At 47.2% G+C, this 572514-nt stretch overlaps 15 protein-coding genes, 2 long non-coding RNA genes, 3 other non-coding genes and 2 pseudogenes across 42 annotated transcripts in view; 14 read left to right on the plus strand and 8 right to left on the minus strand.

Annotated features, from left to right (window-relative positions):
* The window catches only part of VSX1 (visual system homeobox 1), a 7754-nt gene extending 3930 nt beyond the window's left edge, over positions 1-3824 (minus strand). The window contains exons 1-3 of the mRNA XM_070382075.1: positions 3401-3824; positions 988-1066; positions 290-413 (exon numbers count right to left, since the gene is read on the minus strand). Of these exons, the coding sequence (XP_070238176.1) occupies positions 290-413; positions 988-1066; positions 3401-3824 (627 nt within the window). The remainder of the gene's footprint in view (positions 1-289; positions 414-987; positions 1067-3400) is intronic.
* A 39092-nt stretch (positions 3825-42916) lies between these two features.
* ENTPD6 (ectonucleoside triphosphate diphosphohydrolase 6) lies at positions 42917-60527 on the plus strand. The gene is made up of 16 exons (XM_070381190.1): positions 42917-43087; positions 44402-44492; positions 47087-47410; positions 48918-48994; positions 50608-50751; positions 51631-51706; positions 52384-52419; positions 53096-53184; positions 53983-54062; positions 54699-54763; positions 56119-56220; positions 57412-57418; positions 58194-58327; positions 59127-59183; positions 60077-60189; positions 60282-60527. The coding sequence occupies exons 3-16, from the start codon at positions 47119-47121 to the stop codon at positions 60378-60380; spliced, it is 1371 nt and encodes a 456-aa protein (XP_070237291.1). The 5' UTR covers positions 42917-43087; positions 44402-44492; positions 47087-47118; the 3' UTR covers positions 60381-60527.
* Positions 60528-79761: 19234 nt separating this feature from the next.
* On the plus strand, positions 79762-114357 carry PYGB (glycogen phosphorylase B). 2 transcript variants are annotated; one of them, XM_070381191.1, is made up of 21 exons: positions 79762-80136; positions 90365-90466; positions 92748-92826; positions 94095-94198; positions 96336-96467; positions 97981-98092; positions 98368-98450; positions 99296-99439; positions 99858-99950; positions 101331-101477; positions 102173-102336; positions 102990-103104; positions 103467-103568; positions 104091-104238; positions 107790-107848; positions 109416-109557; positions 111023-111230; positions 111683-111817; positions 112852-112918; positions 113752-113884; positions 114006-114357. In XM_070381191.1, exons 1-21 carry the CDS (start codon positions 79894-79896, stop codon positions 114068-114070), a joined length of 2577 nt encoding a protein of 858 aa, XP_070237292.1. In that variant the 5' UTR covers positions 79762-79893; the 3' UTR covers positions 114071-114357. The 2 variants fall into 2 exon arrangements, with proteins under 2 accessions (XP_070237292.1, XP_070237293.1); XM_070381192.1 differs by lacking the exon at positions 113752-113884 and having other exon boundaries at positions 79763-80136.
* A 3052-nt stretch (positions 114358-117409) lies between these two features.
* On the minus strand, positions 117410-169817 carry ABHD12 (abhydrolase domain containing 12, lysophospholipase). Its single transcript, XM_070381193.1, has 13 exons — positions 169520-169817; positions 140828-140952; positions 133166-133271; positions 129961-130080; positions 127572-127602; positions 126176-126221; positions 124019-124148; positions 123167-123204; positions 122641-122720; positions 121422-121504; positions 119750-119828; positions 118995-119122; positions 117410-118055 (listed from the first exon to the last, which is right to left on the minus strand). The coding sequence occupies exons 1-13, from the start codon at positions 169708-169710 to the stop codon at positions 118016-118018; spliced, it is 1197 nt and encodes a 398-aa protein (XP_070237294.1). The 5' UTR covers positions 169711-169817; the 3' UTR covers positions 117410-118015.
* Positions 147440-147511, plus strand: TRNAC-ACA (transfer RNA cysteine (anticodon ACA)). Its single transcript has one exon. It is a non-coding gene; the product is annotated as a tRNA-Cys (tRNA).
* A 325-nt stretch (positions 169818-170142) lies between the features above and the next one.
* Positions 170143-182221, minus strand: LOC138990404 (uncharacterized). 7 transcript variants are annotated; one of them, XR_011466491.1, is made up of 5 exons: positions 181821-182221; positions 176860-178432; positions 175993-176088; positions 175364-175526; positions 170144-175260 (listed from the first exon to the last, which is right to left on the minus strand). It is a non-coding gene; the product is annotated as an uncharacterized lncRNA (long non-coding RNA). The 7 variants fall into 7 exon arrangements; XR_011466494.1 differs by having other exon boundaries at positions 170144-171171; positions 174200-175260; positions 175364-176088; XR_011466493.1 differs by having other exon boundaries at positions 170144-173178; positions 174200-175260; positions 175364-176088.
* Positions 182222-182490: 269 nt separating this feature from the next.
* Positions 182491-217619, plus strand: ANKRD16 (ankyrin repeat domain 16). 9 transcript variants are annotated; one of them, XR_011466496.1, is made up of 8 exons: positions 182492-183072; positions 186645-186865; positions 188755-188797; positions 190764-190872; positions 191341-191502; positions 193897-193975; positions 197319-198009; positions 198136-199721. XR_011466496.1 is itself a non-coding variant. In XM_070381200.1 (8 exons), exons 1-7 carry the CDS (start codon positions 182753-182755, stop codon positions 198204-198206), a joined length of 1005 nt encoding a protein of 334 aa, XP_070237301.1. In that variant the 5' UTR covers positions 182493-182752; the 3' UTR covers positions 198207-198209; positions 217604-217619. The 9 variants fall into 9 exon arrangements, 8 of the variants coding, with proteins under 8 accessions (XP_070237302.1, XP_070237301.1, XP_070237299.1 ...); XM_070381200.1 differs by lacking the exon at positions 197319-198009 and adding an exon at positions 217604-217619 and having other exon boundaries at positions 182493-183072; positions 198136-198209; XM_070381198.1 differs by lacking the exon at positions 197319-198009 and adding an exon at positions 207909-208045 and having other exon boundaries at positions 182493-183072; positions 198136-198209.
* On the plus strand, positions 208069-210353 carry LOC138990405 (V-type proton ATPase subunit H-like). Its single transcript, XM_070381195.1, is given in 3 exon segments — positions 208069-208344; positions 208346-209052; positions 209054-210353. Coding segments are annotated over 3 exon segments (1440 nt in total). The 5' UTR covers positions 208069-208077; the 3' UTR covers positions 209520-210353.
* LOC102269100 (voltage-dependent calcium channel gamma-like subunit) lies at positions 210438-211461 on the plus strand (annotated as a pseudogene).
* Positions 217620-226803: 9184 nt separating the features above from the next.
* LOC102265252 (histone H2B type 2-E) lies at positions 226804-227185 on the plus strand. The gene is given in 2 exon segments (XM_014479859.2): positions 226804-226848; positions 226850-227185. Coding segments are annotated over 2 exon segments (381 nt in total).
* A 2608-nt stretch (positions 227186-229793) lies between these two features.
* Positions 229794-258464, plus strand: GDI2 (GDP dissociation inhibitor 2). Its single transcript, XM_005900958.3, has 11 exons — positions 229794-230083; positions 239885-239992; positions 242924-243023; positions 245534-245668; positions 251410-251608; positions 251864-251995; positions 254130-254229; positions 255484-255655; positions 257051-257195; positions 257384-257438; positions 257528-258464. Exons 1-11 carry the CDS (start codon positions 230039-230041, stop codon positions 257672-257674), a joined length of 1338 nt encoding a protein of 445 aa, XP_005901020.2. The 5' UTR covers positions 229794-230038; the 3' UTR covers positions 257675-258464.
* Positions 245675-251397, plus strand: LOC138990408 (NADH dehydrogenase [ubiquinone] 1 beta subcomplex subunit 1 pseudogene; annotated as a pseudogene).
* A 1543-nt stretch (positions 258465-260007) lies between the features above and the next one.
* TASOR2 (transcription activation suppressor family member 2) lies at positions 260008-322841 on the minus strand. Of its 6 annotated transcripts, XM_070381203.1 has the most exons (27): positions 322320-322841; positions 320214-320339; positions 316872-317045; positions 308840-308973; positions 301691-301836; positions 301302-301397; positions 300169-300241; positions 296628-296719; positions 293948-294085; positions 293675-293805; positions 293574-293593; positions 293372-293471; positions 285272-285372; positions 284290-284393; positions 283248-283320; positions 283090-283155; positions 280821-281540; positions 276756-276998; positions 275680-275868; positions 272545-273403; positions 270369-270798; positions 266051-269800; positions 263912-264037; positions 263069-263222; positions 262142-262247; positions 261527-261708; positions 260008-261164 (listed from the first exon to the last, which is right to left on the minus strand). In XM_070381203.1, the coding sequence occupies exons 3-27, from the start codon at positions 316892-316894 to the stop codon at positions 261046-261048; spliced, it is 8175 nt and encodes a 2724-aa protein (XP_070237304.1). In that variant the 5' UTR covers positions 316895-317045; positions 320214-320339; positions 322320-322841; the 3' UTR covers positions 260008-261045. The 6 variants fall into 6 exon arrangements, with proteins under 6 accessions (XP_070237304.1, XP_070237305.1, XP_070237307.1 ...); XM_070381204.1 differs by lacking the exon at positions 320214-320339; XM_070381206.1 differs by lacking the exon at positions 275680-275868 and having other exon boundaries at positions 322320-322840.
* Positions 322842-331430: 8589 nt separating this feature from the next.
* ASB13 (ankyrin repeat and SOCS box containing 13) lies at positions 331431-348329 on the plus strand. The gene is made up of 6 exons (XM_005900960.2): positions 331431-331539; positions 341602-341789; positions 343106-343256; positions 344761-344895; positions 345072-345263; positions 346457-348329. The coding sequence occupies exons 1-6, from the start codon at positions 331497-331499 to the stop codon at positions 346582-346584; spliced, it is 837 nt and encodes a 278-aa protein (XP_005901022.1). The 5' UTR covers positions 331431-331496; the 3' UTR covers positions 346585-348329.
* Positions 348330-429585: 81256 nt separating this feature from the next.
* On the minus strand, positions 429586-430407 carry LOC102269657 (calmodulin-like protein 3). Its single transcript, XM_005911717.2, is given in 1 exon segment — positions 429586-430407. A coding segment is annotated over 1 exon segment (822 nt).
* Positions 430408-443494: 13087 nt separating this feature from the next.
* Positions 443495-443941, plus strand: LOC102266295 (calmodulin). The gene has a single exon (XM_005900961.3). The coding sequence runs from the start codon at positions 443495-443497 to the stop codon at positions 443939-443941; it is 447 nt and encodes a 148-aa protein (XP_005901023.1).
* An 11309-nt stretch (positions 443942-455250) lies between these two features.
* On the plus strand, positions 455251-455324 carry TRNAW-CCA (transfer RNA tryptophan (anticodon CCA)). Its single transcript has one exon. It is a non-coding gene; the product is annotated as a tRNA-Trp (tRNA).
* Positions 455325-462643: 7319 nt separating this feature from the next.
* Positions 462644-497031, minus strand: NET1 (neuroepithelial cell transforming 1). 3 transcript variants are annotated; one of them, XM_070381209.1, is made up of 12 exons: positions 496766-497031; positions 485419-485485; positions 482796-482855; positions 468953-469060; positions 468367-468534; positions 467929-467991; positions 467513-467609; positions 467097-467173; positions 466263-466520; positions 465681-465851; positions 464516-464702; positions 462644-464171 (listed from the first exon to the last, which is right to left on the minus strand). In XM_070381209.1, exons 1-12 carry the CDS (start codon positions 496891-496893, stop codon positions 463783-463785), a joined length of 1773 nt encoding a protein of 590 aa, XP_070237310.1. In that variant the 5' UTR covers positions 496894-497031; the 3' UTR covers positions 462644-463782. The 3 variants fall into 3 exon arrangements, with proteins under 3 accessions (XP_070237310.1, XP_070237311.1, XP_005901024.1); XM_070381210.1 differs by lacking the exons at positions 482796-482855; positions 485419-485485; positions 496766-497031 and adding an exon at positions 477659-477679; XM_005900962.3 differs by lacking the exons at positions 482796-482855; positions 485419-485485; positions 496766-497031 and adding an exon at positions 473943-474150.
* Positions 497032-510197: 13166 nt separating this feature from the next.
* Positions 510198-515339, plus strand: TUBAL3 (tubulin alpha like 3). The gene is made up of 3 exons (XM_005900971.3): positions 510198-510480; positions 511187-511335; positions 513239-515339. Exons 1-3 carry the CDS (start codon positions 510198-510200, stop codon positions 514181-514183), a joined length of 1377 nt encoding a protein of 458 aa, XP_005901033.3. The 3' UTR covers positions 514184-515339.
* A 3366-nt stretch (positions 515340-518705) lies between these two features.
* Positions 518706-572514, plus strand: part of LOC138990519 (uncharacterized) — a 54288-nt gene continuing 479 nt past the window's right edge. The window contains exons 1-2 of the long non-coding RNA XR_011466660.1: positions 518706-518837; positions 535650-535747. This is a non-coding gene — a long non-coding RNA (uncharacterized lncRNA). The remainder of the gene's footprint in view (positions 518838-535649; positions 535748-572514) is intronic.
* UCN3 (urocortin 3) lies at positions 520816-521316 on the minus strand. Its single transcript, XM_005900963.2, has one exon. It carries the CDS (start codon positions 521314-521316, stop codon positions 520816-520818), a length of 501 nt encoding a protein of 166 aa, XP_005901025.2.
* TRNAC-ACA (transfer RNA cysteine (anticodon ACA)) lies at positions 540499-540570 on the minus strand. Its single transcript has one exon. It is a non-coding gene; the product is annotated as a tRNA-Cys (tRNA).

Raw genomic sequence — 572514 nt, forward strand, 5'->3', positions numbered from 1 at the left:
TTTGAGGCTTGCCGTGGATGGATAGTCATTTTTTTCATTGATATCTTTACATAATTTCTACATGTGGCACAAACTGTATAATTTTTAAGAATGATTTAATAAAAGGTAAAAAGGCTGGGCAGCTACAGGGGTCATCCTCTCTAAATGAACACAAAGGAAGACTCTGGCATCTAAGTGACCCTCAGTTTGTGGATGGGGGGGCTGTTTAGAGGTGGCTGTGGGCTGATTCACTGCGTGTGAGAACAGCGTGGTCTCTGGGTATCTTTGGGAGGAGAGGGGGCCCCTGCACCTGTATTCGGTCTTCGGGGAGTTCAGTCTTCATGGCCAGCATTTCCCGGGCATACACATCAGGGTAGTGGGCCTCACTGAAGGCCTTCTCCAGCTCTTCCAGTTGGTGGGCAGTGAAAACGGTCCTGCAGGGAGGCACATGGGCACATGACCACAGGAGGCAGCCAGGCTTCCCAGCCTCAGAGGACCCCGTGCCTGCTCCCCACCTCTGCCCACCTCATGAGAGCTGGGCGCCCCGTCTCCAAATGAGTAGCCTCTGGGAAGTTCATAGTTTGGTTCAAGCAAAACAGAGCTCTTTAGGACCTTTTTTCTCTCCTCAATAAATTCTAGCAACTCATTTTAAGAAGACCTATTTTAAGGCCCACAAAATTGTGTCTTCAAAATGCTCCAGGGTCTAATAGTGCTGTGCTCAAAGTGCTCTGGCAGTCTTGTGGTTAAGACTCTGCTTCCAATGCAGGGGGTTCCATTCCTGGTTGAGGAACCAAGATCCCACACGGTGTGGCAAAAAACTTTTTAAAATAATCATCATCATTAGTAAAATGCTACAAAGACTGACCTGCAGCCCCCAGGAATGGCAGAATTACATTCCCAGATGGCTACTGTGTCCTTTCCCATGCCATCCCAAGGCAGGACCAGACCTTCTCAGGCACAGGGTCTCAAGGAAGGTGGGGTAGGGAATGCCATGTGGGATCTTAGTACCTGTGCCTCCTCTTCTTCCTTTTGCTGGGGGCTGGGGACGCCTTCCGGTCACTCCTGTCTTCAGAAGGGCTGTCTTCATCTGTTAGCACAGGGAGAGGAAGAGGACTTTAGAGGTGAGCACATTTTTCATTTTGCCCTCTGGATTTTAATTTGAGGATTGAAGCTATGAACTTGTCAGGGATGTGAATATTTAACAAGACAAGATCATAGTTTTCACATCTGATGATGTATTCCAAGTGCTGCACTTAGCCGACTGCCCATGCATATCAACATTATTCTTCATAAATTAAAAAAACTCCATGACAGCTGCTATTATTATCCTCTTTTTACAGAGGAGGAAACCAAGGTACAGAGAGATTAACTTGTCCAAGATCACAAAGGTTGTCAACAGTGAAGTTGGAATTCAAACCCCAGATGTGTGTGAAGCTTAAGCTACTTGAACACTAATTGCATTTCCTGTTCCTTTCAGCTTCCAAATTCATACCCTTCCTTCTGCTTCCATCTCACATTCCTCATCTTAGCCATTACGCCAACACTTCTCAAGGGGAAGACTGAGGTTTGTGACATCAAAACCCTCCTCAGAGCTGGCCCCCTGCCCTGCTGTACCAATTTCAAATCTCTGAAAGTGGGACCTGGGAAACTCATTCTTGGCAAGGGTGCCCAGATGATTCACAGATGCACATCAAAAATTTTAACCCACTCCACTATGCTTTATCTTTTGAAATCCATTATATCAAAAGATTTAGGCTGAAAGAAAGTTTAGAAGACCAAACTACGGTCAGGTTTGTTGTTAAAAAGCATATATGTTTCAAAATACTAAATGTAAATTAATAAAAGCAAAAGTAGTAAAATAATATCAGTTTTACTCCTACATCAATGAGTTCACCAGAAAATTGGATTATGATATTATACTATCTGTGCACTCCAATCTGATGTAATTAAATACATAAGGTTATGGAGCCAGTCTAAATTGAGACCAGCTGTGAGCGTGAAATATCCAATGGACTGAAGACAATAGACCCCCCCCCCAGAGTAAAATATTAATAACTCTTATATCGGTAACACATAAAATGAAAATATTTTGTAGGTATTGGATTAAATGAGACATAGTATTTAAATCTGTTTCACCTATTTATTTTCCTTTTTATTGTGGCTCTAAGAAACTTTCATTACACTCGCAGTCACATTACGTTTCCTCAAGACAGTAGTGGTCTTGGTCTTGAGAAATACTCTCATTGGCTAGGATATGGTTGTATTTTGCCTTAGCTTTATGGGTCCTCACAGGGAAAAAAAATCCACAGTATGAAATCGGTGCCTGCATTTTTAGTGAGACAACTAATAGAGGGGGCGGTTATTTGCTAGATACTGGTGGTAATGAACCCCCCTGCCAATGCTGGAGACACAAGAGATGCAGGTTCCATCCCTGGGTTGGGAAGATCCCCTGGAGGAGGGCATGGCAACTCACTCCAGTATTCCTGCCTGGAGAATCCCATGGACAGAGGAGCCTGGCGGGCTACCATCCATCAGGTCTCAAAGAGCCGGACAGGACCAAAGCAACTTGGCACCTAGTAGACACTCATGAAATAAAGTCCTCTCAGAGTGGGTGTCTGCTGACCGCGCCTGCTTCCTTGAATCAGCAGTGGAGACCAGCGCAGTTTCTGCATTCAGCCTCCTGGATGCTCAGCTCTGCGGTTTACTATCACATAGCTGTTCTCCCTCGAACTCTGCTGAAATTCTCCGTTCTCTTCCCCCATGCCCCAAACCTCTCGACTTCTCCGTCCTGTCTTTGTCGATTTCCACTGCTCCCCACTTTCCCCCACAGTCCGTACCGACTTCTCTGAGGATCTGGGCACAGCTGCTGTAAGATGGGCGAGCTCGCTTCTTCGGTGCAGGGAGTAAGGGAGAAGCGGGGTGCCCAAACTCGCTCTTCAGCACCCGGAGGAGGACAGATCCAGGCCTCCGCCCCGCGCTTGTCAAGGGCCTGTCAATCCGTCAATCAATTCGTCTAATCCCTCCTGGAGCCGGCGGGTACCGGGTTCCGTGCCGCTGATGAACGAGGCAGGCCCACCCAGGTTTCCCGACCCCTGCGGCACCCAGAGGCCGAACCCCGCGTGGCGGCAAGTGTCCCCCGCAGGCTGGGTCGCCGAGACCCCAGGGCGGGTCCGGATCGGGTGGTGGTGTCCGCGGGGTGGCGGCGACCAAGCCCAGAGGAGAGGCCAGGGCGGGGGGCGGGGAGGGAGGGGTGGCAGAGGGTGCGGGTGCGAGAATGCGCCTCCCGGCGCGGCTGCGCTCTGGGGTCCCCACTTCTGTAGATCTGGGGGACTGGGGTGGGGCCCGACAGGGCGGCCAGAATGTCACTCTGCCCACCCGAGCTGAGGGAAGAGACAGTAGGGGCGCGGACTGGCCTCCTTACCGGACGTCGACACGCTCTCGCTACGTTTCTGGCGGGCGGCCGAGGGCGGTGGGCCGCCGGGGAAGCGCGGGGCGAGGGGCTCAGGCCCCTCGGGCGGCAGGAAGGGCACGTCGGCGAGGAGCAGGCAGGGTGCCCGGGCAGCCGCAGGGGGCTGCGCGCCGAAACCGCAGAGGAGGCCGAGGCCCAACGGAAGGGCTCCGCGTGCCGGGCAGGAGCCTCCGAGTCCTGGGCCCGCGCGGGGCGCGGCTTCCGGGCCTTCGCACCCAGATCCCGGCCCGGGGCCCTCAGGTGCGGGCAGCTCGGCCTCCAGGCCCAGCAGGTCGGTGATGGCGAAGCCCCGGGGTCGCGAGCCGGTGGACGGGCCTCCGGGCACCAGCGCCCTGCTTCTGGCACGCCCGTCGGAAAGCGCGTCTCTGCCGGTCATGGCTTCTCTGGCAGCGAGGCTGGGCCCTCTGGTCCGTCACTTTCGCGGAGGGGGCGCAGCTCTGAGAGCGCTTTATACAATTGGGCGCCCGGAGGGCTCCAATCAGCGCGGCGCGGACGCGTCATGCCCGGGACCCCGCGACATGGGGACGCCACCTGCCCCCCTCCCTTCGGTCGCCGCCCTCCCAGCTGCGGTCCCCTCCATCAGCACCCTCTCTCCTCTCCAGTCATCCCCGCTACCAACCCCACGCCGGTTCTCGGCGGGAGTCGTCCCCTCCCTAAACCTCTAAACGCCGAAAGTTCCAGATTCCTTCGGAGTCTTGTCTCCCCTTCCGGGTGGATTCCCCGGTGGAGGCCCAGCGCGGAGCCGCCCTCCCCGCATCCAGTCGCCCATTAAGACCAAGACTCCGTTCCCAGCCACACTCTCCCCACTACCACCAATATGAACCCCGCCAGCCCTCCAAAGCCACCGCCTGAGCCAAGGCCTTCCCTGAAAATCCCCAAGGGGAAAGGAGTGGAAAACATTTATTTAATCCGTGCCTACTCCACCTCTAGCCAAACCCACCCCAGCGGTCTAGCGGCCGGACTATCCGGGGTCGCAAAATTCACGGGAGCTGGAGAAGTAGAGACAGGCCTGAGCGGACTGGCCCGGCCCAGGGCAAGGAAGCCACGTTTAGCAAATTGCATTACAGGAGGTCCAGTGAAATCGAAATTTCAGATGAACAGTGAATTTTTAAATTATAAGTATATACCAGTATATTATCTGGCGAGCCCTAAATGGGGAAGGTAAGTTGGAAAATAGGGCGTGTCTACTGGGACCCACCCTACACAGAAGCTAGCAAATTATTGTCAGATTTTATAATTTTTCGAAGAAAGCCTGATTTTCACGTGAAGCGCCCTTATTTGTAAAAGTTGTCTCGAAACGCAGCACGTGGGTAAACCTCTCCTGGTTCCCACTCGGAAAATCCCAGCCCACCTAACCCGAATCGCTCGGAGTCCATCCTTCTCAAACCCGGGATCTGGGAAGCCGAACCTCTCTGTGCAGCCCTTGAGAGGGCGAGCGGCGGGTGCGGCAGCTCTCCCAACGCAGCGTGGGCGCCCGGTGGGTCTCTGCGCGCACCCCCCAGCGTAGCCCGAGCCGAGCCCGAGCTCGAGCCGAGCCGAGCCGGAGCCGGGAAGGATCCCGAGCTGGAGCTGAACCCGGCAAATTCTGCGTCCCCGGGTGGGTCTTCTGCAAACCCCAGGATTAAGCGAGGGGCTTCCGATAAAGATAATTACAAAAGGCTGCGCATTAACTTTTCATTATTAAAAGAAGACCCAAATCTCCCCCTCGCAAGCTGTTCCTGAGATTAGCAAAACCATAACTTTCCTTTAGGATAATTGTCTTTTGAGTCGCTCGGGGCTGGGGGTGTCTTTAGGGACCAGCGTCGTTTTGGGCTCTGCCAGGAATTTCTCCCCAAGTTTATCTCTGGGTTTAGGGGAAAGTGTTGGGGGTACAAGATCCAACCACGATGCTCTGGCTCTCGGCCGGGCAGAGCAGGAGTTCGTAAATCAGGATTTGGGGCCGCAGTTAAGGAAGACTGCTAAAGATGCACACAACTGCAGACATCCCGGGCAGGAAGGCGGGACAACCGGCCTTGAGGTCGCCGGTCCTGGGGCCTTCGCAGGGGCTGGTCTCAGAGACGGACGTGTGTGCACCCTGTCTGCAGCTTGGAGGGCCGACGGCGCCCGCTGGCCTGGGCCGGGGTCTCGAAGTTTCTGTCCCCCAGTCCCTACCAGAGCAGGCCTCGAATAGATGGCCAGGGATCCCCGGGGTACCAAAAGCCCGGCCGAAAGGAGCCCAATTTCGACCGCCACTGAGTGCCAACAGCACACTAGTTTCCAACCCCTTAGGAAGGATATTACAAAACCCATTTTGCAGATGAGAGAAATTGAGGTGTATTAACCCGCTCACACCGGACACGCAGAGAGAAATCGAGAAAGCAAAGCGAAGCAAAGGAAAGACTCGGGGTGGGAGTTATAAGGAGATCTTGGAATTCCTGGACGGAAGAGTCACTGCCGCCGGCTCTGGCCCCACCTACAAGAAGGGGCTCGCGGGAGGGACCAGGATGCAGGGAGAGCTGAGCCCTGGGCGCTTCCCTTTCCGCCGCACGGTGGCTGCGGGGGCGCTGCGGGGGCGGGCAATCCCGCCACGCTAATCTGCGCCCCTATTCCACCCGCAGACATTGCGTGGGATCGTGGGTCTGCTAGGGCCGCAGCCCCTGGGGATCGCGTCTAGCGCTCCGCCCAAAGTTGGCGCAGTGAGGGAAGCGCGCCCAGAGTTTCAGGAGACGTGGAGGGAGCGAGCTGGCCCTGAGCCCACCCACATTGCACTGTCCCCCGGCGTCCTGGCGGGTGCCTTGAATCCAGATAATGTTCGGCGGCGACAGCATTGGGAAACGGTGGAAGGGAAGCGCCTCCCAGCCCCCTCCCAACATAGACGAATCTGCGGAGAGAGCCAGAGCCCGCTCCATCGTCCTCGCCTGGGTCACCCCCCCACCAAGTCGGTTTTTGAAACCCTAAATCCGTTAAGGGGTCCGGGTCTGCCTTCATCAACCAGGATTATCTAGGATTTAACTAATCAGTAAAGGTTTCTCCGCTCATTATTTTCCAGGGAAGGTTTCCAGACGCTGTCTGTGGCCAGCCACCAACGTGCGCTCTACTTCCCTCTCTCCGCCTGCCTGGAGGCGTCCGGGCTCTTGCCCACACCAGGCCGAGAGGCTGGCCCGGATGTATGTGGCTCAGGGAAACCAGTCTCAGGCTTTGGGGAGCCGCCCCCTCACCAGGCTGCAAGTATAAAGCCCAGCTGCGCTAGGAGGAGGGATTCCCACGGCGGGAATAAAGAGCATCTCTGTATCTACACCAAGATGTCCTAGGGCTCTGCTCCTCTGAATTTTCCTCCTGCCCCTGTCTCCTCCTTCTTCTTTGCGGGTTTTTTTTGGTCGCCTTTAATGGCTGTTGTAGTCGACGCTGTTTGGCCCTCTTCACATCTGTGCCCTGACCATTCTGCCTGCAGCCTGCAGTTCCTCTAGTGCCCAGGCCCCACATCTTTGCCTGCGGGCTTTCTCTGGTCTCTACAGTCTGCTGGCCAAAAATACCAAGGGGTGACATGCCCTGAGAAGTCCAGGACCAAAGACAGCAGGAGTTGGAGTATAAACACCACCCCAGGTGTTCGGTGGGATAACTCAGGCCTCCCAGAAGCCCCCAGCTGAGTCTGCACCAGTTATCACTAATTGTGCATGGTCAGTCGCTTCAGTTGTGTCCGACTCTTTGCGACCACGTGGACTGTAGCCCGCTTGGCTTTGTCCCTGGAATTCTCCAGGCAAGACTGCTGGAATGGGTCGTCATGTCCTCCTCCAGGGGATCTTTCCCATCCAAACATGGAACTGGAGTCTGCCTGCATTTCCTGCATTCCAGGCAGATTCTTTACCCATTGAGCTACCTGGGACCCCCTTATCACTAATTATCACATCCCAAATTGCTTTCTTCCTAAGTGCTGTGGTTGCCCCTTTCCAGAGCTCTTGAGCCTCCCCTACCCCACACCACTCAGTCCCCCGCCCCACACCCCACTCCAGTGCAGGCTCTTGCCCCTAGTCAGGAGAACCATCCTCTGCTGACAAAATCCTCTAATCCGAGCCACACCACCCACAGGCACACCCACGTACACAGCGGTTGATCGGCTGAAATGACAGTGGTACAAGGCTGCCCCCTTGCTCTCAGAGGAACGATTCTGCAGAGCTATCTCTGCTTCAAACCCTTCTCCACTCACAGGTCAGGCCAAGGCTTAACTGGACCCAAGTGTTCATCCATGTCTACCCTTTCCCTCCTCTCTGGCCCCCTCACTACTGCCTTCTGCCTCCCTCCATAAAGCTCATGCATCCAGGCCAGGTTTGTAGCTCTGCTTCTAGACACCGGCTCCATCTCACTGTCACACTCCCCTACGGGTGTTGCCTGAAGTCTCCTCCCAGATAAACGCTTGTCCAGGGGCTCAGAGCCCAGTCTGGGTTTTGTACAGCAGCAGCGGTGAGTGCCCAGTGGCTACTCTGGGCTCCCTGGCGCCCCCTCACTGTTTCCTGCATAATTTGGCCTGGCCTGCCATGGCCCTACTCTTTCTCTCCAACCTTCCATTATTCTGGAAAAAAAGAAAACAGTGATGCCATCCTGTAAACGTCTCTGGAGCATGAGTTGGCTGGATGTGGTTTGCATCCAAGAGCCCTGTCTTGGGCACTTGGCTTCCATCTCTGGCATCTCCCCCACCTTCTCTGTGCCCTGCCATGCCCCACAAATCCATCTTTATTCCACAGCTATCGTGACCCCTGCCATGGAAGCCCTGTCCAAAGGGTTCCTCTGGCTGAGTCCTTCCCAGATTCCCTTCCTCCGGCTAGAAAAATCTCTTCTGGGCCAGGTGCTGTGCTAAGTGCTTGACACATGTCAATTAATGTAATACTTGTGATAACTCTAATGAGCAAGGCTATTACTATCCCCATTTTGTGGTTGAGGAAACTAGGGCAGAGCTGTAATGAGGCTGGCAGGGAGTAGAGAGGTCCAGACCCAAACCTGACTGTCACACTGGAAGCAGCTAAGTCACGATGGGGGACACGACAATGTCCGGAGTTCCCTACATTTGTCTGAGCTTTAGCATTGGACTTGTCTTTAATGTCCTGTGAAGCCCTCAATCTTGCATTGCTCCAGGTGCTGTCAGTGCCTGGTGCCATGGGCTCGAGGCAGGTTTTTTTTTTTTTCTCATCTGTTAATTCACTTATAATGTGCCTTATTACTTAACATAGATCCCAACTTTGTGTATCATCAAATATGCATTTAGGACATCATTTTCAAAGGCTTTTGTCCCTTCCAGACACACACTTTCAATCCATACTTCATGGCTGCCTTTGGTTTATTTTCGAAGAGAGGTGTGAAGTAAACATCCTCTTTCTCCTGGTTTCTGAAACTCCCTCACCTGCCAATCATTATGTGAATCCATGTGACCTCAGAGAGGGCTGGGGTTGTGTGGACTGAAGGACTAGGGGGAACCCTGGGAAGAGTTCTGAGAGCAAAGCATCACACAGCCCCAAGGCCACCATGAGATTTCGTCAACCACTAACCTCCCACCACCCCTTCCTGGAGGGCCCAGGTCTAGGCAATGGAGGGCCATGCCCCTTCCCAGGGGACTCGCTCCTCCAGGGATCAAGCTGACAGAGTCAGGCAGTTTTCTGCAGGAGGCTCTGGTGCCCATGCTCCAGCTCTTCTCTTTAGGTCCTAAGATTAACAGGGAAATCCCAGGTAGGGAACCAGGTAACTCTTTGGCCCCCTAGAAGTGTATTTTCCTTCTCTCTGCCCTTACTCCTCCCATGTCTGTCCTCTTTCCTCTTCATCCCCGCCTCCTCAGCTCCTCCCTCACTTCAGCCCCTCAAAACAGGTCATGGCCACACTCCTCAAGTCCCATTTGCTCCACCAGGAATCCCAGGTCGGTAGAACTCAGGAGACAATACAGCCCCGAACACGGATTGAGAAATCCCTGAGCAGAGAATCCAGAAACGTCTGTGTAGCCCCCACAGGGGCATAGGGACCAGCAGATGGAAACAGGTGTGTTTCTTGGACATGGGGCGGGGGAGGCATGACATCAGCCATGTCAGCCAAAAGATTATGGGGAGAGGTCACTAAGGGCAGGTGGGAGCTGTGGGTGACTTTCCGGTGTCAAGCATTCGGTCATCTACTGGCAATTGAGAAACCTGTCTAATAGTAAACAGCGTGTTGTTAGCCCGTTGTCAGTGACTGAACACACAATCACCATCCTGACTCACATGTAGTCACTCTTGGCCAGGGTGAGAAGGATTCTCCCAGGGAGGTGGGGCTGCAAGTTCCCCGTTGGACACAGCGTCTCCCACTAGAAGGAGGTCCTCCTTCCTCCACTGCACTCGCTCCCACCTGCTCCCCCAAAGGCACCCCCTACAACTGTAATCACTCCTTTGCCTGCTGGTTTACTGTGCTTTACCTGGCCCCCTTATGAGATGCCCATGCTGGCACTGTCTGCTGGTTTCCCATCAACCCACCCCTGTGCTTGACGATGTTCATAGGCCCCAGAGTGCAGCAGCCAGGCCTGGGGGCCTGGGGAGGTAAGCCCCCAGCAGCCACTCTCCATGGGTGTTTGGGAGTTGGTGGGCCAATACCTCAGCATCCTTGTCCCCTGGGGCTGAAGTGGGCTCCGCACAGTTGCCCTAAGGGCCTGATCAGGAGAGGACCCACAAATCCCACTCAGTTATCAGAGCTTTCTCATCAGGGGTGCCTCCTTTTACCTTCCAGACGAACTAGTTCACCCGATCCTTGTCTCGGGGTCTGCTTTGGAGGGGAGGGGACCCACTCCTGGACAGTCCGTTCACTTCAGTTCAGTTGCTAAGTCGTGTCCTGACTCTTTGCGACCCCATGGACTGCAGCATGCCAGGCTTCCCTGTCCACCACCAACTCCCGGAATTTACTCAGACTCCTGGCCATTGAATCAGTGATGCCATCCAACCATCTCATCCTCTGTCGTCCCCTTCTCCTCCTGCCTTCAGTCTTTCCCAGCATCAGGATCTTTGCCAGTGAGTCAGTTCTTCACATCAGGTGGCCAAAGTATTGGAGTTTCAGCCGGTGAACTCCACAAAACCAAGGCCTTCCTGGCGCCTGTGGGCCGGATACTCAGCGCACCGCCCAGATTTGCGGAGGAAAGGATTCCGCCAAGGGGCTCCCCTCCCGCCCCGCTCCCCCCTCCTCCGCTGCCCCCCCCCGCCCCGCCCCCGCCTCCGCCAGGTATCCTAAGTACTCCTCCCCTCCGGTCCTCTCCCCTTCCCGTCCCCCCTCCCCTCCCCCACTGCCAGGGCCGAGTCTGAGGAAGGTGGACTGAGAGCTCCTCCTGAGTACCCCTAAGGCTGGAGGGGCCGGAAGGACCACCCAACACACACTTCAAAACCGCAGTCCAGCCGGGCTACCCGCCCTCCGCTCACAGAGCTGGGCTGTGCGCTTGATGCCTGCCTTCTGTCTCTGTACAAGGCTGTGTGGCTCATGGCTTCCAGCGGAAGATGGAAGATGTGGAGATGTGTGCGCGGGGCCGCCTCCCTGGGACTGTGTTTGGTTCGCGCCGGGTCTCCACCAGCGGAGGCCGAGGCAGGCGGGGGCGCACGCGGTGACCTCCGGGGCCTGGCCGCGCACTGGGCGAGCGGTCCGAGTGCAGAACCGCACTCACTGCCCCAGACGGGCGATCTTTACTAACAGTGGAGGAGGGACTGGGAAGGGAGAAGGCACGACTCAAAGTCCGGACAGTCCTCGGTCCTCGTCGGGGCACCGGCGTTAGCTGAACCGCTTCCTCAGCACAACAGAGATGCGTCTGTTCAGAGGAAAGGGCGACCTCTGGGACACAGCGTTCCTCAAGCGCGGTTACAGGCCAGGCTTTCAACTGCCCAACCGACAGAGCCCTCCCAGCTCTCTCTGCTCCTGGTCCTCTGGCCCTCGATCAGAGGGACACTCCTTGCCTCCTGGCTGCCCACTGTGAGTTCTCGGCCCCAGGTCCCCTGCATTTCCTTTGTTGGGAAAAATTAACAGATTTTATCCTTTTTAGTATTACTACTCCTCCCATCACTTCATGGCAAATAGATCGGGAAACAGTGGAAACAGTGACAGACTATTTTGGGAGGCTCCAAAATCACTGCATAGTGACTGCAGCCATGAAATTAAAAGACGCTTATTCCTTGGAAGAAAAGCTATGACAAACCTAGACAGCATATTAAAAAGCAGAGACATTACTTTGCCAGTAAAGGTCCGTCTAGTCAAAGCTATGGTTTTCCCAGTAGTCATGTATGGATGTGCTGCTGCTGCTGCTGCTGCTAAGTCGCTTCAGTCATGTCTGACTCTGTGCGACCCCATAGACGGCAGCCCACCAGGCTCCACCGTCCCTGGGATTCTCCAGGCAAGAACACCGGAGTGAGTTGCCATTTCCTTCTCCAATGCATGAAAGTGAAAAGTGAAAGGGAAGTCCCTCAGTCGTGTCTGACTCTTAGCGACCCCATGGACTGCAGCCCACCAGGCTGCTCCATCCATGGGATTTTCCAGGCAAGAGTACTGGAGTGGGGTGCCATTGCCTTCTCCGGTATGGATGTGAGAGCTGGACTATAAAGAAAGCTGAACACTGAAGAATTGATACTTTTGAACTTCGGTGTTGGAGAAGACCATTGAGAGTCTCTTGGACTGCAAGGAGATCCAACCAGTCCATCCTAAAGGAAATCAGTCCTGAATATTCATTGGAAGGACTGATGCTGAAGCTAAAACTCCAATACTTTGGCCACCTGATGTGAAGAACTGACTCATTTGAAAAGACCCTGATGCTGGGAAAGATTGAAGGCAGGAGGAAAAGGGGATGACAGAGGATGAGATGGTTGGATGGTGTCACCGACTCAGTGGACTTGAGTTTGAGTAAACTCTGGGAGTTTGTGATAGACAGGGAGGCCTGGCATGCTGCAGTCCATGGGGTCGCAGAGTTGGACACAACTGAGCAACTGCACTATGACTATGACTCCACCATTAAGTTAGTAGGGTGATGCTGGAAATGAGTTAGGAAGAGTATTCCCCCTGCTTCTATTTTCTGAAAGAGATGGAAGAGAATTAGTGTCCATTCCTCTTTAAATGTTCACAGTGAACCCATTTGGGCCTGTTCCTTTTTGTTTGGGAAGGATATGGATTGCCCACTTAATTATTTGACAGGTACAGGCCAATTCAGGTTGTTTATTTCTTCTCACAGAAATTTTGGCAAGTTGTGCCTTTCAAAAAATTGATCCATTTCATCTGTGTTATCAAGCTTGTGGGCATAGAGTTGCCATAGTATTTTTATTCAAGGGTATCTGCTTCTAAGGGAGAAACTGATTCTAGTTGTCTCATGTTAGGGAAGTAAAAATCCAACCAACACAGAGAAAGAGAAAGAAAGATAACTGATTCACTGGGGGACAAGCTAACAGAACACAAGTGTGTAAGTAGCTTGAAAGAGACTACAAAGTCAGAATAAAATCCCACACAATTTATACAGCATAGAGACTCAAAGTCCATGGGGGAATCAAGACAGCTATTTGTTTACTTAACTGACCTCCTCTGAAAAGAATAATAAAGCTTCCTTATCTCCAGAAAAACAAATGGTTACACCTTAAGATATGCTGCTACATCAACTCTGAATTTCAAGTGGGACCCAACAGAAGTGTCTGCATTTTACAGTTGAGTTTTTCTAGTCCCTGGGGAGACTTATCTACTTTCCAAAGGTTTGAGAAATGATGCAAAGCCACTGTGTCTCCCAAATAGACACTTTAAGAAGGGGAGAGTGAGAAAACTGCCTCTTCCCCCTTTATCCACTTTTATTTACCCTTACACTGCCTCATACAGACCCAAATCCTTTCCTTCTATTAAACAAAATCCCCTCAATGTTGTATTCTGGCTTGAGTTCCAGAATAGAAAAAGAGCACTACTGGGAAAAGTCTGAATAGAGGGTGAGGTTAATTAATAGTAATGTGCCAGTGTTAATTTCTTTATCTTGATAAACATACCATGGTTGTGTAAGATGTTAACACTTGGTCCTGAAGTGTATATGATTTTGTGTGTACCCTTTAACACCAAGCTTTGTTTCCTACAGCCCTCCATTTCTCCTGTTTACAAGCCCCACTGGTCTGCAAAGCTGGAGGTTCTGGGGGACAATCTTCCCAGTACAGGACCCCCCAGGGCTGGGAATCCTGATGTGGGGTTTAGACCGCTCCCTCCTGGGGGAGAACCTCGGCAACTGTGATTATTCTCCCGTTTGTGAGTCGCCTGCTTGGAAAATGAGTCTTTACTGTGTCTGCCTCTTCTACCCATCTCGTGATTCCTTCGTTTCGTCTTTAGTTGTAGATCTTTCCTGCTAGTGTGCAAGTTGTTCTCTTTGATTCTTGCTCTGTAGATACTTGTCATCTGGGAGATGGTGAGTTCTGGGGTTTTCCACTCCCTCCTGTAAAACATATAGTCTTTTCAACAAATGATACTGGAATAATAATTGGACATTTGTAGGCAAAAAAAAAATAAGTCGAGACACAGACCTTACACCTGACCCCAAAATTACCTCAAAATGGACCATAGACTTAAAATGTAAAGCACAAAACCATAAAACTTCCTGGAAATGATCTAGGAGAAAACCTGGGTGACTTTGTGTCTGGCAACAAATTCTTAGAAACAACACCAACAAAAACACTATCAATGAGAGATAAAAATAAGTTGAAATTTATGAAAATTAAGAATGTCTGTTCTACGAAAGACATTGTTAAGAGAATGAGAAGACAAGATGCAGACTAAGAGAAAATATTTGCCAAAGATGAATCTTTTTTTTTTTTTTTTTTTTGGAGGGGGCACTCAGATTGAAAGGCGTATCTTTGAAGGACTTGTACCCAAACTATAGAAAGAACATTTTATACTCAACAAAAAGGAAACAAGTGACCCAATTTAGAAATGGGCAAAAGATCTGCACAGACCCCTCACCAAAGAAGAGAGACAGGTGGCAAATGATCCTATGAAAGTGATAGTTAACATCATAGGTTGTTAGGGAACTGCAGGTTAATATAATGATGAGATGCCCCTACACACTTAGATGGAATCCCAGATGCTGACAACAGCAGTTGCTGCACAGTTGTGGGTAAACAGCAGGAATCCTTGTTCACTCGTTAGGGATACAACCTGGTGCAGTCACTTTGGAGGACAGCTTGGTGGTTTCTGATACAGCTAAACATAGTCTTAAAGCACAATCCAGCAACCATGCTCTTTGGTATTTCCCCAATTGAGTTGATAATTTACACCCTCACAGAAACCTATGTATGAATATGATAGCCACTTTTTTTCATAATAGCCCCAAACTGGAAGCAACCAAGATGGCTCTTCAGTTGGTGAATATATAAACAAAGAATCACATGTCCAAACGACAGAACACTATCCAGTGTTTAAAAGAAATGAGCTGTCAGCCCACAAGAAGACACGGAGGAAACTCAGATGCTTGTTTGTCAGTGAAAGAAGCCAGTCTGAAAAGGCGACATGCTGTCCAAGAGTGACATGATCCCCACTCTATGACCTTCTGGGAAAGGCAAAACTCTGGAGACATAAGAATATCAGTGGTTGCCAGAGAGTGGGGGAAAGGATGGTGAGGTAGAGCACAGAGGATTCTCCAGGTGGTAAAGCAATTCTGCTGTAATGGTGTACGGGTGACATTATGCATTTGCCAAATCTATAAAATGTGCAACACAGAGAGCACACTCTAATGTAAACTATGTACATGCGTGCTAAGATGCTCCAGTCATGTCTGACTCTTTGTGACCCCGTGGACTATAGCCAGCCAGGCCCCTCTGTCCATGGGATTTCCCAGGCAAGAAGACTGGAGTGGGTTGCCATTTCCTCCCCAGGGGATCTTCCCGACCCAGGGATCAAACTGTATCTCTTAAAAAAAGTCTCCTGCACTGGCTGACAGGTTCTTTACTGCTAGTGCCACCTGGGAAGCCCAATGGAAACTACGGACTTTACTTAATAATGTACCACCATTGGCTCATCAAGTGTAATAAATGCAAATTGTTAGTAATAGGTGGTACCTAGGGGCAGGGAAGAGGGGTGTACATGGGAATTCTCTGTACTTTCTCCTTAATTTTTAAAAATAAAGAGGGAAGGAAAGTCTAATTACTGAAGCTGGCAAGGCCCACAGAGCTGGCTTCTAGCTCTCCTCACACCCCTGGTTCTCACCCTTACTTTTGGTCCTTGGAAATTCCCCCAGATGTTGACAGAGAAGTTATGACTCTAAGAAGATGTGTGCTATATTTTCTTTCTAGGAGAGGTTTTCCATTTAATCAGTTCACAAGTTGTGGCTGGAAATGGAACTCAAATGTTCTCCTTCAGGTAAAATTTTCAGGACTCTCTGGTTACAAGTGTCAGAACCAAGCTGAATCAGTTTATGCACAAAGCAAGTTTACTGATTTGTGGAATGTGATACCAAGTCTGATACCTGGGGTGGGGTAAAGGAAGGGGTGCAGCTGGACACACAGGAACCCCTATAGGCTCTCTTCCTCTAGTCCCCATCCCTGGGCACAGCTGGCCCTTCCTTGCCCAGACCATGCCAGGCCACCGCCAGCCCTGTGGACCTTCTGAAGCTTTGGGGGGATCGGTGTGAAACCTACCTGCATAAGGAACCCATCAAGCTAAAGACAAAAAGCTTTTCCTCTTTTCTATTATAGGAAAAAGGTCTGTTACAGGCACAAAACTGTAAAACCAAGGTAAAGTTGGAAAATGTACGTTTTAGAAATGTTCCTGGCAGTTCTGGATAAAAACTAACACAGTCCATCGATTTCCATTTTATATGTGACCTTAAAGTGCTTAAAAATAAAAGACATGACAGATGGATGGGGAGGCAGATACACACATACATAAACACACATAGGAATTGACTCTATAGTTACTTTTATGACGGATTTAGCACAGCCCCTCCGGTCTGAGTGGGAGGAATTAATCCCACTCACATGAAGCCGGTTTTCTCGAATTCAGGGAACTGGTTCTTCAGTGATGCTTTCAGAAGCTGTTTCTGCTGGGAGCGAGCACTGTAATCCTAGCTTAGGCACCACTGGCCGCAGTCGCCTCTAAGTGCCTCCACGGCGGCCCCACCAGCGACAGAGCGGTGGGCCTGATATTTGTACCCAAGTTTAAACATGTTTTGATTTACACTGAGTTGGCCGAATTGGTTCATTTGGGTTTTTCCATAACATCTTACGAAAAACCTGAACAGACTTTTGGGCCAAGCCTATATTTTATATTTCATGGATCTCAGTACCCAACAACCTTTTGGTAAAAGTCAATGAAACTATTTCCCCTACAAGCCTAGATGAACGTCTTGTTTTTGTTTTTATTGATTTATTTATTTTTGGCTGTGCTGGGTTCTCTGCTGCTGCCGTGGGCTTTCTCTACTCTCTGGTTGTGGGGCACAAGCTTCTCATTGCGGCGGCTTCTCTTTGGTGGCGCATGGACTCCAGGGCGCGTGGGCTTCAGTAGTTGGGGCTCGTGGGCCCAGCTGCCCTGCCGCATATGGAGTCTTCCCAGACCAGGCATCAAAACCGTGTCCCCTGCACTGGCAGGCGGATTCTTTACCACTGGACTGCCAGGGAAGTCCTAGATGAGTGTTTTTAAAATATATAAACTAGAAACTTATTCCTAACATATGTCTTCTTTTTCCATGTGGATAGAATGTTGATCAGTGAGAAGCAAAAGTAATTATGCCCCCCCACCTTTGCCCGGACATCAAAATGTGCAGAAGACACACATGCTCCCTCTGCAAGCTTCCTCACGACCAGAAGGTCGGAGGTGCAGGGCGGGACCCCTGCCTCCTGCACGGTGTTTCCAAGATGGCTTGTGTGCGTGTTGAATGTTCTGGTTCTCAGCTGGATGCAGGGTGCCTGCCCAGGTGACTTCTGGGCTGGTGTGGCCATTCCCCAGCTGCCATGAATGTCCACGGCCATGAGCTCACAGGGGCTCCCTCCCTGGAGAACCACCCGGGGGGCAGAGCCACCTGCCCTGAAGTGGCTGGGTCCCAGCCTCCCCTAGGACTGGCCATGGGCTGACCAAAGGGTCCTCTGGGGTGGCCCTTCTCTCAGAAGAGCTCTGCTTCCTGGAAACCCTCCTGAGCCACAGGACTCCTGACAATGAACCTCCAAGGCTTCTGAGGATTGGTGACCAGTCTCATGGATTATATGCTAAAAAGGATGGCTCTTTTTTAAAAATTTTTATTGAAGTGTAGTTGGTTACTTTTCAATGTTGTATTAGTTTCTACTGTATAGCAAAGTGAATCAGCCATACCCCTCTTTTTTAAAATTTCCTTCCCATCTAGGTTGCCAGAGAGCATCAGGTAAAAGGATAGATCTTACTGCTCTTCAATTTTACCTCCATAAAGTTACCTTTAAAAAAAGACGAACCATGGGAAAGAGTTGCTGTGGCAAGGAGAAAATATATCTGTTTACAACACGTTCACCAAGAAAAAACTTCAAAAAAGTTAAGAGAAGCATGACCTGCTTCCTGTATTTGAAACTTTTTCCTGCCTCCGGGTGGAGAGCATCTCATGGGAGGGGAGGGAGACTGAGCTTGGGGGTAGGTTGTTCCCACAGGGTCCCCAGTGCTGACCAAGGGCAAGCATGGGACAAAAATCTCCCTTTGGGGAGGAAAAGAGGAAGCAGGAGACAGGGAAGGGAAGACAGAGGCAGGAAGGGAAAGTGTGGACCCAGGGCCATCCAGAGGCCTCTGGGACTCAGCATAACGTCAAGACTGCGGTCTCTGTCTTGTCTTCCCTTCAGAAGAGCGCCACTCAAAGCTCTAAAGGCCAGCGTGTGATTATCTAGAGTCTGGCTTGGTTTCTCTCTTGTTTGTTCTAATTTTCACTTAACAGCTGTGTATTAATAGAAAGTCCCCCCTTGCTGAAGGATTTGCCGGGATTTCTGTAATAAAATAGAGGGATTTTCAACAAACGCTAGAAGAACCTTCTGCAAACGTGAAATTTTTCAAGTGATTATGAGGCTCAGAGCATATTGTCACAGGGGCTGCAGGCGGTCCTCCCCAGTGAGCACAGCGACAGATGTCCCCATTAATGTCCAACGACCAAACGTCGTGCAGAGGCCCCTCCCCTGGTCCACAACCTGTCCCCCTATTCCCGAGGCCAGTGTCACCGCTTGTCAAGAAACCCACCTTTCCCTGCAGGATTCCGGCCTTCCTCAGAGGTGAGCCCACATTCCCTTCCTTGCCCCATCCTTGGCCCAGTCCCAGGACACCATGCTGAGCACAGAGGACACTTGGGGACAAAACAGCACTGTTGCAGCCAATTGAAAATAAAAGTTGATGTAGACACATCCTCAGACAAGCATGGCTACAGGCCAGAAGAGGAATAGTGGACAAAGCTCATGAAGATGGTGGCTAGTTCTCTCCTGGGAAGTTATCCTAAGAAAGTAATTTAACAAAAGAAAAGATGCTCAGCATCACTGACATGTGAGGGAAGTGCAAGTCAAAACCATCACCTCCTACCTGTTAGGGTGGCTCTTATCACAAAAGACAACAAATGTTGGTTGTGGATGTGGACCAAGAAGCTTCCAGGATTGGAGACAAGTCCCAGGGTGAGCGGGATAAAGCCTGCCACTGAAAGTGGAGAAGTCTGCAGGAGGGACCAAGTAACTTTCGGAATGCTTTTGAACTGTGGTGTTGGAGAAGACACAACAAAGCGCCCACCATTCTTGCCGTCGTGTCTGCTGAGAAGCTCGGAATACCTGGCATCTTGTCCCTGAGAACCCTGCACTATACACTTACTGGGTGAACTTTATGTGCATGAATTATACCACAGCAAAGTCATCATGTTTTTAAAAGGCCACCCTAGTGGCTCAGCTGGTAAAGAATCTGCCTGCAACGTGGCAGACCAGGGTTCAATCCCTAGGTTGGGAAGATCCCCTAGAGAAGGGAACGGTTACCCACTTCAGTGTTCTGGCCTGGAGAATTCCATGGACCATATAGTCCATGAGGTCGCAGAGTTGGACACGACTGAGCGACTTTCACTCACTCACTCACTCAACCCAAAACCTGAGGAGCCTGGGCGCCATCCACTGACGCAGGTCAGGCGTGGCCTGTGGCCTCATCCACAGGGAGGTCATCTCGAGTTGCCATTAATTCACTGTGAGTTCATATTGAGTGCCCATTAATTACTGATTTTTTCCAGATAATACTTGTTAAAGAAGAATTAATACTATTGTTTTAGAACAAATACTGCCCAAATACTGTCTTTAGTGGGATTGTAATCAGCTTTACCCACTTTTCATCTAATCTGATCGAAGCAGATTTTACACAAAGTCTGTTTCTTTTTTCATTTTGTTGCTATTAAAAGGTCACCTAGTTGGATCTGCCTCAAACTCTTAGTTCCTGAGATGAATTTATAATAATAATTTCATAGATGACCTAAACAGGGGTTCAATTACTATACTTTTAATTAAAATAGAAAAGAAGGGAGAAAGAAAAGATAGATTTTCAGAGATTGGAATTTGTGGGGAAACGTTAGTACTACGTTACTAGTATATTTTAGGCTATTTTTCCCAGCTCTGTGTTTTCAGTCTGTTCAGCATAATGTCCTTTGACTCTCTGCACTTACCCCATCATAATTATCCCTTAATACTCTTATAAATGAACTTTTAGCTTATCCTCCATTAATTCTCCAGAACAAGCACAGCCATCGAAATAAAGTGTTTAACCCTTTTGTGGTTGGTCTTCCTTTCCCTAAGGCAAGAAGGAAATTCCTAGAGGGGAATTTCATCACACATCTGTATGGACGTGGCCAGGGTGACAGTCACCCACCCCTGCTCCCAACCCCACTTGAGGCTCACGGTTCATGTGTGAAGCCAGTGAGTCAGGAGGGCTTCCTGGCACCTGATGAGGGGAAGGCAAGTGTGTAGGGATGCTCAGCCCGGAATCAAAGCCCCAGGAGTTGCTGCATGGGCCCCAGGATGGGATGACACCCACGGGAGATGGGGACCTGCCCCCATCGTTGTAACATATGTTGTTCAGTCGCTCAGTCATGCCTGACTCTTTGCAACCCCATGGACTGTAGCACGCCAGGCTTCCCTATCGATCACCATGTCCCAGAGGTTGCTCAAACTCATGTCTATTGAGTCAGTGATGCCATCCAACCATCTCATCCTCTGTTGTCCCCTTCTTCTCCTGCCTTCAATCTTTCCCAGCATCAGGGTCTTTTCTAATGAGTCAGTTCTTCGCATCAGGTTGCCAAAGTATTGGAGTTTCAGCTTCAGCTTCAGTCCTTCCATTGAATATTCGGACTGATTTCCTTTAGGATGGACTGGTTGGATCTCCTTGCAGTCCAAGGGATTCTCAAGAGTCTTCTCTAACACCACAGTTTAAAAGCATCAATTCTTCAGCATTCAGGTTTCTTTATAGTCCAAGTCTCACATCCATACATGACTACTGGAAAAACCATAGTTTTGACTAGATGGACCTTTGTCGGCTAAGTAATGTCTCTGCTTTTTAATATGCTGTCTAGGTTGGTCATAACTTTTCTTCCTAGGAGCAAATGTCTTTTAATTTCAAGGCTGCAGTCACCATCTGCAGTGATTTTGGAGCCCAAGAAAATAAATTCTGTCACTGTTTCCACTGTTTTCCCATCTATTTGCCATGAAGTGATGGGACCAGATGCCATGATCTTTATTTTTTGAATGTTGAGTTTTAATCCAGCTTTTTCACTCTCCTCTTTCACTTTCATCAAAAGGCTCTTTTCTTTGCTTTCTGTCATAAGGGTGATGTCATCTGCATATCTGAGGTTATTGATATTTCTCCTGGCAATCTTGATTCCAGCTTGTGCTTCATCCAGTGCAGCATTTCTCATGATGTACTCTGCATATAAGTTAAATAACCAAGGTGACAATATACAGCCTTGATGTACTCCTTTCCCGATTTGGAACCAGTCCATTGTTCCATGTCCAGTTCTAACTGTTGCTTTTTGACCCACATACAGGTTTCTCAGGAGGCACGTAAGGTGTTCTGGTATTCCCATCTCTGTAAGAACTTTTCACAGTTTGTTGTGATCCACGCAGTCAAAGGCTGTGTAACACATGAAGAAGCTCCAATTTAGACTCCAAGCAGCTATGTTGGGCAGACCAGAGCCCGGGGCTGGGCTGGCCTGTGTCTCCCTCTGCCACCTATGACCTTCAGCAATAGGATGGCCGCTTGTCAGCTCCTGTTTGTAAAGTGAGAACACTGTGTGCTCCACGGGTATGGGAAGGACAGATAGAATCTGGAGTTTAAAACTAGACAACAGGGCCATGTGGAGTTGCTTGTGCTGAGTCACCAAACCCAGACTCGACCCAGTCTCCACTCTCCCAGAAGTGGAATCTTAACCATCAGTCAGCCCTAATGAGGTCATCTGCCTGATGGACCCCTGCTGTCCCCTAAAAGGAAGTGATCCTTCTATAAACAACCTGTTTTTTTGTCTCGTGAAACTTCCTTGTTCCCACTCCCTTCTGCCTACGAAAGTCTCACTTGGCACACCTCCTCAGAGCTCTTTGTACCTACTGGACTTAACACACTGTGATTCAAAACATTTTTTGCTCAAACCCCATTTTTTTTGGCCGAGCATCTTTTGGGATCTTAGTTCCCTGGCCAGAGATCGAACCCAGGCCCCATCAGTAAAAGCACGAAGTCCTAGCCACTGGACCATCCAGGAATTCCCTTAATATGCCTTAGTTTATCTTTTACCACAGGGCAGTTGGAGCACCTAGCCCGGTAGGTGAGATTCACCAGCCTGGCAGTCCAGTGGTTCAGACACCATGTTTCCACCACAGAGGGTGCAGGTTCCATCCCTGGTCTGGGAACTAGCATGGCAAAAAAAAAAAAAAAAAAAGAAAATGCTTATCCCACAGTCTTGTTAAATGATCCTTTCACTTTAGACTCAATATTTCCCCTAGGAGGGAAAATATACATCTCCTGAGCTCCTAATGTATTCAGTCATGTCCCCAGGCTAAATCTTTGCACAACCAGCCTTTGACAAGGCAGTGCTGGAGCCATGGCTCACCACAGGATGGGTTCCCCAAGGCTTGGAGCAGAGGACCACATTCAAAGTGTCAAGACTGCACTTGAATATCTCTTGGAAAGCTGCTATGTGGAAGGCTGACCTACCATCTTTCAATAAGCTCAACCATCTGAGAATATCAGGATTCACTCAGTGTGCTTCACCTATGGGAGTGTTAAGCTCCCACTCCACAATGATGTGGGGCTGAGAACAACCAGGGGAAGTGTTGTCTTTCTGGGCCACGCACTCATCAGGGGAGTGCTGTTTGAATGACCGTTGATATCTACATTGTCCTTCCTGATGCTTTGTCTCACTCTCTCTGTTTCTCTCTGCAAAACTGTAGAAATTATATTTATAAAAGTCATAAAATGTGACTGCATTTCATCACCTTCTTTTTAAGAATGATGCATCTAGAGCTCAGAGAGTCTAAGTAACTTGCCCAAGATCACACAGTATTCAACACATGACCTTCTAACCCTACAGGGCATGATTTTTCAGCCATACAACTTTACTTACAAAGCAGCCAGGATCATCTTATACAGAATGGAAAAGACTCTTATGACCAGTAAGTTCCATGTATGTGAGCAAATCCCTAGGACACCAGAAGGATTTAGTGAGATTTGTATAGACATTCTTTGATATTTCAGTACTTACTTAGTTCTCAGCCATGATGTTTTCCCCAGTGACCTGGAAGGAGTAGATTATACTCGAGTGCCCAGAAAATTGTTAAAGAAGCTAATGTCAATGATTTATGGGTCAAAAGAATCATGTATAATAGCAATACTTGTTTATATCTGAGCTGTGGCTTTCTCTTGGGTCAAACCTGCAACTGTGAACCGTCTTGGTATGTGGTTCTGAACACAGAACCGTGAGTAGATTCTTCCTCCTTGGAGGGGGGTCTGCACTCAGATCCAGGTAAGTGGTGTCCCCCATCCTCCAAGCCCCCTGGAAACACAGCAGAGGAGCATAGAAGACCCCTAGCTAAGCTCTGAACTGGACCGGGGCTCCTGCTTGCCTCCTGGTCAGGACAGGAAGTGGCCATTTTTTCTGGGAAGCAGGTCCTCTCCTCTGGGCAGTGGCCTGGGGATAGAGAATCTGTTGTCAGCTTCCAGTGGCCTAAATGCCATGGCACAAGTCAAGGGGAATATCCCAAGATTCTGGGCAACCCCAAGGAAAAAGTGGGATAAGCAGCTGTGGCCTACCATCTTCTCATTGGAAGCCTCAGGTCTCCAGGGGCTGGATTGGCTGATGGGTACCAGCCAATCCCACCTGCACGACCAGACCACCAACACACTCTTATATTTTTAAACACAGAACCTGCACTCAAATCAAACTGCTGAAATACAACTAAGTTGCATGAATCTGATTTTACTTTAAGGCTTTGGTTTCTCCATTGGTTTAGGAGACACTCTGGTGGCCATGGTGGGAGTCTTATCACCAAGTAACACTTGCTTGGGAAACTGAAGTCCCCTAAGGTGACTGGGCCCGAAAGCCTTGCCGGTTTGCCATCAGTAATGTTGACTGCCCTTGTTCTCAACCCTTTCCTCTTCCCAATTATTTTCCCTGCGAGGATCCTATGACATCCTTTCTTGTGCCTTCAAGGTAAAGGGACCTGCCCGTCAAGCCCTCTGCGTGGCAGGTCCCACCATGTGCACTGCTACTTTAAGAAAAATTTTAATAGGAAAGAACCTCCCTAAAAGCATTTTGTGATCATTGTTAAAGAATTCAATCCCCTCTTTTAGCTTAGAGATAAATAAAGTCCTGATTACAGAAGCAAAGTACCTTGAGAATTTCGCGTTTATTCCCCTGACGGCATAATCCTCTGCCAATGAATTAACCACGTGGCACACACGCTCCTATAACGCCCACGTGTTAGTATCAGGGAATAAAATCACAATCTGATTTGATTTTTTGAGGGAGGAAAACCTGAAACCACATAATCATCAGACATAAAATAAGCTGTTTATCCGATTTTACATACATTCACAATCACATCTCACTTTTGAAATGACTACAAATTATTCTCTAAAATCACTTGTTTTTCTGATTATAAAAGCCCGCATGCCTTTTGTAGTAGGAAGTATGGGACATAAGAAAGTAACAATCACCCTAAACCCATAACTCACAAATAAGTTCCATTAATGTGTTTTGTATATTTCATGCGTACTTAACTTTACAACTCAGTGTCACTGTAGATACAGCTTGTCGCACTGATTTTTTTTTTTTTTACTTTACAAGCTGTCATCAAAATGTTTCAACATCTAGAAGGATATATCCCAAGGTAAAAACAGTGAAAACCTTGGGGTAGTAGGAATATGATGTTTTCGTTTTCTTATTTTATGTATTTTTATCTGATTTTTCTAATTTCCTACAATGTACATTATCATGAGGAGAGTACTTTTGAATTTGAAAATACTTTTTTCCCTTGGCTGTGTAACATTCCTTCTTAAGGATACACTCTGGTTTACTTAATCTTCACCCAAATGGTGGACAAATGCCCTTTCAAAAGCCAATAAGGAGCTCATGTGGTCTTGTGTTTTTGTAAAATCCACAGCAGTCAATTCCTGTGACTACGGGCGTTTAAGACGCTCCCACTGGCCCTCCTTGCATTCCCACGTGTCAGCTTGTTCTTGGAGGTCGGAGGCATCTGGGGGAAGCTGAGTTTAGATGCAATCACTTCTGGTTGCAACTAGGTTACTACAGTCGATCTAGCTTGGGGGTGGCTTTCAGGAATGCTCCTATGTCATCAAATCGAGGATTTAGGGTCCCTCAAACCTCTTTGAATCCTACACAAAATGGCAATTAGATACCAAAACCACATGGACATGGACGGACCTGGAGGGTATTATGCTAGTATAATAAGTCAGAGAAAGACAAATACTGTGTGATCTCACTGCAGAGACAGGTCCTGAGGGGCTGAGTGTAGAGCCTTTGTTTCGCAAGGAGCTTGACCCTGGAGGTGCAGCTGGGCTGCATCTACAACCGGGGCACCAGAGGGCCCTGGGTGGGAAAGAGGGTCAAGAAACCTTCACACCCAGTCCAGACTGGCCTGGAGCCACCACTGGCAGCGTCTGACATCTGCCCAGGGGGGCTCCCTGAGGGGCCAGGCCAGGCAGGTGCCGGCGGAGTGAGCCATGTCTCCAGGCTGGAACAGGGGGCCTGCGGGACCAGCCTGTCGCTGCAGGTGCACAAGCTCAGAACCACATACACACACTGGCTGCTGCGGCCCGTTTCTACGCCAACACCCTTCCAACAGCAGCAATAAGAGTGCACCCGAGTGCACACATGCAGGATTCCACAGTTTGAAAGGGCTTGGGGATCCACCTCAGGGAAGACTGCAGGGTGCTTGGCTGTTGAAAAGCCAGGTCTCTGGGACCAGAATGGCCAAAACCATCGCTGTGTCTGCAGCCCCCCTGGTTGTCAGCCAGCTTCGTTTTTTAAAAAAGTAGTCAACATACTGCTCAAGGGTTCGAAGTCATGCAAAACAAGGAAAGACAAGAAACTGTCCCAAATGAAGACTAAAGCGCCGTGGTGACTAAATGCCGTGTGAAATCCTGGATTGGTTTCTGAGAAAGAAAAATGCCGTTAGCGGAAAAACTGGTGAAATCCCAATAAAGTTTGCCATATGGTAAATGATGTGCCCATTTTGATAATGTACTATCGTTGTGTAAGTCCCCCCACTGACACATGGGCGTCCCCAGAACACGGCTGCCAGGGATGGCCAACGACTCTAGGGTTCGGTCGCTCTGTGGCCCTGAACTGCAGGACGATGAGGAGAAATAAAGGAGTGACACTTGCCTGAACCTTCTGAGCCCCTTGGAACACAACACCCTCCAGCAGCAGGCCAACAGGGCCCTGCTCTCTGTCCCCTTCTGAACACGGAGACGTGGCTGACTTGTTTCAAGGATTTGACCATCTCACCACTGTCTGCTTGCCCTGCAGGCCAGGGTTCATGTGTTTCAGGGCCATCTGTCCTGTGGAGCTTTCTGGCAGACCACACAGCCAAGTCCCCAGCCCCAGAGCCCCCACCCACAAGCGTGTATAGGGTCCCTCAACCTAGCCTTGATGGACAGCTTGTCCCAAGAGGGCAGACCTGGTGAGGGATGAGGAGTGATCCCACAGAGCAGGCATGAGGGCTGGGGAAGGAGGGAACCGATGCTGGGATGTAAGGTCACCCTGTCTGTGCAGGGCCTTGGAAGGGGCTTTGGGAAGTGTGTCAACTCTCTATGGACATCCACACGTACATCTGGGGAACCCCAGGCCAGAAGGCAGATGCAGGCCAGGGCCAGGGTGGACCCACCAGATTACTCCTGGGCAACAGGTTATCTGGTCATCTGGGGCTAACTGAGGAAGGCGATCAGAGATGTGAGGTCCAGGGTGCAAGGGGGAGAATGAAGGGCACAGAAAATGGTAATAAATAAACAAATAATAAGGACAGAGGAATTCCCTGGCAGCTCAGCAGTTAGGACTCCATGCTTTCATTTCTTGTGGGCCTGGATCCAGTCCCTGGTTGAAGAACTAAGATCCCGCAAGCCCCACAGTATGGCCAAAAAAAGGACAAATCTTGATTAAACACCAGTTGCATAAGACCATTATGTATTAAGAGGTTAAAAAATTTTTAAATATAGCATATAAATCTGGAGGTCAGAGGTGCTAGTGGCGAATGAAATAGCATTCCTTCCAAGTTCCCCAATCAGTAGAGAAGAGGGAAAGCCTAAGCTAACTGAGCTTTGATGAGTTAAATATGCATGCTGTAACTTCAGTGACAACATTTAAAAGAATGGAAACAGTGTGTAATCTTCAAATTAGCAAAGGGGAAGGAAGTAAAAAATTATGAAAACATACCCAGTGAGGGAATTCCCCAGTGCTCTGGTGGTTAAGACTCTACACTTCAACTGCAGAGGGCCCAGGGTTTGATCCCTGGTCAGCAAACTGTGGAAAATTCTGAAAGAGATGGGAATACCAGACCACCTGACCTGCCTCTTGAGAAACCTATATGTGGGTCAGGAAGCAACAGTTAGAACTGGACATGGAACAACAGACTGGGTCCAAATAGGAAAAGGAGTATGTCAAGGCTGTATATTGTCACCCTACTTATTTAACTTATATGCAGAGTACATCATGAGAAATGCTGGACTGGAAGAAGCACAAGATAGAATCAAGATTGCCGGGAGAAATATCAGTAACCTCAGATATGCAGATGATACCACCCTTATGGCAGAAAGTGAAGAGGAACTAAAAAGCCTCTTGATGAAAGTGAAAGAGAGTGAAAAAGTTGGCTTAAAGCTCAACATTCAGAAAACGAAGATCATGGCATCTGGTCCCATCACTTCATGGGAAATAGATGGGGAAACAGTGGAAACAAGTGTCAGACTTTATTTTTTTGGGCTCCAAAATCAGATGGTGATTGCAGCCATGAAATTAAAAGAGCTTACTCCTTGGAAGGAAAGTTATGATCAACCTAGACAGCATATTAAAAAGCAGAGACATTACTTTGCCAACAAAGGTCAGTCTAGTCAAGGCTATGGTTTTTCCTGCGGTCATGTATGGATGTGAGAGTTGGACTGTGAAGAAAGCTGAGTACTGAAGAATTGATGTTTTTGAACTATGGTGTTGGAGAAGACTCTTGAGAGTCCCTTGGACTGCAAGGAGATCCAACCAGTCCATTCTAAAGGAGATCAGTCCTGGGTGTTCTTTGGAAGGAATGATGCTAAAGCTGAAACTCCAGTACTTTGGCCACCTCATGCGAAGAGTTAACTCATTGGAAAAGACTCTGATGCTGGGAGGGATTGGGGGCAGGAGGAGAAGGAGACGACAGAGGATGAGATGGTTGGATGGCATCACTGACTCGATGGACGAGAGTCTGAGTGAACTCCGGGAGTTGGTGATGGACAGGGAGGCCTGGCGTACTGTGATTCATGGGGTTGCAAAGAGTCAGACACGACTGAGGGACTGAGCTGAACCGAACAGGGAACTAAAGATCCCAAAAGCTGCGTGGCAAGGTCAAAAAAAAAAAAAACAAAAAACCCAGTGAATCAAAAGAAGATAAAGAAAAAACAAATGTAAGAAGAAGGATAACATACAGAACTAAGAAAGAGTCTAGCAAGGATGCCAGACACAAGATTATCAATAAAATATCTAGTCAAAAATAGGCAAAAATATTTAAAGTTATTTTTTATGTTATCAAAAATAAATACCTAAGAATAAACCTAATAAAACATATATGAGAGCTTTTATAGAGAAAAAAAATACAGTCCCATTGAAAGATAAGTATCTAAATCGATGGAAAAATATGCCTTGTTCATAGAAGTTGCAATATCATAAGGTATCCATTCTTCCCATATCTATTATAGATTATATGCAATCACAGTCAAAAATCCTACAGATTTTGCTGTTACTGTTGTACATATTAAACTAATTATAAAATTCATTCATAAATTAAAAAAAAAAAAGGAGAGCAGATTTTAAATCTGCACAATTCAAAGAATTTTCTTCCAGCAACAGTTATGAAAGGAAGGAGACCCGGGTGTTTCTTTTAAAAGAGGATTCCATGCTGCCAGGCTTGGGTGGTTCCTGAGAGAGAAGAGAAAAGTTCTAGACTGTTCCCCCTGAAGCCCCAGCATCCTGATTCTGTGATTCCTTACATTCCCTAATTAAATTGTCTGACTAATCCTCCTTGAACCTTGCCCTGGCCTCAGCCTTCCTGGCTGTTCCCCGTACACCCTCCGTGCAGGGGACCACTCGGACTGCCTGTTTGCAGCCTCGCCACCCCTCAACAATACGCTGCACAGACAGACTGCCCTGTCCAGCGGCCACCCCCTTTTGTGCACAGGCAAACTGGTAACGGGCAGTTGGAATGTCTTCTGAGCACACAAAAGATCCACTCAAGTGTGCAACTATTTGGGGGCAGCCGCCACTCCCTCCACGGGTGGTTAGGGTCTGCACTGCCTGGGGCCAGCTGCCGAGTCCTGGGAGAAGAATGGATTGGGCATGTGGGCTGGACAAAAGCCGCCGGCCCCGTGCCCCGGCCAGCCTGCCTTGCGGGGTATCCTCAGCATATGGGTCCCCAGGGTCTTTGCTCATTTAACTATCATGACTTCAATCTTGGGGAGACAACAATATTTGGAGAACTTAAATGGGCCATGAGACTAAATTAAATTCCCAAGGCAGCCGGAACCAAGATGCTAATTGGCTTGGCTCATGGTCCTTCCCTCCAAGAAACAGATTGGCTCATTCTTCAGGGGACTAATTATGAATTGAAGCCATGAATAGAAAGAGATGGCAAGGACCTGTCACCTCCCGCTTAGTAAATGTTAAAGCTTTGTTATTCACAGGCACAGTAGAGAACCAGGGGCCTGTGGGGGGCAAGTCAGGGATCTCGTGGGTACCAACTGGGCTGTGTTGGGGGCGGGGAAACAACGAACACGGCATCTCGGGCCCCAGCAAATTCAGACTTTGACAGAGCTTGTGTAGATGCCTCAGTTTTTTACAAAACAAAGTATTATTCTGACTTACACCATCGGACTTTAAAAGTTAAAAAGTCCTTCATACTTCTGTTAATATGTGTCCCATTATGAGACCACATCTTCACACTATAAATTCCAATTTTCCAAGAATTCAACAGTCACCTTCTAAAGGGCACAATTCCACTGCACTTTATTTTGGTATGTTAAAGGCATCTACAATATTTGTTAAATGCAAACAACTAAAACATTATCACTTTTTGGTAACCCATTTTTCCCTAACATTTTATTATGAAAAATTTCAAATACATGTAAAGTTCAAAGTGAACTGCCATTTAGCCACCACATACATTCCCCAGTTGTCAAAATGGCTACTTCTGCCTCACCACAAATTTATTCCCCGTCCAGCGATCAATCCATCTGAATTGGCATCTAAGCTGCTGACATCCTCATCCTTCCACTGAGCACTTCAGCGTGTTTGTCATTAACCTGCAGTCCACATGTATTTGTGGGCATTTTTTTTTATTTTAAACTAAAACCATAAATTTTATATCAGAATGTACAAACTTGATATTTTTTGTGTGTGCTCTATATTTTTATTACATTTATATTATTTTAAAAATAACAACTGGAATGTATAGATTCTAGTACACCATTGTGTGTGTTTGTATGTGGGTTTTTATTTATTTTTCATCGAAGGATAATTGCTTTACAAAATTCTGTTGTTTTCTGTCAAACCTCAACATGAATCAGCCATAGATATACATATATCCCCTCCCTTTTGAACCTCCTTCCTATCTCCCTTCCCATCCCACCCCTCTAGGTTGATACAGAGCCCCTGTTGAGTTCTCTGAGCCATACAGCAAATTCCTGTTGGCTGTCTATTTTACATACGGTAATGTAAGTCGGTAATGTAAGTTTCCATGTTACTCTCTCCATACATCTCACCCTTTCCTCCCCTTCCCCATGTCCATAAGTCTGTTCTCTATGTCTATTTCTCCATTGTTGCCCTGTAAATAAATTCTTCAGTACCATTTTTTCTAGATTCCATATATATGCATTAGAATATGATATTTATCTTTTTCTTTCTGACTTACTTCACTCTGTATAATAGGTTCTAGGTTCATCCACCTCATTAGAACTGACTCAAATGCATTCCTGTTTATGGCTGAGTAATATTTCATTGTGTAATGTACCACAACTTCCTTATTCATTCATCTGTCGATGGATATCTAGGTTGCTTCCATGTTCTAGCTATCATAAATGGTGCTGCAATGAACGATGGGATGTGGCATTTTTAGGTAAAACATATGTAATGTCACTCTCGACTCCAAGGTGCCCCATTCTGAATTGCTCCATGAAGACGCACTACCTGCTATCACCTTAAAAAGTTCATTGAAACCGGTAACTCAAAAAGCTACATGCCCCCCAGTGTCTATGCTAAGTCACTTCAGTCGTGTCTGACTCTGTGTGACCCCATAGATGGCAGCCCACCAGGATCCCCTGTCCCTGGGATTCTCCAGGCAAGAACACTGGAGTGGGTTGCCATTTCCTTCTCCAATGCATGAAAGTGAAAAGTGAAAGTGAAGTCGCCAGTGTCTATAGCAGCACTATTTTCAATAGCCAGGACATGGAAGCAGCCTGAATGTTCATCAATAGAGGAATGGATAAAGATGGTGTGGTACATATATATACAATAGAATATTAGCCATACAAAGGAATGAAATTAGATTATTTGTAGTGATGTGGACTTCACACAAAGTCAGAAAGAGAAAAACAAATATCATATATTAATGCGTACGTGTGGAATCTAGATAAACGGTATAATCTTATTTGAAAGCAGAAATAGAGACACAGACGTACAGAACAAATGTATGGATATCAAGGGGGAAAGGACAGGAGCAGTTGGGAGACTGGAATTGACACATACGCACGTATAAAATAGTTACCTAATGAGAACATACATTATAGCACAGGGAACTCTACTTAATGCACTGTGGTGACCTGAATGGAAAGGAAATCCGAAAGGGAGGGTATACATGTATGACTGATTGAGTTTGCTATACAGCAGAAACTAACACAACATTGTAAAGCAATGATACTCCAATAAAAATTAATTTTTAAAAAGTTCTCCATCAACCCAGCCCCACCTCCAGCTCACCCCCATCCCCATCCCATGCTGCTGCTGCTAAGTTGCTTCAGTCGTGTCCAACTCTGTGCGACCCCAGAGACGGCAGCCCACCAGGCCCCACCGTCCCTGGGATTCTCCAGGCAAGAACACTGGAGTGGGTTGCCATTTCCTCCTCCAATGCATGAAAGTGAAAAGTGAAAGTGAAGTCGCCCAGTCGTGTCCGACTCTTAGCAACCCCGTGGACTGCAGCCTACCAGGCTCTTCTGTCCATGGGATTTTCCAGGCAAGAGTACTGGAGTGGGTTGCCATTGCCTTCTCCATAGGCAACAGCTATTGATTTTTCCCTCTGTGTGTGCGAAGTCACTTCAATCATGTCCGACTCTTTGCTACCCTATGGACTGTAGCCCACCAGGCTCCTCTGTCCATGGGGATTCTCCAGGCAAGAATATTAGAGTGGGTTGCCATGCCCTCCTCCAGGGGATCTTCCTGACCCAAGAATCGAACCTGCATTAGCAGGCAGGTTCTTTACCACTAGCACCACCAAGGAAGCCCCTTTTCCCATTCAGTTCAGTTCAGTTGCTCAGTCGTGTCTGACTCTTTACGACCCCATGAACTGCAGCACGCCAGGCCTCCCTGTCCATCACCAACTCCTGGAGTTCACCCAAACCCATGTCCGTTGAGTCGGTAACGGGATCCAACCATCTCATCCTCTGTCATCCCCTTCTCCTCCTGCCCTCAATCTTTCCCAGCATCAGGGTCTTTTCAAATGAGTCAGCTCTTCACATCAGGTGGTCAAAGTACTGGAGTTTCAGCTTCAACATCAGTCCTTCCAAAGAAATCCCAGGGCTGATCTCCTTTAGGATGGACTGGTTGGATCTCCTTGCAGTCCAAGGGACTCTCAAGAGTCTTCTCCAACACCACAGTTCAAAAGCATCAATTCTTCGGCACTCAGCTTTCTTTATAGTCCAACTCTCACATTCATACATGACTACTGGAAAAACCATAGCCTTGACTAGATGGACCTTTGTTGACAAAGTAATGTCTCTGCTTTTTAATATGCTGTCTAGGTTGGTCATAACTTTCCTTCCAAGGAGTAAGCGTCTTTTAATTTCATGGCTGCAATCACCATCTGCAGTGATTTTGGAGCCCCCCAAAATAAAGTCAGCCACTGTTTCCACTGCTTCCCCATCTATTTGCCATGAAGTGATGGGACCGAATGCCATGATCTTAGTTTTCTGAATGTTGAGCTTTAAGCCAACTTTTGCACTCTCCTCTTTCACTTTCATCAAGAGGCTTTTTAGTTCCTCTTCACTTTCTGCCATAAGGGTGATGTCATCTGCATATCTGAGGTTATTGATATTTCTCCCAGGAATCTTGATTCCAGCTTGTGCTTCTTCCAGCCCAGCGTTTCTCATGATGTACTCTGCATAGAAGTTAAATAAGCAGGGTGACAATATACAGCCTTGACATATTCCTTTTCCTATTTGGAACCAGTCTGTTGTTCCATGTCCAGTTCTAAGTGTTGCTTCCTGACCTGCATACAGATTTCTCAAGAGGCAGGTCAGGTGGTCTGGTATTCCCATCTCAGAATTTTCCAGTTTATTGTGATCCACGCAGTCAAAGGCTTTGGTATAGTCAATAAAGCAGAAATAGATGTTTTTCTGGAATTCTCTTGCTTCTTCGATGGTCCAGCTGATGTTGGCAATTTGATCTCTGGTTCCTCTGCCTTTTCTAAAACCTGCTTGAACATCTGGAAGTTCACGGGTCATGTATTGCTGAAACCTGGCTTGGAGAATTTTGAGCATTACTTTACTCGTGTGTGAGATGAGTGCAGTTGTACTGTAGTTTGAGCATTCTTTGGCATTTTCTTTCTTTTCCCACTGGAGTCAGCCAATTTTTGCTATTTGCATTTTAATACATAATATAGAGGACAACCTTAGTATTCTTTAAAAAAAATTCACCAAATCATAAATGCACCCTCCAGATCTAAAAAGGTAGAGTGCAGATTCCAAAATATGAGCTGGTTTTAAGCCACTGGAGACAAGATGTCATTTTTTGTTAACAGGGTAGATCAAGCCTGGCTGAACTGGATGTTTTTATGTACCACTCCAGAACAGGCCAACACTCGTCTGTATACTTTTTCAGAGAACACAGAGCTTTCTGAATCATCTCATCAACCCTCATACCGTCAAAAGAGAAAATGAGTCCCAATTTTTTCAGGAAAAATTATCAATAGATAATGATATGGGTAGAAGTTGGAGGGGTATAGGGATCTTTACAGTCTTAAAGTATTTCCCCACTAGATATTTATTAATTTCACAAGGAAATACAGTCACTGGATGGTGGAAAAACCAGGCAGACAGCACCCTGACCAAGTGATGGGCCTGAACAACACCAGCAACCGCAGAGACCAATATCTCGTGCCTTCCGACCAGATGCATCGAAAAGGGATATCACCACATCCGATGCCCTAATCTGAATCTAGTCATAAGGAAACAGCAGAAGAAACAAACTGAGAGCATGTTTAGAAATAATTTACTCGGGACTTCCCTGATGGTCCAGTGGTTAAGAATCAACCTGCCCAATGCAAGGGATGCGTGTTCGATCCCTGGTCCAGGAAGATTCTACTCACTGCCGGACAACAAAGCCAGTGCATCACAACCACTGAGCCCACAAACACAAGAGAAGCCCCTGCAACGGGACAGCCTTGTACCACAACTAGAGAGTAGCCCCCACTCACTGCAACTAGAGAAAGCCAGGGCTCAGCAGCAAGAAGACCCCATGCATCACTACGAAGACCCAGGGCAGCCAAAAGTAATGATAATAATAATAACCCTTTCCAGGGTTTTCACATATAGCAGGCCAGACATCCAAGGGAATTAACACTTGACCAACGGCTGATGGGAGATGATGGATAAACACCCCAGCTCCCTTCTGCCTCAAGCTCTTCTTCTAGGGGAGCCAAACGAAGATGGAGTGAATCTGGGAGTATGCTGTGAAGCAAAGGACTCCTGGCTGAGTGAAGGCTGGAGCTGAAGCAGACATAGCCAGTGGATGCCCTGCACACAGGGTGGGCAGTGACAAGGAGCAAGGGCACAAGGGCTCTTTTCTAAGAGCCTTTCAAGGGTCAGCCTGGGCTGAGGGGGGAGACCAGGGTCAAAGAATCAGAGGGAAGGGCAAAGAAGTGTGAGGGTTCTGGCCAGACAAAGCCTTGGGGCCTGGGGGTCTCCAGCCAGAGGTGAGCGTGGCCACTAACACACAGTACAGTTGTTAAACCTTGGTGTGTGGGTTCTAAGTCGCATCAGTGTTCGGTTTCTGATTGTGATGGCTGTGGCTACCCAGGAGAGCATCTTAGCAGAAGCCTGGGGGAGAGACTAATTATAACTATTAAACTAAGCCATCAGAGTCTGCTCCATCGCCTATTACGGATAGTTTTGTGGCCTGACTGTTTAGCAGATGGAGGTTTCATCCTTGCAGGCTCTGGTATTTGTAACCCTCATAAGGTCTAAGATACTGGCACACAAATTTGTTTATCCAACAGATGCTGAACTAGAGCTGGATTTTCCAGCCTCTGTGCCAAGCTGGGAATGCAGAGACGAGTACAGGTTCAGGCTCTTAGGGTGTCTGTTCTGGAGGGAGACGCTGAAGGGTAGGCTCAAGGGATGAGCAAAGGGAGGGTGCTGATTGGTAGAATGAGAGGAACAAAATAAATTCGAAGGAAGGAGAGGAACCTGTTTAGAAGAAAGACAGAAATAGCAGGAGGAAGTAGCAAGATCGAAAAGCTCTGTTCAAATTACTTTTATGTGTTTTTTGTGAGATGAGCTTGGGCTTGTAAAAGTGCAAAGACAAGAGGTAATGTGTCCAAGGTCTGTGAGGGGACCATCTTGTCTAACCGCAAAGACCAGAGGCATGTGGCTAAGCATATCACAACCATGTGTCAGGACACCATGCAGCCACCAAAGGGACTGATCTGGTCTCTGCAAGTCACCATTGTGGTTACTGGGAAGGGGAGCAAGGGGCCTCCTGGGAACTGGGCCTGCTCTCATCATGAGGGACTGGTGGTGTTACTGGTGTGAACATTTGCAAAAAATCAAGCCCACACTTAAGATTTGGGTTGTCCAGCAGCTGTGACACACTGTAGCTCAATTTTTTTTAAAGCTTGAAAAATATTCTTTTGGGGGACTTCCCTGGAGGTCCTCTGGTTAAGACTTTGCCTTCCAATGCAGGGGGTGTGGATTCAATCCCTGGTCAGTGAGCTAAGATCCCACATGCCTCAGGGGCCAAAAAACCAAAACATAAGAAACAGAAGCAATAGCGTAATGAATTTAATAAAGAGGTTAAAAACGGTCCACATTAAAACAAAATCTTTTAAAACCGTAAAAAAAAAATTTTCTCTTTGTATTTATTGATCAGTAATTATCTCCAGGGTGTATTATTCAATGGAAAATGTATACAGAACAAGGAATACTGAATGCACTCTTTTGCTGGGGGAGAGGTTTCAATTTAGGAAATATATACTCATGCCCAGAAGATCAGGAGAAGGAAGGAGAAACCGGTAAGGTGTGGTATCCAGGAGAGGAGAGAATCGGGTGGCTGTGGGCCTGCAGTGGGGGCTCACCTGAGGAAGGAGTTAATCCATCTTCTAAAGTGAAGGGAAGCATGGAGAAGGAAGAGGGTTTCTGTTGTCACTTCAACCCCACAGATAACATTTGTTTGTGGGTTTAAGTTGCTGGAAGCTCACAGTCTGAGGGAAGAGGCAAATATAGATATGTGAAGGCGGATCAGGGAGTCTGAACTGGGAGCAGCTTTAAAACTGTGTTTCAGGGAGCCCAGCCTGGTGCTCTGTGATGACCTAGAGGGGTGCGATGCGGGGAGGGGAGAGAAGCTCAAGAAGGAAAGGATACATAAATATATTTCTGTCTTTCTTCTAAGCAGATTCCTCTCCTTCCTTCGAATTCATTTTGTTCCTCTCATTCTACCAATCAGCACCCTCCCTTTGCTCATCCCTTGAGGCTACCCTTCAGCGTCTCCCTCCAGAACAGACACTCTGAGAGCCTGAACTTAGACTTGTCTCTGCATTCTCAGCTTGGCATGGGGCTGGAAAATCCAGCTCTAGTTCAGCATCTGTTGGATATATATAAAATTATGATTGATTTGCATTGTTGTGCGGTAGAACCAACACAAAATTGTAAAGCAATTTTCCCCCAATTAAAAAATAAATTAAAAACACTTTTTCTCAATAAACTAAACATAACTGAGTCCCATGTCAGATCCTATAGCTCCACTTTGCCACAGTTTTTAAACTCAACTAAGTCCCCTTTAATTTGTCAAACCTGGGCGAGCATTTACCTGCACACTTACACAGCACTCACTGCTAGAGGGCTGAAGAGGCCCATTTTGCAAAAGAAAACCACGTGAAATCACTATTTAATTTTTGGCACGACAAGCCCCTTCCCCTTGGTCCTTGGCCTCCATCTCTCAGTAGAATACTGCCACCTGGCGTCCCCTTAACAAACAGACACCAAGCACGTTCCCAGAAGTGTGAATTCAGAAGTAATGGAACAAATAAGGTTGAGGATGAGCCACTTTATTACAATTGAAAAATATATTAGAAACCAGCCCATGCAGATGCAGAAATGCATATGTATGTACTAAACTCCTCTAGAGATACAAGCGAGTGTCAGCTGTGATCACCTCCAGGAAGGGAAACAGCATGTCTCGAAACACTACCACTGTATGTTTTATTTTGTATGTTTTCAATTTTGCGACATCACGATGTATTGCTAATTGAAAACATTAAGTAAAAAGTTCAAAAAGAAAAAATATGTTTATTAAACTTCGGTATGTTGGGACTTGCATGGTGGTCCAGTGGCTAAGACTGTGGGACCCCAAAACAGGGGCCTGGCTTCCTTCCCTGGCCGGGGAACATGCCACAACTAAGAATGTGCATGCCCGAACTAAAGATCCCATGGCCGCAACTAGAGCTTGCGCAGGCAAACAAATCAGTTTTTTTAAAAAGGCTGAAAATTGAGATAATTAATCGAAAGACAAAAAACAGAATACACCACAAAAAGTAGACAGAAACAAATAAGCTGAGAGAAATTTAAAAATATAAAACAAGAGTCATGGTCTGATGAGGGCTGGTGAGGGCTGGCTTCTCACTGAAATCACGTGGCAGAAGGGGTGACGGATTGCCTGCAGAGTCTCTTTTAGGAGGGCACTAGTACCATCCACCTTCCAGACACCTCCCCTCCTGACACCATCATTTCGAGGCTAGGATTTGAATGTATGAACTTGGGGAGATGCACACATTCAGACCATTCAGTTCAGTTCAGTTCAGATACTCAGTCGTGTCCCTGTCCATCACCAATTCCCAGAGTTTACTCAGACTCATTTCCACCGAGTCAGTGATGCGATCCAACCATCTCATCCTCTGTCGTCCCCTTCTCCTCTTGCCTTCGATCCTTCCCAGCAGCAGGCTCTTTTCAAATGAGTCAGTTCTTCACATCAGGTGGCCAGAGTATTGGAGTTTCAGTTTCAGCATCAGTCCTTCCAATGAATATTCAGGACTGATTTCCTTTAGGATGGACTGGTTGGATCTCCTTGCTGTCCAAGGGACTCTCTAGAGCCTTCTCCAACACCACAGTTCAAAAGCATCAATTCTTTGGTGCTCAGCATTCAGATCATAGCCTTTTACTAAAGAAAGACCTGGGAAAAGAGCTTTCCAAGCAGTAAACAGCATATGCAAAGCCCATGTCAGTAAAACAGATTAATGCTAGAAATCCTATGAAACATGGTGAAAATTTTGTGAGCTCGACAGAAGCAGGGCTATCACAGTTCCACGATCAACAATTTCAAAATATTAAAATAAATGTAAATTAAAACTTACGTTGAGATCTTTAATCCATTTTGAGTTTATTTTTGTATATGGTGTTAGAAAGTGTTCTAGTTTCATTCTTTTACAAGTGGTTGACCAGATTTCCCAGCACCACTTGTTAAAGAGATTGTCTTTAATCCATTGTATATTCTTGCCTCCTTTGTCAAAGATAAGGTGTCCATATGTGTGTGGATTTATCTCTGGGCTTTCTATTTTGTTCCATTGATCTATATTTCTGTCTTTGTGCCAGTACCATACTGTCTTGATAACTGTGGCTTTGTAGTAGAGCCTGAAGTCAGGTAGGTTGATTCCTCCAGTTCCATTTTTCTTTCTCAAGATCGCTTTGGCTATTCGAGGTTTTTTGTATTTCCATACAAATTGTGAAATTATTTGTTCTAGCTCTGTGAAGAATACTGTTGGTAGCTTGATAGGGATTGGACCAGAAACTAAGACCAGAAACTATAAAACTCCTAGAGGAGAACATAGGCAAAACACTCTCTGACATACATCACAGCAGGAACTTCTATGACCCACCTCCCAGAATATTGGAAATAAAAGCAAAAATAAACAAATGGGACCTAATTAAACTTAAAAGCTTCTGCACATCAAAGGAAACTATTAGCAAGGTGAAAAGACAGCCTTCAGAATGGGAGAAAATAATAGCAAATGAAGCAACCGACAAACAACTAATCTCAAAAATATACAAGCAACTCCTCCAGCTCAACTCCAGAAAAATAAATGACCCAATCAAAAAATGGGCCAAAGATCTAAATAGACATTTCTCCAAAGAAGACATACAGATGGCTAACAAACACATGAAAAGATGCTCAACATCACTCATTATCAGAGAAATGCAAATCAAAACCACTATGAGGTACCATTTCACACCAGTCAGAATGGCTGCGATCCAAAAGTCTACAAATAATAAATGCTGGAGAGGGTGTGGAGAAAAGGGAACCCTCTTACACTGTTGGTGGGAATGCAAACTGGTACAGCCACTATGGAGAACAGTGTGGAGATTCCTTAAAAACTGGAAATAGAACTGCCTTATGATCCAGCAATCCCACTGCTGGCATACACACTGAGGAAACCAGAAGGGAAAGAGACACGTGTACCCCAATGTTCATAGCAGCACTGTTTATAATAGCCAGGACATGGAAGCAACCTAGATGTCCATCAGCAGATGAATGGATAAGAAAGCTGTGGTACATATACACAATGGAGTATTACTCAGCCATTAAAAAGAATACATTTGAATCAGTTCTAATGAGGTGGATGAAACTGGAACCTATTATACACAGTGAAGTAAGCCAGAAGGACAAACACCAATACAGTATACTAACGCATATATATGGAATTTAGAAAGATGGTAACGATAACCCTGTGTACGAGACAGCAAAAGAGACACTGATGTATAGAACAGGCTTATGGACTCTGTGGGAGAGGGAGAGGGTGGCAAGATTTGGGAGAATGGCATTGAAACATGTGAAATGTCATGTATGAAACGAGATGCCAGTCCAGGTTCAATGCACGATGCTGGATGCTTGGGACTGGTGCACTGGGACGACCCAGAGGGATGGTATGGGGAGGGAGGAGGGAGGAGGGTTCAGGATGGATTTTCTTTTAAAAATAAATAAATAAATAAAATAAAATAAATGTAAATTAAAACTGTATGGCTGGACTGCCCTGGTGGCACAATGGATAAGAATCTGCTCTCCAATGCAGGGGACACCAGTTGGATCCCTGGTCTGAGAAGATTTCACACACCCTGGGGCAACTAGGCCTGAGAGCCGCAACTACTGAAGCCGGAGCACCTAGAGCCTGTGCTCTGGAACAAGAGAAATCATTGCTATGAAAAACCCAAGAACCACAGCAAAGAGCAGCCCCCGCTGACCGCAACTAGAGAAAGCCCACACACAGCAATGAAGACCCAGCACAGCCAAAAATAAATAAATAATATATATACTTTTAATGCTTTTTGAAAAACTGCATGGTTGTGAAAGTGAAGGTCGCTCAGTCGTGCCCGACTCTGCAACCTGGAATTCTCCAGGCCAGAATACTGGAATGGGTAGCCTTTCCCTTCTCTAGGGGATCTTCCCAACCCCAGGATCGAACCCAGGTCTCCCTCATTGCAGGCAGATTTGTATGGTTGTATGTGAGAAAGAATGGTGTACAACTGGACTGCAAAGATCCAAAAGTTTGAAACTCCAGTAGTGAAAAGACGGGGGAAACCGTGCTCCCATATGCTACCGTGGGCAGGCCAATTAGTACAATGTGTAATGAGTAATTCAGACATGCAGCAGTGCTAACTCCCTTCAGTCATGTCCAACTCTTTAAGACGCTATGGACCAGAGACGGCCAGGCTCCTCTGTCTATGAGATTCTCCAGGCAAGAATACTAGAGTGGGTTGCCGTGCCCTCCTCCAGAGGATCTTTCCCACCCAGGGAGTGAACCTATATCTCTTAGTCTCCTGCACTGGCAAGCAGGTTGTTTACCACTAGCACCACCTGGGAAGCCCAATTTAGCCACATGGATCCAATATTTAAAAGGATAAAAAAGGCAAAAGACACATCCTCTACCATTGCAATTTCTCTTCTGGGCATTTTCCCCACAGATATACCCACACATGTACACAGAGATAGTCCTGGGGATCCTGTAGCATTAATCACGACAGCAAACTGGTGGAACAAGGGACAGTGCTGATTAAGTGTTGCCTGAACAACTAGATTTCCTGGCTTGGCCTGTGTTGGGTGGCTGAGACAGTGAATAGTATTTTCTGACCTGAGAAGGAACCACGAGACTGAAAGAGAAAGCAGCAATTTTATAGAGCAATGATGAAGTTTATTGTGGGTGACATACACAGGCATTCAAAACTGCACTCTTTGCTGCCGAATGGGTACAGGGGAACTGAAAGGGACCAAAGCTAAAAATAGAATCTGACTGTGGGGAGAGGTGGGTCTCAGTGACCTTTAACCATCTACACAAAAGGCGGTCTTCCAGTGTTCACAGCAGTTGAAGGCCTGGCAAAACAATGGGAACGTATCTGGCTGGCGTTCATTCCTTGTGAGCGGGCTAAAGTTCAGTCACCCAGAACAGGGAAGTGGTAGCACTGTGAACCCAAGGTGGAGCTGATCAAACAGAGTTGGTGTTCAGCCACACAACCTGGTAAATGAGGCCAGTGTCCCACCAGATGCTGGCAGTGAGCAAACGCGGCCCCCTGCCCAGGCCTGGCCTTAGTACTTTTGTCCCTACATCCCCACCTGTCAGCACCCACTCACTCTCAACTGCCCATGTCTCACAGCAAACTCAGGAAGACCCCGGGATTCAGGAACCACCAAGGTTCTCCCAGGGCCACGGCTGCAAGGGGCGCATTGACACCCCATTGGCCCGGTGCCGTCTGTCACATGTGCACATCCACAGTAAGAGATGCTGGAAGGCCGGCCGCACTGTGGCCAGGAGAGAAGACTGGCCGAGGGGACACGTGGGCAGCCCTGCCAGCAGGACCCTGAGGAAACAGGGCTGCATGAACAACTGCCCTGCCTAGGAGCAGGGAACCCGGGCCGCTTCCAGGAAGAGGCAAGAACATGGGGGTCAGGATAGGAGAGCCTTGGTGGCACTGCCTGGCTGTTGTGGTGACATTTTCTACTATAAATTACCTTAAGGGAAAAGAGGGACTTTAGACGTCGTGGGGGGGAACCCGAGAAAAATCAAAACTTCCACAGCTGGTCAAGGTTGTGAGACTGCAGGGCTGACTCCGGCCAAGCACCACGCAAGCCTGCTCCGCCGTGCAGCGGAGAAGAGCCAGGAGCTGGAGCCACGAAACCGAAACCCCACCACCCAGGACTACACCAGCCCGGACCACAGCGCCTGCGCAGTGGGCCGCCCCGCCTCCCGCACCACTGCCCCCGCCTCTACGCTGCGCCTGCGCATTGGGCCGCCCCGCCCCCCGCCACCACGCTGCGCCTGCGCACTAGGCTGACGCGGGGCACACGTGGGCGGGGCCGAGGTTCCCGGGTCCACCGCCTGCGGACCCGGGGGGTGGAGGCCACGCTGACACCGGTGGGGCAGGACCGCGGGCAAGCGGCCTTGGAGGCCTGCGAGCTCCCCTGGGACCGGCACTCCGCTCCGCGGGTGGGGCTCAGGGCGCTGAAGGGTAAGCGGCGGGTCCAGCTCGCCCCGGGGTGCGGATGCACGTGCCCCCCACCTCCCCGGGCACTGTGCGCTTCGGCCCGGGGGACGGGGCCGATCGGGGGCCTCCGGGGCGCAGACCCGGCGCCCGGCAACTCCCGTTTCCGGGCGGCAGCGCCTGGAGGTGGCCTCAGGGTCACTGGCACCCTGAGCTCTGCTGATGTCTGGGGGGCGCAATCTGTGTTCTGGCACGGGGGTGGACAAGACCGCCCGGGTGTCCACCCCGGGGAGCCCGGAGCCTGCCGCTTCATTAATTAAGCCGGCGTCGCCGACCCGCTCCCAGCCCGGGCGCAGAAGACCCGACAGGGGCCTGATCAGCAGGGGAGGAAAGCCCATTGACACCTACAAGGAGGATTCGTGTTTGGTTATGCGCTTTAATTTTTGGATAGGTTTTCAGTATCTGCGGCAGTCATTTGCACGCACGGTCCTTTGGGGGGACTTTACCCTTGGAGAAACTGGCCTACAGATCTAAATCGGATAAAGCTCGTTTTCCGACCTGCCTGTCCCCAGCTCCTAGAAAGCTTGCCCGGGGGATGGGGCGGGACATCACTGCCTCTGCTTCACACCAAAACTCTCCTCTCTGACCCAGGACAGGGGGATGCAGCCCCACCCCAGTCCCGTAGCCAACTGGGAGCCAGGTTAGCTCAGCCAAACCTCTGTTTGCCTTTGTGCAGTTAGATCCTGCCACACCACCAGCAAGTCCTCATTCCCCACCGCCTTGCCTTAACAGCTGTTATTCTAGACTCTCCTTTAAAGAGCAAAACTGAACGAAAATTGTTTTCTTTGGTGATCCTCTGAGGTGTTGGTAGTGTCACCGAAATGTGACCCGCCCCTCCTGCGGCTGTCTTAGCTCTGGACAAGCCCCTTACCCCAAGGAATGAAACTGGCTTTTAGGCTCAGGCCTCGGGGACATGGCTGTTCCTGGCTCAGGCCCCCCTCAGAGTTATGTTCTGTTTGACTGCTGTTTATGCCACCCTGAACTTGGTGTGTAACTTCAATGATTGTGCTCAGTCATGTCTGACCCTTTGCGACCCCATGGCCTGCAACCCACCAGGCTCCTCTGTCCCTGGGATTTTTCCAGGCAAGAACATTGGAGTAGGTTACCATTTCCTCCTCCAGAGGATCTTCCCCACCCAGAGATCATCGAATCCCGTCTCAGGGCATTGGCAGGTGGATTCTTTACCAATGGGCCACCTGGGAGGCCCCCTGTAACTTTAATGATTATGTGTATGTAATTTCACGTGTTTTCTGGTTGTCTGAAGTAGTCTTGTATTCACAGGGACAGGGAAGTGATGAATGAAGCACGTTTGATTTGGATTCAGAAGCCTGAAACTCCTCGGCTTTGCCGTGTGCCAACCGTGTGATCCCAGGCAAGTCCGTTTACAGACATCCCTGGGCATTGGTCCTGTTGTGTGGAAGTCAGTCATCATGTGGTATATAGGTGCCTGCACTGTGGGCTCTGGTAACAAGATATATTCATAGCGTGTTTAAAGTGGTGTTTTTTAAATGGGTAGACAAATTAAGAGCAGCCTTTGCCTCAAAATGTAATATTCTACCTGTTAATCTGATTATGTGTATTATGGCTCTCATACTAACATAGGACATGATGAAATTTGCTCATAAACAATAAAACAGTAAAATTTGCTCATAAACAATAAAACAGTGAGCTCAGTGAGTTAATTATCCCTAGGACATGCTCTCTGCACACAGAGAAAAACAATAATTTCTGGACCTAGCCTGACCATGTAGGGACAGGACAGCTCCCCTGCCCAACCTGAAGGAGGAACTGATGATGGAAGCACATCTACTCAAGACAGACCAGGAAGTTCTCCGCCTTCCCACTTTTCCTCTGATTAGAAACTGTAGCCCAGTAAGTTCTCAGGGTATGGCATTTCTCACCCTCCAGCTTATAAGCTTCACAAATTGCATTCTAATAAGTCCCTTCTTATCTTTTAAAAAGAAAAAAAAACTGATTATGTAAAAGGATTCTATAAAACACTTTCAGAGTTGTAAGATGTTAGTTTTGCTTTTGTGTCCTTGCTAACCATCCTTGGAAATAGCTGCTTTAGAGCTTTCTCTATAAGTACTTTTTTTCAGAGATCACTTAGCCATAGGAAACTTTGGGGTACTGTAACCTAAAAACAGGAAGCCTCTGAAAGGGCCTGTTCCTGAGTGGAGCTGGCTGCCCGGGGATGGCTGTTCAAGCACCAACTGCAAACCTGGCATCTCTCACAAGGCTCAGTTCTGTGTCCAACTGAAGTCCTGCCATCATTTCAAACTCCACATGTGGGAAACCTGGTCACTGCCATGTCCTGCCCAAACATTCCCAATCTCAGATGGCCATCACCTGGGTCCTGAAGCATCTTCCATGCCTCCTGGTGAATTGCTGCGTCAGCTAGCCTTCTTCACCTGCAGGTGTTGGCTGAGCAGCTGCTGGTTTCTGGCCTTGTGTTGTGGTCGGAAAATCAGGATGAGTGGGCTGGTGCCTGTTTGCAGGGAGGCCTCTTCTCACCAGAGGGCAGGGAAGCACAAAGGAACCGCAGCTTGCTCGAGAGTGGGAGGGGAGAGCACCGAGGAGCCTGGAACCCAGCTGCAGAAGCTCAGGGAGGGGGTATGCTGTCTCCCGTCCATCCCCAGGCCTCCGGGCAGCCGCCCCCCGACAGGGGCACTGGGGCCCCTAAGGTTTGGGCCATGCTCCAGGGGCCGCAGCCATCCAGGTGTGCCTGAAGGACTGGATCCCCTACTGTTCTGTCTGTCCTCCCCCAGACAGCCTGGGGGTATCATGAGTCCACCCAAGACTGCCCCCTGCTGTCCAGGCCTGGCCTCCCCCGCCCTCCCCGGCCAGCGCAGTCATGCTGTTCTCCGGTCCTCCTCCCCAACTGTCTTTTGTGTCCTGAGCACCGAGCCCCACCACTTACAGGTAAGACCAGCACCCTGACCAGGGGCTTGCCCACGGGCACACATCCTGCTTCCCACCCAGCCAGCACTGCTGTCTTCCCTCTCCTGGGGTGTCCACTCTACCTCCCACAGCTGGCAGTGAAGGTAGAGAGATGGTGGACATCCTTGAGGACAGGGGCAGCCTAGACAACCAGGCGCCTCCCTTTTGATCCTCTGAGCCTCTGGTTCCCGCCTGGTGCCTCCATTGAGCAAAGGCCTCCATTTTGAGGTGTGCTGAACCAAAAATAATGGGGCCAAATCAATTTATTTTGTCAGGGGCTTTGAAAGCACATGGGCGTGATTTCCTTCCAAGCAGGAATGTGCGTGTGAATGAAAGCGGGTATCTGCTATGAAACTCCCAGAACGAGCTGTTTCTCTGATCTTTTATGGTTCTGTAGTCCCCAAGGGACCAGAGTTTAAACCTTTGGAAAGTAAATTACCAACGTGGGAGGAAAAGTGAGACTGGGGAGAATGAACTGGATATATGTCTGTTCCCTACATGAAAGGTCCAGGGACACTGTGTACACTTGGCTTTTAAAACAGAACCAAGTCCACAGCCATCTGCCTGGACCAGCCCCTGGAGGGCACCATGGGGCTAGGGCCTGTGGCCCTGGTCAGCACCAGCAGGACCAACGGTCTTGGACAGGTTATCTAGTGTCTACATATATCAGTTCCTCTTCTCTTCCATGGGGATTCCACCTTCCAGAATCATTCTGAGAAGCAAATGAAGCTTCTGATTCCACAGGAAAAATGCAAATCTGCAGGACGGTTATTAATATTTATTGATTATTATTTATTTGGCTGCACCAGGTCTTAGTTGCAGCATGTGGGATCTAGTTCCCTGACCAGGGATCAAACCTGGGCCCCCCACATTGGAAGCACAGAGTCTTAGCCACTGGACCACGAGGGAAGTCCCTGTGGAAAGAAATGTGGTTGAACAGATTTTGTCCCTGAACACAGGAATGTCCCACTGGCCCTGGAACCACAGGGCCTAGCGTGTTTTTCCTGCCCCTCTCCCTCCCACCAGCTGCTCTAGTACCATCTTCCACACACGAGGAAATGAGAAAAATACCAAACAATGGGAACCTGAGGATGACGAAGGTGGCGTACCTGCTGGGGCTGTTCGTGTGCCTGTTCATCTACGTCGCCTACATCAAGTGGCACTGGGCCTCCGCCACCCAGGCCTTTCTCGGCATCCCCGAGGCGGCCACGGGGGCCCGGAGGGGCCAGCAGGCCCTCAGTCCCCCGGGGCCGGCCGCCCACGGACCTGAGGTCGCCTACGGCATCATGTTTGACGCGGGCAGCACTGGTACCCGTGTGCACGTCTTCCAGTTCAGCCGGCAGCCTGGAGGTACTGAGCAGAAAGCCCCTACCACACCCCTGCCCTCCATCTCACTGCAGAGCACGGCCCTCGGGGTGGACAGGACCTCCTGCCTGGGACTCCCCAGGGAGCTTGTCGACAGGGCTGGTTCTCAGGAGTCCCCGATGTCCTCACTCACACTGGCGTCTGGTGACCAGCTAAGGGCAGCTGAGATCTCAGAGGGTATGGGGGTGTCCTGTCCCCTCCCGGCGTCTCTGGCGGGTTGGGTGCCTGGGACCATGACTTAGGCCAGAAGTCACATGGGATGAGTTCAAGGCAGCTGGTAGCCCCAGGTTCAGGCCAGTGGGAGCCGCAAGTTCAGGAGAGTCAGGTACATGAGCAATGACACGGAGCTGCCCACTGGGGCCAGGCAGCGACAGGGTGCCCGATGGCCATGGCTTCAGTGAAAGGGGAACTGGCTATTGCCCATGGGCCTGCTTCCCAGGTGGGGGCTGGGGAGGGATGAGGGTGGAACTGGGCATCTTCATCCCTTGGCTTCTCCCACGGAGAGACCCCCATTGCTGCCCAGTCCCCCCCCCCCCTTGGGGAGTCAGTTCCCACATCTGGGGGTCCCTCTTCTCTGCTTCTGTGCTGACCCTTCTGTGTGTTTAGCTGAGCTGGAGGCACCGGGTGCCTTCAGGAGGCCCCTCCAAGGCTCTTGTGGCACATTTTTCCACTTTTCATCTGCTTTATTTTTAAACTTGTTAACAATAGTTAAATGTTTATATGCTGGACTTTGCCTACCTCCAGAATTGATTTGAAGCTAAGTTTAAGGCAACACCTGTCAGCGGATAACCCTTTAGTAGCCATGTTCCGGTGTAGCTTCTTTGGAGAGATGTCCTTAGAAAAATTTTGTCCCTGACCTTTCCTCGTGTCTGTATTTTGATAACATTGCTCTGCCTCAGCGTGCCTGGGAATACTCTCCCCTGGTGTAAGCACGTGAGCTAAGGCCCCGAATAATTTAAGACACTGAATTTTTTAAAAAGAAGAATGAAATATTCTTTAGAACCTGTAATGTGTCCATGCTAGAATCAAGAAAATTATTTTACATTTCTAGTTTAAAATCATTTGCCCTGCTCCTCTGCTTGTTGAATCAGCAAGAATTACCTGTGTTAAACTTTAACCACTTTAAATGGATAGGCTTTTTGTATGTAAATTATACGTCAGAAAAGTTGATTTGGGGGATTCCCTGGCTGTCTGGTGGTTAAGCATGCATTGGATTCCATGCTTCCAATGCAGGGGACAAGGGTTCAATCCCTGTTTGGGAAACTAAGATCCCACATGCCTCATAGTGTGGCCTAAGTAAATAAATAAGGTTCATTTTTTTTAAGAGGAAAAGTTCTAGCCAAAACCCTAAGTATGATATTCCTCATTTAGCCAGACTGGGTCTGTTTTCAGATGTCTGCCTTAAAAGTGTGGCTCGTCATAGTTGTAGAGATTCCTGTATTTGTGTTTATATTCATACTTGTGCCTTGTATAAAATATGATTTTCCCTTAGAAACTCCCACCTTGACCCATGAAACCTTCAAAGCACTGAAGCCAGGTCTTTCTGCTTATGCTGATGACGTTGAAAAGGTAACAGTTTTCTCTCATGTCTGTTGGCTCATCAAGTTTGTCTTCTGTAGCCTTATTAAAGTGACTCCCTTCCTCTCGGATGCAGTGTGGTCCTCCCAGGGCAGCATCTCTGCTGTGCTGGCCTGGGTTGCTGCACAGTGTAGGGAGTCTATGGAGGACACTGGTACCCATGGGAGGCCCCCCCATATATACACCACACCATGTACACTGCACATGTGTACACAACCACATACATATCACATACACACACCCCATATACAGACACCACACATGTATACATACACGCACACAATGACACCACACATATATCACACCATATATGCAGCCACACACACCATACATATATACACATACACATAACCACAGTCTACCCCATATGTGTATACACACACCACATACACACACCACACATGTATACATACACGCACACGACACCACACATATATCACACCATGTATACAGCCACACACACCATACATATATACACATACACATAACCACAATCTACCCCACACATGTATACACACACCACATACACACACCACACATGTATACATACATGCACACAACGACACCACATTACATCACACCATATATACAGCCACACACACCATACATATATACACATACACATAACCACGCACCACCCCACACGTGTATTTACACAGACATGTACACACATACACACACACATACACAACCACACACTACTCCACACGTGTATACACACACCACATACACACACCACACATGTATACATACATGCACACAACGACACCACATTACATCACACCATATATACAGCCACACACACCATACATATATACACATACACATAACCACGCACCACCCCACACATGTATTTACAGACATGTACACACACACACACACAACCACACACTACCCCACACGTGTATACACACACCACATACACACACCACACACGTATACATACACACACATGACACCACATATCACACCATATATACAGCCACACACACCATACATATATACATATGCATACAACCACACACCACCCCACACGTGTATACACACACCACATACACATGCCACACACGTATACATACACACACATAACACCATACATACACCACATCATATATACAGCCACACACACCATACATAAACACATATATACACAACCACACACCACCCCACATGTGTATATACACAGACACACACCACACACACATGCACAATGGTCCCTGGTCCAGTCACACACACACACACACACACACACACACCCTGGTCCAGTGTGTGGCGCTCAGCATACCAGCAGGTGCAGGTGAATCTCTGGTGTTGCTCTTCATGGGTTTTAGGGCCATAACGGACCCTAGAATTCTCTCATGGTGTGCCGAGGCCTTGCAGCTCACCTGACACTGCCCGAGGTGGCCGGGCGTGTAGAACCCCGGTCCACTCCACTGCCACAGGTCCGCCCCATGCCCCCGGCAGCACCACTTGAGTCACTGTTTCTGCCAATTTGTAAGATCAGGAAAAAAATACATTTACAGATGTATAAAGCCTAAAGGGTGGGGAGCAACAGTGACCACGCTGCGAGTGGACCAACCCTGCTTTACCCACCATGTCCACAGAGCGCCCCGGGGATCCAGGAGCTACTGGACGTGGCCAAACAGGACATCCCCTTTGACTTCTGGAAGGCCACCCCCTTGGTCCTCAAGGCCACAGCTGGTCTGCGCCTGTTGCCAGGAGAAAAGGCTCAGAAGTTGCTGAGGAAGGTGAGTGCCTCCATTTCCCCCAAGGGTTGGCTGATGATAACTGAGACTGTGGAGCATCCATCCACGTCTGAGCAGGCCCCTGGAGAAGGTCTCACAGGAAGAAACATGTCAACATGTTCGCAGTGTCACCTTAGGTGGAGGGCTTGTGGATGAACGATGCTTTCTTCCTCAAGATGTTTAAAGCCATTCATGTTTTCTAGAATGAACCTGTTTTATAAAAAGACCAAATTTGTGTGAAAAATAATACATTTGAAGGGCTTCCTTCCATCCAAGGACTTGCTGTGTGTCTGAGGCAGTAGGACCTGAATTCTTGAAATTTCGGCTCAAGCTGGTCACCCTCGCAGGAAGCACAGGTCCCTCTCTCGGTCTGATGCTCAGATGGGACAGCTCAGGCCATTGGCCTGTGCCCAGGCGCTACACCTCCTGAAGGTGGCCCTGGAGCCTGTCTTTGGCAGGTGCTTGTAGGAGTCTTAACCATCAGGAATCAGGGAAAGTGTTCTCAGCAAAATAGTCCTGCTCCGAGCTGTTTCTGCACCTGCCAGCTGCTAAATGATGTTGTTGCAGGCCTGTCAAGGTCCCTTTATAGAAACTACCTTCATGCACTCAAGTCAGATTGTGGGACACAAGTGCAGACGTACTGAGATTTCTGTGTATCTGTCATGGCTAAAACATGGAGAAGGAGCCAGCTGCTCCCAGCCTCCGCCTCCCTGTGCCAGGCCATCCCCTGGGCATGTGCCCACCAGTCTGCGTGGGGGCCCAGAGCTGGGATCTGCCCCATGGGGCTTCCCGCTCTTCCTGTCCTGTCCTAACGCAGGGCAGTGACTGGGGACTAGGAGTTTAGATTCTTAAGGTTAAAGACGCATCTCTCTTTACATTTAGGTGAAAGAAGTGTTTGAGGCATCGCCATTCCTCGTAGGGGATGACTGTGTTTCCATCATGAACGGGACTGACGAGGGTAATTATCGAAAGTGCCGCGAGGCCATCCCTCAAGGCAGGCTGCATGCAGCACTGCTGTCAGCATCTCACTGGAGCTTTCCCTGCCTGGAGGCACAGACACCGAAGTGACAGCCCTGCCCCACCCACCGCCCACAGTCTGACTGTCTCAGAGCCTCCTTCTTGGGGCCAGTGTTAGATTCTCCTCGTGACTGGCTGCCAGCCTGGCACAGATCACAGTCCTGAAAACAAATGCTCTCTTCTAAGAACATTTAGAGAGAATCCCCAGTTGCTGTGTGAGTACATTGCTGTTGCCTTAATTCCAAGAGCATCGCTTAATAAGGTTCCTTACCAGCCTCGACTCTAAATGTGACCTTAAGAGTTTGTGTGGGTGGAAGGAAAGAACATTTGGTTCTCATCCCGCCCCTTCTGAAAAGAGGCAGTCGATAAAGAGTGGGAGCGTAGGATGGGACATTTGGCCAAGCATTCCGGCTTTTAGTGTGGTATCTTCTAGAGCAGTCTGCCAGAAGCCGCTGTTGGCTCTGAGTGACGCCCGTTCCTGTAGCCGATCCAGAGGCTGAGAGTAGTGGGGAAGTGGTCTCCTCGTGCCCCTGAAATCCGAAAGTCGCCATGAGCCCCCGGTGCTGTAATTACAGCTTCTCAGGTGATTCAGATGCCCTTTGTGACCCTGTCCTGCAGGTGTTTCTGCGTGGATCACCGTGAACTTCTTAACAGGTGGGTTCCCTTTATCACAGAGCCCACTGTTCACAGACCTTGGTCTTGAGAGCAGGAGCCTCATTTCTGCTCTTTAAAATAACCCCCCAGGGTTTTGCAGTGTTACTGACCCCAGCATGTGGCGGGCCCCGAGATTGTGGATGCAGGTACTAGGGGTGGTTGTGGCCTGCAGCAGCACCATCCTCATTCCTGAGAGAAGCCCTGAGTCACCCCAGTCAATGTTGAACATGAGGCAAGTGCTGATTGCCTTATAATTGAAGTCCCGCTGGAGGAAGACCAGGGACCAGGAACATAGGTCCTTGGAATCAGGAGTCATTTTTCTCAGATGACTCTCCGGATGTGGGTTTTTGTCCCTCTGTTGTAATTATGGACAAGCCCAGAATCTCTGACACTGGACGAGACGGAAGTTGCCTACAGGCTCTGCCACCCGGGAGTGGAGAGCCGTGCAACGGGGGAGGTCTGGAGCCCAGGTGAAAGCTCAGATGAAGGCCCCGCCAGGCAGCTGCTCTTCGTGCACTCCCCCAAACATGTGGAGATTTTTAAGTGGCTGCAGCCTCTGTTGTTTTGTTCTTCTTTCCGTGGAAGGGCCTAGCTTCTGACCTCCACCCCCCCCTTTTTTTTGCTATTCTGTTTATTAACTGTCATTGCCATGTGGATTTTACTTCCGGTGCTGCAGGCAGCCTGAAGACCCCCGGGAGGGGCAGCGTGGGCATGCTGGACCTAGGCGGGGGGTCGACCCAGATCACCTTCCTCCCAAGACTCGAGGTAACCAGCCCCCACCCCCAAGGCCACCTGCCCTGTTGGGGAGCCGCAGCCCCCTGGAGGCCCGTGAGCTCAACCTCCCTCCTGAGGGTCATCACACACAGTGAATCCTGCTTAGTTTGATTTTAACTCTGCCTAGAAAACCTAGGAATTTGCTCTTTTCTGGGGTGATAAACTATTAGCAGATACTACCTGGAGCCCTTTGGGCAGGGAGCATGGGATGGGTTCCTCCCTGCCCCCCAAGGGCTTCCAGGGAGGGGCCATCAGTCTGACTCACATGGGACAGGGTCACAGTCCTTTTTAGGATGGACACATCTCCAGTTAAGATCGCATCGCATGGTGTTTTTAAAAAGTACTTTCCTCATCCACCACGTTTTAATTTTTTTTTTTTTTTTAGTTTTAATGGAAGAGCCTTAAGTATATTCAGAACTGTTCTGGTTGGGCCATACTTCTCAGAATGGATAAATATTACTCAAAAAGAGGGGAGACATGGGACTTCCCTAGCAGTCCAGTGGTTAAGACTCCATGCTTCCACTGCAGGGGATGAGGGTTCCATCCCTGGTCAGGGAGCTGAGATCCCACGTACCATGTGGTGCACCCCTGCCCCCAACCCCCCCAAAAAAGGAAAAATCCAAGTGCTTCATTGCTTGGTCTAAGCTGTTTCATGGCTTGTGAGTTGATGAAAAGCTAATTGACTACATCTGTGCATATCCCTGTTCTTTCAAATGAATTGAGGGAGGTGGGGGCCGGTTTTCTAGAAAGGCCAGCAGGAAAGGAGTGCTAATCCTGTGTTCTTCCCAGGGCACCCTTCAAACCTCACCGCCCAGCTTCCTCACATCCCTCCAGGTGTTTAACAGGACCTACAGGCTCTACTCCTACAGGTGCGTCCTCAGGACTAAGAGTGGACAGGGGCTCAGCTTACCACTGCAGGCCTCCCCCGGGGAGTGACCAGAGCGCTGTCCACAGACTCAGTCCCCGGACCCTGCCGTGGACCCCCCTGTGGGCTCCTCCTCCCCCTGTCCTCCCCTTCACCTGTGGCCTCCCCTTCCCCCTGCCTTCCCCCTCCCCCTGTGGCCACCCCTCCCCCCTCCTTCCCTTTTCCTCCTTTTAAAATTCTGCTGCAGTATTTCTTCTTTTGTATGTATTCTGTTCTGCTTCGGAAGACGCTTTTGGGGAAGTGGGGAAGAGCCTGTGGATTGTGCAGGGGTTTTCTGGGTCATCTTCTTGCCACTGACACCTTGAGTAGCTTCTTTCCACAAGGCCTGTCCGCACTGTGAAGGTGGAGGCCTGCCTGTCACTCTCCTCAGTGTCCACAGCTCCTGGTTGAGCTCCGCCGAGGAAGGGTCTTGGCTTGTTCAGCTGAGGCGCTCCTGGGAGAAGCAGGAGGCCGCTGCTCCTCCCAGCCCCAGCCCCCCCCCCCCACCCCCTTGGGTCCAGTGGACACACCCACTGGACGTGTGCAAGGCAGCACCTGGGCCTCCGGGCGGCCTCTCCTCACCAGGGCACTCTCTCCACAGCTACCTGGGGCTTGGCTTGATGTCGGCGAGACTGGCGGTCCTGGGAGGCGAGGAGGGGAAGCCTGGTGAGTGGGGTGCAGTGTCCAGAGCCCTTCTGGCAACAGGATTTGGGAGCCTCTGAGAGTGTGCCCGTAGACCTTGTTGGGGGCCCCTGAGGACCTCCCCAGTTACTTTTTAAGGAAAGATGGCTAGTGAAGTGGTGTCTGAATCACTAAGAGAGAGTGTCTTAGGAACCTAAGAAACACACACCATCAGCATCGGCTTGTTTATAAGGATTTACCATGGGGCGGCTCCTGAGAACATGCCCTGCATTCTCCTGCATGGAGGGAACTTGGAACGGGCTTGACCTTCCTCCAGGTGTGGCGTTTGGGGACAAAGCCTGTGTCTGCTCCCAGGCCCTCTCCATGTCATCCCATCCTGACGCACTTGGCTCAGACAAGCCAGACATTGCCAGCAGGCACTTGAGCTCCTGGGATATTTAGGGAACCGTGTACCCAAGGCGGGCCAGGGCCCTGCTCTGAGGCCACCTCAGCCTGTCCCCCCAGAGGCCTTGGTCAGATGTGCACAAGCCCACACGTGTTCCCCTGGAATCCTCTTCCACACACGTCCCGCTTCAGCTCCTTTATTTCAGATCCTGCCGTTTAAACTTCTAACAGTGTCCCCTTTGTTGCAAACCCAAACCCTGTCCGTGTCTCACAAACACCTGCAGCCTTGTTCTGGTCTAGAAAACATCCGTTAGTCAGCGGAGGACGGCAGGCACCCGCTTGCCCGTCTGCACCAGCCTCAGGGTCCTGTCCCTCCTGCACCACCCCCCTTCAGAGCAGCAGGGGACCATGTTTCTCCCCAAAGCGTGATGGCAGCTCCTGCCTTGTGAGCTGTCGTCACTCAGCAGACCACACACCGGACTGAGCAGGTGCAGACAGCAGTCTTTTTTATCACCTGCCTTCACAGGCAGTGGCACCCCTGCTGGGGTCCCTGGGGTCCCGTGGGGGCCGTTCCGCTGGTGCAGGAGGGCTCAGACCAGAATCAGCCAAGGATGGGGGCGTGCTCAGTGGGAGGCCAGCAGGTGTGTCCCTGAGGGCTGGGGCCCTGGAGGCCAGCCACCACCCTTCCTCTGCCGGTCATGGGCCCAGTGGCACAGGCTCCTGGTGAGCAGGCACCCGCCATGGCTCCTGGCCCCACCCCCCGCTCCATCACCTAGAACCTCGAAGCCCCTTCTTGGCGGTGAGCTGGGAGTGGCTTTGCTGGGGTTTCTGCCCTCCTGCCGCTGACCTGGAGTGCTCCCAGAGGTTCATCCTCACGGTAGGAAGGAAGCGTGTTCCCTTGACCCTCTGAGGCCCTCAGTGCCATGGGCCGCCCTCCATGGGACTCGTCTTGGCTCCGCTGCAGCCAGTGCTCTTCACCTCCTCTCTTCTTTCAGCTGAGGATGGACAGGAGCTGGTCAGCCCCTGTCTGTCTGCTGGTTTCAGAGGAGAGTGGGAGCATGCTGAAGTGACGTACAGGATTGCAGGACAGGAGGCAGGTATGGCATGGAGGCGGGTGGCTTGGGAGGGTCGATGGCAGCCCCTTACCCCTCAGCACCTGAGAGAAGCAGGGAGCCTGTCCAGCCTCCTTCACAGACTGGCCTGTACTAGCCTGTGAGATAAGACTCAGCTCTGGAGCTCCTGCCTCCCGCGGGCTCCCTGCACGGGCCTCCCTGTCTGCTGCCAGATGCTCCTCCAGAGGCCAGGTTTCCCAGCAGGCCCCAGTGAGGAAGGGCCTGGACATCCCCCGGCCTCAAGCTGACAGCCAGGCCCGGCTGTGGACCATGCCACCCTGGCCCGTGCTCCAGCAAGGACGGGAGAGGCCAAGGAGCCCCCGGCCTGTCTCACCACAGCGCCCATTGCTCTGTGCTCTGAGTTTCTTCTGAAAGGGTTACTGAGATACCGTGTCCAACCTGGACATGCCACTGATGGGACTGTTTCCACAGACAGCACTTCTGACCTCAAATGTGGGGTATTCCCCTTACCACCCAGCTTTCTGCCACCAGTGGGTATCCTGTGATTCAGCTCAGTTCTAACACTGACTTACAGAGTCAGGGCAGAGACCCTGAGCCCCCCTCCTTGACACCCCTTGCAAGTGCTGGGCCCCCGTTCCTCTGACCAACCTGTTAAAAGTCAGGGGTTCCCACAACCCCGTCCTCAAATCCAGTAATTTACTGGGAGGGATCACAGAACTCTGGGAAACACGTTCCTGTCTCTGGTTCCTTCTAAAGGACAGCTGGGAAACAGATGGGAGAGAGGCACAAGGCAGGCGTGTGGGGGGTGGTGCACCTGGAGCCCCCCAGGGTACTCCCCCACACACACACACGTCTCCAACCCAGAAGTTCTCTGAGCCCCTTTCTGAAGGTGTTTTACAAGGCTTCTTGCAGAGGGACTAATCAACTCAGTGGCCGGTGGTGACTGACTCAGTCCCCAGCCCTCTGCCCATGCCCTCCAGGGGGCACTGAACATCCCAATCCTCTAACCACCAGCCCCCATCCTGAAGCCCTTGAGGGTCCCACTGGGAGTCACCTCATTAGCACAAAATTAGGGCTTATTGAGAATAACAGGACACCCCTCTCACCCTCACCACTCAGAGCCTTACAAGTCTTTACAAGCTGTGTCAAGGACCAAGGACGGAGAGGAAATTCTATTTTTTATTATCCGGCAATAAACAGGAGGGGACTGGGAAGGGGGTTCGTGGTTTAAGGACAAGCAGGGAAGAGACGAGACATGACGAACTGGGCAATGAGCTCCAAGCTGAGGGGACAGCTCACCAAAGGCCCTGAGCTGGCTGCTGCATTTAAGGAGCAAGGAGGAGGCAGTGTGAGGGTCAGAGCAGGGAGAGGGCAGGGGGACAGGAGGAGGAGGAGGTCTGAGGGTCAGAGCAGGGAGAAGGCAGGGAAATGAGACCCAAAGGGCGACGGGGAGGCTTCGGGGGCCACTGGGAAGCTGGACAGCGCTGCCGTCAGATGTGGAGCAGGGCTGGGACAAGATCAGAAATGGGTCTGGGCATGGGCTGTGGGCCATCCACATCCACTAACTCAGTCTGTGTTTGTCGCACTTCTGAGCAAGTGTCATGACCAGTCTCATGAGCTTGGCAAGCTGCCTCTGAGGCCCAGCTCCCTCCTCTCTGACAGGAGGGGGTGCAGGCCCCACCCAGATGGCTGGTGAGATGGGTGAGATGCTGCACACTCAAGCTGAGCCCAGGGCAGGCAGGGCGAGCGTGGGGTGGACCCACTGGGCTGTGTCAGGGCAGTACCAGGAGCCCAGCCTGAGGCTGCTGGCCTTCAGGATCAGGGCCACCCTCCGGCCACCTTTGTGCTCGCAGTTTCTCCCCTTGACCTGCCCACAGTGCGTGGCCCCTGAAAGGTTGCTGGTGAGCACCCCCAGGTCCTGGCCACCTTGGGCCATGTGGTCAGGCGCCCAGAGCCCCCTGACTGCTGAGTCTGCTTTCCCTTCACCCCAGCGGGAGCCTCTACCAGCTGTGTGCCCGCCGAGTGTCTGAGATCCTCCGAAACAAAGTGCACAGGACAGAGGAAGTGAAGGATGTGGAATTCTATGCCTTTTCCTACTATTACGACCTTGCCGCAAATGTGGGCCTCATAGGTAAGGGTGGGGCCGGGTTTGCTATGTGGGGGCCTGGAGTGTGGGACCTCTGGCAGAGGGCCCGCCAGTCACATCAGGGTGGTGGGAGGGCAGGGACCTGTCGTGAGTAGAGAGTACTAGGCCCCTTTTATAAATAATTCAGTTCTCTGAGCTGCTTAGTGCAGGAAGGCTTCCTGGCTGTTGGTTCATTCTCCTCTCACCTGTTGTGATTCTCAAACCCTCAGCTGCTGGCACCCAGGCTGGCACCCAGTCCTCAGACCACCCTCAGGAGCTTATATGTGTCACCCTGACCCCTTCCTGACCTGCGAGTGCCATCAGGGCAGAAGACGGCATTGGGAGTCTGGGACCGGTGCTCGTCAGACCCGCTAGAAAATCTCGAGAGGGTCATGAGGTCACTTCACTGGGTCAGGACTGGAAATGTCTTTTGATAAGATAGATTAAGGGTGTCAGAATGTTATTGATGGCGAGGATGAAACATTAGTGTGCATAGAAAATCGCCCTGGAGAAACAGAGGCCAGCAGGTTGGCTATGCTGCTGGGTCTTCCGTGGATGACGGCCAGCAGGACAAGGCTGGAATGGGGGAAGGTGACCCCTCACCTGGGCCCAGGTCCCTCTCTCTGGGGCATCCTAGCAGCTGCCCTTCCAGCGGAGCCAGGGCACCTCATCCTTACTCTCTGATGCCCAGACATGCAGCCGTCCACCTCTGGACCTCTCCCCTCGGGTGCGTGGGCCCCAGGGCCTCAGTGCTGTCTCTGCTCTGCAGCCCTGGTGCCAACGGGGCACTTGGTCTCATCCACAGATGCGGAGAAGGGAGGCAGCCTTGTCGTTGAAGACTTTGAGATAGCGGCCAAGTATGGTGAGTGGCCTGGAGGCAGGACACCATCCTGGGCTCGAGGCAGGCCCTGGCCCCGGAATTTCTCTTCAGCTCCTGCCTGTCGCCCAGACAAGCCTTCAGGGGTGTGAGCGTGTGAGGGGCCACCGAGCCAGCTGGACCCCAGCCCACCACGCCTTGTGTGGCCTGAGCGGTAGGGGCAAGGGTTTTAGTCCTGGGGTGTGAGGCGTGGACTCCCCTGATTTCACTTTTTCTGACTCTCTTTGGCTAGGGTAACCTCAAGCCCCCAAAGTGTCCCAGCAGATTCACAGTTGCCAGGGACCCCTGCACAGCAGAGCCCAGAGAGGGGGACCAAGATCCGTCCCCCTAGGGTGTGGCCGGGTGTGGGTTGCCCACCCTTCCCTCCTCACTCCCCACTGGCAGGTGTGCAGGCCGCTTGTAGCAGTTCCACCCTGAGTCCCTTTCCCAGTTGCAGGTCCAAGGAGTTAACTCTGTATTTCTCCATCGAACGACCTCCTTCCCCTCTCCCTGCCCCCAGAAAGGCTTCTTTTCCATCGTTCTCCTCACTTCTGGGTTTGTCTCCTGGACACCAGCGGGAGAAGGCTCTGAGCAGAGGCTATGGGTGGTTTGTCTGTCCTCGCTAAGAGGGGTGGGTTGCTCTCTCTCATCAGCTTTGAGGGTGTTTCCAGTCCTCAGGAGGCTGGGGTCCACACCCAGGAGAGGTGGCTGGGGTCACCGGGTGGAGACAGAGCCAGGGTGGGTAGTAGACCCTGGGTTGACCTCAAGTCCCTGCTGGTCCTGGGCTCTGACCAGCAGGGAGGCCCTGGGCGGCATAGGGCCTAGGGGGTGGTGCCCTGCATGGGTGGAACTAGGCAGCCTGGGCCCGTGCCCACACCCAGGAGCCGTGTCCCCCTCAGTGTGCCGGACGGCAGAGACCCGGCCGCCACCCAGCCCCTTCCTGTGCCTGGACCTCACCTACGTCAGCTTGCTGCTCCAGGAGCTCGGCTTCCCGGGGGACAAAGTGCTGAAGGTAGGGACCCTGGGGTGCCCCCTCCCTGCCCCTCAAGAGCACGTGCCCGTCTTCCCCACACACGTGCTCCTCTCCCTGCTTGTCTCTTCAAGCTGACCCGGAAGATCGACAACGTGGAGACCAGCTGGGCTCTGGGCGCCACTTTTCATTACATCGATTCCCTGAGCCGACACAAGAGCCCCGCCTCGTAGCCACTGAGTTGCCGGCCATTCCCACAGAAGCACAGGCTCTGCGAGAGCAGGCCCCTTTGGGACCCCTGACTTGCGGTATGGGGGCCACGGCGCCAGCCGGGACCCTCCTCCCCATGGCCGCACACACCAGCCCCTGGGTGCACTGGAACGCAGCCCAGGCTTTGGCTCCAGGTGGACGGTGTCCAGACGGGGCAGGGGGCGCAGGCTGAGGCCAGGGCGGCCCCGCTGCCATCCACACTGTCCCATCTCAGGCCTGGGGTGGCTGTGACATGCAGCCTTTGACAGGAGTCTTGTTCTGTGCTGCTCTCCAGCGGGCGTCCCCCCCGGCCAGTGGGCCTGGCATCCCCCGGGGTGTGGACTGTGACGTCATCCAGAAGCCGCGTCCTCAGGGGGCTCAGGCTCAGCTGTTGGGTTGGCACTGAGCATGGGGCAGGGGGGCTGAAGGGGATGCCTCTCCATGGCCCACCTGCCCGGGCTCCTCGAGGGTCCTGAATGTGAGTGTGCGCTGCTGTGAAGAGTGTGTGTGTGTCTGTGTGGTGCCAAGCACTCACGCAGAAGCTGTGTCCTGAGCCGTGTGTGTGTGTGTCTGTGTGGTGCCAAGTGCTCATGCAGAAGCTGTGTCCTGAGCCGTATGTGTATGTGTGTCTGAATGTGAGTGTGCACTGCTGTGAAGAGTGTGTGTCTTTGTGTGACATCTGTGTGGTGCCAAGCGCTCACACAGAATCTGTGTCCTGAGCCGCACGCGTGTGTGTGAGTGATGTCTGTGTGGTGCCGAGTGCTCACACAGAAGCTCTGTGCTGAGCCCACTGGATGTATCGCTGCCTGAGCCGTTGGCCTCCAAGCAATGTCCACCCGGCCACAGCCCTGGATCCACCCTCTAGCGGCCCAGCCCCCATGGGCTCACGGGGTGCTGGCTGAGCCGGGCACAGGGCTCTGTGGGCCCCAGGCCCACAGCTGCTCCTGTGGTGAATGTACAGTTCTCGAAATAAGCTGAACCTCATGTGTTCCACTTGAAATAAAGGGTTTTCCAGGGTTTCAGCTCCTCTGATTCTTCTTGGTGAGCATCAGCTCTGTCCCTCCACCCCCAGCGCCCACATTGGGCACCTGATGTTCCCGTTCACCAAAGTTGAAACAAAAACCTGCCCCCGTGGTTGGTGCGTAATGGCAGGATTAAAGTCCTGTCAGTGCCTCTTGGGGAGACAGCAGCAGCAGGACACACACAGGCCCCGCTGGGCACTCCTGGTGTCCCCTGTCCGGGGTAGGCCTGTGGAGGTCCAGGCTTTTCTGGGGTCCAGCAGAGCAGAGCACCCTCTGGACTGTGACATCTGTGGGCTCATCACTTCCAGGGCTGAGTGGTCTGGAGCGGGTACTGACCTCCAGCTGCAGTGTGTCTAGTGAGGATCTGGTTTTAATCAAGGACCAGGAGAAGGGGGTCACAGCCCGGACAAAGACCAGACCAACCCCTCCTAGGGCTGCAAGGGTCCAGAGTGGCGTGACTGCTGCATAAGCCCACTTGTCAGGCATACAGGGACGGAGCCCTGACCTCTGAGTGGGAAGGACCAGGAGAGAGAGACAGGTGTGAAACCTGAGAAGACTTGAGCCTGCAGGACAGATACGGGGAGTCTGCATCCTTCCCCGGGGGGCCTGACTAGATGGGGGGTCACCACATCCCCAACTCCAGAGGGCTGGGGGCAGGCCATCGGAACACAGACGCTGAAAACCGGAGCCAACTGCCCTCTGCCCAGTGGGTTCACCGAAGTGTCAACCTTGAGGTGGGGGACAGAGGTCTGTGTCTGGGCACGGCAGGAAAAGACAGTGGGGAGATGCTTTCCCCAGACAAAAAGCCACCTCAGGACTGAAGCCTGAGGATCTGCTTGACAAGGAAATGAAAACCTGCTCCCCCCATCCTGCACCCCCACCTTGGCAGGCCTCCCAGCCCCTTCCTTCCATGATAGCAGCTTAGCTACTGTGCGGACTCCGGAGGCCAGGGATCAAAAATGCACGAAGGCCAAAGTGAAAATTGATTTGGTCCATTTATAGGTCGGTGATCTCAGGTCTGAAAAAGTAAACAACTGGCCGTCTCCCAAGAGAGTCCCAAATAAGTCATGGAACGTTTTTGAGCTGAGCAGACTATGCAAGTCATTCACTGTCTTTGTGATAATAAAGCAGGCTCTTGCTTTTTCAAAAATAGCCACACAATGCACATCCCAGCACGTCGTGGGTGATGCACACAGGTAAGAGGTTCCCACCCACGTGTCCTGCCCCACTGGTCCCACGCCCACCTTCCCGCGCTCATTCAGAATAGCCACCCCATCTGCATGACAAGACCCCACGGCATCCAGCTTGCACTCCTGCACACATGCGTGAACAAGCCTGACACTGCAGACCCAACGGCAGCAACATGCGAATGTGCTTTGTTTTAGGGTGCTTCTCAGAAGCGTATTTTAATAAGGAGTTTAAGAGATAAATTGCTGCTTAAATTGAATGGTGGTGGAGAGGCTTGGATTGACAGAAATTAGAAAAAAAAAATGAATCTTTCTCCCTAACATGAAATGTACCCTCTGAATACTCAGAATCATTCCACTTACTTCTCCTTCATCCTCACAGGGTTAAACATCGAGAAAATAGGAAATATGCCTTGAGCTCTGTGGTCTTAGGTGGCTCACTGAGGGGTTGCCCTCTAGGGTCGGGTTCTGAGAGGCTGTTGCGTGGAGTTGGGAATCTATCTTCTCCACCCTCCTGAAGAGCCGGGACAAGTCTTGAGAGAGAGAAATGGACTGTTTGAAGGGGCAGCCTTGCCAATCCAGAGAACTGCTTGAGTGACAAGCACCCGTGAAGATCAGGGCCCTGTTGGGAGCCAAGTCCTTAAGAAGCTACACTCTCCAGAAGATAGTTCTGAGAACCCCTAGAAGAGCTCTGGGAAGGACTTCACTCAAAATGCTTCCTAGGGCTTGCCTACTGCTCTTTCCCCACCTCACGTAGGAATGGGTTCCCCAGCCAAGACAGTCTTGAGCTGTTCTTTTCCTAATTGAGGTTCAGTTGATGTATAACTGGATTAGCTTCCCTCTACAACATAATGTATATGTTGTGGGATGATCACAGTAAGTCTAGTTAACATACATAGCATACATAAGTCTAGTTAACATAGCAGTCACCATACACAGTTACAGAATACTTTTTCTTGTGATACCTACCCTCTTCAGTTCAGTTCAGTCGCTCAGTCGTGTCCGACTCTGTGACCCCATGAATCGCAGCACGCCAGGCCTCCCTGTCCATCACCAACTCCCGGAGTTCACCCAGACTCAGGTCCATCGAGTCAGTGATGCCATCCAGCCATCTCATCCTCTGTCGTCCCCTTCTCCTCCTGCCCCCAATCCCTCCCAGCATCAGGGTCTTTTCCAATGAGTCAACTCTTTGCATGAGGTGCCCAAAGTACTGGGGTTTCAGCCTCAGCATCAGTCCTTCCAATGAACACCCAGGACTGGTCTCCTTTAGGATGTACTGGTTGGATCAGGAGACACAACTGCAAAGATGCAGTCCAAGGAGCTCTCAAGAGTCTTCTCCAACACCAAGTTTCAAAAGCATCAATTCTTCAGCGCTCAGCTTTCTTCTTAGCTTTCAAACAAGCAATGCGGTATTGTTAACTATGGTCACCGTTCTGTATACTACATCCCCAGGGCTTTTATAACTGGAAATCTACCTTCTGATCTATTTCATGCTCCCCACTACTCCTGACCTCTGGAAACCAGCAGTCTGATGTCTGTTTTGATGACTTCTGTTTTTTAGATTCCACGTGTGTGATACCTCAGTTGGTAAAGAATCTGCCTGTAATGCAGGAGACCCTGGTTCGATTCCTGGGTCAGGAAGATCCCCTGGAGAAGGGATAGGCTACCCACTCCAGTATTCTTGGGCTTCCTTTGGGGCTCAGCTGGTAAAGAATTGGCCTGTAATGTGGGAGACCTGGATTCGATCCCTGCATTGGGAAGATCTCCTGGAGAAGGGAAAGGCTACCCACTCCAGTATTCTGGCCTGAAGAATTCCAGGGACTGTGTAGTCCATGGGGTCACAAAGAGTCAGACATAGCTGAGCGACCTTCATTTTGTGTGATTTTACAGTACTTGTCTTTCTCTATCTGACTTATTTCACTTAGCATGATGTTCTTTAGGTTCATCCATGTTGAAAATGGCAAGATTTAATTCTTTCTTATGGCTGAGTCATATTCCATTACATACATAAACCACATCTTTATCCTTTCATCTGTTGATGGACATCTAGGTTGCTTTCATATCTTGACTATTGTAAATAATGCTGCTATGAATGTCAGGGTGCATGTATCTTTTCTAATTAATGATTTCATTTCCTTTGGATATAGTCCCCAAAGTGGAATTTCTGCATCATGTGGTAGTTCTATTTTCCTTAAAAGGAAACTTCATATTATTTTCCATGGTGAATGCACCAATTTATATTCCCACCAACAGGGCCCAAAAGTTCCCCTTCTCCACATCCTCGCCAGTACTTAACTCTTGGCTTTTGATGATAGCCTTTCTGACAAGTGTGAGATGATATCTCATTGTAGTTTTGATTTGCATTTTCCTGATGGTGAGTGATATTGAGCATCTTTTTCTGTGTCGGTTGGGTATCTGTATCTCTTCTTTGGCAAAATGTCTATTCAGATCCTCTGCCCATTTTTAATCAGATTGCTTGTTTTTTTGCTATTGAGCTGTATGAATTCTTTATATAATTTGGATATTAGCCCCTTATCAGATATATGATTTGTAAATACTTCCTTCCCTTCAGTAGGCTGCCGTTTTGTTTTGTGGATGGTTTGCTTTCCTCTGCAGGCCAAGAACGTTTTAAATTGTGACTATTCTGCCAAATTTCCCTACAACTCCACTGGCAGTCAGGTGCCAGCTTCCTGAGCTCTCACCAACACAGCGCTGGCTAGGCTGTTTGCTCTGCCATTCTAACAGGTAAAAATGATAACTGATGATTTCACTAGGCACCAATCTCATTCATCTTGTATGTGTATGTCTAGGAGTATTTCCTTTTCTGTGAAACATCTGTTCATGTCCCTTGACAATTTGTCTATCAGATTATGGTCATTTTCTTGCTGATTTTTAGGAAACTTTTATATATCAAGGAAATTAGCTATTGTGACAGAATATGCTGCAAATTTCCCCCATTTTATCAATATTACTACATTTTTACTTTACAGTACTTTTTCAATACACAATTTTACTATTTTAATGTATTCAGATGAATCCAATTTCTCTCTCTCTCTTTTTGTGGCTATACTGCATGGCTTATGGGGTCTTAGTTCCTTGACCAGGGATTGAACCCAGGCCCTGGCAGTGAAAGCACCAAGTCTTAACCACTGGACCACCAGGGAATTCCCTAAATTTGTCTAATTTATGACAGTTTTTGTACAATTTATCTTGCTTGTTGAATTCTGGGTTTTGTGTCATCATTAGAAAGGGTCCCCCACTGAGAGAGTTTTAAAAGTTAACAAAACAGTTTTTTTTTAAGATACAGTTTTCATTTTTATATTACTTTCAGTATCCCTGCCCATGCTTTGGAATACTCTCAAGGAAAACAAATCATTGTTTCGGGGTGGATTTGATTTTTAGAACAATTTCATAATCATTGGAAAGCAAATGGATAATACCATTTTGGGGATAAAATCAAGGGTGGCAATAAAGTCATGAGGTGATTCCCTAAAGGAATTTTCAGAAAGTGTCCAGAGTCATCACAGGTCAGTAGTATAAATACCACATCTCCCAAGGTAAGCACTGTGAGAAGCCACACTTGGGTGTGCAATTTCTGGTAAAGCTGTTTTTAAATGCCTTGTTTGGAGACCATGAACTGTGAAGAGGGTTCATCCTCATAGAGAAAACTCTGTTTTCTACCCCTCCACTCTCCCCTCAATCTGCTGTCAGTGCCTCACGCTGAAACCAGATGGGTGGGCCTTTTCCCACCAGACAGTTCTCTGAGCCCAGCTGGGTGTCCTGCAATTCAACTCCATCTGATACCATCCACCCAGAGATGGAGACAGCGCCAGACCTCGCAGCTAAGGGTTCAGTCCTACACGATCGCCCGCCCTCCAGAGGCCCTTCTCAAGTCCAGGTACTTGGGATCGGACCTGTGCTTCCGATCGACCAGCTCTAAGTCAGACGTCCCCACAACGCCCACCCTCAGATTCTGTAGTTCGCTAGAGAGGCTCACAGAATTCAGGAGAACAGTTTACTCCTTATTGCCAGTTCATCACACAGGATACAAACCAACAGGCAGATGGAAGGGACAGGAGGGGAGAGCATAGGGGAGGGTGTGGAGCACCCACACTCCCCGGGCATACCACCCTCCTGGCACCTTATCACCCTGGGAGCTCTCTGAACCCCGTACTCTGCAGATTTTTATGGAGGCCTAATTATATAGGTTTGGTTGACTAAGTCACTGATTTCCAGCCCCCATCGCCACCGCAGAGGTTGGGCCTAAAAGAGGCAGACTCCCTGAGCACTCTAATCACTTGGTTGGTTGCCCCAGCAACCAGCCACCACCCCAGTGGTTACCTGGAGGCTTGCCAAAAATCACCTCATTAACCCAAGTTCAAGTATGATTGAAGGGGCTAACAGGACTGAGGATAAGAGACCAAATACAACAAAAGATGCTCCCGCTGCTCTTATGTTTACAAACTCCCCAGAGTTTGGGCACCTATGAGCCAGGAACAGGACAAAGACCAGACATATATTTTGTTCTATAAATCATGACATCACAGTCCTGGAAAGAAGCTTTAGATGGGCAGGGGTCCAACAGCCCTGTCTTCAATACTGTAAGGGTTGGGACTCCATGCTTTCATTGCCCAGGGTGCAAGTTCAATCCCTGGGTAGGGAACTAGGAGCCGGCAAGCCAAATGGCATAGTCTAAAAAAAGTAAATAAAACAACTTGAAAGGTTTATCAGAGCCTGGCCCTGCCTGCGTGGCTCCAGAGGCCAGAATTCAGACTCATAGAGAAGCTGGTAATGGGGAAAGATGTCCTGAAAGAAGATGGCTCTTGATTCAAGGGCCAGCATTCAAGTACCCGAAAAGGCCTCCCTGCTGGGGGGTGAGAGGTCAGCATCGGTTGCCTCCCTGGCTGCTTCATACTTCCCACTTCCTTGGATTCACCTTGAAAATTATGTTGAGTGTGTGGCCAGATAAGCAAACCACATGCTGCGTCCCTCAGTTCTGAGCTATAATAACAACCATGGCCTGTGTTGATGGAGGGCTTACTGGGTGTCAGGCATGAAGTCAGCAGTCCATCATGTAGCTCAGAGGCCGGGATGTCTGAGCTGAAGGTCAGTGACAGGAGATGAAGGGGGTCCCTTGCACCCAGGTCCACAGGCTTCCAAACCCCAAACTGGTGTGCCTCCCAAGTTAAGAGTGTCTCCAGATGAATTTTTCATCACATCAGGCCTTGAATGTAGCTATTTATCAAAAGTGGGTTTCCTTGCTGGAGAATCAGTCATTACAATACTCATGAGCATGGACTATTTAGAAAAATAATCAAAAGAAATTTTTAAAAATTAGCTCCAGGACTTCCTTCGTGGTCCAATGGTTAAGAATCCACTTGCCAATGCAGGGGACTCGGGTTCAATCCCTGGTCTGGGAAGATTCCACATGCAGTGGAGCAAATAAGCATGTGAGCCACAACTGCTGAGCCCTTGCTCTGCAACTACCGAGTCTGCACCACAACGAGAGGGGCCACGACAATAAGAGGCCCGTACACCACAAGTGGAGATGGCCCCCATTCCACAGTTAGAGAAAGCCTGCACACAACAGTGACGACCCAGCTCTGCCAAATAAAAAATATTTGTAAAGAATCACATTTAAAAAAAAAGAAAAAAACCAGCTCCAGGCTTGACTGCCTCTGTCACTTTGATAGTCCAGATGTCTTGCTTTGCCGCATTATTGACTAGTGGATACAAGCTTCTCTTTAAGAGCCTGAGTGCAGCCTGTAAACCTCAGTGTCTGCCCCGGGTGGATGTGGCTAAGAAGCAGACATCTCCAGTTCGGCACCCTCTCCGGAAGCCTCTTTGAAGGTCAGGAGGGCGCCAGAGTGGTGCGTTTGTGGCACAGAACACAGGCAGTGGGATGGCTCCAAACATACCTTCCAGGACGTGAGGTGATCAGCATATGTAGCTGATGGTTCTCCAGACCCACTGGAAAGCAGCTCCAGATTGAATGGGTTTGCACAGGAAAATGCTGGAGTTCAGGGCCTGCAGATACTTGTTCTACAGCAACAAGGGGAGAGGGGAATGTAAACCAGGGTTTTCAGCTTTCTCTTCCCTTTAGAGAAGAGATTTCAAGTAATTATTTTAAGTGACTCTTCATGCATTTGGAATATTATTTGGCAGTAAAAATGGCATAATCTATAACATGGATGAAGCTTGAAAACATGAGGCCAAGTGAAAGAAGCTAGACACAAGAGATCACATATTGCATGATTCTGTTTACACAAAACGTCCAGAATAAGCAAATCCACAGAGACGGCAAGCAGACTGGGGGTTGCCTAGGGCTCTGGGTGGGGGTGGGGAGAACTGGGAGTAGCTCCTAACTGGGGGGTACAGGGTTTTGCGGGGTTGATGAGAAGGTTCTAAATTTAGATTATGGTGATGGTGATGGTTGCATGACTCTAAAATATTAAACGCTGTTAAACACTACTGAATCAGGCTCTTTAAGGGGGTAACTTATGGAATATAATTATAAAATGGTATAATATACCATATATAAAATCTCAATAGTTCAGCGTGCTGAGTGCCCAGTTGTTCAGTCATGTACAACTCTTTGTGACCCCATGGACTATAGCCCACCAGGCTCCTCTGTCCATGGAATTTTCCAGGCAAGAATACTGGAGTGAGTTGCCATTTCCTTCTCCAGGGGACCTTCCCGACCCAGGGATAGAATTTTAGTCTCTCACGTCTCCTGCATTGGCAGGATGGTTCTTTACCACTGCGCCAAAATAAAGCAGTTTGAAAAATGAAGACTGGAACTCTGGGAAGGCAGCTACCTAGAACAGCACATTTCCCCTAGAAAGTTCCCTTTGTGCTTAACCACATCTTATCATTTTGTTCCAGTCTGAAAGCACAAGGGCCTTTCTTCCTTTTTCAGCTCCTGCTGCTGCTGCTGCTAACTCGCTTCCGTCGTGTCCGACTCTGTGCGACCCCATAGACGGCAGCCCACCAGGCTCCCCCATCCCTGGGATTCTTCAAGCAAGAACACTGTAGAGGGTTGCCATTTCCTTCTCCAATGCGTGAAAGTGAAGTCGTGTCTGACTGTTAGCGACCCCATGGATTGCAGCCCACCAGGCTCCTCTATCCATGGAATTTTACTGGCAAGAATACTGGAGTGGGGTGCCATTGCCTTCTCCATATATAGTCACTGCTGCTGCTGCTGCTGCTGCTAAGTCGCTTCAGTCGTATCCGACTCTGTGCCACCCCAGAGACGGCAGCCCACCGGGCTCCCCCATCCCTGGGATTCTCCAGGCAAGAACACTGGAGTGGGTTGCCATTTCCTTCTCCTTTCAGCTCCTAGGCATTAAAAAAAAAAATTGATTTCTCTAAGTTTACTTACTTTTAATTTAATAGACATATAACACTGTATTAGTTCAGTGTGTACAACATGGGCTTCCCCAGTGGCTCAGATAGTAAAGAATTTGCCCACAATGCAGGAGACCTGGGTTTGATCCCTGAGTCAGGAAGACCCCCTGGAGAAGGAAATGGCACTCACTCCAGTATTCTTGCCCGGAGAATCCCATGGACAGAGGAGTCTGACGGACTACAGATCACATAGAGTAGGACACGACTAAGAGACTAAACAGCCGTAGAACGGCAGTACAAGGAATGATTCAATACTTGAATATATTGCAAAATGATCACCACATCTCTAGTTACCATCCACCACCTCACATAGTTACAAGATTTTACCCTGGGGTTTCCCTGGTGGTCCAGTGGTTAAGAATCTGCCTTGCAATTCAGGGGACACGGGTTCAGTCCCTGGTCCAGGAAGATCCCACATGCCCCAGAGCAACTAAGCTGGTGAGCTGCAGCTACTAAAGCCTGCAAGCTTAGCGCCTGTGTTCAGCAACAAGAGAAGCCACCACACGGAGAAGCCCCCACATGATGACAAAAGAGTAGGCGTGCTCTCTGCAGCTAGAGAAAGCCCTCCACAAAGACAAAGACCCACCACAGCCAAAAGATAAATTAATAAATCTTTTTAAAAACTTATCCTTTTTTTCTTGTGATGACAACTTTAAGATCTACTCTCTTGCGTGGGTGCATGCTCAGTTACTCAGTCGTGTCCAACTCTTTGCAACCCTGTGGACAGTAGCCCACCAGGCTTCTCTGTCCGTGGGATTCTCCAGGCAAGAATACTGGAGTGGGTTGCCATGCCCTCCTCCAGGGGCTCTTTCTGACAGGGATGGAACCTGAATCTTTGTGTCTCCTGTACTGGCAGGCAGATTCTTTACCACTGAGCTACTTGGGGGAGAAGGGAATGGCAACCCACTCCAGTATTCTTGCCTGGAGAATCCTAAGGACAGAGGAACCTGGTGGGCCACAGTCCATGGGGTCACAGAGAGTTGGACACAACTATAGTGACTTTGCACACATGCATGAACCTGGGAAGAGCCAAGATCTACTCTCTTAGCCACTTTCAAATACACAATGCAATATTAGTACCTATAGTCCTACTGTGTGTTACATTCTCAGGACTTTTTAAATTTCTTTATTTATGGCTGTATCAGGTCTTCATTGCAGCCTGCAGGCTTCTCTCTAGTTTAGACTCGTGGGTTTGGTTGCCTTGCAGCATGTGGGAGCTTGTGCAGCCCGCAGCATTGGAAGGTGGACTCTTAACCACCGGGGAAGTCCAGAAGTTTGCACCTCTTCACCCATCTCACCCACCCTCAATCCCCTACCTCTGGAAGCCACCAAATCTGTATCTATGAGATTGGGTTTTTTTGTTAGTTTGCTTTGTTGTTTAGATTTCACATGTTAGTGAATTCATGCAGTACTTATCGTTCTCTGTCTGAGTTATTTCACTTAGCATAACATCCTCTAGGTCCATCCGTGTGGTCGCAAGTGGCAAGAAGATATCTTCTTTTTTCTTCCTGAGTAGTATTCCATTGTATACATATAAACATCTTTATCCATTCATCCATCAGTGGACACTTAGGCTGTTTCCATATCTTGGCTATTGTGAATAATGCTGCAATAAACATAGAGGTGCATATATCTTTGAATTAGTGTTTTTGTTTTTCTAGATGAATACTCAGGAGTGGAATTGCTGGCTCAAACAGTAGCTCTATTTTTATTTTTTAAGGAAATTCCATACTGTTTCCTATAGTGGCTGCACATTCCCAGCAACAGTACTCAGGTTTTCCCTTTCTTCACATCCTCACCAACACTTTTCTTTTCATGCACTTGGCCATCTGCATGTCTTCCTTGGGAATCATTTATTCAGATTCTCTGCCCATTTTTTAATCAAGTTGTTTGTTTCATTTTTGTTTCTGTTTTTGCTTTGCTATTGAGTTGTATGAGTTATTTATATATTTTTAATATTACCAGATATGCAAGTGATTTTCAAGTATTTTCTTCCATTCAGTAGGTTGCATTTTGTTGTTGATGGTTTCCTTTGCTGTGTGGAAGCTTTTCAAAATCTTGTACACTGGAAATTGTAAGACATTGATGAAAGAACTTGAAGAAGACACAAGTAAATGGAAAGGTATTTCATGTTTATGGATTGGAAGAATTAATATTGTTAAAATGTTCATACTACCCAAAGCAATCTAAAGATTCACTGCAATCCCTATCAAAATTCCAATGGTATTTTTCACAGAAATAGAAGAGTCCTAAACTTTGTATGGAGACACAAAAGACTCTGAATAGCCAAAGCTATCTTGAGAAAAAAGAACAAAGCTGGAGGTATCCTGAGCTATAATAACAATAACATAATGATCAAAATGTTGTGGGATGGGCATAAAAACAGATACATAGATCAAGGGACCAGAATAACAAGTCCAAAAATAAACACATGCATATGTGGCCAATTAATTTTCAACTAAAGAGTCAAGAATATACAATGGAAAATGGACAGTCCTTTCAATAAATGGTGCTGGAAAAACTGGAGAGCCAAAAAAAAAAAAAGAAACTGAACCACAAACTTACACTACACACAAAAATTAACTCAAACTGGATTAAAGACTTGAACTTGAGACCTGAAACCGTAAAACTCCTAGAAGAAAACAGGTAGAAACTCACTGATGTCAGTCTTGGCAATGATTTTTTTTTAATCTGACTCCAAAAGCAAAGGTCATAAAAGCAAAAATAAACACTAAACAGGAAAAAGCTTCTACGCAGCACAGGGAACTAGCAATTATCTGAAAAGGCAACCCCTAGACTTTTTTCAGTCTCCTCATGGTCTCCCCTCAGGCTGAGAGGATCCCCTCCCACTTGAGGTGAGAGGTCAGGTCAGCTCCTTCCTGGTGAAGCCCTGGGTCATGCAGGGGCTAGACTCATGGGGAAGGGCACTCAGCTGCCCTCCTGAGTCATAAAAGATTGCCTAAAAGAAAGCAAGAGAATTGAAAATCCAGAGAAGAGAGACACTGACTTTACCTCCCCTCCCCCCAGATTTCCTTGTGGAACCAAGGATTCTCTTGTTTCCCAGTAAGAGTGCCTGGTAGGACTCCACCCAAAGCAAACAGCAGGGCTAAAGGGTTAGCAAAGCAAATAAGGTTTCAGCAAGAAACCTTCCTTCGCTTCCCTGTTGGGTGGACTCTTCTCACTCAGAACCTCAGCTGGAATTTCTCTTCACTGAATGGATCTCAGGAGAAACTCAGTATCGCTTCCTAGAGGCCTGGATTTTCAAAAGCTGCCTGTTTGACATAGCCTGTTTTTGGTACTTAAGCTTTCTAGCTTTTACTGCTGACCTAGGGAATTTTTTTTTTTTGAAGAATATCTTTATTGAGGTATTCTCCTGTAGTAAAATGTACCGGTCTTAAGTATAGAGTTCAAACAATTTTGACAAATACAACCTGTAGCCTACCTTAGTCTGTCACCCCAGAAAGTCCCCAGACAATCCCCCTACACTTGGCCCCTGGGGGACTGTTCTGAATTACATCCCAACACATTCCTTTTGCCAATTCTGGAACTTTGTGTAAATGAAATGGTGCAGTTTGTGCTCTTTTATGTCTGGGCTTCTGTTTGGCATCATGTTTGTAAGACTCACTGGTGTCGATTCATTCCTTTTTACGGTTGAGTTAATATTCCACTATTTCAATATCCTACACATTGTCTCTTCACTTTCCTATTGATAGTCACATACGCTATTTCCACTTTGGGGTAGTAGTGATAAGGCTCCTGTGAACCTCCTTGCATTTTTTATAGACATACATTTTTTATTTCTCTTGGATGAATACCTAAAAGTGGAATGGTCGGGCCACATGCTAAGTGTCTATCTGACGATTTTATAAGAACCTGCCGGCACCCCACTCCAGTACTCTTGCCTGGAAAATCCCATGGACGGAGGAGCCTGGTAGGCTGCAGTCCATGGGGTTGCGAAGAGTCAGACACGACTGAGCAACTTCACTTTCACTTTTCACTTTCATGCATTGGAGAAGGAAATGGCAACCCACTCCAGTGTTCTTGCCTGGAGAATCCCAGGGGAGCCTTGTGAGCTGCCATCTATGGGGTTGCACAGAGTGGGACACGACTGAAGTGACTTAGCAGCAGCAGTCACACCGTTTCCAGTGTGGCTCTAAAGGTTACTCTGTGGCTCTAAAGGTTACTCTCCCTTGAGCTGCATGCTTCCGTCTCTCCATGCTATTGGTAATTTTCATGTTGAGCATTGTAACAGGTGAGTCCTGGGGCCTCCTGGGGTTTTTATGTGTATCTCCCTGATGTGACCTAGTGAATTTTAAACAGGCTTCAGGAATCCAGCCCAGGCCAGCCACCTCTCCCACTCAGTGCACCCTTGCCTGCATGCGGCAGATAGAACCACAGGGATTTGCTCTATTTGGAGTATAATCACGGAGCCTAGCATGGGAGGCCATGCTGGGGACATGGGGCGCTCTCGGAGGAGCACATGTTCTAGGCCAGGGGCAGCACCCTCTATAAAGGGCAGATTCAGGGCCCACAGCTGACATCAGTCACGATGCTCAGCTCTGTCGTGGACATGTGAAAGCAGCCTAGACGAAATGCAGAGGAATGAGTGTCACTTTATTTGTAGACAGTGAAGTTTGGATTTCACCTAATTTTCATATGTCATGAAAATTATCTTTCTTTTGATTCGTTTCAATCATTTAAAAATGTAGAAAGTGTTCCTAACTTGAGGGCCAGACCAAAACAGGTGGTGGGCCAGCCCGGGCCGAGGGCAGGCAGAGGCAGCGCCCTGAGATGCAGCTTGAAGCCAGGCCGGCAGCCTTCACAGCAAATCTGCCCCGCCAGGAAGAGGCTCCCCAAGGGTGAGGGCTGTGGAGGGCGAGAACCAGACCAGGAAGCCTGCGGATGTCGGCTGTGTGTCCTTCACCGCCTCTCACAGCCCCACAGGCAGCTCCCAAGCTTCACCATTCTGGCACTGCTTCTCTCTCTCCACCCCCAGCTCTCTCACTGACCCTGGCTCTGACCGCTTCCCCTTCGGCCTGGTCACCTTAGAATGCCTGCCCATTAGCTACAGGGGGGCCTGCCCTCACCTGTCACCTCAACTCCCCCAGGTCAGCCTGGACCTGCTAGGGAGGGATTGAGACTGGTTTAGCAAGCTCACCTGGCCAGGGTCGTGGTTTGCAGAAGCTGTGCTGAGCTCAACCTTCTGTTGAGGGACTGGCCAGTCCGCCTTGTTGGGGGGATAGTTCTGGGGAGTATCTGGGAGGCAGGGGAGTCCATGAGGAAACTACCATGGGAATCCTGGCAAGAGGACCCAAAGGTGTAGCTGAGGATGGATAGATCAGATCAGATCAGATCAGTCGCTCAGTCGTGTCCGACTCTTTGCGACCCCATGAATCGCAGCACGCCAGGCCTCCCTGTCCATCACCAACTCCTGGAGTTCACCCAGACTCACGTCCATTGAGTCAGTGATGCCATCCAGCCATCTGATCCTCTGTCGTCCCCTTCTCCTCCTGCCCCCAATCCCTCCCAGCATCAGACTCTTTTCCAATGAGTCAACTCTTCACATGAGGTGGCCAAGGTACTGGAGTTTCAGCTTTAGCATCATTCCTTCCAAAGAAATCCCAGGGCTGATCTCCTTTAGAATGGACTGGTTGGATCTCCTTGCAGTCCAAGGGACTCTCAAGAGTCTTCTCCAACACCACAGTTCAAAAGCATCAATTCTTCGGCGCTCAGCCTTCTTCACAATCCAACTCTCACATCCATACATGAACACAGGAAAAACCATAGCCTTGACTAGACGAACCTCTGTTGGCAAAGTAACGTCTCTGCTTTTGAATATGCTATCTAGGTTGGTCATAACTTTCCTTCCAAGGAGTAAGCGTCTTTTAATTTCATGGCTGCAGTCACCATCTGTAGTGATTTTGGAGCCCAGAAAAATAAAGTCTGACAATGTTTCCACTGTTTCCCCATCTGTTTCCCATGAAGTGGTGGGACCGGATGCCATGATCTTCATTTTCTGAATGTTGAGCTTTAAGCCAACTTTTTCACTCTCCACTTTCACTTTCATCAAGAGGCTTTTTAGTTCCTCTTCACCTTCTGCCATAAGGGTGGTATCATCTGCATATCTGAGGTTATTGATATTTCTCCCAGCAGTCTTGATTCCAGCTTGTGTTTCTTCCAGTCCAGCGTTTCTCATGATGTACTCTGCATAGAAGTTAAATAAACAGGGTGACAATATACAGCCTTGACGACCTCCTTTTCCTATTTGGAACCAGTCTGTTGTTCCATGTCCAGTTCTAACTGTTGCTTCCTGACCTGCAAACAAATTTCTCAAGAGGCAGATCAGGTGGTCTGGTATTCCCATCTCTTGAAGAATTTTCCACAGTTGATTGTGATCCACACAGTCAAAGGCTTTGGCATAGTCAGTAAAGCAGAAATTGATGTTTTTCTGGAACTCTCTTACTTTTTCCATGATCCAGTGAATGTTGGCAATTTGATCTCTGGTTCCTCTGCCTTTTCTAAAACCAGCTTGAACATCAGGAAGTTCACAGTTCACATATTGCTGAAGCCTGGCTTGGAGAATTTTGAGCATTACTTTACTAGCGTGTGAGATGAGTGCAATTGTGTGGTAGTTTGAGCATTCTTTGGCATTGCCTTTCTTTGGGATTGGAATGAAAACTGACCTTTTCCAGTCCTGTGGCCACTGCTGAGTTTTCCAAATTTGATGGCATATTGAGTGCAGCACTTTCACAGCATCATCTTTCAGGATTTGGAATAGCTCAACTGGAATTCCATCACCTCCACTAGCTTTGTTCATAGTGATGCTTTCTAAGGCCCACTTGGCTTCACATTCCAGGATGTCTGGCTCTAGGTCAGTGATCACACCATCATGATTATCTGGGTCGTGAGGATCTTTTTTGTACAGTTCTTCTGTGTATTCTTGCCATCTCTTCTTAATATCTTCTGCTTCTGTTAGTTCCATACCATTTCTCTCCTTTATCGAGCCCATCTTTGCATGAAATGTTCCTTTGGTATCTCTGATTTTCTTGAAGAGATCCCTAGTCTTTCCCATTCTGTTGTTTTCCTCTATTTCTTTGCATTGATCACTGAAGAAGGCTTTCTTATCTCTTCTTGCTATTCTTTGGAACTCTGAATTCAGATGTTTATATCTTTCCTTTTCTCCTTTGCTTTTCGCTTCTTTTCTTTTCACAGCTATTTGTAAGGCCTCCCCAGACAGCCATTTTGCTTTTTTGCATTTCTTTTCTATGGGGATGGTCTTGATCCCTGTTTCCTGTACAGTGTCACGAACCTCATTCCATAGCTCATCAGGCACTCTATCTATCAGATCTAGGCCCTTAAATCTATTTCTCACTTCCACTGTACAATCATAAGGGATTTGATTTAGGTCATACCTGAATGGTCTAGTGGTTTTCCCTACTTTCTTCAATTTAAGTCTGAATTTGGCAATAAGGGGTTCATGGTCTGAGCCACAGTCAGCTCCTGGTCTTGTTTTTGCTGACTGTATAGAGCTTCTCCATCTTTGTCTGCAAAGAATATATAATCAATCTGATTTCGGTATTGACCATCTGGTGATGTCCATGTATAGAGTCTTCTCTTGTGTTGTTGGAAGAGGGTGTTTGTTATGACCAGTGCATTTTCTTGGCAATACTCTATCAGTCTTTGCCCTGCTTCACTCCGTATTCCAAGGCCAAATTTGCCTGTTACTCCAGGTGTTTCTTGACTTCCTACTTTTGCATTCCAGTCCCCTATAATGAAAAGGACATCTTTTTTGGGTGTTAGTTCTAACAGGTCTTGTAGATCTTCATAGAACCATTCAACTTCAGCTTCTTCAGCGTTACTGGTTGGGGCATAGACTTGGATCACTGTGATATTGAATGGTTTGCCTTGGAAACGACCAGAGATCATTCTGTCATTTTTGAGATTGCATGCAAGTATTGCATTTCGGACTCTTTTGTTGATCATGATGGCCACTCCATTTCTTCTGAGGGATTCCTGCCCACAGTAGTAGATATAATGGTCATCTGAGTTAAATCCACCCATTCCAGTCCATTTCAGTTCACTGATTCCTAGAATGTCAACATTCACTCTTGCCATCTCTTGTTTGACCACTTCCAATTTGCCTTGATTCATGGACCTGACATTCCAGGTTCCTATGCAATATTGCTCTTACAGCATTGGACCTTGCTTCTATCACCAGTCACATCCACAGCCTGGTATTGTTTTTGCTTTGGCTCCATCCCTTCATTCTTTCTGGAATTATTTCTCCACTGATCTCCAGTAGCATATTGGGCACCTACTGACCTGGGGAGTTTCTCTTTCAGTATAAAGAGACTAGAAACACTGGGAATAAATGGCTAGAGGCACCAGACTTCCTTTTGGAGGACCAGCTCTAGAGAGAGAGAGTCCTCGAGAGCTCAGGAGAGAAGGTGCATCCACCAGGCCTGATGTTATCGGCACCTGATTTGGGAATAGGCAGGAAGGAAGGCACTGGCCTAGAGAAGGATCTGGAGCCCTGTTGGGTGTGCAGGGAGGGCGAGGAAACAGGATGAGGTGAAGAGAAAGATGGTGGAAGGCCCTGGGCTGCATACGTGACCCCCGCCCTGGCCCTGCCCCAGGATTACACCACTACACCCACACCGGGTGACTCCTATGTGTGCCATAAGGAGATCGCACACCACGTGCGATTAAGAGCTTTCCAGAGGCCATGGAGACACCCTTCACCCTTCACTTAGCTGTGTCCACCCCTAAGGCTCAGCACCAGCCTTAGATCTGCAGGCCTAGAGACTGGCCAGTCCTACACCCTCATGTGAGTGGAGTCCTGAAGTGCTGCCTTCTCTCACGCAGCATTGTTCCTCTATGCTGTTGGATGTGGGCCATCGTTTTCATGGCTCTGGGCTATGCAACCGTGGGAATATGCCACAATTTATTTAGCAGCCGAGCACTGGTGGGCATTTGCGTAGTTTCCAGTTTGGGACTGTTTCGAATATTTGAATGTTACGGGCATTTCTGTACGTGCCTTTTGGTCGGCTTAAGCATTCATTTCTGTTGGGTATTTTCTTTGGAGTAGTATTGCTGGGTCAGAGGTAGGTGTTTGTTTAGCTTCAGTGAATGCTACCAGTTTTTTCACGTTCCACCTACCTGTCAGGACTCCCGTTGATGCAGAAATCACAGAGGCTAAGATAGGATCGAGGAGGAGCTGCGGGAGCAAGACAAGCCAGGGACGGGAAGATGGCCCTGGGGCACAGCAGCAGAGAGTGAGTGAGGGGGTCCCAGCCCAGGACCTTCAGGTAGGAACTAGCTGAGAGGCTTTGGAGAGGGTAAGGAGCAGGTGGAGACGCCGTCTCGGGGCGTGGACAGGAGAGAGATGCTGGGAGGAATGGGCCGCAAGCCCAGGACCTCACCCTCAGCTTTGCGCGTGGAAAAACTCAACAGTACTCCTCACTCAGGCGTAGGTACTCCGCCCCTTCTGCGACCCCGCCCTCCATCAGGCCCCGCCCCTCCGGCGGCCCGGCCCCGCCCCTCCGGCGGCCCGGCCCCGCCCCTCCGGCGGCCCGGCCCCGCCCCTCCGGCGGCCCGGCCCCGCCCCTCCGGCGGCCCGGCCCCGCCCCTCCGGCGGCCCGGCCCCGCCCCTCCGGCGGCCCGGCCCCCTCCAACAGGCCGCGCCCTGCCCGCGGCCCTGGCGCGGCGCGCAGTCGCGCCCGCGGCCCCTCCTCTCCTTGCCGCCGCGGCGCACTGCGCAGGCGCGGCCTGGCAGCTAGTGAAGCCGCAGCATCCCTAGCGCGGGTGTGTCCCAGCGGCTCGCCTCGTCCTCTTCCTGCTCGTCGTCCTCCTCGTCCTCGTCCTCCCGGGCGGCCGGCGCGATGGCAAAGCCGCTGACGGACGGCGAGAGGCGGAAGCAGATCAGCGTGCGCGGGCTGGCGGGGCTGGGCGACGTGGCAGAGGTGCGGAAGAGCTTCAACCGGCACCTGCACTTCACGCTCGTCAAGGACCGCAATGTCGCCACGCGCCGCGACTACTACCTGGCGCTGGCGCACACCGTGCGGGACCACCTGGTGGGCCGCTGGATCCGCACGCAGCAGCGCTACTACGAGCGGGACCCCAAGGTGAGGCGCGCCGGGGAAGAGGGCGCCCGGGGGAAGACGGCTGCCCGGTGGCTTGGACAGGGAAGCGTCCGCCTGCAATGCGGGAGATGCGGGCTCGGTCCCCGGGTGGGGAAGACCTTCTGGAGAAGGGCACGGCAGCCCAGTCCAGTGTTCCTGCCTGGAGAATCCCATGGACACACGAGCCTGGCGGGCTGGGGTACGCGGGGTCGCAGAGAGTCGGGCATGACTGAGCGAATCTCTGTCTTTATGTCTGTCCCGGGTGGAGAGAGACCTCGGTGAGGAGGGACCTCCGGGGTGAGGAGAGACCCCCAGGTGAGGAGGGAACCCCCCCTGAGATGGGGAGAAAACCCGCACCCCCAGGTGAGGAGAGACCCCTGGGTAAGGAGAGATCCCTGGGATGGTGAGAGACTCACAGGGTGGAGAAGGACCTCTGGTGAGAAGAGACCGCTCCCACCCCGGGTGAGGAGAGACCCCAGTGAGGAGGGATGGACCACCCTTGAGATGGGGGGATACCGCCCCCACCCCTTGCCCTGGGTGAGAGGGGACCCCTGGGTGAGGAGAGATCCCTGGTGAGAAGAGACTCTGGGTAAGGAGTGACCGCTGGGGTGAAGACACACACACACACACGCACAGGTGAGGCGGCCCTGCACACACACGCACACCCGGGGGGTGAGGAGGCCCTGCACACACAGGCACGAGGCGGCCCTGCACACACATGCACACCCGGGTGAGGCGGCCCTGCACACACATGCACACCAGGGTGAGGTGGCCCTGTACACACACGTACACCCGGGTGAGGCGGCCCTGCACATAGCTTCGTCTACACCTGCACACCACACGCTGAACGCCTGAAGCCGAGCGGGGGGCCTGCTGTCCGGTGGTGGAGCTGGAGTCACCGGGAAGCCTCTGAGACTGAGGCCCTCAGGGATGGGCCCTGCCTTCCAGGAGCGCACACCTGCTCTGGAGAACTTCTCTTAGCTGAAGGTTGGCAGACAGTAAGGAACTGTTGATTCTTTTTACATTTTATACAAGCATAGGTTTATGGTAGATGAGTACAAGGTGCACAAGAGAGAACTTGTTCATCACGTCCATTACTAACTGTGTTAAGAATCCAGGTGTATGTCTTTCTGCATCCTCTCCTGTTCTTGAATATATATGCACACCTTTCAAAGCATGTTGAGTGTACAGTTTTGTGGCTCTTCTGTTTCATTCAACATTTGTAACACTTGTAGTTTTTCAACAACTTTCCGAGTAAATATGATTCTTCAGTATCATTGATAGTTTTCAGTCTGATGCATATGTCATAGGCTTGGCCAGGCCCCTGCTGCCAGTTTTGTTTGTTTTTTGGTTTTGTTTCTTGCTTCTCAACCATGGAGCATTGTCCCCTTTGTTTTATACTAATGTAGAGTGAAAACTGATGAGGGAAAGACACAGCTGTAGACCTGACACCAGTTTGCAAAGTTTGATTTGCAGTAGACACCTGGGCACTGGGCAGTTGCTTTGTTGATAGTGTTTTTGTAGGGTGTTAAGAAATGTTTATAATTGCTAAGTCTGAGATCGGTTGCTTTTCCAAGCTTTTTCTGGGGCACTCCTTTTTCTAAAAGAGTAGTGGTAAAAAAGACAGATTTGTTAGAATACTAACCAGCCTCTTGGTGTTTAGTATGCAAGACAGTGAAGTCACACCAAATGGCTAAAACAGGTTATTTCAACAAGGGCTTGGGTCGACTTTGCCAAGGAAGCTGGCCAAGAGGCAGGGCTCCCCCAGAATTCCCTGCTGGTGGCAGAGCTCCACTTTGAAATATCATTGTTATTCATACAGCAGGTGACAAGCTACATTTCTGCCTGCACACTCAAGGGCATTTCCCTGCAGCTGAACCAGAATGTACCACAGCACCCAAGGGACCCCTTAGCGTCTTTATTCTATGTTTAGATCCAAAAAAGACTGGTGATGGGCTCAGGGATTGCAGAAATAACCTTTCCTGAACAGGATTAAATTCCTCTAACAAAACAGGTTTGCTGATCCTCACTGATGGCTAGGGTGGCCATAGGCATAAACATTCCTCTTTTAAGGAAACCACACAGCCTGTAAATGGAAGGTTGTTTGCCTCTCCTGGATAAGAAGGTCCTTTGAAAGTGGAAACTTTGAATTTAACTGCTTCTGTCTGTCTGATCCATGTTGAAAATAGGCTCATCATTTCCTTTTCCTGCAAAAGTTACATGTTTGCTTGTAAAGCAGGGGTCACCAACTTTTTAGGGACCAGGGTCTGGTTTCATGGAAGACAGTTTCTCCAGGGCCCCTGGTGGGGTGGGAGGGGATGGTTTCTGGATGATTCAAGCACATTACATTTGTGCACTTTGTTTCTATTATTATTACATTAGCTCCACCTCAGACCCTCAGGCATTAGATCTCGGAGGTTAGGGAGCCCTGTTGGAGAGGACAAGAAACCATGTTGGAAAGGACAAGAAACCCTGTTTTGTTAGAGGAATTTAATCCTGTTCAGGAAAGGTTATTTCTGCAATCCCTGAGCCCATCACCAGTCTTTTTTGGATCTAAACATAGAATAAAGACTCTTAACGGGTCCCTACGGTGCTGTGGTACATTCTGGTTCAGCTGCAGGGAAATGCCCTTGAGTGTGCAGGCAGAGATGTAGCTTGTCACTGCAACACCTCTGATGCTGGGAGGATCAGAGCATGAGGGAAGATGTGAGGGCTCCCAGAAATAATCCTGCAGAGCCACATCCCCACCCTAAGCACGGCCTCAAGGATCTGTACCATTACTTCAGACTTTGGCAGCCTGACGATCTAAACAATAATCAGACTGCTTTTATTTAATATTTTTATTTACTTAAAAACAGTTATCCAGGTCCTTGTGGTTATTGGAGACAAAAATTTGAAAACACAGATAAGCCAAAAGGATACATTAACTGTAGTCTCGCCACCTAGTGATAACAATGTAAATGCTACAGACGTCTTGTGTTCCGCATCTCTTTTTCTGGGCAGGTAGAGACACTTGTTTTTATTACACAAAATAGTGCAGTGCCATGCTGCACCTATTGTTTCGTAACTCTTTCAAGCATTCTATTTTTGGTAATAGTAGAAACAATTGAAGCTCAGTGCTCAGAGGAAGAGTTTTCAAGTAAGCTGCCTGGGAAGGCAGCAAGTCAAAATATCTGGCTAAAATTAAGAGGTCTGCACTTGGCAGGACTCAGCGCTTAATTCTAAAGCGGCTCCAGGAGACTGAGGAGATGGGGAGGTCAGGACTCCACTCCAGACTCGAGAACGGAGAGGAGCTGGGTGGTAAGGGATGGCTCACACAGATCCAAGCCCCTCAAGACCTGGCTTTACCACTCAGATTGTTCCACCTTGGGCTGGGGTAGATTTCTTTCTTCGTTTTTTTCATCTTTAAAATGAGGAAGGTCAAGCTAGGTAATCCATTTCTGAGTCCCTTTCCTTTCTAAAACATCATAGTTTTGTGTTTGCTGGTAAAATGTTTCCATTTTACATTGACATTCAGTCCAAAAAGAATTTGAGAATGCTTGAGGAAGACATGACATGGGCTTCCCTGGCAGTCCAGTGGTTAAGGATTTGCCTGCCAGTGCAAGGGACACAGATTTGATCCCTGGTCTAGGAAGATTTCACATGCCTCTGAGCAGCTAAGCCCATGTACCACAGCTGCTGAGCTCGTGTGCAGCAACTGCTGAAGCCCAAGGCCCGTAAAGCCTGTGCTCTACAAGAGAAGCAGTGAGAACCTCTGCAATGCGCAGAGCAATGTGCTCTGCAGTGAGAAGCCCGAGCACCACAACAAAAAAGACCCCGCACAGCCAAGAATAACAAGTAAATAATTTTTTTTTTAAAAAGATACAATCAATACAAAAGGCTCAACTTCATAGAAAACCTCAAAGAGAAAGTTGGGGCAAAAGACAGTAAGGGTAGGAAAGTGGATTAAGTTTAGGTGTAAAGTCAGGACACAAAATGCCAACCTAAGTTCTGGCAACAGAGCACATGGCAGGTCATGTGCAGTTATGGGAGTCCTCAGTCTCTACTAGAGATTCTAGAATGGCAGGTGAGAGATTGCTTCTGTGGATCTCTAGAGCAGACGTTGTACAAGGTGGACAGCTGGCCCGATGGCACCCCTGCAGTGGATGGACTGGTCAGTTTACCATGGCTCTTCTCCATGAGCTCTTGGCAGAACCATCATGGTAGACTAAGAAAAGAAGCTCTACCACTGGGCCCAAGCTCCTATCTTAAATATTTCTAGTAAGATAATCATAAATAATACAGTCAGTCTTATGGTTTTACTGGATTTGGTATTGAAGGAAGATAATTTGGAGCAGTGTTTTATACCCTTGGCTGCCCACAACCCCCACTTCTGAACTTCTGTTCTAATAAGGCAAGAGTGGGACCAGCACCGGGATCTTTTTGACCCAGGCAGCGGTTCTGACGTGTTTGCTGTGTTTGCACTCTGTGGTTCTGGTTGTGGCTGTGGTGTTCTGATGGGTTTGCACTCATCTGTGTGAACTTGATCTTGTATCCTGTGGACAAGCCTCCCTGATAGCAGAGAGCTCAGAATTACTTTCTGTGGCCAGAAGCTGGGGAGGGGCAGCTGGTTCGTGTTGCTGATTACCCTGACAGCTTGCCGAGTGGAAGGTTGGGTGAAGCCACTGTCTATGAGATGGGGAAACTCTGCGTGTGTGCCAGTTTCTCATAGAAGACAGCCTAACCTCTGCTCCTTTAGGCTGTGATGGTTCATTTTCTGTGTCAGCTTGGCTGGGCTATGGAGCCCAGATATTTGGTCCGATATTAATGTGGATGTTTGTTTGAAGGTGTTTTCTGACTAAACATGAGAGTAATGTTTAGTCAGTGGATTTTGAGGAAAGTAGTGTCTTCTGTAACGTAGGTGGGCCTCTATTCAGTTGAAGGCCTAAACAGAGCAAAGACGGACACCCCATTTGGAGTCCAGATGCCACTCCTCCATGCCTCACCTCTCCAGATTTTGGTCTTGAACCTCTGTGATTACGTGACCCAGCTCCTTAAATAAATCTGTGTGTATGTCCTGGAGATTCTCTTTCTCTGAGGAGCCCTGACTTATCCAAGCTGCTGTAGATGGCAGGCCCTTTGTATCTTTATGAAATTTTGTAATCCATCTCACTTCTGTATCCCAGCCCTTTGTAGATGATTTTTTAAATTTTATTTTTTGTCTGCATCACATGACATATGGGATGTTAGTCCCCCCCCACCAGGGATCAAACATTTGTGCCCTACATTGGGAAGGCAGAGTCTTCATCACTGGACAGCCAGAGAAATCCTTGATGATTTTTTAAATGTTTATTTTGCATGATTCCAGACTTTCAAAAGTTGCAAGAATGATGTAAGAATTCCCATATGTTCTTTATCCGAATTCCCCATTTTTAACTTGTTTGTTATATCCTTCTCTCTTTATAAATACAATTTTTTTTTCTGTGAACCATTTGAAAGTAAGTTTTAGACTTGATAACCAACACTTTCCCTCTACAAACTCAAATATGTGATTGGAAAAAAATCAGGGAGACTCCCTTATACTAGCAGAGCACTTAGAAAAAACTTGGGGTGTTCACACCATCACAGTGTTGTCACCTGAAGATCTTACTCGGCTTTGTTGGTTGTCCCACTGATAAGAAATACAAGTAAGAAGACTGAGAGGACTTTATACATCTTTTCAGATGTACCTCCTTCCCCACCCTACCCCCACCCCCTCATTAAGCAGAGCAGGCTCTAGCCCATATGGAATCCCATACATTTTAAGACACGAAGCAGGTAAATAGCAGGCAATAGATGGTTAGCTTTTTCTACCTTGTAGAGAAGGGGGTTCTTAGAATATGGCGAAAGGGCAGGAGAAATGAATACAGAAATTTAGAAAGGTGATTGGATGACAGAAAGGTTTCGCTAGATCTTCTGGAATGGGAATTACATATAATTTCAGTTTTAGCTGAGTGTCTTTTCTCAGCCTTGAAACATCACTTCAAGGTGAAAGTAGCTCTGTTTACTGGGCTTCCCAGGTGTCGCTAGTGGTAAAGAACCTGCCTGCTAGTGCAGGAGACATAAGAGACATGGGTTTGATTCCTGGGTCAGGAAGATTCCCTGGAGGAGGGCATTTCAACCCACTCCAGTATTCATGCCTGGAGAATCCTATGGACAGAGGAGCCATAGGGTCGCAAAGAGTCGGACACGACTGAAGCGACTTAGCAGGCACACACAGCTCTGTGCACAGCACTGAGTCATAACACTGAGTCACAGGTGGAGCTTGACATGGTCCAGATCATTTAATATAAATTGATCAGGCTCTGGCTATCAGTCAGTGACAAGGAGGCCTCCATGACTGTCTGGCTCTGGGATGGGTCAAGAGGACACTTCATAGGTAGGGCTTAGCAGCATGTGAGGTAGACGGCCCAGGACTATAAAATTGACGTCATGGAGCGCAAAGTGAATCTGTTCCCTGCAAAACTAAATGATCTCTAAGATCCCTGCAGGTTCTCAAACCCTGTAATTTTATCCTATTTTACATTTCGCAGATTTACTTTGAACAAACATACCTGCGTTCTAATCCTAGGTAATAGTACCTAAAGTAAAAAAAAAAAAAAAAAAAGAAGTTTGTGGTCTTCATTGAGATACAGCCTGCCAATTAGGGGAAACCAAGATTCCTTGGGATTTGACTCCAAAGGAACATGCTGAGTGTGACTTTGTAGGTTAGGCCCTAAGACGTGTGGTAGATACCACCCTTCCTCTTCATGTGAGCAGAGTTGTGGTTTTATATAGAAAGCCATTTTCTCCAAAAAGCCCCTTGGACGCAGTGGCATGGACGTGGAGACGTGCTTAGGACAGGAGTGAGCCTCAGCTCTCTGGCCAGTGGGGGCCATCCCCCCTCCATAGCAGCTCTCGTCTTGCAGTGGGATAACAGACACAAGGGGGCCTCCGTGGCTTTGGAGAGGCTGGGGGGGCCCACCAGAGCTGACCTCTGTATTGGGTCAGTGATCAGTGTCCCTGTGTCATGTCAGGGCCAGTTCTGTCTGGCAGGAGCCTCTCTGTGCTGGGAGGGCAGCTGGTGAGTTAAGATGACAGGAGACTGTGCGGCTGCATGTTCCTGGCACAGATAGAATCCGGTTCTTGGTGGCGGGGAAGTAGATTGCCCCAGTCTGCACTCAGCTTCATTGCCCTGAGTGTTGAGAAAGTTCTTTGTTTCCTCTTCCTGCAGAGCGTTCAGACCTTGCTGTTAAACAAGGGCTCTAAACACACTTTTAGGAGAGGGAGAGTAAATGGAGGTCTCAGAAAGCCCAGTTCTATTATTAGTAATCTCAGTTCTATAGAGAGATTGACAAATGAGGCTGTATCTATTTATATTAAACTCCATGTTCATAGAGTTCATTAACTCCTGAGACTCTTTGTGAAGTCGCTCCGTCGTGTCTGACTCTTTGCAACCCCATGGACTGTAGCCTACCAGGCTACTCCATCCATGGGATTCTCCAGGCGAGAGTACTGGAGTGGATTGCCATTTCCTTCTTCAGGGGCTCTTCCCAACCCAGGGATCGAACCTAGGTTTCCCGCATTGCAGGCAGATACTTTACCATCTGAGCCACCAGGGAAGCCCTCTAAGACTCTTTAGGAGATTAATATGCTGTATAATATTTTCATTGATCATGTTTTCATCTGTTTTTGTCAAAGAGCTTTGTTGATGGTTTTCTGTGATGTTATCTGTTGGGGTGGGCTCTGCATGTAATAAATAAACTCAATTGAGAAAAAAAAATCAAGGCTGCCTCTAGGCCATATAACACTTGTTACAGCCATATTGCAAAGAAGGAACCCAGCCAAAAGGTTCAGTGACCTAGTTCAGCCCTGGAGATGGCCCCCTAGAGGTGTGTGGCAAGGTTAAGGGGGCCCTGCTGTTCTCAGGCTCCAGGAGATGAGTATCTGGTCCTCAGTCAGAACCCCTGAGCTGGGAGGCCCTGTCCAGAGTTACAAAGATGGTGCTGGGACACTGGGCTGGGCCTGGCGGGCTGTGGGCCCACAGCAGCAGAGTTTGGGGCCAGCAAGTATTGGCCCTTTGCAGGTGAGCCCCCAGGCTTTTTCTTGGACCATGCCTGTGCCCTCAGCTGTTTTTGTTTGTATTTTCCAGAATTACCACCCTGTTCTACAGGTTCCACACCCCTCCCCAAAAATCTGGCCTGGTGAGGGGCCCAGCATTGCTGAGTCCAGGGTGGACATGGTGCTCTCAGGGACATAAAGGGACCAGGTCACCCCATCTGCCGGGAAGGAGCCAGGATGGGACCCAGTCTGTATCATTCAAATGTCATCGGCCAGCTTCTCAAGAACTTTCAGTTTTGATGGCTTCACACCAAACTATCTTAAGGAAACTGGGGAAAGCAAAATCAACATGTGTGGTGAAGTTATAAAAGTACTCCCCACACAGGCAAAAACAGCAGCAGAAAACAAGGCACAGACCCTGAGACCAGAGCTCTGGCCAGGCGGGGCCTACAGAGGTGCCTGGCACAGGGCTGACCCTGCTCGGTCCCTTCTGAGTGGGGACAGTGCTTGGGGGTCCCCAGTGCCATGGCTGTCCCTGCTGTCGTCTTGTGCAGGGAGCCATAGGAGACTCTCCCGGGCCTCTGTGCAGAACTGAGTACACTGCTGAACCCTGGACACCCGTGTTCAACTTGGGAGGAAAGTGAAAGAGAGTCAAAGATTTTAAGGCTGATTACAACATTTTATGCCTCAGCACCCATCTCTTAGGAAAAGAGATAATCAAGCTATTTTCCTGGTGCTAGTAAAAAGTTGGAAAGATCAAACTACAACTTTTAAAATACATATTTGTATGAATAGTTTCAGGCAAAAAGAAAACATCTCAACCATATCCCTGACCTGCCAACTTATAAAACCTCTCGGGAGAACCCCAGAAGGAGGCCGGTGGGGGAAAATGCCCCTTGTGTGTGCCTGGGAGAAGGGAATGTTCACAAGATGTTCACTCGCTCAGACAGCTAGGCACTGTCATCTCGGTGTGTTTGCCCGTTGGTTACCAAGCCCCGTGGGAACCCCATAAACTAATAAATCAGCTCAAGTGTAGGGTAAATACCATCCAGGATGATGAAAGGTCAGGAAGAGGCAATGGGCCGTGAGCAGCAGTGACAGCCGTGGTGGGTGGAGAGAAGCTTGTAACACTGTGATGAGTCTGTGACTTAAACGACACTGAAACAGGGATGGGAATTTTGAAGCCAGGCATTCATATGATAAAAAAAATGTGGAAGAAAGGCTATCTGAGACTGAAATCTGTACTTTTTTTTGGTATGCATACATGTTCTTTCGATTTGTAGATTTGATATGTATGGAAAGTTTTCTTAAATTATATTTTTAAAAAATACATTTCTTTATTTGGCTCCACTGGGTCTTAGTGGTGGCATTCAGGATCTTTAGTTGTGGCCTGTCAGGTCTGGTTCCCACCAGGGATCAAACCCAGGCCCCCTGCATTGGGAGCGTGGAGCCTTAACCCCTGGACCACCAGGGAAGTCCCCCCAAGGCCTTACTCTGGATGGCTGGAAGCAGCATGGAGGTCCCGTGTAGGAGCAGGACTCTGTGGGCCGGATCTCGACTCTGCCGCTGCCTTCCATGGCCCATTGGGTGGTTGCAGGGGGCAGACAGCCCCAGGCGTGGGAAGCGTTGGAATTCTGCATGATCCCTAGCGAGTGTTGGTGGTCGTCTCTTCTTTTATACAGAAGTTTATCTCTTAGTCCCCCAAAGCCAGCAAATAGGCAGCAGATGGAAATAGGCAGACGTGTCCATCCGTCTGTCCCATTGTGTTGACCGTGCCGTTGGCACTGAGTGCCCAGTGCAGGTGTCAGGAGCTGTTTACCCTGCAGGGCTGGCTCACCCCTGCCAAGTGCCGACAGGGCTCCTTCTGGCCTGGGGGTCGATTCCCCACCACCGCCCTGCCCCACCTCCCTGCCCTCAGGGGGGGGTTCCTTTTTGTCCCCTTGGGGACTCCAGAAGGGCAGTGCACAGAGTCTGCTTTTGAAGGACCCTCCCTGGGGGGCAGCCCCTGGAAAGGTGAGGTTGGCCAAGGCTGAAGGGAGGGAGCCCATTTTAGGGGTACGGGTAAGCACAGTGTTGGCTGAGTGCAGCCTCTCAGAAGGTCCGCTCTGCACTGGGATCTGAACGTACATGGGGCGGAACCAGCTGTTTCAGATGCCTCCTTTTGCTCCCTCAGCGCATCTACTATCTGTCCCTGGAATTCTACATGGGCCGCACCCTACAGAACACGATGGTGAACCTGGGCCTCCAGAATGCCTGCGATGAAGCCATCTATCAGGTGTGGTCCTTGGGACCGGGCTGCTGGGGTGGTCTCCTGTGGGCACCGAGCCTTAATTCAGCCCTGCGGAGGCGAGTGCTGCCATCTGGGACTGACCGCTCGGGCGTGGGGGGGATGGGTGGTGGGTGACGCGCCTTCTCAAGGAGAGAAAGTGAGGACTGGATGGGAGCTAATGCCCAGATGGCAGGGATGGGGGCAGGTTGTGATGCCGAAACTCGAAGCTTCTCGACCATTGCGTGTCACATGCCCACCCCACGTGGCAGAAATCCTGATATAGTTCCATTTCTCTTTACTTTATTAAGCTGATGGCCCACCTCCAGCTCCCCTCTCCCACCCTAAAGACACTTGTCCTGCACCTGCTTGTAAAATTGCCCTTCTCTCCTACTCGGAATTGTTGTCATTCAGTCGCTGAGTTATTAACGACTCTTTGCGACTCCATGGGCGGCAGCACGCCAGGCTTCCGTGTCCATCACCAACTCCCGGAGCTCACTCAAACTCACGTTCATTGAGTCGGTGATGGCATCCAATCATCTCATCCTCTGTCGTCCCCTTTTCCTCCTGCCCTCAATCTTTCCCAGCATCAGGGTCTTTTCCAATGAGTTGACTCTTTGCAGCAGGTGGCCAAAGTATTAGAGCTTCTGTGGACAGAGGGGCCTGGTGGGCTATAGTCTATGGAGTTGCAAAGAATGGGACGTGACTGAACGACTAATACAAGCAATAGCAAATACAGAGAGACATGTGTCTTTTTAAACATTGTACATTTTTTCCCCCTAAAATGCTATTTCACTTGCTGTTTAGCTTTTAGTTAAGCTTGTGTTGGGAAGGTTTCCATGATGATGGAACTTGAGAATCTCAGGCACATGTTAGCAGTGCCTGCCTTTCAGGCAGGACGTGGGTACCAGAGGCTGTGAGCTGGACTGTCGATGGTGCAGGGCTGGACGGCCTCCTCCCCAGGCTCCACAGTTAAAGTGCAGTGTGAAAATAAAACATGCGAGACTTCCCTGGTGGTCCACAGGTTAACACTTGACCTTCCAAAACAGGAGGTACCGGGAGCTAAGAGCCCACATGCCTCACGGCCAAAAAACCATAAAACAGAAGCAATATTGTAACATGTTCAATAAAGACTTTTAAAAAAATGTTTAAAAAAAGAAAAAAACATCCCACTGCTGCCTCACCCCAGGCTCCAGTTCCAGAGCGGGTTCCGCTAAAAACTAGAAATTCATAAGAAGCCACTCTCTCCTGAGTGTGCCATCAAGGACACACTTAAAATTACAGGGAAGTTAAAACATACATGGAAATTGTCTGCTGTGATGAATGTCTTCACACACCATCATCACCTGGCCTCCTTAGTCTTCAAGCCCAAGTCATGGCTGGTCTTATTTCCTGTATAGCCCCACCACTCCCAAGTTATTTAAGAGCCAATATCAAATGTCTTAATAGTTCACGTGTGAATATTTCACTAGATATCTCTTTTCTTTTTCTTTGGCCAAGCTGCACAGCTTGCCAGACTCCTCTATCCTTCACTGTCTCCCAGAGTTTGCACAAACTCATGTCCATTGAGTTGGTGATGCCATCCAACCATCTCATCCTCTGTTGTCCCCTTTCTCCTCCTGCCTTCAGGCTTTCCCAGCATCAGGGTCTTTTCCAGTGAGTCAGCTCTTTGCATCAAGTGGCCAGAGTTCCTATTTTACAAATAAGTTTATTTGCACTGTTTTTTGGTTTCCACATACAAGTAATATCACATAGTAATTATCTTTGTCTGGCTTATTTTGTTTGCTATGATAATCTCTAGTTGCATCCGTGTTGCTGCAAATGGCACTATTTCGTTCTTTTTTATGGGTGAGTAATATTCCACACCTTCTTTATCATTTATCTTTCCATGGACATTTAGGTTGTTGTTTCTATGTCTTGGCTGTTGTGAAGGTGCTGCAACAAACATCGGGGTGCACATGTCTTTTCCAGTTAGAGTTTTCTTCTGACTGATATATGCCTAGGAGTAGGATTGCAAGATCATATGGTAGTTCTCTTTTTAATTTTTTGAGAAACCTCCATACTACTCTCCCAGTGGCTGTACCAATTTATATTCCCACCAGCAGGATAGGAGCATTCCCTTCTCCCCACATCGTAACACCAAATTTTAATGTTGGGTTCTCAAGTCTAAAAGAAAGCAGCCTCTAACCTCTGATTGCTACAAGCTCACAGGATTTAAATATCTTTCCACCTATTACTTGAGGGAAAATATGAAGTACTATTAAAATGTTACCTCTGTTTCTGTTCACAGTTGGGGCTGGACTTGGAAGAACTGGAGGAAATAGAAGAGGACGCTGGCCTCGGGAACGGAGGCTTGGGGAGGCTGGCAGGTAACCCCGGCCCCCGTCCAGGACAGGCCTTTCCTGACACGGCACTTGGTCAGTGTGCTCACTTGCATATGGAGAGGCCAAGGTCAGCCGTGCTCCCAGCGCTGGCCTGTCAGGGCAGATTTGTATCTCAGAGTGGATGGGACAGTGTATCCTCCAGGTCGAAATCTTTGCCACCAGTAGGAAGAAAAAAATCAACTTATACTATTCTCTTTCATACAAGGGGTGCTTCATAATTATGGAGACCAGATTTGCCAGTCCTGGGACCTGGTGCAGAGAGAGGTTTCCGACATACCTACCACCTTCCTGATTGGGAGGAGAACAGGGATAGAATCACACACATATTTACGAACATAGCCCAACTTAAAGCACCTGCTCCTGCCTTACTGCAGTGAGCTGACTGCCCCGAAGAGGCAGAGCTCTTCCTCTCGGAGCTGTCGCTCCTTTCTCACCCAATTGGAGAGCAGCCTCAGTTTGGTGTTTTTTAGTTTGGGGTATTTTTTCCCCCGCCTGTTTTAATTATTTTTGCCGGCCTTTATGGGGCGAAGGAGCTGGGTTAAGAACTCAGAAGCGGAAGCAGCAGCCCCAGTGAAACTGGATCACGCTGTGTCCTGCTGGGCTCTTGGGCCCGGAGCTTCTGGAGCAGAGAGGATCGATTCTGTGCCTCCCTGGAGTGTGTGGGGCCTCAGAGTTTACAGTACCATGCGATGGCCCCGCCTGCCCCTTCTGAGAGGCGTCCTCCTGTGAAGGGAGCAAATGCCCTAACATTGCTGTGTGCGTGTGTGTGTGTTTATGCTTTCAGAATTCAAGTTAAATTAAATTAAATTAAATTAAATTCAAGTTAAATTCTGCAGACGTTATAAGTGCAGCATGTTTCTGGCAGATGAAACATCCCACAGATCTTCACCCTGGGCTGGGTCTGCCCCGCATCCGGGGAAAGGCCCTGTGCACCCCACTTGAGGGTGGGGACGGTGTGTGGAGATGGGCCGAGTTTGGCCGTGTCCTTTGTGTTCGTCCCCCTTCCCATGCCCCCAAGTAGTCCCCATGTTGATGCTGTCTTGGCCGTAGGCTCTTAGGCGAAAGAGCCTCAGCGGTGGCCCAGCAGCCTCAGCCTTTCCTTTTCACGAGACCTGAGGCCAACAGGTCCCCACGGAGCTACTGCCTGCCACCTGGGGGCTTCCCCCCAACACGGGGTGTCTGCTTGCCTCGGTGTCCAGGCCTGGGCTCAGAGGCCTCGAATCTGCTGACTGTCCCTGTGTTTGGACTTCCAGCCTGCTTCCTTGACTCGATGGCCACCCTGGGCCTGGCGGCGTACGGCTACGGGATCCGCTATGAGTTTGGGATTTTCAACCAGAAGATTGTCAATGGCTGGCAGGTGGGTGTGGTTTTCTTCCTTTGCCCACTTGCGGCCCTCGGGCACACAAGAAAGTCACCAGGCGTTGTCAGGTCTGCTTCTGGACTTTCTGCTCCTCCAGGGAGGCTGCGTTCCAGCCCTTGGCAGAGCGGAGGGGACGGGGGTGGGTGGTGCTGAGGGCCCCGGGTGCTCCGTGATCTGCATGCCATCCCCTCAGCCAGCAGGGCCTGTCGCCCATGTGTTCTCATTGCACATGGCTTCTGTGTGGCGACAGGACGTCTGGCGGGCTCAGGCCAGAGCCCAGCTGGGCCTCTTGTATTTGGGAAGATGCTGCTTCTGCAGACAGCCCGTGGTCCTGCTCCACAGAGGGGACCAGGCTCTGACGTTGGAATCTCACTGACATACAGGGAAGGAACACCTTCCTGCCACCAGGAAGTCAAAGGCAGGACCAGTTCTGATGAGTGTCTGCCTGCCCCAGGCAGAAGGGGCTCGTCTTCTGTAGAGTCCTGAGAGAGGGACTCAGGAAGCAGTAACCTCAGCCACACACTGTCCCCAAACCACAGCCCAAATGCTCCTTCTTGGGACTTGCCTCCTTTCTGTCTCTGTGACTTGGTTGTCCTGGACGTGTGGTGTAGCCAGAGCCGTCTTTCTTTCGTGCCCTGATTGTCCCGGTCACGTCATGTAGATGGAGTGGTGTGTGGACTCCGAGTGACATCTCGAGGTTCATCAGTGCGCCTCAGGACTTCTCCCTTTTACTGCTGAATTCAAAGCATTCTTAATGTCTTTTTATTTTGATCTGTTTTTCTGCATTTTATATGAATTTTTTTAATAGTCCAAAAGTGAAAGTGAACATTGCTTAGTCATGTCCGACTCTTTACAACCCCATGGACTATACAGTCCATAGAATTAATTCTCCAGGCCGGAATAGTGGAGTGGGTAGCCTTTCCCTTCTCCAGGGGATCTTCCCAACCCAGGGATCAAACCCAGGTTCCCGCATTGCGGGCAGATTCTTTACCAGCTAAGCCACAAGGGAAGCCCAAAAATACTGGAGTGGGTAGCCTATCTCTTCTCCAGTGGATCTTCCCGACCCGGGGATTGAACCAGGGTCTCCTGCATTGCAGGCTGATTCTTTACCAGCTGAGCTACCAGGGAAGCCCTAATAGTTCAAAGCGTTCACTTTTAAATCGAGAGCCTTGACCAGAATTGGGAATCTTTACCTTGTAAATCAACTGCAGTTGTGTTTCCATGCTGGGGCTCATCATCTGGTGGCGTGGTGATGTGGGTGGGGGGCGGGGCCCATTGATGCCCAGGACCACCACCCCTCTCACCTGCCGCCCCCCCCACCGCCCCCACCCTCAACCTGCCGCCCCCCCACCCTCACCTGCCACCCCCCTGCCCTCACCTGCTGCCCCCCCACCCTCACCTGCCGCCCCCCCACCCTCACCTGCCATGCCCCCCCTCACCTGCTGTCCCCCTCACCTGCCATCCCCCCTCACCTTCCGCCCTCCCTTCACCTGCTGCCCCCCTCACTACCCCCACCCTCACCTGCCACCCCCCTGCCCTCACCTGCTGCCCCCCCACCCTCACCTGCCCTCACCTGCCATGCCACCCCCTCACCTGCTGCCCCCACCTCTGCCCTCCCTTTACCTGCCGCCCCACCTGCCACCCCCTCACCTGCCCCCACACCTGCCATCCCCTCACCTGCTGCCCCCTCACCTGCTGCCTCCCACCCTCACTTGCCTCCCCCTCACCTGCCGCTCACCTCACCTGCCGCCCCTCACCTGCCGCCCCCTCACCTGCCCCCTCACCTGCCCCCTCAGCTGCCGCCCCCTCAGCTGCCGCCCCCCCCTCACTCCTCCTCACCTGCCGCCCCCCTCATCTGCCGCCCCCTGCCGCCACCTCACCTGCCCCCTCATCTGCCGCCCCACCTGCCCCCTCAGCTGCTGCCCCCCCACCTGCCTCCCTCAGCTGCCGCCCCACACCTGCCGCCCCCCTCACCTGCCCCCTCATCTGCTGCCCCCTCACCTGCCCCCTCACCTGCTGCCCCCTCACCTGCCCCCTCACCTGCTGCCTCCTCACCTGCCCCCCTCATCTGCCGCCCCCCTCACCTGCCGCCCCCCTTCACATGCTGCGCCCCTCTCACCTGCCGCCCCTTCAGGTGGAGGAGGCCGACGACTGGCTGCGCTATGGGAACCCCTGGGAGAAGGCGCGGCCGGAGTACATGCTGCCCGTGCACTTCTATGGGCGCGTGGAGCACAGCCCCGAAGGCGTGCGCTGGCTGGACACGCAGGTACCACAGGCGCTTCCTGGGGAGGGGGGCTGAGCACAGGGACCCTCAACTTGCCTCATGTCAGGGGCTTCCCTTGGGGCTTCCCTGTGGGAGCTGACTCCCCACACACTTGGTCGGGACGGTTCAGACCCCAACCATGAAGCTACATCTGTAGTTAAACAGGAGCTGTGTCTCAGGGTGTTTTGTGGTGAGCAGGTTGGTGCCTGGAGGGACAGGGTACTGGGGGGGTGGGTGGTGAGAACAGCTCTGCATCCCAGGGTCCAGCGCTCACTCACTGTGTAGCCCTGGCTCTCAGTAGGGTCTCCCGGTGTGGCTCACTGATTATTTGGAGCCATCAGTACCCTGGGCAGGGAGCCCTGGGCAGATGTCGCAGAATGGAGCATCCCCACCCAGCTGGGCCCTGGTAGGGGGACCAGAGCAGGAACACCAGGTGCTGGAGGAGCACGGTGCTGGCCCCGACGGGCACACACGCAGAGTCCCCCCAGCTCAGAGATGGCGGGAGGGTCAGAGGAGGGCTTTGTAGGGGACGGCGGTGGGGGGATAGTTTGCAGTGAGTAAGAAAGAGTCCGCTGTCCAGTGATCTGGGCAGATGAGGAAAAATAGGGCAACCCGTGAGCCACAGCTGTTCTTGTGGGCTGTCCAGATTCAAGTCTGAACTGGGACTCAGGCCAGGCAGGCCGGCAGCCCAAGATGCCAGAATAAGTTGTATTTAATTTTAAAAAGTGGGGAAGGGGTCTGGTCTTCTAGGTGTGTGCGAGTGAACAAAGGCCTGGAGACCCCAGTGGGATGTGATGAGGGCCTTCCCATGGGGCCGGGCCGTGGAGAGGGCCGGAGCGGTTTGCAGATGCTTCGCAGGGCTGGTTGAGGCCAGGGTCAGGGACAGGGTTGTGGGGAGATGGAAGGGAAGGATGAGACTGGGGTATAGCCCCCCACCCAGTCCTTTGTGGCTCTGGGAGCTGCCTTCACACCCTGAAGCCACCCTCGGAAGTGGACCTGAGTGTGAGCAGCCCCACAGGAGGGCCCGAGGGCAGCGAGGACCCGAGGTGGGGGCGCCTCTGTTGGCTAGAGCACTCTGATGCTTCCGGGTACACGGGGATGGGGAGCAGGGAGCACACAGGCTGCTTTGGTTTGCTGAAGTTCGAGGTCAAGGCCATAGAAGGAGCCTCCACAGACATGGAGCATGGTCAGAAATAGCGGCTGTGTGCGGGGCGAGGCTAAGCGAGTCTCGAAATCAAAGTTGCCCACGCAGAGTTGAGGGACGAGAGGGCAGGTGTGGAGGGCGGAGGCCAAGGATGCGGGAGGAGGGGCTGCCCAGGGCCAGGTGACCATGGACACTGGTGTGGAAGGTAGGAGCTTAAGGAGGCCTGGAGAGCGGTTGGTGTTGTTCGAGGAGGGAGGAGAGAAGCCAGAGGAGGGTGGGTGGCAGCCACCAGCAGGAGGCTGCTTCTGTGAGGGAGCCACCCCAGCCTCGGGGGGCACGGCCCAGGTTGGGGACCACGCTTTGCCTTGGCAGGTGGTGCTGGCCATGCCGTACGACACCCCGGTGCCAGGCTACAAGAACGACACCGTCAACACCATGAGGCTGTGGTCCGCCAAGGCGCCCAACGACTTCAAGCTCCACGACTGTGCGTCCCCTCCTGTCCCCACCTGGGGCCTGATCCCAGACTGACCCCAGCTGCACTCACAGCCCACAGGGCTCCCCAGCGCGGGAGGGCTGAGGGCAGGTTTCCCGTGAGCCTTAGGCTTCCCTCCAGAAAGAGCCAGGGCCTGGGGCTGGGAGGGGCTGGGCAGCAGAGCAACCGTGGGGCACCTTCTGCTCGGGAGTGCTTGTCCTCAGACCCATCAGGGCGCTTGCGAGCCTGACAGGCTTGAGGGTCCTCACCCCGCTCTCTGCCCTCAGTCAACGTGGGCGGCTACATCGAGGCGGTCCTGGACCGGAACCTGGCCGAGAACATCTCCAGGGTCCTGTATCCCAACGACAACGTGAGCAGCTGCTGCCGTACCAGGGGGAAACGGGACTCTCATCTGTGCTGCCTCTCAGTGCAGGAAGCTGGGCTCCATCAGGGCCCCCCTGCACCTCACACTGGTCTCAGCTGACCTCCTGAGAGTGAGGACAGACACGGCATCCCCGACGGGGCCCAGGAGCCCCCGGCCTCACACCTCCAGTCCTCCCCGTAAAGATGGCCACAGAGCCCTCACCTCACCTGCCGCTGGAGTCTGCTCTTCGGCACCTGGTGTGGCTCCCTGAGAATCGGGGGGTGCACTTGTCGGGTGGGCCCGGCAGTGCCTATCCTGTAGTGACGCCTTGAGACCCACACGATTGTGGTTTGAAAAGCTTTGTAGGCGTTTCCCTACATGTGAGATGGGGGTCTCAGCCACGTGCTCCACAGCCCCCAGATTCTTAGCAGACGAGCCCTCAGGGCCAGCTCGGTGGGTGTGGTTTCTATTTTACCAGCGAAATATGTGCACACCGCAGCACAAGACTCTGGGCTGAAGGGCTCACAGGAAAATGCCCCCCATTCCCCATCCTACCCCACAAGATTGCAAGCAGAGTCTCCCGCTTCAGGCGTGAGGCCTCCGGACGCCTGCACCCCAGAGGTTGTGTTCCTGGCCTTGGCCCGTCGCAGGGCGCTGTGACCCCCTCCTGGCTGCACTCCTTCCCTGTCTGAGGGTCACCTGACCTTGGCCCCAGATCTGGGCTGGACCCCAGCCTGGCCCCTCCCTGGGTTGGGGGCCCCTCCCTGGGTTGGGGGCCCCTCCCTGGGTTGGGGGCCCCAGGGCCCAAGGCCAAGGCTGAGCCCAGACTTGTCCTCTGGGCGTGTCTGCAGTTCTTCGAGGGGAAGGAGCTGCGGCTGAAGCAGGAGTACTTTGTGGTGGCCGCCACCCTGCAGGACATCATACGGCGCTTCAAGTCGTCCAAGTTCGGCTGCCGCGACCCCGTCAGGACCTCCTTCGAGACGTTCCCAGACAAGGTGCGCTTGCAGAGGGGCTGAGCTGGGAGGCGAAGCCGGCCGTTTCCGGGCGGGGCCTCCTCCTTCCGGCCACAGCGGGCTGGGCCGGGCTTGGTGGGCAGCGGCTCTGCAGCCTGGGTCTCCATGTCCTCCGAGGACCGGGCCTGCGATGCTGTGAAGGTCCCTGTCGGGCAGAGCAGCCAGGTTGCAGGCTCAGTGGAGAGGCCAGCCACCCGCGTCTGCCAGGCGGGAGCAGCGTTCCGAGGTGACCTGCTCCCTGCTCCTCGGCCCGTGCTCCACACTGGGACCCAGAGCCCGTGCCGCGCCGTCCACTGCCCGCGGCCGGCCCCGTGACCAGGCTCCGTGGGCAGGCAGCTGAGGACCCCAGTTCTGCACGACCGGTCGAGAGGACTGAAGGGGTCACCCTGTGTCAACGCAGGTGGCCATCCAGCTGAACGACACCCACCCAGCGCTCGCCATCCCCGAGCTCATGCGGATCCTGGTGGACGTGGAGAAGGTGGACTGGGACAAGGTGAGCTCTGTGCCCCGCCCTGCTGCAGGGCCGAGGACTGGGCTGGTCCTGGGACACGGAGCGGGGCCTCCCTGGGGGCCTCGGGAAGAGAGGGATGCTGTCGCTGGGAAGACAGGGCCGGGGGAAGGAGGATGTACAGGAGCAGCTCTGGGGTTTCTCCCGAGGGCAGAGTGCTGAGTACAGTCAGCAGGGCAAAGGCCAGAGAAGAGCGGTTTTCTGGACAAGAAAAGGATTCTGACACTTGTCGGAGCTTCTCATGTATGCTCTGTCATCTTGGAACTGTGGCCAAAGACCCAGAGGTGTTCAGCTTACAGAAATACATCGTTTATTTATAGGCTTGTTCTCCTCACCTCACTTATTTTGGTCCTAGACTCTTTAGAGGGGTTTTCTTGATATCACTAAATTAAATCAACATATAAAGCCATTTTACCCCCTTTTTTAGTGCCAGAGCCCCTTTCTGGTTTGGGGTGCACCTGTGGGTGGGGCTGAGCCGGTGCAGTTCACCTCTGGCCAGCAGAGGGCGGGGCCGCGCTCTTCACCAGCTGTCCGTGGACCACGGGTGTGAAGTCAGTTTGGTGGAAATAAAGCTGCCTGGAGCTCTGTCGGGTTTGCAGAGGAAACGGGCGATTCCCAGGTAGCAAAGAGGTGCTTGGTTCCGTGTATGTCCTGGGTCACGACAGGAGAGTGAATCGGTTTGGTGTATGTGCTGGGTCACATCAGGAGAGTAAGGGGCAAAGCACTCACCACGGGTCTGGGAAGCTCCAGGCCCCAGAGCAGAGACATGCAGCTGGCAGGGCCCTTCCTGGTGGCATCTGAGCACCTGCCTCTGACCCTACACGTGGCCCTCAGCTTGGCGTCTGGCAGCTGGTCTTCTCTATTCACTGTGGGGTGTCCTGGAACGTTGTGAGCTAGTCTTCTCTGAGCTTTGTGGGGTGTTCTGGAGTGTTGTGAGCTGGTTTCTGAACACTGTGGGGTTTCTGGAGTGTTGTGAGCTGGTCTTCTCTGTTCATTGTGGGGTGTTCTGGAGTGTTGGGAGCTGGTCTTCTCTGTTCATTGTGGGGTGTTCTGGAGTGTTGCTAGCTGGTCTTCTCTGTTCATTGTGGGGTGTTCTGGAGTGTTGCGAGCTGGTCTCTGAACGCTGTGGGGTTTCTGGAGTGTTGTGAGCTGGTCTTCTCTGTTCATTGTGGGGTTTCTGGAGTGTTGTGAACTGGTCTTCTCTGTTCATTGTGGGCTGTCTGGAGTGTTGCGAGCTGGTCTTCCTCTGAACACTGTAGGGTTTCTGGAGTGTTGTGAGCTGGTCTTCTCTGTTCATTGTGGGGTGTTCTGGAGTGTTGCGAACTGGTCTTCTCTGAACACTGTGGGGTTTATGGATTTTCACAGGCCTGGGAAATCACAAAGAAGACTTGTGCATATACCAACCACACGGTGCTGCCTGAGGCCTTGGAGCGCTGGCCAGTGTCCATGTTTGAGAAATTGCTGCCGCGGCACCTGGACATCATCTACGCCATCAATCAGAGGCACCTGGACGTGAGCATGGCGGGGCAGCGGGGGTGCACCTGCAGGGCCCGCCCATCCTGTTGTGATGGGGGGAGGAGGGCCGCGCCTGCTCCCCTGAGCCCTCTTCTCCACTCCATATCGGACTGTCAGGCCTGAAACAGGTGCTTCTTGAACAGAATAGCCTCTGCTCACAGAGGACTTGGTGCCTGGGTGCTAGCCCTTGGCAGAGATGGTGGCTGGTCCCCACACTGGGAGCCCTGCTTTCGGGGTTAGGGGGAGCCCTTTTTCCCATATCTGAGGAGGTTCAGATGTAAGTGTCTGTTCCTGGCACGCCAGAGGCCTTTGTCCTGAGACATCACTGCAGCGTTTGGGTGATGGGGAAAAGTCACCTGTGTCTTTTCTCTGTCACGCATAGAGAGGATGCTGGTACAGGAACGGGGGGACTTAGGGTTCAGGTGTGATGATTTTCCTCCTTTTGATCTTTTGGTGAAAGAGTGGCTGTTCTCACTGCTAGACTGTGGTTATATCCTGCCTGGGCCACCGGGTGCAGCATCTTCATCTCTTCCTGTGGGTCACACGGCACCTGCTCAGCTCCGCCAAGTCCACGGGCTGAGCCCACGGCTCCCTGGGCCCAGGCAGCCCTGTGCTCAGGGCTAGCCAGCCTGGGTTCTAGCCTGCCTGAGGGAGCAGCCCCCGCCCTCCTGCTCACTGCTCTGTCCTTGTAGCATGTGGCCGCCCTGTTCCCTGGAGACGTGGACCGCCTGAGGAGGATGTCGGTGATCGAGGAAGGGGACTGCAAGCGGATCAACATGGCGCACCTGTGTGTCATTGGGTCCCACGCCGTGAACGGTGTGGCAAGGATCCACTCGGAGATCGTGAGGCAGTCAGTGTGAGTGGGGGGCGCCCTTCGGCTCCCACCCCATCCCTGCCACCTGCAGCACAGTGGCTGAGGCTGGTAACCACCCAGAGCTCAGTGGTGGGAGGGTGAGCCTCTGGCTCGATGGACGATGCTGGGGGTGAGCCCTCTTGTCACTAGGAGCCCCTCCGGCTGTCAGTGTTCTCCGTCTCTCCAGGCAGAAGATCTGCTCCTGGAGCACCTGCCTGGGGATGAGGGGCCCCGGGCCAGACGGGGGGAGGTCAGGGCTGAGGTCAGGGCTGGGGCTCATCCCCGAGAGGAACGAGGGATTCCGAGGGCAGGTTCCCTGCTCCAGCCCCTCTCCATGGGACGGGATCTCAGAATTCCGTCTTTCAGTCCTCATCCCAGTCCTCGAGTGGGACACCTGCCGTGAGCGCCCAGTGGCCTTCATCCTCAGGGCTGGCCTGAGGCTTTGTGTGATGTACCGTTTTATCCCCACTGTCTGTCCGCGGCCCGCTGTCAGGACCAGTGGGAGGAGGCCAGGCTCCAGCCACCTGCCGGGGTGGTTGGGCTCCTGGGGAGACAGACAGCGAGGCTGGGTCCGGGGCCCTCCAGAGGGCCCTGTGCCCTTTGCCCACCTTGTTCCAACCAGCGTTTGCCGAGTCGCCTGTGGTCTGTGTGTTTAGCTTTAAGGACTTTTACGAGCTGGAGCCCGAGAAGTTCCAGAATAAGACGAACGGCATCACGCCCCGCCGCTGGCTGCTCCTGTGTAACCCGGGGCTGGCAGAAACCATCGTGGAGGTGAGGCCGGTGCCCCTGGGCCCACCTGGGGCTGTGTGGGTGCGACCCACCCCCTTGTGTATGGAGAGTGGGGGCTCCTAGATCAGTGGAGGGTGGGCACTGCCGCCCACAGGTGTGACCAGCCTGGCGGTTGGTCGGCAGCCCTGGCAGTCCGTGCAGGAGTTCAGAGGGGGTCCTGGGCTTCAGGTCCAGCTTGTGAGTCCTGACGAGATGTGTGAGCTGGGAATGGGGTCATTGTTGAGTTGTTCCCTTGTTCTTGAGCGGCCCCGGTGTACAAGATCTCCTGGGAGGGGGTGTGGTGGAGATGAGCGGCCAAAGAGGACACAGAGCGCAGAAGCTGTGTATCCCTCACGGTTCTGCAGAGAATCGGGGAGGGTTTCCTGACAGACCTGAGCCAACTGAAGAAGCTGCTGCCACTGGTCGGGGACGAGGCACTCATCAGGGACGTGGCCCAGGTCAAGCAGGTAGGCCTGGCATGGGGCCAGGAGCCCAGCCCCCACTCGGCCCTGTGGAGGGGCCCTGGGTCCTCTGGGAGAGCTTGTCTGCGGGGGAAGCACGTGGGAATAGACGCAGGCCCCGCATCTCCACTCGAGGTACTGTCTGTGCCCCCAGGCCCCCCACAGCCGCCTCACGGCCAGGCAGGCTGGCTCTCTGGGCGGCCTCTGAAGACCGAGACTGACCCTCTGCTACGCCACTGGCCTGGCCCTGGGGGCCCAGAAATAGTGTTCACTTCAGGGTCTCCGCCCGTCTTCTCGTCTCCTCTTTCTGCTTTTCTCACCCTCGCTTCTCTCCCAGGGTTTGCTTGTTGGTCTGGTTTCTCGCTTAGCTCTGAGCTCTCGTGCGGATCCACTCTCAGGGTCATGCTTCCCCGCTTCTGCCCACGTGGACCGTGTCCTCCCTGGGGCGGCCCCTCCCTACCGTGTCTCTGACGGGCTCACAGGCTCAGCTCTGTGGACACCCCACTGTCCTTACCTCTGTTCTCCCAGGAAAATAAGGTCAAGTTCTCCGCCTTCCTGGAGAAGCAGTATGGGGTCAAGGTCAACCCCTCGTCCATGTTCGACGTGCACGTGAAGAGGATCCATGAGTACAAGCGGCAGCTGCTCAACTGCCTGCACGTGGTCACCTTGTACAACCGTGAGTGTCCTGCCCGCACCCCCTGCCATGGACCAGGCCTTTTTCTCACGCGCTTGATCTGACGTGACACGTTCGCTTTAAGCAGCGACTTCTGGTTTCCTGTATTCACAGCAGAGCAGCTACAAGGAGTGAGATGTGAGCTCAGAGGTTGGGGAGCTTGAGGCCCAGGGGACGCCCTACCTCTGGGGTGGGGCCTTGGGGTCCCTGGAGGCTGTGTCCTAGGTTCTCTGTGTAGCCTTTCTTTCACATTTAGTTATTATTAGACTTGTTTACAGTTACCTGGAGACACTTTACTCAGCAAGGGAGGCATTTAAAGTGCACTCTTGGAAGATGGAATAGTATGTTACATCTGTACGCCTTAAACTAGTAACGTTTAAGTGGCATTTAATTTTGAAGCAAATGTGAATCAAAGAGCTCCCTAACCACAAAGTCACTATGAACATTTTCTAGTTCTATAAATGAGGTAATAAAGCCTCAAGGAAACCCACAAGGTTTTTTAAATTTTGTAACATAGTAACATAGCAGCAGCAGTAGTAACATAGTAATATTAATAGTAAAATAGTAAAGTGAATCTTAATTTTGAAAACAAAGGAACCGCAAATACAGCTCTTCTAGAGAATGTCAGCTCCCCAGTTCCCACGAGGGAGACTTGGTCCCCAGGGCCCCACCCGGTCACTCATGAGACAGTTCAGATGCTGGTTTCGGTTCAGCGGCTCTGACCCAGTGCTCAGAAAAGGCCCAGGGGAGCGCCCTCCCGTGCGTGTGACCCAGGCATCTCCTGGGTCGGAGACGGCAGTTCCCGGAGACTGTGTTTTGAGCCGGGGTTTCCTTTCACAGTTGCGATTTCCTGCATTTCCTTTGTCGTTGCCCCAGCAGTGCCCCCGAGTCCCCTGCTCCTGAGCAGCGGGTCGGGTCTCCCAGAGGCCTGCCCTCCCTCCCCGCCCCCTCTGGTGGCCAGGGCCACCTACTGCCCCCTGAACTGCCCCTGCTCGGGGCCTTGGCAGCGTTCTGACGGGACTGACAGGGCGTGCGCCCCCACCCACTCATCCACCGGTGTGTGTGTGCACCGGGGTGTGCTTGTGGTCTCCCCAGGGCAGCCCCCTCACCGTGCCCTGACTTGGGTCCCAGTCTGCTGTGAGGGCCGTCCAGTCACCCCTCTGCTTGGTTCCTGCGACCCGGGGTTTTCTGTGTCCGCGGCGTCGGTGGCCTTTCCCAGGAAGGGTGACTGGGCTGAGGTGATGTCCTCGGCCTCGCTCTTTCCTGAGGTAGCGCAGTCAGGAGGGTGGTCCTCGGGGCAGCTCTCTTGGCCAGTTCGTCCGGCTCAGCTGTCGCTGGCCATCCAGTCAGTTCTCTCCATGCTCGAGGCCCTCTGAGCGTGTTGGCTGGTGTCTTCTCTCCTGTCTAAGGACTGCCTTGAAATACGTGGAAACCCGGATCCGGCTTTCTCCTCCTGGGGCTCTGGTGCGGTGTGGGGTTGGGGTTTTCTCCCACCGTCGTTCTGCTCGTGGTGGGCTCGCTCCCCTCTTTTCTGCCCCGTGCTGTCTGCTGCTCCTGTCTCCGTGCTGTTCTCTGCCTGTTTCTCCTCCCTGTGCTTTCTGTGATCGGGTCGCACCTCATGGGGCCGTTCTGCCTTGTGGCCTGTGTTTTCCCCCACCTTGGTGTTGTGTTTTGGGCTGTGGTCTCCCGTCTGCGTTGACCATCCTCATAGGCTGGAGACTTACGGGGGTCGGCTTCCACTTCCCTTGTCTGTGGCGAAGCTGTGTGTTGGGGTCGGAGGAGCTGCATCAAGGCCCTGGCCGGAGCCTCGTGAGCTCAGGGCACTGCAGGCCTCCCAGCTCCAGATGCCTCTCTGAGGCCATGTCCCTCTCTGTGGCCATGAACCTCTCTGTGACCGTGTCCCCTCTCTGAGGCCATGTCCCTCTCTGTGACCGTGTCCCCTCTCTGAGGTTGTAAACCTCTCCGAGGCCGTGTTCCCTCTCCGAGGCCGTGTCCTCTCTCTAAGGCCGTGTCCTCTCTCCGAGGCCGTGTCCTCTCTCTGTGGCAGTGTCCCTCTCTGAGGCTGTGTCCCCTCTCTGAGGCCGTGTTCCCTCTCCGAGGCCATGTCCCCTCTCCGTGGCCATGTCCCTCTCTGAGGTCGTGAACCTCTCTGAGGTCGTGTCCCTCTCCGAGGCCGTGTTCCCTCTCTGAGGCCGTGTCCCCTCTCTGTGACCGTGTCCCTCTCCGAGGCCATGTCCTCTGTCTGTGGCAGTGTCCCTCTCCAAGGCTGTGTCCCCTCTCCAAGGCCATGTCCCCTGTCTGAGGCCGTGTCCCCTCTTTGTGACCGTGTCCCTCTCCGAGGCCGTGTCCCCTCTCCGAGGCCATGTCCTCTGTCTGTGGCAGCGTCCCTCTCTGAGGCCGTGTCCCCTCTCCAAGGCCATGTCCCCTCTCTGAGGCCGTGTCCCTCTCTGAGGCCGTGAACCTCTCTGAGGCCGTGTCCCCTCTCTGTGACTGTGTCCCCTCTCTGAGGCCGTGTCCCCTCTCTGAGGCTGTGTCCCCTCTCTGTGGCCGTGTCCCCCCCTCTGTGGCTCTAATTCCAGGCTGGCTCAGGAGGCATCATGGCCTGTGGGCCTCTGCCCACCAGGTTGTCCAGGCCCCTTTCCGAGGTTTCCCTGTGGGAAAGGGGCTGACATAGTCCACCCGCCCAGCCCTCAGGGGCTCTTTGCCTGCCTCGTCCCCTCCCTCCCCATGAGGCCGGGATTCCTGAGACCCTGCGCTCACAGCCCCATCTCCCACCCATCTCGTGACCCGGCAGGACTTGCTCAGTGATCTGGAGTTTGCATATTTTTCTTCTTTACAATGTAGCTTGTGGATTTGGGGCTTTTTTTTTTTTTCTTGTTCTCTAGGTCACTTTGTCCACTATCTGGAAGCAGGAAGGTTCAAAACTCAGGGACTACAGGAACCTGAGGTCAGATGTTAAAGATCAGCCATGCCCCTTAGCAGTTCCTGTAAATCTCCTGGGCGATTCCCGATCCTGGTGAATACTGTTCAGGGCAGCCCCGCACCTCTGTAGACACCACCACCCCGATGAAATCTGAAAACCCAGTGGCCTGGCAAGGACACCTCATTCTGCTGGGGCTGGAGGCGAGCTGTCTGTTCCTGTGCAGGAAAGCTCTGGGGGGCTTCTCACCCTCTGTCCCAGTAGGGAGGGGGCTCGGGGGTCTCACTGACACCCTGTGCAGGTTAATCACCACTGTCCCAAGGTCAACCCATTTTCGAGTGCCCATCACACGCAAGGGCCTTCAGTCCTGGTCACCAGACCCAAAGGAGCTCCTGTCTAGGCTGTTCTGGACACAAAGGCGCAGCTTTTCCAGTGAACCTTCTGGAAGAATCTGCTTCTGGTTAGCCTTTGGCACCAACCTGGACACAGTGCAGAGTTCTGTAAACAGAAGCTCCTGCGGTGCACCGCTTGCATTGGGCTGGTTTCTGAGGATGCTCGTCTCTGTGGCAAGCACAAGGCTCAGGCGTATCTGGCTCCAGTTGTCTCACTTGGCTGTCTTCTGTTTGTCTTGCAGGAATAAAGAAGGACCCGACCCAGGCCTTTGTGCCCAGGACTGTCATGATCGGGGGCAAGGTGAGGTGACGGCCTCTATGCTCTTACTTGGCGTTGGGCGGGAACATACAGACCACCATGCTTTTCTGCAGTGTCCCTGTATCTGGGCTGGATGCTGCAGGTGGCTGGGCGCCGACCTGCACACAAAGCCCGGAGGTCCCGGCCCCAGCTGTGCCTCTGGGCCAGGACGTTCAGGTGTCTCGTCAGCTTGGCCACAGGAAGGGAGCTGGATGGGGCCCCTGCCTGCCCAGGGCAGTAGGGTCCCCAGGGCCAGCCTCCAGTGGGGAAGCACCGTTCCTCGGTGTGACTGCCAGCGTTCCACATGTCCCCTGCATCTTTGTGCTGAGTGGACACCAGTCACTGACTGCTTCATCAGCGAGATGTGCCTGCTCTCAGCCTGGCCTCACGCGCTTTATTTACCGTGGCATGTGCTTTAGGACACGTGATCATGGAGTCCCAGTGTGTTGCCAGGGGGTGTTGGCGGGTCCCACCACAGGTCTGGACTCTAGGCCCCGTGTCCCCACCCTCTGCCACCTTTCCCAGGAGCCTGGGCACGGCTGCTTCATGGGGGCCACAAGCGGGCACAGGCTTATTCTCTCTTCCGACTTGAGCAGCTGCACAGGTGGAGGCACCCTGTGGGCTCCCCCAGCTCAAGCAGCAGCTCACACCCGCCGTGTTCTGTCTCAGCCACGCCCCCACCCCGACTCCTACTGTTCCTGAAACAGATTCTGCACAGCATCTGTTTCATTTGTCAGTATTTCCATATGCATTTCTCAGAGATGGGGACTGTCAAAAAGTTTTAAAATGTGTTTTAGAAACGAAAATCCAGAGGAAAAAAGAATCAAAGAATGTCCACAAACCTGTTGCCTGACTTCTGCTGAAGTTTCTCAAAGTAGATTACAAACAGTAACATTTCACCCCTAAGAGCTTCATTAGTTGTCTTCCCAGTGACGTTTTCCTGCAAAACCACACAACGCCACCATCACATCCACAACACTTGACGAGATTCCTCCACATCATTAAACATCCAGCCAGGGCCACTTGCCTGGCTGTCTTACTAGAAATCTCGTTTGTTTGAATCAGGACCCGGTGAGATTCTCACATGGCGCCAGGCAGCTGCGTCTTGTCCACAGGTTTTCCTCCACATCCCCTTTGTTCCCCTGCAGTTTTTTACAGAAATCAGGTTGTGTGTCTCCCCCAGACCATGTCCCTCTGGTATCTCCCAGAACCTTCGTGGGTTCCCCGTGTTTCCTGGAGGTTGGTAGTCAGTCCTCAGGGATCCTTGTTCCCTCTCTCCATTTCTGAAAAACAAACCAGAATCAGGAACCCCAGTTTGAGGCTGACAGATCTGTGCGTGTGGGTAAGGGGCTGTCATGAGAGGTGCTTGATCGGCACCAAGGGAGCGGCTGGGGTGCCGCGCCTTGTGGGCCCATCTGTCAGGTTGAAGGACACACAGATGCCATGACCTCAGCCCCCATGGGGCCCCCTCCCAGCAGCCGAGCCACTCAGCTGGGCGCATCGAAACCAGGCCGCAGTGACCCTGCCCCGAGCACAGGGTGTGTGCTGTGTGCCCCTTTCCCCGTTGCAGGCAGCGCCCGGCTACCACATGGCTAAGAAGATCATCAAGCTGGTCACGTCCATTGGCGACATCATCAACCATGACCCGATTGTGGGCGACAGGCTCAAAGTGATCTTCCTGGAAAACTACCGGGTGTCCTTGGCTGAGAAAGGTGAGCCTGCCCTGCCGGATGCCACGGGCAGTCCTTGCTGGTCAGGGTCTGTCTTGCCTCCAGGCAGATTAATGGCTCTGACACCACATTCCCCAGCCAGAGGCGCCCCTGACTGGTAGCCAAGGCCCTGGTCTCTGTACTTCCTGCCCTCCCCTCCTCATGCCTCTGCCCCTCAGCTTGGTCTTCCTGCCCCTGGGCTCGCTCTTGGTGGCCCGTGCCCCCCCGCTCTCCCCCTGCCCCAAGGATGCTTCTGCTTGTCCCCACCTGTTCATTCTGGCCTGCATCTGCTCTGGGGGTGTCTAGCTGGGGCCCCTCCACCGTAGGAGTCCTGGGTATGTGTTGCTACCCAGAGAAGGGCCTGTGGCCACACGTGCCTCAGAGCAGGGCTCTCCTGAGCTGGACTGGCCTTTCTAAGGCAGCCGCTTCTGGAGACCTGGCAGGAAGTGCTAGGAAACCTGAGCCTGGAATTGTGGCCCGAGTCGCAGCCCCTCTGGTCCAGGGACTGTACGCTGCCCTCCAGGCGTCCAGTGGAGGGCAGGCTCTCACACTCCCTCCCCCTACAGTGCGGCTAGGTCATCAGCATCATCCCTGGGATCCCGCCACTGCCCTGCACCATCTGTGGCTGCGGGGTTGGGTTGTGGTTCGTGCTTCACTGAGCTTCTCACACGTCTCATGCCCTTTGCCGCCTGGAACTCCCAGGCTAGCTCTTGCACTTCCTAGAACTGACCTTGGGGACAGGCCCCATGCTCCCCAGCTCTTGGACTTGCTGTGGTCATGTGTCCACCATCCCGTCTGCTCATGTCCTTCTGCCCGAGGGGCCAGGGGTGCCTGTGTCTCCATCCTGGCATCTGGGCCTCACCGTGAAGACAAGGCTGGACTCTGGACTTGGTTGACTCTGAGTGCCCGTTGGTTGGGTCGGGGAAGCAGCATCCATCAGCCCTGAGGACCAGCTGAGGATGCAGGAGTAGGGACGCTGAGGCAGGCAGGATGGAAGCCACGCTCCTGCCGCCATGGCAAGACACTCACAGGAACCCGAGTGTGAGAGAAGCCACCCAGCTGCCGGGGGGTTGTGACTCAGCTGCCATGCCCAGTCTGTACAGAGGGGCTCCTGGGTATGAGGCCACGGGAAGACTGTCCCCGGTCCTCTGCTTCTGTGAGAGTCAATTCCTTTCGAAGTCATTTAAGGAGCCTACGGGTTGATGGACTAAGACAGCAGTGATGTCAGGATACAAGGGAAAGAATACCCCACCTGGTTTTGGTACGGCCCTGGTTTGCAGGTTCTAGAACAGAGGGCCTCTGCCACTGCAGGGCTTCTCGGCATCTCCATGTGGACCCGCTGCCTCGGGCTGCGGGTCGGGAAGGAGAGCTGTGTGGGTGGGGGCGCAGCGCACGGTGTCCCCTTGCCGTTGCTGTTGCTCGTGTGCCTCCTGACTGACGGGTCTTGCCCGTGCCCCGCTCCCCGCAGTCATTCCCGCCGCCGACCTGTCGCAGCAGATCTCCACCGCGGGCACCGAGGCCTCGGGCACGGGCAACATGAAGTTCATGCTCAACGGGGCCCTCACCATCGGCACCATGGATGGGGCCAACGTGGAGATGGCCGAGGAGGCCGGGGCCGAGAACCTCTTCATCTTTGGTCTGCGGGTGGAGGATGTGGAGGCCCTAGACCGGAAAGGGTGGGTCCCTCTCGAGGCCTCCATCTCCTCTAAGTGTCCCACACCCATGGATACCTTGAGGGGGTCCCAGCTTGGCCTAGTTGCCTGAAATCCCTCAGGAGACCCAGGGAGGCCACAGGCACCAGGGGCTGAACCCAAATGGTGGGAACCTTGTCAGCCTGCAAGCACTGCCCACTTTGGGCCCTGTCCCGTGTCTGCCGCATGCCTCCCTCTCCCAAGATTCCCTGATGGCTCTCAAGTCCGACTTAACGTGTTATTTTCTTCTGCAAAGTCCTGGCACAGACTGGGGGTGGGGGCTCTGCGGGAACCTTTGAGCAGCCCCTCCTGAAGCACCATTTCAGCCACCACCTGTCTGTACCATGTGGAGGAGTTGGGGGTGATGTGCCCTCGGCGGCCAGCCCAACCTGGCTGGCCCCGGCCCCACCTGCTCACGAGTCCGTGGTCTCCTGCAGGTACAATGCCCACGAGTACTACGACCGCTTGCCCGAGCTGCGGCAGGCTGTGGACCAGATCAACGGCGGCTTCTTCTCCCCCCGAGAGCCCGACTGCTTTAAGGACGTTGTCAACATGCTGCTGAACCATGACAGGTGGGATAGGACCTACGTCCCTCCCCACCACTGGGTCAGACAGAGGGTGCCCAAGACCACACATCATTTGGGGCAAAGCCTGGGCTTCGGTGAGGCTCACCTCCACCTCAGCCCATGGCCAGAGGCTCGGCCACATCCAGGCACTCAGGCTTGTGGGACCTCTGACCATGCTTGGCAAGCCTCGGAGCCTGGTGATGGGATTGCACGACAAGCAGGAGGTGATGTCACCTCTGTGGGTGGATGGAGGTGATGTGCCTGGGGTACAGGGAGCCTGGGTGTTAACTACTGCTGGGAGTCCAGGAGTGGTTCAGGTAGAATGAACTTGTGAGGCTATAAGTCTCCACGTGGTTGGTGTTTTATGACAAGCACTGACACGGGGTGATGCTTCTCTGGGCACAGCCTTGCTCACTTGTCACAGGTCGACAGTTCCATCTACCTTGACCATAGGCCTCTGCTCCACCCTGGTAAAATGCGGGTCTGCTGAAGGCCGAGAATCGACCTTTATTCATTCCAGTTTCAGTTCCCGTGGGTTAGTCTTGTCATATTCCAATGAATGTCGTCTGCTGGCTTCTGTCAGACCCGATCATAACTCCGCGCATGCCTGGGGCTGGGCGCTCAGCCCTGCTGATTCTGGGATCCAGGAGGGACTTTACAGGGTTCTATGAATTGTGATCCCGATTCAGTTGTAAACAAAACACGTTTATGTGTCATAAATCCTGCATCACCAGTTGTCAACTCGTGAGACCTGAGAACAGGTGGTGGTGGAGCCTGCGTCCCCTGGGCCCCCCTGGAGGTGGAGGGGGACCTTAATCTGTGTTCCTGGAATCCACGGGCACAGTTTCTTTCAACAGCATGGGGCTATAATAAGGTTTTTCTAGAGTAGTGTCTGCAGGACAGCAGTGTTGCTCAGAGCGCAGCCACTGTGGCCACCCCTTCCCGTGGAGCACAAAGACGCAGCCAGCCAAACCTGGGGGCCCTTTTCCTGACCTCCCCTTCACCACCCGCCCAGCCCAGCTTCCTGTCTCCCATTTCAGGTTCAAGGTGTTTGCGGATTATGAAGCGTACGTGGCGTGCCAGGCCCGGGTGGACCAGCTGTACCGGGTGAGGTTCTTGGGCCCTGGCAGGGAAGTTGCAGGGTGGGACCATGTCCTGCTGTCTCGGGCCACTCCCGGGAGCTTGCAGCTGACCTAGTGGCCCAGAGCAGGTTGGGCTTCTTCCTCTCTTGCTCAGGGACCGCCTCAGCTGGGTATCTGCCTGGGCTACCTAGGACCCTTGGGCCCAGGCTGCTGTCCACACCAGCACGCATGCCCCTGCAGCCTGGGCGCTGCCACGGAGCCGGTGGATGGGGCAGAGGTGATGCCTCCCAGAGGTGCTGCCACGCCCTGGCCCACGGTCTGATCGCCTACGTGCAGTGAGGAAGGCAGGGATGATGCAGGGCATGAGGCCCAAGGCAGGAGACGGGGCTTGTGGGCAGTGAAGACCTTTGTGCTTAAAGGGAGGTGAATGGTTTCTAGGGCAGTGGACACGTTGCCAGTGAGCAGAGTGAGGGCCTGCAGCTCTAGAGCGGGCATGCTGGAGCTGGCTCTCCACTTCTGGCCCCGGGTCCCGCCTCTGTGTGACCTGCAGAAAGCGGGCACAGCCAGGGGGGCCTCTCGGGAAGACTCAGCTCCTGAGCTCGGGGAGGTGATGGGGTGTCATAGTCCGTGCACCTGGCCAGGGATGGCCGCAGGAGGGGACACTGGCGATGGGGGTGTGGCTGGGTAGTCACTGCCCAGATCTGTTAAAGCAGGTTCTTGGACACGGCCCGAGGGGCTTGTATCTTCCCCCTCAACTCAGGAAACAGCTCCTGAAGTCTCCTCCTGAGACAGGACAGGAGGGGGCCTGGGAGGCCAGGTGACCCCGGGCTTAAGGAGGTACCCTGGCTTCCCTTCCAGGAGCGCCCTCCTGGCGCTGGATGCAGTCTGGGGGTGAATCCCCTCCTGGCAGGGTGTCTGTGCATCGTGTGCACTCTGCCCTGGCAGGAGCCCTCGGGCTCCAGACCCTGTCTGCTCACCTGGGAGCTTCCTGGTGGGTTGGCCCCCTTCCCAGTGAGCTCTGAGCTTTGAGGGCCTGCCTTCTGTCAGGCTGCCCAGGGCTAAGCACATCTGGGAACAGACCAAGGTCACTAAGCGTCTGCCTCCCTCTGCAGAACCCCAAGGAGTGGACCAAGAAGGTCATCAGGAACATCGCCTGCTCGGGCAAGTTCTCCAGTGACCGGACCATCACGGAGTACGCCCACGACATCTGGGGTGCGGAGCCCCCTGCCCTGCAGACCCCACCGCCCAGCCTCCCCAGGGACTAGGCCCCGGTCTCGGGACCAGCTTTCATCCCCTTGCTGACTCTGCCCGTTGTTTCCAAGCATTTTCCTAGTTCCCTGCTTCTTTCAGTGCCGCTTCCAGGAGGGCTGGGGGAATCATGGTGGTGGCTTTGAGGGGCTGGGGTGTGGAGATGCCCCCTCATTGCCTGCCGGAGAGCAGGTCCCAAGCACTGACAGGGCTCGCCGCCCCCCCCCCACCCCCCAAGATGCCCACTCAGCTTCCCCACGGCCTTGTACAAACCTGTGTGAGCTCGTATTCAGTTTTGACCCTCTGCATTCTGGGGTCCAATCAGGTAGCCGTGACAAAGCTTGGGCAAGTGTGTTTCTGCAGCATGCAGGCTGGCCATCCAGTCTCTCCCAGCCCAGCTCTGCCTCCTGGCCATGCTGGCAGGGTCCAGTGTGCCGAGCCGAGTCCTCATAACTGCCATGTGGGCACCCGACCTGGGGTTTCCAGATTGAGAAGATAGCAGGGCCCCAGGGGAACCGAGGGTGATACTGGGAGGACGCCTGTGTCCAGCACCAAGGGCTTCGGTTAGGACAGGCTGGCTGGTGCAGAATTGGTTTGATTTTGCTTTTTTGAAGATTTTTCACAAGGAAATGAAACTAGCTGAGGTCTTTCCTTGTTTTAGCAACGGAAAGTAGTACTTCTGAGGTTTATGCCAGGGGAGGCAATGCTGGGGTTTCACTTGGGGTCCCCACCTAGCTGGGTGAGGCTGCATGCCCAGCCCTCTGCGAGGCCTGCACCCTCCCTGTGCCTGTCAGGCAAGAGGCAGCAGGAAAACCTGGTCTGGAAAAGGACTGGTGGGCCCAGAGGGGAGCCCACCCTCCATTCTACCCAGACGGCAGGCTGGCACCAGGGATGGCGGCTGAGTGGTGGGAAGGACGAAGCCAGGGAGCAGGTGGGAGCTCGGGGTGGAAGCTTCCGGAGGCTCTACAGCCTCACATGCCGGACCTGGGTGGCTCGGGGCTCTGCTCTCACCCCACCAGAGCTGGGGGGTCTGCGGTCGCGCCCCAAGCACCCATTGCTGCCCGCCCTTTAGGCCAAGCGTGACCGTCACCGTGCCCTTCGCTGTCACTGCCTCGTGTAAGAAAGCGATTAAATCTGCTTGTGCTCGGATGCTCTGGCCTCTGCGTGTCTCTGCACCCAGGGCGCTGCATGTCCCAGCCGGGATACACTATGGCCCACCACTCCGGGACTGGGGACAGGACGTTCTCTCACCCAGCTGCTGTGGGACTCAGAGCCCTGGGAGCCTGAGTCATCAAACCCAGCACTGGGAAAACACCAGCTGGGTGTTGGCGTTTGGGTGTGAATTGTACTCTTCTTGTGCACCTGTCTTTTGCCACCCACTCCTGGTCCTGGGAAGTGGAACTCCTGGGCACCAAATCATTTCCCTCCCCAAACTGTATGGCTGCAAGTTAAATAAAAAACCCAGCGAGATGTGAACTCAGGGCTCAGTGTTACCCAGAGAACCCAAGTGTTGGGGGAGGGGCACCTGGTCTCAGGTCTGGGGCACCTCCCAGGACACTCGCTTCCATAGGCTGTGACCACAGATCAACGGTGGGCATCTCGAGCTGTTCCTCACCAGACTGACTCTGTGACTCAACAAAAGGTCTGTCCCACTCCACAGTTTCAGCTGAGCTTCTTGGACTGAGGTAATAAGCGGAGACACCCCCAAGCAGAGACATGTAGACCTAATTACCTGAAAGGTGTCAAGGACGGGAGCTACTTGCTCAGCAACCTTGTTATGCTTTATCTTCAGGCTGTCAGACACCTGTAAAAAATACTAACAGCTTGTATTTTTACTTTATATCCTACTTTATCCTCCCCACCTACCCCCCACCATAAAATCTGAGGCAACTTACACAGACAAAAGATAAAGAAAAACAGGTCTGAAGACTTGAGCCCAGGCAGAGCAGGTGAAGTGTAGATGGTCTCAGACGGCCTCACTGGTCAGGACGAGCAGGGGACGTGGCTCTGGGCTGCGGGGCTGCCAGGAGCCCCAGTGACAAAGCCCAAGAAGCCCCAGGGGGCTGGCCACACGGGCTTTGTGCTTTAGTTACATGAAGGCAGTTGTCAGGTCAGGATGGGCATCCCAGAAAGCCAAGGGGATGTGAAGCTGAGGCCCAGGTGGCTGAGAATTGCAATGGGCAGCTCTAAGGTGTTTCGAAGAGGGTGTAATCTCCTGTTCCTGGGCCTCCAGCCAGTTCACAGCTGCTCACAGACCAAGGGCAGTGAGTAAGAGAAGGCAAATAAGCTCCTCCCCACCCCGGGGAATTTCTGCACTGACTCCAAAGTGTCAGAGCCTAAGGGTCTAGAGGAGGAAGTCCTGCCTTTAGGAGAAGGTGAAAGTTACTCAGTCGTGTCTGACTCTTTGCAACCCCATGGACTATACAGTCCATGGAATTCTCCAGGCCAGAATACTGGAGTGGGTAGCCTTTCCCTTCTCCAGGGGATCTTCCCAACCAGGATCGAACCCAGGTCTCCTGCATTGCAGGCAGATTCTCTACCAGCTGAGCCACAAGGGAAGCCCAAGAATACTGGAGTGGGTAGCCTATCCCTTCTCCAGTGGATCTTCCCAACTCAGGAATTGAACCAGGGTCTCCTGCATTTCAGGCAGATTGTTTACCAACTGAGCTACCAGGGAAGCCCAAGGAGAGAGTTGGGTAAACCAAAGTCCTCCGCCTGAGACCAGCCCTGTACTGTACGGTGTGCAGCCCCCTTAGAAAGCCACACACCATCTCTCTCTGGGGGTGAGAGGGGGGCGGTGAGTGGGCACTGGCGTTGTGCGTGAGAGGTGGGCTTGGCCGAATGCCACGACCAGTGAGTGAACGAGCTGACACTCCCAGGACAGAATGGGAGTCCCTGGACTCCAGCAGCCTGAGTCCTTCCACGAGTGACCAGGGCTCGTCCCAGGTCTCTGAGTGAAACCCCACTGCCCATCTATCGACACAGCAACATTCAATGAGCTTGTTAACCGTAAGGTTGAAAGGCTTACCCACAAAGACCTGGTTTTAGGAAAATGCCATCTGCCCCACCAGAGAAGACAACCTCCCCATGAACACGCCTCCTCCGACACAACACCCCTCCCCGCGGGACCTCGGTGTCTGCAGGAGCAGGAAGAATGCCCACAATCCTTGGCCTTACAGAGCCACCTCCTCCTCACATACGGTTGGGTTCTGAGAGTGGCCTGGGGCTGTAGGCACAGCCTGGACACCACTACAGGCAGCGCTGAGAAAACAGACAGACCACCACCACGATTTTATTCTTAAATAAATGCTCAGTCTAAGGTCTGGTTAGGCAGACAAGTGGGTGGACATCAGAGGAAGGCAGATCGCCGGCCCCTCCCCGGTGGGGAGCAGCGGGGCAGCCCAGGGAGGCAGGGACACCGAGGAAGGCAAGCAGGGCGGGCAGGGCAGGAGGGGCTGGTGGAGCCATGAGCGTCCATCTGGGGGAAACAGAAAGAACCCATGTTCGCCCACATTCTCAAGGGTGGTGCCAGAAAGCTCAGCGTGGTCCCAAGACCCCTCACCTCCTGTCCCAGGCTCCCCGTGCCTGGCTCAGGAGGTATGGGATTGACTAGCCGATGGCCAGAAAGTTCTGTCACTGTCTTCCCAACAAGCCCTCGGGTTGAGGGGCAGCACGAGGTGGAGAGGGCCACATGCCGCCTCCGCGTGGTCCACAGAGACCCCCTGCTCCCCGCCACCCAGGGCGGTGCCTCAGGTCTGCCAGGGCCTCCCCTGGAATCTGTGTTCCCTCTCCAGGCGCATCTCCGGGGGGCCGGGCTGGCAGGAGGAAAGGGGGACGAGGGCAGAGGCCTTCATGCTCCCGGGTGGCGAGCAACTCAGTGCTGGCGTCCCGGTTCCGACTTCCCCAGGAACTCCCTGGAGCAGAGGAGGACACCTGTCAGCCAAACCCCTCCAGGCCAGATCGGAGACCCCACCTCCCACGGTCGTCCCGCAGCCCACCCGGGAGGCTGTAATGGAGCCCCGAGGACCACACTCTGCCTCGAACACCCTGCGAGGCAAATGGGCAGGGCGCCAAGGGCAGTGCCAAGTCCCGACACGGAGTGAGGGCAGGCCACTGCACCCTGGCGCTGGAGGGTTCTCAGATCACATGTTTTGTGATGTGTGCCTTTTACAAGGAAAACCACGGTCCCAGAGCAATGCCATGCTCCTACCATCCCCTCAGCAACACACATTCCATGCGCCAAGAAACGTCAAAAACACAGAGCTCTGCCTCTGGGACTTTGAGGGCCTCACATACCAAGTGGAGTTCCCCAGCACACATTTCTCCGAGGGCTGATTCCAGCAGCCGGGGCTCAGCAGAGGCCCTGCAGTTGGGACGTGGCGGCGGCCTGCACCTCCGAGTGGGAGGCAGGGAGTGTCTGGTCCATCCAAACCCTTCCCTCTGCCACCCGGGCACCCTCGTTCCCAGGCTTGTAACAGGTGGCCGGGCTGCAGCCCATGTGCCGGCCCAGGAGTCTGGCCAGCGCAGTGCAGCCAGGGGCATGGCCTCCCTCCCTGAGGCAGCTGGGGACCAACAGGCTTTGGGGGAGCTGGCCCAGACCTGCATCACCCCTACCATATACACCCCGTGCAGGGGCAGAGACCTGACGGGCCTGTGGGAGGGGACGGGGGCCTGAGGACAGTAGCCGTGGCGTCCTCACTGCTCGACCACACACGGGGCCACAGCCCGGCAGGCCACATGTGCTGACACCGGACCCCCCTGACCAGCCTGACACGGCTATCCCAGCTGCGGCCGCAGGGGCTCGCCCAGCTCCCGCATGCCATCCTGCATGGTGGGTGATGGTAGTGCCTCACCTCAGGATCCGCGGGAGCTCGGGGCTCTTGTAGATGTACTTGTGCCTATAGCCAAGGTCCGAGTGGAAGGGGATGAACTGAACCTTAAAGTCCCGGAAGCTGCGTGACGGTGCGGCGATGTTGTAGAGCTGGGGGAGGAAGAGGAGGGTTGGCGCCCGGGGCCTGGGGTGACCTGCCTCAGCCACAGGACCCTTGGGCCACCCCTCGAGACCCTCTCTGTCTTCACCCTGTCTCGAGACCAGCCTTCCTCAGGGGCCCTCAGCACCCTCAGGCCACCTACCCTGGGATGCCACGTGGCCTGAGTGCCCAGGGCAGCCTGTTGGCTCTGTCCCAGGGCTGGGTGGGCCGTATGCCTAGGTCAAGGTCCATCTACAAGCTGGCTTGGGGTCTGTGGCACGGCAGCCCCCTCCTTCCAGCCCAGGATGGCCAGGTCCTAGGCCCAGACCTGTTCGGAGGTGGCCTGGGCCCCCTGCCCTTTAGCCTGCCCCTGCCCCTCACCACCGCCACAGTCAGAGGGTGCTCCCTCCCACCCTACTCCCACCTACAGATCTGAGAGCAAAGGCAGATGCGGCAAAAGCAGATGCAGAGGCCCCACAGTGAGAGGATGTGCTCAGACGTCAGCCCAGAGGCAAGAGAACGCGTGAGAGCTGTGAACCGCCAACCTCCGCTGCCTTCTCCCTCACAAGGGGCCCGGCCCGCAGCGGGACCCTCTTCCACACCTGCCTGGCCTGAACACGAGTCTGCCCGAAGCCCACCTTTCTGCCGAGCTGGAAGGGCACGACCGGGTCGTCCTCGGCGTGCAGGATGAGCAGGGAGCAGGAGATGTGCTTCACACTGCAGGAGGCGGAGGGAGAAAGGCACTGGATGGCCAGGACAGGCTGGGCCTCCCGGGCTCCCAGGCTGCCAGCAGCAGGGACCAGTGAGGGAGCCCTGCACTGCAGCGTGGAGCGGCTCAAACTGCCAGGCGCTTTTAATACAAAGCCAGCAGCTGATTTCTTAGATGTTTCCATCAGTATCTGTTTTAGGTGACAAGTTTCAATCAAATCTAGAGCTCACTTCATTCACCAAATCGGGTCCCTGAATATTACCTGGAAATTTAAAAACAAAACAAAAAAACTTTGCCAGTACACTATTCTTAAAAAGTTACAAAACGATATTTACAAACTGAGTAATAGGTGGGCCAGGAAACTTACTGCAAATGAACATTACTGGACATCAGCTGGCAAAAGAGCCACCCTCTAATTTCTCTTCTGTGTATATGACATTTAATTCCTGAATGTTTCAAATAAATGAACATTCTCAAGATGGTCACTGAATCCAAACCCCTCAGCAAACCGCCAACCGAAGGACAGGCTGCAGGACTGATGGGCCCTGGACGCTCCTAGCTGCCCCTCACTGAGGCCGCACGGGGAGCTGGTGGACGCAGCACACGCCTGCTTCTGGCGACCTCATGCTGAACTGAGGCTTCGCGTGGGCAGCCCCAGGGCAAGCCTGGCACCTGGCAGGACTAGGCCTGGGTGTGCGCCCAGCCATCTGGCAGGCTGCACTGCTGCTAGTGGCACACAGATCACCCACTCACCACATTCTACTCCCAGGGTGAAGTGCTTGCTGGTGTACAGGACAGTTTGACATTTGACATCTTTTCATAACTTCCACCCACCAAGCTGGTCCTTCACTTCTCCAACTCTCGAGGCCTAGCTCACATGCTGGCACCTTGGCAAGTATTCGGGAACAGACCTTCCCACCATGCAGGGGCTCCTGACTTCCAGGGGGTGAGGGACGGCCAGCCCCCCAACACTCACACTGGCTCAGCTGGGGGGCAGCCACAGGGTGACTTTCTCACTGTCGTCATTTTTAGAGAAAATCCAGTTTATTCAGGTAATTCTTCTTTTAAAAATGTAGATTTTTAAATGCTAACTGAATATTCAGATAAAAAATTTTTTTAGAATAAATTAAAGTCCATGAAATAAAGATATCACAAAGATAATGTTAATTGAACTTGAACGTTGTTCAAAGAAAGAGTCCTTAAATAGAATATGTAACTTCTGGTTCACCTAATAGAAATATTTTTAGTATTAACCTTCAGAACACCTTTCCATAACCAAACACAAATCAAATGGCTAAGGCAAAGTCATTTTTTGAACAACAGTTACTATTGCTGCTTTAACACCTGTTCAAGAGTTCTGGTTTTGACAAATAATTTTCAAGTAAAACAGTTCTATGGACCAAAAGATATGGTGTTTCCCTATTTCGTTAACTCTACAGTCTTTCCACCTTCCTTCTTCCCTTCCTCTACCTTTATAGAGATGTGTTGCTTAGAAAAGACCCTTACATGTCCAGAATCCCACCCTCCTTGGTTAACATGACTCAAGACGCTTATTCTGAGGGTTCTTCGGGTTCTTCTAAATTCTCTCCCACAGTACTCACTTTTCATCATTTGCAAACTGAATTCCACTGCTTGTGATGGGATCAAGGAAGAACCAGTCAAACCCAGGGAAATATCGATAGATCTGGAGGTTAACATGTAGACAACAAGGAGAGAATCAATCACTACACCCCCATGGGGGGGTCACCCCTGCTTCCAATCAGGTGGCCCCAGAGCTAGGGGGGGGATGGGTAGTAATATACCCCCATAGGGGCCGGGGTCACCTCTGCTTCCAATCAGGCTGACTGGTGGCCCCAGAGCTGGGGCAATGGGCAGAACTATACCCCTGTGGGGCCAGGGTCAGGCCTGCTTCCAATCAGGCTGACTGGTGGCCCCAGAGCTGGGGAGGGATGGGCAGTAATATACCCCCATAGGGGCCAGGGTCATCCCTGCTTCCAATCAGGCTGACTGGTGGGCCCAGAGCTGGTGGGCGGGGTGGGGCGGGCGGTGGGCAGCAGTCCTGCTATCCCTCCCACCACCCTCAGACTCCCTTTTCAAGAGGCCCCAGACTGGCTGCGGGGGATTGCCCACAAACAGGACTCCCACACCCAAGACTCAGAGACCAGGCTTCCCACAAAGAACAGGCCACAACCCCCAAGAAAACGGAGGACCATGTGATTCGGGAGAAGAGCAATATCAAAGAACACCCAACAAAGGATTCTTCTGTCTGTAGCAGGCAGCATGAGGTCAGGCAGGCCGACACGGCACCACTGGACACACAGAAGCAGTGGGAGGAGGAGGAGGAAGCAACAGGACACAGAGGGGCCCCCTCTGGGCCCAGCCTGTAAACGGAGGGTCTCAGGCCTTGAGGCCAGCCAGTGAGGACCCAACAGCACGGGGTTCCCACCAAGGGTTCCCTGGGGTGCCCACCAGCTCCACTCCCAGCCCGCACCGGGCCCCAGGGGCAGCAATGCCAGATGGGCAACCTGTGCCATGAGGCAAGGCCTCCTATGGGTCTAGCCGCCCTCAGACAACCTGACTGTAACCATACCCTTCTACCTGGCACGAAGCTCTAAATATCCTGAGTGGCTCTGCAGTCAGGCCAGTGCCCAGAATTAAATGAGAATTAACTTTCATAACATCTGTATTTATTAGAATACTTAAATAATTTTTATGACATTTTAATTTACTTATATGCATATTACTCATAGTCATTTTCATAGTTATAGCTATTATTTCCATTATATACATAAGTCCGTCTTTAATAAGCTCTGTACTTGCCACTGAGAACGGATGGCTCTTGGCTTCTTCACGGATATTAGTGAATGGAGATTCCAAGATGAGGGCATCTGGAGGAGTCTCTAGATAAATAAGACCAACAGGGAGCTGGGAGGTGAGCAAAAAGCCCCAGTGGGACACTCCTCACGCCACCACCCCCTCGACAGGACCATGGACCCCAGGTGCCCACCTGGCTGGCCCTGCCCCTCAGGTCCTCCCCTGGGGTCATGTGAGGGAAGTAGTCTCAAGGGGACCCTGAGAACCATGTCTGCCGAGGCTGCCTGTTTGGAGCCCAGCCCCTGTCAAGGCGCCGCCAGTTGCCAGAGAATCTGGGGAACAGGGTTGGGCCCTCGGGGGTTTGCTCAGGCCCCCATTTCAACGCCCAGCTCTTGTCTCACCACCCCGCTCATCCACCACCACCCACTTCACAAGAAGCTGGCAGGGCCTGGAGCACAGCCGGTGCCTGAAGAGCCCTCCTGCATGGGAGCCGGGCCACACCTGTGGCGTAGGACCCCACGCAAACGCCTACCTCGCTCACAGAGGCGCCGCACCAGGTTTGTGGCCACTCTGGAAAGAGGGAAAAGTTCAGTTGGATCATGACAAAAATTGTTGCAGACGAGACTGTTCCTGGGGAAGCTAGGACTATCGCGGTGACGGGTGGGGTTTTGGGTGGGGTTGCACAGGGGCCCAGCAGCCAGCCCCTCCAACAGGGACTCTGTGATGGGACCTCCACGATCCCAAGGCACATGCTGCGCCTCACCTGGAAGGGCCCTTGTGGGCTGCAGAGCAACGCCCCAGCTCACACCCGGTCCTACAGACACAGATGGGAGGGGCCCCTGAAGGGGGCAGCACCTGGACTCTGCCCGGCCTAGGCCTCCTGCCTTGCTAGGACCAAGCTGGGCAGGTCCAGGCAGACACCCAGGGTGGGAAGGCCTGCTCCCCTCTGGCCAGGGCTCACTCTCACCCAGGAGGGCCAGTCCCAGACACTGCCCAGCCTGCAGGCAATGTGTCCAAAGGAAAAGCAGCAGGAAAATGGAGGTGCTGAAGATCTGGGGCGCCTTTACACCGGCCACATGGAACATCAGAGCGCTTCCTCTTTCAGCAGATGGAACAAGGGAACCCCAACTGCTGCCTCCCCAAGTTTTTAAGTAATGACACCACGTGTGAGGCAAAAGGCCCGTGCTCCTGGATGCGTTGCATAGCACAGCCACGCTCAGCGAGGCCTGGGGAGCCCAAGTGCCCTGCACTGTGGGGCTCCATCCCGGGCCCCCACCAAGGCAGTAATGGAGGCTCTAGGACGCTGGGGGCCCCTCAGGCAGCCTGGGCTGCAGAGTCACCCGTGAAGACCTGCTCCCACAAACGCCATGCTGGGAACTCTCACCCGGTGCCAAGAGAATGGCCCCAAATATACACAGGGTTGTCTCCACTTCGCACTTTGATCCAGTCAAAAACATGGAGTGCATCATACGTCATGCCCCGCTCCGATGGCGTTCCTACTGAGTCACCCCAACCTGGGAAAGCAGCATCAAAGAGGACATCACGGGACTGCAAGGGGCAAGCCCCGCTCCGCCCCCGTCTCAGCAGAAGGCCCAGGCCATCTGGGGCCTCAAGTCTTGGCCAGGCCAGCTTGTTTCTCCCAACTCCTCAGCTGTCGCAATCTCTGAACCCAACCACCACCCTCACCTGAGTCTCAAAGAGCAGAAGCAGACAGGGTGGTCGGACCAGCAGACCCCTGGCACTGGCACCTGGGGCTTGGCCAGGCTCAGCTATTGATAGTCCAGCCTGCCCCAGCCTTGAGCCCAGCCCCGGCTCTGTGGCCCAGCTGTGAAGAGGCTTCAGGATGAGCAGATTCCAGGCTCAAGGCAATGCTGACCCACAAAGGAAGGGGCTCCTAGCATCCTGTTTGCATTACAGAGGAAAGCCAACTAAACTCTGACCTCCCACGGGTCCTTCCCTCCAGATTCTGGAAAAGTCAAATGTGACTGTCCTTTCCAGCAGCTCAGCAGTGAGTCATCACCAAATGATCTGAAAATACCACAAGGCTCATAGAGAGCAAGTCCTGCAACACAAGCAAAACCTAGAGGCAGGGGCACCACAGGCCACCTCCCCAGGGCGTCCCAGACCCAGATTAGCGGAAGAAGCCAGGGCCAGGAACAAGGCCAGAGGGCGGGCTCAGGGCACCAGCGAGGGCAGGGACAGAGACAGGGAGAAATCAAGAGAGACAGAGACGGGGAGACAAATGAGAGAACGAGACGGGGACAAGGAGCCACAGGCAGAACTTTGGTCTCTTGTACAGCTTAGAAAGGAAGAGACTCAACAGGAACTGAAAAGAGGAAGTGTTAGATGGGATCTTATTTCTGTTAGAAGCACAGGAAGGTGAATAAGGGAGAGGGCTGCCCCCTCACTGCCCTGAGGTTCCAGCTGCAGGGGCAGGAGGGAAAGATGAGCCTCCTTTCGGAGTTTATTCAACCCAGCACCTTCCTCCTAACAGAACACTCTTTCACAAAAGAACCAACCTGCACCCTAGGCTGGTGGAATAATGGCACTCAAAGACGTGCACGTCCACACCTGGAAACCCGTACCTCTGGAACCTCACACAGCAAGGGCAGTGAAGGGTGCAGAAGGAAAGAGGCTGCCAAGCAGGGGACCCCGAGACAGGACAGTGTCCTGGTCAGCATGAGCCTCAGGCAATCCCGGGTCTTTATGAGCAGAAGGGACAGAGTCAGGGCCAGAGTAATGCAGACGCGAGGGGCCACAGGCAAGGAACCAGCGTGGCCTGGAGAAGCTGCAAGAGGCTAGGAACCTGACTCTCCTGGAGCCTCCATCGTGTCCACACCTTGACTCATCCCAGTGACTAAAGACTTGGAACCTTGACCACCAGTGCTTCAAGATAGTTCATCCGTGCTGTTCTGAGACATTACATTTGTGGCAGCCATGGCAGCATCAAGAGGAGACTCTCCCAACGTGCACACCCAGGCGATGCCAACAGCTGCTGGTTCTGTGGGTGTGAAGCCCCGCCTCCCCCCAGCCAGGGTGAGCTGGACAAGAGGCCTCAGCCCTACGTCCTGTCCAGGCGAGGGCTGTCTGAGGCACACATCGCCGCCACTCTGCTCCCCGCTGACACAAAGCATCTTCCTCACGCAGCAAACGGCGGGAGGCAAGGAGAAACACAGAGGGACGAGAAGAGGAGTCCCTCTTTCCTGTCTCCGTAACTTCAACAAGACAAGCTCTGCTGAGCACGAAACAGGCCCAATACCCAGCTGTGGGGAAAGTCTGAGTCCCACAAAGAGGAGACAGCACCTTTGACATGTGAAAGGGGCTGGCAGAGGGTGTGTGCCGGGGTTCCAGGCGCCCATGCCTACTATCTAGGGGAGGATGCACGAAGGACTCACAGCCAAGGACCCGGACCCTCCACTACCTCCACACACTGACAATCTCACAAGGACCACAGGTCACGGCAGAGCCACCAGCATTTCAGAGTCACACATGGCCACCCCACACCAACCTCAAACAGGCGGGGTGAGCAAGGAACCCTCACCTCTGTAGTCAAAGGTGACCACGTGGTAGCCGAGGGAACTCAGCACCTGGAAGTGAAAAGCAAAAACTGAACAACGCGGCTCTGACTAACCCACCTGACCTCGCTCGAGGGAACTCAGTGAAGGCCATCACCTCACTGCCCCATCCTGCCACTGTGGGACACTCAGGAAGGCGGAGGCCAGCCTGAGCAGCACCTGTGCCCTCTGAGGTGCTTGCAGGCTGATGGCTGTCCAGGGGTTGCCAGGGGTTCTGACCACCCAGAGACCCAGGAGGAAGGACCCTGCAGTGTGGACTCCACACCTGGTGACCTTTAATGCAACCCAGCACTGTTCAGATTTAAGCTTCCATTGAATTTTTCTCACTTAGAAGAAAAAAGTCTCTCAGGATTAGGTGACTGCTTGCATGAAGTCACTATTCACTGTCCCACCCAAGCCCTGGCTGGGTGTGCTCAGAGCCACGAGGAGGCTGCCACAGACACCAGTGTCACCAACCTGAGGTGCGCTCCCGTCCCCGAGAAGAGAGCTTGGCCAGGGACTCCCAGCCCCCACAGGACCTGCACCCTCTGGAGCCATAGCTGTTCAGTCACCCACCCCACCCCCGCCTGGATCCAAGTCGCTCCAGGGAACCAGCCCTCCAACAGCCCAGAGCTGTCCACAGGGTGCTGGACAGACAGCAGTGCCCACATGTCTGACTTGTTCCTCCGGCCCTGTTCCCAAACACAGATCCACCCGAGAGGAGGGCGACAGGCGTGGTGGCCCCAGACGCTGCATCAGCAGCACGTGTCAGCTCAAAGACCCACACACCCTTTGATGACAGCCACATGGCGGAGAGGGTTTGCATCTCCCCTGGGATCCCGCACCCAGACACCTGCTTCCACCACGTTGGCTGGGAACCTGCATCAATGGTGCCCTGCGCTTGGTGGACACGAGAAACCCCAGTGCTGGCAGAACTCCTGAGCCACAGCCCAGAGGACAGTGTAGCTCTCGGGCCCCTCAATGTTCTCCCGTCATTCCCTATGTGAGTAAGTAACTTTACAAACAATTGCAAATCACTTTACGTTAACTTGTTAATTTCTGGCATAGGAGCCACAAAGTCCATTCATCCTGATCTTGGAAACTATCCCCAGAGGCAGCAAAATGGGAAACACTCCATGAGGAGATGTCCGTAGAAGGCAAGATGAAAAAGACCGACAACGATTAAGTCAGATTATTAGGGGGAACTCCGTTCTGTTCATGACTCCTGGAAAGAACAGCCAGAGGCAGTAGGCGAGCAACGCTCTCTGTCCACACAGTGCGGGTGGGCACTGCCCCGTCCATCTGTCCACTGCATGGCCTCTGCTGTGTGCCATAGCTAAGGGCACTGCTCTCCATCAGACGCCGTGAGCCGACCTCACCTACCTTGTAAAGCTCCACCCGGTGGTCGCCGCCTCTAGATCGTCAGGGAAAGGAAACAAGAACAGCTGTTAGTGCATCTTCTCAGAAAGGAGGCCCGGGATGAACACTACAGCATCCGGGCACTTAGAGCCTGGTCCCCAAATCCATGTGGGAGGGTGACGGACAGGTCACCTCCTCCTCTGGGCACCTATGTGGCTCCCCGCTGGCCTCCACAGTGTGGTGCCAGGCAAGGGACCATCTGAGCACCGTGGGGATGTTTCTTAATTATTACCTCATCTCTGGTTTGACTAAGGTGGCAGAACCTAGGAAACACAAAGGCCCCTCGACTCCCCAGTGTCCAGGACCACAGGTGAACAGAAGGGACGCCCGTGCTCGCTGGCACGTACACCACGGGGACAGGCCACAGGCACCTCCTGCCTCAACCTCCTCAGCCACAGAGCCACCGCCAACCTTCAGGGTGCTCCTCCATGGCTGTTCACACCCCCACCACCTGGTCATCTGGCTCTTCCCCACCTGCTCCGGACAGTCTGCTGCTGTGCCTCCCACCATGCCATCCTTCCACACACATGTGCCCGTGGGCAGACGCTGGGTCAGAGCCGCCATCGTGATCCAACAGCTGCAGAGAACCTCCCAGGCCCTCACCGGCCGCCTCATGCCCACCCCTCTCCGGGCGAGGCCTGTCTGCCTCTGCCTCCCACTTCCTGCCCAGATGCTGTCCGGCTGTTCCCTGCAGACACCCTGAGGGGGACAGGGCTGCCTGATGAGTGGGAAGCGCATCAGTGGGCAGGCTCTCCCTTGACAGACTTCTCCGCTCTCTCCCTTCCTCATAACGAGCATTTGGGCCATTTCGGGTGTGTGTGTCCAGAGAGAAAGTGTCCTCAGGAGAGGAGAGAAAAAGATGGAGGAAGAAAGCCAAAATAACCCAGAAATAAATATCAAAGGGCTGAGTTTCAAGACTGGAGAGAAATAATGCAAGATGCCTTCAGTTATCTTTGCAAGACTTTGTCATGGTTCTTTTATAAGATCTCCAGTACCCTACCCTGAGCAGGAAGAGGGGTTCAGAGCATAACGGGGTCTTGGGACATCCTTGGGGTCCAGGCCTCAGGGAGACACGGCTCCTGCCGTCCTGCCTAGACGGGGTGGCCATCAGGAACTACACACTGTGCTGTCCTTGGGGACATGGGGGCAGGGGGCAGCAAACCTTCAGAGTCACAAGACGCCTTCCATCCTGAATCTACAGGCAGACTTTGTCTTCTTTACCACGTGACTGGCACTGCTCACAAAGAACGCCCAACTTCCCTCATTTATAGAAAGAAGCTACAGGAGCTGTTTGTAGTCATTTGCTCTTTGTAAAGCGGAAGAGAAACCCGCCGCAGCTTGTCCCAGACAACGGGGAAGCGGGCTGCCAAGGGCGTGCTGAGTCAGCAGCTCAGCACTCCACTCTCTGGACTCAGGGTGTCCTGGGGGCCACGTCCCGGACATCCTGCTGACCCTCTGTGCAGCCCATCTGCCCAGACCCCACCTGTGGCCTGCTCTGTCCCCTTGCCAGCTCTGCCTTTGAACGGACAGGCCCCAGCCTGGCCCCACGGAGCCTGATGGCTCTCATGCAGATTCCTCTCCTCTCAACAAGGCCGCCGTGAAGGCTGGAAGGAGCCCTCTTTAAACAATGGGATCCAAACCTGCAAGTCTGAAAGACGTCCACTGAACCTGCCCTTGAAAAGCTCCCGGGATGACTGTGGGTAAGGATGGCTACATGGGGACACGCTTCCTCAATGGCCCAGTGGGATGTGCTGGCACTGCCGGCTCAGGGCTGGAGGTACCTGGCCTGACAGCGTGGCAGGGCAGCCCCCCGGACAAACTCGTTCCTGACTGCTTGGCTGGGGTCTCTTCGTGTGCCCCCAGGAAATGTGCCTCCTGTTCCAGAGGGCATGCCTGACGGTGAAAAAGTGTCCTCACCCCAGGATGGCAGATAAGATGATACACGCGCAGGGGCAACTTCCTGGGCACACCGTGGCCTTGGAGGGTCTCAAAGCCTCCACCAAGGGCCAGGCTTCCTGTCCACTGAGGAGCTTGGGTCCCTAACCCAGGAAGAGCAACACCCCCTGGTTGAGGCTCTTGGTTGCTCAGGCAGACACAGCTACCTCCATTCTCACCCCAGGCACGAGCTTCTGACCAGGGCTTTCTGGACATAGCTGCCAACTTCCACTCAGCCGGCGGTTCCCAAACAAACAGGCCCGGCCCACCTGGCACGCAGCCCTGTCCTGCTCTGGGCCTGTGGGAACAAGGGTTTACAACCACCTCTCCCAAAGCCCAGAGGAGCCCTGGCTTTCCCCGAGCTCTTGGGTCGCCCGTGCCCAAGGGCCCTCTCTCCCTGCAGCGGGCCCCTGCTCACCTGGTGCCCGCGTTCCCATGCAGGTACAGGATGATTGGGTGGCTGGAAGACAGGGCATCCTCGTACCACATCTGGTCCTTCCCCTGGGCATTCTTCCACCAGACAGTGGGGACCGTGTGCCTGGAAGCAGCAGCAGAGGGGAGCATCAGGTGACACGCCCGCAGGCAGGATGCCCGTGGCTCGGGACAACTGAGCAGAGAGCAGGAGGCTGAGGGGGCAGACCCCACGCTGTGAGGGCAGCACCTGGCAGCTGAGAACATTTTCTGACTCGCAGAAGGGCCCCTCTTGGCCCCAGTAGCTTGCCCCGGCAGCAGTGACTCCATCCATAGAAAGGGGAAGCTGTGTGAGGTAAGACCCCTTATAGCTGGGTCAGAGCATGGAATGGGCACTGAGGCTGTCCCACATCCCCTCACACTCGCCCATGTTTATAAGCTACATGAAACTGCACCCATGAGTACACAGGACAGTACTGTCTGTCATACGTGCTAATTCAGTTAACACTGGTCTATACAGGCTGACTGGAAGCCTGGCTGTCCTTAAAGCACCATTTCTAACACAGAGCCTGGCCACAAGCCATCATGGCATTAGACTCACCTCTGCAGGAAGCATCACAGGCCCCTGTAGGCAGCCCGGATTCTTGCACACCTGGCCAGGCATGCAGACACTTGGTCTATGTAGCCAAACCCTCCTTCCGAGAGGTGCTCTGGTCACCCTTAACTCAGGACACATCAAAGTCACTGCTCATGACTTTGAACAGTGACTTAAAAACACTGCACGGCTGATTTCTTCTCTAAGTCTAAGTGCCAGCATCTCATTTCTGATGTGTGTCTCTGACCATTTCACAGGATTGCATTTTGGGTAGTTCTGACCACTGCAATTACCACTCTCTCATAGTTACAAACCTGTGAGACAGAAAGGTGCACTTGGCAGATGCTGGGAGCTGATATGCCTCCAGGAGCCAGCCTACCCGAAACTCGGAGCTCTGAAAAAGGCCCTGGCAGCTCTCCGTCCCTGGGCTCCGCCCCTGCCAGGCAGAGAAGGAGCTGTTTCCCCCGCTCCTTGGCCGTGGGAAGACCTGGCGAGGCACCAGGGAGGGCAGTTGGTGAGCGGAGTGGCTGCCGTCCCAGGGCCCAGGCTGCTGCCGGCATGGCACTGGGTGTAGACGTGGGCGGGCAGAGGCGCTCACCTGCACACAGAGGTGGTTGTTCCCAGAGACCCACATGGTCATCACCAACACGACCTTCACGGGTAACTGCCCAGATACCCATCCCGTCACATGACTGCTCTGCTTGAGAAAGAAGCCTGGCTGAACCCACGTCTTCAAAGCACAGATTCTAGTAACTGTCAGAAGAGCTGCCAAGTCCCCCAGACAGCTCTGCAAAGGACACACAAGCTTGACTGAAGACGGACACACAGAGCAGCCCACATGCACACACTGGCCCTGAATGCTCCACTGAATCACACCAGAAACGACCACAGACAATCCCTGCTTCAGCCACTCAGAATCAGAGCCTCCTTCTCATTTTTGGGTCTTCACCCAGGACGTCCTAGCCTCGCACAGGGGAGCAGTTCAGAGCATTTCCCTCAGAAGCTCCTCCCGGGCACAACAGTTCTCCTGAGTCCAAGGAGCAACTTGAAGCCACTCCTGAGACAAAGAGACGCCGTGATAGGAAAGTCAGAGTCTGTTCTGGTTCCATTGATCGGAAACACCCACTTGTCCATGGGTGTACTAAATTGTACTATGAAGAACTAAATTGTACTATGAAGAAAGGCCAACAAGTCACAGAGCTTAGATCCAAACCCAAATTTATGGCTAAAAAAAGCAAACACAAAGAAAAGAGCGAACGCCACCACCACTGTCAGGGCCTTAAAGAGCTGTGTATGAAAGAGATGCAACCATTTTCAACCCCTGGATGGGCCCTTCTGAAAGGTTGTTGCTGAACCACGAAAAGAAGCCGGGATTCTTGGCCTCCGGAGGAGAAGAATTCAATCCGGGGCCAGAGACGAGGCTTGATTGCTCAGAGCTTTTGTGCAATAGAGTTTTATTAAAGTATAAAAAGGATAGAGAAAGCTTCTGACATAGACATCAGAAGGGGGCAGAAAGAGTACCCCCTTGCTAGTGTTAACAATGGAGTTATATACTCTCCAATTAGTTATTACAAAGAATCAAAAGAATGTCTGGAGGTTGTAAAGACCTCACTAGACCTACTCCTATAATTTACATTTTAAGATAACAGGATTAGCCAGAAGGCTTTTTCCAGAGACTGTCCTCAAGCAGGATACATTATTGTTATATAATCCTAAGGAACGTAGAGGAAAAAAAGTTTGTCCTTTCTTCCTCCTTGAGAATTCCAGACCCCTCTCTCCTTGGGGAACCCTGGACTTCTTATCAACCTGCTTAGGAAATGACTCTCTCACTTCTCTGAAAGACAGGTGTGGCTCAAGCCTGTGCTCATGATTCCATGATACACAGTCTCTTTTCTGGCTTTCTTTCCCCCTGGAAATATGGCTTTCTGCAAAAACTGCTAGGGAAGCACGCTGACTGAAACCGCCCACCCTGGCCAGGCACCACAGTAACCATTTGCATGAGTTATTTTACGACAGGAGGTCCTGGTAACACAGAACTAATAAGCCACCACTAACCAGAAGAGTTTGGGAAAGGTCTAAACCACATGTCCAACCACCGCCCAGAACCCTTCAAGCTGGCATCCATCTTGGCTAAGCAATGAGTGGGCCCCCAGGAAGGACTCTCAGTCAGAATGATTGGTCTGAGACAACCCAGAAACTAACCCCATCACCATAAAACCCAGACTGTGAGCCACGTGGCAAAGCAGTCCTCCCGGGTTCCCTTTCAATCAAGTCTCTTGCTTTGTCAGCTCATGAGTCTCCACAGACAATTCATTTCTGAGTTAGACAAGAGCCCACTCTAGGGCCCTGGAAGGGGTCACCCTTCCTGCAACAGAAGCAATCTGGTTTACAAACCCTTTGCTGTTTGAAAACGGGAGAACAGAGTTGGTGCTAGTGCTCCATTATCATGGAATCTAGAGGAGATTTTTCCTTTGGAAACAGATAAAGATAAAAATGGACAAGCAACAACAGTTTCAGAGCCTACTGTCAGGACAATACTGGCCACGCCTCACAGGCCCTGCTGCCTCGAGGCCACACTGCCAACGCCTGGCCCTGTAGTCCTGGGGCCAACACTCACCAGACTCCAATGGTTACGTCTTCCTCTGGCTGGAGGTAGTAATTACAGGTGTGATTCAAACCTTGATCCTGTGGTCTTTTCAAATCAATGAAATAGGGAACCCGCACTGTAGGGGACAAAGAGATGGAAACAGGATTAGGGGGGCTGTTACTTTGCCAACAAAGGTCTGTATAGTCAAAGCTATGGCTTTTCCAGTAGTCATGTATGAATGTGAGAGTTGGACTATAAAGAAAGTTGAGCGCAGAAGAATTGATGCTTTTGAACTGTGGTGTTGGAGAAGACTCTTGAGAGTCCCTTGGACTGCAAGGAGATCCAACCAGTCCATCCTAAAGGAAATCAGTCCTGAATATTCATTGGAAGGACCGATGCTGAAGTTGAAATTCCAATACTTTGGCCACCTGATGTGAAGAACTGACTCACTGGAAAAGACCCTCATGCGGGAAAAGATTGAAGGCAGGAGGAGAAGGGGATGACAGAGGATGAGATGGTTGGATGGCATCACTGACTCAGTGGACATGAGTTTGCGTAAACTCCGGGAGTTGGTGATGGACAGGGAGGTCTGGTATGCTGCAGTCCATAGGGTCACAAAGAGTCTGACATGACTGAGCAACTGAACTGAACAGACCACCCTGTACACAGCAGAGCTGAAGCTCTCAAATACTTTCTTGAACCCTAATGCCTGGGGCACTGGGCCCTGCAGCCTCAGGAGCAGGTGTGGGCAGGTATATCTACAGATCCTTTGGCAAGGGTGAGGTCCAAGCAGAGACCCACTGAAGGTTGTTCAAGGTGTGAGAGGATACAAAGGATGGAAGGAAAGATCCTTGGGAGCCCTGAGGATTGGCCTGGCCATGAGAGAGGCTGGAGAAAAGAAGGCTGAGAACTGAAGGCTGGGGCCAGAGTGCTGGGGGAGGGACTATGGGAAAGGTGACAGAGGGATGTGTTTTTTGGACCTGCGGCCATGGGCTTGATGACCACCAGAATGTGGGTGGGGACACTGAGGTTTCTAGTGCTGCCACTGACTGAATGAGGCCCAAGATGAAGCGTGGGTGCAGGACATGGAGGAATCCACAGGACCCAGAGCCCAGGGAGAGTGGAGGGAAGTTATGGGGACAAGTCGGCAGCTGCTCATTGAGCCCTGAATTTACAGGGGACCTGCCAATAGGGCAATGGCTGACGGACTGCGGTGTACCCACCGATGGGAAGCCCCGGGCCTTCACACAGGAGCAACCGATACCCACGGTTCTGGAGGAACCTCTGTGAGTTACAAGTAGGTGAGAAGAGCAGGGAAGGAGGGGTAAGATCACTGTGATGCTGCTACGTGATCCCAGGTCATCAGTGAACAAACAGGCCACACCAGCGTCAACACCGAGTGCGGCCTGGAAAACACAGAGACACAAGCCAGGCTGCAAGTGGGAGTTTAAAGGTGTTCGTGGGGTGCATATCCTTCTTGTATGAAAAAGTGAAAGTGAAAGTCACTCAGTCCTGCCCGACTTTGGAATTCTCCGGGTCAGTATATCGGAGTGGGTAGCCTTTCCCTTCTCCAGGCCAGTATATCGGAGTGGGTAGCCTTTCCCTTCTCCAGGGGATGTTCCCAACCCGGGGATTGAACCCAGGTCTCCCGCACTGCGGGCAGAATCTTTACCAGCTGGGCCACCAGGGAAGCCCGAGAATCCCTTGTATACCACTGCACTTGTAGTCCTTGAGGTGGACACCGTCTTTCAAGTTCTATTTAGTTGAAAAACAAAAACAAAACAACTCAAACCTTGAGATGGGATTTACTCACATTATAAAATGGCAATTCTCAGAAGGGGTAGGGACAATGGACAGTGTGGCCATGACTTCCAGCCAGTCTCACCTTCAATAAGGAAGTCACGCAACTCTGGTTTTCTCTGGTGAAGGCAGTAGTGTCCTTGTGTAACCCACATGGCCACGTGGCACGGGAGCCCAGCATGCCCGCCTGCCACACTGTCGCCTCCTGAGCCCAACTCCCGCCCCAGGGCCTCTGCATTGGCTGCCCTGAATGCTCTGTCCCCACATACCTGCATTCCAACTCTCAATTCCTCACATGTCCCCATGGCTCAGAAAACGTTCACTGAAGAAATGAAACAGCCAACTGGTGAGGCCATGGGAACACCTACTCACTCCTTCCCCTGGGGCTGCTTTTGAACCTCCAGCTTCTTTACCCATCTCTTTCCTAAGAAGCAGGCTACATTTTAAAAACTTAAAAAGAAAACTGACACTCAAAGGAGGTGGCATCTTACTTGCTGGCGCATGTTCCCTGTACTCTGAACGCCGTCCCCGAAACAGGAGGGTACAACCATGACCACAGCACTTGCTCAATGACTCACATGGGGTGACTCTGGGATCCGCACCCAGGCGACCAGACTCCACACTCTTGACTACTTGATAGGAAGTGCGGACAGTAAACCAGGTCTGATCCTGGTGGACCCTGAATGCTCTCCAATTGGGTCCCCTCAAAGGACAGTAAAGTCCTAACCCCAGCACATCAGAAGGGGACCTCAGCTGGAAATAGGGTCTTCACAGAGATAAATAAACTTAAGTAAGGTCATTTGGTGGACTCGATCTAACACGACTGGTGTCCTTATCAAAATGGGGAATCTGGACACAGGGACAGAGGGAAGACAACATGAAGTCCCGGGGAGAAAGCAGTCCTGCAATGGAGGCAGGGGCGGCAGTGATGCAGCTACAAGCCAAGGAACACCAGCCACCACCAGAGGCTGGCAAGAGGGAGCCCGGAATTTCGAAGCTTCAGAACTGGGAGAGAATACGTTTCTGTGGTTTTAAGCGCCCCCCATCTGTGGTGTTCGTTATGCTGTGAAGGGACCAGTAGGTCTGGAACGGTCTCCCTGGATGCATCTCTTCCAGACGCAGGCGCCCGCTCCTGCCACACCCTGACTGCTCCGCTCAGCAAGCCAAGGCTGCAGCATCGTGTACGACTCAGGGGAAATGACTGATCAATAAAACTCTGAACATGCCCAATGAGCCCAGATTCAATCAACTCTACCCCCGAGGCTGGAGATTCCATGCCACAGAGGAGACGGTGCTGCCGAGGGCACCGCTGTCGGATCTGGCGAGTTCTGTCCCAGAAAAGGTGGCCACGTGGTTTAGTGCCACCCCAAAGCTCCAAGGGCTCCCCACCAGTGAAGAGTGTCTTCCCGGGATCGGCAGTTAATCCTGAAAGCTTCCACGGCTGAGAAATCTAGAACCAAGATACTCGATTCTGCTCTAGGACAGGCTCATTCCACAAGGCTCATCCTCCAGTTCACTTTCATTTCTATTTTAGAAATAACTATGGAGAGGCTTCCCTGGGAGCTCAGTGATGAAGACTCTGCCTGACAATGGAGGAGAGGCCGGTTCTATCCCTGATCTGGGAAGATCCCACATGCCATGGAGCAACTAAGCCCGTGCACCACAACTATTGAGCCTGTGCTCTTTAGACCGTGCGCCACAACTACTGAAGCCATGTACCTGGAGCCTGTGCTCTGCAACAAGAGAAGCCAGCACAGTGAGAAGCCCGCGCACCACAACCAGAGAGCAGACTCCGCTCGCCACAGCTGGAGAAAAAGCCTGAGTGGCAACAAAGACCCAGCACAGCCAAAAATAAATAAATAAAGTTAAAAAAAAGAAACAGGGAAAAGGGTGCAGATTAGTGCAGAGGTGCCCCTGTATGCCTCCCAGCTGGCTAACAAGAGGTATCTGGTCAGTGCTGGGGTGAGACAGCCCAGACAGTGGTGGCCAGGCCAGAGGAACCACCTGGCCACTACTGGTAAAAGCCAGTACGACTGCTGCAAGGGAAGGAAATGGGGTCAAGGGGTGCAGGGCCCCAGGCTGGCCTGAGGAGGGTCTGGGATCTACCTGGGCTGGAACTTGGCTCGATCCTGCGAGCTTCCACGTGGCCTGAGCCCTCAGCTTGTGACTCTAGGATGCCGGCTGGATCCCACGCTCCCAGCCTCTGTGCCCACAAAGGACAGAGCATTGAGCACGCCAGCAGCCCGAGGTGGCAGGGCAGGAGCTGGCAGGGTGACCCAGCTCCACATCGCTGTCAGTTACAAGTGCTGCTGCACAGGGAGGTCGGTGCACAGCCAGTGACCCGGCACATAGGCCCAGGCAGCTTCCAGAGCGAGGCCCTCTGCGGTCCCCTGCTTTCCCAGCTGTCTTATCCACTGAGCATGCTGTCATTTATCAGCAACCACAAATGTCATGGGGGTGATTAAGGAAGGCCTCTGCATAGCCATGCTCGGTAAACAGTGAGAAAATACATGAACGAACAGAAAACAACTGAGTAGGCCATCCTTTAGATGCTGGTAGGGTGGGAGGCCAGAACTCCTGGGCTGCAGGGGACATATCCAACCACCTGAGAACTATAAACACCGTGGCTACGCCCTGTCCCAGGCACTGAGTAAAGAGCAAGAGAGAAGAGGTGGGGCGCCAACAAGGGAAGGGCCCTCCCAGCTGGGTTTTATCAAACTCCAGCAGCCTCCATGGACTCTGGGCTCCCAAAGAAGGAAGAGATAAGGAAAGGGATCAGGGGTCACCAGAATGGCTAAGAGGAAGGAAAGAGAGGAGGATGAAGGATGGCCACTCCTTGAAAGCTGTAGTGGACAGGCTGTTGCATTAACAACAAAGTAATTCAGATATTAACTCTAATCTCCAAAAAAAGGCCCAGAGCAGTGTGCAGAGAAGAGCATTTCTACACCAGCCTCTGAATTGAAACACTCCTTCCCGCCAGGAGACAGTTCTGGATTCCAGGGCAAAGACTGCGAGAACCGGCGGTATCACCCTGACACTGCTGGGGGCGGGGGAGCTGACTTTTGAGTGTGGGATTGAAAAGCATGTACACTTACGTTTATGTGTACAGACACACACACCAAAGGCCAACAGGAAACAGGCAACAACGTGACAGCAATTTTCTCTCAGCAAGTTTCCTTTTCTTCTTCATGCCATTCAGAGCTTTTCAGTTAATCTTTTGTTTTTAAGAAAGTTATCTATTTTTTTGTTTATGAAAAATACATTTAAAGGAGAATAATGCCTTAAATCATAGATGCTATGCTTTGTCTAATGCTTATTTATCTAATTTATAGATTTAGTTTCAGATAGATTTGTTACGAACTTAATACTTTGATCATGTTTCAGAGCTCAAAAGATGGTTCCACTTCCTTCAACGTCCAAACAGAAACCTACAGCTCACGATTCACACCCTGAGAAGGAAGGTGCTCCAGAACACACAGGCCTTCCAGCAGCGTGAAGTGAAACTACCACGTTACTGCCCATGCGACCCCACCTCCACAGGGGAGGGCAGGGGCCCTGACGGCTACGCCCCCACACAGCAGGCAGAGGGAAACAAGCAGTTGGGGACAGGTGCCTCTCTGCGGGGGTGCAGGGCAGCCCTGCCAACCCCTTCTCTTCTGTGCCCCGAGCCCGAACAGGAGAATCCAGGAACATCCTGCCATTTCATTAGGAAATCAACAGTGCAAAATGCATGAGCTGCATCTAAAGGGACCCCAGTGACGGAGCTGAAGAAAATCAACTCAACTCAGAGAGCTGCTGGGACCCACAGTGGAGCAGCCCAGAGGGTAGCGGGCCACTGGCTGCCAAGACGCCTGCCCAAGGTGCCTGGAGGTGCCCGGAGGCCTGCCCCGTGGGAGAGCTGGGCAGGGCTGATTCTAAGATCTGCTATCAGGAAACCTGCAGCCTATGGCCTCATGTTTGCATGTAACCCAGACTCTCTTCCACGCAAGGCTGACTGGATACCTAAGGGACATTACAGTCAGAAAAACAGAACTTTTTTGATTTTAGTTGTGAGCTCCTTCCAAGTTCGGGCTTCTCACAAGTGATGAAAACTCAGAGATGTTTCTGTTAGAAAAACAAAATCTTTCTTAGTGCACTGACATGTGTTTTACACTTACTTTCAGACACCCAAATAAAAACCTCTTTTATATTCATTGCATTTTATTATCCACCTTACTATCTCTGTTCCACTTCCTCCTCTGGCTCCTCTTGATTTCTTGGCTGCCCCAGGCAGCGCGTGGGATCTTAGTTCCTGGACCAGGGATGGAACCCAGGCCCCTACATTGGAAGTGCAGAGTCCTAACCACCAGGCAACCAGGGAAGTCCCATCCTGCTCCTCTCTAGAGCACAAATTCCTTTTCAGCAGTGACATCCGCTTTTCTGTGATCAACTCTACTGCAGACTTAACACCCTAAACTCATATGTCCCAGTGCCCTGCAGAGCCTGCAACACTGGTGTTACTTAAGGGGAGGGGCTGCCCCCCCCCCCGCCCCAGGCCAGTCATCACACAGGACACCTCAATGCCTCCAGTCTGTCCTCTCCTCTCCCTCCCCTTCACCAGCTCCCGTGCCGCCTCAGAGCACCAGCATGGTTTCCCAAGCCTCTGGTTCCCACACACACAAGTCCAAACCCACTCTTCGCAAACTGGCACAGCTCCAAGAACACAGAGACCGCTTCACCTGCCCCAAATACTCCCTACACCCAAAAGCAAGGCCATCACTCATGGGGCACTACTGTTTGCCAAGCACCAGGTTCTATCCACCGACCCCCAACTCTGCAGGTGCGGTCTCTTCTCTCCTGGACTCATCTTGTGGGTGCAAAAGATGTTCCTTATAATGATTATTCCCGGCAACTATACACTTTCCACTTCATAAACCAGATACTTCCACCCTTTTTCCTCCCACTTGTCCAAAAGTAAACATATAGCATAAAAAACAAAAACAAAAAAAAAACAACTTTGGAACACACCAGGTCCAAGTTAACTGAAGGGGATTGTAATCTAACCTCTAAACCTCACCTTGAAAGCCAGCATACAATTCCATAGAAACCAAAGCAGCATGCTAGGGTCTTTTAAGGGGAGAAAAAAAGGTGTAGGGGTGTGTGTATGTGTTTTAAAGAAAAAAGACCAGATTTGTGTCTGTGTGTTTTAAAGAAAAAAGACCAGATTATTTTTTCAGTCACTACAATTTCAGTGATCACCTTTTCCAAGGACAGCTAACCTCCTAGACTGCACTACAGACAGATTACCCCCAATATGACAGCTTCAGAAGACTCTACATGTCATCAACACTTCTACCCACATTGGTGAAGGAAGACCCCAGCCATGCAGCCGTCATCTATGCACACAAATGCCAGTCCTGAGAGAAATGCCCCCGTTACAAACACCCCTTAACTGGGACGGGGCACAGGGAACCTTCTGGACAGTAGCAAGGCTCTGCTTCCTGAAAGTGAATGTTGCTCAGTCGTGTCCAACTCTTTGTGACCCCATGGACTATACAGTCCATGGAATTCCCCAGGCCAGAATACTGGAGTGGGTAACCTTTCTCTTCTCCAGGGGATCTTCCCAATCCAGGGATCGAACCCAAGTCTCTCACATTGCGGGCAGATTCTTTACCATCTGAGCCACCAAGGAAGCCCAAGAATACTGGAGTGAGTAGCCTATCCCTTCTCCAGTGGATCTTCCTGACTCAGGAATTGAACTGGGGTCTCCTGCATTGCAGGTGGATTCTTTACCAAGTGAGCCACCAGGGAAGCCCTACTTCCTGAGCTGAGTGGTAAAGATATAAATACATAAATCACTATGAACATGAATTCTTACTAAAATTAAAATGAAAATGGACACACAGCACTTACCGAAATTCAAGAAAATCAGTTTGGCCTGTATCCCAGGACATAGTTTGATGAGAAATGGAATGGCCACGTACAATCCCAGGACAAAGAAGAGTATCTTCCTCAGTCGGAAGCACAGGCCCTTTCGCCTGAAAGAGAAAAGCAGTGCACAGGAATGAGTCCACTACAGTTTAGTAACAGTATCGTCAAAAATCACTCACCAAGACCCACACTTGCTGTGCCCAACAAGAATATCACCGAGGATGAGAGCAGCCTCCCACCTGTGTGTGCCTTGTCATTTGCTCAGAACTCTACCAGCAGGGTAAAATTTGTTTCCTGAAAGCCAAAGAAACAGTCCTGCTGATTTCCTATGGGAGCCCTGGGATCCTTCAGATCTTCAGAAAGTGCCCAACCTCATGTCAGACTATGGCTGCAATTTCCCCTCAGGCGAGAGGCTGCCTCTGGAACTCTGATTCCCCTCCTGCAAAAGGGCATGGGCTCCCCAGCAGAGGAAGCACCTACGCACAGAACCTGTCAAACCAGATCCCAGGAGGGGGCAGGGGGCCGAGGACAGGACAGTGGCCACGACTCCATGTTCTCATATTTCTGCCTGCATACCTTCCGGAGGCCCCTGCTCTGGAAGCCTCAGGCCAGGTCTCAAAACCCTCTCTAGCCCAGAGATCCTCAAACTTGGACCATGGGCCTCTCGACAACTGAAAAACTGAGGGCCCAAAAGATCTTCATATGATTTGTGTTTACCACTATTTGTTTTATGAGACATTAAAGAAAAAATTTAAATATCTATTATACTAAGTCATTCAATAATAATAAACAACCCATGACAAGTTAATATAATTAACATCTCTTATTTAAAAAGATTAAATTTTCCAAAAGGAAAAATTTTACTGAGGAGATTTTTACAAATTTCTTCAAGACAAACAGCTTAGCATAAGACAGATGGGTTCCAGTATGTGCTTCTGCGTTCACTCTGCTGCAGTATGACACATCACGTAGCACCTGAAAAGCTCCCGGAACTCCATGAGAGATCAAAAGGGAAAAAGGCAAACAGTGCTACCACGAAATCTCTCTGACATCAAGGTTCAACCTCAGTGGGGCTACTTATATCTGCGCTATTTCAAAAAAGTATTCAAGGTGGTTCTAGGTATGTGAACTCATCACATGCAACAATACAGAAGGCTATAAAAGCATCCGGCTAAATTAAATAAAAGGGACACAAAAGACTACACACTCTATAACCCCATTTGTCAAAAATTCCAGAAAAGGCAAAATTACAGAAGACAGGGAAGCCTGGCATACTGACGCTTAAATGGTCACAGAAAGTTGGACGTGACTAAGTGACTCAACAACAACAACAGGCAAAACAGCAGAATAGTAATCTCCAGGGCTGGGATAGAGGGAAGAAGAGATTACAAGGGGTATGAGGCAACTCTTGCAGTAAATCAACACTCAGCAAAGCAGACTGATATAAGTAATACTTCAGTACAGCTGATGACAAATACACGTATTTGACAATGTAATCCTTTCACTCAATCACCTGGCTCATCCTCCAGTTGTTACTGAGCACCAGGTGCTCCTTGGGCAATGGACAATAAGGGCAGAAAAGGATGCACCTGCCTCTGTGCTGTGCTCTCAGCTCAGCAGGGCAGATGAAAGCCTGTGCCAGCACACCTGCACAGGGTGACCTGACCTAGTCCAGGCTGCCAGGGCAGGGCCACTGGTGGGAACACTAAGTCAGGAATATAGGAGTTAGCCAGATGATGCAGGAGAAGTTTAAAAGGGCATCTTGGGACTTCCCCAGTGGTCCAGTGGTTAAGAATCCGCCTTGCAAGAGGGGCCGTGGGTTCCATCCCTGGTTGGGGAACTAAAATGTTGTGGAGCAACTAAACCCACGCATGCCAAAACTAGAGTGCCCACATGTTGGCTGCAGCAACTGAGCCCGTGAGCTCTGGAGCACCCACACCACAGCTACTGAGCCTGCGCGCCACAAGAAAAGATCCTGCATGATGCAACTAAGACCTGACACAGCCCAAGAAATAAATACATATTAAAAGGACACTTAGAAGTCCATGCACAATCTACACTTTCACTGACAAAAGGCATACGATGTGGTGGTTAAACGGAAGGCTGTGGAGTTAAGGTGATCTGGGCCAATATCCAGTCTGCCACTCACTAGCTGTCATCCCCCTCTTGAACAAGAAATACGTATATAAACAGAAATTTCAAAAAACTATGTATCTGCAGCAGTAAGGCTCTTCTACATTGAAGTCATTTTCTTCTGGATTGAGTTATGATTATTACCATACACATGAATCAAAATGACAAACGTTTCATTTTTGGTAAATCATTATTAAGCATGGAAAGTAAACTTTTACTGAAAACACATCTCTAAATGAAATGGATTCCACTACTTTCCCAAATGCATCATGTCTCTCTATATATTACTTATTGATGTAGAAAAAGGAAGGGTTAACATTAATTAAGGCAAGAGGAAAAGGGGATGACAGAGGATGAGATGGTTGGATAATATCACCGCCTCAATGGGCATGAGTCTGAGTAAACTCTGGGAGTTGGTGATGGACAGGAAGGCCTGGTGTGCTGCAGTCCATGGGGTCTCAAAGAGTTGGACATGACTGAGCAACTGAACTGAACTGAATATTAATTCTAGTTGTTTTTTTGGTTTTTGAAAAATATAAATATTGAGAACTTATTCACATCAGTAAAAGGGAATGGAAGTTTACTAGTATTACCAATTTTTCAGGGTTAAATGCCAAAAATCACACAGTGAAAAATACTCAAGCCCTTTTTTATTTTTGTTGACAGCTAAGAACTCGACACCACCGGACTTGTACCATTTTATGCAGTCATTAGATATTCACTTAGTTTCCCAGCTTTTACCAAGAACTGAGCCCTCTCTTCCTCTGTGCCTTGACTCTGACCTGCTTTAGTAAGAATTCTGTTAAGTCATCCCCCATCTTGGTATCTCATCCACTGACCTGCCTTTGCAAGAGCCCTTCTATCCTTGATATCTCAACTGTTTCCATCTACTGACCCGCTAACTCTACCTTCTGTCTGGAAATCCCAAGCTGTCTCCTCAGAAGGCACTCCAGACAGGACTGCACACGAGACTGACCTTTCTACTGACTTCTCTGCCCATCCTGCCAGGCCTTTCCCCACCTTCCTACAGGCACTAGAGTTTTAGGCCTCTGCCTCCCTTGGGGGGGCTGTTAAGGGACTCAGGGACCTCACACAGCCTCTGTCTGAGGATGAAAAGGAAAAAATGACACATGGGAAACAAGCTGGGTATTTTACCCCCTCAGCTGAGCTATGGAAACACCCAGACTGCTGCTTGGTATTTTAAGAAGTCCCTCAAAGGAAATTTAGTCCATTGCCCCCACAGATTACACATTATGGGAAATGAAAATCTTAAAAGTTAAACATTGTACAAAAGCACTAGCCCTCATCTTGGGCAGGTAATCTTAAATTGTTCCATTTGGCCCAAACTAAATTCAGATAAAAAGACAATTAAAGCAGGGCAAAGACGAGAACCAACTCTTATGTTACCTAAGCTGGTGAGCCTGGTTTGACTACGGTTATGCTGACTGGTGGCTCAGCTGTTAGGACAAGTGCAGTAACGTGTGTGTGTGTGTGCACGCAGTAACGTGTGTGTGTGTGTGTGTGTGTGTGTGTGTGTGTGTGTGTGTGTAACCTACAGTTGACCCTTGAAAAGTGAAGAGCATGGGGTGCCAACCCTCCATGCAATTCAAAATGTGAGTGTAACTCAGAGCTGGTCCTCCATTTTTGCTATTCCACATCTACAGATTCAACTAACTGTGGATCACATGGTACTGTGGCACATCTTTGGTGAAAAAAACCAGTCCATGTATGAGGGGACCCACACTATTCAGACCCATGTTGTTCAAGGGGCCACAGTATTTGTGATGTTTTCCTAGCCCTGGGTGGTATTACCAAATTAATTTACAAAATCCCTTAAAGGAGCTCTGCTCCAAATGACTTAAAGAGAAATAAGTGCTAAATTAAATATTCCTAAAACTCCCAGACATATAAGAACCCAAATATTTTTCAAGTTCATGTACAAATAAAATCAGTTTAGTAGTGTCACTTTAATAAAAGCAGTTGTCCTCTTGAAATGGAGGGAAGGGGGCAGGGCACAACCTTTAAAAGAATGACAAGGCCATAGGACATGACAAAACTGGTTAGAACCAAGTAGATCCAAGATAGCAGGAGATTCAACTTTCAGTAGACCTTGAGCCTCAATTTAGGCCCATTGTTATGCGTTAGCTAAATGACACACCAACCAGCACCATGACACTTCTGTGGCTGACCAAAAAGGCCAAAAGTGGGTGGTGGCCCAATTCACGGAAATCCGCACCCCTTCCCTGAAATAACTGGAATAATCCTCCCCTTCATTGTTGTTGTTCAGTTGCTCTGCGTCAGTCCTGTGACTCTGCAACCCCATGGACTGCAGCACGCCAGGCCTCCCTGTCCTACACCATCTCCCAGAGTTTGCTCAAAATCGTGTCCACTGAGCCAGTAACACCATCCAACCATCTCATCTTCTGTCACTCCCTTCTCCTCCTGCCCTCAATCTTTCCCAATATCAGGGTCTTTTCCAATGAGTCAGCTCTTTGCAACAGGTGGCCAAAGCACTGGAGCTTCAGTTTCGTTAGTTTACCCCCATTAGCCTATGAGTTTACCTGGCCCACAAAAACTGAATTATATTTTGGGGCCTCTTGATGGCCCACACTCTGAGGAGTGTGTTTCTCTCTAAGTTAATTCACTTCTTACCTATCACTATGTCTCTCACTGAATTCTTTCTGCAAAGAGACATAAAGAACCAGGGCTTCATTAAGTCCTGACACCAAGGTGTGATCTCAGAGAAAAGAGAGTGGTTCTTGACTGAGTCTGACTCCCTCACTGGAGTTCAAGTCCCATCTGCAGTGCACATCTTCACCCTGAGTTTTTAGCATTAAGTATAACATGAGCACCCATTATTTGACAAATAAACCCAGGCAGAATGACAACCTAATATAATCTACTATTAACAGATTTTTAAAATTATAAATTCAACCTAAAAGTACAAGTAGATCTGCAGTGAAATTGCTTGAAATCCATTATTTCATGTCTATCAAGCAAAGCAATAAAACAATTAAAAAATGAATTTAACTTTCTAAGGTTTTTTACTTTCTAATTTTTTTGATATCTGCCTAACACAAGTGTTATAAAAACAATAAATAGGGAAATAACCTGACAATGATTCAGTTCAGTTCAGTCGCTCAGTTGTGTCTGACTCTTTGCGACCCCATGAATCGCAGCATGCCAGGCCTCCCTGTCCATCACCAACTCCCGGAATTCACTCAAACTCAACGTCCATCGAGTCAGTGATGCCATCCAGCCATCTCATCCTCTGTCGTCCCCTTCTCCTCCTGCCTGCCCCCAACCCCTCCCAGCGTCAGAGTCTTTTCCAGTGAGTCAACTCTTCACATAAAGTGGCCAAAGTTCTGGAGTTTCAGCTTTAGCATCATTCCTTCCAAAGAAATCCCAGGGCTGATCTCCTTCAGAATGGACTGGTTGGATCTCCTTGCAGTCTAAGGGACTCTCAAGAGTCTTCCCGAACACCACAGTTCAAAAGCATCAATTCTTCAGCGCTCAGCTTTCTTCACAGTCCAACTCTCACATCCATACATGACCACTGGAAAAACCATAGCCTTGACTAGACGGACTTCTGTTGGCAAAGTAGTGTCTCTGCTTTTCAATATGCTATCTAGGTTGGTCATAATTTTTCTTCCAAGGAGTAAGCATCTTTTAATTTCATGGCTGCAGTCACCATTTGCAGTGATTTTGGAGCCCCAAAAAATAAAAGTCTGACACTGTTTCCACTGTTTCCCCATCTATTTGCCATGAAGTGATGGGACCAGATGCCATGATCTTTGTTTTCTGAATGTTGAGTTTTGACAATGGTTAGCTTATGGCAATTTCATGAACAATCCAAGTATAACTGTTACGAACCAATGTGTTAGGTTGATATAAGTGAAATAGAAATTGTAGGAATGGATTTTTCAACAACAGTTGAAACTCACAGGACCTTAGAGGGCCCTCCAGGACACAAAAGCCTTTCTGCATCTTCCGTTCCTAGGAAAAAGGCTTCTCTCAGCCTCTTTGCTGCTGCTAAGTCGCTTCAGTCGTGTCCGACTCTGTGCGACCCCATAGACGGCAACCCACCAGGCTCCCCCGTCCCTGGGATTCTCCAGGCAAGAATACTGGAGTGGGTTGCCATTTCCTTCTCCAATGCATGAAAGTGAAAAGTGAAAGTGAAGTCGCTCAGTCCTGTCCAACTCTTAGCGACCCCATGGACTGCAGCCCACCAGGCTCCTCAGTCCATGGGATTTTCCAGGCAAGAGTACTGAAATGGGTTACCATTGCCTTCTCCGTGGCTTTCTCTGATTTCCAAAGGGCAGATTCAGACAGTTCCTAATCAGGGAATGGAGCCAAAGCAGAAACAAAGGAGGGGCAGTTAAGAATAGTGCAGCCTTGGGGCAGCGTCCTGGTTCCGCCTCAAGGATATCTTTTAGTTCAGAATCTGTATGTACTATGACTTCCCTGGTGGCTCAGATGGTAAAGCATTTGCCCACAATGCAGGAGACCCAGGTTCAATCCCTGGTTAGGGAAGATACTATGGAGAAGGAAATGGCAACCCACTATATATATATATATATATATATATATATATATATATATATAATGGCTTGCCTCAGGGGACTCTGCCTCTCTGCCTTACAATTAAAAAAAAAATGCCTTTGTTTAGCTTACAGAGAGATTATCTGACCCTGCCCACCTGTGAATGGCTGTAAGAATGAAGAGATTAACACATCCCCACCCCCTGCTGCTCCTAGAGGTGGTCCTAGAAGTTAAGAACACAACCTTCCCTTTGACATCCTGGGATTGACCAATCTTTGAAAGTGAAAGTGTTAGCTTCTCAGTCCTGTCTGACTCTTCGCGAACCCACGGACTGTAGACTACCAGCCTTCTCTGTCTATGGAATTCTCCAGGCAAGAATACTGGGGTGGGTAGCCATTCCCTTCTCCAGGGGATCTTCCAGACCCAGGGATCAAAGCCTGGCCTCCTGCATTGGCAGCCAGGTTCTTCGCTGTCTGAGCCACCAGGGAAGCCCAGGGAACACCTGACCAATTTTTCAGTTCAGTTCAGTCACTCAGTCATATCCGACTCTTTGCCACCCCATGGACTGCAGCATGCCAGGCTTCCCGGTCCATCACCAACTCCCGGAGTTTACGCAAACTCATGTCCATCGAGTTGGTGATGCCATCCAACCATCTCATCCTCTTTCATCCCATTCTCCACCTGCCCTCAATCTTTCCCAGCATCAGGGTCTTTTCAAATAAGTCAGCTCTTTGCATCAGGTGGTCAAAGTATTGGAGTTTCAGTTTCAACATCAGTCCTTCCAATGAACACTTAGGACTGATCTCCTTTAGGATGGACTGGTTGGACCTCCTTGCAGTCCAAGGGACTCTCAAGAGTCTTCTCCAACACCACAGTTCAAAAGCATCAATTCTTTGGTGCTCAGCTCTCTTTATAGTCCAACTATATCTTCCCCAGGCAGATGCTCCAACCACCTGCCCGATCCCTCTGGGTGAAGACTCAGAGCAAGGCCCCCTCCAGTAAAACACCCCCTCAGGCCACAGGAGACCCCGGAAGTCTAAGTTGCCACGCTCCCAAACCTGGGCTCTGAGTGGAAGTGAGACAGAGCTGGCCTGTCCCTCCTCACATTTTAGACGCCAGGGCCAATCCACCCTCTGAGTCTCGGTCTCTTCAACTCTAACAGAATCTACCTGAGAGGCCTGCTGTGCAGAGCAGACCCACAAGCTTGGCACGGTTATGGTCTCTGTCTTGAATTTGGGGAACACTGAGCTGAACCAAAAGGGTCTCTGTCACCACATTAGTGCTTAAGAGCAATAGTTTGACACTTCAGAAATGACCCTGAACTCTTGTGTGCAGCGTCAGAAGGGAAGCAAAGCAGAACTCAGGCACCGGGCAGTGGCGGGGCGGCCAGCCTGCCCAGGGTGGACCCCACCCGGGCCTGGCAGCTCAGAGTCGGACCCACCTCACCCTAAGGCGCTCGGGCCCCAGCCCATGCGCACTCTCCTAGCAGAGTCACAGGACCTACCTGTTCAGCTTAAGTGTTCCACTCTGGGCCCCCAAGGACACGTCCCACGTAAGGGAGGCGGGTCACGGTGCTCTGAGCTCAGTGTTACCCAGGCCTGGTGCTCCTCGACTGTCACCTGCTCAGAAAGGCCTGTCAGCTCATGCCCAGAACTATGAGGCAGTCATCAGACGTGAGCACCGTTATCTCCGACTCTGGGCCTTCCTAGGCCACGACTTACCCCTGTAGTTAGGGGCGGCCGAGTGACTTGCTTCGGCTCAGGAAACATGAGTGGAGAGACTACGTCCTTTCTGGGTGGATGCTTCAGGAGCAGCAACAGCCCACAAGGCAGAGCAAGAGTGCGGAGCTGAAGGCCTGGCCAGCCTGGCTCCTCGGCAACCCTGGTGAGCAGAGTCCATGCCGGACCCCCAGTGGGTAAGAACCACCAGTGAGCTGAGGGTTCTGCTCCATGAGCTGGTCTGTCCTGACAGCACTCAGGTCAGATCAACAACATGCAAGTCTGAAAGGACTGAGCTCCCAATCTGTGTGTCTTGTGTGTCTCCAGGTGGAGTTTCCCAGGCAAACCAAACTAACATGTCCAGAGCTAAATGAACACTTGGGCTTCTGCCCTCTCCTCCGGCTCTGCTTCCCCTCCAGTTTTCCATCTTAGCAGATACCTGTGCCCATGGCAAACCCTTAGTAGTCATTCCTGACCCCTCTTCTTGCCCTACCTCCACTTCCAATGCCACCAAGTCTCCAAAACATTTCAAATTTGTCCACCTCCAGTTCCCTTGCCTGCTGCCTCTCTGCTCCAGGCCAGCCACGTATCTTGCCTAGACCAGCAGCCCTAAACTTTTTTGATTACACATTCAATCAGTAACATTTCTGAAGCATGCCCTCAATATATACATATTAAATGATGCACACATGTAACTGGGTGGTTAATATATGAATATGAACATAATAAGTCCCAATATTTCCTTCCCATATCTTAATGACTGTCTCATCCACCTCCTGGGTGAACCTACCCCATTCTGGAGATCAATACCTTGGCCTTTGGAAGAGACTTCTTAAACAGAACCACCCCCAACCTCTACCTGCCTGCTATATAGCCAGAGAGAGCCTTTGAGTCTCCTCAAAAGGAGACTTGGTCATAGCACTGCCCCCCTTAGATAATCAGATCCAAGAGCATCTGAAACTGTCCCAGGAACACTGTGCACCTCTGACCTTCCAGCCCTCAGTCTCCAGCACAGGCCTAGTGTTTCCCCACTTCCTCTGACCTTCCAGCTCTGTCTTGGGCATGGGTTTAGTTGCTTCCCCACTTCTGAGACCTGTCCACATCCCCAGCCCTGTGTTCCCTCCAGCTTTCAGCTTCAAGGCTGTTTGCTCCAAGGTCTCCTTGGCTGTTTATTCTAATTCCTCTTACAATCATTCTATATTAAGGCTATTACCCCTCTGTCTGACATTATATATATTAAAATATTTTCCTCTGCCATTTGTCTTTTTAACTGGGAATATTTATAAGAGAACTTCTAATTTTTTTTTTTTTTGTCCTTATTGAAATACATGCAACTTTAGAAAAGGATGCTGAAAATCTCGGCCTTCTTCTCAGCTCCCTGAGAGGTGGTGAGCTCAAGGGCAGCCTCCCCACTCTGACTACCCTCTGCTTACCACCTAGTCCCTGGTCCCTGGTCCCTGGCTTGCTGTTTGCAACTGTGGATGATCTGTGTCCCTAGGACCTACTCATGACCATGCACTCTGCCTTCCCTAAAGGGAAACTGAGGCAGACTGATCCCAAACAGAACTGCATTAAGTCTATTTGGGGAAAAAACACCATCTTTGGACTTCCCCGGTGGTCCAGTGGTCAAGAATCTGCCTGGCAATGCCGGGGACATGGGTTGGATCCCTGGTCCAGGAAGATTCCACATGCTGCAAAGCAACCAAGCTCGTGCACCACAACTACGGAGCCCGTGCACCTAGAGCCCATGCTCTGCAACAAGAGAAGCCATGGCAGTGAGAAGCTGTGGACTGCAACAGAGTAGCCCTTGCTCGCCACTAGAGAAAGCCAGATCTGGGGTAGAGGTGGCTAACACATCACCAGAAGTTTGTACTTGCCCTTTCTTAGGGCAGAGCTATTTTCCTCTTACAGGTTTTGTATATATCTTTCTTAGAGGTATTTTTTGTTACTGGCATTTTTGGTCTTCTCTTCCACTACATCTCACAACCAACTCTTGTTGCTTTTATCAATGAAAGCTATGGTCCCAGCACCTTGACCTTCCGCCTCCCACACAGGGGACCATGCACCCACACACCAGGGTGGCATGCAATGACGGGGGTAGAGACTGTTCATGTCAGGAGAGACGGGGGTAGAGAATTTACCACTTATGCTTCAGTATTTTAAAAATTTTTTAAATATATTTCTTGTATATAATAAAAGATTTCAAAACTGGAGGGACTGTATTAGCATGAACAGGCTACATCTCATGGCAGTAATGACCACCCCCAAATCCAGCAGCATGAACAACAGCTCACACTTCTTGCTCTGGCTGCATGTGCAGTACAGGTCAGCAGGGGCTTCTGGTAGTCTTCGTTGCTCAGGAAGCACCATCGCTTCATGACGCACCATCGCTTCATGACATCATCAACTCCACAGATGGTGTTAGGAAACATGGCACGGAGAACCAAGAACTGGCTGTGAAACACTTCTACCTAGAATCACATGTCACTTTCTACAGACCACAGGACCACATCTCTGCTTCAAATGGGCAAGGCCTGGAACTGGAAATTCAGAGAGTGGCAGGGACGCGCCCACAGGGTGGAAAAGCTATGACAGCACAGCACTCACACACAGATAAAGTGAGCTACTTCACAATTTCACATTGGAAAAACTCGCTTGTTAAAGGAGCTCTAAGTAAATATTTTAACAAAGGGCTATTTTTAGATGCAAGTGAACCTGTCTTCTCATTTTTGTTTTCCTATCTGAGAAGCCTTGCGCTCTGGGCTCTTTACTCTATTAGAAGAGTGCACACAGGCATCACAAAAACCCCTACTTAACCTCATTACAGCTGCCTGGGACATGTTCCACCTCCAACAGCCAAGGTGCCCAGTACTGATGATGTGGGAGTCCCAGATAACACTGGCTCATCAGAAAGCCACAGGAGCCAATGAGGCTGGCTCCGGGGACATCGCCCTCAGGCTCCTGGCTTCCCCTGGTACCGCCACGGATGTGCAGGCCTCGCTAGCCACTCCAAAGCTTCCACAAGGAGGGGGTGCCAGACCAACCAGGAGGTCCCAGAGGGTGACACCCACCGGAGAGATGGCTCTGCACCAGGCCTGTGAGCTTAGAAGCCCACTCCTTAGCACCTCACTGTGTCAATAATGTGGTCAGAAAAGGAAAGCAACATACTGGCTAACTCATTAGCTTCCCTCAACTGAAATCTGCCCAATATTTTCAACCCATGCCATTTCCTTGTTCTAACAGTCAGGCTGTGTTGCAGCCCTAATAGAGGCAGGAGCACACCGGCTCTGCCTCCAGTGGCTGTGTCACTCTGGACAAGCTATAATGCGTAACTATCTGTGACTTGATTTCCTCATCTGTGAAACGGAGATTACAGTACCTTTTGAGATAGCTGTAAGCACTTAAGTCAATACAAGGGATTCCCTGGCAGTCCAGTGGTTATGGCTGAGTTTAATCCCTAGTTGGGGAACTAAGATTCTGCAAACCACATGGTACAATAAAAAAATAAATAAATAAATTATTATAACCCCCTTTTTATTCAAGAAGCAGTATTTGTCCAACACTAGAACTGTCAATAAGAGACAGTACAAGTCTCTAAACAAGGCAGTACCCACCCTACCAACTATTAATAGAAACTACCTGCTCTCCAGTGCCAGTTTCATAGCATAAAAGTATCTGAGAAAGTTCTGAAACCTGTAGCAACAGAAAGCAAAAAAACAAGGACTTAACAATACAGGTGGGACTTTTCTGATGGTCCTGTGGTTAAGAATCTGCCTTCTAACACCGCGGGACTCAGGTTCGATCACTGGTCAGGGAATTAAGATCCCATATGCCACAGGGCAACTAACCCCTTGCACCACAATGACATGGCCCGCGTGCTGCAATGAAGACCCAGAGCAACCAAAAATAAATAAAAACACAACCAACAATACAGGTAATTCAATTATCTCCCCAAAAAAGCATAAAAACTAGGGAAACAGATTAACATGTAAAGTAGGTGTCTCTTGTGAACTTCTTTTAAACACAAAAAGTAGATGGAGTGAGTGGACAGGAAAAAAGCACTACACCCCTCTCTCTATAATGATATATTATGCTGCTATAACCTTGCTGAAATCTTAGTACAACTCCATGAAGCAGGTAGAATAGGTAACACTCCTCTTTTAGAGATACAGAAACCAGGCTCACAGTATGGATTCATTTACTCAAGATAAGGCCTCATCATGACTTCATGTCCTGGGACTCTCAGTTTGCGCCCCCTCTTTCCATTCCACCAAATTTTCATTCAGAATGAATTAAATTGCATTTTCAGAAATCCAAAAAAAATTGAGAATGAAACTTGATCCTCAGCTTCCCTGGGTTTCTCCCTGACACGTTCCTCTGTCCATGGGATTCTCTAGGCAAGAATACTGGAGTGGGTTGCCATGCCTTCCTGCCAAAGACAGGACAAAGACCAAGACAAATTACAATTAAAATAGCAAAATTAAAGATAAAGAATCTTAAAAGTAGCAAGAAAAAAGGCAATTAGTTATGTGCAAGAAAACTCCCTAAGCTGACTTTCCAGCAGAAATTTCACAGATCAGAATGAAGTGACATGATATACTCAGTGATGAAAAGGAAAAGAAATCTATACCTGTAACCAAAAATATTTTACTTTACATATAAGCAATAGCTAAAAGAATTTCACACCATGACACTGGCATTGCAAGAAATGTTCAAGGGCCTTCTCTAAGTAGGATTTTAAAAAAATGGAAAAAAAAAAAACCTCACAACTAGAAATATGAAAATTATGAAAGGAAAAACCTCATTGGTAAATGCAAACACACAGTAAAAGTAGTGCATCAACCACTTATAAAGCTAGTAGGAACAGTATAAGACAAAAGCAGCAAAATCATCTATATCCACAGTAAGTAGTTAAGGCAGATACAAAACAAGTCATAAAATATGCTATCAAAAACACTAAATAATGTGGGGGAATAACGCACGGTTGTTAAGAGTACATTTCAACTTAAAAGATCATCAACTTAAAATAACATGTTATTACTAATATATATTATATATATTTATGTGTGTGTGTGTAATTGTTATATATGAACACCATGAAAAGTGAAAGTTGCTCAGTCATATCTGATTCTTTGCAACCCCATGGACTATACAGTCTATGGAATTCTCCAGGCCAGAATACTGAAGTGGGTAGCCCTTCCCTTCTCCAGGGGATCTTCCCAACCCAGGGATCGAACCCAGGTCTCCTGCACTGCAGGTGGATTCTTTACCAGCTGAGCCACAAGGGAAGCCCAAGAATAATACTGGAATGGGGAGCCTATCCCTTCTCCGGCAGATCTTCCAGACCCAGGAATCGAACCAGGTCTCCTGCATTGCAGGCAGATTCTTTACTAACTGAGCTATCAGGGAAGCCCATGAATATCATGGTTATGAATATCATGGTAACCACAAATCAGAAGAAAACCCTACAACACACACACACAGACACACACACACACTCACCCAAAGAGAAAGCAATCCAAATATATCATCAAATCAGATGGGGGGAAAGAACAAAAGAAAGAACAAATAAGAACTATAAAAACAATCAGACAAGAATTAACAAAATGGCAATAAGTATATACCTATCAGTAATTACTTTAAAAATAAATTGATTAAATACTGTATTCAAAAGACAGAGAACAGCTGAACAGATAAATAAAAAACACAACCTATCTATGCGCTGACTACAAGAGACTCATTTCAGATCTGAAAACACAGAAACTGAGGTAATGGAAAATGGTATTCCATGCAAATGGAGACAAAAAGAGAGCTAGGGCAGCAATATGTATACCAGACAAAACAGATTTTCAAACAGACTATAACAAGAGACAAAGAAGGATATTATATAATGACCAAGGAATCAATCCAATAAGATACAACAATTGTAAACAAATACACATCCAACATAGGAGCAACTAAATACATAAAGCAAATATTATCACATTTCTGACTGGAGGATTTTTGCAGAAACTATTGCCAGTAGCCGGCGATTTGTTATGTAAGTGAATACTGAAATGTCTCTGGTCAATAATGTTCATGTAACAAAAGATATATTAATACATTTCTGGTCAATAATGTGTTAACAAACATAAAGGGAAAAACTAACAACAACACAATAATAAGAAAGGACTTTAACACCCCACTTGTATCAATGGACACATCATTTAGTGAAAAAAATCAATAAAGAAACATTAGCCTTAAATGACCCACTAGACCAGACGAACTTAACAGATATATCAAGTCTCAACAAAGTTAAGATGGAAAGCATACCAAGGATCTTTTCAAACCAAAAACCAAAAGTAGGGAAAACCACTAGAGCATTCAGGTATGACTTAAATCAAATCCCTTACGATTTTCCCAGGATCACATGCTAATAAGTGAAGGGTCACATGGAGTTGCTAAGAGTTGTACACAACTTAGTGACTGAACAACAACAATCCAGTAGCTCACAATATGATTGTATTTGGAAACGGAGCCTTTAAAGAGGTGAAAATTTCATCTGGTGTCCTTATAAGAAACGTGGACAGAAATGCAGAGGAAGGACCATGTAAGACACAGGGAGAAGACGGCCTAGGAGAGAGGCCCGAGAAGAAACTATCGCTGCCAACACACTGATCTCAGACTTCCAGGGTCCATGTATAAAGTACACAAATAAAATTTACTGTTTTAGTGACTCAGTCTGTAATACTTTGTTATGGCTGCCCAAGCAAACAATTACATATGGTAATCCTTGATTTGGAGTATTACTTTGCTAGCGTGTGAGATGAGTGCAATTTGCGGTAGTTTGAGCATTCTTTGGCATTGCCTTTCTTTGGGATTGGAATGAAAACTGCCCTTTTCCAGTCCTGTGGCCACTGCTGAGTTTTCCAAATTTGATGGCATATTGAGTGCAGCACTTTCACAGCATCACCTTTCAGGATTTGAAATAGCTCACCTGGAATTCCATCACCTCCACTAGCTTTGTTCGTAGTGATGCTTTCTAAGGCCCACTTGACTTCACATTCCAGGATGTCTGGCTCTAGGTCAGTGATCACACCATTGTGATTATCTGGGTCATGAAGATCTTTTTTGTACAGTTCTTCTGTGTATTCTTGCCATCTCTTCTTAATATCTTCTGCTTCTGTTAGGTCCATACCATTTATGTCCTTTATTGAGCCCATCTTTGCATGAAATGTTCCTTTGGTATCTCTAATTTTCTTGAAGAGATCTCTAGTCTTTCCCATTCTGTTGTTTTCCTCTATTTCTTTGCACTGATCGCTGAAGAAGGCTTTCTTATATCTTCTTGCTATTCTTTGGAACTCTGCATTCAGATGCTTATATCTTTCCTTTTCTCCTTTGCTTTTTGCTTCTCTTCTTTTCACAGCTATTTGTAAGGCCTCCCCAGACAGCCATTTTGCTTTTTTGTATTTCTTTTCCATGGGGATGGTCTTGATCCCTGTCTCCTGTACAATGTCACGAAACTCATTCCATAGTTCATCAGGCACTCTATCTATCAGATCTAGGCCCTTAAATCTATTTCTCACTTCCACTGTATAATCATAAAGGATTTGATTTAGGTCATACCTGAATGGTCTAGTGGTTTTCCCCACTTTCTTCAATTTAAGTCTGAATGAATTTGGCAATAAGGACTTCATGATCTGAGCCACAGTCAGCTCCCAGTCTTGTTTTTGCTGATTGTATAGAGCTTCTCCATCTTTGGCTGCAAACAATATAATCAATCTGATTTTAGCGTTTGCCATCTGGTGATGTCCACATGTATTCTCTTGTGTTGTTGGAAGAGGGTGTTTGCTATGACCAGTGCGTTCTCTTGGCAAAACTCTCTTAGCCTTTGCCCTGCTTCGTTCTGAACTCCAACGTCAAATTTGCCTGTTACTCCAGGTGTTTCTTGACTTCTTACTTTTGCATTCCAGTCCCCTACAATGAAAAGGACATCTTTTTTGGGTGTTAGTTCTGAAAGGTCTTGTAGGTCTTCATAGATCCGTTCAATTTCAGCTTCTTCAGAGTTACTGGTCGGGGCATAGACTTGGACTACTGTGATACTGAATGGTTTGCCTTGGAAATGAAGAGAGATCATTCTGTCGTTTTTCAGATTGCATCCAAGTACTGGATTTCGGACTCTTTCGTTGACCATGATGGCTACTCCATTTCTTCTAAGGGATTCCTGCCCACAGTAGCAGATGTAATGGTCATGAGTTAAATTCACCCATTCCAGTCCATTTTAGTTCGCTGATACCTAGAATATCAACATTCACTCTTGCCATCTCCTGTTTGACCACTTTCAATTTGCCTTGATTCATGGACCTAACATTCCAGGTTCCTATGCAATATTGCTCTTTAGAGCATCGGACCTTGCTTCTATCACCAGTCACATCCACAGGTGGGTGTTGATTTTGCTTTGGCTCTGTCCCTTCATTCTTTCTGGAGTTATTTCTCCACTGATCTCCAGTTGCACATTGGGGACCTACCAACCTGGAGATGAGCACCCAATTGCACTCATCTCACATGCTAGTAAAGTAATGCTCATAATTCTCCAAGCCAGGCTTCAGCAATGCGTGAACTATGAACTTCCAGAAGTTCAAGCGTTTTAGAAAAGGCAGAGCAACCAGAGATCAATTTGCCAACATCTGTTGCATCATCGAAAAAGCAAGAAAGTTCCAGAAAAACATCTATTTCTACTTTACTGACTATGCCAAAGCCTTTGACTGTGTGGATCACAATAAACTGTGGAGAATTCTGAAAGAGATGGGAATACCAGACACCTGACCTGCCTCTTGAGAAATCTGTATGCAGGTCAGGAACCAACAGTTAGAACTGGACGTGGAACAACAGACTGGTTCCAAATTGGGGAAGGAGTACATCAAGGCTGTATATTGTCACCCTGCTTATTTAACTTCTATGCAGAACACATCATGAGAAACGCTGGGCTAAATGTAGCACAAGCTGGAATCAAGATTGCTGGAGAAATATCAATAACCTCAGATATGCAGATGACACCACCCTTATGGCCAAAAGTGAAAAACTAAAGAGCCTCTTGATGAAAGTGAAAGAGGAGAGTGAAAAAGTTGGCTTAAAGCTCAACATTCAGAAAACGAAGATCATGGCATCTGGTCCCATCACTTCATGGGAAATAGATGGGGAAACAGTGTCAGACTTTATTTTTGGGGGCGCGAAAATCACTGCAGATGGTGACTGCAGCCATGAAATTAAGACGCTTGCTCCTTGGAAGAAAAGTTATGACCAACCTAGACAGCATATTCAAAAGCAGAGACATTACTTTGCCAACAAAGGTCCTTCTAGTCAACACTATGGTTTTTCCAGTAGTCAGGTATGGATGTGAGTGGACTATAAAGAAAGCTGAGCCCTGAAGAACTGATGCTTTTGAACTATGGTGTTGGAGAAGACTCTTGAGAGTCCCTTGGACTGCAAGGAGGTCAAACCAGTCCATCCTAAAGGAGATCATTCCTGAGTGTTCATTGGAAGGAGTGATATTGAAGCTGAAACTCCAATACTTTGGTCACCTGATGTAAAAAGCTGACTCATTTGAAAAGACCCTAATGCTGGGAAAGATTGAGGGCAGGTGGAGAAGGGGATGACAGAAGATGAGATGGTTGAATGGCATCACCAACTCGACCGACATGATTTTGGGTAAATTTCAGGAGTTGGTGATGGACAGGGAGACCTGGCGTGCTGTGCTTCATGGGGTCACAAAGAGTCGGACAGGACTGAGTGACTGAACTGAACTGAATCCTTGATTAGATATATCAGACATTGTGAATTTCACTTTGTTGTGTACTGGCTATTTTTATATTCCTTATAAATATTACTGAACATTGTTTCAGGATGTAGTGAAGTTACTTGGACACAGTTTGATTCTTCCAGGGTTCATTTTTATGATTCGTGCTGAGTGCACACATGGGCAGAGCAGCACTCTGCTGAACACAGAATACAACTCTGGATGGCTCTCCAGAGTTCTCTCTGTGCCACTGTCTCCCCCTGGTCCTCTGTCCTGTAAACTGTAGGCATGCCGGTGTGCCTAGGCTCTCAGCACCTCACCCACGGCTCAGGGAGTCAACCAGGCTCTCCACATCACTTTCCCCTTCCCTGAGCTGCAGTGGAGAAACTCACATACGCAGTGGGAAGCTGAGCTGTTGCAGGACTCCTTTGTTTGTCACCCCTCACACGCCACTGTCTCTCACTGCCAGTGGCCAGTGTTTTGAAAGCTCATTTCATGCATTTTGTCTGGGCTTATTTGTTGTTGTAGTTATTTCAGGGTAAATTTAGCCCCTGTTACTCTATCTTGGCCAGATATGAAAGAATCAAATTTCTATTAAAAAGTGTCTATACTTAGTTTTCATCAATTCCTCCATGACTGCAACAATCAAAATTATTAAGAAAGAATTTTTGGCCTTATTCCACTATATTAATAGGTATATCCCCAAACACATTTTCTATTATAATAAATATTCCATCATATATGAGTTTATACATATATATTCCATTATATTTTCTCACATTCTCTCAGAAGGAACAAAAAAGTAAATCCAAAATTCACATCTGAAGACTAATAGTTGGACTAAATTCTACCTAGTTTATAGGTGGAAACCTGAAGAACAATCTTCAAACTCTTACTCAAACACAGTATTGGGAGTAATTTCACTGAACACATCTGAAAGCTTCAAGACCTTAATACACAAGAGCAATCCATAAATGTTCCCAGAGAAGAAAACAAAAAGTCATGAGGAAATTGGCAGAGCTTAACAGCTGGTTGTCCCACTGTGAAAAGGCCTTATTCTCCTGACAGTAACAAGCATGTTTTATCACTATAACATAGCTTGTTTTCAAGCGCTTTATACATAATTGTATTACTTACTGTTGAAAAACAAAATTCACCTGAGCAAATCCTAAAAGATCTTATTGGCTTTATTTAACAATTCATCAATTGGGCAGCATCTCACATAGTAAATAACAAAGCAACTCCAAAGAGCTACACAAAATGAAAGACTTTCCTAGGCAGAAGGGAGCAGGAACACGGAAGTTTTACGAGACAAAAAAACTGGGTTGTTTATTCCAAGGTCACTTTCCTTTAGGAGATGACAGGTTCCGATAGGCAGATGACCTCATCAGTGCTGACTAGGTGATTTCCAATTGACTGGTTTAAGAATTTGAGCCGAGACTGTAATAAAATTTCTGTTTGGTGATGTGGGGCTTATTTAGCATAAGCAATTCCATTCTGGGTATGTTGTCTGCTTTTTAAAACTACCTTGCTCTATTTTTCTTCATAGCACTTTACCACCTCCTTGAAATTTACTATATATTTACATCTACCTTTTTTTGCTATCTTTCTCCCTCAAGAGGAGAATGAGTTCCACAAGGACTGGGAACTGTCTGACTGTAACATTCTATTCACAGCCTCCAGCACACAGTAAGTCTTCAACAAATACTCACTGGATGAATAAAAGAAAAATCATACTAGCAGTCTTCTCTACAGCTGCCACACTGCTAACAGTAATTATCCACAGGACAATTTTACTTTCTCGATTATATTCTATTTTAAATCTATATTAGGAAATCCTTTTCATTTCTGCAATCAGAAGAAAAAAAAAATGAGAGAAGAGCAGAGGGAAACAGACAGGATCCCTCTGGGGCTGCCTTTCATCATGACGACTGCCATCTCTCACAGCGGCCTCACACCAGGATCCCTCCTCAGTCCCTGCAGAACCTCCCTGGTGCTTCCTCAGGAAGCCCGGGGCTGTACCAGCAGGTTCCCAGCTGGCCGACACCATCCCTTCCTTCTGGAGCCCAAAGCTGGCATCCAATGTCCTAGGATGGCAGTCTTATTTTCCTTCCTGTAGGTTCTGCCATGACGTGCCTTGTCAAACTGTGCTCTGTCCCTAAACTATGAATATTTATTTTATCTATAGATAGCTTGATATGCCAGGGATGCATTGAAAAATGAGTTACATCCTGTCAGAGAAGTGGAAGCCTAAAAGATGAGATATTCTGAAGATAAATCAGTACAAAACAATGTCAAGAGTAACAAAGGACGAATGTGAGATCAGACTAACCGTCTCCAGCCATCCTTGCATTGTCTCTACCACAGACATCATGAAAATGTCACACATAAAAACTGACAGACAACAAATTCCCTGAGGATACGCACTGCCTTCTTTCATTTTTCCCAGTGCCTAGCATGATTTCAAACAAACAAGTTAAGAAGCAAGTTAACTGTTGGTTGAATAAAATAAACCTATGAGCATGGAACAACAGACTGGTTCCAAATAGGAAAAGGAGTAGGTCAAGGCTGTATTTTGTCACCCTGCTTATTTAACTTATATGCCGAGTACATCATGAGAAACTGATGGGTGTACATCATGAGAAACAGCTGGGCTGGAAGAAACACAAGCTGGAATCAAGATTGCCAGGAGAAATATCAATAACCTCAGATATGCAGATGACACCACCCTTATGACAGAAAGTGAAGAGGAACTCAAAAGCCTCTTGATGAAAGTGAAAGTGGAAAATGAAAAAGTTGGCTTAAAGCTCAACATTCAGAAAACGAAGATCATGGCATCCGGTCCACCACTTCATGGGAAATAGATGGGGAAACAGTGGAAACAGTGTCAGACTTTATTTTGGGAGGCTCCAAAATCACTGCAGATGGTGACTGCAGCCATGAAATTAAAAGACGCTTACTCCTTAGAAGAAAAGTTATGACCAACCTAGATAGCATATTGGAAAGCAGAGACATTACTTTGCCAACTAAGGTCCATCTAGTCAAGGCTATGGTTTTTCCAGTGGTCATGTATGGGTGTGAGAGTTGGACTGTGAAGAAGGCTGAGCGCTGAAGAATTGATGCTTTTGAACTGTGGTGTTGGAGAAGACTCTTGGGAGTCCCTGGGACTGCAAGGAGATCCAACCAGTCCATTCTGAAGGAGATCAGTTCTGGGTGTTCTTTGGAAGGAATGATGCTAAAGCTGAAACTCCAGTACTTTGGCCACCTCATGTGAAGAGTTGACTCATTGGAAAAGACTCTGATGCTGGAAGGGATTGGGGGCAGGAGGAAAGGGGATGACAGAGGATGAGATGGCTGGATGGCATCACTGACTCGATGGACGTGAGTTTGAGTGAACTCCGGGAGTTGGGGATGGACAGGGAGGCCTGGCGTGCTGCGATTCATGGGGTCACAAAGAGTTGGACACGACTGAGTGACTGATTTGAATTGAACTGATGAGCATGCAACACTGACAACGCCACTTTCAGGTAGGAACAAAATGATGTTCCAGGCCCAGGAATGGCACAAGTCAAGCATGAAACAGTAAAGAGTCTATGCTGTACACATTATTAGGAGAAAGAACCAGCTGAAAGTTAAAAGCCATACATGTATTTTAAGACCCTGAACTATAGCATCCAAATGAACTGCTTCCACTCTGAACATTTTCCCCTTCCCATTACAAATAATTCAGTCAATTCATCTAAATCTTGCATGGAGATCCAAGTTTGCTAAGACCTGAAAAGAGTTTCAACTTTCTTTTCTTTACCCTAAACCTCAAACCAGTCAATCCTAAAGGAAATCAACCCTGAATATTCATTGGAAGGATGGATGCTGAAGCTCCAATACTTTGGCCATCTGATGCGAAGAGCTGAGTCACTGGAAAAGACCCTGATGCTGGGAAAGACTGAAGGTGTGAGGAGAAGGGGATGGCAGAGGATGAGATGGTTGGATGGCAAAATCAACTCAATGAACATGAGTCTGAGCAAGCTCCAGGAGATGGTGAAGGACAGGGAAGCCTGGCATGCTGCAGTCCATCAGGTAGCAAAGAGTCAGACACCACTGAGCGACTGAACAACAACAAAGCTCAGGACAACTTTCAAGTTTCAAGAACAAACCCCAAATTCCAGCATTCCTGAGTTGTGCTTGTATTTCTTCATTGACACTCCTTCTCTGTCTTCATTTTTGCAAAATGACACTCCTCACAAAGACATTCATCTACCCCCTCCTCTTTTTACCTTCTCAAGGCATTTCCTGGTAAACCAGGGCATACTTGGAAAACAGAACACACATAATTAAAACAAAGCCTACAAGCACCATCTCAAGACAAATTCTGCTAGAAACCTCTATTTGTGTATTAGCAAAACCTGAGGGGCAAGAATTCTGCTTATGAACCATATGATCACTGACGTTGCCCTCTGTTCATGTTGATCTTTTCTCCACCTCAAACCCAGCCTAACACCCTCCTCACTGGCCTGTGTGTGGAGTCCTCAGGTTGGGGGTGCAAGGGGAGCTGCCCTCAGACCTCCCAGGACCAGGTCGCACTCAGCGGTACAGAACACACACAGCAAGTCACAGCTGCAACGACTGCCCGTGAAAACCATTTCTGTCATCCAGTGTTGCAACACCACATGTTAGAAAAGTGAGTCTCTGCCAAGGAGATTGTCTGTCTTGTTAATGAGACATTAGCAAACATGGTAGGAAACATCCGATTAGGCCAAAGATAGAGAGCTAAGACTGGGTCCAGGTGGAGAGCTGAAAGAGAAACACTTGTGGTAGCTCCTTTCCCCTGGGCAGAGGGCTTTGTTCTTATTTCAGAGAAAACAGAAGCACCCAGAGAACTTCCAATGCTGTCCCACACAGCAACTTCACAGCACCCTTGGGGATCCCTAACCTATTTCTGGATCCCAGAGACATCATGCCACCAGCAGCTCTTTCATACTGGAGCCTCACCCTGCTTCTATAAGGGAGATTTTTATCCCCACATCACGAGGAAGAAATAAGCTCAGAAAGTTAAGCAATTCTCCCCAAGACACGAACCTGAGAACACTCATTTGAGACTACGCAAACTTTCCTCCAAAATATCAAATGATACTAAGATGGGCACCAAGCCTAAATAACAGGTCTTTCTACTCAACGGACATCTCGGGCAGATTTCTGGGCATCACAGTTCCTTGTGTCAGCAGCCTGACACTCCAGACACTGGCCCTCAGTTCAGGAAGAAACAAATCACCTGTCCACTCCCCATGTGGACACTCAAGTTCTCTGGCATCATGTCAAGCATTTGACTTAATCTGTCAGTTTTCAAGATTGTATTACAGTTAAATTTTCCCTATAAACTGCATTTTGGAAGGAAAAGTGCTCTAGTGGGAGGAGCAGGAGGAAGACCTTGAGTCTGGAAAGGTGTCCCATCTCCACTGCTGTCAGCAGAACCCTGAGGCGATGATCCATCTAAGCCTCTCTCCAAGACTACCTCTATGCTAAGTGTCTTCTGGAGCTTTTAATCTACCTAAAAAGTAACTCCTGCGTTTAAGCAGTCCATGCCCAACACTACTGTAGAAGACAGGCACTCCCTTGAGAAGGGAGAGTACATACTGGCTGAAAAGAACTGGGAAGTAAGCAGAGATACAAGACTCAAGTTCCAGGGTCCTGAGTTCCAGGGCTGGAATGTGTCCCTGCTAAGATAAACCACAACTGGGAAGAGAGGGACTCAGTTGGGAGCCCCACTTGAAGCACCATAATGTAGCCTCCCTGGCTGCTTGTCTTGGTCCAGGAACAGACTCTACTCTGGGGAGGGAGAAGAGAAGAGGGTGGAGAAAAGTAGACTTTAAGTACAAAAGCTAGCTCTGAGAGCAATCTCTTATCTCCATATGTAAAGAAAGAGATACCAGGCAGAGAAGCTTGTCTGGTGAGCTCCCTATTCATCCTCAGGAAGATGAACCACCCGGCTTTCTGGGTTTCGGTAAAGCCTTCTGCAACTCTGCATGAAGTTCCTTCTTTTGGGTCAAGGAGGAACCAAGGGTGATGCCTGCATTCTTCTGTATTTACACACAAAGGTCATCAGATATGAAACCTCCTAGGCAGTCCACTGATCTTGATTATCTGGCAGATTTGGCCTCTGAGTTGGCAGTGGGAGGACAGTCTAGTTCACTTAAACACAGACATATACATCTTACCGGGCTTCCCAGATGGCACTAGTGGTAAAGAACCCACCTGCCAATCCAGGAGACATAAAAGCTGCAGGTTTGATCCCTGGGTTGGGAAGATTCCCCCGGAGGAGAAAATGGCAACCCATTCCAGTACTCTTACCTGGAGAATCCCATGGACAAAAGAGCTTGGCGGGCTACAGACCATGGAATCACAAACAGTCAGACACAACTGAGCACTCCCTTTACTGAATACTGCCAAGAACTCCAGGATTACAGAAGAGAAGATCAAAGGCACACAGAATCCCTCATTTGCCTCCTCATACCAGACATGTGCAAAGCCAAAGCAGTATCCAGTACCTCCTTTCATAGAGTGCAGGGCTAACCTGTAAGCCAGATGCCTTCCAAAATGACCCTTTAGTCCAACTTAGTCCAAAACAAACCCAAAGGGAGCTACACTCAGTATTTTGTAATAACCTAGAAGGGAAAAGAGGGAAAAGAATCTGAAAAAGAATATATATATATATAACTAACACATTGCAAACCAACTATACATCAATTAAAAAAAAAAAAAAAAACCGGGTTTTACCTCTGAGGTGGTTGTCTTTATCTAAATTAGTCTAAAAAGTTAAGGGGTCACGGACACACACCTAGCTACTCTTTAGGAAAGACTGGAAGATCTGGATGCCCTGGAGCCACATTCCTGCTGGGCAGTCAAAGGAAAGAAAGCAGCTCTTGCTGCCCTCTTCAGAGAGAGAACGTTCTCTCCACTTCTCCAAAGCCTCAGCACCATCCTGGGCTCCAAGGAAAATACACACAAAATACTTTTTTATTCAGGAGAAAATCCAAAATTTTTCTGTGTGTGCACACATGTGTTAGAGCAAGAAAAAAGAGGGGAGGGCGTGTAAATACCTAAAATAGCAAACAAGACTGGGGAAGAGCCCCAAGTCTAGAGGAAAAGCCAGATGTAACAGATGATTTTCTATAGACATATAAATCACCAAAACTGAGCCCAGAACGAGACTGCAAATCTAAGAAACTATGACAGTTATAAAAATGCTGTATTCTAAAAAAGCACCATGCTCAGGAAGTTTTACAGGTGAATTCTACCAAAATTTAAAGAAAGAGATCATTTCAAAAGTACAATATTTAAACTGGCTAATGAAGAGAAAGAGATAACTTTTAATAAAGCTATAAAAAACACTAAAACCACTTGGTAAAGATGGCATTAAAAAAAGAAAATTACAAACTAGTCATACAAATAACGGTACAAAACTCCCTAGTAAAATATTAATAAATAGAATCTGTCTACACAATAAGAGTTATTATTGATGATTCAATAATATAAAATGATGACTCAATAATATGAAATCTATTACTACAACTCAGTATATTAACGGGTCAAGAGACAAAATTCATATGATCATTTCACAGATGCTAAAACAGCATTTAATATAATTCAACAACCATTTTTGATCTTGAAAAAAAAGACAAAACAGCAGCAACACACCCCGTAGTAAAATAACTAACGTGGCGTAAACACTAAAAGAATTCTCCTTAAAGTCAGGAATAAGATAAGGATACTCAGTATCACCCCTATTATTCAACCTTGTTCTGGAAATACACTGTAATCAAAAAAGAGAAACAAAAGACATAAAAAGTAGAAAACAAAATGATTATTAATATTTGCAGCCGATATGATAGCATACCTGGAAAATTCAGGAACTGCAAAAACTACTTGAAACTAAGATTATGTAAGTTGCTAGATACAGAATTAATAACTACAACTAGTAATGTATAATATAAGAAAATAACAACAAGAGATTAACTAGGAATACACTTAAGAAATGTGCAGGATTTTAAAACTGACTTAAAAAAACATTTCTAAGACAAGGAAATGTATATGTAGACTCATGCTCAGTTGCTCAGTCGTGTCTGACTCTTTGCAACCCCATGGACTGTAGCTTGCCAGGCTCCTTTTGTCCATGGAATTTTCTAGGCAGGAATACTGGAGCCGGTTGCCATTTCCTACTCCAGGGGATCCTCCCCACCCACATCTCTTTGTTTGCTTCATTGGCAGGCAGATTCTTTACCACTGCACCACCTGGGAAGCCCAGATAGGATACTAAATAATATTAAATTAATTACAAATAATAAATTGCTGGTTTTGATACAATTCAATAATAGTATTGGGGTTGTATATATTTCAAAATCCTTATTTGTTCAAGATATGCTGTGAAAATATTTATGGACGAAATCAGTTGTTTTAGAACAGTCTAGTCTCCCCACCATATCAAAAATGGAGGAGAGGAGGAACAGATGATTCAAGACCGGCAAAACATGGAAAACCACTGAAATGAAGGGACGGGCTCATGGAGGTTCATTATGCTGACTCCTCTACTTCTGTCTATTGAAAATGTGCACAACAGAAAGTTAAAAGAAATGTGCAAGGGGACTCAAACAAAGATGGTTCAAGATGGAAATAATTCCAAAGATGTATAATAGGCTCACAAAAACATACAAAAACTGCCATCTAACCACTAAGAAAGGCAAATTAAAGTTACAAATCAGATGTCAATTTTCAGCAACCAAGTAGAAAAAGATCAAAATATCTGGTAATATTCAATATTTGGGTGAGGAGACTGACATTAGTGGAGGGTGTACCAGTCGTACAAGTTCTTGGGAGGGCACTTTCAGTCATCAGCATACACCCCTTGGCTTAGCAGTTCCACTTCTAGGAATCTATTCTGGATATTCATTCAACAAAATATTTTCTCCCACCTAAGATGTGCCTCTGAAGACAGAGGCCCCAAGAACAATGTCCCTGCTCTCACAGGGCTTCCATTCTCCTGTGGGAGACTATGCCCAAAGCCAGTCAAGTGAGCAGGCAATTAAGGGGGATGAAGAAACAAGTAAGCAGAAAGGGGCCAGTGGGGGCCAATGGCTATTTTGGATGTGCTAGTTTGAGAAAGCCTCTCTGAAGAGGTGACAGCTGAGCAGAGACCAGGCTGAAGGAGAAAACTCAGGAGGAGAAGATCCAGGAGAACATTTCAGGCAACAGGGAAGGAACCATGGGGTAACTCACAAATTTGCCCTTCCTGCCCTCTGCTTTTCTTTTTATTCCCGTAACAGCCTTTTGTTTATTCAAAGGAAGTGGCACCACTAGAATGTCTCTCTTTGTCCTCAACTCAAAAATAAAAATAATCAGACTCTTTTAATACAGTAGATCTTTCAAGGGCGATTGCTTCCCCAAACATTACTGTGCATCACAATTTGTCTTCTTCAAAGGAAGAGCTTACAACCTAAGTGTTATGTCAAATCTGTTAATAAAAGTGCATCAAAGCCAACTGTGCGTTTTTAATGCAGATAAACCTTTCCACAAAACAGATTATCTTCACAAGAGATGCTGGTCAGTTGCTAGATAATTTTACACAAAAACAAAAATTCTGTCGATCCTTGGACTTCCAGCAGGAAAGGGAACCACTGACTGAGGTGAGATGTGTATATAGTTTAACTTTTGCGATCTAAGTTAACATTTTTTAGGGGCTCTTTGGATAAATATTTTACTGCAGAGGCCTGTGTCAATTAAGGGCATTCCAGGGGATCCCAAAAGCAGTGACTCTTGCTACAACATCTGAGAACATTACATACTAACTTTTTCAGTCACCAAGAAACATCAAGACTTCAAAACTGTCATGAGTGATAAGTTTCACCAACAGCCAGATAACAGACACCAGCCTAGAGGAGGGTCCAGCCGGCGTGAAAAACACTCCTCTCTCAACTGCGAGATGAATTCAACGTCAACGAGTTCATCTCCCCAAAGGGAAGCCGAAGACATGTTCCAGACCGGACAGCGCTTCCCAAGGGGTCGACTCGGGTGGACGCGTTCCACATATCAGAGGCCAATGGCTCGCGATCGCCGGGTATCCACCTGCCCTCTGGATTCGAGGGCACAGCGCCCCACGACCCCGCACCCCGCCGAGCCCTCAACCTCCCCGAGAAGGCGGCGCACCCCCGCGACTGCACACTGCGGACCCTCCACCGTCCCCAGGGGCCCCGCGGGCGCCGGTGAGCTGCCCACCCCGCGGGAGGGATGCTGGGTACACGCCGCGCGCGCGCTCCCCGGCCCCCCCACCTCCACCACCGGGCATCCAGGGGCTCCCCCATCCTCGTAGGGAGGCGCTCTCCAGCCGGGCGCCGGGGGGTGGCCCGCAGGCCCGCTCGGGGAGGCACCCAGGGATGGGCCGGCTCAAAGAGGCCGGCGGGGCGCGGGGCGGTCAGCTCCAAAGGGGCGCGGGCCCCAGCCGCCCCCACCGCCCCTCACCTGCCCAGCGCCCGCTTCATGCCCGCGTCCCCGGCGCAGCGCGGCTCGGCCGGCCCAGGGCCCGCTAGGCACAGGTTCTGCTTCAGGCGGCAGTCGGCGTCCAGCGCCGCGGCGGCCGGGCCGGCGGAGGGCGAGCCCGAGGCGGTACGGCGTTCATGCTCCAGGGCGACGGGCTCGGTCCGCTTCCTCATTCCGTGGCCAGCACGGCCAGTCTCGCCCGCGCCGCCCGCCGCCGCCGAGGGGAGCCGCCGCCGCAGCCGCCGCCGCCGCGAGCCCGCCGCCCTGACGTCCCTGACGGCCGGCGGGCCCGCCCAGAGCCGGTCAGAGTTGGCCAATGAGCGTCGGGAGGCGGCCAACCCGCCGCGCCCTCCCAGGCCCGCCCCTTCCCGGGGCCCGCAGCCATCTTAGAGACGGGCAGACGACGCCGTGGCGGGCGTCACCGTCCGGGCGTGACGTCGCGGCGGGGCGGCGGAGCTGCGCTGCGTAGGGGTCGAGCTAGGTCCGAGCCGGGGTCCCAGGCTTCCCGCCCAGTTTAGCTGCCCGAAACTGCCCCTCCGCTCCCGTCCCAGGCTCTCTGACTTCCCTCAAGAGTGGAACCCCCGAAAGGGTCTTTTAAGGGTTTACACAACGAAAAGAGAAGGGTGACATCACAAGTCTGTCCTAATAATGATTTACAACTATTAAATTTTCCCACAAGGCCTTTAAAAAATATGCGATCAGGTAGGTTTGTTTTTAATTTGAAATACACATGTAAATACATTTTTCTTTTGGGCCAAATATGAAAACTGACCTGCTAAAAAATCAGTTTTAGATTTTTTATAAAGCAATTAGAACTAGTCGATGAGGGAAGAATCCATTCACAAATTCCCAGTTGTGAAACACAAAGGACAATTCAACGGATCCTAAAAACACAAAAGAAAGTTTTATCTATTAGTTTTATAACTTTGGTTCTCTTTAATATGGCATTATTTTTGTACAAATGAGCTACAACCAAGAGATTTGACTATTTGTTACAGAGTAACTTGTAATTTCAAAATTTGTGCTAGTGAAAACTACTAGCAACTGATGATTTAAAATTAATTAGAAATGTCTTTATAAATTCAATAGCTCCTTATATTGGCTTCCTAATGACACTTAGAAACTGCAAAAGAATTTCACTGACCATAATACTAAATATCACAACCAGCATTCATATTTGTCCAAACATACTTTTGGTGAATTCTTTAAAATAATGTAGAAGCATATACTGATAGATTGGGAATCCAGAAACTAAAGTGTAAAACAATTTTTACTCCATCACTCACTAAATTATTTTCAATCAGATCAGATCAGATCAGATCAGTCGATCAGTCGTGTCCGACTCTTTGTGACCCCATGAATCACAGCACGCCAGGCCTCCCTGTCCATCACCAACTCTCGGAGTTCACTGAGACTCAGGTCCATCGAGTCAGCGATGCCATCCAGCCATCTCTGTCGTCCCCTTCTCCTCTTGCCCCCAATCCCTCCCAGCATCAGAGTCTTTTCCAATGAGTCAACTCTTTGCATGAGGTGGCCAAAGTACTGGAGTTTCAGCTTCAGCATCATTCCTTCCAAAGAAATCCCAGGGCTGATCTCCTTCAGAACAGACTGACAAAAAAGCTAGGAAGGGAGGACTAGAAAAATAATAAAATCAAATAGAAGAATGAAGAAAAAAAGAAAAAAGAAAAATAGAGTAAGGGTAACTGAGTCTTTCTTGATGGTATCAGGCAAAGCCCATCTAGTCCTCAACTTTTGGTTCACACTCCAAGTAATCTTTTCCAGGCTCTGATCTTATCCAGTGTCACCCCACAATAGTGACACCTACACTAGTATTTCTAGTCCACACCTCTTCCTTGAACCCCATGCTCCTTGTCTCACTCATTCACTCTGATATCCTATAGGCACTTAAAATTATGTTCAAAGCTGAGCTCTCAGCTCTTCTCCCACCCCAACTCCGTCCATAACCTTTCTCACCTCCAGGATGCTAAGTCCCTGATGCTTGCAGTTTCTCAGGCCAAAACCTTGGGATTCTACTTGATTCCTCCCTGCTCATGACATAGTAGGTCTATCACCAAGCCTGTTCAGCTCTCCTTTCAAAATCTATCCAGGGTAGACCATTTCTCACTACTTCTACCATGGGCTAAATTGCCATCATACCTCACTTGGATTATTTATTTTTTCATTTTTTGCTGGGCTACATGGCATGCAGCATCCTAGTTCTCTGACCAGGGATCAAACCTATGTCCCCTGCAGTGGAAACATGGAATCTTAACCACTGAACCGCTAGGAAATTCCCTACTTTTGGAGGGGGATGGATTATTTTAATAGCCTAAGTGGGTCTCTTGCCTCACTTCTGTCTACTTAATTCAGTGGCCACAAAGCTCTTTTAAAAACTCTAGATTCAGTTCTGTCAAAATACTTCAATGGCTCCCTACCTCAATGAAAATAAAACTGAAAAGCATGAAATGGGTCAAGGGCCCTACCTGACTTGGCCTCAGCCACCCACTCACCCAGATCCAGCATCACTGCCTCCATGCTGCTACAGGAGCCCCCCAGGATATGGGTGACATGTACATGAGTTGTCAAATCCACATGGAGAACTCCCATTTACTTAAGGTCTGTGCCTTCTCTCAGTGCTAACTTGAAACCTTCAGGCCCTCTCACCATCACTTTTCAACCTTCCTGACTTACACTCTTCTTAGCACTTTTCACAAATGTATTTGTCATCAGTATATCTGTATTTGCTGTTACCCACACTACATCTTAGGCTCTGACAGCAAGGACTCTGCTGCTTTATCTTCAGTGTCTAGAACAGTGCTGAATAGGCACTTCATAAATACTTGCTGAAGGAATAATGAACCATCACAACCCCTCAGAGGTGGGTACTATTACCTCTTCCCCTCCCCAAACACAAAGATAAAGAAGTCAGTCTCAGGCCTGGGGTCTGAAATTGAAAAGGTTTATGGCAAAGCTCCAATACTTCAGCCACCTGATGAGAACAGTCAACTCATTGGAAAAGACCCTGATTCTGGGAAAGACTGAAGGTAAAAGGAAAAGAGGGCAACAGAGGATGAGATGGTTGGACGGCATCACCGACTGAATGGCCATGAAGTTGGGCAAACTCTGGGAAATGGTGAGGGACAGAGACCTGGCATGCTGCAGTCCATGGGATCGCAAAGAGTCGGACACGACTGAGTGAAGGAACAACAATAGGGCAAAGAAAAGATGTAGATACTGGTGTTCTTTAGATTACAGTCCTGGGGCACCCAGAGTCAGTGCCTTCAGGTTTGAAGCGGTGACTGTTCTCAGCTGTTGCTTTGGGTCTGGGCTCCAGGTGCCAGTATGAACCGGACTGCAGAGACAGGTATGGCTTCACGCCCTTCATGGACGCTGTTCAGTGTGGCCACATGGACGTGGCCAGACTGCTCCTCGAAAAGCACAAGATAGAGAAAAAGTTTGGTTCTGTCCCTTCGGTTATTCCTATAAGTTTTAGCCCAGGGGATAAACAGAAAGCATGGTGATTCAGATGGTGGGTTCAGATCTCAACTCTGCCACCTTCCCCGCTATAAGCCTGCTTTACCTCTTTAAGCATCAGTGTTTCCATGTGTAAAACAGACAAGTTTCACTTTTTCACAGGGTTACTGTAAGGATAAAACAATGTAATGTACAGAAAGCAGTTAGCAAAATGTCTTCAGCACCCACAGGCAACCAGCCCCTCACTCCAGGGCTGCAGAGGGAAGCCAATGAGTTCAGGGACACAGACTTTCCCCTCATGGCAAGGGGGTGAGACCCAGGATCTTCTGGCTCCCAGGAAGCATACTGGAAACCCTCAGTGTCAGTTTCCAACCAGAATGGAAGCTGTGTCAGCAGTTTTTCTTTCATTAATCTTTCTGATGCATCATGATATTTTCTACTTACACAGAGAATTCACAAAATTTTGAAAATGTCTTCTGTATCATTTAAAGTCTGTTTCTCATTTACTGACTTCTGTGTTTTAGACAAGTCTCTCAAATCCTGCCCAATTGATTCTATTTTTAAAACCATTTTTGACCAAATCAGGTTAAAGAAAAATGTTCAGACCCAGAATAGACAAAGTCATAGGAATGAATACAAGACTATGAAATCTGTGCAGCTGAAGGAACCAGAGTTTCTATCAGGGGCACCCGGCTCCCCTGTCTGTACTGCTGTGGGTGATGCCCTGAGCTGGGTCGTTCCCCACCCAGCCCTGCACCTGGCCTGCCAATTCAGGTGATGTCCTTCGGCCCTCCTGTTCCTGATGCTTTCAGTTCAATGAGCGATCACTCCCGCCTTCCGGAAGCTGGTTTCCTGTCACCTCCAACAACGTGCTTCCAGGCTTTGCTCTATTTCCTTTCCTGTCTCCATCAGGCCCTGACCTGTACGAGCTTCTGTCCCTGCTCTGTCCTGCACAGCCACGTCTCACCCACTCTCATCCCGCTGCCCCTGAACAATGAGTCCCTCCAGGGTCAGTCCCTCCTGACCCTCTGCTGCTGGCTGTACGTTTTTGCATGGACGTCCTAATCCGGCCCCACATCCAGCTCACTTAAAACCTAGCCTCCCTCTAATATCAAAAATTTAGACTTGGGCCCCAGATCGCGCCTTCATCCTCCCAAGCCCAGACTCCAGGGACACTGAGTGGCTCACCAGCTTTTTGCTCTGTTCCACCATGACTTGCTGCCCCTGGCTATTCTTGCACCAGATGGGCACATGGTTGATCATCAGCTTCTCGTCAGCCGAGGTGAACAAGGCCTCGAGTGTTACACACGAGCGTGGCCCTAATGAAGCCGCCCTTCCCTTCAGCAAGGAGACAGTTGACCATGAAGGGCGTTGACTTGAAGAGATTCAGCTTCTTTCTCAACTGGTATCTGGAAGGCACATCCTGAGGGCACAGGGTGGGCCTTCCTGGCCACGTGGGACTTGTGTCCCCCAGGCCCTGCCCCCGTCTCTCTGATGACACCACCAGGTCCCTGGCAATGGCTCATCCAGGTGAGGAAAAAGGCTTAAAGGGCTGAGTGCTTCCAGGCCACGTGGGACTGGAAAGGGCTCCATTCGGCTTTCCAAAATACACATCTAATAACCCAGGAGACAAAGTGGCTCACAACAGACACCACTCTTCCACAGTGTAGACAGGACTCCAGTAGGCCCCAGGGGGACCTCAAAGCTCCCTGAAACCTTCTTATCCCAGGGGGACCTTGAAGCTCCCTGAAGCCTTCCTATCCCAGGGAACACAACTCAGAGGCCTCAGGAGCCTGGGTCTAGTGCCTCTTAGCCCTGTCCTTTCCCCTCCTGCTTTCAAGGACAGTCTGATCTGAACGCGTCAACCAGGCCATTGGTGCCCGGGACTGCAGACACATCGTCTGACCCGTGCCTAAACTCCAGACACACAAGCCTGCCTCCCTGGGTGACAATGTATCTCTCTGGGGTAAAAGTATAAATCACTAAATCTTTTGTTATATTCCCTGCCTATAAGGGAGATTAGGCACTAAGTTCTCTCCTGTGAAAAGCAGTGACCGGATGTGACGGTGACAGCGGCACCAGGAGCTCGACATGACTGCAGGCCACAGAGTGGAATGTCTTGCAGATGACGTGGCTTGGGGAGATGAGCTCCGGCTACCTGGTGATGTTCTTGTTGAAGGTCACGAGTGGAAATCTGCTCTGAGACCACTTCTCGGCATACGTGACCAGGGTGGAGGTCTTCCTGGTGCCTGGGGATGCCAAGAGGAAGGGGGTCACCTCTGACCAGGAAGACACACTCCCACGGTGCCCTAATCAGGATCTGCCCACGCTCATCTTGCTGCAGCCAGGCACCTGACAGCGGCACGCTCTTAGTACCGATGAGAACTAAATGCCAGGTGGTGAAGGGAGCAGCAGAGTGCAGGCAGAGCCACCTGGGTTGGGGTTGAGGCCCTGGCAGCTCCAACAAGGTGCCCCTTGACCTCCCTGGACTTCAGTCTGCTCCTCAGCTGTGTGCCTGTAACACACAGGGAGGGAAAGCCATGTGAGCAAAGCTCAGACAAAGAATGACCAAGCATTTTAGGAGCCAGGCAACACAACTAGGTGACCCTGGCAGAACACTAGACATTCATCTGGGGATGCATGTGAAGGTGGGAGGCCCTTCTAAGCTTCACCGTACAGAAACCCAGGAGCTCCTGACACTGAACAAGAAAGTCACATGACCGGCCACCCCACAGCCATCCGTGTCTGAGCAGATGTGTTGATAGATAACAGGCCAGATCAACCCCCACCAGATAGGCCATCTGTCCATCCAGGGTGGATGCCCCCTGGAGTAGGAAGAAAAAGCAATTATTCCTTAACAACTGCTTTTTGGATGATTTAATTGCAGCAGTTCAATAATAGATTAAGGTAAAGACACTCCGGCAGGTGGTCGGAAGGGGGACGCAGTGACAAGAAATCTTCCAGGAATGGCAGCCCCTTACCTGCAAACATCATTATTTTCACCACCTGGAGAGGCCCCACTTTGTGTCTTAGGATCAGCTGTTTGTTCATGTGTCAGTTGGATGGTAGTTTTCTTGCTGTAATCATTACAGATTACATTACAGATTACAGATTACATAAAAAGCATTTCACCCAATTTCCCCTTCTGTTGAGCAGTCCCAACAGAGGATGGTCATCTAGCTTTTGAACACTGATCAGTAAGGATAGCTTTACAAGGCAGCCCGCTGTATTGGTAACAACTTGGGTTATTTGGAAGGACCAGAGAAATGAAGGGCTTCATGCTGACACACAGTGAGTTAAGGAGAAGCTGGAAATAGTCCTCTGTGTTCTGCCCCCGTCTTCTCTTACAGAAGAGAAATTAGGGAAAGAGCAAGAAATTGAAAAGATCAGGTGATAAACTACCAAAATGAGGCTGGGGTTGCTCCTGGCTTCCAAGACAACATTTAAGAACCCCTGATGATGGATTCTACACGACGGGGGCAGAAAGCCCTTCATTTCCCTGGTCCTTCCAAATAACCCAAGTTGTTACCAGGACAGCGGGCTGCCTTGTAAAGCTATCCTTACTGATCAGTGTTCAAAAGCTAGATGACCATCCTCTGTTGGGACTGCTCAACAGAAGGGGAAATTGGGTGAAATGCTTTTTAAAATTCCTTCCAAATTAAAGAATCGGTGGCCTTTTATTTCTCTAAGGGACCAATGACAAAGATTAAGGCTTCAAAGCAGAGATTGAAGGAAGATTTTGAAAATAAACCTAAAATAACTTTTAGCCAAACTTGACCACCAAGACACAGTCTTCCAAAGAGAAAAGGTGACACCTCCCCAGCCCTCCCTACAGACTCTTCACGTACAGCAGGGGCAGTGTAGAGGTCAGACAGGTGTTGGCACACGCAGGCCTCTGCCTCGGCGAGGAGGGGGTGCTCCATCAGACTCCACAACGCCCACCCAGGGTCCACACTCAGGGAGCACTTAGTTGTGGCTGTGTAGCTGTAAGACATTCACAGCAGCGTCCGTGGTAAAGATGATCCATTAAATGCTGATATCTCAGAAAGGACTTCAGAAACCAACTTCCTCCTAGGAGACGGTGACTTATCAGATGAGGTTCAGCACATACAGGTCCGACTCCTCTATGCCATAGCTCAGCAGGATGCCGTGCACCCTGCTGATGGCTTGCTCTTCATTCATCAGGTATTGGCGACACAACTTTTTCCAAGGAATGAACGAGATAGTTTAAGAAATCCAAAAGAGCATGGAGGCAATGGCTATTAGAGCACAGATCAAGCTGCAAACATACAGACAGTTGTTTAAAAAACAACTAGTCTAGTTGTTTAAAAAACAACTAGAGCCCACAACTCAAAAGCTGAAGGAAAGGGCAGAAACATTACACAAATTTTAGTTGGAAACTAGGAAAGGGGAGGGTTCATTTTTGGTTTCAACACCAACTTGTTACAGAATCTATGAAGAGCTAGTACTTCAATTTTCCTATCTGAAACAGTGTCCAGTTCCTGTTGGGACACTAATGACTCAGTTTCAAAAAGGATTAAACAACATGAGAGCTATGGCTATAATCAGATCAGTCGCTCAGTCGTGTCCGACTCTTTGTGACCCCATGAATTGCAGCACGCCAGGCCTCCCTGTCCATCCCCAACTCCCGGAGTTCACTGAGACTCACGTCCATTGAGTCAGTGATGCCATCCAGCCATCTCATCCTCTGTCGTCCCCTTCTCCTCCTGCCCCCAATCCCTCCCAGCATCAGAGTCTTTTCCAATGAGTCAGCTCTTCGCATGAGGTGGCCAAAGTACTGGAGTTTCAGCTTTAGCATCATTCCTTCCAAAGAAATCCCAGGGCTGATCTCCTTCAGAATGGACTGGTTGGATCTCCTTGCAGTCCCAGGGACTCTCAAGAGTCTTCTCCAACACCACAGTTCAAAAGCATCAATTCTTCAGCACTCAGCCTTCTTCACAGTCCAACTCTCACATCCATACATGACCACAGGAAAAACCATAGCCTTGACTAGACGAACCTTTGTTGGCAAATTAATGTCTCTGCTTTTGAACATGCTATCTAGGTTGGTCATACCTTTCCTTCCAAGGAGCAAGCGTCTTTTAATTTCATGGCTGCAGTCACCATCTGTAGTGATTTTGGAGCCCAGAAAAATATAGTCTGACACTGTTTCCACTGTTTCCCCATCTATTTCCCATGAAGTGGTGGGACCGGATGCCATGATCTTCGTTTTCTGAATGTTGAGCTTTAAGCCAACTTGTTCACTCTCCACTTTCACTTTCATCAAGAGGCTTTTTAGTTCCTCTTCACTTTCTGCCATAAGGGTGGTGTCATCTGCATATCTGAGGTTATTGATATTTCTCCTGGCAATCTTGATTCCAGCTTGTGTTTCTTCCAGTCCAGCGTTTCTCATGATGTACTCTGCATATAAGTTAAATAAACAGGGTGACAATATACAGCCTTGATGAACTCCTTTTCCTATTTGGAACCAGTCTGTTGTTCCATGTCCAGTTCTAACTGTTGCTTCCTGACCTGCATACAGATTTCTCAAGAGGCAGGTCAGGTGGTCTGGTATTCCCATCTCTTTCAGAAGTTTCCACAGTTTATTGTGATCCACACAGTCAAAGGCTTTGGCATAGTCAATAAAGCAGAAATAGATAGCATTAAACAAAACACACTTTAAGTCAAAAATTTTAGAAGAGACAAAGAAGAAGATTATAAAATGATATAAGGATCAATTCACCAAGAAGATCTACCAATTATAAATATGCACATACCAAATAGCAGAGCTCCTAAATCTAGGAAGCAAACAATGACAGAACTGAAGAGAGAAACAGACAACAGGATAACAGGAGACTTCAATACTCCACTTTCAAGAATGGATAGAACAACACTAGATCAACTGGACCTAACAGACATATAATGAACACTCCACCCAACAATATATAATCTTTGCGAGTACACACAGAACATTCTCCAGGACAGATCACATGCAAGGCCACGAAAGAAATCTTAACACATTTTAAAACACTGAAATTATAGAAAGTAAGTTTTTCAATCACTAACAATGAAACAAGAAATCAGTAGTGGAAAGAAAACTGGAAAACTCACAAATATGTGAAAATTAAAAACAAAAACATTTTTTAAAGCAACCAATGAGTCAAAAGGAAATCACAAAGAAATTAGAAAATACCTTGAGACAAATAACACAGATACCAAAATGTATGGGATGAAATGCAAGCAATGCTAACAGTTAATAGCTATAAACACTTACATTAAAAAATAAGAAAGATCACAGGGACTTCCCTGGTGGTCCAGTGGCTAAGACTCCCAAGCTTTCAATGAAGGGGGCCAAGGTTCAATCCCTGGTCAGGGAACTATATCCTATGTGCTGCAACTAAGACCCTGTGCAGCCAAATCATAAATAAATAAACTTATTTTTAAAAAATAAGAAAGATCACACATCAGCAAGCTAACTTTACACCTAAAAGAACTAGAAAAAGAACAAACTAAACCCAAAGCTAGCAGAAGGGAGGAAATAATAAAGACTATCGAGCAGAAATAAATGAAATAGAGAATTTAAAAATATGGGGGAAAATTAATAAAACTAAGAGTTTTCTTTTTTTAAAACAAAGTTGACAACTCTTAGATATATCATGGAAAAAGGGAAGATCTGAATAACTAAAATCAGAAATGAAAAGGAAACGTTACAACTGATGTCACAGAAATAAGAAGGGTTGTAAGAATACTTCAAATAACTGCAGGTCAATCAAATGGATAACCTAGAAGAAATGAATAAATCCTTAGGAACACACAATCTACCAAGACTGAATCATGGAGATACAGAAAATCTGAACAGACCAATAATGAGTAAGGAGATTGAATCAGTCATTAAAAGCCTACCAAAAAGGAACAGTCCAGAAACATATTGCTTCACTGAAAAAGTCTACTGAACATTTAAAGAATATCAATCCCCCTCAAACTCTTCAAAAAAAAACTGAAGAGGAGGGAACACTTCCAGACTTATTCTGAGGCCAGCATAACCTTATACTGAAGCCAGACAAAGACACCACAAGAAATAAAATCAGAGCTGTGACAAGGTCACTGAAAGTAACTCCATCATGTCATTGCCAGCGATGATAAAGAGTGCTGTTCTAACATTTCAGGAGGTAAAGATAAGCTGAGATATGTTCCCAAAATCTTCTCAAGCAGAGTGGAGGGAACCCTCACACATCCCCCTTCCCATCAGAGATCTCAATTAAGTGGGTAGATTTACTGACCCAAAACAAAGTTCACAACTAAAAACAGAACAATATTTCTCTGAAGGTAGGAGACAAGACCCCCAAGCAAAGAATGGAGCAACCGCGATGTGAAATTTCCTCCAAAATGTGTTGGTTTTGGAAGAGAAATGTACTGAGCCTTGACATACCCATCTTGCCCTCAATCTCTAAGGTTTTAAACTTCAATACATTTGAAGAATGGGTTAAATTCTCCACCTCTGGCTTATTGCCAATGGCTGGTCTAAGGGACATACAAGTTAAGCAGAACATTCTCACAACCTTCAGGTTCCTGGAGACCCGAGCCTGGTAAGTATAATGACAAAGGGAAGAACAAGCTGTGGGCTAATGGTACTGGGAAATCCTTTCTGAGAGCACGGGGCTGCCCCCTGTGTCATCCTCAGAAGGTACCCCTGAGACTACACACAACATTCATTCAGTAATCACCTCCTATTAATATATGTGAAATACTGGGCCTCCCAGGTGGTCTGCCTGCCAGTGCAGGAGACAGAAGAGATGTGGGTTTGATCCCTGGGTGGGCAAGATCCCCTGGTGGAGGGCATGGTAACCCACTCCAGTATTCTTGCCTGGAGAATCCCATGAATAGAGGAGCCTGGCAAGCTATAGTCCTTAGGGTCGCAAAGAGTCAGACAGGACTGAAGCAACTTAACAACAAAATATCGTGAGATCCAATGGAGAATGCACAAACAGGACAACCAGCCCTCCAGCCATGCTCTAATAGCTCAAATGAAGGAGGAAGGCTCTCTCAAAGTCGTTCAGTCGTGTCGACTCTTTGAGATCCCATGGACTACACAGTCCGTGGAATTCTCCAGGCCAGAATACTGGAGTGGGTAGCCATTTCCTTCTCCAGGGGATCTTCCCAACCCAGGGATCGAACCCAGGTCTCCCATATTGCAGGCAGATTCTTTACCAGCTGAGCCACAAGGGAAGCCCAAGAATACTAGAATGGGTAGCCTATCCCTTCTCCAGGGGATCTTCCCAACCCAGGGGTCGAGCCGGGGTCTCCTGCATTGCAGGCAGATTCTTTACCAACTGAGCTATGAGGGAAGCCCACAGAGGTATAAATCGCTATAGCGGCACAAGGAAGAGAGACAAGGTGACGTCCGTGGGATGGGGCAGAGGAGTTACTCTGGGACTGGAGGCTGGAAGAGGTGAGGCGTCCACGGAGACAAGAGGGGGCCCTTTGGGCTGGTTGGACGTGGGGTGCAGATCAGACCAAGCTAAGGAAGGTATCACACGGTCGACAGCCGGGAGGCAGCACATCGTTTGCTGTGGACAGAATACAGGGATGGACGGAAAGAATAAACACGCTGAGACGCGCACAAAAAGGTCTCAGATGCTTCCAGGGGTTGGGATCTGATTCTGGAGGACAACGGGACACGAACATTTCTGAGGAAATATTTTCTGAGGGAAATTTCTGAGGAAAGGCCACCGTTAGGAGCACGCGTTAAGCGAGGCGACGCCAGGCACTTTTAGAGAGAACTTCAGAGAACAAGGAGCGCGCTCCCTACCAGCGGATCACTGACGACCCTCCTCCAGAGGGGCACACACGCTCAGGTTCCGGGAGAGGGCTTCCACCAGCAGGAAGGCAAAGATGTGAGCGAGCTGCGGGTGCGGCTCAGGGCAGGGCCCCAAGGAGCCCTCAGGGAGAGATAGGAACGACGTCTGGACCAATGTCCTCCACCTCCTGGTCGGGAGCTCCAGGATGCGCGCAGCGCCGACGCACGCCGTCCTCCGGCCGCGCTTCCCCGGGCCGTGGGCACAACATGCGTCCCCGAGAAGAGCAAGCCCCCGAGGAGTCCGCCGACCGCCTTCACCAGCTCCGCCTCCGCCGCCACCGCCGCAGCCGCCCGGAGAAGAGCCCGCGGGCGACACTGATGGAACGCATCCCTGGCAAACCATAGCGCGCATTCGGAGGGGGCTCGCTGACGGACTCCAGCGGCCAATCGAAATGCGCATCCTTACTCTCCCCCACCCCGCTAGCGGCCCTCGTCCAATCCGAGCTTCCGCTAGCGCGGAAGAGGCGAGCAGAAACTTTCCCAGCGTTCCTCGAGGCTCTGGGACCCGCGGAGGGGCCGCGGCCCGCGCGGGTGGGCGGGGGTCGAGGTTGTGGGCGGGGTTTCCTTGGGGGCGTGGACGTGGGCGGGGACGCGCGGGTCCCACCCCGTCCAGGCGGGGCAGGAGCCGCGTCTGACTCCGGCCTTAGGCGCCAGTCCAGATGGTTCGCCCCAAAAGAAACCACCGCGGGCGGCGGCGTTAGCGGCGGCTTGCGGGGCGCGTGGTCAGCCAGAGACCTGAGGGTCTGGGGGCTGGGTGCATCCGGAAGAGGGTCCCCAGGGGCCAGACGGTCCCGGGGCAGGATCTCGAAGGCGGGCCCCGGCGGAGGCGGGGCGGGCCCAGAGGAGGGTCCTGGGCGGTCCCCGGCGGGCCCGAGCCCCCGGCCATGGCCGCGCCCGCCGATCCGCGGCGTCTGTGCCGGCTGGTGCAGGACGGCCGGCTGTGCACCCTGCGCGAGGAGTTGCAGGCGGCGGGGCACGCGGGCTGCGCGGGGCCGGCCGGGGACACCCTCCTGCACTGCGCCGCCCGCCACGGCCGCCGGGACGTCTTGGCCTATCTGGTCGAGGCCTGGGATCTGGACATCGAAGCCGCCAACCGGGACTACAAGCGGCCTCTGCACGAGGCTGCCTCCATGGGCCACCGGAACTGCGTGCGGTACCTGCTGGGCCGGGGGGCCGCGGTCGACTGCCTGAAGAAGGCCGACTGGTAAGTGGTGGGCCTTGCAGAGGGCCCCCACCCCTCCCCGCTGATGGCAGATTCCCACTCTTGGTCGGCCTCCACTCCGTACCCGGTCAGCCTTCCCCTACAGAGCAAAGCATCGTTGCTGCCCTTGTGAAGTTAATTGTTGCAGCCTCCTTCTCTAGACTGCCTCCCCTGATAGAGCAGAGAGCAGTAAGGAGCATGCTCAGATAGAATAGACTCAAACTACGACTTGCTTGTGGGTACTGCGTGTTGCATGGGCCCCAGACGGGATGTTCTGCAAACATCTAGCTAAATGATTACTGCACCCATGACACTTTTTAACTTTCCGTTTTGAAATTCCTAGTTATAGCTTCTCAGAAATTTCCAAAGACAAGTGGGAAGTCCCATACACCTTCCCCCAGTCTTGCCCCAAAGTTAACATCTTACAGGGGGAGTACAGTAATAAAAAGAAGAAGCCGACATTGCTACAATCAGGACACTTACTCAGATTTCACAGTTATACAGGTGAGCACAGGTAAGTGTGTGGGTTGCTCTGTGTGGTTTATCACATGACCACCTCCACAGGCACAGTGCTCACCTTTAGTCCATCAGTTCAGTTCAGTCGCTCAGTTGTGTCTGACTCTTTGGGACCCCATGGACTGCCGCACACCAGGCTTCCCTGTACGTCACCAATTCCCAGAGCTTGCTCAAACTCACGTCCATTGAGTCGGTGATGCCATCCAACCATCTCATCCTCTGTCGTCCCCTTCTCTTCCTACCTTCAATCTTTCCCAGCATCAGGGTCTTTTCCAATGAGTCAGTTCTTTGCATCAGGTGGCCTAAGTATTGGAGTTTGAGCTTCAGAATCAGTTCTTCCAATGAATATTCAGAACTGATTTCCTTTGGGATTGACTGGTTTGATCTTGTAGTCCAAGGGATTCTCAAGAGTTCTCCAACACCACACCTGTAACCATCACACGAAGCAATTGCAGTCTGTTAATAGATCCACATGGTTTTCAGTCCTCACTATGTCTGTCTACTCACTTAGAGGTTTGAACACCTGAAGGTTCATAACATAATGAAGTTCCTGAATGAATCCGTAAGGAATCCCTGATCTTATATAAAAAAGAATTGCATCAGACAGCCATATAGCTTAATAATGTGCATCTTGCCCACTGGCATGGGGGAATAGGCCTCCTTATGTTTTGAGGTTTGCGCTGCTCCAAAATCACTGCAGATAGTGACTGCAGCCATGAAATTAAAAGACACTTACTCCTTGGAAGAAAAGCTATGACCAACCTAGATAGCATATTGAAAAGCAGAGACATTACTTTGCCAACAAAAGTCCGTCTAGTCAAGGCTATGGTTTTTCCAGTGGTCATGTATGGATGTGAGAGTTGGACTGTGAAGAAAGCCAAAGAATTGATGCTTTTGAACTGTGGTGTTGGAGAAGACTCTTGAGAGTCCCTTGGACTGCAAGGAGATCCAACCAGTCCATTCTGAAGGAGATCGGCCCTGGGATTTCTTTGGAAGGAATGATGCTAAAGCTGAAACTCCAGTACCTTGGCCACCTCATGTGAAGAGTTGACTCATTGGAAAAGACTCTGATGCTGGGAGGGACTGGGGCAGGAGGAGAAGGGGAAGACAGGATGAGATGGCTGGATAGCATCCCTGACTTGATGGACGTGAGTCTGAGTGAACTCCGGGAGCTGGTGATGGACAGGGAGGCCTGGCGTGCTGCAATTCATGGGGTTGCAAAGAGTCGGACACGACTGAGCGACTGAACTGAACTGAAGCACAAGACATTTTCTTCTGCTGCTAGTAAGTTGGTCTAAAGATAATGGAGGCACATTACCTCTTCTAAAACAGTTCTGTGGATAAAGAATAGCAAGGAGAGATAAGAAAGCCTTCCTCACCAATCAATGCAAAGAAATAGAAGAAAATGATAGAATGGGAAAGACTAGAGATCTCTGAACTGAACTGAACTGTGGATAAAGAAACAGCCTCCCAAAACAACCATCACAAGGGCAAGTTTCATTTGATTGTGGGCTTAGGAAGTGCAGTTACAGAGAGACATTTTTGACTGTTCTCACCTTGCTGGCTTTCGCAAGTCCCTTCTTCCCTGGAGTCATTCCCTCTGCGAAGCCCCTTCTTGAAGATTCCAGCCTTCATTCACCCAGGTTTCTCCCTCTTGATTTTTAATTCACTCTCATTACTACATTACCAGAAATAAAAAACCGAAACATTTTAAATATAGCAGTGTATACATGACCATCTCAAATGCCCTAGCTGTCCCAATAAGGACGTACTGTATAGCACAGGGAACTTTGCTCCATGTTATATGGCAGCCTGGATGGGAGCAGGGGTTTGGGGAAGATTGGGTCCATGTATATGTATGGCTGAGTCTCTTCACTATTCACCTAAAACTATCACAGCGTTGTTAATAAGCTGTACCCAATACAAAATAAAAAATTTTAAAAATGAAAACAAGATTGTCGATGACTAAGTAATACCATGGCAGTCTCAGGACAAATCCTGGCTGAGACCCATCTAGTTGTGTTGAGGTCCGGCTGCGCCAGACCCTGGGGATAGGAGGTAACCAGGGTATACCCTGCTTTCCAGGGGTCGTGGGCATGAGAGGGTTCCCAGGTCACTCAGGGAATACCCTGCCAGTCCAGATGATGCAAGAGACACAGGTTTGATCCCTGGGTCGGGAAGATCCCCCAGAGGAGTTCATGGCAACCCACTCCAGTATTCTTGCCCAGGAGATCCCACGGTCAGAGGAGCCTGGTGGGCTACGAGTTGGACATGACTGACTGAGCATGTGCACACGCAGGAGCAGATGGGAAGCAGAAGCACTGAATCACTTTAGTGGGAGGAGAGTAGTTGACAGTGATGTAGTTCAATCTCCCCAGTTGTGGGCACACATCAGGTCAGGAACTTACCGTAATAAACCGCTGTTCCACCTGCTCTACCAGTGTAGGCTCCTTTCAGCAAGGCACTGTGTCGAGTGCTCCTTTTTCCTTTTATTTATTTATTTTTAAAATATTTATTTGGCCCTGCTTGTGTGTGCATACTCAGTCTCTCAGTCTTGTCCGACTCTGCAATACCATGGACTGTAGCCCCCCAGGCTCCTCTGTCCATGGGATTCTCTAAGCAAGAATCCTGCCATTTCCTTCTCCATCAAATGCTCTTTTTAAAGTTGTTTCACCACAGTTTGATAAAGGGTTACTGATTGAAGTGAATGGGATGATCTAGCAAAGTGCCTCTTTTGCAGATATTCAGCACAAACTTTGGTGGATTCTGTCCCAGTTCAATGCTATACGAAAAACTAGTTTAGAAGCATCTTTGCCTCCTCTGTGTTTCCCACTTATAAGGGCACCCATATCACAGTCATTTTTCCTGGTTATTTCTCCCAGCTTCCTCACGGCAGGCAGGAAAGTTACCAGCCAAAGCTGTTTGCCTGCTTCCCTGACCCCCTGAGTCCTTCAGGTCTTCTGTCTCCTCCATGGGTGTGCGTTTTTCTGAAGCCCTGGTCCCGGGCTTCCAGGATCTCAGCTGCTGTTCCACCTGACAGCTTGTCCCATCGGCCTTAGGACTCCTCTGATGATGGCCTGCACGAGGAGAAACCTCGAGGTGATCCGGGATCTCGTGGAGCACGGTGCCAATCCGCTCCTGAAGAACAAAGATGGCTGGAACAGTTTTCACATCGCCAGCCGTGAGGGCGACCCTCTGATCCTCCAGTACCTGCTTGCGGTTTGCCCCTCTGCCTGGAGGACAGAAAGCAAGATCGGGAGGACCCCACTGCACACAGCAGGTGTGGTCCAGACCTGCGGGATGCCCCCCACGGTGAGGGTGGTACAGGGGAAGTAGGGGGCAGGGAACACAAGCTGCTTTGGAGTGTTTTGGCAAACAGTTTCCAAAGCCAGTGTCACTCGGCGCTCGGCTTGGGCTGCTTTCTTGTTTTAGGTGACTTTTCACTTCTATCTGTCTTCTCCTCCCCAGTTAGTTAGACGGTGGTGGTGGTGGTTCAGTCGCTAAGTTGTGTCCAACTTTTGCGATCCCCAGGGACTGTAGCCCACCACGCTCCTCTGTCCATGGAATTCTCCAGGCAAGAACACTGGAGTGGCTTGCCATTGCCATCCACAAGTTAGATGGTGGGCTTCTTCTGTTCCTTACTATGTCTCTGACCTTGGGCAAGGAAATTAATCTCTCGGGCAGGTTTTCTTAGCCACAGAATAATGGCAGCAACGAAGCCCATATCACAGGGTCATGGGGATTAAAGTATATGCACGTCCCTCAGCACAGCGCTCCACACACACTGAGCTCAGAACGGCTTCTGTTTTCACATCATTATGATTATTATTATTAAAAGCAGAAGGAAAGGGAACTATTCCCTCGTATCTTCAGCAACACCTGCCACTGTGCTGTCCATTTAAATAAACACGAACGAGAGTCTGCTCAGTTGTGTCTGACTCTTTGCAACCCCATCGACTGTAGCCAGGCTCCCCTGTCTATGGGATTCTCCAGGCAAGAGTACTGGAGTGGGTTGCCATTTCCTTCTCCAGAGGATCTTCCCGAGCCAGGGGTCGAACCAGTGTCTCTTGCACCTCCGGCATTGACCGGCAGACTACCACTAGCGCCACCTGGGAAGCACACGGGCGCTTATAATTAAATCCCAGAGCCCAGTGGATTGTGACTCATCCAGTGATAATGTCGAATATCATTCTGGGCCACTCTTTTGATTGTTTGGAGTAATTATCCTTAACTCTGGACTAAATATTTGTAGATTATCTTAAATTAGTTAAAAGTGAAAGTGTAGCAGTGTAAGACGAAAGGGGCATTAAGCAGCCCAGGAATTCAAATAAAGACGTTTAGACCGTAATTGGTAGCCTACTGGGCAGTACCTTGAACTTGAATACAGGGCTTTTAGACTTCTCGGAAATCAAGACCCGTGACATGATATCATTGAGGAGGTAGGCACACAGTTGTTCTGGTCACTGGGGGCAGTTAGGAACCAAGGTATCCTTTTTAAAACTTTGGACATAGGGGCTTCCCTGATGGTCCAGTGGTTTAGACTCCATGCTTCCACTGCAAGGGGCATGGGTTCAATCCCTAGTTGGGCAGCTAAAATTCCACATACCTTGCAACACAGCCCCCCACCCCCCCAAAAAAAGAAAAAACTTTGCATATGAGTGGAATTCCCTGCTCATAAACTGTTTGATGAGCTCCCCTGCTCTTGTGAAGGAGCAGTTAGCACCCAGTCATTCACACAAAACAGTGGAGAACAGAGAGTCAAAAATCTTTGTTATGGAGGATAGTTATTTTTAGCAGCAGAATTAAATTCCTGGCTATTTTGTCATGGATTACTCGTACAATGTTTTACATTTCCCAGGCAAAAACTGCCTGGCCCTAGGGATTTGTAGCATGAGGATGAGGATGGAGGTTTAGGGTTAAAGTTTGCCATGAAAGTCTCATAAAGACGGGATGATAAAGTGGAGGCCTTGTACCCGTTAGGTGAAAATAGGACCCTTCCCCACTCCTCCGGCTGAATCTGTCCTTTTCAGGGGCGGTGGCAGCAAGCCTAACCCAGTACTCCTTCCTGGGAGGCACAGCAACAGGGACGGGGCAGAGAGAGGTGCCAAGAGGGAAGAGGCATTCTAATTTTGCACTAAAAAGCTCTCATTCTCAACTCTCTCCTCCCAGCAATGCATGGCTGTTTAGAGGCAGTAGAGGTGCTTCTTCAGAGGTAAGAACAAAACAGCAAATTGAGGATAATATCTGCTAATTCTGACAGAGTTAGTATCGTAAAGAGTTGCTACATAAAGAGCTCAGACAAATTGTTCAGAAAGAATCTAAGGTACCAAGAGAAAAATGAAGAAAGGACATAAGCAGATAAAGAAGGTGAAACAAAAACAGCTGACAAACCTGGGGAGAATTTATCCCTTTATCTGTTCGCCCAACATTCACTCGCTTTCACATCAGTTTTGGACACATTGAGTTACATGTACCTGTGAGACACCGAGGAAGAGCTGTCCACTGGGCAGTTAGACACAGATGTAGGCCCAGAGGATAGGTGTGGCCAAGATACAGGAGTGGGCCTCATTGGCGTAGAAGTGACGATTGAATCCAGAGGATGAAAGAGGTTACCTAGGAGATGGTGAGTGAAGAAGAGGAAGCCGAATGCAGCGCCCTGAGAGCGTCGCTGTGTAGGGCTCACCTGCTGCACGTTGGGACATATGTGTCGTCTGCAGTCATTAATACTCCTTCATTCAACCATCACTTTCTAAGTGTCTCCTATGTGTTAGGCACTAGGCAATAAGCAGTAAACACAGTCCTTTCCCTGAACGCCTGCAGGCTAGTGTAGAAGCCGAGTATAGACACACCATCACAGAAATGTCCTAAAATTACAAATTGTGATAAAATTGCAAAGGGAAAGCCCTCAGTTCTGTGCAGGAGCACAGGTCGTCCCTATAGATCTGTGAGGAAGAAGGCTCTGTGAGGTCTCCTTGAAGCTGCAATGTGAAGGATGCCTTGGATTTGGCAAGGTGAAGAATGGCGCTGGGATGTTCCAGGCAGGGCGTCCAGCAAGTGCAAAGGCAGCAAAGAGCCAGTAGCTAGAGGAGCAGGAGGAGGTGGGACAGGCAGGATTGTTGAAGGTAGGAACGGAAGAAGATGGGACAGGTAGAAGGTGGGGCTGAGAAAAAGGGGAGATGGGTAGGACCACAAAGAAGATAGGAACACAGTAGAAGGTAGGAACAAAAGAAGGTGGGACAGGTAGGAGGTGGGGCCCAGAAGAAGGGGAAACAGGTAGAACCACGAAGAAGGTGAGAACAGAAGAAGATGGGACAGCTAGGAGGTGGGGCTGAGAAAAAAGGGAGATAGGTAGGACCACGAAGATAGGAACACAGGAGAAGGTAGGAATGGAAGAAGGTGGAACAGGTAGGAGGTGGGGCCAAGAAGAACGAGCACAGAAAAGGTGGGAGCAGAGAAGGAGGAATGGGAGAAGGCAGGACTGGTAGGCATTGGGGCAGAGAAGGAGAGATAAGTAGGACCACGAAGAACGTAGAAACAGAAGGAAAGGTAGGAATGGAAGGAGGACAGATGGGCTGTGCGACCAGGTTGAATGGGGTCTCCTTAAGCACAGAGAGAAGAGACCCAAGGAACCTGGAGAAGTAAGTAGGTTCCACATAGTCCTGACCTACGAGGTCATATTGAGCTTTGTAGACTTTGTCCTTTGTGGTTGGGAAGCAGTTAAAGGTTTTAACCAGGAGTGGCCATAACCTAAATATGTGGTGAAAAGATGACTCTGTTGGTGGTGAGAACAAAATGGCTGGGGCTGAACTAAAGAGAGAAAAACAGGTAGGAGGCTGTTGGCTGTTGCCTCCATCTTAAGGGGTGAAGACGAAGCTGGAAAGGATACCAGTTTGTTTCACATGCTGGATGGAGAATTGAGAGGTTTTGTGAGTGATAAGGGGCGACTATAAAGCTCTGCATGAGAAGTTGGAGAGATGACGATCCCTAAAATGGAATGGGAAGTTGGGGGAGGAGCAGATTTGCTGGGACACCAACGTGCTCCCAGACGCTGAGGCAGGAACACAGGGCAAGCACATCAGGTCCTCACGGGTCCTCTGTAAGGCAGGTGGGCCAGAGTCAGCGCTGTAGGGTTTGAAGCGGTGACTGTTCTCAGCTGTTGCTTTGGGTCTGGGCTCCAGGTGCCAGTACGAACCGGACTGCAGAGACAGGTGTGGCCTCACGCCCTTCATGGACGCCGTTCAGTGTGGCCACACGGACGTGGCCAGGCTGCTCCTCAAAAAACACAAGGTAGAGAAACGGTTTGGTTCTGTCCCTTCAGTTATTCCTACAAGTTTTAGCCCAGGGGATAAACAGGATAAGCATGGTGATTCAGATGGTGGGTTCAGAACTCAGAACTCTGCCACCCTCTTTAAGCATCATATGTAAAACAGACAAGTTTCGCTTTTTCACGGGGTTACTGTAAGGATTAAATAAATGTACAGAAAGCAGTTAGCAAAATGTCTTCAATAAACAGCAGCTGTTTCATAGTAATAATAACAACAGACTCTCCCTAGTGACTATACTTTTTTAGCTAGTGATTTAGCTTTGAATCTTAAGCACTTCTTTGGTTAGAGCATCCTTTGAGAATCCGACAAAAGCTCTGTATGATCTACCCAGAAAAACACATGTAGACGGCAGAGTTTTGCCAAAACATTAAAAGGTCTATGGACCCGAGTGTCTGTGCTCCTTTTGCTCATGTCTGTCCTCACCTCCTAGGCTTGTGTGTCTGCCGAGGACTCGCTGGGGGCCCAGGCCATCCACCGGGCAGCAGTCACTGGGCAGGATGAAGCCATCCGATTCCTGGTCTCGGAGCTTGGCGTCGACGTTGATGCAAGAGCAGGATCCACCCGTCTCACGGCACTTCACTTCGCAGCTAAGGTTTGTTTCTTTCCAGAACGGTGTTCCAGCTCCATAAGGGCTTGCCTAACCCTGTTGATGAGTAACCTGTAGTCCTGGTTCTTCTGCTTCATCTCTTCGGAAGAAAGAAGTTGCCCATAACATACTCTTGAAATGGTCCTGATTCTGAAGCCCTGGGTCCCTTTACATAGAAACCTGCCTCTATTTGTTTCTAGGTAAAAAAAGCCCTTTACTCCGTGTAATGCCTGCGCTAGGTATTCCCTCCTACCCTTTTTGTTTTCAGGAATAATGTTATTTAAAGCCATAAAAATCCATCGTATGAAATTCCTAGCTCTTTATCCTTTTACTGGATTTCAGAAGATTTCTTTAGCTAAGACAAAGGAATTGCATTTACTGGGCTCTCTGACTGATATATGAAGGGCTTCCCTGGCAACTCAGTGGCAAAGAACCCACCTGCCAACAAAGGAGATGCGAGTTCAATCCCTGGGTTGGGAAGATTCCCTGGGAAAGGAAATGGCTACTGTCGACTAAAAAAGATGTACAACTTCAGAGTTGTGAGTTAAGTTTTATTTGGGCCAAAATGAGGACTGCAGCCTGGGAGGCAGCATCTCAGATAGCTCTGAGAGACTGCTCCAGAGTGGCAGTGGGGGAAGGCCAATATATATGTAAGGTTTTGGTGAAGGGGGAGTTCCATACCATAAAATACTCATTTTACAAAAGGTTTTTTCTGTTAGTCATGAGGATCTGATGTCACCGTGGAGGGATTTAGTGCTTCTCTAGATTTGAGGAGATGCAAGGATTGAGATCATAAAATCTGTTCCTAAAAATGTCCATCTATAAAAACCTGTCCCACCAGATTCCCTGGAGCACAGAGCACCTCCTGACAGCTTGAACTCCCTCAGGGGTTGTTGAAGGTCAACAGCTATAGCTGTTGGGATTCAATCTCCATAGAAGCAGGTGGCAAATGTCTTTGTGTTCACTCATTGTCAGTGCTCTTGCCAAGTGCCAATTTGTAGTTGACACTACCCACTCCAGTATTTTTGCCTGGAGAATCCCCATGGACAGAGGAGCCTGGGGGGCTACAGTCCATGGGGTCGAATAGAGTCGGACACAACGACTAAACAACCACAACTGATGCATGACGTATTAAAGGAGTCCAGAACTTTTTGCTAGGAAAGTAATTGGCTTACACCTTCCTCTTTCACAAGATGTGAGTGTTTTGTGTATAATCTTTAACATTATTGGCTGCCTGCCTTTCCTTGTTTTCTAGCAACAGGAATAGATGTTCTTCTGGGGACCTGCACTTCCCTACCTATGTTCCCCTTTGACAACATGGGTATATAGTTGAGGGTGGGCTGAGTGTGTGGTCTGGGGCCACAGGGGCACAAAAGCGAGTGGGAAGATGGAAGCTGCAGCCTCGCTTTCCACCTCGGCAGGTACTGACGGGCTGACTGGCCGGACGTCAGGTGTGTCAGTTGCTTCACAAAGGACGATGCCAGCTGTGATAAGAATCGCGCCCGGGGAGGTTACGTTGTGTTCCTGTCTATTTTCTCCCCTAAGGGGTTAGCAAAGAGCATGTTTGCTTGGAAGATTTAGAGTTGTGTCTTCTAAGAAAATCACAAGATTTTAACTCCTTACACTGGGATGAAACCCAGCCATGCACCATTGTGTGCGTGCTCAATCATGTCAGATTCCTGTGCGACCCCCTGGACTATAGCCCACCAGGATCCTCTGTTCATGGGATTCTCCAGGCAAGAAGCCTGGAGTGGGTTGCTATTTCCTTCCCAGAAACCTAACGACTGGTCAGTAATTTGGCCTCAAAGTTGATCGTCTCTCTTCTAATAACTAAACATCACCTGCATCTTTAGTGATTTATACTGGATTTTGATAGTAATGTGATGAGCCTTCCTTTAGATATGAAAATTCAGTTTTAGCAGTTAAGTACTTTAGTTAGTACTTTTCAAATTGTGGTGCTGGAGAAAACTCTTGAGAGTCCATTGAACAGCAAGGAGATCCAACCAGTCAATCCTGAAGGAAATCAACCCTGAATATTTGTTGAGAGGACTGATGCTGAAGCTGAAGCTCCAGTACTTTGGCCACCTGATGTGAAGAACTGACTCACTGGAAAACAGCCTGGTGCTGGGAAAGATTGAAGGCAGGAGGAGAAGGGGGCGACAGAAGATGAGATGGTTGGATGGCATCACTGACTCAGTGGACATGAATTTGAACAAATTCCAGGAGATGGTGAAGGACAGGGAATCCTGGCATGATGCAGTCCACAGGTCACAAAGAATTGGGCATGACTGAGCAACTGAACAACAACTTTAGAAAAAGCACCTTATATGCAGTAGAGTTTGTGTTTAAGGCTTGCTTTTGTCATCGCCGCAGTGGTAACACGTTTATTTCAACACTCAGGAAGGTCACGTGAGCACAGTCCAGACGCTCTTATCCTTGGGTGCTGACATCAACTCCAAGGACGAAAGAAATCGATCAGGTATGATCTCATTTTACATGGACTTTGAAAATTGTTAGTAAGCTGAATATAAACAAAATTAACAGTGATCTTTTATGTTAGAAAAATTAGTCTTAAGATTCTATTCCTCAGCTCAGTTGGTAAAGAATCTGCCTGCAATGCAGAAGACCCAGGTTCAATTCCTGGGTCAAAGATCCTCTGGAGAAGGAAATGGCAACCCACTCCAGTCTTCTTGCGTGGAGAATCCCATGGATAGAGGAGCCTGGCAGGCTACAGTCCATGGGATCACAAAAGTTGGTCACGACTGAGCAATTAAACCACCACCTAACAAAATTAACAATGAACTTTTATGTTTGAAAAATTAGTCTTAATATTATTCCTCTAATAGCTCAGTACCTTTTAATTCAAATAACATATCCATTTGCAAAGCTATAGAACAATTGCTATTACCATGGCAGCAATAATACTTTACTGCCTCTAGTATTACTGTGTTCGTAGGAGCTTAAACCACTTAACATATGTGATATCCAAGCAATTTTTTTTAACTATTTGTTTTGTCTCGGGGTGTAGCCAATTAACAGTGTTGTGATGGTTTCAGTGAACAGCGAAGGGACTCAGCCATACATACACATGTATCCATTCTCCCCCAACCCCCACTCTCATCCAGGCTGGTGCACAACACTGAGCAGAGTTCCCCGTGTCAGAGCACTTTCTGTGTTAATCCGTGATCACACCAGCCCCCGGGGTGTCACGTGGATTCTTCATAGGCCGTCTCTCTTGGAATGTATTTTAAAACCTTAATCACTGTAATTTTTTAGATTTGAGGCTCAGATATTTTTAGAGCTAACCCCTTAGTCTTGGGTTTTGGAATAAACTTTCTCAGTAGCATTCTGTGCACCAGTGACCATCTTGCCAGGGTTTAGTGGGACCTGTGATGCTTCAAGGCTCACAGGTAACCTGCCCCTCACTCCAGGGCTGCAGATGGAGGCCACTGAGTCCAGGGACACAAGCTTTCTCCTGACGGCAGGGGAGCAGGACCCGGGCTCTTCCGGCCCCCAGGAAGCAGACTCAGTGCCAGTTTCTAACCAGAGTGGAAAGTGTGTCAGCAGTTTTTCTTTCCCTTACATCTTTCTTATTCAAAGTGATATTTTTAACTTACACAGTGAATTCACAAAACTTTGAAAATGCCTTCTGTACCATTTAAAATCTCCTGGTTCTTATTAATTTGCTGTGTGCATGTCAGTCATGTCCGACTCTTTGTGACCCCCTAGACTGTAGCCCAAGCCAGGCTCCTCTGGCCATGGGATTCTCCAGGCAAGAATACTGGAGTGGGGTGCCATGTCCTCCTCCAGGGGATCTTCCTGACCCAGGGATCGAACCCGGGTCTCTCGCGGCTCTTGCACTGTCAGGCAGATTCTTTACCACTAAGCCACCTGGGCTTCCCTGGTGGCTCACATGGTAAAAAAGTCTGCCTGCAGTGTGGGAGGACCAGGTTTGATCCCTGGGTTGGGAAGATCCCCTTGGAGAAGGATATGGCACCCCACTCCAGTATTCTTGCCTGGAGAATCCCATGGACAGAAGAGCCTGACTTGGGCTATAGTTTGTGGGGTTGATAAAGAGTCAGACATGACTCATTAACTTCTGTGCTTTAGACAAGTCTCAAATCCTCCCCAATTGGTTCTGTTACTTTTAAAACCACTTCTGACCAAATCAGGTTAAAAGGAAAAATGTTTAGATCCAGAATAGACAAAGTCATAGTCATGAATATGGAACTATGAAATCTGTGCAGCTGAAGGAACCAGAGTTTCCATCAGGGGCACCCGGCTCCCCTGTCTGTACTGCTGTGAGTGATGCCCTGAGCTGGGTCCTCTGTCCCCACCCAGCCCTGCACCTGGCCTGCGCGGGGCAGCACGCAGCCTGTGTCCAGTTCCTCCTGAGCTCCGGGCTCCAGGACTCTCCGGACGTCACGGGCATCCTGGCTCAGCATCTCACACGGAGCCCCAACGTCCTTCAGTGCTTCAACCACAGCACGATGGCTGAGGGCATTTCCAGAGATAGCCAGTGAATCCATGGGAATGCGTGTGCTGCTGCTTCAGTTGCCAGCAGGTGCAGTGAAATAGGCCAGGAGCCGGTGTTTTCTTCATTCCCCCTCAGGTGGAGGACCGCCCCCTGCCCTCGGGATGAGGAGGCTGGCTTCCTGGCTTGATGACAGCCCATTGCACAGTCAGACTCTTTCCAGGGTCTCTGATTCACTTTTTCTACCTTCGAGTGGAGTCGATGATGGGGATGAAGTCTGCGTCTGGAATCCTTAGGGAAGCATGAAAATACAGGAAGGGGACTTCCCTGGTGGTTCAGTGGTTAAGATTGCACTTCCCCTGCAGGGGCCAAGGTTCAATCCCTGATCGATCCCCACATGCCTTGAGGTATAGCCAAAAAATAAAATAGTTGTTTTAAAAAAGAAAATACAGTGTGCCGGCTGTTATGTGTGAGATGCTTTAAAATAAATCACTTGTGGAAAGGCCATGATAACATTTACAATGTAGCAACTTGCCATTGCCTTGAGCCACAAAACATGACTGGCCTGTTTACTTTCTTCTTTCACAGGCTTTTCATTGGTCATTACAGTGGTTTAGCTTTTGGTTTCAAAGCCAGGAAGGAAATGCAAGGATCTATTTACACAGACGTTTACAAGCAGTTAATGGAAACGCTTCTGTATTCTAAACTCTGCTTCTTAATGTTAAACATTAAAACATTTAATGTGCATTAGAGCATTTAATTAAACATTTAAAGTTTAATTAAAACATTAAACTATAATATTTTAATCCTGAGGTTATTATTTTTTTAATAACAATTCTGTATTTGGCTCACTTTGGATAATAAATGCATCTAAAAACACATCAAAGATATTTTCAAGCCTTTTTCATAACCTCATTTGGAGGATGGTGTCTGTTCTTGAAGCCACAGGTCGAGTGCCCTGTCCCATCTGCCCATGGAAAGTGATTTGTGACTCTCCAATAAATGAGACCCTTGACATCATAACTTTAAGAAATTCTGTAGCAACTTAGATTGAAGAGAGGATGAGTCCTCCAGCATTTGGATTCTTTTCTTTTTTTAATGCAAAGAATAATTATCAATCCCAGCCAATCTGTTAAAGAAAAATGTATGTGTCAATTACAAGCAACTCAGTCCCCTCGTTCAGAGTAATCTGGTGGGAACTTAACAGACGTGGCAAGAGTGTCGATTCTTCACTATTCCCAGACAGCGCTGGCGGGTTTTTATCTCTAGCAACCAGATAAATGCTCTGATAGAAACACGATGGGCTTCCCAGGTGGCTCAGTGGTAAAGAACCTGCCTTCCAATGCAGGAGACATGGCTTTGATTCCTGGATGCAGAAGATCCCATGGAGAAGGAAATGGCAACCCACTCCAGCATTCCTGCCTGGGAAATCCACGGACAGAGGAACCTGACGGGATACAGTCCATGGTGTCACACAGAGTCCGATATGACTGAGCGACTAACACAATAACAGCAGAAACACGACTGTGACCTCTGAGTCACACACTCTCCACCTGTACCTCCTCGAGCTGCTGGCACCTTTCCTGTTGCCCCGGAGGTGTCTCTGTGTCACTTACTCTGGGTCTGAAGGTGGCCTATGAGGAGGACCCCTACTTGCAGGTGGGACAGGAAGACCCACCAGGTGCTGCCCATCTCCCCTCAGCGCACACGTGATGCAGCTTTTCCTCTGCAGTGACTGCTCGCAGCTGCCTTCCTGTCCGAGCTATGGACCTGATGTACACACTCACTGTGATGCTCATCTGTGGGGTTGCACTTGGTTCCCCAGGATGCGGCTCTCCATCTGAGAGGCTCTTGTAGCTGGACCCAGGACGTCAGACGTGCTGCCAAAACCACTGGGGAGCCAGAGAGGACAGTGATGACAATACCATTCACTGGCAAAGATAGTGGTGATACAATTACACCTGTTCTGCAATAGTGACACACTGAGAATGCTGATACAGGGGTGGTGATCATCAGCGTTATCCCCTCACTTCCTAACTGTAGGTACTTTTCTCACTTCCTTTGGGTCTTCACTGAATGGGGCCCTTCCCTGGCCACATGATCTAAAAATCCTTTCCTTCCCTCAACGTTCTATCTTCTTCCCTTTGTTTATGCTTTCTCCATAGGACTGACCGCTAAGGAATACACCACACAACTTGAGTTGTTTCTTTTGTCTACTTTCTGTCTCCCCAGCTAGAAGGTAAGCTCCTCGGCCGGGGTTTCTGTGTCTCTTGCTCACGCACTGTATCTACAGGGCTCAGAACAGCCCTGGCATGTGTGATCTTGATACGGTCAGCGAGTGGGGGATGACTCCCGTGGTCTTGAGCACTGACTGCGTCCTGGATGCTGTACTGAGCACCATTCCTAGCCAGCCTCGTCCTTCCCTGGCTCTTCCGAAGTGCAGCCCTTCTGACCATCCTCAGTTTCAAGCATCCTTTCTCATCCTGACCTGCCCTTGGTCCCCGGCTCACCAGCAATGCCGGTCCCTGCCACCAGCTTCCAGCTGCTGCTCTAGTTCACAGGGACCTAACTGCCAATTCAGGTGATGTCCTTCGGCCCTCCTGTTCCTGATGCTTTCAGTTCAATGAGTGATCACTCCTGCCTTCGGAACCTGGTTTCCTGTCACCTCCAACAACGTGCTTCTGGACTTTGCTCTATTTCCTTTCCTGTCTCCGTCAGGCCCTGACCTGTACGAGCTTCTGTCCCTGCTCCGATCTGCACAGCCACGTCTCACCCACTTTCATCCCGCTGCCCCTGAACAATGAGTCCCTCCAGCCCAGACCCCCTGCTGCTGGCTGTATGTTTTTGCATGGACGTCATAAGTTGGCCCCACATCCAGCTCACTTAAAACCTAGCCTACCCCTAAAATCAGAAATTTTGAAAACCTTTCAATCAACCATACCCCAGTATAACATAAAAAGTAAGCAAAAAAAGACCTGTGCTCCCCCAAGCTCCCTACATTCATTCCAGAGCCGGCACACCACCCCTCCCCTGGCCTCCCTGGGACCTTCCTTGGACAGGAGGCCCAGAGATCCGGTTGGCTCCACCCCACAGTGACTCCCTGGTCCCGGCTGCAACTTTGCATCCTGACTGATGCTGCCGCAGTCCCTCAGTCCCACCCATGGAGCTCTGCCATGACCCAGCGCACTGACCGCAGATGCTGTCTCCCTGTGTCCCCTTCCAGAGAGTGGCCACCACCTGCCCCGGGGTTTTCAGCGCCCCGCCCATGACCAGCACCCAGAGGCTGCAGGCAGTCCTTCTGAGGGCACGGCTGACCCACGTGAAATTTCAGGGCGGAGGCTGGGGAGAAATACAATTTTGTCATTTGAAAATAGCTGGGACTCCACACATTTTACATATATACGTGTAAATATATATATATATGTATGTATATATACAAGATAGTATTTACAAAAAAAAAAAAAAAATTTTAAGGGATTGCAACGGAAAAGAAAGTGCAAAACTCAACACCCAGAAAATGTGAGCACTGTGCCCGTGGCAGTTTATCCAGCTTGCCCTTCCTAGAGCTACCAGCAGGTGGCGGGCCAGGGCAATATTGCCTTTATTCTCCCAGGATTTTTTAAGGCTCACTAGTTAAGAGACTTGGAGAAGGCAATGGCACCCCACTCCAGTACTCCTGCCTGGAAAATCCCATGGACGGAGCAGCCTGGTGGGCTGCAGTCCATGGGGTTGCTAAGAGTTGGGCACGACTGAGCGACTTCACTTTGACTTTTTACTTTCATGCATTGGAGAAGGAAATGGCAACCCACTCCAGTGTTCTTGCCTGGAGAATCCCAGGGACGGGACAGCCTGGTGGGCTGCCATCTATGGGGTCGCACAGAGTCGGACACGACTTAGCAGCAGTAGCAGCAGTTAAGAGACTAACTAAAAGCCTGCCTGAACAGATACAGCCTGAATGCAGTGGAGTATGTCTGTTTGGATTAGTCTCTGATAACTTCAGGCAGCTCTCAGAATTCTAGAGCATTCTCCTGTCCCAGCTTGTAGCATGCATGGGCTTTATTTTTCCCCATTTCATTGAAAAATCCATCATCAACCAAAATTCAGATGAACATGAAACACATAAAACAAAGTCCAGCTTGCTGGTTACCTTGTCCCTGAATCCACAGCTCTGGGTCTCTCACATGCTGCCTGTTCTCCCAGCTGATAAGAGTTTAGCTAGCTCAGTTTAATCATTTAACATTAGACTGAAACAAAAATCACTCAGTGAGAAAAATCTGCAAGCTGACATAACAGACTTGTGGACACAGCAGGTGAAGAAGAGGGTAGGGCAAATGGAAAGAGTAGCATTAAGACATATACATTAGCATGTGTAAAATAGATAGCCAGTAAGAATTTGCCATATAGCGCTGCTGCTACTGCTGCTAAGTCGCTTCAGTCATGTCCGACTCTGTGCGACACCAGAGATGACAGCCCACCAGGCTCCCCCGTCCCTGGGATTCTCCAGGCAAGAACACTGGAGTGGGTTGCCATTTCCTTCTCCAATGCATGAAAGTGAAAAATGAAAGTGAAGTCGCTCAGTCGTGTCCGACCCTTAGCCACCCCATGGACTGCAGCCTACCAGGCTCCCCCATCCATGGTATTTTCCAGGCAAGAGTACTGGAGTGGGGTGCCATTGCCTTCTCCAGCCGTATAGCACAGGGAGCTCAAATCCAGTACTCTGATAACCTAGGGGGTGGGATAGGGAGGGAGGTAGGAGGGAGGTTCAGGAGAGAGGGGACATATGTATTCCTACAGCTGATTCATGTTAATGTGTGGCAGAAACCAACACAGCACTGTAAAGCAATTATCCTCCAATTAAAATATAAATTAAAAAAAAAAAAGTCTGCAGGTCAATAAAAACATGTCCTCCAAAAGCAAAGAAGAAACCATTTGCTCTGTGAGTGTGGATCCCATATACTCTCAAAACCCTCCCCCTTCCTGACATTATACACGTGCCCATGGGGAAGGCAGATCAATAAAATGTTCACACACGTCACTGTTCCTTCTCAGAGCTTCCATCCACTCTATTTACACCTCCCTTGTTGCCTCCATTAGTTAGGATATCAATTCTGCTCCCATAGTTAAGACCCAAAATAACAGTGGCATACACACAAATGTATTTCTGCCCCAAGTAAGCAGCCTGGGTAAAGCCAACCCAGGGTGAGTTAGGACAGCTGGGGACAGGCAGACCCCCAGTGTCAGTGTTCTGGGCCCTAAGCCTGTTCCTCAGCCTGTGAAGGGAGTCATGTCCCCTTTGAGGAAGGTAGGTGTATCAATCCCATTCAAGTCCCGGGGGCCGCAGTTTAGCCAGAATCTAACGGATGCTGTGGGTCAGGGATCGTCTGGCATTGATGCTGCTGGTTGGCGGCTCAGGTTTTGGCAGGGGCCTCCCCCGAGGCCTCTCCCTATGGGCTGGTGTGTCTTCATGGGATGGGGGCTGGGGTCCCAGAGGTGAGCGTCCAAAGGAGGGAGAGTCCACACTGCCTTTCCCCACCTGCCATCAGTCAGGGTCGGCTGGGGAAGTCTTGCCCAGCTTCAGGGGTAAGGCAGATAGCCTCTACCTCGGGGGAAGGGGTTTGGGGAGGGTGGAAAGTTCCAGACCAGGTGGGATAGCAGGTGGGCCTGGAACTACTGTGAGAGCCCCTGTCCACACTGCCTCCCCCACGTCTGTCTGGCCTGAATTACCATAATGGCCTCTGACTGCTCCTGCTTCCTCCACTTTTATGCTTCCCTTCACATAACTCGTGAGCAGCCCCCAAAGCTAGTAACACATCTGATGGTTTCCCCCACTTGCAGACTCATCATCTCCACTTAGGGTGGAGCATGCACGGTCCCACACTGCCTGCGGGCCCCTGCCTCCCACCCACCACATAGAAAACCTCTCTCTGGGTCCCACTTCCCTGCCTTCAGTTCCCCAAACTGACCAGACTTTCTTACACTTCAGTGTCTTCTGGAAATTTCTCTTGACTTGTCCTGTGGGTTCCTCCTGTTCATCCCAGCCCCCAACAGCCTCAGAGCAGCCCTCTGCCACATTCTGTTCCATCCCTTCACACAACTGCTCGTAACTGGCCTGAGAACACCCGGCTTTTCTGCAAAATGAAAACCCACAAGATCAGGGTCCATGCCTGCTTTGCACTTGGCATAGGTGCATGCATGCGTGCTAAGTTGCTTCAGTCGTGTCCGACTCTTTGCAACTCCATGGACTGTAGCGTGCCAGGCTCCTCTGTCCATGGGATTCTCCAAGCAAGAATGCTGGAGTAGGTTGCCATTTCTTCCTCCAGGTGGCACAGGTGGGCCCCACGTAAGTCTTTGTGGAATGAGTGAAGGGTCAGTGAGGGGCGGCGAACAGGGGACCAGCCTGTGCCCTCAGGAAGCTGACATCTGTAACAGGAGCAGGGCTTGTTCTGTGATTACATCAGGGCTCTGTGTGGTGGGGCCGTGCGAGGAGACGGCTTCTCGGAAGACATGGCATTGGGGCTGGGCCTGGAAGGGCGGAAATCACGTTGATTTTTGGAGACAGTGGGCAAGGGTTTCCTGAGCAGAGTCAACAGCAAGTATGTGATACAATGAGGTCAGGGTTGTCAGAGAAGATGCAGTTACATTTGAATTTCAGATAAACCACGAATGCTTTTTTATTATAAGTACATCCCAAATATTTCACAGGATGTAATTCTGCTGAAAAGCATTTGTGGCTTATCTGAAGTTTAGATTTAACTGGGTGTCCCAGATTTTGCCAGGTCTGGCGACCCTAAATGAGACCCCAGTTCACAGAGAATACTTGCCTCTCCCGGTGGGTTTCTGCTGAACAGTGGTGCCTTTGTTTCCCATCTCACAAGCCAGGGCCAGAGACCCATCACATGAAGAGTCACATGGCTCCTCTGGGCATTGCTGCCCTGGCGATGCTGTCTTCAGGTGCCCCCAAGCTCACTGCTGCTGCGTCAGGGCAAGTGCGTAAGATAAAAGGAAGGAAGCGGACTTTGGCAGCAGAGAACTCTGTTTAAAACACAACCCTGCAACTCCCTGTCCAGGAGAATTCAGACCAAGTGACTCAATGTTCTCATCTGTAGAAAGGCCACAACGCCCACCTGCCAGAAGGCACATTGAAGGCACTTAGGGAAGGGCTGGCTCTCTGACATCCTTATTTGCTTTGTAACCTGTCATTAAAAGCATCGCCACTGCTTGTCATGTAGTATCGGTTTCCCCAATTGCAACAGAGAACAGTGTTATCAAAATTTCTTAGATTTTTTAGTCTAAGAGTCCATCCAGTCCAATCAAGGCTGAGCAAAGTTCAATAACTTGTCTGCTCTTCAGCCAAGCATCTGAAAACCCACCTGGCCCCCTGCCCTCTGAAGTCTTGGGCTTGACGCTCCCTGCATGTCCAGTCAGCCAGACGCGAGCTCTTGAAGGCATCAGAGTGCATCACTGCTTCTTTCCAATAATCGAGAGGTTTTCTGTCTTTTAAATATCAGTGACAAGGACTTCCCTGCTGGTCCAGTGGCTGAGACACCGCATCCCAAGGCAAGGGGCCCAGGTTCGACCCCTGGTCAGGGAACTAGATCCTGTATGCCGCAACTAAGACCTGGTGCAGCCAAGAGAAATAAATAAAAAGTTTTAATAAATAAATATCAGTGAGAATGTGCCAAGGCAGGAACTTCAGTTTCCCCTCTAGCTTCCTGAATATAATCCAGGGAAAGAAAAGCCTGAGAAATTATCTGACCTCTTCTCACTGGCCTCAGCAAGGAGCTTGACTTCCTGGTGCGGTGTATTTCCTACACACACACACACACACACACACACACACACACACACAGGTCTTACTCTTTTTTTTTTTTTTTTCCAGCACATAGAACATAATAAGCAAACACTTTTACTATCCAGGCGTCAATCTGGACCGAAAGTGGGTTGCTAACAACAAGACAGTTAAGCAGCCTGACCACACTTCCCCTGCTTTGCCTTTTGGTTTTCACCTCAGTGTCATTTCTCCAAATCAAAGGAGCTCACAGGAGGGGAAGCTGCAGAGCCTGAGGGCGAGTACCTGGCACTCTTCCACCACTCGCATCACTGGGGTTAATTGATCTTCGCCATATTTTTTCCAAAAGTCAAGGTATCGTGGGGGCAGGGGCAGAGAAGCAGCAGCTTGTGACGGCACTTCTCAGACGTCCCAGCTTTGCAACCCACTGCAACAGCCTGGGCTGGTTCACCCACTCGCTAGAGTCCAAAGATGGGACAGGGGTCCCCACAGCTCAGGGATAAACAATAATCTTCCCTCTTCTTTAATCCGAAGATGGGGTGGTGCTCTCTGTAGGCAAGCTGCAGTTGCTCAGTCCTGTCTGACTCTTTGTGACCCTATGGACTGCAGCACGCCAGGCTTCCCTGTCCTTCACCATCTCCTGGATCTGTGGGCAAGTAACAACCTTTAAAAGGATTAGCCCATGAGGAAGTGTGAGGGGCAGGGACAGGGAGGGACAGAAAAAGGAAAAAAAAAAAAGATCAACCCACAAAACACCTGGAATCAGTTAATCAGTTCTTCTTTACAAGTGGTTTTCAAATCAGTAACAAGACTCAGTTCTCTAGGTATTTTCACCAGAGCAAATCTCAAGACAGATGGTCCCCCTGGCTGACTGGAGAGTAAATAGGTCCAAGGCTACGTTGTAAGTGAAATACTCAGTTCTACAGGAAGACTCGAAAAATACCTCTGAGTGAAGTAAGAGGTTATGCTGAGGCTGTGATTTAGAGTGTGTTTAGTGCCAAGATTTGAGAAGGTGCTCCCCTAGAAAGAAGACATCACTGCCTCCAGGAGGGAAGAGGAGGTTCCTGGAGGCAAGGGCTCCTTTGGGTTGACCCACGTGTGAGATGAGAAACAAACCCCCAGGCTCAGAATTGCAGGATTCCTGGACCAGCAAAGACTCACAGTGAAGAGGAAAATTGCGTATATATGGAATCTATAAAGATGGTACGGATGAACTTATTTGCAGGGCGGGAATGGAGATGCAGACACAGAGAACAGACTCATGGATCTGGGCGGAGGAGAGGGGAGAGAGAGGGGGACAAATGGAGAGAGTAGCATGGAAACATACGCACTACCACATGTGAAACAGCCAGTGGGAATTTGCTGGATGACTCAGGGAACTCCAACCAGAGCTCTGTGACAACCTAGAGGGATGGGACGGGGTGGGAAGTGGGAGGGAGGGGACATACGTGTACCTGTGGCTGATTCTTGTTGCTGTATGGCAGAAAACAACACAATATCGTTGGATAATAAAGCTATTATCCTTCAATTAAAAACAATGTTTTAGAAAAAGAGAGAGGGAGAGAGAGCTCACAGATAAATGTTGATAAGACCAGTGATGAGGTCCAGTTTCTCTACTTTATCCCCTCTGAGGTGGTCTCCATCCTTCCTGAGTCCATGCTAGACAAGCACAGCCAGCTTCTGCCCAGATAAACAGGAAGGAGAAAGGAGAGAGAGAGAGAAGACAGCTATGGGAGGAAATTAGTACTTACACAGATGAAAATATATGGTGATTCCATATTTTCACTGCAGGAGGAAGAACAGCTACTCTTCCCACCCGAGAGCCCAGTGACGTGTGAAAAGCTAAATACAGTGCTGGTTCAGAATTGAATCTGTGCTGACCTCAGCGTGAGCCCCAGAGCCAAGAATTAGACTATTTTTTAATGCAGTTACCAAAAAACAAAAAAGGTGTAGCTAAAATGGGTGATTTATTCAACAAGGACCTACTATGTATCACAGGGAACTCTACTCAATATTCTGTAGTAATAACCTATATGGGAAAAGAATCTAAAAAGAGTGGATGTATATGTGTAACTGAATCCCTTACTGTAAACCCTAAAACTAGCGCAATGTTGTAAATCAGCTATGCTCTAATAGAAAATAAAAACTATATTTCAAAAAGACACTAAAAATAAAATAAAATGGGTGATTTGCATTTTTTATTCCTAACTGCAAAATTAAGATATGATCAAGTGCAGGGAAACATAGAAGAAAAGGCTTAAGATTTTAAATGTTTATGAAAATAAAGTGTATGCACGGAAGTAATGCAAATGATACAGAACTACAAACACGGAAAATGAAAGTTCCCTGATAGCCTTCCTGGAACCAACCAGAGCAAATGGTTTAGTGGACAGTTTTCCAGATTTTTCTCTGTATATGTGTAACCAAATATATATATATATATATATGTATGTGGTTTAGTCGCTAAGTCATCTCCAACTCTTGTGACACCATGGCCTGTAGCCCACGAGGTTCCTCTGCCCATGAGACTTCTTTCCTAGGACAAGAATACTGGAGTGGGTTGCCATTTCCTTCTCCAGGGGATCTTCCTGACTCAGGGATTGAACCCAGGTCTCCTGCATTACAGGCAGATTCTTTACCAACTGAGCCACCAGGGAGGGTATACATTTGTGCGGTGGGGGGAGTTTTACAAAAATCCGATCATGATTTAATACTTTCTTTTGGGAGTTCACTTTCTTTTTTCTCATAACTATATCTTGGACATCCTTCCATGCTACTTCTTTATAGACAAACTGTATACTACATAACTGCTACACAAGGCTTCACTGAGTAGGTATGATTGCAGGTGAATACTTTCACCTTAAATTTATCTAATAGCATTTTAGTCACACCAAAAGGCAATTTCAGGGGCTTCAATGTCATCGTACTCTCATTGCACAAATACAGTGTTTGCCCTTTATTCATGTTTCCTGCCTGCCTTTGTCCATCTGCACACACTTCTCATCACTTGTTCATTTAACCCAGAACTTCGCATGGAATCCCTGCTACCGAGGGCTGCTGGGGGCTGCCAGGCCCTATGAAATGGGCATGACTAAACAGCAAATGTGTCAAGACAACCTGTCATTGCAAAACCCTCTGGTTGCTTTGTCATTTACAGTTAAATGTAAGTAGGCCTTTTGTACACATTTTAAATACCTTCCTGAAAAAGCAAAAGCCTTTCATTTCTGTCAGATACTTTTATAAAGAGCAGAATTCCCTTTCCCTGTCCTGGGTCTGTTTTGTCACAGCATCTGGGAGTCCCAGGGGCAGGGTGTGGAGGGCTCTGCTGGGTGTGGTGTCCGTTGGTTTGTGACAGCATTTAGCCAACTGGTAACTTTACTTCAGGGCTTCTTGGTGGCTCACTGGTAAAGATTTTGCCTGCAAACGCAGGAGACATAAATTCAGTCCCTGGATTGGGAAGATCCCCTGGAGAAGGGCATGACAACCCACTCCAGTATTCTTGCCTGGAGAATGGACTCCATGGACAGAGGAGCCTGGTGGGGTACAGTCCATGGGGCTGCAAAGCGTTGGACACGATTGAGAAACTAAACATTACCTCACTGTGCTCTCAATTCCTCTGGGGCCGGACAGGAAGTGGACTGTTTTTTCCTGCAGGTCATCCGGGATACTGCTACCCTACAAGACTTGTCAGGTGTAGATGCTACAAACACATCACTATTTAAAAATACAGATGGGGTGAAGAATTGGAAGACTGGGATCAACACACATATGCTACTGACACTATGTATAAAATACATAACTGCTGAGAACCTACTGAACAGCACAGGAAACTCTGCTCAGTGCTCTGTGGTGACCTAGATGGGAAAGAAATCCCCAAAGGAGGTGATAAATGTACACATAGCTGATTCACTTTGCTGTGCAGTAGAAACGAACACAATATTATAAAGCACCTATGTTGTTGTTTGCTCACTAAGCTGTGCCTGACTCTCTGTGACCCCATGGGCTGCCAGGCTGCCAGCCTGGCAGAGGAGCTGCCAGGCTCCTCTGTCCATGGGATTTCCCAGAACAAGAATACTGGAGTGGTTTGCCATTCCCTTCTCCAGGGAATCTGCCCAACCCAGAGATCAAACCTGTGTCTCCTCCCTCCAGCCTACTCCGCCCTCAACGTCTCCTCTGTGCGGACCCGCCGCCGCCGCCGCAGCCGCCCAGGCCTCCGGACCGGGAGGACCCCCGACTCGGCTGTGACTCGGCGCCCGGACCGCCGCGTCCTCCTGCCTCTTTTGGATCGGTAGAAGAACAGTCAAGATCATAAGTTTAGATGACCAAGATGGATATTCGGGGCGCTGTGGATGCTGCTGTTCCCACCAACATCATTGCGGCCAAGGCTGCGGAAGTCCGTGCGAACAAAGTGAACTGGCAGTCCTACCTGCAGGGGCAGATGATTTCTTCTGAAGACTGCGAGTTCATTCAAAGATTTGAGATGAAAAGAAGTCCTGAGGAGAAGCAGGAGATGCTTCAGACTGAAGGCAGTCAGTGTGCTAAGACATTTATAAATCGGATGACTCCTATTTCCAAAGAGCAGACCAGTTCAGTACATACTCACCCTGGTGGATGATACACTGCAGGAAAATCACCAGCGTGTTAGCATTTTCTTTGACTATGCTAAACGTAGCAAGAACACTGCCTGGTCCTACTTCCTGCCGATGCTGAATCGCCAGGATCTCTTTACTGTTCGTATGGCAGCAAGAATTATTGCCAAGTTACCAGCTTGGGGAAAAGAACTGATGAAAGGCAGCGACTTGAATTACTATTTCAATTGGATAAAGACTCAACTGAGTTCACAGAAACTGTGTGGTAGCGGTATCGCTGCTGAAACAGAAACAGTCTCTTCAAGCGATAGTTCCCAGTATGTGCAGTGCGTGGCGGGGTGTCTGCAGCTGATGCTCCGAGTCAATGAGTACCGCTTCGCCTGGGTGGAGGCAGACGGGGTGAACTGCATCATGGGCGTTCTGAGTAACAAGTGTGGCTTTCAGCTCCAGTATCAGATGATCTTTTCCGTGTGGCTCCTGGCTTTCAGCCCACAGATGTGTAAACACCTGAGGCGCTACAACATCATCCCTGTCCTGTCCGACATCCTGCAGGAGTCGGTCAAAGAGAAGGTGACGAGGATCATCCTCGCAGCATTCCGTAACTTCTTAGAAAAGTCAGTTGAACGAGAAACTCGCCAAGAGTATGCCCTGGCGATGATTCAGTGCAAAGTCCTGAAACAGCTGGAGAACTTGGAGCAGGAGAAGCGACGACGAAGACATCAGTGAGGATATAAAGTTCCTCTTGGAGAAACTCGGTGAAAGTGTCCAGGATCTCAGCTCATTTGATGAATACAGTTCAGAACTAAAGTCTGGAAGGTTGGAGTGGAGTCCTGTGCACAAATCTGAGAAATTTTGGAGAGAGAATGCTGCGAGGTTAAATGAAAAGAATGATGAGCTCTTGAAAATTTTGACCGAACTTCTGGAGGTGTCTGACGATCCCCAAGTCTTAGCTGTTGCCGCCCATGACGTTGGGGAGTATGTGCGCCATTACCTACGAGGCAAGCGGGTCATGGAACAGTTGGGTGGGAAGCAGCGGGTGATGAACCACGAGGACCAGCAGGTGGGCTACAACGCCCTCCTGGCTGTACAGAAGCTCACGGTGCACAACTGGGAATATCTTGGTAAACAACTCCAGTCTGAACAGCCGCAGACTGCAGCTGCCCGGAGCTGAATGGGCTCTCAGGGCTTCCCTTGGATCTCCAGCCGCCCCCTCACCTGGGATAGAAGACCTGGAGTGGGTCTCAGTAACTGCGGTCAAGCTCAAACCATTCCTCATTTATGTGTCATTTTCTTCTGTTGTGTAGCTTTTCCCAATGCTGATTTCCCATTAATTTGTCTTAAAGTAGGTGCTTTCTGTATCTAAGGAAAATATTACTGTTACATATACTGCTCGTAATTTCTTTATTTATTGTTCTCTGGAATGAATATAGGGTTATTAAAACATTCTCACTCCAAATACATTTTTTCTCTTTCCTTGTTCCTGACTTGAACTGTAACAAAAGTACCTTTTGTCCCAACTGAATTGGGAGAATTGTATTTGCAGAGTAGTGAATGGTAAATAAATGTTTTGAATTCAAAACAAACAAACAAACAAAAAAACCTGTGTCTCCTGCATTGGCAGGCAGATTCTTGCCTGCTGAGGCATCAGGGAAGCCCCCAAAGCAACTATACCCCAGTAAAAATTAATTTAAAAAATAAGTAAATAAAAATAAAGATAGAATCAGGAACTTGGAGTATTATGAGAGCAGAGATGTGAAACTCCTAGCAGGTAATAAGTTTCATTCTTTTGTGGGAAAGTATGTGTCCTATGTTAAGGAATTAAATAGTTTATATATTTAGAAAACTCAAGAACAGATTGATAAAAGAAATGTTCATCTGCTGGGGTATGGGGAAGTCATTCTGGCTTATCCCTGAATTAACTCAAATTTTATGCTAACTAAAATAGCCTGCGTATGGCCTATCAAACATACATTGTACATCTGCTTTAGTTATTAAAGAAAAGAACGCACTGATCAGAAGTAAAGACAACCCATGATAAAAATAAAGATTAAATGCCCATCTTCCTGGGACTAATGCTGGCCCTTCTTTGATGCTAAGACTCCCTTCTCCGGTGCCACGGCTATTCCGACTCGCTGAGTACCTGCTGGTCTGTTCTTTTTTTTTTTTCTGAAACCTCCTCCCCATAGAAAATACACACCCAAATACCTCCCATCTCTCTGCAAACACACTGTTGCTACTGCAAAAATCTCATTTTTACTCTGTTGAGATATTATGTCATTTAGGAGGGTCATTTCTCATTATATGACATTACATGTCACTTAATGATGTTATATGTCATTTCTTCAATAACTGGTTTATAGTAGCGGGCAGTTTATTAACATTAAATTTAGACCCAGCAGATCTGAGCGAGGGGGTGTGGAGGCAGCAAGGCAGGAGGGAATGAAGAGCCCTCTGGTCAAGCTCCCTGTGTCCAGACACAGGTTGCTGGCCAAAGGAGGCCCCACTGGTCCTTCTTAGAACCCTTCACCGAGCCTTCATCATCCTTTGTGACTCCCGGGCCATGGTCCTCCACTTCGTCTCCATCTATGACGGCAATGGCTCCTGGCTGATGACCTCTTCAGACTGTGGTACTTCTGCACTGGCTCCAACCAGACTGGGCTGCATTTCCTCTGAGACTCAAGTCAGGCCCATGTGCCCAGGCTGGCCACAGGCATGCTGGTGGCCTGCAGCGTGGCCACCTTGGCAGTGGTGGTCATCATCACTATGAGGAGCCTGGAGCTCCTCATAGTGTCCCAGGTGTGCAGGGACCCCCCCCCCCCAAACTCACAGCACAAGTGGGCCGTGGGCTCCGCCCTCTTGCTCGTCTCATTTGCCCTCTTCTTCGTGGGGCTCCTGAGTTTCCTGACCTTCTCAGGAGCGGGGTCATACTCATGGGCCTCACCCTGATGTTCTGGAGTGACTCCATGGCCTCCTTCCTCCTCTTCCTGAACCCTTGCATGTCAATAGTATCACCCACATCAACAGCATCATGCATCCCTGGGGCCTGCCTGCAAAACTTTAGGGTCCCCTCCAAGGACATCAAGTTCTACCAGAAAGTGTGGTCAAAATGAGACTTTTCCAGACTTTCCTGCTGGTCCAGGGGTTAAAACTCTTTGTGCTTTCAATGCAGGGGGCATGGGTTTCAATCTGTGATTGGGGAACTTAGATCCCACATGCCACATGGTGCAGGAAAAAAGATTAGACTTTGCCAACATGTGACATTCAAATTGCTGCCTCTTGGCCTTGGGGTGGTTGGGCCAGTGGCCCAGGGGCCTTTGTAGTTGGTCTGCAGCCCAGAGGTTAGGTGGTGCCTCCAGCAGCACCAGCTTAGTCATGGCCGTGTTACTAGGGTGTTGATTTTACAAAAATAAACATATATTAAAATCTAAAAAATAAATAAATTTAAAGTATGAAGCCTTTGATTGTATAGATCACAACAAACTGTGGAAAATTATTCAAGAGATAGGAATGCCAGACCACCTGATTTCCCTCCTGAGAAATCTGTATGCAGGTCAAGAAGCAACAGTTAGAACTGGACATGGAACAACAGACTGGTTCCAAATCAGGAAAGGAGTATGTCAAGGCTATATATCATCATCCTGCTTATTTAACTTATATGTAGAGTACATCATTCGAAATGCCAGGCTGGATGAAGCACAAGCTGGAATCAAGATTGCTAGGAGAAATATCAATAACCTCAGATACCCAGATGACATCACCCTTATGGCAGAAAGCAAAGAGGAACTAAAGAGCCTCCTGATGAAAGTTAAAGAGAAGAGTGAAAAAGTTGGCTTGAAACTCAACATTCAAAATACTGAGATCATGGCATCCAGTCCCATCACTTCATGGCAAATACATGGGGAAACAATGGAAACAGTGAGAGACTTTATTTTGGGGGCCTCCAAAATCACTGCGGATGGTGACTGCAGCCATGAAATTAAAAGACACTTACTCCTTGGAAGAAAAGCTATGACCAACCTAGACAGCATATTAAAAATCAGATGTTACTTTACCAACAAAGGTCCATCTAGTCAAAGCTATGGTTTTTCTGGTATAGTTTATATATAGTTTTTCTTGGACTATAAATAAAGCTGAGCAGCAAAGAATTGATGCTTTTGAACTGTGGTGTTGGAGAAGACTCTTTAGAGTCTCCTGGACAGCAAGGAGATCCAACCAGTCCATCCTAAAGTCCATCCCGAATATTCATTGGAGCTGAAACTCCAATACTTTGGCCACCTGATGTGAAGAACTGACTCATTGGAAAAGACCCGATGTTGGGAAAGATTGAAGGCGGGAGGAGAAGGGGATGACAGAGAATGAGGTGGTTGGATGACATCAACAACTCGATGGACATGAGTTTGAGTAAGTTCCTGGAGTTGGTGATGGACAGGGAGGCCTGGCATGCTGCAGTCCATGGGGTTGCAAAGAGTCAGACACAACTGAGTGGCTGTACTGAACTGAACTGATGAATCCTATCCTGCCACTAACCAGGTGTTTATCTTGGCCAAATACCAACCTCCCTGGGTCTATTTCCTTATTGGTACAGCAGACCTAGTAATTCCTCTGTTATGTAGTGATTATGAGGGCTAAATGAATCCGCTTATGGTGAGTACTGGCCAGTGCCCGGCCAAAGCAGAAGCACAAAGCAGTGGCTTGAATCTTTGTCAGACACCTTGAAAGAACAGGCAGGTGGAAGAGGATTCATGGGGAAGAGAAGCAGGGGTCTGCTATTAATTAAAGGAAAGATTAGCTTGGCATGGGAGCTTCTCCAATGGTTCAGCGGGAAAAGAATCTGCATGCAATGCAGGAGACACAGGAGATGTGGGTTCAATTCCTGGGTCGGGAAGATCCCCTGGAGCAGTAAATAGCAACCCAGTCCAGTATTCTTGCCTGGAGAAACCCATGGACAGAGGAGCCTGGCAGGCTGCAGTCCATGGGGTCACAAAGAGTCAGACACGACTGAGCACATGGCACTGCTTGGCCTCAGAAAGGGCCCTCAATGGGTAGGAAAGCCTAACACAAGGGGAAATGGGGGGGTGCCGATGCCTTACCTTTTGTAAGTGGTCTGAACCTTCATGGAGCACACCTGCGTTAACTCCTGGGCCACACCTGCCATCAAGTTCTGCTTGATTCCATCGTCAGGGTCATCCAGGGAGCAGCCCCTCGCCTCCCCCATCCCCACCCTGCACAGTGCTCAGCCCAGACCTGAAGGACAGGACTGCCCAGGGACCCTCAGACACAAAATGAGGTGCTCTGTTCAATGGATAGAAACCTCTTGCCTTATAGGGTGGCAGTTCACCCCCAGAGGAGAATGTACTTTGTACACTCTACTTCACCCATACAAGGGCGGCTTTGTCCTGCCCAGGAATCGCACTGCCTCCCCTGATGCTGTGCAACCTCCCTGATGGGGCAGGGGACGTGGGGTCCTTGGAGCACAGCCCCACCTCCTGCCTCCAGACAAGCAAGCTCTAAACAACTCCAGCAGCATGGCTGGCCCTGCAGTGAAGGCCTGTCTGCCTGGTGAGCAGCACTAGCCTTCTTGTAAACTGGAAGGAAACGGAACCATGGGTCCCTGCACACAGCTGCGCTCGGCTCCATTGCTCAGACAAAGCATCTATCTCCCCAGAGGAAATCTGTGCCCAGACGGCTCTCCAGACCCTACCTGGCACTTAATCACCCCTCCTCCTCCGCTGGCCTGACTTCTCTACGTGTTGTTTAACTTACCTACAATTTCATAGGCATTTTTGTTTTGTTTTTCACAGAGGTGAAATTCACATTATGTGAAATTAAGCATCTTATTTATTTATATATATTTATTTATTTGGCTGTGCCAGGTCTTAGTTGCAGCACATGGGATCTTTAGTTGCAGCAGATGAGACCTAGTTCCCTGACCAGGGATCAAACCCAGGAGCAGAATTGCTGGGTAATTCTGTTTACATTTTGAGGAACTGCCAAGCTGTTTTCCACAGTGGGTGCACCATCTAACATTTCTGCCAGCAACGTATGAGGGCTCCTGTGTCTCCACCGCCTTTGTTTCACTTTTCAATGCGGCAACCATCCTCATGGGTGTGTTCTGGTATCTCATGATTTTGATTTGCATTGCCCTCATGACTAGTGATGCTGAGCATCTTTTCATGGGCTTGTTAGCCCCATGTATATCTTCTTTGGAAGAATGTCTATTCAAGTCCTTTGCTCATTTTTTAAAAACTGAGTCTTCTTTTTATTGTTGAGTGGAGAGAATTCTTTACACACCCTGGAGGCATTTGTATGTCTTTGTTGCTGCTCTTAATACATTTAAATCTCTTACCTGTTTGCCTCCTCTGCCAGGTAGAGAGAACCTGAAGAGGTTCTCTATAGGCAAGGCCTATGCATTATTAAAAAAAAAAAAAATCCTCTAATTCTCAGGCCTTAAATAAGCTACCATGAACATATAACATGAGTTTATGCCTGTATATATAGAGAATGTTTCTGGAAAGATGCATAAGAAAGTTAAGAGAGGGGCGTGGAGGTCTGGAGCAGAAAGAACAGATGCTACTTTCCACTGTATACTCAAGTCTTATATGACTATTTTTTAAACTATGCGTGTTATCTTTAAATCAAAAATTAATAAAAATATATACCACTGGCTTTTTAAGGGTGAACTGCAGTGTAAGTGTTCTGACACCATAGAAACTCTGGCTCTAAGGTCCACACCTGAGGAGTTCTCCTGCCTACCAGCTGAGCTGCAGAGTTGGTCAAAGCCAGGTCCACGTGTCATAGGAAAAGAGGGACAGTCCTTATGCAACACAGGGTCCCCACATGCCTCCTACCTGGGGACTGGTGCCTGTGACCTCAATATGCACATAAAGCTATCTGACCAACATGCTCATCTTCAGAGCAGTTTTCCAGGATGCAGCTGGGTGAGCAACAGGAAGGGGGTCCCTCGCTGTGTCCGTGGCCTCTTTCCACATCCCAGGCCCTGGTACTCTGCATCTTGAAGTGAACGAAGACCCCAAAGAGAAAGAGCCCTGAGAAACCCACCACCTGATAGTGCTAGGAGGACAGAGACAGAGCGAGAAAGAGAGAGACAGAGAGATAGAGAAAGAAATAGAAATATAAACAGGGAGACACAGAGAGACAGTTAACCATACTTCAAAAAAAGAAAAGCTTAAAACACACACATCCCCTGTAGGCCAAGCACTGCCTCTCTAGTTTGCCTTAACCTTCATCATTCCCTACTTTTAATATCCCAACACACTTCACTTATTATTTGCAGCTCTACAAACTTCCACCATGTTACTCCTGAAATCTGAAAAACAATAAACTTGGAGATACACATCAATATCCATAAGCTAAGAAAATAATATTATTTTTGTTTCATGGGAAAAAATTTAACACACACACACACACAATGTTAATGGGATTCCACTGCCAGCGAAATTTAACTTAACTAACTGACAGATGGTGGTTAGAGGTGCAAGCTACCTAGACTTTCTTAGGCGTGGGTTTCTTCATCCATAAAATGGGGAGCTTTCTTGGGCCCTCCCGAGTCTTTTCCCATCTGTTCTAGAAGGCAGAGACTCTATAATGTTTGAAGAAGGTGGGGCCATGAGCATCAGACACCTGAAAGCTTTATGACTGAACAGAAATGAGATAAACATGATGACAAGCTCATCCGAGTGTGAAAGATGGCAAGAATGAAATGACTTCAGCTCAGATCCACAGATAGACACATCAGCACAGACCCCTGTCCTTGTTTGGAAGCTGCTTTTATTTCCACAGAAGAGGAAAGATCCAGTTGTTTTTCGATGTGCACGCATAGCCAGTAAACCCCTGTGGCCATAAAAACCAGAGGAACCAGTGAGACCACTGTAGGCCCCATCGCTGCCAGGACGTGTGACTGGTGGTCACTTAGAACCAGCAGTGTGTGTGGAGAGGGGGAGGGGCCCAGGAAGCATCTACTATCCCCCCAGAGCATTAGCCAAGAGATAGTCCTCCCTGAATCACAGTTTTCTCAGCTGACAAATGCCATTCAGATTCTTTCTATGTTCTAAAGTGAAAATGCTACATTTTATTTTTGTAAAATGATACTCTATCCCAAAGCACTTTAAAAAACTTTTTATTTACTATTATTACTATTGTTTTTAGTATACTTTATGTTTTAGAGCAGTTTCAGGTTCACAGCAAAACTGGGTGGAAGAGGACTTCCCTGATTGTCCGGTGGCTAAGACTCCACACTCCCAGTGCAGGGGGCTCAGGTTTGATTCCTGGTCAGGGGACTAGATCCCACATGCCACAGCTAAGACCCAGAACAGCCAAATAAATAAATAATTAATTTTAAAAAATTGGGTGGAAGATACAGGGATTTCCCATACACCCCTCACCTCCGCCACTCTGGGCACCCTGCCCAGAATCCCTTTTGTTTGATTGTGGCATGTTTGTATGCCTGATATGTCAGAATCAGGGCCTTTCTGACTCAACTGCCTGCCTTTGTGCAACAGAGCGGGGAGACCTCCAGCCAGCTCTGTTTTCACCCCTGCTCACAACCTGGCCTTTGAGGTTCCCCTAACTTCTTGTCTTTTCTGGAGTCTTCTAGCCTGAACGAATTTGCTTCTTAATGCCTTACCTCTGTGCAGTCTCTGACGTTTCAGCTTCCTCTGGTCTGTTAAGTCAGTCAGGTTTGCCCATCTGCTTTCCATTCTTCAAAATTCCATCAGCTTCTTTCAACGGCTGATCTATTTTTGTATTCTCTTTGAACTTATGGGTTTATATCCTTTTTTATTCCTTTAATGCCCTTTTAGCAAACTTTGAGGAAGGAGTCAAATTAAAGGCATGTGTTCAATCTGTGAAATCTCATCTCAGGTTCCTCCTTCTATTTTATTATTCTGTCCCCCACTCTGCTCCCCTGTAACAGAGAACAAACCTGACTCCATATTGGATCTATTCCTTTAGCTCCAGCTCTGTGCTTTGTTGCCTGAACTTAGTCATGTTGGCTCTGCATCTTTGTAAAAGAACATTGCCTGTTGTTGCTCATTTGCTAAGTCGTGTCTGACTCTGCAACTCCATGGACTGCAGCATGCCAGGCTCCTCTGTCCTCCACTGTCTCCCAGGATTTGCTCAAAATTCATGTCCATTGAGTCCGTGATGCTAAGAGGATGTTGCCTGTAGCCAGAAATTTATAGGATAGCTCATTCTCAAGGTCCTAACATTTAAAAGTGTAACACTTTGCTTTCATAGATAAGAAGTTGCAGAACAGACAATAACATTTGTCTTGTTGGAGGTTTATAGCAACATCGTGACCAAGACCTTACATGGACAGCTGCAAGAACAAAAGATTCTGCCACTAAGATGTTAGCAACAACCAGTCACAGCAACTCCCCTGCCCTTTTTAGTATAAAAGGAGCCCTGTGACTGCAGCCATGAAATTAAAAGAAGCTTGCTCCTTGGAAGGAAAGTTTCGACCAACCTAGACAGCATATTAAAAAGCAGAGACATTACTTTGCCAACAAAGTTTCGTCTAGTCAAGGAAACGGCAACCCACTCCAGTGTTCTTGCCTGGAGAATCCCAGGGATGTGGAAGCCTGGTGGGCTGCCGTCTATGGGGTCACACAGAGTCGGACACGACTGAAGCGACTTAGCAGCAGCAGCACTCAAGGCTATGGTTTTTCCAGTAGTGTATGGATGTGAGAGTTGGACTGTAAACTTGACCGCCGAAGAATTGATGTTTTTGAACTGTGGTGGTGGAGAAGACTCATGAGAGTCCCTTGGACTGCAAGAAGATCCAACCAGTCCATCCTGAAGGAGATCAATCCTGGGTGTTTATTGGAGGGACTTATGCTGAAGCTGAAACTCCAATACTTTGGCCACCTGATACAGAGAGCTGACTCATTTGAAAAGACCCTAATGCTGGGAAAGATCTTGAGGGCAGGAGGAGTGGGGACGACAGAGGATGAGATGGTTGGATGGCATCACCGACACAATGGACATAGGCTTGGGTGGACTCCGGGAGTTGGTGATGGACAGGGAGGCCTGGCGTGCTGCGGTTCATGGGGTCGCAAAGAGTCAGACACAACTTAGCGACTGAAAAACAACAAGAAGATGATTCTTTGGGATGCTAGCCTACAATTTTCTCTGTCAGCTGGCTTTCTGAATAAAGTCGCTGTTCCTCGCCCCAAAACGTTGTCTCTCTTGTCTTGGCTTCTTATGTGGTGAGAAGCGGGAGACTGGACTGGGTGACATCTCTGACATGTACCTGCTCTCCAATGAATGCAATTGCAACTCAAGTATTTAAACCCAAGTATATTTGGAACAATGTATAAGATGCATGTGTTCTACAATTTTACAATACAGTCATGGGATGTTCATTCTGTCTTCAGCCTCCCTGGCTTGGCTACATTGTAGTTTAATCCTTCTGATTGCTGCTGGGAGCTTACTTTCAGCTCTTTGTTGCCACATATTAGAATCCAAGGAACATTTTGACACATACACCAGAAGATTTCTTTTTGATATCTACTCAGGAGTAGAGACGGAGAAGGCAATGGCACCCCATTCCAGTACTCTTGCCTGGAAAATCCCATGGACAGAGGAGCCTAGTAGGCTGCAGTCCATGGGGTCGCTGAGGGTCGGAAACGACTGAGCGACTTCACTTTCACTTTTCACTTTCATGCATTGGAGAAGGAAATGGCAACCCACTCCAGTGTTCTTGCCTGGAGAATCCCAGGGTCGGAGGAGCCTGGTGGTCTGCCGTCTATGGGGTCACACAGAGTCGGACACGACTGAAGCGACTTAGCAGCAGCAGCAGCTCACTTTTAATCTTAACAGAGTTACTCTACATAGCTATCACTACATAGTGGATGTTTATTTGCTAGATAACCCAATAATTTCTTTTTCTGTTACCTAAAAAAACGATGTTCTTCCTAACAGTTTTTTTTGTTTATTTTTTCCTTTTGGTAGCAGTCAAGACTGACCTCAGAATTTTTTCCCAGGACCATGGGCATCTGAGGGTCAGTGGTCAAACTGTGACAAACCGTGAGTATTCCAGTAAAACACAGGCATCTGCTCGTGAATGCCTGGTGAGAAGACCCAGTCCATTGTTCCGGTCTGACATACAGATAACCCCTAGTCGTACAAAGAAGAGAAGTGATTTTAAAACATTAAATTAAAATAATTAGATATCAAAGGTTAAATGGCTTTGAAAACAAAGCAATACTAATCCAAAGTAGGACTATACTATTACTATTATAACTATTACATCAGCCTGGAATTAAATATACCTCTGTGTAGACAGGACCAATCTAAGCTTACTGAGGCCTCACACAGCGCCTGCCTCAGAGGAGAAAATTGAAAACAATTAAGGTATTTTTATTTCAAAGGCCTTCTAGTAGAAGATTTGGGGTTAATATGAAAGGTATAGAGATATCATAAACATATTTCTGAGAAAAATTCCCCCTAAACCTCCTACAAATATAGTACAGAGAGTCAGACCAGGACAGCTCGCTGGGGTTAAGGAAGTGGAAGGGCCCTCCTAGAATATCTGTCCATCCCTCTTCTCTGGGAGCAGGATGTGCCCCCTCCTTCTGGCAGCCAGATTCTGCCATGTGACCTGAAGCCCTGGCTATAGTTAATTGTATGGAATTGGACCCAGACCCAAGCTGAGCCAACTAGATTCTCTCCTCTGGAAATCTGATACTAAGTTATGAGAAACTAGATGGTCTGGTTTGGAGGTTCTCACTCACTTAGGTTTTTTGCCCCCCTGGGAACAATGACAATATCTGGAGACATTCTAATGTCACAGCTGGGGTGGGGGGAGAGGGTGGGTCTTGCCAGCATCAAGGGCGTAGAGGCCAGGGATGCAGAAAAACATGCCCAGAACCACTCCCAACACAAAGAATCAGCTGCCTATAGTCCACACAGTGTGGCGGAGAACTCTTGCTGCTGTGACCCCTGAACAGGCAGCAGGTAACTGAGGAGACCGGGGCTGCCAACCAGCATCTCTCTTGCACATCCCAGGGGAGAGGCGACCCACCAGGAGAGGACAGCAGAGAGGCTGGATAGAGAGCAGCTGAGCTCAGAGACAGCCTTCCAGTTATTGATTCCTGCTCCTTCCAGACCCCTAACTACATTTTTGCCCCTTTGTCCTTCTAACATATTCTCCTCAAAAAAAAAAAAAAAATATATATATGTATTTGGCCATGCTGCGTGGCATGTGGGATCGTAATTCCCTGACCAGGGACTGAACCTGCATCCCCTTTCATTGGAAACTCGGTCTTAATCACTGGACCACCATAGAAGTCCCAATATATTCTCCTTTTATATGTAAGGTAGCCTGACATGGTTTTTGATACTTGAAGTCAAAGTAACTTAATACAAGAAACATTCAAGTGAATGGTTTTATTTATTTTTTTTAATGGCCAGAAAAATTGACAGTATATTTTTAATTGATTGAATTCTGTATGTATAAAACATGTCAGTAAAATAAAGAAAGAACAAAACAAAGATTACATACCCACAAGTGTAATGAATTCATCCTGTTTAACTACATTAATTTTAAGGGAAAAAATTACACCAACATGTTGGCCTTTCACAGTAATAAATGATAACACAATGTTACTCAAAACCTAGATTCACTTCTTGGTGGGTGTCAGGCCAAAAGACACAACCAAGCCAAAGATCAGGAGAAAGAAGGAAGGGGCTTCTCCAAGGGTTCAGGCAGTCTACAGAGTCCAAGCTTTAATGAATTGAAATCCAAAGGGTCAGAAAAGATCAAAATCGTCACCCCTTATGTTGCAGTTGATGTGGTGATTCAGCACTTCAAGCTAATCTTTACCATTGAATAGAACTGGGAACCTTTACAACTAACAATATCATTTTTACTGTTGTTACTTCTCTTGCCTTATAACAGAAGCTTGTTTCTTCACTCTTTTATCCCATTAAGATCATTAACTACTGAGACGTGTTCAAGGGCAAGCATTGCAGTTAGACTTAGTCACACAATGATTTAGGCCCAAAATAGCTTCACTTATGTCAAGAAAGCCATGCCTGGTTTTCTTTCCCCAGGAACCTCCTACCTTATCCGCTTACAATTAGAATTTAATTGCATTTAAACAAGAATAATTTCAACTAAAATAAAGGTATTATACAAGGTAACTGAGATATTTCATGTATGAATTAAAACTTGTCAGCTGTCTGCTCAGGGATTCCAACCTGTTCCAAGTCACAGGTTTTAGTGTTTGTCCCAAATCCTGGTAAGTCTTTATGAAATCAGGCCTAGCTCATATCTGAAGTCTGTCCACAAAACTAAAAGTTGTTTTGGCATTAGAAAATGTAAAACTATCAAACAAAAATATTTCACCTTGCATTCAAACTGTTTCACTGTTTTAAATTTTAAACCCAAATAACAAATCCAAGTGGTCACACAGAATAATGGAATTGAACTATTCAAGTTCTCTTTACCTTGACCGTTATTATGCCATCATTGTTTATCTATTGTCTAGATGCAGGAGTATTAGTACCCCTGGGGCCTCAAATATGAACTGTGTCTCTGTAACCTCCCATCCAACCAATGTAGTTCAACAATGCAAAACCTTTAGGAACTTAAGAAATGAATGTTTGTAGTTCAGCCCAGATGCTTATAAGTTCAGGGCCAATTGTGTCACAAGAATTCTCTGCCATTAGAATACAGTGTTTATTTAAATACAAGCAGTAAGAGGTGCTAATTTGAAGTTTATGTATTATTCAATACTATGCTGCCACTGCTAAGTCGCTTCAGTTGTGTCCGACTCTGTGCGACTCCATAGATGGCAGCCCACCAGGCTCCGCCATCCCTGGGATTCTCCAGGCAAGAACACTGGAGTGGTTTGCCATTTCCTTCTCCAATGCATGAAAGTGAAAAGTGAAAATGAAGTTTCTCAGTCATGTCCGACTCTTAGCAACCCCACGGACTGCAGCCCACCAGGCTCCTGCGTCCATGGGATTCTCCAGGCAAGAGTACTGGAGTGGGTTGCCATTGCCTTCTCCAAAGTGAATGGTTTTAAAGTGCTCTAAGCAACACTGAAGCTTGGGCAGCTTAGAGATCTTTTTAGTCTTTTAGAATGAAACAAATATGTAAAATGAAATGGCTAACTGTCATTACTTCATCCCACGAGGTTTCTACAATTAGATGCTAGAGTGAGTCTTTCTGAAGGGCGATGGTGTCTAGAACATGCCTTCCCTGTGCTTGTGAGTCTTTTGAGAACCAGGACACCTGGCTTACCTGCTCTGCCACCACACCTGAGCCCCACCCTGAGCCCTACCCAGTTCCACCAACTCCCAGTCACCATACCCGAAGCAGCTCCATAGAGCTGCTACTGATTATACTTGCTAATGAGCTCTATTTTGCATATTATTTTGTTATTTCCATGCCCATCATCAGTTTTGGGACTTACTTTTATTTCTCTATCTACAGAAATTCAATAACAATTGTGATTTAGGTTAAATCACTGAAATGGTCTTTGAAACTTTCTTCCTGGAAGCTGTATTTTTCTTTATGTTTTAGGAAAGCTGTGAATTCATTCATTTATCCACATATACAGTTTCTTAGGAGTCACTGACCCCTGTGGAAATCTGATGGTGAATCCTCTTTCTGGAGGAGACCTGGGTTCGATCCCTGGGTTGGGAAGATCCCCTGGAGAAGGGAAAGGCTATCCACTCCAGTATTTTGGCCTGGAGAATTCCATGGATTATACAGTCCATGGGGTCGCAAAGAGTCGGACACGACTGAGCGACTTCCACTATGATACCATCCATGAGGTTGCAAAGAGTCGGACACGACTGAGCGACTAACACACACACAGACACACACACACGATTCAGATGTAAGGAATCAAAGGATGAAAAGAGAGAGTTGTACTCTTGAGAGGAACACAACGTGGACCACAGAGCAGTAAACACCCATCTATGACCACGTGACAAGTGCCAAGAGAAAGCGATAACACCATGGTGGCTCAGAATAGAGGAGTTTAACCCAGAGGAGCATTAAGAAAGGATTCCTGGAGCAGGTGACATCAAGTAGGAGGAGAAGGGAGGAACATTCCAGACAGAGGGAATGTCTGGATGTGTGTCCAGAAGGGAAAAAGCCTGACAAGCTCACAAAACGCAGAAGTGTTTAGAGCAGCTCTGACGCCTATCTCTCGGCTCCGGGCTGTATGTCTGTTTTTCTCTGTGTTGCCAAAGGCTGAGTCAGCTGATCACACCAACCAGATCGCTGTGCCAGCTCACTTCTGGTGCTTCTGGGGAGGTGCTTGGGGGAGACTGGAGGCAAGAGGAGGGAGGAGCCATGCTCCCGGCCCTTAGAGCCTCTCTGGCTGCAGGGAGGGCAGCAGCAGCACCAGCGAGTGGAGAGGACTCCTGGGCTCCTGGGGTAGAGGAGGCAAAGTGGCTCTGCAGCGGCTGTAACCAGTAACTGCGGCGGGTCAGCCAGACGGCCTGGCCACCCGTGAGCCAGGCTCAGGTGACACGTTCCCCTCCTGCTCCTGCCTGGAGCTCCAGGCCCTTCCTCACCTCTGGGTAACCTTTTTTTGCCCCTTCAGTCTGTATAAGTTTTGAAACTAGTTCTCTATATTTAACTGCCTCTGTTCAAAATACCTAGAGCAACTCTGTTTTTGTGACTGGAAACTGACCTATACAGCCGTGGGTCAGAAAAGATGGTGGAGGAGGGCTGGGGTGATGACTTGGTTGACCAGGTAATTGAGGGCCAGGTTATTCAGGCTCCTCTTAAGAAATGACCAGGCATTTGAACTTTATGCTAAGAGCCATGGAGAACTGTGAGAGATTTTAAAGTCATGGTTGACTCAGTCACTTTCTATGAGGATCACTTGGGTTATGACGTAGAAACCACTGAACTGAAGGAAGCTTTTGCAGTTATCTAGGAGAGAATTTGATGGTGGCTGGTACTAGGGTAGTGGCCCTGAGGATGAAGAGAAGGGACTGGAAGGCTTTGTTTTTTCTAAAGTTTTATTTGGGGGGCTTCCCTGGTGGCTTGGTGGTAAAGAATCTGCCTGCCAAAATAGGAGACAGGGGTTCGATCCCTGATCTGGGAAGATCTCACAGGCCATGGAGAAACTAAGCCCATGCACCATAACTATTGAGCCTGTGCTCTAGAGCCTACGTGTCACAACTACTGAAGCCTGTGTGCCCAGAGCCTGTGCTCTGCAACAAAAGAAGCCGCTGCAATGAGAAGTCCATGAACTACAACTAGAGAGGAGCCTCTGCTTGCCACAACTAGAGTAAAGCCCATGCAGCAAGGAAGACCCAGCACAGCTAAAATAAATAAATTAAACAATTATTTGGCTGTGCTGGGTCTCAGTTGCCAAGGGCGGGTTCTTGGTTACAGCACGTGGGATCTGGCTCCCTGATCAGGGATTGAACCCAGGTCCTCTGCAATGGGAGCAGGGAATCTTAACCATAAGCCACCACGGAAGTTCCTGGAAGGCTCTTTATGAGGTGGAATGGCCAGAACATAATGGGGCACTGTGCCAACTAAAGGTGGCTGCAGATTCATTGACGCTTACAGCTGGGTTCTAGCTGCTCCTCTTGAATTTGGGTGCGCTCCGTAATGGCTGTAACCAAAGAATTCAGCAGAAGGAACACGGTGGCAGCTTCCAGGTCCAGATCTTATGAGGCCGGCAGCTTCTACTTTTAAATTTCTAGCTTCTTGGAATTTCTACTCTTGGAATGCAACTGCCATACTTTGAGATGTGCAAGCCAAATGGAGAAGTCACACATACGATGCTCCTCTGGTTGACAGCTCCAGCTACGCCCCCAGCCAGCAGCTGGCGTCAACAGTCAGTCACACATGTGCCATCATGGATGTCCAGGACACTTGAGCCTTCAGATGACCCCAGCCCCAGGCCCAAACAACTCCCACACATCTGAGCCCATTCAACCCACAGAACCATAAGAGATAACAGTATCAATACATTGCTGCTTTAAGCCACTAGGTTTGTTTATAGCCACTAAATTTTAGGGTGGTTTGTTACACAGCCAAAGAAAAGAGGAGTAGATGTGGAAGGAGAGAAAGAAGATAGAATGAGGATAAAATCTAGAATTCTGGTTTGGGGCCAAGGTGGAGGCATCACTGCTGAGACAGAGACCAGGGGCAGATGAACAGTTTAGGGGTGGGGGAGTAAAGGATCTCTCATATACTAGAAAATATATATTTTAGGAAATTCTTTTTTTCTAGACCCTGACGTGTTTTATCTTCACCATTAGCCATCCACACTTCAAACAGATTTATATTTTATTGATCCCTGCCTTTAAGACCCTCCAAAACATGAACTTCAGTATCTTCTGCTGCAAGAAAAGCTGTGCTTCTCAAAAGTCTCAAGAGGAACTCGTACCTATTTCATCACACTTAGTCCTTGCAGATGTAGGGATCGACTTCCAGGTCTCTTTATTCATTCACCAAATATTTACCTATCACCTCCCAGGGACTCAGCACTATTCTCTTGCGCACGAGACAGATAACGTCCCCATCCTCATGCAGTTTACATTCTGAGCGACAGGCAGACAAAAAACAAGAAAATGGTCACCAATTTGATTTTTAAAAAGGAATGAAAGAAATAAGCAGGGTGACAATAGAGAATAAAAGTTGAGGGGAACCTGCTTTAAATAAAGTGGCGAGGGAAGATTTTTAAGCTGAAACTTAAGGAAGTGGGAAGAATGAGCCGTGGGAAGAGGTGCAGGAGGGGGAAGCCAGGGTCGGTAGCCGCAGGACCGCCGAGGGTACAAGGCCCTTGGGTGGTTAAAAGCTACCCCAGGTTCTGGGAACTGAAAGACAAGTGTGTTTGGAGTGAAGTGAGCCTGAAGTACAGCAAGATGCAGTGGGGCAGAGGTGAGAGGCAGATTAAAGGATACCTTTTAGTCCGATTCAAGGATGTGCATTTTATTCTAAGTACAAAAGACAGGCAGAAACATGGACATGCTCTGATTCATGTCTTAAGAAGGTAAAGGTCAGAATATGCAGGAGCGGGAAAAGTGAGTGAGAAACTGTTGTGGTTTTGGACAGAACCTGGACTAAGGTTCACTCTATAATTTTCTTTTCCTTGGACTCTTGTCTCTTCCTTTGCGAAGTGCAGGCAGGGGCTTGGAGAAACAGATGATGAAAATGTTTCTGTTTCTTGGAGAAACAGAACCAGAAATCAGCAAACAATGATTCCCAAGCACCAAGTATAAATAAGACTCTCTCTGGACTCCTCTTGTTTTGGGTAAAGATTTGAAAACATTTTCAAGGTTGATGGTGTTTTCCACTCCTCTCCACCAACCTGCTTCTCCCAACCTAAGGTTTCCTGCCATCAGGAACTGCCAACTGTGGTCTCTGAGACACTGAACCAACTAGTGGCTTTTAAGCCACTTCACCATTTCAAGATCTTTCTTTGTTGTTGGGTGTTGTCATTATAGACATGTCTGAACTGGCTAAGTCTGCTCCTGCCCCTAAAAAGGGCTCTAAAAAAAGCTGTGACCAAGGCCCAGAAGAAGGACGGCAAGAAGCGCAAGCGCAGCTGCAAGGAGAGCTACTCCGTGTACGTGTACAAGGTGCTGAATCAAGTCCATCAGGACACCGGCATCTTGTCCAAAGCAATGGGAATCATGAATTCCTTCGTCAACGACATTTTCGAGCGCGTCGCTGGGGAGGCATCGCGCCTGGCGCATTACAACAAGTGCTGGACTATCACATCTAGGGAGATTCAGACCGCCGTGTGCTTGCTGCTACCTGGGGAGCTGGCCAAGCACACCGTGTCCGAGGGCACTAAGGCTGTCACCAAGTATACCTGCTCCAAGTAAATATAATATGCCTAGCCGCTGTTAACGGAGAAGGCAATGGCACCCCACTCCAGTACTCTTGCCTGGAAAATCCCATGGACGGAGGGCCTGGTGGGCTGTAGTCCATGGGGTCGCTAAGAGTCGGACACGATTGAGCGACTTCACTCACTTAAGCCACTTCACCATAGGTATTTGTTGTCTTCCAAATTCCTCGGCAACTGGATTAGGTTGGGTGGAATCTGAATGGACTCAGTCTGTTGAAGGTTAGCATTTTTTTCTTTTTCTTTTTGTCTTTTGTCAGGGCCACAGAACTTATCTGCCAACAAAACTAAAGTGTAAGGGATCAGACTGAGGAACCATATTAGCCTTAAATACTGTTTCCTTCGCCAATACCTTTGAGTCTTTCAGTAACTCCACATGAATATCGATAAACTTTCCTTCACATAAGGCATGGCAACATAAGTCAGCAGATACATGTAAAATCTTCTTCAATATGCAGAGGCTGATGGCAATATGTGAAAAACGTTCTAGGGGGCTTCCCTGGTGGCTCAGAGGATAAAGCATCTGCCTGCAATGCAGGAGACCAGGGGTTTGATCCCTGGGTTAGGAAGATGCCCTGGAGAAGGAAATGGCAACCTACTCCAGTATTCTTGCCGGGTGAATCCCATGGACAGAGGAGCCTGGCGGGCTACAGTCCACGGGGTCGCAGAGTCAGACACGACTGAGCGACTTCACTTTCTTTTTTTAAAATGAATTTTTTAATGAGTCAATATTTTTGGTCAGTTCAAAAACATGGTGGCGGTGGTGGTTTAGTCGCTCAGTTGTGTCCGACTCTTGCGACCGCATGGACTGGAGTCCGCCAGCTTCCTCTGAACATGGGCTTCTCCAGGTGAGAATACTGGTGTGGATTGCCATTTCCTTCTCCAGAGGATCTTCCTAACTCAGGAATCCAACTCAGGTCTCCTGCATTGCAGGCAGATTCTTTACCGACTGATAAAAGTAGCCCCAGAGAGATCCCTGTCTCCTTCTCAGTGTGAGGGCACAGTGAAAAGACACGGTGAACCAGGAAGTTTGTCCTCAACAGACAAATTTAACCTTATGTTTTCTAGATTCCAGAACTGTAAGACATATATTTCTGTTGTTTGTAAACATGTTAGATATATATGGCACTGGATTACTTAGCAACAGCAGGACTTTCTTAAGGCATCACAAAGTCAGTTAACATGGTTATACAATCTGTTCAATAGTCTAGTAACTTTGCACTTGACTTTTGTCTACTTGTAAAAATTCATTTTGGAGATGAGTTTAAGCAAACTCTAGGAGATAGTGGAAGACACAGGAGCCTGGAGTGCTGCAGTCCCTGGGGTCACAAAGAGACCTAGTGAACAACAGAAATTCATTTAGCCACTAACGTATACAAATCCAGTTAAGACTGATGTACATTTAAAGAGTTTTCTTCTCCCCTCCCCGCAAAAGGCCCATTGTCTTATATAATATACCCTCTTAAACTCTATGTAGGGATGAAGAAACATTGTAAAAAACTTGCATTCTGTCATGAATCAGAGTAATTTAAACGTGAAGGAAGGTAGGTCTGTCTCCCAAGATTCACTTTAAACAGCTCTTATTTGAGAATAAATCTTCAAGGAAACACCAACTCTTTTGTCTGCATACTCAGGCTGAAAACACCAGATCTGCTCTCTTCGGTTGAGAACATAAGCCACCAGGGCTGGAGATAGAAACCTGAAAAAGCGTGTGTTTGCAGGGCTGGGCCGGCTCGGATATGGAAGGCAAAAAACAGGGAATCTTTTTCTTTTCCTACACTCTGTGGCCTAAATCCATTCACGTGCTGGTCAGCTATCTTTACAGCTGGTTTAGATTATAGCTCTCAGTAGGCGCAGACCTGCTTCCCATTAAATCTGCCCTTCCCCTTTATGCTAAAGTTTCCTTTTCAAAAGTAGAGTTTTTTGTTTTTTTTTTTTAATTCTTATTTACTAAGGCTGCACATGGGGCAATGCATCAGGCAAGAATGACATTGGGAGGGAAGTTAAAAAAAAAAGTGATTTCTGAACTCCTTAAAATTCATTGGGTCCTTGTTTACTTCAGGAAATGGAGGTAGGATAAAAAGAAAAGCAAGACAAGTTGCAGAGGACCAGCTAGGCACGCAGAGGGCCGAACCGCAGCCGGAATCGGGCCGGATGGCGTCATCTCCTGGTGTGCCGGGCTGCGGGAAGCCGCCCGCGGTCCCGGGGGCGGGGGCGGCCAGCCCCAGCCACGTGGTCGCGGCGGGCCCAAAGTCCAAGGGCAGCTGCGGGCGCGGGGCCGACTGCGCCCCGGCGCCCGATGGGGAGCGAGAGTGAAGAACCGGACAGCGGCCCCCGGCCACAAGCTCAACCCCGCCCCGCCCTCGAAGGCCCGCGCGCGGCCGCCCCTGCCACCCCCAACCAAGGCGGCAGCGCTTTGGGAACGGATCCGAAATCCACCAGGGCCTCGGCCCGCCCTTTTCTCGCGAGAGGTGGGAGAGGAAGCGGGTCGGGTGGGCGACGGAGACGTAGCCAATGAGCGAGCGGGAAGGGCGTGATCGACGGCTTCCTCCCGGCCTCGCCCCGGCTGCGGAGGCCGCGGTCGCAGCCCGCCTCTCTCTCCCTCGCAGCCTTCCCTACCCTCCCCGCCCCGTTCTTCTCTTCCCGTCTGAGGTGACGGCCGGCTCCCCGATCCACAGCTGCGTGTAGTCTCTGCCTCCGCTTCCGTTTTCCCTCGTGCCCCTTCTGGCCTGAGTGCTCGCCCCGCCGTCCGCCTCCTCCTCGGGGCAGCCGTAGCCCCAGACCCCTAGAGCTCTGAGCCTTCTCTGGGTCTCCGTCCGCGCCCGGCCCCGCCATGAATGAGGAGTACGACGTGATCGTGCTGGGCACTGGCCTGACGGTGAGGAGGGGCGGCGGCCTGGGGCCGGGAGGGGGCCGGCCGCAGGCCCTGCTCAGCCCTGTTCTCCCCGCCCCCCGCGCCGCGAGGCCGGGGGTCTCTTCCCGGGGCGGGCGGGATCTCTCCGGGCAGGCCGGGCCTGCAGCCGGGCCTGCGGGGAGGGGACACCGCGGTGTGCAAAAGCCCGGCCCGGGCAGGTGTCTGGACCGGTTGGGGCGGCCGAGCAAGGGTCTCTGGGGAGGGCAAGGCCGAGAAAGCCCCGGTTGCGGCGTCGCTGCGCCTCCCTTGTTGGTCGAGGGCCTCTCGCGCCTGGAGACGGAAAGGAGTGGGGGAGGGTGAAGCCTAGCCCGGTGGCGTTTCCTTCTCAGCTTCCAGGCCCCGCTGCTAGTCAGTTTCGGTGACCAGTCACAGGTAACCGCTGTTGGGTAGGTAATTCAGGTCTGTGAACTTAAATTTTTTTTTTGAGAAAACTGGTTTTCTTAGCCTCCTCCCCCACCCCAGGTGAGAAGCATTGTCCATTCCTGTGTAACCACCCTCCCAATCTCACTTGAACGACCATGGGATTGGAAATGATTTTTCCTCCAAATGGGTCTCACCTGGCTTTCGCCAGCCTTATGTGTGGTCTGTCCTTGACCGCCTCAGCGCTTCTGAACCTTTTCCCCTGAGAAAAGGAATTGATGATGAGTTGGTTGGTTGCTAGAGGCCAGGTGTTCCTGTCACCGTGGTAAATGTATTTTCCTAGCTGTCTGCTCAGAGGACTTCAGGTGATATTCCGCAGATAACGCAGGCAGGAGTTGTACTTCTTTTCTGTGCTTTTAAAAAGAAAATGAAGATAGCTCATCTTGCAAAAGAATTCTGTTTGAAGACAGGACCGTTTCCATTTATCAAAAGTTTTTTGAAAATTTGAAATTCTGACATGGGGCTGGCTGCTTCGTTTTAGAAGATGAACCCTGATTTTGGTCTTGTGTTTTCCATATGAACTGATCTCAAAGTCCTGAGTCATTTGATGTAAATGTGTTGAAATGCATTGTAATCTCTCAAGATTTAAAATTTTTTTTCAGGTAGCATTCCAGAATAACTATTTTAGATTTCTCTGGACAAGAGAAAACTGAAACTTGCATTTGGCTAATATTCTTAGGAAAAAATTGTTGGAAACTTACAGTGATACTTTGCTGGCATGTTATTTTCTGTTTATGGTGATTTATGATGCTTGTTGGGTAATACTCATTTCTGAATACTTCACTATGTTTGACCAGTCCAGAAAAAGACGGGACTGGCTGGGAAATTGTACAAAATAGATGAGAATGATGGAATGTGAGATACTGGGTTGAATTTCTTTGGTGGGCTGGTGGATGATGAGTAGGCCTACCCACTGCAGGATTGGGTTTTTTTTTTTCTTTCCGTTTCCGAAGTGCTTAATTGGGATTCTGAGCTGAGCTTAGTAGTTTAGTTTGCCCGTTGGAATGGGCACTGTTGCTACCAGCCTTTTGTTAGAGCCAGTTAGTTCCACTGTGTTACTGCCGTTATTGCTGGTCTTTCAGATTTGCTCTTGATTAGGTCAGTTAAACATAGGCAAATGAATGCATATCCTTCCTCATGCAGGTTTCTTTCTTTTTTTTTTCCCCCTTTCCTTTTTTTCCTCTCATGCTGGTTTCTACATGCCTAGCTCAGAAGGATCACTTTGTATCAAAGCGGGCAGTCTTAACTCTATAACAACGAAGTTGCACCTTATTTACATTTTCATTTGGATTAATTGTGACCTTTTTGATGAATGGTAGGTGCATACTTAGAAATCAGAGCAATTTCTGCTGTCATTTGTATAGCTGTGATAACTATTTCCTGTGAACCTTCCTAGAGTGTTGTTTCGAGATATTCTGTAGGAATTATATCAATTTGGAGCAATTGTATCGTTACTGTTGTATTACAGTTGTTGGTAGTAGTGATGATGGGATGCTTTTAATAATGGTAAATCTTTTACCCTCATTTTTATTGATAGGAGAACTTCGATTGCTTGAGACCACCAACGTTAAAAACCCTCAATTTATAATTTGAGTATTTGATATCAACATACCATTTACTTAATTTTTAACTTACAAATATTTAGTGCCTGAGATTTAAGAACCTGAAAACAGGCATATGTTGTCAGTTATGGATACCAAATATTACGTGATTCTTGTGTGTTAATTTTAGTGCAATTAACTTGTTATTTTTAAAGTGTAAGGAAGTTTTGGGGTTTCTCTTTTCTAATGTGGCCATTGCTTTTTATGGATTATTATGTCTAAAATACGGTCATATTAGTGCACCAATATTGATAGTAACTTTAAAGAAGGGTTAAAACAGTTTGCTATAAACTAGAGCAAAATATTCATTCTGTCTATGAGAAGTGCAATGTTCTATATAGTTGAATATTTTAAGGAATTGATGGTTTTCCCTTTAAAGACCCCTAACATTTTTTGGAGGTATAGTAAGTGAGGAATGTATTTTTAAATGTACTGAATCATAGAAGCGCCTTTTCAGAACCAGAGTCCATAAAACATAGTTGGGAAACACCACTTTCCCCAATCAGCCGAAGCAGTTTAAAAGACAGCACAGTGGAAAAGTTGAATTGATCTGGGGATTAAAGATTAATCAAAAGAACCATAATTTTTAGAAAAAAGCTTTCAAATGATATCACAGCTTCCTTAACAGACTAAGGAATGTAATGAACACCTGATAACAAGATTTCACAAAGGAAGGGTTAATTACTGAGTACTGCTGTAACACAATGGAGCCATTGAGGCCTCCTGAGCTCTTTGGAAACTTTGGCCTTCTTACTAAGTCCTCTTAGGCGGCTGGGCTTTGGTAGGTAGTTCTACAGTCTACTTTTCCTTTTTTCCCTCTTTGCTTACTTTGATGAGTAGACTGGGGACCATGGACATCCTCTGACCACTAATTTGCTGTATCTGATTGACTTTGGCCTTGGCAATGAATTCATGAATCTTAGAAATTGTGTGCTTAGTCTTAGAAATAGTAATACATAATAAAACAAGGGCGGCTAACTCCACAGCTGCTTGTGCTTCCCAGCGGTATTTTGTGTTTTTTTCTGCATGGTAATTTTCGTAAGGAGCTGTGAATCAAAAAAGACACTTTAGTGATCTCTAACCAGGTTATTCTCAGCATTATTTGTTTAAAACGTTGTTTTACATCCCAGACATACTTTTCCGCTTTTCTCTGTATTAAAATTTGTGACGCCGAAGAGGTTTTGTACCTGATTTTAAAAAAATCTTGAATTGCCTTTTGTATTTGCTCCTTGAAAATCTTTGCCATTGCTATTAGAGTTCTGTGGACAAAGGACATTTTGTCCAGTGCAGTAGTGATCACAGGACCAATATATGCAGTTGTCTTATTTTTGAAAGGTATAAATACTGTGTAGGCAGTCTGTATTTTAAATCAGCCTCAAGTATACTGGTCCAGTAGAGTAGAAGTAAATCAGACATACATCAGCATTTTGAGGTAGTAGTGAGACGTTGGTTGGAAAGACCACTAGGTAAACCTGTGGCTCACATGTCTGGCCATTGTGCTCGTTTATGGTCAGTATAAAGGCAAACACACCTGTCTGTGAGTAGCTTCTTGTCATACGAGGGGTAGCTATAATACGAGTTAATGTGAGAAAGTGTTGTTAAGAGAGTTCAATTCTCAGGGGGAATTCTGATACTGGAATCAAAAACTTTCATAAAGAAGGAGGTATTTAAGTTGGCTTTAAAACATAATAAGCAGGGTAGGGGAGGGGGTTTAGATGAAGGTAATCATAAGGTACAAACTTAAGTTATAAGATAATTAAGTACTAGGGATGTAATGTGTAACATGATAAAGAGACCACTGCTGTACATTATAAGTGAAAGCTGTTAGAGTAAATCTTTAAGTATTCTAATCACAAGGAAACATGTTTTTCTGTTTGATGTATCTACATGAGGTGATGGATGTTCACTAAACTACTGTGATATTCAAGATGTTTGTAATTCAAAGCATTATGCTTTACATCTTTACAGTGCTATAAATCAATGAGATCAATACTGGAAAAGATTAAAAAATACTGGTAAGCTTTGAACACAAGGAATGATTTTTCTAGGCAGAGAGAGCAGTGTAAGTCAGTATTAGAAGAGAACCTATGTTTAGGGGATGAGGGAGTTGGGAAGAAGGCATGTCACCAAGGATGTTGAAGACAGGCTCAGAAGTTTGAATTTCATCTTCTAGCCAGTAAGAGAGGATTTGAGCAGGAATGATATAATTAGAACCAAATTTCAAGATAAATTGACTTTTGACAAACATTTGAAGAAACATTCTGTTGAACACTGGCATTCATTTTTATTATGTTATTGCTGTAAGATACATACCGCTGAGATGAACTGATTTAAGTTTTCTGGTTAGTATATTTTTCTCATATTTCTAGACAAGTAGCTTTCAAAAGGCACTTTTCTTTAACATGAGTTGTTAGGTACCTTGTTTTCCGGATCACATTTTTGTGTGGTTTTACTTTCTATTTTTTTTTTTTTTCTGCTTTAATTATACCAGAAATTTAAAATGCAGGAGAATTTAGAGTGTCTGGCTCTCTTCAAGCCTATGTTGCCCTTAAGTAGGAATCGGCTGGGGTCAGGGGTTGGGTGCAGTATAGCTAATTGGTTCTTCCTGACCATTACCACACCCACACATCTACAGAGACTAGAATTTTGCTGCAGCTGAACTTTAACCATTTTGTTTAATCTGGTTACTTCTTTTCGTAGGACAGCATGAAGATGCCATTATCATAAAGAACTTGGATTCTGGGCCTGAGCCCAGTTCGGTGAATGACCTGCCTGAGATTGCTTGAGATTACCTAGTGCATCTCATTAGTGCATGCATGCATTCATTCATTCACTTATGCATATTGAGTACCTGACATGCTCTCAGCCCTAGAAGTAAAAGATAAGGCATAATAGCAAAAAATAAATAAACCAAGAAAACAAAAACTTGGATTCTGAAGATGGTTCTTAGTTCTGATTATTTTGGTTGAGTCTCTGTATATTCTCCTGGTTCGATCCCTGAGTGGGGAAGATCCCCTGGAGAAGGGAAAGGCTACCCACTCCAGTATTCTGGCCTGGAGAATTTCATGGACTGTGTATAGTTCATGGGGTCGCAAAGAGTTGGACACGACTGAGCAACTTTCACGTTCACTTTTCAGGTCACTTTTGGGTGAGTTTGAAATTAAATGTGGAGCATTTTAGTTTTAAAACTGTGTTGGTTAACATCCATTCATATGTGTTTCCTGGTAAAAGTTATCAGTATTCTTGACATAGATGTTGAATGGTCCTGGTTTTCTAGTGTGAAAAAAGGAAATTCATTTGGAGTAGTTTCTCTGACTTTGTACTTTGCTTGTTATTCTGTATTCACCAGGTGGTAGTAGTGAATTTTAATTTTGAATTGTTAACGTACTGGTGCTGCTAAGTCGCTTCAGTCATGTCCGACTCTGTGCGACCCCATAGACGGCAGCCCACGAGCCTCCCCCCGTCCCTGGGATTCTCCAGGCAAGAACACTGGAGTGGTTTGCCATTTCCTTCTCCAATGCATGAAAGTGAAAAGTGAAAGTGAAGTCGCTCAGTCGTGTCCAACTCTTAGCGACCCCATGGACTGCAGCCTCCCAGGCTCCTCCGTCCATGGGATTCTCCAGGCAAGAGGACTGGAGCGGGGTATTAAAATTTTGAGATCATTAATATATACCCTGTACTCAGATACGATTCGTGTTTTATCAGTGAGTTAATGACTTCATGTTGTAAAGTTTGAAGTATCACAGTCGTGCTACTATGTATTCTCTGGGCAGTGTGAAGCAGTCTTTTATTGATAGTTCAGTAGAATCAGTGAACCTGGGAATTTATTAATCAGCTTTTATCGTGTTTGCTCCAAGGCTCTTTAAAGGTAATTAGTATCAGCTCTTTGGACTGTGGAATCTTTATATTATTGGGTCCTTTATTAGGCCTCAGTCTCCGGAGGTTGTTTTAGAGCCATGTTCCAGGGAGTGGGGCATGCTTACTTGCAGTGGAGTGTGAAAAGTTATATATAGAAGCTCTGCAACACTCAAAGTTGCTGCTGTGATCTTGCTTCTGAAAGTTGAACCATGAAGTCTGCTTTTGTCGACGGGAAACATGAGTATTTGGTTTTCCTCTGTTGATGCTATTATCTGTTTCTGAGATTGTAAATATTACATCTACTTTCATATAATACGTTGAATCACATGTTATTGCTTCTTTTGATTTTTAAGCAAGGGACTTGCTTTGGATAATACTGGAGTTAAATTTTACAGTTAAAATACCTTCAGTTCTGTTTATCAAGTTAAAAGTCAATCTGTGGATGAAGATATCTGCAGTACATGTAGCCACTAAAGCATTTAAAAATATCTAGAGTATATAAGGAATTTTTGTATAACAGTAAAAAAGAGCCCATTTTAAAAATGAGCAAATAATATGAATAGACACTTAACACAAGTGTTGGGCAAGATATGAAACAACAGGAACTTTCATGTGTTGTTTGCACAAGTATAAATTGGTAGAACCATTTTGAAAAACTGTTTGGCAGTATTTTTACTCTCCTTGATAAATATCCAACAAGTGCATGCATGTAAGAAAGACACACTGAGAATGTTGATAGAGCATTATTTGTAACAGCCCCAAACTGGAAACTATCCCAGTGTCCATCAGTAGTAGCATGGATGAGTAAGTGTGGCATATCTGTAAGGAGTAGTCATTCAGTAGATTCCTATGACTTTGTTACTGTAGTGTGGTCCATGCTGCAAACCCTGAGAACTTACTAGAAATGCAGAAGGTTAGGCCTCACCCGAGATACATGGATTCAAAGTCTATAGTTTAACATGATCCCTGGGTGTTTGATAATAAAGTTTGAGCAGCACTGCTTTCCTCGGGATTCTTGAAATTGATCCTGGAGCAGGGGTATTAACGTTACCTGGGAGCTGGTGAGAAATGCAGATTCTCAGGCTCCATGAGGACCTGCTGGCTCAGAAGCTCTGTGGGGGTGGGGAGTCTTGCAGTCTTTTAACAAGTGTCAGGGTGATGTGGGTGCAAAGTAAACTTTTAGAATCTACTTCAGATTTACATTTCTAACATATTCAGGGGTGATGACCAAGCCAGGAGCTCGCTGTGAGATCCTCTGCTGGTGGAGTTAGGCAAACCTGTGTAAGTCCACAAAGTCAGATTGTAGGTTGTCAGGCCCTGTGGTTTTCGACACTACAGTGCTGTTGTGGTACACTGAAAGCAACCGATATGTAAAGGAATGGCCGCGGGTGTAAGGAAGACTTCAGTTATAAATACAGCCTGCAGACTGGATTTGGCTCCTATATTTGGGGACCCCTGCTGTATAGCAAGAGTAAGAAAATTTAGACTGCAAGTAAATCATGGATGTTGACTAAAAGTTGTATACTACAAGATTCCATTTATTCAGAGTTCAGAAACTCTGGAAAAACAAATCTTTGCTCTTAAAAGTCATGAGCGTGGCTGAGGCTGAGAAGTGATTGTGGCTAGAGGTGGCCTACTGGGGTACTCAAAATGTGTTGTTTCTTGATCCAAATATAAAAAGATGCACCCTCCTGGAGTAAAATTTGAACCTGATAGTAACTAATGTAAAATATTTAAAAATATTAAAATGAATAGTACATTATGGAGGAAAATTTGAAATGTGTATGAATTTTTTAAGATAAAGATTTCAGAGTCAGGCTTTTAGGGGGAAGAGATTGTTCCCTGTGTGTGGAGTGTTGGATAAATTTGAGAAGCACTAGGATTTATAAAGTTACAGGGGATTACCTTTGTCCTTTAAAAAAAAAAAAGTTATTATCACCTAAACTCTGGTATAATGGTTTTGAGTGAATGTATATCCCGTCTCTGTTTCTTCTCATTAATTGGATTCTTTCTTAACCTCTCTCCCCATCTTGATTTAATATGTCTCAGTATACTCATTCTTTATTTACCTTTTTTTCTGAGAGTGATCGTTTAATCAATTGGATGGTTCCTGGATGCTTCATTTAGGGCTCTAGTTTTCAAATTCTTGGTCTCAGGATCTACTTCCTCTTAAAAATTGAGGACCCTGATGAGCTTTTGTTTGTTAAGAGTATCTCTCAATATTTATGCTATTAGAAATCAGTGCTGAGAAGTTAAAAATTTTTTATTAATTCACTTAAAGGTAACAAAGATAAACTCTATATGTTAATGTGAAAAACAATATTTTGAAGTATAACTGTTTTCTAAAACAAAAAAATGCCTTACCTGCTTCAGCGTTCAGTCTTTCATGGTTTTTGTCTTAGCTAAAGTATATGAAGAAAATTTGGCCTCCCTGGTGGCTCAGTGGTAAAGAATCTGCCTGCAGTGCAGGGAGACACAGGTTCAGTCCCTGGGTCAGGAAGATCTCCTGGAGGAGGGCATGGCAACCCACTTCAGTATTCTTGCCTGGAGAATCCCATGGACAGAGGAGCCTGGTGGGCTATAGTCCGTGGGGTCACAAAGAGTCTGACACGACAGAAGTGCCTTAAGCATTCACACACATGAACAAAATCAGGCTTTAGACAGATGTGTAGTTGGAAGGAGGAGTATTTTAATAGCCTTTCAGATTGTTGTGGCTGTGCTTTGATTTATACCAAAACACAAGTGGCAAGTTTTTTTAAAGATTAATTTGCAATATGAAATTTGAAACCACATCACTGAACATTGTATACTCTATTAGATTAAAATACATTAATCTAGCTTGAACTTTGAATTAGCCCACTGTATGATTTTGTAACATCATTGGTCACTTGGGAAGTACTAGTTTACTAAGTTGCAGATCTTCTGGATTGTTGACACATTTCATTATGCAATATCAAAAACTCATATTTGTTAATGTCACTGACCCTGAAGAAGGGCATGGCAACCCACTCCAGTATTCTTGCCTGGAGAATCCCATGGACAGAGGAGCTTTGTGGGCTACAGTCCGTGGGGTCGCAAAGAGTCAGACACGGCTGAAGTGACTTAGCATGGATGCATGCAGTGTCACTGATGTTGTCTGAAAGGATCTGACGTGCGTGTGGTATGGATATAAGTTTCCTAAAATTCAAATTTTCAATAAAGATTTTTGGCTTTTGTTATTGGCAGCAAACACTATCAGTTAATTTTCTTTGACATTCATTTTTGTGAAAATGTCTGCCCAGTACTTAAGTCTGAGTAAGCATAGTTTGTCAGTCAGTTACTTGTCCAAGTAAAAATGGTGATCCATGAAAAACATAGCTAGTTCAGCTTATGAGTTAGTCACCCAAAAGGCTTTCCTAGACCCAGCATTGCTTTATATATACTTCCCATTTTGCTACACAGGATATTTAAAAGATGGGTGTTTGAGGGTGTTAAGAGAGGTGACTTTTTATGCTTCATCAAGGATAGTTTTAAGTGAAACAGACCTTGTTTTTTTTAAACTATGAGTGTCTTGTGGTGAAGAATATAATGACTAGTGCAGTTGGAGCCACTGCCTTCATTTTATCCACCGTTGCTCTTGCAAATGTAACACAGTGGGAAAAAATGAATAATGTCTTAGTGTTGTTAAGAACATAGTTTTAACCTTGGGACCCAGAGGAGTCCACTGACCACACTTTGAACTCTGGTGGTTTTAGGGGTTTGTCCTTAAAGTTACATCATACATTGCCTGTACAAAAAGCATTAATTACTAAAAGAATGTTTAATGACAGGCTTATTAAAAAAATTGTGTTTGAAACATGCTATAGCACTTTTCCTTCCTTTGAGGATGTTTATGCTTTCCCTGTAGGAATGTATCCTGTCAGGTATAATGTCAGTGAATGGCAAGAAAGTTCTTCACATGGATAGAAACCCGTATTATGGAGGAGAGAGTGCATCTATAACACCGCTGGAAGATGTAAGTACTAGAGGGGATGAAGGTGCCTTTTGTGCTTCGAGTCTTTTCCTTGTGAATCTCTACTTTTTATGAATGGTTTCAGTTCTGTTTTTTTAAATAGATTATCTGTAGCATCTTAATTTTTGGGAGCTCCTCATTTGGGGCTTTTAGAAGAAATGTTTCATAGTCACCTCTGTTGCCATTCGGAGCAGGTACCAGTTGTCCCTTGGAGGTAATAGAGTGTAGACTGGATGGGGTGCTTGGGGGCCACACCAGTGCTGATCACAGCCACTCAAAGATTTTATCCCTGTTTTTTCGGATGGCAAATAGTTTCTGTGGGCTTTCAATCACAGAGATGGGCTGAGAGAACCCAGGTTATATGACTCCAAAGCTTAGTGCCCTTTTATTTTATTGAAATATAGTTGATTTACAATGTTGTGTTAAGTTATGCTGTACAGCAGAGTGATTCAGTTACACATATGTATATATCCATGTGCACACATTCTTTTTCATATTTATTTTTTGGCTGATCCCATGTTGTTGCAAATTTCATTAAATTTCAGCTGAGCTATTTAAAATCCTAAAAGATGATGCTGTTAAAATGCTGCACTCGGTATGCCAGCAATTTGGAAAACTTAGCAATGGTTGCGGGACTGGAAAAGGTCAGTTTTCAGTCCAGTCCCAATGAAAGGCAATGACAAAGAATATTCAAACTACTGTATAATTGCCCTCATTTCACATGCTAGCAAGGTAATGCTCAAAATCCTTCAAGCTATGCTTCAATAGTATGAGAATCAAGAGCTGGATTTAGAAAAGGCAGAGAAACCAGAGATCAAATCGCAAACATCCATTGGATCATAGAAAAAGCAAGAGAATTCCAGAAAAATATCTATTTCTGCTTCCTTGACTATGCTCAAACCTTTGACTGTGTGCTTTGCAACAAACTGTGGAAAATTCTTAGAGATGGGAATACCAGACCACTTTACCTGCCTCCTGAGAAACCTGTATGCAGGACAAGAAACAACAGTTAGAACTGGACACAGAACAACATTCCAAATTGGGAAAGGAGTACATCAAGGCTGTGTGTTATCACCCGCCTTATTTAACTTATGTGCAGAGTACATCATGCAAAATGTGGGGCTAGATGAAGCACAAGCTGGAATCAAGATTGCTGGGAAAAATATCAATAACCTTAGATACACAGATGACATCACTTTGATGGCAGAGAGCAGAGAGGCCCTAAAGAACCTCTTGATGAAGGTGAAAGAGGAGAATGAAAAAGCTGACTTAATACTCAACATGCAGAAACTGAGGTCATGGCATCTGGTCCTAACTTCATGGCAAATAGATGGGGAAAAAGTGGAAATAATGACAGATTTTATTTTCTTGAGCTCCAAAATCACTGGGGACAGTGACTGCAGCCACAAAATTAAGATACTTGCTCCTTGGAAGAAAAGCTATGATGAACCTAGACAGCGTATTAAAATCAGAGCCATCACTTTGCTGATAAAGGACCTTATAGTCAAAGCTATGGTTTTTCCAGTAGTCATGTATGGATGTGAGAGTTGGACTATAAAGAAGGCTGAGTACCAAAGAATTGATGCTTTTTGAATTGTGATGCTAGAGAGTCCTTTGGACAGCAGGGAGATCAAACCAGTAATCCTAAAGGAAATCAACTCTGAAAGAACGGATGCTGAAGCTGAAGCTCCTGATGAAGCCACTTTGGCCACCTGATGAAGAGCTGGCTCGTTGGAAAAGACCCTGATGCTGGAAAAGATTGAGGGCAAGAGCAGAAGCGGGTGGCAGAATATGAGATGGTTCAGTAGCATCCCTTACTCATTGGACATGAGTTTGAGCAAACTCTGGGAGACAGTGAAGAACAGGGAAGCCTGGCTTACTGCAGTTCATAGGGTTGCAGAGTCAGATATGACTTAAGGACTGAACAATTAACAACAACATTTTTTATGGCTGCATAATACTCCATCATGTATATGTAAAGCATCTTCTTTATCCTTTCCTCTGTCGATGGACATTTGTTTCCATGTCCTGGCTATTGTAAGTCATGGTATAAGGAACTTTGGGGTGAATGTATTCTAACCGCGTTTTTCTATGCTTCAGTAGTATGAGAATCTAGAACTTCAGATGTACAAGCTGTATTTAGAAAGGGCAGGAATGGGATTGCTGAACCTTATGGTAGTTATTTTTAGTTTTTTAAGGAACTTCCATACTGTTCTCCATAGTGGCCTTACCAATTTACATTCCTCCCAGCAGTGTAGGAGGAATCCCTTTTCTCCACACCCTCTCCAGCATTTATTGTTTGTAGACTTACTGATAATGGCCATTCTGACCAGTATGAGATGATACCTCATGCAGTTTTGATTTGCATTTCTCTGGTTGTTGAACATCTTATCATGTGCATTTTGGCCATCTGTATGTTTTTGGAGAAATGTCTGTTCTTATCCTCTGTCCATTTTTTGATTGAGTTGTCCTCTTTTGTAATATATGTGAGAACTTGGGTCCCCCCCGCGGCCCTCACTTGGGGTTTTTATTGAATGAATATATACAAACTTTGTTTATTTTGTTCCACCTTAGCAATAGGATTCATGAGTTTGAGTGAATATTAAATTTTAAGTTGCAAGCTGCTTTTTGTCTAGAGTCTCAAACTTTGCAGAATTAGTACTTCAGTAACAGTTTGTTCTGCATTCTTGCTAGTAAAGAGCAGACACACACCACCTCTGCGATGTTTATTTTACCATTTATTAGTTTAGTAATGTATTTAATTTGTGGATGTGTTAGAATATTGCAAAGTGGCCTGAGTAAAAATGAAATGCCCTTGTTGTCCTTTACCTCATGTTGGTGGTATTTTGCTATATCAGAATCACTTCATCAAAAGTAGTTGCATAATGAAAGTTAAATTTTGTCACATTATGGGTGTTTTTGTTTTGGTTTTAGTTATACAAAAGATTTAAGATACCCGGAGCTCCACCAGCATCCATGGGCAGAGGAAGAGACTGGAATGTTGACTTAATCCCCAAGTTCCTTATGGCAAATGGTAAAGAATTCCAACTTAACTTTGTAACAGGACATTGACTCTGATTTGAAAGTAGAAAGTAGTCGTTGACTCTTAATAGAGTATTATGCCGAGTAGGTGGAAGTGGATTTTGTTGAATGGAACAGTATGGTGAGTAATAGGGTCCGTTAAAGGCTTCAAGGGTCAGTACGTTAAGAATGGAGGGAGGAGGCACTGACTTATCAGTAATTTGTTTTGGAGAAACAAAATTATGCTCTGGCATCATACACATCAAAATTGTGTTTGTAACAGACTTCCTCTTGATACTTGGTGACAATCTTAGATAACTGGGCCTTCAGAAACATCCATTTTAATATTTTTCTAGTTTGTAGGCTTTCACTGTTATTTTTTCATTTTGATTGTTGATATTTTCAATTAGAGCAGCTAAGTATCTATAAATTGCTGTGATTTTAGCATCTTTTTCTAAGAGGTTGAAAAACTAAATTGTAGTCTATGTCCCATGAAAATGTTTGCACCACCCCTTCCCCCTTGGAATTTGTGTTCTATAGTTTGTTTCAGTGGAAAGATCTTATTTGAATTTAATCCTGGATTTAAATAAGTGAATTTTCTTGAGGTTAATTGTAAATACAAAAAGTTTATTACTTAAATAATTAAAATTAGAAAACACAGATGAGCAGAAAGGAAATAAAATTTGCATAACCAAAATCTTATCATCTTGAAACATGGTTAATATTTTGGTGTATAATCTACCAGTCCCCCCCACCTCCCAGTTAACATCTTTTTCAATCATTATACTGTGAATGTTTGAGAGAGAGGGAGGGAGGGAGGGAGGGATGGAAGTGGGGTGGGGTGGGGTGGTGGAAGAGATAAGTCTCATTGTCCACTCCAGGAAGTACAGCATGGGGATTCAGGCAGGGCTCTTTAAGACATTTCCTTTATATTGCCAGATTTTACTTTCGCCGGTAAACTGTGCCGCTTCCCCAATACCTTTACCATGCCCAGATATGATTCATTTTAGGTTTTGTGAATTTTGTCACACTAAAAGATGGAATAATGGAATTTTAATATATATCTGCTTACTGGAGGGTGAAATTTCTAGTTCATTGGCTTTCATGCCCTTTATTGCTTTCTGCTTTTAACATTTTTCTGTAGACATTTTTGTGTTTTTCTTTATTAATGTAAAATAGCTCATTATAAAGGCTGTTAAATGCCCTTTTAAAGTATGTTGAAAGTATCTTCAGAAAAGGCAGTGGCATCCCACTACAGTACTCTTGCCTGGAAAATCCCCTGGATGGAGGAGCCTGGTAGGCTGCAGTCCATGGGGTCACGAAGAGCCGGACATGATTGAGCGACTTCACTTTCACTTTTCACTTTCATGCATTAGAGAAGGAAATGGCAACCCACTCCAGTGTTCTTGCCTGGAGAATCCCAGGGACGGGGGAGCCTGGTAGGCTGCCTTCTATGGGGTTGCACAGAGTCGGACACGACTGAAGCGATTTAGCAGAAGCAGCAGAAAGTACCTTTTCCAGTTTGTCATTGGCCTTACATGTAATTCTTGTGTTTTATTTCTGTACAAAAGCGTTTAGTTTTCATGAAGTCATTGGTTGATCATTCTGTTACTGGTTTTGATTTGAAAGGCTATCTTTAAAATTTCAAATTCTGATAGCTACTTCTAATGGTATTATGGTTTCTTTTTTACACTGTAGAAATAAGTTCATCTATTTTACCGAATGAATAAATTTATTTTATTACCCCGTTATTTGAGAAGTAGGGATAGAAATTTATTTTCAAATTGATCAGTTGTCCCTCAGCATCATAATATCTTTTCTACTCTGATTAGGAAACTGTCATCATATATTAAATTCTTCTATGTGTGTCTCTGTTTTACACTGATTTATGGACTAATTAATTTACAGTATATTGAAATATCTGACTGCATAAAGGTTTCCTCATTACTTTTTTATTCTAAAAAAAGTTTTTTGGATTGTCCTTATATGTTTATCCTTTCAAATAAGTTTTAAAATAATTTTGTTTGGTTTCTCAAAGAAGTTTACTACTTCTAGTATACTAAAATTTCTTTTGGTTTATCCTAGATTTTTCTTGATCCAAAACTAGTGTTCATTTTAATAAATATAAATTGACTTAGAAACTGAAAAACACAAATTCCTGGAATACTTTGCCTGAGTTGCCTCTCTTTAATATGCAGTAGGAACCTTAAAGAAACCCAGACCTATTTGTAATAGTACTGTAATTCTAAACCTCATACTTCTAATAATTATTGTATAATTTTTACAAAAGCAAGTTGATAAAGTTATTCACCTTGAAGTTGTAACATTTGAAAAAAAGGCTAAATTTGCCAAACAATACGTCTGCATTCTGATTGTCCTATTAGAAATGGCTTTGAGGACTTTTGTAGGAGCTAATGGATGATGCGAAGAAAAAATTGGAAAGCCATTAGTATCAGTAAACTACTTCTAACTTTTGAAAGTAGTAAGATGTAAGTAACAGTTTGAATTATGTGACTCCTACAGGTCAGCTGGTTAAGATGCTGCTTTTTACGGAGGTTACTCGCTATCTGGATTTCAAAGTGACTGAAGGGAGCTTTGTTTATAAGGGAGGAAAGATCTACAAGGTTCCTTCCACTGAAGCAGAAGCCCTGGCATCTAGTAAGTAATTTTATATTCACAGAATATTAAAACTTTATAATGGAAAGGGATCTTAGGGATAAAATTCAAAGTCCCCTGCATTGGCCATGCCCCCACTCACCCCCTCAACATAGTCATTGGATGTCTGTTATGTGCCAGACATTATTCTCGGCAGTTGACAATATGTCCGTAAACAAGATGTTCAAAAGTGCCTCCCCCTCTGACGCCTCGGAGAGCTTTTATCTGGGAGCTTGTTGCTGGTGAAGCTGGGCCTTCCTGGGTCTAGTGTCTCTTTTCAGATGAATAATTCAGATGCATTACTGTTTCGTGGAGTGTTTCCCGTGTGCTAGGTTCTGTGGGAGACGCTTCACATTCTTACTGAATTGCGAAGCCTTTGTGAGGTAGGGTTTCCAGTTTATAGGTGAGAAACCTCAGGCCTGAAATGACATAGGAAGTGAGAGGCACGAAGGCACAGGAACCCTGGTAGGCTGCTGCAGAGCCCGTGAGCTGATCGCCGTCTGCGCTGACTGCCAGTGCCTCTGTCCCGCCTGCTGTCCTGGGGCCATGTCCGGTCCCTGGTACTGTGCCCACTCTCCAGCATCTCTGTTCCTAGGAGTTCCCAGTGAGGATGGAGTGATTTTATTCCGAGTTAACGTCTTCTGTTCTGAGTCTTACTAAATAGCAAACACCCCTAGAAAGGACCTTCCTTCCTTTTAAGGTGATTTTGTTGCCATGAGGAATGAGCAGTTTGAGGAAGGATCAGTGTGTATAACTGAAGGCAGATAAATTTTCTAAGTGCTCTAGGAGTTCAGAGGAGGGAAAGGTTTGATTTTGGAGAACAGGAAAAGTGCCAGTTAATTCTCCAGGAATTTTTTTGGCAGTTCCTCTAACTCCATTTATTTACTTCTTACTATTAGGGGAGAAAATATTGGGCCTAAAGTGTTGAAAGACACTGTAGTTAGAAAGTAGAAACTAGCACTAAGGATAGGGGCTGGATTGGTAGTGACAGGTGGTGGGGAAGCAGCAGCTCCTGCTTGAGTGGACGGAGTCCTTGCTGTGAGCCTGGGTTAGAAATCAGTCTTGTCAGTGATGTGCATCTGATGTAAATAAAGTGTCCTCGTAGAAATCAGAGTCCAAGAGTTTGAAAATTCTTTTAAACACCGTTTGTGGTACGATTTTTTTATTTAAAAGTTTTACACTCTCTTGAGCCTCTTAACCTATATTAATAGCTTCAACCACCTCCTTAGTTTAAAAAAAGTTGAAGGATTTAATCTTTTGAGTTTTATTTTTCCCTTTTGACTTAATATTTTCAAATATGTAAAACAATTACATAACTTGAAAGTCAAAGTTATATTAAAAGATATATTTAGAGTCTTGTTCTTACCTTTGCCATTCCATTCTTTCCACTTTGTTAGGTGGTCATTTTTACTTATTTCTGACTTATCCTCATGTTTCTTTTTTTTTTTTTTTTCCCCCTCATGTTTCTTTTTATAAAAATAAGCAAATGGGTCCGGAGGCCACTGCTTCCTCCGGCGCAAGTGGCTGCGCTCGCCGCTGTCCTTGGTCGTGGGGTCGTTGTTGGCTCCGAGGCCGCAGCATTCATGATGGACTTACTTCAGGTTGTGCGTGACCACTGGGTACATGTACTTGTCCCTGTGGGATTTGTCTTGGATATGATCTGGATAGGAAGAATGATGAAAAGCTAACTGCCTTCTGGAACAAGAGTCTGTTATATAAAAGGGAATTGAAACCTAATGAAGAAGTCACCTGGAAGTAATGGCTACAGCTGAATTACAGAATGTTCACGTTTTTTAAATTATAAGAGAAATAACACTCATTATTTAATTTGAAAAAAAATTAAAAAAAAAGCAAATGTATTTAATCTATATATTTTTAAGGTTAGATTTATTGAGGTTTAATTTACATACAAGTAGGATTTACCTGTTTTAACATACGTTATTATGAATGTTTGCTAAATTGCTGCGTTATTGTCAACTGTTTGTACTGATGGGTAGGATTTTGAAGGTGGAATGACAGGCAGGACAGTTCAGGGCAGGATGAATAAACAGGATTGGAAATGTGTAGAGGGTGGGAAGTTCAAGAGAAAGATAAAACCATTGTTTTATACTTAAATAATAGCTAACATTATGTACAGGCACTTGTGCACAATTATTTGTGTGTATTGTCTAAGTTGATTGTACATAGCCTTTCACGACAGCCCTCTGAGATGTGCTATTTTTGGCATGTACATGAGGGAACACTGAGGTATACAGGTGTGAAAGAGCCCATGAATCTCATAGCTCATGACTAGTGAGAATAGTTTGAAGCCACATTTGTCTGACTCAAGAACCCCACACTTAACCACTGACCTATGTAGTATGTAAATATATAGCTTCTCAGATACTTTAACAGCTGCCACTCAGCCTCTAATTCTTTTTTTCCTCTGTGTTGCACCCCATGGACTGTACGACCCCATGGACTGTAGCACGCCAGGCTCCTCTGTCCATGGAATTCTCCAGGCCAGAATACTGGAGTAGGTAGCCATGTCCTTTTCCAGGGGATCTTCTGACCCAGGGATTGAACCTAGGTCTCCCACATTGCAGGCAGATTCTTTACCATCTAAGCCACCAGGGAAGTCCATGTAGTATATAAATATGTAGTTCCTCAGATATTTTAATGACTGGCACACACCCTCGAATTCTTTTTTTCTCTGTGCTGCACATTTCCAGTGCCTGTGGTTGTTTCTCATATAATATGTTATCTAGGTCTCTTGGCCACTTTTCTTTGAAAATTCTGACTTGCCAAGATTACCATAGATAAGATAGAATTGAGCCAGACCAGACCTGATGCTTCAAATGTTGTATGTCGACTCAGTTTCAGTGGAACTTTTACTTTCCTTGGCCAATATATTTTTATTAACATAGCCTAAGTGGAGATAATGGAGGACGAGGAGTCTCACGTGCTGTAGTCCATGGGGTTGCAGAGAGTCAGGCAGGACTGAGCGACTGAACAACGACAAGAAGCCTAAGTTTTTGTTGGGTTTTTAAGGAGCTGTATATAATGTTGGTTCTTGTGGTAGGTCATAATGCCAACTAAAACCTCAAGGTTTCAATAAGTATTTGTTCATTGGTCAAATGTTATTTTAGTCAAGTAAACGAGAAAGATATTTGGCCTCTAGAGTAATATTGAACACAGATACTTAGAAAAGTTTGAGACATTTTCCTGAATAGCTTTGAAATGTGCCCAGCAAAACCTTGTGTCCTCAGTTGAATCTTTAGCTTGCTTGTTCTCACTCTTCTGCTGTGAGGCATCTGTTTGTTGGGGGCACCTGTGACAGCACAGAGCCGAGTGACCGGGGGCTCCTGGTGGTGGTAGGTATGCCCGCTGCGGGGCCAGCTGCAACCTGGGGTGAGGCTGTTGAGGTCCACCATTGGAACGCCGCATCGCATGCCGTGTCTCTGCTTTTCCTGTGACATTCCTTCTGCTTCATTTCTTAATTCTCTTGTCAAATCTTACACCTGTTAATTGGAATGCTTTTTCCTTTTCTTCTCCTGAAACTGCTCTAGATTTTTGTAGCTTTTGTCTTGACACAGGTGTCTGTTTTGGCAAATAAATCTCAATGTGCAAGTGCATGAAAGAAGGTAAAGCTATTTGAAATGAAGTGAAGGCACAACTCAATGGACTAAGTGTGAAAAAGAGTTTTTGTAGTCCCTTTATCATATACTTTGAGTATTTTCTTTGTATATTGTGTGTCCAGTATATGAATGTCAACTTCTTTTATATTCGCTCCCATTGGACATTAATTATTTGGAGTGGATATTTATCGGGCACTTGTTACATGGCGGGGACCCATCTAAGAAGGTCTGGGGTAGGGAGGGGGCAGCAGAGGAGAAAAAAGTAAACAAGTGCTTTTCCTGTTTGTGCTTCCTTAGTGGGAGGCTGGCTGTGCATGATAAGGAGAAGCATTTCAGCTGGTAATATAATCGGATATAAAAGCGTATCAGATGGTGGTGGAGATGAAAGGAGAGGGTGTGGGCGGGGCTGCTGTTTTAAATAGGGTGACCAGTAAAGGTGTCATCATATAGAAGTAGCTGTTATAAAAATTACACTGTAGAAAATAGTACATGAATCTTTTAAATTACGACCTTTTCAGAGCCTCAGGTCTCTCAGATGTTGGTGATCACACAGGGATTTGGTTCTGACATAAGGACTGGAGGAGCAGCTTAGAGAGGCTCCTTTGTGTTGGGAGAGGCTCCTGTCAGTCTCAAGGCTTGGAGGAGGCAGGGAGAGGAATCAAGAGGAAAGAAGAGAAAAGAAAAGAATGGGGAACTGAAGGAAACAGTAGATTTTCATTTTTATTTTAAAAGATGCTATGTGGTAACTCCACAGTGAGCTATTGGTAAGAGCTCTAGGTTCCAACAGACGCGTCCACCAGAGTGACTCCTGAGTTGTAAGTGCGTTGGCGTGGTGACTTGTGTTTTCTTTGGCTCTCACACCTTCCCCTGATGGCTATACTTGTGTCTTAAGTAGCATAATAGAATATTTCTTTTTAGCCTTATGCTTTTTATTGTGTATGCATTCTGTCCACTTTTTTTTAATTTAAAAGCTAAGTTATATAAGTATTGATTAAAAAGGTTAAATGTAGTCAGGTGTCATGAATCGTCTCATGATCATTTTAATTTTCAATTTTGTTGATTTCAACTGTTGTCTTGGGAAAATGTTTAAAGTATCAAAATATTCAACCGTCAGTGGATATAAAAGAAATGGTTAAGAATTTTTATGTAAAGCTCCAGTTGTTTTTTTAAGTAGCTGTATGGTTTAAGAAAGGGGCAGCAGGAGAGGGACCCAGGAAACTTTCTTCTGTTTTGACCTTGTCTTTCTACCAGCTGTTCACAGCAGTGGGAATCCTGACTGGTAGGAGGAGCTGAGAGCTTCTTTCATGGTGGTTCATAGCTTTCTCCTCACCTCTTTTTTAGTGTAAAAAGCAGTGAGCTGCCTATCTATCTAGGACTTCATTAAAGTGACTGGAAGCGTAACCAGCATCTAAATTTCTTTGAGGACACTTTGTTCTTGGTATCTAAGCTGCTTTTCCATTAAATGCCAGAGTGTATCTTAGCATACAGAAAAAGAAAAAAATGAGCATTTTGAATTTTAGGCAGTTGGAATACAGATCAGATTTGTGGAAAGAACATTCAGATAGATGCCTTCATGAGTAATAGTTTTTCACAGTTGTATTTGTACCTAATATAATTAAAGTTGTTATATTTAATTAATTATTGGTTATAATTACTTGTATTGTAGAATTGAAGACTTAATAGCTGATCTGTTGTAATTATGGGAAGCCCAGTTGTCTCAGTGGTAGAGTCCACCCACCAATGTAGGAGACTCTAGTTCTATCCCTGGGTCGGGAAGATTCCCTAGAGGAGGAAATGGCTACCCACTCCAGTATTCTTTCCTGAAGAATCCCATGGACAGAGGAGCCCAGGGGGCTACAGTCAATGGGGTCACAAAAGAGTTGGACAGTTTAGGGACTACATAATTATGACAGTGTATTTCATAGTGTTACGAAACTGTCAGTTTATTTTAAAGAAATGGTTAAGAAAGAAAGAAATTTCATTTATTTTAAAACTCCTGTATTTTAAATTGCACATTGCATTGTAAGAGCCTAAGATAGCAACATGGGATATTTAGACTTTGCTCTCACACTTACTTTTCTTCAGTGTCCTTTTGTGAGTGTGTCTTTTTGAAAATTTCTTTTTTAGGCCTAATGGGGCTGTTTGAAAAACGTCGATTCAGAAAATTCCTGGTATATGTCGCCAACTTTGATGAGAACGATCCTCGAACTTTTGAGGGCATTGATCCTAAGAAGACATCAATGCGAGAGGTGTATAAGAAATTTGACTTGGGCCAAGATGTTATAGATTTTACTGGTCATGCCCTGGCACTTTACAGAACTGATGAGTAAGTCTTCTGGTTTTTAGATTTGTATTTTTCTTGGAATTGTCACTGAATTTCCCAATTCTGCAGAGTGGAAATTCTAACAAATACATAGCTATATTATACTATGAAAAAGAAGTTCTAGCTTCAGTTTAGTGTTAGAGCCTTATAAGTAAAATATGGAAGGATTGAATTGAAATCCTTTCAGAAAACAATTTTAAATTGAGCAGAGGAATGCAAACCAGAGTGCTTTTCTAATGTTCATTTCCTTTTGTTTAGCTATTTAGATCAGCCATGTTGTGAAACCATTAATAGGATTAAACTTTACAGCGAATCTTTGGCAAGATATGGCAAAAGCCCATACCTTTATCCACTCTACGGCCTTGGAGAACTGCCACAGGGATTTGCACGGTGAGAACCCATCTTTAACCTTGTCCTGAAACCCCTCTGATCCTGAGCTGCATCTTAAATGGTAGCTTATGAGATGTGGTTGTGAATAATGAGACAAGGTGTCTGTGGGTAGGGAGGTGCTTTTTATTTTTAGTGCAGTAAAACTTATATATACAATGAAACCATAGATCTATAGTTTTAAAAAAATGAGTTGGACATATATGTAGACCTGTGTGACCGAAACTCCCGTCAAGGTGTGGGACTCCAGGAAGTTTCTTTGTATCTCCGCACAGTCACCCCAACCCCCACTGTAACAGCTGCATTTGTAATTTTTATCACCAAGGATCACTTCTGTCTCCTTTTAGTTTATGTAAAAGGAATATGTGCTCACTTTTGCTTAACAGTATTTTTGAGATTCCTCCATATTAATGCCCGTGCTGGTAGTTTAAAAAACAGTAGTATTCCACTGTGTGAACCATGTGAATGTGCCACATTGTCCTGTCGATGGGCATTTGTGTAGTTTTCAAAAAGTTTTGGGGTGTTACGAATGAAACTACTATGAACTTTTGTGTATGGACCTCAGTTGCCACTTCTTCTGGGCACATACATGTCCAGGTGTGGAATTGCTGGTGATAATGGCATGTATATGTTTCATTTGATGAGACGCTGCTCAACAACTTTCCAGAGGGGTTGCAGCATTTTGCTTACACTTAGCAGTGTGAGAGTCCTGGTTGCTCCACACCCCTGCCAGCATTCATTGTCGTCAGTCTTTTTCAGCAGGTGTGAAATGCTATCTTACTATAATTTTAATTTCCATTTTCTGAGGACTAATGTTGATCACCTTTTCATGAGCTTGTTTTGTGAAATTCTGTGGTGTGTTTATTTGTTGTGCACATTTTGTTATTTCCGATTAGCTGTTAATCACAGTGAGTTTTAAAATTTTTTAAAAAGTTTTTTCAATAGATCTAGAATTTCCATGTTTAAAATATAGTTTTCATTTTTATGGTGAGGTTTTCTGTTTATTAATTTTGACTCTCATGAGTATGTAATATTCTTGAACAAGCATATTTATTTTGAACAAGCATTATTTATCTTTGAACAAGCATATTTATCTTTGAACAAGCATATTTATCCCTGTACATTTTTATAGTAGCTGCATTTAACTCCTCGCATGTTTTAACATCAGTAATTTGGACATCTGTTTTGATCGCTTTTCTTTTTTCCCTGTGTATAGTAATCTTTATATAAAAAAGTTATATTTTATAACATGTATATTGCACATACTGATTGGTATACATTGTAGAGATGCTGCATTCTTTCTGCGATGAGTGTTGATTTTGAGTTGGAGTTAAATTATTGACCATTCATCTTGAACTTTTGGAGGCTTGATTTTATACTTTGGTGGTGGGGGGATCTTTTGTCTGGCTGAATCCTTAGTCCTAGCATAGTTAGGTGTGGTCCTTTCATGATGTCATTGCAAAGTGCAAGAAATGGACCAAGTTCCTCTAATATGGCATTATCAAACTCATCTATCCTTATGGCCTGTAGTCTCCGCTTCGGTCTTTTTGCTTTTCAGTTGTTGCTTTTAATGGATTCCTTGGGAGTCTGTCATGTGAATAAGCATTTCTGGAGTTACTTAAGGATTTGAAGAGATTTTATAATTCGGCTGCTTCCCATTTTGGAAGATTTTTTTCCCCCCAGTTTTTGTCTCCTCATGCAGGCCACATTCTGTCTATGGCAACTTAAATCTTAAGCCTGTGGACTGGGAGGTTGGTTCTTTTAGGGGAAGAGCCATGCAGACCACATGAAGATCTCATTAAGTTGCTTCAAGTCTCTTGTCTAGTTTCTGCCTGTTTTTAGTCAGTATCCAGTGCTTCCTGATTGTTTTTTTGGTTGTTCAGAGTTTTATTTATATGCAAGAAGAATAGACTTATAAAGCTGTTCTCTTGTTACTGGTCAGATATTCATAACTGAATGTGAGACATCATTTACGTGGTTTTGACTGTTTCAGAATTGATGCTTTAATGACTTAAACTAATGCCGTTTGGAAGGAAATTGAACAAATGTTGTCTACTATTCATGAAAGTCTAAGAAAGGAGACGAGTAGTTTAAACAGTTATAAATTACTAATTGTAAATACTTTTTTTTCCCCTAGGCTAAGTGCTATATATGGAGGTACCTACATGCTGAATAAACCAATTGAAGAAATCATTATGCAAAATGGAAAGGTGATTGGTGTAAAATCTGAAGGAGAGGTAAGGACCTTTTACAACTTAAAAAAATCATATTCTTGTAAAGATAACTTTATTGTCTAATAAGTACTTAACTTTATTGTCTAATAAGTACTTAACTTGGTATGGATGTTGATCCCGGATTTCAGATCAGACATGTTTTCTTTATGGTAACTGGGTGTTCATAATGACTGAAATCTAGTTACAGGTGTGCTTTTGTTTAAAAAATTTTTTTTCTATTGTGTTGATTGTTGCTTAATACTAAAACAGAAATTACGAATGCGCTCTAAATGGTAAGTTTTATTTATATAGTCCAAATTTTCATTTAAATTTAGCTTTATTTGTGCCACTTACAATTTATTGGTTGAAATGGGGCTTGGCCAATACCGTTTTATTGTTTTATTAAAGTACATTTTTTTTTCAGTAGTTCTGTGGTGGCTTTTCATTTTCTTCCAAGTTCTCAGGGGGTGCCATTGGTGTTGATCTGCAAACCAGACCATATTTCATGAACCCATCAACTTTTACAAGTAGAACTATTAAAAAAACTCAAAAACTATGTTAAAAAAAATATTTTGGGATTCCTGATTGTATTCCATGGGTTCAGACCGTATAATCTATACTCAATAGTTGACCCTCTTACCCTTTATTGTTGTAGATCTTTTGTAACTATCTTGTGCTTTCAGCATACACATAATAGATGTTTAGGAAAGAGGGGTGAATATTTTAATCTGATATCTCAAGGTTCTTTTTATTCATTCTTTGTTTTAGGCAACTGCTTCCTCTTAGGACATTTCAGTGCTTTGATATAAAGAGGAAAACTATAATAATACATAAGTTATCTTGCAACTTAAATTTTGCTTAGGAAGTACAGACTTAAAATGAGAGTGATTATGGTCTGTTTGTAATATTAGTACCATTTATAAAGCGTTTATTTCTCATTGGGTCCATTCACATATAATGACATTTCTTGAACAGTTTCATTTAATTCTAGCAGTATGTGAGCCTTCTTCTGCCCAGTTCTAAAGCTTATACATCTAAACACCATGCAACACATTTTCTCTATTTGAATAAGATTTAAAATTCATAGATTTGCTCCAGGAGAACTTACAGGGATTATTGGCAAAGCTAGTTTTAATAGTTATCTCTAATTCACTAATTATCTGTGGTTAACTTGATGAAGATAACAGATGATGATCAGGGAACAGTGGCATCATTATACCTTCTAAAAACATTGTGATGAACACTGAGTATTAGAAAGTCTTCAATGTTTTGTTGCAGATTGCTCGCTGTAAGCAGCTCATCTGCGATCCCAGCTATGTGAAAGATCGAGTAGAAAAAGTGGGCCAGGTGATCAGAGTCATCTGTATTCTCAGCCACCCCATCAAAAACACCAACGACGCCAACTCCTGCCAGATCATTATTCCACAGAACCAAGTCAACCGGAAGTCAGGTATGTTACGGAGGTCAGGCAGTGTCTGCATAAATTGCAGCTTTTATCTGTTCTATTAGAGTGAAGAAACTTTAGTTTACACATGGAAAATGTGATGGATCCCTTTTAGCTCATAGAACTCCTAAACCATCACTTTGAAATGGACACGTTAGGCCAGGAGCCCCGCCTTGACTGGACACACCTCTTGGGGCCTCCCTGCCCTCCTCTGTAGAACCGAGAGCTGGACCCTATGAGTCTGCTGTCTCTCTCGTCTGAACGTTGTATGCTTGTGGGAGTTTATGCTTATTAGTTGACCTGATTACACTAACTTTTAGGCTGATGACAGCACTACTTTTATGTCATGATTTGTCAATGTCTATACTTGTGTTTGCCTTTAGCAGTGTGCTAGAAAACAACTTTGATTTCTCTGATTAAGATCACAACTTATCTCTGAAATCATAATTCTGTTTGCTTTAACCATTTGTTTTCATCTAGTAGCGTTTCCCATCTTCCTTTCAGTTAGAGCCCTGAAGGTTTTATTTATAAAAACTTCAACTTAAAAGGAACTATTAACCTTTAAATGGCCAACTATATATTTTTTTCCATATAAGAAATCATTTCACAGAAGGTTATTACTAAAACAAGGGGACTTTGACTAAAGTAATCTTTCAAGGGTTCCCAGTAGATCTCAGGGTCTGGGAGAGAGTCAAGGTGAGGCCTTCCCTGGTGGTGGTTCAGTGGTTAAGAATCCCCCTGCCAATGTAGGGGCATGGGTTTGATCCCTGGTCTGGGAATATTCCACATACTGCAGAGCAACTGAGCCCATGCTCAGAAACAAGAGAAGCCTCTGAGAAGGCTGAGCACAGCATTGAAGATCCAGCACAGCCAAAAGAATAAATAAGAAAATAAAGAGAGTAAGGGGAGCCTAGTAATTGTTTTCTGTATTGGAAATTATGTAGTTACTTTAGTGTTACACAGACAAGTATGGAATTATTATGAGCTTATGTCAACATAAGGGTAGCCTCTGCTGTTTGCAATTTTATATTGCTTAAAAAAATTAGAAATCAGTAGTTAGTTAAACCCCACCTTAGCTAGTCAGAACCTTTCTAAGTGCAGGATTCAGAGAGGAGAGACAGGTTTCCACATTTAGCTGTGGCAGCCGGTCAGACTCATGTCCACGTCCACCACTCACCGCCACGTGACCCCTTCCTTCATCTCCATTAGGCTCAAAGTGGCTGAATATTTGCATCCCTTACGTATGACTGACCGTATTTGCCTCCATATAGAACTTGTCTCAGAAGATAGTCTGTTCCAAGTAATGTTAACTCATAGCTCCCTGAAGTTGGGGTGAAACCAAGTGCGCGCTTAGGCCCCGTGTCTACAGGGCCTGGCAGTAATGGCTTTGCTTGCTTCCAGATATCTACGTCTGCATGATCTCCTCTGCACACAATGTGGCCGCACAAGGCAAGTACATCGCCATTGCCAGCACAACGGTGGAGACCAAGGAGCCCGAGAAGGAAATCAGACCAGCCCTGGAGCTTTTGGAACCAATTGAGCAGAAGTAAGTGCTGGGTTTGTTTATGCCAGCTCATACCCAGGACTGACTGACTCCTTGGTGAACTGAACCCTTGAGAACAGTGAGCACAGCCATCGGCTCTTCCCAGCCTCCTTGCCTGGGATTTGAGTATCAGGCCCAGCAGTGAGGGGCATGTCAGCTCCCTTGCTGACTGAGTTCTCTCTCTCCTCCAGATTCGTTAGCATCAGTGACCTCCTTGTACCAAAAGACTTGGGAACAGAAAGCCAGGTGAGTGGCTATCTGAAAAGGGTAATTACCAGGCTTCATTGGGCGATGTCACCAGATAAGTTTCAAGTCTTTGTGATCTTCATTTCCAGATCTTTATATCCCGTACCTATGATGCAACAACTCACTTTGAGACGACCTGTGATGACATTAAGGACATCTATAAGAGGATGATGGGATCCGAGTTTGACTTTGAGGAAATGAAGCGCAAGAAAAATGACATCTATGGGGAAGAGTAACAGCAGTACATGTTATCATCTAATTAGGACAAACTTAAAATTTGGCAAATGATGCATATTGTATGAAATCAGTATTGTAAGGCCTGCTTTTGTAATGAAAATTGAGAGATTGCAGAGCACTGTACCAGTAAATATTCCTCCCCTTTCTAATATCATGTATTAACTTGTTTTCATGGAGTGGCTCTTCCGAATTGGCAGGTTCCCACGTTCTGTTCAATTTAACCAGTACTGGCTTGTGTTTTCTAGTGAAGGATCAGTTTTAAAACCTTGTGATACTGATACAGAGAACTTGATACAGTATTTGTATCTTTTAATCAGTGTAGCCTTTGCAGTTATGAGCTTCCGCTGTTCAAGAGCTGGGTCAGTGCAGCTTGCGTGCCATCTTGTCCTCTTGACGGTGAGGAGGTTCAGAACTGAATGTCTGTAGCCGGGGACAGCGTCCCTTACTCCTCCCCACCCCTTTCCGTTCACGGTCATGTGTCAGGACAGTGCCCACCCATCCCAGCCACAAGCTTGGTTTACATGGGCCTCCAGTTCTAACCAAACTCCAGACTTGGACAGTCTTTTCGAGGAAGCCTGTGTGCGGTGTTTTAACCTATTAAAACTGATGAGCGCAGAGGGGAAAGAAACCCATCATAAAGCAGGTAAATGTAGGAGCTTCTTCTGTATCCCAGATGTGGCTTCTTCAACGGACCAAGCTGCAGCACAGTATTGATTTGACAGAACCTCTGCTTCAGTGATGTCTCCAAATGATTTCTGTACTGCAAATAAAGCCAAACTCTGGAAACCAGCTCCCTCTTGTCCGTCTTTTGTGTCCTGACAACTCAGAGCTAGTGAGTACTGCACTGGCCTGACAAGCTGCTCATCTCCTTCACTAGAACTGGAATCAGACATGGGGATGAGCGCTGAAGACCCCCATGGATGGTGGAGCACCGCCATCAGGCTGCACTGTGAGTACACCCTGAATTACGTCCTGACACAATGTTTATTAGACCCTCCTAGGAATCCCAAGTAGTGGTTTAGAAACAGACTCTTTGATGAGAGAGTAGAGGACCCTGCCAAGTGGAGTAGGTGCTTTAATATTTCCATTTCAGATTGTAGCTGCACATAGTTTCAATGGTACCCGCTTTCCCCTGGATAGTTTGAGCCTCACTTTATGCTGTTACTACATCAGAGGAATGAGGACATTGTGACTATTCTCTTGGTCTGAGTGTTGATTCTTACAGATGAGTCTGAAGGACATAGACTAAGGTAGGTGCTCCGCTCTGTTAAAGGATTTAGGTAATAATAACTTAGATTAACCAGGTGGTTACTTTAGCTCAGTTTTTCAGGCTCACACTGCCCACTTTTGGGGGGCTTGTCCTGCACATGGTATGCACCTCCCTGGATGACATCCCCGATCACCCCAGTTGAAACCTCTGCCCTTTCTAAAGAGTTATCTCAAATTCCCACAGGCTGCCCCCTCGTCACACAGTAATTCACACTGAACTATTAATGCAGCAGAGGTGCCTGCAGGCCTAGTGATAAGACAGAGAGCACCAGCATGTCTTCATGTTATGCATTCAGCATATTTATTGAACAGTAATATGTTGGTGCCAGGCCAGTGGGTACAGGGTTGCCGAGGGCAGAGTCTGTACCGGAGCTCAGCCTAGCGTGCCCACCCTCTCAGTGTGGCTCAGCCCTCAGTCACAGGACAGATGGCCTGGCAGGCGCCTGCGGGCGGCTCTCCGTCTTCAGCAGAGGAGGTGCAGGGCAGGTGCCATGCTGGGCAGGTGGCAGGTGTGTCGGCCATGTGCTCTCCTTTTCTGTAGTGATTTCTGATTAATGCAGGGTACCTAATTCAGTTATGGTTCTCCTACTAGATTCTTGTCCCTGGGGTGAAAATGAACTGGTTGGTTTTCTAAGAGCTAGGGTAAAGACAGTTAAAATTCAACTGTATTCCTCCTCCTAGGAAGACAACAAGTGAAGTTATTAGCACGTTGGGTTCAGTACGGGCAGGATATGAAGCAGGTAAATGACTTCCTGAGGGACAGGCCTAGCGTGACCCCAAGAAGGCCAGGCCTGGGGGTGGGGGGCGGTCCCAAGCTGTCCCCTGCTGGATCCTGTTGCTCTGGCCGGCTACACCTGGGATAGGGGAGCACCAGGCAGGTCTGTGGGGACAAGGCCAAAGGAGTGAGGCTATAGTGAGGTAAGTGGGACCATTCCTCTGGAAGCAGTTTATTATTTTTTTTTTTGGAAGCAGTTTATTCTAAGTGGCCTGAAAAATTTAAAACTGCTATAAATCTTCCCTAACATTTAATTTTTACTATAAAGTCATTGCAGAAGCAATTGAATGATTTTTAGTTGTCTTTATTAAAAAAAAGAAATTAGTTACAAAAATCTTTGTTCCAAATAGATACTATGTATCGTACAAATGTTTTTTGCTTGGTTTTGAATTTTAAGGATTATTGTAGAAATTATTTCTAACATAAATAAATGATTATTTCTTCCTCAGGACTGATTTTGTAGTGCAGTATTTACATAAACTGAGTAAGTGAAAAATGATGGTTCATAAATTTGTACCGTTTAGGAAAAAACTAACTTCATGTAGTGTAGCATGAATAACAGGAAATATAACACTTAAGAGTCTATGTGGTAAAACCTTTAAAACAGACTGTCACATGCATTACAGATGCATATTTGACCCTAACATGCAAAAACAGAGCTACTGGTTAAAATAGGTGTATTTTTTTGCTACAATTCAGTATACTTGTAAAATTCTTATTTTTAATGTTAAGGTCAATTAATAGCTCTGAAAACATTCTGTTCAAAATGAAAATACTATTGAACACTGCAGTCCAAAGCTAATGAAAAAGTGCAGTGCTGCTGTGAACAAAGTCATTCTAGCAATGTGTAAAACATGAAGGAAAACATTTCCCCAGGTTGCAAAACACTGATTTGAGATTTCAAAGATTTTCAAAGAAAAGGGGAAATACGAATTTATTGTTGGCATCGTCAATGTCTAGGTAAGCTGCAGTTGAGCCACCTGGATAAATACAAAATTGATAATTCTGTCTTTAAAACAAAATAACCAAGAACTGTTGCATAAGTAGGATGATACCTACTGGGGAAAATATCCAGGAGTCTACATTGTCTTCTGTCTGCAAGTGAAAACGTTTATCATTCAGAAAGTAGTTATTCATTAGTGATACTTGAGAACGTCCCCTGTATGCCAAACCAGCAGCAATTCCACCCCTAAATAAACGCTTTAAATTTACAGCATGATGTGTAACATACAAAACAGTTGCTGAGCAACTGGTTTCTCGTAGACACAGATGTCGGTATCTACCCCTGTCAATTCCATCTCATATGGGAGTGTTTGGGAAGTGTTCTTACCAGTAGCTACCCCGAAATGGAGCTGCTACTTTCTGTATATTTTCAATAAAGTCATTTACATCTGTCACAAGGATGCCACTATTTTCAAAGACTTCTCTGGAGACCACAGGCTTTTCTGTAAAAAGAAAAATAACTTTTGGTGAATAATTCATTATTTGTATACAGCTTTGGTGTATACACCTTTTATTACTACATTACATATGAGGGGAAGAAGGAGCCTGTGTCAAATGAAGAACAAGACTGGAAACTTTGGGGTCAGCTGCCTTGAGGATGGGGTGCTGAAACCACTGATGGGCCTTCATTCCTTAAGTCTTGTTTAAAACCGTGGATGGTTTCACTTAACAGACCTTTATCTAAGGAAATAAAATCTGCTCTACTCGCCCCAGCCTTGTGTGTGTGTGCAGGCTGCCAATGATTCCACCTGGAAGGGCATTTCCTGGCTGATGACAATCAGGTAGCACTAAGGGTGTGAATTACCTGTCAGGAAGACAGCAAACCTGGCGTGGATGTGCTGAACCTGCAGGTTCACCAGACATTTCAGATGCTCAGCTTTGGTTGATGGTCGAGAGTCACACTGGTGATAGTGAAGCAGCTCAATGATGTTTGCACTCTGATACGATTTCAATATTAAGTTCTTTTTATGTGCAATTGAATCCACTCTGAAAAATACAATATTAAATTTAGATTAAGTTTGTGAAAGGTATTATTTTCCTGTATCTTAATTTTCAGTTTTATTCCTAGATTTTTTGTCTTCACTACAGTCAGTTATACTCCTTCCCCTTTAATCTGGTCTCCACTTCTGATCTTGAACCTTCCTCACCTCCCCTCTGAAGTGCTCTGGTAATGAAGCCCTGTGAGGGCTCTGCCCCTCCCTGGCAGTGCTGGCTCTCAGGTCTGCTCCCTTGGTTCCTCTCCTAAGTACACACCTTTCCCCAGCCTCCGTGCTCAGCCATTTCCCCTCAAGATCTTATGTAAGTCCATAACCTTGGGGCAGCACTTGACCAATGCTGATCTAGAACTCAGGGAACACTTCAAGGTGAACTTGGGGGTTCCCCACCACCCCCCAGGCCTCACCTTCCATGAAGGTCTTACCTTACATCTTCCTTTAGCTTTTTATTTTCCCTGTAGTGAAGCAACCACTTCCATCTTCCATTTTCATTTAGTTTCTCTAGGATTTTGACAATTTCCTTCAGTTGAACTAGGGATAGAACAAGTTTAACAAGAGAAGATGTGTTTTAGGATTGCTGGCTCGTCAAAGCCCAGTGATCACCTGTGAGAAATAAGGCCCCGTGCTTGTGTGTGCACCATCACTGCCCCCTCTTTTGCAGGGCGGGCTTCTCAACCCAGCCCTGCCCATTCATGCTCCCGCAGGGGAGGAGTGAGTAGAGGCAGCGCTGCAGTCATATAGACCATGGACATGGAGAAGTGGGTCCTGCTGCAGCAGGCTTAACACAGAATCTATAAATACTTGCAACATTCATGATAAAAGTTAAAATTCAGTGCAGAAGTGGTATCCATATTTCTCATGAGGCATTGGAGCTGCAGAGACTTCAACTATATAAAAGTACTGCCCTGTGCTCTGACATCCTTCTGTGTCAGTCACTGCTCCGAGAGAAAGCAGATACAAGTGTTCAAGCAGGTAACTGAGCTGACTGAGTAGTGGTTTTTAGATTTCTCTGGTACTGATGGGAGTGTTGATATGGCAACAGAAATGGAGGAAAGAGGGCTGATTCTAAACAAATATGTAGCTGATGATTTGCCAAAGGGAGAAATTGAATATAACAATCTAATGCGTATGAATAGTTTAGCTGCATTACTGAGCGGTCTGATGGGGGAGGTGACTGGTTAGTGCAAAAGACGTTAAGAGCACAGTGCTTAGCACAGCATATGGCAGAAATTAAGCCCTCAGTATATGGTGACTGATGTGTAAGTTGATAATTTCTATTTGATGAAATATTTGGGTCACTGGGCAAGGAGAAACTGATTTGACTATATAAGAAAGGAAAATAAGAGACCAACCTAATGTTAAAGTCTCTAGTAGTTTGTCATCTGATACCACAAAGCCTCCTGTCCGAAAAAGCTCTTGGTAGGTGTTATTGAGGACGTCTTCAGGGCTGTCGACTCCGGCAAAGACGACCCTGGGAAAGTGCTTCAGCTTCAGCAGAGAAGGGATCTGTAACATAAGAGGTTCCCAGTGAAGACGGGGTCATGGGGTCACTTCTGTCACTTTTATCCAAGGGCGTCTGGACTCAAGAACAGCTGGAAATACCTTTAACCCTGACGACTGACCCGTTAATTACACAGTGTTCTCAACTCCAGAGGTGGGGGATGGAGTTTGGGACTCCTGAGGTTTGGGATGTGTATCAGGTGGCAGGCTCACCACTGTCTCCAGCTCAGTGCAGTCTGCTGTGGGTTCAGTTAGCGTCCTGATGCAAGACTGTGCTTGTCCCCAAAAGGGGCTTGACCTGGCACAATTATTCAGTTAATAGGTAACCATGGTAACAAAGAGTTAAGAAAATTTTCACAAGTCCTTTTAAAGCAAGACTTGTTTCTGTTAGATATCCAGAGGTACAGATTTATATTTCAGGTGGAAAATCGGTGTCTTTTCATTGACGTTCTCCCTTAGTTACTGTGAAGATATTCTTAACTCACAGACATAATTTGCAGATCAATACCTTGGTAAATGACAACATTAGTATCAGCAGCACAGTATCTCAAACCCATTATCTTCCCACTTAGATTCAACGGTATTGGGTTTTAACCTCTCCCCTAAATAAAAAGGCAGTGATGAGGCTAATTTCAGAACAACATAAAAAATGCTCAGAATACGTATCTCTGTAAGAAGGTGATCTCCAAACCTACCTGATGCAGGTGGGATGCTATATCTTCATTTCTGATGATGACTAAGAGTGCACCTTTCTCTCTCTGAAATACTTGACAGAAATGCTGAGGTTCGATTTCTGTGTGGCCTCCTTTCCTCAGGATATTCTGAAAGATTTACAGATAGCTATTATTTAAGAAAGGATACTTGCACAGAACTGTTATAGAACTGCTGACAGAAGATATATAAGAAAGCACATTTACTAAATTATGTCCTAATAAGGCACATAAATGGCAGTTTGTCTTTACTACTAGATGAGCACTTTATAATGAATCTTTTATGTCCATATCAAAGGCTGATTCTTCGGAAACATCAAACACACATACTCCCTCTGAAGGGAGTCAGCTGGGGATGAAGATATTTACTTTAAAACTGCAGCCTCAGTCAGTTTTTCCAGGACTTTGACCAGCCCTGATGCCTGTGCACTGCTCTGAGTATTACTAGTGAAGGCGCATGATGGAGAAGCTGGCAGAAGTTGGACAGTGTAGGCTCTGGGGTGTGGCAGGTGCTGGGGTTATACTGGGCCTGGTTACCAGGGGTGAGGGGCATGGCTGTATCCCATAGAATGGCACCGCAGTAAGCTTTGTTGGGAGGATAAGCTCGTGCAGTTCAAGAAGTTCCTCAACCTTGTCCTCTGATTTTGATGCTGTTCCGGTATGGAGGATTCTGGAGGGTTGCCAGTAACACTGTCCATCATTTGTTATTTCTTTTATAAAAATAAGGTTACTTTGGTCAATCCCCCTTGGATCTCAAGTCAACCTGAATTTTGACTTTCAATTCTTCATTCAAAATGTATGGTGATGCTAATACAACACTGTAAATCAACCACGTGCTAAGTCACTCAGTTGTGTCTGACTCTGTGACCCGATGAACTGTAGCATGCCAGGCTCCTTTGTTCATGGGATTCTCCAGGCAAGGATAACTGGAGTGGGTTGCCATGCCCTCCCTCCAGGTAAATCAACTATACACCAATAAAAATCTAAAATGAAAAAAGTATGGTGATGTATTTTCAAAAATACTCCTACCGACGAAATTCCTTTTAATAAAGAGCTCACTAAAATATCTAAGTATCTAATATCGTTCATCACTTCATGAGTAAACGGGGCTTGACACCCCATCGGCACTCCTGGACAGACGAATTTTCAGGAGAGCTTTCTGAGCTACAAACACTGCTCCTGATTGCACTTTATTCTCCAATGTATTTTACAAGGTGTCCACTTGCTCACTTGAGTAACACACAATTTGTTATTTTCTGTTGTAAATAGAGCTCATCTGACAAAGTATTACCATGAAACAATAGTCACTGTTGAAATGTGTGTGTTATCTACAAATAAATTGTGTTTTAAATCCAGATTACTTTTGGAGGCGAAGCAACTTCCAAAAAAGACTGAAGGCCATTTCATGCTGTATTGTTTTCAACAAAACTGCTTCCCAAAATGGCGTGAAATGGGAGCAATGATGGCGGTGGAGGAGACCACATCTGGCAGCCATCTGTCAAAAACCATGGACAGCAAAAGAAACCTTGGTCGGGAAAAATACCAGTTACACAGAACAGATTTCACAAATTTGGAAAAAATAAATACTTAAAAATCATATTTAAATGATACAAAATTGGAGCCATCAGCATCTCCCAAGAGACCATCTCTGGCTCAGCCACCTGGGGAGCTTCGTGAGGCTGCTCTTCCTCACTTAGCCACCCTCCGGGCGGTGGAGGTCGGAAAATGCTCTCTACAGCACGGCTGCTCTTTCAGAAGCACTTTTCAGCGCCTTCCAGGGGCCTAGGGTGGTCGTCTCAGTGCTGCTGTGTGATCCTTTGACCCGATGGTGACCACTATGCTCTGGGAGGCCCTCTCTACTGTCTACTCTTTGGGGAGCCTCCTCAAGTCCGGAGCTGCTCAGTGACCAGGGCAACACGGGAAGGACCCCCAGGAGGCAGGCACATAGGACCTTGCCCTGCTCTGTAGCGGCCTCAGGGACACGGAAAGACTGAGCTGAGAAGATATACCACATTGTGGCTTCTTTCTGAAGCTGAGAATGCTGTATTATAAAAAAAAAAAAAAAAAAAAACTTGGACCTGCAATCAAAGTAATAAAAACTGTAGGAAAAATCTGGCACCTTACCTTTGTTCTGACAAAGAAGGACTTGTCTTCAGTCTCCATGAGGTAGAAGAGGAAGTTGCTGGAACACGCCTCCCTCACCACTCGCTCCAGCTTGACGCGCAGGCTGGAGCACAGGTCGGCCACCAGGTCCTCGTAGGAGGTGGGCTGTGGGCTGCAGACACAGAGCTCGCGGGGCATGGCCGCTCCCAAAGCCAACGGCGGTTCTGTGTCCTGGACCACCTGGCGGCTGCTCAGCATCACCTTGTTGAACTCGGCATACTCGCTGAGAATGACAGCGATGTCATTGCGCGAGTCTTTCAATGTACTGTTGTATTTCAGCTTGTGGAGGTGGAAGGAGGCGGTCTGATTCTGGTCTGAGTTTGTGAGGTGATTTCTACCGTGGCCACACCTCTTCTTCCAGGAGGAGGAGCGGTCCACATGGTTGGGCATCTGATGCACGACTGTCACCACAAGAGGACTCCTGCTTCGGGAGGCGGGAGGCAGCCCCAGGCATGTGGGCATTGGGGTCCCAGGAAAAGCCCCGGTGGTGACCTGGGATGGGGGCTCCTTTGGAAAGGCACTGGGGAAGAGGGCAGAATGCTGAGCAGCTCCCATCTTCACAATTTGTTTCAGTTTGTGTGCAAAACGCAGGTGCTCCAAGTCTAAAGTGTTCTGGGTGAGGTCGTCGGTTCTCTGCCAGGTGTCCATCCAGGAGCTGAGCAAGCCACACGGGGCCATGCCCCTGGGGCGCTGCCTCAAGCCGTGCAGGCTTCTTGGGGTGTCTCTGAGCTCTCTGGTCACGGTGAAGTTGGCGTAGCTCCTGGGGACCCCGCAGACATCTCGGATTTGGACGTAACAGGGCACACACATAGCTTCCTTCTTCAGTCCACCCAGCCAACTTCTGGGAGGAATGCTGGTCTCCAGCCCTGGAGCCTGGCTCGCGTAGCCCCAGTTGTGGTGATCACTGGTGTTCAGGCTCAGGAAAGAGTCGTGACTGTCTTTGGATGCACCTTCTCTTTTCCCAGTGTGGCCATATTGTGAAGCACGGGACTCTTCTGTGTTGTATCTGGGGTGTCCATACTCACCCACAGAGTCCTGATCTGAGTCTCCAGACAGGGGTTCATAGTAGATGTCAGAGAGCACACCCACACCCATGCCTCCGCCTGTGCCTGCCTCGCCCACACTCACACGTTGCAGCTGCTCTTCAGAGACCCCACCAATGGGAGGTGCACCAGATCGGGGAGCAAAGGACGCATTGGGCTCTGGACTGGCACTCTCGCCATGGGCTGCAGTACCTGGGTGAGCATCAGCCTGCAGGTACGTAGGGAGAAGTCCACCACGGAGCAGATCCCATACTGCACACGGCGACCCTTCCTGCAGCAGACAGGCTGGCTCCTGTCTGCCTTGTGGGGAGCTGGTGAGCACCTGGGGGCTGGCACCTCCTGGATCCACGGCTCTTCCCTGTAACTCGGCTCCACTATCCTCACTGTCGAGCAGATGGGTCATCCTGACAACCGGGACTTCCTGTGTCGGGAACCCTGTCCCCGTGTTGCTGGGGCCTGTGCTGTGGGCTGCGGTAGCCCCGCCCGAGGGGAGTGCAGGCTTGGGGAGCTCTGGTTGCCTGTGGGTCTGCACACCCTCAGCTCCAGCAACTGGGTCAGAGCGCAAGGACTTAACCAGGATGTAACAGCATTCGTGTGTTTTCACATCACTGCTCAAAACATCTTCAGGAAGGCTCTGAGTGCTGGTCACCACAGCACCTGGTGTGGCTGTAGAAACAAACATGTCAGCAGACTTGTTTTCAGGGATCTCTGCAGGACTGAAGGGCTCACTGGTCTCCAGGACACGATGATGTGGGTGGGGGCTGCAGGTCTCCACACCCATGGGCTGCAGTGGGTATCCTGACGATACCAGGTTTTCAAGAGAACCTCCGTACATGACAGTGCAGGCAGGCTGGGTTACCGTGCCATCGCAGTCTGGCCCCTTTCCTGAGAGGGAGAAGCCCTTCCCACATTTACTCTGGCCAGTTTCCTGAGTGACGTCACCAGGAAGGATTAAGAATCTACCTTTTCTTTCTGCGCGGTTCTGTAATTGTAGAGGTGTTTCAGCAGAAAGCTGCATCTGCTGTACCTGAGCTGAGTTATCCTGTTCCACTGGATGGGTGGCAGTAACAAGAGAACTTTCCTTTTCTGTTATGGCCAAATCTCCTGACTCGACCTTGGAGAGGCTGGTGCTTTTCTCACCAAGCGCGTCACACTGTTTCAGACCACATGGAGATGTGGCCTGAGCTGGTGGTGCTTCTTCCACTGGTGCCTGGGGGTCAGGGCTGGAAGCTGGTGACACTTCTTCAATCAAGGAACCAAATGGGAAGTCAGAGGCAAGGTGTACTTCCTCCGCAACCTCCAGGGTACACGTTTCTTTAGAAAGTATGAAAGCCACTGTCTGTAAATGATCACCTTTTCCCTCTTTGTTTTCTGCTGGTTTCACAGACGTGTTAGCAGCAGAGTTCACATCTCTGTTTTCTATGAAAGGAACCTCTTCAGGCACGAGTATTTCCTCTGCCATCTCCTGAAGGTCTATGCAGGGTAGCGGGGCCTCCCGCAGTTGCTCCACTTCACCAGTGGGCGCTTCTTCCCTAGGACTCGTGGGTGGTGATAGGGTGAGAGTGAGGTCAAGGTTGGAATCCTCCTCTGATACCTTGAGGCTGACCTCCTCTCCATTCACAGACAGGCCTGCTTCTTTGGTAAATGTGGAATTAAATGATTGAATACTAATATTTTCACTGTTCAGACCACTCTTGTCCTTCTTTAGTTCTGAAGAGCCACACAGAGTATTCCTTAGTGATGTGATGCAGTTAAGGGAATCCTTTTTTCCCAAGGGGGCAGAGGCTGACGATGGAACCACTTCAACCTGGGACGGCTCTATTATTTCTTCTGAAGAGATGCTCAAGAGATTCTGTGTTGGGAGAAGGAATTCTTGAGAGAGTTTCATTTCTTCTCTGGGTAACAAGTAATTTGGACTTTTAGCCAATGGTAATGCTTCCATTACCATGGGATTATCAGATGGTGAAGGTGAGCCTGCCACAGCCTGTCCCTTCTGTAAGGAACATGTTTCTTCAGCAAGTGTCTCTCTACGCACTGAGGAGGCATGGAGGTACTGAGTGCCCTTTGGTCCTGACACCGCCAGTGAGGGGTTTTCCCCAAGGCCCTGCATCTGTGACTTTTCAAATGTGGACACAGGATGTCTAAGGCTTGCAGCAGGTGACACCTGTTTAGTCAACTCCACGTTAAAGGCTGTTGGTTTGTCAGCTCTGTTGACAGCTTCTGTCTGTACTGGCATGTAGGCACTTTTTTCCAAAGTGAGTGTAACTGGTTCCAGATTAATCATCACATACCCCATATCACCCTTCCCCTCCAACAATGGCTGACATTCTTTGTTTATGGGGCTGCTACACTGGGTAAGGCCCTGCAGAGCATCTGCTTCTGTTTCCCTTTGTGCATGAAAAACATCAACTTTGCTCTCAAGGGTGCTATACACAGACTTCTGACAAATCATTGATGGACTGTTGATCTCATCATAAGTCTTGGCAAATGTGGTTTGTGGGGCAGTATCATTATAAGAGGTCACTTGTGTGTTATCAAGAGGCTCAAAGGTTTCATCTTCACCAGGAATAGAAGGTCCATTAGCTTGAGTGTTTCCAATGCAAGGAAGCACAAGATTGGAAGTCTCCAGTTTACCTGATGACTCTTGTTCAGCTTTCCCCCTAATTATCTGAAATGATTAAAGCAAAATAAATAAATAAAAAAACCGAGAGTCTAAAATACATAATTTTTAAAAAATTTACACATGGGAAGAACAGACAAAGAACGATTTTAGCTAGCTCTGTCCTTTTGAATCTTCACAGGGCAGAGACCAAGCAAATCCCTCTTCTTACATAGGCTTAAAATACACCCGAGAGAGAGATTTTTTTAAAATACACACACAAAAGCTCCAATAAACACTATTCTAGGTAAGACACAGTAAGTATTATTCAGCTCAGAGAGAATAAGTAATTGGCCCCAAATCACTCTACTAAAAAGCTACATAATTATGGCTGGCTCCTAGATCATCTGACCCTTACGATTCTTTTCTTATTTTCATTTCTTCAATCAGGATGGTAGATAAGCTCCAACAGCAGACAACGTGGAGTTTGAAAACTTAAGTTTCTGGCATTATAATCCTGTACACAGAGAATCCACTTTCCTAAAAGAAATCAGTGCCTTGTTTTGAAAGTGATTTTATGTACAAAAAAATTTCTTCAAAAGTAATACCAGCATTTTTGGTATTCAGCTTTACTGACCTCATTATTATAAGAACAGATGAAATTCTGGCTTTCTGGGCTTTCCTGGTGACCCACTGTTGCAAACATTTCTTTCTGTTCATTCTGCACCCAGAGCTCCAGGCCTCTCACAGGAGACGGCTTTGTGAAAGGACGCAGGGGGTCAGCGTCAGGGCAGGACACCTCAGCTGCATGGCCTCTGGGAGCCTCACTGGCCTCCACCAGAGGGTCTACGGAGAACCTCTCTACTCTGGAGGGCTCCTCGATTTCACCAAACTCAAATGACTCTAGTGTGCTATTTATGGACACGTATTTTGCTGGGTTGCTGTGTTCAACGACTTTCCGGGATGACCGCACAACTTTGTTCTGTCTGCTATAAAACAGAGCCACCCACATATGCAGCAGAAGCTTCACCTCTTCCACATTATCTGGTAAATCAGTATTCCAGGGCCTGAGGGTTTAAAGAAGGAACAAATGAAAATAGTTGAAGATGACTCTTTTAGATGACTGTCATATCATAAAGCAAGTGCCTTCATCATTAACCTTAGTTTTTATGTTCAGTTTTCTTTTAAAATTACATGCTGCTGCTGCTAAGTTGCTTCAGTCGTGGTCCACTCTCTGCGACCCCATAGATGGCAGCCTACCAGGATCCTCCGCCCATGGGATTTTCCAGGCAAGAGTATTGGAGTGGATTGCCATGGCCTTCTCCAAAAATTACATGAGCATGAAATAAAAATAAGACAAAAATGAAGTTAATTAACAAATAATTACAATGCATCTCATCCCTTCTTTTTACAGAGACAGAGCAAGGAGCTGGAAATCAGAGTTTTAAGTGACTTCTTTCCAAACACAAACTCTGTGAATGCAAGAACCATGATCAGAACATAGGCCTTTCCGTTCTGAGCCTGGGGCTCTCCCCAAATTCAATGCAAGCTCTCCTGGGACAAAACAGATACCTTATGTGAATAATGGCTTCAGTGACTTCCCAAATCCTCATCTCTTGGCTTCTGGGAAGTCTGGCCAACTCATTTCTTTTCTAATTCTACATGTCTAACAGTTGGGAAGTCTGAAGATTAAAGTAGTCAGGCAGTTCAACAGAACTGCACTGTTTTCAGATCCAAGCTTTGAAGACTCTCCTGAAACCAGAAGGGAGACAGAACACACTTCTGGCCATGTGCCAGGCCAAAGAACAGCAGAGCGAGTGCAGTGAGTCAGAGGGGTTACAGAGTGGGGCTTCAGTGAAGCAGGGTTCAGGGGAAGGAAGTGACCCTCCTGAGCAAATGCAGGCTCTTAGGTGTGAGCTGGTCCTGGAGCGAGAGGAGTCCGAAGGAATTCAGGGCCTCGCACAAGCATCATCCCCCTGCTAGGTGCTAAGGTCACAGGCCAATGCTCACTGCTAACAGTGATAGTCACTGTTCAATACCAGCCTGTCACCATGCAAACCCTCATACATGGCTATTATTAAACTCATGTTAAAAACATTGCCCACAGACTGTCACCCTTCGCAGGTGTCATCTGGACACTGGTGAGAAATGTAGACTCTCAGGCCCTACCCCAAACAGAGTCAGAACCCACAGTTCAGTGAGCTCCCAGGTTGAGTATCAGGAAGGGCCAGAAGTGCTGTTCTGAGAGCTGGGGGAGCCTTGACTCAACACCGAGGCTGGTCCATGCTCCAAAGCCAGTGCTCTTAGCTCTCCGCTATTCTGCCTTGATCCCTAAGGAAATTTCTAGAAAAACCCCATGTAAACATGCTCACTCACAGCAATGTTACCAACTTGACAAGCTACAAGTTTTGTTTTTTAAATTATTTACTTATGTGGCTGCACTGGGTCTTAGTTGAAGCACATGGGATCTAGTTCCCTGACTAGGGATTGAACCTAATCCTAATCCTGCTTGGGGAAGGAGGAATCTCAGCCACTGGACCACCAGGGAAGTCCCCAGGTAATTCTTTAAATGTTTCTTCTGGGATTCAGTCTGCAAAGCATTATTCCTTTACCTCACTATTTTCCACCAAGATCTTATTTACAGATTACAATTCAAGGACCAGAAAGACTCATGAAGGAGCATCTCAATGATCCACTGCTCAGTGTTACTCCCCATTTACTGGATTTTACACCCTTCTTTCTCCCTCCTCAGAATGAGCACAGTATCCGTTCTCCCTACATCGAGGTATCTACCCAATGTCGCCCCTACTCACCCATGCAGTGCTCTGACCACAGTCTTCTCCAGAGGGTTGTTGGTGTACTTGCTGTCTAAGCTGAAAGAGTAATCTGCTTCACATGTGAACGTGACCTTAAAGGAGCCGTCACAGCAGAATACGGTGTGTGAGGAGCAGCGGAAGTCCTGCGTGCCAGTGGGCAGCAACCTGCCCCTGTGCCTGAAGGCCAGGGCCATGGAGAGCTTCTGTAGCGGGGACTTCATCTTCGTGCGCAGGAAGGGTATTACCTTCCCCACAGGGGTCCCCATGTCAGAGCCTTTGGTGCTGGTCTTGGCAAAGGCCAGGGCTGGGCTCCCCCTCTTTGAATGTTCTGCGAGGAGCAGGGCGTAGGAATGCTCCGCAGCCACGAAAGAGCTCTGGCTTGCATCGGAACTCTCGTGGATCTCCTTGGGAAGTGCTGGCTGGGCTTCTGCAGGCGCCCAACTGCCAGGACCCACGCTCTCTTCCTCTGGGCTGACTGTGGGGTCTGACGACAGCCTACTCTGGTCAGAGGACGGCTTGGGTGACGGCCCACCTTTCTGACTTTTAACTCCTCTGTGGTATTCGTGGTCTGATGTCCCACGCAAAGGCTGTTCTTTAGAAAGCAGAACACTGTTTTGCGGCGGCTCCAGGGACCCGGAGAGGTTTCTGGGCTCGGGGGATGTCGTGCTAGAGGTAGCAGCACTCAGAGCCAGGTCGGCCAGCATGTTAAGGGCCTGGGAGTCACAGCCGACAACGGAGGTTTCAGTCGGGGCTTTTGGGGCCACCGTGACATGTTCTGGTTGGGCTGTATTTATGCTAATAACATCTTGACCACTGGAAATTTCTGATTGAAGCTGTAAAGCAGTTTCTCCTTTGGCTTCAGTGTAAAAGAAAAAAAGATATATAACATTTGATTTCCATAGAACTAATTCTTTGTTGTATTACGATGGCTCAATGAAAGTCAACAGTTAAGGGGATGTATTTAAGAAAAACCTCTTGGTATGTTGCAAAGTTTGTATTAAGTTTTTATTATCAGACTGAGGTCTTGTCCAGTTCCCTGAGGCTTTATAATGTGTTTACCAGAAGAACCAGTCCTAAGGAGTATGCATATTAATTTAAAAAAAAATCACCCTTTGAAACTGCATGTACTGATCTACACACAAGGCATATTGCTCAGCTAGAGAAATAAGACAAAGACAAAAAAATAAAAAACCAACCACCCTCAAAACAAGAAAACAAGACTTCTGCCTTCAGAGGGCTTACAGTCTAGTGAGAATCTAAGAGTTTCTAAGTTTAAAGTGTATATTATAGAATGTTAATATACTTCCTTAGAAATTATTTTACAAGTTACTACAAAAATCACCTAAGTTCAAAACAGAGACGATTTTAACCATACTGATGTTTAAATATAATGTTATGATAAGAATAAAACATGAGAACTGTTTTAAGAATATTCTGAATGACCAATTAACTTCAAGTTTTAAAACTTCAGTTTTTACATTGAAAACATTTCCCCTCTACTCTGCAAAAAAGCAAATCTCCTCATCTACTGATAATTCTTTCAGCAGGTAGTCAACTCTCCCCATGTGCCTTTGGTCAGAAAACACACGCTCAGGTGGTTTACTTGCCTTCTCAGCGTTCTTAAAAGTGGTTACCACAAAGGACAAAGCTCACAACAGTACCAGGCAGTGAGTCCCTGTAGCAGGTGGCTAGATGGACAGAAAAGCCAACTGTGCCCCTCTTTATAACTAGAAATAGCAGGTCTGACATGAATTACCAACCTGTCTCCAAAGGCCAGTGACAATACATTTATAGCGGAAACTCTGGCTTATGAGGTCATCAAACAAAAAGATGAGAGTGTGTGTATGGTGAGGAGGGTGGAATTAATCAAGCACTGCCCAGTTTTTATTTAACATATAAAGCTCCAAGGGAGTGAGGTGGGAGAAAGTGACCCAGAGAGCTGTCTCATGAACTCCCTGGGTGTACTGGAAACACGAAATCCATTTTAGGATCGATGTATGTGCTGACAGTTCATTCTACCCTTTAATACCATGGCTCCTACACCGAGTGTCATTCTGGATAGAATCAAGCGAAAGAGTTCATTTTAATAAATATGTGTCATTTCAGGTAACGGAGAAGGCACTGGCAACCACTCCAGTACTCTTGCCTGGAAAATCCCATGGACGGAAGGCTGTAGTCCATGGGGTCGCTAAGAGTCATGTCACTTTCCCTTTTCCCTTTCATGCACTGGAGAAGGAAATGGCAACCCACTCCAGTGTTCTTGCCTGGAGAATCCCAGGGACCGGGGAGCCTGGTGGGCTGCTGTCTACGGGGTCGCACAGAGTCGGACACGACTGAAGCAACTTAGCAGCAGCATTTCAAGTAAATCACTTAAGTACTGACTTGTTAGAGGTTTTCAATTCATTAAAAATACAATACTGTTTATCTCTTTTAAGAAATATAGATAAGAACATGCCAAATGAATTATAAAAATAGAGATTTCAATAAATAAAAACTATATTGAAAACTTTAAAAAGGACAGAAAACTATTCGTTTCAGTAACAAAATGACTGAGCCTTCTTAAACTCTAATATTTCAAGTAAAAGAAATGAAGCAGATTAAGACATAAAAGAAAAATTAAGACATTATTTAAAAGGTGGTAATCTTACAGTTTTAACTTGGAATATGGCTGCACAATGTATACAGACATTTGCAATATAAGTCAGCCTTTTCCTGAATGCATATTGTGAAAACTTTGCATTTTCTGCCAATGACATCATATACCTCCTCCCACTAATGGACTAGCCTGCAAGTATCTGGAGGCCAGTTCAGCACAAGGAATTCTAATGACATGGCAAAGAATACAATGCATTACGTATGTGTCTATGCTCATCCTGTTTACAAACTAATTGGAAAGACAGGACCAAGTCACACTAGATAACTGGAAGAGTATGAATGCAATTCTTTAATGTTCTCAAAAGCCCAAAAGGAACTGAAAGAACGGAGAGATGAGTGCAGATCAGAGCCCCAGAAAACGCCTCCATGTGACTGAGCTGAGCACAGGCGACGCACAGCAGTGACCCCAGGTGCGGAGTGTGGGAGCCCGGCACAGGGAAACGGCAAGGGAGAGACGTGGAGCCCTGGGGAGACTACCTTGTGACCGCCTGGGGTGACAAGCAGACTCTCTATAGGCTGTACAGTGATGAGATTTCAGAACATCTTCAGTCATAAACAACTTTGAACAAACTGAGGAAAGGGACTTCCCTATAGGTCCAGTGGTTAAGACTCCGTGCCTCCAATGTGGGGGGCATGGGTTTTGCTGCAGTGAGGTGCACTTGAAAACTAAAAGAAAAAAAAGAGGAAAGAAAAAACCAAGCTCATCGGTAATACCATCACATCAACAAAAGTTTCTTTCCCTGAATTCCACCTAAGATTTTTTTAAAAATCTAAAGAGAGATAAGAGAGAAAGCAGAATCATGAGATTAGACAGAAAACTGATAGGATTACAAAGGTATGAGGAAATGAAGGTTTTTCTAAACAAGAAACAGCACCATGTAGCACAACAGACTCAAAACTGAAGACCCTGTAAATGGTGCAGGTCTTGCCAAGTGGTGGGGGCTGCACTGCACTCAGAGAGCGTGGGCACGAGATCGGTGTGGAGCGAGGAGAAGAGCCAAGGCCACGGTGATTGAGAACTTTCCAGTGATGAGGAGCTTCCAGCAGGTGGAACACAGAAGCTCTCATAAAGAGATTCCGTTATCCTCTTCCACAAATGCAGAACTAAATAAATTTAATGCCTTTTAAGACCAAATACAGCATTCTGGATTCCTGACTGCTTTGAACCACCTCTTTACAGTTCCCTCTGGGCAGACTTATAACCGTCTCCTTTTTATAACTGATTATGGTCCAGGAAAGTACTGCCATATGCTATTGCTTGTGAATTTAGTCACTTAAAAAGACCATTTATACTTTAACTCTGGTAAACTGTTCCTGTTCAGGCTTTCTGGAAACTGAAAAGTAGGTTTTACTTAGTAAAGGCAAGAATCTTCACACTTTCCTAATTTATTCACAATAGGAAACCAAGTTACTCGTCCTGTCAGAGTCTGAACTACAGAAGACAGCAAGGACCTAACAGACTTCAGCTGATCTCATACTAGTCAATATACTATCTTGCAATCTTGATTAGTCTGTATTGTGGTGCTGAAATATATAGGAAGTGTGTTTCTTACCAGGTTGTGGCTGTTTTCTGAGTCTTGGATTCTGATTGCCTTTTACTATATTTACCCTCTGTTTCTGTGGAGGTTTCTTCATGGGTGGCTTAGCCGTTGGAACAGGTGTGTCTGGAGAGGTCGCTCGTCTCCTTGCCCTTTTAGCATTCGTTGCCACTGGAACATCTTTAGAACTAGGAGCTTCTTGGGCTTTCCTACCCAGTTTGGGTATCTGTACAAACTGTGTAGTCAGCACCTCAGCACCTTATGCAGAAAAGACACCATTTTTTAAGGGGTGGGGGCTCACATATTTATCAGCATAGCTTTCTCCTTTGATTTCTTTTGTTGTGTGGGGAATAACTTTAGTAATGGGGAATAAAATATAAAATTTGGGATAGTTCATTAACAATTTTTTTTTAAACAAAGCAAGAGTTAAAAACCTCTCACATAAGTATAAAAATATGAACTTGTTAAGTCTGGTCTATCTATCCAGATTAGAAGAAAATATCAGAGTAGTAACTTTATAAAAATAAAACAACAATTAAAAAAAAATTCCATAATCTTTGCTGACTGATGTAACAGGTAAGGCTGAATATTCTAGTTCACAGCACTGGGACAAATAATTCAATTTACCCAAAAGCGACAGAGGTCCCATGAAGTGACGTGGTTGAAACCGTAAGCACACTGCAGAGATGAGACTGCAGATTCACAAAGACCTTACATGTTTTTCTTCACTACACCTAAATATTAATACCAAAGCCTTAACACCCGCCTGAAAAAAATCACCTCTTAAGAGAAGATGCAGGAAGGTACACTGAAAAAAATCCTCAACCTACTCCCCTTATGGCAGAAAGTGAAGAAAAACTAAAAAGCCTCTTGATGAAAGCAAAAGAGGAGAGTGAAAAAGTTGGCTTAAAACTGAACATTCAGAAAAGTAAGATCGTGGCATCCGGTCCCATCACTTCATGGCAAATAAACGGGGAAACAATGGAAACACTGAGAGACTATTTTTTTGGGCTCCCAAACCACTGCAGATGGTGACTGCAGTCATGAAATTAAAAAACGCTTGCTCCTTGGAAGAAAAGCTATGGTTTTTCCAGTATTCGTGTATGGATGTGAGAGCTGGACTATAAAGAAAGCTGAGCGCTGAAGAATTGATGCTTTTGAACTGTGGTGTAGAAGAAGAATTGAGAGTCCTTTGGACTGCAAGGACATCCAACCAGTCCATCCTAAAGGAAATCATCCCTGAATATTCATTGGAAGGACTGAAGCTGAAGCTCCAATACTTTGGTGGCCACCTGATGTGAAGAACTGAATCATTGGAAAAGACCCTGATGCTGGGAAAGATTGAAGGTGGGAGGAGAAGGGACGACAGAGGATGAGACAGTTGGATGGCATCAATGACTCAATGGATATAAGTTTAAGTAAGCTCCAGGAGTTGGTGATGGACAGGGAAGCCTGGCGTGTTGCAGTCCATGGGGTTGCAAAGAGTCGGACACAACTGAGCAACTGAACTGAACTGAACTTACAAAATGCTCAGCTTTACTTCTCAGGGAAAGAGCTAAAGGTGGAGGGAGATGAGAAAAAAACTATTAATGACCTGCTTGTATCACACATAGCAAGTGTTTCAATGCTTTAAGAGTTGAAAAAAATGTTAATAAATGTTCCCTGTGAAAACTGTTTTCCACATTGTTTCCTGTGAAAACTATTTTCCATACTGACTATATAAAATTATCATACCTCTGAATGTTTGTAAACATTTTAAATTCACATCATATAGAAAATACTATTTCTAATTGCAAACAGAAAAATGATACTAAACAGTGTAAGAATGTGATGGTTATTAGTGAAATATAAAAAAGAGACCAATTTCATTTTATGTTTTTGAAAATCAGAGGAATAAGTGGTTTTTTAAAAAGCTTTTAGGGCTCTCTTAATGTTGGACATTTCCCTGGGTTTAATTATTTTCTTCCCTACTAAACTAATAAAGGCAACAGAGCAGCATAGTTTTGTCTGTTCCAGAATAAGACTTCTGATTCTACATCAGTTACAATTTTTAAACATTTTGCCATTAAAAAAGGCAAAATATAAATCAAACAGGAAAATGAAAGTGAAACTGAAAGTCACTCAGTCATGTCCGACTTTTTGTGACCCCATGGACTATACAGTCCATGGAATTCTCCAGGCCAGAATACTGGAGTGGGTAGCCTTTCCTTTCTCCAGGGGATCTTCCCAACCCAGGCATCTAACCCAGGTCTCCTGCATAAAAGTGGAAAATGATTAATACTAAATTGAGAAGAGAAAGGAAACAAGATAAGATGATCAAGACGAGGGGACATGTAAGATCTGCACGGGCAGGAAGTGAACACCTCTCATGACCCAGGTCCTGGGAAGAAAAGGGGAAACATGACCCTGCAGGGACCACCCTGCTTATCTGCATCACTCAACAGCATGTTTCTCAAACTGCGCACAATAACCCAGGGGTGGACTGTCAAATAAACCTAGTGGGCTGCAACCAGAATTCTTTATTAAATGAAACAGAATATATCAGATTATACTGCACAAAGTTAGGGTAAATGTTTTCTGAAATTTCTGTTTCAGTATGTATGCATTTGTGTATACTGGACTAAAACATAAAACACATTTCTTACAGTGGATGAAATTTAAAATGTTTTGAGAAATAGTGACAACATATATGTTGAATTACAGATAATATATTTAACACCTTTAAGTAAATTCATATAGAGAAGAAAGCCAATATGGCCTGGAATGTGTGCGGGAAAGTGTGTGTCTGCTTCATGCTGCCCTTCTTTCCACCACCTTCCTAAACACACACACCATTTCTCAAACTATAATTGGTCAGAAATAACTATTTGTTAAACCAAAGGGTAAAATCTTAATTATCTAGGATCCTGGGGGATCCACACATCTCCAGTATTTCTTCTTTAGGCATCAAGTGTTAAATTCACAACATGACAGACAAGGCCAGCTAAGACACATGCTCATAAGCAGCCTCCCGCTTTGCCTGCGATCAAGTACAGAGATGATGGGGAAATGCCTAAGGGGCTCTGGCCACAGTCTGCTCGCCCTTCTCAAAGAGAACATGGAGCGTAAGTTCCCTCAGTTCAGTCACTCACTCATGTCTGACTCTTTGCGACCCCATGGACTGCAACACGCTAGGACTCCCTGTCCATCACCAACTCCCGGAGCTTACTCAAACTCATGTCCATTGAGTCGGTGATGCCATCCAACCATCTCATCCTCTGTCATCCCCTTCTCCTCCCACCTTCAATCTTTCCCAGCATCAGAGTCTTTTCCAATGAGTCAGTTCTTTCTATTAGGTGGCCAAAGTACTGGAGTTTCAGCTTTGGCATCAGTCCTTCCAATGAATATTCAGGACTAATTTCCTTTAAGTTCTCTATTTTTAAACAAATACACTACACATATCTGAGGGGGCTCTAAGCCAGAGTTGTGCTGTCTGCTGTGCTCTGCTGGCTAAAGTGCACTTGACTGACACTACATGGCTCTGGATGCGGGCTCCTACTCAGTTTTCAGGGACAACAAAACCACTTGTGAACTGTTTCTTTACATACGTCTCCAGGCCACTGGACACTGGTTTCAGTAGGTCTGTACCAGACAGCAGGTCCAGGTGACCACCTTTAGAACACATCAAGGGTTAGAACTCTGCCCCAGGGTGCTCTGGTTGTGGAGGCCCAGGTGGACCCTCTTTAGATGTGCTCAGGCCGTCACTCAAAACTTTCTACCAGTTGCTCTTAGTGTGCCTGATGTTAGGAGATCCTATCCAATCTGTCCCAGGGCAGTTCAGAAACTGAAAGACCTTATTTCTTAGAAAGGTAAGTAAATAACTAAGTGGCAACTGGAGCAGTTTTACAAGTGAATAAGGGCTTCTGGTGGGCAGGCTTTTGTCCTGTTGACTTTCACCTGTCACCTCGATCAGTGCTCCCCAGCTCTAGTGTGCATACAAGCCATCGGGAGAGAACACCTCACAGATGCCACCAAGCTATGGTCCAGGACTGTCACACAGGGTGGGGACATAACGTTTGAAAACCCACATGATGTGCTTACCTCTTTTTCTCCTCTGAGGAAACTGTCCTTTGACTAGCTTGAGAGTCGTGGAAGAGGCGGGACCCTTGTTTTCTCTAGCAGGAGTCCTTTTGGGGAAGGGTCGGTACAAGCTCACCCTTTTACTCTGTACCATGGGCAGCTTGCTTGCCTTTCTCTTGGGCTGCACTCTCAGATTTGGTGCTAGGCTCAGTGGGACCAGAGCTCCCTGTCTTGCTTGAAACACGTCTTCAGAGTTATTTCCAGTTTCTGTATCTTTTCTTCCTTCTGCCTCTGAGTTGTGAAATTCAGGATCTGGAGTCATCACTAAAGAAAAGCCTGCATCGCATATCCCATCTGAAATAGAAGGAGACTGAGGACGCTCTGCCAATAGACCTAACACAGTAGACACTCCCAAAATGTACCCGCTCGCATTTGAAAAGTAAGACTTCAGCTGAGTTAAAGACTGTAAAGGGCACTTTTCAGCTGGAGGAGTCAAGTCAAAACCACTGGACACTTGGCCAGAGAAGCCAGTTTCTTTAAATCCGTCCTGGGAAGCAGCAGTCAGTGGAGGGCTTTTGTTCACCTTGGACAAGTCTTGGAAATTATGCTTTACTAATGTGTTTAGAGAGATTCCTTTTTCAGAAAATGATTTCTTTGCTTCTAGCAGGGCACAATTGAGGGCAGGCAAAACGGGCACCACCTTCAATGAGATGTTGTCTTCAACTTTCAAGTCTGTAAGACCTAAAATATATATGCATGTATTAAAAACCTGAACTTTTTTTTTCCCCAAAAATCATGCAGGAAAAAAAATGCTTTATATTACAAAATTATAGGATGGTTAAATATGATGAGTGTTTCAAATGGTAATCTAAATAGCAATTAATAGAAGGCTTATGAATGCACTTAATGAACATATATATGAAAATACATACAGAATCAAAACAGAGTCATTCAGGAGGGATGACAAGGTGAGAATTAAGAAGGCAGGCCTGCCTCCAGCTTTGAAAAATAGCACTGGCTCTTAGAGTTGGCAGAGTTGCTTTTCTGTTCTTATCTGTACCTTATATGACCTACTTCAAACTCTCTTAACAAGGTATTCAAAGGTGAAAACGTCCTTTGGTTCGCATTTTGACTTTCCTTTTTCTTCTAGCTTTATTGAGATATAATTGAAATACGGCACTGTGTACATTCAGAATTTACAGCATAATGATTTGACTTACATACATCATTAAACAGTTACCTCAGTAAGTCTAGTGAACAACCATCATACCATATAGATACAAAATTAAAGAAATAAAGTTTTTTTCCTTGTGATGGGAACCAACTGAACTCAAACAAAGTAAACCCCTAAGTAACCCTCAAGTTAATATTATGTAACTAGACTGACTGGAAAATCCCACGGACGGAGGTGCCTGGTAGGCTGCAGTCCATGGGGTCTCTAAGAGTCGGACACGACTGAGCGACTTTACTTTCACTTTTCACTTTCCTGCATTGGAGAAGGAAATGGCAACCCACTCCAGTGTTCTTGCCTGGAGAATCCCAGGGATGGGGGAGCCTGGTGGGGTGCTGTCTACAGGGTCGCACAGTGTCGGACACGAATGAAGCGACATAGCAGCAGCAGCAGCAGCAGCAGCAGCAGCAGCAGCAGACTGACTAGTCTGTGTTCCTCAATGAAGGAAGAGTGGTAATGGACTCATTAAAGTGATAATCAGGCTTACACCTGACAGCTCTGCGTCAGAGGCTAGACCATGCTTATTCTCCAGTTTTATTCATTATCTCCCCTGACCAGAGCCTTTCTGGACTTTGTTTCCTAACTACCCTCTGAAATTCTAATACCACCGATCTACTGTATATCTATTTATACTAGATAAATAGATGAGTAATACTTTTTGCCCCTAATAGACAATTCCTGGTCCTGGGGAAGGAGACAAGCAGTCCAGATAAAGGCAAGTGCTTCTGTGAAGACCTTAAGTCCTACTGACGGGGAGACTTTGATGAAACTACTTCCTGGCTATTGCTCTTCAAGAACAAATGAATCCAGTTTTGGACACGCTGAATGTGAAGAATATCTGAGACACCTAAGTGGAAAGAGATGTCAATAGGCAGGTGGATACTGAGTGGGAACAGACAAGCAAGGATAAGCCTGCAGAAATGAAGGACTGACCAGGCAGAGTAAAGGGGGAAAGTTATTTTAGAGAAGGAAACAGTTGCCAGAGTCATGTGCTGCTGGGGGTTTAAGATGAGGACTGAAACGTGGCCCACAGCTGTCGTGGACTGCCTGTGCCCTTACCTGCTGCTGGTGGAGGTGAGTGGAATAAATGCAACCCGTGTAGACCTGTCTGCTCCTCTCTAAAACCTACACATAATGAGAATCAGAAGAAAATCAGGTTGCTGATTTGATACTAGTAAACATATTGGAAAACATTTTTTCAAAAAAGTGGTCCTTACCTGTTTCGTACATTAAGGCTGATGACGTAAGTAAAATGAAAAATTCTCGATCTTCTAAGCATTTGATGATTGCCTTAAACATAAAAAAGCAAGAAAGAAGATTCAATTTCCTTCTCCTTCTACCACATTCTTCAGTGATTTTTAACCTTATGAAAAGTTAAGGAAAAAGATTCTTGAAATGTTAGTATTTATGGGAAGCAGAACAATTTTGTCCCCTAGTATCAGAAATTTCAAGTCCCTTACTGCTCAAATAATCTTTGCTTTGTTAGGGCTACATATAATAAATAACTGGAATATCAAGGGTTAGTTTTTGGATAGTGTTCAACTATGTAACAAATCAATCAGAAACTTTTCTCATTGTCCTGTTTGACATTTGCTGTGTAAGTATCTGCTCTGTTTCCCTTTAGCCACTACAAATTCAAGGTCAATCAGACCTATGATTAGCATCAATAAGCTCAAGTTAACACAAAACATATCACAGAATCCTGGAACTAGAAAAACTGGAAGATATCATCCATTAAAGGAATCCTTTCCACAGCATACTAGGAGACGGGGACAGGGAGGCCTGGTGTGCTGCGATTCACGGGGTCGTGAAGAGTCGGACACGACTGAGCGACTGAACTGAATAACAGGCAATAACATCATTAGGTCCCTGGTAATAAGAAATGCAGACAGAAAATGCAGCTCTTCTTTCCCATTATTCACCATTTCAAAAGCCTATATACATATAACAAAGACAAAATCCAATGTTCATATAATAATCATTGAGTTAAAAAACAAAGAATAAAACATACCACTTCATGAAGAGACAAAATACTGTATTTCAAAAATTGACAGGTCATAAGCCTACAAATCTGATAAATTAATAAATCATTCACTAACAACTCAAGTATGAAAAAAAGACTTCTAATTCTTTACTAGAATGCTACCCACAGGAACCATCACTATGGTGCGTCTCCATATGTTTCTCCCACAGTCCCTGTGTATCAAGTTCTCAATTTCAGGGAAAATAATAATTATATGTTAAATGGATGACTCTTACCAACTGTTCCCTTGTAATGGATTCTATTAGTTTATCTACTTTCTCCCCCCGTTTGTTTGAGAGCTCCACCTCATACATATTGAAGCATATGTCTTGGCAACAGACTGTGGAAAAAAATCAGAAACACAGAACATTTCTTATTTTTAAATACTATGATGCTTTTTTTTTTTTAACAACCGGTTTATTCATTTTATATTTTAAAAGAAGAAATAGGAATACTATTCAAAAAACATGGATCATTCAATGTTCTTGGTTATAAAACCCCTTAATAAAAAATTACTGTATACAGTATTTAAAAACAATGCTTTTATTTATACTACACTAATATAAAGTTAACAAGACAAATAAATATATATAAATAAAAAACATCAATGTTGCCATGAATTAATCTAAATGACTAAGAACTTTCCTTCTCATGTTTTCTGCTTTATTTCATTTAAAAGTACAGGTGACCCTTGAATGCCTCTCCCTCAACCCCCTGTGCAGTCAGTATTTCCAATATATGATTACCCTGGGTAATCATGATTCCACATCCAAGGACTGGGTGGTACTGTAATATGCACTACTGAAAAAAAACTGCTTATAAGTAGACTTAAGCAATTCAAATCTGTGTTGTTCCAGAGTCAGTGGTAAATAAATAAAAACAACCACAAAACCTCTGTTCTCCTTGAAAGTAATGATTACGAGTTTCCAACTGTTTGTAAGCGTATCTCTGCTTAATTCCCTCAGTATTCTATATTAAAGCTAGTCTCTGCCATATTAAATGAAACTACCATTCATCACTTTGAGCTGGCCTCCCAGGAACTGAATCACATGGTTACTCTATCCCTTTCACAAAAGACCCTTTTAAGAATCACTTAAGGGAAAAACAGAAGTAAGGAGGGAGAGAAAGTGTGTGTGCACGCATGTATGTGTATGAGAGAGTGGAAAACAACTGGAACAAAGCTCAGGACACGCAGTGTACCATGACATCTGAACAGACCTTTGTGCTCCATGTAATTCTGTTTTTTAAAAGCAGCTTCTGGTAGTCTCTCTTTCAAAGATGACACTTTCATTACATACTTAAAATCTAGTTCATGTGGTCTAAAAAACAAAACAATATCATGTAATGTAATAAACACTAAAACTAGAGCTTCAAAATTTCGATTTTCTAATATAAATGAAAACAAAACTATTAAAATCACAAAAATTTTTAAATCTATAAACTCTAAATCAAATAATGTATATATTCATAAATACTAGAGATTTTTGGGTATATGACCTTATAAATTGGCTTCCCCGGTGGCTCAGACAATAAAAAATCTGCCTGCAATGCAGGAGATCCCTGGGTCAGGAAGATACCCTGAAGAAGGGAATGGCAATCCACTCCAGTACTCTTGCCTGGAGAATCCTATGCACCAAGAAGCCTGGCAGGCTATAGTCCACGGGGTCACGAAGAGTCAGGCATGACAAGACTATCCATGGGGTCACAAAGAGTCATGCATGACTGAGGACTAACACCTCATAAACCATGGTTTGCAAATATGTTCACATTAACTGAATGCATGCATTTTCGTTATAACCAAAATATCCATAAGTGTGGAATAATTATGTATTCTGGAATGGAATGAGAATCTTCTAGAAATTATACCACATAAGAGTTGAAAGCTTTCGACAATACAGGACTGCCTACCATGCAGGGCCACATAAAGAACCACATCTAGACTAGCACCATTTCCTTCTTTAAAACTTAGTTAGAAATACTTGTACACTTACGGATACCTCCTTTTCCTCCTAAATACTTCTCTGTGTGCACTTTTAAGAAAAACATTTCCTTCTATAACCACACACACACACACAAAAGATATACCCATCTGAATGCAGAGATCCAAAGAATAGCAAGGAGAGATAAGAAGGCCTTCCTAAGTGATCAATGCAAAGAAATAGAGGTAAACAATAGAATGGGAACGACTAGAGATCTTTTCTAGAAAATCAGAGATACCAAGGGAACATTTCATGCAAAGATGGGCACATTAAAGGACAGAAATGGTATGGACCTAACAGAAGCAGAAGATATTAAGAAGGCATGGCACTAATACACAGAAGAACTATACAAAAAAATATCTTAATGACCCAGATAACCATGAGGGTTTGATCACTCACCTGGAGCCAGACATCCTGGAGTGCGAAGTCAAGTAGGCCTTAGGAAGCATCACTAGGAACAAAGCTAGTGGAGGTGATGGAATCCCAGCTGAGTTATTTCAAATCCTAAAAGATGATGCTGCACTCAATATGCCAGCAAATTTGGAAAACTTCAGCAGTGGCCACAAGACCAGGAAACGTCAGATTTCATTCCAATCCCAAAGAAAGGCAATGCCAGAGAATGCTCAAACTACTGCACAATCACACTCATCTCACACGCTAGCAAGTAATGCTCAAAATTCTCCAAGTGAGATTGGTATGTGAATCATTCAATAGTATGTGAACTGAGAAGTTCCAAATGTTCAAGTTGGATTTAGAAAAGGCAGAGGAACCAGAGAACAAATTGCCAACATCCGTTGCATCATCGAAAAGCAAGAGAGTTTCAGAAAATCATCTATTTCTGCTTTATTGACTACTCCAAAGCCTTTGACTGTGTGGAACACAACAAACTGTGGAAAATTCTTAAAGAGCTGGGAATACCAGACCACCTTACCTGCCTCCTGAGAAATCTGTATGCAGGTCAAGAAGCAACAGTTAGAACTGGACAAGGAACAATAGACTGGTTCCAAATTGGGAAAGGAGTACGTCAAGGCTGTATATTGTCACCCTGCTTATTTAACTTATATGCAGTGTTCATCATGCAAAATGCCAGGCTGAATGAATCCCAAGCTGAAATCAAGACTGCCGGGAGAAATATCAATAACCTCAGATACACAGATGACACCACCCTTATGGCAGAAGCAAAGAACTAAAGAGCCTCTTGATGAAAGTGAAAGAGGAGAGTGAAAAAGTTGTCTTAAAACTTGACATTCAGAAAACTAAGATCGTGGAATCTGGTCCCATCACTTCATGGCAAATAGACGGGGAAACAATGTCAGACTTTATCTTTTTGGGCTCCAAAATCACTGCAGATGTTGACTGCAGCCATGAAATTAAAAGATGCTTGCTCCTTGGAAGAAAAGCTATGACCAACCTAGACAACATATTAAAAAGCAGAGATATTACTTAGCCAACAAAGGTCCATCAAGTATGGTTTTTCCAGTAGTCATGTATGGATGTGAGAGTTGGACTATAAAGAAAGCTGAGCACCACCGAAAATTGATGCTTTTGAATTATGGTGCTGGAGAAGACTGTTGGGAATCCCTTGGACTGCAAAGAGATCCAACTAGTCCATCCTAAAGGAAATCAGTCCTGAATATTCATTGGAAGGACTGAAGCTGAAGCTCCAATATTTTGGCCACCTGATGCGAAGAACTTATTTACTGGGCAAGACCCTGATGCTGGGAAAGACTGAAGGCGGAGGGAGAAGGGGACAACAGAGGATGAGATGGTTGGGTGGCATCACCGACTCAATGGACCAGCTCTGGGAGTTGGTAATGGACAGGGAAGCCTTGCGTGCTGTAGTCCATGGAGTCGCAAAGAGTCAGACACGACTGAGCGATTGAACTGACTGAACTGATATAACCACAAAACAATTAGCAAACTCAAGACATCAACGATACAGTACAGTTCTTTAATCTACAGCACTCACTAAGGTACCTGGTAACAAGAGAAGGCACTGCTTTTTTCTGGTTCAGAATCCAATCCAGCATGACACACGACACTTATGTCTCTCTCATCTCCTTCAACCTGCAACAGTCTTCATCTTCACTGACCTTGATATTTCTGAATAATACAGGCCATTTACTTTGCAGACTGTCCCTCAATCTGGGCATGTCTGATGTTTCCTCCTGATTAGACTGGCAGGAACACCACAGACATGATATCGTGTTATTCTCTGTGCATTGTGTCATTCTCTGTGCGTCATGTCAGGAAGCTCCTGATGTTTATTTCTTTCCTGGTGATGTTACCTTATCCACTGAGTTAAAATGCGCCCGAGGTCAGGGGCAGCAGCCGAGAGGAGCAACCCCACGTCCAAGGAGCGGTGGCTGCGCAGGTGCAGGAGGGCTGAGAGGAGCTACTCCACGTTCAAGGTCAGGAGGGGCAGCCGTGAGGAGATACCCCACGTCCAAGGTAAGAGAAACCCAAGTAAGATGGTAGGTGTTGCAAGAGGGCACCAGAGGGCAGACATACTCAAACCATAATCACAGAAAACTAGTCAATCTGATCACACAGACCACAGCCTAACTCAATGAAACTAAGCCATGCCCTGTGGGGCCACCCAAGACGGACGGGTCTTGGTGGAAGGGTCTGACAGAATGTGGTCCACTGGAGAAGGGAATGGCAAACCACTTCAGTATTCTTGCCTTGAGAACCCCATGAACAGTATGAAAAGGCAAAATGGTAGGATACTGAAAGAGGAACTCCTCAGGTCAGTAGGTGCCCAATATGCTACTGGAGATCAGTGGAGAAATAACTCCAGAAAGAGTGAAGGGATGGAGCCAAAGCAAAAACAATACCCAGCTGTGGATGTGACTGGTGATAGAAGCAAAGTCTGATGTTGTAAAGAGCAATATTGCATAGGAACCTGGAATGTCAGGTCCATAAATCAAGGCAAATTGGAAGTGGTCAAACAGGAGATGGCAAGAGTGAACGTCAACATTCTAGGAATCAGTGAACTAAAATGGACTGGAATGGGTGAATTTAACTCAGATGACCATTATATCTACTACTGTGGGCAAGAATCCCTTAGAAGAAATGCAGTAGCCATCATAGTCAACAAGAGAGTCCGAAATGCAGTACTTGGATGCAATCTGAAAAATTACAGAATGATCTCTGTTCATTTCCAAGGCAAACCATTCAATATCACAGTAATCTAAGCTTATGCTCCAACCAGTAATGCTGAAGAAGCTGAAGTTGAATGGTTCTATGAAGACCTACAAGACATTTTAGAACTAACATGCAAAAAACAGATGTCCTTTTCATCATAGGGGACTGGAATGCAAAAGTAGGAAGTCAAGAAACACCTGGAGTAACAGGCAAATTTGGCCTTGGAATATGGAATGAAGCAGGGCAAAGACTAATAGAGTTTTGCCAAGAAAATGCACTGGTCACAGCAAACACCCTCTTCCAACAACACAAGAGAATACACGTGGACATCACCAGATGGTCAACACCGAAATCAAACTGATTATATTCTTTGCAGCCAAAGATGGAGAAGCTCTTTACAGTCAGCAGAAACAAGACCGGGAGCTGACTGTGGCTCAGATCATCAACTCCTTATTGCCGAATTCAGACTGAAGAAAGTAGGGAAAACCACTAGACCATTCAGGTATGACCTAAATCAAATCCCTTATGATTATACAATGGAAGTGAGAAATAGATTTAAGGGACTAGATCTGATACAGTGCCTGATGAACTATGGACCGAGGTTCGTGACACTGTACAGGAGACAAGGATCAAGACCATCCCCATGGAAAAGAAATGCAAAAAAGCAAAATGGCTGTCTGAGAAGGTCTTATAAATAGGTGTAAAAAGAAGAGAAGTGAAAAGCAAAGGAGAAAAGGAAAGATATTCCCACTTGAATGCAGAGTTCCAAAGAATAGCAAGGAGAGATAAGAAAGCCTTCCTTAGTGATCAGTGCAAAGAAACAAAGCAAAACAACAGAATGGGAAAGACTAGAGATCTCTTCAAGAAAATTAGAGATAACACGGGAATATTTCATGCAAAGATGGGCACATTAAAGGACAGAAATGGTATGGACCTAACAGAAGCAGAAGATATTAAGGAAAGGTGGCAAGAATACACAGAAGACACAGAAGAATGGTACAAAAAAGATCCTCATGACCCAGATAATCACAATGGTGTGATCACTCACCTAGAGCCAGACATCCTGGAATGTAAAGTCAAGTGGGCCTTAGGAAGCATCACTAGGAACAAAACTAGTGAAGGTGATGGAATTCCAGTTGAGCTATTTCAAATCCTGAAAGATGATGCTGTGAAAGTGCTGCACTTAATATGCCAGCAGATTTGGAAAACTCAGCAGTGGTCACAGGACTATAAAAGGTCAATTTTCATTCCAATCCCAAAGAAAGGCAATGCCAAAGAATGCTCAAACTACCACACAATTGCACTCATCTCACATGCTAGTAAAGTAATGCTCAAAATTCTCCAAGCCAGGCTTCAGCAATACATGAACCGTAAACTTCCAGATGTTCAAGCTGGTTTTAGAAAAGGCAGAGGAACCAGAGATCAAATTGCCAGCATCCGCTGGATCATCGAAAAAGCAAGAGAGTTTCAGAAAAACATCTATTTCTGCTTTATTGACTATGCCAAAGCCTTTAACTGTGTGGACCACAATAAACTGTGGAAAATTCTGGAAGAGATGGGAATACCAGACCAGCTGACCTGCCTCTTGAGAAACCTGTATGCAGGTCAGGAAGCAACAGTTAGAACTGGACATGGAACAACAGACTGGTTCCAAATAGGAAAAGGAGTACGTCAAGGCTGTATATTGTCACCCTGCTTATTTAACTTATATGCAGAGTACATCATGAGAAAAGCTGGGCTGGAAGAAGCAAAAGCTGGAATCAAGATTGCCGGGAGAAATATCAATAACCTCAGATATGCAGATGACACCACCCTTATGGCAGAAAGTGAAGAGGAACTAAAAAGCCTCTTGCTGAAAGAGAAAGAGGAGAGTGAAAAGTTGGCTTAAAGCTCAACATTCAGAAAACTAAGATCAGGGCATCTGGTCCCATCAGATAGATGGGGAAATAGATGGGGAAACAGTGGAAACAGTGTGAGACTTTATTTTTTGGGGCTCCAAAATCACTGCAGATGGTGATTGCAGCCATGAAATTAAAAGACACTTACTCCTTGGAAGGAAAGTTATGACCAACCTAGACAGCATATTAAAAAACAGAGATATTACTTTGCCAAGAAAGGTCCGTCTAGTCAAGGCTATGGTTTTTCCAGTGGTCATGTACAGATCTCAGAGTTGGACTGTGAAAAAAGCTCAGCGCTGAATAATTGATGCTTTTGAACTGTGGTGCTGGAGAAGACTCTTGAGAGTCCCTTGGACTGCAAGGTGATCCAACCAGTCTATTCTAAAGGATATCAGTCCTGGGTGTTCATTGGAAGGACTGATGCTAAAGCTGAAACTCCAAAACTTTGGCCACCTCATGCGAATAGCTGACTCAGTGGAAAACACCCTGATGCTGGGAGGGATTGAGGGCAGGAGGAGAAGGGGACGACAGAGTATGAGATGGCTGGATGGCATCACCGACTTGATGGACATGAGTTTGAGTAGACTCCTGGAGTTGGTGATGGACAGGGCGGCCTGGCGTGCTGCAGTTCATAGGGTTGCAAAGAGTCGGACACGACTGAGCAACTGAACTGAACTGAACTGAGTTAAAATGCCATGTGCAGCTTCTTCTATTATAAGGTCTGTGTTTTTTCCTTTGTGAAATATGTAAATTCCATCAAACTTCCACCTACTTTATCAAGCCTCCATTGATCATTATGATGTTGCCAAAATGTGATTTCCTAATTTCATCACTCTTTCTACACTTACTGCTGCTGCTGCTAACTCACTTGTCGTGTCCGACTCTGTGCAATCCTATAGACGGCAGCCTATCAGGCTCCCCCGTCCTTGGGATTCTCCAGGCAAGAACACTGGAGTGGCTTCTACACTTACTAGTTGTACTCTGTACAACTACTGAGACTGTGTGCTGCAGCTCCTGAAGCCTGCACTCCTAAAGCCTGTGCTGCTCAACGAGAGAAGCCACCACTATGAGCTGTCCCAGTACTGCAACTAGAGAGTAGCCCCCTGCTCACCATAACTAGAGAAAGTTGCACAAAGCAATGAAGGCTCATGCAATCTAAATAAACAAACAAACATAAAACTTCTAAAAAGAGCCAATAAAAAGAAAATTATTTCTAATAGAACACTAACTTTCACTTTCTATTTCAGTTAAAGCATATCTAACTTTCAAGGGGTTTGGGGGCAAACTAAATAGATTAAACAAAAAAGTATCACAAGATACCCAGGGAAAAAATACTGTAATTCATTATCATATAAATACATGTAACAGCTCCTCTAATACTACCTTAGGAAAATCATGTGAAAATTAGATTCTGCATATCTTAATAAAAACTATAATAGAATTAAGTGGCTATAATCTGCATCTGTTATCTAGGCAAGTACAATTTGTTTCTCACAGAAAGTCAAACTTCTAGCATTAAGTAAATTAATTTAGCCTGAGAGTTTATTTTTCCACAAATGGATTAAGATGCTAAAAATTTTAAAGTGATTTATCAAAGTTTATAAAACTAAAATGTAGGGACTTCACTTTGCCAACAAAGGTCCATATAGCCAAAGCTATGTTTTTTTTAGCAGTCATATATAGATGTGAGAGCTGGACCGTAATGAAGGCTGAGCACCAAAGAACTGATGCTTTTCAACTACGGTGTTGGAGAAGACTCTTGAGACTTCCTTGGATAGCAAGATCAAACCAGTCAATCCTCAAGGAAATCAACCCTGAATATTCATTGGAAGGACTGATGCTGAAGCTCCAATACTGTGGCCACCTGATATAAAGAGCCAACTCATTGGAAAAGACCCTGATGCTGGGAAAGATTGAGGGCAGGAGGAGAAGGGGACAATAGAGGATGAGATGGTTGGATGGAATCACTGACTCAATGGACATGAGTTTGAGCAAATTCCAGGAGATAGTGAAGGACAGGGAAGCCTGGCTTGCTACAGTCCATGGGGTTACAGAGTCAGACACAGCTTAGCAACTGAGCAACAATAAAACTAACTTATTCCAAAGCAAAGGTCAGATTTAGATTTGAATTTAGGTCTCTTGTGTCACGGCCCTGTACTCTATACATCTCCTGAAGAATAACCTAAAACCAAGTATAGCTGGTATATTTCATACCAGTGCCAACAAGCAGGACCTCAAAATGAGAACTGAAAACTTAGAGAAGCATTAGTAAAGGGCATTAATTCAACACTTACAGTTGTTTTGGAACTGCTGTACCATAGGAAGACCAAAGAGTTATATCACACAGCAGACAGCCTTGTATAATTAATTTCCCTTTCCATGGAGAGATGAGAACTGTAAGAAATGAGGTTAAGAAAGAAACTGATTATTTTATTTTTGAACAAAACATTTACTTAAAGAAAAAACTAAAAAAAAAAAAAACAAATAATTTCTTACCATTTTCTCTGAGTTCAAGTCTAGGGGGGGGAAAAAGAAGCATTTTTATAAGAGCAAAGAAAACAAATCCAGTAAAACAAAGTATGCACATAATTACTTACATGCTTTTATGATCATGGGCTGGTGCTGCCATCTTTTTAGGTTCCCTGTACTGAAAAGCTACAATCAGGTAAGGACAGATCTGTCTGGGTCGCTCAGTAACAGTGCTGCCTGAAAGTTCATAGAGGTAATACTGAAAGAAGAGAAGTATTATGAGGATAGCACTACAGAATTCCTCATGTATCAAGTTTATTTCAACCCTACCCAACCTCCAAATTTAACTCATTAGATTCAGAAAAGTATCTTGCAAATGATTTATTCCCAGGTGACTATACCTGACTCAGTTCAAAGGTGCGAAAATGACTTGTCTTGTGAGAAATCTTGTTAGTATTTGCAGCCACATGGCAATCATAGCCAGAAGATGGGCTAGTATAGTTAGCTGTATAATTCTCAGACACAAACTTGACTTTTCCCTAGAATGAAAATATTAAGACTAATCAAATATCTTCAAATAGGAATAATTTTACTCTAGGATTTATTTTAAAATAGTCTAAATAAAGATGGGGATGTGTTTTGACTAACAGTACACTGTGTTAAGAACTATGGCTCTTAAAAAATTATCTTAAGACCAACAATAGTTTTAATTATCCATGAACCCCATTACATTTGTATTTAGCCCTTCAAGTTTTTTGTTTTTTCACAAACTCTGATATAATTTGGCATCTTTCTTAGGCAAACATCCACAGCTTTTTTCATAGTATTAAAGAAGTACATGAATTAGCCCAATTTAGGAGAACCATTCCTTTCAACTAGAGAAGGAAATGGCAACCCACTCCAGTATTCTTGCCTGGGAAATTCCATGGACAGAGGAGCCTGGTGGGTTATAGTCCATGGGGTCGCGAAGAGTTGGACACAACTGACTAACACTTTAACTTAACTTTATTTCTTTAAAAGAGAAATTACATAGTCCACTAAACAGACTCGCTATTCAATATATACTGAATATATATATTGAATATATTCAGACTATATCATAAAAGATGAAAAAAACTAAAATGTCAAAAGATGAGTTCCAAACTGAAGTATTAAATTATAAACTGTAAATTGCTGCTGCTGCTGCTAAGTCACTTCAATCGTGTCTGACTCTGTGCGACCCCATAGACAGCAGCCTACCAGGGTCCCCCGTCCCTGGGATTTTTCCAGGCAAAAACACGAGTGGGTTGCCATTTCCTTCTCTAATGCATGCAAATGAAAAGTGAAAGTGAAGTTGCTTAGTCATGTCCGACTCTTCGCGACCCCATGGACTGCAGCCCACCAGGCTCCTCCATCCATGGGATTTTCCCAGGCAAGAGTACTGGAGTGGGGTGCTACTGCCTTCTCTGTAAATTGTAAATTAGAGACCAAGATACTCCTTTCCAGCAGCACCCAGTAAACCAGCAAGGAACAAAAGCCCAGTAAAGCACTTCACAGGCCAATAGCCCTGATTACTCAACAGCTGACAGTGTTTTTCACTATGGAATCTCTTCATTAAGGGGTATGTATCTCCCAGAAAAAGGGAAAAGAGAACTGTTGAGTTAGTTTATCATGCAATAAAAGGTCATACAATGATTTTAAAAGCTATCTTGAATAACGTAATGACATAACATGAAAAAAATGAAAATACACCAAACAGGTACCAAAATGAGGTACAAAATAATAGGCAACTTTTATTTTTATGTTTACAAGATGCACTATTTAAATATATATATATATATGCTTGCTGTTAAGGTCCCTCCTCTTCAGCACTTGGACCACCAAGGACAATACTCAGAAGACTAATCACATGAGTGGTGCTCCAGTGAGCAGTCAGAACCTGCATCGTCTCCCCATCAAACTGGGCAGGGCTGGCTTCTGAGCAGTGAAGTAAGGAGGACTGAGAGCACATAGCCAGAAACTCAAAACTAAACAGCAGGGTCCGCCAGACAGGGTAGGGGCGTGAAACCAATGGCGAGGCACAATCTGACATAAAAAACTTGATATCTGAGCTGACAGGCATGTGGGCTGCAGCAGAACTACAGTACTTATCACAGAGCAGGAGAGGGAAATGTTAAAGGGGGAAGCAGCAGCTGGGAGCCAATAAATGCTACCTTCCCTTCAGTTCTTGGGGACAAATTTTGGAATATGGAGAACTCACACTCTTAAAAAATCAGTAGTGTTAGGTTTATAACCAAAGAACTTAGTAGGAATGCTAAAACAAAAGCACAAACAAAACAAGACCACAGAATATGTCCTCAAAAAATCCCCCGACCTCTAAAATTAGTTTTCCTACTATTTGAGTGAAAATGCTAATTGTGTGATTCACTTATACTGCATTATTTAAGGGAACTAAAAAATTTCTGAGATTATTAGTTATAGGTATCACATGAAGCTATGAACAAGATCTCAATGTTTTAGGATACAAAAATGCATAAAGATTTCTCATTTTGACAATTTAAACCAGAATGCTGCTTTCCAAATTCATCTCTTATAGCTGTATTATTTTGAAGCTTTAAGAAAAAAAATTCACAGATCATCTATTAAAAGAGTAAAAAAAAGCTTTATCCTTAAAGGAAAGCAAAGGGAGCAGTTATTTTTTCTGATTCTAAACAGCTGTCTCTGGCTGCTAAGTCACGTCAGTCGTGTCCAACTCTGTGCGACCCCATAGATGGCAGCCCACCAGGCTGCCCCATCCCTGGGATTCTCCAGGCAAGAACACTGGAGTGGGTTGTCATTTCCTTCTCCAATGCAGGAAAGTGAAAAGTGAAAGTGAAGTCGCTCAATCGTGCCCGACCCTCAGTGACCCCATGGACTGCAGCTTTCCAGGCTCCTCCGTCCATGGGATTTTCCAGGCAAGAGTACTGGAGTGGGGTGCCACTGCCTTCTCCATAACTGTCTTTGGCAAGGACTATGTTTAGCAAATGATCTGCAAAAAACATGATCAAAGACTGATAAACTTTCATTAAAAAAAAATTACACAGAAGCAAATTTAGGCTTTACCTTAATTAGATTAAAAATTACAACATAACCAGACTTCCCATGATACCAAGGTCTTGCGTGAAGATAGTCTGAGTATTTGGAAATGTACACACCTATAAAAGTATAAAAATAGATTAATTTACACTTTAAAAAGGCTGTTTACACATGGGTTACTTAAACTGAACAAGATGACACAAGGGACAAATAAAAGGTAACTTTAAAAAACTATTTTGAAAATGCTTACCTTTTAAAATCTATTTGAGATATTCTACAGGTATGGAAACATCAGAGCTAAGATAAAATATATCAGTTTGACAACCAATTTTCTATTTGGGTACAGTAACTGAAAAGGGATGAATGTATTACAATTTTGGAAAAGTCTCTTTTATTTTCCATGCAATCTTTCAGTGAAAAGGCCTGTGGTAATCTGATTCTCAAGTTATTTTTTCCAGAAAATCTCAGTAAATGTTCTTATTTAAGAATGTGTGCTGAGGTTTACTACACAGCAGGTCTGTGCCAGGCAGCAGTGATACAAAGGGAAACAGAACAAGATCCCTGTCTTTAAGCAGCATGTCCTACTGGACTGTGAATTCTAGTCAGCAGAGGTTAGATATTTTTTGTTTACCATTGCAGCCTCATTACAGACCATTGCTGTTTAAAAGAGAAGTTGAGTCTCAAGCGGGGAGAGACTCCTGTAGGTTGAGGCAGGAGAGGATGATCCCTACACAGAAGCAGCAGTGAGAAAACAGAGGAAAGAACCCATTTCAGGGATATTCCTGAACTGAGGCATTGCTTGTGAAATAGAAAAGACAGCGGTGAGAACACAGATAGAATGAACCGAGTTATAGACATGTTGTCAGAAGACTGGATTCCAATTCCAAGTTCTTCACTTACTACTACTCCTAAGCACATGACTGAGTAGTGAGAGGATGGGTGTGGGTCAGAAATCACAGGTTTTCAGGAAGATTTAAAAAGATCCATAAACCTTTAAAACTGTAATATACTATAGTAATATAAAGGCTTACTTTCATATATTTCATTATTTTACTTGAGCCAAAAACTATAAACATACATATCCAGTAGTGCTTTCTTATCATCACCCCCAGCATGTGAAGAAGAAGAATGTGTATTTGTAGGAATAATGCAGCCTCTACTCCACCGCCTACTGAAACCAGGCTCTCAAAACATCAACAATAAACTCATGCAACTGTCACATAGAAAAATGGCCTTGATTTTTAGAGGTATAAGCTGAGGCATTTGCTTGTAACTCACTTCCACATTTTTCAGGAAAAAAAAATATTTTTAGACAAATGAAGAGAATTAATGCAAAACATTATCTGGTAAATGTAGGTGATGGGTATATCATACCATGCCGCTTTTTTCTACATTAGCATTTTTCATAATGAAAAGAAGGAGGTGTTAAGGAAGAATAGGGGAAAAGAAAAAAAGGTTTCATGTAAACTGTTATTTGAGTTGTGAACTTATCCTCTTTCATGTCCTTTAGGAGAGCTGAACAGAAGTTTAAAAACATTTCCTACACACAGAGTTACCATATTAAGCCAGCAATTCCACTCCTAGGTATAACCCAGCAAAAATGAAAATACTTGTCCACATAAAGACCATATGTACAAGAATATACATACTAGCTTTTTTTAATAATAGCTAAAAAGTAGAAACGAAATGTCTACCAACTGCTGAATGGATAAAGAAAAAGTGGTACAATGGAATATTATTCAGTCAAAAAGTGAATCAAGTACATGCAACAACATAGAGAATCTCAAAAACACTAAGTAAAAAAACAGTTACTCACAAAAGGTCAGATATGATTCCATTTATATGGAATGTCTGGAATAGGTCAATCCACAGGTGCAAAAAGGAAAGCAGTGGTTACCAAGGCTGGTGAGAGGGGAGGTAACTGATGAAAACAGTCTAAAACTGACCGTGCTGACTGTTGCACAACTCTGAATGCACTAAAAAAAACACTGAACTGTATACTTCAAATGGGTGAATTGTATGGTGAATTTTATCTCAATAAAGCTGTTATTACAAAGGGCCAGCAAGAACCTAGCCATGAAGCCCCATAGTCTTTCTCACTCCTGATCTCCAACTTCTACAGCATCTGACACTGCTAATACCCCTCCGGACACCTTCTGTTTCTTGTGAGACTCCACCTCCAGATTCTTCATTCACTGGACTGCTCTCAGCTCTTCCTCTTCCTGTCCTTGCCCCATGTCCCCATCCCTTGGTCCCATACCATCTAAATAAAAGTTCTGTTCTTCACCATCTGTGCTGCCCCATGTAACAATATCTTTGGCTTCAACTAACATGCACCCTCTGCCACCTTGAGCAGCAACCTCTAGTCCTCATCCCTCTTCCAAATGTTTTCACCACCAGCAGGATAGCTTCCAGAACACTTAAGATGACCTACTGTTTCTCAAACAGCTTACTGGAATAAGTGTTCATTTATTGCGAGCTTACTAGGTGTAAGCTCCATGCTACGCACTTTTCATAGTCTCATAATCCTCACAACAAATCTAGAAGATAGTTTTATTTATTTACAGATGAAGAAAGTGAAGCTTAAAGAAATGAGGGCTAAAGCACATTCTTTTTTTTTTTCATTACCCAATTTCAGTAGTCATTAACTCATGATCACTGTTTTTATTTTATATTCACCTGTAAAAATCCCAAACTTCATATCATTTCACCCACAAGCATACCAGTATGTTTACCTAAAAGATAAGGGTTCTTTTTTCCTAGCATTATTGTTATACCTTTATCATATCTCATAATAATAATACTTCACTATCATCAAATATTCAGCCAAAGTTCAGATTCCCCACTTGCCTTATAAATATTTTTACAGATGGTTTGCTTAGATCACAATCCAAACAAGGCCATACATTGCATTTGTTTGGCTTGTGAAAGACACATATCAGTATAAGATATTGCAAGGTTTTCTGTTCATTTCCCAAGACATGTTGGTTGCTTCTTTAGAATACTGTGCACACTTCCAATACAGCATGTGTCTTATTGTGCTGCTCTTTGTACATGATTCTTTTCATTTCAAAAATAATAAATATACATTGAAGGAAAAATTCTAATCTCAATGATAAGACTACCTTTCTCCTGTAACTCATCAGCCTATCTAAAATCTCTCCTCTATTGATAATATCAATGCAGTGTAAATTTAACACTTTATATTTGATTATTTCCTTTCTCTACTCCTCATATCCCACAGTTGCCATCTTTGGTCAGTACCATCTATTCTCTATTCCTACTGCCATAATGATAGTTAGGAGGAAAGCCTCCTTAGCCCCAGATGATAGCACTGACCTCTTGAAAGATATCTGAAAGATATCTTCTAGTCCAATCATCTTTTAAAAGAGAGAACTCTATTAGAAAGCCTTAGGTTCTTAGATTCAAAGCTCATGTATATATCTAAAGTTCTGATTCCAAAGATTATTTATCATCAATGAAACTAGCTTTTAATACAGACTCTTATGTAACTAACTAAATTCCACTTCACCTTGTAAAAGAAATTCTCCTTCCTTATAGACCGTACCTTTTGCTGGGTCTCCCAGAGTGGTGATAGCACTGCTGCCCACACAGAGTCCATGCTGACATACCAACTTCGCCTTAAACAAAAGTTCGGACTTTGCTTATACCATGTTTTGGAGTCAATGAAATAACTATAATTTACATACAAACTTTCAATACAGAATCTGTACACTATATGCATTCATGGCACAAAGCAAGTTTCTATAAGGCAATTGTGTTTCAGCTAATATTAACAGTTTAAACTTTTTCATGAAATTTTACCATTTCTGCTAATGAAAATGTCACTGGCAAAACCAAATTAAACAAGCTCACAGATTAGTCCTCTCCTGAAGATTTCTTTTACGATTACAGCTTGGGAATCACGAAATTTGAAAATGCCTTACCCCCAGATGACCTTTATTTTTTTTAAAGTATGAACCCTTAACATCTTATTTGGAAGTCAACAACTAAGTAAATAAACTCTCTGGTATTACTATGTAACCATAAGGTACATGCTAATGTTAACTATCCTTTAGCAAATCTACCCCCATTCTTTAAAAATCATGATCCCAACCAAAATACTACCTGTGAATTACTTTAAGCTGGATCACAGATCTCTGGCACTGATGAAAGTGTATCTAGAAGTGTCTTTGGAGACATACCTGCACACAGCAGTTTCTTTCTCCACAATTTAGGTATAAGCAACAATACATATGTTCAATTTTCAAAACAGCATGAAACAATTCCAAGTAACTAGAATGCTGAAAGTGTTCATCTTATCCCCAAAACCATGTAATTTAAACTTGAAGAAACTTCCACGAGAAATAGAAGATATCTATGTAAACAATGATCCAGAATGGAAAAATATCCATTCACTCCATTAAAAGGCATTATTAATATTAAGAACTTTGTATTAATCGAAATCTCACTACAAGCTTACAAATGTATTTAAGATAAAACTAAAGAAAACCTTAAAAAGTTGTAGAAATTAAATCTCTTTCATGAGAAGCTTTCATTGTCATTTACACTGCTACCTAAAAAAGACTGATGAACTGGTAATGTTACAAATTTTATAGAATCAATGTTTAACTTTAATGACATAATTAATTTTGTACCTTAATATCATAAAATTAATTTTCTAAGACCAAATTTCCTTACCTGATTTTCAGTTTCAAACAGAAGAAACCCGTAAGTTTCTTGAAGTTCTTCGTGAGTATAGTTACTAGCTTTTTTTTCTTGGTAAAAAGCTTTGTACTGTATAAACAGAATAATCAAATGTTATAAACATGTTATTTTGCCTTCCAAATTAATTTTTAAAAAATGCATCAACTGAATTCCTCCTGCTAAAAGACTAATGAAATTTATTATTTTTCTATTCTCTAGAATACATTACAATTACCTTTCAAGTGATTATTACCAAGGATCGTTTATCTTGCTAAAATGTGATAGCTAAAAAGAACTAGGCTCAAATATAAAAAATGATAGGTCTATTTCTTTAAAACTAAAATAAAACTAACCACAGACACAGTGTGTACCAAGCACCTCACCTCATTTAAGAAAATGTCATTTTTCACCAAAGTCACTTGACTGTACTGAAAACCATGCTCAGATGCAGAGTCCAAGTAAGAAGTATGGAGAATTGAAACTGTCCTCTGGAAGAGAGAGTCTGAACTCAAGGATACTGTCTCAAAAACTGTAAAACACAAAAATAATGCAACTGTTTAAGATAACCAAAGGCTGCGGAAAGTGGCACACTAAATATCACTGACCAAGTCATTCATTTCCTTCCTGCATAACAAAGACATTTCCATTATGTTCTGGCCACCATATCTGGACTATCTTCAAAGACCTCATACTCGATGAAAATAACCTAAATGGATTATAACAATGGACGAATTACTTTTAATGCAAGAGTAAATCCCTTTAGGTTTAAAGCTGGGTGCTGTAATCAAGGCTGTAAAAGCAGATGCATCTATAGTGTCAAGCTGGAGGTCAGCGACTGCTTAGATCAATGCTTCTTGTTCCTAAGTTTTTGTAAATCTAGGCCACATTTTGGAGAAGTCAGTGGCAGCCCACTCCAGTACTCTTGCCTGGAAAATCCCATGGACGGAAGAGCCTGGTAGGCTGCAGTCCATGGGGTTACTAGGAGTTGGATGCGACTGAGAGACTTCACTTTCACTTTTCACTTTCATGCACTGGAGAAGGAAATGGCCACTCACTCCAGTGTTCTTGCCTGGAGAATCCCAGGGACAGAGGAGCCTGGTGGGCTGCCATCTATGGGGTCACACAGACTCAGACACAACTGAAGCGACTTTGCAGCAGCAGCAGGCCACATTTTGATAAACTTAACCTTCCCAGTGGCTCACCAAATCTACAGAGAAGTCTGTGAGGTTCCATGGAAAGGGGCTACTACTGCATACTCACTTGACCCTGGAGTACAGAATGAAGGGAGCAAAGGCTATAAAGAGTTTTGCCAAGAGAACACACAGGTCATAGCCAACACCCTCTTCCAACAACACAAGAGAAGGCTCTACACATGGACATCACCAGATGGTCAATATCAAAATCAGACTGATTATATTCTTTGCAGCCAAAGATGGAGAAGCTATACAGTCAGCAAAAACAAGACCGGGAGCTGACTGTGGCTCAGATCATGAACTCCTTATTGCCAAATTCAGACTTAAATTGAGAAAAGTAGGGAAAAACCACTAGACCATTCAGGTCTGACCTAAATCAAATCCCTTATGAGTATACAGTGGAAGTGACAAATAGATTCAAGGGATCAGATCTGATAGAGTGCCTGAAGAACTATGGACGGAGGTTCGTGACACTGTATAGAAGGCAGGGATCAAGACGATCCCCAAGAAAAAGAAATGCAAAAAGGCAAAATGGTTGTCTGAGGAGGCCTTACAAATAGCTATGAAAAGAAGAGAAGCAAAAGGCAAAGGAGAAAAAGAAAGATATACCCATCTGAATGCAGAGTTCCAGAGAATAGCAAGGAGAGATAAGAAAGGCTTCCTCAGACATTAATGCAAAGAAATAGAGGAAAACAATAGAATGGAAAAGACTAGAGATCTCTTCAAGAAAATTAGAGACACCAAGGGAACATTTCATGCAAAGATGGGCGCAATAAAGTACAAAAATGGTATGAACATGACAGAAGCAGGAGGTATTAAGAGGTGGCAAGAATACACAGAAGAACTATACAAAAAAGATCTTCATGACCCAGATAATCACAATGGCATGATCACTCACCTAGAGCCAGACATCCTGGAATGTGAAGTCAAGTGGGCCTTAGGAAGCATCACTACGAAGAAAGCTAGTGGAGGTGAAGGAATTCCAACTGAGCTATTTCAAATCCTAAAAGATGATGCTGTGAAAGTGCTGCACTCAATATGCCAGCAAATTTAAAAAACTCAGCAGTGGCCACAGGACTGGAAAAGGTCAGTTTTCATTCCAATCCCAAAGAAAGGCAATGCCAAAGAATGCTCAAACTACCACACAACTGCACTCATCTCACACACTAGTAAAGCAATGCTCAAAATTCTCCAAGCCAGGCTTCAACAGAATGTGAACTGTGAACTTCCAGATGTTCAACCTGGATTTAGAAAAGGCAGAGGAACCAGAGATCAAATTGCCAACATCTGCTGGATCATCGAAAAAGCAAGAGAGTTCAGAAAAACATCTATTTCTGCTTTATTGACTACTCCAAAGCCTTTGACTGTGTGGACCACCATAAACTGTGGAAAATTCTTCGAGAGATGAGAATACCAGACCATCTGACCTGCCTTCTGAGAAATCTGTATGCAGGTCAAGAAGCAACAGATAGAACTGAACAAGGAACAACAGACTGGTTCCAAATTGGGAAAAGAGTATGTCAAGGCTGTATATTGTCCCCCTGCTTATTTAACTTATATGCAGAGCACATCATAAGAAATGCTGGACTGGATGAAGCACAAGCTGGAATCAAGACTGCTGGAGAAATATCAATAACCTCAGATACACAGATGATACCACACTTATGGCAGAAAGCAAAGAACTAAAGAGCCTCTTGATGAAAGTAAAAGAGAGTGAAAAAGTTGGCTTAAAACTCGACATTCAGAAAACTAAGATCACAGAATCCAATCCCATCACTTTATGGCAAATAGATGAGTAAACAGTGGAAACAGTGACAGACTTTATTTTTTGAGGCTCCAAAATCACTGCAGATGGTGACTGCAGCCATGAAATTAAAAGATGCTTGCTCCTTGGAAGAAAAGTTATGACCAAACTAGACAGTATATTAAAAAGCAGAGACATTACTTTGCCAACAAAGGTCCGTCTAGTCAAGGCTATGGCTTTTCCAGTAGTCATGTATGGCTATGAGAGTTGGATTAGAAAGAAAGATGAGCACAGAACAATTGATGCTTTCGAACTGTGGTGCTGGAGAAGACTCCTGAGAGTCCCTTGAACAGCAAGGAGATCCAACAAGTCTATCCTAAAGGAAATCAGTCCTGAATATTCACTGGAAGGACTGATGCTGAAGCTGCAACTCCAATACTTTGGCCACCTGATGCGAAGAGCTGACTCATTTGAAAAGACTGATCCTGGGAAAGATTGAAGGCAAGAAGAGAAGGGGATGACAGAGGATAAGATGGCTGGATGCCATCACCGATTCAATGGACATGAGTTTGAGTAAAACTCTGGGAGAGTTGGTGTTGGACAGGGAGGCCTGGCGTGCTGCAGTCCATGGGGTCACAAAGAATCAGACATGACTGAGCAACTGAACTGAACTGCACACTCAGCAAACACATCAGAAATTGTTTTTCTCTGAGCCTTCCTCATCAGCCTGGAAATGTCTACTGAACTTTACTTCTTACGGATTATATTACAAAATCATCATTTTATGAAAATAAAAATTTATTACTTTTTTTGAAAGTGCTTTTTTCAAACCATACCCATGTACCATCTGAGAGATGCCAGGCTACCTCTCCTATGAAAGCCATGTTTCCTATAGTTGAGAATTAACGACCCAATCAAGCAATTTTCCTGGTTGGGCCTTTGTCCTTTTTACGCATCCTCACTCAGCGAGAACTAAGACTAATGAAGTCTCATAACATTTAACTATTTGCTTTGTTTACTCCTTTCTATTTGGATCCTCTATTCTCTTTAACCAAGGTGGGGAAAAGGATACACACAGATTACTTCTAAAGAGAACACAGTAATGTATATAACACTGGAAGTTTTGACCTTATAGTATAATTAAGTATGTTAATATGGTTTTCCTACTTTTATCAGAACTCAGCCAATTACATTAAAATTCATAAGCTGAAAAGAATATAAGCTTTTCAAATAAAATTAATTTATGAATAACAGATTTAAAAAAAAAACCCTAAACTATTACAGAAATTAAAACAAACATTTCAGGAAAATTAATTTGTACTAAACTGTCCTAACACTTTAATTCACAAGGTAATTTGAAAATGCTTTTAGTAACAAAACTTCCTAGAATCAAAAAATAAAAGATTATAAATAGCAAGGAAGGAAGAAAAAGATAAAACATTTATTTTTATTTTTCCTCAGTTTCATCTTCTCTCTTTCAATATTAATATAATGAAGTGAAAGTGAAAGTCACTCAGTCGTGTCCAACTTGCTTTGTGACCCCATGGACTGTAGCCTGCCAGGCTCCTCTGTCCATGGAATTCTCCAGGCAAGAATACTGGATCAATATACCAATGCTATTAAAAAAAAAAAAAAAAAGATATTCTAAAGTCCTTCAAATAGCAAAACACCAATGATAGTAATTAAAAATTTGGCTTTTTCAAATTTATTGAAATTTAACTTTTTCAAAGTTGACTTTGTTCAGCTAATAAGTCAAAACAAACTGGGAAGCCTACGCACTTGCAAGTTCATTTTACAAATAATCTGTACTGCTAGCTCAAATGAAAATCAAGATTCCCTTAAAAATCATAATTTTTGGAACCCAGTATTAATATTTAATATTTTTAAAAAGACTATATTTTAAAAATCTAAGTATACTCTTAGGCTCCATATCTGTGAAAGATTTTGCTTAAAAAAGTTCTTGTAGTTCTGGAAATGAACAAACTATGATTAACAACTATCTTAAATTGTACACAATGTTAACAGATAGGCACAGATTTTAAATTTCAGAAGTAGTAAAAACTACATATTTCCCCAATTTTGAGTGTCAATGCACAATAATAAACTGAAACATGGGAGAAATAATGCAATTAAAAAAAAAAAACCAAAAACCTGTCTAACGCAGTGTGGGGAAAACAGTTCCCAATAAAGCTATGACTAATGGTGATGATTTAAAATAAACAAGGCAGAACAAGTAAAGTAAATCACTTATTTCGTACTTTCATATTATAATTTCTAAGACTATTTACAGCTAAAAATGCTTCCCCTTTTAGGTTAGCACTCAATAGCCATACGTTATAAAAGTAATAATTTTACAGTTGACAGAAGGAAAAGCATATCAAAAGAAAACTTAATGGAAAACCATGGTAAATCCTGAATCTTTTATGATTTCATAATAAATAACCTCAATTATACTCTCAAAAAAGTACGTTTCCTGCTCTTTATGTAAGGAGATAAATGAGAATGTTTATTGAGAAGTCTCTGCCCACACAACGCACTCTCATTTAATCACCTAATAAGTGTACAAAACAAGGAGCACTAAATAAAAGGATAGTTTTATCTTTTTTGCTGAGCAATACACATGCTTTATTTAAACCATTCAAGAATATCAGAATATTAAGAGAAAGAAGAGGGGGCTATTCCACAAAGAAATTTAAACAACATCTAAGAGGGTAACTTGAAAAATATCTGATTGTAAAGTATAAAGAGTGTCCCCTAAGACTTAAGTGACAAACAGAGTGCACATGGAAAAAATTTAAGTTCAATTGAAATGGCTGTAAAAACTGAGTTAATGCTCTTTACTGTAGCACCTGGCTTTGGGTACATTTCTCTTGCCTGGAAAATCCCATGGACGGAGGAGCCTGTTAGGCTGCAGTCCATGGGGTCACTAAGAGTCAGACACGACTGCACGACTTCACTTTCACTTTTCACTTTCATGCACTGGAGAAGGAAATGGCAACCCACTCCAGTGTTCTTGCCTGGAGAATCCCAGGGACAGGGGAGCCTGGTAGGCTGCCGTCTATGGGGTCGCACAGAGTCAGACACGACTGAAATGCCTTAACAGCAGCAGCAGCTCTGCTATTTGTGGATTTTATCTTAAAAGTTAGGTCAAGCTTGACACGAGAAGTTGGACTCTGCTCACAGTGCCCTGAATCATCTCCCCTATCTCAAACTCCATCAGGGATACTGAGTGACTTGACATGAGGGACATTTCTTTCTCTAACTTCTAATAAGAGAGACAAGGAAATTATAAACCAATTTCTCATGCTATGTCACAAGCATCTGTTTTCCATTTTATAAGCATCTGGTCTGTAAGCAAATAATGAGATGAATAAATGGCAACACCTTAGGTGTCACAATAATTCTAACAGAAACTAACCACTTCTACAACTCCCCTGGACATATCCTGCCTGTGATTAAGCAACAGCATTTCCACTCTAGATGCCTATATAGTTTATCTCCTCTAAGTAGGTTATTTGATAGTTGTTGAAGGAACAGCCAAGTCCTTAATCACCTAATCTGAAAAGGTATCTTTGATACCTTTAAGATATCAAAGGACTGCCAGTTTAAGATAAATACAACTTGTTCAGAACACAATTTGTCAGAAGTAACAAAAACTTAAATGGGCATACTAAATAACCATTTCATTCCTGGGTATCTATTCCTCAAAAATATTAGCAAAGTGCAGAGGTGATATGTACAAGGATGTTCCACACACCAGCACCTGTAACACGAAAAACAATGGAGATAACCTAAGTGAAAGTGAAAGTCGCTCAGTCCTGTTAGACTCTTTGCGACTCCATGGACTATACAGTCCCTGGAATTCTCCAGGCCAGAATACTGGAGTGGGTAACCATTCCCTTCTTCAGGGGATCTTCCCAACCTGGGGATCAAACCAAGGTATCCCATATTACAGGCAGATTCTTTACCAATTGAGCCACCAGGGAAGCCTTGGAGATAACCTAAACTGCCGTCAACAGGGAAACACCTTGCAACTATTAAATAAAAACAAAGTAAATCTGTATATACTAATGTACGGAGATATCTACTGTATACTACTGAGGGAATAAATGCATTATATAATGTTATTTTGGTAAAAAAAAATTATGTGTTTGAAAGTATACAGAAAAAGATCTAGAAAGAGAGAGGAAATCCAACAGTTATTAACAGTGTTTATGCCAATGGTGACTGGGGAGCTGACAAAAAGGAGACCTTGTACTTTTACCTTACATATGTTACTACAATTTAGATTTTTCTTATATAAGCATGTATTACTTCTACTATTTAACATATCTCAACTTAAAATCAAGTAAAATAAATAATTTCAAAGAAACACAGAGAGTGACAATTTCTCTTGAACAGATACATTTTCTGATGCAATTTGAAAACTTAATTACCTATCAATTTTGGACTATTAAAAAAATTTTGCAGCTACTGGAAATTATAATTTTTTTTAAAGTCCTTGCATTTACATGATCTAAATTAAAATTTTAAAAACTGCATTGTTCAACTCTGGATTCATCAGCAATAACTTAGACCATTTGTTTAATACCCACTCTTTTCTGATATGAACCCTGTCTCAGTCTTCTCTAAGAGGGGATGCAGCTGGGAGGGTGGTCTTAATTCATTTTCACCAAGTATACCCCCAGAATTCTTGACATACTCCTGTTCTCTGTTAATGTCATAAATGCTAAAACAAAAAAAGAGAAAATTAAATCATAAAGTGAGTAGTTCTATTTTGGGCATATCTACTATATAAATAAATGTTTACTGAGCATTAGGTACAATTTTGTAATATTTACTTTGTCAAGTCTCCAGAGCTAAAGGCTAAAGCTCTACTGATTTGCTCTATAAGAAGTAATAACCCACATAAACTGAAATGTTGTTTCTCCAATCCTTTAATTTCTAAAGGAAATTTTCTTCACAGAAATAAATAGAAATCATTTTTGCCTTATTGAAAAAAACCTTTCAGATGAGATCAGGGTGGTACAGTCTTAGATGAGGAAAAAAGCCTCTCAAAGTAAACAGATTATAGAACCACACTCATGTTCTACTGATTGGAAATAATAAAATCAAACAGAAGACAAATAAAACCTCTCTCTACCCCTAAATTCAGTTCAGTTCAGTCGCTCAGTTGTGTCCAACTCTTTGCGACCCCATGAATCACAGCACGCCAGGCCTCCCTGTCCATCACCAACTCCTGGAGTTCACTCAAACTCATGTGCATCAAGTCGGTGATGCCATCCAGCCATCTTATCCTCTGTCGTCCCCTTCTCCTCCTGCCCCGAGTCCCTTCCAGCATCAGAGTCTTTTCCAATGAGTCAACTCTTCACATGAAGTGGCCAAAGTATTGGCGTTTCAGCCTCAGCATCAGTTCTTCCAATGAATACCCAGGACTGATCTCCTTTAGGATGGACTGGTTGGATCTCCTTGCAGTCCAAGGGACTCGTAAGAGAATTTTCCAGCACCACAGTTCAAAAGCATCAATTGTTCGGCACTCAGCTTTCTTCACAGTCCAACTCTCACATCCATACATGGCCACAGGAAAAACTATAGCCTTGACTAGACGGACCTTTGTTGGCAAAGTAATGTCTCTGCTTGTGAATATGCTATCTAGGTTGGTCATAAGTTTCCTTCCAAGGAGTAAGAGTCTTTTAATTTCATGGCTGCAATCACCATCTGCAGTGATTTTGGAGCCCCCAAAAATAAAGTCTGACACTATTTCCACTTTTTCCCCATCTATTTCCCATGAAGTGATGGGACCAGATGCCATGATCTTAGTTTTCTGAATGTTGAGCTTTAAGTTAACTTTTTCACTCTCTTCCTTCACTTTCAGCAAGAGGTTTTTTAGTTCCTCTTCACTTTCTGCCATAAGGGTGGTGTCATCTGCATATCTGAGGTTATTGATATTTCTCCTGGCAATCTTGATTCTAGCTTGTGCTTCTTCCAGCCCAGCATTTCTCATGATGTACTGTGCATATAAGCTAAATAAGGAGGGTGACAATATACAGCCTTGACATACTCCTTTTCCTATTTGGAACCGGTCTGTTGTTCCATGTCCAGTTCTAATTGTTGCTGCCTGACCTGCATATAGGTTTCTCAAGAGGCAGGACAGGTGGTCTGATATTCCCATCTCTTTCAGAATTTTCCAGTTTATTGTGATCCACACAGTTAAAGGCTTTGGCATAGTCAATAAAACAGAAATAGATGTTTTTCTGGAACTCTCTTGCTTTTTCGATGATCCAGCAGATGCTGGCAATTTGATTTCTGGTTCCTCTGCCTTTTCTAAAACCGGTTTGAACATCTGTAAGTTCACGGTTCACGTATTGCTGAAGCCTGGCTTGGAAAATTTTGAGCATTACTTTACTAGCGTGGGAGATGAGTGCAATTGTGTAGTATATGATTCAACCTTTATTAAACGAAACTGTTAGTGCTGACTATTATGTATCTAGTACTATGCTATACCTTGGATTTCATGAGACAAGTGAAACTATCTCATTGAAAAAGCGTTTACAGTGAAAGTGCCTGTGAAGCCCAGGGATCTTATAATGTGCTCACAAAATATTCCTAGAGTGAATTCTGGGAGGCAAGGGTTGTGTCTTCTGGTGACAGTGGTCTCAAAGAGGAAACCAGTTGAGTTGGAAATCTCTTCCACCTCAAAGGAAGTCAAAACCCTCCCAAGCCAGATTACACTTGCAAGTTACAAGAGGAGTAGCAATAAAGGCACCATATTTTTAAAAACAAACCTTGGATGAAGGAGCAAAGGAGGGAACCCTTAAGACTGAAAACTGCTCTGTTGCATCACTACACTGGACTCAAACACATCTTCAGAGCTAGAATAAGATGAAGGCAGAGAGAGAGCATCTTTTCCTTTGTCCTTTGTGAGAAAACTTTCCCAGAATTCTCTCTGCAGGTGGCCATTCTCACCTCACTGGCCAGAACTGAGTCACATGTTTTTACTAAAACAGCCACGAACCAAGGAGAGTAGAATTACTGTAATTAGCTCAGAGTAATATTCACATAGCCACACCACTCTCATCCTCCCATGCCACTCGTGAAGCATGAGATTCCCCCCAAATCTAGGCAAAATTGTGATCTGGGGGAAGGTAAGAAAAGGGGAGATAATTATTGGAAGGCGGCCATTGACATCATCACATTAAGGTCTTCGAACAAGTCAGTGGTAGGTCTGCACTAGAATCCTGGTTTCCTGACCCACAATTTAATTCTCCTCTTGACATAAATAATAAATGGATACCATCAAATACTGCTACTTTTCTAAAGAATTTTAAATAAATCCACACAACTCCACCACAAATCCTGTTTGAAAAAAGGTATATATAACTATACATGTTATTTTTTTGTAAAGCATATTGAATTTCCCAAATAATGAACTGCTTGCAGTTTCTCATGTGTATCATACTTCTATCTCGGCATTTGCTCCTACTTATATTGCCTTGAAAACGTATATACTAGTACTCCCCCTTTTTTGGCTTCCTTGTCATTTGAATACTTGCTCAGATTTCAAGTATCAGTGCCTCTCTGAAACATTTCATGACACATCCCATCTCAATAACAGTGGCTGTTTGTATCATTATGTATCCACTGTATCTTGTTGCAGATTCTAATAGGTGTGGCTGTTTTTAGGAGAGTTCTTCAGCTTTATTATCTAATCTCTTCCTGTTTTCTGAATAATTCCTCTTTTAAAAAATAGAATCTCTTCTATTTAGTATTTAGAATACTAAAATCCTAAAATATAGTACTGGCAAAGAGAATCCATGAGGAACTAGAATAACAACAGAGGTTATTTAGGGTACATTCTTGAAGTGTATGACAAACCACACTAATAAGTTAAAATTATCACGAGGGGCTGCTGGAGCATGGAATGAAGGTGGAGAGCCATAAGTCAGTGTGTCTAAAGGAAGTTACTGCATCAGTTCAGTTCAGTCACTCAGTCGTGTCCGACTCTTTGTGACCCCATGAATTGCAGCACGCAAGGCCTCCCTGTCCATCACCAACTCCTGGAGTTCACTCAAACTCACGTCCAATGCCATCCAGCCATCTCATCCTCTGTCGTCCCCTTCTCCTCCTGCCCCCAATCCCTCCCAGTATCAGGGTCTTTTCCAATGAGTCAACTCTTCGCATGAGGTGGCCAACGTATTGGAGTTTCAGCTTTAGCATCAGTCCTTCCAACGAATACCCAGGACTGATCTCCTTCAGAATGGACTGGTTGGATCTCCTTGCAGTCCAAGGGACTCTCAAGAGTATTCTCCAACACCACAGTTCAAAAGCATCAATTCTTCAGCGCTCAGCTTTCTTCACAGTCCAACTCTCACATCCATACATGACTACTGGAAAAACCATAGCCTTGACTAGACGGACCTTTGTTGGCAAAGTAATGTCTCTGTTTTTTAATATGCTATCTAGGTTGGTCATACGTTTCCTTCCAAGGAGTAAGAGTCTTTTAATTTCACGGCTGCAATCGCCATCTGCAGTGATTTTGGAGCCCCCCAAAATAAAGCCTGATACTGTTTCCACTGTTTCCCATGAAGTGGTACTTCTTTCCAAATAGATGACGTACACAAGTTTTTGTTGATGCCCAGTATTTTTTTCATTTATGTAGTATTAATTTGGCCATACTTAGCCTAAAAAAAAAATTGACGCTCCTAAATAAATCTATTCATTTAATGTAACAGAGAAAAATGTCCTACCATAAACTGTTTAGAGGAAAGAAAAGCTGATTACAAAGAAGTACTAATATGTGTGTCACACACACAGATATATATAAAGGCCTTAAGAACATATACTAGGACTTAAATGGTGGTTATCATCTGTATAACACTTACCAATATCTTATCTTTTTCTTGTTTATTTGATTATGTTCCCACCACTAGATTATTATAATAGTTTCGTGAATACAGAGTATCTTTTTCCATGCTGTACCCCAGTGCCCAGAACAGTGCCTGGTACAGTTAGGTTTCAATAAACATTCACATAACCAGTGAATCAATCAGTATTCCAGATCACTTCATTTCCCTACTTAAGCCCTGAGACCTCCCTGCACACACTGCTCAGTGGCGATGTGAAATCCAGCCCTTGCTTACTCCCTTCACCTTACCCTGGCTTTCTACTAAGGTCCAGCTACCCTGGTCTTTGCATTCAAGCTCTTTGCTCTTCTCAGGCCTTTGCACTTGCTGTTATTTCTGACTGGAATGCTGGGTCTTCCTTTATGCCCATGACTTAGCTCCCTCTCTTCTTTTACTGAAATCTAGAAGTTATTTCCTCAGATAAACCTCTGATTATCCCCACCTAAAGTAGGCATTTTCTTTGAAGCACTCACTACTTCAACTATCTTGTCAATTTACTTTTGAGGTGTGTGTCCCTCTTCCCCACCAGAATGTAAGGTGCACACAGGTAGATACTGTCTTGCTCACAAAGTCCCCCAGTACCCAGGAGAGCTTCTGGACCATGGTACCCAATACTCTACCAAGTCAACTTTGAGTGCATCAAATACAGCTAATTTTTGTTTCTTTTTTTTTTTTTTTTACAGCTTTATGTATTACCTGAAATTTTATGTAAGCATAAATATAATCTGGAGAAATAAAGCTATTTTCATTTTGGAAGAAAAAGAACTCCCATTGCCCTAAGTAGTAGCAAATTAGTTTTAAAAAATGAAGACAAAGCAAACAAATGCAAATAGCATTTCCCAGAAGCCCAAACAGTAAGACACCCATAAGACAAAGCTCCTGTATATAAAACAGAAAATACTATAGAATGAGAAACATATGATTTTCATAACAATCTTAAAATATATAAAAAAGTCTGCCATGCACAAAAGTTTAAATGTTTTCTAACGTCAAGATAATCATGCAGATAAAGAATAAAAACCAAGGTATTCTTGCTATTATTTGGTATCACTGCTTTAAAGGATGCAGTTCAAAGGACGCCCTAAAATACTACATGTCTACACACACACACACACACACACACGAGATGTGAGGAGTGCTGCCATCTTCTACAGCACCCTGGCAAGGGTCTCCCCTTTACCATGCCGGCAGAATTCCACCAGTTACAGCAAAGATGCTCCATAAACCTGACTTCCCAGATGGCTCAGTGGTAAAGAATCCACGTGCCTGCCAACGCAGGACACGTGGGTTCGATCCCTGAGTCGGGAAGAGCCCCTGGAGGAGGGAGATGGCAATCCACTCCAGTATTCTTGCCTGGAGAATCCCATGGACACACGAGCCTGGCGGGCTACAGTCCACGGGGGTGGCAAAGAGTTGAACAGACTGAGCCCCTGAGCCCTAGCACCTCGGCGGCACCACCAAAGCTTCACTCCCTGAAGCCCCCCGAGAGTGGGACACCTAGAGTGACCCTTCTGCCAGTCCGCTAGGCACCGCAGGCAGGCAGTTCACCAGCCAGGTGGGCGTCGACCCCTCCTCCTCACCTCATGATGCGTGGGGGAGGGGGCTTCCCTCCGCCCCGCCGGCTCCGCCTGCCCGCTCCCGCCAGCGAAAGCCAGTGTGGTGGGCGGCGCGCACCGCTCCGCGCCTTTAAAAGTCAACCCCGCGGGGCGGAACCGCCAGCCCACACCCGCACAGGCCTCCGCGGAGCGGGTGGGAGTTGCGGTCGGGGCCGAGTGCGGACAAGCAAGCAGGGCTCCCTCGGTCCTCTGTCTGACGTCTCCCAGGACTCCTAGGTGGACAGTTTTACTGTCATTTTACAATGATCGCTCCAAGCTTTAACTTCCTCGAAGGTGTCTCGCTCACAGGTTATTCAGTAACTATTCAGGACTGCAGATCGCAGACCTAACCCGATATCCACATCTTTTCACTACAGTGACCCCAAGTTATTTTAACCCATCGCTGCTATAAAGCTTTCCCGTTACTGCCTACGTAAACTCCCTGATTATGGTTTCACTGGGCTTTGTTGCGTAGTCGATAAAAATAAACGGTCTACTGGATATGGTTTATGGATACTCCATATATGCCCAGGAGATGCTGATTCCAGCACCCAGGGTCGGGATTGGGGGTGCTTGTCCCTCCCTCTAAGCCCGAACAACATGGACTAAAAGTAAAATTGGTGTATGTGTGTGTCAAGTGTCTGGCCTGGTCTAAGGACATCTTTTACTTCTGGCTCATGTTTTAACCAAGTAATCTAACACAACCATATGCATTTCCCGGACCATATCTGCATTTGCTAGAGGAAAAACTAACCAAGAGCTCCTAGAGAATCATTGCTGCTATGGTACTGTACAAATAGCATACAGGGAAACCTTAGCTCACAAAGCAAGTTACTTAAATTCATAAGGAATTATGTAGATTAATTACCATGTAAAATAGCAAAATAACTTTGGGCATTTAGTATATGCAATGAGAGTGCAAGTGCCTTCTTTGTAAAAAAAAAAAAATTACTCCCATTGCAAAAAATGAGTTATGGCCTGGCAATATGATATTTTCATTTAACTGACTTACTTTTAGACTTAACATTCAATTTTTGAAGATTAGTTTAACATTTTCAAAATTGAATCCTACAATAAAAAAAGCTTTCTGTGTATCACACATATACTTATAATCTTATATTTTTCAAATTTTCTCTTCCTTGCTATGCTATGTAAAGTCAACAGATTCTTTGGAGAACACTTTTCCATAGTCAAGATTATGCACTTTTTATTGGAATCACTTCAAAATTTATATGGTGCCATTTTCAGACATCTGTATAAAGGAAACTGATCTTTGTTCTGGTTCATCAAATTAGGCTAAATTTGTGCTTCAGTATTAAGCTATCATCTGCAATGAAATGACTGCATTAAACTCATTACTGTATTTACTACAAGGATACTGTTAAGTAGTTTTGTCCTGACAAGAAAATCCGAAGAATAAATTTCTTTTGGAGTCAATGACATTTTAAGACCCGCTTTGGATTATTTTGATTATTACTTCTAACAAAAGGGAAAATGATACTTAATTTTGCCATAACAATGTTTTGATTTTTCCTTAATTGCCACGGCCCCTAGATAAATCACATAAAAATGCCCTGGGCAAAGAACAGGACTATTCACTATTGATGGCTCACAGCGAAGTAGGGGATAACCAGAGAGTTGAGCAGGTGCTTTAACTGGTCTAAACAGGTCTCAGGAGTTGGGGTCGTGAATATTCTTTCTCTTAACTAGGGAACAGGTATACCCAAAGGGTTCTAAACAGGGTCTATCTCACCATACCAGGGAAGGCAGAGTCTTCAACATAGAATATTACCAAGGGATTTAGTTACTCAATTAAGTGTTAAAAATCTCATTAAAGAATCTCATTAAGAGAAAACAAAGTATGCACCAGACACTTCTTATAAAATTTGTAAACAAAAAAAGAGAAACCAAATTTTAGAAACAAAAGGCCAACTGAGTTAATCAATAAAACCCAAAAGCTGACTCTTTTGGAACAGACAACTTTTAGCAAATATAATCAATGAAAAAAAAAAAAAAAAACAACAAAAGGAGGCTAGCCACAAACATAGGGGAAATGTCTAAAATTATAAATTATCACATGCTTATTTACACCACTAAATTTGAAAATCATGAAAATATAATTTACTAACATTGGTCTAAATGGAAGAAACATCCGAATAAACCAATTATGATGAAAAAACGGAAAGAGTAGTTCCAGTCCTACTCTTCTCCAAAGACCAGTTTCCGAGTTTTATTGTCAAGTTCACTTTTCACTATTCAGATTAACAAAAATCCACGAGTGGCAATGCAGTCTGTTGGGGAAACTGTGGAAAACAAAGGGAAAAAGAAGTAAAAGGCCAGGAGAAAATTACTATGAAAGTTATAAAACGTTTATTTATACATTAGATAAATATATCAATAGAATATAAAAATGGAAACCCACAATCTAGAAATTATAAAGCCAATAAACATATTTCAAAACACCTCCAATACAAACTTAAGAAAGGCAAACAAGTCCAAACAAGATAAAAATACAATGAAACAGCAGAAAGCTAAAAAACAAAGAGATAAATGTCAAAGTAGTCCGAGAAAAGCAACTAAGAGACTGACAGCTGACTTTTCAATAGCAATAAATGAAACCAAAAAACAGAGAAATGAGATCTTTAAAGCGCTAAAAGAAAACAACTGCCAACCTAAACTGCTTTATTCAGCAAAGACATCTTAAGTGATGGTAAAACAAAGATATTTTCAGGTAAACACAAACTGAAAAAGTTTATCATCAACAGACTTTTAGTAAGTTATTCTAAAGCAAATAGTTTAAGCAGAAGGAAAAGGCCCTAGATGGATGGTCTAAAAGATAAAATAATCAATGAATAATAGAGAAAGTAGCAAAAATACACTGCCTGCAAAACACAACAATAATTCTAAATGGGTCCTCTTCTGTCTGGTGAGAATATTTTTTATTTTATTTATTTATTTTTTGGCTATATTGCATGGCATATGGGATCTTAGTTCCCTAAGCAGGGATTCAACCCATGCATCCTATATTGGGAGCATGAAGTCTTAACCAATGGACTTCCAGGGAAGTCCCTGGTAATATTTTTTAAAAAATAAAAATACATGATAAAAACATGTAAGTCATGAGGGGTTGAATTAAGTTAAACTTCTAAGATTCTTGTATTATCTAACAGGAAGGTAAAGATACTGGTCACTTGTAGATTTTGAAAAGCCAGGGATGCATATTTCTAGGATAACAATAAAAAAAGTATAAAACTTCCAAATTAGTATATTGGAAAAATTAAGTGGTAAAAGATATTAAATAATTGAAATGGTAAAAGATATTAAATAATTATTTTAAAAAATAACAAAAACAGAGAAAAAGAAATATAAAACAGTCAGGACAACTAGAACAAAGGGCAACTAAGCAAATATAAATAAACTGTGTATCTCAGCTAAAAATGTTTTAAAATTGCATTAAAATTCCAACAGATGCTCTTTAAAAGAAACATGTCTAAAACTAATACAATTATGTAAAGTTTAAAAATAAAATAAAATTAAAAAAAATAAATGAAGAATAAGGATGGGGAACAAATGTAAAAAAATAAAAAATAAAAAATAAAAGAAACATGTCTGAAATACCTGTGTTTACAAATCTATAGTTACCTCAAAATAGTTTAATAAATGAAAAAATGGAAAATAAACAAAAATATATGATAGAGATAATCACAAAGCCATAAAAGGATTCCAGAAAAGGCTAATATAACTGAAAAACTACAGGCAAGATGAATTATCAGAGAGGGAGGCGGGGAATTGGGAATAGATATATGCAATGTCAGAAGTAATCAGAGAAATGCAGTTTAAAACTATAGTAATAAATCATTTCCCTCCACGAGACCAGCAAAATTTTAAAATGCTGCACAATGCCAGATGTAGAGAGCCTGGAGAGCAAAGGGAGGTTTCATTCATGGTGGAGTATAAATGAGAGTCATCATTTAGGAAAAGTCTATCTAATGAAATTGAACTTGCACATATCCTCCCAACAGATCTAGCAATTCCACTACTAATATGCCTAAATCACACTACTGTATATATGCACCTGAAAAAATGACCAAGAATGTTTATGGTACCACTAATTATTGTAGCCCAGAGGTGGAACTAACCAGTATGTTCATAAAAAATAAAATGGATAAACATATATTATATTATTATAATAGAGTATTATACTTTAACAAAAGTGAATGAATCACAGGAGTGATTCCCAAACTGTGATGTGATGGATAATGTAGGAGTGATGATAATGTAGGTGCTTTTTTTGATATTCTATATTGAAATGTGTCATCATTTGGGAAACCTACATAATTCAGTGAACTAATATCTTTTACACGACCAATGAATGGGTAAAACATCCCTTTAAAATGCAAGCTAGACTAACAGGTTTTACTGTCACAGAGTTTGAGAAGTTATTTGATTTCAAATTCTACACTGTGGCTAACCTTTCAGAAACTGTTAGGATTTGATGAGTATTAAATAATAATATGAGATGGTTGGATGGCATCACTGACTCGATGGACATGAGTTTGGGTAAACTCCGGAAGTTGGTGATGGACAGGGAGGCCTTGTATGTTGCAGTTCATGGGGTTGCAAAGAATCGGACACGACTGAGCGACTGAACTGAACTGAACTGAACTGAAAGAATAATATAACTATTTAAAAGATTATCAACATATTCCTCCTTCTTCTCAATATATAGTTCGGTGAGGCCGGATTTTCTGCATCTACTTCAACCAAAACAATATATTGCAAGAGATTGAATGTAGAAGCAAACATGAGATTCTGGTCATGAAAGATATTTGGGAAAACTGTAAAACAATGCCACTCTTGCCACTAACTTATTTTGGAAAAATTATTTTTCATTAAAAATGTTGTCTAAGATTTACTATTATTATTATTACTATTTTTTAGAGCTATCAATATACCATATGCTTATTGGCATAAGCAAATGTACCAATGTCTATATTTAAAATTGGTTAGTTTTAATATCTAATATGATTTAATCCACATAAGCAAAAGATCTCTGAGATATTCAATACTTTCAATACTTGTAAAGGAGTTCTAAAGTTTCTGAACTGAACTATAGGTATATACACTTCAGGGATGAATCTCAGAAACATAATGCTTAACAAAAGAATATGCAATATGATTCTACTTAAAGTTCAAAAACATGTGAAAGTAAACAATATGTTGGGAAAAAATACATACACAGTTGCTAAAACTGTAAAGAAATGCAAGGGAATAATTAACACCAAATTCAGGATGACCATGGTCATGGGGGCAGAGAATCCTGTTTCTGGGGAAAGGCACACATCAAAAGCTTCCAAGTACTTGTGATGTTCTATCAAGCAGAGTATACAGATACACTTTTCTTTTTAACAGTACATAAAAATGCATATTTAATTACAAAAAAATTTAATAAAAGAAATGAGGAGACATACCTATTATCCTAGAAGGAAAAACTCAAAAGAATGTCTCTTCTCAAATTTATCTACAAATTCAATGCAATCACAAACAATATCGCAACCAGATTTTCTAGAACTTGAAAAGATGGTTCTAAATTTCATCTGGAAGAAAAATGCAAAAGAAGAGCCCAAAGCTTTTCTTCAAAAGGAAGTACCAAAATATATCTTAAAGCTACAGTAATTAAAACACTGCAGTAACAGATAAACGGGTCAAATAAGAAAGTCAGAACTTAAAACAGCAAAGGATGTTTGTTGCCCCAAAATATTTAATATTCTTATTACCCAAGGAAGATAAACACTTAAATGAGATGTTATTTTCAAGTATTAGAAAGTTAGCAAAATATTACCATCTGGCTAGTGGGGAGATAAAACACATCTTTTGAGAGAGTGAATATAAAAGGGTACAATCATTTGAGGGCAATTTAATAGCATTATTATCTATCATCCTCAGAAGGAATCAATTCTATGATTCATAAAAACACTTTGATGAGCACATGAAGCAGTGCTTATAACTGCAGCATTTAAGTTATAGGGAAAGCTTGAAAATAAATGTGCATCAATAGAGGAATGAAAGACTTACTGGATAAATAGATACCGTATCTATCGAATGATAAATAGATATACCACGTTGCATTTATTTAACAAACCCTACGTCTCAGGCAAACTTTTAGACACTTTGTAGATTTTAAATCGTTTAAGCAACTACTTCTGGGTTACAAGAGATGCCCCTGATATAGTTCTTAAAACACAAAATTTCAAGTACTACTCTTTATCTTCCTCAAAACAGTTGTGAACAAACACAGCTTTCTCCAAACTGGGTTAGTTATTTACTGATGTACTGAACATATATATAGAGCTATCTGGTTCTATTATAGAAAGCATCTTTTTCAACAAAAAAGTATTCTTATACTGTTAAGGAATAGTAGCTTTGTTATGAACCTCCTGAGTAGGCTTACTACCAATCTCAAAGCCCATAATATTAAATATCCTATCTACACCCCTATCCCTTTCTAAAGTGAAGGGGAACACCACGGGCCTTTGGATCACCAACGTTACTGCAACTAACACCATATGCTAGAGCAACCCTTAAATCTAGAATATATTCTGAAAAACCTTAAACGTTTCTCCCTTTGAAGGACAAAAAGGGTAAGAGAGGTGCGTTTAAATTTTTAGATTTCAAATAGACAACTGGTCATTAAGTGAAATGAGGCTTTTCGAAGGATCTTCCCCACAACCCACTCCAGGACTCTTGCCTGGAGAATCCATGGACAGGGGAGCCTGGCGGGCTACAGTCCACGGGGTCGCACAAAGTCGGACACGACTGAAGCGACTTGGCACGGCATGCCACGTCCCCCACAAATACTGCTTGGTGCCACCTTCAAACTGCTGGGTTGCATGGACCAACCTACGGTGACGCGATACTTCAGTTTTCAGCCAAAGGGGCCTCCCTGGAGAAAGACCTCTTCCTTCTTTTACGTCTACCTTAAAAAGAAGAGGTCACACAGGGCCACCAACGGTCCACAGAAAGGAAGCGGGGGAGCGGACTTCACCAGGGTTCCTGAGGAAAGTGCTTCCCAGCCAGTCCCGGCCAGAAGATCAACGCCTCCACTCAGGGCTCTCACGGCGTCCGTGAGGATGCCGCGGTCCTCTGACAGGCAACTCCGAGGAGGCGCCGAAGCCGCCAGAGACAACGCCTCCTAGAGGGGCGGGAGGAAGTCTGAAGCGCCACACTCCAGGAGGACGCCGAGCGCCTGGAGACAGGTGGAGACCCGAGTGTCGGCGGCCGGGAGTCCGCGCAGAGGCAGCCCAACAAAAGCGACTCTGAAACCACCGCCCGGCGCCCCGCTCACCCGGAGGAACGCCAACAAGGCAAGAAGGCGTGTGTCAACCCAGCAGCCGCGAGAAGCATGCAAAGTGGACAGCAGTTTAATTTTCCAAAAGAACAAAACAGAACGCGACAACGGCGAGCTCTCTTACTGCATATACCTCCACGACCCGAGCGGCCACGCCACGCAACTCAGCCCCGAAGGACCCGCACCTGCCGCGTCCCCCTGGGCGGGTGTCCACGACGGGCGGCCTCACCTGTTCTCTGCGCCGCCGCCGCCCTGGCAGACCTGACCTCAGAGTTCAGTTTCCTCCTCATGCTGAGATGCTGTCCGCGCCTCCACGCGCGCTGCCTCCTCTCCCGGCCACGAGTGGCAGATCTCGTCGGACCCTGAGACCGAGCGGGGCTCAGGCCGCCTCCCGGGCTGGGGAGCCGTCCGCCGCCCCTGGCTGGGACTCCCCTCCTCCCGGTTTCCACGCGGCCCGCGTCAGCAAAGGCTCGTCAGCTGCGCGCGGGACCCTCCACGTCGCAGCCCGTCCCGCTTCTCCGCCCCTGTCAGGAGCGCCGCCCGGGCGTCGCGGGTCGGCCGCGACGCGCCGGCGGGAGGGACGCGGACTGGGCGTTCCAGGTTTGGAGCCTGCAGGCTCCTCGGCGCTGGTCAGCCAAGAGTCGTCCCTGTCCCCAGAGGGTCAAAAGAAGGCACGGACTCCGAGGCGCCCCACTCCCTGAGGGAACATGTCGACTTTCCCAGTGACGGACGCTGGAACCCGGAAGTAAAACCCCACGCCCACAGGAAGAGGTGATGTGGGGGGACAGAAAGTGAAAACTGAACTGTGGCTGCCCCCTAGGGGGGGCAGGAGCCAATCGCTGAGGAGAAGCCGACGCGCAGGCGCAGATTGCGGCCGGCGTCCACGCGGCGCTCGCCTCTCTCCTCTGAGCAGGCGCGAGGCCTCAGCACGGCCCGGGATTGGATGACGGATTCTGGCGGGTGCAGCGGCGTGGCGAGGCATCTTGCGAGGTGGGCGCGTCACCGGAAGCGGAAGGCGCGCAAGGGGAGCCGCGGAATTCTTGTGTCGATGGCCCTGCACGCGTTTTGGGGTGTTTGTTCGCCTCAAGGTTGGGAGTCTTTACCTCCTTTAATCTCCCACTGCAGCTGCCGCACCGACTGTTGTTTTGTCTTACCCTGAATTGACGTTTACGAAATCACACCTTTGTTGCAGTTTAAAAAACGTTGCTCCGTGGAATAGTTCTTTATGTGCTAGTTCTCAGGGAAAGAACCTCTGAAAGTTTATAAATCAATGCAGAGTTAAGGGGCAACAAATAGCGTTCTTCTACCAATGAGACATACTAAGTGCTGCACACACTTAACCGTGAACCAGGCACTGGACCTCGTGGTGGGAATGGAATGACTCACTCATTCAATAGCACCTTTTAAATTGTTCACTGTGGCCGGCTGCTAAATTAGGCGCTAAGATTACAGTTGTCATCTAGGTAAGTAAGCTAGGCAAGGACCTTGCACATTGTGGTGCTTATTCTAGAGGTGAATGACAAACAGTAACAAGTAAACCACTTCCATCCCAAGAACAGAATTTCGTTTACTAATACTGCTGTGAAAACAAGCCAGAAATACTGAGGATAGGGTTGGAGGCTGGAGGCTGGGGCAGAAGAGGGAGAGCTTCAACATTTCACTGTATAAGGGACATTTGGGGTCAAACCTCAATAATGAAAACAGACCAAATCAATTTTTGGAAGATGTGGAGGAAGAACTAAGCAGAATACAAAGCAAGTACAAAAACCCTAAAAGTGAAATTATGTTCAAGAACTGAGGAAAGTTGGCTGTAGAAGCAATCAAATATAACTGATATTTTCAAAGTATACAAAATCAGTATGTACAATTCACTGGTTTATCACAAAGCAAATGTTCATGAAACCACCACTCTGGTCAAGAAATAGAACACTGCCAAAACCCCAGGAGCTCCCTCTTGTGATATCTCTGATCAATACCCACTCCCTTTACCTACCAGCAAACCTAACAAGCAATCTAATTTCCATGGTAATCTCTTCTTTCCCTTCTTAGTAGATTCACTGTGTAAATATGCAACCCCTAAACTTTATCATTTAGTTTTGCTTGTGGTTTGAATTTTATATAAATTGAATGGTTTAGTGCCTGGTTTCTTTGGAGTAATATGGTAGAACTTACGTTTTTGTGTACACAATTTTTCGTTTTCATTGCTATATATGTAGGTCTGGATGTAGTACATTTTCTTTGATATGTAGATACATGTTTTCATTGTTTCCATTTCTTGGCTATTACAAATAGTACTGCTTGAACTTTCTTATTCATGTCTCTTTGTACACAGGGGCCTCGTTTATCCTAGGTATATAACATGCTGGAGATGCTGGACATGATAATTTGGATTTTTGCTTCAGCAGATACTTGCCCCTTCCCTCTTCTACTGTTGGTAAGGTTTACTTTTCTACCCATTTATATTGTTCTTGGTCATATGGATTCATTTGATTGATAGGATATCAGCAGACATGACATATGCAGGAGTCTTAAGTGTGCTTGCATAGTTTGATTTGGCTCCTGAGTGTAGGTGATGCACATGAGGAGATTGAAGTCTCTTGCTGCTGTTGCCCCTTCATTCTGGGCACTCAGAACAAGCACTTATGGAGCAGATGTGAATTCAACCTGTAGGCCAAACCCATCTTAATTATCATAACCATAGACATCCCACATGCTTTTGAACTGTGGTGTTGGAGAAGACTCTTTAGAGTCCCTTGGACTGCAAGGAGATCAAACCAGTCCATCCAAAAGGAAATCAATCCTGAATATTCATTGGAAAGACTGATGCTAAAGCTGAAACTGCAAAACTTTGACCTCCTGATGCGAAGAACTGACTCATCGGAAGAGACCCTGATGCTGGAAAAGACTGAAGGCAGGAGGAGAAGGGGGTAACAGAGGATGAGATGGTTGGATGGCATCACTGACTGGATGGATGTGAGTTTGAACAAGCTCTGGGAGTTGGTGATAGACAGGGAGGTGCTGCAGTCCATGGGGTCACAAAGAGTTGGACACAACTGAGTGACTGAACTGAACTAGACAGCCCAAGCTTTCCAGGTAGCACAGTAGTAAAGAATCTGCCTGCCAGTGCAGGAGATGCAGGAGATATGGGTTCAATCCCTGGGTTGGTGAGGAAGGTACCCTGGAGGAGAAAATGGCAACCCACTCCAGTATTCTTGCCTGGGAAATCCCATGGACAGAGGAGCCTTGTGGACTACAGTCCATGGGGTCACGAAGAGTTGGACACAGCTGAGCACACACACAAAAGACATCAAAGATTGGTGAGTATGAGAATTAATGCTGTTGTCCTAAGTCACTGAGTTTGGGGTAGTCTGTTATATAGTGTTACTGTGGCAATAAAGAAGGCTTATGGTCAACTTTAATCAAGTCAAACTTTTGGCAAATTGGTTTTACAAAGTTACATTTCCACAAGAAATGTATGAGAATTCTAGTTTCTCTACATCTTGGCCAATATTTTTAACTTTAGCTACTCTGAAGGGTATGATATTGTTTGAATTTGCATTGCCTCCCACTTTGTTCTTTTTCCAATATTTGAATATTTTGTCTATTTTAAGTTATTTGAATTTCTGTATAAATTTTATAATCAGCTTATTTCCTACCTCAAAATAAAACAAACAGCCCTCCAAAAAACCCCACAGCTGCTAAGATCTCGTCTGGGATTGTGTTTAGTATATAGATAAGTTTGGAGAGAATTAACATCTTAATATTGCATCTTTGAATCCATGAACATGATATCTCTTATTTATTTAGGTCTTTCAGTTTTCTCTAAGCAACATCTATATTTTTCAGCATACTTGTCTTGTGCACATTTTCTTATATTTATCTCTTTATAGTTTTATGGTATTTAAAAATTTTAATTCACAGTGGCTATGTGCTAGTATATAGAAATACAGTTGATTTTCCCATAGTAACTTTATATCCTGAAACTTGCTGAACTCACTTATTAGAGCTAATAGCTATTTGTGTGTGTATGTATGATAAAATAAATAAAATAAAAATACTTTTCTTTGTTCCCAATCTGTATTTTTTCCCTATTGCATTGTTTAAGTCCTCAAATGCAATAAAGATACAAGGTGAAAGCAAACATCATTGAGATGTTTGGGGGAGATGCTAGGGGGAGAAGCATTCAATATTTCACAAAGGTAAGTATAATGTTAATTTTGGTGTTTTATGTCTTTTTTAGGTTGAGGATTTTCCCTTTTGTTCCTAGTTTTTGAGAACTTTTATCATAAATGAATGTTGAATGTTATCTGCATCTATTGAGAGGACTGTGTAGTAAAAATATCTACTAATATGATAAATTACATTAATTTATTTTCAAACATTAAGCTAACCTTGAACTCCTGGGAGGAACAAAGTTTACTTAGGATGCATTAGTTTTTCTCTATTTCATTGGGCATGAATTGCTGTATTTTGTTAAGAATTTTGGTATGTATGTTCCTGAGAGATACTTGTCCACAGTTTACTTTTCTTGTAATATCTTAGTTTTGGTATCAGGGTTAACTCTAGCCTCACAGAATGAGTTGGTTAAGTATTCCCTCATCTTTTAATTTCCAAAATACTCTGATTAAAATTGGTAGTAGCAGGAGAGGAGAGAAAAAATGGAGAAGAAAAATACTTCAAAAAATAATTTAAAAAAACACTCATCAAATTGGTTGAAAAATAATAATATCCACATCTAGGAAGCTCAGTGAACTCCATGTGATACAAATTCAGAGTCACAAATAGACACATCAGAGGGAAAAAATGCTCAAAGACAAAAGACAAAATCTTGAAAGCAGCAACAGCAAAATAACATCACTTACAAGAGAACCCTGGTAAGATTAACAGATGACTTCTCAGCAGAAACAATGGAATCTAAGAGACAGTGAGATGACATATTCAAAGTACTCAGAGGAGAGAAAAACTGCCAACCAAGGGTCCTATATCTAGCAAATCTATCTTTCAAAATTGAAAGTGAATACAAGACTGTCCCAAATAAACAAAAACTGAAAGAAATTTTGCTAGCAGATTTGCTTTACAAGAGAGTCTTCAGATTGAAACTAAGTGACCACAGATGGTAATCTGAATCCACATGAAAAAGCAAAGAACACTGGTAAAATTAATTACATAAAGATAAAAAAAAACATATAAATGCTTATTGCTTATTTTTCTCCTTTATTCTCATGAAAGAAAAGTGAAAAAGTGAAAGCGAAGTCGATCAGTCGTGTCTGACTCTCTGTGACCCCATGGACTGTAGCCTGTGAGGCTCCTCCGTCTATGGGATTTTCCAGGCAAGAGTGCTGGAGTGGATTGCCATTTCCTTCTCCAGGGGATCTTCCCGACACAGGAATCGAACCCTGGTCTCCCACATTGCAGGCAGATGCTTTACCGTCTGAGCCACCTAGAGGCAGTTTTTAAAAAACATGGAATAATATTTAGATAATGTGATATTGGGCTTATTGGGGGTTTAACATGTAGACATGAAATATATGTATATTACATTTGCTAATAAAAGTACAAAGGAGGTAAGTGGGGGCAAAACTCCATTTGGCTAAGGAAATGACAGCAGATGGTAAAGTAGTAATTATAAGAATGTATTGTTGAATTTGTAACATAAGTAGAATATGTATGACAATAACACTGCAAAAAGAAAGAAAAGGATTAGAGCTTAATAGGTATAACATTTTTATATGTCACTGAATTGAACTAGTATAAATCAGAAGCTTATTCTGATAAAATATATATGGTAAACCCTAGAGCAACACTAAATAACAAAATTAAAGAAATGAAAATGCTACAATATAAAATATTCATTTAATGCAAATTAAAGCCATAAAGGAGGAACAGAGAACTAAATCAGACATGAAACATATAGAAAAAAAATAAAATGGCAGACATAAATCCAACTATATCAGGTCAGTTCAGCCGCTCAGTCGTGTCCCATTCTTTGTGACCCCATGGACTGCAGCACACCAGGCCTCCCTGTCCAACACCAACTCCTGGAGTTTACTCAGACTCATGTCCATTGAGTCAGTGATGTCATCCAACCATCTCATCCTCTGTCATCGCCTTCTCCTCCTGCCTTCAGTGTTTCCCAGTATCAGGGTCTTTTCCAATGAGTCAGTTTTTCGCGTCATGGGGCCAAAGTATTAGTTTCAGCTTCAGCATCAGTCCTTCCAATGAATATTCAAGACTGATTTCCTTTGAATGGATCTCTCTGCAGTCCAAGGGACTCTAAAGAGTCTCCTCCAACACCACAGTTCAAAACCATCAAGCCTTTGGTGCTCAGCTTTCTTTATAGTCCAACTCTCACATCCATACATGACTACTGAAAAAACCATAGCTTTGACTAGATGGACCTTTGTTGGCAAAGTAATGTCTCTGCTTTTTAATATGCTGTCTAGGTTGGTCATAACTTTTCTTCCAAGGAGCAAGCGTCTTTTAATTTCATGGTTGCAGGCACCATCTGCATCTGATTTTGGAGCCTCCCAAAAGTAAAGTCTGCCACTGTTTCCACTGTTTGCCCATCTATTTGCCATGAAGTGATGGGACCAGACAACCTAGACAGCATATTAAAAATCAGAGATGTTACTTTGTCAACAAAGGTCCGTCTAGTCAAGGCTATGGTTTTTCCAGTGGTCATGTATGGATGTGAGAGTTGGACTGTGAAGAAAGCTGAGCTCTGAAGAATTGATGCTTTTGAACTGTGGTATTGGAGAAGACTCTTGAGAGTCCCTTGGACTGCAAGGAGATCCAACCAGTCCATCCTAAAGGAGATCAGTCCTGGGTGTTCATTGGAAGGACTGATGTTGAAACTGAAACTCCAATATTTTGGCCACCTAATGCGAAGAGCTGACTCATTTGAAAAGACCCTGATGCTGGGAAAGATTGAAGGCAGGAGGAGAAGGGGATGACAGAGGATGAAATGGTTGGATGGCATCACCTACTGAACTGATGGGACCAGATGCCATAGTCTTAGTTTTCTGAATGTTTAGCTTTAAACCAACTTTTTCATTCTCCTCTTTCACTTTCATCAAGAGGCTCTTTAGTTCTTTGCTTTCTGCCATAAGGGTGGTGGTATCTGCATATCTGAGGTTATTGATATTTCTCCTGGCAATCTTGATTCCAGCTTGTGCTTCATCCAGCCCAGTGTTTCTCATGATGTACTCTGCATTTAAGTTAAATAAGCAGAGTGACAATATACAGCCTTGACGTACTCCTTTTCCTATTTGGAACCAGTCTGTTGTTCCATGTCCAGTTCTAACTGTTGCTTCCTGACTTGCATACAGATTTCTCAAGAGGCAGGTCAGGTGGTCTGGTATTCCCATCTCTTTCAGAATTTTCCAGTTTATTGTGATCCACACAGTCAAAGGCTTTGGAGTAGTCAATAAAGCAGGAGTAGATGTTTTCCTGGAACTCTTTTGCTTTTTTGATGATCTAACAGACGTTGGCAGTTTGATCCCTGGTTCCTCTGCCTTTCCTAAAACCAGCTTGAACATCTGGAAGTTCACGGTTCACGTACTGTTGAAGCCTGGCTTGGAGAATTTTGAGCATTACTTTGCTAGTGTGTGAGATGAGTGCAATTGTGCTGTAGTTTGAGCATTCTTTGGCATTGCCTTTCTTTGGGATTGGAATGAAAACTGACTTTTTCCAGTCCTGTGGCCACTGCTGAGTTTTCAAGACCATCGTCAAGAAAGAGAAGTGCAAAAAGGCAAAATGGTTGTCTGAGGAAGCCTTACAAAATCCAACTATGTAAATGTAGTTAAATGTGAATGGATTAAACAAACCAAAATGGAGATGAGCAGAAAAATCAATAGAATTGATTAAAAGATGATATAATGGGATTTCCCTTATGGTCCAGTGGCTAAGACTCCCAGCTCCCAGTGCAGGGGGCCCAGGTTCCATCCTTGGTCAGGGAACTAGATCCCACATGCCTCAACTGAAAAAAGAAAATCCCGCATACCACAACTGAGGATTGCAAATGCCTCAAGGAAGATAGAAGATCGCAAGTGTTGCAGCTATAACCTGGCACAGCCAAATATATTTTTAAAAGATGATATAACTATAATCTGCAGGAGACACAGTTTAGATTCAAACATACAAATATATTTAAAAGTATAGAAATATATTCACCCATAAGAAAACTGAAATGGCTATACTATTGCTTTGGCCAAAAAGGTCATTTGGCTTTTTCCTTAACATCTTATGGAAATAGGCTTGAAATATCACTCCCAGACCTGGGGCAAGGAATTTCCCCGATTTTGGAATTTGGATAGATGGGCATCAAACCTTTGTGGATACAGCTCCAGTGGTCCAGACTGGAGGTAAAGACTCAGTCTCAGGGGAGACCTCTCTCAGGTGTCCCAGCTGTGTGCTAGTCCTTATGTATTTCCAGGCAGGATCATTCCTGATATGTTTACTTTTCAGCTCAAACTAATTTCTGCATTTAGGCTCAGTGCAGATCTCAGTGATGTGACTGCAACAAACGTTGGCAAGGTTAAACCTCAACTTGGTAAACTTGTTTGCAAAAAAACAAAACAGTTCAATTACTCAATTGCCTACTTGGAATCTGTAAACAGGTCCTTCATTTCTGTTAGGAGATTTCAAAAAGCATGGTGTCTGTGTGATGTGAACAATTTGGAATATATGATTTCTCTGGAAAGATGAAAGAAGCAGGAGCATGCCAGCTCTGGTAGGAAATACGTCTTCAAAATGAAAGCATGTGGGGGCGTGGGATGAGCTTTGCCTAGCTAGATCAATGCAAAGGAAGGTAGTGATTTGTGGCAGCTGGACACTTTTTACACAGGGACACAAGGACATGTTCTGCACATGGACATGTGGGCGCAATTTGCAAGCACAGACATATTTTGCTCACGGAGGCAGGTTTTGCCCGTGGACTCTTGGACATGTGGAAACGCTTTGCACACAGACACGTTTTGCACACCGACAGGGACGCGATATGCACATGGACAAACGGGCATATTTTGCATGTGGACATACATTGCACCTGGACACGTGTTTTTCAGGACACCTGTATAGGTTTGCACACTGATCCCTTCTGTATATGAACACATGGCACGGTTTGCACACGAACAAATATTTTGCACACGAACATACGTTCGTCCAGAAAAGCCCGAGGCGGCGACCGCGGAGTTGGACGCAAGTGGCCGCGGTGTGGCTCTGGCCGGGGGCCCGCCCGGGAGCCGCACTGGCGGGGCGGGGAACTACAACTCCCGGCTCTAAGCCACCTCGGCCGGACGCGGGGCGACGCCGAACGGCTCCGCCCAAAGGGCGGCGCGTTCCCGGCCCAGGTTCCCGCGGCGGTGCGAGTGGCGGAGCCGTGGACCGGGGCGCGGGAGCCGGTATCATGGAGCCTCGCGCCTCGGACAGCAGCTTCCTGGGCGACGTGGGTACGTGCGAGGCGCGGGGGGGCACGGGCCGGCTCCGGGGACCGAGACCTGCATCTGATGACATTCGCCCCCAGCGGGGACGCGTCCTGCTCTGAGGGGTGGCCAGGGGCGGCTGGCGGGGACTGGATCGGTTCGGAGGGCCGTGCTGTTAAAGGAGCAGGTCCGGGGGTGCCGTGCAGCTCAGACGGGGTTTCTGCGTCCCGTTCCAGGTTCCCCCGTCGGCCCGCGCGTTGCAGGGCTGGTCATCCTTGTGACTTCAGAACCGCAGACCTCCCCCCTACCCCCCACCCCCCACCCCCCGAGCGCCCAGCAACTTGGGGAGGATGCGGGGCTGTGCATGGTCACTGCCAAGTTCCGAGGAGAACCTAGGAAGCGCCCGCGTGGGACCACTGGTAGGGCAGCCCTGGTACCAGGGTTGGAGCAGACTGCCTTCCAGGCACCCAGTGGGAGGGTCGTGCGCGGGGTCGTTAGCATCCTACTGAGACACCAGGAATCCGGTCAGGAAGGAGTGTGTGCCCGTGTGGGACGTGCGACCTTGATTCTTCGTTGAGCCTTCCCTAGAATAAAATGGATGCTAGGGCAAAGGGCCATTCTCAGGCGAAGCAAGCCTCCCTGCCTACCGAGTAATTCTAGGGCAAATGACATGAGCAGTGAAAACACTTTGAAAGCCTGGAAAGAAGAAAATCTATACAGTACTTTTTATGCTCATAAAAAATGTAGTGCGAATAAAAGTGAGAAGTCTTAAGGGTTAATTTAGCTTAAGAGGAATTGCAGTCCTAGCAAAGCAAAGATATTTTAATGATGTTGCAAAACAGCCACCTTCAACAAGATCAAAGTCATTTAATAAGCATCTCTGTTTTTACTTGGCATTCTCATCCTAGGCAAGCACAGGACTTTGACCCTGCCAGTGTGAGCTGTGTTTGGTTGGTTCAATGAAACAGGCAATGAGCAGCTGACCACGGACACCTATTTAAACACATTTTAGTATTTTTGTTCATGTACAAGGTTCAGTGGCTTCCCTGGTGGCTCAGTGGTAAAGAATCCTCCTGAAATGTAGGAAATGCAGGTTCCATTCCTGGGTGGGGAAGATACCCTGGAGGAGGAAATGGCAATCACTTCCAGTATTGCCTGGAAAATTCCATGGACAGGGGAACCTGGTGGGCTACAGTCCATTGGGTCACAAGAGTCAGGCATGACTTAGTGACCAAACAACAAAAACAACAAGGTTCAATAGCACTGCATCACTCCTGGGTATGTTTTTTTGTACAGTTTAAGGAATGTATCTTTTAGAGGATAATCAACTCTGAATATTCATTGGAAGGACTGATGCTGAAGCTCCAATATTTTGGCCACCTGATAGGAAGACTCAACTCATTGGAAAAGACCCTGTTGCTGGGAAAGATTAGGGGCAGGAGCAGAACGGGGCAACAGAGGATGAGATGGGTAGACAGAATCACTGACTCTGTGGACATGAATTTGAGGAAACTCTGGGAGATAGTGAAGGACAGGGAAGACTGGGATGCTGCAGTCCATGTGGTCGCAAAGAGTCGGACACGACTGAGTGACTGAACAACAATAACATTCTAAACTAATGGAGGATGCACAGTTTCTGGGGTTCATGGTTATTTTTGACTTCGCCAGTGTTTTGTGTCATGTATTTCTTCCAAAATACATTTCATCCTGCTGACATTTTTATTCTCAACACAAATGAATAAACTCAATGTGTTGAATCCAAAACAGCGCTGCCATCCCAGCAGAAGCAGAGGACCATCGTAGGAACTTTAACTCATGTTAGCGTTCTGATCTCAAATTCTATGTGTGTAGTATACGCTAACCAAACCGGGTAGCTTTAATATAACCCTGTAATACTTCACAGAAGTAAAGGCAGCAGTCCTATAATATGGGTTTACCAATAAGAACCAAGAATTTAGGGCAAGTCGCATCCTAAAGTGAATCCAGTGTTTGTTCCTTAGCAAATGTAATTCATTGTCTGTCTGCAAAGTTGGAAAAAGTGACTCCTGATTTCAGCATCTGTACTCACGGGCTTCTGACTTGGAATCTAGAGGCTGGCAGAAGATGAAAGGGTTCTTGGCTTATCCTCAGCCTCTGGGGTGTTGGGAAGGTGGCACGGAGAGAGAAAGGGGGAGGCAGCCCTGGGACCAAGACACCCTGGGACCATGGTGAGAGCCACTGAGCTGCTCGGCTGTGTGCCGGGTGCTGACTACGAGCCTTGCAATAGCTGCAGGACACTCATCATTATCTATAAGTTAGAGGTGAAACAGTTTGCACAGCCAGGAAGTCACAAAGCTGAGGGTTTTTTTTTTTTAATATTTATTTATTTGGCTGAGCTGGGTCTTAGGGGTGGCAAGCAGATTCTTCAGTTGCAGCATATGTGGTCTAGTTGCCTGACCAGGGATTGAACCCGGGACCCCCTGCATTAGGAGCGCAGAGTCTTAGCCACTGGACCACCAAGGGAGTCCCCAACGCTGAGGTTTTAATGCAAGCAGTTCTTTTTGGTTTTGCCTGTTTTATGTTACAAGGCTCATGTCTCTTCTGTCAGATAAGATCATCTATAATCCATGTGTAGTGCTGGGTGGGTTTGTGACTGGGATGGATGCGTGTTGTCTGCTGCAGGTTCTCAGGGGGCGGGGGAGCACCATTACCATTCATCACCTCTGCATGATGTCACTTTCAGGCTCTGAGAAACGTCTTTGCCTCCGGGTGTCCATGATCAGGGTGGTAGGTCAATCTGCATCCCCATTCGAGTCTCCAAGTTCATCCTTCTGTTGAGTCTGCAGAATCCGATGGGTTTTGTTTGTTTGTTTTTTCTCTCTTTTTTTTTTTTTTTTTTTTTTTTGGCCTTGCTGGATGGCTGTGGGATCCTAGTTCCCCAACCAGGGGTTGAACCCGGGGCCCTGGCAGTGAGAACACTGAGACCTAGCTACTGGACTGCCAGGGAATTCCGGGATTTCATTTTCTAAAATAAGAATTGTAGTGAAAGTACTTTGAGAGATCTAGATAATTGGTGCCCTGGCTGGGAGATCAACTTCCTTAAAAATCTTCTCAAATTGCACGTCTTGTTTCTGCCTTAGAGAAGGCTGCATTCTAGAAGTGTCTAGTTAGAGGAGAATCCTCTGGGCCGTGCATTACACTACTAATGAAAATGTTTGAAGGAAATTAGGTTGATTTTAATACCAGTTGGTGTTCTGGGCACTCACTGTGGCCAGGAGTGGCTGCCAACTACAGCAGTACAAAGGAGTTTTGATTTTTTGGTATAACCGTCCTCCCCAGCTCACACCCCTGGGTCCTAAGCCCTGTAGGGGAGGGGTTGGGGCGGCAGATTATTGGATGAGCGGTCAGGAAGGTTGTGGAGGGAGGGCAAGCATCTGATTTGGGCGTTTCTCATAAAATGTGTTTAAGAAGCTCTTTCCCTCCCTTTCCCTGGCTGTCTTCCACTGCTTCTATAACCTCTTCCCACTTGTCTCTTTTGCTTTCACTTTTTCGCTTTCACTTTCTTTTTCCCTCTTAACTAAGCTTTGACTGTCTTATTCCTGTAGAAAGGTAAACCTTTTCTCTTTAAAATTTTTACCCAATTTAACACATTTTAAAAACCACACGGTGTGCCGCTTGACCTCAAGTTTACCAACAAACAGTATTTGGGGTATTGATCATGAAAACACTGAAAAAAGACCTTGCTCAAAAAATCTCTTCAAAAGCAGCAAAATACTCAGCCCCAAGTGCTAAATAAGGGTTTCTATTAATATATATAAAAATGAAGATTTCTATCTTCCCTTAGAGTCAAGGTGACTGGTAGTTTCAAGCACACTGAACTTGAATTCGGACAGCACTGTAAGATGGGTGGTCATGATCAAGCATTTAATAGTGCCCAGCTATCTGCATGCATGTGGCTTTGGTCCCTAAGGCATCTCATGGAGAGGTTTGCCATTCTCAGGCACTGGTCTCTCTGTCCTTATGGGTCTTTGGCCCTGTTTTTTTTTTTTTTTCTTTTACTATTAGATGGGTGGGTACAGTTTGCCATGATTTCTAAGTCCTTTTAGCTCTTCAATTCATCTTTTCTTTGTACCCACAAATCCTTGACCTTCTGGGACTTTGGGGGACAAGTCACTGGGGTCACCTGACTTTCCAGAGAGTCCGCTGAGAGCGGGCCTCGGAACGCCAGCTCCACTGCGGCTTCAGTGACCGCTCACCCTGGCTACATCCCCATAAAGGTGCCCTGCAGCTGTGCATGGGGTAAGGGAAAGCTTACCTGTCATCATTTCAAGAATATTTACTGGGATATTTGGGGAGAAGGCTTATTTCAATCTCTGCAGTGAGGGCCCCGGGCTGCCCTTCATGATAGACTTGGAGCCAGATACTGGCCCAAGTAACACTGAAGGGTGCCTGGTGGATGCTGAGCTGTTGGATCCGCTTGTGATGGAGGTGTTCTCTATGGCCTTTGGAAAACACTCTTTGTTACAATGAAGCTGCTGTGTGGAGGGGCTGCCTGGCTGGGGAGGAGTGGTCAGGGTCAGAGTCAGGGTCAGCACAGGGGCAGGGCTCTGGACAGTCGGGTAGGGCCAATGGTAGCTCTGCTCTGCACATGGGCCAGAGGCCGGGCAGGCCATGCCCGCCGGAGGGACAGGCTCTCTGGGAGGGTTGGCTGGCCTGTGGCTGAGAGCTGCTGTTTGGGCTCAAAGAGCTGGATTCCGGGCTCTGGATGACTAAGCGGGATACTGGTAAATTGGCTCTCTGAAGAAAAAGGAAAAACAAACAAACAAACAAACAAACAAAAGGAAAAACCTATTCTGATTTGCTGCTTCCCCGTGCTGACTCCAGCTCCCAGAGGTTTCCGCCTGGCCAGACTGCTGGCTATTTGGGTGGAGGGTCTCGAACAGCCACCCCTGGGCAGTGTGTAGAGGAGGCAGGCAGTGTCTTCCGGGCACTGTGGCCTTGGCTGTCTTGCAACAGACTCCCATCTGACTGATGCCCTGGCATGTGGCATGGCTTGAGTGGGCGAGGCCACAGGCGTGGCCCAGGTCAGTGTTCGGGCTGGGCAGGCCTGTGACGGGCCGGTCGAGGGGTGTACTCTGGCAGTAGGGGACCGACCCTGCTGCAGTGGGACAAGTTCAGTCTGGCCAGTAGAACAGGCTCCTGGAGAGAATGTGTGTGTTTGATACCTGTGTGTCAGTGTGGTGATGGAATGGAAGGTGGGTGGCTGAGGTCCTGCCATGAAGATGCTTGTGGAAGGGGAGGAGGGGAGTCAGGGGCAGGTGTGTGCACAGGGGCGGCCTAAAGGAGGCGCGGGTAGGGGGCCACACGCCAGAAGCTCCCTCGAGGAGCTTAGACCCAGCCTCAGTGGGGAGGGGTAGTGGGGCTGAGTGGGGCACAGCACACCTGGACCCTCTGTCAGCTACCTGAGGCTCCGTGCGATTGGCGACAAGGCTGTGTGTGGGGGAGTGGTGAGATGGGAGGATGTGGGCGGGTGGGGGGAGCCTGGAAAAAGGGGCTGGGGCTCCATCCTGGAGGGTCTGTATTCCTGGCATGCAAAGGCATGTGGATTATGTGGATTATTCCAGAGACAAGTGCAAGGGTCTGAAGCAGGCTTCCCCATGACCCACTGATGACTTAGCTGCTAATGCTAAGTGGGGAGTGCTAAGTTCTAAGTGGGAAGTGGGGAGGGGAAGACCAGAGCAGGTGTGATAGGAGGGAGGGGGTTGATGGGAATGGGGAGCCAGGAGACCGATTATGTGGCAGGGCTGGGATTCAGGGAAGTCTCATCCCAGAGGGAGGGTCTCAGGTTTCCAGGGTGGCCCCTCTCCAGTACTTTGGCCACCTGATGTGAAGAAACGACTCATTGGAAAAGACCCTGATGCTGGGAAAGATTGAAGGTGGGAGGTGAAGGGGATGACAGAGGATGAGATGGTTGGATGGCATCACTGATGTGACGGACATGAGTTTGAGCAAGCTCTGGGAGTTGGTGATGGACAGGGAGGCCTGGCGTGCTGCAGTCCATGGGGTCGCAAAAGGTCGGACATGACTGAGCAACTGAACTGACTGACTGACCCTGTCCCAGGGGAGTGGTCCAGGGGTGGGGGCACCCGGTCATACATGGGGTCCAGGCACAGGGCTGGAAACAGCCTGAGCTCAGTGGGTCCACTAGCATGGCATCTTCCTGCCTCTCTTCCCTGCAGGCTCTTTGCTTTAAGGTTGAAAAGTATATTCCAACCCACCCAACCTTCTCACTCTGGTGAGGGAGGGCATGCAGTGGTGGAGGGGGAGGGGTGGGGGCTGCCGAGCTTCCCACTGCCGGCCAGTGCGCCTTCTTGCAGCTGCACTTCCTTTCAGCCACAAGGCACCCTGTGTTCTTTACCTCTAGGGTCACTCTCCCCTCCCCTTTGCTTCCAGGGGTCTTCAGAGACCACTGAAACTGCCACTCCCCTCCACCTGCCCCCTGCTGTAAAGCTGTCCCCTCTTGATGACACCCTGTGGTTGGTACTAGCTGTGGTTAACACCTCCCCCACTCCTGGGGCCTCCTCCATCTTTGTTACTCCCTTAAAAAAGAATTTTTAAAGTTTTCACTCTGGCTAAAAAAACCCATAGAAATGGTGAAGATGGTCAGTTTTCATTGTGCAGTTCAGTAGTATGAACTACATGCACATTTTGATATAACAGAGTTCTATATTTTTCATCTTATAACATGGAAACTGTGCACCTGTTCACCTCCCCATTGTTCCCCTTCCCCTTTCCCCCCAGCAGCCACTATTCTATTTTATGTCTCTATGACTTTGACTCTGGGAACTTCATGTAAGTGGAATCATACAGTATTTGTCTTTTTGTGACTTGCTTATTTCACTGAGTGTCATGTCCTCAAGGTTCATTTATGTTGCAGCCTGTGTCAGCATCTCTTTCCTTTTTAAGGCTGAATAATATTCATGGTGTGTATATATCATATCTTCTTTATCTATTCATCCTCCATGGGCACTCAGGTACTTTCTGTATCATGCTATTGTAAATGATGCTGCAGTGAACGTGGATTCTATATCTTATCGAGTTAGTGTTTGCAGTTTCTTTGGAGAAAAATTGCTGGATTGTCTGGTAGTTCTGTTTTAATTTTTGAGGAACTGCAGTACTCCTGTCCAAAGTGCCTGCACCACTTTGCTTTCCCACGAACAGTGCATAAAGGTTCCAATTTCTCCACATCTTTGCCAACATCTATTTTCTGTTCTTTTGATAGTAGCCATCTTAATCGGTGTGTGGTGGTATCTCATTGTGGTTTTGATTTGCATGTCTCTGATGATTGTGGTGAGCATCTTTTCATGTGCCTGTTGACCATCTGTATATCTTTAGAGAAATACCTCAGTCCCTTGTTACTTTTTTTAACAGGTTATTTATGTTGTTGAGTTGTAGGCATTCTTTATTCTGATATATATGGTCCCCCTTCCCATCGGTGCCTTTCACTGTTGACTGAGGCCCACATAAATTCTCTCCTTTGTAATCATATCTGCTGCTTCTGATCTCTGCCCTCAGCTGCTGCTAAGACAAATGTAGCCGTTGTTTATTCATTAGAAAATATGGTTCCCAGTAAGCTGCACTTCCTCTGTAGACTGGTCAGAAAGAGATACAATTAGATTTTCTTTAAAAAATTTTATGTCTAGGCTTTAGAATTCATATTAGTAATTCCTCCCATTCATTCGTCCCTTATTCACTCAACAAGCAAGTCGTGAGCGCCTTTGCGGGGCCTCACACGGTGCCAGGCACTGGGAATAGAGCCAGCAGGTGACGCCCGGCAGGCTGGCCATAGCCCCACCTCCTCCGTGATGCCTTCCCGACAAGTCCTGGACACCCTGGACATGGGTCATCTTGCTTCTAATTTCCTGTAACTTGACCTGTTCCTTCAGTACTGCAGTCATCCTGTGGTTTTGAATTGGTTGTTCACCCCCTGCCCATGACTGTGAACTGCTTGCTCACTGTCACGTCCTTCCATCTTTGTGCTTCATCGTGGGGGAGGCTGTGTCCACTTGCACAGGCTGCTCAGTGGATGCTCGGGTCTCCCCTGTACCCATCTTCCTGAGCTGCACTTTCCTCCTTCCTGCAAGACCCAGGGCCCCCCTGCTCTTCTATTCTGAGAGTTGCAGCTGCTCAATCTGCTCCCCTGAGATTGACCTGAAAGTGATCCACAGCCACTTTCCACTACCTACCCCCTCCAAAGACAGGCACTCAGGTGGCCACTCATTCCGACTGGGAGACATACTGGGGTCTCCTTCTGGGGTCAAGTAAGTACGAAGTTCCCCAAGCTTGGATTCTGCATTTGTGGGGCTCACATCTCCTGAGGTCTGTTCCTGTGCTTGCAGATGCCTGCCTTCTTGCTATGTCCTCATGTGGTCTTTGCTTCATTCACCCAGATCCCTGGTGTCTGTGTGTCCTAACCTCCTTTTCTTCTAAGGGCACCAGTCATACTGGATTAGGGCCCACACTAATAAGCCTGCTTTAACTTAATGACTTCTATAATTATGTCTCCAAATACCATCGCATTCTGAGGTGTTAGAAGTTAGGGCTTCAACATATGGATTTTGGGGACACAGTTCAGTCCATAACAAACTGTATGCCAACAAATTAGATAACATAGATGAAGTACACAAGTTCCTAAAAAGAGGCAAACTTCAAACTGCCAAAACTAACTCAAAAAAAAAAAAATTCTAAATAAAAAACTTAAAGAAAGCCCAGACCCAGATGTCTTCACAGATGAATTTGACCTAATATTTAAAGATTTAATACCAGTTCTTCATAAACTCTTCCAAAATTTAAAGGGAGGAATACTTCCCAATTCGTTCTCTGAGGCCAGTATTACTTTGACCCCCAAACCAGACAAATACACCAATCACAAGAAAAGTGACTCTTATGAACATAGACCCTCAAATCCTCAAAATATGTGTGAACCAACTCTATCTTATAAAAAGATTATACACCATGACCAAGTGGAATTTATCCCAAGAACGCACAGTTGGTTGAACATCTAAGAATCAATTAATGTATTACACCATTTTGATATAATTAAGAAAAAATAGCCAGCATGATCATTGCCATAGCTCCAGATAAAGTACTTGACAAATCCAACACCCTCTCATGATAAAAACACTCAAAAAACTAGAAATAGAAGAGAATATCCTTGACCTGAAAAAGGACATCCATGAAAACCCACAGCTTTTGTGGTGAAGGACAAAGCTATTTTTGGCCACACTGCACAGCATGCTGGATCTTAGTTTCCCAAACAGGGATCAAACCTACATCCTCTACAGTTGGAGCATGGAGTCTTACAACTGGAGGACAAAGATTTTGCCCCAGGACCAGGAATAAGGCAGGAGGTGTCTTTTGGTACTTCTGTTCAATGTGCAGCTGCACATTCAAGCCAAAGCAATTAGGCAAGAAAAAGAAAAGGCATCCGGATTAGAGAGGGAGAAGCAAAGCTACCTCTCAATACAGATGACATGATTTACTGTAGGAAATCCTGAGGAATCTGATAAAACTGAATTAAAAGAAGGCTTTCTTTTAATTTTTTGCCTTTGAAGGCTCTCCCAAGCAAGGATAAGGGAAGTGTAAATGCCATGTTATGAGTATATAAGTGCGAGGGTTGTGGAAGATGTGTTTCCTGGAGAAAGAGATGTTTCAAATGGGTCCACATGGACGGCATAACATCTAAACTAAGGAGATTGCAGAATGGATGGCTAGGTAGGGGCAAAGGTGGGCTTCTCAAGCAGAGAGAATGTATGCAGAGACACAGGTGTGCCAGGGCAGGGAACCATGATGAGCCAGCAGTGTGGCTGGAGAACAGGCTTGTGGGGGTCAGTGGTAGGAGAGGAGTCAAGGAGGTGCCTCCCCAAAGACTTGGACTCTGCCCATAGGCAGTGGGTATCACTCAAGGATTTTGAATAGGGGTATCTGGACCAATTACACTTTCGTGTATACAGTGGCTTAGGTTTCATAAAGGGTCCTGGGGTCATACATGTGTTCATTTGACCTGGACAGAAGTGGCATGGTCTTAGCATTACCTGTTTTCCTTTCCAGGTTTCTGGGTGGAGCGCACCCCTGTGCACGAGGCGGCCCAGCGGGGGGAGACCCGACAGCTGCAGCAGCTGATAGAGAGTGGGGCCTGCGTCAATCAGGTCACAGTGGACTCCATCACGCCCCTGCATGCAGCCAGTCTGCAGGGCCAGGTGCAGTGCGTGCAGCTGCTGCTGGCCGCTGGGGCCCAGGTAAGCCACCCTGTAGCACAGACCCCCCGCCTCCCCCCGGAATGGCAGGACAAGCTCTAGAGGAAAAGAGGCTTGGGAATAGCATTCTGTGTGCTGTGAGCACACAGAAAGAAAGGAAACCACTGCAGAAGGCTGAGAAGGAAAGAAGGAGGAAACCAGAATGGGCTGTAGAGGGGGCCGATCCCTATGGCAACCACACCCTGAGATTGTGAGGAAGCCTTTGGACTGGCTGTTGGGAGGTCACTAGCAGTGGAAGAGAAGGGGTTTTAGCAAAGTGGTGGCCAGCTCTGCAGATGAGCCAGGCTGTGCACCTTTCAGAGGCCAGCTGCCTATGGGGCTGGTGGGGCCTTGGCTGCAGGAGCCATTTGGGTGCAGAGATCAGGATGATTATGTGGGATGCTGGCAAACCAGCTTTGGAAAGGCCAAGTAGAAAGGAACAAAAGCAAGACTGACTCGCTGCTTTCCCTAATTAAGGACTCACAGCCGTACCGGGTATTGGGCTGGCGGAATTGCTGGGTCTTTACCAGCTGGGCAGGCTGGTAGGAGCTGGCTTGGCTCCCACGGGACAGCAATGGGGGGAGGTGAGGGAGAAGGGAAGGCTGTGCACTGCTCAGTCTTCCCAGAATTTGGCTATGACAGCAGTTCCAGAGGAAATGGAACAAGCTTCAGCGTGAATCCAAATAACAGCTGAATTTGGACAAATTCTAAGCAGAATCTGCCAGTTTGGGGAGTTGCCTTTTCCTGCTCTGTGATTTTCCAGCTAGAAGAGGCATGGTTAGACAGTTTGGGGCACTCCTCCTAGATGGGGCTCGAGTTAAAGCCGGTTTTCCTACCCTGCCTGTGCTAATGAGGTGTTGGGGTGGTGGCAGGAATGAGGCTGAGTTGAAAGAAAAGCCCAAATCGCTTGCTGGCTGTACTTAGGCTCCCGTAGGCACGCCCTGAGGTCTGTGAACGCACTCGCCTGGGACAGTGCCTCACCACGTATGTAATGGTGTTCTTCACTCAGTCGTGTCCAACTTTTTTGCGACCCCATGGACTGTAGCCCGCCAGGCTCCTCTGTACATGGGATTCTCCAGGAATACTAGAGTGGGTTGCCATTCCCTTCTCCAGGGGACTTTCCCAACCCAGGGATTGAACCGGGTCTCTTGCATTGCAGGCAGACTCTTGACCTTCTGAACCACTAGGGAAGATACGTAGTAGAAAACCTAAGGACTCAGGAGAACCACGCAGTGTCTTTGCAGAGATGAACATGCATCAGAGCGTGAGTGGCCGGCACCCTCTCCTTCACCCTCTGATGCTTGTTACCCTCCCCCCAGGTGGATGCTCGCAACATCGATGGCAGCACCCCGCTCTGTGATGCCTGTGCCTCAGGCAGTGTCGAGTGCGTGAAGCTCCTGCTCTCCTACGGGGCCAAGGTCAACCCACCCCTGTACACAGCATCCCCGCTGCACGAGGCCTGCATGAGCGGTGAGTTGGCAGAGGCCTAGATGCCAGGGAGGCTGTCCGATGGCTGGTGAAGCTGTGGAGTCCGGTGCTTTTCCTCCTGGAGATGCAGTGCTCGCCTGGACTGAAGGCAGGGTTCTAGTCAGTCAGCATCTTTCAGATGCTCACCCAGGAGTCAGGTGCCCCCTGCAGCCACTCACCTCATGGGCTGCCCTGAGAGTTCCTGATCTGGCAGGAAGAGGAGGCCCAGAGGCATCCTCGAGGCAGATGCTCTCAGAGGAGCTGGGCGCTTGTGGTTTTCAGCTGCCGCTGGATTTCAGAGGGTGGGAGGACACGGCTGCTCCAGTCTCACTGGGTCAGACACGCCCAGGAGAGGAGCTATGACAGGCAGAACTGGAAATTTAGGGTGAGACCAGTGGGCCAGAAATATTTGAGAGGCTAGACTAGGCAGTTTGGATTCCACTGTTTAGAGCAAAGTTTGCACGCCTGTCTTGGGCTTTGGCAGGTGCAATGCTCTGGCTCGCTGTGCTTGTTGGGACCTGGGCTCTCCTATGGCTCCCCTGTCTCTGCTGCCTGCACCCCGAATCCCACTGCCAAGTCACCTTTGTCAATGGGGACTGCTTCAGGCAGCTCTGAAGGTTTTTGAGCGGATGCTGAATGCTAGGAACACATTTTTGAAAGATTTGTTTAGCAGCCACCCATCCATGCACAGCATGGGGAAGAGAAGTGTTTTTATTCCTTCACTCATCTTAGGTTCACTGGCAGCGTCCTGCCAATAGGATGGACAAGGGACAAGGGACAGATTAAGAAGAGAAAACCAAGCAGAAGTTAGTGTGTGCATTGCACATACACACAGGAGAGCTCAGGCAGAGGGTGGTTAGATTTGATGTAGGGGAGAGGACAGCCAAGGTCCAGGTCGGCTCAGGGTGAGGAGGATGCTGGCTGGGGAATGGAGAGGACCTGGTCATGGGGGACAAGTCCACATGAAAATGGCCACAGCCTGGTGGTGGAGGGGGAGCAGGTGTGATCAAGAAATGAGAGAGGATGGAGTCTGGGATGGATGGAGCCCCACCTAAGCTCAACCCCAAACTTGAGTTAAAGATGCTGGAGAAAAGCCAGGAAAGAGGCCAGAAAGGTGTCAGCTGGGAGGGGCCAGGGAACCCCTGAGGTAGGAAAGTTTAGGGAAGTTCATCCAGGCAGCTTTGTGTTTCAGATACAGCTTGGGGAACAACCAGAGGTGGGGAGACCCTTCTCTCCACCAGGGCCGGGGAGCTTTGTGTTCACAGCTGGTGACCCAAACTTTGTGTTCTCCCAGTGCTGGGTATAGATCCGTGCAGCTCTCCCCTTGTCCCCTTGCCTGGCGGGCTTTGGGGGATGGTGGGCGAGCTCCCCAGGGAAGGACGCCCACCCTGTGCTCCCATGGGTTGCAGCCCACATCCCCTGTCTCCTGCTGCCGCCAAGCTCGCTCCAGCCACGCCTGTTACTTCAAATACACAAGGCTTTTCCCTCTGCTTCTGTTTCTTTTAAGGAAGTTCCGAGTGTGTGAGGCTTCTGATTGATGTTGGGGCCAACCTGGAAGCGCACGACTGCCACTTTGGGACCCCTCTGCACGTTGCATGCGCCCGCGAGCATCTGGACTGCGTCAAAGTGCTGCTCAATGCGGGTGCGTAGTCTTTGTCGCCCCCCCCACCCCTCCACCCTAGCCCCGGGCTCAGCACAACAGCGTTTCCACCTGCGCCGCCTGCTGCTGCAGAGATTGACTCTGTTTCTGGGAAGGGGCTGATGCTTTCATGTCCCGTGTTCCTTGGAGATTTTTGACCCTACTCCTGACCCCTACAGGGGCAAACGTGAACGCGGCGAAGCTCCACGAGACGGCACTGCACCACGCAGCCAAGGTGAAGAACGTGGACCTCATCGAGATGCTCATCCAGTTTGGAGGCAACATCTACGCGCGCGACAACCGGGGGCGGAAGCCGTCGGACTACACGTGGGCCAGCAGTGCCCCCGCCAGGTGCCTGGAGCACTATGAGAGTGAGTGTGTGCGCAGTGGCTCCTGGCGCCGCGTATGCGCGCGCTGGGGTTGTGGGGACCGCTTGTGGGAGCCTCTGGGATGATCATGATCAGCCATCCCTTTATTCAGACGGGTCCCTGCGATGATGCAGATACAGGCCGGAATCTTCAGCTGACAGGACAAACCACCAGCTAAGAAAACGCCTCGTCTCTGGGGACACATTTTTAAGAGTTTACATGGAATTGCAGTCACAAGAGGCTTTCAAATACCAATTGGAAAAAAAAAAAACCCATTGATTAAACATTTTGCCAACCTGACCCAACCAAAATCCATCATGGATTGAGAGGCAAATACTATCTACATCTGTCCAGAAAACATTTTCTAGAAGGTGTTTTCTCTTGCTGCATCTAAATAATTTAGGAGGAAGTAACTGGGAAAAGGAATGTCACCAGTAATTCATTTTTCTTTCAAAGAGGTTTTTCTTTCCTAACATTTCTTAAGTAGAGAATACTCTCTTTGGTTAATATATATGGATATTTTGATCAAACACTCATGGTCCTAAAGGCAGCCGTTGGGGCCAGGCTCTGCTCTGTACACGTTCCTATGGCCCAATGGTCAGGGGCCTCCAGGCATGTTCCTTCTTTGGCCCTGGTGTGTGTCCCTCATGAGCTGTAGCTCCAGGCTTCATCTTCAGGCCTGCGGTCCTGACCCTTTGTCCTGTGGGTCAGTTCTTCATGGGTCCCTGTGGCTGCAGTGCTCCAGAGCAGAGCCCCTGGGGCTTGGAACTGCAGGGGTGGGCAGCCAGCACTGGCTGCCTGAACCCTTGCCCAATCCTCATCTGTCTGGAAGTTTGACAAACAAGCCTACTGGCTGCAGATTTGTGCTTTGCTGACGAATCCATGTGCTCAGTTATAACATTATGGCGCCAAAAAAAAAAAAAAAATCACAAAAGCCAAAAAAAAATCCCCCCAAAACCCAAAGCCCACAAGATGAAACCCCAGGGGCCATCAGCTGAATTCTATTTCCTGATCTTCTGTCCTGGGTCCCAGTCCCTGGCTGTCCTTCCTGGCCGCCTTCCGGAGAGGGTACACAGGGCTCATCATCTTTGCAGGACAGGGGAGGTGTCTGCAGTTCTGTCCTGGCTCTTGTTACGCTGAAGGATGCTGCACTCCTTCCTCAAGCTGACTCACGTACATTCTGTCCCTTTCTGCAGAGACCCCTCTTAGCCTGTCTCAGCTCTGCAGGGTGAGCCTGAGGCGGGCGGCTGGCGTCAGGGGGCTGGAGAAGATTGCCAGACTGGACATCCCTCCCCGGCTCATCGACTTCCTCTCCTACAACTGAGCTTCAGGCGCGAGGTCCAGGCAGCCAGTGACTCAGGGCCGACGGGGGCTTTCTGCCCTCGACGTCAGAAACTGTGGTGCTGCTGTGGGAGCAGCACCCCGAGTCCCTCCGGACCATCCTGTTTCGTCTTCTGTGCAGACCCTTGGCGGATATTTCTAAGGCCCTGGGAAAGGCCTGGGGCTGGCCCTCCCTGGACTTCAGTCCAGCTGGCTCCAACTTCCTCCCAGCCGTGCTGGTTTCTCTCTTCATGACCTTCCTCGGAGGGATTTTCAGGACAGACTCTCCAGAAGCATGGGGGGGCCAGGTGGGGCTGGGGGGCCAGGGCTCTGATTCCGTTTACACACACCTGGGAGGCACCACCCCTGATTCCTTCAGTGCCGGGTGGCCCTGGATGTGCAAAGGGAGGAGCCTGCACTGTAGGGGGCGGGCCCCTGGGAGTGGGTCCCAGCCAGGCCCAGGACGGCGCTTTGGGGACAGCCTGCCCCCTTGGGTGCTTTTTTCTGGAGCCACTGTTGGCACCTTGTGAGAATCACCTGTGCCCAGGTGTGCCCATCGCTCAGGGGGCTTTATACAGGTCTCAGTGGGGAAGTATCAGGCTTCCTATTCCCACAGTGTTTCTTAAAAAGTTTTTCTCCAGTCTGAGGTCTCAGCTCTTTCAAAAAGTGTATGCTGGTGATGAAAGCTTTTAGACACATGCGCTGTAGCACTTAGGTTTCGTTAACAAGTCTGTAAAGCAACAGGTAACAGGAAGGCGTCTTAGCACATCCTTCCTGGGTTAGTGATTTCCAACGTGAAGCATTGCTGGGAAACTCTTTAGAGACTGTTTTTCATCTTTCTACAGCTGCTAAATGAATTCTTTGCCCACCCCAAGTTTTGCTAATTTCCTGAAGCTCTGCAGTTGGCAGAAGAGGTCGCATCACCCTCTGCCAGGTCGAGCGTGGATTCATGCATTTTTTATGGACACTTAAGGAACATCTGAGCTTCAGGCACTGCCCTGGTGCTGTGAGCTGGCCAGGAATCAGACTCGTCATCCAGTCAGGGCGAGAAAGTGTTGCACAGTCTGTTTTTAGTAATAGAAAGAAGCAAGTAATTCTACATTATAAACCATGAGGTGACATGACATAGTATGTTCAAACTGCATCTGTCTGCTTAAGATTCTGTATCATAATTTAAAATCTCAGGGGTTAAACTAGAGGACGTTTGTATAAGTAGTTGAGGTCTATATGGTTTGGGGGGCAATGGAGAAAGTACCCCTTGTGAACTCTCTTGTGGGTCAGGCCTCAAGCCAGTGTCCCCAGAAATGTTGACCTCACCAGGTTCCTCCGGAGACTGTGGGGGGAAGAATGAGCCTGGTGGGTCAAGGTCACGCCAGCTGTGCTCACGACCAGGGGCGCCTCTTGGCAGGGCTACATGGGTGGGGCCCATATGTGGTGGAAAGCTCTGTGCTGGCAGCTGTGGGTATTTTCTGCTCCACTGCTCAGGCTGTTAGGATGGTGCTTCCTCGTACGAGGAGATAAGAGCCACTCCCATTTGCTGCAGGTGTAGATATGTGTTCTGGGTCAATCAGTGTACCCGTGTGCACTAATCACACACAGACACAAAAAAGCGCCAGGTTCTGCCCTCATCTTTGCAACAGGAACTTGCCTCTGTCTGTGAAAGCTGCTAACGTTTCCACATGTGGGACACCAGGGGCAGAGTCTGGTTCCTGCATTCACTGCTCAATAAAATTGGTCGGGGTGAGTCCATCCTTTTGTGCACATGGCCCTTTTCTTATTGGGGGCGGGCAGAAGCACAGGGTGGGCTTCATCCAGGGAGAGCCAGAGGGGCTGCTGTCACCTCCGCTGGGTCTTGGCCAGTCCTGGACGTGTGTCTCCCTCGCCCCTCTTCCAGCCGCTCCTCTCCTGGTGCTGGTCTCCATACCCCCACATGTGGAGAGACCCTGCCCAAGGGATCAGATGGCTAACATTCCAGGGCTTCCTGTAGCTGCCCCCCACTTTACTGAGATGTAACTGATGAGCATAGACACCACCATAGGACTGGCTGAAGACACATCTCGGCCCTCTGAGCCTGGGTCTTCCCGGCTGTAGGAGAGGGATCAAGGTCATACTTTGATCATTGAAAGGATATAATGATCAACCACCAAATCTCATGGATGAGAATATAAGGCCAGTTAGTTTCAGATGTTTTCATGAAGCCAAAATTCGGTGATGAGACGTTGCCTTGAAAACAATGACGTGCTTCTCAAATATTAAAGTTGTATGCATGACTGTACTTTGTTGTATGTATGACTGTGGCTTTGTTGATGTGTAAACCTCTTCCTTGGTGATGTCAGTGGTAAAGAACCTGCCTGCTGATACAGAAGACATAAGAGACGTGGGTTCGATCCCTGGGTCAGGAAGATTCCCTGGAGGAGGGCATGGTAACCCACTCCAGTATTCTTGCCTGGAGAATGCCATGGACAGAGGAGCCTGGAAGGCTACAGTCCATACAGTTTCAAAGAATTGGATATGACTGAAGCGACTTAGCACATGCACACATCTTACAACCATGTAAACAATTCTCTTCTGACTTTGAGGTAGGACCACCTATTTCAGGAGTAATCCACTCAGAACACCTCTCAGTTTACATTTTAAAATTCAATGTGCACATAAGGAACTATATTCAACATCTTGTGATAAACCATAATGGAAAAGAGTGTGAAAAACAATATATGTACAAACGGAGTCACTTTGCTGTACAGCAGAAATTAACATTGTAAATCAACTCTACTTTAAAAAATTAAAAAAAAAATAACAGCCCAATGTGCAGCTGACAGGTTTGGAGAAGATATTTGTGATAAAGATAACAAACGACTACTGATCAAACTATGTAAGATATTTTATAAATCATTCAGAAGAAGATTAACACCCCCCTCCCCCCCAAAATAAAGCAGGCAAAGACTATGAACAAGAAATTTACAAAAGAGGAAACCTCAAATGTCCCATGACATGAAAGGTTGGTCCTTTCCTGTCCAACCTGTCCAAAGTAGTGATGATGGAAATGCACATTAGTGAGTACACACTTCAATGAAATGATACCGTTAAGTACCATCATCTTAACAAAAATGAAAATGGATGTTGGGCAAATGGCAACTCAGACGGCCAACAGGGGTATAAATTGGTACGTGTGTTTTGGAAAGCTGTTAGATCATATTGCTAAAAGTGCTTTACCACAATTGTACAGTAGCTCTACTTTCTTTTTGTTTTCTTCTAGTTGCATTGTTATTGACATACAGCACTATATGAGTTTAAGGTGTACAACACACAGTGAAATGATGACCACCTCAGACTTACTGAACGTGGATCATCTCATATAGATCAACATGAAAGAAATAGAAAACAATGTTTTCCTTGTGATGAGAACTCAATTTACTTTTTAAACAACTTTTATACAATGTATAGCAGTGTTATATTTATCATGTGTGTTACATCTCTAGCACTTATTTATCTTGTAACAGGAAGTTTGTCCTTTCTTTTTTTTAAAAAATGATTTTTGGCTGCACTGGGTCTTCATGGCTTTGCAATGGCTTTCTCTAGTTGCAGCAAGTGGGGGCTACTCTATGGTTTCGGTCCACGGGATCCTCACTGCAGTGGCTTCTCTCGTTGTGGAGCATAGGCTCTTGGCATGCAGGCTTCAGTAGTTGCAGGGCATAGACTCAGTAGCTGAAGCTCATGGGCTCTAGAGCACAGGCTCAGTAGTTGTGGTGCCTAGTTGCACCATGGCATGTGAAATCTTCCTGGACCAGGGACTGAACCTGTGTCTCCTGCATTGGCAGGAGGATTCTATCCACTGTGCCACCAGGGAAGTCCTAGAAGTTGTCCTTTTTTGACTACCTTCATCTGATTATGCCTTCCCCCTAGCATTTCTATTTTGGCAAATGTACCTGAAGGAACCCTCATGTGTGTCATAAGCAGACGAGTGGCAATGATTAGTGCCACAATGCATGTCATAGTGAAAGACCTCAGAAGCGGAGAAGCTGTAGAATAAATTTGCACATTCACTTAATGCTTATGCACTGTGACTGTTAAGGTGAATTAGAGTTACATCAGTTCAGTTCAGTTGCTCAGTCGTTTTGTGTCTGACTATTTGTGACCCCATGGACTGCAGCACACCAGGCTTCCCTGTCTATCACCAACTCCCAGAGCTTACTCAAACGCATGTCCATTGAGTCGGATATGGTTTACATGGTTTACCACTAATCTAAAAATTACAACGGCCAATGAAAAAAAGCTGCCAACCTTATTGAAGTATAGTATGAATCCGTTTGTATAAAGTGAAATACAAGACAGACTGAGCGTCTAAGGATATGTGTGTGTTCAGTGACATCGCAGAACCCACATGATAACCTTTGAGTTAAGCGTTTGAGTTCCTTTATTCAGGAAAGTGAGCCTAAGCCCGGCTCCCATCGCAGAGCTCACTGGCCCATGTTGTGAGCAGCTGTGCTGACTGCGGGAGTGCCAGCAGGCTGCCTGCTTCTCCACCCTGCAGCACTGACTGTCCTTTCCATGACGGCCTGGAAAAGGCTTCCAGACCCCGCAGACTTTGTTTTTCCTCTTTTCTCAGTGTGAGTACCATGTGGCATTGACAGCTAAGCTCATGTTATGCTGGCATCAAAAGTCTCGTGATCTCTGGCAGCTTGAATGCAAATATGTCTGAAGTTGGTCCAATCTAAACAGGGAGCCTCCTAGAAGCCTAATGTCTCAAAACCACAAATAAAGGTGGAGAGGCTCGTGACAAGTCTCTCTCTCATACACACATCTCCTTCTTCATATAGACTCTGACTTTCCAGCAGCTGGTCTCCAGGTGTGCAGTTCTCATGAACCACAAACTTCAGAGAAGAGAACTGGCAACAGACCTCTGAGCTGGGTGTGCCAGTAGCATACCCCTCTGCATTCTGCACGATCCACAGAGAAAATTCCCCTTGCTTCTCGGTGTTCACCGGATCCGGAGGCTCATTCTGCTGTGGTGGAGACAGGGCGCTGGATGAAGGAGACGAGGAATGTCCTGTCGGCCCTTGGTCCACTTTCCCTTTCATTTCTTCCTTCCATCCATCTACCCTTCTTTTATTTATTTTTGGCTGTGCTGGGTCTTCCTCTAGTTGCAGTGAGCAGGAGCTACTCTCTAGCTGTGTGTGGGTTTCTTGTGGTGGTGGGTTCTCTTGTCGTGGAGCATGGGCTCTAAGCTGCATGGGATCAGCAGTTGTCGCTTCAGGGCTCCATAGCTGTAGTTCCTGGGCTCAGCTGCTTCATGGCATGTGGGCTCTTCCCAGACCAGGGATCAAACCCGTGTCTCCTGCATTGGCAGGCAGATTCTTTACCACTGAGCCACCAAGGAAGCCCTGTTTTGTTTATTTTTCAAACTGATTATTCTCTCTTAGGTTCTCCATTGGGCACTGAAGATACCAGTAACCCCACCAAAAGCAAAAGCCAACACCCCAAACAGAAGCATGAGTCCTGGCCCCGAAGGACCTGAATCTGTTGCTCAGGGAACAGACATAGGAAGTATATCTGGGAATGGGGGCAGGAAGGGGCCGTGAGCCCCAAGTAGGAAGGAGGCCCAACTTTGCTCTTAGAAGAGAAGGGGAGAGATGACCTTGACTGTTTCTCACGTCTTGGGTAAATAAATATTTACAGCGTCATTCATTTTCCTATCCATGGTGCTGCGTAGTTTACCAAGCTTTACAAGGACCTGTAGTACTGGCAGCACTTTTCCAGAGCGAGTGTGAAGATGCCACAGACTGACTGATACAGCTTCTCTTTTGTTTCATTTCGTACACTCCTCCCAAACACAGAAACCAGAGAGTGAAGTTTAATCACGTAGGATTTTACATGTGTCAAGCGTTCACTATAAACATTTCTTGGGCTTACTGCTTCCAAAGGCCTGGAGGAGACTTCTACAAAGGGACAAACTGGGAGAAGGGAGCCAGACCTTCTGCCTATGAGTCACCATGCAGAACACATGTGGGTAGTTTTAAAAATTGAAATTAACTGAGCCATAGGAGAAAGATCATCACAGGCTACCTTCAAAGAGTCTAATCGTTAGTCTTTTTTTTTTTTTTTTTTACTTTTTCTTTTGGAGAGTCAGAGGGGTCCTTTGGTTCTTTAAAAAAAAAAAGCAGAGAGTGGGGAATTCCCTGGTGGCCCAGTGGTTAGGACTCTGCTTTCTCACTGTGGAAGGCCTGGGTTCAACCCCTGGTTGGGGAACTAAGATTTCACAAGCCATATGGCCCCCCAAAAAAGCTCACAGTGTATATAGCAGAAAATAGGATTCAGTTCTGTGTAAGAGCCAACTGAGCAGGGGCTAAGGGCAGCACAGGGAGCAGCTGGAGGAGGGGAGGGGAGGGGAGCTGGTGGAAAACACGGGGCGCTGGGTCTAGCCGACTCTGCGGCCTCTTCCCTGGGAGACTGGCCAGAGCTCTCAGAACAGGCCAAGGGCAGGACATCGTTTCGGACACGTACAGCACGGATCAGAGCAATGTTACCTGAAAGGCTGGAGGACACACCCCCACACCTGTAACCGGGGGCCTCACCTGGAAGGCGGCCCCAGGATCAGCTCACAGGCCTCTAAAGCAAGGGCCGCCCAATCTGGGAGACTCGATAAAGCTGAAGGACGTTTCTAATCACAAGGGAACTGTGACCTGAGACGGGGGACTTGGCTTCTTACTTGAACACACTTCTTCATGGAAACAAAAGCAACAAGTTCCCAAACCAGCCTACAAAAACACATTCCTTTGTGTTCTAGAAACGTGTAATCGGTTTGATCGATTGCTTTGTGATGATGGTTGCAGCATCCTGTGAGGGTCTGCCTGGGTCATAAAGGACTAAAACCCAAAGCCAGGCAGCCAGCTGACCACACACACACAGGCTTGGCTCAGGGATGTGGGGGCCCTGCTTGGCGAGGGGTTGCCACCCCTGAACGGAGGCACAATGGACCTGAAGGCTGGATTGTGAAGGATATGAATCCACTTGATACTAAACATGATCTCAAAGACAGTCTGGGGCTTCCCTGCTGGCTCAGCGGTAAAGAATCCGCCTACTAATGCAGGAGACATAGGTTCGATCCAGGAAGATCCCACATGTCGCACAGCAGCTAAGCCCGTGTGCCACAACTACTGAGCCTGTGCTCTAGAGCCCGGGAGCTGCAAGCACTGAGCCCATGTGTCCTAGAGCACACGCTCTGAAACAAGAGAAGCCACAGCAACGAGAAGCCCCACAACTAGAGAGGAGGCCCTGCTCGCTGCAACTAGAGAAAAGCCGGAACACAACAACAAAGACCCAGTGCAGCCAAAAGTAAACACAGAAATAAAATCATTTTTTAGAAAAGACAGGTTTTTAGTTTATATTGAACTTGAGGGAAAGCAGGAGGAGGAAACTTTGACTGAGATGCCCAAGGCACCTTTGGTTGTAGAAGTTTGTAATGTGGGTTGTCCCACTGACATGACTTTAAACCTTCACCTTGTCACAGGTGTGCTTCCAGGATTTCCATGCATCACAGAAGGACCAGTGTGACACCAAAAATGGGAGAAGAGAGAGAGAGAAAATGAATAATGAGAGAGAGGAAAATGAATGTTAAGTTAGTGGGCACAAGTTGGATGAGAAAAACAATTCAGGGGTGAAAGGGATGTTGGAAATTTGGCCCAGCAGAATTTGGTTTATTTTCCTAAGCTCCAAAATCACTGTAGATGGTGACTGCAGCCATGAAATTAAAAGACACTTGCTCCTTGGAAGAAAAGCTATGACAAACCTAGACAGCATATTAAATAGCAGAGACATTACTTTGTCAACAAAGGTCCATCTAGTCAAGGCTATGGTTTTTCCAGTAGTCACGTATGGATGTGAGAGTTGGACCATAAAGAAGGCTGAGCCCTGAAGAACAGATGCTTTTGAATTGTGGTGTTGGAGAAGACTCTTGAGAGTCCCTTGGACTGCAAGGAGGTCAAACCAGTCAGTCCTAAAGGAAATCAGTCCTGAATATTCATTGGAAGGACTGATGTTGAAGCTGAAGCTCCAGTACTTTGGCCACCTGATGCGAAGAGCTGACTCATTTGAAAAGACCCTGATGCTGGGAAAGATTGAGGGCAGGAGGAGAAGGGGACAACAAAGGATGAGATGGTTGGATGGCGTCACCGACTCAACGGACATGCATTTGAGCAAGCTCCAGGAGATGGTGATGGACAGGGAGGCCTGGTGTGCTGTAATCCATGGGGTCACAAAGAGTTGGATATGACTTAGTGACTGAAAAACAATAAGAGCTTGGTTATTACCTGGAGTAACATTCAGGGACAGGATGCCTCTGGGTGGGATGGGAGGAAGGGATGCTATGAAGTGAGTCATGGTTAATTTTATGGGTCAACTTGACTGGGCCAGGGGATGCCCAGGTAGCAGGTAAAACATTATTCTGGGGTGTCTCTAAGGGTCTCCTTGCAAGAGATGAACATCTGAGTCAGCAGACTGAATAAAGAAGGTTGCCCTCATCAATGTGGAGGCACCATCCAGTCCCTCGAGGCTTGAAGAGAACAAAGATGGAAAGGAGAGGGGTCTGCTCTCTGCCTGACCACTGAGCTAGACATGGTGTTCTCCTGCCTCAGACTGGGACTGGCACTATGGCTTCCTCCCGTCCCCAGGCCTGCAGGTCTGGATTGGACTATACCACCAGGTGCCCAGGGCTCAGGGCTGCAGGTGGACAGAGGGACTTTGAGCCTCCATGATGGAGTGAGTCCCGTGTGATAAATCCTCCACTCTCTGTATGCATGGGAAGGCGTATCCCACTGGGTCTGTTTCCCAGGAGAACCTTCACTAACACAAGAAAGGAGTATTTTGCAAATGTGACAGTCGTGATTCAACATGGTGGATGGCAGTGTCTACTGAACATGAACCTAGGACCCACCATTTGCCAAGCAAGAATGCGGCTTAAAATCTGGCACTTATTAAAACCTGTAGCATACTCTGCTACCTACTAAGCACTGTCTTCCATCAGGGGGTAGGGCAGGAAGGCAGGCAGGCTGGGATTTCCAGGGTCAGGGTAGATGGACCTAAAGCATCCAGGCCCATACCCTGATTTCCCTGGGAGGAGATGCAGGTGGACATGGAACTTTCCTTGGCTTCTCTTCCAGTGGTTCCCAAACTTTTGCCTGGAACAGAGTTACCTGGGGGGCTTGTTAAAACAGAGTGCTGGGCCTCCTCCCTGAAAAAAAACTTGATTCAGTGATTCTGGGCTGGGGCCTGTGAACCTGCATTTCTGTGGGTTTCATGGGACACAGCGGCTGCTGGAGGGGGTGTCGGGAAGACCCACACTGGGGACCACTGCTCTGCCAGCTGCGGTTTCCTCTCCACCAGGCTCTCAAACTTTAGTTTCGAGGTCCAGTCCAGTGAAACGCCCTCAACGTGTAGTGTTTTAGGGAGACGCATGGAGCCTTGAGGCGTTTGGCATAGCTGAGGTCATTTCCCATCGTGCTTCCCGGGGGTATCGCAGGGAGCCAGGCTTCTGGGGCTGGGGTCCTGGGAATCTTGCTTCGAAGGTTCCTGGCCACAAAGAACAGCGCTGTGTTTCTCTCTGCTGCTGTCAGCATCGACTTCCAGCTGCAGCCAATGCCTGAACTGCAGGAGTGAACACCGTAACCACCCGTACTTTGTGCAGACAGACGGCTCTGATCACAGCCCAGAGTGAATTCGTACTTTCCTCAGGATGTTCCGACGGCTGAAGGAGGTGACGGATGACCGGAAGAGATCCAGAGACGTAGATAAATCTCTGTCTTACCAGTGAACCAGGGCAGGCCACTGTGGATTGGGTTTCCTTTGGTGTTTTTTTTTTTCTTTAATATTTCCAAGTGAATCCAGGCACCTGGTAGAGTTCTGCCCTTGAGCAGCTTCAGGAGGTAAAGGAAAGGGTGTGCTGCCGTTTTCTGCTCTGAAAAGAGCAGAATAAAGGAGTAAAAATGGGGGAGGTTTATTCTGGAGGCAGAGGGGACCCTTTGAGGGATTTTAGTTGGGGGATAATGGGATGGGAGCTGGAGACAGACAGCAGAAGCTGCAGGTGTGAGGCCCAGGGCCCTTTAGAGTTTCTCAGAGCAGGGGAGAGGGAAGGGAAGGGGGCCGCAAGGGAGAAAGTGGTGAAGGTCATGCCCACAGCTCAGAGGTAAGATCAACTGGACTGAGCGACTGACTGGATATTAAGAGATTGACTGGATTAAGTCTGGGTGGTGGTCTTGTGAATTTAGGCCTGAGTTCCTGGGAAAAGAGTGGTCATTCCCTCTCTTTCTCACACATACACTGAAGGGATCATTAGATGGAGCTGGCTGACCGCCCCCTTCACTCAGCTTAGGACCTGGTTCTCCCTGCAGTGTCCGCACAAGACTGGCTGACACGTGAACAAGACCCTCCACAGGTTTGGGGATAACGTGTGCCAAATGCAACCACCCTCCAGACGCTGCCCCAGTCCTGCTGGCCGAGAAGATGCCCCCTGGTCTACAGCTTGGACCGGTGTCCTGGGCCACTGCTGTGCAGGTGACACAGGAGCAGGTAAGGACCTCTCTGCCACGAGGGCCGAGGCGGTCTGTGTCCCTCTTGGAGCCACATGTTAAGTCCTTGCTCTCTCATCCTCCTTTGGAACAACCTAACCCAACACTCGGTCCTGGACCCAGAGGACACTGGACGTGTAGGAGGACCAGCCACCGGGCAGAGCAGAGGCCACGCTTGCTCGAACGTGGCCTCACGCCAACACTTAAGGGGCAGGGAGATAGGAGATGGGGCAGGGAGATAGGAGATGAGGCAGAAGGAATCCCCGTCTGAGCCAAGGCAAAGAAAACACTCTTTTCCAAAATAACATATTCTCCAGAAATCACACACTCAAAGGAAGATGGAAGCTTAAAGACCAATATGCTTCGCCTGGAACAGTTCAGGTCCGCGGCTTAAGTGAGCCCGGAGCCCCATCAGGGCTGATTGGCATTTTACTTCCCTGGATCAAAGAGGGCTTTCTGATGCGAGACAAAGATAAGAAATTCGAGTAATGGAATTCACATCTCCCGGGTCTGTTCCTGCTTCTCAAACAGCATATCAGTCAAGGAAAGTCTCGGCTGGATGCACCCACCTGAACATAGGGAAGGTGCTCGCCAAGTGGCCTGGCACGTCCTTGTCCCCCAGGCTGGGAGCTAAGCTACTTGCTGAACTGTATTTGCCTCTCTAGGACACTTACCCTAAAGCCTACTTATCTCCCAATACAGTAACATGGGAGTTATACATTCAGCATGAACCTGGGGGTGGGGGAGGCGGGGCGCCGCGGGGGGAGATAATTCTGTTCTAAACATATCAATACTCAGTTTATTTCCTCTATTATGTGAGACTCTAAAGATCAGGGACCATACCTTCCTCAGCATCTGGCACAGAGATAATCCATACATAGTGACTGAATGAATAGATGAAGGCAGGGCTACAGGGCTGCCATGGACAGCTGCCCAGGCTGTGTACTGCACAACTCTTCTATGGTGTGAACAGAGCCTCCTGGAGTTATGTAGGACTATGTCCAATTTGATCACTGTGCTCTTTCTTTTAAAGAGAATTTGGGATATGCTTTTTTTCTTAATCTACCCAAAGTTGCTATGCTATGTTCCCATAGCTGTGAAAACTCTATGTACCTCAAGTGTAAGTATTATTGCACCAATTAGACTATGAGTAGCAAAAAGCTGACCCCATGTCTTCAACACAATAGGATTCATTATTTTTACATGGTAAGTCTGGGGGTAGAGAGGTACTGTCTGTGGTTTAGAGCAGAGGTTGGTAAACTTTCTGCAAAGACTGTAAACATTTTCAGCTTTTTGGAATGTATGGTCTCTGTGATAACTACTTTATTTTATCATTACAGGGCAAGGTTGGCCACAGAGGAACTGCATGGCTGTGTTCCAATAAAACTTACTTTACAAAAACGGGTGAGGCCAGATTTGGCTCATGGGCCATAGTCTGCCAACCCTGGTATCACGGAAAGTTGAAGATGCCAGGGAGGAAAGATTTGAGAAGCAAAGGGGCTGTGGTCAAGGTGGTCCCGTATTGCATTCAGTTCCTAAACTCGCAGACCATGTCAGCTGTCTCCCACAGCTGCCCTAAATTCTGCCACCCTTCAGGGTTTCTGATCTTCAAACCAACACTGATCAGGGTGTCCTGGCAAAGCAGCCTGGCCTCACGACCTGCCCACAGTGCCTGGAGGGTTAAAGAGGCTGCAGCACCCTGTCCTCAAGCCAGAGACTCAGTAAAAACCAGTGATAAGGCCAGTGGCTTCCACATCAGCAGCCAGTCCCGCCATGCTGGTGGTCAGTGATGGGCTGGCTCCCAGAACAGCGCAGAGTAGACCCTTCAGACCCTCTGTGACTCCTTTTAAGACAGGTCCTCTCTCCCCTGCAAACGAGTCTGCTTCTCCTCCCACGGGGTACTTAGTCCTGCAAAGAATTACGATGGAGGTGATTCGTCTCCGCCAGCTTGGGCTGTCACAGCACAACACGATACGACGGCGCAGGCTGGGGTCATTTCTCATTGTCCTGGGGGCTGGGAGGCTTAGACTGGGGCAGCAGACCTGGCCCTGGTGAGAGCCCGCTTCCAGGTCTGCAGACGGTGGCCTTCTTCGTGGGTCCTCGTGGGGTGGACAGAGGCAGCTCCGGTCTCTTCCTTCTTGTTGACTGTTGTTGTTTAGTCGCTCAGTTCTGTCTGACTTTTGCAACCCCATCAGGCTCCTCTCCCATGGGATTTCCCAGGCAAGACTACTGGAGTGGGTTGCCATGTCCTTTTACAGGGATCTTCCTGGATTGGGAATCGAACCCATGTCTCCTGCATTGGCAGGTGGATTCTTTACCACTGAGCCACCAGGGAAGTCCCCTCTTCCTTCTTGTAAGGACACTAATCCCATGACTCTCATGGCCTCATCTCACCTTAATCCTTTCCCCAGAGCCCCACCTCCACGACCATCACTGTGAGGATTAGGGCACCAACACAGGACTTTCGGAGGGGGCCACAAACATCCAGTCTATGGCATTATTATTAAGCTCCCATTTCTATCTGTCCCAGGAGCTGTATTGGGAATGTATTCCTTTCTTCTCTGCTTTTCAGATGAGAGACGTTTCTGAGAGGTTAAACCACTTGTTCAAGGTTGTCTGTCCATCTCAGAGCACAGACGAGCCAATCCACTCTATGTAAACAAACGAGGAGAGCCTCGTCGTGTTTCTTCTCTGGAAATAAATTTTTTTGTTTTTTGTTTCTTGCCTTAATAAGAACTCTCTGGAGGCACGGGGAAATGTTGACTGTCCTGGGCCCGAGGGACTTCAGCATTCATGGTCTCCTCCATTTTAAAAAAACACACACAAAAAATTACATTTCATGGCTGTGTTGGCACAGAGGACTATAATCCAGCTGGATTCATTTTCATACATTTGTCATTATTATGTTCATTTTTTCCTTCGAATTTTAGAACTTTTGAGCTGAAATGTTTTCACAGACCCGTAGAAGCACCAGGGGCTGAGCACCGCAGCGTCTCTGCCTGGAAAGGTCGGCTGGGGATTTAGCCCCTGGGTGGGCTGCTGGGGCACTGCTCTGTGGGAAGTGCTGAGGCCAGAACTAGGGGAGACCCCTGAGCCAGCTTTTTAACCTCAGCAGGAATCTCCCTTAAGCTTGGGGTCCTCTACATATCTGCAGCTCTCTGGATGAGCTAAGCATTCGCCCCCAAAATTCTAGCCAGCCACTGGTGGAGCCTTCATACACAGAGACCCCTAAGCCTCACTTGTGGGGTGAAAGGTACCATCAGGGCCAAGCCCAGGGGGAGGGTCCCCAGCCTGGCGTTCTGATGTTTGGCCACAAGGGGGAGCTGATGGTCCAGCCTACTGACCGATTGCCCAAGCCCGGTCCAGGTTTGCTGAGATGGGCCAGGCCTGGGCGGGAGACAGGTATTCAGAGAAAGCTGCTCTCTCCCTGCCACCCTCAGCGACCCCTGTAATTCTAGGGGGCACTGAAGCCAACTCAGTTCCAGGTGGGCTGCCACCTCCCTTGGCCCTGCTGAGCTGTGTGGCCCCAGGGGCAGAAATGTCACCTCCCCCATGGCTTTGGGCTCCTTACTGAAACACTTAGGGTGGACTGTGAGGATGTTTGAGATCACTTCTGCCCTCAGGTTTTACTTCTGTGGGAAATATAGCCAGGTTAAATCTTAGCTGCACAAACAGCCGTGGGCCCCAAAGCTAGTTTCCTATTTCTGCTATACCGTTTCCTTGGATGGGTGACCTGGGCCAGGTCACTTTCCCTCTCTGGTTCTCATTCACTGGCTGTAAGAAAGAGGCCACCGGCCTATCCGGAGTGTCCCAGTGACCTCTGACTTCTGCTGAGAAAGGTCTGGATGCTGGGTCGGCTCAGATCAAGGCCCCCGGGCAGCCCACACCTGGAGACCAGAACCTCCACCTTCTTCCTCTGAGGCCTGGAGGAAGTGTTGCTTCTAGGGGTGCAGAAGCAACCCCAGACCCTCCAAGAAGAGCTCTCACTGGCTAGGCCGAGACCCCATTGTGATGAGGGTGCTAAGTTGTTGCTTTTTGTGGGAAGCGTCTCCACAGCGCTGTGAATTTGCTTGTATCTGACCACCCAGCGTCCCCAGCCCCTGGCCCGGTGGCTGGCACAGTCCCCACAATGAGCAAAAGTGGTATGCAGGAGTCAGCTGGGTATAGATTGAAAATTCAGGGTTCCAGGCCTGTGGTGGGTTCTGTAGGTCTGGGTGGGTCGCCGAAATCAGCATTAGAAAGGTTGAAAGAAAGAATAATTTTCATAGTGGGGTATTTTTTTCCTCTACCCTCTTTTTTGGGTTTCTTTTTGTTTTAAATTGTATCTCAGCACCTTGGAATTTTGGGAAGGGGATGTAAAAATAGCCATTTTCAGAGCCAGGCTTTTCCATCTCATGTTTAGTCTGGGGCTGCGGTCACTCTGGAATGTGATGGTGGCCTCACACGCCGGGCGCCCCTTAAGTCCCCCATGCTCTCCACCCCCTGCGCCTGCCCGGGCCAGCTGGGCTGCCACCAGCGGCCTCTCCGGGCTGGCTGAGGGCACTCCTTGGGCTTTTCTCCTCCTTGTGGGCCTTGGCGGCCAGAGCCAAATTCTGCCCCTCGATTGCCCCAGCGGATGAAAGAGTCCACACCAGAGAGCGATCTACACGATCACAGAGCACTCTGCACCCGAGGGCTGCCTCCATGACCCCCTCCACCTCCCAAGCCCAGCCTCGGCCAGGTGGGGTGAACCTGCTGACCCTCTTCCTGCCTTGGGGTGTAGGCCTGCCCCCTGCAAGGGTGCCCAACCTCCAACCTCTGCAGGGCAGGGCCCCCCCTTATCAGGACCCTACCGCCCCCACGGCCTTCACCCCCGTGTCCCCCCTCAGTAAGCCAGGCTCTGAAATCAGTCATAACAAGCCCACCAAAGAGAAAAGGGGGGGAATTAAAAAAAAAATGTTATCTTGGCCTCAAAACCCAGAAGTGGATTCCCTTCCAAACCACATAAAACAGCCAAATGACAAGGCTCCCACCTGCCGGCTGAGGGCTCTGCTTGGAGGGGCCGGGGTGGAGGGGCGGGTGGGATGGGGCGCCGGGAAGTGCAGCCTCCTACAGGGGTCTGGAGAAAGTGGGCTGTGGTCAGACCTGCTCTCTCATTTACCCCCTGGGTGACCCCCGCCAACTCGGGCCTCTCATGAGCAGGGTGTCTGGCTCCCAAGTTTCCTGCGAGACCTTTCCACGTGCTTCCGCTGCAGGCCACGTGCAGCTCAGCCGTCCCCCGTTCCCTGGGAGGGGGCCCGGCTCCTCCCCTCCCTGCTCACCTCCTCCAGGAGGTCCTCGGGTCTCCGAGTCTGGGCACCGAAATGCCTCTGCCGTTGGCGCAGGGCGCACCAGGGAAGCCCTGTGTATTCACTCGGGACTGACCCGGGCGGTCAGCCTGCTGCTGCTGCTACAACTGGTAAGGCTCGAGGCCCCTTTTCTCCGCGCTGGGCAGGGTGGGGACGTCCGCGTGGGACAGCTGGTGCCCGCGCCCACCCGCCCGCGCGTCTCCGCGATATGCACGCACCTGCCTGGCTCTCTACAGGTGGGCGAGCGGCAGTGCCAGACCTGGAGCAGGAGAGGCCTCGCTGCCAAACCGCAGGAGCGGGGCTGGAGCCTGGGCGGGGACCCACTACCTAGCTCAGAGAGCTCACCGCCTCTGGTCAGATGTCTTTCTTGCCTGGAAGAGGAGATGCAGGTGGCCCCACGCCCCGGGAAGCAGTGTGGGCCTGTGGGGTCTGATGGGGCTGGCCAGGGTCTGGCCTCCACTGCTGCCTCCTCTGATCCTGTGCCCTTGAAACCCCTTTCAGGAGAGCCCCTCCAGGATAGGAGAGTCCCACATTTTGTGCCCCTGAACCAGACATTGTGGAGCTCAGGCCAGCACCACGCCTGCTCCCAGCCAGGCTGCGGGAGGTGGGAACAGCCTTCCAGCTGTGCTTTGCCCCTTGTTCACCTGTGGGATGCTGAACAGGATATAAACTTCTGAGCTTGGGCTTCCTTACAAGGAAACTGGGGAGAATCGTGGTTCCTACCTCCAAGATTCTAAAAAACTCATTATTTAATCTTTCCAGGATGATTTCAAAGCAAAATGCTGGAGAAATGGTCCTCATAATGGTTCATTTTAAGGAAGCCTTCTAATACAGCAGTGCAGCCCAAGGGTTCTTGTGAATTATCCTGTGACATCCCCAGACTATGTCTGTGGTGTGGCTAGCACTGTGATCCCTGGTTTGCTAAAGAAGGGTGACTGCCCAGAGGAGTTAGGGATCGTGCACAAGGTCGCTCACCTGCTGGTGGAGCTGAGGTTCCAGCCTGGGCATTGGAGTCCAGAACCCACACAGTTTGTTTTCCGGCTTTATTATGGCATGGTGGAAGTTTGAGGTGTACCTCCTGTGAACCCACACCTGTAATCACCGCACTGGCCCACCTTCCAGCATGGAAGGATGGTCAACCCATGCCTCCTCTGCTTTTATTTTTAATACTTATTTTTAAAAACATATTTTAATATTTTTCATAGTTGCAGCATGTTAGCCCTTAGTTGCAGCATGTGGGATCTAGCTCCCTGTCCAGGGATTGATCACGGGCCCCCTGCATTGTGGGCAGAGAGTCTGAACCATTGGACCACTAGGGAAGCTCCCCTGCCCTGTTTTTAGAGAACTCAGAGCTCACACGCCCATCTGCCCTGTAAACTCCTTTAGCCTCTGTCTCCACTTAAGCATCCATCCCATGTTCCCACGTAAAACTGTGGATGCCAGACAGCAAGGGCCATCCCAGAGACGAGAGGATCAGAACCTGGGATAAGGGAGAGTTTCTGTCTGTCCCTCCCCCAAAAATCAATGGGAGAAGCAGAGCCAGAACCTAGATCTGTGGTGTCCCAGGTGGAGCTTTTTAACGGAGGGACAGGGCCTCCTCACCTGCCTCACCTCAGGCACTGAACAGGAACTCATGGCAGGGGCGGGGGGAGTCATCACACACAAGCGGGGGGCTGGCTGAGCACCCTCCAAGCATAAATGACTGTTTCCAACAGGCCAATATCTCCTACCTAGAAAACCTACTCCCCAGATTCCTCCCTCCCCAGACTTCAGTACCCAGAGTGAGAGAACGCATCAAAATGAAACGACAAAGTGAAACATGTTCTCTTCCCCAAACACCTTGCATTAGAGAGATCTGAAGGGTTAAATAGCTGGTGGAGACCACAGGAGTTTAAACTCAGGCTGCTGTGGTCAGACGGGCACCTGGTGTTGGGAGGAGAGCCTGGAGAGGAGAGGAGAGGGTGGGAGGGCATGCAAATGGAAACCTGGCAAGAGCAGAGAGCTCCTGTGAGTGGCGGCCAGAGGAGGTAACCTGAGCTGGTGTGAGCAGAAACCGCGGGAAGGAGCAGGCTTTTCCAAGAAATTACAGCGGGATCACTTTCCAAGGGGCTGGGGGCCTATGTAGACATGATGTCATTGCCCCTCCCCCCTGGGCCTCTGGGGGGAGCTGGGGCCTGGGTCTCTGGCCCATACTGAGTTCAGAGAAGACTCTATTTGCCTACTCTCCCAGAGATGTTAGGGAGAAAGAAAGAAAGGGAGTAAAACAAAAACAAGAGCTAAGATACCTAAACCAAAAAGAATGAAAACCAACTGCTAATCAGGCTCCTATTTGAGTCTCAGTTGTGATGAATTAGTTGCAGGCTTCATGAAGATCCCATATCTCAAGTGGGGTTGTTATAGGAAGGTCCTGATTGTATCTGAGCTGTGACTATGAAGTCTGAGAGCTGTGACATCTCAGCCCTTCATCCTCTGTGGATGCAGGGAAAGAAGAACCTGTATCCAAGGCAACCAAAGGCCACACCCACGAGTGTGGGCTGTGCCTTCTCCTTTTTTCCCAGGCCATGGGGGCAGAGGTACCCATACTGGGGACGGGTGGGGGAAAGAAGAAATCAGTTTCTCCATGTGTGTGGTCCTGGGGCTGTGGTCTGAGGCAGATGTAAGAACACAGTGTCCTCCCTGGCAGCAGCAGTGTCCAGTTCCCTTTGCTGCTGCCTACTTAAAATATATTCACAACCTAAAAGTTGCGAGTTATTTTTTATTCAGTGGGAAGCTTTAGGACTTAAGCCTGGGTGGTATCATCTCAAGGGACCCTGAGAGAGCTGCTCTGAGGAGGTAAGGGGGAAGCTAGGTTATGCTGAAGTTTTGCAACAAAGGGCAGGTAGTCTGAACATCAAAATATTATTGTTCATTAAAGGAAAGCAGATATCCCAGGTGGGGCTAGTGGTAAGGAACCTACCTGCCAATGCAGATAGACTTAAGTGATGCGGATTTGATCCCTGGGTCAGGAAGATTCCCCTGGAGAAGGAAATGGCAACCCACTGTAGTATTCTTGCCTGGAGAATCCCATGGACAGAGAAACCTGGTGGGCTACAGTCCATAGGGTCGCAAAGAGTCGGACACGAATGAAGAGACTTAGCGTGCACAGATATCCCAAGTTAAGGAATTTAGTGCTTTTCTGTGTATGGAAAGATGTGAGAGTCTGGGCTCACTGAAATCATTCCTTTTGTATGAATCTCAGTGATCTGGGGACAGTATCTTGTGTTTTTACATCCTGAGCTTCCTTGGGGCTCACCGGGGCTAGTGGCTGTAATCTGATGGCTGGCAGATGGCCGGTATTCTTCTCTTTCCTTAGTGTCCTTGGGGCTGACACATTCACATCGGAGGGCTGACTGTGACATCCTTGTTTACTACTATGGCAGGAAATACTCCATTTCTTACCGCCAACCTGAAGAAACTCGTGGAGTTCCAGCAGCTAGGGCAGATGGGCTGCAGGCAGCGTGGCATGCAGCTGAAATGCAGGTGGGGCGGGGTGTAGACCTTACAGAGACTCCAGGGAGCCACTGCCTTTCAACCCTCCTCTTTTCTAACTCCCACTGTCTATTCTGGCTCTGGGCAGCATGCCCCTGTGGGGACCAAGGGACCTCTGGCAGGGAGGAGGGCTTTGAAAGCCACAGGGTTAGTGATGAGACAGGGTAAAGCAAACACAATCAAAACATGGTACTTAGGGTGGGCCGGGCATGGCAGATTTCAGGATGATTCCATGAGTGTCAAGGGCAGGGTGTGGACTTCAACACACCCAGGTTCCTGGCAGACCTTGATTTCCTGAAAAAGCTCCACAAAGCAATCCCGAAGCCACGATGCACTGCCCTCTGCTCTACAATCACAAGCAACAGTTTTGGGGTTGATGGATTCACCTGTGATCCTCCTAAAGACCACCGAGGTTTCTGGTCCCCTTCCCTGCCCCATATGGCTCCCTGGGCTGAGTGAGCCCAGCAGCTCCTGGCCCTGGCACAAACTGGATGGGCATCCTCAGGGATGCCACCCCAGCTCCCGATTGGCTGGGGCCGCAGGCCCATCCCCTCCAGCTACAAAGCATCCTCAAGTTGAGGGTGGGGTGTCCACCTGGAGCTCTAGGATGGAGCAGACCGTGTGGTCCTAACCACCCCCAGTACAGCTTCCAACTGTGTTTGTCCTAATTCGTCCCATTTGCAGGAGTGAGGGAGGTGGAGTCCAGAACCTGACAGATCTCGGGTGCTGTCTCAGGGTTGGGGTGCCACTGAAGAGGCAACTTTTGGATGGGGGACCTGGAAATGATGAAAGGCTCTCCCAGCCTCCCACCCCCTCTCTGCTGGGACTGGAGACCTCAGCCTGCAACATGCATTTCAAGGATGTCATGGATTGCTTGTTTGTCTATATTTGTTCCCTGGTCAGTGGGGCTGGGGTTGGGGTCTGCCTGTCCCTGGCTCACTGGCCCCTCCACTGCCTGTTCACACGTTGGGTGTTGGGCCCTTAGGACCTTAACTGTGAAAGGTCAACATCCCCTTGATTGTTTCCAGGCTGCCTCCCCTCCCGCTCCCATCGTACAAACAAAACACACCAGCAGACAGATCCTACTGATGGCCCAGACCTGACCTGTATGGGAGGAACAGTGCATCCCGGCCAGTGGGTCCAAGGGGATTGTGAACACAGGCCTTGTCTCTGCTTCGTGACTGTGCAGGTCACCCCATGAGATGGCTGGGCTCGCGGACTTTAATAAGGATGAAGGGAGACTGGGTTCAGGATGCCTCCAGGCCTGCGCTTTTCCCCCCTGCTTCTGCCCAGAGGCATCAGATCTTTCCAGGCCCATCCTGGCCTGGTTTCACCATCTTTACCCTGTCTGGTTATGCATGACCAACTGCAGAGGCCACGTCTTTGATTCTACGCTGAAGAGAGTATTTCCCGGGGACCAGGAGTGCGGGGTCAGGAAAAGGAGCCATTACACACCATCCACAGGGCAGAACTGTTTGGGAATGCGGATACCCACACCAGCCCCGCCTTCCGGTTTCTGAGGATGACCCAAAGCGGTGAAGACATTCCTCTCTGAACTGCTCACCCGCAAGAAGTTGTCCAGGACTCAGTTTCTCTTCTCCCTCCTCCCAACACTCACACACAACACATGGGGCAAGCTTTTTCTCCTGGCTGATCTCAGTTTTTACCTTTGGGGCAGGGGTGCTGCCTGATCCATCCTTGTATCCTCGGGGCCAGACATAAAATCTAGCATGGAGTGGGTTCCTGAAGTGTTAAATGAATGATGAGTCAGGAAATGCCAGGAAGAGAGGAAGGAGGACAGGGAGGTTACCTGCAGAGCTGGAGGTGGGGGAACTGCAGAGGAGATGGGGGACTGGTGAGCTGGATGAGAAGGTTTACGGGACCATTTTCTCTTTTTGTTGTTATCTGGAGACCTGACTGATTCCCCTTCTGGAATGTTTACTTGAGAAGCTGAAGAGAGGGAATTACCCAGAAAGATAGCAGGTTTCTCTTCTCAGTGGCCCAAAGCCAAACAGATGGTTGAGGGCAGGGGCCAGGGCATGGTCCTGCAGTGAGCCGAACATCCTTCACCATGAGAGCCTGGCTCTGGGCGGCTCTAGACAGGCCTGTGAGCTGGTGAGGGCTGTGGGCGATGAGTCACCCATTCCTCATGGCATAGCTGTGGCCTTCCAGGAAATGGTATTGGACACGTATGCATAGATACACACATGCAACTTGTACACCCGAGGGCATGGACCAGCCACACCAAGCTGATACAACAAGGCTTTCCCCCAACCCCATGGTTCCTCCAGCTTGCTGGTTTAGCAGAGTCTGGGGCATCCAGAAGGGTGGGACCAGGTGGAAAGGAGATTTGCTGAGATGCTTCTTCTCTTTAGTGATGCTAAGGTGACTGGGATAAAGACCCTGGTCACCTGGGGCTCCTGCATGGTGACAAGAATTGAAGAATGTGGAGGCCCACAAATGTGTCAATTAATGGTAAGAGTGTGAACAAAACTCTGAGGACGTGAGACTCCAGTGGGTCTGCTTGGCAGTCACAGAAGTTATATGTGTTAAAAATCACCAGTCACTTACTGAGGAATGATCAGTCTGGTACAGTGGACGTCAGCTTCCTTCTACACCCACATCAGTCTTCCAGCGTTTCCCCAAAGCTTGTCCATTTTGAGTTTTCCCACAAATAATGTTTTCATGTACCCAAATCAAAGGAATTCCTTGGTGGCTCAGCAGTAACGATTCCACCTGCCAATGCAGGAAATGTGGGTTTGATCCCTGGGTTGGGAAGATCCCCTGGGGAAGGGAATGACAACCCTCTCCAGTACTCTAGCCTGGAGAATCCCATGGACAGAGAAGCCTGGTGGGGTCACAAAGAAAGGCCCCAGAAAGGAAAGGAAGGGTACTTCAGACTGAATGCTTGTCCCCCACCAAATTCATATGCTGCTGTTGCTGCTAAGTCGCTTCAGTCGTGTCCGACTCTGTGCGACCCCATAGACGGCAGCCCACCAGGCTCCCCCGTCCCTGGGATTCTCCAGGCAAGAACACTGGAGTGGATTGCCATTTCCTTCTCCAATGCATGAAGTGAAAAGTGAAAGTGAAGTTGCTCAGTCATATCCAACTCTTCGCGACCCCATGGACTGCAGCCTACCAGGCTCCTCCGTCCATGGGATTTTCCAGGCAAGAGTACTGGAGTGGGTCGCCAGTGCCTTCTCCACCAAATTCATATACTGAGGCACTAACCTCCAAGGTGATGGTGTCAGGAGGTGGGGCCTTTGGGTGGTGATGAGGTCATGGGGGTGGAGCCCTGAGGATGGGATTAGTGTCCTTATAAAGAGACCCTAGAGAGTGCCCTCCAGGTGAGGATGCACTGAGAAGACACTCTGTGAACCAGGAGGCAGGTCCTCACCAGACGCAAATCCTGGCCACACCTTGATCTTGACCTTCAGCCCACAGAACTGTAAGAAATGGACTTTGTTGTTTATCAGCCGCCCTGTCTGGTGTGGTGTTAGAGCAGCTGAGCTCACTAAGATAAAGCGATAACAGTAAACTTCCCCCAGTCCTGCTACCCACACTGGGGCCACTGGACAGAGGTGGATGGGTTCTGGAGGTCACGTGGAGATACCTCTTTGGGTCTAAGACAGTGTAATGACTGTCTTACATCATTGTAAGCATCACTGCCTTTCCAAGCATCTGGGGTCAAATCTCAGCTCTGCCTCTGCCTAACCCTGTGACCTGAGCCAGAATAGTTCACATCTCTGGGCCTCAATTTTTTCCACTGTTTACTGGGGATAATAATAGAACTGACTGGTGGAGCCCAACACCCAGCTTTCATGGTGACTCTGACAATTCACACACATTTTAGTAGGGGGCTCATAAGATTGTTGAAGGTCCATTTTCTCTTAGACCCCTCCCTCCACATTGCCAGGGTTACAGCACAGTGGTGCATGTGGAAAACTCAGATCTGCCCCATCCTGCTGCTGGGAGGCTGCCCACAACGGCGCACAGCCTGGACGCCAAGATGAATGTCTTCAGACGTGAGAAGAGGGACCAAGTGTGGCAAGCCTTGAGGCCTCGACAGGCAGTGAGAGAGGTCCTGACACAGAATGTTGGGCCTGACCTTTAGTTCTGGGCCCGATGGACTGTTTGGGGAGGAATCACTGGTTTTCTTCTGTCTGGAAAGGATGCACCAGTCTTGCTACACCCCTCCTCTCATCAGGGACATGAGGACAAGGAGCTGACTGCCCAGCTGCCCGGAAGAAAAATGAGGCTGCAATGGGACCCTGTCCCTGGCCTGTGGCCACGTCCCTTTGACCATGAACGACACAGTTCACGCCTTCTGCCTCCTCCTCAGCTGTGCATCCTGACCGGCAAACAGCAGTGACCACAGGCAGGCACCGCCGGCCTAGGCTGGCTCCCCAAAACTCCGAGGACTTGGGAGCCTGTGGACACTGAGCATGTGCTGTGAGAGCTCAGTGTGTAAACAAGTGTGTGTGGACGGTGGGGAGGGCGCAGATGCCCTCGGCTGCCCGTGGTCCCCACAGCGACAGTGGGGGCCAGGTGTTCAGAAGTGAACCAGGAGGTTGTTGGGAGGAGACCGCTGGGGGAGCTGGCATTCAGGTGACTCACCGACCACAGACGCAAAGAGAGAAGTTCAAACTGCATCCCCGAAGAGCGGGGGACTCCCTTCCCAGCCCCGACACAGAGTCCCCTGGGCAACCGGCAGAAAATGCAGTCCTCAAACCCAGAGTTGCCTCCATTCAGTTCCAGTCTCCCTCTAGGCTCTCATGGTGACTAAGGACAGGACTCGCTGACTCTGCACCCAGACTCTTCCATCCTGGAGGTAGAGGACCAAATAATCCATGGTCCACATCTGGCCCTTTTCAGAGTGAAAGGGTTAACACAGCACTGACGCAGAACATGAATGGACCCCAGACTCTAGTGCAGGGACCAGGAGACCTGATCGCAGTCCAGCCCCGCTGTTCATCTGTCTGGGCTGTTTCCTCATGGTAAAACATTATTTTACTGGGATATTTTCTGTATCTAGTTACCCAACAAACGTCAGCCGCTTTATAAGAGTTCATCTCATTGTGTGTGTGGCGGGCAATCTACTCCACTTATTGTAAAATATCTCCCAGGAGGAAGGACCTTCTTAGCTGAACTTACCTTTTAAGGAACCAAGCAGGATGTCCAGCATGCCAGCCTTGGCGATGCTTGCCCCACAGCCAATGGGGTTTTAACAGTGAAACCTAAGTTTTGTTTCCCCTCATCCCTGTCTCTGCTTCTCTCTAGAAGGAACAGTGGTTTCTCATGCTCTCGTTTCCATAAATCTCCCACCCACCCCGCCAAGCCAAACAAAAACAAAACTGTAAATGATCTGAGACCAAAATAGGTGCTTCCTGATTCCACTTCTGCAGGCATTGTGGTTCATTTAACCAAGTCGCTAAACACATCTTCCCAGCAGCCCCCACTCCTGCCGTGTCCTGCTCTCTGTCAGACTCTGCGCACCTCGGGGCCCCGCTGGCCCCTGGCCCCTCTGACCCCATTGGCCCTTCCTCCTCAGTCGTGTCTCTCACTCTCCTCCCTTCCGTGTCCCCATCACTGCTCCTGCCTTATAGCAGACTTTTCTGCTTCTCCATTTCACCAGACACTCCTCCTGGAATCTCTTGGTTCATCATGTTGCTCATTCTGCTCGAGGATCTACAACCTCAGCACGTTGTGGGGACAAGTTGGGATGTCACGATGGGAGATTTGAGAGGTTCCTGCCCAGTGGCACCTGAATACCTGCACAGGGGGACTTGGTGGAGCAGTTGGCTAGAGGGGTGGGATTAGAACTTGCCTTGGAGTGACCTGGAGTAAGCATGATGCATTTATAACTGATGTAATAATTGATGCAGGCAAATAGCAAAGATTTCTAAAGATGGTTTCACCAGAGTGCTTCATGGATCAAGAAAAGCCGCATCATGGGAAAAACAAAAGCTGCCCAGGCGGTCTTATCACTTCTGATTCCTGGCGGTCCAATCGCGTTGTGATGTACTCTCACCTGTCCGTGTGGCCCGAAGTCAGAAGGTTGGGTGATGTGGGGTGTGTCCAGATTTCTGGATTCTGAGACCTGATTTGTCACACTCTCTGGTAAAGAGCTTGGAGCTCATGGGCTGCTGGACAGGAAGTAATTGTCATGGGAAGGGATATCGTGGTCCCTTTCCTCTGCGTCCCGGTGGGCTAGCTGGTGTTGGGATCCCTGGGCCTGAGCCCACAGCCTGTCCACTGTGGGAGAATCCACCTTAAGGTGCTTTCAGAAGGTGGGGATGTCCTTGGCCATCCAGTGGTTAAGACTTCACCTTCCAATGCAGGAGCTGTGGATTTGATCCCACAAGCCTTGTGGCCAAAAAACTGAAACATAAAACACAAATGATACGGTAGCCAATTCAATAAAGATTATTTTAAAAGTGCCTTAAGAAGGTGAGAGAAGCAGAGGTGTGACAGTTTTAACTCGAGGGGGTGAGGCATGTTCTGATATAACCGTCAGGGCTCGTACTGGGGACATCAGGGTGCCTGACAGGACCTCTGCAGGGCCTGCCTGCAAGGGCCGTGCCCGCTCGTCAGCATGATTTTGGTTTTGATGGCAGAGCTGATTCCCTGCTCCTGCTCCTTGCATAGGCCCATGGGCTGGTTTTGAAGCCAGATTGTATTTTCAGGTGGAGACTGACATGACTTATTAGGTCTTAGAGGCAGTGGCACTCAGTTCAGCTGATGCCTCTCCTGGGACTTACTGGGCTGTTTCTGACCGTGTTCTGGGGGTGAGGCCACCTCAGGAACAGTTTGTGGATCCCATGCCTGCTCCGGGCACTCCGGTCCCTGGGCCTTGGTTTCCCACTCACCTTCAGGTCTTCCCCAGAGGAGTCCTGAGTGAAGTAGGCCCTGAGGGAGGATCTGTCCAGGCTTCTATCCCCACTCTGGAGGCAGGGTGGTGCTTGGCTGGACTCTGCCCTCTTGCTGGGTCTGTGGTGTGGGCACTGGGCAGAGGGCTGGGGCATCTTCAAGCCTGACAGATGCCAGGGCCCCTCCTTGAGGGCTCCTCTGCCATCCAGAGGGGACGGATGGGAAAGGCAGATGGCCGCACTGTGGTGGACAGGCTGTGGCCTCAGGCCCAGGGATCCTGATACCCACCAGACCACCGAGAACTGAGAGCTGAGGCCACTTAGTCTGTGTAGGGAGCAAAGGCTTGCTGCTAAGTCACTTCAGTGGTGTCTGACTCTGTGCGACCCCAGAGACGGCAGCCCACCAGGCTCCCCCGACCCTGGGATTCTCCAGGCAAGAACACTGGAGTGGGTTGCCATTTCCTTCTCCAGTATATGAAAGGGAAAAGTGAAAGTGAAGTCGCTCAGTCGTGTCCGACTCCTAGCGACCCCATGGACTGCAGCCCACCAGGCTCCTCCATCCATGGGATTTTCCAGGCAAGAGTACTGGAGTGGGTTGCCATTGCCTTCTCCAGAGCAAAGGCTTACTGGTGATTAAATGAGACGATGCGTGGAGAAAATGCTGGCAGATCAGAGGTGCTTAATAAATCCTAGTTATTTTATGGGATTTTGTTGTTGTTCACTCAGTTGTGTCCAAGTCTTTGTGACTCCATGGAATGTAGCACGCCAGGCTTCCCTGTCCTTCACTATTTCCTGGAGCTTGCTCAAACTCATGTCCATTGAATTGCTGATGCCATCCAACCATCTCATCTTCTGTCACCCCCTTCCTTTTTTGCCCTCAATCTTTCCCAGCATCAGGGTCTTTTCCAGTGAGTCAGCTCTTCAAATCAGATGGCCAAAGTATTGGAGTTTCAGCTTCAGCATCAGTCCTTCCAGTGAATATTCAGGGTTGATTCCCTTCGGGATTGACTGGTTTGATCTCCTTGCAGTCCAAAGGATTCTCAAGAGTCTTCTCCAGCTCCGTAGTTTGAAAACATAGATTCTTTGGGGCTCAGTCTTCTTTATGGCCCAACTCTTACATCCGTATGTGACTACTGGTGACTTATGTTTAAACTCCTTTTCTGGTGCCTCAAGTCACACCGGTTGTTACAGTGGCCTTTCTTTTTCTCCCAGATTTCTGTCTGTTTTCTGTTTCTTTTGGGATCTGGAAGTTAATACCATCCTTCTATGACTCACTTGTCATCTTGTGTCTTTATCATTCATGTCTGCCAGGGTCAAAGAAGCATGGAAACCTAGACTATGCTTTTTTGAAAATTATTTTTGGCTACACTGGGTCTTCACTGCTGTGAGGGCTTTCTCTAGTTGCGATGAGCAAGGGCTGCTCTTCACTGTGGTGCATGGGCTTCTCACTATTGTGGCTTCTCCTGTTGAGGAGCACAGGCTCTACAGTGTGGGCTCAGCTGTTGTGCCATGTGGGCGCAATAGCTGTGGCGCACAGGCTTAGTTGACCCATGGCACGTGGGATCTTCCCAGATTAGGGATTGAACCCCGATTGCCTGCATTGGGAGGCAGATTCTTGTCCACTGGATGGCCAGGGAAGTCCTAGACTATTTTGTTTTTCTGAATGTCTTGGAAAGAGCTGAAAGAGATGAGTAGAATCTTCCTTGCCTGTTTGTTTTTTTTCTTCCTTATTGTTTTCCCTTCTGTTTCCCCTCCTCTCTCTTGCCCCAAGTTATAAGATGATAAGATAAAAAAGCAATGGAAACAGAAACCTAAAATTAGGCATGTATGCACAATGCTTCTGCTTTGGGCCATGGAAAAAGAAACCATGCCCATATTTCTATTTTTCCCAGGATCTGAAGAACAACCTTGGCTACTTGGGCAGTTGGCTATTCCTGGGCACACTTCAGAAATAACCCATGTTTATTTATTAGTGGGTATTTATAACAGTGTTTTGGAGCATTTCTCCAATAACCCTGCAAAGGAGCATGAGTTCCAGCCCTGGTGAGGGATGTGGCAGAAAGGAAGGGGTGTCATGGCTGCTGGGGCCACCCCACAGCGACCCTCAGTAATTCTGCTTGCTGGGGCCCAACATGGGGAGGGGCATGGGCGACTGAGGAACAAGGCTGTAAGCTTTTTCCTCCACAGATGCTTCCCTGAAAGGATGTCAGGGCCAGAATTGGACTACTTCTAGCATTTGATGGTGTGCACGGGCACACACACATGGCATACTCGTGCACACACACGGCATACATGTGCACACACACACAACATGGCATACAGGTGTATACACATGACATACATGTGTACACACACGGCACACACACACATTTACACACAGACACAGACATGACATGGCATACATGTGCATGCACACGCACACGCACACGCACACACACACACACACACACACACACACACACACACACATTCTGGGCTCAGAGATTCTGGAGCCACAGAAGGATGGCGGATTCCTGAGCCATCACCCACAGACCTGAGTGACCAGGAATGTTGCCAGCCCCTGGGCGCTGACATCATCCCCACTTCTGGCTCTGGGAGGAGCCCTCTGACCCCCAGGTCTTAGGGCAAGTATTTTTGGCCTCTAACCCATCCCATGGCATTCCCATGGCTCACTGGAGGGAGTCAGAATTTCAGCGAGGGCCCCATTGACTTTTTCCAGTGTCCATCTCTGCCTCTGCCTGTAAAATTAGAGACTGTTAAGATGAAGCCCATCGGTCCAGCAACTTCGTTTGGTGGGTGAGCTTGGAGAGGCTGACGTTCAGCTACAGATCCGCCCTCCTGTTGGCCCCCCTCCCCTGCCGACCTCATCCCTCCTGCTCTAAGTCTATTATAGCAGTTCCCAAAGACCCTGGTCTCGGGACCACCCTCACTCTCAAAAATTACTAAGGATACCCAAGAGCTTTTGTTTATTTATGTCGTAAACAAATTCTCGATGGGTGCCTATGTTAACAGTTAAAGCTGTGAAAGTTTAAAAGTGTATGATTCAACCTCAGTTTGGTGCTCTGTGATGACCTAGAGAGGTGGGATGGGGGTGGGGTGGGAGGGCCTATATGTATATGTGGGGCTGTTGTGCAGCAGAAACTAGCACAACATTATAAAGCAATTATCCTCCAATTAAAAAATAAAAAAGTATATGATTAATTCATTAAAATGCATGAATGAACTCATTGCTTGTTAAGACAGCATATTTTATAACCAATAACTATGTTTTCGCAAACAAAAAAATTAGTGAGGGACTTCCCTGGTGGTCCAGTGGTGTTCAGTGGTTAAGCCTCTGTGCCCCCAGTGCAGGGGCCCAGATTCAATCTCTAGTAGGGAACTAGGTCCCATATGCTACAACTAAGACCCAGCACAGTCAAATAAAAATAAATATAAATAAAATAAAAAAAATAAGTGAAAAGAGTGGTGTGATTCTACATTTTGCAAATGGTTTTCATGCCTGGCTTTGAAGAAGACCATGGGACTGTTGTATTTTGCGTATGCTTAGTTGTTCAGTCATGTCTGGCTCTTTGTAACTCCATGGACTGTAGCCCGCCAGGCTCCTCTGTCCACGGGGATTCTCCAGGCAAGAATACTGGAGTGGGATTTCATGCCCTTGTCCAGGGGATCGTCCCAACCCAGGGATCGAACCTGGGTCTCCCACATTGCAGACGGACCCTTTACATCTGAGCCACCAAGGAGGGAAGCCCTCCTCCATCCAAAGACAGGGGCATATTCCCAGGGTCTTGCTTAGTGCAAAGGCTGTAGGGGGCAGTCCTGAGGCCTGACACCCAGTCTACACCAGAGCGGTGGAGATGTTCACTGTCCAGTCCAATGACCCATTGGCCCTGCGCCTCCACTTCAGGCTTGAGGCAGGAGGGGGGTCTGCCCCTATTTCCACTGCCCCCTCCCCTCCAGAGGAGCCCAGGCTGTGGGCTCAAGGCCACACTGGCTTTTGCCCAGGAACCATGATCCTCTATCTCATTCCTTTTTTCTCTCCTTGGTTCCTTCCTTATAGGCCAGATCCTTCTCCCTATAAGTTTCTTTAAGACCTTGTCTCCTTCCCATCCGTTGCTCAAAACCAGAGAAAGGTGGAGGCTATTTCTACTTCCCACTGACCTTGTGCCTCCCTTGGGACTGTTGCTGCTGTTTAGTCATTAAGTCATGACTGACTCTTTGTGACCCCCCTGGACCCTAGCCCGCCAGGCTCCTCTGTCCCTGGGATTCTCCAGGTAAGAATACTGGAGCAGGTTGCCATTTCCTTCTCCAGGGGATCTTCCCAACCCAGGAATTGAACCCATGTCTCTTGCATTGGCAGGCAGATTCTATACCACTGAGCCACCAGGGAAGCCACCACCTTCGGATTAAGAGAGTTAATAAGTGTGCCTGACATTCACAGAGTACTCAATGCATGTTGTTATTCTCATTCTGGCTGCTTTTACTTGAGAAGTGTTGAGACACAGAGGCTGAATTGGAGAGGGGAAAATTCAGGAAGAGAAACCCTCTAGGGTTCACATTTCCATGTGTCCCATAAGGATGACACCATGCACCTCCCTGTCACCAGCTGCTTCTGTGACCCAAGTGCAGGGCTGAGGTGTGACCCCCTTAGTCCCCTTCTCCTCCGCTGCCACTCCTCTGTCTCATATCACACCCTGTATTTTATCTATGGAGCAGCCTGCTCCTGGGTCATCCACAGATTGTGAGAATCAGCGAGGTCTCTGGAAGCTTCTGCACAGCCCCTAGGTCCCCCATCCTGCCTGTGCTCAGCCCCCCAGAGACAAACCTGCAGAGACACCCGCTCCTCCCCAGCCCCTGTCCTCCTTCAGGTGACCACCTGCTCCACCTGATTCCAGTGGCGTCAGCTATGAGCTCAGTGCCTCTGGGAAGCACCCACTGCGGTCTGATGGAGCTGACTGCCAGGCCCAAGCTGTTGCCATATGGCTAGTCCGTCTTGTAGAGTTGGTGATGATTCATGGAAGGATAGCTGTGAATGGGCAGAGGCTGCTCACCTCCGTGCAGGCTGAGAGCGTCCTCTATGGGATGCAGGTGGAATTGCCCCTTCCTCTCCCACCACGGGGTGGCTCTGTCTTAGCCAAGCCCCATTCTATTCGTCCATCCCTTTGTCCATCCCGATGGGGCTACTAATGCACGGTCCCGACTAGCTGTACATGTATGAGTGTGCACATGCGTGTGTCCCTGGGCACATGACAGACAGAAGAGGGGAGCAGTATGAAGTCTTATTTTTTTCTCCTAGGCTGTCAGCTGAAGATCCCACCAGGCCTTGGTTAAGTCTGGAAGAAATGTGGCTGGTGGACAGTTAGTCGAAGAATTGATGCTTTTGAACTGTGGTGTTGGAGAAGACTCTTGAGAGTCCCTTGAACTGCAAGGAGATCAAACCAGTCCATCCTAAAGGAAATACCCGAATACTCATTGGAAGGACTGATGCTGAAGCTGAACCTCTAATACTTTGGCCACCTGATGCAAAGAACTGACTCATTTGAAAAGACCCTGATGCCGGGAAAGATTGAGGGCGGGAGAAGGGGATGACAGAGGATGAGATGGTTAGATGGCATCATCGACTCAATGGACACGAGTTTGAGCAAGCTCCAGGAGATGGTGAAGGACAGGGAAGCCTGGTGTGCTGCAGTCCATGGGGTTGCAAAGAATCGGACATGACTAAGTGACTGAACAGCAACAAAGTGGAAAATAGTCTCGGCATTTTTCTTAGAGCATGACCTCCATGGATGTTAAGCCTGGCGAAAGCTGCTGCTGGACTCCTTTGTAAGGCCACGCTGGTGACTGCCAAGGGCCCCTCGTCTCCTGTGTTCTCAGGGCAAGGGGAGCCTGGTCTCGACTGCGGCTGGACCTAGATCCCCTGCGTCTGACAGCCTCATCCTCCTGTTCCCCTGGCCTGGAAGCTGGAGATGGGAAGGATGCCTTCCAAGCAGTTCAGGGCAGAGAAGCAGGGTTAGCACTCAGCCCCACCAGCCACAGATCCTGGCTTCTTGCACAAGCTACATGGTGTGGAAGGACAGGGGCTCGAGTCAAGAACCACAACAGATTAGAGCTCAGGAAAAATCCATGGTGTGGTGTGTCTGGTTCTGAGCAGATTCACTCGAGGTGAATCAGAGGTGAGTGAAATGCCTTTGAGAGGAAATGACTTCCCCTGTGGCCCCTCCTTGCCAGGGCACCATCAGTCACTCTCAGGAAATGGAAGAGAGCGAAAGAGGAGACAGTCTGCAAGTTCCTGGTTGCAAATGTCCCTTTTCTTCCAGGATTTAGTGGAACTGTTATGGCCATTGAGCCTCCTGGAGAGCTGGGGTGTCTTTTGACCAAGTCAGGCCCATCCTGTGAGGGGTGGGAGTTCCCTAAAGACTAACCTCCCTACACTTTCCAGGGTCCCTTGTCCCTCAGCATAATTTTGCCTCTTCTGGGGGACAGGGTTTCTGGGAAGCCAGGACATGGTTGCCAAGAGGCTGGAGAGCCTGCCTTTAGTGGCCCCAGGGTGCAGGGCTTTTTAGTGTAGACCCAGGTTTCTGTGGCTGCGATTTTGTCTGCTTGGACTGTGGACTCTGAGAAGGTACCAGCCCTTCTGTCTAATATGCTTTGGGGCCCCCAGTCCAGCAGCCCTCATGGCTACTATACAATGACTTCTTGTATTGGGCGTGACTTTTTCTGCCAATGATTTATTTCCATACCTCCTAAAGGCACTGAGAATCCAAGTTCTAGTTAGAGATGGAGGGAAATTTGGATTATTCAAACCCTTCATCTGACAAGAGGAAACCGAGGCTCCACGCCTGTGATGTGCCCAAGGCCATGGAGAAGTTCAGGGAGGAACTGGGACAAAGCCCAGGTGTCTTCTCTGGCTGGCCTACTGTGTGTTTCATAGTTTCCAAGAGGCTAGTTAATAGCAACTCTATTTTTCATATGCTTTAAATAATAATAATAATGGCCTATTGTTTCCATAACTCTGAAAATTACTCCTTAAATTTGGGTCCTAGGTCTCTGTTGCCTGCCCCTCGTAAAGTTAGGTTTGAATGCAGCCTAAATGCCCCAATGCAAAGCTTTGTGGATTAGGCATCATATTTGGGGGGTTGATTTGCCTAAAATCTAGATTTTTGTTTTCCCTCCTGTGTTCTGTGAACACAGGATTCCGTCTCCACACATCTGTGAATTGTTCCCGGCAAGACTGTCCTCATTTCATCTCACACCCCTCCCCCGTAACCCCGTTGGCAGCACCAAGGTCTATAATTGATGTGGTTCGAAGACCCAAGTCCAAGTAATAAAGACAATTCCCTGGTGATGGTCTGGACAACGCAAGCGGATCCAGCGTCTGGCTTTAATGGGAGCGGGAAATCGCTAACAGATGACGGTCGGGCTTGCAGGCTTGTCTCAGGCCTCCAGCGAGAACCCTTCCTGACGGCGGGCTCGTCCCCCACATGTTCCCCAGACACGGGTTATTTACAGGACGCCCGGACAGCGATGCTAAATGCATAGCAGCAGGGGCTGCGTGTGTGATGGCTGAGGTCATGGTTATTCATTTCAGCTGTGAAGACATTTGGTTTATAAAACCCCAGTGACTCCACTGGGAGGGACTTTCGGAGAAGAGAAACAGCCCCTGAGTTCTCTTCCTGTCTCAGCACCGGTGGGACCAGCACTTACATCACTGGCCCCTGTGCAGCGAGTGGTCTGGGGGCCAGGGAAGGCCATGGACTCCCTCTGGGCGAGTCTGTCTCTTCGGAGGAAGATGGCGTGAGTTATGGTGATTTACAGCAGGCCCACCAAAACTGTGTCTGATGGGTATGTGCCCCAACCAGAAGCACAGGAACTGCTAAGAAACTACATGACAGTTCAGAAACAGACATTCTGGGGGCTTTGTAAGAGGCTTTTGGACAAGTCGGTTTCCAGTTTCCTCCTCTGTGGTATCAAAGTAGGTGGGGGAGGACCAGGCTATTTCTCAATCCCTCTCCAACCCTTACATTCATTGTGCAAGCCCTTGGGTGTGTTCAGTCATGTACCACGTGGGTGTTTTAACTTACTTATTTATTGGCACACTGTGAGGCATGTGGGATCTAAGTTCTGTGACTAGGGATTGAACCTGAACCCACTGCCGTGGAAGCATGAATTCTTAACCATTGGACTGCCAGGGAAGTCCTCCTGTGTGGGTATTTTTTTAATCCACCTGCTGCCTCTCCCACGGTAGACCCTTCCTGGAGGTCAGGGGCGACGTCTGGGGTACACGACTATTTTCCTACATTTTCTTACCCCTGTGGGTTCAGTACTCTGGAATCAAAGAGGTGAAGTGAGAGGCAGGAACGTTATTTAGAAGAGTTTGAAATCAGCCTCGCTCCCCTCACCATGTCACAGACGCCATGGAAAACCAAGCGGAAAAGGGTGGTAACAGGCTGTCCTACTTGGCAGGTAGAAAGCTTACGTTTCTTTACCCAAAGCCATCCAGGTCGATGGGTGACAAATATTGGCCATCACTTCCAAAGAGGAGCTCTTTGTAGCCCTCTGCACACAAAAAGAGGAATCACCATCCGTGAGCCCCTTGTGAACACACCCAGTAACTCGCAGACTAAGATATGTCCTCAATCAGTGCTTTCTTTAGCAAAGTGCGATTTAGCAAAATTGTGTTTGTGCAGAGAAAAAAGACTCGTGGGACAAAGTGGTGAGAATACCCAGAACTTACCTTTCCTTCTGCCTGTTCATTTGTATTTTCTATATTTTAACCACAAACACAGGTGAATTATTTCAAGAAAAAAATCTCAACCCATTTAATCAGTAATTTAGGAATGATGGGGTGGGCATCCTGCTCCCTTCCCCCAGGACAATGGGTTTCCTGCCGCCCCCAGGGGCAGAAGCACCTCTCTCTCCCTCCCTCTTGGTTGGGGTTGGGCAATTCTACACACTCCTCTTAAATCAGCACTCACATTGGATCATATGACTCCATCCTTTGAAACAGTGGGTCCTGTAGGATCTGCCTGGCCTGGGTGCATTCTCCCCCCTTCCACAGCAATTTCAGTTCAATTCTGCATCATGTCTGTGCACCCTGAACTCTATTCTTTCTTGTGCTATCCTTGTAATATTTCAGGTCTATTTGTGAGCTCATCTCTCCATATATTTTTTTTTTAAGATTTTATTTTTAACGTGGACCGTTTTTAAAGTCTTTGTTGGATTTGTTACAGTATTGTTTGTATTTTATATTTTTGGTTTTTTTTTTTTTTGGCATGTGGGATCTTAGCTCCTCCACCAGGGATTGAACCCACACCCCCTGTGTTGGAAGGCGAATTCTTAACCATTGGATCACCAGGGAAGTCCCTCAGCTCTCCACATCTCCAACCAGGTTTCTTGAGAGTGGTGCCTGTGTCATCTTCCTCTCAAGTTTTCCTTCTTCCTCCCTCCTGCATTTCCTCCCTTTCTCCTTTCCTCTCTTTCTTCCTCTCTTCCTTCTCTCTTTTGTTTTCTGGCTTTATTGAGTTATAATTGACACACAACACTGGGTAAATTTAAGGTGTACCAAGTAGTGACTTTATGTATGTGTAGCAAAATCATGACGTTAGTAAGTTCAGTTTCAACCAAGCATGGGATGCCTTGTGTGTCTTCTTTGCTTGCTTAGGGGTCACGCTAATTGTCTATGGATGGCTCCAATTTTAGCACTCACGTTATTTCTAGTGATCTAGCTTGGGGCTTCCTTTCTATGAAGCCTCAAGAAATAAATGCAAAATGCAATTGGGTTTGAACTGCACTGCTAGCATCCTGTCTGAATTCTGAGAATCTGTCAGTCGAGGACTTTAAGGCATCCGGAAGAGGTTTGCTGAATATGCCAGAGAAGGGGATGAGTTTCGAACATCAGGCCCTGACACCATGAGCAGGCAAAGCATGCAGAGAAAGGCTATGAAGCCTTGGTGGTCACGGGTCACTGCCTTGGCTCTTGGGTGGTCGAGGGCCAGCTGTGGCAGGTGTGGCCTGGAGGGGCTCCCAGAGCAGACCCTGATGGAAAACACAGCCCTGGAACTGCCACATTCTCACCCAGTGGGGACTTGGGCCACACCCTGCGACAAGCACAGCTGTGGGCCATGGAGGTGTTGGGCTCAGCAGCTGTGGGTCCTGCCCCAGCCGAGAGGCCGGAGCCTGAGTCTCGGGCACATTCCAGGGGCCACACTGGCAGCGCTCTGTGTGGGCAGCTCTCTGTGCAGGCACTGGGCACACAGATGCCAGGCTGGCCTCCCGTTCGCCCTCCGCTGGCCCAGCCCTGGCTCATTCGTCTCCCACAACTGTCAGCCAAGAACAACAGGTGAAAGCAGGCCAGCTCATTGTCCCAGGAAGCCTTTAGCTACGCCTGTCACCCAATTGCCTGGCGCAGACCTCCGGCTTAGAGCGGCTCGCATTGGGAGGCCAGCTCTCTTCACGACCGTGACCCGGAAACACCTCCCTCCAGACCCAGCCTTGAAAGTTACCCACGTCCGGGCCTGGGAAGCTGCCCTGGGGCCTCCTGAGGGGCCGGTGAAAGGCAGGGACAGGTGCGGGCCCTGATGACTGCAGGTCAAGGGGTGCATTCTGCCTCCAGACCAGGGATCCTGTCACCAGCAGGGCACCTGGGGCTTCAGGTCCCTCTGTCTGTCCACCTCCCTGCCACCAAATCTTCAAGTGGGCCACTTGGGAGTGGTCATTGTGTGTCTTCCTCTTCTTTCCAGCAGTTTGTCGGTACTTTATGTACATATGAAGCCTTGAGAAATAAAAGCAAAACGCAATTGTGTTTGGACCTCACTGCTCACATCCTGTCTGAATTCTAAGAAACTGTGAGATGAAGACTTCAGGGCATCAGGATAAATTTGCTGCACGTGACTGAAAGCCAACCAGGGAGACTGAAGGTCAGGCTAATGAGGGAAGCTGTGTGGGGGAGGTGCAGGGGTGTGATGGATTGGAGGGACCCTTAAGCCTGGGGTGGGGTGGGGTGGGGAGAGTGGGGTCTAACCTTGACCTCAGTCACTGGTCAGTCCTCCTGCACCCCCAGCTTCCCCATTCCCCCTTGAGAAGGATGGCCAGCCATGCCACCTGCCTCCTCGGCCTGCTTTGATGGCTCAGACACACGTCACCTCTTTTTCACCTTATTACTTTTTTCCCTTCATCTTTTGGGAAAGGGGCGGGGAGCAGTGATTATGAGAAACCACCCCTCGGGCTCCTTCTGCCATCATCCTTGGTCTCTGCAGGCAGCACCCTGGCCAGTTACATTCACAGAAGGAGGGTGTCAAGCTGCGGCAGTCTCGCCCAACCCTGTTCCTCCTGTCCAGGCACGAGCCTTGCTCTTCATGGACTCGCTTACAAAGTTGTCGTTTAATAGGCTGCTAAGTCACGGCAGCCCACTCTCGTATCCTGGCCTGAGAAATCCCGGGACAAAGGGGGCTGGTAGGCCACAGTCCATAGTTTCGCAAGAGAGTCAGACACGACTGAGTGACTAAACAGCAAGAAGTCATGGAGAGGCCATCAGCAAAATCCCACGCAGTCCTGGCCAGACTTGGGCGCTGTGGAGTCCCCTCTGCTCTCATAGCCACTCTTATCGTACGTGCATACGTGTGTGCTGAGTCACTTCAGCTGTGTCTGACTCTTTGTGACCCCCACAGATTGTAGCCCCCAGGGCTCCTCTGTCCATGGGATTCTCCAGGCAAAAATAATGAAGCAGGTTGCCATTCCCTTCTCCAGGGGATCTTCCCAGCCCAGGGATCGAGCCTGCATCTCCTGCATCACGGGCAGATTCTTTACCATCTGAGCCGCCCGGGGAAGCCCTGCCTATGGTATAGAGGCTTTTTTGTTTCTCACCATTGATTGTGCTATAACACCATTCACATTTTTTCTCCCATATTCTATCCAGCTAGATGATAATTCTGTTTGCTCAGAGACTGAGTCTTGTGCGACTGAAGCTCTGGGATGTCCTGTAGCAGTTTCTGATGGAGTCAGTAGACTCTGAGTTGTCATTGCAAAACATCTCAGGGTGGGTGCTGGGCCAGCAGGGATCAGGCTAAGCACAAGAACCTTCAGACCTGCATTGTTCTCGTGGAAAACTCTGCCAAGGGACCTCCATGCCCCCAGAGCACTGGGGTGGGGTTGGGTGGGTGCGGAGGTGTCTGGTCAGTCAGAGGCTTCAGCCACTGGGTGGGAACCGCCCGCAGCTGGGGTGCCGGTCCCCCAGGACAGACTTGCGGTGGCCACTTGCTAGAAACATCTCAGACTTGCCTGCGTGGAGGAACCCACCCCGCCCCCCAGCCCAGCCCTTGCAGCAGCCAGAGGTGGCCAGCTGGCTTGCAGCCTGGTGAAAGGCCCCTGAGGTCCCATGGACACCCGTTTCCCGGACCTCAGTGTCACACTTCCAGGTGCCCCTCCTTCTTCCTTCTGCCCCCATGCTGGCTGACCCAGCTTCCCTGAGCTGTCCTCCCCTTCATCTCCTGGGACACAGTGCCCCGGGTCACCACACCACCACGGGGGAGCCGTCCTGGCAGCCCCACTAACTGGCTGCAAAATAGCTTCACTAAGCCCACTGGGGACACCCAGCCTCCTGGCCCCTGCTCCCCACTCCACCATTACCCAGTCTCCACTGTGCCCCCGAGGGGCTGTCACTCAGCGCCCTGGAGTGCAGGCAGCCCCCTCTCTAGGGCCCCTCGAGAGGTCCCTCAGGTCCCCCTCAGTCCGACTGTGGCCGCGTGTCCCCAGGTCAGGGCCGCCCCTGAGCTGAGGCTCCAGCAGGGACTCTAGGGCATCTGGGGACTCTCGCCGGGTGAGACTCCAGCGAGGCGGGGCCTGGAAGGCAGGCTGTCTGTGCTGCTGCCAGACTTCCTCGGAGAACAATGGAAGAGAAGACGCCATCTTCCCTTTGGGGAAGCTGGAGGGGGTGCAGTAGCTACAGGTCTCTGGGGGCTCAGCCAGGGGCCTCCTCCCTGCTCCCATCCTCACCCCCCCAGGCACTTGGGCAGCTCCTGTGGGAGGGGTTACTTCCCTGGCTTCCTGGGCTGATGTTGCTCATGGGTAGGTGGGTGGATGGGAAACCCTCCAGTAAAAGTCACTTCTGAGTCATCACAGGTCATCTCTGGGTGCCTTCACTGTAAGATCCTTTGATGAAGACACTGTCTCTGCTTCTAGAAGATCCCAGGCTACTCGCAGACAGTGTAGACCCATGTGGCATGTTGTGCCATGAGACAGCGCGAGGCCAGGGACCCCGGAGTTCATGACCCTCGTCTGAATCCTGACCCAGCTGCTCACTGTCTGTGCACCTGTGATGTATGGGGGAGTGCTCCAGGCTGAGGTCCCCCTCACCTGCCCCAGCACATGGGGATGAAGACTGAGCATCACATTCCGGAGCTGTTGTGAGGGTTCATGGAGTGACTGTCAGCAAAGCCCTTAGAAGGGCGCCCACATCCCACACTCAGTGTTGGTGAAGAAGGAATTCATAGGGCCTGGACTCCATCTTAGGCCTGTTCATGCTGATCATGCTCGGCCACCTTTCCAATGGACTCTGAACTCTGTGTTGAGTGCCTATGAAAACAACAACAGAAGGATAAGACCCCCTCCAGACAGGGGAACCTTGAAGATCGTATCTAGGTTACTCATCACCTAAGAGAAAACATACACTAATCACCCCTTCCTCCAGACAGGCCATAAATTTTTCTGTATCAATCAGAGTGTAACCTTGGGTTTATTGATTATTGGCTAATTGTTTGACTGTTTGAGCACATGAGGACATAGCACGTGAATGAAGGGGTTATTGGGATTGTATTTTCCTTGGTTTATGTAAGTCTCAAGGAATTTGGAGTGGTGGATTCAGACATGTACACATGGGGTATAAAAGATTTTCACAAATGCTGGTCGGGGTCATTGGCTGAGAGGAGACTCTGCCTTGGGCCCGCTGGTGTAATAAACTGCACTCCACTATCTGCATTGTCCTTCTGAGTGAGTTTGTTTCCGGGAACACGTGGCTACAACATTGGCAAAATAAATAACCTGTTACTGAATAAACAGCATAGGCGGCCACAATGAACAGAGGGGAGAAGGAGTTCTGGCTTTAAGACACAGCCTAGTTTCAGTTGCTTCGAATCTGGTCTGGGTTTGTGGAGAGGCCCATGGGCAGGAAGGCGGTTCCCAGACAGGGAACTTGAGTGTGTGCTTAGTTGCTCAGTCACGTCCGACTCTTGCGGTCCCCACAGGGACTGCAGCCCTCCAGGCTCCTCTGTCCATGGGATTCTCCTGGCAAGAATACTGGAATGGGTTGCCATTTCCTCCTCCAGGGGATCTTATAGACCTGGGGATTGAGCCTTGTGATAAGTGTTTAGAGACACGGCCTCCCGGCCTAGAAGCCGGCCTTGGGGACAGAGGCCTACATCCTCGAAAGGCACTGTGTAAACCGCTTACTTCTCTCACAAGTGATGGTTCTTGAAATCAACACCAATGAGATAGGAGGGAAGAAGGCCAGGCACCAACTTCAAAAGAATGACACAGCCGTTGAATTCATGACAGAGACTGGTTAGAACTGGTTAGGCCCAAGAGGGCAGAAGGTTCACCTTCTGGACATGGTGCCTTGTTACATGCTCACTGTAACACATTAGCACATTAACGACACACCCGTGGACACCAGGACCTATCCCAGGCCACCCACAAAAGGCCAAAATGTGGGCTATGGCCCAATGCCGGAAATCCACACCTCTTCCCCCAGTTAGTTGGAGTCATCCTCCCCGCATTAGCCTATGACATTGCCCAGCCCATAAAAGCTGTCCACCCCATATCTCAGGGCCTCTCACCCTCTGAGACGGCCCACGCTCTGTCTGTGGAGTGTGTGTCTCTCTCAGTAAATCTGCTCCTTACCTATCAGCCTCTCGATCAGTTCTTTCTGCAACGAGACATAAAGAAACTAAGTGTCACTAAGTCTTGAGACGGGTGTGTGAGCTCAATGAAAAGATGATGGGTTGGAGTCCCAGCCCAGGGATTTAGGTCCCACTCTGAGTTTCCGTTGGGTTCGAGTCCCACGTGAGGTGCAACTGGGTTCAGGCAGAATGATGAGAATGATGGAGGCAGGGTGTGGGCAGATTACAGGCGAGTCTTCCAGGGACTGGGTGAGACCTAGGGAGTGGACGAGCAGATGTAATGTTCCATCCGCACCGGCTCTGATCCCTTCCCGTCCTCCTGAGACGCTGTGGGAAGGGGACAGGCCCACTGGCTAGAGAAGGGAGAGAGAGAGAGAAAGCCAGCTTCCCTCCACTCCAGCACAGGTTGGCTGTGGCTGTGTGTGGAAAATGGGATTTCCCGGCACCCACCGTCCCTGTGGACCAGCCACAGGAGGGATGGCCCTCTTGTCAGTGGGTCTCGCCAAGGGCAACATCGTGGGCCGGGGGCTCACAACCTCAGGCTGTCTTGGGGAGAGGAGTCACTGGTTTCTCTCACTGACTCATTCCCAGGGGCTACCTGGGTGTCCACCTCACTGCTATCAGAAGGGACCAGGCACAGCCTGACGGCATCAGGGGCGACCAGGGTTTGGGGGTTGAGTTGCCCGAGCATTGAGGCCGGCCAAGCACTCAGAGTCTAGGGCCCTCCAGGCAGAAGCAACTCGTCAACCCTTTAACAGCACGGGGCAGCTGAGTCACCGACACCAGCAGCAACCATTTAGAAACAACTACCAGGCGCTTCCTCCGGAGCGACCGGCTCAAACTGCGCTGAAATCCTAGGACTGTTATCGCCATCGTGTGGATGAGACCACTGCCACACAGAGAGGTGAATAACTTCCTCAAGGACACACAGCTTATAAATGTTAGAGTGAATGTCCCAACCCAGCTAGTTTAACCACACCATGCAACAGTTCCTGGGTTGCACAATTATTTACATTCTTAACACAACACTGGGGCCTGCATTCACATTGCATTAGTCACCTTAACTTCAGAGATCCGCACACAGTACCAGGGGGAGTCCCAGCTTCTAGGCGGCATGGGGTCGGGGTGATGAGCAAGCACACAGGCATGCTCTGGTCACCTCTGCTTTCTAAGGTGTCCTGTTCCTACCTGCTCACATGGGGTTTGCCAGCAATCAGAACCCTCCAGACAGTTTCTGGACAGCCAGACCCCCCCCCCCCGATAAGTTATCGCTTAGAATGACTGGTTTCGGCCCATAACTCTAATGTAAGAAAGCCTCTTTTACCAGTTCAGTCCTCTGAAGCCTGTTAGCCCTGACTTGCTGCTCACCGTCCTCTGTGGATCTGAGCAGTGTGATTTTATTCCAGTCTCTGATTAAGACAGAGAAGGAAGACAGGCTGGGCCCAAGACAGTCTTTGACCATAGACGGGCCCCTGTGGACCCTTCTGTTCACGAATCCGAAGGCAGAACTCGGGAAGGTCCTCACCTCCTGCCCTGCCCCGGGGTACTCCTCTCCCAGCTGTCCCCCTCTTCGCCTTCCCTCCCAGGTCCTGTTCCCTCGCTTGGGGGGTGTCCTCCGGGCAGGTTCTGAAACCAGAGCTGCAGCATTCTCTCTTCAAAGCCAGCAGAGTGGAACAAGCCTGCCTGAGATTCAGATTACAGCCCTGGGGCTTTGGAAGGCCAGGGGCCAGCAGCAGTCGTTGCCTAGGCAACCTCGGGTGCAGAAAAGAGTGGGCCCTGGCTTCCAGAGGTCAAGGAGTGGAGGTGGAGGGCCAAGGGTCAGGCCAGGTCTGCTGTTTAGAGGCGACCATCCCACACATCAACATCGAGTCCCTCGGCCTTCTCCTGACAGCCAGCACCCCGCACAGCACCTGGCTGCATCCCACTGACAGGTGTCCCTGAGTGTCTGCGCATCAGGGGTCCACCTGGCCCTGCGGAGCCCTTTCTTTAGTCCACATCCTCCCTCCCGCCTGGCTGTCTTCAGTCCCATCAGCCCCTGCTTTCTTCCTCTGCTGGGACTCTTTTTTTTTAATTAGTTAATTAATTTTTGGCTGCACTGGGTCTTGGTTGCTGCGTGTGGGCTTTCTCTAGTTGTAGTGAGCGGGGGTTACTCTCTAGTTGTGCTTGGGCTTCTCATTGCTGTGGCTTCTCTTGTGGAACACAGGCTCTAGAGCACGTGGGCTTCAGAAGTTGTGGCTCGCAAGCTCAGTAGTTGTGGCACACAGGCTTAGTTGCTCCGTGCCATGTGGGAGCTTCCTGGATCAGAGATCGAACCCATGTTCTCTGCACTGGCAGGCAGATTCTTAACCACTGGACCACCAGGGAAGTCCCTCTGGTGGGGCTTTTTCCCACTCCTTTCCCAAGTATGAGAACATTAGCATCAGAAGACCGAAACAGTAAGACATAAATTAAACATCAGATGAGAATGAGGCCTCGGGAGGGGCTGATGGTGACCACCTGCTCAGGTTTACTTTGCAACCTCAGCACCTTGACCTCCAGAGGGCCTGTCCCAACAGCATCTGACCCAGGTCAGCGATTGGTGGGACACCACCGAGGACCCCTGGAGAGCGTCCTCCCTGGGGAAACAGAGGGGCTTTGCTCTTTGAAGATCTTGAAAGACATGGCCCTTCTCTGCTCTGCGGGCCCCTCCACCCATCCCCAGCAGCTGTATCTCAGGAGGCAGCCTTCATGCCTGTCCAGCTCCAGCTCTTTTTTCTTTCGGGAGAGGAAAACCCTGTACGTCTAGGTACTCACAGAGCCCTTTGCCTGAGCACAGGCTTAAACTAGGGCTCACTTCTTCTTCTTTTTTTTTTTTTTGGTTGTGCCTTATGGAGTGTAGAATCTTAGTTCTCCCAGCAGGGATTGAACTTGTGCCCACTGCTGCAGAAGCATGGAGTCCTAACCATCGGACTGCTAGGGAAATCCCCGTGGCTCAGTTCTTTAGGTGCCCTCTGCTTTGTTCCCATCATCCTGTAGGCTCATTTCTAATCCCTTGATTTTGCAATACTGTTTGGGTTGACTTTGTCATTCTTATGATAACTTGATCAGAGGAGTCACTTGGAAGTGGACGTGGAGGGTCAGAGAAGGCTTTTCAGGAGCAGGGGCAGCCTGGGGTGGCCTGCAGTGGTGGATGCTGTGCAGGAGGCAGGTGTGGGTGGCGGGGATGGTTAATCACCCACCTGCAGCCAGGGGCACGTGGGGTGACACCTGGCACGAGGAGGAAGTGTCCGAGCATCCACCTGGTTGGGTGTGTGACTGGAGAGTGCTTGAGAGTCTACAAACCACTGTCCTTATGGTCATAGGACGTTTACAACAGTCTATGGAATGGCGGGGCTGGTGAGCTGGTCACTGGCCTTGCTCTCCGCATACTTTGGACCCAAGATGGTGTCAGTCATTAAGCAGGTGGTCCTCCTGGTGGGAGACATAGAGGGTGTGATGGGCAAGAACTTAACCAGCGGTGTGGCCTTGGGCCAGCCTCCCATCCGTTGGCTCCCCATCTGCAGAGGTGTGGGCAGCCAGGAGCTGTCCTCATTAGATAACATGAGAGCATGAAGCTCCAGTGAGTTTGTCAGGCCCAGGGATGCTGTGTGCTGCCCACTCCCAAGGGAGCGGCTGTGTTTTGTCCCTGGCCTCCTCCGGGCGGGCCTCGGAGCTGGGAGGAGCAGGAGGATGATGACCTGGGCTGAGCAGTGCAGATCAGGTGCTGCAGTAAGTCCAGAGGCGGGATGTTCTGGAAGAGGTGCAGTGGCCGGGCCTCCGAGGCCCAGTGGAGGCCAGATGTGCTTCTGGGGGCCGTTAACGGCCACTGTACCACCCAGAGCCAGTCTCCAGGAGCCCCCGGGTCCTCAACCACACCATCTCCCGGGGCCCCTGTGAACACCTGGCACAGGTCCTGACAGGTCGAATGATCACTCAACAGCGCCCCATCTTTCCAACCAGAAGACCCAATCGCACTGACTTAAATATACATGGATGTATTCCACCGGCATCCAAGCCCTCTCCCTCCCCTGCTGGCCTCTCGAAAGTCCCTGCTGCACGTGGAAATGTGTCAGATGCATGAGTTCCAGGGGCCTGAGGCGGTGCTGTGAGTCCCAGTTTGTTGTTGTTGTTCAGTCGCTCAGTTGTGTCTGACTCTTTGCAACCCCATGGACTGCTGCATACCAGGCTTCCCTGTCCATCACCAACTCCTGGAGCTTGCTCAAACTCATGTCCATCAAGTCCATGATGCCACCCAACCATCTTGTCCTCTGTCATCCTCTTCTCCTCCTGCCCTCAATCTTTTCCAGCATCAGGGTCTTTTCCAATGAATCAGTTCTTCGCATCAGGTGGCCAAAGTATGGGAGCTTCAGCTTCAGCATCAGTCCTTCCAATGAATATTCAGGATTAATTCCCTTTAGGATGGGCTGGTTTTATCTCCTTGCTGTTCTAGGGACTCTTACTTTATTCTTTGGCTTTTAAACCAGCCTCTTGCATGTTGCAGGGTTTCTTTCTCCCTCCATCTCATTTCCGTCGGGGGCCTGGCCTTGGGCTCTGCCCTTGTTGAAACCATGTTTGTAAGGTCTCCGAGTGACTCAGAAGCCTATCATCCGCTTGTGTTTAATCTCTGTGAACTTTGGGTTCCTCATGCTGTAATGCCGGCGGGTGTGGCCAAGGTCACCAGGGGAGGCTGGGGAACCCTGGGGTGCGGGCTTGGTTCCTTCTCCTTAGGGAAGCCCAGAGCCACCCTCCCTGGGGTCAGGGCTGCCAAGAGCTTGTGGCTCCAAATCCTGGTCCCTCTGGGCCTGGCTCAGCCAGGAAGGGTGGTCACCCGTTCAGAGGCCTGCAAAGTACAAAGGTGGCTGAGACAGAATGAGGAGAGGGTGAACACGGCCCCTTGGGCCTGGGAGCACTGGGGGCCCCGCACACACTTCAAACCTCCTGCCAGGATGAAGCCGAGGCTGCTGGGCAGCAATTCAGAGGGAGTGAGTCCTTCCCCTGGGGAAGCCACAGGGAAGCCCTGTCATCACCAAGTCCACGGCCAGAGGCAGGAGGAAGGGGACAAGCAAACAGGACCCCTTTCGGCTCTGTGGTCACTCTCCTGCCCCCTCATGCAGAATCTACTGTCTCCTGTTGCAAGGTCTCCTCCTCCTACCCCTGGACCCCAGGTGTGAGCATGCGTGCCCACCTGCACAGGTGTGTGGGCAGGAGCTGGTAGGAACTCAGCCCCAGTCATACCCACGGCTGGATTTCCTCTCCCTCTGCTTTCAAAATCCCAGAAAGAGCAAGCTTTCAATACGTTGTGTGAATAGATATCACATTTAATTTGGCTTCCTGACTTTGTCTGCATCACCTGAAGAAGATCCTAAATCCCACGCATGGCACACACTAAGCTCTCAATAAATACTTGTTGAACAATTCCTGCGGTGAGAATTCTTCCTTCCAGCCCGGCCACCTCAGGAGTGACGGCGGCACAACCCATGTCCCCAGAGGTCTCGAGAACAGAGCTGTGACTCAGGAACACAGGTTCCCCAGGAACATGGGTCTGGGCAGCATCCATGTGGGAGGGCTCACGTCCCCACACACCACTCGCAGGCATGATGGTGTATTTGGGTAAATGGGTGATGAGTGAGCCATGTCCTTATTGGTAAATAGAACTTTATCACAGAGCAATGAACTCCATGCAAGCCCTTCACCTGCTGAGCCTCCGCCCCGCCATCCAGAGAGGTTGAGTAGCTTGTCCAGATGACACAGCTGGTAGAATTGAGATGCCCCACGCCCCCACCCCAGGTCAGAGGCCAGAGCATCAAAGTCTTCTCCCCTGTTCACACGGAGAGTAGGAACTGCAGAATGGGGTTGTCCCCTGGTGACAAAGGCAAGTAAGTCCACAGACACACGGAATGGATCCAACCCCAGACGAAAGGGACTTAAGGACAGTTGTTTCCATTCTAGGAGTCCAGCTCACACTGAGGACATGTGATCATGGTTACACATTACGATCAGACGTCCCATTTCAGCAGATAACTATCATTTCAAAAATGAATAAACACGCTCATTGGAGGGACAGTCAGCCTCACAACAGGTTTTCTGGAGCTCTTTTGGAAGCTCTACTTCAGACCTTCCCTGACTTCTTCCCTCTTTCCCATCAGAGTACACCCACCGTGTGCCTCTCCTTGGGTAGAACTGAAGAAGGACTAGAGAAAGGAGTGCTGGGTAATCAGAGTACACCCACCATGCGCCTGGCCTTGGATGGAAGTGATGAAGGACTAGAGAAAGGAGTTCTGGGTAACCATGAGCTGTTACCAGGCTCTGCCTTCCCTGCCAAAATCATCTGTAATCCTGTTAAAATACTTATATTTTCATCAAACTTTGAACTGGCGATCTTGACATTGGAAACATCAGGCTGTGAGGCTGCTGGAGAAGGGACTTGGGGAAGGTGGATTTCTGAGACGACATTCGTTACTTCATTTAACCAGCCAGCCAACCGATCAACCCCAGGGCTGACTGAATGTATCCTGTGTGTACAGATATCTGCAAGGCAAAGCTCAAGGCCCCCACAGCAAAGAACAACCAGTCAACGAGAAATGGGGCCTCCTGGTCCACCCACTCATGAAGAGCTGCCCCCTGCCTAACATTGCTGAGCTGAGCTTAGAGTCTGATCCCCTACCAGCTGAGTCTTCACAAGGAACCGTAGTCCTATCTGACACCCATTTCCAGCCTTGAGAGAGGCCCTGAGCCTGGAGAACCCAGCTCAGCCACATCCGTATTCCTGACCCACAGAAACTGAGATAGTAAATGTCCTTTCAGGGTGCTAAGCCTTAGAGCAACCTGTTATAGAGCAATAGATCACATACACAGGGTGATCTAACAGCCATTTGGGACTTACTCTTCTAATTGCAGCTGCCATTAGCACTATCCTAGCCCTCTATGGGCCATGCCCAATAAATTTTGGTCAAGCAAAGATCACAGGCTTTCAACCAGAGCTGAGCATTGTCATCACCTGGGGAAATTGAAACAATAACACTGCAAAGACTGATGCCTGGCTTCAACCGCAGAGATTCTTCATTATTTGGCTGGGAGTGTGGTCTATCCATTAAGGGTTTTAAAAGATCCCCAGGAGATTCTAACTGGAGTAAACTTGGGTAACCACTGTTATAGACAATAGTTTTTCCCCTTAGTTCCTCTTGTGTGCTGTGCTCAGTTGCTCAGTTGTATCCAACTCTTTGTGACCCCATTGACTGTAGCCTGCCAGGCTCCTCTGTCCACCGCATTCTCCAAGCAAGAATACTGGAGTGGGTTGCTATTTCTTACTCCAGGAAATCTTCCTAACCTAGGACTCGAACCTTTGTCTCTTGTGTCTCCCTGCATTGGCAGGTGGGTTCTTTACCACTAGTTCCACCTAATCAGTACAGTGGGTCCTCGTGACACATGATTCTGTATTTGTGAATTCACCTACTTGCTAAAATCTATTAGTAACCTTATCAATACTTGTAGCACTTTGCAGTACTTTGTCTGATACCAAGTGAGCAATAAAGGACATACATGGAGAGAATCCAAAACACATAAATCAGCTGACAAAGTCCGAGAGAAGCTAGCCTATGTTTGCTTTTCCCTGGCCTATGTCCACTTACTTACACATGCATCTCCCTGTGCATCTCCTCACAGGTTTTTTGACACTTTGCAGGTGTGCGGTCTGGGCCCTTTCTCCTTGCTTCTAGCCTCTTCCACAGGTCAGGGGTGGGGGTGGTATTTTGGCACCTCTGTGGTCGAAGCCAAGAGAACTGAGATGCTCTCAGTTTGCCTTCTGAGCACTTATTCTGTTTTTCTACAGGGATGTGATATGGTGTGACATGTCCACAGTTACACAGGTTAATGAACTTTTACATGTGGACACCCCTGTGAAGTCACCACTGGATCAAGCTTTAAAGATCACTTTAGATCTCGGATCCCTTGATCATTTTCGTCTGAGCCACCTACCTCCTTTTTCCTGGTGAGGGACATTAAGTATGACCTCATCTGTTGGAGAGCCTGCACCTACTACACCCACAGCCAGGTGTGGCTTTTCTGTTTAGGTTCAATAAATGGCCATAAATTAATAAAATTCATGTGATAGTCTTCCTATCGCCAAACCAAACAGAACGCACACAGGGATTGGAAAAGGAGGGTTACTCCCTTCAATCGCCATGAAAAATGTCGGTATTACTTAATTAGCTGAGTCTTTGAAGATGAGTCTTGGAGGAATACAAGTCTTGAGCAAGGGAATGTTCCCCCTTAGCACTAAGCAAACATTCATGGATGGTTACTTTAACAAAATTTATTTACATCTACACCTTCTGAATGTTTTGGCCTCATAAACACGCTGATAATATCTTGAGACATAATGTGCACAGTATGCTTGCTTCCCACAGGTTACAGCAAGGTTTGTGAGAGGGTTTTCATTCTTGCCCATCTTTTGTGGATTTATGGCTGGCTTGATTTTTGAGCAAAGTCATCCAGCAAAGCAGTTTCTGATCATATGTGTGAGAAAAACTTCCAAATAGTTATTATCAAATATACCGTGTGTGGTGTTGTTCAGCCGTGTCTGACTCGGCAACAGCATGGACTGTAACCCACCAGGCTCCGCTGCCATGGGATTTCCCAGGCAAGAATCTGTAGGGGTTTGCCATTCCATTCTCCAGGGGATCTTCCTGACTCAGGGATTGAATCCATGTCTCCTGCTTTGGCAGACAGATTCGTTACCGCTGAGCCACCAGGGCGTGTGTGTGTGTGTGTGTATATATATATTTAAAATAGATGAATTTATGGGGACTTCCTTGGTGGTTCAGTGGCTAAGACTGCACTCCCAGTGAAGGGACCCAGGATTCGATCCCTGATAAGGAACTAAGATCCCACATGCTGCAACCTGGCACAAATAAAAATAAATATAAAAAAAATTAAAAATATTTACTTAAAATGTATATTTAATATGGCTTATGATCTTGCCTTGTAGATTCTGTGGTGTGCAGGGACCCAGAATAGCCCCCACTTGGTCCCTGGAGGAGCTGACTCCAAAGGCAAATAACCCATTTCCTGCCCTCCAGGGAAGGGTTCCCTGCCCTAAGCTAAGCTCCCCAGTGCTGGAGTCCTCCTGGTATCAAGGAAATAAATGGAAGGAGCGCTTCTGGCTGATCCTGGGCGGGAGCTGAGTTTTGACTCACTTTGACTAACTCAGGACGAGGACAAGCCCCTGCCTGTGGGCCCATTCCTGAGAGGAGGTGGGTGGGTGGGAGGGTTGTCATGGTGATGGCTGGTCAACAAAATGAAAGAGAAAAGAGAAATCTGGTTTAGGATGAAACATGAGTCTTAAAAGGAGGCAGAGCACGGATGTGGGAGGAGGAGGGGAGGAAAGGCAGGGGGTGTATCTGTCGGCTGGAGGAGGGCCTGTCACATGGTTATGGACTCCAGCCTCTGAAAGAACTGGCCACGGGCTGGAACCAGAGCCAGGTGCAGTGACCACCACAGTGAGTCGGGAGGTGGTGCCCTGAGCTAGGTGAGGAGTCTGCTGGCACGTCCCCAGATTCTGTGCTAGAGTCCTGGACAGTTTGGTCCAGATTAACTTTGAATGTGTGTGTGTTTGCATTCTGCGGCTTTTCTGGAGACTCGAAAGGAAGATGGCCTGCAGGAAATGAGTTTTCCCCACCCCTGGCACTCAGGTTCTGCCTCTTAGGTAGAAGATTGTGGGCACACCTCACTCTCTGAACCCCCACGAGACAAAGGGAAAGCCATCATCCCAAAGGAGGACGGATTCTCATGGCACTGTTTTCCCCACCCTTCTCCTGGAGGGGACTGGGAGTAAACAGCACGTGTGGGAGGAAGGAGCCTGAGGGGTTCGGAGGCCCCATGGGTGCAGCCACTGAGAGGCCCAGGGACCCGGGGATGAGTGGGTGGTGTGTCCCCAGGGAGTGGGGGCTACAGGAGGGAGGTCGGCTGCCTGAGGGGGTCAGCCATCACTTGACAGCTAGAGTCTGACGTTGCCATAACCAATAGCAATGGGATGACCCAAACCAAGATGTGGGAGCACTGGAGCATCGCTAGTGAATCTCACAAAAAAGGTCCCTCAGCCTGGCGGGAAGACTCTCAGAGATGACGAACCTCGGGCTGTGGTGGGGGTGCGACCCCTGCCTGCCCCGCCCCGCCCCAACCGTGTCATGTGGCTTCTCTTTTTGTGCAGCTGATGGTCTGCTGATGCTGAGCTCCGTTTGCTTCCTGGAGGCAGGTCGGAGTCCTTGTAGCCCAGCCATCCTCACCAGCAGCTTGTCTCTGCCCCCAAGACACAGGGTCATCGGCCAGCAGCCCCCTCTGTCCCCTCCCCCAGTCCATCAGCAAGCCACAAGTGAGGGCAGGAAGTGATGAAGGGGAGGTCAGAGAAGAGTCTCAGTTTCATCCCGCCTGCCTCCCCACACATGGGGAGACAGCTGATTCCACCCTGAGTCACACCTTCCCAGCCAGAGACACCTCATTCCTCGGCTTTATCCGCACAGACAGACTCCTTAAGCCTCTTTTATCTGTGCTGAGGAAATTCAGAATCCAGTCTCCTGAATCTCCATTTCCTTCTGGAGCAGGACAGACGTGTGTCTGTGGCTGATGGATGTGGGTGGAGGCATTGGGGGGCACACACTGGCATGGACCTCAGTGCACAGCTTTCCAAATGTTCTGGAAAATCTGTGTGAGCCCTTTGCTCCCTGCCCGGACACCCCTGGACCTCTGATGATTGGCTAGTGCCCCCGAAAGTCTCATTAGTGGTGGCTTGGAAAAAGACCTAGGGCTTTTTATATACAGAGATCATTCTAGAAAATGTGCAGCCCTAACCAGCCACCAAAGGCAACAGAAGAAGGAAATTTATTATGTTGGCATCAGCCACACTTGGGCCAGGATGCTGTTCAGTGCCTTTTCGTGTGGTTCTGATAAACACAGCTCTGCCAGGGAGATGACACAGAAGCAGTGTGGGTGTTTTCCAGACCATTTCGTGGTCCACATTTCCTGCCTCTCCTCCCCCTGGTCCTAGATGGGGGATGTGGCTGAAGAGATGGATGCTTCTTCCAGGCTGGCCCCCAGGCCTTGGGCAACTCTCTGCCCTCCTCTCTCCCCTAGTCAGCTGGTTAGGGCGGCAGGTGGGGTGGAGGACCACACGGCTTTGCTTCAGTGAGAAGGGCTAGCTTCACTGCATTTAGTCTCCGAGGCCTGGGGCTGCTTGTTACAGCAGCTGGTGGTTCCTTGGCTTAATACAGCAGGAATCACACCCATTTTATACACGACACAAATGGCCCAAAAGAAGACGCAGTGAGAGCTCAGATCTCCCCAAAGCCCCTCTCTTTGGTGAGCTCCGGGCTGCTGCCTCTGGTGGTCATTGCACTGAGGTTCCAGTAATGCTTGTGTGCTCTCCTGAAATGCCTGTGTCCTCTCCTCCCAAGGGCCAGCCTTGGTCTGTGGGGTCACAGGATGGTGATGCGCAGCCTTCCTGCTACTGGGGGCTGCCCCTGCAGGGCCTCCTTGTTCCTTTACAGAAACATCCCAGGTAGGGAGGAGGTTTGGGGGCCCGACTCTGGGGATAGAGGTACAAAGAAAGCACAGGAACGTGACTGCCGTCACGCAAGGGTTTCAGAGAGGAAAGAGTCAGGATCCCTGAAGAACTGTTTAGGGGCTAGGATGCCCCAAGGGCATGGGCTCTTCGCCAGGACTCTTTGGGGTCTGTGCTGAGTGCCCCCTCCCCACCCTACCCCCTCTGTGTCCAGGCAACACAGTGCAAAGTAAATACAGACTGGGCTTCGAGTTTAGTCTGGGGGACCATTCATTCCGACTACTGTAACACAACACCACAGGCTAGGGCTTATAAACAAGAGACGTTCATTTCTCCCAGCTCTGGAGGCTGGACGTCCTAGATTAGGGGACCAGCGGGTTCAGTGTCCAGTGAGAATTCTCTTCCTGGTTCATAGACAGCATATTCTTGCTGTGTCTTCACCTGGAGGAGGGTTCAGGGGGCTCTCTAGGGTCCCTTTATAAGGACGCTAATCCCGTCCTGGGGCTTCCACCCTCAAGACCTCATCGCCTCCCAGGGACCCCATCTCCAAACACGATCCCCTTTCGGGCTAGGAGCTGACACCTGGATTTTTGGTGGACACACGTCAGTCTGTAGCAGCAGGGAGGTAAACTGGCAATGACCACGCCATGTGATAAACGCTGCATGGGCTACCTTGGAAGCATCGGCAGAGAGATAGCCCTTAATCAGCCCCGGGGGTCAGGACACGAGAACTGATGGGAGAGCTGGTGCTGGGGGGCAGGGAGGGAGGGGGCGCCCTGGGCAGAGGCCAGAGCAGAGGCCCTCTGGGGTCCTTGTGTGCTGGGCCTGGCAGAGGAGGGCTTTTGGGAGGATGGGAAGGGGGCCCCCACTGGGAGCTGAGACTGTAGGACACCCCGAGGGCCTGGGAACAGGGGCCCGTGTCACCGACTTGCACTCTAACTGGCTCCCTTTGCTTCCTGCGGGCTGGGAGCCAGGTCAGGATGGAGCCTGGGGACCAGGTGGAGGCTGCTGCCAAGGTCCCGGAAGGAGACACGACGAAGACAAGGGAAGATGAGGGAAGACAAGGGAAGGCAAATTGGAAGCGCTGCCCCCTACTGCTTTCCAACCAAGAGCAGCTTCGGTGAAGGTGGACCTGGCGTGGAGGTGAACTCCCGCGGAGGGTCAGGGAGCACAGGGCGGTGGTCACAGTCCGGAGCAAGGAGGGGGCCATGGAGGCACCGTGAACTTGGGAGGGGACCATCAAGAGAGGTAGGATGCCTGGGCCGGGACCCTCGCTCTGCCGCATGGAGCTTTTGCCCCTCGGAAGTGTCCTTCACCTTCCTGCACCCCCATCTCCTCATTTGTGAAGTGGAAATCTCTCCCCATGGAGTGTGGTGAGGGGTGAAGTAGTACTTCAAGTAGTAGCACTTCTCGCTTTGCGCCCAGGCAGTGAGAGGTATTGCTACTATTTTTATTACTATTATCACGGATGGGATGCTGATGTGACAAGCAGCCAGAGGGGGCATTTTCCACCGAGTAAAGTCCAGCGCCCGGGGCTCCCATGTGCTCTGACTCACCTTTCCCATCATCCCCTAAGGACTGGATGACTTGTCAGCAGATGCTCAACCAGTGCTTGAATAAAGGAGAGAGTAAACCCAATGCACGCCGCTCTCCCTGACCCTCCCCCTGACCCTCCCCCAGACCTCTGTGTGCCATGGCCCTTGGCCAGCCCTTCCTCCAGGAGTCCCATGACATGCAGGGTCCACATGCGTCCTTCCCCAGGCCAGCCATCACTGTGGGGATGGCTGGGTCTGATGGATTCTAACTGCAGGCACAGATGGATCTTTTCACTCTGCCACCACCCCCCGTCCTTCCGAGTCCTTCTCGTGGGTGGGAAAGGAAGTTGGTGGTCATCTAACTGTAAGACCACCGAAGACACCCCCCAGTCTTCGAGGGACTGCCCCCTCCCATCTCGTACCCTTCATGGGATGTGGTGTCCAGGGTGGGAGGGGCGGCCAGCAGAACAGAAGCAGATGGCCCTGGAGTCCCACTCTTTATAGGACAGCCATTCCATTTGGTCAAGACAGGAATAAACCAGGCCTAAGGAGCACTGAAGATCAAGGTGGGGAAGTTCAGTGACCAGACCTTGAAGCTGTAGTCACGGCTAAACATTTTCTCTGTGGACCTCCTCTTGCCTCTTGACCTCTCCACCTCTGAGCTTCCGTGAATCAAATGACGATGCCACTTATTTGCTACATCACCTGGTGCCTTGGGGGGTTATTTATGGGTGACAGTAATAACCCACCTTTAGAGAGAAGTGGTAGCTGCCAGGGCCCTGGGCATCTCCTCACCTAACCTTCCCAACAAACCTTATCCCCATTTTACAGATGAGGAAACCGGATCTTAGTAACTTGGCAGTGAGGCCCAGACTCCAATACATGGCAGAGTTGGACTCCGACCCCTCTCAGGGTCGGGCCAGTAAACTCAGCTCCTCGCCTCTGGAAACCATAGCCTGGGCTTCGGGAGAGCCAGTGTCAGCCAGTCGTTTTCCTGCTATTCTCAACGAACAGCCACGGGTGGATTGCTTGATCTGAAAGACTGTTTTAAATAAAACAGAATATGTTTCTCTTAAGGCGTCCAATCATTTAAAAGATCACTTCCAACTCACTTCCAAAAAGCCTTTGGCCAAGATTAGTCCCTTACCCTCAGCCTTGCAGTCACAAACCCGCCCCCCTTCCCCATCCATGCATGCTGTCTGGATACCAAGCCAAGAGCAAGAGGCAGAGACTCAAATCTATTCCAGGCAAGGACTGAAAGAACTTGAGGTGAAGTTCTGCAAACAACACTGCATTTAATTTTAGATGAGAATTCGACTGGCCCTTGCCCATTTGCTTTGGTGATGCGTCATTGTTTAAAGCTGAAATATTCTTTGCATTCCCCTCCCGAAGCTGCAGTTATATTAGAGGCTGGCTTGACAGACCAGATGTTTATGGTCGTGCGTGTCTACTGATCAGGCCCCTTTGCCTGGCATTTTCCAAGCCACCCAGGAAGGTGTGTTTTGTCCAGAGTGAGAGGGTATCTGTAAAATGTCCTTTGAATAAGGACTGTGAGGTGCTTCAGAGAAGTCTTGACTTTATTTAGACGTTCTGTTTCTTCACAGTTTCCTCCCCAGAGGGCCCTTGGCTCTCTCTCCAGACTGTGTGTGTGTTAAGAAAAAGGCACCTTGTGGGGGTCTGCAGGGCTTTGTGTGGGGCTTCATGACTGCAAATCAAAGAAACACAGATTTTTCTTACGAGGCAGATTGCATCATTCATACTTGAAAACCCCACGTGGAGCCACTTGATTAAATATTTATATGGTCCAGGTTACCCAGAGGTATTGTGGATCTTGGAGAAGGGTACAGAAAAAAAAAAAGAAAGCCCAATTAATCAAAGCTCGAAAGTTCACCAATAGCTGTGGTCAGTGAAAAACTGAACTGAGGGTAGACACTCCAAAATGTTTGCTGACATGCTGGTCTCACTTTATTAAGCACTTCACTGAGCCATTCTCTGTGGAGGGGAAGACCCATAAAAGAGTTCAGGCACTTACCACCCCGCCCCCAACCAAAAAAAAGTGAATCTATGTAAAACTGAGTTACGGCTGTAGGACAAACCTCCCATACAGGACCTTTGGGAGAGGATTTCGGGTTGTATCATCTGTGATTTATCGGGGCCCCATTCACCGAAGCTTGCCACGATCTGGAGTTGGAGCCACACCTCCATTCTCTAAAATCTCTCCTGCTTCCAAGACAGTGATTTCAGGCAGGATGCCCTGGTCTCTTGTAAAAGACCAGACAGCAGGCCAATTCTATGATGCTGAAAATACCAGACTGTCCGCAGATGTTGGGCTCGATCCAATAAACCATCTTGGAAAGCACTTTCCTTGTGCCAGACGTTCTGTTTTACAGGAACTTTGGGAATTAAAGGTGAAGTTGACCCCCCACACACTGAGTTTCAAGTTCCCCTGGGGAGGAGCCCAGGGGGTGGAGATGGACGATCAGGATGGTGTCTCCTTCTTGTGTCCAGGTGGAGACTGTTGCCTTGTCCCTGTTTCTGCCCAGTAGCCTGCTCCTGGGGGCACTGTGCCCGTCCCCACGCTGGGAGGGGGCCTGGGGCTCCAGTCCTGGATGGGGCTTGTGTGCCCAGAGTGTAGGAGCGAGGTCTAGCCCTGTCCATTCTTGGCCACTGCCCTCCCAGCTTCTGACTGGAGCTTCCTGCCTCGGCCCTGGGCTCCTCGAGGTTGGGATGAAGATGAGAGATGCAGGGGGCAGTGGTGCTGTGGTCCCGAAGGGCCTTTTTGCCTAGGTACCATCGCAGGCCTTCTCTGGGGGTGCATTTGTTTTCTGGTGAGTGCCCAGCACAGCAGCCAGGCTCCTCTCTCCTCCCCCAGCTCTGTTCCTGCCATGCACCCCACCCCCTGCACCCCTGCTCCCCATGGGAGCTGCCTCCCTTCTTGGGTGGGCCTGTCCTTCTGCCTCGTCTGCTCAGCTCCTGGGAAACCTCGGGCCACCCTCCCAGGCCATGATGCAGAAGTACCACCTGAATGTGCTAGCCGGCTTCTGGTCCTGCGGGGAGACCCCCCAGGCAGGCCCTGAGTTCCGTCGTCTCCCAGGCTTGGGTGCCCCCAATACCACACTGCAGTGGTGGCCCCGTGAAGGTGTCCAGGGTGCGACCCTTTGGCCAGACTACTTGGTGAGGGGTTCTCTGCGACCCCTCACTTTGCTTGGGAACACAACGTGGGGCTGGGGAAGAATAAACGCTCTGTGTGCTCAGACTCTCTACAAGAGGAAAGACGCCCGCAAAGAGCATGTGATGAAGCGCTGGCTGGACGGGGCGGGCAGGGAGGTGAGCACAGAAGATTGTGGGGAGGGAGAGGTTAGTGGGGCTTTCCTCCTGGAACACTAGGTTGAATTTGTCCGGGACTGTAACAGGACAATTGTTGCTTTCTGCAGGAGCTGCCTTTGATGTATTGTTTGCGCCACGAGCGAGATCAGAGGTGCCCACAGCTTCCTCTACTGCTCTAACAGGACATGAGCTGAGATGAAACACTTGGCCTGGCTGAACTCAGGGAAGGTCTGGTTATCAGGGGAGTAAAATCCAGCCTGAAGGATGCCGGGTGACTCATAACACCAAAGTTTCTCTGACGGGCATTTTTTATTTGGTGAGCTGTCAGCGTACAGCGTGGGGACTCCCACATGTGGGGAGTCCAGCATATGCCTCAGGGGTTGTGCACAGCCCAGGGGGAGGATCTGGGCTCCCTGTGGGGGAGGACATCCTGATTACCAGGACCTTCTCCCAACTCACGGTGGAAAGCTCCCTGTCCCCAGAAGTGTTCAAGCAGAGTCTGCACAACTCAATGCTTCTTACAAGTCCTAAATTCAAAGCTCCAGGAAGCACAGGTCTATAGAGACATCAGAGCTGCCTGATGGTTTGGCAGCTCTGATGGTTATTCAACCTGACGCTCTGGTTTTCATGAGCTGGACCATCATTTCTTCACCAGGGGATGACTGATGCTCTTATGGCTCTGTTCTCTCCCTGTGAGGTCAGATAAAGGTCAAGCCTTTATCGCAGGAAGGCAACAGGAGCAAGCGACAGGCTGCTGCTTGTGCTGGGAGCAAGGGTTGGAATTCACACACCCCTGTGTTTTTCGAGCCCCGGGAAAAGACTCCCTCAGCAGCAGCTGCACCAGCCAGAGCCCCTGGGGGTGGGGGTACCCAGCCCTCCCAGCACAAATTGTGAGGCCTACCAAGGCTGCAGGATGCTCGTCACAAGGACTGCTTTATCCCAAGGCCTTGGCTTTAGAGGGGGAGGATGGGAAGTTTTCATTTCTCTTGCAATGGATTTTTTTTAAACTTGCTTTTTTAGAAAAATTTTTAAAATTTTATTTCTTTATTTATCTTTGACTGTGTCGGGTCTTCGTTGCTGCTTGCGCTTTCTCTAGTTGTGGTGAGTGGGGGCTACTTTGCATTGTGGTGGTTGGGCTTCTCATTGCGGGGGCTTGTGTTGGGGAGCACAGGCTCAATAGTTGAAGCACCCAGGCTTAGCTGCTCTATAGCATGCTCGAATCATCCTGGATTAGGGATCAAAGCTGTGTCTCCTGCATTGGCAGATGGATTCTTTACCACTGAGCTGCCCTGCAATGGATTTCTACAGGATAGCAGTTGCTTATAACATTTTAAAAAATGAAAAAAGTGTATTTCAACATATAAAATAAAGTTTAATATTTCTCACTTGGAGCAAAGTGATCTCCATTACTGTGCGGCTCCCTCAAGGACTGGACTGGGTCATTAACCTAATAACAGCCCTTTGAATCCTGAAGCCTTCTGTCATCCTGAGAAGGGGACAACAGAGGATGAGATGGTTGGATGGCATCGCTGACTCGATGGACACGAGTTTGAGCAAGCTCCGGGAGTTGGTGATGGACAGGGAGGCCTGGCGTGCTGCAGTCCATGGGGTCGCAAAGAGTCAGACATGACTGAGTGACTGAACTGAACTGAGTCCTGAAGCATGCCTAGTTCATTGGATCTGTGCAATGGAATGATCTGGAAAGGACTGCATAACTAGTCAAGCAAGTGTTGGTTTTATGGGTGACTGGTGGTGGGATGGTGGGGAGGGGTGTTTTAGATCCAGGGTCTCTGAGGAAACCCAGGATCATATCTTTCCTGGGCTTCAGGGCATTAGGAATCTGCTAGTCCAGCATTTTCTTTTAAAAAAATAGTAATTAAAATAAAAATTTAGTTCTTATTCTTTTTTTAAAAAAGTTATTTTTATTTATTTTTTGGCCTTGCTGCGTGGCATGTGGGATCTTAGTTCCCTGACCCCGGATTGAACCTGCATGCCCTGCATTGGAAGCACAGAGTCTTAACCACTTGACTGCCAGGGAAGTCCCCTAGTCCAGCATTTTCTGACTGTGTTTACTGGAGACCTTGGCGGGGGGTGTCAATGGGGGTTTTCTCCCACCTCCTCTTCAACTGGAGTGCTTTTGCTTTGCTGTGCTGTATAGACCTGGCCTGCAAGGGCTCCTTGTGCATCATGTTCTAAACCCTGGAGTTCAAGAGGGGAAAATGTCCACAGGCCTCTCTCCCTCAGAGCGGTCAGGCTTGGCTGGTCTCTGTGGGGATGGGACAGTGCGGTGCCCAGGCTTTTCTGACAGAAGCCAGGGGTCCCAAGTATAAAGGCAGTTGGGGTGTGTGAGGACACGGCAGTGGGGGACCCCCGGGGAGCTGGACGCTTCCAGTCAGGGTCTCAGATACAGAAAGAGGACGCTTCCCAGTCAGGGACCGACCGCTCCAGCCCTGGGATTCTAGACCTGCCATCAGCAGTCCTCTCTTGTCCGGCCTCAGAGTCCTGCACTTCCTGACCTTGTGCAGAAACGTGGTGTGCGTGGACAGTTCTCTGGGTTGCAGGGGCTGCCAGTGACAGGAAGTGGGTGGTGACCGTGATAATTACACTTTCAAAGGCGTAGAACCCCTGCTGATGTTGGCTACATGGAGACCTTGAACCACATTTCCTTGTTCCTTTTTCCGCACAACTTCTCCAGCTGCCCACGTGCTTCCTTCAGGATGGGGACAAGGTGCCCTCGAACCTTGGAACTTGGAATCCTTATTCTACACTAGATGGTTTATTTGTGTTGGGGGGGTTAGAGGTGGGCGGCGGGGGTTCAGGGAGGGAGGGAAACCAGGCATTCTGTCAACGTGTGTGTGTTTGGTATGTGTGGGGTGTGTGTGTATGTGGTGTGTGTGGCATGTGTGTGTTTGGTATGTGGTGTGTGTGTGTGTGTGTGAGTGATGTGTGTGTATGCATGTGGTGTACATGTGTTTGGTATGTATGTGTGGTGTGTGTGCGTATGTCTGTGTATGTGGTATGTCTGTGTATGTGGTGTGTATATAGGATGTGTGTGTGGTGTGTGTGTATCTGTGTATATGGTGTGTGTGTATGTGTGTCTGGTGTGTGTATGTATGTGGTGTGTATGTGTGTGTGTGTGTGTATGTTTGGTATGTGTGTGGGGTGTGTGTGTGTTTGGTATGTGTATGTGGTGTATGTGTGTGTGGTGTGTGCAGTGTGTGTGTGTTTGGTATGTATGTGTGTGGGGTGTGTGTGTGTCTGTGTGTGTGTGGTGTGTGTCTGTGTATATGGTGTGTGTGGGGTGTGTGTGTATGTCTGTGTGTGTGGTGTGTGTGTGCATGTGGTATGTATGTGGTGTGTGTGTGGTGTGTGGTGTGTGTCTGTGTATATGGTGTGTGTGGTGTGTGTGTATGTCTGTGTATGTGCTGTGTGTGTGTGGTGTGTCTGTATGTGGTGTGTCTGTGGTGTGTGTGTGTGGTGTGTGTCTGTATATGGTGTGTGTGGTGTGTCTGTGGTGTGTGTGGTGTGTGCGTGTATGTGGGGTGTGTGTCATGTGTGTCATGTGTGTGTCATGTGTATGTGGTGTGTCTGTGTGTGGTGTGTGTAGTGTATGTGTCTGTATATGTGATGCACGTGGATGTGTGTGTGTGTGTGTGTGGTGTGTCTGTGTGTGTGTGTGTATGTGGTGTGTGTTGTTTGTGCGTGTGTGTGGGGTGTGTGTGTGTGTGGTGTTTGTGGTGTTTGTCTCTGTGTGTGTGTGGTGTATGTGGATGTGTGTGTGTGTATCTGTGTGTGTGTGTGTGTTTTGTGCATGTGTGTGTGGGTGTGTGTGTGTGTCTGTGTATATGGTGTGTGTGGTATGTGAGTCTGTGTGTCTTTGTATGTCTGTGTGTGTGTGTACGAGCTGGCGGTTGTGAGCTGGCTGTGGCTTGGGGTTGGGCACCGGTGCTTCCTCCGTCTCCCTCCCTTCTGTCTGGACTCCGACTCTGCTCTAAAGACATCTTGTCTGTCCTCCCCCTGCCCCGTCTGTCCTGTGATCCATGCTGCCCCCCAGGGCACGGCTCCGGTGGCGTGCCAGCAGCCAGGGCTGCCGGCAGCAGCGGAAACCAAGATGGGCTGGAAAAACATTTGTTTAATTAGCAGAAATGATCTGTGTGAGCCTCCAAGGGATCAGTGTCCGCAGGCCGGCCCGGAGCCGAGCCTAATGACTTTTCCTGCAGGACTGTTTCGGGTTCTGAACTGAGTCATGGGTGTTGGGCTCCAGTCTGAATGCAGACGGGGTTGGGGGTTGAGACGCGGCCCCGTTGGGGCCCTGTGCTTGCCCTGGACAGGCGGTGCTGAGAGCACTTGGGGAGCCCTGAGGGACACATGGGGGTGCTGGCTAACATAGCCCAGGGGGGTGGGCAGGGCCACACAGACCTGCCCTCTCTGGCGAGGGGTGCTGCTCTGCGGGTGTGGACTGTCAGCTGAGAGGAAGGTGTCTCCAGGAGGATGACCTGCAGGGAGCTGACCCCCATCAATCACGGGACCCATGTTCCCTAAGCAGCTGTGGGTGTGAGGGAGGGCAGGAGCCTCAGGTGCTCAGAGGGAAGTCCATGGGAGTCACTGAGGAACACAGAGCAAGGAGAGTGGTGGGCCCACTGGGTCATCTCAGAGCTGGCTTTAAATCAAAGCAGCCTGGTGGCTCATTTGGTAAAGAATCTACCTGTAATGCAGGAAATCCAGATTTGATCTCTGGGTCAGGAAGATCCCCTGGAGAAGGAAATGGCAACCCACTCCAGGTATTCGACACGACTGAGCAACTAACACAACATGGAAATCCCAAGGTTCCACAGAGAATGTGCTGGAAAGAGAGGGATGATAAGGCCAGGAAAACCTACCAGATCTCAACACTGAGGTCTGGCTCTCTGGGGACCCTTGGGTCCCTATAGAATGGGACACGTCACTCTCAGACCCTAAGACTACACTTGTCACCCCAGGACCCCTCTCGGGACTCCAGGCTGTCCTGTGGCAGCAGGGCTCTTGGGGTGAGAGCCCTTGAGGTCACCTGGGAGCAGCATTGCCATCTTCCAAGGGGAATTTTTACAGAAAGGTAGATTTTTCTCCAGGGCACCTGGGTGTCATCTGGTCACCCCTCCGTGTCCATCCTGCATCCTCCCCAACCCTGGCCTCAGTGAACCCCTTACTCTTGGGCTCTGGTTGGAGAGGATAGTGAGTGACCTGTGTTTATGAGCCATGTACAGCACGTACAAAACTAAACTCGAATGGATTAAAGACCAAAGCTAAGACCTGAAACTATAAACTCCTAGAAGAAAACAGCAGAATACTCTGTGACACAAATCATAGCAGCATTTTAAAAATCTATCATCCAAGGTGAAAGAAACAAAAGCAAAAATAAGCAAATGAGACCTAATTAAAATTAAAAGCTTTTGTACAGCAAAGGAAGCCATCAGCAAAGCAAAAAAGGCAGTCTACTGAATGAGAGAAGATATTTGCAAATGATATGATCCACAAGAGGTTAATATCAAAAATACATAAACAGCTCATACACTCAACACACACACAAAATAATCTGATTAAAAATGGGCAGAAGATCTTTTATCTTTCTAAGAAGATACACCGATAGCCAACAGGCACAAGAAAAAAACGCTCTCAGAGAAGTGCAAATCAAAACCACAATAATATATCACCTCACACCTATCAAAATGGCTACCATCAGAAAGTCTACAAACAACAAACACCGGAGAGGTTGTGGAGAAAAGGGAACCCTCTTACACTGTTGGTGGGACTATAAATTGGTGCAGCCATTGTGGAAAACAGTATGGCAGCTTCTCAAAAACCTAAAAATAGAACTACCATATGACCTGGCAATTCCACTCCTAGGTATATATCCAAAAAACCAAACCCCAAAGCACTAATTTGAAAAGATACATGCACCCCAATGTTCATAGCATCATTATTTACAATAGTCAGTGTATGGAAGCAAACAAGTTTCCATCAACAGAAGAATGGATCAAGAAGATATGGTACATATATACACGATAGACTATTACTCAGCTGTAAAACGAATGAAGTGCTGCCATTGGCAACAACATGGATGGACCTAGAAGGTATTGGGCTTAGTAAAATAAGTCAGAGAAAGACAAATACTCTGTTATCACTTATATATGAAATCTAGAAAAACAAACAAATGAGTGTATGTAACAAAACAGACTCAGTGCTATAGGCAACACGCTAGGGGTCACCAGCGGGGAGAAGGAAGATGGGAGAGGCACAATAAGGGTAGGGAATTAAGAGATACAAACTATTATTTATAAAATAAATAATAAGCTATGAAGATATATTAAACAGTACAGGGAATATAGCCATTGTCTTATAACTATAAATGGAGTATAATCTACACACATATTGAGTCATTATGTTATATACCTGAAACTGATATTATAAATCAACTATACTTCAATTTAAAAATAAAATAAATGTCGTCAAGACAAAGAGAGATCCTGCTGGCATATTAGCCAGGGTTCTCCAACAGGATACAGAAGGGATTCACGCTAGGAATTTCCTCACGTGGTTATGCAGACTGAGAAGTCCCATGTGGGAGGCCCAGGAGATCTGCGGGTGTGATTCAGTGCAAGTCCGAGGGCAGGAGGACCAGGAATGCCCGCGCCTGAGGACAGGAGCCGACGGACGTCCCTGCTCAATACCGGGAGTGAGTTCCCGTCCCCCACCTTTCCGTTCCATGGAGGTCCGCAGAGGATCGGAAGGGGCCCACCACACTTGTGGGGCTGGGGGCCTGCTCCCCTCACCGCCGACTCAATGCAAGTCTCTTCTAGAAAACACCCTCACACCACAGGCAGAAATCAAGCTTGCCAGCCACCGGGGCATCCCACGGCCCGTTCGGGGATACCTGAAACCAACCACGAGCCCAAGTGGAGACAGAGAGAAAGGGCCAGGGCTGGGCCCCGTGGCCACCCTAGCAGATTCCCTCACTCCACCCCTGGCAGAGCCTCAGGCCGAGCTGACAAGGGAGGAAGGAGTGGGAAGGATGTGGTTCTTTCCGTGTAAATGTGAGTCGTGCTTTTATGAAGAAGCGGTAGAAATACTCCGAGTCTCAGAGGCAGAAGGGAGGGGAGCGGAATTCATTCGTGGCTTTTCCAACACGTGTAAAAACGACTTCATGACACCTCAGACCTCCGAGGTTGGGGTCTTGGGTCCACGTTTTCACATTCCCAGCTGTTCCCTTTGCTGCCTCACCCTCGGAAGTGTTTCTGTAAAATTCTCTTTTGACCTTTTCAGTCACCGGCTTTGCAATTTTACACCTTAGGCAAGTATCCATATTGAATCTTCTCTATTCAAGTACCTGGCCAGGGCTGTCTTCTGTCTGAGCCCTGCCCTGCACCTTGGCCGTTTGGGGAGTGAGTGAGTCCATGCTGGCTCTGAGGAGGGGGCGGGGGAGGGGAGGTGATGGGAGAGATGCCGCCGGGGCCCAAGAGGAGGCAGGAGGACTCATGTCAGCGAGCAGGCAGGGAGGAGGGAATCACGCCCGCTGCCCGAGGTCCTGGGGCCAGGTGTGGTCAGGGGCCTGGGTCCTGCTGGGAAGGGAGGAATCAGGAAACCTCTCCTGTCTCCGTCCCGGGCTGCAGGTGGGGGCGGCCGATGTTAAGTGTGGGTACCACAGGCTTTGGGTTCTCCTGGTCTTCCTTTGTCCACCTCCCTGCAGAGAGCCAGATCCACAGAGACTAATTCCTGACCCCACTGCCGGCTGCTCACTGTCACTGCCTGGCCCCCGGTGCCTTCAGGGGCCCCGTTAGGACTGAGAGAGGAGCTGCAGGGTCTGGCCTGGCAGAGACTGAGTTATTCCACGCCCAACTTAGGAGCCCGGGCGCCGGGTCCTGTCCTCACCACTGGTCCTCAGGGATCCCCTGGTCCCTTGTGCAAACCCACACCGCCCTGGCCTGTCCTGATCAACCGGTTCTCCTGGCAGCTCCAACTGGTTCTACAGCTGTGTGGGCTCATGCTGGGCCCTAAAATAAGGGCCTCGTGGGCCTGAGGCAGGCATGGAGGCTTCCTGTTATGCGCCCCCAAATTCCCATGCTGAAGCCCCACTTCCCGCCCCCAGCACCTCAGAACCTGACTGTATTTGGGAACAAGGTCTTCACAGAAGTGACATGTTAAAACAAGCCCCGTAAATCTGGCTGGTGTTCCTCCAAGAAGAAGAGGAGGTGAGGACACAGAGAGACGCCAGGAGTGCGTGTGCCCAGAGAGGTGGCTGGGTGAAGAGGGTGGCCGTCTACACAGCAAGGAGAGGGGCCCCCCAGGGGCCGGCCCCCACACTGTAGAGGGCGGCTGTGTGCTGTCTCAGCCCCGTATGCTGTTCTGTCGCGGCAGGAGCAGACTAATCCAGTCCCAGCCTCTTCTCTGAATGCTTGTTCTGGCTTCCCTCTGTGTTAGATTCCCGGGGAATTAGGCAATTCCTGTGATGAACTACTACAAGCCCAGTGGCTTGAGGCTTCCCTGGTGGCTCCATCAGTAAAGAAACTGCTGCAATGCAGGAGACCTGGGTTCGATCCCTGGGTCAGGAAGATCCCCTGGAGAAGGGAATGGCAACCCACTCCAGTATTCTTGCCTGGACAATCCCCATGGACAGAGGAGCCTTGGGGGGGTGGGGGGTACAGTCCTTGGGGTTGCAAAGACTTGGACATGACTGAGCGACTAAAACTTTCGCTTTCTTTCAGTAGTTTGAACAACACAAATGTGTCCTCCTACAGTTCCGGGTCAGGAGTCTAGAACCAAGGCTTCGGCGCGGCTGGTTCTTTGTGGGAGTGCCCAGGGAGATGGAGAAGGAAATGGCAACCCACTCCAGTATTTTTGCCTAGAGAATCCTGTGGACAGAGGAGCCTGGTGGCTGCTGTCCATAGCGTCACATGGAGTCGGACACAACTGAAGTGACTTAGCATGCATGTATGCGTTGGAGAAGGAAATGGCAACCCACTCCAGTGTCCTTGCCTGGAGAATCCCTGGGACGGAGGAGCCTGGTGGACTGCCATCTATGGGGTCGCACAGAGTTGGACATGGCTAATGCGACTTAGCAGCAGCAGCCAGGGAGAATCGTTTCCTTGCCTTTTTCTAAAGGCTGCACAGTCCATGGGTTGGGGCCCCTTCCTCATCTCCTTCACCCTCTGAGAGCTCCTACTGCTGATCTGACCTTCCTGCCCCCCTCTTGGAGAGAGAAGTGTAGTTTCAGTCCAAACCAGAGTCAAGGGAGCTGCTGACCGAGGGCGGAGAGGACAGTGGCTGGCGTGCAAAGACCCTGTGGTTATTACTGTCGTGTCCAGCTCTTTGCAATCCCATGGACTGTAGCCTGCCAGGCTCCTCTGTCCATGGAACTGTCCAGGCAAATATACTGGAGTGGGTTGCCATTTCCTTCTCCAGGGATCTTCCCAACCTAAGGATCGAACCCACATCTCCTGCATTGGCAGGCAGATTCTTTACCACTGAGCCACAAGGGAAGCCCGACCCTGTGGTTACACTGAATGTAATCCAGTTGTATAACCTGGGTCTCTATCTCAAGATTTCTAGTTTAGTCACAGCTGCAAAATCCTTTTGTCTTGTGAGTAGGTCCCAGGCCCTGGGATCAAGATGACACCTTGGGGTAGGGGGATGAGGGGTTCATCTCCAATCCCTCATCACTTAGACTCCCTAACTCCCTCCTTCTTGCAAATCTCCAGGAGCTGCTGGAGAAGCAAAAGCTAGGATGTCTCCTGGCCTCCTACTCCCTTGGCCTCTACTCCCACATTGTCCCCACCTGGACTGCCCAGTGCGGGGCTAGTGAGAAGAAAGGCCCAGTTCTGCTCTGTAAGTCCCCCTGAGTACAGGTGCTCAGCCAGGAGGGGCTTCCATGGTGTCTGAGAGACCCCACCAGGGAGAGTCAAGTGAGCTGGTTACTAAGTGACTCATCTGCTCCTGATCAGCAGCAGGGGCCTGGAGGAGTTTCACCAGTTCTAAAGCCTCAAGTGTTCCCACCTGGAAAATGGGAACAGTGGTGCCTACCTGGTTGGGTTATGGTGCGAATTAATCGGAAATTTCTTTTTTGCATGGAAAGAGCTCAGCAGAAAGTTCGGCACTTCCTCGGGGTTCAGAGAATGCTGGTTGTAGTGATGACAGTCAGAATTTCTACTCTCTTTGTCTGTTCAGCCCCACAGAGTTTGGGGAACTGTCCAGGCTGTCCTGTTTCATGTGCATGAGTTTACAGGGCTGGGCACTGTGATGCTGGCGGCCCTGGGTGGTGGTTCAGTGAATCTCCCAGTAGGGCCCTGATTCCTCCAAGGGCCCCTCCCAGACCCCTGCTCCAAACGTGGGCTCCCAAAGGGCCTCTGCTACCCTCCCTTAGTTCAGGTTCTCCACTCAGGTGAGGGGGAATTGCATGAGACTGACTTCATACCTCCCAAGGGCACCTTGTGTGCTCAGGGAAGGGGCCTGAGTGCCACCTTCCCTCGGTATGCTGGGAGGCGGGGGGGTGTGTGTGTAACTGTGGGTGAGTGTTGGGGGGCTGTGTGTGAATATGTGTGAGTGTGTGGGTGTGGGTGGGTGTGTGAGAGTGCAGGTCCATCTGGCCCCACCCTCCCACCCCTGGGCATACACTCCTGAGGCTAGAGGCAAGTGTGCAGAGCTCACGGGCACGGGGGTCTGAGAGTGAGCCTCCTCTCCTCTCGGAGGCTGGGGAACTGACCTTCCCCCCCAGTTATGGAGCCATCATTTCAGGCTTGGCCAGTCTGCTGCCTCCGTGGAGGCCCTGGTCCTGGGTCTGGGAAGGACGAGGGGAGCTGGGCTGTCCGGGGAGTGGGCGGTGCAAGAGGGAGCAAAGACCAAGGCTTGGGCTCACCTGGTCCCAGTGGCCTCTGGCCAAGGCGTGCCACCCTGTGGGTTTCCGTTTCTGATGTGGGCCATGGGCCGTGGGCCCAGATGCCCCTGAGCACATGGGAAGGTTCAGTGAGCCAATGTGCGTGGCTTCCAACCAGACAAGAAGGGGCTCAGTGCCCTGCCTGCTGAGTACCTGGCGCTTAGAAACCTCAGAACTACTGGGTACCTCACCTGGCAGGGTGCCCACTACCTGGCTCTACCCACACCCCAGCCCGGGCTCACCTCCTCCCACCCGTCTGCAGTCTCTGCCCCAGGAGGCCTCCAGAAAGTCCTGCCAAAAAGCTCCCTTAGCAGGGCGAGGCAGCCCGGCCAGGTTCCTGTTTGCCTAAAGCAAAGCCACAGGCCCTTCAAAGGAACCTAGCAAACCCGGATGGAAGGCTTGTTTTTTTTCTCACACAGAAGGAGAAGGAGACAGAAAAGTGTGCTAAGTCAGGCTCCACTAAACTCACAAAAGCCTCTTTGTTCCAGCTGAGATGGGTGAAAAAAATCACAGAACTGGGAGAGGGTGTGTGCTTGTTTCTCTGTTCCTGGTGTTTAGGTAAGACCAGCCCCACCTAGCTTCCCTCCCTATCCTGACCCGAATCCTCTACCCGTCAACCCTCTTGTCTGCCTTAGGGATGGCCCCCCAGCCAGCAGGGACTTTCGGGGTCTTTAGTGTTGGATTTTCATTTTGCAAATAATGATACATACTTATGAACTGATAAAGGTATGTAGTACCTATGGCTGTTTTGTGTTGTTGGTAGAGATGCAACTAAAGCTCCCACCAAAGTTTAGCCAGCTGGTCCCTGGCTGAGCTGGGGCTGGAAGCTGGTCACCTGGGACTCGGCCTGGACTTAGCCTGTGGTCCTCCACTGTCATTCCTGGCTCTGATGTGAACAAGTCTGCTTGTTCCCAACCACCTTTTTTTTTTTTTTTTTTGGTTGATAGTAGTGAGAGATCTATATAAGATTTGTTCGTTTCCATGAAGTCATAAATGCCTCCAGGCAGGTCACCATGTGCCTGGCACCCCCTACAGTTGTTCAGTGCGAAACCTGGGAGACGGAACAGGGCAGGCCTGCTTCCAGGGTTGATCCAGTAGTGTTAACTCATCCCTCTAGCATGTGGAACAATGCCCTTGGAGGGAAATTATGCCTCTGTTCCTGAGACTGGGACTCCTAAGGCCCACCGCTGAGCCCATTAAGGGCTTCTAAGGCCTGGACACCCCAGCTGAGGCTGTGGGAGGCCCCTGTGCACTCAGCCAGCTTGGGCTGAGCTGGGTGAGCAGGAGAAGCCCCCTTGGGGAGCAGACAGGAGGGCATTTCCAGGGTGCTCTGATGAGGCAGAGAGCTGGGAAGCTGGACACAGAAGAATATGTGTAGTTCCTATCTTGACTCACAGGGGACGCTGTGAGTTTATGGGCCGCCTTCCCATTAGAAGCTCCATTTTCTCACCTGTTCAAAACCAGGCAGAGCTCCTTGTGGGCTCATGTGCGGGCCCACTGATTGTTGGGCCATGGAAGAAGGCCCTGGGCTTGTGGGAAGACTCTCAGAAAGGCTGCCTTGCCCTGGCCATGCTGCAGGACTAAGGGCAGAGTAAGGACTAATGGTGAGGATTTCTGGAGGGCACATTTTATCCCAGTGGAGGGAAGGACTTTCCATTAGTAAAAAGAAAACGCTACAATCGGGGTACAGACTCCTTGGCACCTCCGTCCTCTCTGTCCCTCTGTAACTGAGGCACTGTTGGGAGTGTGTGTGTGCAAGCGTGTGTGTTTAGCTTAATGACACATTAGAAGTGTGCTGTGCTATTACATTCATGGTTTTTTAAAAGAAGCTTTATTTATCCTCAACTTCTGTTGAAGTATAAACATACGTCTTGAGCCAACCAACTACTGACCCCCAACGAACAAGTTACCCTCAAAACTCATGGCTCAGAGGACAACCCAGTTAAGGAATTCTTCTCAAAAGGTGACCCCTTGGCCAGACTCATTTGTGTCTGGGTGTGTCCTTATTACAGAAGCATTCCTACACCGATTTCCTACACTGATCCGCCAAGCTGGGTGGGGTAGGCAGGCGAGTATTAACTTCCTTTTGCAAGACAGGAAATAAACACCTGCTGGACGTCGCATGGCCAGCAAGCAGCTGGCCTGGGAGAGGCAGCCAGGACCTCCGGTTCCTTCTACTAAGCCATGCCCAAGAGAGGAGTGGGCTGCCTTGAAAGTCCCTGCAGCTCCAGCAGATCAGAGGATGGTGGGACCAATCCATCAAGGGCTCCGGGAGCACAGATTTGTACCGTCCAAGCCTCCTCCTGCCCTGCTGGTGGGGGCAGAGGTTAGCACAGTTTTTAGGAGTTTAATTTGGCAATATGCATCAGAAACTTTAAAGATGTGCTATGATCTGACCAATTATTTTCATGGCTAGGAATGCGCCTTCAAGAAATAATCAGAAATGGGCACCAGATTAAAAAATTAGACACAGGATCACCATAAGATACAGCAATGCCCCTCCTAGGAAACAAAAACATGCATCCATTGAAAAAAAAAAAAGTTGTATGGGACTGTTTATGGAAGCACTATGTGTATCAGCCTGAAAAATGAAAACAAGCCAATGTTTATCAACTGTTGAATGAAAGAACAGAACATGACATATTCATACAATGGAATATTATTCAGCAACAAAAAGGAATGAAGGGCTTCCCTAGGCTCAATGGTAAAGAATCTGCCTGTCAATGCAGGAGACCCAGGTTTGATCCCTGGTGTGGCAGGATCCCATACCCCACAGAGCAATTAAGTCCGTGTGCCACAAATACAGAGCCTGTACTCTGGAGCCTGGGAGCCGCAACTACTGAGCCCAGGTGCTGCAAATACAGAAGCCCGAGGGCCTAGAGCCCATGTTTCACAACAAGAAAAGCCACCAGAATGAGAAGTCCTCACACCGCAACTAGAGAGAAAGCCTGTAGAGTAAGACAGACCCAGCACAGCCAAATATAGGTAAATAACTAAGAACTGAAAAAAAAATAATAATAATAAAAAGGAATGAAGCCCTGACACTTGCCACAACACAGATGACCCCTGAAAACATTTTAAGTGAAAGAAGCCTCTCACGAAAGACCGCATGTTGTATGATTCCATTTATATGAAATGTCCAGAACTTGTCTCTACAGGCAAATTGATAGAGACGAAAGTGGATTAGTGGTTGCTGAAGGCTGGGGCAGGCAATCGAGGAGGAATAGAGATTCACTACTATTGATATAGGGCTAATTCTAGGGGGAACACAAACTTTCCAAAATGAGATTGTGGTGATGATTGTGCAACACAGAAAACACTAAAAAACATTAAATTGTACACTCTAAATGGCTCACTTGTATGGTATGTTATTTATATCTCATTAGAGCTGTTTTTACAATAAACTGTGGACAATTCTGAAAGAGATGGGAATACCAGACCACCTGATCTGCCTCTTGAGAAATTTGTATGCAGGTCAGGAAGCAACAGTTAGAACTGGACATAGAACAACAGACTGGTTCCAAATAGGAAAAGGAATTCATCAAGGCTGTATATTGTCACCCTGTTTATTTAACTTATATGCAGAGTACATCATCAGAAACGCTGGACTGGAAGAAACACAAACTGGAATCAAGATTGCCGGGAGAAATACCGATAACCTCAGATATGCAGATGACACCACCCTTATGGCAGAAAGTGAAGAGGAACTCAAAAGCCTCTTGATGAAAGTGAAAGTGGAGAGTGAAAAAGTTGGCTTAAAGCTCAACATTCAGAAAACGAAGATGATGGCATCCGGTCCCATCACTTCATGGGAAATAGATGGGGAAACAGTGGAAACAGTGTCAGACTTTATTTTTCTGGGCTCAAAAATCACTACAGATGGTGACTGCAGCCATGAAATTAAAAGACGCTTACTCCTTGGAAGGAAAGTTATGACCAACCTAGATAGCATATTGAAAAGCAGAGACATTACTTTGCCAACAAAGGTTCGTCTAGTCAAGGCTATGGTTTTTCCTGTGGTCATGTATGGATGTGAGAGTTGGACTGTGAAGAAGGCTGAGCGCCGAAGAATTGATGCTTTTGAACTGTGGTGTTGGAGAAGACTCTTGAGAGTCCCTTGGACTGCAAGGAATCCAACCAGTCCATTGTGAAGGAGATCAGCCCTGGGATTTCTTTGGAAGGAATGATGCTAAAGCTGAAACTCCAGTACCTTGGCCACCTCATGCGAAGAGTTGACTCATTGGAAAAGACTCTGATGCTGGGAGGGATTGGGGGCAGGAGGAGAAGGGGATGACAGAGGATGAGATGGCTGGATGGCATCACTGACTTGATGGACGTGAGTCTGAGTGAACTCTGGGAGTTGGTGATGGACAGGGAGGCCTGGCGTGCTGTGATTCATGGGGTCGCAAAGAGTCGGACACAACTGAGCGACTGATCTGATCTGATCTGAGAGCTGGTTTTTAAAAATGGACACCCGGATGCTGTTCTCAGCATTTTAAAATAATAATAGAAAAATATTTAAAAATAATCCCTAGGAAAAACAAATAATTAAAAAATTATAATCTATCCATGAAACAGTGAAAATGTCAGTTGCTCAGTCATGTCCTTCTCTTTGCAACCCCATGGACTATAGCCCACCAGGCTCCTCTGTCTACGGAATTCTCCAGGCAAGAATATTAGAATGGGTTGCCATGCCCTTCTCCAGGGGATCTTCCCAATCCAGGGATCAAACCCAGGTCTCCTTCATTACAGGCGGATTCTTTACTGTCTGAGCCACCAGGGAAGCCCCAATCTATCCATAGATGAAATATAAGTAGTCAATAAATATGTAAGACTCTTTTAGATAAAATACTCATGACAGATTATTAAAAATAAAATATAAAACATATGTAAAGTGTGATTCCCATTTTTTTCTAATTTAAAAAATTAAATGTTTTAATTGTAGGTTTGCACTGAATTTTAAGAAATAATCCAGAGAGGTCCTGTGTACCCTTTTCTAGTTTTCCCTATGGTAATATTTTGCAAAACTGTAGACAATACAAAAGCACAACCAGGATCCTGAGATTAACACATGAGGCATGGAATGGCTTCATCACTACCAGGATCCCTTGGTATACCCTCTTGGGGCTAAACCCACTTTCTGTGCCCATTCCCATCTTAACTCCTAGCAACCCCTAATCTGTTCTCTGCATCTATTTATCTGTCATTTCAAATTATACATGGAAGTGTATAGTATACAACCTTTGGGGATTCAATTTTTTTTTTCTCAAAACATATTTCTCTGCAGATTCATCTAGGTTGTGGCATGTACCAATCATTCATTCCTTTTCAGTACTGAGTAATAGTCCATGTGTAAGGAGCGATGCATTCACCCAGTGAAGGACATTGGGCTGGTTACAGTTTTAGGGCGTAATGAAGCTACTGTAAACATGCTGTTTAGTTTCTCAGTCACGTCTAACTCTTGCGACCCCATGGACTGTAGCCCGCCAGGCTCCTCTGTCCACAGGATTTTCCAGACAAAATACTGGAGTGGGTTGCCATGTCCTTCTCCAGATTATAAACATATGTGTACTGAAATCTTAAATATATGTTTTTATTTTCCTGGGATAATGCCCAGGTGTGCAATTACAGGGTTGTGTGGTAGTTGCAGGTTTAGGTTTTTAGTTTTTTCCTTTAGAAACTGCCAACCTGTTCTCCAGAGTGGCTGCACGCTCTACACCCTGCTTGCAATGCATGTGTGATCTAGTTTCTCTGCATCACTGCTGACGGCTCCTGCGTGCTGGCCTGGCTCCGTTCCTGCAGCCTGAAGGGAAGGGCTGCTGAGGGCTTTCAGGCCTCAGGAAGGAAGGACAGGCTGCAGGAAGGCTGAGTCCTGAGAACAAGTTCTTAACTAGCGGACAGAGAGGAGAAGACAGGCCAGGGTGGTGGAGTTTGGTTGTATTTACAAAGTAGAGGAAGCTCCAGGGAAAGCTGGGGGTGGAGTGGGGAGTCCAGAGTGGGATGTGAAGACCAGAGATGGTAGCACCTGAGGTGAAATACAGAGTTAAAGTGAGAAGGGGTGGAGGGGTAGAGATCTCCATGTAGAGAGAGGCCTGTGACAATAGGTGAGAGGAGGAGAGAGAAAGAGACCAGGAGAGAAGACAGCACAGTACAGGTCTAAAAAAGGGAAGAATGGAAGGAAAGTGATGGACGATGGGAAGATTTACAAAGAGAGTTCAACACAGTGAGGACCAGAAGCAGAGAATGACATGAAAGGTCTGGCAGAGAGAAGTCCACACATGGTGGTGGGGGAGGGGGGAGAGGAGGTCAGAGCTAAAAATAGGCACAGAGTTGGCGTCACCACGCCTTTTCTTGGCATTTATGAAGAGCCTGACTGAAGTGTTTGTGACTCTTGGGCACAGACCTGAGGTGACCTGAGGGGCTGAGAACCTCGACTGCATAGGTGACTTATCCTTACATATGTAGCTTCCCCAGGACCTGCACTGACCCTGGGGAGAAGGAGACTCAAGCTTCTGCTTCTGGGCCCTCGGGGTGGCACCCCCTCCACAGCCCGGGAGGGGCCCTGGGAGGTGTTCACGTGGCCATGTGTGTGTGTGGACAATTTGTCAGCGGGCCCAGTCACAGCCATGCTCACTTTCCTCCCTGACTTAGGCAGGTTGCGGTCACTCCATGTACAGTTACACCATCCACACATGTTCTGGTACAGACACGGCCTCGAGGACACACCTCCCACCAAAGGCCTGTGGTCCTACAGCCACACGAAGGCCGCCGGTGATGCCAGGGCTCTGGGAGGATGGAGCAGTGAACAGAAGCTAAATTCCACATTTACGAAGCCTGAGACTGGGCTGCAAAAAATTCTTCCAACCATCAGATGCAACACAGTAAGGATTTGGTTCCTCTCAAGGCCTAATCCGGAGAAGGCAATGGCACTCCACTCCAGTACTCTTGCCTGGAAAATCCCATGGACGGAGGAGCCTGGTGGGCTGCAGTTCATGGGGTCGCTAAGAGTCGGACACGACTGAGCAATTTCACTTTCACTTTTCACTTTCATGCATTGGAGAAGGAAATGGCAACCCACTCCAGTGTTCTTGCCTGGAGAATCCCAGGGACAGGGGAGCCTGGTGGGCTGCCGTCTATGAGGTCGCACAGAGTCAGACATGACTGAAGCGACTTAGCAGCAGCAGCAACAGCAAGGCCTAATCAACACTGAGGTTCTTGTCTGTCAGGGACATACATGGTGACGTAGCTTGTGTGGTTGTGGTGCAGCCACATCCCCTGGGGGACACAGGGTCTCTGGTCCTGGAGATGGGTTAGTTCTGCAGCCCGCCTGTGGGTGCTTTCGCTAAAGGGTAGCTACATGAAGGCAGGTGTTTCTTATCTCTAGTAAACAACATAGTGCCGGGCATGGAGCAGGCAGTCAACAAATAGTTGTAAGATTTATAAATGAATGAATGAAACACACACTGAAATCAGTATCTGATAGTTCCTTCTCCAGACTCTTGAAAGTCCCTTGGACAGCAAGGAGATGAAACCAGTCAATCCTGAAGGAAATCAACCCTGAATATTCATTGGGAGGAACTGATGCTGAAGCTCCAATACTTGGGCCACCTGATGTGAAGAGCTGACTCATTCGAAAAGACCCTGATGCTGGGAAAGATTGAAGGCAGGAGGAGAAGGGGATGACATAGGATGAGATGGTTGGATGGCATCACCGACTCAATGGACATGAGTTTGAGCAAGCTCTGGGAGACGGTGAAGGACAGGGAAGTCTGGTGTGCTGCAGTCCGTGGGGTCTCGAAGAGTTGGACACGACTTGGCAACTGAACAAAAAGTTCCTTCTCCAGGCACTGTGAGTGGAGCTTTATCTGCAGGACTACGTGGTTCTGGATGAGGGTCCTGTCCTGTCCACCTCCTACCACCCCACTTCCAGCAAGTTGATGGAGATTAGACATGAGAACATTGACGGGACTAGATTCCAACACCCAGTCTCATTCGCCTTGAAGTCCCTAGGTTCTAGATTAAAGAAACCTTGGTTTTAGCTGATTCTTTGGAGTCTTCTGATTCCCCGCAATTTTTTAAACACAGGACTTGCTTGTTGCAAAACCTCCTTGCCTGTTTTTGTTCCCTTTCAGTAGAGACCTCGCCTTGGCACCAGAACTGAAGTTTCCTCACAGGTTTTGGATTACAGAGAGTCCTCCTCCAGCCCCGGAGCGTTCCCGCTGGGAACATGGTATTATTTTTTGAAGCTGTGACTGTGCAGAATCTGAGGCTTGGGTAAGGCCGCAAAGACTCCAGATCCAAGGACCAAAAATCCACTTTTAAAATTAAGTAGAGGACTTTGGACCCAGATTTTTATTTGGAGAGCCTGGTTCTTGGAAATGTAGCTGGTCTCTCTTGGGATGTCTTAGAAATGCTCTCATGAATAGCTTCAGGCATCTGCTGTCCACCCCCTGTTGCAGAGCCTGCTATAGGGGCTTCTTGGGGTACAGGGATAGCCCCCCTTCCCATGTAGGTGGTGCTTCTGAACTGGTGGGTTTTCTCATTTGGGGTCCTCTGTAGGCCTCTCAGAATCTGTGCTATTGTGAAACTCTGATTCACCCAGATCAAAATGTTCCCTGAGGATGTTTAAAACCATTTCTTGTGGCTCAGTTCTTCCTGGAAAGGAAGATCATCTTTGTTTTTTGGCCACACTGTGAGGTTTGTGGGGTTTTAGTTCCCCGACCAGGGATTGAACTCAGGCTCCCTACAGTGGAAATGTGGAATCTTAACCACTGGAATACCAAGGAGGTCCTAGAAGACCATCTCTTTACCAGCTTATACCTAACCTCCCCTCTTTCTTTCCTTTTTTAAAAAATAATCTAATTTTTTATTTTTGGCTGCGCTGGGCCTTCATTGCTAAGAAGGCTTTTCTCTAGCTGCAGAGAGCAGGGGCTACTCTCATGTTGCAGCTCCCGGGCTCCAGAGCACAGGCTCAGTAGTTGTGGCCCATGGGCTTGGTTGCTCTGCGACATGTGGGATCCTCCAGGGTCAGAGATCGAGCCCATGTCTCCTGCACTGGCAGGCAGAGTCTTTACCCCTCAGCCACCAAGGAAGCCCCCTAATTGCCTCTCCCACCCCTTTCTGAATTGAAAGACATTAATCCAATCCTTCTGGGGTATTTTCTTTCTCTCTTTTGGTGGTGCTGATAGTGAAAGGAGACCCCACGCTGATCACACTTTCTGGGGTATTAGCACTTCTTTTCCAACCAGGTCTATTGCCCTAGCTGAGATGGCCCAAGGAGAAGTTCTGAGGCTTCCAACCCACTGTGGAAGGGGGAACTGAGGATGGGGCCTGAGGGCAGTCCCCTGGCCTGTCCAGTGATCCCCACTGAGGGAGCAAGGAAGTGGGGTCATTCATGTCTGGGTCCTCTCCAGTCCCCAGGGACCGAAACCTTTAGGGTAGTCATCTCCCCCATTCAGCAATGTGAGTTCCAGTGGTGCTTTCTGGGGAAAGAAGCTCCCAGATCCAGCCTGGAAGTCAGGGATTGGAGAGACAGGCTTCCTGGAGAACTGAGCATCTGATAAGAAGGATAGACAGGAGGTGGTCGCTCCTTTGTGCCTCTGTGCCTTTTCCCATGCTGTTCCCAACACCTAGGAATGGCCAAGCCAGTCCTGCCCACCCGCCTCATCCCACTGCCTGTCTGCCTTCACCTCTGCACCCTGCCCCCCACTTGCTGGAAGGCAAGGCATCTCCTCCTCCACTCGCCCACTTCCCTCCCGCCACCTCCCAGGCGCTGTCTTGTAACCACTTGCTTGCTTATCTTTCCTCCATCCATCGTGAGGTCCTGAGTCTTAATCATCTCTGTGTCCCCTGAAGCCAAGCACGTACACACACGCACACACAGGCACAGGCATGCACACACTCAACAACGCTAGTTGAATGAGAAGCATATTATTTGCACACAAGTCTGGTTTGGCCCCCGAGCTTCATTTTTAGAGATGCCATTTTCAGCACAGGGGGGCTTCCCTGGTGGCTTAGTCAGTAAAGAATCTGCCTGCAAGGTAGGAGACCCGGGGTTCGACCCCTGGGTCGGGAAGATCCCCTGTAGGGAGGCATGGCAACCCACTCCAATATTCTTGCCTGGAAAATCATCACGGACAGAAGAGCCTCGGGGGCTACAGTCCACGGGGTCGCAAAGAGTCAGATACAACTGAGTGACTAAACCACCACCACTATTCAGCACCGGGGATGTGGCCCCACTTTCATTGGCATTGGTCACCCCTGGTCATCCCTGGGGTCCAGTGAGGCATCACCAAGAAGGACTTTGAAAAGCAGGGGTGTGGCGGCCTGAACTCGCATCACACAGATCCTGCAGGGAGTGAGAGGCGCTTTGGAGAGGAGAGGGTGAAGGGCAGAAGTGATGGGCTCCACAGCTATGCAGAGAACTGACACAGAGAGAAGGCGGGGCTCTGGAGTCAATGCAGGGTGTGTGTGTGCGTGTGCTAAATCGATTCGGTCATGTCTGACTCTTTGGGGCCCCATGGACTGCAGCACACCGGGCTGCTCTATCCATGGGTTTCTTCAGGCAACAGTAATGGAGTGGGCTGCTGTGCTCTCTTCGCCCAGGATGTAGGCAGAAGGAAGAAACTCACATTTCAGACCCATGTAAGGAAACGCTTTCTGAGGAAAAGAATTATCCAATTGTTGGCCAACTGGTCTGGAACTCTCTCATGGACACGTTCAAGGAGATGCAAACCAGCCCTCTCTCCAGACGCTGTCAGGTCTGGGCCTTTCATTCTGGATGGAAAACTAGCCCAGATGAGTCCCTAGGTGGTGTGCAGACCTAGGATTCTTCAAGTCTAACATGTAGCTTCTGGATGCCTCCTTCCTTCTGAACCGAGTGCCTGGCTCCTTCCCCTCCCTGGAAACTCCGAGGCTGCTAGAAAGATTGGAAGCCTTGAGAAGGTGTTGAGGGAACCATATGAAACTCCTTCACTGATTGATTGATTGTCCCCATGGGCGCTGTCTCCTTTGGGCATGGACACCCTCCCGGCCTTTCCGGATTAATTCAAGTGCATCTCCCAGGACCAGCCCCTGACATTTCTGTCCCCTGTACTTAGAAGGAGGTGCCCCAGCCCCCCAGCTCCTGGCACCTGGTTGGAAGGCCAGGGGAGGCCTCTGACAACTCGCTTCCCCTCTCTGGGTGGGTCCAGGCACCTGTCTGAGACCCCAATCGCTATAGAAACAAAGAAGATGGTGGGGAGGTTAGCAGGTGAGTTGGGCCCAGACCTTTCTCAGAGATAGGTTTTTTTTTTTTTTTTTTTTGCTGTATTTTCTGGTGGAGAAACACACCTCATATTCCCCATTCATATTCATTGTGGGCAGTCTCCACCCCACACGTGAGTTTTAATTTTAAATTTCTCTAGTGGAACAATGGAGTCATTTTTAGCCAGCCAGTTTGGGGCGCCTTTGAAGGGCCCCTGGAATCTGCAAGGATCCACAGGAGCCGGCGGGGCTGGGCTGCGTTTGATTTAAAATTGGAAACAGGAGGCAGAGGAGAAGCTTTATATAGCCTGGGAGGTCCAGGAGCCCAGCGCTGATTTATGACCAGCCTGCTGAAAGCCCGTGGAAGCCGAGGTAATATTTATAAATTCCTTCTCCAAGGATGGATGGAATGTTCTGAGCTGCAGCAGAAAGCACCTTTTTGGGGATGAAGGGAGGTGGTTTAAGTGCAGCTATTCAGTGATCCAAAGGAAAAGGAAACGATGGTGTGGAGGGGCTGCTCCACGTCTCTTCTGGAAGCACGGGCTGGTCCGCAGGCCTGGGCTCCTTGCTCACGTCTCCGGGACCTCCCTCCCATCCAGGAGGGCTTGGGGCCTCCTTTCTGATGCTCTGGACCCCCCCACCACCCCATCCTACTCAAAGAGGCCAGGGTCCCATGCCTGACAAATGCGGTGACTGCATTTTACTAGTGAAATGAATAGCTGGGTATCTGGGGACAGGACAGGCCCTGGAGCTGTGGGGAGGGAGGAGGGAAAAGAAGATGGGGGCGGGGAGGCTAAAGACAGACACAGGTGCAGTCCAGGAGCCTGAGTCCTAGGCGAGAACCAGAATGGGAGTGGTTGGTGCCTGGCATGCAGGTGGGCGCCTTGAGGGGTCCCCACCTGTGAGCCATCGTGAGGGACTTGTGGCCACTGCAGTGTGGATGTACCAGCCAGGGCAGGAGACCCCCAGCCTCAGACAGCATTGCCCTCTGTGTGCCCCTCTGGCCGGCATCCCTGTTCCAACCCCGGCAGGTGGGGAGAGTGGCCAGCAGGCTGCCAAGCTGGCTGATGACCCTCCTGGAATGAGACAGGACCATGGAAGACATTTTTAAACATTGTGTCAAGAAAGCAAAACCAAGGGAGGCACAATCCCCCTCGACCTTGATGCCGGATTCGCACCTGCTGGCAGAAGGGAGGCCCATGCATCACCAACCCCCGTGTGCTGGTTCCCCGAGGCTCAAGGTCATGAGAGGTGAGCTGAAAACAGAAGGGCTCTGTTGTCTCTGGGGAGGGGGCAGTGGTTGCAGCCCGTCTGGACCCCTAACCCGCCGCCCAGCCTCTGGGCATCACTGGCACACCCACGGGAAGACCAGGAGGTCTTTCCAACACCAGCCGCATCCCTGCCCTGCCCCACGGGTCTCCACGAAGGGCTCTAAAACCTGTTAAATGTAGGCACAGAAAGATACCCCAGCCCTTCTAGCTGAGGTGTGGGCAGGCACACAACCCCTGTACTTCAGGGCACCCCATGGGATGGGGGGCACTGAATGCCAGCTCCCCAGCCAGCTCCACACTGGTGCCTACAGACCCGTGGACACTGAGCAGGGAGACTTGGGACCCATGCCCTCACTCACCCCTCTTCTCTCCCTCCTGCAGCACTGAGGGCACATGCCATGGAAGGCATAAGGCCCCTGGGGGGGACGTCACTGCTTCTTTTGGCAGGGGGGGCCTTGGTGCCCAAATGAGCCTCTGAGGCGATGGGCACTGGACTCTGCCCATGGCACTGCGGGCGCTGCATCCATGGCATCTGGATGTGCCGTCCTCTTTTACAGGCTTGTTCCCAAGTCTGTGCCTGGAGGCGCTCAGCCACCCCTGGCTGTTGAGGCGGGAGGAGGCTGAGCCCACGAGATCCCATGGTCAGAGTCCCGGCTCCCCTTCCTGCATGAAGGGGTCTCTGTGGTTGCCCTGCCTGGACCACTTCCCATTCCAGACTCCGACTCTTCCCTTGGACCATTTCAAGGGAGGGACATGCAGTGCTGGGGCTGGAAGGATAATAGCAACGGTAGCTGCCATTTATTAAGCACCGACTGCATGCCAGGTGTGTTAAGAAGATGGTATCTAATCCTCACAAGTGCTGGAGGAGGCATGGTTCTCATCAGGTCACGTGGAGGCCCCAGGGGTGATGGGTGGGGAGGCAAGAAGCAAGGTTGAGGTACAGACATGCCTCTACCCCCAGCTCTGCCCCTTCCGCTGCTTTCTTAAGCTCTCAGTGTCTCGGCTTCCTCCTTTGTAGACGGGGAAGCGATGAAGGGCAGCTGCTTGTAGGGCGGCTGTGAGTTACTGTGCAGGCAGTGTGCTCACAGGGGGATCTGGTGCCCAGTTCAGCTGTCCCCATAGGGAGGACGAGTGACTTGGCCCAGTCAGTGGGGGCAGCAACAACCACCAGAAGGCCAGAAATGCCAGTCTGACCAGGCCCAGAGCCCATGCACACCCCTCTACATATGAGGACCCATGCATGTGGGGAGGGTGTTGGGAAAGGACTCATGGAGATGGCCCAGCTGCTCTGTGACCATCCCAGGGCTGGCAGCCCTTCCTGATGAGCCCCAGGGTAGCGTCCACCCCTTGAAACACTGATGTCATCTCTGACAAGCCCCTTGGCCTCTGGGTCATCTGATGCCACCTCTGGGAGCCAGAGTTTAATGCAGGAAGTGCGTCTCTTACTGCACTGGCATCATGGTGGCCTCTCCAGTGCTGGAGTCTTCACTCTATACTTCCCAGCAACTCCATCGTGAATGCAGGGAGACCACGGACACAGACCAGTGTTCCTTCCACCCCACAATCCGCTCAGATCTTAGAGCTCTACGTGGATTTCTAACCACCCTTTGCTGCCAACTCATCCATTTTATTTGAAATAAAAATTCAAGATTCACCTTGCTGAGACCCTCTCTTTGCTCTGCCCACCAGTGCAAGATTTCATCACATTTCCAAAAGGCACAAAAAGAGAGATTGCTGCCTCTTGGAGCTAACAAGGATCATTTCTGTCTGAACCAGGGAAAAGAGCAGGAACGCAAGCGTCTTCTTTATTCCCCTGCAGCCTCTTTCTCCCTTACATTCAAATTTCCTTCCAAGAAGGTGAATATAAACCCGTTAGAACTGACTCCTGGCTTCAAGAGATGAATCACCATGGTTTGGCGGAGACAGAAAGGAACCAGGGGGCATGTGGGGAAGAGAGGTTGGACCCTGGTTGTCAGCCCCAGTCAGCGCCCCTTGCCCAGGGCCTGGGCCACCCCCTCCTCCTGAATCAGAGTGGATTGATGGGGGTGCCAGTTAGGGGTCCTGGGTGGAGGGCCCTCCCCAGGGACACGCAGCTGTGACTGTCTTCCTCTGATTCCTGCCCAGGGCCCCCCTCGAGCATCTGCTCCTGAGGCACTGAGCATTTGAGCTTTGCTGGTCTTGGCAGTGGTCTGGGTCGTCCTGAACAAGGAGAGTGTGGGAAGGTGGGCAGGAGCAAGGAAAGGAAGTGAGGGCAGAAATCTGGATTGGTCAGCCAACCAGAGAAGGAGCAGTGCCCGGAGGGGTGGGGATAACAGAGACGGGACACCTGGGCAGGGGTGGGCTAGGAGAGTGGCCTCACTTGAGACCAGCAGGTGCATGAACTCCTCGCAGTTCACCTGCCCATCTGCATCCATGTGTGCTGCCCGGATCATCTCCTCCACCTCCTGGTTGTTCAGCTTCTTTCCCAGCCAGGTCATTGCATGCCGCCACTTGGCGGTGCTGACCAGAATTTTGCTGTCCTTGTCAAAGACGTGGAAGGCCTCCCAGATGTGGTCCTCGCTGTCGCCAGCCTTCACCTTCCAGGCCATCAGGCCCAGGAGCTCGGGGAAACCCACAGGGCCCCTGCCGTCGCAGTCCAGTTCACCCACCACTTTCTGGAGCTCGGCCTTGGTAGGGTTCGGGCCCAGTGACCACAAGACAGTGCCAAGCTCCTGCATGGGAATGGTGCTGTTGCTGTCTGAGTGGAACAGGGAGAAGGCCTCCTAGAACTCAGCTACTTGCTCCTTGCTCAGTTGCTTGGCCATGACCATTGCTAGGAGGTGGCTGGGCATGCAGGGAAGTGGCCGTGTGTGTGTGGAGATGGCCTTGTGCATGTGCAGGTGGCCAGGTGCGTGGACAGGTGGCCGAGAGCACATGGAGGTGGCTGTGCTGCATGAGCCCCATCTTTCACCGGCACTTAAAAGCAGCCGGGTTGTCCCTCCCCTAGCATGCTCACCACCCTGCGGTTGCCTAGAGCCCAGGTCCTGTTGGGACAGGAGTCTAGGACCAGGCAGCAGGCTGGCCAGCTGGTTGCACTGATGCCAGCAGCTCTGGGAATGGCCAGACCCTTGTCCCTACTGGCCGGAGCTGCGGGGACAGCTTCAGAGAGGTGAGTGGACAGCCTCGAGAGGGATGAGTTCTGGGTTTGCCTACTGGACTCGCCCAGTTCCCACTCTTTCTCCTCCAGTCTTCACACCTTCCACACTTAGTAAAAGCACCAGCCCTGAGCCCTCTCCTCTCTGAGTTTGGGTTGGGTTTAGAGGATGACCTGTGAAAGGAAGACTTGATAAACTAAGTGCTATAGCTGGACGGTGTGTCCCCACAAGATCATATGTTGGGGGACGTGTCCATGAAAGACCACGAGGGCAGGGTCAGGAGAAGCACTGGCCGTGGGTGTGAAGCTGACACGGTGTCCGGGGGGACCAGAGGCCAGCATGCCTGGGTCACATTGCCTGACACTGTCCGGTGGATGGGCTGCCATATTCTGTGTCCTGCCCTCCTCACCTGCAAGGCGTAAGTGGCCAACAGGAGTCTCCAGGTTTCTGGGTCAGAGCCTGAGTGGACTCTTCATAAAGCAAGTTGAAAGGGAGCTCAGGAAGGGTTTTAGAGTTGCGCCTGACTCACAGGACACAGTGCTGTGATGACTGAATTGTTGCAAACTGCTGGTTAGGAAACTATGACAGAGGGAATGTTTTTAATTTCCTGAGCTGTGTGTTTTTCCCCCTGTGGCCTCTTAGGGTGGTGATTCCCTTCCCTGCAGGATCTATTTGTGGTCTTCAGTCCCATTTATACATTTAAGGATTACTGCAGACTGTAAAGAGCCTTTAAAAATGTCTATCAATATTTTCTGTGTTTGACATGAGAACTAATAAAATTTTAATATATGTAAATGTATTTTATGTATTCATAACTTTTTGTAAGGAATGTAGAATTTTATTAAATTTTTTTTTACTGGAGTATAATTGTTTTACAAGGTTGCTTTAGTTTCTGCTGTACAACCCTGTGAATTAGCTATAAGTATACATATGTCCCCTCCCCCTGAGCCTCCCTCCCACCCCAGCACTCCTCATTGTACCCCTCTAGGTTACCATGGAGCACTGAGCTGAGCTCCCTGTCTTACAGAAGCTTCCTACTAGCTATCTGTTTTATGCACAGCAGTGTGCGTATGTCCAGCCTACTCTCCCAATTCATCACACCCTCCCCTTCCCACCCTGTGTCCACAAGTCCCTTCTTCATGTCTGCCTCTCTATTCCTGCCCTGCAAACAAGCAAAGAAGAAATGAAAAAGCAAAAATAGCGTAGTTTTATAAAAAATAATTAGGGACTTCCCTGGTGGCTCAGCAGTAAAGAATCTACCTGCCAATGCAGGAGATGCGGGCTTGATCCCTGAGTCAGAAAGATCCCCTGGAGAAGGATATGGCAACCCACTCCAGTATCCTTGCCTGGGAAATCCCATGGACAGAGGAGCCTGGTGGGCTACAGTCCATGGGGTAGAAAACAGTCAGACATAACTTAGCAAGTAAACAACAACATAAAAAAATAATTACATTTCCAAAACAAAAAATTAGAATCACAGTACCTAAAAAAAATAATTTTTCAAATCTCCTTAATGCCTGGCTTTATAAAAGCTTGTCTGCTTCTGCACTCAGTCTGTGGGCAGGTACTTTGATTTGAAGTATATGATAATTCAGCATCACATGATAGGCACACCTGGCAAAGGAGAGAATGTTTAATGACCCTTCCAGAGAACTGTGGTTCTTCTTGTTGGATACCATATCAAAAATTGACAGGTGGCAGCTTCTTAAAAGTTCACTGTGGTATGGACTCGGGAACCATGTCAACGAACTTTCATCCTGTTCCGTTGAAATCCACTGGTTGTTCCTGTGCTCCGAGTGATCTTTCACCCGCTCGTGATTTGGTAATTCCATGTGTCAGCCAATTGGAAACTACTAGTTTACTGAGTATTGGAGAAGGAAATGGCAACCCACTCCGGTGTTCTTGCCTGGAGAATCCCAGGGACGGGGGAGCCTGGTGGGCTGCCGTCTATGGGGTCGCACAGAGTCGGACACGACTTAAGTGACTTAGCAGCAGCAGCAGCAGCAGCAGTTTACTGAGTTCCGCAGATCTTCTGAATGCTGAATCACTTTATGCATAGTTTAAAAAAATTATAAAGGCCTCTTGTGTCTCCAGCATTGGAAGGCAGATTCTTTACCACTAGTGCTGCCGGGGAAGCCCCCACGTTCATCAATATCATCACCAATTCTGTTAGAAGAGGATCTAAGTATTGGGATCTAAGTATTGGGAAGTCTCAGGGCTGTTTCTGATTTCCCCCCCGACCAGCACTGGTGGCTCAGACAGTAAAGAATCTGCCTACAATGCAGGACAGCCCTGTTGGGAAGATCCCCTGGAGAAGGGAATGGCAACCCACTCCAGTATTCTTGCCTGGAGAAGCCCAGGGACAGAGGAGCCTGGTGGGCTACAGTCCATGGGGTCACAAAGAGTCAGACATGACAGAAGTGGCTGACACACACACAGACAGAAGCCCTCCATGACAGGACGGGCCCTGCGCTCGGGAGACATCATTTGCTGAATGAGTGGAGGGCCGGGTCATCACTCGGGCAGACTTCTTCCACCTGCAGGAGGCCTGGACCTGTGTCATCCCTTCCAGCCCTTCCCTCTGGGCCAGACCCCATGGGGTGCCCCCAGGCGCTCCCTCCCAGGTGCCAGCTTCACCCATGGTGTGGTCTGTCATCTCTTTTCACTGTTCACAGGTTTGCCATGTGGCTCCGTGGGGGCGGGTGACCTCTGTGTTGACCCCTGGGAGCAGCTGCTGAGGTTTCACTCTCTGGCCTTCCAGCCCTGGCTTCTCCGAGGCTTCACATCCCCACACTAATGCTAGAAAAGTCCACCCCCGCCCACGCAGCATTCTTGCTGTTCAGGCCTCAGGGGGACAGACTCACCTCCCAGCTTCCTGCAAACCGTCTGATCACCTGGGGCACTTTGATCCAACTCGGTCTTTATTGTGGAATGCTGGCTTGGCTTCATAGCGAGGCCCGAACACAGTCGGGGTGATGGGGGCCAGCAGATCTGGGGATGGTGGACTTCTCTCCTCCAGGCCAAATGTCTGGATGTGAACCCAGCAGGATCAGGCAGGAGGTGCAGGGAGGCTCAGGACAGAGGTGGGCGAGAGTCCTGGGAAGGGAAGTGTGGTCCCAGGACCCCAGGGTAGGGCCTCCACCTTCTCCCCTTGTGGCTTTAGGGCCAACAGCCCCTCAGAGTCTCCTCGGTTCCAGTGCATGCATCTAAGGGTCAGTGCAGGGCTGTCCCCGTCTCGGGCTGTCTCTGGGGTGTTTGGTCTGCGCGGATCAATTTCCTACCTGTGACTTTCCATCACTCAGTCTCCCAGAAATGAGCGGACACGCCTGGGTTTGCAGGGAGCACACAGCATGCACTATTGTTGTGGGAACTTTGCAGTTCACACACAGTCTAAGAGTAACAACACTGACACAGACAAACACGGGATGTGGTGGTGGGATACCGAGAGGTGAGTTCAAGCCCACCTGGGGGCAGCAAGTAGCCTCTACCAAGCACGTGGTCTGGACCAGTGCTTTCTGGGGCTTCTTGCTTTCCAAGGCTGGGAGGGGCCAGTAACATAAGCGCATTTTTGCTCAACTTCCTGAGACCTCGGGAAAAGCAACACTTTCTTAGTCGCCCTTGTTGCCAGGAGAGGGTCTTTGCAGCTAGTGGGGGGCCTTCTGTGGGAACTTGTGGGGGTCTGGATTGTCCTTTCTCACCTCCCCCTGAAGACAGTTGCAGCCCGGAGCCTGACCAGCTTGGGAAGGATGTTTGCTTGGTCTTGGTCTTGTGTGAGTCATCAGGACTCCTCCAGGCCTGTCCTGGGCTGTGCCTTCAGTTCAGGGAGGAGACCATCGATCTGGATCAGAGCTGTGCAACGTTTAATTAAAACCTGATAAACAGTCAGGTGCGTCACCCTCCAGGACATGGGCGCTGCTTCCCGCCTCCTGCTCGGGGTCATAGGCCACCCAGGTGATTCGTGTTTATGATCTGAGGCCTCACCTGCGGAATGAAGTCCACCGAGTGTGGAGGAAGCCCAGTGCTCAGGTTGCTCTGAGGGTTCCCTGTGTCTTCCTGGGCTGCCGTGTCCTCCAGGCAGGTCCTGCTGCTTTCTTCAGGTGGCTGGTCTATGAGTCCACCTCCAGGGTGCCCCCCTGGGCCACCCCTGCCTCTAATCCTTCCAGCTCCTCATCAGCTTATCTGCACCCACAGTGTCTCTGGGGGCCTCACCCTACTTCCCACCCAAGGTGACATATTGTTCAGTCACTTGGTCGTGTCCGACTCTTCGACCCCATGGACTGTAGCACGCCAGGCTTCCCTGTCCTTCACTGTTTCCTGGAGTTTGCTCAAACTCATGTCCATTGAATTGGTGATGCCATCCAACCATCTCATCATCTGTCACCCTCTTCTGCCCTGAATCTTTCCAAGCATCAGGGTCTTTTCCAATGAGTTGGCTCTTGGCATCAGGTGGCCAAAGTATTGGAGTTTCAGCTTCAGCATCAGTTTTTCCAGAGTTGCTTTCCTTTAGGATTAACTGGTTGGATCTCCTTGCAGTCTAAGGGACTCTCAAGAGTCTTCTCCAACACCACAATTCAAAAGCTTCAATTCTTCAGTGGTCAGCCTTCTTTATGGTCCATCTCTCACATCTGTACATAACTACTGGAAAAATCATAGCTTGACTATATGGCCCTTGGTTGGCAAAGTGATGTCTCTGTTTTTTGATATGCTGTCTAGGCCCTAACATATCGGTGCCTGTGTTTAGTTGCTAAGAGTCACTTTGATTAACTCAGGATTAAACTGTCACCCAAATCAAAACACATCAGTGCTACAGCTCACAAAAAAAGTAGCCAAACAGGACAGAGTCTCTTCTTGAACTTCCTGCTTTCCTGGGGAAATGATGGTTTCTGTGATTCCTGTGGTAACTTTTCCCAAGTAGCTTACCCCGCCGTCACTTACTGCCTCCGCTGTGCTGTGGGCAGGCGAAGGGGTTCTGGGCTGGCCTTGGGGTGGAGGCTAGTGGAGAGCAGGCTGGGGGTGGGCAGGGCTCATGTATGTGACTGTCCCGCCTTTCAAACTTGCATTTGATGGTTTGAGAAAAAATGGACAAAGTATTACAGAGACCAATGTGGCTGAGGGGCTAGAACGCCACGCTACGAATCTTTTGATACCGAGATGCACTTGATGAGTGGCTAAGGAGGCCCATCTGTTCCTTTGAGCCCTCGTCACCACTGGGGTGTGGTAATTATGTTCAAGAGAACAAGCTGCTTTCCCCCAAGGGTCTGGGACTCACTAAGAGGCCAGAAAGGTGTTGGTTCCAAGTTCCCAGCCTTTGAAGTTTATGGGGTACGTGCTCAGTCACTCAGTCATGTCCAACTCTTTTCGACCTACTGTAGCCCCCCAGGCTCCTCTGTCCAGGGGATTCTCCAGGCAGGAATACTGGAGTGGGTTGCCATTTCCTCCTCCAGGGGATCTTTGCGACCCCAGGTATTAAACCCACATCTCCTGTGTCTCCTACTTTGGCAGGTGGATTCTTTACCCATGAACCACCTGGGAAGCCCAAAGTTTATGGGTGATGAAAACCTTTGCGTTTAACACAGGAAAACACGTGTATGTGCAGGTTCAAGCATCTATGGGTGGACACATGTGCCCGCTGGTGAGCAAGTGAGGTGTGGTTGAGGCAGGAGGCTTGGGGCGTGAGCATGGTATCTGGACAGGGCATCAGAAGAGCAAAGTAGTTTAACTCCCTTTAAGGTCATTCATCCCCTGGATTTGAACTTGCTCTTGGAGACACCTGGACTCTGCAGAAGTCCTTCCAGAGATGCCGAGGGAGCAGGAAGAAGCCGATGGGCGCTACTCTGCTTCCTTCCTTTCCCCCCGCCAACCAGGAAAGCCTGCTTTTAGCCACTTCACTCATGTTGGACAAGTCAGACTCTCCTGACCCCTGGGCCTCACCTGTCAGCTGATCACAGTGAGGCCCAGAGCACCGTGCAGTCACACTTGGAAGGGTCACAGAGCAGCTGGAACATAAGAGCTCAATGAAGATGAACTGCTCTCTCTCAGACCAATAAGGCTTCATTTGAAATGTGGCGCCCCTGCCAATAAAATTCTGAGAGCCATCCTCTAGTGCAATGCCCTCATTTTCCAGACCTGGTAACCCATCAAAACTAAGTGGTTATCCAGGACTGTGCAACTGGTGAGCGAGGGACAAAAATGTGCCTCATAGGAGGGTCTCCTGGCTCCGGGGCAAGTGCTCTCTATGCCTCCCAGGCCGGATGTCCTTGGAGAATAGACCCAAGGGTGTTTCCAGCCTCTGAGGGGTCCTCTCGCCAGCCTCAGCCCCTCTGGAGGCGGGGAGAGCATCTGGTCACTGGAGGCTCTCAAGGTCAAGCTCAACCCTGGCAATGGCATCTGTTGAATGGACGAAGAAGGCTCTGCTTGAGGCCACGTGGCTGGATGGAGGCCCCACTGGGATAGAACTCAAGTCTCCTGGAGCGAATGATGGAGTGATGGAGGGGAGGACCAGGGTGGGGGAAGGCCTTGTGACTTCAACCTCCCAGCACCCTAGGGAGAATCAGTGCAGTCCTGGCTCTGAGAGCACCAGCAGAAAGTCCTCCGTGTGCACTCCCAACCCCGGACGTGGAGACAGGAGGGGAGAGTGCACCTCAGGGTCTGACATCCCACCCCCTCCATCCCCTCCACCCTCTACTTCCTCACCTAGACCAAAGGCTTTGCGCCTGGACTGAGTTCTTGGGAGCAATGGAGCTGAGAGCCAGAATGTCTGTTTTCACTAATGAGATGCCGGCAGAATCAGCACTGTAAGTACAGATGGAGGAGAGACGCTGTCCTCCTGGCACCTTGGGCTAGCCGTCTGCTCTGCGCTCCGCTCTGGACAGATGCCATGAGAGGTAGAAGGGTTTGGGCTTCGTGGTCTGGCAAGCCCAGATCCAAAACCCTGGCTTGTCCATGACTCTGGTTTGTGACTTCTCTTGAGCTTCAGTTTCTTTATCTGGGAGCGGGAGTGAACAGCGAGGATGAGATGAGGTCACCTTCAGAACCCTTCTCAAGGCACCTGGCACACGGGAGCGCAGCTGTGAGGAAGACTATCACCCTCTCCCCCAGGTAAATGGGGGAACACAGGTGTGGGCGTGGCTTTACCAGGTCAGGCAAGTAGGTGCTGGCAGGTGTGGAGGGACAGCTGGGGACAGGGGAAAGCTGGGGCTGCCACCCCTGCTGACCACAGATATAAAAGGTTCTCATCAGCCCATCACTGAGGGCACCCAGAGTCCTGGGGCCGTACAGAATCAGGTGCAGAAGGGAGCAGAAATATGTTTCCTCACTGTTGACCGGTGACAGCGGGTCTGTAGGAGACTCTAGACCAGGAAAGAGCAATTTCCCCGAAGAAGGAAGCAGCCTGAGAGACAGATTCTGTTTCTAGGAATCTTGGTTGGCTGGACGGGATTGTGGGAAAGAGAGACCCCAGCTCTGGTGGCAGAGAAAGGGCTTCTGGGATCTCATGATGAGGGAGGAGGGGGCAGGGACGCTGACCCAGATCCTGGGCACCGGGCTGAGCCATCCTGGCCACGGGCAAGAGGTGACCTGCCAGGTTATGCCGTGTGCTTGTATGGTTGGAGCGGAGCTGCCCCCACTCCCCAGGCGTCAGCCCTGACCTGGTCTAAACCAGCACCCCTGTGCGGCTCAGCCAGAGTTCCCCAGACAAGCACAGGGAGACGAGTGCCCCCTGCTCAGGACTGGGTCCCCGTCTTCTTTTTAAAAAAAAAAGATTTATTTTTTACAGCACTGAGTCTTCATTGCTGTATGGGTTTTTCTCTAGTTGCTGAGCGTGGAGGCTACTCTTTGGTTGTGTCTTCTCTAGTGTGGAGCAGGGGCTCTAGGGCACCTGGGCTCAGTAGTTGCGGGCTCCCAGGCTCGAGAGCACACACTCAGTAGTTGTGGGACATGGGCTTAGTTGCTCTGCAGCACATGGGATCCTCCTGGATCAGGGATTGAACCAATGTCTCCTGCACTGGCATGTAGATTCTTCACCACTGAGCCACCAGGGAAGTCCCCCATCTTCTGTTTTGTCAGGCCCACAGTGCTGAAGGCAACTCTGGGCTTTTCCTCAAGTGATGTCACCAGTAGAGATGAAGAGGACGCTGTGGGACACTGGGCGAGAAGTGGGGAGGCCAAGTAGAAAAACAGCAAGCCAGGACTGTGTAGCGAGTAGCCAGCACTCCTGCCGGAGTCCCAGTGGGCAGTAGGGCATTGCAACACAGCTGATGGCCACACTCATCTCCTCTGACCACCGGAGGGACATTCCAGCCAGTTCTACAGTGATGGGAAATAAAACTCGTGAGACCTTAGGAAGATTTCCACCTGGGATGGTTAAAGTGAAAGTGCCTGGTGTCCTGGGATAAGTCTCAGCCCTCTGGAAGCACTTGATGGAAGCACTTTTTACAGAAAGTGCTGGAAGACAAGTCCACTGTTATCGGGTCAGGCGTGTGCATGGATGGTGAGTGGAGCATGATATGTCTCCTGCCAAGTTCCCCTAAAGAGGGGAGAGGACAGTCCTGCCAGTCTGCCCTATGCAGGCGAGTTGTGGGCCCTGAAAATCCAGCAGGCCTGGCTGGCGAAGAGTCGTGGGTGCAGAGCAATCAGACGCATGCACGTGATGTGATGTCTACCTCCTGGAAGCCCCAGAATCACACATCTGCTGCAACAGAGACCTGGAAAGTGGCCTCCAGCCTCTGATCATGTCCTGAGAACGTGCTCATCCAGCGAATCTGCTCCTCTACCAGGAGCACCGGCCATGTGAGGGCCAGTAGGAACAGGAAACAATAGAAGCGCTAGGAGCGAAGCGGGACAGACACTGTCCCCCAAATTTGGGAGCCCAGGTGTTTAGTTCAGATAAAGACTTTCTGAGACCTTAGAACAGCCACCCTGGTCCCCTTCAAGGATGCTTGTCCTTTGGCCTGGAAGCAAATGCCGGGAGGAAGTGTGGAGGTGCCGGGCGGACAGCAGCACTTGGGTAATGGGGCAGCGAGGGACAGTGGAATCCCTATTATTGAGTGCCTTCTGTATGCCAGGCTCTAAGCGACTGCCTCCTGTCCGCTTGTGTCACCCTGACATCCCCGACACCCCATAAAGCCCGCGCTGTGTCATCTCCTTTAAAGGGAGGCCCCTGGAGCTGGGGAGGTGAAGTCACCCACCCCAGGCTGGTGGAGAGGCCAGCCCCACACCCCATGCTTTCTGGACCCTGCCGTGTGGCCCAAGTGGGAGTGCTGTGTTCAGGGTGGGGGCCTGGTGGGGGCAGCAGGCTGGAGCAGGGGAGGGGGGCTTGCCTTGTGGGCGGCAATGACCCCCACACGATGTCTTTTCCCTTTTCTTGGAGTGGGTCTCCTGGGTAAGATCGTGGCAGGGCCGTTCCTGCGGAGACTGGCTCAGGTGGACGGACAGGCAGGTCCCTGCAGGTCTGGGAGGCGGAGGAGCCTTAAGACCCGTTCTGCTGGTTCCTGGTGTTTCGCCCACAGAACCCAGACAGCAGTGGGGTGCTGTGTCAAGTCCCTGGGAAGCGGAGCCACCCTTGACCTGGATCTGCACACCTCCCCCGCACACTCAGCCACACACATTCACGTGCACGTGGGCGCACACACACACACACACTTATGGCTACTGAGTGTGTGGGTTCCCTACCCCGAGGGCCTCAGGACTCACCCGGCCAGCCTGGAAGAGGTCACCTTCCTGTCCTAGCCTCCTCCATCACCCTTCCTCCTGTAGGACCAGGGTTGAGAGAAGTCGAGTGTCCCTGGGAGAGAGAGGTGGGGTCAGGAGCAGACGAGGCCCGGCAGGGCAGGCTTGCTGGCCCACCTGCCAGAGTCTCCTCTGCTTCCCCCTTCCCTCTGCTCCAGGCTCTCCTTCCTCTGCAGACCGAGCACCCCAGCGGGCAGCAGGCACAGACATCCTGTGCCCCTGCGGGGACCATGGCCTCCCTGCTGGGTCTGCAGCCCTTCCTCCCTCCTCCTGTGCCTGAGGGCTGCCCAGGGAGTGGCAGCCCCCAGTCTCCTCATGCTCAGCCCCCAGCCTCCCAGGCGGCCATCCTTGTCCTCTTACCCACTGGCCTTGAGAGCAAAGTCCTCTTCCAGTGAATACTTCTAAGAGTGTTGGTTCACACCAAATGCAAACATGAGGACTGCATAGTCAAAGCTATGGTTTTTCCAGTAGTTATGTATGGCTGTGAGAGTTGGACCATAAAGAAGGCTAAGCACCAAAGAATTGATATTTTTGAATCAATTGGTGTTGGAGAAGACTCTTGAGAGTCCCTTTGATTGCAAGGAGATCAAACCAGTCAATCCTAAAAGAAATCAACCCTGAATATTCATTGGAAGGACTGATGCTGAAGCTAACGTTCTAATCTTTGGCCACCTGGACTCATTGGAAAAGACCCTGATGCTGGAAAAGATTGAAGGCAGGAGGAGAAGGGGACAACAGAGGATGAGATGGTTGGATGGCATCACCCACTCAATGGACATGAGTTTGAGCAAACTCCAGGAGATAGTGAGGGACAAGGAAGCCTGGCGTGCTGCAGTCCATGGGATTGCAGAGTCAGACATGACTGAGTGACTGAACAGCAACAACCAAACACAAGGTGGTCATGGAATAACAACACCTTCCGTTGATCAAAGAAGCTTCGAGCTTTGATCCTAAGAGGTCTGATCAGATACGGGGACTTATTATCCTATCTGATAGCTTTGTATGTCTGTCATACAGACACACAAATTAAGTCCCCAAATCAAAGATGGAATTAGAACCCAGAGTTCAAGTCTCCTGACAGTATCTGCAAAGCTCTCCACTTACAGTGCAGAATCAGCAATGAGAGTAAATGAGATGAGAAGAAAAGGAAATTTAAAGCATAGATTTAAATCTTCAAATATTCTTTAAAAATAAGCAAGGGAGCTGGGCTGGTCCCAGTAATCAGTGGCCCCACCCTCCCCACTTGTCTTATGAAGCTGGTCTCCCAGGAGAATCCACACCCTCCACCCAAGACAATTGTCAGTTTCATTGAGAAATTGATTGCTCATTATGTATTGGCCTCTGCACTCTTCTGCTCTGAGATGAGATAGTGATCGTCTTCATGATGTCTGTGTGCGCTCAGTCGTGTTCGATTCTTTGCAGTCCCACCAGGGTCCTCTGACTATGGGATTCTCCAGGCAAGAATATTGAAGTGGGTTGCCATTTCTCCTCCATTGGATCTTGCTGACCGAACGACTGATCCTGGTCTCTTGTGTCTCCTGCCTTGGCAGGCAGGTTCCTTACTACTGAGTCACCAGGAAAACCCTTCACATGAGGAGATGGGCAACCAGAAGGTTTCCCATCTCTCTGCATCTGGGTCCCCTGGACTCAGGGTGGCCAGGGGTGGATGTGCATGGTCAAGAAGTGGAGAGGTGTTTGCCCACTGCCCTCTAGGGAAGGACAAAATGCTGTCAGATGGCTGAACCAGGAGTGGAACTTACTAATTTCTCAGGAGGACAGAAGAAGTCTGCTCCTCCCCTGGAGGCACAGCTGGGGCAAGTCAGGGGATTTATAGGGATCATGAGGGAATTTGCTTGAGAAAGTCACCATGGGGGCCCCAGGGCAAATGTCCCTTTACAGCCTTGGATCTCAGGGCTTAGGACTTGGGTATGGCCCCAGGGCCTGAGCTCTTGGTCTAAACTCTGCTTCAGAGCAGTGGACATAGGTGAAACAGATAAGGCTATGCAGCCTGGGAATTTGTCTGCTTAGGGCTGACTTAGTAAACCCATAAGGCAGACCAAGTACCAGCCACCCACTTCTACATCCTCCCGCCCCTGGCATCTTTGGGGGCTGCCCGATCCAGCCCAGCGCTCTCAGGCAGGACCCCTCTGGAGTTATAAGTGAAGGGTCCCCGCCTTCCTGGGGTCTCTGTAGAGAACCCGGGACTTGGGACAGAATCAGAGAAGCTAGAAGGGAGCTAGAGGAGAGGACCTTGCAGGATACTGAAGGCTTCCTCTCGCCTCTGAAATCACACTTCGAATATTCACTTCATGAATGAACCTCAGCAGTACTTGTGGCAGGCTCTGCCCACCCCCACCCCCCACCCCCCCGCCCGGCTCCCCCTTTCTCCAAGCCAAAGGCAGGCAGACGCATCCCCACCTGAGGACCTGCCAGCCACTGTGGGCTGGAGAGTGATGAAACCCGCAGTGCATCCTGGGAGAATCCCACTCAGCTCTACCACCACAGCCCACCCTGCAGGACGGGGGCTGGACAGCCCCAGAGAGAACAGGAACGCTGGCCACAGCCCTCCCGGTTCTCAGGGCTGTGGGAGGCTCCCCTCCCCTCCCCACACTGGTCTCTAAATTTGGAGAAGTTGTCTTGAGCCCCCCATCTTGAGCTTGGCTGGACGTGAGAGTGCCATGGGCACTGTGCTCTGCTGTTGGGGTGGGCGAGGCCCCGCCACGTTGGTTCTCTGCAGCCTTTCCTGGGGCCGGCCCGCCTCTCCAGTTCCTGTATTTCTTGTCAGTCTGCAGTCCGCTGTCCCTCCCTGGGAGGAGGATCTCGCCCCGGGACATGGGGTGGGTGGGGAGTGTCCTCCTCCCTTTGCTGGGATGCACAGAAAAGGAGGGAGTTCCCAGCAGTGGCAAGGCTGCCGCCTGAGCTGTGTTCTCAGACACACACAGCTTTGGTCCCGAGCTGGTCCCAGCTCTGACGTGAGCCCCTCCGGTGGGTTGGCAGTGAGCTGGCAAGCTCCGTAGCAGGTGCGAGCGACATGGCAGAAAAGCTGTCCGAAGAGCAGGTGGCGGAGTTCAAGGAGGCCTTTGACAGGTTCGACAAGAACAAGGATGGCACCATCAGTGTGCAGGAGCTGGGCACTGTGATGCAGGAGGTGGGCCTGAAGCTGTCAGAGGCTGAGCTGAAGAAGCTCATCTCCCAGCTGGACACGGACAAGAACGGCAGCATCAGCTTCCAGGAGTTCCTGGAGGCCATGGCCGCAGGGCTTCAGACCTCAGACACGGAGGGACTGAGGGAAATCTTCCGTGCCTTCGACCAGGACGACGATGGCTACATCAGCGTGGACGAGCTCAGGCAGGCCACGTCCCAGCTGGGGGAGAAGGTGTCTCAGGATGAGCTGGACGCCATGATCCGGGAGGCGGACGTGGACCAAGACGGCCGGGTGAACTATGAGGAATTCGTGCGCATCCTCACCCAGAACTGAGGTCCCCCCACCCCCCGCCTGCTCTGCTGCCCCCTGCCTCTGCCTGACTCTGGTTCCACTGCCTGGTCAGGCCCTGCTTCCATGTGGGGACAGTTGGTGGTGGGCAGGAGGGGCTTCCCCGTCGCCTGGGGTCTGATCTGCCCGGCCAGACGGAGAGTGCTTGAGAGACGGGGGTGCTCCTTACCTTGCAGAGCTGTTGTGAGGAGACCCAAAGTGATGCGCCTGTTGGAATAAAGGGATGTGAGCTCCAAGGTGTATGACTGTGCTTGAATGGGGGTAGAGGGGGGCTGGGGAGGGTGGGGTTTGGGTGGGGTCGTTGAAGGGCCCCAGCGGGGGCACGTGGGGTTCCCTTGAGCCTCTCCCCATTCCACTCAGCCCTAATGGGGGACCCTAGGACTCCAGGCAGAGAAGGCAATGGCACCCCACTCAGGTATTCTTGCCTGGAAAATCCCATGGATGGAGGAGCTTGGTAGGCTGCAGTCCATGGGGTCGCGAAGAGTCAGACACGACTGAGCGACTTCACTTTCACTTTCACTTTCATGCATTGGAGAAGGAAATGGCAACCCACTCCAGTGTTCTTGCCTGGAGAATCCCAGGGATGGGGGAGCCTGGTGGGCTGCCGTCTATGGGGTCGCACAGAGTCGGACACGACTGAAGCAACTTAGCAGCAGCAGCAGCAGGACTCCAGGAGGCCCCTCTTTGATGCCGGTGGTTGAGGAGGGTGGGGGGAGTGCTGTGAGTGGGATGGGGCAGACGGGACTCGAGTGTCTGCCTGAGCTCCAGTCAGAACCTGGGGCCAGAGTCTGGACCAGGGGTGGGACACGCCTGCCCCTCTGGTGATATTTATTGCCCTTTGCATGTAGCCATCTGAAAGAAAACTCTGTGTGTGTGTATGTCCTGCATTTGAGATATGGGGACTAATAGAGCCAAGTTGGGAGCCCTGGAGGACCAGCCCTGCCTTACCTGAAGGAGGGCGGGATGGTCAAGACGTGGGAAGGACCAGAGATGCTGTGATGGGGTAATGGGAGGGGATCACACTTGAGGGGTGGGCGGTGTTTCCCATCAGATCCTAGCTCAGGCTCAGGGAGGAAGGTGCCCCTAAACCCTTCGGCTCCAGCCCTTCGGGGCCCCTTTGGGGTTGGGGCTCTGAAGCAGCTCCCTGGGTGTGCGTGCGCCCACAGAGGAGCTGGGGAGAGGCCAGAAGTCAGAGATGGGAGGAGCATCCCCCCTTCCACCCCCTGATGTCAAGCTGAGGTGCCATTGGAACCTGGGTTTTTGCAGTGTTGCTGTGTAGTTTCTAAAAACCATTCTGGCCAGAGCCAAGGCAGAGGTTCTCAGTGCAGGGTGGAGACGGACAGAGTCTGCTTACCTGGAGGGCTATAGCAAAACACCTGCCCAGCCCTTTACCCTCCCCTATTCCTGTTCGAGGGCAAATGACAGAGCAGTGTACCCGTGCAGAGGGGGTGGGGCCAGACCATCAAGGTGTGCTGTAGCACCGATGAAGTGTTTCCATTTGGGGATATTTTCAGTGGGTCACTGGGCCCCGTGACATCACACCCGCTGCACGGTCCATCCTAGCCCTGTCCTCGGGGTCTCCCTGAAGCCCCCTGCTCAGGCCTGGGCTAGAGGGGGAGGAAGACAGAGAAGACAGGCAGGAGCTCTGGTCCCTGAGGGTTCCCAGGGTGGGATCGGGCGTGGCGTCTGGTGGAGATAAGAGGGAGATGAGGAAGGGGGCGGAGGCTGCTCCCTCCTCCTGAGATTTCAGGGGTGGGGCGTCCAGGATGGGGGTGGACTCCCCCAGAAAGTCCCCATTCTCTTAGGGACGCAGGTCACAGAAGGTGAGTTTCTAAATGAGAGATTCTTAAATGCCAAGCTGGTCCAAGGCGAAGGGCTCCAGGCTCTGCATGGAAACAAGGAAAATAAAGATGTTTGGATGAACTTGATGTATTCAGTTTTTAAAGTTCTGAGAACATGCTCTTTCTATAGTTCAAATGTCCTTTCTTTAATGAAATGACTCCCATGGCAGATGGTTTTTTTTTTTTTTTTCCCTTTCACGTACTTCCTTTGAAACATGGGGAATCCCATGTTAATTTTGACATCTTACTGTCCTGTAAGGCCCCAACCTCTGAGAAGAACAGCTCCAGCCTGTGGTACATAAAACTGATCTTCTCAGGCTCTATAACAAAGCCACAGTTATCAAGACAGTATGGTACTGGCACAAAGACAGAAATTTTGATCAATGGAACGAAATAGAAAGCCCAGAGATAAATCCACACACATATGGACACCTTATCTTTGACAAAGGAGGCAAGAATATACAATGGATTAAAGACAATCTCTTTAACAAGTGGTGCTGGGAAAACTGGTCAACCACTTGTAAAAGAATGAAACTAGAACACTTTCTAACACCATACACAAAAATAAACTCAAAATGGATTAAAGATCTCAACGTAAGACCAGAAACTATAAAACTCCTAGAGGAGAACATAGGCAAAACACTCTCCGACATACATCACAGCAGGATCCTCTATGACCCACCTCCCAGAATATTGGAAATAAAAGCAAAAATAAACAAATAGGACCTAATTAAACTTAAAAGCTTCTGCACAACAAAGGAAACTATTAGCAAGGTGAAAAGACAGCCTTCAGAATGGGAGAAAATAATAGCAAATGAAGCAACTGACAAACAACTAATCTCAAAAATATACAAGCAACTCCTACAGCTCAACTCCAGAAAAATAAATGACCCAATCAAAAAATGGGCCAAAGAACTAAATAGACATTTCTCCAAAGAAGACATACAGATGGCTAACAAACACATGAAAAGATGCTCAACATCACTCATTATCAGAGAAATGCAAACCAAAACCACTATGAGGTACCATTTCACACCAGTCAGAATGGCTGTGATCCAAAAGTCTACAAGCAATAAATGCTGGAGAGGATGTGGAGAAAAGGGAACTCTCTTACACTGTTGGTGGGAATAAAAACTAGTACAGCCACTATGGAGAACAGTGTGGAGATTCCTTAAAAAACTGGAAATAGAACTGCCTTATGATCCAGCAATCCCACTGCTGGGCATACACACTGAGGAAACCAGAAGGGAAAGAGACACGTGTACCCCAGTGTTCATCGCAGCACTGTTTATAATAGCCAGGACATGGAAGCAACCTAGATGCCCATCAGCAGATGAATGGATAAGAAAGCTGTGGTACATATACACAATGGAGTATTACTCAGCCATTAAAAAGAATTCACTTGAATCAGTTCTAATGAGATGGATGAAACTGGAACCTATTATACAGAGTGAAGTAAGCCAGAAAGAAAAACACCAATACAGTATACTAACGCATATATATGGAATTTAGAAAGATGGTAACAATAACCCTGTGTACGAGACAGCAAAAGAGACACTGATGTATAGATCAGTCTTATGGACTCTGTGGGAGAGGGAGAGGGTGGGGAGATTTGGGAGAATGGCATTGAAACATGTATAATATCATGTATAAAACGAGTCGCCAGTCCAGGTTTGATGCACGATGCTGGATGCTTGGGGCTGGTGCACTGGGATGACCCAGAGGGAGGGTATGGGGAGGGAGGAGGGAGGAGGGTTCAGGATGGGGAACACAGGTATACCTGTGGCGGATTCATTTCGATATTTGGCAAAACTAATACAATATTGTAAAGTTTAAAGATAAAATAAAATAAAAAAACAAAAAAACCTGATCTTCTTCCCTTTAAAAAAAAAAAAAAAAAAATGATTCTTCTGTCTTTGAAGAAGTATGAGGCTCATACCTGGGAAGAGCAGACTCTAGGATTGTGGCGGGGGAGGAGGGGAGGAGAAGGGTAGGGAGGAGGAGGGGAGGAAAGAGGAGGAGATGGAGGAGGGAACCCGGAAGCGCTTGGTTCCCTAGGCCGGCTGGTGCTAGGATGCTAATGTACATGTGTGTTTAGTCACTTCAGTTGTGTGTGACTCTGTGACCCCATGGACTGTAGCCTGCCCAGTCTCCTCTGTCCAAGGGATTCTCCAGGTAAGAATACTGTTGCCATGCCCTCCTCCAGATCTTCCTGACCCAGGGATTGATCCCGGGCCTCCTGCATCTTCTGTGTTGGCAGGCAGATTCTTAACTGCTGAGTCACAGGGCAAGCCCAGGATACTAATACATGGATGCTATTTTACTCTCCATATCTGTGTGTGTAAAGATGTTATACTGAGAACAATGCAAGCAGTTCATGAATAGTTAGAGCTCGCAGAGGGAAAGAGAGAGATGAAGCCACCAGCAGCCTCTGGCTGGTGTGAGAACTTTGAGGCTCATCCCTGCTGAGCTGTTGCTGAAGAGGGCTTGCTGGGGCCACAAGGCAGGAAGAAAGCCGCAGCAGTTTCTCTTCATCTGTTGTCCCAGGAACAGAGAGGGAATCGTGAGTCTGGGAGAGGAAGTGACTTGTTTCAGGGCTCTGATGAGAGAAGGACCTGGAGGGACCTCAGGGCTCCATCGGCACAGTTGATTTCCATGGAGATTCCTGCAGCCCCGCCCCTGGAGGAAGTAGCCCTGGGGAGGGGTCTTCTGGGTGGGCTGGTGGGGACCAAGGCTGGACCAGCCTCTCGAAGCTGTGGGCCTGCATTTGAGTGCCTTTCTCCTTCCACCTGACACTGCAGGGGGCACAGAAATGGCTTCACATCGGCTCCAGGGGGCCTGAATGACCTTGGAGTGGGGACCCCAGGTTACCCACTCCCCTCAGAAGCAGCCCCACTCAGTTTCGACCCCAGGGGAACGGCAGAGCCAGCTGGAAGTTCCTGGCTCTAGGTCAGATCAGGAAACCTGGGCCTCCAAAAGCCATTTCTCTGAAAGTCCACTTGCTAAGACTAGTTCTGCAAAACATCAACTTGCTGTTCACCCCCAATTTACCAAACAATTATCTCTAAGGACACTAAGGATTACAGAGATTCACACTGGATAAGATGCTCTGAGCAGTTTCTGAATATTTCTCTGGTTTTCTTTGTTCAGTTAGATATTTTAGTTTTTAGTTTGTGGCTTGGAAATTGGTTTTGTTGCTGTCAGTTCACGTCAACATTGAACCATAACCTGACAGAGATGAACAGTCTCTGAGTCTTTCTTTCTTTTTTAGTATATTGAGGAAGGGAACCGATTCCTTTCAAGGTGGAGTAGCTAAACCCTTGGCCTTAAGAATTGTAGATGGATGGGGTGGGTTTCTCTTGAATAGATTTTCAAAACAGACTGCTGCTTCAATACTCCTTTCAATTTACAGATTTGTTAACTGCCTCCATCAAAGCGCTGTTTTGCATATGTTTTAAGTATTTGATAATTGCTCATGTCTGAAATGTGTCACACACAAAACTGACATTTGGCTGAGCAGAACTAAACTGACACATCTGTGGGAACTGGCTGGGGTGAAACCACTTTGGCGAAAACAAAACTAATTTCAACTAAAGCAAAAATTCCCCCCAATCCTTCGAGGTAATAATATTAATGAATTATGCTTTTTGTTGTTCAGTCGCTAAGTTGTGTCTGCGAAGGACAGGGGAGCCTGGTGTGCTGCAGTCCATGGGGTCACAAAGAGTTGGACACAACTGAGCGACTGAACAACAACAGGGTCTGTAGAGACACAGAGAGGTTTGTTACGGGAACTGGGCTCATGCGTTATGGAGGCAAAGCCCCAGGACCTGCTCCCTGTGGGTGGAGGCCCAGGAGAGTTCAGTCCAGACCTGAAGGCTAGGCTTCAAGGGGCTGACGGGGTACACCCTGATGTCAGCCTGAAGGCTCAAACCAGGAAACCCCTGTCCAAGGGCGGGGGAAGGCGGAGGTCTTGGCTCAAAGCAGGGAGTGAACTCGCCCTTCCCCTGCCTTTTCGTTCTGCTTGGACCCTCAATGGATTGGGCGATGACCCCCCCTTGCCTCCCGGCACTGGGAAGGGAAATCTGCTGAACCAGGTCGAATTCGTATCACTGCTATACACACCCCTCCCACCTGCACCCAGAAACACGGCTCCTGCAGCTCTTGGGGCATCTCTTAGCCCCACCAATATGACACACAGAATTAACCATCACTCGGTGGAGGACGGAAGTAGGAGATCCCTGCGCAGGTAACTGGCAGGACAGATGATGATCTGGACGTCAGGCCACTGGTTCCAGCTGATAAGACCTCAGATCGATGCTCCTCTCTTCCCCCGCAAAGTTGGGAAGAATAGGTTCTCAACAGATTCAGCTGTGCTCCAGGTCCTCAGGAACCCTCTAGATTAATTATCCAGCCCCATTTGCTCTGTCACCCCGCCCAGGTTCTGAGCTTTGAGGTCATGAACATGGCCCCTTCACCCAGATTTTGCTAGATGGTCACAGTCCAGAGGGCATAGCCCTGCATCTGAGAAGCCAGGGCCTGCCTCCTCCCTCCTGGCATCACCCAGCATAGATGACCTCATCGGCTCCTCCCATGCTCCGCTCCATGTTACTGCAACCTGGGAAAAGGCCCGTGCCTCTGCAAGCTCCTTCTTGCTCACCTGCATCTGTTTGCTATCTCTGGCACTTGGGTCTCTTTCCTGCCTAGATGGCCCCACCCCAGGGCACGGCAGGAAATTTCCACATCATCCCTGCCAGTCCAGCCTGAGCCCGCCTTTGCTATAAGCCATGATTCCTTTTAATTTTTTTTTTTTTAATTTAGCCTTTTTATTTTGTATTGCAGAATAGCCAGTTAACGATGTTGTGATAGTTTCAGCTGAACAGAGAGGGACTCAGACATACATACACATGTATCTATTCTCCCCCAAACTCCCCTCCCATCCAGGCTGCTACCTAACACTGAGCAGAGTTCCCTGAGCTGTACAGCAGGTCCTTGCTGGTTATCCATCTTAAATATAGCAGAGTGTACTTATATATAGCTGTGATATATTGAGTGCTGGCTGCCAATTAAAGTACCTGGAGAGCTTCGGAAAAGGTTACATGTGGCCCCCACAATGTTCTGAACCCACAGTTGGTCGGGGGGGTCCTTGATGTTCTGGGGTCCCTGGCTTTGCCCTCTGCTTCATGCTCCCAGGTGCTTGGTGGCCGAGGTGAGAAAGTGAGAAGAGAAAGAAGCACTTACTTGCCTCCAAAGCCACAGTTCTGCCTGATGACCCTGCCCTGGGCCTCCTCCGCCCCGCTGGTCAGGGGGCAGTGCGCTGGGAGAATTGGGGTGGTGAGCACGGCTCAGGCTAGAGGCCGCTGTTGCCCAAGTCAAGTCTGAGTCACTTTGGGAGCTGACGGTGCTCTCCCGGTTGACTCGCAGCCCCCTGCACCTGCTTTGCCCCGCAGAGCCAAGCCTGGATCCCTGGTCTTTCTGCCTGGCTGACCTGGGACCCAGATGGGAGTCAGATCTGGGGAGGGGGTTGCAGGTGCTCTTGGCAAACTGAGTTTTCCTGCATCCAGAGCCGTGGGTACCCACGTGGGTGCCGATGATGCTTACCTGCTCATTCATTCCTTCCACAGTGTTTCCTTGAGCCGGGTCTGAGGATGGGAGGGGGTGGTCACAGGAGCCGCAGGAGGAGACGGAGCTGCCCCGAGTATGCCAACAGGAGCCAGTTCTCCCCGGGAGAGCCGGGCTTTTGCTGAAGCTCAGATTCCTTTCTGACTTCATTTTCCCATCCTTCCCTCCCTTCAACATATTTCTGGGTAGAGTGCTGTCCAGCCCTGGTGACGAAAGAGAGTGCCCACTTTGAAAGCTCCCTGTGCTGGGGACAAACCTGGGCACAGATGAGAGCTGGAAGAGGGGGTGCCCACTGGAGCACTCCTCCCCCACCGAGATGGGGGATTCATCCTGCCGGGGGCAGAGATGGTTGGACAGGACGTTTCAGTGGGTCTCTCAGTGTTGGGGGCTTCGAAGACCACGTGGGTTGTGGGCAGTGCGAGTTTCTAGCAGTTGCTCACAAACGTGTGTTGAGGCTCCCAAGCTCCTGAGGGCGGAGTCAGGGAGGTTCTTCCGCTGCCTGGGCATGCGTCCGGGTGGCCGCCCATCCCTGACCACACGTGGAAAACAGATGATGCAGCACTTGCGGTTTGTTCGGTGAGAACACCATTTGGGGAATAACAGGGGTCCTTGGGGGAGAAGAGTTGGGAAGCACTGATGTGAGGTTCTCCAAGACCCTCTACGGCAAGGCCAGCGGGGGAGGAAGGAGGAGGGTCCCAGGCCCTGGGGGTGAAAGCCAGGGGTCGGGCGGGACTCAGGTTCTGACCTGAGCCTCACTCGCTCTGCCTGCTGCCTGTAAGGACGATGGGCCAATTGTCCTGAGTCCGCCTGGTCTTGGAGAAGGCTGGGAAAGAGCACAGTGGAGACCCTGCCCGAATCTGGGGGATCTTCACCCATCCCTCGCCCCTTGATGCTGAGCCCCGGCCCCCCTCCCCCCCCCCCCCCCCCCTCCCCCCCCGACCCCCCTGCCCCCCGACTCCTCTCCCCCGACCCCCCCGACCCCGTCTGCCCCAGCATGGGGTTGGGCAGCAGGTGATCCTTGATATGAGGACCCAGCCCTGTAGCCAGGGCTCAGCTGCCCTCTGGCCCAGTCGATGACGGGGGTCACGGTCCTTGAGGGGAAAGAAGGCTGGACAAGGCGCCTGGTCACCAGGAGAAGAGCCCAGGGAAGACCGTGGACGGGAGGGTGGGCTGGGGGTACCAGGATCTCCCCTCAGATGCCCAGGCTCACTTTGCCAGTGGCCTCGGAAGGAGTGAAGCTGACCTTGGTGCTGACCTCGAGTTAGATCTTGGCCCTGGTTTTCTTGTTTGCAAAATGGAGGTGGCAATACTTTTCCCCTGAGGGCTCTATCAAGTGGTACACAGGGGCCAAACCACCTCAGACATGGTAGAGTAAGCACAGAGGCGGCCGCCTGAGGCCGGGGGGTGTGTGTGTCTTGTCACAGGCTCCCAGGTCCCTGTGGATGCCCGGGCCCGAGATGATGGGCTTGTTTTACTCCTGCAACTCTGGGTGGAGCCTGAGAGGTCCACGGGGCTCCGCTTCCTCCTCTGGGTTTTCACGTGGCAGGGAATTTCCTGGCAGGAACCACTGCGGTATCTGTCAGGGCCAGTGGGCAGGGATGCTGGAAACACAGCCATTATTGCTCCCCGGACAATGCTGGTGTCTGGCTCTGTGGGCTGGTGCTGGCGAAGAAAGAAAAAAATAGACTTTTTCAGCACATACTTTCAGACCAGAGGATTGTACTTACGTGTACATTATGATTTTTATGGGGGAAAGAGAGGGGAGAAAGAAACAGAAAAATAATTAAACCAGTAAATCTGTTTTTGTTTTTTTTTTTAATTTTTTGGCTGCTCCACGTTCAGGATCTTAGTTCCCCAACCAGTGGTTGAACTTGTGCCCCCTGCAGTGGAAGCATGGAGTCTTAACCCCTGAACCTCCAGGGGAGTCCTAAACTGGTAGATCTGAAAGGAAGTCCCTTGCTGACCAAAGTTTGGGCCTCATGGTGCCCGAGGTGGTGTGAGGACTTAACCTGACAGAGATAGCCAAGGAGAGAGCTGGCCTCCCCCTCCGAGGGGGAGTGTCCCGGGCAGGACTTATCTCCTGGTGTTTTGTTTTCAGGACGCTGATTGTTAGTGTTTGCTTCTATTTATAGTGAGGAAAGCTGGTTTTCCACTTATAATCATGGCCTTTAAAATACATTTACTGAGTGCAGAATGTGTGGAGTAAAGAACAGCAGGTAGTGAATGGTTCAAAAACACCAGAGAATTGTGATGGTGGTTCTAAATGACTCGGCCTCTGGAGATATCCATGCGCCCAAGCCTTTCATTGTCCTGAAGACTGGCGGAGGCCACAGGAGAGGTGGGCTTGACCAGAGTCCCAGGAGGGAAAGATGGGGCATTAGTGCCCTGGAGAACAAGAGAGACTGGGGGTAGAAACAGTGATGATGTAGGAGAAAAGGTCAGAAACTCCTCCAGTGGGACAGCTGAGGTGGGGGCGGGAACAGCTGAGGGCAGAGGACCCTGGACCTCACTCCTCTGCAGGGGCAGGCTCTGTTGCCCTGGGGAGGGCCCCAGCATGGTCACCGCCTGCCCCGTCCTCAAGCACCGGGGGAGCTCGGGACTCAAGCCAGAGGCCAATATCTGGCCACAGCCACAGGGGGACCCTTTAAAAGCACAGCTTCCAAAACTTCTGATTCTTTGCAAAGTTTTTCAGAAACTTTTGGAGGTCTAAAAACTTGTGTTTTTGCTCATCCGCACAAGCACCATGAACCACTTTCTGCCTCGTGACCTGCAGGTTTCCACCCAACTCTGAGGACAAGTCTATCCTCCGTTGTAAAGTCAAGAGATTGAGTAAGAGTGGGCTGTTCAAGGTCAGCTTGTGGGCCTGGGCCAGTGGGACGCAGGATTTAGGGGCAGAGGGCGGCAGGCCTCAGGCCACAGTGCATGTTTGTGACCTACTCCCCTGTTTGCTGCCCTGGGAGAGTGGCCTTGGTTTCTCTCCCTGAGGTTTATTTTTTGCTCCCTCTGCTTTGGTCCAAGCCCCAGGACATGAAAAGGGAGAACAACCCTGCCTGAACTCTACCTCCCTAAAGGTGAGGGGCTGGGGTATTCACAGGGTAAGGACGCAGCGTGGTCTGAGGTGTGGGGAGAAGGGAAAGGTGATGGGAAATAAAAGGTGAGTTTCACTGTTGTTCTGAGCAGGCCTTGACTAAGCTGTGGGTTTTCCACAGGACACTTGTTCAGTAGATGGAGCAGTTAGCAGCTTCTGAAGGTAGCCTTTTGGTCCCCGATGTCTCAAAGGTCACTAGGCGGACACTCGTGCGTGCCCAGTGGGAGGCTTGGTGGTCCCAACCAGCCTGAACCAGACACAACTAACTCCAAATTCTTAGAAAGCAACTTGGGCAAACATCTTATTGTTTGTGCTCAGTGACGTGTGGAGGACACGCAAGCCTTTTGTGACGGCAGTGAAAGCAAGCTTGATAAAATGAGGACAGGTACAGGTGTAATGGATTTAACAATTTCCTTTGGTTTCAAAACCTTAGTAAACATGAGTGCATGTATGCTAATTCTCTTCAGTTGTGTCTGACTGCGACTCCATGGACTGTAGCCCACCAGGCTCCACTGTCCATGGGATTCTGCAGGCAAGAACACTGGAGTGGGTTGCCATGCCCTCTTCCAGGGGAGCTTCCCACCTCAGGGAGTGAACCCGCACCTCTTACATCTCCAGCACTGGCAGGCAGGTTCTTTACCACCAGTGCCACCTGTGAAGCCCTAATTTCAGTTTCTCCAGGAGCAAAGTAGCTAGTAGCTAGTTCTGGCCCAGTGTCTTTGATGAGGTTGCCAGTGGCTGGGACGTCCTTGGTGGTCCAGTGGCTAAGACTCCACGCTCCCAATGCAAGAGGGCCTGGGTTCAATCCCCAGTCAGGGAACTAGATCCCACATGCCAAGACCCAGGGCAGCAAAATAAATAAAAATTTAAAAAGAAAATGGTGGCTGAGGTTACAGCATCTGAAGGCTTGGCTTGGGACTCAAGGTTTCCTCCCCTGCTCAGGGGCCCCCTCATGCTCTGGGCAAGCTGGTGCTGACTGTGGGCGCGAGGACTCAGTTCCTCTGCCTGGGGGCCTGTCCACACACCAGCGTGAGTGTCCTTACAGCCTGGTGTCTGGCTCCCTCCAGGACCGAGCACAGCAGAGGGGCTTCAGAGTCACGAGCTGTCAGCTCCATCTTATTCTGTTGGTCATGCAGGCCAGCGTTGAGGCACTCCAGGAGGGGGCGGGAGAAGGTCTGAACTCCAGGATGGCGGCTCATGGCAGGCCTGGCTGCCATAGGGCCCTTACAGCACTGAGGGTCTGCATGGGCCAGCTTCCATCTGGTACCTTGACTCTTGCTAAGGCTGAGCCAAGATATTGTGGCTTTTCTGGTTCATTCAGCAGATACGTCTGAGCACTTTTTCTGTGTCAGGAGAACTGGTGGTAAGGACGCAAAGGACAGTAACCTTACAGACCAGTAGAGAAGGTGATGCTGATGGTGGGAAGTGCTCAGTGTCGCGGGGGCAGCAACAGATCCCTGGGGGGACTAGCGGGGGGATGGGTCAATGGGGCCTTGGAGGCGCAGCCTGGAACAGGTGGGGCCTGGCTGGGTCTGAGGGATTGAAACCAAGGATTAGTTAAACCCATCGCACCTGCCTTTACTCATCAAGGTGCTTTTAATTGTTGCTGCAGACGTCTGGCTCATCCTCCAGGCTGCAAGGCGCCTAAACAATAAGACGTTTGCTCCGGTTGTTTTCCAGAAAGCTGGAGTCAGCTGTGTCTAGTTCAGCTGCGCAAGAGTCAGCGGTGTCCAGTTTGAGCTGAGCTGGTTGAGACTGGCTGGGACCACTGACCTTTCAACTGAGTGTGCGAACATGCAAAGGCCTGTTGCTGAGCTATGCCTGCACAAAGCGACGACCGGGACACCCTTTTCCATCACCTTTCCCCACGGTCCCCGTGTCTCAGACGACCTGCTTCTTCAGTCTTCATCCCATAAACACATAAGCCCCTTGCCTGAGGGGAACCGGATTTGGGGTTTGTTTTCCCATCTCCTTGCTTGGTGGCCCTGCTGATGGACCCTCTCTTTGCTGCAGACCTTGGTGTCTCAGTGTTTTGGGTTGCTGTGCACCCAGGTAAAGAGGAGCCTGGTTGAGGATAGGTAGGAGGGAGAGGGAGGGGGAAAGAGGGGGAGGGGGAATGTGTGGAAGTGGAGGGAGGAGAAGGAGGGAAGAGGGGGAATGGAGAGGGAGGGGAGAAAGGGGTGGGGAGGAAGGAAGGGAGGGGAGAGGGGGAGGAGGGAGGAGGAAGTGGGAGGGGAAAAGGGAGGAGGGAGACGGAAAGGGAAGGGAGGGAGGAGGAAAGTGGGGAGGGGGAGGGGAAAGAGAGGGAGGGAGGGGGAAGGAAAAGAGGGAGGGGAGGGGGGAGGGGTAAGTGTGGAAGTGGAGGGAGGACAAAGAGGGAAGAGGGGGATGGGGGAGGAGGGGGAAGGAGGAAAGAGGGAGGGGGAGGGGAAAAGAGGGAGGGAGGGAGGGGATGGGGAAAGAGGGAGGGAGGGGGATGGGGAGAGGGGAAAGGGGAGGGGGAAGGGGAGAGGGGGAGGGAAGGAGGGAGGGAGGAGCACTCTCCCAGGTCAGGGAGCCTGCCTGGCAGCTCAGGGTGCGGGGCATTGCAGGTCAGGGTGTCACTTTCCATGGCTCTGACTGAAGAACCTCATTCCGCACCCTTTGGACCCATGCTGATCAGCAGACAGATGCCAGCATCTGCCCTTGCTAGTCTGTTCCTGCAACAAAGAAAGTGACTGGAAAGTCAGGAGCTCCTGCCCTGGAGGACCTGGCTGTGTTAGCGCTGGAGCATGGCTGCTGAAATAGTTTCCACTTGTGGAAAAGATCGCCTACACGCCCCTACCCCGCAGGCACGCAGCACGTCAGGTTCCAGGGACTCTGCCCAGTTGCTTAGATGCGGTCCTGGAGTGTGTACTGACACGCCTGTGGGTCTCTTTCCCTTGTTTTGGAAGAGCACGCTGCCTGCTGGGATCAGCCACACGGAGGTCTGAGAGGACTTGCCTGACCCGGGCCTACTGTGCCCCCAAAGCTGTGCTGCTCCCTGTGAGATGCGGGCACATCTGATGCTATGAAAAAGTCACCGCTGGCTATTCACTGACCCCTGTGGTTTGTGAGGTTTGTCCCATGTGGGCTTCATACCCTCTTGTCTCAGGCCGCACTTTCCTTTGGGCAGAGACTCTGGGCAGCCCCCTCCTGTCCTGAGGCTCAGCAGGGCCCTGAAAACACTGTGGTGGAGTGGTAAGAAAGCAGGGGTGAGGGCGCCCCCAACTCTGCAGAGTCAACCTTGGGGGTGCCTTCTGCCCATCTGCTTCCTGCCCCTCCCCCAGTTATCACAGCTTTCATGTTTTTCTCTGGCAGGTGGGTGAGAAGCTGAGGGCTGAGCATCACACCTGGAGATGGAGCCTGGCGGGAAGACGAGCTCATGTTGGCAAAGCTGCATGCTGGCAGATAACAGCCTCTTTTCCAGCCCTGGGGCAGTTTCCAGCTTCTCCAGTCACGTTCAACCCACAGCTGTAGCCGGAGAAGCCAGAGGGGAGAGAGCTACTCCAACCATGGGAGGAAGCCTGCTGCTTCCGGATCCCATCATAGAGCCCCGTTGGGGAGGGGCCAGAGTGGGAGCCCCCCATGGTCCTCCATCCTCGAGCGCAGAGATGGGAGAGAGGCAGCGGTCTCTGCCTGGGGCTGGTCCACCCTAGCTCAGCTGAAACACAGGCTTCTCCAGCCCAGAATCCATGGGGTTGGACAGAAGGCAGTTTGGGGCCCCTCCCACCCAGACTGTGGGGCAGGCCCAGGACGCATGCCTGTCTTAGATGCTGGCCCTTCAGGAGTGGCTGCCCTGGGTAGGTTGGGGCTGGGATGAAAGCCTGAGGCCTGGTCTCTGGGTCACTGTGTTGGGTAACTGCTGGCCATGTTTGTAGAGCATGCACACTCTTGTGTTCTGATCTCTGCAGACCGTCCTTGAAGGATGTGTGCTCCTGGGTCTGGGTAATGTTTTTCCTTTCTCTTAAAAGATAGACTTCTAAGAGCAGCTTTAGGTTCACAGCTAAACTAGGTGGAAAGTGTGACATTTCAATATTCCTCCTCCCTCACACCCGTGGCTTCCCCGTCATCATCTCCACCGGTTGGTACTTGTGTTACAACTGATGACCCCACATGGACATGTCATTATGACCCAGAGTCCACAGTTGACATCAGGGGTCACTGTAGGTGGTGTGTGTCCTGTGGGTTTGGCCAAACAAATAATGACACGTATATTATACATCAATACAGTATCATACAGAGAAGTTTCACTGCCCTAAAAACTCTCTGTTCTCCACCTGTTCATCCCTCCCTCGCCACAATCCCTCAAAATCAGACCTTTTTATCCTTGGCATATCTTGCCTTTTCCGTGACATCAAACTAGTTGCAATCATATAGCGTGTAGCCTTTGTTTCCTCCATGTCTTCATGACTTGACAGCTCACTTATTTTAGCATGTAATAATATTCCCATCTGGATGCCCTGTAGTTCATTTATCCATCACCTACTGAAGGACACTTTGGTTGTTTTCAAGCTTTGGCAATTATGAATAAAGTCACTGTGAAAAAGCACCCATGTGCAAGTTTTTGTATGGACATGAGCGTCTTAAGAGGCAGGGAGGTGGTTTACTATCTGGTCCTTGCTGGAAGCTTCCCTTGTAGCTCAGTTGGTAAAGAATCTGCCTGCCAATGCAGGAGACCAGTGTTTGATCCCTGGGTTGGGAAGATTCCCTGGAGAAGGAAATGGCAACCCACTCCCGTATTCTTGCCTGGAGAATCCCATGGACAGAGAAGCCTGGCAGGCTACATTCCATGGAGTCACAACAGTCGGACATGGCTTAGTGACTAAACCACCTTGCTGGAAGGTCTCAGGGTCGGGCTGCGTGGAGAAGCTTCCCTGGGGGACCTGGAAACACCTGGTTTCTCACTGGCTTAGCTCCAGGGGGAACCCATGTCCGTGTGTCTAGGAAAGAGGGCAGGCGAAGGAAGCCACTGATGGAGAGGGAAAGGAAAGGCAAACGGGAAGAAAAAGAGAGGAAAAGGCTGTGTGGATTAAACCAGAATCCAGATTTTTCTGATCCTGTTGCCAAACGGTAACATAGGACATGGATGTCGAGTCGTTGAGGCAGGTTTGTGTGTCTCTGAGAGGGTAGAGAGTAGACCATCTGTATTTGATGAACATTCTGCCTTTATTATGAAAAGTGAAGCCTGGGGGTTCAGAGGGGGTTAAGAGATTAAGGACTTGGATACAATCCTGGAATTTCATTCTTTTTAACTTTTGCATTTTTAATGAAAAATTTCAAACATCTCTTCAAAGAGATATGCAGAGTATAAATTCTCATGATGCTTCATCTTGCTTCAGCAATTCTCAACTTATGTGGTTTCCTTTTTATCCCTAACTATGCTCTTGCCCTATAATTTTGAAGGAAATCTCAGACCTCATGTGATTTTTATCCATAAAGATTTCAGTGTGTCTCTCTAGGGAGACTGCAATCATAGTACTTCTGTCAAAGATAAAAATACAACCTTATCTTGTGCACTTTACCCAGTCAATTCTGGATATTTTGGATTGTCTTATTTAAAAAACAATTTGCTCGATTTAGGATCCAAACAAGTCCATACAAACATCACAATGGTTTGATATATCTCTTAGGTGTAGGATTCCTCCAGCTTTCTCTTTGAATTAATTTTACTTTGCTGAACGAACTCATTTGTCTTAACTTCTTGCAGATTGAACTCAGGCTGACTTTCTTGGCAAGACTGCTTAGGTGGTGGGTGGGCGCCTTGTTTGGAGGTATGGTGGTCTTTATTAATGGTTGACATCTGGATCCATCAGGTCATGAGGGCTTACAAAACGGTGCTATTCTATCCTGCCTTCTTCACTGATTAGCTGGGCCACTGCTCTAAAGAAAACATTCCCTTCGTCAGCTAGTTACCCTGAGATATGGTTTGTGGAGGAAAGGGCAGAATAAATGATTATCAGTTTTCAAAGGAGTTGGGTTTTCTGAGATACTCCAAAAGGCGTTTAAAAAGTGGTGTTTTCTTCTTACGGAATCACTTTGCAGCTCTGGGTTTAAACACTCATTATCTTAGTGAACGTGTCCATTGTCTCAAAGCCTTATGATACATAGGACTATGGACACTGGATCTGAGTAAACAACTGTACCTGGTAAGTCCGAAGACTTGCAGTTTGTTCTGGAATTCCTCACTTATGCAGGCAAAACTCCAAGCCCTTCTGATCTGGGAAGGTCTCTGATCTAGGATTGAGGGAGATTTTCTTTTCTAGGATACTCCTCTCATGGGAACTGGCTTCACTGGACAAAGGGATGCGATTCTTTCTAGAGTGTTCTTTAACGCTGATTAAGAAAAGCCCAAGTTTGCAGGATATTATCAGCTACTTTTACCTCTAGGTCGTGTAACCCTAATAGACAATACCACCCATCCACCAGTGAGTGTCTCCTCGAGGGACTGGCAGTTCTGATGAGGAAGAGAACCAGAGATGCCCACGCGGGTCTGCATCAGTCACCAAGACTGAATCATGGTGGCCCAGGCCAGGCATCTGCTGATGGTTGTAAAATGAACTCAGTCACAGTAGCGTTAGGCATATGTACAGAAAACCAAGCACTGGGCTAGGTGTGCACGTTCGCTCAAGCACTAAGCGTACAGGAGAGCTAAGTCAGCACAAGACTGACCTGGATCAGCCAAGGAGATGCCCGTCTTAATCGATTCAAAGGCGACTTGGTGACAATGGTGCCCCACTGGCTGACAATTCACCCAGGCGCCCGTACCTCCCCTCCCACCTGTGTGCACACAACCAGATCGAGCCCTGGGTTCAGAAAGACCACTCTTTGCTCAAAACAGACAAACACAGTGTTTTGAGTATTCTGCTTGTATATATTTAACTCAGACTCTGTGAAGAGTTTAAAGGCAAACTGAGAAGCAGGTTAAGTAGATATATGTCACTACTACCTACATACCTGCTGGATCAGTGATGACTAAGAGCTGACTTGTGGAATTCTCTGTATCAGAATTACCAGGGGGAGTGTTGACAAGTATAAATTAGGACCCCTGTACCCCACCCCCCTCCCACTGATTCAGTGAAACAGGTGTGGAAATTGGGGGAGGGGAGCTGGGGGTGAGGCCCGGTTTCTTCATTTTTTTTCAAAGTACCCCTCATGACTCATGCCCAAACAGGCTTGAGAACTACTGGAATAATCAGAGATTTTCAAATACAGATGCAATTTCTGAAGGGTGTTCATTCTATACAATTACTCAGTTTCTGGGTCTTATTTCTGCCCTAGAGTGATCCCAGGAGAGCTATATAGTTTCCAATAAAACATCTTTTGATTAAGAACATCTGAACCATCATTGTTTCTACAACTTAGGAAGCTTATCAAGGTAACTCTGGAAGAAACTGTATCTTACAACATCTCTAGGAACGATTAGAAATCTTGCCGATTTCCGATCACAACCACTGGTGTAATCTACACTATTAGGTTTGAGTTTGCAGAGGTAGAAACCTGAGTTACCTAAATTAAAATCTGAAATTAGATTAATGAAGGTCCTTTGTTAACAGCTCGACTACTGTATCCAGAAAGTGGCCAGGTGTTCAGCAGTCTTCAATTCAACTGCTGTTTCTGATTAGAGTGTGTTCTAATTGGTTTAATAAGATTCAAAAAACTTGACCTAATCTTTCTCTTTTTGATGCATTTCGAAGGCGTATTTGTGACCTTCTAAAACCTCTGTGAGGCTTGTCATCACCTCCTTGGCTGTAGCAGCATGTTCTGGCAGAGGTCCAGCAAACATCCACCAGTCAGGAAACCTTTAGGTGATTATGGGTGTGACTTTTTTTTTTTAATTGTATAATTCATTTATACAGAGAAATCATTTGGAATTAATTATTTACAGTCTTTTTCAGTTTTCATTTCCACTGGCCAGATACAGTTCACATAACAGTCCACGTTTACTGGAACAGTCACCATGACAAATCTTCCACGACATGGGTTTTCAGTCCTCCCCCGTCCAAGACAATGATTACATTTGAACAGAAACTTTTCAGAGTAAAACACTCACCAGTCTCTTTTCCCCTCTTACGAATAAATCTGCCAGAATGGATCTAATATGGTCAAATTTTCAACACATTTCCTTTTCTTTTCAAACCCCTTATTTGCAAGTACTGTAAATCAAGGCAAACACCATTCACATCCCCCAAGCCTTCTACGACTTACTACATACTCTCGACTTCAGCTTTTACTATCTCTTCTCAGAAATGTCTGACACAATCAGACATTTTTACTTTAAGACAAAACTACACTCTTTTTCCCTCTGTTTTTTTTTTTTAAATACTTATTACCAGTCAATTGCCTTCCCTCTTGCTTTTCAGAGAATATTAACTTTCCATGAAATCCTTAAGATGGTTTTCTTTCAGTAGTTCAGAACACACTGAGTCATTTCATGTGTGTCCACCACCCTGAAACACTACACTTTAAAAATCGCAATTTTCTTAATTGGCTCAAAAACAGTATGGCTTGATTTCACTTGGTAAAGTTAATATGATTTAAAAACATACATACATACACACATTTTTAATCAAGGGAGAAAAATACTTTAAAGACGTGCCAATTTGAAAAGGGATCAAAGTAAAAAAAGGAAAGACTAAAAACTACTTTACAATAAAAAAAAATTAAATAATCGGCAGGTTAAATCAATGAAAAATGAGGAATGTAGAGTGAAAAACAAACTAATAAAAAGCATTCCAGTTGGCAAAATGGAAAACCGATTAAGTTTGGTTTGTTTTCCAAGAACTTATGTTTCAATGTAAATTTTGAAATATTACAAATATTCCAAGTAGATCTTAGATGCCAATGTTACAATTTCAAATTTTGCATGCAAAGTTCATCAAAGAAACACTGGTAAAATCCTGGTATTTGTAAAATTTTAAGTTTTGGCAAATACTGTAAATATCACAATTGGTATTAAAAACTCATGATGAGTGCAGAATGAAAATACCTGTTAAGTATTTCATTTGATTAAAAATACCAGGTTTGCATGTTCTAAATGATCTGAGAAGAAAAAAACAAACAAACTGCAGTTTAACAGTAATCTGTATATGTATCTTTAGCTGCCATTAAAAAAAATAAAAGAACAACAACCAAAACCAACCAAACACACAGAAGACATGAGACGGGTACTGAGTAATGCTGCCGTGCTCACAGGACAGAAAGAAAAACTGTACAACGTCATAAATAAAGTCTCTCGCAGCTGTTGCCCAGAGCTTCCTTTATACCAGGGTCTCCTTCCGCTTGCCACCGACCTGGGCTCTGTCCCTGGCTTTGCGGAGGCTGGTCTGGGCTCGGGGTGCTTTCACGCCCGTCGTGTGGTCTGCTGTGTGCACCGGGGCGCCACACTCAGCAGCGTCTCCATCAGCTTTGCCCTGAGTCATGCTAGAGACCATGGATGCCTGTCTCTGGGCCCTGGCGTTGCTGGTGGTGGTGGGGTTCTCCCTGCACTCCTGGTGGAGCTCCGAGGGGCCGGTGGCCTGCTGGAAAGGGGCGATGGCATTGCGGATGCAGCTGAACCACTGCTGCTTGTGGAACACGTCGTTGGCTTGGAGAGTGTGGGACTGGCCCAGACAGGGGTCTTGGAAGCGAACTCGGAAAATGTTTTTAGCTAGAAAAATAAACATTGACAAAAGGAAATAGACTTAGAAAGCTATTCCTAGATGTGGTCCGACTACATGAGTATGGGTGTTGGTCTCCCCACAGCAGGCACATCTAGGAGGCAGTGCCCTATGTATCATGTATGTATGAGGCAGTGCCCATGTGTATCAGGTACACATGCGGGAGTCAGAGCACCACAGCACCTGACGACTCAGCGAGTGGACCAGCTCGGGATGACAGAACCCATTTCATGTTTAGTGTGTTGTCTGGGGACAGATTCTTAATTAATAAAGCTGAAATCATTTAGGTTCTGAGTTTATGATCATTGAAACCATTTTAAAGTGTGACTGGTACCTTTATCTGAGTTGCCAAAAGCCCCTCGGAAGGACCCTCCCATCCTCACGTCTCCATCCTGCAGATCTTCCAAGACCAGCTCCTGGACGGGGATGGGCTGCCGGTAAACCTGGTAGGAGTGACGCTCGTTTCGAGTAACAGGTCGAGTCAACACCAAGATGTCTTGAAACAGGAAAATGTGCAGTTTCTGGAGAAGCGAGAAACAAATACTTCTTAAATGTAGAACTTTGTGACTTTAAGTGAGTGAAATCCATTGTTAAAAAAAATGTGACTGGATCTTAATTTTATCAAATTGATTTACTAAGATCTCCTTACAAATGACTTCATATAGATGGCGCTTTAAAAGCAATGCACATTCTCCTTGGAGAGCTTTTCTCACTGTAGACTATATACAACTTTTCTGTCCATGTGTAACATTAGATCAGCAGCAGCTGAGCAAACGCCACGCACCACCAAGACCTGTCGGTGGCGACGTGACTGGAAATGCCAGGACTGTACACTACAGTCTTCTAACAGGGCAAGAACTTAAAAATGTAAGCTGGTAAAAATGTTAATGGTTCTGTTTTGTCTAAACAGAGACAAACCTAAGCTTTTATAGAACAATGAAGCCTTATAAGAGAAATCAGAGATGGAAGATTAACTCTTTCCAAACAGAACCTCAACTTATGAATTGGGCTTCTGAAAAGCACATGATGAAATAAAAAAACCATTCCACGTGTATACTTAGTTTCAGCAGGTACCTTTGTAACTAAGATTGAAAAAAGAAGTGTGCTCTCATTCTATGTGCTGTCAAAGTTTGTTTCATAGTGCTAAAAACTTCCACTACTATAAACTCTTCAAAAAATTATTCTGAAGGATATGCTTTTTTATTAAACATCATAAAACTAGTAATTTATTTAGAAAGGAACCCCTAGCCAAACAAGTTGACTTATGCTTCAAAACTAAAAAATAAATTATTACTGATTCTCCATCAAGACATTTAAGTCACTCTGTAATGACAGAAACCAACTATTTGCTTTATCAAAGCTGATAACATAAAATCCAGTTACTTTCAGTATGTGATGAGTTTATTTTATAAACCTGCTTCATAATTCATGTGGAAAAAACTAAACAATGGGAAGAGGGCAGGAACTGCTCACTTCACATTAGTGTTAAATGCACTTACGTGTCCATTTTTATTTTTCAGTTCCCCATGGCAGAGCAACACTTTGCTCGATTCAATTCTAGGGTCCTTCTGCTTTTCCTCCAGATACTCCAGCTTGTCAATGTAATATTGGCATTCTGATTCACCTTTCTTCACGTTGATATCAGAGAGAACTCCTTGTATTATTAGTATCTAAAAATTATATATATACAAAAAAATCAGTGGTGCATTTTCAGCATATTAATTTATCCCTGTTTTCCTACAGGATTAAAATGATAAAATTTTACAACTTGAAGGGACCCCAGCAATCAGATAATTCAGTCAGTCCCTTCATTTTACAGTGTCAGCCACACTGGTGATTTGCCTTAAGTCACATAGCTAGCTAATGAAAGAGGTCAGATTAGAACCCAGTCTTCCGACTAAAACATAGATAAAACATCTATTACACCTCTTTACTAGTGCATAGTGCGCTAATATACAAGAACTGAAAGTTCATGTACTCATTCAGCATGCAGAAGCTGTGAGGGGATCACTGTATATCTTTCTCAGGCAAGCTAACATGCAAACTGGCAAAGCACAGGAACCACTTCTTGGGTTACTTACAGCCTTCTCCAGGAGCTGAACATCCGGGTGGTCTTTGGGAGTATGTCTAAGAATCTCTTTCAACAGTAAAGGGTATTTGACAAGGCGGCTTCGAGGAATATCGAGGAAGCTCCAGAGATCCAGTTTTCGGCTGAAGGGAGACTCCAGACACCGCTGGAGGAAGTCCTGGACTCTTGGGTCCTGTTTCTTCTGATCCAGAAGAGCCTTGGCTGCCAGCTGGTTACTGCAGTAGCCTTTGTAGGCATTCAAGCCCGGCAACTAAAGAGCAGTAAGAGAAATCAAAGAATAGTCCATTAGTGAGACTGCAACATGTCTGTTTCTAAGACATGAAAGTGAAAGTGAAGTCGCTTAGTCGTGTCCAACTCTTTGCGACCCCGTGGACTGTAGCATACCAGGCTCCTCCGTCCATGAAACTTAGAGCTATTCGTGAAAGTTTTTAACAAGCTGTGAAGATTCTCCTGCAGGTGATAATGGGTGACTGTTCTCTCACTTGACTGTACATGCAAAGGCTGTCTTTCATCACAGAACCCCAGCCATTCCTCCTAGAACAGGGCCTGGCATCGGCAGGCACTCAGATGTTAACTGAGAGAGTAAGACAGGTAATTAACAGATGTAATGTGGAAATTCTGTCCAAGGAGGAATATATTCTTAAAACAAATGAAACAGTGTCATTCATGATATGTTTTTCTTAAACAGTGACTGTAACTTCTATGTACATTTGTTCAGTTTAAGTGCCCCATTTATCTGATTTCAGAATCCACTAACTGGATCAAATCAGTGTGATTCTGATCACAAGTGACAAGCCTGCCCTGTCTGCATAAACCTGCTACATACCCAGTTCACGAGAATCTGGCCAACGTGCTCCACTGTCCCGCCAGGCTTGGTGGCTTCTCCTATTCTCTCCAACAAATCTGAAGTGTAAGAAAGCAGAAATTCCAAGAACAAGTTTATTTAAAAATAATTCAGGGAGGAGCAAGACAGTGGTAGGGGGTTAAGAGATACAAACTACTATGTATGATACAAATAAGCTACAAAGACATACTGCACAGCACAGGGAATGTAGCCGTAGCTTTAAATGGAATATAATATTTACAAATAGTAATCACTATGCTGTACACCTGAAACTAATGTTGTAAATCAACTCTATGTCAATAAAAATTTCAAAAATATCCTGAACTAAATTAGAAGTTTAGATTTAAAATTACTTGTTGCTGTTCAGAATCTTACGAAAATTAGGGAGCACAACTTACCTTCATGCAGAGGTATGTAAGCATCCAAATCACCAAATATATGTGTGAGCTCCTCTTCTGACATAATAGACAGCTTTAACATGGGGTCGTGGTAGGCCTGTTGGAGGAGAGAAGTACATCACACACAGATCAAGCAAATAAAACACGAAGAGAGGTCCGCATGTGAATCAAGCCTGACTATGTAAAAACCAGCATGACTACTATTTTATACATAACAGAAATTAAAGTACATGTTCATCTTGAAAAACTCTTCCTGATATTCATATTTGAAGAAATGAGTCTAATAAACCTCATCTAAAATTAATATACACCAGTAGATATTCTCTACTTTTCAACTTCTAAAGGTAACATCCTTTAGAATTTGTGGAATATAATTCTTAAAACCTATGGCACAGGAGAGAAAGTTCTTTACTGACCTTTCTTGCAAGTTTTAGGTCCTCAATTAAGTCCTGTTCCCCTCGGGACATTTCATAGATTGCCTAAAAAAATCCAGCAAACATCACAGGTCACTCCTTCCTTTCAGAAAGGAAAATTACATGCAATGGATAGTTACCATTATTTAACTTATGTTTGAACAGCGCTTTTCAAAGTGACTCAGTCTGAACACTATAATTCAGAATGGAACCTCTAATAAGAGGATGCCATACGTTTCATATTCTACCCCATCAGGGTGTTAAACCAAATGACCACCACCTTCTGCAAGTGCTGAAAACGGCTACTCAAATGCAAAAATGCAAGTTTATCTTGCCGGAGGTGTTAGTTTGCTATTCTTCCGACAAAACACATGTTTAAGAATCAGAGTCTATGTTTCATTTTATGCTAGTGCACATAAAGTCTTGCTGTGGGGTGCACACCTCTTGACGTCTGATCTCCCTGGAGGTTAGAGACTGCTTCATGCTACCGTCTAACGTCTCTGACCACAGGGCGCTGCTTCTCCTCTTGGCAGGCACTGGGACTGTCGACCTGCTGGAAAACTTTTGGGCTGAAGCTGGGGATCTGCTGTCACCACGAAGGGTAAATGACTTAAAAGAAAAGAAAGAAAAGTGAATAAGAAAAAGCTTTGGAGGATACAGAAACTATTTATTTTTTCCTCAAAAAAAAAAAAAAAAAAAAAAAGGACAAATTAAAAGGTTCTGGCAGTTTCTTTATGCATAAAAGTCATTTATGCCAGCTTCAATCTGACAGTATTATAAAATATTTGTCAGTCAAAATTACTTTCTGGGAATAAAAACTATCCAAGTTCTTGCTTTGCTCTAAGATGTAAACTAATATAATGAGGTTATATAAATATTGTTTTGACAATAATATTCCTTAACAGCATATTCCAAAAGAGGAAAATTATATTTAAGTATAACAGTACAAACTTGTCTGTACAGCTCACAGAAAATGCAAATTTTAGGCTTCTATAAAACATTGCCTCACTGCATTACTTGCTCCTACCTGTATTGTTTGACCAAAGCGCCTGACGGCTCCATTTCTTACAGGAGAGATTAGATTTGCCAAGGATGTGACCCGAGCTAGAGGTCGTACTCTTTTATTGCTTGGCTCCTGTGAAAACAAGAACAAGTTATACTAAACGTGTGTTTAGGTATAACTATTTCACCAAGTTTGTACAAAATGTTAATATCTCTCAAAAGTCAGATATTTGTACAGTATATACAAGAAACATGGAACGCTGAAAGTAAATGTTGTTTCTCATTGTTAAAACATGAAGGACACTAATGAGTAATGGAAAATTAAAAAATAAATGGTACAAGAAAGGTCAAATATCTGAACATCACTGAGAACATAACATACTATCATTAAACAAACAAACAAAAATCCAAAATTAAAACAAAAGAATTAGATACTAAACTCCTACAGAAACTTTTAGTTTAATATAAAGAGTAACTTTTGAAAAACACCTTCATGTTATGAAAAATTAAGCATACACAAAAGGGGAGAATTGCATAATGGATCTTGGTCTAACAACAGGTTTCATCTGTGCCCATACTGAAATATTTTACAGCAAATGCCAGACCTTCTATCATTTCACTCTTAAATACTTCACTTAACGAACAGCCTTTAAATGAAGGCATCTGACATTGGGATGAGTCAGCTCCAAGGCAGCCAGGTCCCTGTGGTGGGAGGTGTTCAAGCGTAGGTAGAACAGTGGTTAAGAGGAGGCTGAGCCTCTGGACTCAGACCGACTGGGCCCAAATCCTGGTTCTGACACTTGACAGGAAACATCCTGGGTCCCAATGTTCTGTAAAATGGAGTTAACATGAGAACGTCTCTTATAAAGGTGATATGAAGATTAAATAAGATGTTTAAAGGGTTTAGAATAGTTCTTGGAACATACTGAGTTTTATCTATTACTGACATCCTTTCTCAGGAATATTTCCACTTACTATGTAAATACTGATATTTATAAATAATTAGATCCTCTCATACATTTAATTATCAAGGAAAAATATATACAGATTGAGAAGATGTAATTATTTTACATATATTGTTTTTAAAACAATAATAGTATAGTAAACACATCATTTACCAAAGATTCCAAAACCTTACAAACTGCATTTCTTTAACTTTACAGCTAGGAGAGTGGAGGCACTCCACCAGGTGACTCACACAGCTGCCTAGGTAATGAAGGTTAGATCAAAAAACAGTCCTACCCTTTATAATGTCCATGGCGCATAATTATTTGTTTGTAATTTTTGGTGCCTTTGGCAATTTGTGGCATGCTTGACAAAATTTTAATGAGGCTACAGAAGGGTACATGATGAAAAATTATACAAAACTCACTACTTAAAAATGACAGATGAAATTTTTTTTTTAAAAAATCTTTGATATGACCCAAGTCATGAAAAAGAGGAAAGTGAATAAAAATAATCCCCTGAGAATAATTTGAGAGTAAAGTGGCAGAAAGGGTTAAAATCCTTCGGAAAGAACTTAAAAGATGGAATATCCAAACAAGCAATGAGACTTTTCTAGGCTCTGAAGGTGTGGACACAGCCGTGGCCAGGAGGCTCTGCAGACAGACCACACAGTCCAGGCTCCTGGGTCAGTGCTGAAGAGGTACTGCGGCAGGCCAGCCCCCACCCCCACCCCAAGTAACTGACTCCGAAGTAAAACCGTGACTATAAAGCCACAAGTGTGTGAATGTTAAATGAACTGAAAAAGAAACCTCCCGAGATATCTACTAAAACGACGCACTGTGTGGCTGAGGACATGTGTGAATGCCTTTACCAGACCCATCTGTGCAAGACTGAAGGGACACATGCGCGGGCAGAAGGCAGGCAGAAGGCATTCCTTTCTATTTAGTAAAGGCAGGACAAAGACGCTTCTGTGTGAACGGAGATAGAATTACCTCACAAAGTAAGATATGCCAGTGCCAAGGAGAAACCGAACAGTTGTCAGAAAGATCTGCCCACCGATTGGAAGGAGAGGTTAATTCCTCATCCTTGTTTAGAGCATAACCAATTTACTTCCTGGTAAATCATAAAATATTTAATTTCAATTGAAAAGTCTTTGGAAAGGTGCTCTTCCCAGTGAATTTGAAAGGAAAAGTTAAGTTTAACTGGAAGGAAAGGAATTTCTGATATCTATTTTAATACATAAAAAATTCTTATCTTTGGATCAGTCAGTACAACTACTAATTTCCTGGTAATGTAAAACTGTGATATTTAAAATGAAATCTACTGAATTTAATTTAGATAATTAAATGTAAAGATATCTAAAGCATCTTTCTGAAACTAAAACTGAAATGTGGATTCTCTCTCTGAGGGTGGTGGGGTATTATGCCAGGCAGTATATGCGTGGTATTAATATGTTCCCAGCCCTTGAGAAGCCCACCCATAATCTCACTGCTTCACAAAGGAGATGCCAGTCTCAGGAGTGTATCTAATCTAAAACGTCTGGGAGGAGCGTCCAGCTAGCTCTGTCACAGAGCAAGATACTCTTGAGTCTGTACCAAAGTAGTGCTGAATCAGTACACAGAGGAGGGCCTGGGGTGAGAGGACATTTTCATACTTTCCACACTGGCTTTTGGGATCTGAAAGTAATTTTCATGCCTCACTAAACGTTCACATGTGAAGAATGCTTGTAAGATACAACACAAACTTTTAGCATATATATTTATTATAAAACTACACAGAATTTTAATGAATAACTAATTCAAAAAATATGATTGAAAGGCAAAGATTTAATACAGAATATGGCTCACTAATCTCAGGATAAACACATTTGAAAAAAATGAGAGACAACTGTTGGGGAAAAGTGTTATAGACCAGGTCACCTATAAGGTAGGGACAACAAATTGTCTGTTATGGGTTAGAATTTGGTCTGTGTGAGCTACAACCAAGAGCAGTGTTTCTTTAGAGGTTGAGATGTGCCATCTAACCTACTCTGGTTTCTTGTGGGGAGTGCTGTGGAATCCACCCATGTCTGTCCCTCTGCAGGTGAAGGAACAGAGGGTAGGAGTCTACCTGTCTTACCAGTACCCAAATAAGGCTTTCTTCCTGGTTTTATTGTCATGTTATTTTTGTTTTGAAGTGTTGTTAGCAACATTATGGTAAATATAAGAAGCTTAAAGAATGCATACAGATAGTGAGATTGTACACCCTCCTTCAAAGAGGATCTGAAAACCCAGGGGAACAATAAAGAACACAAGCAAGTTTCACATGTTCAAGGAACTTTCTACTGTCGGCAACCTTTCACTAGGGCTAAAGTTCACTTAGAGGGAAAAAACCCAACACCCTCTAATATAAACTTAAGTTGTTTATTTAGGTTAGCTTTTAACCAGACTATCTAGGTTCGCCAGGCAATCACATGTATTGTTATAGGGAATCTGACTTGAGACCTAGTATTTAATCAATTTATTTATTTCACTAACCCAGTTGTACTCAGATTTTATGCCTTAAAATATTTTCTGGATAGCTACAAACAAAATTCTTAAAAACAATTTAAAGTCTTTTACTGGGATGTACCTTGTGCATAAAAGCAACAACATGGAAAAGTTCTAAGGTGAACCCTGTTTTTTGTAAAAAGGTTTTTTTTCTCCTCAGGATGTCACATAGAGGATATTTTTTTGGGGGGGGGTCGTCTTTTCTAGAGTCAACCAAATCAAGACACAAAAAACCAAGTATGTGTCTGGGTTTACTCATTCGGGTTATTGGATAAATAATTTTCTCTTCTATCTGGCAAAAGCTTTAACAAGAATGAAAAGAAAAAGTTATTTATAAAAAGATAAAAATGAGTTATGATCACACAGGATTTCTTCCCTTTCCTCTTAGTACTAAATAGTCAAATACAGTTATTTATTTAAGGTTGTGCTGTTAAAAGCCTGATGACATCCTTGGTGTTTTTAATCTTTGGAATAAAGGTATGCTGTAAACACGGTCAGTGTCTGATACCAAACAAGACTAGTTCCGCTTTAGTATTTACATGATGACCACTTTCGCAAAAACTGAAACACATAAGCCAAAACCAAACAGAAAAACGAAAACCAAAGGCAAATCATGTCTTTTAAAGATGGCAGCTATTTTAACTACCAAAGGTGTGTGTGTGAGACACAGCTTTGCTGAGACACACAATACACTGCGCATATTTAAAATGTATAATTACATAAGTTCTGATACACGTACATGGCCACAAAACCATCACCTCAAAGCAGCGGCATACAGTTAACTGAATACAGGAATGATATTTCTATTCTCTCAGCAATGATGAAGTATATACCATAAAGTATATCTAATTGCCGTGTGCTATATATATAGAATGAGCACAGAGCATTAACTATTAAAATTAAATAAGAGGCATAAAAGTCACTTATTTTGATAAATGTTCACAAAGACCTTAAAAAAGTACGATAACTTGAGGTAATTAAGGCAAGGACGGCAGAAGTACCTAAACAATGGTTCACTGGCTTAAATAATTTAACATATTTTTCTTTCTGAAGGACAAAGCCACACACAACGAACTTATCAGATGTGGAAAGAAAATTAAAAATGAACGCTGGCATTTTGTTCACTAGCATTAACTTCTAAGTAAGGGATTCCTACTTTCTGCTTACTCCACAACCCAATTCCCAAGACTGACTAGATAACAGAAATAAATGCAAGACAAAAAAACCCCCCAAAACAAAACCTAACCAAACAAAAAACTGTATTAAACATCAGAAATGTGACCAATTCAACCAAACTTAAGTATATACATTTAAAATCTTTTTCTTTTGTATGAAAGTTTGTGTACACTTAAGTAACGCTATGCATAAACACATTTCAAACTTGCATGTGAATCAAGGCCAATTTATTTTTTTTTCAAGGCCACTTTAATGCTCAGTAAGAGCAAAAGTTCAGTTTAACGTCATTCTGTTAATACGCTGTTCAAGAGGGTAAGTTTCGTGGCGTTAGAAACCTTCCCTGGGCTGTTCTCGGTCCACTCTTACCTCCTGCTCTCGGAAGGACTGGTTGTTCACGTCGAGGACTCGTATGGTCCTTTTAATGGGCAAGAGACCTCCGACCTCATCGTGTGCCACCATGCTTCCCAAATGACCCCGCGTCCCCAGCCCGAATTCCCGGGCTCCTCCCGGCTGGGTGCTCAGCCGGCCAGCGCAGCCATCAGCTAGTCTCGGCGCGGCCGCAGCTTCTGCGGGCGCCCGCCTGGCTCGCAGCCTCCAGGCTCTGGGGGCGGGGCCCCGGGGACACGTGACCGCCTTAACTGACAGCCGGGCGCACCTAGGCCTCTCCGCTTTCCCTGCCAGAGAAAACTATCAGGGGTTTTGGAATTTCTACAGTGAGGCCAGAGGGCAAAAGGAAACTGGGTTAACGTAAGGCTCTTCCTGATTTAAAAAGCATTCCCAGAGACAAAGGAACTGCTTATCCAGGTTACCTTTTTCGTACTTAGCTGCAGACACGGATACTTTTTCTATAAAACCCTGTTACCTAAAAAATAAATTATGGACTACTTGACAACGTTCAGTTCACTTCAGTTCAGTCCCTCAGACTCTTTGCGACCCCATAAACTGCAGGATGCCAGGTCTCCCTGTCCATCACCAACTCCCGGACAACTTTAAGAAAATCGTAATTCAGAGTTAAATAATGTAGATACTGAAGACAAGAGTAATTGTCCAGGGACCTTGCTTTTATTTTACATAAGTGCAATTTCTAGTCCAAACCTTACCTCTGTGAAGCAACCCTACTTCTGTTGGTTTGGCAGGCCTACAACCGAGCAGGTTTTCTTCTTAGACAATAAGTACTGTATTCCATTTTGAAAAGTAGAATTTTCTCTTAATTATATGGTAATTAAGCCTGCCAGGAGAAGGCAGTGGCACCCTACTCCAGTACTCTTGCCTGGAAAATCCCATGGACCGAGGAGCCTGGTGGGCTGCAGTCCATGGGGTCGCTTTCACTTTTCACTTTCATGCACTGGAGAAGGAAATGGCAACCCACTCCAGTGTTCTTGCCTGGAGAATCCCAGGGACGGGGGAGCCTGGTGGGCTGCCATCTATGGAGTCGCACAGAGTCGGACATGACTGAGCGACTTAGCAGCAGCAGCAGCATGAGCCTGCCAATGCAGGAGACTCAAAAGACATGGGTTTGATCCCTGGGTCGGGAAGATCCCCTGAAGAAGGGCACTGCAACCCACGCCAGTATTCTTGCCTGGAGAATCCCATGGACAGAAGAGCCTAGAGGGCTATGGTCCATGGGGTCACAGGAGTTGGACATGACTGAGCAACTAAGCACACATGCACTGTGAATGACAGGATGCTGGTAATTTATGAAAACAATTCTTAGGACTTATTTAGTTCAGTTCAGTAGCTCAGTCATGTCCAACTCTTTGTGACGCCAGGGACTGCAGCACACCAGGCTTCCCTGTCCATGACCAACTCCTCCTGGAGCTTGCTCAAACTCATGTCCATTGAGTTGGTGATGCCATCCAACCATCTAATCCTCTGTCATCCCCTGCTCCTCCTGCCTTCAGTTGATTAGGATCAGAGAAATCTGAGGCATCTCTGTAAAGGCACTATTCTAGATGATGCAAGTGATAGAAAACAATAGGTTCCACATCCACTTCTGAAGTGCTAACAGATCATTGTGTAAAGCAAGACCACACAAAGAGATAAGTGATGCAAGACAGCTTCTTACAAGTCCCCAGATAAGTTGTACGGCTAGTGAGGCATTCAGGAGAAGAGACCACTTCCAGAGTCTTCCCAGCTGAGAGGAGGATGGGAAAGACATTGGGGGCGGGGCTGTAAGACATTGTTTCAGGGCCTGGAAGGTCATGTTGTGTTTTTCATAGGTCTGAGCAAGGGAACAGTACAAGGCCTTCCCAAAGGAGCACAGGGAACAAACTCACAGCATGAGGTCATAGGCACAGATGAGCACATGGTTTTATTGAGCAGGTGAGAGAGATAAGAGGTGTGTTATAAGGTGGGGTTTATGATGGTTTAAAACATGGCTGGAAACCTAACACAAAAATCATAGCCAGGTATCAAGAACTTTGCGTAAGGTAGGCCAGTGGGAAAAGCAAAGGACAGATGCGAGACAACATGTGCAAGAAGTTAGAGATTCCGACGACTGTAAAGTTAGGAGGTTAACTATTAATGCAAATAAAGAAGAATCAGCTTTGAAAGGACATTCTGAGTTTCATTTTAGATATACTGAGTCTGAGGTGGTAGAAAAACATGCAAATAAAACTACTGAGTTAGTAGTTGGAAATGTTGGACAAAGACTCATGAAGAGGTCAGAGAGTGGATTTAGACTGGGCAGTCAGAGACACAGGGATCAGAGTTGAAGCTCTGGGAGTGAATGAGATGCCTGGGGGAGAAAAGCTGGACAAAAAGAAAAGAGGCCCAAGGATATAACTTTGGAGAAATGCCAAGGGAAAAAGAATTTTGCAAAAGGAACGGTCAAAAGGAAGGAAACAGGATGCCAAGGGAAGAAAAGGTGTTAATTATGGCAAAAAGGTTATGAAGGGTAAGAAAAGATTCATGGATTTGCTGATTATAGGTCTAATGAAGACCTCAAGTGTGCTAGCTCAGCAGAATAAAGACAGAAGAGAAACCACAAAAGTTGAAGACTGAATCAAGCAGAACAACAGTGGGCATAGACTATAATGACAAATAATCTATAAAAAACAATTTACTAAGATTTGCAGAACAGTGTTACTTCTTGCAGGGAGGAAGAATGCTGTCCTTCCATAAACACCAATATGTTTTGCATTTAGGATGGTGTTAATAATCTGTCGGCTTTGAGACGTGGAAAGAGTAATGGCAACTGGCTATATTTCATAAACTAATCTTTATTACCAAGTCACACCTGGGCAACATGTGTGACGCACGGGGCCTTGAGAGAGGCTGCTTGTAGTAGACAGTTCTCTGCTACACAGCATAAAAGTGGAAGCACCTTAGAGATCCTGGAATCTTGTCCCCTTATTTTACAGGTGAGAACACTGATCTGCTTAAGCCCTCGGAGCTCATAGGGTCCAGTAATCTGGTTCAATTAGTTTCATCCATTAAAAAACAGTTGCAAGGAAGGCTAATACCTTGTGGCTACTTAGTTTCATAGGGAATAAAGGACTTATGCAGAGAGGGATTGAGGAAAAAAGCTGCTAGCGTATTTTCACGGCCTCTTACCTGACGTCTTTCTCAAGGCTCTGTTTTTCTATTTAGTTCTGATAGAGGTAAGGCCAAGGTAATTGGGGGGAAACGACTATCTCTCATTTCTCTCCTTCAGTAAGGATGTAACGGATAAAGGTAGAAATAGCCACAAAAGCCAAGGAGGTATAGTGATAGTCCCAGTGGAAAAAAATCTCAGCTCATCAAACCTAAAATCTTAGATTCAGTTTGGATGTTCAGGTTTGTAGTCTATATCTAATTTAGACAACTGTAGAGATTATCTATAAAAGCAACAGTGACCCTGGGATTCAGTTCAGTGAGCACTCTGAGTGATGAGTCTGAGGGACTCTTGACTCTAACAATGCTCTATTAAAATCCAATGGCTGAAAAAGGTCCCTTTTGACTGCTAACTCACCCTCCTAAGAAAACTTAAGAGGAAAATGGACAGTGGGGAAAAGAAAAGGGAAATGTGAGTCCTTATTCTGTGCTGGAAGCTTTATGTATATTATCTTGTTCACCAGACTTTATGAAGTATGTATTATTACCTTCATCTTACAGATGGAGGAAATCAGGCTTCAGAAGGTTTGAGAAACCTGTCCCAAGTTTCAGGGGTCATCAGTGGTAGACAGGTTCGAATCTGGTCTGCTCAACTGCTGCTGCAGTGTCCCTTCCCCATGAGACAGTCTGTGTAGCACCTTCAGCTCAGTGCTCAGGCATGGCTGGTTGTCATTCTGTGAGTTAGGAGCAGAGCTGAGTTTAAAACCCAATCTCTTAGTCCCAGGCTAGTTTTGCTAAATAACTGCCAACAGTTTACAGGGAAGCAAACCATAGTAGAAAGATTATTTGTATTATAGGCAGGTAAATAAAAAGATAATAATGAAATTATTATTAAGCAGTTCCAGCTGCTTAAGTTTTAGGAAAAAATCCTATTTCAATCAAGTTTACTTTAATGATGTTATTAACAGCAATTTGACTTTCAACAACTGGCATAATTGGAACACAACTTGGTTAAGTGTCTTGTCTGTGTATAAAATCTAGAATTTATAAACATAAAAACAAAATTGCATTATCTAAAAATAGTAATGCAGATTTAAAAAAAAAAAAAAGTTTTTGGTAAAATTACTGTTTTCCAAAAACCAAGTGTAATGATAGCCTATGTTCATCTGTTCGCATGGTGCCTTCAATGCTTACTTTCCTAAAATTTGAATACTGTGAAGAGAAAGATGTTTTCCTTCTCTATAGACAAAGGACTATTAGCCAATTTACCTTTTTTCTCCTTTTAATGTGAAATAAGAATTCTGGAATTTAGAAATAAATTAGAGCTGAAGAATAATCATTACTTTTTTTTGGGTCTAGATACTATTTGTTCTTACTTACTTTTGTCTAGAACAATAACAAGCAATTGGAAATTAGGCTAGGAAACCCTTCTTAAAGGTAAAGAAGAAAACAAAATCTAAGCTCTCTGCTGCCCTCTACAAGGGATAATGTGAAATGCAACCGCCAACCTGCTTTTCTTCAACTTTGTAAGGATCTTATACTGAGGACAATAAAATTTTTATCTTTAGCCCTTGTATAGCGCTCATGTTTTATATTGCTAAATTAAACATTTTAAAATTGTACAAGTATATAAAGAGATTGCAAAGTTCACAAGATATATTTTAAGAACTTTTTATAAATATAAAAATCTATGTTCCACTTTAAAACGAGTTCAAGATTACAAAAACTACTGTACTTCACTAAAAATACTTGAGTTAAAAATAGAATTTCAAATCTTACTAAAAAAGGAAACACTGATTGAAATATTAACAAAGTGGTACTTCTGAGGAACGAGTGCTCCACAATATCTAGTAATGAGTTAAAAACAACACCAAAAAAGGCATTCACATTTGGGCGAGATGCGTATGAAAGAAGTCAGCAATGAAACTATATGTGGATCTGAAATTGTAAAACATTTGGAGTAAAATTTGAGTAGTATGTCCAAGTTTTACTAAAAATTTATTTTGGGAAAAGATCAACTCAGATCAGTTAATACTATGAGAAAGACTATAACCAGAATAGCTGACAGGCTAAGAAGCTTGGTATTATCAAAACCACAGTTCTCTTTGCAATGATAACCCAAGCATCAAACAGAATCAGATACTGCTGCTGTTAGTGATGACTTTTTATCTCAAGTGTACAGGATAACATTTCTTGCATCATTTAAGATGGTCTGTGCTTATGTATTAATATCATGATGTTGAGTGGGATTTCCCAAATTTTCCCCCTGAGAATCAGCTAAGGCCCAAACCCAAAGACCAACTGCACTGCTCTGAGCCAGTCCTGTGTTTTCAACCCATATCTCACTCCAGCTGCTGCTGCAGCAATGGCTCGGCCTCAGATAGCCCCTGGCCCCAGCTGCCCTGGCCCCAGCTGCGTCGAGTTCTCACCCTGGGCTTCTCAGAGGCGGAGACAGGCATTTACAAGTGGTTGCCTGGAAGTGTGAGGGATTAACATCCCTTGGGACACCCACTGACTAATGGAGCACAGAAGCTGGTGGGTAAAAGCTCCCCGGTGAGTCCCCTGAGAAGACAACTGTGTGGTGTATTTTATGTGGCTCTTCAGAAGGTCCCATAATTAGACACTTGCAGTAGCTGCCTCCATGTTCCTTGGCACCACACCTGGAACCCGACTACCTTGTCCACTACTTCATGCCTCAGGCTTGGATTTCTGGAGGGACCATGGGCTGAGACACCGACACGGAGACTGGCCCTAGAGACCAGACACTCGGGATGGGAGTCTGAAACTGGTCATTCATGGATGAAGTGGTGACAAGGACCACAGGTATGGACTGGTACAGATGGAGCGGTGAAGCAATGGTATTGTAGCAGGGGTGACATGGGGGCAACAAACTGTAAGGACTACAGAGTTGGCTGGCTTCTGTTAATTACTTTAAGAGACTGAAAAAGAAGATGGTAACCTTCATGTTCTCAGAAGTCATTACAGAGGGAAGGGCAAAGTGGGAGCCCCTGAAATGTAACCCCCTACCCCTGGGCCAAGGTAAGAGACTGAAGCAATATTGCATACCGAGAGAAAACGCAGAGACAGCTATCAAATTTGGAGTAAGCAAGAGCGGTGATCTCTACTGTACCTCTGTTAAGCCTCCTGCAAGGAGGTGGTGGTTCTTTCTCTGAAGGTTCAGATTTGGGGATCTCATTTTCTTAAAAGTTAATAGTGCATTGAAGGGTTACATTTTGACTATTGGTATACTCAAACTGTATACCAATCTGCAGAGTATAATGATATACTCTACAATTTTAGATTATACCTAATACTAAATTATATATTTTATTCTTTAATGACTATGACAGGCAATTGGTACTTTAATACTATGAAATACTACACAAAAGCATGAGGTAGCCCTATATATTGGAGAAGGCAATGGAACCCCACTCCAGTACTCTTGCCTGGAAAATCCCATGGACCGAGGAGCCTAGTGGGCTGCAGTCCATGGGGTCGCTAAGAGTCAGACACGACTGAGCGACTTCACTTTCGCTTTTCACTTTCATGCATTGGAGAGGGAAATGGCAACCCACTCCAGTGTTCTTGCCTGGAGAATCCCAGGGATGGGGGAGCCTGGTGGGCTGCCGTCTATGGGGTCGCACAGAGTCGGACACGACCGAAGTGACTTAGCAGCAGCAGCAGCAATACCAACTGGTACTTCTGCAGTCTACTGTAATCTATGCAGGTATGATTCTGTCAGAGGTTCTTGTTTCCTGTCTTCTCTCTAAAGTTCAGTATAGTATTTGAAATATTGTGGGTACTCTAAATGTCTGTGGTATTTTTTTTTTAAATAAAAGAATAAAAGAATTTAGATCAGACCTCAGTGAATTTTGGGTATACAAAGATGATGTTCAATAAATAATTATTTCAAATTCATTCTTTCATTACTATAGTTGTACACAAATCCTTGGCTTTGGAACAAATGGAGACTGCATATCGCTGCATTATTCTCTTTGTAGCTGGGCGTGTATTTAATGCAACCAAAATTTTATAAGGATTTCCTTCTTGAATATAATTCCTCAGTTTAAAGGAAGTTAACAACAGTATGTACAAATATACAACTACTGCCCTAAAATGTACTATTAATAAATTCTGAAGGGCAACAGAAGCCTGTCTTTGGCTAGTTGGTGAATATTAGTTCATAATATAATATCTACCCTCAAAATTATAGTAATTCAAATAATTCCCATAAATTCAACGTCAATAAAAACTGCTAAAATGACATCAGGTTTAGAAGAAAGCTGAATTTCCCTCTCACCGGACTGGGGACAAAATAACACAAGGCAAAGACCATATGACCCGCAAAGGCTTGGAATACCTTGTCGTCCGGGAAGAAAAGGAGGCCATTTAGTCTCTGGCTGTGAGGTGAGGCTATCAAAAGGAATGGGGAATCAACCTGCTGTATACATTAAATTTACCCAATGTTGTACGTCAATTATATCTTACTAGAGCTGGAGGAAAAGGACATAGGAGCCATCCAGAAGCCAAAGATGGGACAATGTGAGCCCAGTAAGAGTAACAGCTAAAATGGATCAAAACACAACAAACATGTTCACATCCATGAGTTCATAGTACTATTAAAAACAAAAATCACTAGTTACTTTTAGAGGATTTTAATGACTAAAACTCATTATTTTTGAAAACTGATAAAGGAAAGGAATCAAGCACTTGTCCAGCCTTTATTATAAAAGAGTACTCTGAGTAGCCGAGGTTGATGAGAGGAATTTTCTCTTTACAGAAATGTTCCAGTTAATAAAGAGCTGATAAAGGCACAACAGAACTATTCTGCAATGTCAATGAATAAATGAATCTAGGCAATGACAATTAATCTTTGATAATCAAGCAAATTAACCAGGTTTGCTAAAATGTTGAGGGGCAGATCTATAAAAATCTGATTTTTAGAAAATATCTGTCTTTAAAAAGTAGCAGCTCCCATCATTAAACATGATGGCAAACATATTTTAAAAAACCTCACTTAAAAATGTATAATTTTTCATAACAATCTTTTAAAACAAAGTTCGTTAAAACCAAGGTGGTTCTGTAAAACTTCCAAGTGACAAGAGTGAAATAAGTAATTCCAAAACAGTAGTTTTGGACTTCAAAGTACAATTTTACAGAATAGGAGACATAATTGTTTCTAAGTGTGCACTGAGCTCTGGTTGATCATACATCACACACTGGAAACCCCTGGGCCACATCTGGCTTGCAGATAAGTTATTTGGCTTGCACAGTTGTTAGAAAAAATCTGATCCAACACTTAAAATTTGGATTTCATACAAAATTTGGATTTCATACAAAACCCCAGATCTGGGGATAAGGCACAGGAGAAGCTGCCTCTCAGAGGAGGGACACGTGCTCTTCCATCCATCAGCTACCTGCATTCCTCTGCACAGATGACAGGCCTGGTCTCCTCAGGTACAGGAGCTTGTGGTCACTACTGTTTTGAGTGACATTTTCTGCTCATTCTTCACAGAGAAGTAGAACAGAAAAAGGAGGGTATCTGTAAGAGCCAATACCACTCAGTTCTGCACTTAGAAAATGCAAAATGGAAAAAAACTCAGCATTTGCTATTTTTATAGCACAGAAATAAAGTGCTATCTGCATATTCTTAAACGCTTTTCTTTGCTAGAGCATAAGGCTTACCTTCAGATCAAGGCTGCTAAGGCTTACAACATCATCATCTTTCTCTCTTCGTTTTCTTTTCTATAAAAAAAGGAAAAGATTTCATTCTTATATAGAAGGAAAATCACTTTTAAAAAGTGAAGCCTTAGGCTATATTCGTAAGAAAGTTATTTTTATGAGGGATACTCATAATTTATCACTGCTGCTGCTGCTAAGTCGCTTCAGTCGTGTCTGACTCTGTGTGACCACATAGATGGCAGCCCACCAGGCTGCCCCATCCCTGGGATTCCCCAGGCAAGCACACTGGAGTGGGTTGCCATTTCCTTCTCCAATGCGTGAAAGTGAAGTTGCTCAGTCGTATCTGACTCTTCGCGACCCCATGGACTGCAGCCTACCAGGTTCTTCCGCCCATGGGATTTTCCAGACAAGAGTACTGGAGTGGGTTGCCATTGCCTTCTCTGATAATTTATCACTAGCACATACTATATACTTTCTAAAAAGTTCCCTCAGATTGAATTATCTGGTGTGAAGTGATTCCACTCTACTAAAAAACTTATCTAAAGTTTTCCAGAATAGAACTCTTATGCAAGTCAAGCCTATACTTGTTAGAGAAAAAGTAAAATATATTTTATATATACAGGCAGAAGTATTTTTAAAAAGGAACACATTTTATTTATTCTATGAGGGGGTGATTTCACTAGGAAAGAAATATCCTTTTTTCCTGGTCCAAGTAATTAAGGTGTGTTGCCCAAAGCAGGACTTTTCAGCTGGAGGAACATGCACGTACCTAGAGAACCTTCCAGTAATCATTACCACCTTCCTTCAGCCCTACAAGTGCCAGCAGTGACCCAACTGTGTATATAGCTTTAACTTCTAGTCCTTAGTCAATATTGCTGGGAAAGATTGAAAGCAAAAGAAGAGGGAGGCAGAGGATGAGAGGGTTGGATGGTATCACCGACTCAATGGACATGAACTTGGGCTAACTTTGGGAAATGATAAGGAATAGGGAGTCCATAGGGTTACAGAGTCAGACATGACTTAGCTACTGAACAACAACAAAGTCAATACTGAAAAAGAATCCTTAAGTAACATTTCTTCTGTATCTCAAAATAATTTTCTGATTAAATATGACACAGCCCAGCTCCTGTGAACTCTCAACACTGAGCAGCCAGGACCTGGCCACCCCACAGAAGAGGAACTGGGAGAATAGAATCTACACTGCGCAGGATGGGGACAACTGAGAAAAGGAAAGATAAAGTCCAGGTAGAAGTCAGGGAAATACATGGAAGGGAACATGGCTAGCACTTTATCATCATGTATGTTGCTTGTGGTAGGTCTCAGGCTAAGTACGATGTTATAGTCTATATTCTCACCTTGGTTTGCCAAGACTTTTACTATGATTGGGTGTTGACTTTACTTTTCCACTCTTACTTCTCCTCCTCTTTTCTTCAGTTCACTCTATTGTTCTTCTCACCCCTTGAGTTAGATGCTTAATTTTTGATCTTTTCCTTTCAACTATGTATTTAAAAAGTAATAAATCTCCCTCTTAAGTTTTCTTAATCATATGCCAAAAGTGTTAATACATGAACCATGAGATATTTCTTTTGTCATGGAGACCTCTATAGAAGTGTTTTCACAAGTGAGATGCACCTATCTCAGAGAAAATGCAAGATATCTTTCCTGGAGTACAGGAGTAAAATATTAGAACTTCATTTCTATGTATTTCTTACTCCTTAAAGTGAGCTACTAAAATTTAATATACAGATGACAAGCTCATCATCACTCACATTTTCCAATGTGAGTTAAAGACAATGATAATCTAATCAGATCCAATTTAGAAGTCAGTCCCCAACTGTGAAATTATTCTGGCTATCTGAAATACACATTTATGTCCACTCTCATTAACCTCACCCTGAGTATTGTGTTTTGATACACTAAAATATCAAATTAAATACAAGAGAATAGAATACAAATGAAGCATGTATTATTGGACCATCATAATACATGCACACAGGTAAAGTTTGGCATACTAGAAGCAGAACCATTTTTGCTATTTCCCCCAAATAAGAAAAGCATAAGAATCATGCTCTCTTTGTACATATTTTATTTATATGGGTATTATGAAGCAATGAGGTTTTAATTATTTAAATTAGTTTTTAATTATTAAAAACTCCAATTTTCTGGTGTTAGTTTCCATAAGGTTGGATGCCTTTGGAAGTCTCCTAAAAATAATGAAGCAGTCCCTCTATACTAAGATTGTTTATAACAGAAATAATTCATTTGTTATATATATTACCTACAATCATTTTTATATTTTTCAACAAAGGAGAAACCTGTCAGAGTATGTACATAAAAATATTAATATATTCATGTTTCATAATATATTAATTTTAACACTGGTAGAAATAAGAGAATGAATTGAATAAAGATGAATAGATCCAATACTTTTCAAAATACATTTTACATTTAACTGAAATAAAAATTTCAGTCTGTTAGCAGAGAAGAGTTAAATTATGCTGGCAAAGACAGTGATAGAAACTCTGTGCCTTAAGACTTTCAGAGATGCACAGACAACTAGATTGAAGGACAGTCAGGAATTATTTCTATCTAATGTCTTGAAATAAAAACCCAGGTGTCTACTCACCAAAGTGAAATCCCAATGGGGGCCAGGTGTTAAAAATGTGAAGGAGCTACCTCTCCGAAGGGAGTATCTGTTAACAGAAAATTCAAATACATTGAGAGTAACTTCAGTAAAATTAAGCACTAACAGGTAAAAAGCCATCTTTTTCATAGTTTCAAAACTCTTCAAAGTAGCCTAATTAATCATTCAATTGTAGAAAGAAGAGGGAGGGTATTTAAAAACAAAACAAAACAACCCACAAAAACCAAAATCCAAAAAATCAGGGTATAGGTTCTAGTCACTTCTGGAAATTTTCAGAAACATTACAAAAGTGAAAAAGCCTTTATAAAACTAGTAGACAGATTAAACTAATTCACCAAAACAAGCAGAGTTTATTTTAGAAGCGTATACATGGCTCAATGATATGAAATATATTTTATATATTTCACTAATAGGTTAAGAAAACAGTAAATGATGCAACAAATTCTTGATAAAATTCAGCATTCATGTTTAATATTTTAAAAATAATAGTAAAAAAACTCAACATAATAAACAAAAGTTAAATGAATTTATTTTGTATTTTATGTGTAAATCTCTTCCATGTACTGATTGTTTTTTTTTTAGTGTTATAACTTAAATAAACCAAATAAAAAGCTTTGAATAACTATATCTGAGACAAAGGTCTCAAGTAAGGTTAAAATGTGACGAGGATTTTGTTCTTTACTACTAAGTGACACGGGCTTCCCTGGACAGAGGAGCCTGGTAGGCTCAGTCCATGAGTTGGGCACAACTTAGTGACTGACCAATCCTGCCTTCAATCTTTCCCAGCATCAGGGTCTTTTCTTATTTATGAGTCACCTCTTCACATCAGGTGGCCAAAGTATTGGAGCTTCAGCTTCAGTCCTTCCATGAATATTCAGGATTGATTTCCTTTAGGATTACTGGTTTGTTCTCCTTGCAGTCCAAGGGACTCAAGAGTCTTCTCCAACACCACAGTTTAAAAGCATCAATTCTTTGGCATTCAGCCTTCTTTATGGTCCAACTCTCACATCTATACATGACTATAGGAAAAACTATAGCTTTGACTATACGGACCTTTGTCGGCAAAGTAATGTCTCTGCTTTTTAATGTGCTGTCTAGGTTTGTCAAACATGTAGAAAATCACAAAACATAGGTAGTGCAGAAATGTTTATAAACTATGTACACATGTTCAGTCACTCAAGTTGTGTCTGACCGACTCTTTATGACCCTGTGGACTGTAGCCTGCCAGGCTCCTCTATCCATGGGATTTTTCAGGTAAGAATACTGGAGTGGGTTGCTGCTATTTCCTCCTCCAGGGGATCTTCCTGACACAGGGATTGAACCTGAATCTCCTGCTCTTTACCACTGAGCCATCTGGGAAGCCCTTATAAACTATACTTATGAGAAAAGCAAAGGTTATTATTTCAGAGCTTGCTACAGCAAGGGAGCTGGCCACCATCACTGGTGTTTAGGGAGACTGAAAGGCAGGCTGGGGAATGAGGAACAAGGGAAGGCTTCAGGTGTGTTCTGACTGGAGGCTGTCAGCAGGGGGAAGGTGCAGGCAAGCTAAGTGGGACTGGGGCTCCTGTGTGATTTACTGGGTGCAGATAGGATTTGCTTGAGTTGGTTTTAAGTTGGAAGTGAAGTGTTAGTCGCTCAGTCATGTCTGACTCTTTGCGGCCCCATGGACTATAGCCTGCCAGGATCCTCTGTCCATGGGATTTCCCAGGCAAGAATAACTGGAGTGGCTTACCATTCCCTTCTCCAGGGGATATTCCTGACTCAGGGATCGAACCCAGGTGTCCTTCGTTGGAGGGAGATTCTTAATTTGGAACCAAAGACAAAAACTGGGGAAGCTGACTGTTGCTGATCAAGTCTTGGCCATTTGGGGCCAATTATTACAGAAGTTATTGCTTAGCTCTTGCACTGTCAGGCCACTGTCCACTTGTGTACTCTGTCTCTCACCTTCATTCTCAGTCACTGTAAGTTACAGAAACACCACAGACGGTGGTTATTTCTACAAACATTTACAAGCTTAAATCAAACACAGGCTTTTTGTAGTTTTCTAAGCTAAATATAAAGCAGAAGTTTGTTTATTTTTGACAAGGAGCACAAGTGAAAATGGCTGCAAGGAGAAAGAGGACAGCAAAATGGCTTTGCAGAAGAATTAATACTGCTGCTGCTAAGTCGCTTCAGTCGTGTCTGACTCTGCGACCCCACAGACAGCAGCCCACCAGGCTCCCCCGTCCCTGGGATTCTCCAGGCAAGAGTACTGGAGTGGGTTGCCATTGCCTTCTCTGAACCGTAAAACTGGAGCAAAGAGAAATCTCAATCAGCAAAGCATATAAGAGCCAGGCAGGCTCTGTGGGGAAACGGAAAGGCACAAGTGAAGCGGGGGGTGAAATGAATTATATACAGGAAACTGCAAGTAGCTCTTTATGTTTGAGCATCAAAAGAAATAAAACAGGGCTTGATCATGATAAAAGGCCTCATGTACAGCCCTTAAAAATATGAACTTGATCTTGAATACGTATGGCAGCTGTCGGCAATTGAGTTCTAAGGAACAAGAAGGCTGAGTTGGAAGAAGGCAGCACTGGTCAGGAGGCTGGTTAAGAGGCAGTTCTGATACTGCTGACAACAGATGGCTAGGGGCGGAGGGACAGCAGCAACGGCAGAATGGGGAGGTGACTAGAAAGGGCTCAAGGTCCGGTTGGAGAATTCTCCCTTCCTCCCAAGGCCTGTTCAGTTCCTGGGAAGGGTCCTGACACAGTGAAATAGGATGCCATTAATAATAATTAGAAACAGATACGAAAGATCTGAAGATATTTAAAGCAAATGCTACCTAAATAACTATTTGTAGCTCAAAAATTGTTTTGAGGGCCTCTCTAGTGGAGCAAAATAAACTAAGGAACTGGTGATTCCTTGCCACTATAGAAAAGTCAAGTAACAATGAAGATTGCATGATTTCTGGTAAAACAGCAAGATATCAGCAATAAATTATAATTCATATGACTAAAGAATACATAGATAAGAGTATACAGAGATATAGTACTATAATCAAATGCCAAAGGATTACAGGGCAAATGGAACCTTCATGTTATGATTACTTTTTAAAAACACTGTTCTAGGTATCATATACTACACAAAGAGCCACCAGTGGAGACTGGGTTGAGAAGCAAAAATTATAATTTCTCAGATTATTTTTAAAGTTATACAAATATTCATTACAAAATAGAAATCATAGTGGCACTTAAAATAGTCACTGAGCACTTCCTTTCAGATATAAGACAAGGAGAACACAAAACCAAAGATATTCATTTCTTTATTCCCTAGAATTGTCCATTCTGACCTCAGAATGAATTTGATGTTTAAAAGCTGGAAAGAATTAGCTGTTAGGAATTTTAAACACACTGAAAACTGGAAAAATATTTCCAACTGGATGGCAAGATTGTTTCCAGCACCAGCTGTAATCAGCTTTATAGTAATGCTATTTTTTCCTATTTCAAAAGCAAGTACCTATTTATTTTGAGAACTAATGGAAAATAGGAACCCAAAAAACAAACTGTGCCCTGAAAGTATGTGAGTCAGTGCCAGCTTTCAAAAAACTTGGAAAGATATATAGTCATTTTTTCATAGGGGTCACACTCAAAATGTAGCAGCTATTTTAAATCCTTGTGGGAAAATTTTTTATTTCATAAAACATTAAAAGTGGCCTTTAAAAGATACGCAGTACAGTCCGTTTAAAAAGCAGCTCAAACGCTGAAATAAGAAGTGACAGTTCATCTTTTTAAGAATTTTTGTCCAATCTTTTTTCATATATCCAATTAATTACTAACTTTTAAGGCATAAAATAAATGAATACCCGAAGGAACTAGCTTGATATATTAAACTGTGTTTCCTATTAGCCCCACTGATCACTCCTTGGTCTTTACATACTTCTTTTTGTGTCATTTGATGTATTTTCAAACTATGTAAATTATTTTTACACTCAACTAGATTTAGTCTAAACAAAACATAAATAAAATGGTACAGTTGATGTTCCACAAAAAATCACCTGTTATTTCATTCTCAAGCCAAATTATATGAAAAATATGAAAAATTATATGAGATTATGACTTATGTCATTGCCCTCCTCTATCATGGCAGGTAATTAATATAGACGAACTACAAACACGCAAATGTGAAAGATTATATTGTGTGGTTCTATTTAGATGGATATCCAGAAACAGAAATTTACAGACATGGAAAACAGACTAGTGGCTGCCTAGGCCTGGGGGTAGGAGGAGGACTGACTGCAAACAAACTTGAGGGAGTATTTGGGATGATGAATATTCTAATGGTGGACTGTGTCTATACTGCTGCTGCTGCTGCTAAGTCGCATCAGTCGTGTCCGACTCTGTGCGACCCCATAGACGGCAGCCCACCAGGTTCCGCCATCCCTGGGATTCTCCAGGCAAGAACACTGGAGTGGGTTGCCATTTCCTTCTCCAATGCATGAAAGTGAAAAGTGAAAGTAAAGTCGCTCAGTTATGTCCGACTCTTAGAGACCCCATGGACTGCAGCCTACCAGGCTCCTCCGTCCATGGGATTCTCCAAGTGAGAGTACTGGAGTGGGGTGCCATCGCCTTCCACTTACTAATAATTCCTGAATTGCACACTTACAACAGGCGAATGTTATGATATGCAAATTATGTCTCAATAAAACTGTTAAACAGTACAGTCATTTTGATGTGGGAGGAAACAGCCTTAGGAGCTAGTGGGGGCATCCTTTTATTTTCAGCAACTATTAATATAAATAGTAATAATGATGACAATCCCGGGTTATCGAGGACTGGCTCAATTTCTGTTTAATTTGGTTTTTTAAATGTTTTGAAAAACAGTCCATCCAGGAAGTTAAATTCCCTTAAAGGCAACAGGAACCCTTAGCTCAAAATTAACAGAACTTGCTTTAAGAATATACATTTAACTCTGGATGTCCACTCTACAAATCCATCAATTTCACTAGAAAAACAAAAGTCAAAGATCTACCATCTAGTCAGAGATCCACCTCTACAAAACTGATAACAGAGATAATTGCTAAATACTCCTTGATAGAGGGTAAGTTATAGCTCTTAGTGTTTCCTGCAGAAAATGAAAACAATGATACCTAAGATTTATGGAGCATTTGTTAATATCTAGGTATTATTCTCATGTTTTACATGAATTACCTCTTATAATTTCCACAACCTTATGGGACAGATACTATAAAGTGAGATTTAAAAAAGATTAATCACAGCCTGATGAGACAGATACTACTAATGAGCTAGAAAGTATGAAGTGAGGTTTAAAGAGATTAAATCCTCAAGAGCCAGAATTTGAACCCAAGGAGTCTGACTGTAAAGCCTAAACTCTTTAAACACTAATGTTTTATTCAGCTTTGGATCTCAGTCTAAAAGAATGTCCATTCCCAGAGAGAGTAATTAACTGAATCAAAGCCGGGGCTAGAATAGACTCAGTGTCAGGAAAACTAGGCCAGAGAAGCACGCTGCTTTCTGAGTTCTGAGCCGTGTAGCGGGGCCCAGGGCTGCCTGTGGACAAGAAACTGGCCTATTACTACCAAGAACAGAGAGGGACAAGACAAGGAGGAGGAGAAAGCAGCCGAGAGCCACTGCCACAGAGCAAGCTTAGACCCCCAATGGATTCCAGCTGTCTTTACTCACTTTTTCTCCCTAATTATCTTGCCCCAGCTATGTCCTACGGTGTCAGCATTCACATTATGTTCAAGATTTTTTTTTACCTCTGTGTGAAGCAATGCCCGGGATCAGTCTTTAGCAGAGGCAGATCAGAGTCATGATCTGTTATTTAACTTGGTACAGTAGGCCCTCTCTCTCAGGTTCTGCATGTATTAGCCATTCCAACTCCTGAGCTCATTCTCAAGTCTACCCGTTTCTCATCTGGATGGCTAGGATTAACAATTAGCAAAGATGTGGCTGAAAATGAGCTCCAACCACATGGACAGGCTGATTAAATGGCAGGCCTGTAAACAGCAGTGTGCATGCAAATATGTGTACAAACACACACGTGCTGGATCACTCTGCTGTACACCAGAAACTAACACAATTTGTAAATCAACTGGACTTCAGTTAACAAAAAAGACAACCCACAGAATAGGGGAACATATCTGCAAACCATGCAGGGACTTGTTATCAAGAGTAGATTTTTTATATCTTAGTAATAAAAAATATAAATAACCCAATTTTTAAAATGGGCAAAGGATGCCTCACTAAAAAATGGCCACATATGATTTCATTCATGTGAAATGTCCAAAACAGGGAAATTCATAGAGATAGGAAGCAGGTTAGAGTTTGGGGTAAAAGAAGAGAGAGGCGTTAGGGAGAGAGGTATGGGCTTTCATTTTGAGGTGAAGAAAATGTTCAAAAATTGCCTGGTGATGGTTGCACATATCTAGAGGACATTCACATGTCCTGAATCCAGAGGAAAACAGTGAATTGTACACTTCAAGTGGGTAAAACTGTATAGTATGTGAACACTGTTTTATAAAAAGGTGATACTTTCATTTTCTTTTTTTTTTGTCCTTCAAAAAAAGAACAGAGTAATGAAGTAGGACAACTTCATCATTCTCCTAACGCTGCCTATGGTGGTGGTTTTGTAGCCTGCCAGGCTCCTCTGTCTATGGGATTTCCCAGGCAAGAATACTGGAGTGGGTTGCCATTTCCTTCTCCAGGGGATCTTGCTGACCCAGGGATCAAACCCATGTCTCCTGTGTCTCCTGAATTACAGACAGATTCTTTACCACAGAGCCACCAGGGAAGCCTATGTCACCACCCTTTTCTCAGCTGACGTAATTTACAACCTCACCTAAAAAACAGAACCCTGGTGGGAAAGCCCCCAAATTCCTGCTCATAACATCCCACATTCCCCAAACTTACCCCAAAGGCTACTGTCCACAGCTCTCAGACAGGCTAGATGCTCTATCTTTACACTGAGGAGTCCATCCTTCTCTGTCTTTCTGGCTGCTTGTTTTATCACCTTTTTCCTTTCCTGTCTCTTCAACCTCTCTCTGTACTTGCTTATTCCCTCATCCGCCCCATATCAAGTTCACCCCTTCTTCAGAATCTACCCCACAAGCTGGTGTTGCCTCCATTATTCTTTCTTGCCCTCGGGTTGCAGTGAGGCTTCCTAAAAGTGTAACCCAGTGTTTCAAGTTCTCCAATCTCACTGCCAGCCACCAGATTCAAACACTCATCCAGGTAACTGCAAATTGACTTCCCGCCGATGATGAATTCACTTGCGACTTTTAATTTGGTTCCATAGTTGGGCTGCAAGAGTCCACAAATTTGGAATTTTGTGTATATGAGCACTTGTTTGGGGGCTAGTTTTCATCAGGTTTACTATCATGGCATACAAGGCTTCCCTCAGTGATGTGGCTCTTACTTCTTCAGTATCATCACTAATCACTACCTCCTCTCTATCCCCATCTCAGTCTTCTCCCTATACAGTCAGTGTCATGATACCTAAAACTCTTCACTCTCATTTGTGTAAAGGGCCTTTTAACATTTAAATGCTTCCCCCTACATGATATCACCCATGCACATCCACTGTCTAAACTGGCCCTCCGAGACTCAAGGGTTACAACAGGGAATCATTCCTGTCCTTTCCAACCAGAATTTCTCCTTTTATTTGCATCTATGGCATCATATACCTAACACGATAGTAACTGTCATCATACACGATTATGATTATTAAGTTTCTTCCCTATACCACTGTAAGTTATTCTGTAAGAGCAGAAATTGGTTAAGGCTGCTTCCAACATGCTAGGCCTTATTCTTTTAAGTCCACTAAGCCATTTTCTCAGAAAAGCTTCTCTTGCTTACTTAATTACATTTTGAAAATGATTACCTTCTAATCAGAGCTGTGTACAATGCATATGGTGTTCGCTTCTCTGAGGAAGCACTTCCTAACACTCCCTTCTTTTGTCAGCATTCTTTATTCTAGAAAGTCAGTGCGATAGCTTCAAGGACTTCTGTATTCCTCCCGACAGCCTGACACTGACTTAGACTATGCAGAGATTTTCCAAAAGGAAAGAAGAATGCAAGCTTGCTACTGCCCTATTCCTTATCTACAGCACTCCCTTCCCCTCCTGAACTTTAAAATCCCTTCATATTTTTCCCAAAGGAGGACAGTCTTGAGGGCGCTAGCCTACTGTGGCCTCCTTTGCCTGGCAAAACAATAAAAGCTACTCTTTTCAACTTCACCCAAAACTCTTGTCTCTGTGTTTCTATCCAGCACCAGAGAACAGAGGCTGGGATCTCGGCAACACTCCCAGAGTAAGGACAGTATTTTGCATCTCCATATTTATAGTGTCTGACACTCACACATTTCTGGAAAAAACCACACCTCATTCTCTTCTCAACCCTCTACAAACATTCTTAATAGTTTAACTATATTATGGAAACTACTAGAGGTCAATATGCTCTTCTCATGACCAGATTCAACGATCACTCATTCCTTATCTCACTAAACTGTTCATTCCTTCCTTATCAGTAACACTTGACATACTTTCCCATCTCCTTTCTCAAAACCCTTTCGCCACTTGGCCTCCTGGACACTGATCTCACCTGGTTCCTCACCAGCTGTGGCTCCTCTGAGCTTGTTCATCTCCCGGACCTTTACATGTGGGGAGTGTCTCGGGGTTTGGGCCTCAAACTCTCCTCTAGTCAGACTATCTAGATGACTTCCCAGTGCTGAGATTTCAAGTCTATTTGCTGATAAGCCCTCAATTTATATTTGGTTACACAGATGTGTTTACTTTGTGAAATTTCACTGGGCAAAACACTTACGGTTCATGTACTCTTTCATTTGACTGTTAAACTTCAATGAAATTTTTTTTTTTTTTAAGAGAAAAAAGCAAAGAAAGAGAAGAGGGGGAAAAATTGTTGTGATGCACTCCTTAATAGGAGCCTCATAACGCATCCCAAACCCAACTTTTCTCCAGGAACATGGAAACCTGGTCTTCTGGTGCTCAGATTAAAAACCTCGGAATCATTCTTCATTCCTCCGTCTCTCTTAACTCCACACTGAATCCATATGCAAATCCTGTCGGTGCTACTTTAAAAATACATCCCAAATAGGAGTATTTTCCACCATGTTTACCACTCAGATGTCTCAAACTGCAATAACCTCTTCATTAGTCTACCGGATTTTCTCCCAGCCACATAGCAGACCAATCCTTTTAAAATACACATCACAGAATTTTCTACTGTCTCCCAACCACAGATTCAAATTTGAAGTCTTTCTGGTGGTTGGCTATGTACTACCCAATCTGACCCCAGGCATCTCTGTGACCTCGCTGTCCACCTTTCTCCAGCTGTTTTGCTCCACTCCAGTTACCGTGGCTTCTCTACAGTCCTTGAACACACCAAACAGGATTCTACTATGAAGCCCTGCACTTACTGCCTTTCTCTCCAAATCTTCAAATGGTGGAGTTCCTTAATTCCTTCAGATCTCTGCTTAAATGGCATCATTACCATGGAGGAGGCTTTTTTGATCTTTAAAAAATAGCAACACAGCCCCTCTCCTTATCTCTGCCTGCCCTTACCATGCCTTAATCCTCCTCACAGGATGACCACCTGGTATTTCATTATCCTCTTTCATCCCTAATCAGAATGTAAGCTTTATGAGAGCAGACACTTCATCTGTTCACCCAAATCTCCAATATCTACAACACCATGAAGATCTAGGGAAGTGAAAATGTTAGTTGCTCAGTCGTGTCCGACTCCCTGTGACCTCCACAGACTGTAGCCCTCCAGGCTCCTCTGTCCATGCAATTCTCCAGGCAGGAATACTGGAGTGGGTTGCCATGCCCTTCTCCGGGGATCTTTCCAGGCAAATGCTCAAAAGCTTTATTGAATGAACGCACAATGAATTTATCACTGTTTTTCTTCCCTTCACTACATGGTCCTGATTCTCCTATTTCTCAGTCTCTGGGATGATGACGTCTTTCTGCTCTTTCACTACCTCTTTCATATAAATTGTAATCAGTAAAAGGTTTCAGGCAAGGATTATCCTAATCTTCAAAATAAAAAATCAGTATCTAAGGAAAAAGTCTAGTTCTCTGCACAATGACTTATTAACAGTGAATTTACAAATGCTCTGTCCATGAAAGTAAGGTGTTTTCCTTTCTCTGAAAAAACGACTGGCACATCCGAGCATGACTGGAATGTAACTTCAGTAAGGAACTGTAGTTTAAGAATAAGTAGTGGACCACAGGGACTTCTGAAAAGAGAAGCGGATGTGGAATTACCGATAAAAATCAGCAAATAACAGTTTGTTTCTAACTCCCTGCATGTAGGCTCACACAATGACCTCACTGAATTGCACAACTTGGAGGAAGTGGATACTATTTCAACCCCGTATGACGGATGAGGACCCAACCTCAGAGATGAAAGGTCCAATGGCCGGTCACAGGAACCCAGGGCCTGCAGCATCCTGACGGGAAAGCAATGCCCCCAGCCCTTGTTCACCGCTTGCCTCGCAGACACCACCTCTGACACCCTCGGCCGGTGTCCTCCCTTCGCAGACGCACCGGACAGAATGAAATGTGTCAACAGCTAAAAAGTCGAAGACGGGCCTCTGCGTCCTCTTTACCCGGGAGGCTGGGGCCCTGAGCTGCGCCCTGATCGCCGACTTGGTCAGAGGCTCGAAAGGAGGGACTCTGGCGTCGGCGAAACTTTTTATTTTAATGCTTGCTTTTAGGCTAAAAGTTTGGTGTCTGGTAGAAGTCCTCGGGGGCTTCCCCGGTGGCACAATGGTAAAGAATCCGCCTGTCAATGCAGGATATGCTGGCTTGATGCCTGGGCTGGGAAGATCCCCTGGAGAAGGGAATGGATCACAAGAAGGATTCTTGTCTGGGGAATCCATGGACAAGAGGAGCTTGGCGGGCTGCGGTCCATGGGGTCGTAAGGAGTCGGACACGACCGAGCGACTGAACAAAAGAAACTCTCCGGCTCCAGGAACGATTCCAGTCCCCTGAGCTAGCAGCTCTCCGTAGGCATTTAGGAACCGCCCCCGCCACCCCCAAATCCAGCCGGAAACCTGCTGGGTGTGCAGAGAGGACCTCCACCCCCTGAGCGGGGAGGGGAGGAGACGAGAGGGAGGAAGGAGAGGAACCGGAGGTAAAAATAAAGGAGGGTCAGGCGATCGGAAGACAGGGACGAGGGGAGAAAGGAGGAAGGAGAGGAGAGCAGGCAGCCCGGCTCTTCTCTGCCCCCGGCCCCTTCCCTGCCCGCCACCCTCCCCAGCCTCGGGCCCGACACCCCGAGTCCCCAGGCGCCGTTCACCCCGCGCTCACCTGCCGTCCGGGCCGGGCCTGGGGGTGTCGGCCGCTGGCTCCGCGGCGCCGCCGGCGTTGAGCCCCGAGGCCCGGCGGCTTCGCCTCCGCGGCCGGCTCTGCTCCTGGGCCTCCCGCTCGGGCTCCATGGCGCGGAGGGGGCGGCGCGGTGGCTGGGTGCCCGGGAGGCCCGCTGGGAGCCGCACGGCGCCCGGCCGCTGCGGCCCGAAGACAGGTTTCTGTCAGGACGGCGCCGCCACCTCCGCCGCCGCCATCTTCCGGGGTTTGAAAATGGCGGCCGCGCGGCGACCAGCCAATCAGGGGACGCGGCGCGGTTGCTAGGATCGTGGAGTCCCGCCCCTCCCCTCCCTTCAGGCGCTAAACTGCGGACGCTGTGAGGGGTAGCGTGGTCCTCAGGGTCGCCCAGCTGATGAGCCGGTGGCCTGGGGTCTAGTTTTTAAATCGCCAAGGCCCGATTACTACTGTACAGTTCATTAGGACTTTCACCACAAGTCAAGGGAAACTGGGAAGCATTTTCAGCTCAGTTCAGTCGCTCAGACCTGTCCTACTCTTTGCGACCCCATGGACTGCAGCACGCCAGGCTTCCCTGTCCTTCACTATCTCCCAGAGATTACTCCAACTCATGTCCATTGAGTCGGTGATGCCATCCAACCATCTCATCCTCTGTCGTCCCTTTCTCCTCCTGCCTTCAATCTTTCCCAGCATCAGGGTCTTTTCCAATGAGTCAGTTCTTTGTATCGAGCGGCCAAAGCATTGGAATTTCAACTTCACCATCAGCCCTTTCAATGAAAATTCAGGACCTATTTCCTTTAGGATGGACTGGTTGGATCTCCTTACCGTCCAAAGGACTCTCAAGAGTCTTCTCTGAAATCACAGTTTAAAAGCACAATTCTTCAGTGCTCAGCTTTCTTTACAGTCCAAGTCTCACATCCATACATGATTACTGGAAAAACCATAGCCTTGACAAGATGGACCTTTGTTGGCAAAGTAATGTCTCTGCTTTTTAACACGCTGTCTAGGTTGGTCATAGCTTTTCTTCCATGGAGCAAGTATCTTTTAATTTCATGGCTGCACTCACCATCTGCTATGATTTTGGAGCCAAGAAAATAAAGTCTCTCACTGTTTCCACTGTTTCCTCACCTATTTGCCATTAAGTGATGGGACTGGATGCCATGATCTTATTTTCTGAATGTTGAGTTTTAAGCCAACTTTTTCACTCCTCTTTCACTTTCATCAAGAGGCTCTTTAGTTCTTCTTTGCTTTCTGCCATAAGGGTGGTGTCATCTGTGTATCTGAGGTTATTGATACTTGTCCTGGTAATCTTGATTCTAGCTTGTGATTCATATAGCCTGGCATTTCATATGATGTATGTTGCATGTAAGTTAAATAAGCAGGGTGACAGTATGCAGCCTTGACGTACTCCTTTCCCGATTTGGAACCAGTCTGTTGTTCCATGTCCATTTCTAACTGTTGATTCTTGACCTGCATACAGATTTCTCAGGACGCAGGTCAGGTGCTCTGGTATGCCCATCTCTTGAAGAATTTTCCACAGTTTCTTGTGATCCATACAGTCGAAGGCTTTGGCATAGTCAAAGCAGATTTGGATAAAGTTTAGCAAATTCATCAGTGGTTGTGCACAGATTTTTATCCCAGGGGACTCAGGCAGGCCTGTCACACCTCCTTTGATCCCAGAAAAGTGAAAAACTGAAAAGAGGCTGTGCTGCTTTAAGTGTGCAGCCCTCAGGTGGGATCATTTCCTGCCCTGTGATAAAGCTTACTTAGGCTGGCACCTCCTGTCATTACCATGGGCAGGGGGGCACCTTCAGAACAGCATGGTAAGTGCTGCTGTCAATAGTTATAGCAAACTTTACTCATCCTGTGTCTTTCTTTTCCCCACCAAACAATTCTTCATAGATTCTTCCTACAAGAGACAAAATATTTAAGGAGACATTTGTTTCTTTCAATATCTGTGTTTGGATCAGATTTAAATCTACTCTGACTTTCACCTGTTCATCTATAATTCTGCTACTTTGGGGGAAAGCTTCATTGATTTGCCTTCAGTGGAAGCACTAAGGCCCACTTGACTTTGCATTCCAGGATGTCTGGCTCTAGGTGAGTGATCACACCATTGTGATTATCTGGGTCATGAAGAACTTTCTTGTATAGTTCTTCTGTGTATTCTTGCCACCTCTTAATATCTTCTGCTTCTCTTAGGTCCATACCATTTCTGTCCTTTATTGTGCCCATCTTTGCATGAAATGTTCCCTCGGTATCTCTGATTTTCTTGAAGAGATCTCTAGTCTTTCCCATTCTATTGTTTTCCTCTATTTCTTTGCATTGATCACTGAGGAAGGCTTTCTTATCTTTCCCTGCTATTCTTTGGAATTCTGCATTAAAATGGGTATATCTTTCCTATTCTCCTTTGCTTTTCACTTCTCTTCTTGTCAAAGCTGTTTGTAAGACCTCCTTAGACAACCATTTTGCTTTTTTGCATTTCTTTTCCTTGGGGATGGTCTTGATCACTGCCTCCTGTACAATGTCATGAAGCTGCATCCATAGTTCTTCAGGCACTCTATCAGATCTAATCCCTTGAATCTATTTGTCACTTCCACTGTATAGTTGTAAGGGATTTGATTTAGGTCAGACCTGAATGGTCTAGTGGTTTTTCCTATTTTCTTTAAGACAGAATTTGGCAATAAGGAGTTCGTGATCTGAGCCACAGTCAGCTCCCAGTCTTATTTTTGCTGACTGTATAGAGCTTTTCCATCTTTGGCTGCAAAGAACATAGTCAATCTGATTTCAGTGTTGACCATCTGGTGATGTCCATGTGTAGAGTCTTCTCTTGTGTTGTTGGAAGAGGGTGTTTGCTATGACCAGTGCATTCTCTTGGCAAAACTCTGTTAGCCTTTTCCCTGCTTCATTCTGTACTTCAAGGCCAAATTTTCCAGTTACTCCAGGTATTTCTTGCTATCTACTTTTGCATTCCAGTCCCCTTTAATGGAAAGGACATCTATTTTTGGTGTTAGTTCTAGAAGGTCTTGTAGGTCTTCATGGAACCATTCAACTTTTAGATCTTTCTTAACCTTTGGGGAGAAGAGAGGTTGAAAGTCATGAGCTAAAATGAATTATTCATGTGCGATAATCCCCAGTTGCCAAAGGTACTGGAGATGAGTTCTCAGGTTGTCTCTAGGAAACAGTAAATCTGATTCTGAGACCTCCTGCCTCCCAGTGCAGTGGGGACAGCATCTCCTTAGCAAAAGAGAGTGAAAGTGCTTCATCCTCTAATTATAAGAAAGGACCACATCACCTAAAGGACCTTCTTAAATAAAAAAGGCAATTTAACAATTGTTATATAGTACATTCTTTGGTTTAAAATACTGCTTTGTAGGTGTTCAAAGCTTTTAAAAATAGCCTCTCCTTTCACACCAGAAAGGGAATCTATCCCAAGAAATGAAGTTATATACACATTGAAGGGCAGCAGAATGTGCTGCCCCAAATATGCCGCTTTGGAAGCAGGATTCTTTTGAGCTGAAGAACAACAAAGCCAGAAGCGCCTTCTGACCTCTCCTTTCTTCCTAAAGGCGGGAGATAAACCTCTCTTGTGAGAGGGGCCCTCCCGGCATCAGGGGGAAAGATACATACTTATCACCAGAGGTAAGCAGAGCCAAGAGACAGAGAACTGTGTGGAAACAGACTTTGTTTAAGTAGCTCCTATCTTCCTTTGGTGGCCCTGTGTGTTTTAGCTACTTTTCCACAATTCCCTCTCATTGTCCCACCTCATGCCTAAGCACTGAGGATTTGCTGCCTTTTTTCATCTTTGTTTTCTTATGGAGGCTCCTCTGTACATATCAAAGTCTGTTTGCTTTTCTCCTGTTAATCCATCTTCTGTCATTTATATTCTCATGTCTACTGGATACCCTAAGAGAGTGAAAGGCAAAGGAGAAAGGGAAAGATGTATCCATTTTAATGCAGAATTCCAAAGAATAGCAGGGAAAGATAAGAAAGCCTTCCTCAGTGATCAATGCAAAGAAATAGAGGAAAACAATAGAATGGGAAAGACTAGAGATCTCTTCAAGAAAATTAGAGACACCGAGGGAACATTTCATGCAAAGATGGGCACAATAAAGGACAGAAATGGTATGGACCTAAGAGAAGCAGAAGATATTAAGAAGAGGTGGGAAGAATACACAGAAGAACTATACAAGAAAGTTCTTCATGACCCAGATAATCACAATGGTGTGATCACTCACCTAGAGCCAGACATCCTGGAATTCAAAGTCAAGTGGGCCTTAGGAAGCATCACTATGAACAAAGCTAGTGGAGGTGATGGAATCCCAGTTGAGCTATTTCAAATCCTAAAAGATGATGCTGTGAAAGTGCTGCACTCAATATGCCAGCAAACTGAGAAAACTCAGCAGTGGCCACAGGACTGGAAAAGGTCAGTTTTCATTCCAATCCCAAAGAAAGGCAATGCCAAAGAATGCTCAAGCTACTGCACAATTGTACTCGTCTCACATGCTAGCAAAGTAATGCTCAAAATTCTCCAAGCCCAGCTTCAGCAGTACGTGAACCATGAACTCCCAGATGTTCAAGCTGGATTTAGAAAAGGTAGAGGAACCAGAGATCAAATATCCAACATCCATTGGATGATTGAAAAAGCAAAAGAGTTCCAGAAAAACATCTGCTTTATTGACTATGCCAAAGCCTTCAATTGTGTGGATCACAAGAAACTGTGGAAAATTTTTCAAGCAATGGGAATACCAGAGCACCTGACCTGCCTCCTGAGAAATCTGTATGCAGGTCAAGAATCAATGGTTAGAACTGGCAATGGAACAACAGACTGGTTCCAAATCGGGAAAGGAGTACGTCAAGGCTGCATACTGTCACCCTGCTTAATTAACTTATATGCAGCATACATCATGCGAAATGCCAGGCTGTATGAAGCACAAGCTGGAATCAAGATTGCTGGGAGAAATATCAATAACCTCAGATATGCGGATGACACCGCAGACACATACAGATTTCTTATCGCAGAAAGTGAAGAACTAAACAGCCTCTTGATGAAAGTGAAAGAGGAAAGTACAATGTTGGCTTAAAACTCAACATTCAGAAAACTAAGATCATGGCATCCACTTCCATCACATCATGGCAAATAGATGGGGAAACAGTGGAAACAGTGAGAAACTTTATTTTCTTGGGCTCCAAAATCATAGCAGATGGTGACTGCAGCCATGAAATTAAAAGATGATTGCTCCTTGGAGAGGGATTCATGGATAGCTCAGTTTGTAAAGAATCTGCCTGCAATGCAAGAGACCCTGGTTTGATTCCTGGGTCGGGAAGATCTGCTGGAGAAGTGATAGACTACCCACTCCAGTATTCTTGAGCTTTCCTTGTGTCTTAGCTGGTAAAGAATCCATCTGCAATGGGGGAGACCTGGGATCGATCCCTTGGTTGGGAAGATCCCCTGGAGAAGGGAAAGGCTACCCACTGCAGTATTCTGGCCTGGAGAATTCCATGGACTGTATAGTCCATGGGGTTGCAAAGAGTCAGACAGGACAGAGACTTTCACTTTCACTTGCTCCTTGGAAGAAAAGCTATGACCAACCTAGACAGTATATTAAAAAGCAGAAACATTATTTTGCCAACAAAGATCCATCTAGTCAAAGCTATGGTTTTTCCCATAGTCATGTATGGATGTGAGAGTTGCACTATAAAGAAAGCTGAGCACTGAAGAATTGGTGCTTTTGAACTGTGATGTTGAAGACTCTTGAGTCCCTTGGACTGCAAGGAGATCAAACCAGTCAAACCTAAAGGAAATCAGTCCTGAATATTCATTGGAAGAACTGATGCTAAAGCTGAAGCTCTAGTACTTTGGCCACCTGATGTGAAGAACTGTCTCATTTGAAAAGACCCTGATGCTGGGAAGGATTGAAGGCAGGAGGAGGAGGGGACGTCAGAGGATGAGATGGTTGGATGGCATCACCAACTCAATGGACATGAGTTTGAGCAGACTCCAGGAGTTGGTGATGGCCAGGGAACCCTGGCATGCTGCAGTCAATGGGGTTGCAAAGAGTCAGACATGACTGAGCGACTGAACTTGCACTAGAATCATGACACAGGGAAAAAAGTTTTTTTTTAATTAAACTTTAGTTGATTTTCAATATCGTGTTAATGGACAGGAGTGATTCAGGTAAAGGGATATATACCGTATATATTTTATATATTTCTTTTTAGATTCTTTTCCCTTATAGGTTAGTACAAAATGTTGAAATAGTTTTTAGTTGTAGAAAGAATGAGAAGTTAGAGAGTAAGAAGCCGATAGCTAAGAATCATCTCTATACTGCTTTGGAGCAGTTTGAGTAAAGCAGTACAGAAATGTCATCTGGGGAGCTGGTCCCCACCCAGACAGGGCTTCAGAACATGCAGGGATGTCAATGGTACCTAAGAAATTGCTGACATTTGATCTTTTTACTCAGAGAAACAACAATTTCACCCTTTCAACCTAGCACTTAGTTGAGATTTTCTGAAGTTAGAATCTGTCCTTAGCTCTTTGATGGTGTAAAAGGAAACAGTCCTTTGGGATTTGTGATCATCAGTTCCCACAGTGAGAGGTAATCCAGGATGTCGACTGGGATTCTCAGTGGGGAGGGGTTTCTTATCAGTAATCAGAATACTGTCATTTTAGGCAGAGCCTCCCTTTCCTATTTTTAGACACTTGGTAACCTACTATTTTGTTCAGTTACTCACAAGTGTTTATTGAATTCCTGCTATAAGATGCCCCGGCTACACACTAGGGAAGTGATGAATAGGAGACAAATTTTACTAGGTACTGCAGAAACAGAGCAGAGGATAGTGGATTAGTATGAGGGCTGGGTACTCAAAGATGTGAAAAGTCTGGTGAACCATCTTGATCCTACAAGAGATCAACTTTCTTTTGCTTAATCCCGTTCCCAAATGGAATGTCTTACTCTGCCTAGGACAGTGCTGAATACATGACAAACATTCCCTGAATCCTCTTTCTCTCATTATTTTTCTTGTAATAATCAGACTAGATTTCCCTCCCAGAGAAGATCTTCCTGTTACCTTAATTGGACCTAAATGTCACCTAAAGTCCTTTAATCATGGATTTACAACAATAAATTTACAAATACTATTTAGGGGGATTTCCTTCTAGATTATTTCCAGAATCTTCAGCTGTATGCAATTACATCGATCACTGTGTAGGTTGATATTACATATATTCAGCAACTAGTATACTAATATAAATTAATGTGTAAATTAATCATTCTAAAACCAACACATTGTAAAGCAATTACCTTCAATTAAAAATTCAAAAACAGGATTCAAAGAGGCAGTAACAGATACAAATGTGATGAATTAGAAAGTAAAGTTAAGGAGTAAAGAGGAAAAAAAAATCAAACAGTGTTTTTGTAAAACTACTTACCAAGTGAAACATTCATCGGTTGTCATACATTCTTAATATGAGAGGAGGATTTTTTTTTTTAAAAGACATTTGTTATTTTCAACCTAGGTATATGTTAGAAGCAGATTTGGATAAAGTTTAGCAAATTCATCAGTGGTTGTGCACAGATTTTATCCCAGCGGACTCAGGCAGGCCTGTCACACCTCCTTTGATCCCAGAAAAGTGAAAAACTGAAAAGAGGCTGTGCTGCTTTAAGTGTGCAGCCCTCAGGTGGGGTCATTTCCTGCCCTGTGATAAAGCTTACCTGGGCTGGTGCCTCCTGTCATTACCACGGGCAGTGGGGCACCTTCAGATCAGCATGGTAAGTGCTGCTGTCAATAGTTATAGCAAACTTTACTCATCCTGTGTCTTTATATCCTATCATACTATATCATACTATATCCTCGCAGCTTTTCCCCGCCAAACAATTCTTCATAGATTCTTCCTACAAGAGACAAAATATTTAAAGAGACATTTGTTTCTTTCAATATCTGTGTTTGGATCAGATTTAAATCTACTCTGAATTTCACCTGTTCATCTATAATTCTGCTACTTTTGGGAAAAGCTTCATTGATTTGCCTTCAACGGAAGCACTGAGCCAAGATCTTCTTTCTTTAGTTTTTACATTTGCTTTAGAGTGAGTGTGCTGATCTTTCAGTAGGAATCAGTAGCTTCGTTTTTAGTTACGCTTTCAAAGTTTCTGGGGACTTTAGACCTAGGTTGCTCTTGCTAAGCTCACAAATGCGTGGCCAGGTGATGTACAGGGACCTCTGTCTTATTCTCTCTTGAGTGTAGTTCTTTGTGGACAATAATTAATACACACTTAACAATAATTCTGTTTGGAGACCACCTTTTAAGATCCACTTTCCTTTCATTCTCTCTTTCTTTAGTTGACATATAGTTGCTTACAATATTATATAAATTACAGGTATATAGTATAGTGATTCATAATTTTCAAAGGTCATACTCCATGTATAATTGCTGTGGCATATTGGCTGTATTCCCTGTGTTGTGTACTATATCCTCGCAGCTTATTCTTTGTACATAATAGCTTGTACTTCTTAATCTCCACCCCTGTCTTGAACCTCCATCCATCCCTCTCCCCACTGGTAATCAGTAGTTTGTTCTCTTTGTGAGTCTGTTTCTGTTATTATATTCATTTGCTTATTTTTTTTTAGATTCCATATATAAGTGATAACATGTAATCTTTGTCTGACTTTATAATACACTTCAGGTCCATCTAGTTTACTGCAAATTGCAAACATTTGTTCTTTTTAATAGCTGAGTAATATTCCACTGTATCATACCGCTTCTTCTTTGCCCAGTCATCTTCAACGGATATTTAGTTTGCTTTCATTTTTTGGCTATTGTTAATAGCGGTGCTATGAACACTGAGGTGCGTGTGTCTTTTCAGTGTTTTTGTTTTTTTGGAATACAAGGAGTCAAATTGCGGATTAAGTGGTAGTTCTATTTTTAGTTTTACACAGTGGCTGGACCAATTTACGTTCCCACCAACAGTGTAATCTCTTATGTTCCAGTCACAGTAAATTTTAGTATCTTAGAATTTTTTAATTCTTCAATGGAAGCAAGCATTCAAACTGCTTTTTGTTTTTGTTTTTTTTTTTCATCTTTTATCATCTCTCCCTGTTGGACACTCTCTCCAAATTTAAGGATGTTTGTTTTATATTGTTTTGATCTGAAAATTTTGCCTTTCTACATGAGGAGTGCTTGCAGCATTGGAAACCCACTGTGTTTTTACTGTATCAATTTTGATATTCTGGGTGTGACCCTGCAAGATATTTCCATTGTGGAAAAATGGGTGAGCGATCCATGAATCTACAATTCATATTTATCTCAAAATAAAAAGTAATTAGAAAATTGTGCTGTCCCAATAATTCCAGTAAGCTTTAAAGCTGCATTTATTAGTGCTTGGACATCACTACTGATATTCTGTGGGCATTTTTTTGTTTGTTTGTTTAAATAGTGTGATCATTTTAACAGATAGTTTGGAAAGGAGGAAGAGGCTAAGAGAAGAATAAGGTCGAGATAGCCTTCTGTCCCTAGGGATATAGTTATGAGATAAACTCGGCTGCTTCTGCAACCAGTATGGGCAAGATTTGTCCTTCTTGGGCCAAGTATTCTTGCTAAGTTCAAAAGGCTCAGTCTCACTCCGATGTCTGCATCACACAGGGGAATAGTCCCCATGAAGAGCAGTGATTTTTTTCCATGTTGGTGTTTACTTTTACTGTGAATAATTAAGACAAGTGCCCTGTGGACTGGTGGACTAGGTAAAACACAGCCAGGGGAGGAGGTTGTGAGAGAAGTCCACATGTAAGTGGTTTTAATGATGTAGAAACAACAAACCTCCACCCCACCCCCACTGCTTTCAAGTTTGTACCTGAATCTTGAGATGTAGGTAAGTTTTGATCTGATTACAGTAGCTGATGTACTGAGATCATCTTGAGTTCTTCCTGAGGGGAGAGGAGAAAGCTGTGCTTTGCAGATGGGGTGTGAGGAGGCTGTTGATGGAATGTGCTGTTTAGGCTTTCCTGTGCCAGAAAGAGATTGGAAAAATTGGTTGATACTAAGTGAAGTTCACTGCTTTTGTTGTGAGAGACATGGTGGCACAGAAAACGACAAGAGGGAAGTTCTACTCGATTTGTGCACTTGAATTCCTGATAAAGCACTGTTAGGCCACATGACTCAGAGAGGCAAAGTACAGGGTTTGTGCAGCTAAGCAGGAACAGAGTCCAGGTCAGATGATGGGGGTGTGACCAGCCAGAGAAACTACCCCCAACCTCCAGCTAGTGTCTTTTTGTGGTCCAGTCTCAGTCACTTTGGATAGTGACAGCAGCCATGAAATTAAAAGATTCTTGCTCCTTGGAAGGAGAGCTATGACAAACCCAGACAGCATATTAAAAAGCAAAGACATCACTTTGCTGGCAAAGGTTTGTAGAGTCAAAACTATGGTTGTTCCAGTAGTCATGTACGGATGTGAGAGTTGGACCATACAGAAGGCTGAGCACCGAAGAATTGATGCTTTTGAACTGTGGTGCTGGAGAAGACTCTTGAGAGTCCCCTGAACTGCAAAGAGATCAAACCAGTCAATCGTAAAGGAAATCAGTCCTGAATATTCATTGGATGGACTGATGCTGATGCTCCAATACTTTGGCCACCTGATGCGATGAGTCGACTCATTAGAAAAGACGCCCATGCTGGCAAAAATTGAAGGCAGGAGGAGAAGGGGATGGCAGAGGATGAGATGGTTGGATAGCATCACTGACTTAATGGACATGAATCTGAGCAAATTCTAGGAGATAGTGGCATCTGGGAAGCCTGGCATGCTGCAGCCGATGGAGTCACAAAGAGTTGGACTGAACAATAACTCAGACCTTGGCAAAGTGCAGCCATGGACAGACAGACGAGGGCAGAGTTGCCTATTAGTGGATCGGACAGACAGCCTGAAGGGTCCTGATATTGCAGCAAATAGACCTCTTACCCTTCTGCACAGACTTGTTCCATGACAATTGGCAATCGGAACACAATGATACTAAAGCCAGCAATTGCTGTTCTTTTAGATTTTTAGGATTTAACTTTTTCTCCTCTTAGGTGAGTAGATACTTAAATTACCACAAAAAGTTGTTTGCCTTAAAAAAAAAAAAAAAAGAAGTGAATGGTGATTTAAAAGTGGGAGAGGAAGGGGAGGCCAATGGAAATGAAAATAGGTACGTTTAAAGAGGATAAAAAATTCTCCCTAGATATAACTAGAGTTAATGTTTTTATGCATTTTTAAGACTTTTTTCTATGCTTATTTTTATTTTACTTCATTTATTTATTTTTATTGAAGTATATATATGTATATACTCTTTCATATTCTTTTCTATTATGGTTTATTACAGGCTCAGATAGTAAAGAATCTGCCTGCAGTGCAGGAAACCTGGGTTCAATCACTGGGTTGGGAAGATCCCCTGGAGGAGGGCATGGCAACCCACTCTAGTATTCTTGCCAGGAGAATCCCCATGGACAGAGGAGCCTGGTGGGCTATAGTCCATGGGATTGCAAAGAGTTGGACATGACTGAGTGACTAAGCACAGAACATTGAATATAGTTCCTTGTGCCATACAATAGGACCTTGTTGTTTACCTATTTTATATATGAGTAAGTGAAGTCGCTCAGTCGTGTCCGACGGTAGCCTACCATGCTCCTCTGTCCATGGGACTTTCCAGGCAATAGTACTGGAGTGGATTGCCATTTCCTTCTCCAGTGGATCTTCCCGACCCAGGGATTAAACCTGGGTCTCCTGCATTGTAGACAGACGCTTTACCGTCTAAGCCACCAGGGAAGTCTTATTTTATATATAGTAGTGTGTGTATTTTAATCCCAAACTGCTAATTTATCCCTCCCCACTTTCCCTTTGGTAACCGTAGGTTTGTTTTGTATGTCTGTGATCTGTTTCCATTTTGTAAATAAGTTCATTTTTATCATATTTTAGATTTCACATATAAGTGATATCATATGATATTTGTCTTTCTCTGTCTGACTTACTTCAGTTCATATGATCATCTCCAGGTCCATCCATGTTGTTCCACATGGCATAATTTCATTCTTTTTTTACGCTGAGTAAGAAGGCAATCGGAGAAGACAATGGCACCCCACTCCAGTACCCTTGCCTGGAAAATCCCATGGACAGAGGACCCTGGTGGGCTGCAGTCCATGGGGTCGCTAAGAGTTGGACATGACTGAGCGACTTCACTTTCACTCTCCACTTTCATGCATTGGAGGAGGAATGGCAACCCACTCCAGTATTCTTGCCTGGAGAATCCCAGGGACGGGGGAGCCTGGTGGGCTGCCGTCTACAGGGTCCCACAGAGTTGGACATGGCTGAAGCGACTTAGCAGCAGCAGCAGCAAGCTCATTTTTAAATGTATCTGACATCATACTTTATATAAATTACATAACATATGCTTTTCATTCAACATTTTAACATAAGCATTTCCTATGTCATACAGGTTTTTTTGGGGGGGTAAATATAAAAGTTTGCATAACATACCATTGTACTATTTTCCTTTAAATGCCACCAAAAAGTGAATGGTTAACTATGTTGGTTCTTGGTTTTTACCCTTGCAAATAATGGTGCCGTGAATGCCACTCTGCCTAAATCTTTCCATTTTGGATTCTTTCTTTTGTAATTCATTCGCTTATGTCATTTGCCCATTTTTCTAATAGATATCTCAAGTATTTTAAAAACGATGTATATAAAATTGCCTTATACATAGCTCTTATATATGAAGGGTTATACATAAATCCTTTTTATATACATCAACATTTTTGCCTATTATGATATGGAGTTTTTGTATTTTGGGGTTGTTAAATCTCTAGCCTGTTTCCTTGGTGAAATTTGCTCTACTTTTAAGCTTAGCACATCCTTTCTTATTTAGAGCACATAAGAAAAGTGAAATCTCAAGATATGAAATGATAACATCTTTAATTTACTGCAGTGGGTTTTAATATGTATCAGGCTGTACATCAATTTTGGTTTTATTCCTTTCTAATAACAAATTTTTTTCTGGGTGAGTAAGCTTGATTTTATTCATATATAGTATGTCTTAACTCCTTCTTAGCTCATCATACAATAGGTGCTTAATTTATGTTCCTTGAACTAGAGTCCTTGATTCCCTTGTTCCTTTTCTTTTTTTGGCTGCATCACACAGCATATAGGATCTTAGTTCTCTAACCAGGGATAGAACCCATGACCCCTGCAATGGAAGTGTGGAGTCTTAACCTCTGGATAGCAAGGGAAGTCCAGTTCAATCATTCCTGAAGCTTACCCGTACCCTGGTTTTTGGTTTCCACGACACAGCTTTCATTAGCCTTATCATCAAGTTCTCTTGCTGGCATAGGCTAGCCTGGTTTCTGTCAGTCATGAGCAGACATGCTGAGTGATGTAGTTCATGTTGTCACGTTAGGAAGATGCACACAGTTGTAACTTCTTACTATGGCTCATTTCAGAGGGAGTGCCTGTCTATCCACATTGGCCAAGCCGGTGTCCAGATTGGGGGTGCTTGCTGGGAGCTCTATTGCCTGGAACACGGAATCCAGCCAGATGGTGTTGTTCTCGATGGTGGTCAGGATCTGCTGGCACCTGCTAAAACAGAGCCCACTCGTGCATCTTTTGATTCCTTCTTTTGTGAGACCAGAGCTGGGAAATATGTGCCCAGAGCACTCTTCATGGACCTGGAGCCTACTGTCGTAGGTAATGTACGTTCCCGTGTGCTTAACTGGGTCCACAACCCAAACAAACAAGTACAGAGACTGGCATGACTAGCTGTGGGCCTGGGAACTCCAAGAACTGTCCACAGTCACCAGGAGCTGGAAGAGAGGCAGGGGGCAGTTTCTCCAGCAGAACCTCCAGAAGAAGCCAACCCCACCAATGCCTGGACATTGAACTTCTGGCCTCCTGAACTATGAGACCATAAGACTCCCTTGGTTTTGTTTGTAAATTAATTTATTTTATTTTTGGCTGTGCTGGGTCTTTGTTGCTGTGCTCAGGCTTTCTCTCGTTGCGGTGAGTGGGGGCTACTCTCTAGCTGTGGTGCATGGGCTCAGTTGCTCTGTGACATGTGCAATCCTCCTGGACCAGGGATGGAACCTGTATCTCCTGCATTGGCAGGAGGATTCTTATCCACTGCACCACCAGGGAAGCCCAACCTCCCCCGTTTTAAGCCACCGAGATTGTTGTAATTTGTTAGGGCAGCCCCAATAAACTAATAAAGGGTGGGATGATGGAAAAAGGTGCTTTCCATTTACGTGGGAATAATTACACCTTTTCATAGACTGAAAAAGCCAATTGGGCAGTTTAAATTCATTTCTTTCTATGATATTGGTGGAGAGAAAGGGGGCTGTGCACGAATTAGGGGTGGGATGGTGTGGGTTGCACTGACCTCTTTTCCTGTCTGCAGACGGGGTGCGTGCAGGCAGCCACCGCTCACTCTTCCACTCTGAGCAGCTCGTCAGTGGAAAAGAAGACGCTGCGAACAACTACGCCCGAGGGCGCTACTCTGTGGGGCCGGAGATCCTCGACTTGGTGCTGGAGAGGATCCGCAAGCTGGCAAGTGGCTCCCTTCTCCTTCCGGGGCCATTCAGAGTGCCCGGGGTCCCTGGGGGCCCACCTAGCCAGCACCAGCACTTTCTCCCTCCCCTCCATCACCCAGCTTCTACCGTGAAGCCTCCCAGACATGAGCATGCTCAGAGCTGGGTTGGTCCTGATGCTGGCACTCCCAACCTTCCTTACTAGAGAGGGGAGAAGCCTCACACTTACCCCACGGGCCAGGTCAACTCCTTTGTTTCTTTTTCCTTTTCCCATGCATGAAGAAATGTTTTATTTTATCCCCCCCTGCTTTATTGAGATATAATTGACATATGGAGTAGAGTGTGTTAGTTGCTCAGTCGTGTCTGACTCTTTGCAACCCCATGGACTGTAGCCCACCAGGCTCTTCTGTCCATGGAATTCTCCAGGCAAGAACACTGGAGTGAGTTGCCATTCCCTTCTCTGGGGGATCTTCCCAACCCAGGGATTGAACCCAGGTCTCCCACACTGCAGGCAGATTCTTTACCATCCGAGCCACCAGGGAAACACTGTGTAAATTTAAGGTGTACAACAAGATGATTTAATTCCTATTATCAAATATACATATATATTATCAAATGATCACCACCATCAGGATACTTAAGACATCCATCCCTCACATAATTACCTTTTTTGTGTGTGGTGACAGCATTTAAGATCTATTCTCGCTTCCCTCGCAGTTTAGTGTAACCACTGGACTTCACCTTCCAATGCAGGGGATGGGGTTTGATCCCTTCTCAGGGAGCTAAGATCTCACATGCCTCTCAGGCAAAAAAGCCCAAAACATAAAATGGAAGTAATATTGTAACAAATTCAATAAAGACTTTAAAATGGTTCACGTTAAAAAAACCTTTAAAAAAAAAAAGATCTCTTCTCTTAGTAGCGTTCAAGTGTACTATACAGTGCTGTTAACTACAGTCACTATGCTGTACGTTAAACCCCCAGAACTTATTAATCTTATAACTGGAAGTTTATGCCCTCTGACCACCAGCATCTCCCCTTTCTCCTTCATGCCCCCCCACCCCACCCCACCCCAGCAACTACTATTCTACTCTCTGTTTCTATGAGTTTGGCCTTTTTCGATTCCACATGTCAGTGAGATGATTCAATATTTGTCTTTCTCTGTCTGACTTATTTCACTTTGCTTAATCGCCCCTGAGGTCCATCCACGTTGTCGCAAACGGCAGGATTTCCTTCTTTTAAATGACTAGCCACCATCTACTCTTGCTTCTGCCGACTCATGACTTGTCTGGTTACCAGAGACTTCCCTCTAAAACTTGTCATTTTCCAATAGTGACCATGAGTTGTAAAGTTAACAGGAGGCACGTCCTCCCTGGAGATCAGTTCCTCTATTTACTGACAGTGAATTCTTCTTTAAAATCCTGTCTGGAGAATCCTCTGTCTAGTAAATATTTTGGTGTTTGGCATCATCATTAGGGAATATGGTGCTTTTTTCACATCAGCACAGTAGATTGGGTACAAAAATGACAGATATTTCATCTACTGAGGGGTGGTGGTGGGGAACTATATTGCTTCAATATTTTGCTTGTCATTTTCTTCATTATTGATAAACACCTTACTTTAGCTCACATATATATTTATATACTCATATACATATACTTTAGCTCATATACATGTACATTCATAGAGGGTAGCAAAAGACAGTTGAATGTTTATGCCCAGCTTATAGCAAAACTCTAAAGGATTTCCCCCACTCCGGAAGTAACCGCTCAAGTATGTTTCAAAGTAAACATGTTTGTGATGGTGATAACAATGGTAAACCAGAACTTTCTGTTTTTGGGTACTGGCTGTGTCCCACAGTTACCACTGCTTCTAGGTTTATTTGGCTGAATTCTCATTTCTTATTTATGAATACTTTCCCCAGGCGGAACACTGCAGTGGGCTTCAGGGGTTTCTCATCTTCCGAAGCTTTGGAGGAGGCACTGGGTCGGGATTTACGTCTCTCTTGTTGGAGCAGCTCTCCGTAGAATACAGTGGGAAGACTAAATTGGACTTCTCCGTCTACCCAGCCCCTAGGATCTCAACCGCTGTAGTGGAGCCTTACAACTCCATCCTCACCACCCACCCCACCATAGAGCACGTGGACTGTACCTTTCTGGTGGACAACGAGGCCATCTACAACATCTGTCATGGCAAACTTGACCTTGAACGGCCCTCTTATGCCAGCATCAACAGGCTGATCAGCCAGGCAGCATCTTCCATCACTGCCTCCCTCCGGTTTGAAGGCATCCTGAATGTGGACCTGATCGAATTCCAGACCAACCTGGTGCCTTACCCGCGGATACACTTCCCAGTGACCAGCTTCGCCCCCATCCTGTCTGCCGACAGCACCCACCACAAGGAGCCCTCTGTGTCAGACATCACAGCTGCATGCTTTGAGCCCTCCCACCAGCTAGTCAGGTGTGACCCTCGCCTGGGGAAGTACGTGGCCTGTTGCCTGCTCTACAGAGGGGATGTGGTCCCCAAGGAGGTGAACGCGGCGATTGCGGCCACAAAGTTGAGGAACTCTATTCAGTTTGTAGACTGGTGTCCGACTGGATTCAAGGTGGGCATCAATGATCGACCCCCCCGAGAGGTGCCAGGAGGGGACCTGGCCGAGGTCCAGCGGGCAGTCTGTATGCTGAGCAACAGCACGGCGGTTGCAGAGGCCTGGGCCCGTCTGGGCCACAAGTTTGATCTCATGTTCGCTAAGAGGGCGTTTCTGCACTGGTATATCAGGGAGGGCATGGAGGAAGGTGAGTTTGCAGAGGCCAGGGAGGACTTGGCGGTCCTAGAGAAGGATTACGAGGAAATGGGGAGAAGTCTCTGATGCAGATCTGACCGGTGACAATGAACGCTGAGTTGAAGTGTCACGCTTTATGTTTCAAGGCTAGAGTTCCCTCGATGAGAAGAAAAAGGAAACTAAGTCAAGAAAGACCTCAAGTTCCATGTTCAGTCAAATGGGGGTCAACATTAACAGTAAGGCCAGACTTCCCTGGTAGTCCAGTGGTTAAGAATCCGCCAGCCAATGCAGGGGACATGGGTTTGATTCCAGATCTGGGAAGATCCCACATGTCGTGGAAAATAAATAATTAAACAAATAAAATACCAACAATGTACCACTTTGCCTCTTTTCAGCTCACACTGTTGTTGCCACAGAGGAGAATGACTGCAGTTTGGTAGAAATGATGTGTATAAACACATACTTTTCACCGTGTTCTCACCCACTCCAATCAAGCTAGACAGCTTGCCCCTGCCCACGTTTTTCTCTCTCTTGACTGCTTCTCTCTCTCTGTTTCTCTCTCTCCTCTCTCATTCTTTCTTCTCACTACTTTCTCTTTTCTTTCCTTCTATGACTGTGGGGTATAATTCCAACTTCGGACCCAGTTCAGGTGTCACCTATTGCATATAGCCTCTTTGGAATTCACTTACTTTCATCCAGAATACCGGGAGAGTGAAGGTACACTGTGAAGTTCCTCACTATATTGAAAATACTCACTGATAAAATATATTTTTTCATGTAAATATCTTATGTAGTAATTTGAACTTTTATTAGGCTGGTTCCAAATTGAGAAAGGATTACATCAAGGCTGTGTATTGTCACCCTGCTTATTTAACTTATATGCAGCATCCCTCATGCAAAATGCTGGCCTGCATGAAGCAAAAGCTGGAATCAAGATTTCCTGGAGAAATATCAATATCCTCAGATACGCAGATGACACCACCCTTATGGCAGAAAGTGAAGAAGAACTAAAGAGCCTCTTGATGAAAGTGAAAGAGGAGAGTGAAAAAGTTGGCTTAAAACTCAACATTCAGAAAACTAAGATCATGGCATCCAGTCCCATCACTTCATGGCAAATAGGTGGGGAAACAGTGGAAACAGTGAGAGACTTTATTTTCTTGGGCTCCAAAATCATAGCAGATGGTGACTGCAGCCATGAAATTAAAAGATGCTTGCTCCATGGAAGAAAAGCTATAACCAACCTAGATAGCATATTAAAAAGCAGAGACATTGCCAACAAAGGCCCATCTGGTCAAGGCTATGGTTTTTCCAGTAGTCATGCATCGATGTGAGAGTTGGACTATAAAGAAAGCTGAGCACCAAAGAATTGGTGCTTTTGAACTGTGGTGTTGGAGAAAACTCTTGAGAGTCCCTTGGACTGCAAGGAGATCATACCAGTCAATTGTAAAGGAAATCAGTCCTGAATATTCATTGGAAAAACTGATGCTGAAGCTGAAGCTCCAGTACTTTGGCCACCTGATGTGGAGAACTAACTCATTTGAAAAGACCCTGATGCTGGGAAAGATTGAAGGCAGGAGGAGAAGGGGATGACAGAGGATAAGATGGTTGGATGGCATCACCGACTCAATGGACGTGAGTCTGAGCAAGCTCCGGGAGTTGGTGATGGACAAGGAGGCCTGGTGTGCTGTAGTCCATGGGGTTGCAGAGTCAGACAGGACCGAGAGACTGGACTGAACTGGAGGCTTTTACAAAGTATTTTGTTTACCTGTGCTATTTCTCTATTTAGACACTAGAGGGCGCTAGTGAAATGCTTAAATAATTGCTCAATTTATAGGGAAGCAGGCATACTGCAGTACACGGGGTCGCAAAGGGTCTGACACCACTGAGCGACTGAACTGAACTGAAGGGCATTTGTATCTCTATGTAAGTGTACGCTATGTAAGTGTACGCATGTGTGAAAAGACATTTAGAAAACTCAGAAAAGACCTTTTAGAAGTTTCCTTTTATTTTTTTTAAATTAGTAATCTACAATTAAGATTAAAATCCTAATAATTTCTTAAATTTTAAGTTCAGCTTGTAAATCTTATTTCTAAGTTTAGCAAAATTTAAATCATCATTTTAAATATGTATGAATTTTTTGGTCCCTTTGCAATCTTAGATAAATGCTTAAATACTTTACGTTATATTCATTTTAATTTATTTTATTTTAAGAATTTTAATTATGTGACAAACCTTCCCAAGAGCTCTAGTTCTTTTAGAATCAAATAAACTAAACTATAAATGTGGTGACTGGTATTCTTATGTTCTCAAAACTGTCTATAAATTAATAAGATTTTTATTTAAGATCACATGCGTAAATCCTTTACTCAAAATATGTATTTAAAATTGGAATTATAAGGCTGACTATAATTCTATTAGGCCAAATACTCTCAAATATTATACACATTGCATTTTAAATGCTAAATATGCACGGATTCCTATGTCATAAGAATTTTAATGATCCGTATTCAATTCACTCATTCACCAGTTATTTTCTGAACACCTGTCATGTGTTCCTAATTATTCTGACCACTGAGGATAAACAGCGAACCAAAAAAATAAAAATTCTTGCCCTTATGGTTTATATGACAGTGAAGTTGGGGGTCTATTTCCTGAGTATGTAAAGATGCTCACTCCCTAAGAAAACACCATGTCTGGGACTTCCATGGCCGTCCAGTTAAGACTGTATGCTTCCATTTCAAGGGGTGCAGTTTCGATCCCTGGTCAGGGAACTAAGATCCCATGTGTCTCGAGGCATGGCCAAGAAAACAAAAGAGAAACACACTGTGTCATCCCATAGGCTTGGGTTATCTTCCCAAGATACCTTTTTTGTCTTTTGCCTTCTCAGCTTGCTGCAGCTCCTAAGTGATGATGGCCAGGCTGTGACAGGGTCTTTGTGGCTCTAATGGACGTGCTGAACCCTAGCAACTGTCTGTAATAGGGACTTCATTAATTAAAGGATGATGTGGGATCTTTGTGTTGTATGCCTGGAACTAGTGAAATGGTGTATGTCGATTACACCTCAATAAAAATAAATGTTAAAAAGAACGAAGTGTCCCATAGCGCACTTAGATTTGAGTCACATGTTTAGTTTTTCAAGTCTGATTCCATCTGTAATTTTTACAGAGGTAGCTAGCTACACCATTTGATTAGATTTTGTGTTTCTTCAGCTCTATCTATCAATGTGTTTTAGTTTAATACTACATACCTTGGAGCACATGTACCTCCCATTTCTTGCAATTATATTGAATTCTGGGTATCACTTGGCTTTTGCTGATTATTTTATTATAGCTTCCAAAATTATTCTGCTATCAGGAAGCAGGAACCATTTTTGGTTTTTAGTATTTGTTTTTGGGGTTTCTTGTTGGGTAGACCATTTAGAGATCCTGTCTTCCAGGCACTGGTCTCTTTGGGAAGGTTCACTTGGCATTTGAGCCTTGTTTTAAGTAAAAGTTGCTCAGTCATGTCTGACTCTTTGTGATCCCATGAACTGTAGCCCCCCAGGCTCCTCTGTTCATGGGATTCTCCAAGCAAGAATGGAATTCCAGTACTGGAATGGGTTGCCATGCCCTTCTCCAGGGGATCTTCCCGACCCAGGGATCAAACTTGGGTCTCCTACATTGTAGGCAGATTCTTTTACTGTCTGAGCCACCAGGGAAGCCCCTCGAACCCTTTTTTATTTTAAAAAGAGAGCTTAAAACAGTTTTTTTCAAGGGAACTCAATCCAGCACAGTTCTCCTCTACTCCTCTGCCCCCATCAATGATTTTACAAAGTGAAATCAAGAGAATCTTGGTTTTACGAAGTGAACTCATGGGTGGGAGAAGGCAGTGGTAGTAGTCTGGATGTGGCAGTCTCCTCCACTTGCTTTTTTTTTAGAAGTTTTTTTTTTTTTTTTTGATGTGAACCATCTTTGAAGTCTTTATTGGATCTGTTACAATATTGCTTCTATTTTATATTTCAGGGTTTTTTTGGCTGCAAGGTGTGTGATTCTGGCATTTGCAATGATCTGTGTCTTCTTTTTTAATTTTTAATCACCCTCTTGATTGGAGCTTTTGTGATGCAGGAACCATGATTTAAAATAAAGCAAAATATGAGAACCAATGTTATAGTACAGAGAACTCTACTCAGTGGACTGTGGTGACCTAAAAGGGAAGGAAATCCAAGGAAGAGGGGATATATGTACATACATAGCTGATTCACTTTGCTGTGCAGCAGAAAATGACACAACATTGTAAAGCAACTATACTCCGGTACAAAAAAAAGCGAAACAAAACTTTGTAAAGCCACTTATCTAAGTCTACTAGAGGCTGCTGTCTTCAAGGCTTTGTTCACCTAGCCAAAGGCCCTAAGAGGAGATAGCTGTGAACTTGGGTGTGCTTGCAGGTACCAGCCCCAACTTGGAAGTTCTTCTAGTGTTTTTGGTTGTTCAGGGAAATGTCATACCTGCTTGAGTTTTCTTTAACCAAGCTAATTCCCACCCCCCCACCCCCACCCCCCACCCCCCCGCCAATTTCCTGTCCTTTGCATCTTTGGTGTGAGCAGAATGCCGCACGCACTGTTAGAACAAAAATAAATGTTAAATATACTTGTGAGAACTCCGTGACGTCTCGTTCCTAAAGAGGGTTCCTGGCACACCAACGCTGAGGGAAGTTAAAGGATTTGCTCAGAGACACAGAAGAGGAGGAACCCGGACTCACATAGGTATTTCTGCTGTGTCATGAGGGTTTTTTCCCCCCACCCAGGATGGAAAAAACAGCTGCATTTCAGCTTTTTGAGCATTGGTTCTGTTTAGAGATGGGGTATTTTTCATTTCCAAGTTAGCTTAACATTTAAAAAACTGCACAGTTTTGCCTTTTCAAATAATGTTCACCAGAATCAGGGTTGTTGAGTTAAAGGTAAAGTGAATTTGTGGTTTTGATACGGATTTTCCAGATTGCCTCTCAGAATTCACGTTCCCACCAACCATCAGTGAAGGAAGGAGGCTTTGCACCTGTCAGTCACAGTGTGAACCGATTGTCAAACAGATTTTGCCAGTCTGATGTGTGACAAATTCTGTAAGAGTGCAGTTGTGCTTTTTTTAGCAGTGAAGTTTAGCATCTGTTTGTACATTTAAGGGTCACTTGTATTTGTGTGTGTGTGATATATGTATTCCTGCTTATTTTTTTGAGGGCGATTGTTTTTTTTTCAGTTATTTTGTGTGCGTGTTTGTGTGTGTTAAGTTGCTCCAGTCATGTCTGACTCTTTGCAACCCTATGGACTGTAGCCCGCCAGGCTCCTCTCTCCATGGGATTCTCCAGGCAAGATCACTGGAGTGGGTTGCCATGCCCTCCTCCAGGGGATCTTCCCAACCCAGGGATCGAATGTCTCCTGCAATGGCAGGTAGGTTCTTTACCAGTAGTGTCACCTGGGAAGTTATTAGCTCTTTATGTATTTGATCAGTAAGATACTTGTCTTTTGCCTGTGTGGCAAACATTTTTCCAAATTTGTTGTCTGTTTGTCTCTTGACTTTGTCTGATGGTGGTGGTGTGTGCATATGAGGTTTATTTCACATGAAGATGTTCTTTGTATGTATTCATGACTTGTCACCATGCAGAAAGCTCTGCTGCCAGAGGCCATCAGGGTGCTTGCTGATGTCCACTTTTAGTGAACTGCTTCTCATATTAAGCCTTCTCATCTTGCTCTGATTTCCTTGTATTTTTTTACACTAATTGCTATGACCTTGCAGTTCATCACTTATATACTCCCTAGTGAAATTGCTTCTTTTCACATTTTGTTTTTGTCTGTTCACTTAAGACTGTTGACTCATGGACAGCAAGGGCCTTGGCGCCTCCCACGTCAGTATCCCTAACCAGTCCCAGCACTGGGCTGGACAATGACCATCGATTCAAGAAGCACCTATGACAGACTTAGTGGCCCAGGCCCTAGCAAGCCAGGGAGGAGCTGGGGGTGTCTTTCGTTCTACCCAGGGGCCCACTCTGTAGCAGACCCAAGGCTATGCCTCTGGTGGGACCTGGCCACATAGCCAGCTTCAGATCCAGTGATAGCCAACAGGGTCCTGCCAGCTTGGCCTTTCCCAAGCTCTTGATGCCTCCCAAGACCTCCAGGGACTGTCCTGGGAGGGTCAGGAACGGACTCACCTGTACCCTGTCTCACTAGCTGCCCCTTTCCAAGCTTGGAGGCCTGAAGGCAGCTGACTGAAGGAAGAGGAATTGAAACCAGTCAGGGGTTCAAGAAGCCATGGGTTTTAATGTGGGTGAGAGGGGTTTTAATGAGGGTCTGGGGGCAGGGTGCTCAGCGCCCTCGCCTTCCTGCCTGGGCTGGGGTTGGTGTGGGGAGGGGAGGGCCTCCCTGTACCCCTCTTCTTGGGGTCAGAGAGCGGAGTGGAGGGCAGGGATGCCTGACCTTTGCCTCTCCTTGTGGGGAGGGAGAAAGGAGACGCCTAGGGTAGATCTCAGTGTCTCAGTACCGTGGCCTCCATCTGTGGATCTGGGACAACAGGCCGCTGGTGTGTGTAGATATAGAGGGTGGGGGGGCCCGGCTGGAGGCGGGAAGGCACAGAGGGGTGGAGAGCCTGGAAACCAGGGCCGATTCCTCCGATAGAAACCGGCAGGACGGGCCAACCCTCCCTGTCCACCCCCCAACCTCCGTCCTCGTCCCAGGGAGTCCCCAGCCTCCTCCTCTACTTCTTCCGCCCAATCTGGGCCATGAGGTGGGCGTTGGCGGCGGCCTTGGCTCGCAGGTTCTTGGCCTTGGCGATGTTGAAGAGGATGTTCATAATGTTAGTGGGGACGTCCAGGGACAGAGTGACCTTGGTGCGCCGGTCACTCTTGGCCTTGTCCTGGGACGGCCGCCCCTGGAACTGTGCCTGGGATGGGTACTTGTACCGGGTGCTGCCGGCCCCGCCGCCACCACCGCTGCCCACGGAGCCAGGGAAGGTCCTTTTCTCTGTGTCCTCCTCCTCCTGCCCCTCCTGGTCCTCCGGGTCTCTGCGGGGCAGGGCAGGGACGGTCCGCTTTATCAGCAGCGACGTGTCCTTCCGCTGGCTCTTCTCGGCCTCACGTAGAGCTGTGTGGAGGCAGCTGGGGCTGGACCCGGCTTTGGGGGACCTCTGGGAGAGGCCCACCTGGGGGGCCCCGAGGAGCAGTAGCAAGACCAGCAGGAAGGGGGCCGGCACGAGCATCTCTCCCTGCAGCGGAAAAGACGGATATGTGTGAGAGGGTCTTAGGGTTCAGGGGGAGAAGGGGCAGATCTACCAGGCTTTGTGCAAGTTCAGCTTTGCCGGGTTTTGAAAGCGTGTTCTCTGGACTTGCAGGCCGTGTATCATGGACATTTGTTAGCAATGCAGAGATTCTCGGGTCTTGCTCCAGAGCTGGTCAGTCAAGAGCTCTGGGGCCAGCAATCTGCGTGTTAACAAGCCTGATGATGACAGACTGTTGCCAGATGTAGGAATTGTCCAGATGTAGGAACTAGCTACCTAGCATGTGGAAAGAAACACAGGCTCTGGAGTTAGACAGAGGTAGGTTCAAATTCCAACTGGGTCCTTGTTTGCTTGAGGGTGGCAGGCAGATTACTTAACCTCTGAGAACGTCAATTTCCTCATCTGATAATAATAATGATAATAATAATAATGGGGGATAATAGGTACTAACTCATAAAGGTTAAATTAAAGTGGAAAAGCTCCCTGTCTAACCAAATACTTAACGAAGCGTGTTGGTTACTGACTGTTTACATGTAATAATCCCCATGTGCTATTAGGATAAGATTCAGTACACAGGCAACCATCTCAGAAGTGATCTATCTGTATCTGTGTATCTGTAAATGTACTATACATTATATAACTAACGAATATAATTCATACGAATATAAATATAGATGTATAGTATGCCAGGGAACTTCATCCTGCAGACCATTATCTTTGTTGTGTTGCTTTTCTGGCTTTTCTTTTTTCGTCTGTTTGCTCCACTCTTACCCAGGTAGGCTCATCGTGCCTTGAACTCTAAGTCAGCAGTTCTCACGCTTCAGAGTGTTCAGAATCACGTGAATGAACTGTTCAAACACCAGCTGCTGGGCCCCATCTCCAGCATTTCTGAATCAGTAGATTTGGGGCAAGGCCTGAGAATCTGCATCCCTAACACATCCCTAGAGGATGCTGATGCTGTGGGTTCATGGACCACGCTTTGTGAACCACTTTCTCAGCGTTCCTATCCATCTCCGAGGTCCTTAGAACTGTGTGCCCGATTCCCGGAGAACATTTTACAGGGCTCTTTAGACTGTGGAAGAATGGACTTATCCTTTCTTTTGATATTGTGCTCAATACCCAGACTTCTGGTTTCCTCATTCATTGAGGCTGTCCTTAGTTGTTTTGCATAAACATCCATGAATTGTGGCTTTAGCTGCCTTATGCCTTGAAGGCATTTTAAAGCTTGGGAGCACTCTCAAAGGGCCTGATAAACCTGAAAAGATTAAAAAACCCAAAAACCAATACACAGAGAAAGGGTTAATAACGGGGTGGGGGTCGGGGTGGGAGGGGATCTGTCTCTTTCTGTCACTATCTCTCTCTCCCTTGGTCCCCTGCTCTTTTCATGGGTCAGGCTCGGCCCTACCTCCCACTAACTGGCTCAGTGACTAAATGCCCCTGGTCCCTGTGTTCCCATCTGTGAGATTAGGGGATTGAGCTCCAGGCTCTCCTCTCTCTCTCCTTTTCTCCCTCTCTCTCCAGTTTAGCTTTGTTTAGCATTTGCATAAAACCATGGGAGATTGTGGGGCTTTCCAGGTGGCACTAGTGGTAAAGAATCTGCCTGCCAATACAGGAGACACAGGTTCAATCCCTAGGATGGGGAAGATCTCCTGGAGAAGGACATGGCAACCCACTCCAGTATTCATGCCTGGAGAATCCCATGGACAGAGGAGCCTGGCGGGCTATAGTCCATAGGGTTGCAAAGGATTGGACACGACTGAAGCGACTTAGCACTCACCCCTGCATGGGAGGATGTTTGTAGATTATGTGCAAATAATACATTATTTTATATAAGGGACTTGAGCATCTGGGGATCTGTGACGGTCCTGGAGCCAATCCCAGGAACAGAGAGGACTGTCAAAGAAAAGAAACATCCTTTCCTCCTTACTCAGGTCTGATTCCTAAGCAAGTTTCTCCTCTTACATTCTTTGGATTCCTTTGCCTTTACCATAGTGCAAGAGTACAAAGGTTTAAGATTTCCCTGCTACCTGCTCTGAAAACACGTGGCCCCCATCTAGTTAGATTTACAGGGAAAAGTTCTTCATCTTCATTTTTCTCATTTGGGTACCTGACACTCAGCCATTCTTTGGGGGTTATTAGGGCAGTGCTTCTCTGGAGACGGACACTTGCTTCTAAGAGCTGTGACAGTCACGTCGTGCCCAGAATGACAGGCAGCGAGGGACTCAGCTGGTCTGAAATTCAGAGCACCTGTGAGAGACAGCTCCCTGAAGGAAAAAAGTGAAGCTAGAGGCAAATGCAGGACACCATGGGCTTTGCCCAGAGGCAGCCCCATTTTCCAGCATCCAGGAAGGCAGAGATAGTTCGCAGTCTGCAATCACGGCTAAGAAGTTGAATTAAAAAAAACACTTTATAAAACAGTCACTGCTGAACCCAGGGACCCTTTAAGCATTTTGAAAGATATTATAGTAATGAGCTGCAGACTCATGGAAGCATTTATGTGTAACACACACACTTCTTAGCAATTCACACTTGAGTGAGCAGAGGGGGTTCATTCATGAAAGGCCTTTCCCCCCAAGAGGGAGAAAAGCCAGGAGAAAGTTGACAAGATCTAGATAACACTTGTTACTGGAAGCTTTTGTGTTGCTTTTCTGACTCCATTCATCCTCAGAAGTGGGAATGCTGGCTAGATTGCTGTATTACAGGAGAACCCTGCAGACAGGATTTCTCAGAACACTTGGACATCAAATGGAGACATCAAACATCCATCTTTATGGCCTCTCCCCTTCAAGGGGGGGCACCTAATTGTTACAGACATCTGTTCCCTTCCTCCAGTGTCCCCGGTGGCCAGGGGGAAAGGACTCCAGGCTGTGAGGGCAGAGGACCTGGGCTGCGAACCTCCCTCACCCTCAAATGCCTTCCATCAGTCACTTAACCTCTCAGTCACCGCATCTTAAAAAGCAGGCGTTACCTGCCTCACAGGTGTATGAAGAGAACGAAAGGAGATGCCTTAGCAACCAGGAAATGCAAGCATTTTCCCCATCGGTCAGGCAGCGGGGACTGGTACCCCGGTTTCCACCCCCATCTTCCCCATCCACCCCATCTGGAAACACGATTTTCATGTTCACAACTGGACTCTGTTCAGAAAAACACATTTGTGAGAACCCATCCTGCTTCCAGTCTATTACCTTTTGCAAAGCAGGCCTCTCTACTAATGGGGGGAGGATGCTCTTGCCCCCCCTGAGAAACTTCCCCTTGGTCCCTTTGGGGCTGCCTTCTCCCCATTTAAAACACAGACATTGACGGTTCAGCACAGTGCCCCCAGGGGTGCTTGCAACTCTTATCGCTCACCCCATCCAGTCCCCAGCACCTCCTGCATAATTAAGGGCAAATCAAGTGATCCTTCGTAGGGAAGTCCCCAACCAGAGCCTTACCTGTGAGCAGACTTCACTCTGGAGTGCAAATGCTCAGTGAGGCGGGCGGGCAGCTTCAGAACCGAGAGGTCTGCCCCAGGAACATCCCCCCCGAACTTCTGTCTTCTCTGGGGTCGCCGGCTCCTTTTCTTGAATTGTTTGTAAGTGGGCCGTGATCTTTCCTCTCTATGGAAACCACTCCACTCCCTCGTGTGTGTGCATATACATAAAAGTGACAGATCACGGGGTGGATCATAAATCCAGACGCGGTGTCTACCCTGGGATGTGATCCCGTTTAAAATACAACCCAAGCAGCTGTGCACGTCACGGAGATGACAAGCTGTCAGCATCTCTGACCGCTCCTACCCACCTTCTCTCCCAGACCTCCCATCACCGCCCCCACCCCCCACTGCCCTTCCTGCCCTAGCAACTGGCTTCATTGATAAAAAGGAAAAAACACACTCTGTTAAACTGAGAAGCAGCTTCTTTGAAGAGTTTTATTACTCATCTTCGTTCTTACTAACTTCAGTCTCTCTACCCTTCTTCCTGGAGCCAACACCTGCTTGAAAGTAGAGAAGAAAGTTTGTCTGCTGTCCTGTGATTAGTTTTTTTTTTTTTTTTAATTTCTTTGGCATCACCAACTCAATGGACAAGTGTTTGAGCAAACTCCTGGAGGTTATGAAGGACAGGGAAGCCTGGCGTGCTGCAGTCCATGGGGTCAAAAAAGAGTCAGACACGACTTAGCTACTGAGCAATGGAAGCACTTATTTATTATTATTTTGGCTGTTCTGGGTCTTCATTGCAGTGTGCAGGTTTCTCCAGTTGCAGTACATGGGCTCAGTAGCTGCAGTGTGTGGGCTTAGGCACAGTTTGCGTTTTCACCAAGACCTTTATTGAACAGCCTAGCTACATTCCAAATGAACTTTTTGGCCAGCTCAATGCAAATAACCCCTTTAATAATTTGACTATAAACCCTTTCAAATCAAATAACACTTTTTGTCTTACAGTCTGCTTTGTCTGATACTGAAACAGCTATTCCAGTTTTCCTTTGGTTGACATTTGCTTGGTGCATTTTTTCCAGTTTTTTTGTGTCAAAGTTCTTTTGTGAAGGGTATATACTGAAATTAAAAAATCTAATCAACCATCTCTGTATTAACAAGGCCTTAATACAGGCCTTTGTATTAGTTTGTACTAATAGTGATCACTGACGTGACACATTTGTATGAATAATGATTACTGATGTTTTCGGATTATTTTCTGCTGTTTCACATTGTAAAACATTTCCTGTTTGGTCTGCTTTCCCCCTCTGTTTCTGTTTATTTCTCTTTTTCCTTGTCTGTGTTCTTCTAGATTGATTAAATTTTCATTTCATTTTCCCCGCTATTAGTTTGTATCTAAGCATTTAAAACTACAATTGGGGCTTCCCTGGTGGCTCAGTGGTAAAGAACCATCTTGCCAATGCAGGAGCTGTATGAGACTCTGGTTTGATTCCTGGGTTGGGAATATCCCCTGGAGGAGGAAATGGCAGCCCTCTCCAGTATTCTTGCCTGGAGAATCCCAAGGACAGAGGAGTCTGGTGGGCTACAGTCCATGGGGTCACACAGTGTCGGACACCACTGAGCAAATGAGCATGCAAAAACTACAGTTCTTGCTCTGAACACTGATTCACTACACCTCACACATGAACAGAGCCCCCTGTAACCTGGTGAAATTTCTCTGGTCTGTGAAGTAAGGGGAGACCCTTGCCTTGACTCTTGTTTTTCCCAACAGGCAGGACTGATTTAGTTATTAGTAACTGTACTTCTATAATAACAGCACACCCATGATCCTGCATTAACATCCAGTCCTTTCTGATATGGGTTCTCTAGCGCTGTCTCCTATCCACCTATCAGGAATCAATCTCATTGGACTTTGCATCCCCCTTGAAACCAGCAGCGGTGGAAACAGGTGGGGACAGTTCCAGCCTGTCTCTGTGTCCAGGTGCCATGGTGAATTACAGACGTTTTATGATCCTCTCTGATGGACTTTTAGTGGCTGAATGATTCCTGGAGCAAAGCTCCTGGGAGCCACAGGCTAGAGGCAGCTGCCTCCCTCGGGGCCTCGTGAAACAGCATCAGAGCTTTCTGTCTGGGACTTACTTCCTTGATGGTCCAGTGGTTAAGACTCCATGCTGCCCTTGCAGGGGGTGTGGGTTTGATCCCTGGTCAGTGAACTAAGATCCCTCATGTTGCATGGCCAAATAAATAAATAGTAAAGTAATAACCTTAAAAAAAAAAAAAGGTTTCTGTCTCCTTCCAGGGGAAGGGGAGGACGTTGGCTTCTTGGGCAAACTTGCAAACTGCCCCATAGCCACTTTTCCACATGTGGACACAATCACAGTGCCCTGTTTACCTGACCTGTAGACAAGGGGATCAACACCAACAGATACACTTAGGGGACATGTTTTCTCTATTGACAAGGGAATTGGAAACTCTTCCGAACATCTTACAAAGCAGTGGACTGGGCAGCATGCTCCCAGATGGGGCCAGGATGGCGAGCTCACTTGTGGTTCTGCTCATGGGAAAAGTAAGTAGTAATGGTAACCAAGCAGCCCACGTTCTTCCAAGGCTAATACACGCACTCTGCCACCCCCACCCCTGAACATGTTTCGGAATCTCTTATCTATATGTTGTTCAGTTGCTCGGTCATGTCCCACTCTTTGCAGCCCTGTGGACTGTAGCCCACCAGGCTTCTCTGTCCATGGACTTTTCCAGGCAGGAATACTGGAGTGAGTTGCCATGGCCTCCTCCAGGAGCTTTTCCTGACCCAGGGATTGAACCCACATCTCTTACATCTCCTGCATTGCTGGCAGATACTTTACTGCTGAGCCATCGAGGGGAAGCCCAACACATAGCACACTATGTTATTATTCAGTTCAGTTCAGTCATGTCTGACTCTTTGCGACCCCATGGACTGCAGCACACCAGGCTTCCCTGTCCATCACCAGCTCCTGAAGCTTGCTCAAACTCATGTCCATCGAGTTGGTCATGCTCTGTCATCCCCTTCTCATCCTGCCTTCAATCTTTCTTACATTGGGGTCTTTTCTAATGAGTCAACTCTTCGCATCATGTGGCCAAAGTATGCCTGCCAGCTAATCAGGGACTATGCTTAATCAGTTCACCAATCAATCAATCAGAAATAAACCACCATGTTCCTATCTACTGTGAATTTTAATCTGTTTCCCTTGGCAAGTCTAGGCTTTGAGACTGGCTGTGGTCTACTCCTGACTGTGTCCGTTTGTCTGTAAGCAGCTTGAGACTGAAGTCTATGCCAGGAAAAGCACCATGAACACAGCATCTGCTGTTTAGCAGAGACTCAACAAGTGAGGTTGATTCTCCTTATTCAGTAGCTCCGTGTATGTGCATATACAATTGCAACCCATCACATATATCCAAACAGATAATATATATTTAAAAAAATTTATTTAGCTGCATTGAGTCTTAGCTGTGGCATGTGGGATCTAGTTCCCTGACCAGGGATAGAACCTGGGCCCCCTGCATTGGGAGCGTGGAGTCTTAGCCACTGGACCAGCAGGGAAGTCCCAACAGACATTCTTTAGTATTTTACATGCTTTTGTTTGCATGAACTCTTCCAGAATCACAGAATGTTAGGCCTAAAAGAGAGTTCATGCTCTAGTTCAGTCTCTTAGCTGGGGTCACACACAGGTGAACCTCAGAACTCAGGCCCCCGACATGAACATTCTCAAGGATGATCTCTTTTGCAAAGCTGGATAAGCCTGCATTTCCAACTACAAGGAGAGAACAGAACTTGGCCTTGAGAGTGAGGGATTGTTGTAGACACGGAGCCCATAATTGAAGATAATAGTATTGAAATGAAATTAAAAAGAGATTATTAGAGGTTTATTCAAAAAGACAAGTTACGGGGACTCAAATTGCATTGAGATTCCATTTCATCTCTAATAATCAAGGGAGGGTGAAGGATATGTGTGCAGGTCTCCACAGAATGAGGCTGGGTTAGAAGACAGTGATGTCATCACTATAGTTGGCTTTTGAGAGTATAAAATCCTACAGTTTCCATTGTAGAGGCAGAAGGAACAATTCAAATTTCAGGGAGTACACTTGTTTGTATACAGGTGTACAAGACAGAAATAGTAGGGGGAGAGTAAAAAACAGACAGTTCTGCAATTTTGGCCAGTAATTGTCATGAGGTTAGGGAGGAGAGCTGCTACAAACAGGAAAAGCAGGTTCATCCCATGGTGCTGGATCACTGGCCACATGGGCAGAGACCTCCACCACTGACTCCACCTCCAACCTTTCTTGTTTTGCTCTATAAGCCAGAAAAGAAACACCACTTTGCCAAGTCTGCCTCCACCCAATTATGCCCTGGCTTCCTTAACTCCAAGAAAAGAGAGGGAACATGAGTAGGGTGAAAGACTGATGTGTTGGTAAAGCTTTCCCTCTTTATTCTACTACTGTAGAAACATTTAATAAATTCAATCATAGCTCCATGGGATGAATTAGGAGATTGGGATTGACATATATACACTATTGATACTGTATATAAAACAGATAACCAATGAGAACCTGCTGTATAGCACAGGGAACTTTCCTCAATGCCCTGTGGTGACCTAAATGGGAAGGAAATCCAAAAAAGAGGGGTATATGTATACATATAGCTGATTCACTTTGCTGTACAGCAGAAACTAAAAGCTCTAATACTTTGGCCCCCTGGTGTGAAGAGTCAACTCATTGGAAAAGATCTTGATTCTGGGAAAGATTGAAGGCAAAAGGAGTATGGAGTCGAAGAGGATGAGATGGTTGGGATAGCATCATCGACATGAATTTGAGCAAACTCCGGGAGGTAGTGGAGGACAGAGGAGCCTGGTGAGCAGCAGTCCATAGGTCACCAAGAGTTGAACACGACTTAGTGACTGAACAACAACAACAGCAGCATCAGAATCTAAGACAGCATTGTAAATCAACTATACTTCAATCAAAAAGCCATCCCTCCAAGTCAGGTTTATTGTAGACCTACTAAGGACAAGAAACACAAGTGCTTAATATTTAATACTAAGGACTATAGTAAGTACTAAGAACTATAGAAGCCAGCTGCTCAAACTGTGGTCCATGGACCTTCAACCTCAGCATCCCTGGGAGCTTTTAGAGATGCAGAATCTCAGTTCTCACCTCAGCCCTAATGAATCAAACTTCCTTTTAATAAGAGCCTCAGGTGAGAAGAACAGCCTTTGGAAGCGCTAACCAAAGGCTGTATCACAGGAGTATTTTTGTAGACAAGTTTGAAGAATCAGGTAGTTAAATGGGAAGAGAGCCTCACAAGAAGATTGGAAATGATAAGCTTTTAATTTGTTTTTAAAATAATTCTATTTATTTTTGGCTGTGTTGGGACTTTGTTGCCGCTTAGGCTCTTCCTCTAGTTGCGGCGAGTGGGGGCTCCTCTGTAGTTGTGGGGTGTGGGCTTCGCGTTGCGGTGCGTCTCAGGGCACGAGCTCCAGGTGCAGGAGCTCAGCTGTTGTGGTTGTGGGGTCAGTAGTTGCGGCTCCTGGGCTCTAGGGCACACAGCAGTTGTGGTGCATGGGCATAGCGGCTCCTAGGGGGCTATGTGGGATCTTCCTGGACCAGAAATCAAACCTGGGTTTCCTGCACTGGCAGGCAGATTCTTTACCACTGAGCCACTGGGGAAGCCCAGACATGATCACCTTTTTAATCCTCTGTGGAACACAGCTTGACTTTGCTGCTGTTGCTGCTAAGTCGCTTCAGTCGTGTCCGACTCTGTGCGACCCCATAGACGGCACCCCACCAGGCTCCCCCATCCCTGGGATTCTCCAGGCAAGAATACTGGAGTGGGGTGCCATTGCCTTCTCCCAGCTTGACTTTACTCCCCAGTGAAAGCCCAGTGTCACTTTGGTCCCATGGCCTGTAACTTTGGGAAGTTACAGGTCCCAGGGCTTGTAACTTTGGAAAGTTACAGGTCCCAGGGCCTGTAACTTTGGGAAGGACATCTTTTTACCATGGTGAGGGGCCAAAAGTGGATGAAATTAAAAGTATTGTTCAGTAAGACAGGCCCAGAAATCGCTTGTTGGGCCTTGGAGGCGGTGTGGACTGCAGGTCCCACGTCATCAGACCAAGGCATGAGAAACTGAACTGGTAATCTGAGAAAACATGGGTGCATGAATTTGTAGCCATAGCGTAGGTGTTATTTTATATTCTACCCTTTCTTCCTCTCTCCCTGCCTTTGTGAACATTTAAAAATCTGCATTTCTCTCTGTTCATCCCAGACTTGCTTTCCACCTACTCTCTGTCCTGGGGCTGATGACATCTGTTCCTTCATGTCACACTCTGGACGGTGGACAGCTCTCAGGATTGCTCATGTTCCCATGTGGGAAGGGATGTCTCCACAGTCATCTTGGTGAGCAGCGGGTGCCTGCTGAGGTCCTGGGGTCTGCAGGAAATAGCACTGATGTTACGCGGTGTAGAAGGTAGAGAAGCCTGGGCTGAACCTGAGCTGCTAATGAGAACATCACCACACCCTGGAGTCTCCCTGCAGCAGCTCAGAGGTGAAAATGAGATCCTCCCTCATGACAGTCCATTGTTCATTCCCACCAGCTGGTCCTTCTCTCCTAGGCTTGTTTTCAACAATCCAAACCTTGTTATTGAAGATGGCGGCTTCTTAGTGCCTTACCATGATTGTAAGCTCACTGTCTCTCTTGTAAAACAAGCATTTGTGCTCAGTCGTATCTGACTCTTTGCGATACTATGGACTGTAGCCTGCCAGTCTTCTCTGTTCTTGAAATTTTGTAGGCAAGAATACCGGAGTGGGTTGCCATTTCCTCCTCCATAGGATCTTCTGGACCCAGGGATGAACCTATGTCTCCTGCATTAGCCTGGGAAGCCCTGTAAAACAAGGCAGTTGCCCCAATAACTTTCTGTGCACTCTTTTAAAACTCCAATTGTTTTTCAGAAAGTTTCCAGGAAAGTAGAAATGAGTGTGATGAACAAAGGTATACTCCTTATCTAAATTAACCAAATATCAACATTGTGATTGTGTATGTGTGTGTGTGTGTGTGTGGGGGGTGTTGTATGAGGAAATGATCAGCTTTTTAAATCTTCGAGGAACACAGCTTGACTTGCATACCCCTTGAAATTTGAATTGCTCCTTCAATATATTAAGAATTGTGGCATGTATTCAAAGCAGCGTACAGAGGAAATTTATAGTTTTAAATGCTTATATGGGAAGAGAAGAGAGGTTTCAAACCAGTGATCTAAGCTTTCACATAGAAAAAGAAAAACGAGTTAAGTCCAAAGCAAGGAATTTAAGTAGTAAAGATAAGAGTCAGTTCCGTTCAGTCACTCCATCATGTCCAACTCTCTGTGACCCCAGGGACTGCAGCACGCCAGGCTTCCCTGTCCATCACCAACTCCTGGACCTTGCTCAAACTCATGTTCATCAAGTTGGTGATGCCATCCAACCCTCTCATTCTCTGTCACCCCCTTCTCCTGCCTTCAATCTTTTCCAACATCAGGGTCTTTTCCAATGAGTCAGTTCTTCGCATCAGGTGGCCAAAGTACTGGAGTTTCAGCTTCAGAGTATATATATATATCTGAGAGTAGATATATATATATATATATATATATATATATATATACACATGCAGTGTGATATACATCATTGTGTATATATACATATATATATATGAAATAGAGACTAGAAAATGAGAGGAACAATGAAAACAAAAGCTGGTATTTTTTGAAGAGCAACAGAATATATAAACCTCTAGCTAGACCATGAATAAAAGAGAGAAGACCCAAATTACTGATATCAGGAATCCAAGAGGGACTTCATTACTGACCCTTCAGGACAGTAATGACTGTGACAAACACCTCTCTGCCCTTAAGTACATTGACTTAGATAAAATGGAAAGATATCTTCCGTGTTCTTTGTAATGCAGTCACAATGCAGAGTTCTTTGCTGCGTACTAGAACAGGCACCCAGTTCCACCATCTCTTACTTCATTCTGACTAATTGCCAATTAAAGCTCTGCATTCACTCGAGTCTCTGGTTGTCACCTTTCTCCGATGCCCTAACCTTTGCTGGCCCTCCTCCACTGAGTGTAATATGCAGAGAATTAGATGTAAATGAGGATATATCTATCTGGAAATGAATTTTCTTCAGAAATATTTGCAAAGGGGGAGTAGGTGGGAGCAACACTTAAATGTCAGTAATAAATGTTTCAGTTTTCAACTCAGGAAGAGCTTCAGAGACGCCCTGTTTTGCCCTTTCAAAACAATAGGACTAGTTAACTGTCCCGTTTGGAAGAGGAGCACACTGAGTTTATAAAAATAGGTTTTACATGATGAAGGCAATTTGAATTTTTGGTAAGGTCAATTGTTCACTTAAATATTTATTGAATGCCTATGGGTGTTAGGGACAGTCTTGACTCCTGAAAATTGAAGATGGAGCAGGATAGTCACGATTCTTGCCTTCAAAGCAGCATCTTTCAGAACAAATGATGAACTCATTTCCTGTTGAGAGAGGATCATTCCTGTTCATCCTTCACTTGGAAGATTAAGTGTTCGGTTAAATGTGTAAGAACTGCCAGATCAAAGACTGTTCTTTTATAATTTTTAAAGCCACCAGGGAAGCCCAAAAGATATGATAAGATTAGACAAATATTGCCAATTGTCCTCTATAACAATAAGTAGCAGTTTTCAGTCTTAATAGCAATATATCAGAATGCAAATTAAGGTCTCTTGAATCTGAAGCACCTGCCAGGTGGGCTGGAGTAAGCTGAAGATGGATAAAGAGGGAAGTGGCTGGACAGTGGGATGACCCATTACTATAAGAGGGAAAGACCAGGGTACATTAAGGACATCCAAGTCCAATCTTGGGGGCCACCAAAAGACTCAGACATCAAAATTTACACTTAGTATAAGAGGTGAGGATGAACAGGACGCATCTATCTCCACTGGGAAATAAGTTCACCATTTCTCTGGGGAATGTTGCTGGCTTGTTCAGTCTCTAACGTTTCTCTCTCTAAATCTCAGATGAAGATAAGATTTCCTGTCTCTCTGCATACATGAAGGGATGGTTGTTTTTCTTCCCTTTTCTTGATCATGCACTTAAAAAGAAAGTATGTTTATAAAGACTTTTCATTTCATGCTGCTGCTGCTGCTAAGTCACTTCAGTCGTGTCCGACTCTGTGCGACCTCATAGACGGCAGCCCACCAGGCTCCCCTGTCCCTGGGATTCTCCAGGCAAGAACACTGGAGTGGGTTGCCATTTCCTTCTCCAATGCATGAAAGTGAGAAGTGAAAGTGAAGTCGCTCAGTCGTGTTGGACTCTTAGCGACTCCATGGACTGCAGCCTATTAGGCTCCTCTTTCCGTGGGATTTTCCAGGCAAGAGTACTGGAGTGGGGTGCCATTTCATTTCATACTGGAGTATAATTGATTAACCATGTTGTGATAGTTTCAGGTGTAGAGCAAAGTGATTCATTTATATATTTATGCATTCATTTATTCATTATACATACACATGTGCCTCTGTGTGCTCTGTGCTCAGGTGCTCAATTGTGTCTGACTCTGCAACCCCATGGACTGTAGCCTGCCAGGCTCCTCTGTCCATGGGATTCTCCAGGCAAGAACACTGGAGTGTGTTGCCATGCCCTCCTTCAGGGGGTCTTCCAGGGGATCTTCCTGACCCAGGGATAGCACCTGCATCTCTTGTGTCTCCTACATTGGCAGGCGGATACTTTATCACCTGGGAAGCCCCAACATATGTACCTATTCTTCTTCCAATTAAACAACAAAACACTTTTAACAAATACATTCTTTATGATTGTTTCCCTCAAGCAAAGACCTTTGATGGATGGTTTAATATCCTTCCCTCTGATCAGCTTCTGATAGAATGAACAGGAGGGCAGAAAAGCTTTGAGAACACCAACATAACAAGATGATTTCTTAGTACACTCCATCAAGACTTAACTCCAAATGGTATCTCAGCCCTGATAGCCTTAGCACATCTGAGAACCTTTGGCCTTGTCTGGCCTGTGCAGGAGGAAACATGAGCGAGCTGTCCCAAGGACAATGAAGTATGGACAAAGCTGAGGGGAGAGAGACCTGCCAGGCTCGGCTGGGCCCCCGCTTCCCTAGACTGATCTTTGGCTTCCTTAGCAACTTCACTAAGAAATGTGCATGAATATCCATCAGCTTGTTCAACTTGAAGAAATATGAGTGAGAGTCTGGCTCAACAATATCTAGGGAACATTTTCTGGAACACAGTTCTGTACTGAGTTCTGTTTTTGGGTCCTCACTACTAAAACAGAGGGGAGAGAGTCACTCCACCCTCCTCTGTGACCCCTACACAAATCGAGGAAATAGAAATCACACAATTCAGTCTGGGAGACAAGCCCTTACATTTTTGAGATGCTATAGAAATCAAGTAGTTACGATATGAGTTGGATATATGTCGGTGTCCTTATTAGGTAAGACAATACCTAGTCTGTCGAGAACAAATGACTCAAGGAGGTAAAAGAGATATATTGATGAAGCCTGCATGTAGTGACAAAGGGTGTGAGTTATTCCTCTTCTTAGAGCTTTTTCTCTGGATGTTAAGAATTACTGTTTTAGTTGGGAGGCTGGCATTTCCAATTCGATCAACGTTTTTTGAGGAGAAACCACATGAGAGGTCCTGCAAGGGACACAAAGATGAACAGCACTGGCACTTGTCCTCAGGGCTCACAGTGTGTGTGTGTGTGTGTGTGTGTGTGATTAGAGACAAAAAAAAAATAGCTACCAGAAAAGCTACCATAGATTGAGTACTTCATATGCCCGGCACTACTCACAGTTATTTTTATTTATTTATATTTTCTATTTATTTTATTTTTTAGGCTGGTTGTATGGCATGTGGAATCTTAGTTCCCAGACCAGACACTGAATCCATGCCCTCTGCATTGGGAGCTCAGAGTCTTAACTACTGAATCACCAGGTAAGTCCCTCCAAGTTATTTTTAATCTCATTTAATCCTTTCAACAACCATGTAAGGTAGGTATGATTCTCTATGCTTAAGTGATTTTCCCAGTTCAGTTCAGTTGCTCAGTCGTGTCCAACTCTTTGCGACCCCATGGACTGCAGCATACTAGGCCTCCCAGTCCATCATCAACTCCCAGAGTTTACTCAAACACATGTCCTTTGAGTTGGTGATGCCATCCAACTATCTCATCTTCTGTTGTCCCCTTCTCCTCCCACCTTTAATCTTTCCCAGCATCAGGGTCTTTTCCAATGAGTCAATTCTTCACGTCAGGTGGCCAAAGTATTGGAGTTTCAGCTTCAGCATCAGTCCTTTTAATGAATATTCAGGACTGATTTCCTTTAGGATGGACTGGTTGGATCTCCTTGCTGACCAAGGGACTGTCAAGAGTCTTCTTCAACACCACAGTTAAAAAGCATCAATTCTTCAGTGCTCAGCTTTCTTTATAGTCCAACTCTCACAACTATACATGACTACTGAAAAAACCATAGCTTTGACTAGACTTTGTTGGCAAAGTAATGTCTCTGCTTTTTAATATGCTATCTAGTTTGGTCATAACTTTCCTTCCAAAGAGCAAACATCTTTTAATTTCATGACTGCAGTCACCATCTGTAGTGATTTTGGAGCCCCTCAAAATAAGGTCTGTCACAGTTTCCATGGTTTCCCCATATATTTGCCATGAAGTGATGGGACCAGATGCCATGATCTTAGTTTTCTGAATGTTGAGTTTTAAGCCAATTTTTTCACTTTCCTTTTTCACTTTCATCAAGAGGCTCTTTAGTTCTTCTTCACTTTCTGCCGTAAAGGTGGTGTCATCTGCATATCTGAGGTTATTGATATTTCTCCTGGTAATCTTGATTCCAGCTTGTGCTTCATCCTGTCCAGCATTTATCATGGTGTACTCTGCATATAAGTTAAATAAACAGGGTGACAATATACAGCCTTGACGTAGTCCTTTTCCTGTTTGGAACCAGTCTGTTGTTCCATGTCCAGTTCTAACTATTGCTTCTTGATCTGCATACAGATTTCTCAGGAGATAGGTCAGGTGGTCTGGTATTCCCATCTCTTTACGAATTTTCCACAGTTTCTGGCATAGTCAATAAAGCAGAAGTAGATGTTTTTCTGGAAGTCTCTTGCTTTTTTGATGATCCAATCGAGTTGGCAATTTGATCTCTGGTTCCTCTGCCTTTTCTAAAACCAGCTTGAACATCTGGAAGTTCACAGTTCATGTACTATTGAAACCTGGCTTGGAGAATTTTGAGCATTACTTTGCTAGCTTGTGAGATGAGTGCGATTGTGCAGTAGTTTGAGCATTCTTTGGCATTGCCTTTCTTTGGGATTGGAATGAAAACTGACATTTTCCAGTTCCGTGGCCACTGCTGAGTTTTCCAAATCTGCTGGCATATTGAGTGCAGCACTTTCACAGCATCATCGTTTAGGATTTGAAATAGCTCAACTGGAATTTCATCACCTCCACTAGCTTTGTTCATAGTGATGCTTCCTAAGGCCCACTTGACTTCACATTCCAGGATGTCTGGCTCTAGGTCAGTGATCACACCATTGTGATTATCTGGGTCATGAAGATCTTTCTTGTAAAGTTATTCTATGTATTCTTGATATATTCTGCTTCTGTTAGGTCCATACCATTTCTGTCCTTTATCGAGCCCATCTTTGCATGTAATGTTCCCTTGGTATCTCTAATTTTCTTGAAGAGATCTCTAGTCTTTCTCATTCTATTGTTTTCCTCTATTCCTTTGCACTAGTTACTGAGGAAGGCTTTCTTATCTCTCCTTGCTATTCTTTGGAGCTCTGAATTCAAATGGGTATGTCTTTCCTTTTCTCCTTTGCCTTTTGCGTCTCTTCTTTTCTCAGCTATTTGTAAGACCTCATCAGACAACCATTTTGCCTTTTTGCATTTCTTTTTCTTGGGGATGGTCTTGATCAATGCCCCCTGTTCAATATCATGAACCTCCATCCATAGTTCTTCAGGCACTCTGTCTATCAAATCTAATATGACAAAACATGGTCCACTGGAGAACGGAATGGCAAACCACTTCAGTATTCTTGCCTTGAGAACCCCATGAACAATATGAAAAGGCAAAAAGATAGGACACTGTAAGATAAACTCCCCAGGTCAGTAGGTGTCCAATATGCTACTGGAGATCAGTGGAAAATTACTCCAGAAAGAATGAAGAGATGGAGCCAAAGCAAAAACAACACCCAGTTGTGGATGTGACTAGTGATGGAAGTAAAGTCTGATGCTGTAAAGAGCAATATTGCATAGGAACCTGGAATGTTAGGTCCATGAATCAAGGCAAATGGGAAGTGGTCAAAGAGGAGATGGCAAGAGTGAACATCGACATTTTAGGAATCAATGAACTAAAATGAACAGGAATGGTTGAATTTAACTTAGATGACCATTATATCTACTACTGTGGCCAAGAATCCCTTAGAAGAAATGGAGTAGCCATCACAGTCAACAAAAGAGTCTGAAATGCAGTACTTGGATGCAGTCTCAAAAATGACAGAATGATCTCTGTTTATTTCCAAGGGAAACCATTTATTATGACAGTAATCCAAGTCTATGCCTCAACCAGTAATGCTGAAGAAGCTGAAATTGAATGGTTCCATGAAGACCTACAAGATCTTCTAGAACTAACACCCAAAAAAGATGTCCTTTTCATTATAGGGGACTGGAATGCAAAAGTAGGAACTCAAGAAATGTCTGGAGTAACAGATAAATTTGGCCTTGGAGTATAGAATGAAGCAAGGTAAAGGCTAATAGAGTTTTGCCAAGAGAATGCACTGGTCATAGCAAACACTCTTTTCCAGCAGCACAAGAGAACACTCTACACATGAACATCACCAGATGGTGAATACCAAAATCAGATTGATTGTATTCTTTGCAGCCAAAGATGGAAAAGCTGTATACCATCAACAAAAACTAGACCGGGAAATGACTGTGGCTCAGATCATGAACTCCTTATTGCCAAATTCAGACTTAAATTGAAGAAAGTAGGGAAAACCACTAGAACATTCAGGTATGACCTAAATCAAACCCCTTACCATTTTCCCAGGGTCATGTGCTAATAAGTGAAGGGTCACAAGAGAATTCCTAGCTAAGTGAGATGGGGGCTCAGAGGAGGAAATCATCACATTTGAATAATAAAATGTCAAGGCTTCATCAGGGAGGATGTCTTTGCAAGGCTTGGATATTAGGGAAAAACTTTGAAAGGCAAAGACTGGTTGTGGTGTGTGGGATGTATTCTTGGTGGAGGGAATATTTGAGCAAAAGCTGAGGGTGTTCATGGAACAGCGAGACTGATGGACTGGGCTGTGGTGGGGTGCGGTGAGAGACAAGACTGGAGAGATAGAACATTTTGGGGATGACAGCTGCAATGTAGGGGACATTAACGACTGTGGTCTTAGCTGTACTCTGAGGAGGACTGTCAGGATTAATATTGGAATCCAGGAGTGAGGGAAACAGTTAGGAGTGTGCCCTAAGAATTTCATTAAAGGTAATGAGAGTCTTAACTAGGGCAGTGGCTTTGGGAGTGGATGGCATTATGATTTTTAAGATGAGCATCCTGTGGGTTATTTGGTTTTAGGATTCTTAAGGAAGAAATTGTGCCGGTTTCTACCAGGTGAACCCTGACTATAAATACTCTGATGTATAATATGGTTCTACTAATTCTTCTAGAAATTATACTAATATATGTCAATACTTTCCAAGCAATGTTGTTTCCAAGTAGCTCCAGGAGCTATCTGCTGATGCTAAAGGCAAGCACAGGTGGTAGCATCAGCCCCCAGCCTGCAGTCACCTTGGCGAGGCCAGCAGCTCAACCCCTCACTCACAGGCTGCAGTGGGCAGACTGGGGTGGATGCTGTACCTCCTGGTGCCCACATCACTAAGGGATTAATCTCAGGAGCCTGAGCCAGGTCATACAGGAGTCCTTCTCAGGTGTTAACTATTTAGTTCAATTCAGTCACTCAGTCATGTCTGACTCTGCGATGTCAACTGTATGTGGTGTAAAACTAACTTCCTCTATGAAAGTTTTCTGCAGGCTGGTCTTTTCCTTCTTGATGCTGCTGTATCACCTTGTATGTCCTCTCATGAGACCACTTATCTCATGTCACTATAACTATCTCTTTCCCCAGCTTCTGCCTCTATTATCTTGTGAGTTTCCCAAGGTCAAGGACTGTGCCCTGTTTAATTGAGGACTTTTATCCCAAAGACTAGAACTAAGGAGATGAAGCTGACTGAAGGAGGATGAGCTGTTAGAAGGAGCACACCATTTTGGGGGACCAACTTTGACCAAGAGGGACCAGGATCAGAGTGACATAAGCCTTGTGGAGGAGGGCAGACCGTGGTGGGAAATGTCAAGATTCCCTGCATGTTGAGTGCGCCCTCTCCTTCCCATCCTAGAGCTTCTCCTATCCATCACTTTTTTTGTTCAAACCTTGGAGGGTTTTTTGTTTTCTTTTAAACTTTTATTAATTTGTTTTTTAATTGAAGGATAATTGCTTTACAGAATTTTGTTGTTTTCTATTAAACCTCAACATGAATCAGCCATATATGTATGTGAAGTTGCTCGGTCATGTCTGACTCTTTGTGACTCCATGGGCTGTAGCCCACCAGGCTCCTCCGTCCATGGGATTTTCCAGGCAAGAATACTGGAGTGGGTTGCCATTTCCTTCTCCAGGAGATCTTCCCAACCCAGGGATTGAACCTGGGTCTCCTGCATTGTAGACAGATGCTTTACCATCTGAGCCACCAGGGAGTGTGCATATGTCCCCTCCCTTTTGAAACTCTCTCCCATCTCCCTCCCCATCCCACTCCTCTAGGTTGATACAGAGTCCCTGTTTGAGTTCCTGAGACATACAACAAGTAAACCTTGGAGGGTTTTCAGCTTGGTAATTACCACAGAGGTTATTCCCTTTCAAAACTAGAGGAGCTTGGCAGATTGTCCATGAAAACTATGCTTTTCACCACAATGCAGCCAAACTCCTCCAGCCATAGTGGAAGGAAACTTTCGACCTTCTTGGTGTGAAAATGAGGAAGGAGGTGATTGTTGGGAGTGAGGACAGCAAAAAGCAAAATCTGTGGGGGACCCACTGTTCCATCTTTGAGGAGACATTGCGCAGAATTCATCTGATCAAATTTTGTTCTTGGGAACAGGTGAGGTTTTGTTATCCTTATTTTACTGAAGATGTACCTGGGCCCAAGGTTAAGAGGTTAAATCATTTGCCCAATGGCTAGTAAGAACCCAAACCTTATGACTTTGAAGGCAAGATTCATTTTCTCAAACTCTCAGAAGCTACTTGAGCAATAAAGAGATCACTTGAGGTTCCTTCGAGGAGTGAGTCAGCGTCTCCACTGTTTCACACTGACGTAAATGCCTTTCTTTTCTGGGCTCTGGGATAATCAGAAATCATCTTAGACGTAGACACATCACATTGTTAGGGCTAAAGGCAGGGGGATGTGGACTGTCACCCCCACCCCCAGGGGTAAAGCCATTTCCTGCCATCCCAATACCCTTCCACAGGAAGGCATTCTATAGAACAGTGCTCTAGAGAAATGACATCCTTTTCTGAAAGTTCAGTATCTTTTAACTTTGCTGAATACTCACTAATTCTATTTCTTTTTGTTACAAACTCAACAGCAAACTCATTAGTAGCTTATTAGCTAGGGCTGTTGAAGCTGAGCTGATGCGGTTAAGGAAAATTAGTTTCTGAAGTTCGGTCAGTGCCAGAAGTGATCCTTGTTGGGGCTAATGAGAGCTTGATGAATGCCACAGCACATTGACAAATGCCGCCAATCAGAGACAATAAGACCATTAATGAATTTCAATAATTCCAACAAAAAGGTCACACATTAGTCAGGGATAGGATGAACAGAAGGAGGATGTGGGAGTCAGAGAGTAATCCCAACAGGAGTTCAATAAATTTGCCAAGTTTTGGAAAGGAAACGAAGTGATGCTGAAGCCAACACTTCTGGGCGATGGTAAATACAGTAAAGAAATCCTGATGCTAAATGTTAGAGAGGTACGTTAATTCTTGATAACTTTATGACTTTGATAGAAATGATTGGTAAGCTTGGATTCACAGGGAAAGGGAAGAAAGGGGAAAATTTCCACTTGTAAATCTCTTAACTCTATCCTTAGCCATTGACACTCTAATGCAATTCTTGTTATAATTCTATGAGACAATTAAGGCATTTCAGTCTAGGGTGGCTTTGCGTGTTATTTAGTTCAGTTCAGTCGCTCAGTTGTGTCCGACTCTTTGCAATCCCATGAACTGCAGCACGCTAGGCCTCCCTGTTCATCACCAACTCCCGGAGTTCACCCAAACCCATGTCCATTGAGTTGGTGATGCCATCCAACCATCTCATCCTCTGTCATCCCCTTCTCCTCCTGCCCTCAATCTTTACCAGCATCAGGTTCTTTTCAAATGAGTCAGCTTTTCACATCAGATGGCCAAAGGATTGGAGTTTCAGCTTCAACATCAGTCCTACCAATGAACACCCAGGACTGATCTCCTTTAGGATGAACTGGTTGGATCTCCTTACAGTCTAAGGGACTCTCAAGTGTCTTCTCCAACACCATAGTTCAAAAGCATCAATTCTTCGGCACTCAGCTTTCTTTATAGTCCAACTCTCACATCCATACATGACCACTGGAAAAACCATAGCCTTGATGAGACAGACCTTTGTTGACAGAGTAATGTCTCTGCTTTTTAATATGCTGTCTAGGTTGGTCACAGCTTTCCTTCCAAGGAGTAAAATGTCTTTTAATTTTATGGCTGCAATCACCATCTGCAGTGATTTTTGGAGCCCCCCAAAATAAAGTCTGTCACTGTTTCCCCTGTTTCCCCATCTATTTCCCATGAAGTGATGGGACCGGATGCCATGATCTTAGTGTTACTTAGAGGCAGCACAATGATGGATGACTAGGTGACTGTGCCATCTCCGAAGGCTGCCCTCAGCCTCCAGTTTGAATGTTGTAAAATTAGATCCATGAACCTATACAACAAGGGACTTTGGTTCAGTTAGACCCCAAATAATAAGAAGCCTCCCTGTCACAGGCACCCCACTTTATAAATACCTGCACTTCCATCTTACTTAAGTCCTTTGGACTGAAAGGAGATCAAACCAGTCAATCCTAAAGGAAGTCAACCCTGAATTTCATTGGAAGGACTCATGCTGAAGCTGAAGCTCCAATACTTTGACCACCTGACATGAAGATCCAACTCATTGGAAAAGACCCTGTTGCTGGGAAAGATTGAGGGTAGGGGAGAAGGGGATGACAGAAGATGAGGCAGATGAATGGCATCTTTGACTCAATGGACATGAGTTTGAGCAAGCTCTGGGAGATAGCGAAGGACAGAGGACCCTGGTGTGTTGCAGTCCATGGGGTTGCAAAGAGACGGACATGACACAACTTAGCGACTGAACAACAACCACCATCTTGCCTGAGGAGGTCATTTCTTCTCTTTAGGCTGATGAATTCCTTTGGAAAACTTCAAAGGCAGAATCTGTGAGGCGGAAGCATTAAAAATACTTATTTTTTATTTAAATTTACATAGAGTAGAATTGACACATTTGTGTGGGTGTGATGTTTCAGCTTTGCTTGCCAAGTAGCAAAACTTCCATTGTATTTCACAAAACAAAAGACCCTTGCAGGCAGCCTATCAGACAAAACAACTACTGCTAGGAAAAACTTGCATGCCTGGTGAGGAGTATCACTCAAGTCCAGAGCAAAAGCCTCTGCCGGATAGCAGACATGATAGACAATCTGTCTGTACATGCACTTTGTCCTAAATGAGAGACAGAACAAGCATTCTGCATGTAACGTTGAGATCTATTTACTCTTGTAGATGTGTGCTCTTAAGAATGTTTTATTCGGCTGTTTCCTCCAATGCTTATGATTCCCACATTTATATAGTCATATCTTTGGCAGTACCTGTCTTCTAATTCAATTGTCCACAGTCCTTTTCAGTGTCTTTTCTGCATCTCACATTTCACTTGTACAGAACTGAGCTCTGATTTGGGCTGAAAGTTTCAACCCTCTAATCAGTGACTGGTTCCCCTGGCAACCAGCCCACCTGAGGGCTTTTTCCAAAAGTCACCTTATTAGCATAAACTGAGGTATGGTTGAAAGGAGTAGGGGCCCTGGTTCAATCCCTGGTCGGGGAACTAGGTCCCACCAGGTGGCTCAGTGGTGAAGAATCTGCCTGCCAATTCAGGAGATGCAAGAAAAGTGGGTTTGATCCCTGGGAGTAGGGAAGATCCCCTGGAACAGAAAATGCAACCACTCCAGTGTTCTTTTCTGGAAAATTCTATGGACAGTGGCCCCTGGAGGGCTACAGTCCAAGAGGTTGCAGGGTCAGACACGACTGAAGAGACTGAGCACTCCTGGAGTCCTGGGGCTATGTGCTTATGGTCCTCAAGTAGTTAATATCTTCCATTGTTGTAGATGGGGAGGTTTTTTACATGTGCAAAACAACTCAGGAAATGTGCATTAAATACTATTATCTAGGTACTCTTTCGGAGAAGGCAATGGCACCCCACTCCAGTACTTTTGCCTGGAAAATCCCATGGATGGAGGAGCCTGGTAGGCTGTAGTCCATGGGGTCACTAAGAGTCGGACACGACTGAGCGACTTCACTTTCACTTTTCACTTTCATGCATTGGAGAAGGAAATGGCAACCCACTCCAGTGTTCTTGCCTGGAAAATCCCAGGGATGCGGGAACCTGGTGGGCTGCTGTCTGTGGGGTTGCACAGAGTCGGACATGACTGAAGTGACTTAGCAGCAGGTACTTTACAGAAGAGCTAAAGCAAAGGATGGAGGTGGGGGGAGGCCTGTCCTGGGAAGGCCATATGAAGTCCTGCTTGGTTACACCTGGGCTTTAAGGTACAGGAATCCTAGCCTTGTTGAGAGAAAAATAAAATGTTAGGATCTAGCTCATGGTGCCTGTTATTTAATATATATTTGTTGAGTGAATTTGTTATTGTTAACCATTTCATGTGTAGGTTTATATTGTGGGCACAAAATTGTAGACTTATACAAGTGCATTTAATGGCAAGGAGGATCCTACAGGTCTAAATCCTAAAGCTCTAAATCAAATCCTATAAATTCACAGGAAGATAAAAAGAAGCAGTAGAAGGTTGGGACCAGGGCCTCTGAACTCATCAGCAGGAATTGAGCTCAGGCGTATGGTTCTGGGGTGCTTTTTGTGCTCAGCATATTTTATGGATGTGTAAGACAGCATATTCAAAATCAGAGACATTACTTTGCCAACAAAGGTCCGTATAGTCAAGGCTATGGTTTTTCCAGTAGTCATGTATGGATGTGAGAGTTGGACTGTGAAGAAGGCTGAGCGATGAAGAATTGATGCTTTTGAACTGTGGTGTTGGAGAAGACTCTTGAGAGTCCCTTGGACTGCAAGGAGATCCAACCAGTCCATTCTAAAGGAGATCAGTTCTGGGTGTTCTTTGGAAGGAATGATGCTAAAGCTGAAACTCCAGCACTTTGGCCACCTCATGTGAAGAGTTGACTCATTGGAAAAGACTCTGATGCTGGGAGGGATTGGGGGCAGGAGGAGAAGGGGACGACAGAGGATGAGAAGGCTGGATGGCATCGCCGACTCAATGGACATGAGTTTGGGTAGGCTCCAGGAGTTGGTAATGGACACGGAGGCCTGACATGCTGTGGTTCATGGGGTCTCAAAGAGTCAGACACAACTGAGCGACTTAACTGAACTGAACTGAAGGGAGCAGTTGTAGGTGACAGAAGTAATTAAAAGGAAAGGCACAGATGTGGGAAGCATGAAGCACAATCCAGTATGGTTATGGAGTACTCGAAAATATGAAGATGGAGCTGTCCAGATCAATTTCACTAAAATTTTCCACCTTCATTATCTCATCTCTTCTGCATAACTCATTATTTTAAATTCAAAAAATGGCTATTATTACATCACCTTTAAACCATGATGACATTTTAGAAGATTAAATATTTGCCTCAAACTCATGTAGAGCTACTTTCAATTAGGTATCCTTTTAATATTTTCCGACATAAATGAATACTTTTGCTATAATTTTAGGGCACATTTCACTTTGTTTAATACTGTATGATAGGACTTCCAAGGTGGCACTAATGGTAAAGAACTTACCTGCCAATGCAGGAGATGCAAGACACGTAGGTTTGATCCCTGGGTCGAGAAGATCCCCTGGAGGAGGAAATGGCAACCCACTCCAGTATTCATGCCTGGAGAATCCCATAGACAAAGGAGCCTGGTAGGCTACAGTCCATGGGGTTGTGAAGAGTTGGACATGATTGAGTGACTGAGCACACATACAATATTACGTGATAAACATCTTGCTCTGTATTTGTCTTCATGTGTCTTAAAAAAATGGCTGCAGAATATTTCCTGAAGTTGCTATGTTTTGTCTCTCCTCAGTTTGTGAGTATTTTGTATTTAAAGATTTTTTCTCTCTCTTGTGACTGCCTTGGTACACAATACCTTTAGTTAGATAGCTTCCGCCCAACCTTTTTTCTGAAGTATTGGTTTGGGAATAAATCCCCAAGATTCAGTTCAGTGGCTCAAAGCATAACATTAAAAATTCCTATTGAAGTATATAGTTCATTTGCAATTCTGTGTTAATTTCTTCTGTACAGCAGAGTGACTCAGTTATATATATAAACTGGTAGGGGGCTGAAACCTCGGCCAGAGGGTTCAGGAGATGTGCTAGAGCTGAGAGGGGTTGGGAGCAGGGGGCCCTGAATGCAGGAAACTTTGAGAAGCTCTGCCAGCCGAAAATCCATCCATCTCAGCATCGTTATCTGTGGAAGGCGGGCACCATCCCCAGGGGGGGCTGTGATGCCTAATGAAGGCAGGAATAAGGCAGGTCCTGATAGGTCTCTGAACTCATCAGCAGGAATTGAGCTCAGGGGTATGGTTCTGGGGTGCTCTTTGTGCTCAGCATATTTTAGGGATGTGTAAGGGAGTAATTGGAAGAAGTACAAGTTGGAATCAAGATTGCTGGGAGAAATATCAATAACCTCAGATATGCAGATGACACTACCCTTATAGCAGAAAGCAAAGAGGAACTAAAGAGCCTCTTGATGAAAGTGAAAGAGGAGAGTGCAGGCCTGGTGTACTGCAATTCATGGGGTCTCGGGGAGTTGGACATGACTGAGCCACTGAACTGAACTGAACTAACTGATAGATCTCACTCTCCAACTGGGGTGACTGGACAGACTTATACTTCAAGTTTTCTCTGCTCCCTCCCTTCTCTCCTGTCAGGATGTGGATGCGAGAGCGGGGCTTCAATTGTATTAAGCCCAATATTGTGACTGATCTGTGTTCTCTGCATCTGGAAATCCAATCAGGATCAAATCTGATCACTGAGGAACAGAGAAACTCATTTAAGTCATGGGCTGTGCTGGGCAGTTCCATCACTTTCCATGGGGAAAGGAGGTGGTACTGGTCCTACACACCCAGAGAAGGGACAGAGCTTCTGTCGGGAGGATGGATAAGAGAGGTTAAAACAGAGCAGGGATGCAGTCTTGGGGCAGCATCTTTCCACAAATCTCTCCACCCATGCGAGGTTCATGAGCAGCACTGTGCTCCCTCCTGGCGAGGACCTGTGTGTCTGTTCTCTGTCCTCATCCTTGGAGCCCTGAGAGCAGGCAGGGTGTCACTTTAGGAGCCGAGCTCAAAATTATTTCCCCACTGTCTGATCATTGTGTCCGTAATCAAACCATTAGATATCTCCTGCCCTAAGACTTGTCAGTCTTAGATGCAGATGCCATGGAAAGAGTAATTCCTCCAACCATCACTGGAAGGGGGAGCCTTGAAAAGCTAAACAAGGAGGTGATGGGACAAAGCCATTTAGGGGAGAAAGAAGAGGAGCTAAGTGTCAACTCAAGACAAACCAGACCAGCTTCACAACCTTGTCCTGTGGTGGCTCTAATTCCAAACACTGCTGGGGTAATTTCCTTCTAAAGTTGGTGTTTTAGGGAAGTGAGAAGAATAAGCTGGGCTGTTGGAGCCTCTGGTCTATGGAAGCTCACATTCTAAGACTTAGAAGAAATTCCCTTCTTTTCTTTGCTAATGTTGAAACTTACTTCATGATTTTCTTTTAATGCTATTAAAATAATATAAACTTGGGACTTCCCCGGCAGTCCAGTGGTTAAGACTTCATCTTCCAATGCAGGGGATGTGAGTTCAATTCCTGTTTGGGCAGCTAAGGTCCCACATGACTTGTGGCCAAAAAACCAAGGCATGAAACGGAAATGATATGGTAACAAATTCAATGAAGGAGTTTAAAAGTGGTCCACATCAAAAAATCTTAAAATACACACACATATAAAGTCCATGCAGGAGGAATCACACTATCTTGTTGGTACTGTAGCCCTGGCACAGATAATAAATTGGTGAGCAAGATGTGTGAACCACCGTGTTTTTCAACCTGTAACACCTCCAAGGGAAGCAAGTTCCAAAGATTGGCTGCCCACCGTGTAAAGCAACGCTTCTTTTGCTTTGTTCTTTAAAAAAGAAATCAATATTTCAGGTTCAGAAGAAAAGGTGGTTCCTTTGTAAGTGGTTTTCAATTTCTCTCTTTCCTTTTTTTTAAAATTGTTTTTGTTTAAAGCAGTGCAGTGATTTGAACAAGTACAAATTTACTTAGAACTTTAATACAGAAAACGTATATGAAACAGGCTGCTTCATTCACAGTGGGGCAAACTTCCCCTTCATTAATTCCACAAGGCAGCTCAGATGGTAGCAGAACCCTGGCCCCCCTGGGAATCCAAACAACCCCTGGACCTTCCAACCCCATCACCTCCATGAGTGTCTCTTTCACAAACACCCCATAAATGTTTAAAGAAGCAGAGTTCACATTCTCCTTTCATCCATTTTAGATGGATTTTATACTCACCAATGTTAGGAAATGATATTTTTTAAAAATCTAAGCTTATTTTTTTTTTAAGGCTCCATCTCTGTTTAGGAGAGTGTTCAGTTCAGTCACTCAGTCGTGTCCGACTCTGCGACCCCATGAATTGCAGCACGCCAGGCCTCCTTGTCCATCACCAACTCTCGGAGTTCACTCAAACTCATGTCCATCGAGTCAGTGATGCCATCCAGCCATCTCATCCTCTGTCATCCCCTTCATCCCCTTCGCTTCCTGTCCCCAATCCCTCCCAGCAGGAGAGCATTAGATGACTCTAAAGTGACTTGAAATTCAGTAACGTCTTTTCAAAAAGCTCCAAATGAAAAAGTGAAGAGATATAAAATTCTTGGTTGTTTTATCTGATCATTTATCTAACTTTATATGACTAGGTCTTTGGAATGAGTAGAGATTAAATTTTTTAAAAAATTCATTATTTTCCTTCTGAAAACAAAAAGACACAGTTTTTAGGAGCAGCTTTAAGTTCACAGCAAAATTGAGGGGAAGGTACAGAGATTTTCCATTCCCCCTCTACTCCCCAATGTGCACAGCCTCCCCCACTATCAATATCCCCCACCAGATGGTACATTGTTACAATCAATGAACCTAGGTTGACACATCATCACCTAAAATCCAGAGTTTACATTAGGCCTTGCTCTTATCCTGTGAGCAGTATTCTGTGGGTTTGGACAAAAGACTGGCTCCAAATAGGAAAAGGAGTACGTCAAGGCTGTATATTGTCACCCTGCTTATTTAACTTATGTGCAGAGTACATCATGAGAAACGCTGGGCTGGAAGAAGCACAAGCTGGAATCAAGATTGCTGGGAGAAATATTAATAACCTCAGATATGCAGATGACACCACCCTTATGGCAGAAAGTGAAGAGGAACTAAAAAGCCTATGATGAAAGTGAAAGTGGAGAGTGAAAAAGTTGGCTTAAAGCTCAACGTTCAGAAAACGAAGATCTGGTCCCATCACTTCATGGGAAATAGATGGGGAAACAGTGGAAACAGTGTCAGACTTTGTTTTTTTGGGCTCCAAAATCACTGCAGATGGTGACTGCAGCCATGAAATTAAAAGACGCTTATTCCTTGGAAGGAAAGTTATGACCAACCTAGATAGCATATTGAAAAGCAGAGACATTACTTTGCCAACAAAGGTCCATCTAGTCAAGGCTATGGTTTTTCCAGTGGTCATGTATGGATGTGAGAGTTGAACTGTGAGGAAAGCTGAGCGCTTTCAAAATTGATGCTTTTGAACTGTGGTGTTGGAGAAGACTGTTGAGAGTCCCTTGGACTGCAAGGAGATCCAACCAGTCCATTCTGAAGATCAGCCCTGGGATTTCTTTGGAGGGAATGATGCTGAAGCTGAAACTCCAGTACTTTGGCCACCTCATGTGAAGAGTTGACTCATTGGAAAAGACTGATGCTGGGAGGGATTGTGGGGAGGAGGAGAAGGGAACGACAGAGGATGAGATGGCTGGATGGCATCATGGACTCGATGGACGTGAGTCTGAGTGAACTCCGGGAGTTGGTGATAGACAGGGAGGCCTGGCATGCTGCGATTCATGGGGTTGCAGAGTCGGACACGACTGAGCAACTGAACTGAACTGGATACTAATATCTTGGAGAAGGAAATGGCAACCCACTCCAGTACTCTTGCCTGGAAAATCCGATGGGCAGAGGAGCCTGGTAGGCTGCTGTCCATGGGGTCGCTAAGAGTCGGACACGACTGAGCAACTTCACTTTCGTTTTTCACTTTCATGCATTGGAGAAGGAAATGCACGTGTTCTTGCCTGGAGAATCCCAGGGACGGGGGAGCCTGGTGGGCTGCTGTCTATGGGGTTGCACAGAGTTGGACACGACTGAAGTGACTTAGCAGCAGCATACTGACATCAATCCATCATTACAATAGCAAATGTAATTGGGTCGCTGCTCTAATCTTCTTTTCCACCTGTTCATCCCTCCCTTTCTCAAACCACCCCCTGCCCCTGGCATCGACTGATCATTTTACAGTCTCTGTAGTTTTACTTTTTCTAGGATGTTATGTACTTGGAATCACAGGCTGTAGCCTTTTCAGATCGACCTCTTTCACTTAGGAATGCATATTTAAGCTTCCTCAATGTCTTTCACGGCTTGATAGCTAATTTATTTTTAGTTGTGAATCATATTTCCTTTGTCTGAATGGACCATGGTCTATTTGTCCATTCACCCTCTGAAGGACATCATGGTTGCTTCCGGTTCTGGCATTTGCAAATAGAGCCACTGTAAGTATCTGTGTAGGTTTTTGCATGGACCAACATTTTCAGTTCATATGAGCCAATACCTAAGAGTGTGATTGCATCAGGGTATGTTTAGTTTGGTGAGAAACTGCCAGACAGTCTTCCAAAGTGAAACTATTGGCCACTTGCTATCTGTTGTTGCCTCTGAGTCTCATTTCCTCACCCTATAAGCAAAGATTTTGAAAGTAAACAGACCTGAGCTCCGTCAATTACAAACTGGCACTTGCCTTGTGCTTCTGCAAGGATTATATCGTGTGCTGCTCCAGCAGCTGACTTCCAACACCCACTGAAAGGCGCTCAGGGGGGAGAGCAGAAATGAGGCGCTCTGTGCTTGGGGAAAACTGGCAGGACAGGTCTTCAGATAGATATTTTCAGGAGCCAATTTTATGAACCTGTCTTGTATCTCCCCATATCTAGAAAAGCACTAAAATCCTTCCTGGTGATGACTGCTCCTCGTGACTAGCAATACTTAATAAAACCAGTAGAAACCGTCTTGAAAAAACATGTGCTTGATTGTACTCCCCCTTCACCAAAATCACTTATATACTGACCTTCCCCCCCGCATCTTTCGAGCAGTTTCTCAGAGCTGCAGTCTTCATTTTGCCTCCAGTAGAACTTAACTACCAACTCTCACGTTGTGCATCTTTTTCAGTCGACAGCTCAAATCCTAGTTCTCTCATTTACCAGCTTGCCTTTAGTGAGTTAACCTTCTCAAAGCTTCTGTTTCTTCATGTGTATAATGGAGAACACCGTATTTATTTGGCAGGATTTTGGTGAGGATTTAACGAGGTTGTGTATATGCAAGTGACTTCTGCCTGGTAGGAACCCAGTAACTGCTTCCCTCCCCTGCTTTGAACAGCCAAGAGGCATGGCACTGCCTCCAGGATTTCCTCTAAGCTTGCTGGGGAAGTGGGGGGTGTTACCCACTCCAGAGCAGATGGCTCTGATTCACTGATTCAGTGTTCACAGCAACTCTTTCAAACATCATTGCTACAAATAATGAGAATCTACAGTATCCAAAAATTTCTTTTTCTCTATCCATTTCTGGGACCTAATACCATTTGATTGTACTGTGTTATCCTCCTTACATATTGTTGTGTTTGCTTACTTTGTTGAGGATTTTTATACGTATGTTCACAAGGGATATAACCCTGCACTTTCATGTTTTGGTGAGATCTTTGTGTGGTTTGGTGTCAGGGTAATAAGATTTTAAATTATGAATTAAATTTCACTTATAAATATATGGCTAGGATATATAGGGGGGCTTCCCTGGTGACTCAGATGGTAAAGAATCTGCCTGCAATGCAGAAGACCTGAGTTTGATCCCTGGGTCAGGAAGATCCCCTGGAGAAGGGAATGGCTACCCACTCCAGTATTCTTGCCTGGAGAATCCCATGGACAGAGGAGCCTGGTGGGCTACAGTCCATGGGGTCACAAAGGGTGTATAAAGGACACAAGATCTACCCTCTTGGTAAAATTTAAGTACACAATACAGTTTTTACTTTGTCACTATGCCTTATATCGGGTCTCCAGAACGTACTCGTCTTGTACCTTGAACTTTGTACACCTTAACTACCCCTAGGCACCCACCCTTCTGCTCTTTGCTTCTACGAGTTCATCTATTCTAGATTCCACAAACACTCGAGATCATGCAGTATTTGTCTTTGTCTTATCTCACTAAGCATTATATCCTCCAGGTTCACCCGTGTTGTCTCAAATGGCGAGAGCTCCCTCTTTTTACGACCAAAGATCAAGCTTTCATCAGGGATCAGAGGCGGAAGTCCAGGGGGAACATCTATGCTGTCACAGCAATTGTTTGCCATCTGTTGAACTCTCACTCAGCGCTGGGCACTGAGATAAACATTTCTACATATTTATTCATTTATTTATTTTTACTGAAGCATAACTGATTTACAGTACTGTATTAGTTTCAGGAGTACAGCAAAGTGATTCAGTTACATATATATTTATATATGTAAATATACGTATTCAGATTCTTTTCCATTATAGGTTATTACAAGATACTGAATATAGCTCTCTGTTTTTTCATTAAAGTTTCTTCCAAAGCCATATTGTGTGGTTATTAACATACAGCACCTGCTCTGTGACGAAGGTACAGGAACTCTTCCCACCTAGGGATGAAGGAGCCGTATCTTCCCTGTCATCCCACAGGTTGGAAGTGGAGACCCAGGATCTGAGTTCAGGTCTGTCTGCCTTTGAAGCTTTGACTCGTTTCGGCCTCCATCCACTTTGGATAAGACAGGACTTACTTCCCTCCTCTGCTCCCCCTCCACAGCTGCTGGGGGGCAGCTTCCCCATTTAGAAACATCCTTTATATTCTCCCAGTGCTCAGGGTCAAGGGCACGCCTCCTCATCCCTCCTCCATTCTTCCCAGCACAATAGCCCAGCTATTATTATCATCAGTATTAATTAGTTTCCTATTTAATGCGGGAAGAGACTGGCAATTGGGAGGTGTCCTCAGGTGATGGATCCCTGCCTGGGCTCCCTGCCCTTTAGAGAAGCTGATTCACAGACTGTCTCCTTATTACCAGGAGGGCTGGGGGCGGAACTATCCTGTTTCTGGTTGCCACCAGCGTTTTTTATTTTGAAGACTTTTTGAGTAATGGGTTTACTCAAACTCTCATTCTCAAGAGTTCTCTTAGGGATATGTTGGTACCTACGGAAGGAGTTTCTGAGCACTGTCTAAAAGAGAGAGAACAGATGTAGATTATCTGAACCAACACTTAACCCCCAAGGATGTTTAGAAAAACTTTGGAATGCTGCCTTTGGGAGAAGATTTGAGGAGGAAGCCAGATAGGCCAGGTACCCTGATGGAGGCTCCAGCGGGGATCTAATAGCAGGAGAAGGAGTTCGATTTCTTCCTGGTGTGGTGTGTGCCAGCATGCTGAGTCGCTTCAGTCATGTCTGACTCTTTGCGATCCTATGGACTGTAGCCCACCAGGCTCCTCTGTCCATGGGATTTTCCAGGCAAGAATACTGGAGTGGGTTGCTGTGCCCTTCTCCAGGGGTTCTTCCTGACCCAGAAATCAAAGCCTCATCTCCTGCATTGGCAGGCAGGGTCTTTACCACTAGCGCCACCTGGGAAGCTGTGGTGTGGTGGGATCAGTCAAATCAAGGTGTGTTCAGAGCCCAGACGTAGGAGTCATCCTTACGACCGTCTGGAGAACTTCTAGGCTTCACCCACTACAGACTCTTATTTCAGAAGCTCTTGTGGGGTCCTGGCAGGTATGTTTTGAAAAGGTCCTTGGGAAGATGGTGCACCAGCCACCACTGCCCAGAGGAGGCAGGCCCTGGGGTCTGTGGTCACTAGCATAGTGAGAGAGCCCGAGCTGATTAAATAGCTCACGTAAATTGCTTGCACTGATCGTCTGGACTAAACAATTGTTATTACTCTCTCTGGACCAGAAGCAGGGTGAGTACTCCTGGGATGCAGAGGGGAAGTAGGGTCAGGGATGCTGAGGGGCATTGAGCCAGTGACGGTAAGAGGCAGTCAGGCGTGACTGGGGAGACCCAGGATTTGGGTGTTAAGGTTGGAACAATCTAGAAAGGAGATATGTTCCCAAGGGATGCAGGTGATCCGGGGCCTTGAACACCTGACTCTATGGGGTGCCCCACCTGCCTTCCACTGCTCCCGACTTTGCTCTTAACTTCTGCCTGTTCAGCTGTGTTGGTACCCGGCCCTGGTTCTGACGTGATCCCCCAGACATGTCAGGGTCCAGACACTGAAGGAAATCAATTAACCCTCTGTGCCCTAGTACCGTCGTGGTAGATTGTCAATTTCCTGGGTGACTGGTACTTAATGACTTACGTTCCCTTGTGGCCCCAGGCAGTATCTCTGGCCACAAAGAAGATGGAGAAGGAGTCAGCCCAGGGGAGGGAGGTGGACCCGGAACTCTGCCGTGGGTGTGATGAATGACGTGAGTCTCTCTTGCTGGCAGAGTCAAGTTTTTCATTTAGCTCCAAGTGACCCGCCCCTCTCAGAAACGTAATTGTAAATAGATTCACCGCTGAGTTTGGAAAATGAGATAACCTGATGGCAGAGCTGTCTCCTCTGTTTGGGACAGCCAGGGATCCAGGGTGTTGAAGGTCATGGAGGGATGAAGTGCTGATCCCCAGGTTGGCCCCCCACCCTTCCTCCTCAGGTACTGGCTCTGCCAGCTCCAACTTAGCCCCTCCTGGGGGCTGAGATGCCGAGGTTTGCAGACATCCTCCCCTATCCAGGCTCCCAGCCTGATAATATTTGGTCTCTAATTTATGGTCTGAGTGACTCTCTTTATTCCAAGAGTGGCAAGTAATGTGTTCATTTGCTTAAACGTAGAAGTAAAAATCAGGGGATTTAGTGTCAAGGTTGTTGTTGTTCAGTCGCTCAGTTAGCGTCCAGCTCTTTGAGACCCCATGGACTGTAGCACACCAGGCTTCCCTGTCCTTCACTGTATCCCAGAGCTTGCTCAAACTCATGTCCATCAGGTTGGTGATGCCATCCAACCATCTTGTCCTCTGTCGTCCCCTTCTGCTCCTGCCTTCCATCTTTCCCAGCATCAGGGTCTTTTCTAGTGAGTGGGCTCTTCGCAGCAGGTGGCCAAAGTGTTGGAGCTTCAGCTTCAGCATCAGTCCTTCCAAGGAATATTCAGGATTGATTTCCTTTAGGATTGACTGGTTTGATCTCTTCACAGTCCAAGGGACTCTCAAGAGTCTTCTCCAACACCCACAGCTCTTTGACGTTCAGCCTTCTTTAGCATCAATAGATTTAACTAATTTGCTCTTCAATGTAGTTACACAGTTTCCTTCCATCAGCTGGGGGTGAATGTACAAGTTCCACATGCTCCTCTATTTCATCAAACAAACACATGTTCCCCAGGCTGACGAAGGAATAGCTCACTTTGCTTTCCTCTGCTTTTCCCTAGTTATGAGTCGACCACCTTCTTGTACGTTGATTGGACAATTTTGCTGCTGCTTCTTTGAATCATTTGCTTATGTTCTCTGCCCAAGTTTTCTATTTCTATAGTCCTTTTGTCTTGATTTTAGGAATTCTTTCCCTTTTATGGCTTTAAATCCTTTGCTAGATATCTGATATTTCTCTGGGTCTGTCCCTTGATTTTAATTTTCCATGTGGTCTCTTATCAGAAAACAAGTATTTTAAAATCTGATGTCAAATTGATCAGTTTTTTCCCTTTGGCTTTTGCTTTCTTGTGCCTTATTTATGAAGGTTTCTCATCCTCCTGGAGAGAGTCTCCTATATTTTTCTTGTAGTATTTTTAACATGCTGCTTAATTGTCATTTTAACTGAGGTTTTCCATCTCTCTCTTTTTTTGGGGAAATATTGTGAAGTGGCGATTTAACTTAATTCCCTCTGAAACAAATAGCATATGATGCTATTGCCCATCAGGACTGCTTCTTCATCCTCCCCGATCCTGTGACCCTCCTATGAAATGGTGTGTTCAGCATGTTACCAAATTCCATGTCTACTTTGCTTTGTGTCTGGGCTGCATATTCTGCTCCTTTGATGTATTTGTTGACTCCTGTCTGGTAACACTGAATCACAGTACGTCCAGAATATTTGCAATCTTAGGACTGGTTGCTCTTTCCCAACACTTTCTTGGCTCTTCCTATGCACAGGAATGTTAGCATCAGCATTGATTTTGATGTTCTTTGCTTGTTTCCATTCCTTTCCCAGCTGGATTTTTCACGCTTTTCTCTTTTTACCCTTTGCTTTATTGCTTTGTTTACTTTGTCATCCACATTTCTCATTTTCCTCCATTTTCTTTGAGGAGGTGACCAGAAGCCTGCAGGGGAAGTCAAGGAATCTGAGTTTTAATGTGAGTTCTGTCTCGAGTGAGGCGTGTGGCTTCAGGCAAGTGATGCCTCCTCTTTGGGTTTTAGTGTCCTTTTCTATAAAATGAGGGAGTGGATGAGACGAGTTCTGGTCTTCTTTTTCCATAGAACAGCTCATTTCTTCCACGCGACTCAGCTCTGCTCATCAACGTAGGACATAGCAAAGCCCCCATTTCTCTCTCTGCAGCCTCCCATCCCCACCTCTGTCCCCTGCCTGCACCTGCCTTCCCTCCAGGGATGGGAAGGTGGGTAATGATAAGGTGATTGGAGTCCATATTTCCAGGCTGCTTCTCAGTAGAACAATGAAAGGGGGCAAAGGCTTCTGGGGGTTACCATGGGGAGGCTGAACTCTCCCAGTGGGCTGCTCCAGCTCCCTTTCTCTGAGTTCTGCTTGAAGACACAGAGGGCCTCCCTGCCCAGCTCACCCGGGGAGGATTAGCTGACAGCTCGCTGCCCACGTGATCACTGCCTGTTGGCAGCAAGGCTTCCATCCTCAACCTTGCAAACTGGCAGGGCTGTGTTTGCCTTGGCCGGCTGCTGTGTTTGCATCTCTAAATGCAGTGGTCACAGTTAGACAGTTAATGAGGCAATAGATGCTCTTCTGGGTAATTCAATGCTCAGTGAAGGTGAAGCATCAGCTCAGGCTGTCTATAACCTCGTTTGTCTGGAGGGAATGCTAGTGGGCCACTCTGCTCCCGTGAGTGTTCTACAATCGTGGGGGAAGGTGTGGTCCCTTCACCCGGGCAGTGATGTAAATTCTCCAGACATTTGAGGGGGTGTGTGTGGCTGCTGTGGCATTATAATTTCACTGTAGGAAATTTTAAAATGTTTAACATTTTATATACAGTTTTAAAAGATTATATTCCACATTCAGTTACTACAAAATACTGGCTGCACTCCCTGCGCTGTATGACACATCCCTGTAGCCCATCTTACGTGCAATAGCGGTGTCTCCCACTCTCCCACCCCTCTGTTGCCTCTCCCTCACTCTCCCCACTGGTAACCACTAGTTTGTTCTCTATATCTATGAACCTTCTTTTTCATTATGTTCACTGGTTTGTTGTATTTTTTTTTTAAGATTCCACATATAAGGGATATCATACAGTATCTCTTTGTCTTATTTCACTGAGCATAATGCCCTCCAAGTTCATCCATGTTGCTACCTGCTCTGTCGCTCAGTCATGTCTGAGTCTTTGCAACCCTGTGGACTGTAGCCTGCCAGGCTCCTCTGTCCATGGAATTTTCTAGAAAAGCACAGTGGAGTGGGTTGCCATTTCCTATTCCATCATGTTGCTACAAATGGCATTATTTCATCCTTTTTACGCTGAACAATATTCCATTATATATACATACATAGTAGTAGTAGTATTTTAGTCTCTAAGTCATGTCCGACTCTTGCAACCCCATGGTCAGTAGCCTACCAGGCTCCTCTGTCCATGGGATTCTCCAGGCAAGAATACTGGAGTGGGTTGCCATTTCCTTCTCCATATATATATATATATACACACACACACCACATCTTGTTCATCTACTCTGTTGGTGGGCTTGGAGATTGACCCCAGAAGCAAGAAACAGTTTCAACCCAAGGTTGGATGTCCTATTGGGATAATTCCCTGCCACTGATCACTGGTGCCCATATGTACACAAGGGCATGGCTGCTGCCAAAATTCAACAACTTGCCAAGAGCATCCCCAGCCTGGTGGAGCCTCAGCTGCCACTGCTTGCAGGTGAGCTTCTCCCTTGGCCCAGTCTCGCCAGCCTTATCTCCTCACAGGTGTATCTCCAAGAGCATTTGCCCAAACCTTCTGCATGCAGCTCTGTCTCAGAGTCTGCTTGGGGACCCTAACTTCAGACACGCCGAGGAAACACATGCTGCATCATCAGCTTGGGTACCAGCACCCTCCTTGGGGTTAGTTGCTCCCATGTCTTGGCATCCTTCATGTGGTGTCTGACTTAGAGTGCTCATGCAGTGCTCATGGAATGAGTGATTGAAAGCAAAGCTTGGTAGATGGAGATGTTTAGAATTATGTTCGGGCACATGAAAAAAGAAACAAGAAAAATGGATAAAAAAATCCCTTTAAAGGTAATTCCTGAGAAAACATGGCAAAGGACTCTGGGGGAGGGAGTGTGTCAAAAGAGTACAACTTTTACTATATTGCCTGTTAGGCATGGTTATTATCTTTTCAGCAAAACGACTTCAGATTTGGCAGGTGGGCAGTGGGGACCCAGTGCTGTGATCCTGTGACCTGAAGTGGGCGGATGCTCCCAGCTGCTTGCTGACTCTCCCTGGGACCCACAGCCGGGTCAGGGCTGTTCTTGACTGAGTTGTGTCTTCATGCCATCCCCCGGCACCTGCCTCAGCCCTGCGCTCTGCTGACACTGGCCTTGAGCTTCTGGCTCAGGTCTGATCACTCCTTGGCATCCCTCCCACTGGGCAGGTCTGCTGGCTGTGGGATATCATCCAGGGACTTTGCACTCAGCTTTTCTCCTCCTGAGATATCTGTATGCAGGTCAGGAAGCAACAGTTAGAACTGGACATGAAACAACAGACTGGTTCCAAACAGGAAAAGGAGTACATCAAGGCTGTATATTGTCACCCTGCTTATTTAAATTATATGCAGAGTACATCATGAGAAACGCTGGGCTGGATGAAATACAAGCTGGAATCCAGACTGCTGAGAGAAATATCAATAACCTCAGATACGCAGATGACATCACCCTTATGGCAGAAAGTGAAGAACTAAAGAGCCTCTTGATGAAAGTGAAAGAGGAGAGTGAAAAAGTTGTCTTAAAACTCAACATTCAGAAAACTAAGATCATGGCATCTGGTCCCATCACTTCATGGCAAATAGATGGGGAACAGTGGAAACAGTGGCTGACTTTATTTTTTGGGGCTCCAAAATCACTGCAGATGGTGATTGCAGCCATGAAATTAAAAGATGCTTACTCCTTGGAAGAAAGCACTCCTTGGAGAATGCTTACTCCTTGGACCAACCTAGACAGCATATTAAAAATCTGAGACATTACTTTGCCAGCAAAAGTCTGTCTCATCAAGGCTATGGTTTTTCCATTAGCCATGTATGGATGTGAGAGTTGGACTATAAGGAAGGCTTAGTGTTGAAGAATTGACACCTTTGAACCTTTGATGTTGGAGAAGACTCTTAAGAGTCCCTTGGACTGCAAGGAGATCCAACCAGTCCATCCTATAGGAGATCAGTCCTGAGTGTTCATTGGAAGGATTGATGCTGAAGCTGAAACTCCAATACTTTGGCCACCTGATGCGAAGAGCTGACTCATTTGAAAAGACCCTGATGATGGGAAAGATTGAAGGCAGGAGGAGAAGGGGATGACAAAGATGAGATGGATGGATGGCACCACTGACTCAATGGAGATGAGTTTGAGTAAACTCTGGGAGTTGGTGATGGACAGGGAGGCCTGGCGTGCTGAGTCCATGGGGTCTCGAAGAGTCAGACATGACTGAGTGACTGAACTGAACTGAACTTTCTTCTCTCAACCCTGAGGCCACCCTCAGGGGCTGCTTGAAGAACCCAGTTTGTGGTGAGCTCATGATATCTCCAAGGTCAGGAACCTGGCCTAGAAACGAAGAGTAATCATTCCTGGGATTTTGCAACTTCTGTTGACCTTCTTCATGGTCACAAGGCATTCCACTTTTTGCTAGACTTTTTGTTCCTTCCCTCACTCGGGCTCTTTTCTGGTACAATTGTTGTCCAGTGCTTGGATTGGAATGTCCCAGGGAGACGGTAAGTAATAAATTAACATTTTCTGAGTGCTGTTGATGTGGTAAGCTAAGGTTTAGGTTATATACATCCCAACACTTCTAGGGTGTGCTGCCCAGGGAGGATACCTGACTTGTCCCATGTACCACAGGTGGAGGAAAATTTCAGGAGGTTGCCCGAGGTGACCTCGAGTCAGGGCTGGGCATTGAGCCCAGCAGTTGGGCTCCGCAGTCCACTTTCTGGGGGACTCTTGATGGCGCCATCATTCTAGGTGTGCCAAGTCACTTTAGTTGTGTCCAACTCAGTGGGGCCCCGTGGACTGTAGACTGCCAGGCTCCTCTGTCCATGGGATTCTCCAGGTGAGAATACTGGAGTGGGTTGCCATGCCTTCCTGCAGGGGATCCTCCTGACCTAGGGGTTGAACCTGCATTTCTTATGTCTCCTGCATTGCCAGGTGGGTTCTTACCACTAGCCTGTCCTTCTGGATAGTGTAATATTTTTCAAAGCGCACCAGGTCACCTGGCTTATAATCTCAGTTCTGCTCTGTACTTTCTGGGTGAGCTCCAGAGAATCAACCAGCTCCCCTGGGCCTTAGTGAAACAAGGGAGCTTGTCTTGGAGATTCCCGCTGGCTGGGGGATTCTAAAATCCCTCTTCTTCCCTCCACCAGTTCAAATGTCCTCTCCCATCCCATCTTCTCATTCTTGACATAGAAAAGTGAAAATGAAAGCGTTAGTTGCTCAGTCGTGTCCAGTTCTTTGAGACCCCATGGACTGTAGCCTGCCAGACTCTTCTGTCCATGGAATTCTCCAGGCAAGAATACTAGAGTGGGTAACCATTCCCTTCTCCAGGGAATCTTCCTGACCCAGGGATTGAACCCTGGTCTCCTGCATTGCAGGCAGATTTACCGTTTGAGACACTTGGAAAGCCCATAGAACACTGGTGGTATTTGGGGAGAAAGGATAGTTTCCTGGTGCAAAGAAAACTTCAGTGCCTACTTCCTTTCAGGGATGAGGTGATCAGTTGTTTTGCCACTGGTGCCAACTCTTAAATATGCTTATTACTGGTATGAGCACCTTGATCAGTAAAGAAGTCCTGTGGGTCCAGCAAACATAAGAAGGCAGGTTGCTAAGTGTTATTCTCTCATGAGCTGTGGGAACTAATGGGGAACTTGATACCATTTAACCGCCTCTCCAAGGTTAAGACAGTTAATTGCTGCTGTTTTGATTTCTTCCTGGTGTTGGGGAATATTAACTGATTAGCATCTGCTACTCTAAGTCTTTGTACTGCACTTAGAATTTCCTTTAAGGGGCAAACAAACAAAGATCTCCAGGTGCTGGCCGTGGAATGCGGTTTAGCCACCAGCTTGGCCAGTGACGGCAGTGCGGCATCCTTCTCAGGGGCCTGTGGCCTAGCTTTGGCCTGAGACCTTGTGTTCCCTCAAGAAGTACATATCTTACCAGTAACATTCCAAGGTGGTATGCATGAGTTTTTCCCACAGGTGTGGGGTTATACAACTCTTAATAGAGAAACTGTTATTTAAGAGCAGGTTTGCTTAGAGCCAGCAAGAGAGTTTCTCATTTTCTCATTTCTCTTTTTGGCAGAAGTGCTAGAAAATATCCAATATTGGGACTACTCTGGTGGTCCGGTGGTGAAGACTTTGCATTCCCACTGCAGGGGGCATGAGTTCAATTCCTGGTTGGGGAACTAAGATCCCATGTGTTGAGTGGTATGGCCAGAAACAACAACAGGAAATATCCAGTATCCAATATCTTTACTCCCTTTCCATCTTCTTTTAAATCCACTCCCATGGAGCTTTCTCCTCTTTGACCCCATGAAATCCTTCTTCTCAAGGACACCAGCGACCTCCATGCTGTCAGATCACATAGTCTGTTCTCTCTCCTGTTTGGCCTGACCCGTCAGCTCCTTTGACCTTCTGGGGGCCTGGAGGGATTCCCCATACACAGGGGGTGTGCACTGAACCTGGAGGATTCACCACCTTGGCAGCAAGAGGAATCAGCCTGCTGTTTGTGGAGAGACGTCACTCCACCCTGAAGACGGCTTGCTGTGATTACAGCCAGAGAAACAGCCTTGGGAAAGAGCAGTGAGACCACCAGTACATCTGGCGAGAGTGTGCAGGACACCCTGGCCAGGGCCTACTGCCTTTCCCAACAAGTCCGAGTCTCCAGTCTGGCCCTAACCACTGATCCCTGGCAAGTACACCAACAACACACACCTCAGGATACATGGCAAGCTGAGTGAGGCCCATGGGCCCTCATTATGTGTGTAATCAGTTGCTCAGTCATGTGTGACTCTTCCCGACCCCATGGACTGTAGCCCACAAGACTCTTCTGTCCATGGGATTCTTCAGGCAAGAATACTGGAGTGGGTAGCCATGCCCTCTCCAGGGGATCTTCCCAATCCAGGGATTGAACACTTGCATCTTCTGCATGGGGAGGTGGGTTCTTTATCACTGTGCCACCTGGGAAGTCCCCTTATCTTGGTAATGTTTTCAATCCAGAAAATAAAGTAAAAATACACAGGATTGCAGAAGACAAACACTATTGAAACTCAGTTCTATTGGTTTCTTGTTGCTGCTGTAACCAATTAACATGAACTTGACGGCTTAGAACAACACAGATTCATCTTACCGTTGGGGAGGGCAGACACCCAGAACGGGTCAGCAGGGCTGCAATTTTTCTGGAGCTCCTAGGGGAGAACGTTCCCTAGATGTTTCTAGTTGTTGGAAGTTGCCTGCCCTCCGGGTCTCCTGGCTCCTTCCTCTGTCTTGAAAGCCGGCAGTTCCCCTGCTTCCGTCTTTGCTTCCGTCTTTGTTGCCACATGGCCCCTCTGGCTCTGCTCTCTGCCGTCCTCTGATGAGGAGGCTGGTGATTATATGGGGATCACCTGAATAATCCAGGACAACCTTCCCATCGCAAGATCCTTAGTTTACACCTCCAAAGTCTTTTGTTAAAATTTTTATTTATTTATTTGGCTGTACCAGGTTTTAGTTGTGGCATGCAGGATCTGGTTCTTTGATCAGGGATTGAACCCAGATCACCTGCACTGGGAGCATGGAGTCTTAACCACTGGACCACCAGGGAACCCCCCCGCCCCCCACTTTGAAAAAAAGTATTAAAAAAAATTGTTTAACTGTAGGCCATATTTGAAGTCTTTATTGAATTTGTTACAATATTGCTTCTGTTTCACATTTTGGTGTTTTGGCCCTGAGGCATGTGGGATCTTAGCTCCGTGACCAGGGATCAAACCTACACCCCCTGCATTGAAAGATGAAGTCTTAACCACTGGACCCCCCCAGGGAATTTTTTTTTTTTTACTATATAAGGAAACATCTTGTAGGTTTCTGGGATGAGAAAGTGGACATTTTGAGAGGCCATTGGATAAGAAAATTATTCAAGCCATTATAAGGCCATTTTCTTATCCAACAGTTGGATTCTTTACCAACTGAGCTATCATGGAAGCCCTGTGTCTCCTTAGTAGTTAACAAAGCATCTTTATTATCTCATAATCCACAGGCGTCTTTGTTGTTGTTTAGTCACTAAGACATGTCTGACTCTTTGCAACCCCATAGAGTGTAGTCCATCAGTCTCCTCTGTCCAAGGCAAGAGTAGCGGAGTGGGTTGCCATTTCCTTCTCCAGGGAGAAGGAATTTCCAATCCAGGGATTGAACCTGCGTCTCCTGAATTGGCAGGCAGGTTCTTTACCGACTGAGCCACCCTGAGATTTGTCATCATATTCTCTGTTTTCAGTGACAAATTCCTAGGGGGTGGAGAAGAATACTGTGCTTGATGGTTTGTGGAATTTCCCAAAGCCTGATGGGGAGCCGGGCAGTCTGAGTGGATCACTGTTACCTGGCCCGCCCTCCCCGGCTGTTATCTGACCAAAGGCAGCAAAGATGGGAGATGGGCATCCTGAAGTCCCATCACCTCTGCCAGCCTTGTCTGTGGGACCCACAGGGAAATCCAGGTCTTGTCAGTTTCCTTGTCTGTGGAATAAGCTGGTTGACAGGAGTTTGAAAGTGTCTCTAGGTTTTCCTCAAATGCTTGTCTGCTATTTATGGTCACAATCCTGGGCTCATGCAGTATCTCAGCCACACACCAGGGGGAAGCATTGGCTAAAATGTTGAGAAGTCCACATCAGCTAGACTCTAGCTTGCAAGTTTATTTTGGTTTGTTTGAGCAAATATTGGTGATGAGGATCGCAGCAGAGTGAAGGCTGTTTATCTCTTTGGAGCATGAGAGTTGCTTAATGTCATAGTTTGTTTGGACTGGAGGTTCCCTTAACCTTCCCAGAGCGGCATGAGAGTTGGAGGGCCGGGGCGGGGGTGGGAGGAGAGGGGGCATCCACCAACCTTTTAACCCTAGAAGGGACAATGCAGAACTTTTCTTTGCAAAGTGGGCCAGGATCACTTTCCTTGTGTCTGATTGAACTCCTTCTGCCTGAAATAAGCTCTTCTGATCTTCTCTTAAGTGGGGATGAGTAACAAATGACCGTATAAGAAAACCTCCAACATTTAAAGTGATTTGCTGTCAATGTGTCATCTTTGTTTATTACAGGATGAGCATCTTCAATTTACTCAAACTCTTCTTTCCTCCCAGGATGCTCTGAGTTCTGCCTGTGGCTATGGAGCGACAGTTTGTGAATAGGGATTCTGACCATGAATCTAAGGTAGAGCATGATAGATGAGGGAGTCTCATTAAGGAATACTTAGAATCATGCACATCCACTGGAAGAGCTCAAAGGTTTGGAAATATCTGTTGTCTTCACTTGTAGGGCACGAAAGGCACACTCATCCTACAGGCTCTGGGGGGAGAATCCCTCCTGCCTCTTGCAGCTTCTGCTGGTTCCAGGGGTTCTTGGGCCTGGACCCCTGATCCCCAGGGACTGCCTCTTGCTGCATCACTCTGGTCTCTGCCCACATCTTCTTGCAGCCTCCTCTTCTCTCTCTGTCTTCTTTTCTGTCTCTTATAAGGACACCTAGGGCTTCCCTTGTGGCTCAGATGGTAAGGAATCTGCCTGCAACACAGGACACCTGGGTTTGATCCCTGGGTTGCGAAAAGCCCCTGGAGAAGGAAATGGCTACCCACTCCAGTATTCTTGCCTGGGAAATCCATGGACAGGGAAGCCTGGTGGGCTACAGTCCATGGAATCGAAAAAAAGTTGGACAGGGTTGAGTGATTAAAACATATCCTTAGATTTGTGGATCACCTGGATAATGAAGGACGATCTCATCTCAAGATCCTTAACTTAATTACACCTGCAGAGACCTTTTCCCGAAATATGTCATTTGTAGGGTGGGCGTATCTTTTGGGGGCCACCCATTCAATCTACTCTAAGACCTCTTCACTTTTCAGCATGGAGCTCTGTGTTATGTCCTCTCTGAAGACTTTTTTTCCCCAAGTGTGTGTTTTTTTTTTTTTAATTTCATCCATTTTTTTAAACTCTTCATTGAATTTGTTACAGTATTGTTTCTATTTTGTATGTTTTGGGTTTTTGGCTGCAAAGCATGTGGGATCTTAGCTCTCCCACCAGTGATCAAACCCACATCCCCTGCACTGGAAGGTGAACTCTTAGTCTTCACCTTCTTCACAGACCTCGTGGACTGTAGCCCACCAGGCTTCCCTGTCCATGGATTTCCCAGGCAAGAATACTGCAGTGGGTTGCCATTTCCTTCTCCAGGGGATCTCCTGACCCAGGACACCAGGGAAGTCCTCTCTGAAGAATTCATATGCATTTTTATGTATGAAGACAGATTTATAGTCACGACTGATGATATTAAATAGCTCGACGATGAATGCCCTGCAAAGCTGGATGTAGCAGAGGTTACTGATGCTCTGCCTCGTGCACTGTCATTCCTCAAATCTAAGATATAGACAGTTGTATGATGCACTAAGACGTTCTACCTAAGAAGGAAAAAAACTCTGTTCATTAGGCAATGGCATACTATCAATTTTAAGATACACTTTGGTTTTATTTTATGTGAAGGAATGTGCAACTAATTAAATGCAGCATAGCCTAGAAAAAGTCAGTGTGAATCATGAAAGTATTAAAAGTTTAGTATAAAGAATTTCTAAAGTGACAGTGGTTGTTTTGCAAGAAGAAGAGACTCTTCAGAGTAGGTATATTCAATATTGGGCTTCTAAGATAGCACTCGTGGTAAAGAACCCACTTGCCAGTGCAGGAGATGGAAGAGACAAGGGTTGTTGGGTCCCTGGATTGGGAAGATCCCCTGGAGAGGGAGGGCACGGCAACCCACTCCAGTATTCTTTCCTGGAGAATCCCATTGACAGAGGAGCCTGGTGGGCTACAGTCCATGAGGTTGCAAAGAGTTGGGCATCACTAAGTGACTAAGCACAGCACACAGCACAGGGGCTTCAAGATCCAGCAACAATTATTCCTATGTTTTTTTTTGCCTTTTATTTTTATTTTATTTTATTTTTTAACTTTACAATATTGTATTGGTTTTGCCATATATCAACATGAATCTGCCACAGGTAAAAAAGTTTTTAGATCCAGGGCAAGATTCAAGGATATAATCCTGTAAATTGCAAAACTCTCAGGCTTGTTTATGTTCATGACCTAAAATAAAATATTATGAGGTGTTTTGGACATAGGAGAGACTCAGTAAATATTTGCCTAACTGAATTCCAGTTTCAACATCTTCTGCAGCCCCATCTGTGCCAATCCCAAGGTTCAGTGCTAAAAGTGTTTTTGCATTTCCTCGGGAACAGGCTTTAACTACCTAATGATGCATTCAGTTCACCTTCTTACATAATCCAGTGTTCTGTTCTATTTGCATGGAATACAAAAGAAGACCAACGGGTAATGTTTAAATAAAACATTAAAGTTGCTTAAAGAGGCTCCCATGAAAACACGTCCTGCAGAGGTTTTTCCACACCAGTCCTCATTAAAGCGTTCATGGTTACCAAGCGTGATCATCCAAAAGCGTTTCTGTACCATTAGCTCTCTAATCTCCTTCTTTTAAAAATACTGCTGACTCACAGTGAACAAAGCTCTTGGACAGCACAATAGGACTGTTGAGGGCACTACCTTGGCCCCCAGAACCGCTGGGCAGTTGAGGAACCCCACCTTCTTATTGAGAGCCAGAGTCCATGGATGGTTTTGATTGGAACCTGGCATTGCTTTCTGAGAAAACAGAAGAGTGAAACTTGGATCTGCTTGTATTTTTTAGTGTCTTGAGATTTCTGTCTCCTTGCTATCAAAAAACTGCCTTATGATCCAGCAATCCCACTGCTGGGCATACACACTGAGGAAACCAGAAGGGAAAGAGACACGTGTACCCCAATGTTCATCGCAGCACTGTTTATAATAGCCAGGACATGGAAGCAACCTAGATGTCCATCAGCAGATGAATGGATATAAAAAAAAGAAAGCTGTGGTACATATACACAATGGAGTATTACTCAGCCATTAAAAAGAATACATTTGAATCAGTTCTAATGAGGTGGAAGAAACTGGAGCCTATTATACAGAGTGAAGTAAGCCAGAAGGAAAAACATAAATACAGTATACTAACGCATATATATGGAATTTAGAAAGATGGTAACAATAACCCAGTGTACGAGACAGCAAAAGAGACACTGATGTATAGAACAGTCTTATGGACTCTGTGGTAGAGGGAGAGGGTGGGAAGATTTGGGAGAATGGCATTGAAACATGTAAAATATCATGTAAGAAATGAGTTGCCAGTCCAGGTTCGATGCACGATACTGGATGCTTGGGGCTAGTGCACTGGGACGGCCCAGAGGGATGGTATGGGGAGGGAGGAGGGAGGAGGGTTCAGGATGGGGAACACATGTATACCTGTGGCGGATTCATTTTGATATTTGGCAAAACTAATACAATTATGTAAAGTTTAAAAATAAAATAAAATTAGAAAAAAAAATAGCACCCTATCCTCTTTCAAAAATACTGCTGACTCACGGTGAACAAAGATTTTTAGAGCAGTATAAAGGGATGGAAGCATAGCCCTGGATGGCTGCATAGACTCTGAGACAATAGGCTCCCTCTTTTGGTCCCACTGGATATAAAGGAGCTCCAAAATGAAGGCTACTACTTAAAAGATTATTCTATTTCTTGCATCTCTCTTCCACTGTTTCCATGACCAGTGTGTGTTTTCCTAGGAGGCAGGGGTGGGGCCACTGACCCAGGGTCTCTTGGTGCAGTTAGGTTTTTCAGATTTATCATCAGGTGTGTCTGTACTTGGTGTAGAAACCAGATGAGATAAAGGCAATTAACAAATTGCAGTCCTAGGAGTAGCAAATATAACCCCGAAAATGGCAGGAGGGAGGGGTGCGCTGCCTGTAAACAATATATTTAGATAATTGAGGGTCAGAAAGCATAGATCTTTTATCTTCCCTCCCTCCCTCAGCTGCCCACAGAGGCAGAGACCTATGGCCATAGTAAGGGTTGGTTAGGGAGAGCAGATTAGAAATTGTGTATACCTGTGTGTGTGTGTGTATGTGTATGTGTGTGTGAGTGAGTTAAGAGTTGTGTTCAGCAGAATCTTTCCTTGTGCAAATATATTTCTGTGTATAAACGTTGTTTTTTTTTTCAAATAAATGTAAGACCTCTGAGAGGCTACAGTTGGAAGTATGTGGTGGTCCCCTCTAGGAATGTTCAGTCAGGGTCCACCTTGTTGTCCTCCTGAGGGCTGAGCTCGCTGTCCCACTGATACCAGTGGTGAGGCCTCCTGCAGGAAACCGCCCAGTTCCTGTGCTCAGGGGCCATTGGTCTACCTGGCTCAAATGCTTGCACTGAACTGAAACTTTTCACCAAAACAAGCACCAGGTTATGAGAGACTCTGAGAAACAGAGTAAAGAAGAAATAGATTTTGTGGTAAAACAAAGCTTTGGTTTACTTAGGTAAAGGCTGGTTCTCTCAACCTTGTCACTACCCAGCCCCTTCCATGACTTCCACAAGGCCATCCATCCACCTAGAATTCCTCGTGTTGTGGGGGAAAACCTGCTCGGCCTCTTTTCCAGATCTGATTCATGAGCGCACCCTCCTCCCCTGTCCCCTTACTTATGCGTCTCCCCCGAGGCTGTTCCACACGCTGGCCTCTGGCATGGAGGTTTTTCTCCTGGAGTTGGCATGCAAGTCTGTACAGGTCACTCTGTACCATTCAATCCTGCACTGGGGGTTCCTGCCAATGGAGAGGACAAGCTTGTGCTCCCAGTTTCTTCTTCCTGTAGGTTTTTCCTTCCAACGTTCCCAAGTTGCAAAAGAGTGGAGGTTACAGAGTTGCCCTCCCACAGCACTTCAAAATCTAGGTTCTGGATGGTGGGGTGGTGGGGAGGGGGGAGTCTGAAGAGGGAGGGGGCATATGTATACACATCCTGATTCATGGTATAGTAGAAACCAACACAACATTGTAAAGCAATTATCCTCCAGTTGAAACAAACAGGGGCATCACCATTGTTTGGCACCAATGGATGATATCACTGACTCAGTGGACATGAGTTTGAGGAAACTCCAGGAATCAGTGAAGGACAGGGAAGCCTGGGGTGCTGCCATCCATGGGGTCGCCAAGATTTGGACACGACTTAGTGACTGAACAAAAACAAAAAAACAAACAAAATCTATGTTCTTCTTTCAGAGAAGATGGTTGTCAAGTGCCAGGGCAAGATCTGAGAATATAGCCCTGCAAAAGCAAATTTCAAAACTCTTAGGCTTGTTCTTGTGTGCACAACCTGGAAAAAAAAAAGCAAGGGTGTTTGCTGTTAAGACAGTTTCATTGTTTACCTAACTGAATCCTAGTGAGGACACTTCAGCCACAGAAATGTTGCTAATCCCAGCATTTGGCAAAGGTGACCTGAATACTGTGAATGCTGAAGTCTTGCATTTCCCCAGGAGCAACTTTTAACACATCCTAGTTCTCCTACTCTGGTCACTGTCTTCAGTTCAGTCGCTCAGTTGTGTCCAACTCTTTGTGACCTCGTGGGCTGCCACATGCCAGGCCTCCCTGTCCATCACCAACTCCCAGAGCTTGCTCAAACTCATGTCCATCGAGTTGGTGATGCTATCCAACCATCTCATTCTCTGTCGTCCCCTGTTCCTCTCGCCTTTAATCTTCCCCAGCATCAGGATCTTTTTCAATGAGTCAGTTCTTTGCATCAGATGGCCAAAGTATTGGTCACTGTCAAGTTCATATAACCCTGTGTCCTGGCTTTACTGAGTGGAGCACAGAGGATGGCTATACTTCATCAATACCAAATTTTGGCCCTGAACCAGGACCAGCTCAGCTTATCAATGTTACTCTGCTGGCCCTCTTTTTATTGGTTAGTAAAGATAAAGTTTTATCAGTTTTGCAAATTTTTCTTAAAGGACTGGGAGCCTTATCTTTGAAATATAAACATCAGAGAAAAGAGGTTCCTATTTCTCTGGGTACCTTGATCCAAACCATAATTGCCTGTTGCCACAGAGGCTTCATTTTTCCTTGGGATAAAGGCAATTAACTAGCACAGATGGCTGCCCCAATGACCAGGTCAGTTTAGGATTAAACTATGAAATAAGGCATCCCAAATGTTGCACTATCTCATCTGAGAACAAAGTTATCATGTATCTGGAGACCATATCTGCTGAATATATAAAATATATATCAGAATATTTCAGAATATATATCTGAATATATACAGGGAAGAGGTTCCATCCTGTCTTTATAATCTCATTAGCAAATTATTTTAGTGGTCACTGCAGCTTGGTTTAATGCATACTCAATAACAAAACCATTTCTTTTCTACATGTGTGGAGAGGAATTTCCTGGGTTAGTCTGAGATTTTCTTTATAACTTTCCCTCAAACATGACTGTGGAGAAGTTTGACTATCAGTGTTCCATGAGAGGTAAAAGAAGATCGTCATTGGATGTCATTATGGGCTCAGAATTTCCACCTTTGGTGAAATAATAAAGGACACAGAACCATCTCCTTCCCAAGTCCTCCCCAGGGTGGGTGCTGTCCAGTTATGCCGGCTGACATGGGCGCGGGGACTCTTCTCTCCTTCCCAAGTTCATCTCAATAAGGGGGCAGTGCCAGCCTTGGACCCCAGAAGCACTGGGCAGTTGAGGAACCCCACCTTCTTACCGAGAGGCAATGTTCATGGACATTTTCAGTTAGTACCTGGCATTGCATTCTGAGCAAACAGAAGAGTGAAACTTGGACTTGCCTGTGTTTTTTTAGTACCTTGAAATTTCTGCCTCCTTGCTGTCAAAAATATCACCCCACCCTCTTTCAAAAATATGGCTGACTCACAGAGAACAAAGATTTTTAGAGCACAGTAGAAGCAACGGAAGCACAGCCCTGGGATGTCTGCACAGGCTCTGAGCCAACAGGTTCTCATTTGGTCCCACTAGATGGAAACAAGCTCACAAAATGAGGACTATTACTTTAAAAATCATTCTATTTCTTGGATCTCTCTTGCAGTGTTTTCACAACCAGTGTCCAGCTTCCCAGAAGGCAGGGGTGGGGCCACTGACCAAGGGTCTCTCTTGCACTTAGGTTTTTAAGGTTTATCGTAAAGTGTGTCTGCATTTGGCATGAAAACCAGATGAAATAAAGGAAGTTAACAAATTTCAGTCCTTGAAGTAGCACGTATTACCCCGAAAATGACATGAAGGAGGGGTGCACTGCCTGTATATATGTATTTAGATAGTTGAGGGTCAGAAAGGGTAGGTCCTTCATCTTCTTTCCCTCCCCCAGCTGTGCACAGAGGCAAAGACCTATGGCCATAGTAAGGGCTGGTTAGGGAGAACAGATTGGAAATTGTGTGTGTGTGTGTGTGTGTGTGTGTGTGTGTGAGAGAGAGAGAGAGAGAGAGAGAAAGAGTTAAGAGTTGTCCTTGTGCAAATATATTTCTGTGTATAAG

This window comes from Bos mutus, chromosome 13 (assembly GCF_027580195.1).
Source record: "Bos mutus isolate GX-2022 chromosome 13, NWIPB_WYAK_1.1, whole genome shotgun sequence".
NCBI lineage: Eukaryota > Metazoa > Chordata > Mammalia > Artiodactyla > Bovidae > Bos > Bos mutus.

Bases quoted from the DNA above. Each gene is read 5' to 3' on its own strand.
- ENTPD6 (XM_070381190.1), top strand. From the start codon at position 47,119: ATGAGAAAAATACCAAACAATGGGAACCTGAGGATGACGAAGGTGGCG. The intron at 48,995-50,607 runs GTAACAGTTTTC...CCATGTCCACAG, and splicing joins ATGCTGATGACGTTGAAAAG to AGCGCCCCGGGGATCCAGGA. The intron at 60,190-60,281 runs GTAGGGACCCTG...TGTCTCTTCAAG, and splicing joins CGGGGGACAAAGTGCTGAAG to CTGACCCGGAAGATCGACAA.
- PYGB (XM_070381191.1), top strand. From the start codon at position 79,894: ATGGCAAAGCCGCTGACGGACGGCGAGAGGCGGAAGCAGATCAGCGTG. The intron at 90,467-92,747 runs GTGTGGTCCTTG...TTCTGTTCACAG, and splicing joins GCGATGAAGCCATCTATCAG to TTGGGGCTGGACTTGGAAGA. The intron at 98,093-98,367 runs GTGCGTCCCCTC...CTCTGCCCTCAG, and splicing joins CGACTTCAAGCTCCACGACT to TCAACGTGGGCGGCTACATC.
- ABHD12 (XM_070381193.1), bottom strand. From the start codon at position 169,710: ATGAGGAAGCGGACCGAGCCCGTCGCCCTGGAGCATGAACGCCGTACC. The intron at 126,222-127,571 runs GTAGGTGAGGTC...TTTCACTTCCAG, and splicing joins ACCGGGTGGAGCTTTACAAG to GTGCTGAGTTCCCTCGGCTA. The intron at 124,149-126,175 runs GTGAGGGTTCCT...CTGCTTTCCCAG, and splicing joins GGTCACCTTTGACTACAGAG to GTTGGGGTGACTCAGTAGGA.
- ANKRD16 (XM_005900957.2), top strand. From the start codon at position 182,753: ATGGCCGCGCCCGCCGATCCGCGGCGTCTGTGCCGGCTGGTGCAGGAC. The intron at 186,866-188,754 runs GTGTGGTCCAGA...CTCTCCTCCCAG, and splicing joins GACCCCACTGCACACAGCAG to CAATGCATGGCTGTTTAGAG. The intron at 190,873-191,340 runs GTAGAGAAACGG...CTCACCTCCTAG, and splicing joins TGCTCCTCAAAAAACACAAG to GCTTGTGTGTCTGCCGAGGA.
- GDI2 (XM_005900958.3), top strand. From the start codon at position 230,039: ATGAATGAGGAGTACGACGTGATCGTGCTGGGCACTGGCCTGACG. The intron at 251,609-251,863 runs GTAAGTCTTCTG...CCTTTTGTTTAG, and splicing joins GCACTTTACAGAACTGATGA to CTATTTAGATCAGCCATGTT. The intron at 255,656-257,050 runs GTATGTTACGGA...GCTTGCTTCCAG, and splicing joins CCAAGTCAACCGGAAGTCAG to ATATCTACGTCTGCATGATC.
- TASOR2 (XM_070381204.1), bottom strand. From the start codon at position 316,894: ATGTTTCTTCCATTTAGACCAAT. The intron at 296,720-300,168 runs GTACGGTCTATA...ATACTTTTATAG, and splicing joins TCTGGGAGACCCAGCAAAAG to GTGTGTACATTTCCAAATAC. The intron at 293,594-293,674 runs GTAAGTAATTAT...TCCCCCCCCTAG, and splicing joins GCCCATGATCATAAAAGCAT to ACTTGAACTCAGAGAAAATG.
- ASB13 (XM_005900960.2), top strand. From the start codon at position 331,497: ATGGAGCCTCGCGCCTCGGACAGCAGCTTCCTGGGCGACGTGG. The intron at 341,790-343,105 runs GTAAGCCACCCT...CCCTCCCCCCAG, and splicing joins TGCTGGCCGCTGGGGCCCAG to GTGGATGCTCGCAACATCGA. The intron at 343,257-344,760 runs GTGAGTTGGCAG...GTTTCTTTTAAG, and splicing joins GCACGAGGCCTGCATGAGCG to GAAGTTCCGAGTGTGTGAGG.
- LOC102266295 (XM_005900961.3), top strand. From the start codon at position 443,495: ATGGCAGAAAAGCTGTCCGAAGAGCAGGTGGCGGAGTTCAAGGAGGCC.
- NET1 (XM_070381209.1), bottom strand. From the start codon at position 496,893: ATGGAGCCCGAGCGGGAGGCCCAGGAGCAGAGCCGGCCGCGGAGGCGA. The intron at 482,856-485,418 runs GTGAGTAGACAC...CTTTTTTTATAG, and splicing joins CCCATTGGGATTTCACTTTG to AAAAGAAAACGAAGAGAGAA. The intron at 469,061-482,795 runs GTAAGCCTTATG...TTGTTTTCACAG, and splicing joins TTAGCAGCCTTGATCTGAAG to GAGCCAAGCAATAAAAGAGT.
- TUBAL3 (XM_005900971.3), top strand. From the start codon at position 510,198: ATGCACACAGTTGTAACTTCTTACTATGGCTCATTTCAGAGGGAGTGC. The intron at 510,481-511,186 runs GTAATGTACGTT...TCCTGTCTGCAG, and splicing joins CCTGGAGCCTACTGTCGTAG to ACGGGGTGCGTGCAGGCAGC. The intron at 511,336-513,238 runs GCAAGTGGCTCC...TACTTTCCCCAG, and splicing joins TGGAGAGGATCCGCAAGCTG to GCGGAACACTGCAGTGGGCT.
- UCN3 (XM_005900963.2), bottom strand. From the start codon at position 521,316: ATGCTCGTGCCGGCCCCCTTCCTGCTGGTCTTGCTACTGCTCCTCGGG.